Raw genomic sequence first — 576,716 nt, 5'->3', positions numbered from 1 at the left:
TCACCGAACTGCGGCCGTAGAAAATAGACATGTCAATTATTTTCTGCAGTTGCACTGAACAACCACTTTAGTGTATACAGTGTGTATACACTATGGCCGTTGTCCCATTGAAATAAATGGGATTGTATTAATTTAATTAACAACGGTTGTTTAAAGAACCACCATTGTTATTGAAATTAATACATTGTGTGAACGTAGCCTCAAGGGAATCTGTCACTAGGTTTATTCAACCTTAAGAGCCAGTTCACATCGAGCAAATTCCTACCTACCTGTGAACTGACCCTAATTGAGGGCAACATAAACTAGTGATAAAAATGTTGAACAGATCGGTGTATTACTTAAACCATTCTGTTTAGCCATTCTATAAATATGCAGGAAAATAGGATTCTTGCCACAGCCCTCCCCCCGCCCTCCAGCTGCTGATTGAGGGGTGACTGCCTTTACACAGCATGGATAGATAACTGCCAATCAGTAGATGGTGGGCGGAGTTTTCTGCTTCTAATGAATATCCAGGAATACTTGGCTCATGCACATAATTGAGAGGACTGCTACGATAATCACTGGATTGTTGTAATCTCACTAGTGGAGAGTGTTTGCATATAGCTTATGTAATTATCGCAAGTTGTCCGGTTATCCCGGTAGTGGGTGAAAAGTGAGTGAGAGCGGTGGCTTATAGATATATATGAGTTTGCGGTCTCACCGCTAAACTAAAACTTATCACGCTCTCATGTAGCTCAGGATACTTAATTGATATATAATATATAAATACAGCGGCCGCGGATACAGTGTGTCAGCACTGCGGGTGTTGTACGATCATGTACGCCTACTGCGGGTGCTAGTGGGCAGCTGCCCCAATAGCTCCGCTCGATCGATCACCCTTGGCGTGCTTGACCCTGATCTCTGGAGCCGGTGCCGTTGTGCCCAGTTGCAATTACAATGTATTCTTACGGCAAACAAGGTAACACGTGCAACACCTAGTCTAAAAATTCCATGCCTATCTACCTAACTAGTTTCATCAGTTCCCTGACGTTATCAAAGTACAATTGGCAGTGGCGGGCGGCCGGACAGTAGGTCTTTTTAAACCTTCCTATCTCGGCGTCACCCGTAGTCAAATGACGGACGCCCTATCCGCTGGTGTGAACGAGTATGGTAACTTGATTAATGTGATGGTCTGTAGTCTGATTGGTTGATGCGGATTCAGTTTGAAAATGACAGTGGCGGGTATCTTCCTTTGGTACCGCCTATGGTCCGTTTGATTTACTGCGCGTGTGTGAGGACTTAGTTTTCCGTCCATTTGATTTACTGCGCATGCGTCGGGACTTTGTTTTTGGAGACCATATCGGTTCTGCGCATGATCTTACACTTAGATTCTGGTAAGGGTATCTGAGAAGGGAAGGGAATGCATTGCGCATGTCTGGGGACTTAGCGTGTATATGTCTACGGGTGGTTATCGACTGCGCAGTCGATAACCACCCGTAGACATATACACGCTAAGTCCCCAGACATGCGCAATGCATTCCCTTCCCTTCTCAGATACCCTTACCAGAATCTAAGTGTAAGATCATGCGCAGAACCGATATGGTCTCCAAAAACAAAGTCCCGACGCATGCGCAGTAAATCAAATGGACGGAAAACTAAGTCCTCACACACGCGCAGTAAATCAAACGGACCATAGGCGGTACCAAAGGAAGATACCCGCCACTGTCATTTTCAAACTGCATCCGCATCAACCAATTAGACTACAGACCATCACATTAATCAAGTTACCATACTCGTTCACACCAGCGGATAGGGCGTCCGTCATTTGACCACGGGTGACGCCGAGATAGGAAGGTTTAAAAAGACCTACTGTCCGGCCGCCCGCCATTGCCAATTGTACTTTGATAACGTCAGGGAACTGATGAAACTAGTTAGGTAGATAGGCATGGAATTTTTAGACTAGGTGTTGCACGTGTTACCTTGTTTGCCGTAAGAATACATTGTAATTGCAACTGGGCACAACGGCACCGGCTCCAGAGATCAGGGTCAAGCACGCCAAGGGTGATCGATCGAGCGGAGCTATTGGGGCAGCTGCCCACTAGCACCCGCAGTAGGCGTACATGATCGTACAACACCCGCAGTGCTGACACACTGTATCCGCGGCCGCTGTATTTATATATTATATATCAATTAAGTATCCTGAGCTACATGAGAGCGTGATAAGTTTTAGTTTAGCGGTGAGACCGCAAACTCATATATATCTATAAGCCACCGCTCTCACTCACTTTTCACCCACTACCGGGATAACCGGACAACTTGCGATAATTACATAAGCTATATGCAAACACTCTCCACTAGTGAGATTACAACAATCCAGTGATTATCGTAGCAGGACTACCTGCAAATATTGTAACATATCGCATCATATAACGCAAGTGCCACAGGCTGGTCTGAATGAGACTATGTTAAACAATGTAATACGCTCAAGGTAAACAAGTCAGTTGCACACCTATTTTAAGTGAGCACTGTAAATACATGTCACACACTGGGTATTTGTCTTTAATTACTATGAAATAAAAGTTAAGTTTTACTGTTGGGGAAATATAGGTATTCTGCCATCTGGCAAAAAATTATAAACTTTGATCAGTACCTCCCAATAGGTAGGGATCACCACCCATAATTGAGAGGACGACTTATTGCCCATGTTATTAAGGAGGATATCTCTGAATCTCCCTCATTCTGTTCAGCCACTCTGTAACTAGTTTATGCTACACTGAGATATGACAACATAAACGTAATGACAGTGTCTTTTTAAAGACCTTACTGGACTAAAGTGAGGACTTGAATGAGAATGTCAAGCAAGAGGGACTGAAAGACTTTTGGAAGTTGTACACAGAAAACTGAGAAATGGATCATGTGCCCCAATCACATAGTTTATCACAATTATTTTTTGTTACTTTTTAGCATACAGTTTATTTGGGGGATAATGCATTTCATTCTTGTCTTTCTACTACATTTGGTCAAAGATTATTTTATTAAAATAGAATCACAGTTTCTTGCTTTGCTAGTCCTTATTAAACATTTTATGATAAAACTACCATTTAGAGAGGGATGTGCCATAAATCCACTGCTGCTCTAAAATTACTTAATCATGGCAAGTTGTAGATATTCATATGATTCTTGGTAATGTAATGAAATATAAAAGTCTGATACTTGACTTCATAGGAGAAAGGATTCATCAAATATTCTCAGTTTTAAAGCAATATTTTTTGCTTTTTTTATGAAAATAAAGTCAGAATCCTGAGCTACCGTATGCGACCATGTATAGAGATGAGGGAATTTACAGTAATAATAAAGCAAAGCACTTTTTTTTTTCTCTGCAATCGGCTCATCAGCCTGCTGTCTTCTGATTAACTGCAACTACATGCCGCTCCTCCCTGAATGCTGGAAAAAGCTGAATCCAGTCCTGGGAAACTTCTCCCATTTTCCCAGGACTGGATTCAGCTTTTCCCAGCACCTAGGGGGGAGGAGCGTCACGGAGTCCTGTGGTACTGTGTAATATGCAACTTCTATTGGTTCTATTGCCTGATTTGCTGAATTATCATGGAACCTTTCGCTTTCTTTAGATATTTGCAACTATGCCACTATTTGGCAACTCTATATATGGATAATAGTAGATCTTGCAACATTTATGAGCAATGTTTTTATAATAGCTCTTAAATGATCAAGAGTATCTCTAGTAACCCCTGATAACAACCACTTGTCATTAAGAGAGAAATGGCAGCTGGATTTCAAACAGTCTTAGGCTGGGTTCACACACAGTATATTTCATGCAGTTTTTGGTCCTCATGTCAGGTCCTCATAGCAACCAAAACCAGGATAGGATTGAAAGCACAGAAAGGATCTGTTCACACAATGTTGAAATTGAGTGGATGGCCGCCATATAACAGTAAATAACTGCCATTATTTCAATACAACAGCCGTTGTTTTAAAATAGCAGCAAATATTTGCCATTAAATGATGGCCATCTACTCAAATTCGCCTTTCTGCGCTTTCAATACACTCCTGGTTTTGGTTGCAATGAGGACCTGACATGAGGACCAAATACTGCCTGAAATATACTGTGTGTGAACCCAGCCTTACACAAAAAAACTGTGGTCTAATATCTACTAATACAGTTACTATATAAATATTTCCATATGCTAATCATGTTAAAGCCTCCCGTAAGTTGATGTATAGGTGGTATATGACACATTACAACTTATCAAAGATTTTTCCTTCCGCATCATCTTCATTATGCTGGAGGTGTGCCATATCTACTGGCTCCCTCCTGCACATATGGTAGAATTTTGATAAGATTACGCCTTTATGGTCCCATTTACATGGTTTTACATAAGTAAAGATTTGCAGTATCCTATAGTATGGGGGCCTGAGGTGATGTATTACACCTACGCCTGGAAACTGCAACTCCATCAGATGTAGAAAACCGAAAAAAAAAAAAAAATTGCACAATTATTTAGAAGTATAACAAAGTCCTTTATTTACATTTACAAAATTGATAAAAACTAGGGAATTTCATGAGAAAAGACACAGATAACACAAGGCCAGAGGGGGAGAAAGATCTCAGTGTGGTAAATCAATATAAAATTAGAAATTATAAGTGCTGCAATAATATGTATACCAATTGCAACACTACCATCTAGTGGTCACTGAAATTATAGCAATGACAAGTGTTTAACCTGCAATGCAGTGACAGCATAGATGTAGTGTAATATGATATAGTATGATGGAGGAGAGACTGTTTGTAACCCCTCAGCGGCCAGCCAGGTAATGAATTATACTATATCATATTACACTACATCTATGCTGTCACTGCATTGCAGGTTAAACACTTGTCATTGCTATAATTTCAGTGACCACTAGATGGTAGTGTTGCAATTGGTATACATAATATTGCAGCACTTATAATTTCTAATTTTATATTGATTTACCACACTGAGATCTTTCTCCCCCTCTGGCCTTGTGTTATCTGTGTCTTTTCCCATGAAATTCCCTAGTTTTTATAAATTTTTTGTAAATGTAAATAAAGGACTTCATTATACTTCTAAATAATTGTGCAATTTTTTCGGTTTTCTATATGGTTTTGTTGCACTGTATGTTGTTTAGGCAGGACATTCTTTTGGGTTGTCCATCAGATATAGCTATAATTATTCATATACTTACAGCAGCAAAATCTAAAATAACATTACATGGGAAGGCTATGTTCACATAACATTTTTTCAGCTCGCTTTAAAATTACATCCATCATTTTGAGTCTAAAATAACGGACGACATTTATCTGCTTGGCCTCCCCTAGTGCAATGACGGCTGTTGGTATATTACTTAAGTTGAGGTTACTAATTGGCCTTTGGGTGTGGCTGAATTGAAAAGTCCATTGAATTTAATAGTAAGACAAAAAAATTTGTGTAAACAACTAATAAAAAACCTCCACTGTTTGCAAACGACATCCGAAAATAATTGTCATGATCATTATTTTGACGTTCAATGCGATAACGTCCATTATTCAGTACATTGTGTGCATAGGACGTCCATCTTTCTATTGCCTTCAATGCACTGCCCTGCAGTCAGTTAAATCGCCGCAATAACGGATGTTTTTAAATAGCAACAGCAGCCACTTTTTTTTTCCTTTTTTTGACATTGTGTGAACATACCAGAAGAGTGTTGACTAGAGATGAGCAAACTTTGAGCATGCTCGAGATCATCCGAACCTTAGCGTTTTGCATTTGATTAATGGGGGCTGCTGAAGTTGGATAAAGCCCTAAGGCTATGTGAAAAACATGGATATAGTTATTGGCTGTATCCATGTTTTCCAGACAACCTTAGAGCTTTATCCAACTTCAGCAGCCCTTGCTAATCAAATGTCGAACGCTCGGGTTCGAACGATCTGGAGCATGCTCAAGGTTCGCTCATATCTAGTGTCGACCCGCCTTCAATGTCGGAAATCTTACACACACACACACACACACACACACACACACACACATAGATTTATCTTACAGATTATTGAAGCCAAAGCCAGGAATGGAGTTTAAAGTAGGAGGAATCTCAGTCTTTCCTTTATGACATGTTCTCTATTTATAGTCTGTTCCTGGTTTTGGCTTCCAAAATCTCTGAGATAAATCTGTGTGTGCAATAGGGTCTTCTGGAACAGTCCATTGCCAAAAGGATGTCTTGTTCTGTTTGTTCAAGTTTTTGGACTTCTGCAGTATGCCAATAGCCTTAAAGATTCTTGCATGTATATAGAAAAGACTGCCAGTCGAATTTTCATTGAAATGTTTTCTTAAACCCTGATAATATCAGTACCTTTTTTGAATATGTATGATCTCATGCTGTAAGATTGTATACAGTACAAATACTGTAATGTTTGTACATTAATGTTAAAATTTAATAAAAAAGATCTGGGAACAATAGTAGAGTTTATGTCCATAGGGGCTCACTGTAAAGCATATCACTAAATGCAGTTAAACAGCTCCAGCAGGATGGATGCCCCCCTAATATACTTAAAGGGAACCTGTCAGCCCTGACAGTGGTCCAGAACCCATTCTACGCTGGCATATAGTGGGGGACAGTTACTCTCAACTTGCGTCTCTCTCCAAATGCCGGTCCCATTGGGTAGAGTTTGCTGCCATGCTCATTGAGCATGTAAATGAGCAGAGATGAGTACAATGCCCATAGGATGTCACTGAAGCTCCAATTAATTCACCTACACAATAAATCACAGAAAAAATGCCTGTCAACTTAAATCCAGACATAAACTATACCTCACCAAAATAAGAATAAATTCACAGAAGGGGTATATATACACTTTAGGCTGGGTTCACACTACGTATATATTTTAGTCAGTATTGTGGTCCACATATTGCAACCAAAACCAGGAGTGGATTAAAAACACAGAAAGGATATGTTCACACAATGTTGAAATTGAGTGGATGGCCGCCATATAACAGTAAATAACTGCCATTATTTCAATACAACAGCCGTTGTTTTAAAATAACAGCAAATATTTGCCATTAAATGGCGGCCATCCACTCAATTTCAACATTGTGTGAACAGATCCTTTCTGTGTTTTTAATCCACTCCTGGTTTTGGTTGCAATATGAGGACCACAATACTGATTGAAATATACGTAGTGTAAACCCAGCCTAAAACATCACTTTTAATGATTAAGCTAAAAAACAGTCCCCACAAACATCAAATTTAAGCTAAAGGAGCCCACATGATCAAATGTACAAGAGATCCTCCTATGACAAACCAGATAATCCGCATGTAAGGGTAATCATAGTAATTAATAAAGTCTTACCCCCTTTGATGTCTTGCATGCGATTCTGACTTCTGGTATTAGTAGGGAAATTGGCTTCACCACTAAGAACAAAGGGCATAGGACACAATAAATCAACCCTATCAAACCCTTTAATGTGGTGTATAAGCTACCCACTACCTACTCGCTCAGGGTCTATGGGACGACCCCTACCCCGATCTACCCCTTGGTCTGTCCTTGTTATTCCCTTATAATGTATGCCCTAGTGCATCTCTGACGCGTTTCTTCCATGCTTTGGATTCCTCAGGGAGAAATAGCAGGAGGCAATAAAATCGGAATAGATACACTCAAATAAATAACAAATATAAATATACAGTACAAAAAGTAGTAGGTTGATAAGCCTTAACTTATAGCTCACTGTAGCCTGGTTGCTAGACAACGGGCGACGCTTGGACTCTGACCACTGGCAGAGTCCCGGAGGTTTAGCAGTAGCTCCTCTCCGATGCCCAGCTTCTGGGTGACTGATAAAGGTTTCAAACACCACCAGAGACCAGGCAGCCCCTACGTGACGTGATTACATACACACTACTTCCGGTTCTGGGCCAGAGTCAAAGCGTCGCCCGTTGTCTAGCAACCAGGCCGTGTCTGATTAAAGCTACAATGAGTTATTAGTTGAAGATTATCAGCATATCACTTTTTGTACTGTATATTTATATTTGTTATTTATTTGAGTGTATCTCTTCCCATTCTATTGCCTACTGCTAATTCTCCCTGAGGAATCCAAAGCATAGATGAAACGCGCTGGAGATGCACTAGGGCATACGTTATAAGGGATTAACAGGGACAGACCAAGGGGTAGATCGGGGTAGGGGTTGCCCTTTTTAGGGCGAGTGTTCCATAGACTCTGAGCGAGTAGGTGTAGCTTATACACCACATTATGGGGTTTGATATGGTTAATTTATTGTGTCCTGTGCCCTTTGCGTTGTTCTTAGTGGTGAAGCCAATTTCCCTACTAATACCAGAAGTCAAAATAGCATGCAAGACATCAAAGGAGTAAGACTTTATTTATTACTATGATTACCCTTACATGCGGATTATCTGGTTTGTTATAAGAGGATCTGTTGTACATTTGATCATGTGGACTCCTTTAGCTTGACTTTGATGTTTGTGGGGAATGTTTTTTTAGCTTAATCATTAAAAGTGATGTTTTAGGCTATGTTCACACTGCGTATGATTCCGGCCGTAGTGTGAACCGCGAATATACGCATGTAGTTTTGAGGTTGATGCATTCGCTGGAAAGTATATGATATACGCCCGCACAGTGCACACTACGTATGAGCTTAAGGCCGGATCGTATATGGCGCCGTGAAAAATGAACAAGACCATTGTTTGAGGACGGAAATGTTGAAACTCACGGCCGTGGATTTCCATGCGGTCCCATAGGAAGTACTTATTTCAGCCAAATTGAACTTGATTTTTCGATCCAAAAGGTTCTGTGTGGTTTACAGGGCTGGGCGAAGATTTCCAAGTAAATGACCTGCCTCAGATCGCTTCGAAACAAGCTAGGGAAGCATAACTGTTCTACGGGCGTATGTTCTCGGTTCGTACGCATCTGGCCGCATTTCTATTTTTTCCACGCCCTTTGTTTCAGCCGCACATGTACGGAGGCGTACAAAATGCGGCCGGAATCATAAGCAGTGTGAACATAGCCTTAAAGTGTATATATACCCCTTCTGTAAATTGACCTACACAATAAATACAGTTTGGAGCTTTTTAAACAAAAAAAATGTTGCTTAGTACTCTTGATCAAAACAGGAATAAGTTCTTGTCCATACTTCACCATATTGTGTCAGATTTATCTAGAATGCATTTACTTATGAAGCCAGAGAATGAAGGGTATTTGAAGGTATTTTTTGGAATGTCAGATCAACAGCATATGTTTTATGCTGATTATTTGGTTCATGCCTATTGCACTGTGAGGGTTTAATCAAACCTGCAGCAAAACCCATATGAAACACTGGTATGTTCTTATCTTGATATGAAAGTATGGCCGTATTTTGAAAATTAAGGCTGTAGTTGCCAAAATACAGCCATATTTTCCCCTTAAAATGGTGGCCATCCAAAAATACAGCAACATAACCTAACAGATCTATTCATAGTGTATATAATATTTTCTGTTTTGCAGAAACTACTGTGTTGTGTATAATAAACCTAGATTCTGTATGCATAATAAACCTAGATTTTGAACCAAATGCCTTTAATTTTAGGATCCCTATTATGAATAAATAAGCCTATTCAAAATTTTAGAAATGTATAACGTTTAACATTTATTAGTCATTCTGTACACATGCATAAATGTATCATAATGTAACTGCACCTAAGTAAATGGCAGTAATTTTGTATTGTGAATATTTTTATTTTCTGGCTAGCTTCACAGATTTTGTCTTTCACTGATATTTCCATGATTGGTAAAATGTATTTGTGAATTAGCAGCTAAAAATAATAATAGTTGAAAGTGATGTAAAAAAAATCTCTATTTATACTTCAACCATCAATTTAAAATTCTAAGATGCAGAAAACATCTGTACAAAATGACCACAGATGACTATTTACTATATAAAATCATGAAGGCTCTGCTCGTCAGAGCTTAAAATCAAAGGGAGATAAGAAGAGAGACACAAGAGAAGCAGAATGCTGATTTCTGGTGTTCAAATGGTAGAGGGGTAAATAAAGCATTATAAACTAGAAATACGACCAATATCTGTGTCAATAATGGGATGTAAAAAGGGATAGTGATAGAGTTGATAAAGTATATTAGTTAAGTAATAGTTACATTTGAACAGTGATATTCCTTTTAGGGTGCCTTCACACCTACCTGATCCACAGCGGATCTCACTTCTGCGGATTCGAAGCGAGAACCGCTGCAGATCCGGTACCATTCACCCCTATGATAGCACATATTCGCAGCGGGATTAACATCCCGCTGTGAATATGTGCTTTAACCCCTCGCTGTCTGCAGCCCCGCCGCCGCATTAGTCCATCCTCGGCCGCATCCCCCATCTCCGGACGCATCCCCCTCCGCATCCAGCAGCCCGCATCCCCGGCTGCATCCTGCAGCCAGCCGCCGAGAGCATAAAGCACCTGCTTGGCGGCGCAGCTGCAGTGAGTCTCCCGGCTCCGGTCCGGGGTGACAGGCTCCCGACCCCCCGCTACATAGGGGGCTGTAGCGGGGGGTCGGAAGGTTCCCTTTAACAGAGAAAAACTGAAAGTTCTCCAAACTAATGTTTAGTTCTAAGTCAAATATGTTAGCAACCCAGTGGATTCACATAATCTCTAAACCTATATATGTTGTTTATATAAAATAAAAAAGCAAATCACAATATCGATTGTGCATACAATAACAATATAAAAAATATAAAAAAAATGCATATAGAATATTAAAAACATAAAAAAAATAATAAGACTATCTTTATCCTATTTGCAGCAATACAGGGCCCTTGCCTGCTGCGTATACAATCTCTGAGTTCCTGATTTCAAATGATACTTGATATTGCCGCTTTTAGTATCTATTTAGGAGATAGCGTTTCCTATTTCACGGAGTGACAGCAGCAGGTCTTTGCTAGGCTGATCGTTTGTTTCAGCCTGTTGAAAGACAACGATCAGACGACTTTGTGCAAGTAGGCTGATCGTTGTCTTCTATTACAAGAAGCGATTATAGTTGCTTTGTGTAATAGTTCCTTAAGTGATTCTCTCCCAGACAATTCTACACACCGTGAAACACTTAAAAAAAAACTACTGTCTGAACCACACAACAACCATAACTGCACATTGGCTTGAAAAAGACAACTTAATTTTAAGACTACAGGAATAAACCAGTAGAACTTCCTATACATACCTTTCCTTTACCCCCACCTTGGCCAGGTTAAATTTTAAAACCAAGCAAACTTCAAGTAGACCCTAGGTATCTCACCCCCACCACCTAGCATAACCTATTACTCTCATCTCCTGCCCTCCTACCTCCTCCTACCTCCTCCTACCCCCCCCCCCCCCATACCATATTTTCTTTTCCTTTTTGCACTGTCCACTGTACTCCTTTCATTATAATTATCTCTTAAGTATTATACTCCTGGACCTTTCAGGCTTACCAATAAGGGAAGCTATCTAGGTCTATGGGTCCATTTACACAGAAAGGTTATCTGACAGATTATTTGCCAAAGATTTGAAGCCAAAGCCAGGAATGGATTTGAAAAGAGGAGAAATCTCAGTCTTTTCTTTATGACCTGATATCTGTTTATAATCTGTTTCTGGCTTTGGCTTCAAATCTTTGGCAGATAATCTGCCAGATAATCTTTCTGTGTAAATGGACCCTCACTTTCTAGATCTTTGTTTACTGTTTCACTGCATATGGATTAAGGTCCAACAGTTTGGCATATGCTGTATATATGTGATTTATATCATTGTGAAGATGCTGTGTCTTCTTATGGCTTTAGCTCATATGTTTGTTATGAATTGTTGATGCAAAAGCTCTCCTAATATTTTATACATTGTTGTCTGAAAGTATCTCCTTCTTTATCCCTTTCCTTTCTTCAGCTGCCAGAAATGATTGTCTGGTTTTGATTCAGCTTTAACCTGGGATGGATTTAGAAGGTTTTACATTCACTTGTAGGCAATGCAACATTAGATACCTAATCATGCCTAGCACAGGGAAATATATGTGAGCTGTAAAATGTTTTGTGTCCTTTTTAAGTGCCTAAAATGGTGTCCCTGAAATACTTTCATAATGCGGGATTACATCATTCTTTTTCTCCATTTTGTCAGGTAGCCCAAAATTAAACTTTTAGTATGATCCATTGTAAACACCTACAGTCAGTAGATCAAACTTAGACAAAGACTCTTTAAAATTTTAAATTAAAATTCTGTGTTTCAACCATGTGTAGTGAAAATATAGCTTTGACTTGCTCATCTCTAATTAAGATCTAGGCTAAGTTCACCCGAATGTTCCTGCATTCCAGATCAAAAGAAGTGAAGTTCATTCGACCAGTACAGCCATACCGGTCGGCGTAAACTTCACTGACAGTGACCGTTCTGTGACATGGTCGTGTCACAGAACTGCTGCTGTCATGCCTTGTGTGAACTTGGCCTTATTTGACATATATTCGATAAGCGTTCAAATCCCCCAGCTTCCGGTTTTACCATCCAAATGGTCAAATAGATGTTTTTCACTAATCAAATACTTGTTCCCATAGAATTTAATAGGATTGAATATTTGATCGAATATTCAAATTTTTGCGGGATATTCGTACGAATATTGAATATTCGAATATCTTACTATTCGCTCATCACTACTGCCTATGTTCAGTATTTGTAATTATGACAAAGTGACTGTGAATGAGAGATGCTGTGGAGCATCCGTAAATTCGAAATGTACTATATGGCATATATAGAAGCAACACAAGACCATAATAGCCACAAAAATAATGACAAAATATTATATTTTATTAAGCAAGCAAGTTCACCTGACTTTTGACTAAAGTGTATGGGCTCTTTTAGGGTTGGTTCACATGTATAGGATCTGCAGAAGATTTGATGGCACAGATTTGATGGAGCAAATTTGCTTTGAATCTGCAACTTTAAATCCGCTGCAGATCCTGTATGTGTGAACTCACCCATAGGCTATGGTCACACTACATTTAAGTGTCTGTTGCATAGCAATGGGCGCTGTTAAACTGCCGGCCACCGGGCTGCATTCAGCAGATTCCTGCAGCCAATACCTCTGTATCGGCTGCAGGAATGTTCTTTCTTTTACAATAAACTTGCGGGCACACCCAATTAGCAATTCGATGTGCGGCCACCGGCCGACTTTACACGACTTTAGTAGCTGTGGACAGCTATTATTTTTGGACGCTGTCCACCGAACAGTGTCCGAAAATAATAGGCATGTACATTATTTTAACAATGTGTGCATACAGCGGGTGGAATTGCATTGACTTTAATGCAACGCTGCCTCTGCAGTAAAGAACGGACGCTGATTCCATTGCAATCAGCGTCTGTTCTTTACTCAAAAATTATGTTGTGTGAACACAGCATTAAGCTAAGGTGCTTGCTCACTGTGCTTGCTGACAAGTGGTTGAAAATAAGTGGAGTTTAAAAAAGGAGTTGAAAGAAGGAGTTACAAGTTCTGGTAAGTGCTAAATCTCTTTCTTTTTCACTGTTTTTGTTGCACTGAGGATGATGGCTAGCGAGATGGAAGGATTTATTCAGTGCGCAGTCTGCCGCATGTACGCACAACTGGAGCAGGTGTTCCAGGGTGAGTACCGCTGTGACAGATGTGAGCATGTTGCCCATCTAGAAGCTCGAGTTAGAGATCTGGAGAAGCATATTGCAACACTGAGGGAACTTGGCCACCTTGAGAGGGAACTTCGGCTCACTGAGCAGGAAGTTAGTGGGTTAGAGATGGAGGGTGGTGATATAGATCAGGAGGCCCAAGTAAGTAGCTGGGTTAATGTAGTTAGAGGGACCAGTAAGGGATCCAAGAAAAGGAAGGCCACTTCTCCTACTATATGCCCAAGCAAAATTGCCAAGTTAGGTGATGATGCAAGGGCATCCGTGTCAGAAATGGCAGCTCTAGTGGAACCTGTTCTCCCTAACAGCCGGGGGAACAGTCCAACTAGTAGTGGGCGGGATGGTATTGTAGGTAGGCCTAGACAGCTAGTGGTTGTAGGGGATTCTATAAACAGGAAGACGGATAGAATAATTTGTCGCCAAGACCGCCTCAACCGAATGGTTTGCTGTCTCCCTGGTGCCAGGGTTCGGCATGTGGTGGAAAGGGTGGATAAATTACTTGGGGGGGGGCTGGGGATGACCCAGCTGTCGTGGTCCATGTGGGAACCAATGACAGGATACAAGGTAGGTGGAGGTCTACTAAAAATAATTTTAGAGAACTAGGTGCTAAGTTGAAGGGGAGGACCTCCAAGGTGGTATTCTCTGGAATACTGCCTGTGCCATGCGCATCGCAGGAAAGACAGCGGGAGCTTAGGGAGTTAAATGCATGGCTCAAGTCATGGTGTAGAGGAGAAGGGTTTGGGTTTTTAGAGCACTGGGCTGACTTTTCATTGGGGTACAATCTGTTTTCCGCAGATAATTTGCACCTTAATGGAAGGGGGTCCGCTGTGCTGGGGGAGATAATCCTAGAAGGGGTGGAGGGGTTTTTAAACTAGGGATGTGGAGGGAGGACAATGTAGTATGTAATGTAGTGGCAGATAGGTTAGAGAGGGGACAGAACAATGAGGAGGGAGGAGAAGGGTCCTGTGGGGGGAGGATAAGAGCAGTGCATAGGGAGATCCATATGTTGCGGATGAACAGTGAGGATGATTGTAGCCACAGCACAGTAATAAATCCCATTTCTTATAATGAAGCGGTTAAACTCGATGGTAATATAAAGTGTATGGTTACTAATGCCAGAAGTCTAGCCAGCAAGATGGGGGAGCTGGAGGCCTTGGTTCTGGAGGAGTCCATTGATGTGGTTGGTGTGACTGAGACATGGCTGGACTCCTCACATGACTGGGCTGTCAATATTCAGGGATTTACGTTGTTCAGAAGGGACCGGGTGGGCAGAAGGGGAGGAGGAGTATGTCTGTATGTCAGAAATGATATTAAAGTGAGTGTAAAAGATGCAATAGTGGGAGATGACTGTGATGATGTGGAAGCATTATGGGTAGAACTACAGAAGGAGGTAAAGAGTGAAAAAATTATTCTTGGTGTAATCTATAGACCCCCCAACATTACTGAGGAGGTAGATGGCCAGTTGAATAGACAAATAGAGCGGGCTGCCCGGGAGGGAACAGTAGTGATAATGGGGGACCTCAACTACCCAGATATAGATTGGGGTCACGGTTCAGCTAAAACCACAAAGGGGAGGGAATTTCTTAACCTCCTGCAGGATAATTTTCTGGGCCAGTTTGTGGAGGAGCCAACTAGAAGTGATGCCTTGTTGGATCTGGTTATTTCTAACAACGCTGAGCTGGTTGGGGATGTCACTGTCCATGAACACCTGGGTAATAGTGACCACAATATAGTGACTTTTAGCTTAAAGTGTAGAAAAGAAAAACATGTTGGGAGGGCAAAAACTCTTAATTTTAAAAGGGCCAATTTTCCTGGGTTAAGGGCAGAACTTCAGGGCATAGACTGGGAGCGCCTGCTGTCACATACTCATACTGATAATAAATGGGAAATCTTCAAATCCACATTAAATAACTGTACTGCCAAATATATTCCTATGGGTAACAAATATAAACGGTTAAAATCCAATCCCACATGGCTTACAACCGAGGTTAGAAGGGCTATAAATGAGAAAAAAGGGGCATTCAAAAAATATAAATCAGAGGGGTCAGCTGTAGCATTTAAACATTACAAAGAAGTCAACAAAACCTGTAAAAATTTAATAAAAGCAGCAAAAATTCACAATGAAAGGCAGGTAGCTATAGAAAGCAAAAGAAACCCCAAAAAATTCTTCAAATATATTAATGCAAAAAAACCAAGGTCAGAGCATGTAGGACCCCTAAATAATGGCGACGGGGAATTAATAACTGGGGATCAGGAGAAAGCTGAGTTACTTAATGGGTTCTTCAGTTCTGTATATACAAAAGAGGATGGAGCTGTGGTGGGTGGGGCCAGTACTGAGGTGGGTGGGGCCAGTGCTGCTAACACATGTAATGTACTGAACTGGTTTACTATAGATATGGTCCAAGATAAATTAAACAAACTCAATGTAACCAAAGCTCCAGGGCCTGATGGATTGCACCCCAGAGTTCTTAGGGAACTCAGTTCTGTAATTTCACTACCCTTGTATGAAATATTATGTGATTCTTTGCTTACTGGTATTGTGCCGAGGGACTGGCGTAAGGCAAATGTAATGCCGATCTTCAAAAAGGGCTCTCGAACTTCCCCAGGTAACTATAGACCCGTAAGCTTAACGTCCATTGTGGGGAAACTAATTGAGGGGCTTATAAGGGACTACATCCAGGAATATGTAGTGGCTAATAGTATTATAAGTGATAACCAGCATGGTTTTACTAAGGACAGAAGCTGTCAAACCAACCTAATATGTTTCTATGAAGAGGTAAGTAGAAGCCTGGATGGCGGCGCGGCTGTGGATATAGTGTACCTGGATTTTGCAAAAGCGTTTGACACAGTTCCTCATGGACGTCTGATGGGTAAGTTAAAGTCTATCGGTTTGGAAAATTTAATGTGTAACTGGATTGAAAACTGGCTTAATAATCGTACCCAGAGAGTGGTGGTCAATGATTCCTACTCCGAATGGTCCCCGGTAATAAGTGGTGTACCCCAAGGGTCAGTACTGGGCCCTCTTCTGTTTAACTTGTTTATTAATGATATTGAGAATGGAATTAACAGCAATGTTTCTATCTTTGCAGATGACACCAAGCTTTGTAGTACAGTACAGTCTATGGAGGATGTGCAGATGTTACAGGATGACTTAGACACACTGAGTGTTTGGGCGTCCACTTGGCAAATGAGGTTCAATGTGGATAAATGTAAAGTTATGCACCTGGGTACTAATAACCCGCATGCATCATATGTCCTGGGGGGAGTTACTCTGGGAGAGTCACTGATAGAGAAGGATCTGGGTGTACTTGTAGATAATAGACTACAGAACAGTACACAATGTCAGTCAGCTGCTTCTAAGGCCAGTAGGATATTGTCATGCATTAAAACAGGCATGGACTCTCGGGACAGGGATACAATATTACCGCTTTATAAAGCTTTGGTGCGGCCTCATCTGGAGTATGCCGTCCAGTTTTGGAACCCGATTCATAAAAAGGATGTTCAAGAGCTGGAGAGGGTACAAAGACGGGCAACTAAACTAATAAGGGGAATGGAGAATCTTAGTTATGAGGAGAGATTAAAAGAATTACATTTGTTTAGTCTGGAGAAGAGACGTTTAAAGGGAGATATGATTAACTTATTTAAATATATAAATGGCCCCTACAAGAGATATGGGGAAAAGTTGTTCCAGGTAAAACCCCCTCAAAGGACAAGAGGGCACTGCCTCTGCCTGGAGAAAAAAAGGTTCAATCTCCGGAGGCGACAAGCCTTCTTTACCATGAGAACTGTGAATCTGTGGAACAGTCTACCACAGGATCTGGTCACAGCATGTGTCTTTTTTCAACCGTATTAACTATGTAACTATGTAACTATGTAAGTTCATACACAATAAAATAAAAGCTAAATACAATGGTAAATTTGAGCTAAAATAAAACAGTGGGGGAACAGCTGAAAAATATGCCCATATTTTGAAAAAGCAGGCGGTAAATAATGAGCATGTTAATTATTTAGATGGTCGTAATTAATTATGGACTTTATTCTGTGTCGGCCAATTTCCTATTGACTTTAATGGAGCATGTTATTATATTGAAATTATGACCATAGTTTTACCTGAAAATTACAGCCTTATTTTAGTATTTTACTGTGAACATAGCCTTCATATTAAACCTTCAAGTATTTTGTATGCTTTCTATTCAGCTGCACAAAAAAAGGCTTAAGAATTGATTGGACTGATGACCAACTAATTTCCCCTAATTATCTTGCCCACATTCAGATCTTAAATGCATTTGTTTTATTCAGTTCTTCTGTTCCTTACGAAGGCAGTATTTGCACTTTTGGACTATTGTCTGTAAAAAAAATACTCTCAAATGATGATTAGGACTTTGTGTAGGAGAAAGAAATTTAATAGCCATTTAATGGGCACTTGTGGTAAAACAGATTGACAGAGCGGGTCAAATGGTAATTAATAGTTTTCTTTTGTTGTTATTAGAGCAAGTTGCTAATCTACTGTAACTAGTAGCTGAAGTTGTGGATGAAAAAAAAATGAAAATCAATGCGGAAAATCTAATTTAAACTTTTTTTTCCCTAAAATCCACCCACTTGCTAATGTAGGATGAACTGGGAATTTATGAACATGCCTAATTTTCTATTGCATTAATGGATCTACTTTTTTTTTTTTCTTTTCACTACTGTATTTTTACTATATACAAACATACAAAATAACTAACATAAAATACTAAGTCAGGGGCATTTATTTGTGGCAAGATGCATTGAGTACAATTAAAAAGCAAGGGGGAAGCAATTTCCGAGACACTTTAAAGGGTTTGCAATTGTATCAAATGTTTTTTTGTTTTTTTTCAGAGGATCATAAATTTTCAGTGTGATAAATGAGAATAAACCTTTAGCTGATCAGGATATCGTAGGATCTGTGCAGCAGTTCTTCAAACATTATTTGAGTGTAAAATGCAGCAATTTTCCTGTGTTGTTTTTCATGTATATTTTCTTGCTCAAAAATGATGATGTCAGATTTTGTTTATGCTGTTTTAGTTGTGTTTTTTGTAAGATTTAAAATTCAGCATGCTCTGAGGCCAATCACCTGCAAGCCCCACTGTGATGTCAGCACCTCCCCCTCCCCCTGTATATAGAGTGCTCCACTTCCTGGAGTCAGAAAGTCGGCTGTGTGTGCAGAGGAGATTAGGATCACAACAGGCACTAAGGGCAAGGCAGGAAGAGAAATAGAGATAGTAAGAGAGAGGGTAGGAGAGTCCATTGTGGTTGGATGCCTGTGGGTCAAGTAATGCTAGTGTGTGAGAGAAGTGGTCAGTGTGCATTGAATCCAGGCTGTGGGTGCTGTGAAGACAGTGTGCATTCAAACCAGTCTTTGGGAGCTCTAAAGCCAGCAGTATGCATACAAAGCAGTAAGTAGGGCTGTAAAGCCAGCAGTGTGCATACAAAGCAGTCTGTGGGACTGTAAAGCCAGCAGTGTGCATTCAAAGTAGTCTGTGGGGGGCTATACAGCCAGTATTGTGCATACAAACCAGTCCGTGGGGCTGTAAATCCAGCAGTGTGCATGCAAACCAGTATGTGGGGTTTGTAAAGTCAGCAGTGTTCATTTAAACCAGTCTGTGGGGACTGTAAAGCCAGCAGTGTGCATTCAAACCAGTCTGTGGGGGCTGTATAGCCAGCCCTGTGCATACAAAAAAACAGTCTGTTTGGACTGTAAAGCCAGCAGTATGCATGCAAACAAGTCTTGGGGTGCTGTAGGTGAAGTTAACACAGTGTTCCTGCTCAGTGGAGGTCCTGCTTAGTCGGATTAATCTACAGTTGGTTCATGTAAATTTACTGTACTGTAAAACACAAGTGACAAAAATATTACAAAATATTAATATCCTCAATCAAATCCCCATCCAGCTCATTCCAACCTCTGTCCAATAAAGTATTAAACCCCTTCCATTTCCAGTGCTCCCCCCCCCCATTAGGTTACATCCATGGCCTGTCCCATCTATTGAGGCATCAGTAGTGGTACTATCTCCCATATAAATAACATATTTGTCTCCCTCTTAATTTATTTAGCTTCCTCAACCATAAAAGCATGAATGCACACTAAATCACACAAGGTAACCTGCCTTACAGCAACAAAATGCTGCTGGTAGTAGCTTTAGAAGGTTGTTATATCACAGTTATAGTACATTGTTCTCTGTGATATATATGTCATCATGAAACATTTCTATAGCCTTTTACCACTCAAAAAACCATGAGAGCTGTTAGAAGCTCATACAATAAATACCATTTGGTGAACCATTGTGTGAAATCTATCATGGCAATATTGTAAAAACTCCAAGAACTTTTATCAGCCAGTCACCTTGCGTGTCTGTAAAAATGGGACGTGAATGCTACTATTCCTTGTTACAAGTGCCAGTGACTAAAAAACCCATGGTTATGTTAACAAGAGTGCAAATGTCCTCTTTGAGAAACATAGTCATGGGGATTTGTGGTTCTCATATTGCAACCAAAACCAGGAGTGGATTAAAAACACAGAAAGGCTCTGTCCACACAATGTTGAAATTGAGTGGATGGCCGCCATATAACAGTAAATAACTGCCATTATTTCAATACAACAGCCGTTGTTTTAAAATAACAGCAAATATTTGCCATTAAATGGCGACCATCCACTCAATTTCAACATTGTGTGAACAGATCCTTTCTGTGCTTTCAATCCACTCCTGGTTTTGGTTGCAATATGAGGTCCACAATACTGACTGAAATATGTACATAGTGTGAACCCAGCCATAGGGGCATAGGTTGCAAGTGAACTTTGTCAAGGCATTGAACTGCTGTGGATAATATATGCCTGTGTTGGGAATGATTTAATTGGTCTACCCCATGGGCAGTAAATCTGAAGATGGGGTTCTTTGAAAGTATGCAAATTGACTACTGTACGTGTTTTACCTAGCTGATAATTTTGGGGGTGTAAAGGGGGAACACTACTTGATATTAAAAAAAAAATACTGGTGGGCAGATATTTTCATAGGGACTTTTCTTGAAGAGACACAGGCATGTGCCCAATGGCTGACTCTCGGCTGTTTATTTTTTTTTCTCCCTTAACATAAGGCATGAAGGTTGTGAAATCTGCTCCTATCAAGGCTTGGTTCAATTTGATAAAAGTCAGCTTCTTCACACTGGGGCAAGACAGCCTCATCCTCCTTGGTTTCCCATTGGCCCCTGCCACACTGAATACTCTTCTAGATGCCACACTGCTGGCTGGCTAGGACATCAGGGTACGTGAACTCTGCCAGACATGGCCAGGTATCAACCTTTTCTGTTCAAAACTACACTCGTTCAAAAATAATTAGGGGCAAGGGTGACTCCAAGTATGACTCAACTTGGATTTCAGCTGCTGCTGGAGTGAAACTTGACTGTGAAGCTGGCTGATTTGTTCCTTTAACTTTTGGCTCTTCTGACCCCTGTACTCTGACTATCCTTGTCATCTGGCTCTCCGGACCTATGGCTATGGTGACAACTTTTCTGTGGATTGTGATTTGGTACCTCTGCTGGCTGTTTGGTGTGACTTCGGCCAAAGATGCCTGCCTGTTGGGGTTTGGAAGCCTCCTACACAACCATTTCATCCCTCTCCAGGCTTTGGTTCTGGTTACAGTCGTAGACTGTAGCACTGCTGCCCTTGGCAATTATGTTCCTCAATGCAGTCTCTATGATGTGAGGCAGGGGGATGATGTAATTTATACTGTAATCATTGCGGTTGACATACCCAGTATCTACCTCAAATCCGCAGACATCACTCATCATCTGCCAATAGGTGAACTAGAAATTGCAGTTCTGCATTAATCCGTTGAACTCTGTCAGTACAGCCGATCCCACAGCAGGGCAATAAGCTTAGCCAGGTGGGTACTTATATATACAGTGCTGGCCAAAAGTATTGGCACCCATGCAATTCCAGAAAATTATTGCAATCACAAATGCTTTGGTATTAATCTCTTCATTTAATTTGGCTTCAATGGAAAACCACAAAAAGAACTGTCAAAAAGCCAAATTGGATATAATTCCACACCAAACATAAAAAAGGTGGTGGACAAAAGTATTGGCAACCTTAGAAAAATTCTTTTGATGTTTCTCTAATTTGTGTAATTAACAGCACCTGTTACTTACCTGTGCCACATGACAGGTGGTGGCAATAACTAAATCACACTTGCAGCCAATTGAAATGAATTAAAGTTGACTCAACCTCTGTCCTGTGTCCTTGTGTGTACCACATTGAGCATGGAGAAAAGAAAGAAGACCAAAGACCATTGTAAGAAAGCATGAGCAATTTCAATGTTCCTGTGTATACCTTGCGCAGTGTCATCAAGAAGTTTAAAAGCCCATAGCACTGTGGCTACCCTCCCTAGATGTGAACAGAAAAGAAAAATTGACAAGAAATTTCAACAAAAGATTGTGCGGATGGTGGCTTAAAAACCTCGACTAACATCCAAACAAGTTCTAGCTGCCCTGCAGTCCGAGGATACAACGGTGTCAACCCATACTATCCGTTGGCATTTGAATGAAAAAGGACTCTATAGTAGGATACCGAGGAAGACCCCACTTTTGACCCAGAGACATAAAAAGCCAGGCTCAAGTTTGTCAAAACTTATCTGAAAAAGCCAAAGACTTTTTGGAAGAATGTTCTCTGGTCGATGAGACAAAAGTAGAGCTTTTTGGGAAAAGGCATCAACATAGAGTTTATTGGGAAAAAAAGAGGCCTTCAAAGAAAAGAACACGGTCCCTACAGTCAAACATGGTGGAGGTTCCCCAATGTTTTGAGGGTTGCTTTGCTGCCTCTGGCACTTGAGTGCTTGACCGTGTGCATGGCATTATGAAGTCTAAAGACTACCAACAAATTATGCAGCATAATGTAGGGCCCAGGGTCTCCCTCAGAGGTCATGGGTCTTTCAGCAGGACAATGACCCAAAACACACTTCAAGAAGCATTAGAAAATGGTTTGAGAGAAAGCACTGGAGACTTCTTAAGTGGCTAGCAAGGAGTCCAGACCTGAATCCCATAGAACACCTGTGGAGAGATTTCAAAATAGCAGTGTCACAAAGTGCGCCGGACGTAGGTGGGGAACAGAACAAGACAGTGAGCCCTAACCACTAGAACCCACCTTCTGACCCTACCTACTTGCCTCAACGGCCCTAAACGGCCGTGGATAACCACGGTGTCAGTCCCTGTCCTACACAGGTGATACACAAAACAAGACAGCCGAAACAAACACAATAATGCAAAGTCTACGGTCCGGGTCAGCAACGGCGGTCAGCCAGGTACAAAAACGTAAGGCAGAAGAAGAGTCAGAGACAGACAAGGAGGTCAGGGCGGGCAGCAGACAAAGCAGGTTGGAAGATCAAGCAATAGGTCAGGCAACAGAAGTAACAGAACCAGGAGAGCTGAAGCGCTTAGCTGAGTAACACTCAATAGCCAGCAGGGAAATGAAGAGCCTGCTGCTTTTTTATCTGGAATCAGGGACTGGGTCCAGCACTTGATTGGATCAGCCCTGATCCCAGCACCCAGCTCAGCTGGACAGGTCTATAATGAGTAACCCCTGCACTGCCAGAGTGTAACAGGCAATGCGGGTGTGGCTGGGAAACTAAGACAGCATTCAGACAGGACTGCAAACAAAAAACAACCAGAGGCTCAGCGCTTCCTCGGTCGCCCAGCACGGACCGAGGAGCGCAAAGTCACATTCCTGACAGTACCCCTCCTCTTATGAGTGGCCTCAGGACCCTTATTTAAAGGACCCGGTTTAGAGGGGTTATGGTCATGAAACTTCCGGATGAGACGTGGGGCATGTATATCCTTACTGGCAACCCACGTATTTTCTTCAGGACCATATCCCTTCCACTGGACAAGATATTGGATGGAATTTTGAATTTGATGAGAGTCCAATATCCTGTCCACTTCAAACTCCAGCTCCCCCTGGATGACCAGAGGAGCAGGGAGGACTGAAGGAAGCACAGGATTAACATATTTTTTGAGAAGAGACTTATGAAATACATTGTGAATTCTCATAGACCCATGTAATCGTAATCTGAATGAAACAGGATTAATGATCTCTGTGATAACGTACGGACCAATGTACTTGGGTGCTAGTTTACCAGAGGGAACCTTCAATTTCAAGTTTTTAGTTGAGAGCCATACCTTTTCTCCTATACCGTAATCTGGGCCAGATATGCGTCTTTTGTTCGCCTGTTTCTTAGCTGTCTCTTGGGCTTTGACCAAGTTCTGAAGAGCTTGGGCCCAAACTGTGCACAGTTTAGAATAAATACCTTCGGCCGAAGGGTTTACAGACTCTGACGCATGTACAGAAGAATATCTGGGATTAATGCCATAATTACAGTAAAATGGCGACATCTTGAGTGACTGATTTTCACGATTATTTAGAGCAAATTCCGCTAAGGATAGAAACTCTCTCCATTTATCTTGGCTCCCTGCAACAAAACACCTCAAAAATTGTTCCAGAGATTGGTTCACCCTTTCTGTCTGGCCATTAGATTGTGGGTGAAAAGCCGACGAAAAGGATAATGAGATGCCCAGCCGACCACAAAATTCTCTCCAAAATCTGGAGACAAATTGTACCCCCCTGTCAGAAACTACATTTTCTGGAACACCATGCAAACGTAAGATATGGTTTATGAACAATGTAGCCAAGGTACGAGCATTAGGGAGCTTACGCAGGGGAATAAGGTGACACATCTTAGAAAATCTGTCAACAACCACCCAAATGACTGTTTTTCCCTTAGAGGGTGGCAAATCGGTAATAAAATCCATAGAAATATGATTCCAAGGTCTGGTAGGCACCGGAAGGGGATGGAGGAGACCTTCAGGTAGTCTACGCAGAACCTTGGATCTGGCGCAAGTTTCACAGGCGTCGACAAATGATTTGACATCTCTTGCCCATGAAGGCCACCAATAATGTCGTGAGAGTAAGTACTTAGTACCTGCAATTCCCGGGTGACCAGCCAACACAGAATTATGAATCTCCTCCAAAACCTTAAGGCGAAGGTTTGGAGGAATAAACAGTTTAGACTCAGGAGTGTTCCGGGGAGCCAGAGACTGAGATTCCGCAATCCGAGCTGCCAGATCGGGTTGCAAAGTGGCCACCACCACCCCGGATGACAGGATGGTCTCTGGTTGCTCCCTGGGAACCGTGTCGATGTCAAAGCTGCGCGATAAGGCGTCAGCTTTAACATTTTTAGACCCAGGTCGAAAAGAAATTTCAAAATTAAATTGTGTAAAGAACAAAGCCCATCTGGCCTGACGAGGAGTGAGACGTTTGGCTTTATCCAGATATATCAGATTCTTATGATCTGTTAACACCTTAATTCTATGTTTAGCCCCTTCCAGAAAATGTCTCCATTCATCAAAGGCTAATTTAATGGCCAGAAGTTCCCTGTTACCTAGGTCATAGTTGCTTTCGGCTTTGGAGAACTTCCTAGAAAAGTAGGCTATGGGTCTGAGGTTGGTGAGGGTCTCTGAACCTTGTGAGAGAACTGCTCCTACCCCAACCTCAGATGCGTCAACTTCAATGACAAAGGGTTGTTCAAAGTCAGGCTGAGTTAACACAGGAGCTTCAGCAAAACACCTCTTAAGCTTGTCAAATGCCAGGATAGCCTCAGGACTCCAATTAACCAGGTCTGCCCCCTTTTTGGTTAGATCAGTTAATGGTTTAGCAATAACAGAAAAACCCTTGATGAACTTTCTATAGTAATTGGCGAATCCCAGGAACCTTTGTAGGGCCTTAAGGCTACTGGGTCGCTCCCAATTTTCAATGGCTGTCACTTTAAGGGGATCCATACCCTAAGAATGAGACCTCCTGTATCCCAAACTGGCATTTTGACAGCTTGGCGCAGAGGTGATTTTGCCTGAGCAATTCTAACACAGTACGAACATGCTGAACATGAGAGCACCAATCAGGAGAAAATGTCAAAATATCATCTAGATATACCACCAAAAAACGACCCAGATGTTCACGGAACACGTCATTAACAAAATGTTGGAAGACTGCCGGAGCATTACATAATCCAAAGGGCATAACGAGGTATTCGAAATGTCCCTCAGGAGTATTAAAGGCAGTCTTCCACTCGTCTCCCTCCTTTACTCTTATTAGGTTGTATGCTCCCCGCAAATCAATCTTAGAGAACCATTTGGCTCCCACAATTTGGTTAAACAAGTCTGGAATGAGAGGCAGAGGGTGTTGATTTTTCACAGTGATCTTATTCAATTCTCGATAATCAATACAGGGGCGTAGACCACCATCTTTTTTACCCACAAAAAAGAATCCCGCCCCCATGGGAGAAGAGGAGGGACGGACGTGACCTTTACGCAAGCTATCCTTGATATAATCTTGCATAGCCTCTCTTTCTGGACAGGACAGATTAAATATTCTACCCTTAGGGTACTTAGACCCTGGTATCAAGTCAATAGTGCAATCATAGGGCCGATGGGGAGGTAATCCATCCACCGATCTCTCATCAAACACATCAACATAATCAAGCAGAAACTCCGGAATCTCCCCATCATCAGAAGAACATTCAGCAAGCGACAAAGAAATACAATGAGGAGCACACTCTGGTCCCCATCGAACCAGTTCCCTTTTGGGCCAGTCAAACACGGGGTTATGCTGGTTCAACCAGGGTAACCCCAGAATAATATCAGCAGACAAATTTTCCATAAGCAAAAAGTCAAGCTTTTCAAAATGAACTGATCCCACCTTTACCTCAAGATGGGGGGTAATGTAGCGTATATTACCCTGAGCAAAAGGGGCAGAGTCCACTCCAGTCACATTCAACGGACATTTAAGCTAAAGCGGACATGCCCCCAGACCAGACCAGAAAACAGTATTAATAAAGTTAGCAGAAGCCCCAGAGTCAACCTGGGCATATCCCGAGATAAACTTATCTCCCAAAGTCAAAGAAATAGGCAACAACAACTTCTTTTTCTTGTCGAAGGTTACCTGTGCACCTGAATGACCCCCTCGATAATCATTCAGGCGCTGAAGTTTTCCGGCGGTGAACCAGGTCTAGCGGTACATTGTCGTACTTGATGCCCCGCTTTGCCACAGTAGAGACACAGATGGTTCTGGAGGCGATATGCACGTCTGGCTTTGGCGTCAGTTGACCCAATCTGCATAGGTTCATCTTGTGGAGGGGACACAGGAGAGGAAGAAGAAGGTTTAGGAGGTAAGGTCAAAGGACATGAACCAGAAGGGAATTTAGACGTTTCTCTCTCTTTGCGTCTGTCCCGCATACGCCTATCTACCCGTATGGCTAAGGTCATAGTTTCCTCCAGAGTCTCAGGATTAGGATAGGCTACTAACAAGTCCTTCAGTTGGTCAGACAAGCCCGCACGAAACTGGAAACGCAGAGCTGGGTCATTCCAAGTAGAGGGTACACACCACTGCCTAAAGTCAGCACAGTATTCTTCCACTGGTCTCTTACCCTGTCTGAGTGTCGTCAATTGGCGCTCTGCCTCTGCTGCTCGGTCTGGGTCATCATACAGAAGGCCCAAGGCTGAAAAAAATCTGTCACAAAGTGCGCCGGACGTAGGTGGGGAACAGAACAAGACAGTGAGCCCTAACCACTAGAACCCACCTTCTGACCCTACCTACTTGCCTCAACGGCCCTAAACGGCCGTGGACAACCACGGTGTCTGTCCCTGTCCTACACCAGGTGATACACAAAACAAGACAGACGAAACAAACACAATAATGCAAAGTCTACGGTCCGGGTCAGCAACGGCGGTCAGCGAGGTACAAAAACGTAAGGCAGAAGAAGAGTCAGAGACAGACAAGGAGGTCAGGGCGGGCAGCAGACAAAGCAGGTTGGAAGATCAAGCAATAGGTCAGGCAACAGAAGTAACAGAACCAGGAGAGCTGAAGCGCTTAGCTGAGTAACACTCAATAGCCAGCAGGGAAATGAAGAGCCTGCTGCTTTTTTATCTGGAATCAGGGACTGGGTCCAGCACTTGATTGGATCAGCCCTGATCCCAGCACCCAGCTCAGCTGGACAGGTCTATAATGAGTAACCCCTGCACTGCCAGAGTGTAACAGGCAATGCGGGTGTGGCTGGGAAACTAAGACAGCATTCAGACAGGACTGCAAACAAAAAACAACCAGAGGCTCAGCGCTTCCTCGGTCGCCCAGCACGGACCAAGGAGTGCAAAGTCACATTCCTGACAGGCAGTTTAGAAAAGGCTACCTTCAAATCTCAGGGACCTGGAACAATTTGCCAAAGAAGAATAGTCTAAAATTCCAGCAGAGCATTGTAAGAAACTCAGTGATGGTTACCGGAAGCGGTTGTTCACAGTTATTTTGTCTAAAGGTTGTCCTACCAAGTACAGTATTAGGCTAAAGGTGCCAATACTTTTGTCCGGCCCATTTTTTGAGTTTTGTGTAAAATGATCAATGATTTGACTTTTTTTTTTCATTCTCTTTTGTGTTTTTTCATTGCAAGCAAAATAAATGAAGATATTACAAATTTAGCTTTTGTGATTACAATCATTTTCTTGAAGAAATTGAGTATTATCTGACAGAATTGAAGGGTTGCCAATACTTTTACCAAGCACTGTTTGTATATGTAGTTAAAATTTTGGGGTGATATATTGTAAATATAGTGTCAGGAATGTGTAGTGAGCCTGGTGTGAACTGGGCCTGTTTTTACTTTTTGTCTGACACACCCGCTTTTCTTTCAGCCTCCTGGCAATGCAGGAGTTACACTGCTCAATGCTAGCCTTGCTCACTGCGACTAAGCAGTGTTTTTGATTGACAAATGCCTCTACCTGTCCGGAACCTTGAGGATCAGAGTGTCGGTCCAACGGGGATCCGGACCAGGCTCTTGATCCTCATAAATGATAGCAGAGCCAGTTATTCCCTGCTGGCAATAAAGGTTCATACCCTGGTCCCAGCTCCCCCTGTCTACTTCTGCGATTCCCGTTCCTAATTCCTTTGATTGTTTGACTCATTACCTGACCTACTGCTAGACCTTTTTGACCACCTGTTTGATCCATTTTGTACGTTTGACCATCCGTTTGGTTTGACTCTCCTTTGTTGTGTTTTTCTGTCTGTCTTGTTCGGTGTTACACTTATTAAGTGTAGGGCACGTCTCTGTGGTTGTCCACGTCTCTGTGGTTGTCATGGAGATGGAACTTTAAAGGATATTTTCCACTATGCCAGCCTGGCTAATATTCACATGACCACTAGGTCTTACTGGGAGCTGCAACCTTTGTCTAAGCCTCTACCCCGGCCACTACCATGACCCTGTGTTCCAATTTCTTCCTATGTAAGTGGTAAAGCCCTGCAACATCTAATGTTGAGTACACTCTCCAGCCCTGGAAAATTGACTGGCGGGTAAGTCGTTCCTGAAGGCCGTTAACGATCATGGCAGGCAGTTAAACATTACCAGACTGCAGCTCACGGCGTGTCACTTTATGCTTATACCATAATTAAGGAGGGGAGTGAGCCCACGAATGTGCCACCAACTATGCCAGGCTGCCTTCTCTTTCTGCTTCCAATGGCCTCAAGTTGAGCGCTTAGTTATAGAAGTCTGGCCTAATATCACATGTAACCACATCAATTTATTTCCGTATGAGAGGCAAATACCACAAAAAACAACTGGGGACACTAAGGACCCTTCAGATGTTTGCTGGCTACAGGATCAACTACTGACTGCTGTGGAGCTATAATTTTGAATGATCCATTCCACAATACCAGCCTGGATAGTATTCACCTTACCGCTGGGTCTTACTGGGACCTGCAACCTTCGTCCAAGCCTGTTAGGATCACCACTACCATCAACCTGTGTTTCACCACTTCCACCCTCTTGACTGCTACCTCTCACACTGCCACTGGCAAGACTTCTTAAGACGCTTCGACATCCGTGCAGAGGATTATTAAAATTAACTTAATAAAAATCTAAATTAATGAATCAAAATTAAACTAACACTTAAATTGGTGTGACTTAAACTAAGACGGGATACAAAGGGTGCCAAACAAAAGGAGGTAAAAGGGTACTTGAAGGGGAATTGGAATGGGTTAAATGGATAATTACAAAGTTTTTATATTTTATGTCGCTGATCCACCAAAAACCACTGCTGACCACAGTGAAAATTGAATGATTGGCTGATTGACATTTTGTCATTTTTCAATTTTTGACATAACAATAGCTTTTGGAAAAAAAAGAAAAGAAGAAAAAAAAACATTACTCTGTAATAGTCCCACTATTGTAGCTAATATAGTTTAGCTGTTTTCATGAAATTTGTTTCAATGCAATTTGTGTGTATCCCCGAATCTGACCCAGTATTTGCGAACCTTAAAAATTTAATTTTCGACTGAATCGCTCATCTCTATTTGGAAACACTCTCAAAACATTCCATTGAAAACGCAAAAACTGCCATAAATACTGCATGTGTGATTCCAGCTTGAGATATATTATCACAAAATGCCCACAAGTGTGGAAAATTTCAGATTTTAGCTAAAATGTAGTTGATTCAAAAGCAATTCCCTTATTTGGTTCTATATTGAGATGACCTTTTCAATTGACTAATATAACCATATACTGGTTGATGGCATTTATGACTTTTACATGCAGACTATTCAAAATAATTAGTGTACTGCATACTGCATACTATTGGATTTATTTGTTTATTGATAGATCTTAAACTGTAACTGTCATTTCAAACAAATTAGCAGAAATTAATAATACAAGTGATTATAAGAAACTCTGTAATAGGTTTTAATAGTCCAAAGAGTTTCCGTCTGTACTGACAAGGCTGTTTTCCAGTCCCCACCACCCCCTACCACACACACACACACTTCTTATCTGTTGCAGAGAAACAAAGTGAAGATGGCTTTGCTGTGTCCATTATAACCTACAGAAAGGGAGGGGCCAAGGGGGAAAGCTGAACAGCGAAAGGAGAGGACCAGCCCTGCAGTTTACAATATAGCAGCCAGCGCAGCACAAAATTCTTCAATCTTACCTCACCAAGTTCCCAGACCAGCACAGAGCAGTCTGACATGTGAGTCAAGTGTTTTTTGTACCCAAACATTCTTCAAACTGGCTGGTTTTCTCCTCTCCCTGCTCCCTCTACCTCATCTGCCTCAGCCCTCCCCCCTCCATAGGTTCTAATGGACACACCAGACCTATCTTCACTTTGCTTCTCTGTAATGAAGATGACTTTGCCTTGATAATGAACAGATAAGACAAGAGGGGGAGCAGGGGGAAAGAAATGCTTTCACCTAATTAAACCTGTTAGAGTTGTTTTTTTAATTGCTTGTACTGATTGATTTCTGCAAAGTTGTTTGATACATTACAAGTAACACATTAATTTTAATGATAATACTTGCTTTGCATTGAACTATCAAGATATGTGTATATATATATATATATATATATATATATATATATATATATATATATATATGAGCAATATACATTAATCAGCCATAAAATACCATAATTGACAAGAGAATAAAGTGATACTAAACGCTGCTCCAACATGTCACACCAGTGGCTCAGAACCTACAATATCAGTCAAAATATAGGTAAAATGTAATCTTGCTGTCTTAAGCCTCACCCCTATGTGTAAAGTCTTAGATGACTTAAGAAGTTCTTAAATTCTTAACCAATGAAATCATTGAGGAAAAGGATTGTTTTACAGTTGCTGACCTCACTGAATTTCATACAGGGTGGAAAGCATCAGCACAGCATTTAAGAAACTTTTAAAGCATGAAATATATGGATCATTGGATAAAACGCTTTCTCATTCTATCTGTTATATGAGCTGAATTCCACTCGCCAGATAAAGATTGACATTTGTTCCAGCTATTGAGAACATGGGAATTCCTACATGTTGTGCATTTGAAAAAGTCAAATATAATTTAATTCATTCCCCAAAGTTATTAAAGAGAAACCCTGGTCACATGCTTATAAAAACAAATATTAGCTGATATTTATCATATAGGTATACAGAAGCAAACGCAATTACTTTGTTGGGAAAATATGAGTCTTTTACCTTCTAAGGATGAGTGAACTGGAACTGCTAAGTTCGAGTTTGAGCCCAAATCCAGATGTTGGAGTATTTAACAGACACCGGAACAGTAACTCTTCTGTTTCTGTGTCTGTTCGTTATTCTTCAATAAAGCTTGTTGAAAGGCTGCTGAGCAGACGGTTCAGCATCCAATCAGCAGCAGGCTGGTATGTGTTACCATTGCCCTGACAATCTCAGACAGAGGGATTGGTCAGGCTTGAAATATGATCCTGGTGTATAATAACGCTGGTCATCCGTCCCGATCGCATTCTGCTGCTGGTTAGTGTAGGGAAAGGTTAGTGCTGCAGTCAGGGAGAGCTGACTGCCCTAATAACTGCCCTCTACAGGGCTGAACAGTAAGGTAGTCTATGCTGAGGAGATGCTGGTTGTCAGAACGTCAGTGTGACAAGAGGAGGGCGTGAAAAATGACCACAGATTCACATTTCTGTTCACACTAGGGATATATTACTGACTGAGGCTATGCTCTCACTATGTTTAATGGAAATTGCAAACTTGCTTTCTATCACATCTACTGTTGATTTAGATTTTGTTATAACGACAGGGGCACTTTAACTGTACTCCATCTGTATACGTATACAGTAAACTTACATAAGCAGTACAGTAAGTCATTTGTTTGCAGTAGTCTGAAGCAGTCCACTCTTACTGCAAATGATACTGGAAGTTGGTAAGTTTATTACTATAGACTAAACTAAAGCAATTTATGTTTTGCATATATTTGAAGAAGCTAATTTACTACATATGTATACACAGTATATCTCACTGTGTACTACATTGTACTTCATAATGTAGAAACTTTGTGATTTTCAGTCATCAAGGACAGAGAAAAGTGGTGTATTGAAACATTTAAAAGAGAAGTTCAGACAATAGCAAGAGAACAATACAGAAAAGGGAAATGTAAAGAACAACGTAGCTGTACCTGCTTTGTGCATTTGCAAGGAAAACGTAGATTAAAAAATCCTAATATAATTATGGTAAGAAAGCCTAAAACATAACTTGAATTAATATTCAGATAAAGCCAATGTTACAAATAAATTTTTCATTAATTCTGTCATAAATTCAAAGCTAGAATTAGAGGCAGGGGCGTAGCTAGGGGTTCAGCCTAGGGGGGGGGGGGAGAGTGAGTCTGAGTGGGCCCCCAACCATTGTTACCCATAGGAAACCTCAGCAGGTGACACGGATTTCTGAATAATAAAGGGTATATTCTTCTACATTTCTTATAGTGAATAAAGATAAAGAGCAGTGTAAGAGGCTTTCTACATCTGGAATATAGAACCACAAAAAAGTAAAAGGGCTTAACATTAGAAAAATATATCTGCCTTCTTCCACAGAGAGCACCATTCTTGCCCTCAGTTTGTGTGTGGTATTTGACTAAAATGAATGGAGCCAAGTTGTGATACCACACACAACCTAAGAGCAGGGGTAGCACTGTTGACTACAGGATGCTGGGAAAGCTGGGTCACCTCCATCATACTGAATACAAGATGCTAGGAAAGCTGGGTGACCTCCATCATACTGACTACAAGACGGCGGGAAAGCTGGGTGACCCCCATTATACTGACTACTATACAAGATACTGGGAAAGCTGGGTGACCTCCAATACACACTGACTACAGCAAGGATGTCACACTCAGGCCCTCCAGCTGTTGCAAGTCAGAGCTGTGCGTATATATATCTCCTGCCGCTCACTTGGTCACTGCTGTATATATACTATATATATATATATATATATAAATATATATCTCCTGCTGGTCACTTGGTCACTGCTGTATATATATATATATATATATATATATATATATATATATATACACACAAACACACAGCAGTGACCAAGTGACCGGCAGGAGATATATACAGAAGTTACCAAGTGACCGGCAGAAGATATATACCGTATATACAGTAGTGACCAAGTGACTGGCAGGAGATATATATACCGTATATAAACAGCAGTGACCAAGTGACCGGCAGGAGATATATACCGTATATACAGCAGTGACCAAGTGACTGGCAGGAGATATATATATACCGTATATATACAGCAATTACCAAGTGACCAGCAGGAGCCACATATGTATATACAGCAGTGACCAAGTGAACAGCAGGAGCCACACACACACACACACACACACATATATATATGGCTCCTCCTGGTCACTTGGTCACTCCTATATATATAAATGGCTGCTGTGTCTGGTCAGTGGTGTGTGTATATGTGTGTGTGTGTGTGTCCTCTTACACAGTCCTCTCACACAGTCCTCTTTCCCTCACTGTACCTGAGTACCTCAACACATTAGCAGCCTCACTCACTGTCAGAGCTGCTCCCTTACAGTCCCTCCCTGGCAGCCATAGTCGGCAGGATCCCTCCAGGTCCCTCCCTCCTCCCTCATACAATGACAGTAAGGGAGAGGAGGGGGAGGGGCAAGCAGCAGCGTGTAGGAGGAAGAGAGCAGGGAAAAGATCCAGCCCTGGCCGGGTACAGTATCCGAGGACTGAGTGGGACCCTCAGGAGCAGGGGGCATGCTATTGCCATGTGCTGCTGCCATCTTGGGGGCCACTACACACATGTGCTTTAACGTCTGAGACCTCAGTGGGCCCCTGCCTGAGTGGGCCCAGGAGCGACAGCCCCCCCCCCTGTCCCCCCTAATTTCGCTACTGATTAGAGTATAATGGCTTATCACAAGGCAAATACTCTGTATGATAATGCTGGCTGTATGGCTTCAGAACACAGCTCATGGGTAAAAATTTTCATTTTAGAATGTCACTGGTTTCATCCATGAAGAGCTTGGATTAAGATTAAACAAACTAATTTTGTCATGATATTGGCATGATCTAAGCAGATATTGGCTACTCTTCTAGTCTCTGCTCAATGTTATGTTAGCCAGTCCTTCCTTCATCAAGGAAGTGTTTGCTGTGCTGCCAGAAACCAAGGAAATAGGTATATGGTCCCTGATGAAGTAAATGGGTGCAGTCAGGCCCTAGTTGCCAGTAGGGACACCAAAATGGCACTCTTCCTTGGCCTGGCTATTTAACCCCATTTTCGTTTTTGCACTTTTGCTTTTTCCACTTTATGTTTAAAAGGCCATAGCACTTGCATTTTTTCACCGAGAGACCCATATGAGCCCTTATTTTTTGCGAAACCAATTGTACTTTGCAAAGACAGACTTTATTTTCCCATAAAATATGCTGCGAAACCGGAAAGAAATCATTTGCGCTGTCAAATTGAAGAAAAAAAAAAAAAAAACAACAGAATTTGTTTGGATTTCGGGGAGTTTTGCATTTACGCCATTCACCCTAGGGTAAAACTGACTTATTATGCATGTTCCTCAAGTCGTTACAATTACAACGATATGTAACATGTATAACTTTTATTTTATCTGGTGGCTTTTAAAAAATTAGAACCATTGTTAACAAATATGCTTTGGTCTATGGGGCTGTGTGAGGTGTCATTTTTTTGCGCCATGATCTTTACTTTCAATCGGTACCTTGTTTGCGCATATGCAACTTTTTGAACACTTTTTATTATTTTTTTCTGGATTTGATGCGACAAAAATGCGCAATTTTGCACTTTGGATTTTTTTTTACACTGACGCCGTTTACCGTGCAAGATCAAGAATGTGATAATTTAATAGTTCGGGCGATTATGAGCATGGCGATACCAAATATGTTTATTTATTTATTTATTTATATTTATAAAATGGGAAAAGGGGGTTGATTTGAACTTTTATTAGGGGAGGGGATTTTTTATTAATTAAAAAATTAATAAAAATTAAAAAATTTATAAAAACACTATACAACACCCTGGGGGACTTGTATATACACAGCACTGATCTCTCATAGAGATCAATGCTGTGTGTATACACAGCAAAGATCCATTAGATTGCAATGTATTGCCGAGCCGCGATCACTGTTATTGCGACGCTGAGGCCTGGCACGGGCAGAAGAACGGATCTCCCCCTCGTGATCGCATCGCGGGGGAAGGGGAGGTCCGCCCCACTAGACACCAGGGACGTGAGGTCTGAAGCACTTCAATGCAGCTGTCAGGTTTGACAGCTGCATTTAAGTGCTTAATTAGCCGAAGCAGCAATGGGACCTGTGCCTGCTAATAGAGGCGCTCCCCGGCTGCACATATCAGCCGGGAGCGGCGCCGTTCAGAGTGGGGTCCCGGCGACCTCTTCATGATTTGGAGAGGGTCAGAATTTCAAGCGAAAAAATTTGTGGAGAGTTTAAATTGCAATCAGTGGGGTATACAATTCACTCTTAATTTTAGCGAAAATACTATAGATTTTTTAGAATTAGAAATTTTTAAGTCCACGGATATGCAGATTACTACTAAAACACACTTTAAAAGTGTCGATGTCAACAGCTTTTTAGATTTTAATAGCTGTCATCTCCCACTTTGGCTAAAAAACGCCCCTTTTGGCCAATATCAAAGAATAAGAAAAAATTGTACACATGAAAGTGACTATATAGAGCAATCAAAGATTTTAAATGAAAGGTTTATTAAGAAAGGATACCCTACAAATATTATAAAAAAAGCATATAATATTAATAAACAAACTACACAAAAAATCTACTGGATAAAATGAAAGAAAAAGAAGAGGGTAAAAGGAAGGAGGCTACAGGTAATAAGACAAGAAATAATAAGTTTGGACTCTGTTTGATCACTGAGTACAACTGCGGTGCCCAGAATATTAAAAGATGTTTACAAAAAAATTGGTCTATTCTCCAAAACGATCCGATTTTAAAAACCATTGTTCCAAAAAACCCTAATGCTATATTTCGTAAAACTAAGAGCTTACGTAACCATTTAGCCCCCGGCAGACTTCAGATAGGGACAACTTAGATAGTATTGTGCCCTGCCAGGGGGAGCACATAAAGATTAACTATACAGTGGGTACTTATAGATGTTTAAATGGGAGATGTTTATGTTGCAATTAGATCTCCGTTGTTCCCCATTATATAACTTTGTAATGTGTTTCAATAGCTGGGAAAAAAGCTTTTTGCTGGATTACCCCTTTAATCTCTCCTCTGTAATGCACATTCAAAACTGCTGACACTGATAGGTCAGATAGCTGTTAGGTCACAGAGACACATGGTACCTTTCATATATTTGTGTGTGCTTCCATAACACAGAAAAAATGTTTTTATTCTCTAGGGGAATGTGTCAAAGAGGTGTTCCCAAGCCCCTACAGTATTGAGAGGTGTTAAACCTTCTTGCTTCCCCTCCCACCCCAATCCTATCAAATGTTTGTCATACAGTCAGCTGGAGGCCATCAGAGAAGGTGTTACAGCTAGAGATACGGTAAATTTTCAAAAGTTTGGTCCATCAAATTTTACCGCAAAGTTTGAAGTTCGTGTAGGTACAAACTGCAGTATAAGAGCAGTCATGGTGTAGCTATATTAGTGGTAGTATTATAGAGAATATGTTTTTGGGGCATCAGTAACTATTACAGTGAAAACAAGTGAGCATTTAATAGTGTGAAAAATGTCAATCCTCAGGCAAAGTATTTAACTTTCACCATATCTAACACATGTTAATGCATTGAATCTGTCAGTAGAAGATGTGTATTGACTGTTTCGGTGGATAAGTGTTGTATAATGATGCTCTCTTCAAGGACAGTAGAGGGCGTTGTGAATCAGCGGCTTAATATTACGTTTTCTCCCAGTACCATGAGGGGCAATCTATTTTACTCAAAGAGGCCTATAACAGACACCTGGAAGTCAGGGCCGTATTTGCCACTAGGCACCCGTGGTCCGGTGCCTAGGGCGGCGCCCTGCGGGGGGCGGCACCCGCAGGGAACACCTTTTTTTATTACTTAAAAAAAAAAAAACCTCTGTAGGCACCGGCCCACGGGTGCCTAGTCCGCACCGGGAGGGGGGGAGTGGGGGTGACGGAGCGGCCGGGAGAAGGATGGGCAGGCAGGCTGGTTCCCTCCCCCCATGCAGCGCCGGGGTCCGGGGCAGGTGTTGAGCTTCCGGCACACACAGTGTGACAGAGGCCGGAAGCTCCCAGCTGCAGCCCCGCGGTCCCGGATCTTGTCTCCTGCTCGGCGGCGCTCACGTGATGTGACGTAATCGCCGAGCAGGAGAGAAGAACTGGGAACGCGGGGCTGCAGCTGGGAGCTTCCGGCCTCTGTCTGTGTGTGCCGGAAGCTCAACACCTGCCCCGGACCCCGACGCTGCATGGGGGGAGGGAACCAGCCTGCCTGCCCATCCATCTCCCGGCCGCCCGCCCCGTCACCCCCAGCCTCTCCCCTCTGCCCGCCCCCGGCCCCCCTGCATACTCAGCTGCTCCCCTGCTGGGGGGCAGCCTCTCCCCCTGCCCCCCCAGCCTCTCCCCTGCCCCCCCCCCAGCCTCTCCCCCTGCCCCACCCCAGCCTCTCCCCTACCCCCCCTGCCCCCCCAGCGTCTCCCCTGCCCCCCAGCATCTCCCCTCCCCCCCCAGCCTCTCCCCTGCCCCCCCAGCCTCTCCCCTGCCCCCCCCCCCAAGCCTCTCCCCTGCCCCCCCCAGCCTCTCCCCTGCCCCCCCCAGCCTCTCCCCCTGCCCCCAGCCTCTCCCCTCTGCCCGCCCCCGGCCCCCCTGCATACTCAGCTGCTCCCCTGCTGGGGGGCAGCCTCTCCCCCTGCCCCCCAGCCTCTCCCCTGCCCCCCAGCCTCTCCCCTGACCCCCCAGCCTCTCCCCTGACCCCCCAGCCTCTCCCCTGACCCCCCAGCCTCTTCCCCTAACCCTCAGCCTCTCCCCCTGCCCCCCCCAGCCTCTCCCCCCTGCCTCTCCCCCCTGCATTCTCAGCTGCTCCCCTGCCTCCCAGCCCCTCCCCCTGACCCCTAGCTTCTCCCTCTGACCCCCAGCCTCTCCCCCTGCCCCCAGCCTCTCCCCCTGAATCCCAGCTTCTCCACTGCCTCCCTACCGCTCCCCCTGAACCCCAACCTCTCCCCCTGAACCCCAGCTTCTCCCCTGCCACCCTAGCTGCCCCTCCCTGCTGCTCCCCTGCCCCCCAGCTGCTCTCCCTTTCCCCCAGCTGCTCTCCCTGGCTCCCCCAGCTGCTCCCCCTGTCACCCCCAGCTGCCTCCCTTCCCCAGTCACCCCCAGCTGCCTCCCTTCCTCAGCCCCCCCCAGCTGCCTCCCTTCCTCAGTCCCCCCCCCAGCTGCCTCCCTTCCTCAGTCCCCCCCCAGCTGCCTCCCTTCCTCAGTCCCCCCCCCAGCTGCCTCCCTTCCCCAGTCACCCCCAGCTGCCTCCCTTCCTCAGTCTCCCCCCAGCTGCCTCCCTTCCCCAGCTGCCTCCCTTCCCCAGCTGCCTCCCTTCCCCAGTCACCCCCAGCTGCCCTCCTGCCCCAGTCACCCCCAGCTGCCCGCCTGCAGACGAGTTATGGTCAGAGAAGTCTTCATGATGCTGCGCCAGATGGAGAAGAAAGCAAAAAGTTAGCGACAGCAATTCGAGAAGATGTCACCTGTGAGTCATTAGTAACTGCACTGTAATCACTTGTGTACCATTGGGGTCTCAATGGGTCAGTGTATTGTTTGCGGTAGTGTACTGACACAGCCCTGCGGTCACTACAGTACACTAACCCAAACTTTTAAACTAGGACCCAACTACAAGAGCTGCAGGCACTACAACTCCCAGCATATCCTGAGGGCTGTAGACTGTCAGTAAATGCTGGGAGTTGTAGTGCCTGCAGCTCTTGTAGTTGGGTCCTAGGTGCATTATACACTGGAGGCTTTGTGGGAGATCAGAATACAGAGATCTGTGGGGGCTCAGTGTGTGGAAGTGACCCCAGAACATCACTAATAGGGGATAGAACAAAAACATCTCCCCCTATCCCTATTAGTGCTGTTCTGGGGTCACGTCCCTGCACTGAGCCCCCACAGATCTATGTATTCTGATCTCCCACAACGCCTCTAGGACCCAACTACAACAGCTGCAGGCACTACAACTCCCAGAACAGTCTGCAGCCCTCAGGATATGCTTGGAGTTGTAGTTCCTGCAGCTGCTGTAGTTGGGTCCTAGGTGCATCATACACTGGATGCTTTGTGGCATATCAGAATACATAGATCTGTGGGGGCTCAGTGCAGGGAAGTGACCCCAGAACATCACTAATAAGATATTGGGGGAGATGTTTTTGTTCTATCCCCTATTAGTGCTGTTCTGGGGTCACTTCCCTGCAATGAGCCCCCACAGATCTATGTATTCTTATGTGCCACAAAGCATCCAGTGTATGATGCACCTAGGATCCAACTACAACAGCTGCAGGCACTACAACTCCCAGCATGTACTGACAGTCTGCAGCCCTCAGGATATGCTGGGAGTTGTAGTAAAGTAGTACAATCCTATGATAACTGCGGCTGTAGACAGATGTTTTGCTGGACCTTCAGGGCTGATGGTTGTCACCCACAGATTGCAGCCACCAGGAGACTCTGCACACAGTGATTTATTAAAGGGTTGTCCTCTCAGAGACTACAACTCCCAGCATACCCTGAGAGCTGTATAAATGGAGGGTGTTCTGAGATTTGTCACAGATACAGATGAATTCAGGAAAGAAGCGGGTCAGCATGTCGTGTCTCACTGGTTGTATATTGGTGAGCCCCAGGTACCCCAGTCCAACACTGGACAGAACCAGTCCCCAAACTAAGACGTCCCCGGCCTCCTTCCTTCCTCCATCACGTCTGTTTGATGAGAACAGCGGGCATCAAGCAGAGCGGCACCCAAGTGCCAGGGTATATACCATGCATGTACAGCAACGGGGGGGGGGGGGGGGGGGGGGGGGGGGGGCGCCTCTGCATGCAAAGTGCCTAGGGCAGCATGAACTCTAAATACAGGCCTGCTGGAAGTGGCAGCACCAGCATTGGCAGCGACAGAAAGAGTATCCCTCTTGATCCTGAGCACAAAGCCTAGAAGTGGCCCTGTGTATACTGCTCAGGAGGGTGTCACTGTTCTGTTGTTTCCCTGCCCCTTGGCTAGTGGCTCACTGATTGGTGGGATGTTATTGGTGTTGGGTGGAGTTACAGATGAGGTATTACAGCTTGACTAGCATCATAAGAGACAGAGATCATGCAACCTTGGTTTTTTTTTAGAAGGGAGGGGGAGGACAAAGGTGCAGAGACAGAGTGGACTAGGAAGTGAGGATTTTTTGTAATTTCAGGGTGCTACAGACAAGCGGACTCATGTAATATAATTTGTTTTTACAAACAAACTTAGATTATGGTTGGTGATTGAACTTGGTGAAATCTTCCTTAAGTTGAGTACCTCTTTAACTAACATTCTGCATTAAACAGCATGATACCACAATTTTTTTGTTTTGTTTTTGGTAGATTTAGGTATAATTTACATATAAGAAGCCACCAGTATTATAAATGGTACTAAATAGTCTATAGCTTCATTAACTCTCCAGAGCTTCAAGTTACTCCTGTGCAATTCTCTTAATCTTGATTAGATGATTAGATCTCATTTTACTAAAATGCAACTAAAATCATTAATACATTATAATAGGTGCAATATGATAACCAGACAGTGAAGGATCTCATGATACACCTTTTACAGTATTCGAGTAAAGACATATATGTTTTGCTTTGTGGTACAAAACATTGAGGGACATCATAACACAAAGTATCCTGATCCAGACATTGCATTAGTGCTATACGCTCATTCATAGATCAACTCATTGTTTACTTTTCTACCATGATTCTTCTAGTATTTTCACTTTAATACATTAAGTAAAATAAAATTGTTAAAAAAAAAAAAAAAGCTTGAAAATAAGTATGTTATTAAATAGAAAGATGACTTATCAAGCCTCTTTTCAATATTTTCATGTACACTCTACTTTCAATCCACTTTAGATTCTATTTCAGTAATTGTCATGGTGTCACCTATTTCTGTAATACCATCAATCACTTCAGAAAATGATGGGTGCAAGGGCACTGCAATAATGAAAAAAAAAAAAAACCTCTAAAATACATGCCTACTATGTTTGTACCATCTATAAAATATAGTATCTTTTTATCACTAGCTTGAAAGAATATTACTTTTGTTCAGAGATTTAAATAATCTACAATAACAGTACAATCTTATCAAGGTCATTTAGAAAAAAAGGCATTGACAGTGTTATATTCTGTAAAACTTGGCGTGAGAAATAGTAAAGTAGTGTGAATGGAAACCAAACACACAGAAACGTAACTCTATTAGTCATAGTTAGTGTTAATTTATACAAAAGTTAAAATGTCAGTGAAAAAAGTAATTAAAAGTTAATTCATGGGAAAGGCAGCCCAGTAAGATATAGAGAATGGTTTCTACTTCCTTGCACCATCATGGGCTAGAATTTCAATTAGGTGAACAGTATCATTTATGGACCATCAGCCTTGATGTGACGATATTTCATGTATACATCTCTAGCACAACAGCAGGCTCGGGTTGCTTTTTCTCGAATTAAAGTTTTTAATAACTAGGTTGTATTTCTACTATGTGCCTTCGTATAGGGAGAAGCAAATAATTCAGTTAAGAAAAATATTATCACATACTGTAGGAACTTGTCACAATAGTTCTCAACAGAATACATACAGTAGATATCATGACGTAATAAATACGAAGAAATTGATTTAGAATATATCACAGCTACTTCACTGGTCAGTTTCTTCTTGAGCAGTGATTTTTTGATTACCTCATATTTTCTGTTAACTTTTTCATATATAAAGTGAACTATTTAACCAATGTATGGCAAGCTATTTTTTTTGTATTGCATTTCTTTTTGTTATATTTACACACAACGAAACGCTACAAAAATGTGCAATCTGTCCTATTCATCTGAAACAGAAACACACCCAATAATAAAACATGAAACAGATTTTTAAGTCTCAGAAAGTTCCACCATAAGGACCCTTTCACAGTACGGAAAAGAGGCAGAAATTCCGAGCGGAATACCCGACACAGACTCAGCTCGGTATCCCGTCTGCCTCTCTCTCTCAATGTTATGTATAGGGCGTCTCTGTTCTCTGTGGCTCTCCTCTCAAAGAATTGACATGTCAATTCTTTAAGCAGAGAGCCACGAAGGGTCAGGCGTTCTACACATAACATTGCATTATTGGAAAGTGCTGAGCGAACGACATGGCTGTCTTCTGCTAGCGCTCCCCTGTCATTGTTATTTTATAGACCATGTAAATCTTAAATAAATTACCTAAAGCAGACTTCTGAAGAATATTAATGGGTGCTATTCAAAGTTTCTATTAAAAAAAATAAAATAAAATAAAATAAAATTCGATTTTAAATATTTAGTTTAATACTGCACACTGTACACTGAAATACTGAATACTATAAACACAAAAGTTATTCTCTCTCTCTCTCTCTTTCTCTCTCTCTCTATCTATATATATATATATACATTTTCAACATTTGATTCTGTTTCAAAACTAATTACAATTTTCTACCTTCCAATTGAGGGAAAAAGAGACTTAGTTTAAAAACTAAGTAAAAATAGGATTTGCTAACTACTCTAACAAGCTAAAACCACAGGGTTATGGTGTGCTATTGTGATACCACTATTGTAGGGCTCTGGCTCTACAATGAATTATAGTTCTCTATTAACCTATATATTTGCGGCACAATAGCTTTCATTATTTAGCAAAAGCTCACTTTGTATCAATGTAGATGCCATAATCATAAATCTAATAACCATGAGAACAGTTTTGCCGTGCACTTTTGCCAAAATAATTTCTTTAAGACGCTTTTACAGACTTTCCATATTATTTTATTGAAAAAGACAAGTGTGCTAAAATTGGTTTCTACCTCACATTTTCTGCAAACTGCTAAAATAAAGAAAATTAAGTTATCAATGTTAAGATAAGAGCATTTAAGAGCATTTGTAATTTGTAATTTAATAGCTTATTGAAGTTTTTGTACAGTACAGTATTTAATCCTAAGATTCCAAACTACTAACCAAACAAAATATCAAATCAAATAAACATTAAAGAGGTATTGTGGCCTTGTGTAAAATGAACATGCTGCTAGGATGGGGGACAGAATGAGAATAAAATAAAAACATAGTTACATAGTTAATAAGGTTAAAAAAAGACAACAGTCAATTAAGTTCAACCTACAAAAACTCTACTTTGTTGATCCAGAGGGAGGCAAAAACCCTTATGAGGCAGATGACAATTACCCCATCACAGGGAGAAAAATTCCTTCCTTACTCGTTAATTGGCAATGAAATTTAGTGCCCATAAAGTGTAATTTCAATAAAAGCATCCAGGCCTCCCTTTAATTTGTTTTATGAATTGACCATGACAACCTCATGTGACAGAGAGTTCTATATCCTCTCTTACAGTAAAGAATCCCCATCTGTGCTGTTGGTTAAACATTCTTTCCTCTAGACATAGAAGATGTCACCTTGTCATGGTCTCAGGCCATGGTCTCACTAGAAAGATCTCTGCACTGTCCATTCATATATTTTTACATTGTAACCAGATTGCCTCTAAGGCATCTTTTTTCCAAACTAATAAACCCCAAGCTTGATAACCTGTCTTGGTACTGTAACGCCTCCATTCCCTTAATGACCTTGGTCGCCCTCCTCAGCACCCGTTCCAGTTCAGCCATGTCCTTCTTATATACTGTACAGGTGCCCCAAAACTGTACACAGTATTCCATATGTGGTCTGACCAGTGATTTATAAAGAGGAAAAACTTTGTTTTCATCTTTAGCATCTATGTTGCTTTTGATGCATGCCATGATTTTATAAGCCCTGGCAGCCGCTGTCTGGCGCCCATAAGTAATGTTGAGTTTACTGTCGACCAATACCCCAGGTCCTTTTCAAAAGCAGTTTTACCCAGTGGCTTATTGTTTAGCACATAACTATACCTACTGTATTATTACTACGACCCAAGTGCATAAACTTACATTTATCTGCCATTTCTCTGCCCAAGCCTGCAGCTTCCTCAAATCACTCTCTTATATATTAACCTCCCCTGTGGTGATTACTTTGTCTAGTTTAGTGTCATCTGTAAAAATGGAGATTCTACTCTTTAAGAAGTGAGTCCAACACTGACCCCTGGGGTTTGCCACTAGTAATTGTGACCCAATCACAGTTATTTACCCATTTACATATATTTCCCCCCAGTCCCAGAATCCTCATTTTATTAACCAACCTTTCATGTGGCACATTATCAGATGCCTATGAAAAGTCCAGGTGCCCAACATCTACAGCCTTCCCCAGGTCCAGTCTATAACTAACCTCCTCATAGAAGCTGATCAGATTAGTCTGGCAATTCCAATCCCTCATGCACCCATGCTGGTGCTGGGTTGTTTATTCCAGTATAGCATCTCTTACAAAACCCTGAAATACTTTACCCACAATAGTAGTTTCCATAATCACTTATAGTGTGCATTCACACCTACAGGATCCGCAGCAGATCCGCAGCAGATTTGATGGTGCAGATTTGATGGTGCAGATTTGATGCTGTGTTTAGTTATTTAAATGAAATCTGCTGCGGATATGCTGCGGATCCGCAGCAGAAAATCAGCTGTGTATCCGGTAAGTGTGAACGTACCCTTAGACCCTTTCTTGAATATTAATAGCACATTAGCTATGCACCAGTCTTGTAAAACAATCCCTGTCATTATAGAGTCTTTAAATTTTAGGAGTAAGGGTCTACCACAGCACTTAATTCCAACAAACCTCTGGGATGAATGTGTTCTGGGCCCGGGGATTTATGGTTTTTAAAGTTTTTGAGACGCCCCTTACATTCTTGTTGTAATAGACAGGTGAGATTTATGGAAGGATTTACATCAACCCTAGTCATGTCATTAGTTATAGGATTTTCCTCTGTGAATACAGTTAAGAATGTATTTAGTAGATTGCTAAATTTCCATTTTCTCATCCCTCTTCACCATTACACTCAGATTATTTTTGAGGGGACCAACATTTCTGAACAGGTTGTGACCCTGCAGATTAACCACCCAGTCATAGCTATTATCCAGCCATGTCTTGCTTATTCCACAGTTTTATTGGTGAGGCTTCTGACATTTGTAGACATACACTTAATATACTTACCCATTTGTCTTTTCTTTTTATCACTAGTGACCTACTACCGCTCCACCCCCGAGTTCCTTAACATAGCCGTAGCTCTCCATCTACTCTTCACTTTCTATATTCTAGTTGCCCATTCCCTAGTTTAAACACTCCTCCAACTTCTTAGCCATCCTCTTCCGCAAAACAGCTGCACCCTCCCAACCCTCAGATTCAGCCCATCCCTACCATACCTGTAATCGACAGAGCAGTCAGTCCAGTTCCCCATGAACCTAAACCCCTCAATCCTATACCAGCTCTTGAACCACTTATTTACCCCGAAACCTCTCACTGTCTCTCTGGTGCGGCATGTGGTACAGGTAATATTAGTTTTAAGCTTTCTGCCTTAAGCTTTCTGTTTTTAAGGACTCTCCACTTACTAACCTCTAACTTTATTATTGGTGCCAATTTGCAGCACAGCACTTGGGCTTTGCCAGCCCCTCCCAGTAATCTGTCAACCCGATCCGCAATAAGACGAACTTGAGCGCCAGGTAGACAACACTGTTCAACGATCTTGGTCTTTGTTACAAATTGCCCTTTCTGTCCCCCTAAAAATTGAGTCCCCCAATATCAGTACCTCTCTGGCCTGCCCTGCACTCCTATTCCACACATTACTAGAACAGACATCCCCCTGGCTTTCAGAGGCAGTGTCCTGCTGTAGCAATGAGCTCCTGAAACAACAAAAATTGCTGGGGTGTGGAGGATCACGAGCCTCCCTGGCACTCTTCCCTTTATGGATAAAAGAAACATATTCCAGCAGTCCAATAAAATCCGGTATTTATTGTGTTAATTCCATAAAATCGTTATATACAAAAAAGTAGAAAAATACTTGTAGCATTTCGGCCCGCTCTGAGCCTTGTTCACAGCATGTTGTGATCAAGGCTCAGAGCGGGCCGAAACGCGGCTAGAATTTTTCTACTTTTTTGTATGTAATGATTTTATGGAATTAACACAATAAATACCGGATTTTAATGGACTGCTGGAATACATTTCTTTTATCCATGCTGCAATGCCTGATCACCCACAGGTGAGGTCCTTTGCACTCCTATTCAGGGAAAGAGAATAGCCGGCTATATTGCAGCAAGTAAAGCATATACGGAGTAGCAGCGGAAAAAAAAACTTTTGCTGTACTCTTCCCTTTACCCTGTCTTTTAACTGTCACCCAACTAGCTGCCATATCCTCCTGCACCTCCATGCTATTACTTTGTCCACCCTTTGCCCCTGCGAGCACTTGCGTACTTGAGCAGAAGACTCCTTTTCAGTTTGGCAATTTCTCTCAATCTTTCCAGTTGCTCCTTTAGATCCAAAATCTCACACAATAGTATGCACCTTTAAGTGATTTTTCAAGGATTGCATACATTGCACAAGACGTACATTGGTCAGGGGAGGGGCATGATCTGCATAGCGAAGTCTACAGCACTGTACTCTGACCCATGAAGTCTCCCTCACCTTCCAAATCATAGCAGATCCACAACAGGGGACAGGACTGTGGAGGCAATATCTTCACAGCTGTAACCCCTCTGTACCCTGGACAGAGAGTGCTGCTTTACTGTGCCCTTTTACGCCCTGCTCAATTCTCCCTGCAGTCTCTGTAGCCCTTGTGTTTTCCATTCTCTCTATTCCTGCTATAATGTGCCTTCACTTACACTCAGCTGTACACACTGCTGCTATAATGTGCCTGCACTTACACTCAACTATTACACACTGCTGCTTCTATAATGTGCCTGCATTTACACTCAGCCATTCACACTGCTGTTTAGAAAAGTTTCTTTCACTGTCCTCATGCACAGCTCTGTGATTGTCACTTCCTTTTTTGTCCATGCTGAAAACACCCCTTTCCTATTGCTACCATGTGACCACACAGACCTCTATTCTAGCCTGTTGTACTACACTCTGCTGCTGTTCTTTCATTCTTATGCTATTACTATACATAATACACCACATGCCGATTGCTATACTGTACAGTAACTTATAATATGACATATCCAGCTTTCTATATATTTGTTTAATTCTTTTACCTGTTATTCAGGGGGAAAAAATATTATTTTAAGGGTGTGGAACCATTTGTCTGCTTTTTAATGACTCATTATGGGAAAATTTGCTTTGGTTTAAGATTGGACTTGGATTACAAGAGTCGCCCCAGGTGCCCCACTGTGTTTGTGTGTGTGTGTGTGTGTGTGTGTGTGTGTGTATATATATATATATATATATATATATATATATATATATATATCTGGCAGAACTTAACCAGATTTTTCTCTCATTGGTATAATTTTGAGTAGAATGTAAATTGTTCTTTTATAATATAAACTACTGACAACATGTCTCTGAAATTCAAAGAAAAAAAATTGTATTTATTTGCAGCACATGAGAAAACGTCATAATAATAATAATAATAATAATAATAATAATAATAATAATAATAATAATAATAAAAACAGTACTTTCAGACCTCAAATAATACAAAGAAAACAAGTATATATTCACTATTTTGTAGTGGTGCCCACAAAGGTTTTTGTCTATAGTGCCTGTTGCCTGAAGGCATTTCTAAAAAATCATATATAGGGTATATAGCTGTATACTGAGAGTGTATAATAATTTGATACTAGTGTTTTGCGTGCTGTGCGCAACATTAACCATTGGAACGCCTATTACCTGAAGACATTTTTAAAAAATCATATATATTGCGTATACGGCTGTATACTGAGAGTGTTTGGAGTGTATTATAGACAGGTTGTTATAGTGGCGTAATGCTGCAACTTGGGCATGTTGGATGCACCTATGCACCTGCTTCCCCTGCTATCCCAGTTGCATTACAGAGGTGTTTGCATCATTTTCTGAGGTGTCATGGTGGACTTGAAAACCTAAATTCGACCACTTGGAGATCACCAAGTCACAAGCATTTTTTCCCATAGACTTTAATGAGCTTCACATTCTACTCGAATCAAATTTCAAACTTTCGAATATTTCACTATTCGCCTATCTCTAGTAGCTACGTTATTAGATTAGTTGCGTTTGTTCAATGATCCTAGACTATTTAATTTATATTGTATACTGATTAGTGCAAGAAAAAAATCCAAACACAAAGCTATTTTTTAACCTGCATACAATTTCATCAACAACAAAATATTAAATAGTTGTGGCTTTCAGTATGCAGTAATGAAAAAAGGCCCCAAACAGCTGCGTCCTAAAGGGGTTAATAGATTTCATGTTTAATTTGATATCTGTTCTAGAGGAATTTCTTCCTCTTGTGATTCCAAACTTTTTTTAATGTGAAGTTAAAGGGTTACATTTCTTCAAATAAAAAGAGTACAATATTTAGATTCTTCATGCATCCAGCACATTAACAGAATGTGGAAACCTAGAAACTTCATCTGCATTCCAAATATTTCCTGATATTCATACACGTTGCTCATGCGGTAGTAGAGTAAGTGCTTTTCTTTGTCTATTATGTTTCAAGAAAGAGAGAGAGAAAAAAAAAAGCTATATCAATAAAGAAACAAATGAAGTCTGTAATTGAATCCATTGTTACAAATCAAATGACGGCTTATTACATTGTTTTCAATATGTTATATAGATTTAAATATGAAAAGCCTCTCAGACATTGATGTTTTCTTGTTTTCATCTTTGTCGTTGCCTTTTATTACTTGGGTAGTGGCAGTGATATTGTTTGTTGCTGTGCTCCACCCAGTATATTCCTACAAAATGTCATATTTTAAATTAGGCTGTATTAAAGTAAAACCAATGTAGGTATTTATATGATTCTATTTTCTTCTCTAGGTGTGATAGCGGCAGAGGATGAATCTGTACCATTAATTTTGATGTTTCCTATGCTTCCTAGAAAGAAACCAGGCTGCATTAAAGCATCCACTTTTTATTGTGAGTTTTATGTTCATCTTCGGCTTCACCAGCCGAAACTTAATGTACAGTGTATGTTACAAATCTAGTCCTATTTGTGTTATGTCTGGTTTCAAATTAGTGTCCTTGTACTTCATCCCTGTTGTGCAGACAAAACTATCTTTTCTCATTGTTCACATATTACATTTAGTCTAAATGTAAAGTGTAACCATATTGAAAACTTAATGAGGATATACCATAGTTTTAAAACAATTTCATAGGGATGTCAAGTATTTTCATAATGTCCTTGAAAATCTCTCCCTATATTATACATGTGACCCTTATCATTGCCTGTAAGGTTGATCAAAGTTGTAGATATGAGCAATAGAACTGTAAAGATATAAATTGCGCACAGTGCACAATAGTGTAACTCCGCAAGTGAATAAGATAGTAATGATATGCCTGCTAACCTGGGTCAGTCTTGCTGTGAGCTCGACACCGCCAGTCACTTTATCATCGGAGTGATTATAATGACTTGGGTGCGGGGAAGACCCCAATCGAAGACACTGTAGAGAATTAGCCGGCTGGATGTCCAGCAAAGCAGATATCCCGAGTCTCAAGCACTGATCGGCTAGATAGGAGTTATTGCATCACCAATGATGGGAGTAGTAGTTTATTATAAAAAGCAAACTTTAATTTTTAGGCATATATGGGCAATAGATATATTTGATATTACAGTATTGTAAAATGCTTTGTTTTATTATGATAGGGTGCATTAACAACCGTTCTGTACCATGACTACAGAATGACAATGTTGGGGGAAAAAAAACACACCTCAAAATGGGGTTATATCCATGCTTGAAGAGGCATGGGCGCAGATCATTGCAATGACTGAAAGAAGAAAACTAGTGACTACATTTAGGTGAATTTTTCTATGTTCGCACTCCTGGCTTCAGGTTCAGAACATGCCAGACCCCTCATGCTCTAAATCAGCTGCCTTTTAAATGACTGGTAAGGCTTACGCTGAAGTATAGGATTAGCTTTTCCCATCCATGCCATAATCTGCAATGTGTCAGATATAGTTACGCAAAAAAAATAAAAATAAATATATATATATATATATATATATATATATATATATATATATATACAGTGGTACCTTGGTTTAAGAGTAACTTGGATTGAAAGCGTTTTGCAAACCTCAGTGTCACATAGACACAAATACACCATAAGTGGTAAAGTATGAATAGAAAGTGTAGTGGTAAGATAAAAGCCACAGTACTTATAGCAAAATGGAAGCAACCTACTTTTATCAATCTTTGATTTTATATGGATTATAATTGTGAAATATGTTTTTTTTCCATGGATAATAACAACAACAATAATATTATTGTTTAGAAAAAAACATACCAAAAGTCATATTTTCCAATGATTTGGAATAAGTATTGGTTGTATGAGCTAATTTAACATCAAAGAAATATGAGAAAAATTAAATATTAAGTTCATCTCTTACAGCCTCGGGCTGTTTGTGCTTAAGTTAAATGCACCATGCAGTTTTGGTTCATAATTTTTCTAACTCTCATTGAATATCCTGTATAAATTATAATGTGTGTTGCAACAGGAAATATTCACCTGTTCATACAAAACTGGTGTCTACTATTCTTGGTTATAGCGATTACATCCCTATCAACAGATACAGAAAAGAATGAGATACAATTACAGCTTGGTAGTTATTGTAAAGGAGTACTCTGGGGAAAAAGATAGATAGATAGATAGATAGATAGATAGATAGATAGATAGATAGATAGATAGACAGAAGACATTGCTTTAATAAAATTATAATACTTTAATATATAACTTCATTAGGATAAATGTAAAAATTTTATATCTACCATTCCATTTACTATGCCATATATCTATCCTAAGTTAATAAGAAGGGAGATACTAAAATGGGTCTTTTTCTGTCTATGCTAGTGGGCTATGTGCAATATATTTATTGCAGAAGGGTACTGCATCACTATGTGTACATGGGTTGTCTCTTTAATATAATATAGCAGGTCACAATACCAATACAGCTATATGACCGCCATACCATTTGTGTTTTAACCATGTAATCGTGTAATATTGTTGATAATCAGTGTAAGATTATTTTATTCTATTATTCTAAGTTATTATATTTTTCAATTCAAGTTCTAAAAACCTGCTTGGGATCATGAGCTATAACCAGGTAAAGCAAATGGCAGCGTGCTTCACTCTGCTCATTCTGACTGATCCATAGATTATAATAGACCTAGACCTGGTGTGATCAAAATATTTGACATGTTTGAACAACGTGCAAAAAAGGGGCCTGTGGAGCTTCAGTTGCAAGTCCCAAACCACGGAAAAAGCCAGATACCCGTACGGGGAAGGAAACCTTTTTGCCAAGGTTAAGCCCCCCATAACCCCACCCCCACCCCCACCCGGAGGGGGATCACCAAACCACTCTGATATGTAGCCCCTAAAGTCCCACTCAGTTGCGAGTATTGGGACAAAAATAGGGAAATACCAGGGTGGTCTCTTTTGTGTCGAAGTCTAACTCTGTTGCAAGTATTGCAACATGACAAGGGTTTAACAAACAATTTAGTAACTTAAATTTGCACTACTTGTTGCCAATGTCTATATGCATCAGAAAATAAATATATCTCCTACAACGAAAATGATGCTAGACAGTACACCCAAATCAATAAATTAAATCCATACTTTATTATTACATATAGAAAAAAGAATATATATTTAAAAACATATTAAAAACAAGGAGGCATGAAAATAATACAGTACATACATCGGATGGCTTACAAGGCAGATGAGATAATGTATACTCTGTATAACAATTAAATTGATGATATGTCACTCAATCCGAGGAGGTGCTAAAGTATATAAATCTAAGAAAAAAGTATACTCCTAAAGTGCTTGAATCTTTTGTACATAGATACTGTATATGTATGAAAAAAGTGGGCTGCAAGTGCAGCTAAAAAATATACAAAAAAAAATACCAGTGCAAAAGTGTACAAGGGAATATAACCCAAAGAAAAGATATATATATAAGAAAATAGTGCAAAAGAAAATATACTTAGACCTCTGGTAGCAAAAATATATTCTGCCAGGTAAGACCACTAACCCAACGCTGCGTTTCGCTAAACAAGCTTTGTCAAGGGTAGTAGTGGTCAGGTAGCTTGCCTATATGTCCACACACCAATCACACACATACTGCACAGCTGATGATCATCACCACATTCAGTTCCACACCAATCATATTTCCCCTGTTATATTACATGCTCGGGGTGGCGATCGAGCCGGCGCAGGGGGCTGCAGATGAGCGGTGGAGCGGGCGGGGGGCCGGACTGCGGGCGTGCGATTGCAAAACGATCGCAAAAATTTTTTCCGTACGATATATCATACCGTCTAAACGCTGATCGTTATGAAAAAAAAAATCGTTACTTCGACATCGTTAATCGTACGATCGGGCCAATTATCGTTTTGTGTAAACGCACCATTATTGTTGTAGAAAACATGCATGTATGGTAATTTTGAACATTAAATCGAGTCATTCTTTTTACAAAATATTCATTGTATTCTATTGATACAAACATGTTTTTAATTAAAAAACTAAATAAATAAACTAACAGTCCTTGAAATCCCTTGTTTCTGTAGAAAGTACTGCATTAACCAGTTCCCCTCTTTTAACCTCTGTTCTGCATTTGAAAGCATGGCATTGTTTTCTGCCAAAGACTGAAACAGATTTATCGTGTCACACTCATCAAACTCTGCTTGTAAAGCAATGCAACAATTCATTGCTTCAGTTTGATTTTCCCACCCTAATAAGATCAGTCTTCTTTCTTGCCTTCTAATCTTGCCTAATAAAAAAGAAGTGGCTACAATTTGGGGTCTGTAGCACTGGAAAGGTTTTTTTGTTGCTAGGCTTTCAGGATATCAAGTTGATGTTTGTAGCAGTATAATCTCTGCAAGAACTGTATATGCATGCAGATGAGGGCATAGCTCATTTAGCAAAGGACAGCATTCTTTCAGTCTTTTGATCTTGAGCCCACTGGGAAACCAGAGGCAATGCCATAACTAATTCACTGACTTCCTTTGCACCCATAGTTTCACTTAAACAGCAGTTTGTTGTTACAAGTTAAGATGATCATCCTGCGACAAGCACATTTGCTGCAGTTTATCATCCTTCAGAATGCTGTTCAGCACTTGTATCCGTTAGGTTTCTGGATGCTTCATTCTGCATGTTTCTTGCTTATTTAGTGGCGACCTAATGCCAGCAATTCGCCCATCTAACCTCTCTAAATAAAACATCAAAGTAATACATTAGGGTGAACCCTTCAAGCTGAAGCATTTTATTTATAATGTTGTACTACAGGATGTACCTTCCAGAATCTCAAATGAAGCCAATAGATAACTACCAAAACAGCCTGTCCACAGAGACATTTTTGTCCAAAACACAAACATAAATATTCTAACTTAGTACAGCATGTATTTTACTGCACATAAGCAAGGCAGACAAAACAGCCAATCTATATCCGTAGGCAGTTATAATTAACTTACTTGCTATTTGCTTCATTTACTGTGTATTTTGGACATGCCACACAAAGACATATAGTATGGTATATACAGTGAAGACAACAGTTAAACGTGAAATAAACAATGGATTTAATAAAAAAAAATGGATCATTGGTTTCTGTGACTTAGTAAGATATTTCATCAGTAGAACATTTTTTAACAACATAACTAAAGGCAAAGCTGTGAACGCTGTAACATGGGAATTGGAGTTAGCAAGAGACAGTCCCCTGTGACATGTGTAAAACACATATAGTACCATAAAAAAAACAATGGCCATTCTACTTTTTATTTATCATCTAGACGGTGTCTTGTCATAACATATTCATGACTGCCAATACGTATTTAATAAGGGTACTTATTTCAGCCCAATGCCTTTTTATGGCCAGCCTAGAATAAGTGATTACGGAAGCCTGGCTGTCAGTATGACAGCCAGACCCCTGCTCTACCTATCATGAATAGAGAAACTGTGAAATTAGCAGCAGCAGTCCTTTAAGATTGCTGTCACTGTTTCTTCAGGACTGTGGGATCGCTTGGCAGCACCTATGATTGTCTTCTATACACAATGGGGGAGATTTATCAAAGGGTATAACATTTAGACTGGTGCAAACTGCCCACAGCAACCAATCACAGCTCATCTTTTCTTTCACCAGAGCTGGAAGCTGAGCTGTGATTGGTTGCAGTGGGCAGTTTGCACCAGTCTAAAATTTACACCCTTTGATGAATCTCACCCAGTGTGTTTGATTGGGCTGGAAGTCAGTATCTTCTATGTACCTCTATGAGAGCTTCTTGTAGAGGTATGTGATGATCGCTACCCTCAGGTCACGTCACTGGGGTGATTAACACTATTGATCTTACCAATCTACCCAATAAATTCATATACAATTCCCTCTGGATGATAGATTATACTAAATTGCTCACATAGGTCTCCCGCACCCCAATATCTCTTACAACTATTCACTGCCACCACCTATAATTATCAGACAATAGGGACCTACTATGGATATTTCACTATATCCCAACACTCAGACTAATCCCAATATCACACAACGATACATCTAATCTCCATATAACACTATGGTAGCGTTTTACTTCCTTCGAGGGTATAAGATGTATAAGACTACAAGAAAGGACTTATTAATTTTTAAATTTAATACACGATTGTGCAATGCAATACAAAAGATATTGTCAGATGAGAAAACAAAAAGAATACAAAAAATATATACATACAAACAAACAATGCAAACAGTTTTAAAAAGAAAAAGGATAAACAAAATAGAAACTGCTGAACAAAAGTAGTATCCTGGCTGTGGGGTGCAGCAGAGAAAAATAGGCAGCCACTCTAATCGTGATGTGGACATTGATCTTTGTGCAGGGACTTTAAGCACAAATTTTCCCTCTAGAATTCTGTTGGGTGATGTCACTAAGAGGAGGCCGATCACATGGTAATGAGAGGCACTCCTCTTCTTTTAAATTTACTTTGTGGTGTATCAATACCACACCAACCCCTAGTTTAGACGAAAGTGACCTCCTATAAATATGACATTATACCATCTATCATCTGGGCATATACCAAGCAACCATTTGATACCAAACATGAATGCATACAGTTCATGTTACCAGACAATATCTAATATCACCTGGTTGCTCTGGGCATATCGCCATGATTTTGACAAAGGTATGTAGGTGCCTTTCCCTAACCATAAATACTAAATTTGGTAGCTCCAACTATGAATTATAACAAAGATTCCTTTGCTATAATATTTCCACTTTGAACTCTCTTTGTTCCATCGTTGACAAGTCATAGTGGGCTTAGGAATGTGGGTGAGGGTCTGAGGTGTGAATCTTTGTCCCTAGTGTAGGTGTTAATACTATCTTGTGTCACATAATGTTTCCAGGAGAGGAGCCCTATCTAAAAATTTGGAACTTAAGCCTAACACCTTGACAGAGGCCAAAGGTTTCTCCTGCAAAGCGTTAGAAACAGCTCAATTAATAACTCCCCTTTCCACTAGGCTGTCTGTAATATCACAAGGTCCATACAAGATTCTGACCTTTTTCCCATACAACAAATAATAAAGGACAACTTGGCGTCCAAGAAAAAAAAAAAAAAAAAGACTGACATGCTTACCATCCCTCCTGAGTCGATCCTGGTTCTTCTGTAATGAATAGGAGAAAAAAGGCTACAGGTGCACATGCGCACCGGAAGCCTTTTCATTGGCTGGAATTGCATCCATGTCTTCCAGCTTGCTCAGCCAATCAGTGCTGAGCAATCTGGAAGCCATGTGATGTGTTTCAGCCAATGAAAAGGCTGCCAGTGCGCATGTGCACTAGTAACCTTTTCTTTCCCATTTAGTCCCATAAGAAGATGCTGAAGAGGAGGAAGATCAGGCAACCTCCCTAAATGTAAAAAAATCAACACAAAATTTCGCCTGGAGAAAAGGGCATGGTTGACAGTTATTACGTATGGCTTTCTTTCACTTACAGAGGGCGTGGTGGGGGGGAATGTGTGGAATAGGGCAGGAAAGATAATTAACATGCATTACAAAGTTATATAACATTGTAATGTGTGTGAATTGAAGAGTTAAAACTAAAATCGCCAAATTTTAAACCTTTAATTATTGAGGCCATTTTCCATTTTTGCACTGGATTTTCAGGGAATGTATCTTGAATTCCCTGGGAGATCCCGGCTGCAGATTCCCGGGAGCGCAACTATGCACCCGGGATCGCAGGCATCTCACTAGTGTGAACGGCTTTCGGACTGAAAGTCCGAAAGTTCCGCTCATCTCTAGTAGTGGGTACAGAAATTGCAATGGGGGGGGATAAGTCTGGGGTCCCAGCTAACTGCCCGAAAAGGACCTGTTATGATCTGCTACTGCATAGCAGAGAGAAAAATATGTTCTCTGATTAGCCAGGCAAATAAGCAAAAGGAAGAACCTTTGTGTGCACATTACTTTGAAATGTAGATAACAGGAAATAGCTGTGCACAATAGAGGGGGCTCTCAGGGGCTTAATTAATAACATCAGAAAAAGAGAGCACTAAAATCATCTTGTCACCATTCTGAAGAGTTAATCTTTTGAATTCACAGGTACTGTACTGTTTAAGCTTAAGTTTTTTGCGCTTCTAACGAGGCCTTGGGTCATTACTTTTCCAACTGTCATTATTAGACATCAGCCATATGGTGATATTATGTGAGATAGAATATTACTCTGTGCAACCAAACAGAACTAAGTGAGAGATTACTGTCACAAAATGGCAATATGTGACACACAATACTATAGAATGCTATGTCCTTTATTGTGTTTTGTACCATCTGTGTGTATTTTGTATATATGGGACCAGTTGCAGACCATGTAAGTTTTACCAAGCATGCATATTTAGGCTATGTTCACACTGCATATGTTTCCGGCCATAGTGCAAACCGCGAATATATGCACGTAGTTTTGAGGTTGATGCGTTCGCTTGAAAGTATACGATATACACCCGCACAATGCACACTACGTATGAGCTTACGGCCGGATCGTATACGGCGCCGTGAAAAATGAACAAGACCATTGTTTGAGGACGGAAATGTTCCAACTCACGGCCGTGGATTTCCATGCGGTCCCGTACGAAGTACGAAGCCAAATTGAACTTGATTTTTCAATCCAAAAGGTTCTGTGAGTTTTATTGGGCTGGGCGAAGATTTCCAAGTAAATGACCTGTTTCAGATCGCTTCGAACAAGCATAACTGTACTACGGGAGTATGTTCGCGGTTCGTACGCATCTGGCCGCATGTCGATTTTTCCCACGCCCGTAGTTTCAGCCGCACATGTACGGCGGCGTACGAAATGCGGCCGGACTCATACGCAGTGTGAACATAGCCTAATACTGTATCTTTGAATAATGAATCCAGAATAAAATAACTGTTAGCTGTTACTTATGCATGCAGATCAGCTTTAACCCAGTTTGGGATATTTGTTGTTGCTTTTATTTTTTTTTATTATTATAAAGGGATATATAGTGTCAGAAAATTCAATGTTATTAATCCCTTAATGACGGATGACATACATTTATGCCATCTCATCACTGGGGGGGGGGGGCTCCACGACCCTACACTGAACTGCCACAATCCTGACTGCTATCTGCAGCCCGGGACGGCGGCTATTAGCGGGCACGGCTGGTCGCCACTCCCGCTATTTAAGGCTGTTAGATGCAGCTGTCAAACATGACAGCTGCATTTAAAAGTCATCTATGGGCCTTTCCCTGCTGTCTAGTGGGGGGATCCCCCCCAATGCGATCACGGATGGGGGATCCCTTCATCGGAATGACACTGGTCCCGGCTCGGTATTCTATTGATCTGAAACAGACCAATAGAGCACCAATCTAATGGATCAGTGCTGTATTAAGTATATTATACTGATTTCTATGAGAGATCAGTGTAGTTATATTAGAAGTCCCTCGGGGGGACTTTTAATTACTGTATAAAAAAAAGTGTTCTTATTATTAAAAATAAATAAATATAAATAAATAAACATATCTGGTATCATCGCATGCATAATCACCGGAACTATTAAATTTTCCCATTCCTGATCTTGCACGGTAAACGGCATAAGCGCTAAAACCTGCCAAAGTGCAAAATTGTGTATTTTTGGTTGCATCAAATCAAGAAAAATTGTAATAAAAAGTGATTAGAGATGAGCGAACCTCAAGCATGCTCGAGTCAATCCGAACCCGAACTCTCGGCATTTGATTAGCGGTGGCGGCTGAAGTTGGATAAAGCCCTAAGGCTATGTGGAAAACATGGATATAGTCTATATATATTGGCTGTATCCATGTTTTCCAGACAACTTTAGAGCTTTATCCAAGTTCAGCGGCCCCAGCTAATCAAATACCGAACGTTCGGGTTCGGATCGACTCGAACCCGAACCTGGTTCGCTCATCTCTAAAAGTGATCAAAAAGTTGCATATACGCAATCAAGAAACTGATAGAAAGTACAGATCATCGCGCAAAAAAATGACACCTCACATAGCTCCATAGATTAAGGATTAAACTGTTATAAGCATGGTCATAGAGCAATTTTAAGGAACATTTATTTTCTTTAAAAGGTTTTACTTTTTTGAAAAGCCATCAAATACAATAAAAGTTATGCAGGTTGCATATCAATTTAATTGTACCGACTTAAGGAACATATATAACATGTTTTACCATAGGAGTTTTACCATAGGAAGTTTTACTATAAGACGAACAGCATAAAAACAAAGCCCCCTCCAAATATTTGTTTTTTCTTTTTCAATTTCACTGCACATATCTATTTTTTTCTGATTTTGCAGCGTATTTTAAGCAAAAATGAAGTCTTCCATTGCAAAGTAAAATTATTGGTGCAAAAAAATAAGGACTCATGTGGGTCTGTAGCAGAAAAAATACAAGTGCTTTGGCCTTTTAAACACGGGGAGGAAAAAACGAAACCGCTAAAAAACAAATATTGGCTTTCATTAATGGGTTAAAAGCACATTTTAGGAAAAACTATGAGCTTCCCTGCCTCAGGGAAGGTGCTATATGTTCCCTCTGCAGAGAGTAAAAATATCTTAATTGATGGGAAGTTAGATGATAAATATTTGGAGAATATCTTGTGTATTTTCTTACAATTTTTGTTTGAATTGTGAATCTCAGGCCTGTCTAAGGTCTTATTATGGATGGGGAATAGAGGGATGGTTAAAACCTTTCTTGTCACATTTAAGTATTGTGATTACACTTATAAATAATGAATCTGATACCCATTTAGTATTTTGTCCAAGTTGCTTTGATGGGAATCTGCTCAAATGTCACTTCACAAAGTCTATTTAATGGAAACCCAGAAACATGTTTAAATGGCTGTTCAATTGGCTCAGCAATCTACAACTTATTCAGCTTATGACCTTGATGTCACTATTGACATGTGAATCGCAGTAAAAGGGTGGGAGTGACAGAGGCACCTTAGGGAGGAACCACACAAGTCTGTTTTCAATGTAACATTGATTGATTTCATTGGAACAAAAAGAAAAACACAAGGGAGAAGTGAATAAAATATACCTGACATAAGCTATCTGAGCTTCAAGATGTATGTAGAGTCGGGAGAAATAATGAAGCGTAGACGTTGAGCTATTAAGCTTTGAGAAAATGATGTAATTGGACTTTACACTTGAACATAATCATTTTTGCATAACCAGTATTTAAAACATTATTTTCTGTGGAATTTATATTCCTCTAATTACTTTAGACTTTTTCACAATGGCACCATGGTCCCATTCTATCAGGTTTATTTTGCCTACAATGGGTGAAATAACACAACTTGGTCAGTCGTTCTGCTTACAAAAAAAGGTCATTTGATTAAATCTGAATATAAAGTCTATTATAACAGGATGGCAAAAACAGGCCTTTGGTCATCAGATCTCTGTACTTGCGCCAGATTCAAAAGTCAGATACTTCCCTCTATGTAGCTAGATACCTCCCCCCATGTAGTCAGATACCTACCTCCATGTAGCCAGATACCTCTTCCCATGTAGCCAGACACCTCCCCATGTAGCCAGATACCTACCCCCATGTAGTCAGATACCTCCCCCCATGTAGCCAGATACCTCTCCCCATGTAGTCAGATACCTCCCCCATGTAGCCAGATACCTCCCCATGTAGCCAGATACCTCCCCCATGTAGCCAGATACCTCCCCCATGTAGTCTGATACCTCCCCCATGTAGTCTGATACCTCCCCCATGTAGTCTGATACCTCCCCCATGTAGCCGTATACTTTCCCCCATGTAGCCAGATACCTCCCCCATGTAGCCAGATACATCCCCCATGTAGCCAGATACCTCCCTCTATGTAGCCAGATACCTCCCCTTATGTAGCCAGATACCTCCCCTTATGTAGCCAGATACCTCCCCCTATGGAGACAGATACCTCCCCCCTATGTAGTCAGATACCTCCCCCTATGTAGCCAGATACTTCCCTCTAAGTAGTCAGATACCTCCCCCCTATGTAGCCAGATACCTACCCCTATGTAGTCAGATACTTCCCTCTATGTAGCCAGATACCTCCCCCTATGTAGTCAGATACCTCCCCCTATGTAGCCAGATACCTACCCCCTTGCAGCCAGACATCTCCCCATGTAGTTAAGATACCTCCTGCTATGAAGCCAGATACCTCCCCCATGTAGTCAAATACCTCCCCATGTAGTGAGATATCTACCTATGTAGCCAGATGCCTCCCCCTATGTAGCCAGATACCTACCCCCTTGCAGCCAGACATCTCCCCATGTAGTTAAGATACCTCCTTCTATAGCCAGATACCTCCCCATGTAGCCAGACATCACTTTTCCTTTGCTTCTCCATCTGGCCCAGACCACCATGATGATTTCTCGAAGCTACAATTTACCTCTTGCCAGAGAACCTGCCAGACATCTTAGGCGTCACAGTTTTCCTTTAACTTCTCTCCCTTTTTCCTACCTATAGGCTCCTATACAGTAATAATTCTGCTGTTTGGTGTCATGCGCTGTAAAGTGAGTAGGTCTGTGGGTTGTCCTCGTATTTAGGATCCCTCATTTAAAAATAATATCCCCTTCTATGACCCCCCATATAGTAATAATGCCCCCTGCCCTGCCCCCATAGTAATGACCACCATTCTACTCCCCCCCCCCTCCTGCCCCAACAAACAAAAAAAAATTTATACTCACGTTATCCACGCATGGAGCTGGTCTTGTTCTCTTCTCCAGCCTCTGAGCCACGAGGAGATCAAGGGGAGAGTAAGGTCTGAGGGGAAAAGAAGGAAAGTGGGGGATAAAGGAGGTGAAGGGGGAGAAGAACAGAGAGTAGGTGATGGCGGGGGGAGAGGAAGAAAGAAGAGGTGAAGGGGGAGAGGAAGGAAGAAAGAAGAGGTGGTGGGGGGGAGAGGAGGTGAAGGGGGAGAGGAAGAGAGAGGAGGTGATGGGGGAGATAAAGAGAGAGGAGGTGAAGGGGAGAGAGGAAGAGAGAGAAGGTGAAGGAGAGAGAGGAGATAAAGGGGGAGAGGAAGAGAGAGGAGGTGAATGGGGGAGGAAGACAGGGGAGAGAGGAGGTGATGGGAAGAGGAAGTCAGCGGAGAGAGGAGGTGAAGAAGGGAGAGGAAGAGAGAGGAGATGAATGGGGGAGGAAGACAGGGGAGAGAAGAGGTGATGGGGAGAGAGGAGGTGAAGAAGGGAGAGGATGAGAGGAGGTGAAGGGGGGAGAGGAAGACGGGAGAGAGGAGGAGAGGGGTGATAAGGGGTGAGAGGAGGTGATGGTCATGGGGGTAGAGAGGAGGTGGAGAGGGTACAGAGGAGATGATGGGGGTACAGAGGAGATGATGGGGGTACGGAGGAGATGATGAGGGTAGGGAGGAGATGATGGGGGTAGGGAGTAGATGATGGGGGTAGGGAGTAGATGATGGGGTAGGGAGGAGATTATGGGGGTAGAGAGGAGATGATGGGGGTAGTGAGGAGATGATGGGGGTAGGGAGGAGATGATGGGGGTATAGAGGAGATGATGTGGGTATAGAGGAGGTGGAGGTGGTACAGAGGAGATGATGGGGGTAGAGAGGAGGTGGAGGGGTACAAAGGTGATGATGGGGTAGAGAGGAGGTGGAGGGGGGAGAGAGGAGATGATGGGGGTAGAGAGGTGATGATGGGGGTATAGAGGAGGTGGTGGGGGTACAGAGGTGATGCTGAGGGTACAGAGGTGATTATGGGGTTAGAGAGGAGGTGGAGGGGTACAGAGGTGATGATGGGGGTAGAAAAGAGGTGGAGGGGTACAGAGGTGATGATGGGGGTAGAGTGGATGTGGAGGGGGGAGAGAGGAGATGATGGGGTAGAGAGGTGATGATGGGGGTACAGAGGAGGTGGTGGGGGTACAGAGGTGATGCTGAGGGTACAGAGGTGATTATGGGGGTACAGAGGAGGTGGAGGGGGAACAGAGGTGATGATGGGGGTAGAGAGGAGGTGGAGGGGGGAGAGAGGTGATGATGGGGTAGAGAGGAGGTGGAGGGGGGAGAGAGGTGATGATGGGGTAGAGAGGAGGTGGAGGGGGTACAGAGGTGATGATGGGGGTAGAGAGGAGGTAAAGGGGGTACAGAGGTGATGATGGGGGTATAGAGGAGGTGGAGGGGGGAGAGAGGTGATGATGGGGGTAGAGAGGAGGTGGAGGGGTATAGAGGTGATGATGGTGGTAGGGAGGAGATGAGGTAGTGGTGCGCCGGGTTACCCCGCCGGGGGCTTCTGCTGCACTGGATTGTGGACCGGGAGATGGGGCACCCCACTTCCACAGGCAGCAGCGTCAGTCGTAGGACGTGGGGGGCCCCATCTCCTGGTCCACAAACCACTGCTTGACCTGGGAGAAGCGCGGCAGGTGGACATGGGGGGCGCCCCATCTCCTGGTCCACATTCCAATGCAGGAGCTCCGGGTGGGGTAGCCTTGCGCACCACTACCCCCTCGCAACTGACTGACTCTGAGGCCCTGCCGGTCCAGCCGCCTGCGTGGACATCAGCCTGCCGCCGCATCTCCTCTCCTCTCCGCCGGGTCACCTCAGGCAGCCTGTTCGGGATTCGTCCCCAGGCTGCCGCATATCCTCCTGCAGCCCCCGGCTGGACGCTGCAACCCGATCCAGCAGCCTCACGCTCTTCCCCCGCAGCTGAGGTGACCCGGCAGAGAGGAGAGGAGATGCGGCAGCGGCGGCAGGCTGATGTCCCCGCAAGCGGCCGGACCGGCAGGGCCTCAGAGAGAGTCAGTTGCGAGGCTGCTGGTCTGTGACCTCCGACTTTATCCTTCCCCCAGCAGCCTCAGCCTCAGCCTCACCATGTCCTGTACCCCACAGAAAGCTGGTGAGGCTGCTGCTGGGGGAAGGATGTGAGAGCAGCGGCAGGAATAGGTGCCGGGACACTGCTGGGTGATAGCAGTGTCCCGGCACCCAAAACTATTTTTTTCCCCCCACCTCCCGGCGTACCCCCTCAGCCTGCGGCAGGTTGAGAAACACTGGTCTATAGCACCTGTTACACTGGACAATAAGCAGTGAATTTCGATGCAGGTGTACTACAAATCACAGCAATACAATCAACGACGGCAGCACCACCAGCCACAAAATCATAAAATAGTACTGAGCACTTCTTAGGGGTCCATATGCAACACCTAATGTCCCCTTTCTGCCAGCAGCTGATCACCACAGTGTGCTGCTGAAATCATGGTACCTGCACTGCAAGTCCCAGCCAGCAGTCTGTAGTAATACAAATTAAAAAAGACTTAAAGCCCTTACAAGGGCTGTTTGGTTGTTTTGCTAGTATTCCCTGCCTACATGAACGCTAATTCCCTCCCTAAAGCTCTCCCTGATGGCAGGGTCATCTGATCTGGCCAACCAATCGCTACCATAGACATGTATGGGTCCCACGTGATCGCAGGATGTACCAAAGAGTCTCCTGCATGTTTAGTGGCTTAGTTTGGGACCAAACTTACAGGAAACGGATGATGAGATTTTCTTGAGTATCGCGAGTAGCCTAATACTGTACCATGGGCACCGGGCTATCCATAGAACCTGCCCCCACATACCATATCAATAGTTCACTTTAGGCACCGCACTTTCCCACAAATTCCCAGTATAGTTCTCCCATAAAAAGTTAACTCCCACAACAGTGCCCCACAAATAGTTATTTCCCACAATAGTGCCCCACATATAGTTAAGGGCAACAGTGCCCCAACTCAAGTTATTTCCCCAATAGTGCCCCCACATACAGGTAATTCCCCTAATAGTGCCTCCACACACAGTCAATCACTGCTTTTTTGCCAGGAAGGCTGTAGATGTGAAGGGTCACCCATGTCCTTGTCTTCCTCACTGGTGCTGAGGCCTGGGCAGGACAGGCCTGGAACAGCGATGGAGGGACAACAGGCACAATACATGAGGGGCAACAGTACAGGGCTGCATTAGCTACAATACATGGGGGATAACAGTACATAGGGACAGCAGATACATTACATGTGGTGCAGCAGGCACAACACATGGGGGACAGCAGATACAATATGGGGACAGCAGGAACAATACATGGGGACAACAGTATATGGGGCAGCAGGCACAATACATGGTGGGAGCAGGCACAATACATGGGGACAACAGTATGGGGCCTCAAGTCTAAAACTATGCTGCCTAGAAAATCTCTTTCACCAAAGACAGCACAAAACGTACCATCAGGATCAGACTGCTGAACATTCTATTGTTTACCCAAACTTATTATATATACTTGGAGTTTAAACCTAAATAGTTACAAAGAGGAACATTTAAGCTCTAGACAGAGACTTTCTGTAGGCAGCTGCACTCTCACCCAAAACAAGCTCATAGAAAACATATACAAAACCAATAAAATTCTTACACAATATTAACTAGATGGTATACGACCCCTTCAACCTAAAGCAAATTAAGCTAGCAAACTCTGATCTCTGTAGCAATAAATAAAAAACAGGTCAGACTCAATAATATATACTGTATGTTCTGGCTATGCCTGGTCATAGGAGTCTTCTGGAAGGCAATAGACAGAATTATTAGGCTTGGTTCACACACAATAAAATGAAAATACAACCGTAATTTCGAGTGATGATAATAATAAAACATTTATTATGTGTGTGCATAGCTAGCTATTTTCCCATTGAACTTAAAGTGTCACTGTTGTTTAAAGTTTTTTTTGCAGAAATCAATAGTACAGGCGATTTTAAGAAACTTTGTAGTTGGATTTATTAGCCGAAAAATGCTTTTTTTTATCATGAAAAAGCAGTTTGAAGCTCTCCCCCCTGTCTTCGTTGTTCTCTATGGAGAGGGGAAGGGTTGAGGAACAGGACCACAAAGAGTTAATTTACAGCTACATCACCTGGCTATCTCCTCTGAAGTAAGCACTGACCTCTCTGACCTCTGAATACCGGCTTTCACACAGCTCCCACTGTGTAATCCTTTGTTCTCTGCTCTCTGCTGGCAACTAATCTCCCTCCTCCCTCCTCCCCTCTCCATAGATTACACAGGGCTCGACAGATGTAAAAGAGTTGACCATTTGATGATAAGCATGGAATTTACAGCATTATTAGGAAAACACAGCTGAAACCATTGTAAGGATATGTCTTGGAATTACAGTGGATATCAGTAATACTTGGCTCTTAATAGGGTGAAGCATGTTCAGATTTTTCTATGATTTCATAATGAGACAACATGGATTACAGTCCTACCAAAGCTCATGCTAAATTTTATAATGCATAATGTAATATCTATAATGTCTACCTACTCTATATAGTACATTCACTAATTAATAAAAATCCATTAAACATATATAAATACATTTCATTCAAGCAAAACATTAAAAATAAAGCATAAAACATTCTTATAACATAAAAGAGAGAAAAAACAATTATAAATGCCCTTTTGCCGCTAAATTACTTCATGCATTGAATAGTACATCCAATAGAATAGAGATATTGTCTCACTTAAAAGGCAAACATCTGGGAATGATAGTGTTTTTGAAGCTATTGCATTCCAAACTACTTCAAAGTTAGAACTTTCACTGGGAAAGCAATATTCTGCAAGTGCTGTATCATAAAGAAGTGTTTGATAGTTGTAAGACTTTACTGTATGTATCCAGGGTATGTACCAGTTTCTCCATCAGCTGCAAGATTGTGCACAGCCAATTATATGAGGTTACAAAACGAGATTTTAGAAATGTAATACGTTATATCAGAAAACACATCTTTTGTGTCTTCAAATTATTGTTTTTGTCTTGTATAAGTTACTTTATTTCAGGGTAAAAAATATATGCATAATGCATTGAAGACTTAAGGCATCAATTTCTGATAATCCTGCTTGATACGTTACAGTTTTACTTGTGTTTATTAAAATTTAAACTTTTTTCAGTTAAAAGAACAAAAAAAAATCCCAAAATTTACATTAGTGGCAAAATTTGGTCACTACTTTGTGTTTTTTGTGAAAAACATCAAAATATCATGAAAAATTAAAAAAAATTGCATTTTATGAACTTTGAAATTCTCTGCTTCTAAAAAAAAGAAAGTTGTATCACATAAATTAGTTACTAAGTTACATTACCGATATGTCCTCTTTATTCTGGCTTCATTTCATAAACATATTTAACTTTTTTGGGGTGTTCTCATTTTCAAAAGGAACATGAGAGAAAAAGCACCCCAAAATTTGTAACGCGGGTTTCTTGAGTACTACCTTACCCCATATGTGGGCGTAAACCACTGTATGGGTACACAGCGGGGCTCAGAAGGAAGGGAGCGCCAATTAGCTTTTCCATTGCAGATTTTGTTGAAGAAGTTTCTGAGCGCCAGGTGCATTTGCAGAGCCCCTGTAGTGTCAGCAGAGAGAAAAAAACCATAAGTCACCCCATTTTGTAAAGTACACCCCTCAAAGAATTCATCTTGGGGTAGGATGAGCATTTTGACCCCACAGGTGTTAGAGGAAAGTATTCAAAATTAGACAGTAAAAATGAAAAACTCTAATTTTCCCAATAATATGTTCGTTTAGTTTTAAATTTCTCAATTTCACGAGGAACAAGAGAAAAAAAGTACCCCAAAATTTGTAACGCAGGTTCTCCTGAGTAAAAGGTACCTCATATGTGGGCATAAACCACTGCATGGGCACACAGCAGGGCTCATAAGGAAAGGAGCGCCAATTGCAGATTTTGCTGAAGAAGTTTCTGAGCGCCAGATGTGTTTGCAGTGCCCCTGTAGTGCCAGCGGAGTAAAATCTCGCCATAAGTCACCCCATTTTGTAAAGTGCACCCCTCAAAGAATTAATTTTGGGGTGTGTTGAGCATTTTGACCCCACAAGTATTAGAGGAAAGTATTCAAAAGTAGACAGTAAAAATGAAAAACTTGAATTTTTCCAATAATATGTTCCTTTAGTTTGAAATTTCTCAATTTCATGAGAACCAGGAGAGAAAATTCACCCCAAAATCTGTAACGCAGGTTCTCCTGAGTAGAATGATATCCCATATGTGGGCATAAACCATTGTATGGGCACACATCCGGGCTCAGAAGGGAAGGAGCGCCAATTAGCATTTTCCATGCAGATTTTTCTGAAGAAGTTTCTGAGCACCAGGTGCGTTTGCAGAGCCCCTGTAATGTCTACAGAATAGAACCCCCCCAAAAGTCACCCCATTTCGGAAAGTACACCCCTCAAAGAATTCATCTTGGGGTAGGATGAGCATTTTGGCCCCACAGGTATTAGAGGAAAGTATTCAAAATTGGCCAGTAAAAATGAAAAACTTGAATTTTTCCAATAATATGTTGATTTAGTTTGAAATGTCTAAATTTCACAAGGAACAGGAGAAAAAATGTACCTCACAATCTGTAACGCAGGTTCTCCTGAGTACAACGGTACCCCATATGTGGGCATAAACCACTGTATGGGCACACAGCAGGGCTCAGAAGGGAAGGAGCGCCAATTTGCTGGAGCAAAACCACAGCTAGTAATAATAAAAATAAAATAAAAAAATTAGATTACAGGTAATGTGGGGTGGTTACGGACAGTCTGGGGTGGTTTCGGGTAATCTGGGGTGGATACAGTCAACCTGGGGTGGTTACAGGCAACCTGGGGTGGTTAGAGGCAACCTTGGGGGTGGTGGTGGGCAACGTGGGGTGGATACGGACAACCTGCTGTGGTTACAGACAATCTGAGGCGGTTACAGGCAACCTGCTGTGGTTAGAGGCAATGTGGGGTGGTTACAGACAATCTGGGGTGGTTACGGACAATCTGGGGTGGTTACAGACAATCTGGGGTGGTTACAGACATTCTGGGGTGGTTACAGACAATCTGGGGTGGTTACAGACAATCTGGGGTGGTTACAGGCAACCTGCTGTGGTTACGGCAACCTGGGGTGGTTAGAGGCAACCTGGGGTGGTTAGAGGCAACCTGGGGTGGTTACGGGCAACGTGGGGTGAATACGGACAACCTGCTGTGGTTACAGACAATCTAGGGTGGTTACAGGCAACCTGCTGTGGTTACGGGCAATTTGGGGTGGTTACAGACAATCTGGGGTAATTACGGACAATCTGGGGTGGTTACAGACAATCTGGGGTGCTTACAGACAATCTGGGGTGGTTACGGGCAATCTGGAGACTTGGGGGGGTTGGGGCACATCACTTTTTATCCCCTGTCACCAATCATTTATGGTGACAGGGGATAAAAAGTGCTGGGGAGCACATGGCACAAGCGATCAGTGGTATATAGTATATACCGCTGATCGCTTGTACCGGGACCCTACAGGGGGGTCCCCGATCACTGCCCCATGCTCTCCACTACCTCCGGTGGTGGAGAGCATGGGGCTTTCATTTATTTTTACTTTAAATCACTGTGAACAGACATTAGTCTGTTCACAGTGATGGCGGCGGCCATCTTGGATTTGATGGCCGCCGCAGGAAGGGGGGGTTAGTTATCGGGGCACTAGGGGGCTGATCTGGGGTCTGATTTTACTTATTTCATCTCACGGTGGGGGGAGACTAAATACAGCGGCGGCAGCGGCCCATTAGTGACCGCCGTTACGGCGGTCACTCAGGGGTTAATGGGGGTTACCTCCGGCTATGCCTGCAGCGATCCCGCTCTCATCACAAAGCCCCCTGAAGTCAGGAATGTATATATACATTCCTACTGCACGGGGCATGTGCAATAGGAACGTATATATACTGATTGCTGACGTGAAGGGGTTAATATATATATATATATATATATATATATATATATATATATTTTTTTTACTTTATAAAATGTACTTTTGTAAAGGTTAAGATTAGGTTAATTAATCATGTATAACTGCCCCTTTTAGCCAACAAAGTTTAAACAGAAAATTGTTATAAAGTTTACAAATGTCAGTTCTTTATGTAGAACATCATAAAATCCCAGGGCAATATTCTCGTCTGAATAGCAATTTATCTTTACCAAACAGAAAGACAATAATGTCAATAATGGGAAAGAAACGATGAAGTTAATAACCTAAGAGACAAGCATTTTTTTTAGGTCACAGACTGTTTTCTTGTCTTTGCTTACTTTTGCTCTAACTTCATTTTTGTCCAATAATATACTTGTTTGCATTGAGCAGGTTATTCCATTACAGCTTTCGACTGTGATCTTAAGAAATCATTTCCCTTTAGACAAGAGTTCTGTGAATCTGTAATCATGGCTGTGTAACCTCTCTTTTATTTAAAGCTAAATTATCTAGTTTCAAAAACAACAAGTACAAAAGGTGAGAGGTGGCCTATAATAAATAAATTGAGCTAACAAGAGTTAATACAAGCTGGAATTAACTCAAATATCAGCTGGACTTTTAGGCATTAGACATTGTATATTAGCATTACTGCATTGGGTTTAGACACTGAAAGTTCACAATGGAATAATTGTGGTATTCAAAAATTAATGCCAGTTATAAGCTATGTGCACAGGATTATTATTTGAGCTTTTGACATTAACAATTAATCCAGTGCTATCAGAGCTATTGAGATGTCCAGAGGTTTGTCTAGAACATGTCTGCCTCCCCGGACAGAGTACTTGGGGAAAAAAAGCCAATATCTGGTGTGCATTGACTTTTATAATATAACATTAAGGTCAGGCTGTTATTTCTTCATTAAAATATATTTTTTTTTCATTTGTAAATTAAAATTGTAGTGTGTCCTAATGCAAACAACATTCAAGAAGTACTAAAGTAGTCCTACTTACCTGTCTGCGCAGTGCAGTATCAGCAGATCTTTTTTATTGACTGGCCTCCTGAATTCCCTGAGTTTCTGTACATCACAGCCCCAAAGAAACTACCTACTCTGCCAGTCAGTGACTGCAGTGTCCCACTTTAGTCACTGATTGGATGAGAGTGCATTTCTGTGCAAGGACAATAGCGTCACAGAATTGGGAGCTTCAGGAGCCCTGTGGAGTAATGGGATTGGTGATGCTGCAGGGGCACGGGGATGGGTAAGTAGGACATCTTTATTATGTTTCCCTCACCACTTACACCCTCTGGATTTTCACTGTTGTCTTGAGTACCCCTTTAAGAGCTCACACAACCTTTTTCTACCAAAAGTAAGTTTTATGAACTTATCAGAGGTCTTATCTTGCCACATGTTAACAGAGTTAATATAGTTTAAGGGGGTCATCAAGGTTTCAAAACATAACTGATTTATTACAAAAACAGTACAACACCTTTCCTCAGGTGGTGTGGGGTATTGCAAGTACTAAACATTCACTTTAATGAAACTGAGTTTAAAATCAAACACAAACTGGGGACAAGAATGGCAGTGCTTCTTGAAGGAAGCTATGTTTTTCCAAACCTACACAGCCCCTTCAAAGGCTTACATTTTACAGTATTTATTTATTTATTTTTCTTTTTAATGTATAATTTTTTTATTTTTCCGGATTAAAAAGAAAAAAGAACATACAGTAATTACAATCATTTCCATCACTATTAATATACAAGTAATAATACATAGCGTAACATCCCAATCATCAGCCCCCCCCCCCCAAACCCAGAGTACTCCGAACCTGTCTGCGCCCAGGCCGAGGCCGGAGCCCCCCGCCCCCACCCCTGGAAGCGAGAGGTATTTATAAGAGAGAAAGGGAAAAAAAAGGAGTTATAAGGATATTATGAATAAGTAAATAAATATATAAATAGTCAATTAGTTAATGACTCCCACTAGTTGTCATAATTTTCTTTACTCTTCATTCCAACTTCCCCATTTAAGCGAAAACTTTTTGAACCGCTTTTTGCTATTACCACAATGCATCCTTTCAATATTTTGTATCCTTGCTACATTTGTCAGCCAACACCCTTTAGTAGGGGGATCTGCCCTTATCCAATTTTTCAGAATCAACCATCTAGCAACAAAAAGTAAATTAGAAATTAAGTGTTTCTCCCTTTCTAACTGCATAGTACAACAAAGGATTATATAAAGAGCGTTATAGGGGATTACCACCCCAGTTCTGCTTGTTATGCAGTTTGTGATCTCCTGCCAAAACAGCTGAACCTGAGGGCAGCTCCACATCATATGAGTATAGTCTGCCTTCGGCAGATCACATCTTGGGCAACAAGCCCCCGGGTATCTACCCATTCCAGCCATTATCTCTGGTGAATAATGTAATCTATTAACAATTTTAAGCTGACTTACTTGGTGATTTTTATTAATTGACACCAGTTCCCAACTTGCCAATACGTTATCCCATTCTTCTTTGGATAAAATTCCAATCTCCTTTTTCCAAGCTACTCTCTTTTTCTGGCCTGAGCATACCACTAAAGTATCTTTAAGGGATTTAAAAATTTGTCTCAGTTCTCCCTTTTTATTACCCTTAACCCCATTTAACGTATCTAGTACTTCATGGTGTTGTACTATTAACATCCTTTTTTCCTTAGTACTATGTGCAGCGTGTGCAATTTGTACGTGATAGAATCTATATATTTCAGGCAGCAGAAACTCCCTTTGTAATTCAGAGAAATCCCTCAAGTGTCCATCTGTAAGTGAGCTTATCTATACCTCTACCTTTCCATACAGTGCCATTTCCTATTTTGTGAAATTCTGGCAAATCCTGATTATGCCAGATAGGTGAAAGGATAGTGCTGTGTTTAATATTTAATAAGTATCTAGTGTGCTTCCAAACTTTCCCCCATAACTTCACCTTAGATATGAAGCAATATTTCCCTCCAATCCTATGGGATTCCATATATTCTAAGATGTCCACAGATCTACATTCATCTTCCTCAAGTAGGAACTTTCCCAAAGGGGAACCATTACCCTTACAGATCTGGTGCAAAACCATAGAGATAAAGTAAATCTTAAAATCGGGGAGACTAAGACCCCCTTTATTTTTAGGTGCAGAGAAGGTATTATATTGAGCTCTAGGTCTTTTCCCTGCCCATAAAAGTCTATTAAGAATACGTTCTAATTCTCTATAGAAGCTTTGTGGTATCTAGATTGGTGCAGCAAGTAAAAAGAAGGTAATTTGTGGTTGGAGTATCATCTTAATCAAAGCGGCGCGATCCGCCATACTCAGAGGAAACCTGGCCCATGTCTCCGCTTTTTGTTTAAGCTTGTGTAGTAAGGGTTTCAGATTATATTGGTAATATCGGGATACATCCCTAGGGATCTTCACCCCCAAGTATTCCAATCCATCGTCCACCACTTGTAAGCCTAGTGTTTCTATTGGTTCACCTTTAGGATTTTCAATTGTCATTATCATAGACTTATTCCAGTTGATCTGGAAGCCCGAGAGCATCCCAAACTGTTGGAAACACTCCAAGACATATGGCAAAGTGTGATTTGGTTCACGGACAAAAAGAAGAAGGTCATCTGCGTATAGTATGACCTTATCTTTGCAGCCAGCCATCCCAAAACCCTGGACCCGAGGGTTCAGCTTTAGGGAGTTGGCTACTGGTTCAATGTAAAATGCAAATAATAAAGGAGACAGGGGGCAACCCTGACGGGTGCCCCGTGTCAACTTAAATGAAGATGTAATGTTACCATTCAGTACCAAGGATGCAGATGGATTCGTATACAGCATCTTAATACAGTCTATAATACGGTTGCCAAAAATAAACGCATATAGGGTCTCCCATAGGAAACCCCACTCCACCCTGTCGAAAGTCTTAACGGCATCTATCGACAGGATGGAGCGGGGCACCCCAGGATCCAACTGAATATTAACCATTGCCCGTTCTAAGTTGGAAAAAATAGATTTACCAGGTACAAAGCCGTTTTGATCCTGACTTATCAGAAGTGGAGCTACATCTCTTATTCTATAAGCAAAAAGCTTAGCAGAAATTTTAACATCTGCATTAAGCATGGATATTGGGCGATAAGACCCAACATCCAATAAATCTTTGTTTTTTGGGGGGATCACAATTATGTTTGCCTCTGCCATAGAGGGGGGGAGAACACCTTTTTCACAGGATTCATTAATTAATTCATAAAATATTGGAGCCAGGGCCGTTTGATATTTCTTGTATAATTCGAACGGTAATCCGTCCGGGCCTGGTGCTGAACCGTTAGGTAGCTGTCTCATAATGATATTCAATTCTTCCCTACCAAAGGGGGCATCCAAACTAGCCTTTTGATCTCCCGTATGGTCTGAGTTATACACTATTTATAATGCAATGTTTTATAACAATTAAGTAAGTATTGCCAACAATGAAAAGACATACAGTACATTTAAAGGAAAACAATTACCAATTGTGCAGATATTGGTTAACAGCTGCACACTATAGATCTACTGTGCAGCCTTTCAAGGCTATCAGCTGCATCAGCTTATATTGGGGAAAAATAAGTTTTATTCTGGCGTGTGAGGCCGGGGGAGGGGAATTAACTAGTCACCTGGGCAGGAAGCCACTAATGACCAGTCATAGCTCTCTGCATGTCAGGCAGAAAGACCCATTAGTGGCCTCTCTGTCTGTCAATCATTCCTGCAGAGCATGCTGACAGGCAGAGAGCCGGGACCAGTCATAAGTTGCTCCCTGCCCAGATGACTAGTTGCCGCCCATCTCCAGGCCTCGCACGTCGGAATAAAACTTCCCAATGAAAAGCCACTGCTGCAAACTTATCTGGGAGCCTCAGAGAGCTTCACAGTAGATAAATACTGGACAGCCGGGAAACATGTTTGACTTTATCTATTGCTGGGAGTTTAAACTTATATTTCAAGATACAAGCAAAGAATTGTCCTTGCAACATTTGAAAGGTGCCAATGACCTATATTTCAACAACAAAATTGTGCCCCTTAGTTCCTATAACAGGTCACTGAACCAACAACAAGAAGACAAAGGGTCTAATACTTAATAGTTAACTCTTATTTATTAAACACAATTTACAAGGTGAAGAGTAGAAGTTATGGGGTGACCAGGTATAGTGTAAACCTAAATAGGAAACTTCACCTTATACCTGCACTTTAATATTTAGTAATTAAAAGTTATGTTTTAACTTAACTATTGTTCCCTATGAACTATTGGAAACCCATAAACTAGACACATGTTGTTAATGGAAAGGACTTGGGCAAAATAAAAGCACTTTGGATAGATTTATTATGGATCATACGGACAATGCGGGAGATTTATGAAGTCTGGCGTTTTTTTACGCCGGGCTTACAAATTTTCCCGCAGCTCCGGAACTCAGGGGATTTATGCATTGCCTCTACATAAATCCCAATCGCACGGACGAAACCTACGCCAGCTCAGAGGCATAGAGTTCAGTATAATTTTTCCATGAAAAAAATGATAAATGCGGCGCACACAGAGGCCGCACCCCCTCTGCGTGCTGCAGCACCCCCTATAACACCCCCTCCCTCCCCACTGGTGAAGGTGGTGCAGATGGAGCAGATATGGAAAAAATATTCACAAAATTACCTTTTTCGAATATTTTAACACCAAAAAATCTCATCTGCGCCAAAAAAGGCATTTTTGCCTTTCCATACCTGTCCCCCAATGTGTTTCGGGAATATTACTGCTCCCTTTCACATATTTTATCACTTTTGTTATAAAGTTGCAGATTATAAAAAGTGCTTTTTAATAAACTGTGCCAGACCAAATTGATCTCTCTAAAAAAAAAAAAAAAAAAACTAAGATAAAAAAAATTAAATAAAGAAGCAGATAAATATAATACGCAAATCTCTCATTGGTGAGAAAGTTTTATTTTGTCATTTCAATTAACTGTGCCAGGCTAATTTGTTCTATACCTAAGGAGCAGAACAATTAAGGAACACAGCAGTATTGTACAGAAAATACTTTATGAAAAAATAGTTAGTAGAATAGAGTAGAGTGGAAAGATATATCAATTAGAAGAAATGATGTGGATTAGAGCCTATTGTCGTTTTTAACAATACTCTCCCGAACTATTCTCTGTATGGTCTTTTTAAGCTAGTATGAATAAATGTGCATAGTTTGGGCTACAAGAAGCTAAGGATAAAAAGGTGTAGCTGTAACTGCTGCTATGATAACCAAGACTTAAGTGCACTTTACAGATGAATGACTAGAAAACTGAATACAAAAATTCTAATTCGGCTGGAGCCGCACACTGCATATCGTGCACTGATAGGGTTTTCTGCGGCCGCTATTTAATGAATAGTAGCCACAGAAAATAGACATGTCAGTTTCTCGCAACGCCGGATTACGGCCAAAGTGTATACTATGTTTATACACTCAGGCCGGGATCCCTGAGAAGGCAGCACAATGTAAGGTTTGTATAAATCACAGCCATTGTTCAAATCGACAACAACAGCCGTGAATAATATGAACCTTATGTTGTGTGAACATAGCCCTTAACTTTAGCTGCATTTATGTACCACCACATGACTATTACAGCCAAAATCTGTTATTACTGTTCAAGTTAACCTAGCTGCAGTAGGTCTAAAGAAATGTGACTTACCAACAGGCAGACAACAGAAAACAATACTGCCATCCATTCATAAAGTGTGTTACAGTTAAATAGTTAGGATGTGTTAAACCATTATGAAGGTGGCTAATGGCGGATATCGGCCATTACAGTTGATAATCGTTCTGTGTAATAGAAGGCAACGATGAACAATGTTAGCTGATCGTTGTAGTCGTTTGTCCTCCGCTATCATCTATGGGCTGCCCGGACGATCTAACGATCACCTAAGCAGCTCCCAGCAGCTCCCATGCACTTAGCCCCTTGCTGCTGCCGTGATTCCTGCTAGTTCTCTTCTGAAATTGACTCTGTCTATGTTTATGTACCATGTACCTGTTTGTGTTTCTGACCTTGACTTGTTTGGTTTTGCCTTTGGTTCTGTTTTGATCCTGTTATTGCTTGCTTGGTTTTCAATCTTTAACATGTTTACTCTCTAGTTCTGATTTGTGGCATATACATTATCGGACTGTGAACTATTCTCCCCAATTTCTCATGAACGCTTTTCAACAGAATAACACAAAATGCATTGAGAACACTCAAAAAGACTTACTTTACATAGCAATCTCTGTGTGTCATCTTATAGACTGACATAGCTGGCAGAGTTATGGCTTTCATCACTGAAAACATTTAATTTAGAGATAAGCTAATGTAGAATACATTTATAGGTTATCGTACATGGGCTAACTTTTACATTATACCTTCAGGTGGAACCATCTAACCTTAAAGAAATGTACCATCAGTTACATTCAAGTATTACCCCTGCATAGAACAGCACCAGCGCGGGGAAGCCAGTGCCTTGGTCCTTTTTTTGAACCGCGGCCCAGTTCCCGTGTATGACACCATTCTATTCACGGGAACTGGCCCGGGAGTGAAGCACTGAAGGTGGGCCGGCCTGCCCCCAGTGGGAGGAAATCCCCACCCCTCCATAACGTGGCTCCATTAATTTGGATATTGGATATTGTTTGGATCCTAGTCAGTATTTGTGTAATGGAGGATAGGTTGTAGATTTTTGTTGTGAAGGAAAGATTGGTGTTCTGTGGTAGTGAGAGGTAAATAGATTTGCATGTGTCCAGAAGGTCACAGTTTTGACTAACAATATATGCTATGCTGCTTGAAAACAGGCCTAGTGGAGGATGGCTGCTGAAGAAATGTAACAAAATTGCTTTCTGAGAAAGCCCTCTGAGCTTATATTAAAAATGTCCTGAATATTTTATATTTCTTATACTTACTTATTAACTAAACAACTTTTTTGCAAACATTTACCTTGGACTACTTAAAATTTTGCTGTGGGCCATTCACTGCTGACACATCACTGACAAGCCATGCATGCTATATATTTGATATATTAGACCTTCAAATTCATTCTGTGAAAATACTATAGAGATACCATAGAGATCAATGATCCATTTAAAATATGCATTGAACGTTCTGTCTGAAGGTGGTACACCAATGGTGAATACATCACAGCCAGCACTCCAGTGTAAATGAACCCTTACATTTATGTCTGCTTGGTTCACCTGAAGTAAAATTGCCCTGAAAAGTTTTAATTAGTTTATCTATCCAGGGATATCGGATGCGTGACACTGGCCATAACATAAGCTACCTGTGCCAAATAAGCATTTTCTATAGAAAATGCTTCTTAATAAGTCTTTTGAATAATTTATAGGTAAGTTAGGCTTCCATACCAAACCATCATGGTCTCATTGTCAAAGAAAGAGGTAGACAAGGGACAAAATGTGGAACATATTTGCCCTTAGACAGGTAAAGCTGTTAGCTCTCTAAGGTAATAAAATAACATCACAGAGAAACAAAAAAAAACATAATGTAATAAACAATAAAAAAAAAAAGGAAAAGAAAAAAAAAAAAGGTTTCCTGCTGCCTGAAGTGAACAGATGTGGATGGTTAATTTTTTGAACTTGCTATGAGATTATGGGAATTAAACATAGCCAATTCTATTACAATGAGTATTCTCATAACGCTTTTGTTCAGCGATACCTTTCTATACAAGTGTATAAGCTATTTATTGAAATGCAGTGCCAAAATAGCTTTCAGCTGGTGTTCAGATGTGTAATTGATCTTTTTAAACAAAATCACATATTAATAAAGAGGTAAGAGATATAACTGCAGAGTTGAGTCATATCAGACACTGTTATACATTCTGTGTCAGACATAAGGGGGTTTCACCCTTGCATTGTCTAACATGGTAAAGACTATAAAATAAAAAGCTGATTAATCTATTTGTCCTTTGTAAAATTAATTGGATACACTACTTTTTATGGGAATTAGTAGAATCAAACTTATTTACATGCAAGAGCGCTGCTCTTTCTTTTCTTGCAAGTGTTGTGGGTATTGTATATTTTATGGATGTTTTCACTTTTCAAAGTAAAGACTGTGCTTTGTTTTGAGTGTTAAAATTCAAAATGAACATCCTGATAAGACAACAAAAGAATAGATACCTGAACAATTAGATCACAAAAATTTTTCTGCACTTGACACTTCTCGACAAAATCCACACTGTTTATGTTCCAAGTAATGTAGGCATAGGGACTGTAGGGGAAGATCGTTTGGCTTGTAGCATTTCAGCTTAAAAAACAAACTCTTTGACACTTTGTAATGGAAAATAAGAACATTTTCTATGTTCTGGAAGCACAGATACATGTATAAATGGTACCATGTGTCTTCTCGACCTGACAGCTACCTAACAATGTCAGTAGTTCAAAACTTAAATTGCAGCTAACAGATTAACTGGATGAAGCCCCTACCTATAAAGATATATATGACTTTCAACAGTCCTGTAACAATATAGAGACGTAGATGAAGATTTTTTGCACTTGGTCATAGTATGGCTCCATGTAATCTTTTACTACTAGAGAAATATGATACAGCACACATAGAATTATTTGGGGTCCCTTATATATACAGAATTATATGGGGTTCCTTATATCTACAGTACAGTATATACTGTATATAAAAATTCTAATCTTTTAAGACCTTATTTTTGTCATAATCTATGTGTTCTATTAAACTCTTTTTTCCCCTATAGGTGACAGATAAATTGTGCCTACCCTTCTATTAATTTAATTGGGTTCATGCACAGACCTTGTTCATACCTGAGCTATTTCCATGGTAACCCAAATTGCTTTCGGCAGTTGCATTTGCACCTGGGAGTTTTAAAATCTGGAGTGGGGCAGATACGCTTTAAATTCCCCCTATGTAATTTGCTTAAGTATGTGTGATATGGGAAAATTTGTTTTTTTGGGGAGTTTGATTACTAACAATCCAAATACAAAGAAATTAATAAAGAAGATTTTGAATTAAAGGAGAAGTCTATAGAAAATTATAATTTGCCAGCAGGCAGGGGCAGGAGGGAACATATTAAACAAGCTACTTACCTCTCCTTGTGCCTCTGCAGCACCACGTCACAGGCTTCGGGGCCCCTCAAGAACACTTTTTCTGCTGAGTTGCAATGTCATCACCACTCAGAAGAGATTACTTGACCCGGCTGATGGATTGCCGCTTAACCAATCAGTGACTGCAGACATGTTCCACCCAAGTCACAGGCTGGCTAAGCAGACAATCAATCTACCGAGTCATTGTGTCGCTGCACAACTAGATCCTGAAGCCCATCAGGAATCCTGGAGTGGTAAGGCAGCGCTGTGGATGCACAGGGAGAGGTATGTACAGCTGGTATTTATTTCTTCCCTGATTGCTGTAAAATTATCATTTTCACCGGACTTCTCCTTCACTCATTGAAGACAGAGCCTAAAATGGCCTTAAAGGGGTATTCCTCCCCAAATCTTTTTTTACAGTGTTAAATAGCCCAACCATAGCTCTATATTTTGCTCGATGCAAGTAATTAGCTGTTTTGAACCGTTTTGGAGCTGTTACTGCTGGCTCACCCCCTCTCAATGCACAGAATGAGGTAAATGTCATCCACTTCAACATGCTCTCTCCTCCTGGCCCCCACCTTCGGAGTCGGGAACAGGTGTCCTTCCTTCACCGATAGATGACAGGCCAGTTCCCTCCCTGCACTGATAGCACCCTCCCCCCTGCACAAACATCAGGTCGGCTCCATTCTGTGCTGATGCCCCTGCTCCCTGCTAATCTCACCCCCACCCCCCTGCACATGCTGTAAGCTGCTTCCCCCGCTGATCGGACCCCACTTCCCCTTGCACACACTGTAAGCTGCTTCCTCGGCGGATCGAACCCCACTCCACAGCACACACAGGTGCATCTCATCCAATCCGCACTGAGTTTCATTCCTAGCCAAAAAATTGCTTTGTTTTTTTATCTGTCCCTTTAAGAGGTAGGAGTTAAACCTAAGCTTGTCTTAGGTGCCAGGGGGCACCTCATCCAACCCACACTGAGTTTCATTACTAGCACCTTGGGGTAAAAACCTTGGGGTGTATATGTAGTCGGTTTTCTCGACCAGCTTAAGAGATACACGTGAAACTAAAATTGATCCTAGGTACCCAAGGTGCATTTCATCCAATCTGCACTGAGTTTCATTCCTAGCCAAAAAATCGCCCTGTTGACTTACAATGAAGTGCAAAAGGGGTTGTTTTTTATCTGTCCCTTTAAGAGGTAGGAGTTAAACCTAAGCTGGTCTTAGGTGCCAGGGGGTACCTCATCCAACCCACACTACTAAAATTGATCCTAGGTGGCCAAGGTGCATCTCATCCAATCTGAGTTTCCTTCCTAGCACATTCCTAGGAGTTAAACCTAAGCTGGTCTTAGGTGCCAGGGGGCACCTCATCCAACCCGCACTGAGTTTCATTCCTAGTACCTTGGGGCAAAAACGTCTTTTTGCACGGCAGAACCCCCCCCCCGTACACACTGTAAGCTGCTCCCTCCGCTGATCACACACCCCTTCCCCCTGCACACACTCTAAGCTGCTCCCCCCAGCTGACCCCCAACACACAAACACATACACTCACACACTGCACCCTTCCATACTGATGCCCACACACACACACACACACACACTTAGCAACCCATGTCCGTCCCTGCTGCTTGTTGAATGGCTTGTTGGCTCTACTTCATCTTGTGTAGTAGAGCCAATCACAGCAGGGATGGAGCCGGGCTGTTGAGTGATATATGCTCAAAGATAACAGCCCGACTCTGTTCCTACTGCGATCGGTACTGTGTGCATGTGTGTGTGTGTGTGTGGGGGGGCATCAGTATGGAAGGGAGCAGTGGGGGGATCCGATCAGCTGGGGGGGTAGCAAACAGTGTGTGCATGGGGCTGGGGGGTCCAATCAGTGGGGGGAGCAGCTTACAGTGTGTGAGGTGTGAGGTCCAGGGGGGACCTAGACTGCAGACTGCAGACCCGTATCTGAAAAAATGTGTCCTGGACTCCTGGGAGGGCTTATGCTGGAGGGCATTTAGGGCCCTATAACACTGACAGATTATCTGACAGATTATCTGACAGATTTTTTTGAGCCAAAGCTAGGAGTGGAATTCTCTTCTCAAATGTATTCCTGGCTTTGGCTACAAAAATCTGTCAGATAATCTGTTGGTATAATAGGGCCCTTACAGAAGGAACTGGTGAGAGGAGACCTGCTCACCTGCTCCCATTCTCCCATTCTGGACTGACCTGTATCTGTGACCACAGCTCTCTTGTGAATAACAACTACAACTCCCAGAATTCCATACACTTATGAAGCTCTCAGGGTATGCTGGGAGTTGTAGTTTGTGAGTGAACAACACCTTGAGGTGTCTGTTCATTTGTACTTGTAACGCCTGGAGTCGTGGATCCACTGGACCATCACTAGCGATGGTATTAACCGCACCAGGGAGCGGAGTCTAAGGGGACGCTGGTTTTCACCAGAGCCCGCTGCAAGGCGGGATGGGCTTGCTGCGGCAGGCGACCCCCAGGTCGCTACCCCTTGCTTGGTTGCTAGTGACAGCAGGCGAGGCGTGGCAGGAGCAGTAGGCAGAAGATAGTGCAGGCAGAGGTCTGTAGGCTTAACCGCAGGTGGCAGGCAGTGCTCAGGAACAATGGGTAAGCAGCGGAAAGGGACTAGGGACCGGGACAGCGGACAGGGACTAGGAACAGGGACTGAGGTCAGGAAACAACAGGGAGCTGGGCCAAACGCTATGGGAAGCATGTAGAGGCTCCAACACGAGGGACAGGGCATTCTGGGATTTATAGGGAGTGATTGGTGCAACTACCAATAAGGGGCGGACTGGCCCCTTAAATCTGAGACAGCCGGCGCGCCCTAGGAGGCGGGGACGCGCACGCCGGCTGGCACAGCGGGTGACAGGAGCGAGGCAAGGTAAGGCGCCCCCCAGGGCCGAACTAGTAGCAGCGCCGGGTCCCTGCACATGGACCCTGGTGGCTGCATGGAGAGGTCGCGGCGGCGGCCTGGAGCACGGGACGCCACCGCGGCCGTGACAGTACTTCAACTCCTAGCATATTCTGAGGAATGTGGACTGTCAGTAAATGCTGGGAGTTGTAGTGTTTGCAAGTGTTGCAGTTGTAGGGTCCCAGGTGTATTGATTTATGATGCTTTACACCTAGAAACAGGTGTAAATCATGGCGAAAATCTACAGGACCAAGTGCAGGCCTCACAGAATTTACTTACGGTGGGTTTAAACAGAGAGATTTATCTGACAGATTATTGAAGTCAAATCAAGGAATGGATTCATTAAGAGGAAAAATCTCAGTCTTTCCTTTATGACCTGATCTCTGTTTATAGTCTATTCCTGGCTTTGGCTTCAAAAAATTGTCAGATAAATCTCTTTGTGTAAGCACACCATAAGAGATGTGTGATTATCATTGATGCAGCACTATCCGCAGGTTCTGCCCAGAGAAGCTGCTCATATGCCGCAGAAGCTTGGTAACTTAGTAGTAGATTGCTGTCCTTAAGAGTCCATTTACACAAAAAGATTATATGACAGATTATCTGCCAAAGATTTGAAGCCAAAGCCAGAAACATACTTTAAACAAAGATCAGGTCATAAAGTAAAACCTGAGATTTCTCCTCTTTTTAAATCCATTCCTGGCTTTGGCTTCAAATCTTTAGCAGATAATCTGTCAGATAATCTTTCTGTGTAAATGGTCCCTAACATTCCTAATCACTGCGTCCCGCCCAGTCCACCCCCTCCCGTCCACTATGCATGCTGATAAATGCATAATGAGCTCTATGTACCGTGCCGGCGCAGGAAAGATGTACCGTCAGAGACGGGCTTCTTCCCGCGCATGCACGAGTCATCCGGGCCATCGCCGATCCTCCCGGAGGTCACTCAAAAATCATATTGCATATTGTATGAATGAGAGTGCGTAGTAGTGCATGCCTGTTGAGAGCGTGTGGATGATGAGTGTGCATGGTGTGGATGATGGGAGTGTGTATGGTATGGATGATGGGAGTGTGAATGGTTTGGATGATGGGAGTGCACATGGTGTGGATGATGAGAGTCTGCATGGTGTGGATGATGGGAGTGTGCATTGTGTGGATGATGGGAGTGTGCATGGTGTGGATGATAGGAGTGTGCATGGTGTGGATGATGGGAGTGTGGATGATGAACGTGAGCATTGTGTGGACCCATCATGCACACTATGCACACTCCCATCATCCACACCATGCACACTCCCATCATCCACCCCATGCACACTCCCATCATCCACACCATGCACACTCCCTTGGGAAGGCAGTGTAAGTGTTAAATTTTTTGCAATAAAATACAAGCGTTAACAAAGAGAAACTAGAGAAGCTGCCCATCCCCACTCCCACCCACATCCCCTGACACTGCTGTCTTACTAGTGACCTTCCCTGCCCAGATCAGCTGTAAGTAGATGAAGGAGAGAGAGAGACCAGGACTTACACAGGGGCTGTCATGCTGTGGCCGGGTCGAGGGTGGAGACGCTCTCACTTCCAGGCTGCTGGCTGTGTGCAGTGTCATGTGCAGAGCCACCAGGGAACGTGCTTGGTCTGCCTAATTCTCCTCCTCACAGGACGCAGGATAATGCAGCACCCAGGACACAAAAGGGTCCTCCCAGGAGCCGGATGCTGCATGTGGGGGCATAGTGGAGACTGAGCCCCCTGCTCTAGTACAGACAATAAGTCTGCCACTGCTGCTGAGTGAGGTGGGAGAGGGCGCCCCCTAGCGGTCAGCGCCCCATGCAGTTGCCCCTCCCGAACGGTGCTGCGGTCCTTTATTCATGAGCTAATAAGTGAGCTCACTTCATAGTTCAGCATAGATCAGCTCCCCCGGGGGGGGGGGGGGGGGGTTACACATACACCCAAATGCGAGGTCCAGGTGCCGAGGGCATACATGTAGGCCCTCGGTTGTAGTGTAGTAGTGTATTACAATACTGTTCTGCAAAACAACATTTCACACACGTGCACATTTTCATACAGAAACATACATTTTCAGTTTATTTTTATATGCTGTTCTTACATATACTTGTATGTCACAAGCTAAGGAATACTAAGTAATTACTTTCCCAAGATTTCCAAAACATTTTTAAAAGTGATATAACTTGGCTCCTGGGGAAAAAGTTAATGAAGGCAATGCTACAGTGAATAGAAGGTATGTTCTCATTAAGCATTGTTTTACTCATTTGTTCCATCAATATACTTTATGCTGCTTAAAGTTTTATTAGTGAGTTAACAAATTAACTACTTTGCACCGTTTAACTTTACCAGTACATTTGTAACCTAACATAAAATGTAAAACCTTCATTTTTATGATCCAAGATTTTGCTAAAATGTAACTTCATAATGATAATTTTATTGTTTTCCTCTCCTCTAGTAGAGGGTCAGGGGAGGTATTAAATGAAATTCTGATGTTAAATATGTGAAGTCATATTGTAGCTTTTTTTTTCATGTTTGGAATGGTGTATTTTAATAATAATAATAATAATAATAATAATAATAATAAAAAATTACTCACTACTACTACCTTTTAAAGATTGCCCAACTATCCATTACTGTACACTAGCATCATTGGTAGTAGACCAACTGACATTCGCACAATTTTCTCCTAGGTTTCAAGGCCTACAATCACTGCTGATATAGTGTACATGAGTCAAACTGTAAAAGTAGAGTGCTGTTTCAAGAGATCAATATAATGCAGATGCACGTCTAAAAGTAGAATAATAACTCCTGAAGAAAAAGTTGAAAACAATGCTACAGTGAATAGAATGTATGTTTTGATTAAGGTGTTGCATCAATATACTTTGCTGTTTAAAGTTTTACTACTGAGCTAACAGCTTAACTACTTTGCACAGTAATTTACCAGCACATTTGTAAACAACCTAAAAAAAATTGCTAAACTGGTAATCTTAAAAAATATATATAATAAAAAAAAAAACTTTATAAAAGTCCTCTATTCAAAAATCTAATTCCCTCTCATTTCCCATTCATCAAGTTGTGGTGATTTTTTTTTTTAAAGAGGTATCCTGAGAAATATTTTTTCTAAATATCTCAGCTTAGGTTGAGGGGGTAAAAACAAACAAACAAAAAAACACTATACTTGCATTACCAAATCCCCCACTGTAGCACAGCATTTCCTGGTGTAGGCAAGGAATTGGCCAATTAGCCAATCATTGGCCACAGTGATATCCATCCTCTACCACTGGTGGAAATTCTTCATGCACACACTAGAAAGTACCTTGTAGCAGGACTAGGCCCTATGAAAGCATTGAAAGCGAGCATAGTTTTTCTATTTTACATAAGCAGATTTATTTAGAATAAATAATTCCTGGACTATTGAATAAAAAAGCCATTCTCCCTTTGCACAATCCCCTACTGCTGCTATTCTGATGGTGCCGTGTTCCTCCTGCACACCTGGTCTCCTCCTGATGCAAAGAACTGACAACTTAGCCTACTGTACCTTTGCCCAAAGCAGGTCGCCACTGTGGTGAGCTAAGCAAGCATTTTCTCTGTTGGGATGTCATCAAAAAGTTTTGAGCAGCAGGAAAGGCCACAGCAGGTGAGTACTAACCCTATAATATGAAGTCTGAAAAAAAATAATTAATTAATAAATTTTCAATGTTTAAGGTTTAATATAATAAATCTGATAGCATGCCCCCCAGCACGACGCCAAAATTTATATATTAGGCACTTTTGTCTATAATGCTTAAAGTCTGTCCGAGGATATGTTCACACAACGCCCAAAAAAGGAAAAAAGTGTCAGCTTTTTGTGTTTAAAAAAGACTTCCGTTACTGCATTATTTGACTAAAATGCATTTTAGTCTATGGAATAACTGACGTCTTTTTCACACATTTTATTGAATGCGTCCACCTCAAAAGACGTCCGTCATTCAATACATTGTGAGAAAAAGACGTCCGTTATTCCATAGACTTTAATGCATTTTAGTCAAGCCAATTAAAATGATGCAATAACGGACGTCTTTTTAAACACAAAAAGTGGACGCCTTTTTCCTTTTTTGGACGTTGTGTGAACATAGCCCAATACTGTATAATACTGTTTCCTTATAGATTACAAATAACACTAGAAATAGTTTTTATTTATGTAAGTCATTTACTCTGTGCTATTTACTTTGTAAATGATAATCTAAGATAAAAGGTTTTGAGATAACTACAACGATACACACATTGGCTATAAAACAGCAAGGCTAATTATGTTTCCTGTACCTTAAAATGCACAAAGTGAAAAATAAAATGAGTTTAAACTTTGTCCTTTGTCATAATATCCTATGGGATAGAATATAATTAGGGTTGAGGAAATGAAGCAGAAAGATACAAGATAGAATTTGCATAGCTCTACCAGCTTCCAGGAAGTGAGAGCCATGACTGGTGTCCTTTGTTCTCACATTTATACATCTCTTATAGTATGTCATCCTGGGAGACCTTAAAAAAATGATTACAAGGCCTAGCTTCCCATGTGGTTGGTAAAGCATTATGGCATCCTAATTAGTAGAGTACAATATCAAATTCATTAAAAAAAATGTCCAAAGTAGAAATTAAAAACTCAAATCAACCCTAAAGATTAAAAATCCTCATTAAATCAAGAAAATGAGGACAGTGAGGAGACAAATAAGAGATCATGCGGGTTCCAACCTCCATGTCCCCTGGTGATCCCCAGATCCACGGGTTGGCCCATGACCTACAGCTCTATTTATTCTTTGTGGAGAGAGTGTGGTACAACAATCAGCTTTTCCCCGCAGCTTTACAGAGAATGAATAGAGCTGTCACATTATTAGATTTTAAAAAAACAAACAAAAAAAAAAACTGGCATATTTCTTCCTTTATATTAAGCACAGTTCCATTTTTTTTATTCTAGTACACATTTAGAAACACTATACAATAGCATAGTTGCAAAGAGTAAGTCCTATGCTGTACTGTGTTTGGCCAGAAAATAGAAAGGCAAACTGACAAACAGCCAAGCTCTAGATCGGGATGCATCCTCTTATTTTCCTTTTGAAACTTTCTTCCCTTTGAAGTTTGGGGAATAACACTGGGAAAACATCTCACTATTACAAAATGGAAGGCATTTATAGTTACCAAATGAGGGTCTTTTTAGATACTTCTTAAAAAGAGTGATCTCTTCTGCTTTGGACCTTAGGTTAGCATACATTTTACAAAGGCATCTATACAATGTACATGGACTGCTTTTTATACCACACTTTTGTATTCCAAACTATACAATATATCTTTAGCACTCTCCCACGTAACTATCTAGTTAGTTGGGTGATGCAGTTTGGATCCTTGGTGACTGTGCTGGTGGTACCTTGAGGTGTGAAAGTGCTGCCATTACCATGCAATGTGGTCAAAATAATAACATTACTTGTAATGTTCCGCATAGAGTAAATTATCTCAGTGTTTTCCTCAAGTGTTGAGGGGTATGATTCAGCTGGTTTTCCCTGCTTTTGACAGACCAGCTGTTGAAGACACAGTGCAATTCCCTTCCCTTCTTGGATGTACTGTAACCCATTTAATCAAGAGGGAATACAGCACAGTAAGTACAGAGTAATTTAAAGTGAATGTACCATCAGGTACATTGCTTTAAGGTTTTTACATCAATAGAATTGCCAGCACGGGGTGGCAATGCTGTGGTCCTTTTTTTTTAACCGTGCACTGGTTCCCATGCACAGCACCAGTCTATTCCCAGGAATAAGCCTGGCCTGAAGCACTGGATGTAGTTGGATGACTATATAACATGCTTGACAGCTTATTGTTTATATTGTAAAGGGCACTGTGGCCTGCACTTACAAGCATAACCAGTTTGGGATGGGAATTAAGGAAGTAGAAGGCTACGCCACCCATTCCCCAATGCAACAGTGGGCACCCATATGGAAACACTGTACAAGGATGTATGTCATAATTTGGATGGTATGAAAAAAAGAGGCAGAGCTGGTAACTGTTTTATTATCTGGTTAAGAAGGAAAAAGGAGGGGCTTTCATAACTGTAGTCCTGAAAAAATGCCAATGAAGAAGTTACACTGAGCTGTTACACTGAGTCAAGAAAAACCACTGTGTCAATCTTTTTTGGAGGGTGTAGGGGTGGCTTCATGAAGGAGATTTTTTCTGAGAGTGGGACAGGTGCATATAGTGTCATAGACCTGCCAGAATTAAAGCAATGGTTTTTGTAAACATACTGTGTTGCATTAGAACTATAAAGATACTGACGCCATGCTGGAAAAATAGGGAACTAGAAACATAACTGGGGGTGTAGACTCTGTATGTGCGGCAGTTAACATTTTTTCATTGGAAAAATGTTACAGAAACCTACTCCACACTGGTGTACACAGGATTTATGTAGAGGCATTGCACTTCTACACCTCGGCGCTACTGGGACATTTTTAAGTCCCGTAAAAAATAAACAACAGACCCAATAAATCTGACCCAAAGAGTTCATATTTTTCCCTAAAGTTTCTTCCCTTTTCTGTTTTGTGTAAGCGTACATCAGGAAGGATGTATAATAAAGAACATGTACAATATATTCATTGTTAAAATATGGGAAGACACCAAATTTTTATTACCATTTCCAACTATTACTATTTAATAATTATGAGAAATCTGTGGCTTTTTTATGGGCTTCATTTACATAGATATTCCAAAATATGTATTTTTTTTTAGTAATTTGATTTACAACTCAACTTCTATAAATCAGAGAGTAGAGATGAGCACAACTATGAAAATTATATTATATGGTGCTATATTTCCTACATTTCAGGCTACTGAGGCTTCAGTGTTTCTTGCTAAACTTAAAGGAACATGGTTAGGAATAGAGATGAGCGAACCGGGTTCGGGCTCGAGTCGATCCGAACCAGAACGTTCGGTCTTTTGATTAGCTGGGGCTGCTGAACTTGGATAAAGCTCTAAGGTTGTCTGGAAAACATGGATATAGCCAATGACTATATCCATGTTTTTCACATAGCCTTAGGGCTTTATTCAACTTCAGCAGCTACCGCTAATCAAATGCCAAAAGTTAATTAGCAGTTGCTGCTGAAGTTGGATAAAACTCTAAGGTTGTCTGGAAAACATGGATACAGCCAATGACTATATCCATTATTTCCACATAGCCTTAGGGCTTTATCCAAGTTCAGCAGCCACAGCTAATCAAATGGCGAAAGTTCGGGTTCGGATCGACTCGAGCATGCTCCAGGTTCGTTCATCTCTAGTTAGGAAGTATTTTTGGAAAGATGTCATTTTGAGGTGGAAATACAACAGAAAACAAACAAATGAACGTAGCCTAAGGCTATGTTAACATGCTGTACAAACAACGGCTGTTGCATGAACAGTCATTGTTTAAGAACCAGCATTGAGGGTCATCATCATTGAGCTCACAGTTTTTCAAAATTGTGACTTGGTTTAACCCCTTAACGACATCGGGCGTAAATTTACGCCCTGATGCCGGTAAGGACGTTCAGAGCGGGGCCGCGCGGCGACCCAGCTCTGAACCGCGGCGGTCCCGGGTGCCGCTTGTAGCCCGGGACCATAGGTATTAGCGGGCACGGTCCGATCGCCGTGCCCGCTAATACAGTAATCAGATGCAGCTGTCAAACATGACAGCTGCATCCGATTACCGGATTCAGCTGTTCCCTGGTGTCTAGTGGCGGAGATCGCTCCCCCGGGATGTTATCCCGGAGGAGCGATCTCCGTTTCTGAAGCCAGCCGGGGACCGCTCCAAGATGGCGCCGTCCCCGGCTTGGCACTCGTTTACTTCCGGCTGCAGCAGCCGGAAGTAAACGAGTGCCTATCTCATGGATCTCTGCAGCATATCTATGCTGCAGAGATCTCTATGAGAGATCAAAGTGTATATACTAGAAGTCCCCCAGGGGGGCTTCTAGTATAAGTGTTAAAGTTAAAAAAAAGTGTTGTTAATAGTAAAAAGCCCCCTCCCCTAATAAAAGTCTGAATCACCCCCCTTTTCCCAGGTTATAAATAAAAGTAAATAAATAAATAAACAAACAAACATGTTTGCTATCGCCGCGTGCGTAATCGCCCGAACTATTAATTAATCACATTCCTAATCTCGCACGGTAAACGGCGTCAGCGCAAAAAAATCCCAAAGTGCAAAATTGTGCATTTTTGGTCGCATCAAATCCAGAAAAATTGTAATAAAAAGCGATCAAAAAGTCATATATGTGCAATCAAGGTACCGATAGAAAGAACACATCATGGCGCAAAAAATGACACCTCGCACAGCCCCATAGACTAAAGGATAAAAGCGCTATAAGCCTGGGAATGGAGCGATTTTAAGTGACGTATATTTGTTGACAATGGTTTAAATTTTTTACAGGCCATCAGATACAATATAAGTTATACATGTTACATATCGTTTTAATCGTAACGACTTGAGGAACATATATAACAAGTCAGTTTTACCCCAGGGCGAATGGCGTAAAAACACATTTCCCCCAAATAAACAAAATGCTTTTTTTTTTTTCAATTTCACCACACTTTGAATTTTTTTCTGGTTTTGCAGTGTACTTTATGCAAAAATTCAGCCTATCATTGCAAAGTACAATTAGTGACGCAAAAAATAAGGGCTCATGTGGGTTTCTAGGTGGAAAAATGCAAGTGCTATGGCCTTTTAAGCACAAGGAGGAAAAAACTAAAACGCAAAAATCGAAATTGGCTCTGTCCTTAAGGGGTTAAAAGCATTGCTTTGGTTTAAGAGCTCCCTGTACTGGGTGGGAGCACAAGGGAAGAAGGGGTATGGTCTGCATAGCGGGGTCTACAGCACTGTACTAGGAAGTCTCCCTCACCTTCCAAATTATACTAGATCCACTTCAGGCTGGGGCTTACATCAGGGGACAGGACTGTGCAGGTAATCTCTTCATAGCTGTAACCCCTCTCTCCTCTCAGAGAGTGCTGCTATACTGTGCCCACATCTGCCCTGCTCATTCCTTCATGCTCCCTGCAGTCTCTGTCTGTCCTTGTGTTTCCCTTCCTCTCTATTACTGTACAGTAACTTGTAATATCACATATTCTGCTGTTTCTGAATATTTGTTTCATTAGTTTTACATGTTATTCAGATTAATAATCATTATTTGGGGTGTGGAACCAATTGTCTGCATTTCTATGATTTCTTAAGGGAAAATTTACTTTGGTTTAAAAGTGGATTTGGATTACAAGCACGGTCCCGGAACAAATTATCCTCATAATCCAAGGCACTACTATATATATATGTATGTATATATATATATATATATATATATATATATATATATAGATATATATATCATTATTATTATGTCAATTTTTTTTTTAATAAATTTAATTTAATTTTGAAAGCAACCAGTTACCATGACGTTGGAGGCTCTTTATCAAATGAATTGAATGTAATGAATAATCTGCAATGTTTAGAAGGATGAATGTGTAATGCTCTAGGATTTGCAGATTTGCCTCTCTGTGAGTCTCTCATGCAGAGGTTCCCACAATACTAATACGATTGCTAGAACCCTTCTGCTTGTTTTGCCTGAACATTCATATACATATGAAAGATTATATTTACTTTGCAAGCTAACAACAATACGTGTTTTGTGACGTTACCTTTGTTATCTTTGTAAGAAGATTAGTTCAATTTTATCGGCAATTTCCAGTATTGCCTGCAAACGTTAATGTATTTTTCACCTTCAGTTAAAACGATCTTTTAAGTAAAAAACAAACTATTGTATCAGCACAACAGGAAACAGTATTAGAAAAAAATAAAAACAGCCTGTGATTATGTATTTTTTGCTGTCTTCGTGGGTGATAATCTTTTATTCTTTTTATCCCTCTCAGTCATGTGACTTATAGGATGGAAATACAATTTCATCCCTTCTAAATTAGATTTTGGTTTGGCAAGAAATTACAGAATTTGCTTGTTTGATGTATTGACTTATACAGTGCGATTTGTGGTTTACAATTATTATAGAGTGAATGTGTTATTGAATCCGGAAAGTAATAGAAATATTTGATGCATTATGCTTATATATGCTAAATTAATTTTATGTATGATCTATTGAAATTAGGAGGTCAAAAGAACATAATCACTACCACAAATGTAACTCCATAGAACAAATGCCATTCAGAAATAATATTCTAAAGTTGAGCATGCTTACTTGATTTAACATGAATTAAAGGGAATCTGTCAGCTCAAATTCATGTACCAAACTGCTGACACAGATACTTAGCTCTTAGGTCAAGGAGACACATGGTATCTTTACTCGTTCGAGTATTAGGGTACTTGATGGCACTCATTACCTGGATGAGCATCTCGCGATACTCAAGAAAATCTCATCAACTGTTTCCTGTAAGTTTTGGCGCTTTTTCTTAGCCACTAAACATGCAGGAGACTCTTTGGTACATCCTGCGATGAATGGGACCCATACATGTCGATAGCAGCGATTGGTTGGCCAGATCAGATGACCCTGCCATATAAAAATCTCGGCCGCCGAGGCTTGGCTCACATGCATGCTGTGAGAGATTAGGGACAGAGCTGCTGCTGGTCATGGAGAGCTTCAGGGAGGGAATTAGCGTTCCAGTAGGCAGACAATACTAGCAAAACAACCAAACAGCCCTTGTAAGGGTTGAATGTGGTGATCGGCTGCTGGCAGAAAGGGGACATTAGGTGTTGCATACAGACCCCTAAGAAGGGCTCAGTACTATTTTATTGGGCCCTCTACTATATTTTCAGATTTCTGTATTTCTTACGCAAGGCATATCTAAGTTCAATACTCCTTGTTCAGTGTAAAGGGGGTGTCACAGAGTGTGTATACAGTAGCTGCAGCCACCAACAGATTGTATTCCACAGCCCCCTAAAAACTAGTGGGCCCTCTATTATATTTTCTGATTTCTGTATTTCTTACGCAAGGCATATCTAAGTTCACTACTGCTTGCTCAGTGTAAAGGGGGTGTCACAGAGTGTGTATAGGTGCAGCCACCAACAGATTGTATCCCACAGCTGTTGCCCAGAATTTGGCAGAATAGGCAGCCTCAGAGGCATCTATACATGCTGTCCATGCTGTTTCCTGTCCATTTCCGTGGTGTTTCCATCATTTTCAGAGGTTGACAGGTTTTCACACAACCTTCCCTCTACCGAACTTGGGTCCCCTGCAAAAATGCTCGAGTTTCCCTTTGACTTCAATGGGGTTTGTTACTCGAAACGAGCACTCAAATATCGGGAGATATTCGTCTCGAGTAGGGATAAGCAAACTTTTGAAAAGTTTGGTTCGGTTCGATCCGGCGAACTTTCGTTAAGTTCAGATTCGTACGAACCTTGCTATAATGGCTGAATAATTGCAGCTACAATAGTGGGAGTCTGATACGGTATAGTTTTATTTAGTTGCAGTTGCCATTAAAATGAAAAAAGTGGAAAAAAATCAAAGTGCAAAAATAATTTAAAAAAATTGTGAATAAAAAATAATGCTAGAACTGCTGTTGCAAGGAGGTGGAGGTAGCCTGAAATTCCCACACTTACAGAAGTCCAAAATAAAGTTAACTTTAATTACCAGATGGAGGTCTCTATTGCAATCAGGTCTGATAGGGCAGGATACATGAATACACTCTGGCATAAATGGTGTACGTACCGAAAAAACTCTGTGATTTAAACTTACCTGTAAAGTTCATTCAAAGTAGTGAATTATGAGTCCGATGTTCATTTTTTACTTGCATCTATACTTTTATACTTTGACGCTTTCATATTTTTCTGTATTTTTCTACATAGTCATAGAGGAATTGTTGTGTTCTGTTTTCGTTACACTTACCTGTGACCTTATCTGTGCACATTGTTTGGTCAGTGTTCTCTGGCCGTGTTTTTTTCTTTCTTTATATTTAATAACTGAAAAACCTTTAATAAAATATTTAATAATAATAATAATAATAATAATAAAATATAGTGAATAAAAGTGCAAAAATAGTGAGGAAAAAAAAATATATATATATATATATATATATATATATATATATATATATATATATAACTAAAAAAGTTGAGGGGGAGGCAGCAGCACTTGATTGCACCCAGGCCAGTATTGTTGAGAACAGACAAGTTGAGCAGCAGGATGAGGCAGGAGTTGATTGCTCTCAGGCCACTATTGTTGAGAACAGACAAGTTGAGCAGCAGGAGGAAGTGGCAGCAGTTGATTGCTCTCAGGCCAGTTTTGTTGAGAACAGACAAGTTGAGTAGCAGAAGGAAGAGGCAGCACTTGATTGCACCCAGGCCAGTATTGTTGAGAAGAGACATGTTGAGCAGCAGGAGGAGGCAGCAGCAGTTGATTGCTCTCAGGCCAGTATTGTTGAGAACAGACAAGTTGAGCAGTAGGAGGAGGAGGCAGCAGTTGATTGCTCTCAGGCCAGTATTGTTGAGAACAGACAAGTTGAGCAGCAGGAGGAGGAGGCAGCAGTTGATTCCTCTCAGGCCAGTATTGTTGAGAACAGGCAAGTTGAGCAGCAGGAGGAGGAGGCAGCACTTTATTGCACCCAGGGCAGTATTGTTGAAAAGAGACAAGTTAAACAACAGGAGGAGGCAGCAGTTGATTGCTCTCAGGCCAGTATTGTTGAGAAAAGACAAGTTGGGCAGCAGGAGGAGGCAGCAGTTGATTGCTCTCAGGCCAGTATTGTTGAGAACAGACAAGTTGAGCAGCAGGCGGAGGAGGCAGCAAATGATTGCTCTCAGGCAAGTTTGGTTGAGGACAGACAAGTTGAGCAGCAGGAGGAGGCAGCATTTGATTGCACCCAGGCCAATATTGTTGAGAAGAGACAAGTTAAACAACAGTAGGAGGCAGCAGTCGATTGCTCTCAGGCCAGTATTGATAAGAACAGACAAGTTGAGCAGCAAGAGGAGGCAGCAGTTGATTGCTCTCAGGCCAGAATTGTTGAGAACAGACAAGTTTAGCAGCAGGAGGAGGAGGCAGCAAATGATTGCTCTCAGGCCAGAATTGTTGAGAACAGACAAGTTTAGCAGCAGGAGAAGGAGGCAGCAAATGATTGCTCTCAGGCCATTATTGTTGAGAACAGATAAGTTGAGGAGGCAGCTTCAGCAACTTCATGAACCCAGTATGTTTCCAAATAGATAATTGGCGGTGAGGGCATTAGTAGTAGTAGTATTCTTTTGGACCCAGAAGGGCCTAGTACAGAAAATTGAAGTTGGAAGCTAAGAATATGAACGATTGTAAAAATAATTTTTTATACATGACAAAATGTTGATGTAGAGTTCAGCACAGGACAGTCAACGTTAAAAAAACCAAAAAACCTCTAACATTACAGCTAGTCTAGTAGGATACGGATACGGTTAAATAGACAGACAACCTCACCCACAGAATTCATGAGGTGAAGAAATGACATTTAAAAAGGCACAGATTCAAGAAGGCTTTACCCCAGTTCCATTATCCAAAAATATGTGTCCAATTTTCATGAAATGGACACCTCACTGGCACTTGCTTTACAAATTGATGCAACTACTCTGGTGTCAAACCTGTTGAATCTGGGCCTATGGCTGTTGGATATATATATATTTATTTAACACCGGTTTGATGTCCTAACCGAGTGTAGCACCCAATCCAATGGATGTATGCTTTTGTGTTTTTTTAGTGCTGTCACCAGCTGGCTTAAAGAATAAGTCCGGGCAATTTATAAGTTTCTGGGTCAAGTAAGGGGGTAAGGGGAAGTGGGTAAGGGATAAACCCCTGATGGGGTATGCGAATGACCTCCCACCCTCGCTTTTGTCACTTCCAAAAAACCTCACCCTCTGGGTACCTTCACATGTGGCTGCGGGTCTGCTGAGTAAAATCCACAGGGCCTTTTTATACCGTTCACCAAACGGCGTTCAGTATTATGGTGCCATCCGGACATACGCAGTTCTGCGCTGAACTAGGTATTTGCGTCCAGCCCCATAGTACTGAAGGTGGCATAAAATCAGCCAACAATGCGCTGTGGATTTTAGGCAGCAGAGAACCCCAAAAAAGCCTCCCATTGTAAAGGCACCCGTAAACAAGTAAGCTTAACCTGCCTTTCAGCAACTGTTTGTTGCTGTAACTAACTGTGGAGGTTTTTTATATCACAGTTGAAGGACAGCAGCCTCCATAATATATACCCCATAGACAGCCTTATTCCACGCGTGACTGCATGAGAGGCGAGAAATCATTCGCACACAGAAGAACCCTATCGGGATTTGCGGTGAGAGATTTTACTACTCTTATGATATCAACGAAATACCTCAAGAACAGTTAGTACCCGCTCACAAAATGGTGAGTAGTGTTCCTTGGCACGGGTGCCAGGGATAGAACCCCACGGCTATAGTTCACAAAAGGGGAAATCCCCACTTTGTGAAGCATAGTCGGGGGGATTATTTTAGGGATGATACTGTTCTTGGGGTATGGGTCGGATGGTGCACCGGTGTGAGGCATTAAGCTGGTGTGGAGATGTTAAATGGCCAACACACCAGGGGCATTAAATATGGAGATGGGGATCTGTTTATTCAAATGTATCTGAATTCAGTAGGGAATTTTTAAGGTAACTTTTTTAAATTTGGGGTCTAAGGGGGGAACATTACTTAATAATTTAAATTACATTATTTTACGTTGGGCACATATTTAGGATATTAAGGACAGTTTCTTGGACACACGGATTGCCATGCAAGAGGGGTGACTGATGACTTAGTTATTCACATCAGGAAGGGGGGGTGGTATAATCCAATGTAATCAAGGCACGATTCATCTTCACTAAAGTCAGCATCTCAACACTGTGGCAAGAGAGCCTTGTTCTTTGCGGTGTTACGATGTTACCCGCCACACTGAACATGCTGAATTCCCTACCCACCACACTACTGGCTGGGCAGGACAGCAGAGCCAAAGACTCTGCCAGTTGAGGCCAAATGTCCAGTTTCTCTGCCAAGTACTGCACGGGGTCGGTGAAACTTTGGGGCAGGGTGGAATCAAGGTAGGCAGTGACCTGGTGGTTAAGCTCATGCTGGTCCACGCCATGAGTCCAGTGCTGTGTCCTTTCTTCACCAGCTGGCTGCATGAAATTGCTCATCAAGGATTGTAGGCTGTAGCGACTTCTCACGCCTCCACTAGTGGTGGTGGGAGTGGAGCGCGCTTGTCCCCCCGAGAGGATGTTGTCGGGGAACCTGGCTGTTCTCGCTGGTAAGTTAAGACCAACTGACTAGTGAGTAGTTCCCGGTAGTACACCAATTTTGCCTCCCTCTGTGATAGCGGGAAAAGTTTTGCCATTTTGCGGTGGAAGCGAGGGTCCACCAGGGCGGCCAGCCAGTATTGGTCCCTCTGGCGGATGTCCACAATCCGGCTGTCATTCAGGAAACAGTCCCTCAAACACCTTGCCATCTGCACCAAGGACAATGAGTACCTCTCCACTGTCCTTGGTATAGTTCCAGGGTCTGCTGGGGTCTTCCTTCTCTTCCTCTACTACCTCATCCTCCATCTCCAGGTGGCGGTGTGTGGAATGGCTGGGCATAGACATCTTCCTCCTCCTCATTCCTCATCTGCACTTCATCCAGCTCTGGGCTCAAGGCAATGTTCAGCCTTGGAGTGGTGGCCTGGGAATCCTCGCTGATGATGTTGTTCAGCGCACTTTCCAGAAGATGGAGGAGTGTGATGATGTCATTGATCCTATAGTCCTGCCTGCTCACAAAGAGAGTCGCATTCTAAAAAGGGATCAACATTTGGCAAGCTTCCTGCATTAACTGCCAGTGTGTGACTTGGAAGTCACTTGGCGTGAAGCTGCCTGATTGCCCCATGAGGTAGTCTGTAATGGCTGACCTTTGTTCGTACAGGCGGTCCAGCATATGTAGGAGTGGCTGAAATGTTTGCACACTCTGCGTGACATCCTGATTAGATCTTGTAGTGCAGGAAATGATCGGAGAAACCTCTGCACTATGAGGTTGATCACATGTGCCATACAAGGTGTATGAGTCAGCCCTGCCCGCTGCACTGCATAAACAATGTTCCTCCCATTGTCCACTACAACACTTCCCACCGTTAGTCGACGTGGGGTCTGCCATTCAGCCATCTCCTCCCTGATGGTCCGGAGGAGCTCCTGCCCACTGTGGCTCCATTCACCCAGGCTCACCAAATCAAGGACAGCCTGAGAGCGCCAGGCCTGACATCAGTGGTAAGACACCGGGGCAGGTTGGACTGCAGTGGTGGTGGAGGCAGAACTTGTGCTTCCTGATGCTGGCCCCCTAAAGCAACGTGGAGGTGACAGTGGCAAGAATAGGCCAACTTCCTGATGGTCTCCTGGGAGGATGTTGACCCAATGGACAGTAACGGACATGTACTGGCCTTGCCCATAATTAGAGGACCAGATATCAGCACTCAGGTGCACGGTCTTGGACACCGAGAGTCCCAATGAGTCGCCGACCTTTTTTTTCACATAACTGTGTAGTGATGGGACAGCTTTGCCAGAGATGTAGTGGTGGCTGGGGACTCGCCATCTGGGGTGCGCACACGCCTTGAAATCCCTGGTTGAATGTCAGTGACTGAAGCACCAGCAGCTTTACCAGGTGTCCGATCAGTTTCTGGGCCATGGGATGGCTGCTGGAGTACACCTGACGTTTAGCCATGGACTCTGTCAGGGATTGCTGCCTCATTAAGGGTGAACATGGCAGTGACACTCTGCTGCTGCTAGCAACTGAGGCTGACGAGGCCTGAGTTCCAGTGAGAGGATGCTGCATGATGGGATATGCAGTGTATGGTGCATCCTGACAGGAGGTGGTATTGGGGTCATGGTTTTTCCAGGCCTGTTGGTGTTGCCTTTCTATGTGCTTCCTCATGGATGTTGTCCCGAGATTATCACCCCTGCCACGACTGACCCTCTCATTGCACAGCAGGCACAGAGCAATGTGCTTATCTGTCCCCAGGCGAAAAAACTGAAAGATGCCAGAGGACTGTGGTTTGTTGCCAGCCACGGGAGGGTTTGCTGGCTGTTCACTGCCATTGCTGTCTGAGGGTCCAAGGCTTAGAGGTAATGAAGTCTGCCTGGTAGGTTGTCTTCTACCCCCCTTCTACACCTCTTGTGCCTCAGTTCCTTGCAGCAGTGGGATGTTGCTGCGTCGGTAGCCCCTCAATTACCTCCCCTGATGACGCTGAGGATAATGGTGCTTGAGGGCGCCACGTCCGATAAGTGACATCATCATCACCACCACTGCTACTTTCCTCCAGTGGCTGGGACAGGATCTCAGGTGTGGCACTGGAAGCCCCTCCCTGACTCTGTTGAGCAGCCAACACCTCCTCTGGAGTCTCAGCACATTTCACCCGCTGACTTTTGGGGATTTCCTCCTCATCATCATCATCACTAAAAAGTGGTAGAGACTCCAAGGGCAGATCAAGGTTTGCCAATAGTACCCTGGCAGAAGGTGCCCCAAAGGTGAGTGGCATAGTAATAACAGGGGAGGGGGCAGAGGACTCTCGCTGACCGTCACATGTAAGAGTGGTGTCTGATGATCCAGCCGATTGTTGACTCCTCGTTTGGGAGCTTCGGGAGGTGGAACTTGAGTATTTGGTAAGCCAATCTAGAACCGCTGGCTGTGTGGTTCTTACATGACCAGTGGGCGTCTGGGGTAGCTGCTCCCTGCTGCCACACCTATTACCCCGGCTGCCACCGGGCCTGGTGCTGCCACTTCTCCTACCCTCACCGCCTGCTGTGGCAGTCCTTGCCTGGGAAGTGCTGGAAGTAGGACGCTTGGACATATTTATTTGGTTGGGGGAAAATGAAATGAGAATTAACAAAAAAAAGTGAGAAGTGAGTTATTGGCCGGAAGGCCCAACTTTCAAGGAGTGATGCTTTGTGAGTTGACGGCACCCAGCAAAGCTGAAATGGACAGGTTTTATGGGGCGCTATTCAATAACACTCTATTCAATAACTTTTGCTGCGATAGGTTACTTCACTTATAACAGCTTATGAGAAACAATTTTTTTTTTACTCTTGAAATATATATATATTTTTTTTACTTTTTAAAACTTTATTTCTTTTTTTAAACTTTTTTTGTTGCAGCTAAACGGGGTTGATGGCACCCAGCAAAGCAGAAACAGACAGGTTTTGTGGGGCACTGACTTTGCGTCACACTCTATGGAGGGCTTCAATAACTTTTGCTGCTATAGGTTACTTTACCTATAACAGCTTATGAGAAACAAACTTTTGCACCCAGCAAAGCAGAAACGGACAGATTTTGTGGGGCGCTGACTTAGTAAAACACTCTATGGAGGGCTTCAATAACTTTTGCTGCTATGAGAAACCAACTTTTTTTAAAACTTTTTTGCTTGCAGCTAAACGGGGTTGACGGCAGCCAGCAGAGCAGCAACATGTAGCATGTACTCTAAGTCACGGGACAGGGGCTGGTTCAATGCTACCTGCCCTGACTCTTTTCTCACTTTTCTCTCCCTATTTCTTTTTTTATCTCCCTAACTCTCTCTAGATCTAGCTTATCTTCTATATCCAGCTTTCCCTGGATCTTGCTATTTTTTTTTTCTTTTCCTCACTCCTGCTCCTCTCACCAACACTTTCTATTCCTTCTCTATCTCTCCCTGTATCTATCTAGTTGTTTGCCTATCTATCTATCTATCTATCTATCTATCTATCTATCTATCTATCTATCTATCTATCTATCTGTCTATCTGTCTATCTATCTATCTCTTTTCCCTCTCTAATATGGAGCTTCTCTCTCTATGAACTCTGACCACACACTGAGAAGCTGCTGGCGCGCACAGGCACTTCCTGGTGTTGGGGAGTGATGTCACACATCTTGATTTTCACAGAAATCCGGGATACAAGGCATTATAGGAATAATAATACCTTGTGTCCTGGTCTATTCAGTGAAAAAAAGTACAATTTTGTGTTGCCGTTGCTATTTTTTCCCGATTCGTAACGAACTTTCTCAAAGATTGGAACGAATATGGTTCGTAACGGTTCGGTTCGCTCATCCCTAGTCTCGAGTAACGAGCACCCGAGCATTTTAGTACTCGCTCATCACTAGTGCTTTTATAACCTAGAAAAATGCTTTCTTCTCGGTGCCAAGTGTCGAAGACTTTCTCAGCCATCTGAAGTGCTTCCTCCCAGCACTATCCCTGCCAGTCAGGAACAGCTTCCTGGTTTAAAGATGTTTGGCACTCAAGATATTTAACGGCACCATGGCAAAGGCAGTCCACAGATACTCAGATATAAGAAGAGTCTGTCACTAGCTATCTTCGGTAGATATAGTTTTCTTTTATTTAACTCAAAATGTGTATTGCTCCACATGTCTTGTCATCTGTTGTGTATCCTTTCAAGATATACTGTAGAAATATTGTTTCAAGATATAGACATTTTGTGTTGAATAATTAAAAAATATCTATATATTATATCATTATCATTAGATATCATTAGATAATAAAAAATGTGCTAGGCTCTTCTTTTTTCCCAAGGATCATCCTTCAGTTAGCTGTAAATCAGGATGCATTTTGGTCCATCCATATCCTTAGTCAACTGTTACAAGGGTTATAGACAGGCCGCAAAAGTATCCTTTTAAGACATAGACATTTCTGCCCTCATTTACTAAGATGGTCAGGATGTCAAAAACACTACACATCAGGGTTTTAGTTTTCCTCTTCGCCATATTTATCAAAGTGTCTGATTTGTTCTGTTTTGTTGGGTTTTTCACTTGACAAACTAAAACCTGACCTTCCCGTCACTTTAGTGGTGGCTGATTTTAAATATGCAATGCTTGCCAAAACATGATGGTTTGTTTAATAAATATGTTGGTTATGACTGGTTTTAAAAGGATAAGCCCACTTTTCAGTTGGGAAGTGCAAAATGAAGGGCATTTAATTTTTTTTTTTACAGGTTTTTGTGGTGCGCAACAATAGTAAATATGGTGGAACAAGAAACCAACAGGGAGAAACTAGTAAAAAAACACCAATTTGATGACAGAAACACTTAGTAAATAAGTGCCTTTGTGTTGAAATAGTTTTTAAAAAATCTACTGAAGATAGCAAGTGCCAGGTTCTTCACATTCCCCAAAGACTAGCTTCCAGTTAGCTGTCAATCAAGCGGGGAAAGGTATGGGAAGGAAATGAGGAGGCATTACAATTCTTAAAGGAGAAGTCCAGCTAAATTTATTATTAAAGTATTGTATTGCCCCTCAAAAGTTATACAAATTACCAATATACACTTATTAGGAGAACTTCACATGAAGTGCTTTTTTTCCTGTACTTACTGCTGGATCAAGGCTTCACTTCCTGGATAAAATAGTGATGTCACGACCCGACTCCCAGAACTGTGCAAGCTTTGGCTGCTGGAGAGGATGATGGCAGGGGGACACTGAGGGAAACAGGGCACTGGAGGAACACTGAGCATCCCTCTGCCATCATCCTCTCCAGCAGCCAGGTGGTGACATCACCATTTTATCCAAGAAGTGAAGCCTTGATGCAGTAGTGCACTACCGTTCAAAAGATTGGGGTCACCCAAACAATTTTGTGTTTTCCATGAAAAGTCACACTTCTTCAGCACCATACGTTGTGAAATGAATAGAAAGTCAAGACATTGACAGGGTTAGAAATAATGATTTGTATTTGAAATAACATTGTTTTTACATCAAACAAAGAATCCTCCTTTTGCAGCAATTACAGCATTGCACACCTTTGGCATTCTAGCTGTTAATCTGTTGAGGTAAGCTGGAGAAATTGCACCCCACGCTTCTAGAAGCAGCTCCCACAAGTTGTATTGGTTGGATGGGCACTTCTGGCGTACCATACGGTCAAGCTGCTCCCACAACAGCTCAATGGGGTTCAGATCTGGTGACTACGCTGGCCACTCCATTACCGATAGAATACCAGCTGCCTGATTCTGCTGTAAATAGTTCTTGCAAAATTTGGATGAAATTGGCTCCAATCAAGCGCTGTCCACTGGTTATAGCATGGCGTTGCAAAATTGAGTGATAGCCTTCCTTGTTCAGAATCCCTTTTACCCTGAACAAATCTCCCACCTTACCAGCACCAAAGCAACCCCAGACCATCACATTACCTCCGCCATGCTTAACAGATGGCGTCAGGCATTCTTACAGCATCTTTTCATTTGTTCTACGTCTCACAAATGTTCTTCTTTGTGATCCAAACACCTCAAACTTGGATTCATCCATCCACAACACTTTTTTCCAGTCTTCCTCTGTCCAATGTCTGTGTTCTTTTGCCCATCTTAATCTTTTTCTTTTATTGGCCAGTCTCAGATATGGCTTTTTCTTTGCCACTCTGCCCTGAAGCTCAAAATCCCGCAGTCGCCTCTTCACTGTAGATGTTGACACTGGTGTTTCGCGGGTACTATTTAATGAAGATGCCAGTTGGGGATCTGTGAGGCGTCTGTTTCTCAAACTAGAGACTTTAATGTGCTTATCTTCTTGCTTAGTTGTGCAACACAGCCTCCCACTTCTTTTTCTACTCTGGTTAGAGCCTGTTTGTGCTGTCCTCTGAAGGGAGTAGTACACACCGTTGTAGGAAATCTTCAATTTCTTAGCGATTTCTCGCATGGAATAGCCTTCATTTCTAAGAACAAGAATAGACTGTTGAGTTTCAGATGAAAGTTCTTTTTTTCTGGCCATTTTGAGCGTTTAATTGACCCCACAAATGTGATGCTCCAGAAACACAATCTGCTTAAAGGAAGGTCAGTTTTGTAGCTTCTGTAACAAGCGAGACATTGAGCAATCACATTGTATCATTAGAACACTGGAGTGATAGTTGCTGGAAATGAGCCTCTATGCACCTATGTAGATATTGCAAAAATCAGACATTTGCAGCTAGAATTGTCATTTACCACATTAGCAATGTATAGAGTGTATTTGTTTTAAGTTAGGACTAGTTTAAAGTTATTTTCATTGAAAAGTACAGTGCCTTTCCTTCAAAAAGAAGTACATTTTAATATGACCCCAAACTTTTGAACGGTAGTGTAAATGCAGGGAAAAAAATCACTTTATAAGCATTTCACATAATAAGTGTATATTGGGGATTTGTATAACTACTTAGGGGCAATACAATACTTTAATAAAAAAAAAAATCACGGGACTTCTCCTTTAACCCTTTAAGGACATGGCCCATTTTCGTTTTTACGTTTTCGGTTTTTCCTCCTTGTGTTTAAAAGGTCATAGCACTTGCATTTTTCCACCTAGAAACCCACATGACCCCTTATTTTTTGCGTCACTAATTGTCCTTTGCAATTACAGGCTGAATTTTTGCATAAAGTACACTGCGAAACCAGAAAAAAATTCAAAGTGTGGTGAAATTGAAAAAAAAAAACGCATTTTTTTTATTTGGGGGAAATGTGTTTTTACGCCATTCGCCCTGGGGTAAAACTGACTTGTTATGCATGTTCCTCAAGTCGTTACGATTAAAACGATATATAACATGTATAACTTATATTGTATCTGATGGCCTGTAAAAAATTCAAACCGTTGTTAACCAATATACGTTCCTTAAAATCGCTCCATTCCCAGGCTTATAGCGCTTTTATCCTTTGGTCTATGGGGCTGTGCGAGGTGTCATTTTTTGCGCTATGATGTGATCTTTCTATCGGTACCTTGATTGCGCATATACGACTTTTTGATCGCTTTATATTACATTTTTTCTGGATTTGATGCGACCAAAAATGCGCAATTTTGCACTTTGGGATTTTTTTGCGCTGACGCCGTTTACCGTACGAGATCAGGAATGTGATTAATTAATAGTTCGGGCGATTACGCACGCGGCGATAGCAAACATGTTTATTTATTTATTTATTTGTTTACTTTTATTTAAAACCTGGGAAAAGGGGGGTGATTCAGACTTTTATTAGGGGAGGGGGCTTTTTACTATTAACAACACTTTTTTTTTTTTTTTTACACATATACTAGAAGCCCCCCTGGGGGACTTCTAGTATATACACTGTGATCTCTCATTGAGATCTCTGCAGCATAGATATGCTGCAGAGATCCATGAGATCGGCACTTGTTTGCTTTCGGCTGCTGCAGCCGAAAACAAACGAGTGCCGAGCCGAGGACGGCGCCATCTTGGACGCGTCCCCGGCCGGCATCAGTAACGGAGATCGCTCCTCCGGGACAAGGTCCCGGAGGAGCGATCTCCCCCACTAGACACCAGGGAAACGTTGCCTCCGGTAATCGGAGGCAGCTGTCAACTTTGACAGCTGCCTCCGATTAGCTAATTAGCGGGCACGGCGATCCGACCGTGCCCGCTAATAGCAGCGGTCCCGGGCTACTTGCGGCACCCGGGATCGCGGCACTTCAAAGCGGGGCCGCCGCGCGGCCCCGCTTTGAAGTGCAAGTGAGGACATATGACGTAGGGGTACGTCATATGTCCTTAAGAGGTTAACTTTCAGAGGCTTGAGAAAGTCTCTATGATGTTGTACAATAAAGAATAATATCACCTACCCCCAATCTCCCTTTATGCTCAGCCCTCCCTCCCCCTGCTTATAAAAGTTACATGTACAATTGTAGAAAAGAAAGCTTTCTCTGACTACAGCCTGTTGAAATATAAATCACACAGCACATGGTATGTATACACAGTACATATATTGCATTATACATGCTGGTACTTCATTGAGAAGTATTGAAGGACACCTGTATGCATGCTATACTAAATACATGCTTTATTATGCTCATTTATTTGCTTATTACAAGACAAAGATATTTTCATGATTAAAAATTATTCTGATAATAGCATCTTTTCATATGGCAGTTATGCTTTCAGATAGTCAGGGGGTCACATCGTAGGGGTCCTCAAACACTTGTGAGCACTACGAGGCTTCTATGTCTTAGATTAATTTTGACAGATAGCTGCACACATTTAAAATAAGTACCATGACATGCTCATTAACCCCTAATAGTCTGCAATCTGTATATTTAAATTGCGGGTTTGATGTCAGATTGCATTAAATAGCACTCTTCTACCATCCAGATTAGATTGTTCTAGTGACATATTGAACCTGCTAATGTGAAACTAAGCTTAAGCAATTATGTCCTTGCCACTAAATGCAATAAAATGATGCCCAAATTAAGTGCTATTATTCCAAATTCGAAGGTAAACTTTCTCCCTTTTTAATTTTAATCATATATCCAGCATAAAACAAATGTACAAATGTACCATGCACATCATACACATTTAGGCTATGTTCACACTACGTAAAATAATGGCTGTTGTCCGCGCCACAAAACTACAGCCGTTGTTTTGAGGTTCCCTATAATGACTGCAATGCAATGTAACTACGGCCGTTGAATTCACACTATGTATCAGATAACGTACGTTGTTTATACGACCGAGTCACAGAACGTCCAGTGTCAGAGAAAAGCATCCAGGCTGGTAATGCAATACCCGCAAAATGTTCTTCACTTCTGATGAATTGGGATGTGGGAGGGGAGCATTAGTGCGCGCCCGCATCCCGATTCGATGCTGCACACAATGGACCGTGCGGCCAGAGCCGCATCCTCCATTATGTGTACTGACAGGTTCAATGAATAGCGGCCGCAGAAAACTGACATGTTTTTGCAGCGCCGCTAACGATCCCGGCCGGAGTATATACTATGTGTATACACTCTGGCCGGCATTCCCTTAGCCTGCAGCACAATGTAGGTTCAGTAGTAATCACGGCCGTTGTTGAAAATTGGCAACAGATAGCCTTAATAAGCAAGAATGTGTGCCAGATCACCACTAAGTTGGTTTTAGTGCTCCGGTCCGCATTGGGAAAAGAAACTTTGTTCTAGCACTTGCAAAATCCAAAGTTTATTCCATCATCTCATACAACATGCTATACACCAACATGCAGGGATACCACAGGAAATCACTTGTGTTTTGAGTGCCTGCACACTTTTGGCCACTGATACTCCCACAATTATCACTCTCCTTTAAATAATGTAAATCTCAGGTGAGTATGGTGTGTGAATTAAACACTCATGAAGGAAACTGGTCCAATTTTGTCATCAATGGCAGTGCTTTCCAATTCCAGTCCTCCTGGGCCACCAACTGGTCATGTTTTGAGGACATCCCAAAGAACACCTGTGATAATTCCTGATGTACTGACTATAATTATATCAGCTGTGAAATCCCCAAAACATGATCTGTTGGTGGGCCATGAGGACTGAAATTGAGAAGCACTGATCTATGGTGTTAAGTAATGGACATGCATGGCATACATTTATGTCATCCATTGTTAAGGGGTTAATATATATTTTTACAAATAAGGCATCTCCTAGCAGATACAATAAACGTTACCAAAATGGAAATCATCCATTATAACAATGTATAAAAGGCACATATATAGCCTAACACCAATATATCATCTCCTGGTAAGGATATGACATTTTCAGCAAAGACAATATAATGAGAGGATGGGAGATGACTTCTCCAAACTACCTACTCAGCACAGGAGTGGAGCAGAGCCTAAAAATTGTCTTCTAAATCTAAGGTAATTATGTTGTTGATGTAATGTGAACTTTGCATTAATGTTAAAAATAAAAAATAAAAAAAAATCTTCAAACTTTTAATAATAACTTGTAACTTGTTGATTCAAATCCCTGATCATTCTATTTTAAAGTGTCTAGTCGACAGTGTCAGTCAACGGACTGGACTCTTTAGAATGAAAACATCAGATATTTCAATCAATAAATTACAAGTTATACAGAATTTTTTCCCATCAAGATATATATATCAATCTGTTCAGCCCCTTCTGCTCTATCACAGGATGCTAATAGCTTAGATAGCTTGGTGTTGGGTTCCCTTTAAATGAATGAATCCTAAACGGTGTGTCCTATTGTGAAGAAGAAATAAGTTTGGCACTTGGCAGGGACGACACAGAAGTATAATCAAGCCTTATTCGTGTGGTGTGAGATTGACAAATTTTAGCTCACATTGCCAATTGTATTCTGAGAACATCATAGCCTTGTGCAATTTAACATTCCTAATGATCTTCTGCCTCAGTAGAACTTAGTTTGGCAGTGATTTCTGTAAAGACAATGACACCACAATCAATCAGTTAATGATCAGTATTAGAAGACATTTGGGTGACTTACATAAATACTCATTATATGGAGATGAATTTGTTGAGTACACCTTATTTAAATTTGACTTAATGAAGTTTCTATTAACCCTTTCTATCTACTCATATTATTTCTGGCACATATATTCTACTGTTCCTGCAACATTTATTGGGTTTCTGTTACCTTTCAATTATTTTTTCTGTTTAAATACATGATTATTATTGAGGCTTGAAGGGGTTTTCTGGTATATAATATATTTCTAGGATAGACCACAAAAGGGAAAGAGAAGTCTTTTTACTACAGTATCCATTAGTCCATTAGCTCATCAATGTGAGTTTACCTTATACAGTATCTCATTCTCATTTTTTTTAAATGAGAAGTCCAGGGATTTAAAAAAAATTGTCAGCAGGCAGCAGCAGGGGAAAGAATTATGATTATAAATGAGTTAAAGGGGTATTCCCCCCAAAATCTTTTTTACACTATGTAAAAGCCCACCCCCAGTTTCACATATGGGCCAATACAAGTTATGATGTGTTCTGTGTCCTTTTGCTGCTTTTCCTGTCTCCTCACCCAAGGTGCAGGCAGAGAATGAGCTCAGTCCAATCCACCCTAACACGCTCCCTCTCCTGGCCCCCACCCTCGGAGTCGGCTGTCACGTGTCCTCCCTCCCTCCCTTCAATAGGCTGAAGTGAGGACACCTGACAGCCCCTGCTGCGAAGTCTGTTTGCAGCTCCCTCAGCCTCCTCACTGTGTCGCCTGGTCTGGTCTTGTGCTGATCCGGGTCCCTGGCAGCTGTTACTCCCTCCACTGTTTCTTTTGTCTCCTCACTGTGTGTAGCTCCGTCCTCAGCAGCTCTCCCCCCCTCCTCCCCCCATGCTGATAACTTTCTTCCTCACTGTGTATCTCGGTCCGGGCAGCTCTCCCCCCTCCCCCTGGCTTTTATCTCTCATTCTCTGACTGAAGCCCCTGACTCTGTCATCTGCATAAAGCTGTGGCTGTCAGGAACCTGACTGCAGAAGACCAAAGGAGAATGAGAGTGAGAAGCATGGGTCGGGGGAGGGGATGTTTGCTGTCATGGACGGAGCTACACAGCCCAGACAGTGATCCTGCAGCAGGGCCGGGAAGGGTGTCAGCTGTCAGAGAGACCTGCCCAGGAGCTGCTGCACATCAGTCTCCCTCTCTGTGACTGCTCTATGGCAATGACACCTAGCCCCCCTCTCCTCATGCAATGTGGTAATGAGGAGCAGTTGGCAGAAAAGCTAAGAGAGAAGAACTGCATGATGGGTAATGTAGTTTCCTGGCCGGCGCCATCTTGGCCTTTTAGAAAAACTTTTAAACCAGGAATGTCAGCAGCTAGAAAGACTGGGGACGGCTCAAAACACTCAGGGGGACTTGGTAAGTGAGACCAGTTAGGTTTGGGAGCATTTAATTTTTTAGCCCTTGGGGGGAATACCCCTTTAAGCAATAAATGATTATTTCTTAACTCTCCCCATTGTAACGACTGGAGCTGTGGAACTGAAAAGCTGCTACCAATGGCATAAGCCACACCAGGGAGTAAAGTCTAAGGGGCCGCTGCAAGGTTGGTCAGATTTGCTGTGGCAGGTGACCCTCAGGCCACTACCCCTGGCTTGTCCTGCTAATGGAGGCAGGTGAGGTGCAGCTGGAGACTCGTAGGCTGGAAGGCAGGCAGGAAACCAGCAGGACTGGCTACTGGAACCAGGTCAGCAGTCACAGGCTTGGACCACAGACAGCTGGGACCACAGGCAGCAGGAACCACAGGCAGGAACCATGGGAAGGAATCATGGGAAAAAGTGGGACCACACACGTAAGGAAGCATGCAGAGACTCCAATTTCAAGGAAGCCTAGTGAATGGAGGGCATTCATAGGGATTTGCTGCAGCCAGCAGACAATTTTGTCCGCACTGGTCCCTTAAGTGCAGGTTGATGGAATACCTGCTCAGCCTATCAGAGACTGCAGCAGTGTCCCGTTCCAGTCACTGACTGGCAAACTGTCCATCAACTGGATTGTGATGTCGGCTGTAAAGGAGATCCTGGAGCCCAGCAGGGTATTGCTTGTTTATTATGTTCCCTCTTGCCCCAACCATTTTCACCTTGATTTATGCCTGCTTGCTGTCGTAAATCAGACACAAAAGGAGGCCATGCCCCCTCTGGACTAACTGCAGGGATTATACACGGATCAACCCCTTAAGGACGGAGCCCAAAATGGCCTTAAGGACCGGAACAATTTTCAGTTTTGCATTTTCGTTTTTTCTTCCTTGTTTTCTAAGAGCTATAACTCTTTTATTTTTAAAGCTACATGGCCATGTAAGTTTTTTTTTTTTTTTTTTAGGAACAGGTGTACTTTGTAAAGGCACCTTTTAATCTACCATAACATGTATGATGAAAACCCCAAAATATCATTTATGGGGTGAAATTGGAAAAAAAAAAAAAAAAAAACAATTCTGCAAATTGTGTGTGTGTGTGTGTGTGTGTTTCCCTGTTTGCATAATGCACTTTACGGTAAAACTGACATGATACCTTTATTCTATAGGTCAGTCTGAATACAGTGATATGCAGGTTATATAGCTTTTTTAATGTTTTACTATTTTTATTAACAGTAAAACTTTTTTTTTTTGCAAATTGGTGTGATTACAAATAAAATGTAATAAAAATAATCAATTTTGGCAGTTTTTAAATGCTTTTAGTTTACGCCGTTCACCACGCGGGAACAATATTTATTGTTTTTATTTGATTGGACGACGATGCACGCTACGGTATATAATGTGTTCATTTATTTTTTATGTATTTTATTTATAAAATGGGAAAGGGGGGTGATTTAACCTCTTAAGGACATAGGACGTACCGGTACGTCCTATGTCCTCACTTGCACTTGCGATCCCGGGTGCCGCGTGTAGCCCGGGACCGCCGCTATTAGCGGGCACGGTCTGATCGCCGTGCCCGCTAATTAGCTAATCGGATTACCGGAGGCAACGTTTCCCTGGTGTCTAGTGGGGGAGATCGCTCCTCCGGGACCTTGTCCCGGAGGAGCGATCTCCGTTACTGATGCCGGCCGGGGACGCGTCCAAGATGGCGCCGTCCTCGGCTCGGCACTCGTTTACTTCCGGCTGCAGCAGCCGAAAGCAAACGAGTGCCGATCTCATGGATCTCTGCAGCATATCTATGCTGCAGAGATCTCAATGAGAGATCACAGTGTATATACTAGAAGTCCCCCATGGGGGCTTCTAGTATATGTGTAAAAAAAAAAAAAAAAGTGTTGTTAATAGTAAAAAGCCCCCTCCCCTAATAAAAGTCTGAATCACCCCCCTTTTCCCAGGTTTTAAATAAAAGTAAACAAATAAATAAATAAATAAACATGTTTGCTATCGCCGCGTGCGTAATCGCCCGAACTATTAATTAATCACATTCCTGATCTCGTACGGTAAACGGCGTCAGCGCAAAAAAATCCCAAAGTGCAAAATTGCGCATTTTTGGTTGCATCAAATCCAGAAAAAATGTAATAAAAAGCGATCAAAAAGACGTATATGGGCAATCAAGGTACCGATAGAAAGAACACATCGTGGCGCAAAAAATGACACCTCGCACAGCCCCATAGACCAAAGGATAAAAGCGCTATAAGCCTGGGAATGGAGCGATTTTAAGGAACGTATATTGGTTAACAACGGTTTGAATTTTTTACAGGCCATCAGATACAATATAAGTTATACATGTTATATATCGTTTTAATCGTAACGACTTGAGGAACATGCATAACAAGTCAGTTTTACCCCAGGGTGAATGGCGTAAAAACACATTTCCCCCAAATAAAAGAAATGCGTTTTTTTTTTTTCAATTTCACCACACTTCGAATTTTTTTCTGGTTTCGCAGTGTACTTTATGCAAAAATTCAGCCTGTAATTGCAAAGTACAATTAGTGACGCAAAAAATAAGGGGTCATGTGGGTTTCTAGGTGGAAAAATGCAAGTGCTATGACCTTTTAAACACAAGGAGGAAAAACCGAAAACGTAAAAACGAAAATGGGCCATGTCCTTAAAGGGTTAAACTTTTATCAGGGTAGGGGATATGGTGTGTTTTTTTTTTTAACTTTTTTTTTTTAATGTTTTTTTTACATTTTTTATGACCCCTTAGAGGACTTTAACATTTTTAAATTACATTCCATACACTGATCATTGCTATGCCATAGCATAGCATTGATCAGTCTAATCTGCGATCATTGCATATAGCCTGCCTGTGCAGACTCTATACACTGATCGCCAATCTGACTACCAGGAGGAAGGTAAGGGACCTCCGGCAGTCAGATAGAATGATCGGAACCCCCGCAGTGTGTCCCAATCGGACAGTGATAGGAGCTGCAGCTCCTGTCATTGTGTTAAGTGCTGCGGCACTACAGGAGTTAATGGTCACGGCGCAATCGCGGCGGCTTGTCATTAACAGTGAGGACCTGGCTCAGCTCCTGAGCTCACTTCAATGCACCAATGGACTTAATGGCGTACGAGTACAGCATTTGTCCTTAAGTGACAGGATTCCATGACGTACCTGTACGGCATGGGTCCTTAACCCGTAGGCGACCTAGTATGTAACAGTACGCCATGGGTGCATTTCCCCAGACGACCCTGGGTCTGCAGTCTAATGATTGCAGGTAAAAGTCCTCCAGGGGGACTTAAAATGTGTACAAAAAAAAAATAAAAAAAATGTATAAATACCCCAAAGCCCTTCCCTTAATAAAAGTTAAAATCACCCCCCTTTCACATTATATAAATAAAACATATAAAAATAAATAAATAAACATATTATAAACCGTAGCGTGTGTAATTGTCCGATCTATTAAAATAGAACAATCGTCACTGCAGATTACTGGATTACTGATTTTTTGTTACATTATATATATAAAAAAAAGTATTAAAAAGTGATCAAAACGTCTGAGCTACACAAATATGGTATTAATAAAAACTAGACATTATGGCGCAAAAAATGACACCCCATACAGCCCTGTAGGTGAAAAATTAAAACCGTTATAAGCATCACAATAGGCCCATTTTATTACTAATTAATTTAAAAAAAAAAGAAAAAAAGATTTAATAAAAAAATATATATAACATAAGAGAATCTGTTCGGGCTGACCTACAGAATAATGGTATCATGTCACTTTTACCATATTGTGCATTACGTAGACACAGGAACCCCCAAAAAGTTACCATATTGCATTCTTTTTTTACGATTTCACATAATAATAAATAATAATATTTTTGGGATTTCATTATACATGTTATGGTAAAATGAAAGATGCCATTACAAAGTGCTACTACTCCTGTAAAACAAGCCCTCACATGGCCCTGTAGATACAAAAATGAAAGTGCTAGAGCTCTTAGAAGGGGAGGAGGAAAAAACAAAAATTAAACTTTGCACGGTCCATTGGGTCATTTTGGGCTCGGTTCTCAAAGGGTTAATGAGTTAATGGGGCTCTACCATACTAACAAGCACTATGGACTTTTCATTATGCAGATTTATAAAATATAAGTTTAATTTAGTTGTGTAAACTTTAGAGTTGGATGTATATATGTGTAATGGTGAAGTGACTGATTCTAGGAGGTATGAGATTCTACACATTGCTGATAAGGTTAAATATATTTATATATATATATATATATATATATATATATATATATATATATATATATATATATGTCTTTAACCCGTTACCGTACTACTTAACTATAAATCCCCATAACGGAGGCAGCTTTCATTTACCTTATATAAGAGGGAAAAATGTATTCTTGACTCCCGATATAGCAATTATAATAAATTCCTGACATAACACGCTCTCTGTAGAAAGTTAATACCCATACGGTAACTTTTACTATCATGCTGATGCTGTGGTATATGGCTATTTTCATTGAGTTAATCCAATTTAGCATTCAAATGTTTTACCTACAATAGAAGTTTTATGGTTGTGCAAAGCTTTCTTGACTTTGCGGTTAGTGATGAGCGAATACTGTCCGATCGAATAGATATTCGATCGAATAGTGAGATATTCGAATATTCGATATTCGTACGACTATCCCGCGAATATTCGATAAATATTCGATATGCGTTCAAATCCCCCAGCTTCCGGTTTTACCCTCCAAATGGTCAACTAGATGTTTTTCACTAATAGAATAGTTGTTCCCATAGACTTTAATGGGATCGAATATTCAATCGAATATTCGCGGGATATTCGTACGAATATCGAATATTCGAATATCTCACTATTCGCTCATCACTAGTTAACATTAAAAGCAGAATGTATGTTATCTTTAACTATGTCAGCTGGCACTGAAAGGATCAGATTTCATTCAAAAGCCTGTTGAATGTTTTTTTTTCCTGTTAGGTTTATATAAAATGTGTAAAAAAAAAATGGAATGTGTAAAAAAAAAATAAAAAATGGAATGCTGCAATGGAAACCATTATACAAAGCTGAAGCCTCTAGGGGAAAACATACAAAGCAGCAATGCAATACACAGCCATAGGGCTCTGGGTGACTTTTACGGTGCCTTCACATGTACCGTATCGCTGCTTATTTCTCGCATCAAACTCGCATGAAAGTAGCTGCGTTTTTTGTGGTGTTAAACTCGCCTGTGAAAATCATATGAAAATCAAAACTCGCATGTAAAAATCGCACCAAACACGCAGTGAGAATATACATACATTGGCTTGATTGCAATCAGTATTTATTTGTAAGGAACTTACCTTGTCCGGCTCCAGCGGCGTCTCCTTCCAGCTCGGCTCCGGCTGTCGGCTCGGGAGCGCGCCGCTGCTCCGCCCGCCGGAGCCGAGTGACGTCACGGAGACCCGACGGCGTCCCTAGCAACCGGGGACGCCGTGGGGTCACGTGACCGTCAGCTGGCCAGCTGGCACGCAGCTGATGTGTTTTGCACTCAGGCTGAGTGACAGGTTGCCCGGCCGCTCAGCCTGCAGTGCACCAGCTGCAGTGAGGCTGGACTCAGGAGGCCGGACCAATCAGCCTTTGGTCCGGGCTCCTGGTCCAGTATAAAGTTTCAGTGTAGCCAGCAGGTTATCGCTGGCTATTAGTTGTTTCTGATCCCAGCTCCCCAGTCCCTTGTATTCTGTCCTATCCTTTCTCATTTCGACTTGCCCGGATTCTCACCTTTTTGCCTGTCCCCTGACTCTCCGTTTGGTTCCGATTTTGTACTGCGTTGCTCGTTTGGTTACTGACTCGGCTAGTTGACTTCCCGCTTTGTGTTTGTCTGTCTGTCTGCGTTTTATGTTCTGCACGTATACAGCATAGGGATTGTCTTCGTGGTTGTCCGCGACCGCCTAGGGTCGACCGAGGCAAGTAGGCAGGTGACAGTGGGTGGGGTCAGAGTTAGGGCCCACTGTCTAGTGTCTTATCTTCCCCAGCCATTCGTGACAGTATTACTGTGGATTTATGTGCAAGAAACTTGCAGCGATAAATACACAGCGATACAGTACGTGTGAAGGCACCCTTAAGGGTATGTCCACCTGTGAAAATGTGTTGCAGAACTTCTGTCAATGTGGTAGCAGAATTAAATTGGTTTTCTGGGGAGCAAAAGATAGCTCCAAGGCGTTGAAACTTTTCCGCTCTGCCCTCCTTTTTCAAAATATGGAAGGGTGGTGTTATGTCCTAACCATTGCAAATGAACAAACCTAGGCCTGCACATGATGTCCAACAGCTGCAGAGTGTCACCAAAACGTCAAAGACACTGTGCAGCTATTGCACATCAGGACTTAGATCCACCCTCCATGATGCAGAATGGATACCTCCAAAACATGGAATAAGAAGAGGCAAGAATCAAAGAGCAGAAGGCCTTAGCCATTTTCTGCTCCCTGAACAACCCCTTTAAGAAGGTTTAAAAAGGGCTCAGGAGAGAGCAATCTTTATACACAGCAGCTACCACCTACACTCAGTTCTGGCAAAGTCTGTAAACATTTAGGGGGCAAGTTGTTGGCTGTTCAAAGCCCATATTGTCTTGTCAATGAAATCACAGGGAACTGATACCTTCTTTAGGCTTTTTCTAGTGTGAGCAAACAGCCATAAAGTACAGTAATCTGTCACGGCCGCGGCGGCGTCCCGTGCTCCGGGGACCTCTCCATGCAGCTGCCGGGGTCCATGTACAGGGACCCGGCGCTGCTACTAGTTCGGCCCCGGGGGGCGCCTTACCTCGCCCCACTCCCGTCACCCGCTGTGCCGGCGCGCACGTCCCCGCCTCCTAGGGCGCGCGCGTGCCGGCTGTCTCAGATTTAAAGGGCCAGTCCGTCCCTTATTGGAAGGTGCTCTAATCACTTCCTATAAATTCCAGCCCTGCCCCTCTACAGATGTTGGAGCCTCTACATGCTTCCCATAGCGTTTGGCCCAGCTCCCTGTTGTTCCTGACCTTAGTCCTTGTCCCTTGTTCCTGTCTTCAGTCCTTGTCCCTAGTCCTTGCCCGCTGCCTTCCCATTGTTCCTGAGTCCTGTCCGCCACCTGCGAGCACGTCTACAGTCCTCTGCCTGCACTATCTCCTGCCTACTGCTCCTGCCACGCCTCGCCTGCCGTCACTAGCAACCAAGCCAGGGGTAGTGACCTGGGGGTCGCCTGCCGCAGCAAGTCCATCCCGCCTTGCGGCGGGCTCTGGTGAAAACCAGCGGCCCCTTAGACTCCGCTCCCTGGTGAGGTTAGTGCTATCGCTAGTGACGGTCCAGTGGATCCACTACTCCAGGCGTTACATAATCTATGAGGACTAAAAATGTAAATAAAAAAATAATAATAAATTTAATCCCTATTATAAAAATGCACCCCCCCCCTTTGGTACCATCCCAAAGTTGCATATTTGTTTTAATGCAGTTAAACGTAACAAAACTATATATGTTCGGTACTGTTGTAGTCATACTGACTACATAAAACAAAGATAAAATGTGAGTTTTATGGCACAGTAAACTGCGTAAAAAACTGCCCCATAGGGTTTTCTTTGTAAAATTCACCCCGGAAATATATATTTTTTAGGTTTCACAGTATAATTTATGGCAAAGTAAAAGGGGTGTCATTACCAAAAACAAGCCTTTGCATGGCTCTGTTTTGGAAATTAGAAAACAAGGAGGAAAACAAAACAAAAATAATAAGGGATTATATTATGTGAGATTGTCGTTATTTGACTCCTTGTAAAATGTGAATGACTTGGAATTTTATAAAGATGAGATGACTGTGCAGCTCTGGCGTACTTTTTGCAATTGAAACATAACTTGAAATGTAATTGATATGGTTAACCTCTCTATAAGAAATTTGCTTTCAGTGCTTTAGTTATTTTTTTGTGTCCATCGAGGGAGACATATAGAGTCAGGAAGTTGTCAAGCTCTCCATTAGAAGTCATGTCATAAACTTCGATATAGTAAGATGATGAGTACTTTGGCTCAATATTTATAACAGAAATCAATACAATAATCTCTCCTCAAGGTTTTCATTAAAAATGTTTTTTTTTTCCGATCCTCCTATGCAATTAACCATTGTGTCTACAATATCTATAGCAAGCTAGATTGTAGTGGTATATTTTAACCTAGGAAAATAGAAAATGGAAACCACTTTACATATAAAAGATTATATGTAACCCTTTAATGTGAACCAATCTGATTGGTCTGTTTTTAAGTGATGTTGGTTGCTGAAACATACAAAACGCAAAACGTTTTTCACTACACAGTTTAGTTCCTCCCCCCCTCTCTCTTTTATATACTCCAATGTAAAGGAACATCTTATTCTTAACCCTTAGAGGACCGGGACAATTTCAACTTTTGCGTTTTTGTTTTTTTCTTTTTGTGCTTAAAAGGCCATAGCAGTTGTATTTTTTCACCTAGAAACCCGCATGAGCCCTTATTTTTTGTGCCAATAATTGTACTTTGCAATGACATGCTGAACTTTTTTCATAAAGTACACTGCAAAAGCAGAAAAAAAATTAAATGTGTGGTGAAATGATAATATATATATATATATATATATATATATATATATATATATATATATATATATATATATACATACACATTTAAAAAAAAAATTTGGAGGGTTTTTGTTTTTACGCCGTTCTGGCTTTTAAAAAATTCAAACCATTGATAACAAAAATATGTTCCTTAAAGGGGTAGTCGAGGTGGGGGGGGGGTATTTTTGAGGACCGCCAGGAAGGGGGTAGAAATTGAAGCCAGAAGTCACTTACCTTCCCTATTCCAGTGCTGGTGCCTAGATCACTCCACCCTGTACTCCCGTCCCACGGCTGCTTCCTGGTCAGAGCTGCCGCATGAGACGTGATGTCTCAAGGCAGCTCTGCCAATCAGCGGCCTTAGCGGGGTCCCACTTTGGGATTCTTTTGCGCTAACGCGGTTTACCGTGCGAGATCAGGTATGTGATAAATTAATATTTTGGGCGATTACACATGTGGCGAAAGAAAACATGTTTATTTATTTATTTTTATTTATAACATGGGAAAAGGGGGATGATTCAAACTTTTATTAGGGGAGGGGACTGAATAACATTTTTTTTTTTTACACTTATACCAGAAGCCACCCTGGGGGACTTCTAGTATAAGTACACTGATCTCTTATTGAGATCTATGCAGTATAGTAATACTGCATAGATCAATGAGATCGGCAATGTATTGCTTTCAGCTGCTGCAGCCAAAGCAATCGAGTACGGGCTGAGGCCCGTCTTGGGGATTGCTCCTCTGCGACAACTTTGTGGGGGGCTATCCCCCCACTAGACACCAGGGAATAGGCTGCAAGAAGTATTCAGAGCGGCCCCGCTCTGAAGTCCCTTAGGTGACCCAGGATGTACGGGTACGCCTAGAGTCGTCTAGGGGTTAAAGCAAATGTACCACCGCTACATTGCTGTTTTGTTCTTTACATGAATAGACCGGCGCCGAAGTGGGGATGCCGATGCCGCTGTCCTTTTTGCTCACGGCACCAGTCTATTACCGAGCACCTGCCAGGCATAAAGCACTGGAGGTGGGCCCACCGCCTTCCAGTCTGACGATCTGCCCTCCAATCTGTGATGCCACTCCATTGATTAAAATAGAGCCCCATAACAGAGGAGAAGGGGTTTTATCACACTGGGGGCCAGTGGGCCCGCCTCTAGTGCTTTATGCCTGGTAGGTGCTCCGTAATATACGGATGTCATGCGCAGGAACCGGGCTCAGAAGGAAAGGAGCGCCAATTAGCTTTTTTAATGCAGATTTTGCTGAAGAAGTTTCTGAGCGCCAGGTGCATTTGCAGTGCCCCTGTAGTGTCCGCAGAAGAGAAGCCCCCCAAAAGTCACCCCATTTTGGAAAGTACACCCCTCAAAGAATTCATCTTGGGGTGTGGTGACCATTTTGACCCCACAGGTATTAGAGGAAAGTATTTAAAATTAGACAGTAAAAATGAAAAACTTGAATTTTTCCAATAAAATGTTCGTTTAGTTTAAAATTTCTCAATTTCACAAGGAACGTGAGAGAATCTGCACCCCAAAATTTGTAACGTAGGTTCTCCTGAGTACAACGGTACCCCATATGTGGGCATAAACCACTGTATGGCTACACAGGAGGGCTCAGAAGGAATGGAGCGCCAATTAGCATTTTCAGTGCAGATTTTTCCAAAGAAGTTTCTGAGCGCCAGGTGCGTTTGCAGCGCCCCTGTAGTGTCAGTAGAATAGAACCCCCCCCCCCAAAGTCACCCCATTTAGGAAAGTACACCCCTCAAAGAACTCATCTTGGGGTGCAGTGAGCGGTTTGACCCCTGAGAGGAAAGTATTAGAGGAAAGTATTCAAAATAAGAAAGTAAAAGTGAAAAACTCGAATTTTTCCAATAATATGTTCGTTTAGTTTAAAAATTGTGAGGAATGGGAGAAAAAACCTTCCCCAAAATCTGTATCGCAGCTTCTTCTGAGTAAAACGGTACCCCATATGTGGGCATAAACCACTGTATGGGCACACAGCAGGGCTCAGAAGGAAGGGAGCGCCAATTTGCTGGAGCAAAACCGCAGCTAGTAGTAGTTATTAGAATAGCGCAGTTACTAAAATACTATAAAAAATGAGATTACAGGTAATGTGGGGTGGTCACGGGCAACCTGGCGTGGTTATGGGCAACCTGGGGTGGTCACAGGCAACTTGGGGTGGTTACGGGCAACGTGGGGTGGTAACGGGCAACTTGGGGTGGTAACGGGCAACGTGGGGTGGTTACGGATAAACTGAAGTGCTTATAGATAATCTGGGATGGGTACCTGTAATTTGGGGTCATTACAGGCAATCTGGCGTGGTTACGGGCAATCTGGAGAGGGTCACTGGCAATTTGGGGTGGTTAGAGGCAACGAGGGATGGTCGGAGGCAACGTGCGGTGGCCGTAGGAAACGTGCGGTGGTCGGAGGCAATTTGCGGTGGTTGGAGGCAACGTGCGGTGGTCAGAGGCAATCTGGGGGGGAATTACGTGTGATTAGGGGCAACCTGGGGGAGGGTTACAGACAATCTGCGGTGGTTACGGGCAACATGGGGTGGTTACAGACAATCTGCAGTGGTTACAGGCAACATGGGGTGGTTACAGACAATCTGGGGTGGTTACGGATAAACTGAAGTGCTTATACGTAATCAGGGGTGGGTACACGTAATTTTGGGTGGTTACGGCAATCTGGTGTGGTTACGGGCAATCTGGAGGGGGTCACTGGCAACGTGTGTAAGTTAGAGGCAACGTGCGGTGGTTATAGGCAACGTGCGGTGGTTATAGGCAACGTGCGGTGGTCAGAGGCAACGTGCGGTGATCACGTGCAATCTGGGGAGTGACGGGCTATCGGAGCTGATTATGGACCATCTGGAGGGGGTCACTGGCAATTCGGGGTGGTTACGGTCAACATGTGGTGGTTATGGGTAATGTGTGGTGGTTATAGGCAACGTGCGGTGGTTATGGGCAACGTGCGGCGGTTATGGGCAATGTGTGGTGGTTAGAGCCAACGTGCGGTGGTTATGGGCAATGTTTGGTGGTTATAGCCAACGTGCGGTGGTTATGGGCAACGTGCGGTGGTTATGGGCAATGTGTGGAGGCTATAGTCAACCTGCAGTGGTTATGGGCAACGTGCGGTGGTTATGGGCAACATGCGGTGGTTAGAGGCAACGTGCGGTGGTCAGAGGCAACGTGCGGTGGTTATGGGCAACGTGCGGTGGTTATGAGCAATGTGCGGTGGTTATGGGCAACGTGCGGTGGTTACGTGCAATCTGGCATGATTACGGGCAACCTGGGGCGGATACGGGCAACCTGCTGTGGTTACGGGCAACCTGGGGCGGATATGGGCAACCTGCTGTGGTTACGGGTAATCTGGGGGGGTTAGGGGTAATTTGGGAGTAAACTGCAATTATTACTATAATAAAAAGTGTGTGTTTTATTTTTTTTTGTATGTTTTTCACTTTTTGTACTTTTACACATTCATTTTCACTGTATTACTATGATTACTGTGATATTTTCTATCACAGTAATCATAGTTCAGTGACAGAGACCAAATTCGTCTCTGTCACTTTAAATTTTCAGAGCTGGCTGGTTGTGGAGCGCATGCGCACTTCACAACCAGCCAGGACGCCGAGGAGGAAGGAGCTCCAGGATCACGTAACGTATATGGGGAAGGGGGGGTGACTGGGGGACAAGGGTGACTGGGGGGGTGGGGGGCGACTTGGGGGGTGACACACTGACACTTTTTATCCCATGTCACCAATCATTTATGTCAAATGGAAATCCCGGCACTCACCATATTCATCTCATAATTTTATTTGGTTCAAAACCGTAACAGTGTGAAACAGCAGAACGCGTTTCGGCTATATGCCTTTGTCAACTGCCGTTGACAAAGGCATATAGCCGAAACGCGTTCTGCTGTTTCACACTGTTACGGTTTTGAACCAAATAAAATTATGAGATGAATGTGGTGAGTGCCTGGATTTCCATTTGATATACTACTTTGGGACTACGCTCCTTTCCTCGTGCACCCCCAGCTTGCACGGAGTGCCGCTTTGATCCTTCACCAATTATTTATGGTGACAGGGGATAAAAAGTGCTTCTTTGCACTGGGAACAGGCGATCAGTGGTATATAGTATATACCGCCGATCGCCTGCTCCGGTACCACACGGGGGGGGGGGGGTCCCCGATCTCTGCCCTATGCTCTCCGCTACCTCCGGTGGTGGAGAGCATGGGGCTTTGATCATTTATTCATTTCCATCCCTGCGAACAAACATCGTTTGTTCGCAGGGATGGGGGCGGCCATCTTGGATGTGATGGCCGCCCGGGGAGGGAAGCAGGTTAGTGATCGCCCTCTAGGGGGTCTGATTTATACATTTTCATCTCCCCCCCTTGGATTCACGATGAAAGCTGTCAGGGGCGCCGTTAATACCCGTTATTGATGGATCGCCGCTATAACGGTAATAGCGGCGATCCGCCGGTATTGGGGAACGAGAAGAGGGGGCCGGGGGACATAGGAGAAGTGGCGGCGGGAGGAGGCAACGTGCTGCAGCCTCCTCCCTCTGCCCGATCGGCGGGAGGACACCGAATCTCCCCATAGACGCTGCGGTCGCATTGACCGCGGCGTTTATGGGGTTAACTGCCCGGGGGAACGCGACTCCACTCCGAGCAGAGGCAGCGGGAGGATGCTGTGTGACATATCCTCCTCCCGCTGCCCGATCACCGTTAGGGACAGTGGGGGGAGGCAGGGAAGCCATGACGTTTGGGGAACGTCATGTTGCGGGAACTACTTGTTTTACATGACGTTCCCCAAACGTCATTTTGCGGCAAGGGGTTAAGGAGCTTTGCTTTCACTATTTATTCCCTATTTTCTTATTTTACATATGAATTTTACAATTTATCAGGGAAACAAAGAGAAAAATTACAGCATTGCATGTTAAGGCTATGTTCACACAACATATGTTTTCGTAAACGTACGGCCATTGTTTCTTAACGGCAACAACGGCTGTACTTTTTACACAAACATATGTTGTCTCTGCGGCCGCAGAAAACCATGTCAGTTGCTCGCTCCATAGTGTGCAGTGGAGTGCTCTGATGCGGGCGCGCATCAGAACTCTGCGGCCCGAAAGATTGTTCGGTTGGTACTGCAGTTCCCGGCCGGGATGGTCTTTTCAGAGAACGGCTGTTCCATGACCCTGCCGGGTCACGGAACAGTCGGTCTCTCACATTGTGTGAACATAGCCTAAGTGTCAGCAAAGAGGGGCAAACAGGAAAGGATAGCATCTATATTAAATGTATTAAGCAGAAACTGTGTGTCTGTGGGGGTCCTGATCACATGGCCTGAATGTCGGGGGTCTCTTACCTTCCTCTGTGTAGACAGGCTCTATCAGAAGATAGCCGATAACACTGATCCCTGGTATGCCATTGCTTCGGAGTGATCAGTGTATGTAATTCAATGTATGTATGTATAAGTGATCAATATGTCTGATCTACATAAATGTGATAATTATAAAAACTAAAGATTGTGGCACAAAAAATGTTACTCCATACAGCCCCATAGGTAAAAAAAAATAAAAACTTTATAGTAGTTACAATAGGGGCATTGCAATTATACCTATTTGCAAAAAATAAGTTTTACTGTTAATAAAAACTGTATATCATTAGAAAAGCTATGTAAATATGCATATTGCTGTATTCAGACTGACCTATAGAATAAAGATATCATGTCAGTTTTACCGTAAAGTGCATTACGTAAACACTGAAACCCCCCAAGATTTGCAAAATTGCATTTTTTTTCTCCCAATTTCATTCCATAAATAATAGTTTGGGGGTTCTATCATTAATTTTAGGTAGATTGAAAGGCGTCATTAAAAAGTAAAGTTATTTCTGAAAAAAAAACAAGACCTCACATGACACTGTAGATGGGAAAAATAAAAGAGTTATGGCTCTTAGAAGGCAAGGAGGAAAAAACAAAAATGCAAAAATGAAAATTGTCACTGTCCTTAAAGTGTCACTGTCATTATTTATTTATTTATTTATTTTCAGAAATCAATAGTTCAGACAATTTTAAGAACTTTTGTAATTGGATTTATTAGGCATATATGCCATTATCTGCATTTAAAAAGACTTTTCCCAAGTCCCCCCCCCCTCCTCTCCTTTCTGTCATCCACTGCTCATTATCAGGAAATCTCGACTGTTTTACATCAGTCAGATCCTGTCTGTGCTATGGAGAGGGGAAGGGGGAGAAGGGAGGAGGGAGATTATTCGGCAGCAGAGAACAGAGAACAAAGGATTATACAGCAGGGAGCCGCTGAAAGCCCCTATGCAGAGGTCAGAGAGGTCAGTGCTGATGTCAGAGGAGAGAGTCTGGTGATGTAGCTGTAAATTAACTATTAGTTGTCCTGTTTGGGTGCCTCATCTCCCTCCACACCTCCCCTCTTCATAGAGAACAATGAAGACAGGGGGAAAAGTTTCAAACTGCTTTTTCATGATAAAAATGCATTTTTCGGCTAATAAACCCAAATACAAAGTTTCTTAAAATTGCCTGTACTGCAAAAATGTTTTTACGCAAATGACACTTTAAGGCCATTTTGGGCTCCGTCCTTAAGGGGTTAAGTAGAAGCATGTCCACGGACATTTGTCAAAAGTTTGTCAGTTCTAGAGGCCTGAAAAATTAATTTATCAACTACTCATACATGACTTCAGCACTTCCAATTCTATTTGCCAGTTTGAAGAAAATGATACAGTGAACCATCACTGAATTGTGGTTTACTTTCCAAATACTAAAGATTTATTCATCTTTGGTTCCTATTCTTTGATTCTCTAAAGTGCAAATATTCAGATTCCCTGTGAATCTCAAACCTACAAAATCAATTATGCCATCTTTAGTAAATATATATTTGCATTTTTGTGAGATAAATGGCAGTGGTAAAGTTAAGTAAAGGGAAGAGGTTTAAAGGCACAATGATGAACAGACATCTGAAGGACCACGTGTACTCAGCTGTCATTTGGTCCTTAGATATGTAGATATACACCCACGGGACCCATAAACATTTCTCTTGCTTTATCAGCAAAAACAGGACAGTTTGAAATGAGAGCTCTATGGGAACTTGTGAGGAGACTTAAACGCTGCTTAAAAACTTTTGTAATGCTTTATGCTTAACTATATATAATATCCAAGCTGTTTAACACTGGAGGGAGACAAGTAAACATGAGATTGGAAAGCCGGGCAATTTGCCTACATAGGTCTAAATTTGTTTCATACAGCTGGATGGGAGAAAATGACAAACCTAGTTTCAAATTTTGCGCTTGCTACTTCTGTACTACAATGTCATGCCCCCTGCAGGTCAGTGCAGATGGTGCTGTGCACTCATTGCTTAAAAAGATGTACTCTTCCATACCTTTTCTCATGCCTCAATTTAACCCAAAATGTAATTTGAAATGACTAGCCTAGAAAAAAGCATGTTTTGTATTGAGATACTGTATACTGTATTGAGAGATGTATATGCTTTATCATAAGTGTGACCATTAATACCCTTTCAGAGTACAGTGGTACCTTGGTTTGAGAGCGTTTTGGTTTAAGAGCTCACAGTTTTTCAAAATTGTGACTTGGTTTAAGAGCATTGCTTTGGTTTAAGAGCTCCCTATACTGGGTGGGAGCGCGAGTGGGGGAGGGGCATGGTCTGCACAGGGTGGTCTATAGCACTTTTCTCTGACCCAGGAAGTCTCCCTCACCTTCCAAATCATAGCAGATCCACTTCAGGCTGGGGCTTACATCAGGGGACAGGACTGTGGAGGTAACCTCTTCATAGCTGTAACCCCAGAGGTGTAGCTAGGCTCTCCTGCACCCGGGGCAAATATTCAATTTGGCGCCCCCCTCCCTGTACGCGCAGTAAGCACAGGGGGGGGGGCATGTATATATATATATAGATATATATATATATTTATATATATATTTATTTATTTTTTATTTTATTTTTATGAAGTTTAGGTGAGCGATAGTTTAGATGAGCGATTCGGTCATCTCTACCGGCAGCACTAGTGTGGTGTTCACAATATGGGATATATAATGTCATATTTACTGTGTACCTGGAATGTTCCCATTTAAAATTTGGACCCTAAGTACCTCAATGGAGGCGCCGATGTCTCTGCTCCCTGCTGTCTGTACCTGAGGAGGCGCCGTTGTCTCCGCTCCCTGCTTTCGGTACCTGTGAATTAGGAGGCAACATTGTCTCCGCTCCCTGCTCTCTGTACCTGAGGAGGCACCGTTGTCTCCGCTCCCTGCTGTGTGCACCTGAGGAGGCGCCGTTGTCTCCGCTGTCTGCTGTCTGTACCTGTGAATTAGGAGGCAAAACTTCCTGATCTATCTCCAGTGTGACACTCAGTGTAATGTGATTCTATGGTGCCGTCTCCTAATGCATAGATAGGCTCAGCAGTAGAGTTGATCAAACTTCGGGAAATCCTAGGTTCGATTGAACTCGAACATTCACAAACCTGCCGCATTAGATTGCTGATGCCTTCCCAGTCCATGGGTAAGGAGGAGAGTACCCAGCTATTACAAAGGCTGAATCCCGGAATTCCAGGCGGTACCCAGGCTGTCTCCTCCTTCCCCACGGACCGGGAAGGCATTACCAATCTAATGCGGTAGGTTCGTGACTGTTCGAGTTCTATAGAACCTAGGATTTCCCGAGGTTCGATCAACTCCACTCAGCAGCGGAGACAACAGCAGTAACACCTCCAGTAAGGATTTCCATCACCAAATTCAAAATAGAAATAATTTAGAAAAATGACAGGTACAGGTGCTTTATAGATTGGCATAGGGAACCTTGCTTCACCAGCTGTTGCAAAACTACAACTCCAATCATACATAGACAGTCAAAGCTAAAACTTTGGCTGTCCAGACATGATGGGAGTTGTAGTTCTTCAACAGCTGGAGAGCCAAGCTTCCCTACCCCTGCAAATACTAGGTAAGGTTTATATAAATGTGATATATATTTGGATAGGGCAGTTATTAAGGGGTTAAGTATGGAATAATGTACAGTCAGACCCCTAGACATTGGACCCCAACTCTCTTGTGTGCCCCCCATCCCAGACAAGTGTCACCCTGTACCCCCCTGTCCGCCTCCCCTCCCCAAACTGTACACCCCTGATTGTCCTCCTCTTCCCACACACCTGTATCTTCTTTCTTCCTCCACCTTAGTGCAGTGTACATACAGGACCTGCGGTGACATCATAGTCACATGTCAAGGTCCTTCACCATCTCTTTACTGTACTGTCTCCTGGCTGCTGTTTAGCCCTAATTTGCGCAGCCAGGAGACAGTACAGTATGGAAAATACCTCTTTTGATGAAGTAAAAATCATCCCCTTCCTCCTCACAATGACAGAGGGCAGGAGGCTTCCAGGCTGCCTCATCCACTGTGATCCTTCGCTCTCTGCTCCCTGTGATGGTGTCCCCCCTGGTCTCAGCACCCGGGGCAGCTGCCCCCCCTGCCCCCCCCCCCCCCCCAGCTACGGCCCTTTGTAACCCTTCTTTCCCTGGACAGAGAGCGCTGCATGTATGTGCCCACACCTTTCCTGCTCATTCCTTCCTGCTCCATGCAGTCTCTGTCAGTCCTGATTGGTCCATGCTGAACACACCTCCTTCCCAATTGCTGTCATGTGACCACACAGACCTCTGACAGCAGCCCTGCTTCTCTATTCTAGCCTGTTGTACTACGCTACTGCATTATGGGGATCTACAGTTCCATTCTGTACCTACAAACTGCTGCTGTTCTATCAGGTTTATGCACTTACTATACATTATACTCCACAACTTATAATATTACATATTCAGCTGCTTCTACATGTTTGTTTCATTTGTTTTACATGTTATTCAGAATAATAAATCATTATTTTGGGGTGTGGAACCAATTGTCTGCATATCAGTGATTTCTTATGGGAAAATTTGCTTTGGTTTAAGAGTGGCTTTGGATTACCAGCACGGTCCTAGAACGAATTATGCTCGTAATCCAAGGCACCACTGTATGTACCTTTATTTGTCTGCTCAGCTCTTCTCTTGAAAGCTATTATACAGATTTTCAGAAAGTCTTAAAGAAAGTCTCTATAAGGGCCTGTTCACACTACGGAATCAGCGAGGAGATTCCGCCCTCAACCCCCAACCGCGGACTATCTCTTTCAATGGGAGGTCTTGCGCACCGCCGCACTACGCGACTCTCCACTCATAGATTTGTCATGTCATTTCTTTGAGCAGAAAGGCACGGAGAGCAGAGGCACGAAGCCTCCCATTGAAAGAGATAGCAGGTGGAATTCGGCGAGTCTGCACCCGGGGGCTGCGTTCACACTACGTATATTTCAGTCAGTATTGCAACCAAAACCAGGAGTGGATTAAAAACACAGAAAGGATCTGTTCACACAATGGTGAAATTGAGTGGATGGCCGCCATATAACAGTAAATAACTGCCATTATTTCAATATAAAATATTTGACATTATATGGCGGCCATCCACTCAATTTCAACATTGTGTGAACAGAGCCTTTCTGTGTTTTTAATCCACTCCTGGTTTTTGGTTGCAATACTGACTGAAATAGGCTGCGTTCACACTACGTATATTTCAGTCAGTATATGTATATTTCAGTCAGTATATTTCAGTCAGTATTGCAACCAAAACCAGGAGTGGATTAAAAACACAGAAATGATCTGTTCACACAATGGTGAAATTGAGTGGATGGCCGCCATATAACGGTAAATAACTGCCATTATTTCAATATAACAGCCGTTGTTTTAAAATAACAGCAAATATTTGCCATTAAATGGCGGCCATCCACTCAATTACAACATTGTGTTAACAGATCCTTTCTGTGTTTTTAATCAACTCCTGGTTTTGGTTGCAATACTGACTGAAATATACTGACTGAAATATACATATACTGACTGAAATATACATAGTGTGAACGCAGCCTAAGGGTATGTGCACACTGAGGAAAAGGCGAGAAATTAGGTGAGGAATTGAAGAGGAATTTCAGCTTGAAATTCCTCTCGTAAAATATGTGCAGAGCAAAGTCCTCTTGTGTTCAATGGGTTTTCTGCTCTGTTGTTCACACTGCAGAATTTCTGAGCAGAATTTTCTGCTGTAGATCTGCTAGAGGAATCCTATAGAAGTCAATGGGGGGCTTAAATTTTGCTTAAATTCTGCCTGAAAACGTTCTGCTTCAATTCCTCGAGAATTGCTCAGTGTGCATATACCCTAACATGTCAGTAATGTTAGGCACATGTAGGGAACTGGTTTACTCACCAACAGAAAAAGCATTAAAAACCATATGAAAAACCACATATCTTAGATTAATGCCATTTGTCTAGCAGTCCAGTTATAAGTGGGTAGCCTTTATTTTATTGTTCAGTCTCAGTTTAATGTCATTATCAATGCTTGTAACATTATTCACATGTATGCAGCATACTTAGAAATTCAGCACAATAGTCAGTTGCAATTATGAAGTCTGATTTTTGGATGTACTGTATGCAAAAAAATTCAAAGTCATGAAATACATTTCCCCTGAACTTGACTTTCAGTAGCAGAGGGTTTTTATAGTGTCAAGAGTGGGATGACAGGACTTACATTATCATTGACAAAAAGGATGAATTTTAAAGTAAATCTGGAATGTTTGAGTGTTAGAAATCAGCTAAATGCCCATGTACATTATTATAAGCTGTCAGTTTGATTCTTCACAGTATAATCAAAACAGAAATTCAGTTCTATCGTAAGACTCTTTTAAACACCTTAGATTTGTTCTTTAGAACATTGATGACATTTCATGAATATTTTGACACAAGAACTACTTTGTATAATAATTTAACATGTTCTAATGCTACAGAGGAATTGTTCCAATTGTTGCAGATGAAAAGACTCCTGACTTGAATGAAAATACACACTATGCACATTATATATATATATATATATATATATATATATATATATATATATATATTCTACACTATCTACAGTATCTATCTATCTAGCCATTTCCTGGCAGGCCTGTCCATCCTATTTTGACAGGTTGCTGAAAGGGGCATAGCTAGGATTTATGGTGCCCCATAGCATAAAACTGTCTGCAACTCCATGAATCCTGTACAGACCCCACCACCACGTACTCACTTGGCCCGGTGCAGTCCCCAGCGTTCTCTTGTTCTCCCAGCTCCCTGGCACACCATTGACATTACTCGTGCACTGGTAAGCTGGGAGAACAAATGCCGGGAGACTGTGCCAAGCCATGTGTGTATGTCTATGGTGGGGGGGCTTTTATGGTTGGAGATTCAATGCATCCTCTGGCCAATGGCTTCTTGCTCTGTCAGTCAGAGCATTGCAGCTCTTAACTATGAGCGTTTATCACAAATGCTCACAGTTAAAGGGCCAATGACCCTCTATTCATAGGCCCTGTAGCAGTTGCATGGTCTGCCTTTATGGTAAATACGCCCCTAATTGCTGACATAAATTTGCCTTGGAAGGCACAACTGTAATGTGAACCTAGTTTTAGCGTTAAATATTTCTATTCTACACAGGAATGCTAACTACTTTTAGAAATAAAAAAGGATAGTTAGCTGTTCCTCACAAGCCTTGCTGCCTAAGACTCCTTGTCCACATAAAAAGACTCCAGTATTACATATGATACATAATAGATTGGGAGCCCTGTTACAATTTTTTTAAGATGTTCTTCTTTACACAGCGGTTCAAGTCCAAAGATTATAGCCCCCCCTATATTATTATTATTATTATTATTATTATTATTATTATTATTATTATTATTATTATTATTATTATTATTATTTCACCCTTGCTCAAACAAGGGTTGTCTTCCCTTTTTGTAAGACAACAACCTATATATAATGGCTTAAAATTTGATTTTGTTTGTCCATGAATTATTGATGATTGACAACAAAAAATTGTTACAGATCTACCATATGACCTCAGAAGCAGTAACAAGATCACTTGGCACACATATTATTAATGCTGTTCAGACCTTGATACCATTAATGGTGATAAAGTTGTGTTCGACACAAACAAACCAAATCTCCTTCCCCCACTACCACAAGTGTAGCATGGCTAAACATCCCAATAGTAATATGGGATTATTTATTCCTTACTCTTGGTAACTCAGATTTTATTAAAAAAAAAAAAAAACTGCATAAGAGAGCCATAACATTTCCACCACTGACAGGTGAAGTAAATAACATTAATGGCCTCATCACAATAGTCCCTGTCAAAAGGAGAAATACATTAAGGTGCAAATGAACAGTCACTTTTTAGAGTTGATAGGTTGGAAGCAGGGAAAATCAACTTGTAGGGATCTCAGTGCCTCCAACAAAATATGATGGCTAGATGACTGATGTGGTTTTTCCCGGTTAGAACCAATTTATTGCTTATTGAATTTGATGTGGATTCAATGGTTCACAAAGATTAGACAATCTTTAAATGTGTCAGATTTTTCAGTCTGTTTGAAAAATCCGTACAAACTAGTAGGTTTAGCAGCACCAATAGTCCCTTTAATTCCCGTCCTCGGTTCTCTTCTGGATGCACACTGGGAAACCCACGATCCCCAGGTGGGTATAACGTGATACTGCAAGTGAAGTCCCACAGCATCCACGGGTATATTTCCCAAACTTTATATGTGTCCAAGTCACATAGATACGATGTTTTGACTTCCACTGAGGTCTTTGTCAAGTATCAAGTACTTGACAAAGACCTCAGTGGAGGTCAAAACGTTGTTTGAAAAATCTGTCACACTAAAAGACTCTACTTGTAGTTTATGCCACCTATTGTTTGGCTTGAATATTCAGCCAGATTCGGGTGCATTTTTTTATGCAACTTAGACCACACCTCCTTAGCATAAACCACACCCCTTTTGTAAAAGTGCCAGAAAAGTGTCTAAAATGCATAATAAATTTGTAAAAATGTCCAATGTGCCACTTTTTTTTTTACACATTCTGATATATACTGAAGCAGGTACTCCTATCGAAAGATATTGGTCCAGGTGCAGAGTGCTCAGTGAATTTAGAATCATTACTTATCTTGAAAGAGTCACAGCACATATTCAATGAGCTGGGCACAGAGCCCCCGGTCTATCTATCTATCTGTCTATCTATCTATATAAAGGTATATCAGCAGCACAAAAATCTAATGAATGGGTGCCAGTTGTAGTTCCAACCACGAACTCCTAATATAATGAGGTAAATTCAACGGCACTCCGGGATGCAGTGAATCCAAAAGGTGATTTATTTATTCCAGTGTTCAAATCATTAACAGCACGGCCTCTTAGATCTATCTATCTATCTATCTATCTATCTATCTATCTATCTATCTAGTCTTCTAAAGCTTTATACAACCTTTACTCTGTCACCCCTGTTTGTGTGTTTAGTATGCTGAAGATGTGCTTAACCCTAAACTAATCTCAATGCTTTGATAAGTTCTTTTTAATTAGGAGAATACAATTCATTTACTCCAAGAAAAGTCAACCTCTGAGCTGCTAGGTGAGTTAATATGCATAGCTTTATAAATCAAATTGTCACCCAAGAGACCCTCTTAAAACAGTGCAATATTATTAGGAACTTCTGTGACTTCTTTAGATTTTTCTATAATAAATAGATAAATATAATAAAAGTAAAGTACCAAAATAAAATACAAAGTACCAAAACCAAAATCAGCTAATATGGATTATATTAGTTATACCCTTCAACTTGCTGATGGCGTGTGTTGCATAAATAACAGCAAATTTTACAATCCATCTGCAGCATTTAATAAATTTAGATCAAGTATGTCTTTCAGCAAATAACATTACAAATAGTGTTTGGAATTGTCTATTTGCAAAATAATTGGTGACTCTTTTATTAAAGGGATGAAAAGGATTATGCAATGGATAACCAACTTACTCAGCATTAAGTGGTAGCAGTAGCTTACCATGCTATAATTAATATATCCCTATGTTTCAGTTTTCATATCAGCGATAGCATTATCCTTGTGGTAATATATTTTACGTTGGGATATTTTCTGATTAGACGCATACCGGTGATTTTCAATGCATTTTCTCATGTATAGTGTAAGCTTCAATGAAATAGTCATTGGGCAAGAAAAAGATTCCCATGATAGGCTATGTTCACACAACGTCAAAAATATTGAAAAGGTGGCCAATTTTATATTAAAAAAAATGTCAGTTTTTGCTGCAATTTAACTGACTGCAATGGGAAGTCAATGAGAAGACGGACGTCCAATTCACACAGTGTATTGAACAACAAACGTTTTTGAAGGTGATCATTATTTTCGGACGTCTTTTGCAAACAACTGACTTTTTTTATTAGTAGTTCACATACAGTTTTTCTTTTGTCACCGTTCTTTCTCTGTTTTTAATACTAAAATCAATGAATTTTTAATTTAAGCTGCATCCAAAGGCCAATTAGTAACCAAAACTAGAATAATGTACAAACACCAGTCATTGCACTTAGGGAAGGGCAGACAGCTAGGCTCAAAATAGGGTAGATATTTTAGGCTCAAAATAACGGACATAATTTAAAACAGAGCTCAAAAGACGTTGTGTGAACATAGCCATATAATGGCCTTGGAAAATGAACATGAGTATAACTATAATAATTTTGCCATATACTGGCCATATACTGTATAGCTCCATTTTGCAGGTCTCCATAGAGTTCTATTTTATCTTCTTACACCTCCCCTCTCCTTCTCTATTGACTTAGTATGTGCTATGGTATTCTCCCCTAGAAGCATACAGTAGATCCATACACTCCTGTAAGGCTGTGTCAGTGTGCAGGGCCATAAAGGTTCAAGGGAGGATATATGAGGGTGATTTATTCTGAAAATATAGTGAAATTTGCTTTAATTATTTTTGTATTCTAACTTTTGGTATCGGAAGAATGGATTTAATTCTACAAACTACAGTACAATGCCTTAGAAGATTCAGCAGATTTTTCCTTTTGCAAGTAAATTGTATGCTTGTATGCACTTTTTTTCTGAGCTGTAAAAATCCCTTTGAAAAACTCTGGTCTTGAATGAATCTTTGAGAAATTGATGATTTTTTTTTCCTATTGTAAAAGAGCATCACACCTACCATTTCATAAAAGTAAATTGTATCTGTACATTATAACTCTATTAAGAAAATCATCACGCCCTGTTTCTTAAGATCATGCAGTGAATATTCTTACATTATCAAGGTCACCGATTGAGTAACCCTCAGGGTATGTACATGCTAACAAGTCATTCCTATTTTATCAGTCATTTTAAGAGTGTGCCTAGAATATTTTCAGCTATCATATGTAAATCAAATTCACTGTGAGCCTTTAAAACAATGGAGTGTTATAGAGGTGGCAAATAAGTGTTGCTATTATTATTAATGTTTTTCACTGACCCCCCTTTTAACACAGCATTTGGACCTATAGTACTTAGATTAAATATTTATCAAAATCATTTACCCTTATCTAATTAAATGTAAAAAATTCTGGGTTAAGACACAACTTTTCAGGAGCGCTGCCAGTTAACGTATTTGCCGTGAGGCGCTTAGTTATGTGGAAAGGGGCTTTACATTTTTTCAGCGAAATGAAAAAATCAGCTGTGAGTATGTAAACCCATAGAAAATTACAGTATCGAATATAGCAGCGGATTTAGCTGTGGAACTCGCAACGTGAAATCAGCTGCGATCTGGTATGTGTGAACCCACCCTAAGGGGGGATAACAAACTGGCATCTTGATGTATTAAGACTCACCTAGCTTGGACTTCATGATTAGAACCATGTATCTGGTAAGGGTGTCCCCAAAACCAAGGAGTTAACCCTATTCTTATTGACACACAAACTAGTTTTGACTCTACTGTGAAGCATATAAAACTAATGTGTCACACATAGCAAGACCATATAGAATAATGTAAGACAGGTAAAAAATAACAGTGATCTAATGAGGATGGCATAAATAAATAGACACTCAAAATCTATATATTAATTTTTAGAAACTTCCCTGTGAGTAGTCTTAATAAATATTGCCTTCTCCTACTGTCTTTATAGACGGTGCAGCATAATGGTGTGCTTTCTGGGAGCGGAAATGAGTGGGAGTCAAATGACAGGGAGTGATGGTTAACAGCCTCTACTTTGTCCTCTACCTGGTATGGGGTGGGTTTGGGTGGAAAAAATTTGATTTATTTCATTACTAAGAGAAAAAAAAGAATATGTAAATGAATTAATGTATATGTTCAAATCGAATATTTTGTTTGATTCAAAATCAATGGCCAATTTTGATTTGTATGGTTGCTGCGTGTTCTGTTAAAATGTAGGAGTCTCTTCTTCTGTAGATATTGGGCAGTGAGACATACACATATGATCAGTGAACATATTACTGGGCAAGACTGATTCTCCTGTAAAAAAATCAGTTGTTTATTTTGATGCTATTTAGCTGCAAATTGCTTGGTAAAATTTTCTGCAAAAATAACTGAAAAAATTGCACTATTTTACTGCAGTTGCGCAGTTCCTTGCAAAATAGCATCAGAATAGCATCAAAAAAGCATCATTAATGCAAAATAAACTTCCTGTGTGACACAGCCTTGGGAGTATTATTGTAACAAGTGTTATCCACTTCACCCGCCAGTGTTTTTATGTTATAGCTGATTGGTACAAGTGTGCTGTATTGAGTAACAGTAAACACTCACAGCGTGGCTCTGATAGCTTTATGTTTTACATTTGTGTAAAGAAAATGCCATTAGTATGTGGGTCTTGTATGCCAATTAGGGAGGAGCTAAACAAATCCTCCTCTGGTGTCTCCAGCCACCTCCAGACCGCTGAGCCAATTACTGACTGAGACAGGACAGCGCCTCAGCCGGTGATTTGCTGAGCAGCCTGTCACCCTCCAGACAAGAGTGACAGACTGCTCAGCTAATCACCGGCTGATGTGCTGCTCAGATGTAGCCTGTGTTAACTTGATCAGAATAACGCATTTAACTTGACATTCTAATTGACTTAACCTACCCCTTTGACACAATTGTTGCATCAGGGATGTTTTTTAAATAAAAAATTAGGTTCTAAGCAAACCATTTTATCAAATAGAATGTACCAACTCACCCCATTAAGGTTAACCTTAGAGTTGGACCCTATACTGACCAATGGCATGTCTCATACTATAAGTCTACAAAACTGGGCATATAGGATTAACTAAACTCTGTATAAAACACTCACAGGAGATGGGTGGAGTGCAAGGATAAAAGGAGGTTACACACACACACCCACATTGGACACAAAAAGCAAAATAAATTGGAACAGTGTGAACAAGTCTTAGTGGAGTGCTGACCATTAATTTGCTTTTTGTGTCCAATGTGGGGGCGTGACTACCTCTTTTTTGCCTTGCACTCCACTCATCTCTTGTGGGTGTTTAACACAGAGTTTAGTTGATCCTGTATGCCCAGTTATGTAGACTTATAGTTCGAGAGAGGCCATTAGTGAGTATAGGGTCTAACTCTGAAGCTCACCTTAACGGGTAAGTTGCTACATTCTATTAAATGGTTGAAGAACCTAACAAACAAACAAACAAAAACAAAAATGTTAGAACAGGTTTTTATTGTATGTTCACTGTAGGGAATATATGCATTTAGTCCTGACACCTGCATTTTTCTGCAGAATTCTTCTATTTTTGTCTGTATGTTAGCCACGGCAGCATGCAAACAGTGTGAACAAGTGTTAGTGGAATGCTGGCTATTAATTTGCTTTTTGTGTTCTGTCTCATTCAGTCATCTCTGGAGTGACACCCTGGTCAGCCAATCACTGACTGACTGACGGGAGAGAGCAGCGGGCAGTGATTGGCTTAGCAGGCTCTCACACTTGTGTCTTAAGAGCTGTCACTCTGGTGTCTTGTGTGCTATCCCTCAGTCATTGATTGGCTATGCAGAATTTTGGCTGTGGGGGACGCCAAATACTAGAAACTAAGGATACCAGGGGAGCACAGACAGGTAAGTATTAATGAGCAAACAATTGAACTGCACCAAAACTGCTATTACAGTTATTAAAGGGATAGAACAAAAACTTATAACTTAACTATGATCTGTATCATCAGAAATAGGGAGCCATGGTATCAACTGATTGACTATCAAGTTAGTAAAAGGAAAAAAAAAAATTCTATAGGCCAGTCACACCTCTGGGATGAGCTAAAAAGTTGTGAGTTGAAATTTCACTCAGAATTGTCTTCAAAACTGACAGCGGGAAGGACAAGCATCTGCTAAATTGATCTAAAAATTAATATTAAATGCTTATGTTTGACTATTACAACAGTCATGGAAATGAAAAGTAACAAATTTGTGTTTTCCATGAAAAGTCACACTTATTCACCACCATACCTTGTGAAATGAATAGAAAATAGAGTCAAGACATTGACAAGGTTAGAAATAATGATTTGTATTTGAAATAAGATTGTTTTACATCAAACTTTGCTTTTGTCAAAGAATCCACCTTTTGCAGCAATTACAGCATTGCACACTTTTGTCCTTCTAGCTATTATTCTGTTGAGGTAAGCTGGAGAAGTTGCACCCCACGCTTCTAGAAGCAGCTCCCACAAGTTGGATTGGTTGGATGGGCACTTCTGGCGTACCATACAGTCAAGATGCTCCCACAACAGCTCAATGGGGTTCAGATCTGGTGACTGCGCTGGCCACTCCATTACCGATAGAATACCAGCTGCTTGCTTCTGCTGTAAATAGTTCTTGCACAATTTGGAGGTGTGTTTAGGGTCATTGTCCTGTTGTAGGATGAAATTGGCTCCAATCAAGCGCTGTTCACTGGGTATGGCATGGCGTTGCAAAATTGAGTGATAGCCTTCCTTATTCAGAAGCCCTTTTACCCTGTACAAATCTCCCACCTTACCAGCACCAAAGCAACCCCAGACCATCACATTACCTCCACCATGCTTAATAAATGGCATCAGGCATTCTTCCAGCATCTTTTCATTTCTTCTGCGTCTCACAAAAGTTCTTCTTTGTGATCCAAACACCTCAAACTTGGATTCATCCGTCCACAACACTTTTTTCCAGTCTTCCTCTGTCCAATGTTTGTGTTCTTTTGCCCATCTTAATCTTTTTCTTTTATTGGCCAGTCTCAGATATGGCTTTTTCTTTGCCACTCTGCCCTGAAGCCCCAAATCCCGCAGCCGCCTCTTCACTGTAGAGGTTGACACTGGAGTTTTGCGGGTACTATTTAATGAAGATGCCAGTTGGGGATCTGTGAGGCGTCTGTTTCTCAAACTAGAGACTCTAATGTTCTTATCTTCTTGCTTAGTTGTGCAACGCGGCCTCACACTTCTTTTTCTACTCTGGTTAGAGCCTGTTTGTGCTGTCCTCTGAAGGGAGTAGTACACACCGTTGTAGGAAATCTTCAATTTCTTAGCAATTTCTCGCATGGAATAGCCTTAATTAAAAAAAAAAAAGAATAGACTGTCGAGTTTCAGATGAAACTTCTATTTTGCTGGCCATTTTGAGCGTTTAATTAACCCCACAAATGTGATGCTCCAGAAACACAATCTGCTCAAAGGAAGGTCAGTTTTGTAGCTTCTGTAATGAGCTAGACTGTTTTCAGATGTATGAACATGATTGCACAAGGCTTTTCTAATCATCAATTAGCCTTCTGAGCCAATGAGCAAACACATTGTACCATTAGAACACTGGAGTGATAGTTGCTGGAAATGGGCCTCTATACACCTATGTAGATATTGCACCAAAAACCAGACATTTGCAGCTAGAATAGTCTTTTACCACATAAGCAATGTATAGAGTGTATGTGTTTAAAATTAGGACTAGTTTAAAGTTATCTTCATTGAAAAGTACAGTGCTTTTCCTTCAAAAATAAGGACATTTCAATGTGACCCCAAACTTTTGAATGGTAGTGTATGCCCTCCCCAAATAAATAAATATTGACCTCATACTGATTATATAATTGTAGATGCCACATCTACACAGGTTCTGTAGACTGTCTAAGTGATTACAGAGTACTTATATTACGTAACTACTTCGATGCTGCCTCTGATCAGTCTTTCTCTTTCCTTTTTCTTCCATCAAATCTAGACTGTTGCAACTATGTTGACTATGGTTGCTTGATATTTTTTATTTTGTAAGCTCTTTAAGCCAAATGTAAAAATGAATTGACCACTTAGACTAAACCTTAAAGAAAACAAACTTCATAGCGACATGTCAGAGGTTTGTATCAGTCAGGGTCTGGGTGCTGAGACCCCTGCCAATCATTAGAAAGAAGGGGCTGACGCTCACAGCAATGCATACTCTGCCTCTTCATCTCTGTCTCACTGCTACAGTAGCAGTAAACAGAATTATAATGGAACCCTATGGAACTTCTGGTGCAGTGGTATTATCTACACTGCCTTTATATGTAGGCAGTCTGGATAAAGGTATCATCTAGGATGAAAAAAAAAAAAAAAGTTGCTCTCTTCCAAAAACAGCACTACCCCACTCTTAAAGTGAACGTAACACCAGTACATCCACTTTAAGCCTTGAACAGGGATAGAATGGCACAGGCACTGGGAACCTGGTGCTGTGGTCCTTTTTTTAAACTGTGGCCCTGTTCTAACATATGGCATCATTCTATTCCGAGGCACTGGCCAGGAGTGAAGCTTTGGAGGCGGGTCGGCCAGCCCCCAGTGAGAGAAAAACCCCTCCCCTCTGTGATACAGGTCCATTGATTCTAATGGAGCCGCATCATAGAGGGGCAGAGGCTTACTCCTACTGGGAGTGGGCAGGCTTGACTCTTGGCCAGTGCCTGGGAATAGAACGGCTCCGTACGTGGGAATGGGGCTGCAGTTAAAAAAAGGACCACAGCACTGGTTTCCCGACACCGGCACAGTTCTATCGATGTGGAAGACCTAAAGCGAATACACTGATGGTGCACTCACTTTAAGTTTTCTATGGTGTTACAACTTGGCTTCATTTACATCTATACAACTGAGCTGCAATATCACCTAAAACCTGAGCATATGCTTGTGATCCAAGGGACAGGCTCTGAACCATGTTTCTCCAAAAATAAAACATCCCCTAAAATAAGACACCCCAGCTACTCTACCCTCTAGTCTGAAGTAAGGATCCCCCCCTCCCCCGAAAACAAGGCACCCCCTAGTGGTCTAAACTAGGGCACCTCCCGAAAGTAACTAAGACAATTCTACTTTACACCAGTTTTATAAATCTCCCCCATAGGGCCTGTTTTTTTTTTTTTGTTTTTTTTTTTGGGGGGGGCACTGTTTTATTTTAGGAGAAACACAGTAAATGTCTTTTAACACAATTGCTAAACTGACAAACCTTTCCCATTGAATTCCATGCAAATTGATGAGGGAAAAAGTCAGTTTTTTGGACTGAAAGAATGTTTTAGGCTATGTTAACACTACTTAAAAAACACAGCCGTATTTCATAACAACAGCTCTATTTGCACAAATAACGGGCATTATATTGCAAATAACGGCCGTTGTTTGTGCAAATACGACCGTTGGTATGCAAAAAGCGCAGTGTTTTTAACGTAGTGTGAACCCAGCCTTATGCTGCACAATAAGATCTAAAAACCTGACCAAAGATACCTGACAAAGCAGCTAACTTACCTGAAGCAACATAAAAACTAATAAACCACTTTATCAAGCTTCTTTAAGGCAAATTTGTGTAAAGGGATTCCCCAGGAGTAGGAAATAATTCTCGGGGGTTCCCATAAGGTTTGGATCTGCTGTAAAACATTACAAATGTTTGAAATTTGCATCAGTCCTACAGGCAAATACCAGAACTTTCCCAGGGGTAAACTAGGAAAAAAGTTTGGAAATTACTATTCTTGTAAAAGTAAATGTGACAAATCACTCTTAAAGGTTATACAGGATTTCATTACACATTTAGGCAACTGCAGCAAAATCTAACCAGCTTGCTAAGTGAATAAATGCCTTTGTAGTTTCAAGTTGTCAACACAGTGTGTTCATCGAAGAATCTGACTCCTAATAATTTCGCCACATCAAGTAAAGTAAAGTGCACTACCTTAGAATACTTTATTTAATTACATTTACAGTATGGGAAATTATATAGAGATAAGAACACTAATAATCAGGAAATGACGATAGCAAAGATAACATTTTGGCTTCTGTTAGTCATTTATATAAAACTCCCATGATTCATAAGAGCATTTACAGTAAGTAATTATTGCTGGAAAGTTAAGAAAGCTGGACATTGTAATGTCTGCTGTATCACAAATGATGCACATCAGCACTCATTTAAGGAATCTTATCGGCAATATGCTTAGGTATACATGTTTTATACTATTTTTATTTTTATTGTAACAATCAGTATAAAACTGTCTAAAGATACATTATTTTGTTGATACAACATTATTGTGAACAATGTTTCTGAAGAGGAATATCTATTGAAAAAAAAAAAAAATTTAACACTTTTCAAATGGCCATTAGCAAAGACAAAGGCCTCATTTGTTCTATCTCCTTATCATCTATCTGCCTGTGTCTGAAGCTCTGTACCTGACGCAGACCAATTTTCTTTAAGAACAGATGTTCTTTAAGAACAGAATGAGCAGGAATTCAACAAATAAGTTATAAATGACATTGAATATTTTTCCCACAAAATCGCCTTACTCTGTGTGGCTAGATTCACACAGGACAGATCCGCAGCAAATTTCCTACTGAGAGTCCGTAGCTAAATCCGATGCGGTTCCCAAAATGTCATTTTTAATTAAATTACATACTCGTAGTAGGATTGTCATCCCACTGTATGTAAGTAGCAGCCCCCTTAACCCACAGCTGCTCAGAGCATACTTTACCTAGCTGCCCTCTGGATGCATCTTAGGCTCCCAGCTCCTGTAGGCCCGTCCAGCCAATCAGTGACTGCGGCAGGGCCATGCACTGACTGGCTGAACTGGACCTTTGGGGATCGCGAGCCTCAGATGCAGCCAGAGCGCGGACCAGTTAAAGTATGCTCCGGGCGGCGGCAGGTTAGGGGGCTGGCATTTACATACAGTACTTGCAGCGGGATGACAATCTTCACTGCAAACTCGCAGCCTGAAATCCCCTGCTGATCTGTCCTGTGTGAATCTAGCCTAACAAGATGTTGGTAGATTAAAATGACTTTTCATGGTGGCTACAGATGAGCAAACTGTTGAAATATATGGTTCAGACAGTTTGACAAATTTTCTTAAAATGTTTTCTCCAACCCAAACAGCTTGTTTACAAACGCACCACACTAGCACATTTTTTAGCATGATTTTTAAGGTCATGTTCCCAATAGATACTGAAAAATAGTGATGAGAGAACATATTCATAAAAGTTCTTACAAACATGACGCTAATTGTTCATGTTCGCCAATTACAATTCGAACACAATGCGAACATTTATCTTGTGACGTACGCAACTGTGCAAGTTTCCTCCCACCAATTTGAAAGAGCCAATGAATGTATAGAGAAGGAAGGGCATATCAGGTAATATAGTAACCATGTTCACTACTGGCATTACTGTGACTGGCTGTATCGTCATTACGTTAGTTAAGCACATGCTATAAAAACACGATGTTGAGACAAATTTAATAGGGAAAGTAAAACAAGCAGGGACAGCATCCGAATTTAGTTAGGCAGCAATATTCACAGTGATAGTTAGTGTAGGGAAGAAGAGCTGACCGAGTAGGGCTTAGAAGGTTGTGAAATTTTCAGTGTAGGGAGGTTGACAGCGTTGACAGGAGTCCAGTGTTTTAGCACTATAAGAATTTATTTTGTTAACCCTGTAGTGACCAGGCGTCCATCATAGTCAATCCTGTCCATTATCTTGCTTGGGACATCTTGACTTACTGAGTGTACTGTACGCTGCGGCCTAGCATTCCTAGCGCGTATTGCGTGATACATATATGCTAATCATTGCGTATATACGCACAGGCAACTAAAAGATACTCTAATGTTATGCACCTCGTAATTGCTCCACTAGTACATATTTTACCCTTTGCACCTGATAATCTGTAAGCACCAAAATTTATGCTACTGTACATTCGTTATCTGTTCTTGAACAAATCTTTATTTTTTCGACAAACACAAACCGAACCAATCACAATATTTTTTTTTATGTTCGGAATCCGGACCAAATAGCGGGATGTTCGCTCATTACTACTAATAAGCACTAACAACGGTCATTTAAGAAACCCTTTGTATTGCAATAGAGTTTATGGTTATGTTCACGCACACCATTTGTGTTAGCTGTTTAATGGACATCTTTTAGGACAGTGGTAATTTTGAGTTCAAATAACAGCCATTATTTTGGCTGTTTGTACTGTCAGTGCTGTAATTTGGACTCAGAATGGACTTAGAAATGGTGCTAACAGACAACCAAAATACAATGGTGTGTGAACATAGCCTCTGGATATGTCATTTACTATAAATTCTACACCATGACCAACACAATGGGGGAGATTTATCAAACTGGTGTAAAGTAGAATTGTCTTAGTTTCCCCTAGCAACCAATCAGAATCAACCTTTCATGTGTCAAAGAATCTGTGAGGAATTAGAAGTAGAATCTGATTGGTTGCTAGGGGCAACTAAGACAATGCTACTTTATACCAGTTTAAAAAATCTCCCCCACTATGCCTAATATTGATAAATGTACATCTATGGGTTTGTAACTAGTAATGATTTACATATAAATCTACTTCTTAAAGGTCATTCAAAATAATAAACCACTAGATACTCTCAAGGGTTTTTTTTCACTCTGTTGATTCAATTTGGTTTGAAAGTAGAGCTAATTTTATGTCAATTATGTGACTGAAAAACCCTCAGCAGGGGGCACTAAAGCGATAATTGAAAAAAGTATAATATATTTGTTTTAGTCCCGACAAAGGTAATATATGAAACAATAAGCTTAAAATGAGAAATGTATTGTTTTCTTGATCATGAAAATGCCATTGCTCTACCTAATCATTAATAAAAGAAATATAAAATGTTTTCACTGATCTATCATTTATCACCGTTGAATACTGAGGAAGCATTTTTCCATTGTATGTATCTATTGTACAGTATAAACTACTTGCTTTCTAAGATCATTGATCTTAAACGAGTGTGTTATAAGTTCCAACAGTTACATTCTACCAGACTATATGGTTGGCATGCTCTAGTGGGCTGTTTTACAATGTTTTTATTGATAGGAGTTGCAGGCTTACATCTTGTCTGATTGCTAACATCATAGGAGAAGGTTACAATCTTACTGCAAAGGGAATATGGCTTTTCAGGGGGAAAATATTCTTCTGATACTAGGAAATTACTGTTGTGGAGATCTCTAGACCATTTCCTTTTTTTGTTTTGTTCATGTGACAACTCAGATTTATATAGCATACAGGTCAATTTATGTTTCAGACATTAAAAAATAAGATGAAACAGCTAGAGATGAGCGAACCGGTTCGCCCAGTATGGGATCCGGTTCGGATTTTCCCAAAAATTTTTGGAAATCAGCTCCGATTTTTTTTCCCTTGCTTTCTAAAATGGCAGCCGCCATTCTAGAAAGTAGGAAGTGTTCCGGGCGGGAATAGCACTTTCCCATGATGCCTGGAACACATCCAATCAGCAGGGATCTTGTACTAGCCCACCCCCTGTGTGACGTCGGTATTGCTTTAAAAGGAGTGGTCACATGACCACTCCACACAGTGTGTAGAGGGAGAGGGAGAGAGAGGAAGCAAGCTGTTGTTGTGTACTACAGACTACTGAGAAGATATTGTGGGAAAGGAAAGATTAGGAAAGCTGAGAGGAGAAACATCTAGTGATTGAGAGAGAAATATAGAGAGGACGAAAGAAAGATAGATTAGGCATTGGACAGAAAAGGGTGCACAGAACCAAAACGTGCAGTACAGATATACAAGTCCTATACTTCTGATAGTGTGTATATCACATCTTTTTTATCCTGAGAGACAAAAATACCTGGTTCAGGTGTATAGCATTGTATCTAAAAAAAAAAAAAAAGTGCTATATACCCAATTTCTATACTTGGACCCTTCTGATTTAAAGTGTGTATATCCCATCCGTTTTATCCTGAGAGACTAAAATGCCTGGTTCAGGTGTATAGCATTGTATCTTACAAAAAGTGCTATATACCCAATTTCTATACTTGGACCCTTATGATTGAAAGTGTGTATATCACATCTGTCTTATCCTGAGAGACTAAAATACCTGATTCAGGTCTAAAGCATTATGTCTTAAAAAATTGCTATATATATATATATATAGACAATTTCTGTAGTTGTCCTATATATTACAAGTCCTATATACTGTATATATATATATACAAGTCCTATATATTACAGAAAATACTGTTCTCATCTACCAAGTGAAGAAATCATAATTTAAATATAAAGTCATGGCACAGCAGCAGCAGGAAACCTCACAAAGCGTTTCAGGCAGAGAGCAGGGCAGAGAGTCTGGCTCAAGGGGCATAAAAGGAAGTAGCGCAGGAAGAGGGTACAGTGGCAAGCCTGAGCTTTTTTTGTCACACCAGGGTCGTGTCCACACGTCTAATTCCACAGTCCTGGAGAGGCTGGCTAAAACTTTGATGTCCACAAGGATGAGTAGTGAGACAGCCAGCCAGGTATCTGTGGGTACCTCGGACACGACCCTGACTTGGCACGGGCACGCAGCAATTCCCAAACGTCCTCCATCTGACATCCTCAGCAACATCCAGCTAACTTTTGACCCGCTGCCTGCAAGGGAACTGTTGGCGTCTGTGAGCAGCGAACTGCTCTTTGATGACGATGAGCACGTGGGGGAAGACACAGGGGAAAATTAAGTGCAGGGCATAGCTGTGTCGGAGGCGATATCAGAGCAGGCCCATGTTAAACCTGGCAGGAGAGCAGTAGGCAGTAGACGAGGGAGGGCTGGGCAGGAGCCTGATGAGGATGATAGCATCATTCTGGAACAGGATGATGCTACATCGGATGTTACATGGAATCAATGGCAGGATTTGGCTTATTCGTCGGATTTGTCAACTGGGAATCCGTCCGCCAGCAGGCCTGCCACAACTCAAAAGCAGACAGGCAGCAGTAGTCAACTAACAAGACGGAAGCGTAGCCGGGACAAGCAGATGACCACTGGGGAAACCTTCTCCTCTGCAGGTCCTCGCCCATCCTCGCAGCCTGTCGGTACAAGACTCTACACCTCGCCTGTGTGGCAGTTTTTAAAAAAAGTTTCGAGGATACCTATGTGGTCATCTGTCGTCTGTGTGACAGGCGCATTAAAAGAGGCAAGAGTTGCCATCCTGGCACCAGCGCCATGGCTGCCCATATGAAGCGCCACCACATTTCCACCTGGGAGAAACGGGGTGATAGTGGGTCACAGCAGGCCCAGGCAGAGCCGCGGTCAACAGCAGCAGGAAGCAGCAGTAGTCAGGGGGGCCTTTCACAGAGTCAGACCTCCTCTGTGTAAGGGAGTGTGGCTTCACTCCCTTCTTCGGCTGGTGGCCCCTGTGTTGCTAGCAGTAGGCAGCCTGTCATCATGGAATCCCTATACTGGAGGCAGACATATGCACCCAGCAATCCCCCAGCAGTCAAGCTGAACACCCACCTGGCCAAGTTGCTGGTGCTCCAGGCTCTGCCATTCAAAGTTGTCGACTCGGCACCGTGAACTGACACTACTTTTCCAACACAGCTATCCCGGTCATGTATAGGTATGTTCGCAAAAAGGTTGCTGACTCGCTAAGCCATTCAGTGAGCAGACATGTACATTTAACCATAGACATCTGGAGCTGTAATTACGGGCAAGGGCAGTATATGTCCATTACTGCTCAGTGGGTAAATGTAATATGGCCGGCGGACCCCCAGCAACTTGGCCAGGGAAGGGCGATGACACCACCCCGTTGTCACAGCAGGGTTCCTGTGTCGCGGTCCTCCTCCACCTCCTCCAGTAGGTCCAAAACCTCCTCAACCGCCAGTGCTCCTCCCTTGTACCACTTGGGTGTAGCACGGAGGTGTCATGCTGTGCTGCATCTAGCCTGCCTGGGTGAAAGGAGACACACAGGGGAAGAGCTGCACCGCCTGTTTAAGACAGAAATCCTCTTGTGGCTGACTCCATGCCATCCTAAAGTTGGGACGGTGTGACAATGGGAGCAACATTCTCTCTGCGCTGCGTGGACATGACCCTGGTGTGACAAAGAAAGCTCAGGCCTGCCACTGGACTACTGGTGTGCCTGCCCTTGCCTCCTTGTTGGCTACTGCTGGTCCTTAACTGGCATCCAGGTTGACCACTGGTGTGCCTGCCATTGCCTCCCAGTTGGCTACTGCTGTGCCTGCCCTTGCCTCAATGTTGGCTACTGCTGGGCCTTGGCAGGCATCTAGGTTGACTACTGCTGTGCCTGCCCTTGCCTTAATGTTAGCTACTGCTTGGCCTTGACTGACATCTAGGTTGACTACTGCTGTGCCTGCCCTTGCCTCAATGTTGGCTACTGCTGGGCCTTGACTGGCATCTAGGTTGACTACTGCTGTGCTTGCCCTTGCCTCAGTGTTGTTCATTGCTGGGCCTTGACTGGCATCTAGGTTGACTACTGCTGCGCCTGCCTGGCCTCCATGTTGGCTACTGTTGCTCCTGCCTGGCCTCCATGTTGATTACTGCTGCTCCTGTACTGACCTCAAATGACTATTGCTGGACCTCCACTGGCCTCCAATGACTACTGCTGCTCCTTCACTGCATTTGTGACCTTTTTCCTGCATAGACCCTGTAATGGGGAATTTCCTGCATAGACCCTGTAATGGTGAGTTTCCTGCATAGACCCTGTAATGGTGAATATTGAAGTCTAAAAAAAAAAAAAAGACTGAGATATCGAAAAGATAATGATGTTACTGACACGTAGAGCCCTAAATTCAACCAAATACACTACCCCCGTATCATTTAGATGCTTTAAACTATAAAATCCGAAGAAATCCGAAATTCGGTCGGACTGAACCTTCCCGAAAAAATCTGAAAGTCCGGTCGCTCATCTCTAGAAACAGCAGTTAGCCATATGTAAAATGAAATTTTTTTTTTTAATACTGAGTACGTATCCTGGCTTTTTCCAGTGATCACCCAGTCTCTCATCTATCTATCTATCTATCTATCTATCTATCTATCTATCTATCTATCTATCTACCTATCTTGTTTAACCCCTTAAGGACGGGGCCCATTTTCGTTTTTGCGTTTTTGTTTTTTCCTCCTTGTGCTTAAAAGGCTATAGCACTTGCATTTTTCCACCTAGAAACCCATATGAGCCCTTATTTTTTGCGTCACTAATTGTACTTTGCAATAACACGCTGAAATTTTGCATTTGGTACACCACGAAACCAGAAAAAAATTCAAAGTGGGGTGAAATTGAAAAACGCATTTCTTTTATTTGGGGGAACTGTGTTTTTACGCCATTCGCCCTGGGGTAAAACTGACTTGTTATGCATGTTCCACAAGTCGTTACGATTAAAACAATATATAACATGTATAACTTATATTGTATCTGATGGCCTATAAAAAATTCAAACCATTGTTAACAAATATACGTTCCTTAAAATCGCTCCATTCCCAGGCTTATAGCGCTTTTATCCTTTGGTCTATGGGGCTGTGTGAGGTGTCATTTTTTGCGCCATGATGTGTTCTTTCTATCGGTATCTTGTTTGCGCATATATGACTTTTTTATTGCTTTTTATTACATTTTTTCTGGATTTGATGCGACCAAAAATGCGCAATTTTGCACTTTGGGATTTTTTTGCGCTGACGCCGTTTGCCGTGCGAGATCAGAATGTGATTAATTAATAGTCCGGGCGATTACGCACGCGGCGATACCAAACATGTTTATTTATTTATTTATTTGTTTACTTTTATTTAAAACCTGGGAAAAGGGGGGTGATTGAGACTTTTATTAGGGGAGGGAGCTTTTTACTATAAACAACACTTTTTTTTTCTTTTTTTTACACATCTACTAGATGCCCCCCCCTAGGGGACTTCTAGTATATATACTTTGATCTCTCATTGAGATCTCTGCAGCATAGATATGCTGCAGAGATCAATTAGATAGGCACTCGTTTACTTCCGGCTGCTGCAGCCGGAAGTAAACGAGTGCCGAGCCGGGGACGGCGCCATCTTGGACGAGTCCCCGGCCGGCATCAGTAACGGAGATCGCTCATCCGGGACAACGTCTCGGAGGAGCGATCTCCCCCACTAGACACCAGGGAATGGTTGCCTCCGGTAATCGGAGGCAGCTGTCAACTTTGACAGCTGCCTCCGATTAGCTAATTGGTGGGCACGGCAATCAGACCGTGCACGCTAATAGCGGCGGTCCCGGGCTACACGCGGCACCCGGGACCGCGGCGCTTCAAAGCGGGGTCGCCGCGCGGCCCCGCTTTGAAGTGCTAATGAGGACATATGACGTACGGGTACGTTATATGTCCTTAAGATGTTAAAGGAGAAGTCCGCCAACATTTTTTATTAAAGTATTGTATTGACCCCTAAAAGTTATACAAATAACTAATATACACTTACAGGATATGCCCATAAAATTATTTTTTTCCCGACACTTACTACTGCATCAAGGCTTCACTCTGGATAACATGGTGATGTCACAACCCAACTCCCACAGCTGTGCGGGCTGTGGCTGCTGGAGAGGATGATGGCAGAGGGATGCTCAGTGTCCCTCCGATGCCCTGTGTCCCTTAGTGTCCCCCCTAACGTTATAGTTAGTACATTAAATGTTATAGTCTATGGTACTGGGCAAAGTAGGGCATGACTACACTGCATCTGTACCTCCTAGCTTAAAAGCTTAAAGGGGTATTCCCCCAAGAGCTAAAAAAATAAAATTCTCCATAACCTAGCTGGTCTTACTCACCAAGTCCCCCTGAGAATTTTGCACGGAGGCTGAGCATGCTGGAATCTCTAGTTCTGCCCTGGCGATGGAGGGTGGCCGCGGGCCGAGATGCGGGTAAGGGAGACTGCTGTCCGGGAAGCGGGGGCTGCATCCTGAGATGCGGTGGGGGGGCCGTCGGCACCCCTGTCACCGCTGCAGCGCAATCCGGTTGTGCATACCGGCGGCACCCCCCCTGGGCTCTTTTGCGGATCCTCTCGCCGGTGAGCGCCGCCCCGGGTGCCATGGGGTGGGTGGGGGGAGGGGACGGGGTGCCGGTCAGCGCCGCTGCGGGTGACTGGTGGGGGGGATGGGGGTGCCGCTGGTAAGCCCCGCTGCGAGTGGGTGCCGCGATGTGAGCCACGGGTGACGGGGTGCCGCCGGTGAGGTGGCACAGTCAGGGGGTGAGCTCTGGGGGGGGGCACACAGTGCGGGTGACGGGGTCGCTGCTGTTAGAGAGGGACACAGTGACAGCTACACTGATCACTGTCTCCCTCTCTAACAGCAGCCACGGCTGGCAGTGTCCTCCCTCACTTCAGCTTGGCTGAGTTAGAAGCGCTAACCCAGCCCATTGAAGAGATGGAAGACACGTGATGCCGTCTCGGAGGGTGCGGGCCAGGAGCAGGGAGCGTGTCGGAGTGGACTGAGGTTTGATGATTCTATGCAATCCGTGGGGGTGAATGTATCTAGATAACAGCAAAACTGTGCAGAATTTATAATACATTGATATTGGAAAGATAGAAAGCTACGGGTGTGCAACGTATAAGTGCAAAAATAATTTTGGAGGGAATACCCCTTTAAGATTGACCGTAAGATCCTTAACTGTTTGCACCTGGACCGCGGCTGTGCCCTACTATTGTGAACTGTCTATCTATCTATCTATCTATCTATCTATCTATCTATCTATCTATCGTTATGTTCACAAATAGCATTTTATGCTATTTATTAACATTAATTAGGGCTATTTTGCCACAAATTTTTGTCATGATTTTGACAGAATTGCTGCAAAACTATCCATATTTTATCATGAATTGCCAAATTAACAGCAAAATAGGGCTAATTAATGCTAATTAAAGATAAAAAGTCTAGTCAAAAATAGTAGACAGGCAAGGGGGTAAAAAAAAAAATTAATGAACAAATAAATTCACCCCAACCTAGGTCTCCATTGTGCCGTTCCTGGGTCCGTTCTTCACCACCAGCTTTTATCTTCTGCTGAAAACTGGGGATGTCTTTCACCTACTGTAGCTCTTCCATCTGTAACATCACTTCCTGACTGAGCGACTGCCCACTGAGCCAGTTGTCAATCACTCATTAATCACTCATTCATAATGTTGCAGCTAGGAGAGCTTCGGGTCATCAGAGGCTGTGAACAGGAGCGGCGTTAGGGGCATGAGGATGGGTAAATTAACATTGTTTGTTATTCCCACACACGCACACATCTGTCTGTATTTATTCTTTTTCGTCATTGTGCGAATAAGGTAAATTAAAAAAACAGTATTTGCACAATGACGAACGCTATAATGAAAGGCGGCCTTCATTTTTACATATTGTGTACCTAGCCACACTTAAATCACACTATTGTTTTTTGGAAGGGCCATTGCAAAACTGTGCTACATATTTGTTGGTTTGTCTATAAACAGAAACATATAATGGATCCATTTGATCTTTATTCTCTTGGGAAGAACATGTTATCAAGTTAAAAGTAGTTGGACATTTCAGCAAGAGAATAAAAACAAAGAAAAAAACTGCGCCCAAAAGAATAAAAAAATACAAATGACATGATCAAGAAAAATATATATTTTATAGAAGTGGAATGCACCTTTAGTATTTTAAACTAGCTCTGTTGGCAGTGAATAACCTTGTGCATCATCATTATGTTTTCCTGCTTGTCAGCTGCACTTTATCATTACTAGTGCTTTGTTCAGTGGATGAAAGGTTCAGAGCCTTAAATATTTGTCTCACTATTATCCGCAGCTCTGACAGCTTTTGAATCTGAATAGAAAAAATTCTTCCAAGTCTAAAGCAAAATATTTGTGTATATTTCAAGTAGCAGTTATTATTATTATTATTATTATTATTATTATTATTATTATTATTATTATTAGTGGTTGTAGTCATTGTAAGTAGTGATGCAATATTAGCATTAGTAGTAATAAGTATTTTATATGAACCATATTGGACAACCATACAGTCAGCTTCTACCAAGCCTTAATTGGCTTAAATACAGTAGATAACACATAGTAAACTGGTATTCTACTGCACCAAAATCGAAGATAAAACCTCCTACACATGTACAATATGTATATTAAAAAGGGACATGTCTGTTATATTTTTATTAGAATACTCTGGCAAAAAACAACTTATTACCAATTGTAGTGAGAGTTCAGTACCTAGCTATCAGCTGCACTGTGAGAAAACTCATAAACAACCAATCAATTCCACTACAGCATCACTATGGGGAAAATCAACATGAAAATCACTTAAATCAATGAGCTTTCTGTGTAATGCATGGATGTGCCTGCTTGTCTAGGATGCTATACTATGAAGTCATTACATTTCCTTAGATTTAAATGGTATTAGAATAATTCACATCGATGAGGTTAGCAATTTTAAACATGGCACTAAAATGACACCTTTGCCATAAGTCGGTTTGCAAAATTACAAATCTGTTAGATTTGCCCTAGTCAATTTAAAAGATTTATCTAGGATTAGAAAAATATAAATTCTTAATTTGTATGTATTGCAATCCAGTCACTTCAATGGAACAGAGCTGCAATATCACAACAGAGGACTTTATTGTATTCAATGTCAGGGTTTGACTTCACAAATTTGTATGCCCTTAAAGGGAATCTGTCAGCATCCGGGCCCTACCTAAAGTACTAACTAGAGATGAGTGAAGTAGATGGAAATTAGATTCGCAAATCCAATCTTAATCAATTTCATTAAAACAGCCCAAACTATAGTAGCTACAATACTTGGACTATTACAGAAGTGATAATTTGTTAAATCATGTTGTAGACGGGTCAAAAATCGGAAAATCCCAATTTAAAAAAACTCAATCAGCTAATGAATTATCTAATTTCCACCATTCCTCTCCTCTCTGTCCCTATATCTCTTTGTTAATATCTCCCTGCTCTGCTTTAACTGCCTGCTGTGATCCTGTCTCTTCCACACACAGCTGACTGGCCACCTCTGTAATGGACCTCCTTAACAAGCCACCTTATATAGAAGGTAAGGAGAAGGTGCTGACATCACCTACAATCAGCCCTCCTATCCTCTCCTCACCTTTCCTCTCCTCTCTGTCCCTAAATCGCTCTGTTAGTCTCTCCCTGCTCTGCTCTAGCTGCCTGCTGGCCTCCTGCTCTCTTCTACACACACAGCCGACTGGCCACCTCCTTAATGAACTTCTTTAACAAACCACCTTATATAAAGGGTGAGAGGGAGGTGATGACATCACCCTTTATCAGCCCTCCTATCCTCTCCTTTCCTCTCCTCTCTGTCCCTAAATTTCTCTGTTAGTCTCTTCCTGCTCTGCTCTAACTGCCTGCTGCGGTCCTGCTCTCTGTTGAAAGGTCTATAGACAGGTGAGTTACTTCTAGACCACAGCTTCAACACATTTGGACTCTGAGTGTTTCTTTTAGACATAAACTGCCTACAGAGGATCTGCAATCAGAGAGACTGGCTGACAGCATTGATTATTCATGAAGAAGAGGGAGGAGTAAGAATTGGAGAGGTGTGCCAGAGTGCATCACAAACAACTCATTTTTGACATTTCATTACAGTAGGATTGTGCATAATCCACTGCACGGACACATTTTTAAAAGGTGCCATGCTCACGAGGGGACTACCAGCTACAGCACACTTTCAGCACCTTAGGAAGGGTCGGGTGCTGACAGATTCCCCTTAATTGATGATAATGACTTTGATAGCTCTGAAGCTGTTGACAGGATGTGGTTGTCACACTGATATGACATGTGCTCTTGAAGAAGAGCTTCTTCACGTGCTTCTTGAAGAAGCTTTCCTTCCACTTTTGTGTGGTTGTTGGGAAGCCCGTAATATCAGCAATGACATCACAGGTATTCCTTTAGCAGAGTCTGCTTGGAGGCATGCAGAGAAGAAACCACCTGGTAATGATCAAATAGGATGTTAGCATTAGATTAGATTACTATTATCAGTGATCAATATATGGGGACAGCAGGAAACATATAGAAAATATAGTAATTAATTAATCCCTTCATGATTCTTGCATACATAGTCAGCATAGGTTAGGTGGAGGAAGTATGGTGTGGGCCAGGGAGCTGGGCCTATATAAATGACATCGGAGCTTAAAAAAAAAAAAAAAAAAAATTACCACCCTCCCTTCCCATTTTGTAAATAAAAATGTAATAAAAAAAAATAAATAAATAATAATAATGATAATAATAATAATAATATATATACTGTATATATATATATATATATATATATATATATATATATATAATAAAAATCAAAGTCTGTCTGTCTGTCTGTCCTTCTGTCTGTCTGTCTGTCTGTCCTCTAAAGACTTCCAAACGCCTGAACCGTTTGACCCCAAATTTGGCACGCAGATACATTGGGTGCCCGGGAAGGCTATTGCGAAGGTCCCGTCCCCGCCAGATGTACAGGCGGGGAGAGGGAGGGGAAAGAGAGGCGCCTCATAGAGATGAATGGGAAAATCTCCTCACTGCAAACACAGGTGATATAATTAGCTGCAGCAGACACGGCAGTTGGAGCCTTAGCAACCAATAGGATTACTGCTTTCATTTTCACAGGGAGCAATGGTTGCTAGGGAAGCTGCCTCACAACATCCACAGTAATAACTGGTAGACCCCCTACTCCATCTATACAGTACATGTATACAAGACCTCCTACTCCATCTATACAGTACATGTATACAGGACCCCCTACTCCATCTATACAGTACATGTATATACAGGGCCCCCTACTCCATCTATACAGTATATGTATACAGGACCCCCTACTCCATCTATACAGTACATGTATATACAGGACCCCCTACTCCATCTATACAGTACATGTATATACAGGACCCCCAGTACATGTATATACAGGACCCCCTACTCCATCCATACAGTACATGTATATACAGGGCCCCCTACTCCATCTATACAGTACATGTATATACAGGACCCCCTACTCCATCCATACAGTACATGTATATACAGGACCCCCTACTCCATCCATACAGTACATGTATACACAGGGCACAACAGGTATACCAAACTGTGACTGGGTAACACTGCTACACCAGACCTGACCAATACTGCCATACTGTGACTGGATAACACTGCCAGACCTGATCAATACCGCCATACTGTGACTGGATAACACTGCCAGACCTGACCAATACCGCCATACTGTGACTGGATAACACTGCCACACCAGACCTGACCAATACCGTCATACTGTGACTGGATAACACCACCAGACCTGACCAATACTGCCATATACTGTGCTGGATAACACTGTCATACCAGACCTGACCAATACCACCATACTGTGACTGGATAACACTGCCAGACCTGACCAATACCGCTATACTGTGACTGGATAACACTGCCATACCAGACCTGACCAATACCACCAAACTGTCACTGGGTAACACCGCCACACTAGACCTGACCAATACCGCCATACTGTGACTGGATAACACCATCATATCAGACCTGACCAATGCCGCCACACTGTGACTGGATAACACCGTTATACCAGACCTGACCAATACCACCCTACTGTGACGGGATAACACTGTCATAACACAACTGAACAATACCACCATACTATGACTGGAAAAAACTGCTATACCAGACCTGACCAATACCGCCATACTGTAACTGGATAACACTGCCATACCACACCTCACCAATACCACCATGCTGTGACTGGATGACACCACTATACCAGACCTGACCAATACCACCACACTGTGACTGGAGAACACCGCCACACCAGACCTGACCTATACCGCCATACTGTGACTGGATAACACTGCCATACCAGACATGACCAATACCGACACACTGTGACTGAATAACACTGCCATACCAGACCTGACCAATACCGCCATACTGTGACTGGATAACACTGCCATACCAGTCCTGACCAATACCGCCATACTGTGACTGGATAACACCGCTATACAAGACCTGACCAAAGATTTTCTGGTAAGTCTGAATGGGAGGGTACTGCCCCTCTGCAAGGTGCTACCCTACGCACCAGACCATGGGTGCCTAATGGTAAATACAACCCTGCAGGTATACAGGACACTACAGGTATACAGGACCCCAAAACTATACACTACAGGTATACAGGACCTCCACCAACTATATACTTCAGGTATACAGGACCTCCACCAACTATATACTACAGGTATACAGGACCCCAAACTATACACTACAGGTATACAGGACCCCAAAACTATACACTACAGGTATACAGGAACTCCATCAACTATATACTACAGGTATATAGGACCCCAAACTATACACTACAGGTATACAAGACCTCCACCAACTCTATACTATAGTTATACAGGACCCTCAAACTATGCACTACAGGTATACAGGACCCCCGAACTATATACTACAGGTATTCAAGACCTCCACCAATTATACACTACAGGTATCCAGGACCCTTAAACTATAAACTACAGGTATACAAGACCTCCACCAACTATACATTACAGGTATATAGCACCAACTATATACTAAAGGTATACAGGACCCCCGAACTATACAGTACAGGTATACAGGACCTTCACCAACTGTACACTGCAGGTATACAGGACCTCCCTCAACTATACACTACAGGTATACAGCCCCCCCCCCCCCCAACTACACACTACAGGTATACAGGAACCCCCCAATTATACACTATAGGTATACAGCCCCCCAACTATGCACTACAGATATGCGAGACCCCTAAAAACTATACATTGTGGGTATACAGAACCCCTCCAACTATGCACTACAGGTATACACTAATTCCACTGATTAACTTAGATGAAACAATACCTTTAGCTTGGCCTCCTGGGCACCTTAGAACAAATCTAATTAACACACTGTCACTTTATACCCGGGCAGCCCCGGGTACATTTTCTAGTATATATATATATATATATATATATATATATATATATATATATATATATAAATTATAGCATTTCTGCCAATGGCCTAAGCGTAAAAAAAAATACTGTACATGAAAATATCCAGAATTGCAGATTTTTGGTCAAATCACATGAAAATTAAATATTTTTTTGACTTTGATGATTATCCACTAGGTGCAGGGGCTATGTCTAACGCTAAGGCTATGTTCACACATAATATTTCTGAAAGTCTTTTGGTCAGTCTTTTTTTTTTTTAACCAAAATCAAGAGAGGAACTTACATGGCAAAATTATAATGGAAAGATTTGTAAAGTTTTGCACAGGTTCATATGACGTTTTTTACCTTTCCATTTATTAATTTATTTTATTACTTGGTACATTATTCTAGTTCAGGTAGACTGATTGCCCTTTGGGTGTGTCTTTACTTAAAAAGTTCATTGAAGTTAATAGTAAAGAGAGTGATAGGCTATGTTCAAACACTGTTTTTTTCAGCTCCGTTTAAAATGACGTCCATTATTTTGAGTCTAAAATAACGGACGTTTTTCGAAGCCTGGCATCCCCTTAGTGCAATGACGGGTGTTTGCACATTATTTTAGTTTGGGGTCACTAATTGGCCTTTGGGTTTGGCTTAATTGAAAAATCCATTGCATTTTATAGTAAAAACGGAGAAAGAACGGTGACAATAGAAGAACTGTGTGTGAATAACTAATAAAAACGTCCACTATTTTCAAAAAACGTTCCAAAATAATGTTCATGTTCATTATTTTGACGTCCGCGGCAAAAACGTCCGTTTTTCAATGCATTGTGTGCATAGGACGTCTGTCTTCCCATTGACTTCAATGCAATTACATTGAAGTCAGTTAAATTGCTGCAAAAACGTTTTTTTTTAAATAGCGAAATCAGACGTTTTTTCTCCATTTTTGACGTTGTGTGAACATAGCCAAAGAATGTTGAAAAAAGAAAAACTTTGTGAACATAGCCTTTGAATGCAGCATTCTAACAGATAAAATTTTGATACTGTAAAAACAGCATACAGCATTTTAGCTACTATGCAAAATACAGTTTCTATTTAAGAATCCTATCTGTGTGCCACAATTATCTAAATAACTGTGGTAGTTTTATTCCTATAAAAATACATTGCATATAAGTGACTTTTCCCATGTTTCTTATATCGTGCATGAAGCGATGACACATTAGCATTAATTGGAAACAATAATATATTTTTTAACTGTTGATTGTAATGTGATTCATATCATTGAGCTGATTGTAATTACAGTGCCAAAATAGTACATGTGTTATGTAATTTAAAACAAAAGTTTGATTAGATTCATGCTGTATATTAATATCAAACTTGTGCCAAATTGTAAATTAGATCGAGGTTGGCAAACGTGCCTGATACATGGTCAAATATTTTACAACAGTCTATTTAATAGATACAGTAATAAACCATCTGTGAGCAAAGAATGCAAAAACTGATCGCTTAAAGGGTTTGCTACACGTTTTTTTAACTAATTTAGACTGCATACTGAAATAACCTTTTATTATAATGGATTTTAAAAAATTTTTAATGGTATTTTCTGTACATGATTGTGGAGGCAGTTATATTGTCAAAGCTGTTTACAGCAGCCACAGAGACCATAGGCTGTAGCACGGTGTCCTTGGTTCAAATCCCACCAACAACAACATCTGCAAAGAGTTTGTATGTTCTCTCCGTGTTTGTGTGGGTTACCTCCGGGTACTCCAGTTTCCACCTAAAACATACAGATAGGCAAGCTTAGATTGTGAGCTCTAATGGAGACAGGTGTATCTTTAATTGAACATATAAATTTTTGCACCTGTCTTCTATAATTATTTATTGAGCTGTGCACACCATTTCTTCTTCTCTTGATACTGCGGTAGCAATAATTGGCTAAACTATGTAAAGTCCTATACAAATAAAAGCATTATTATTACTGGCATCAGCTGTCGGTTAATTACTAAAAAAAATAGTTTTGGCATGCTCTGTGACTTTTGCAGAGACCACTGAGCAGTCGGGGAGGGGAGTTGTAATCAATACATATTGTCCATGGTGGATCCTGTTATCTGTCTCTAGCTTTAATGTAGACACTTACAGAGCAGAATAAGTCAGCCTATTATAAGGATCATTTTTTAATCTAGGTAGTGCAGCAGTATACAAACAATACTATGTAATGCACCCAGTCAAAGAGAAATCACTGCAAGAAAAATTGTGCACTTCTAAAATATAACTTTTAATGGAGTCAGTTAAAACATACACTCAAAAGTGCTATAAAATTAAGACTAAACCATGCCACACAGCGGCATTTGACAAGCCTGTGTAAGGGGACAGCCAACAAGAAATAAGAAAATAGATGAAAGTGTACTTACAATTTGGTGTCTTCAGGGCTCTCCAGCCCTCTGATTTCAGACACTTAGGGAATAAAAAATCCCACAGTATTAGATAATCAACGGTTCAGGGAAGAAACAGAGTGCTGCACCTCACACCTATGGCTGATATTGGTGCCGCTTGGCTACATAAAAAACACATCAGAATTTTGTGTATGAATTGATCAAGCCATACTGCCCCATGTACCTCGTGCCGGTATCTGATACACATGGGTCCCTACACTAAGTCCACACCGTGCCAGTCAGTGGCCACCAACCCCGCAGGCGTGCACAGCCAGGGAACGGGGGCCATGGGACGGCCCTGCGACCCCCATGCCACAGGACCAGACCCAAAAACACCACACCAGAACCCGGCCAGCACCGCCGGCGGAGAAGGTCGCCCCCAAGCAGCACAAGTCTGGATAAGGTATTGCGCTCACCATAGCTGCAGCAAACAGAATGGGAAAAAACAGGAGGGATTAAAACCATGTGCACTCAGGTGTCTCCTGCTAATTGCGGTCATGTGGGTCTCACCAGGAGGAGTGCAAAACACGGAGAAAAGAGAGAAACAAAATGCGGTTCAGGGAAGAAACAGAGTGCTGCACCTCACACCTATGGCTGATACTAGTGCCGCTTGGCTAAATAAAAAACACATCAGAATTTTGTGTATGAATTGATCAAGCCATACTGCCCCATGTACCTCGTGCCGGTATCTGATACACATGGGTCCCTACACTAAGTCCACACCGTGCCAGTCAGTGGCCACCAACCCCGCAGGCGTGCACAGCCAGGGAACGGGGGCCATGGGACGGCCCTGCGACCCCCATGCCACAGGACCAGACCCAAAAACACCACACCAGAACCCGGCCAGCACCGCCGGCGGAGAAGGTCGCCCCCAAGCAGCACAAGTCTGGATAAGGTATTGCGCTCACCATAGCTGCAGCAAACAGAATGGGAAAAAACAGGAGGGATTAAAACCATGTGCACTCAGGTGTCTCCTGCTAATTGCGGTCATGTGGGTCTCACCAGGAGGAGTGCAAAACACGGAGAAAAGAGAGAAACAAAATGCGGTTCAGGGAAGAAACAGAGTGCTGCACCTCACACCTATGGCTGATACTAGTGCCGCTTGGCTAAATAAAAAACACATCAGAATTTTGTGTATGAATTGATCAAGCCATACTGCCCCATGTACCTCGTGCCGGTATCTGATACACATGGGTCCCTACACTAAGTCCACACCGTGCCAGTCAGTGGCCACCAACCCCGCAGGCGTGCACAGCCAGGGAACGGGGGCCATGGGACGGCCCTGCGACCCCCATGCCACAGGACCAGACCCAAAAACACCACACCAGAACCCGGCCAGCACCGCCGGCGGAGAAGGTCGCCCCCAAGCAGCACAAGTCTGGATAAGGTATTGCGCTCACCATAGCTGCAGCAAACAGAATGGGAAAAAACAGGAGGGATTAAAACCATGTGCACTCAGGTGTCTCCTGCTAATTGCGGTCATGTGGGTCTCACCAGGAGGAGTGCAATACACGGAAAAAGAGAGAAACAAAATGCGGTTCAGGGAAGAAACAGAGTGCTGCACCTCACACCTATGGCTGATATTGGTGCCGCTTGGCTAAATAAAAAACACATCAGAATTTTGTGTATGAATTGATCAAGCCATACTGCCCCATGTACCTCGTGCCGGTATCTGATACACATGGGTCCCTACACTAAGTCCACACCGTGCCAGTCAGTGGCCACCAACCCCGCAGGCGTGCACAGCCAGGGAACGGGGGCCATGGGACGGCCCTGCGACCCCCATGCCACAGGACCTGCGGGGTTGGTGGCCACTGACTGGCACGGTGTGGACTTAGTGTAGGGACCCATGTGTATCAGATACCGGCACGAGGTACATGGGGCAGTATGGCTTGATCAATTCATACACAAAATTCTGATGTGTTTTTTATTTAGCCAAGCGGCACTAGTATCAGCCATAGGTGTGAGGTGCAGCACTCTGTTTCTTCCCTGAACCGCATTTTGTTTCTCTCTTTTCTCCGTGTTTTGCACTCCTCCTGGTGAGACCCACATGACCGCAATTAGCAGGAGACACCTGAGTGCACATGGTTTTAATCCCTCCTGTTTTTTCCCATTCTGTTTGCTGCAGCTATGGTGAGCGCAATACCTTATCCAGACTTGTGCTGCTTGGGGGCGACCTTCTCCGCCGGCGGTGCTGGCCGGGTTCTGGTGTGGTGTTTTTGGGTCTGGTCCTGTGGCATGGGGGTCGCAGGGCCGTCCCATGGCCCCCGTTCCCTGGCTGTGCACGCCTGCGGGGTTGGTGGCCACTGACTGGCACGGTGTGGACTTAGTGTAGGGACCCATGTGTATCAGATACCGGCACGAGGTACATGGGGCAGTATGGCTTGATCAATTCATACACAAAATTCTGATGTGTTTTTTATTTAGCCAAGCGGCACTAGTATCAGCCATAGGTGTGAGGTGCAGCACTCTGTTTCTTCCCTGAACCGCATTTTGTTTCTCTCTTTTCTCCGTGTTTTGCACTCCTCCTGGTGAGACCCACATGACCGCAATTAGCAGGAGACACCTGAGTGCACATGGTTTTAATCCCTCCTGTTTTTTCCCATTCTGTTTGCTGCAGCTATGGTGAGCGCAATACCTTATCCAGACTTGTGCTGCTTGGGGGCGACCTTCTCCGCCGGCGGTGCTGGCCGGGTTCTGGTGTGGTGTTTTTGGGTCTGGTCCTGTGGCATGGGGGTCGCAGGGCCGTCCCATGGCCCCCGTTCCCTGGCTGTGCACGCCTGCGGGGTTGGTGGCCACTGACTGGCACGGTGTGGACTTAGTGTAGGGACCCATGTGTATCAGATACCGGCACGAGGTACATGGGGCAGTATGGCTTGATCAATTCATACACAAAATTCTGATGTGTTTTTTATTTAGCCAAGCGGCACTAGTATCAGCCATAGGTGTGAGGTGCAGCACTCTGTTTCTTCCCTGAACCGCATTTTGTTTCTCTCTTTTCTCCGTGTTTTGCACTCCTCCTGGTGAGACCCACATGACCGCAATTAGCAGGAGACACCTGAGTGCACATGGTTTTAATCCCTCCTGTTTTTTCCCATTCTGTTTGCTGCAGCTATGGTGAGCGCAATACCTTATCCAGACTTGTGCTGCTTGGGGGCGACCTTCTCCGCCGGCGGTGCTGGCCGGGTTCTGGTGTGGTGTTTTTGGGTCTGGTCCTGTGGCATGGGGGTCGCAGGGCCGTCCCATGGCCCCCGTTCCCTGGCTGTGCACGCCTGCGGGGTTGGTGGCCACTGACTGGCACGGTGTGGACTTAGTGTAGGGACCCATGTGTATCAGATACCGGCACGAGGTACATGGGGCAGTATGGCTTGATCAATTCATACACAAAATTCTGATGTGTTTTTTATTTAGCCAAGCGGCACTAGTATCAGCCATAGGTGTGAGGTGCAGCACTCTGTTTCTTCCCTGAACCGCATTAGATAATCAACACTGTACCTCAAAAATTAAAAGGCACTTGATTCATGGGACAATGCCCTAGAAATCCCTTCCTACAGTACGCTAGCCCTATTCTGTCCCTTTCCCAAAACACAAGCCCAACAAAAAAGAGGTGTGAATTAAGGCGGTAAGGTGGATGCCATGACCACAATTTACATCCAGCAGAATGCCTTGTTGGCTGTCCCCTTACAAAGGCTTGTCAAATGCCGCTGTTTGGAATGGTTTAGTATTAATTTCATAACACTAGAGTATATGTTTTAAGTGACTCCATTAAAAATCTAGGTAGCGATATGAATTTTTTTTTTAAATATATCAAAAGATGCCAAGAGGCGACCATAGGCACTGATTTTGGGGGCTCACCCCATAGTTACTGAACATGATCATATTACCTGATTATCTGGATACATTTTCTTAATAGAATGGGCACCCATGTCATCACTATGAAGTCATAGTAAGCCATGGTATACTTACTAAGGCCCTTGTTGTACTGTTATGTCAAGGTGTAGTAAAGAGTTACCCCTAATATTACTCCAACTTTTGCAGCCAAATTTAAATGTTTTTTCTTGTGAAGAGACAATATTCTTTATTTTTCTGTTGTTATATAGCAGGTAGTTTTTTGCAGGACCAGTTGCGCTTTTTATTGGTATCTGTCATTTTACCATGTAATGGATTGTGGAACCAAGTTATTGTGGTAGACTTGGGTGCAGAAGATGCACAAAGGACACACCTGGTGAAATTACTTGATTTCTAATCATCTTTCTAAATACACAGCCTGTCAGCTGTGTAATTGTGTGTCTATTAAAACTAGATTCTAGAGGGGGCCTACTCTAATGGTGGTTTTACACAGAGCGATAATTCGCCCGATCGCACAATTAACGATTTTGAATGAACGATTTTTTTTTAATAACAATCAACGTTTAGACGGAACGATACATTGTACGAAAAAATTGTTTTGCGATCGCTTAAGCCTATCTCATATATAGGTGAAATCGTTGAAAGACTGTTTACATGGAACGATCTGCGAATTTTTTGCGAACGATCAATGACGATTTGAGAAGTTGTTGAAAGATCAAAATGAACGATTTCTCGCTCGTCGCTTGATCGGTTGCTGCGTTTACACGTACGATTATCGTACGAATTTGACCATTATCGTGCAAATTCGAATGATAAATCATTCCGTGTAAAGCCACCATAACTCAGGGGCCCACCAGGGAATTAAGCAAATTTGGCCCACTTACTTTTTTAAAATGTGCAGTGACAAAATTAGAACAAATCAGCTCCAAAATAGAGCTGCAGATCTTCCTCTGTGTGTCTGTGGTGTTTCTTACTAGGGGAAAGCATTCTGCATTCACACATCTATATAAATAGGTGATATACAGTCAGTATATGCCAGATGTATATCATGGACTGGACTTATAATTTATTATGATGCACTAGCCTGGAGAACACAGAAATGGCTGCACATCGCACCCATGGTTGATACTAAAGCTTTTTAAGCTGCAGTAAAAACCAACATCATAAGTTACATAATTTGATCAAACCATATTGCCTCATGTACCACATGCAGGTCTTCTGATATACAAAAGTCCCTTTATTATAATGCAGTGAGCTCCAAAACAGCTCATGCACTCCATTACTGTACCAACACCGACATGGTTTTATGGATAGAAGTACAAAGGGCAATGAGTGGCACAAGGGTAAATACAAAAAACTTAAAACATGTAGAAAACATTTAAAAAAATGGCTGCTTTTTATGTAAATTAAAAAACTAACAAAAAAAAAACAAAACATCTGTCTATACATTGTAGAGTATGTGATGTGCAGCAAATAAACAAAAGCAGGAAAACAGTAAATAGCTTTTTACTCTGCATGAATCCATTTTAGTTCTTGATTTATTAGTCATAAGTTTACAGAAATACACAAGAATATTGTAATATGAGCAACATTTGACATTACAGAAAACACAAATTCCCTTTATGATTTGTTCTTATTTTCATTTCTTCTTAGTCCTTATGCTGTTCTGAGATTGTTTCAAGCCCAACAATACAATGAACCTCCCATCAGTAAAGGCTTTAAATATCCAGACTGCACATAAATGCATTTTGCTTTGTTTCTCATCAACTGTTCATGAGTAGGTCTATGTACAGCATCACAGAAAGTACTGACATTGGTTTTTCAAAAGAGATTAAGAATAATCTTCCTATCACAGCTTCTTTGCACTGACCACCTGCTAGATGCCTTTGAAATGGGCATTCTGTCATAGCAATTTACTCTGTTTATATAGAGTTCCTGAACATTTAATCCCTTCCCTTATCACTAGATACAACTAAAGCAATACAGGATATGTGGTCTAACAAACAATTCTCCCAGCAATTACATACAAATATTATTGTAACAAAAGCCTAATGATATGTCTGAATACAATGAGACATTTACATGTAAATGCACTAGATATGTTAAAGAGCAAATTATTTTCATTTGTCTATATATATATATATATATATATATATATATATATATATATATATATATATATATATCATATACAGAACATATTCAGTTGGTTGTATAGGCATTACATTCAAAATTACACTGCAATTTTCACCTGGGGTGTAGCAGACTTATATGTGCTATGTACACATAGATCAGCCATAAAATTAAAACCACAGGCATGACAGGTGAAGAGAATAACATTGGCTATTTTGTTACAATGGCTCCTGTCAAATAGTAGAATATACAAGGCAGCAATTGAGCAGTCAATTCTTAAAAAAGTGACATGTCCTGTGGGATGTCTAATATTGACCATGGCCATGCAGTAAAGTCAATGGAATGACGGACGTCAAGTGCACACAGTGTATAAAATGATGGACGTTGTCTGCGTGGACATCAAAATTATTATTTAAAATGATTTTCAGACGTCTATTGCAAACATCGGATGTAATCTTTTAGTTGTTCACACTCATTTATTTTTCTTTTTTACTGTCTTTAAATTTCCAATACTATTGTCCCTTCTATCCCACCTTTAGGGCCCCAGTTAATATTGCGAGGGAGGGAGGGGCACCAGTAGTTTATTAGGTTCCTCCCGTTCCTCCCGTCTTTCAGTAATTAGAGAGTTGCCCCAGTAGATAGAGAGGTGTTCCTCTTTAGGTAAAATTGCGCCCAGTAGGTATAGCAGCCCCTAGGTAGTACCCCCTGTAGGTACAGCAGCTCAGCTCAGATAGCAGAGAGGAAGAAGGAGAAAGAGAGCTTACACAGGCAGTAGAGAAGGAAAGACAGATACAATGCAGTCTGGAGGGAAGAATTATAAAGGCTGTGTACAAGTGTAAAGAGAAAATAGTGCTAACACAGCAAGCTACATGTATAGAGGTATAAATACAAAAGTAAGCGGAAACTTAAAAAAGGCCAATAAGGAAAATGTTTTTGCAGCAATAAGTATAAAGCAAGTATATAAAAATGTATTTTGCAAAAGCAGGTCGTAAATAATGATCATGTTCATTCATTAGATGGTCGTAATCAATTACGGCTGTTATTCTATAGGCTGTGTGCACTGCCATAGAAATTTTTTTTCATTCATTTCAAAAATGCACAAAATTATATTGAAAATACAGACATATTTTTACTTCAAATTATGCTATAATATTTTACCTTTATATTACAGTGAGTGAACATAACCCTGGGCTATGTTCACACACAGTATTCCTGTCAGTATTTTGTTAGTACACATTTTTTTAATACAGTGCATGAATGGCAGTAAGGTTTCCATTGATTTCAATGCACTGCATTATTTTAGGACAAGTTGTTTTTATCGCCAACAACGACCCTTCTTGTCATAAAAAATACATAGTGGGAACATAGCCTAAGGCCATGTTCACACATGACAAGAAAGCGACCATTCTGTGAACAGCCGTTGTCTAAGATGTTCAACCATGCCGCTACTGCAGATCATTCCTATATCATTGGAATGCGGGCACATTTGGGTGTGCAAGCACTCCAATTATCCATAGAAGATAATGTAAAGTATGGCTGGAGCCATACTTTACATTTTCTGCACAGTATATTTCATCACGCGCAAAATAGCCAGCTCATAAATGCTATGTTAATTTTAATAAACAATGTCTGCAAATTTAGTTCATTAACAGTATTTGCTTTTGTTATTATTAAAAATGACCATTATTATAAAAACAGCGGTCGCTATTTTGAATAAAAAGATGTTGTGGGAACATAGCCATACTGTGTTATCTGAATTTACACAGATGGCGTTAACAAGTCCTACATAATAAATAGTAAACTTATATAGACACGTCTAGCATTCAGATCATAACCATTGGTTGCAAGCACAATAGATGATATTACTGTATAACGCAATATATTACTGACAATAAAACAAATGTTAAGTCAGCTTCCCACTGGTGTTAGAAAACATACAATTAATAATAACTATCCCTCATAATGTCCTTTATAAAGCGCGTTGCAAGTGGAGCTTGAACAAATGTATTAATGTGCTATAGTCCACCTCTTCCTTTACTTTGCATTACTCAACAGCAGGGAAAAGCACAGCATACCATGCAATCAATGTGTCAAATAGTTTAAAATCCATAGGAAATCCCAATATTCTTTGTTTCATTGACATCATTGCTGGATGCTAATACATTTCTAAAGGCCACAGTTAACCTTCAGATTATTCCAGGGCATGAAGCTTTCTTATATTTTTGCTTTGTTAATGCCCTACAAATCATATGAGTATAAATCCTCTAAGCAGGATTACTAGCTTCCATTCAGTTTAATCTTGAAATCTTAGAAGCAGGTTTCTTTAGTCACTACGGTGTGTGCTTTCAAACAGAGGACCCTGACTCATCACTTCATCAATACTTGTAATATTATCAGATGGGAAGATAATCCTTGTCTCCTTCACAGGCCACCATGCAGGTCATTTTAGGATTTGCATTGCTATCTGTGAAAATTCAATATTTACATTGCATTGCAGGTTAAGGTACCGCAGACAGATATAAAATCAGGATACTCTATTTTTCAGCTGCCAAACAGTGTTGTTCGGGAAGCAAATGTTTGCACAAATTCCAGAAACATCTGTTTTCTTAGTACCATTGAACAATTCACTTTTATTACACTTATTTTTTTTTAGCTTGGTTTTCTTTGCAGCTTGGACATTTATATGAAAGGTTTGTAAATTCTCACGCTGTATCCTTTGCACGGTTACCTTTTAACCTCAAAGCAATATGGAAATAAGGGTTCAAGAATATGGCAATATTATAGCTTCATACAACCTTGAATAACAGCCAATGCCAAGCTGTAGGGTCAGAAAAGATTCCATACCACAAGAAAAAAAACGGAAGCATAAACTATTGGTTGCTGTATTAGACTATGTTCACACTATGTTTAACAGCGTCCGTTGCATAGGGCTGCGTTCAGGACGTTCCCTCAGCCAATAACTCTTTATTGGCTGCAGGAACGTTCTTTTTTTAACATTGACTTGCGGCCACCATTGGGTGTGCCCGCAAATCAATTAGCCACTCACTTCAATGTAATATGGGGCAGCTGCCACACATTACATTGTGTAAATAACTTTTATTTCCAAACGCTGTTAACTAAACAGTGTCCGGAAATAATATGCATTATATGTATAATATACATTATTTTAATGCCCGTTCTAAAGAATGGGTGTTAACATATCACTGTGTGAACACAGCAGGTGCCATTACATTTACTTCAATGCAATGCCACCCCTGCAGTAAAGAACGGATGCTGATTCCATTGCAATTAGCATCCATTCTTTACTGAAACATGAAAATGTGTGAACATAGCCTTACAGTGTTAATAACTAATAATGCTAGTTATACAGTGCTGTATAAATGCACCAAATAAACATCACTTCTTTGGAATTGGAATCCAATACAATAAAAAACATATACAGCATGGTATTCATGTATAAAACAAAACAGGAAATCAGCAGCACAATGCAATAGTTAGATCCGCTTCCAAATAACATCTGGTGCATGCAGTGTCAGGCTTCTGCCTCCAATAGCCTCTAGAATACCAGAATAAATTGAAGAAAAGCACTCCATTGTACACACACAGCACTCCATTGTAGATTTGCTAAGGAAAAAGTTTCCAAGCTTCCACCAGCGCAACACAGTTGGTTTATAAGTGATGTCATAATTGGTCATACAATACAGCTGTCAGACATTCAATTGTGCAAATAATAAATTCATAATCCACAAAAGGCAATACATACAATTAGGGGGATTTTTTATTTGTCTCTTTTGTACAGCTGTTCCCGTGCCTGTAAGTAATGTACTTGTATGCAACTAAATTATAATCATACAATCATACAATGTTTAGTGAATTGGTTGTAAGTAAATACATAACTAGGCTTTTGATGCCTATCAGAGCAAGATCTCTGAGCTAGAGCTTGAATAGGCCTTCTAAATGTAAGAGCTGAAGTCACACTGCAAATATTTGCAACTTTTTTAAGGCACAGAGGTGAATTCATAAAACATGTATATGAATGGCTGTATTTGTCACATTGTTGCACCATTTCTTTATTGTTCAAAAATGTTGAACTTTTTTGTTTCTGTACAAATCCCAACAAATGCTGAAGTGAGTGTTCTACTTTTTTTTTTTTTTTTTACATTAACCCCTTCATAACAAAGGTCATTGATACACGGTCAAATTTAAGAAATGTTGCCTCCTCGTCTTCTAAGAGCCATAGGTCTCTTATTTTTTCACCTACAAGGATAGTTAGGGTGTTATTTTTTAAGCCATCATCTCTAGTTTTTATTGGTATCATATTGGTGTAAGAGAAAAATTTATTGTTTTTTATGATTTGTTTTTCTAATAAATAAAAAAATTCAATCCTGTTTTTTTTCTTTCCACTTTTCATTTACATTGTTATAGTTTAAAAGATCAGACAATTTCACATGCTACAACATGTAATATGTTTATTTTTTATGATTTTTTACATTTTTATTTGTATAATGGAAAGGGGTAATATAAATCTTTATTGGGGCATTATTTTAGTTTTTTTTTTTATATATATATATATATATATATATATATATATATATATGTTTTAAAACTTATTGGCAACCTGTTCATAGAGTCTGCCTGAGAGCAGACTCTATAAACAGATTGAAGATCCGACAGGATGGTGGTAAGTGCCTTACCCCCGCCTGTCGGCACATGTGATCTGCGAGTTCCTTGTCCTGTCACTGACTACCTTAAATGCTGCAATCGCTGTGCATTGCAGCGTTTAAGGGGGTAATGACAGGCAGCTGTGGGTCTGAGGGCTGTAATGTGTGCAGGGCCGATCACTTTGAAACAGCCCTGCACATATTAAAACCCCTTCACAGCCAGGAACATTTATATAACTTCCTGCTGCGTGGGGTATATGCAGCAGGAACTTATATAGCTGTATGTAACTCTACTAGTTGCCAAAAGCATCATACTCAACAGCCACAGTGAGACTAAAATTTACTAAACTAAAAAAGAAAAAACTTAAAAATCACCATGGAAATTTACTGGCTAGATGCAATCACTAGGGGTATGTTCTGACAACTGAATGACAGCCATCTATCAGTAATCAAGACCGCAAATAATGTTAGCTCTTCATTCAGCTCTAAAAAGACAGTAAAATTAGTGAAGAAAAGAAGAAAATTACAAATCTCTGGCACTGGCTGAGACCAATTGATTAGAAAGTTTTTTTGTTTATTTATTTTCTTTTTCTTTAAGGGGGAGGGGTAAATTACTCCTTTAAGAATAGATTAGCTTTTCCACACACCAAATCAAGCTATAAGTAAGTCTACAGAGGAGTAGTGGTGTTTTCTACAATCCATTTTATATAATAATACATTTCCTCCTCCTCTTTTGTTAGTTTTTTTTAACTTTGAGGGTACGTTCCAAAAAAATATATACTGTTTTCTTTTCTTTTTTTTTTATCTTTTTTTAGGATAAAATGCTGCTGTATTTTGATCATTATGGCCATAAATATTTGATGTAGCTGCTGCCACCATGCTGTGGGCTGGAGAAAATAAATTATTTGCCACTGGTTGAATCCACATAGGTCATAATAACTGAAGCAAAATTAACCTGCAGATTTGCAGACCCGATGATGATATTTATGGTAAATCAGCATAAAATAAAAAACAAACCTGATGCTTGTGAAATAAACCTAATCGAATGTATTAAGTTCAAGTGGCTAGGACAGCGTGAGCACTGGTGGAATGACTGCAGTTCATCTGCGTTTTTTTTCCCCCAATTCTAATTTTAACTAGATTTGCATTTCCAGGGAAATACATAGTGCTGAAAAGAGCGCCACTTTACCAGTGACTTCCCTCTAAGAGAAACTTTAACCGTTAATACCCTCCCTTTAAGAGTGACTTTGGTACAGTCCCTTAAGGAGGGACTTTGGTGCCAACTCTTTAAGTGACCTATATACTTTCCCTTTAAGACCAGCTTAAGTACTGTCGCTTTAACCCTTTAAGGACGGGGCCACTTTTTGTTTTTGCGGTTTAGTTTTTTCCTCCTTGTGTTTAAAAGGCCATAGCACTTGCATTTTTCCACCTAGAAACCCATATGAGACCTTATGTTTTGCATCACTAATTGTACTTTGCAATGACAGACTGAATTTTTGCATAAAGTACACTGCGAAACCAGAAAAAATTCAAAGTGTGGTGAAATTGAACAAAAAAAAAACATTTTTTTTTTTATTTGGGGGGATGGTGTATTTACGCCATTCGCCCTGGGGTAAAACTGACTTGTTGTTCATGTTCATCAAGTCGTTACGATTAAAACTATATATAACATGTATAACTTTTCTTGTATCTGATGGGCTGTAAAAAATTCAAACCATTGTTAACAAATATATGTTCCTTAAAATCGCTCCATTCCCAGGCTTATAACGCTTTTATCCTCTGGTCTATGGGGCTGTGTCAGGTTAATTTTTTTGCGCCATTTTTGTTTACTTTCTATCAGTACCTTGATTGCGCATATATGACTTTTTGATCGTTTTTTATTACATTTTTTCTGGATTTGATGCGACCAAAAATGCGCATTTTTGCACTTTGGGATTTTTTGGCACCTACGCCGTTTACCATACGAGATCAGGAATGTGATTAATTAATAGTTCAATGAGATCGGCACTCGTTTGATTTCGGCTGCTGCAGCCGAAAACAAACGAGTGCCAAACCGGGGACGGTGCCATCTTGGAGCAATCCCCGGCCGGCAGCAGTAACGGAGATCGCTACTCCGGGACAATGTCCCGGAGAAGCGATCTCCTCCACTAGACACCAGGGATGTGCTGCGTCCGGTAATTGGATGCAGCTGTCAGGTTTGACAGCTGCATCTGATTACTATATGAGCGGGCACGGCGATCGGACCATGCCCGCTAATACCCGTGGTCCCTGGCAACAAGAGGCACCCGGAACCGCGGCGGTTCATAGCGGGGTCGCGGCGCGGCCCCGTTTTGAACACCTCTTACAGGCGCATGACGTACGGGTACGTCATGCGTCCTTAAGAGGTTAACCCTTTGAGGACCAAGCCCAAAATGACCAAGTGGACCGCGCCAATTTTCATTTTTGCATTTTCGTTTTTTCCTCCTCCCCTTCTAAGAGCTCTAGCACTTTCATTTTTCTATCTACATGGCCATGTGAGGGCTTGTGTTTTTTTCAGGAACAGATGAACTTTGTAATGGTGTCTTTCATATGTTTGTAATGGTATCATTTATATGTTTTATTTATATAATAGGAAAGGGGGTGATTTAACTTTTATTGGGGGAAGGGCTTTGGGGTATTTATACTTTTTTACCTTTTTTTTTTTTTTTTTTTTCTTTTCACATTTTAAGTCCCCCCTGGGGTACTATTACATGCTATCATTAGATTGAAAATACTGTACTGCCTATGGCATAGCATTGATCGGTGTTATAGGTGCTCTGCTCATTGATCCTGCCTGTGGTCTGCGGACCGCACGGAGGAAGGTAAGCGACCTCCGGTGGTTCGGAAAAATGATCAGGACCCCCGCAGTCACACTGCACGGGTCCCAATCTGTAAGTAAAAGGTGGCTGCCCCTGTCACTTACACTTAAACACCACTCTCATATAGTGACGAAGTAACCATTTCAGAGTGACGATGCACGTAGGGTTTTGGTCCACAGTAGCCTACAAGGTCCTGGGTGATATTTTCATCATGTGATATTGCTTTTTGCTACCTAATTTTCCTTAGTTTTTTCTATTTGAGATGTTATTCGCTCTCAAGTGGTAGTATTGGTGATTCAATATTCTTTGTTCATCCCATTGGGGTTGGTTTATATTAGGCACTAGCACTTTAATTATTGGCATATACATATATGAATTCTTTAAAGCGTAACTATAATTTAAGTAGCCAAAAAATGAAATTCCTCAAATAAAAAGCCTGCCTGTTACGCTTTAAAAAGAATCATAAACTGTGTTGATAGCTTGTGGGCTCGCTGAGATATCCCCAGTTGTTTGGCTCAGAAGAATAAATGAATTTTTCTTCTGGCTAACTGAAAGTAGGTGTGGCCTATCCCTCATCTCCCTGGCTGGGTCCCTCCATCCACTGACCAGCACCTTAGCAGATGTATCACACACAGTGGAATCAGATAAAGCCCCAGCATACAGTATCACATAGTAAGATTAGATACAGAGCCACAGCAGATGGTATCACACACAGTGAGATTAGATACAGTCATCTGCTCTCATAACACTGTAGGATAATGTCAGCCATGGAGGTGGGGTCACCTGCTGCAGACATCTGATAGTGAGTGTTATAAGTACTATGGAAGGACTACAGCTGTGTTGTGCTGGGACTTGTAGTCCTCCCCTCAGTGACTCACCTACTCTCCCTTATGTAGTACATTAGAGCCATGGCTGGAATGCCCCCCCCGGGTGAAGCACTGGGTACTTGTCCCTCCATCCAGCTCCTCCCCTGCATTGCTCCTCACACAACACCCTCAGCTCTGCTTAGCGACCTCTGTGAGGGGAGGGGGGAGAGCATGTTGCTAGGAGGTGGAGGAGGAGGTTTTGTTTCTGTCTGTGTCAGGGCTGTTTTCTGATGCTGCTTCTAGAGTCCGTACACTCAGTACGGATTCCTAGGTAGGGGCGTGTCCAGCAGGAATGCACAAGTATCACAGAGGCAGACACAGAGCTGACAGGACATTCAGCTTCATGTATTTAAAAAAAGTGTTCATTTTAGCTTATTAATGTATATTACAAAAATTCTTATCATGGCCTTAGCTAACTAAAACTAAAAAGTCAAGATATTTTATAGTTACGCTTTAACTATTTGTGATGTTCTTATAGTTTATCATATGAATTGTTTTGTTTTTTTTTTGTTTTTTTTGTCTGTGTAATTTATCAAGGAAAAATTCGGATTTGCATTGATTTTCAATAGTATTCTGTTATCTCTGCTCTTTTGGACGCTGGAACAATATAAGAGTAGCTCTCTGGTGTGGAAGTAAGCTTATCATGTCTGCTTCTTTGTACATTTCACCCTTTATGGGGTTTTAAGTGTTTTTAGATGGCTTTTGTCCAGTTTTTTTTTTTTTATATATGATGAATTATTGTTGAATAAAATTTACATGCTTTTTTTATATATTGTGGGTGCACCTATTTTTGTTCAGAGGTAGCACCCCATTGTACAATTATTGAAGAGGTTAGCTCCCTGACAATATGGTTTAAGTAGTTCCTTTGAGAGTGACTTTGACCCCGTCCCTTTAAGAACAACTTTATTACTGTCCCTTTAAGAGTGACTTGGGTACCATCTCTTTAAGAGAGACTTGGGTACCGTCCCTTTAATAGTGACTTGGGTACCGTCCCTTTAATAGTGACTTGGGTACCGTCCTTTTAAGAGCTACATTGGTACCGTGCTTTAAAGAGTGACTTATGTAATGCCCCTTTAAAAGCTACTTTGGTACCTCCCTTTTAAGAGCAAATTTGGTACCTCTGCTACCCCACTGACTCAGCTCTGCTGTATCATGCGGGTATTGGCTCTGCTACTTTACTGACTCAGCTCTGCTACTTTGCTGGCCTAGCTCTGCTACTTAACTTACTTAGCTCTGCTACGTAGTGCGGGTATCGGCTCTGCTACATGGCTGGCTCAGTTCTGCTACGTATTTGGGTATCGGCTCTGCAACACGGTTGGCTGAGCTCTGCTACGTAGTGCGAGTATAGGCTCTGCTACACGGCTAGCTCAGCTCTGCTACGTAGTGCGGGTATAGGCTCTGCTACATGGCTGGCTGAGCTCTGCTATGCAATGCGAGTATTGGCTGTGCTACATGGCTGGCTCAGCTCTGCTACTTTACTGACTGAACTCTGCTACTTATAATGGTAAAGAACATTGCTGTTACTATAAAAAAATTGTTAAAGACCATCTTCTACATCTTCTATTGGCCAATAGTTGACATGTGACTGTGATGATGTTGTGAGGCATTGACTGACAAGACCTTAGAATTTCTATTGGCTGCTATATTTCAGCTATTTGCATGTGTGCTGTGATTGGCTGTTAGTGTTTACACTGTGGCCATTATTTCCAATGGGCCATTATTTCCTATGGTAAATTAGGGGTCTTTAAACCAAAAATAGGTAGCACACCTGTCACCTCCGAGGGCTTTGAAATGCAGTTTGAATGGAGTCTGGACGCAAAGCGGTTCGGGCTGTATTAATTGCATAAAAATGGCTGAAAGAAGAAGAAGAAGAAGAAGAAGAAGAAGAAGAAAAAGAATATGGATAACAATATAGTGCTTTTTCAAGCACTATAATGAAGTGCCATAAAGCATAGCTATATCTGGCAATACATATATCATAGGGTAATGGGGGATGTGTGTTATTGCTGGCAGCTGGAATGCGAACTTTCAAGAAGAAGATGGGGACTGTTATATCCAAAATCTATTTAGGCTCTTCTACTATATTGTTTGCCACGTATGTCAAAACTGCTGCAAAATGTATCTGCATATTTAGAGCCGTAAGATAATAATTATGTTGTGAACTTGTCATTGACTTTTCCACTATGTGTGAGATCCACTGTGCATCTGCAACAAAATCTGCATGTAATGCATGTAAGTTGTGCTGCATATTTATGACAGTTGTGCATGAAAAAATTCAGTCTCGTAGAGTCACCCTAATGTGTCATGTTTTCTTTCTAAATGCTTAGGGAAGGAAGAGCTATAAATACTGCCTTGCTAACATTCCCACATAAATGATCACCAGTTCTCTGCTACAATATAATTTATTATACTTATTTATTACAGGATACAACCACCATAACCATTGCCTTCCACCTCTCCTGTTCTTAAGTGTTCTTGTGACCATTTACAGAAAGGCTGACACATCACATTAAAAAACAATGTACATTTAAATTGAGATTCATGAACTGATAAAAGCACGTATACCAGCAACTAGATGCTTTCATTTTCTCAAAACTTCCTTTTCTCTGACTTGTCGACACATGCTGTTCTAAATGGGTTTATAAGCATGTCTGGAACACAACATTTTACCGTCCACACTGCTTGCACTATAGTTGGTTACTTAACAGCTTCTCATGGGGTGCTGCTATAAATTAAAATAGATTCTCTACAGGTATACTCATAGTAAATGGAATTTTGATAAATATGTTGTAAAGTACAGTGTATTAAGCATTTTAAAAATAGTAAATTTTTCAGGTTTGTAGAGTTTTCGGTTTATAAAACATATCAGTAAAATGACAAATTTAACATTTTGTGATAATCATAGTCATTTTCTAAAATGAGAGATTGTGACATTTGTTTCTTAAAACGAAGGTACCACCAGGTACATTGCCATGGGCTTTTTACATTAACGGTCCATTTTTTTGAACCGATGCACAGTTCCCATGCATGGCGCTGTTCTATTCCCGAGTACCTGATGACCAGTGTTAGGGTCACGGCGGCGTCCCGTGCCCCAGACCGCCGCCGCACCCCCTCTCCTACATCTGCAGCAGCCGGTGTCCGCAGGCAGGGACCCGGCGCTGCTGTTGCTTCGGCCCCAGGGGGCGCCTCACCTCACCACGCTCCTGTCTATCGCTGTGCCGGCCGTCTCAGATTTAAAGGGGCAGTGGGCTCCTAATTGGTCTATTTGTCAATCACTCCCCTATAAGTTCCAGCCCTGCCCCCTTCCAGGTGTTGGAGCCTCTACATGCTTCCCATAGCGTTTGGCCCAGCTCCCTGTTGTTCCTGACCTTAGTCCTTGTCCCTTGTTCCTGTCTTCAGTCCTTGTCCCTAGTCCTTGCCCGCTGCCTTCCCATTGTTCCTGAGTCTTGTCCGCCACCTGCGAGCATGTCTACAGTCCTCTGCCTGCCTACTGCTCCTGCAACCCTCGCCTGCCGTCGCTAGCAACCAAGCCAGGGGTAGCGACCTGGGGGTCGCCTGCCGCAGCAAGTCCATCACGCCTTGCGGCGGGCTCTGGTGAAAACCAGCGGCCCCTTAGACTCCGCTCCCTGGTGAGGTTAGTGCTATCGCTAGTGACGGTCCAGTGGATCCACTACTCCAGGCGTTACAACCAGCCCCCAGTTTAATGATCTCCCCTCTGTGACGTGGCTCCATTGATTCTAATGGAGCCACGTCACAGAGGGGAGGGAGTTATGTCACACTGGAGGCTGGCGGACCCGCCCCCAGTGCTTCATGCCCGGCTGGTGCTCGGTATTAGACCAGGTCCATGTGTGGGAACTGGGCAGAGGTTAAGAAAAAAAGCACCACACCTCCTGCATCCCCGCACTGGTATCGGTCTGTTAATGTAGAAAGCCCATCACGATGTACCTAATGGTACATTCGCTTAAAGAAAACATTCTAAGCATTCATACACTTAGGTACAAAGATTTTTCAATACATTGACTTAATTTGGTTTTTCTGTTCCATGATGATTTTGCCCCTGTTTAGTAGCAATGGGTAAACTTAAATGGGAATGAGAAATGGGAATTTTGTTTATTATACCTAACAAACATTTTTCTAAAGTTTTGCTTCCCTGAAAGTTTGAGATGATTATGATAAACCCATGTGGGCAGAAATATAATTTCTGTATCATGTAGAAATTTAGCGAAACTTTAGATCAAGTTTTAAAGATTATGAAGCATTTAAATGTTAGCCGCAGCATTAGTTTGAATGGGAACAAAGTATTTAGCTGCAGTTTTTTTTCTTGTACTCAATGTCCGGTGAGTACAAAAAAAGCTATAGAAGCTCTAGCTATAGAAAGAATACCTTGAACAGATTATCCTGTGCGCAGAGGGTAATCTGATCATGATATTCTACCTATACCTTTGTTGCACTATTGATTGGTTTATGGTATTGACCATGAAGTTGTGGCTTTCTTAGTATATTGTGAACAGGTTATTGAGATGTTTGTGACTATACACAACTAGGCCAGGTGAGCCTATCGTCAGTTGACTACTGTAACATATATACTTCTCACCCCATGCGGCACTCGACCATCTTTTTGTTTTCTATCCAAGCAATAGTAAGCTAGCTTTAGATTCCAGGGAAGAAAATGAATTTACACTATATGGCCCAGTTCACACTGAGCAAAAACAGCGGAATTGCGCAGTGGAGCTGTCGTGCAGTGAGTGAATAAAAGGGCGCGTGTGCATCCGCTTCCTCTCTTCTCCGCTCAAGAAGTCATTTCTTTGAGCGGAGAGTGGTGGAAGCGGACACACGCTCGCCCTATCATTGACTCACTGCAGAACTCTGAGCACAAAGGGATTCCACCCTTTTGCTCAGTGTGAACTGAGGCCCTCACTTTGTAAGCTTTTAGAAGGTTGTCAACAAAATGTATGTGGTTTGGTGCTCAATATTAGCCAAGGAAATTCTCCTGAACATTGTGGAAATATTTTCAAGCTAATTTCTCCGGCTCTACTTTTTAAACTGTTAAAAAAAAACTGCTTAAAGTCATCTTGATGGCTTTGAAAGTCAGAAACATTTGTACCAGGTAACAGACCAGGCTATCTTTGAAGTAGCCAGTTAGCTCTGCATTTGCTTTTGACAAACATAAGTCCCAGACCAAGTCATTCAATTCAAAAATATATAATTTTGTTTTTTCATGATTCCTTAATAGTATATGGAAACAATTCTTCAAATATTCAAGAAAACAAAGTGTGTACTACACACTTCAATGAGAATATCAAGGACTTTTAAGACATTGATGTCTCTTAGGTGGCCTTTAAGCCTCAGGCAACATACAGGTTAATAGGCTGGATATGATGAGCATACAGGGTAAGACAGGCATGCCAATAGGTCAAGCATCACTACAAACCAGAAATAGATCTTTTGTCATATGAAGTCTGATTATAGCTGCCACCAGCAAGAAACTAAAGAGAAAATATCAGTCAGCGATTTATATAGAATATAATACGTGAGAGCAAAGTGACAGTTGCAATGCTTAGTCTGATCTTATAAATTTACTCCAGACACATGGTAATTAAAACTTATAAAACTGTCTATCTGATCTCTTTATAAGGTGCACAATTATGATGGACTAAGGGGCCCTTATACACTGGAGAAATGTCACCCAAGCGAAACGTACATGAGGTCAGCATGAATAGCTCTCTGTCAACCAAGCATTTAGTCCAGTATGATATAGGCTTACTTATAGTGTCTCTATTTCTCCCACTGAAAACATATATTACCTATCCATAGGGTAAGCAATACATGTATGGTGGTTGTTTGGGATTCAACTTCTGAAACCCCCATCCATTCTGAGAGTTGGAAAATATTTGAGAGAGGAAGGAAACTTCTTTAAGAGGAAACTAACAGTAGGTTAGAAGACTGACGCTGACAATAAAGGTAATTTACTTATCACCCTCAGTGTTGTTTTCCTTGATTGTCAATTTAATGTGAACGTTAGGTGGTTTAGTCAGGGTCATTTCTGCCATGAGGTGAAATGAGTATATTTCTCAGGGTGGCAACTTTGTAGAATTTTTGAAGGGTGGCATGTTTTATTGAGAGGTCATAAATTACACACCACTGCTACACACCACTGACTTCATCCCATAGCTCACACAATGGAGAGTGCGGCTCTGGCCACACCCTCCATTGTGTTCAGTGGTGAATTGAGATGCGGGCACTACACATTCAACAGAAGATCAACAAATTCAACAGAAATGAAGATCATGAGGCTGGTACTGCAATAGCGACCTGGATGATCTTCACTGACACCGGCCGTTCTGTTACCTGGCCGGGTCACAGAATGGCTGGTGTTTCACATAGTGTGAACCAAGCCTTAGAATGCAAGAAAGTCATGACTGCAAACACTTTGCCGGTATTGGTATATGCTTCAAACATCATGAGGGCACCATTTCAGGTTTTGCCTCGGAAATGAGAAAAACTAGAATCATCTCTGGGTTTAGTGCATTGGGGATGGTACTACCACCCTCCATACAGTGTACTGATCTGCCCTGCCGGCCCATGCCTTTTCATATTAAGTCAGTGCTTTGCAGTGACTTCAGCATCCCTATAGCCAAAGACTCCTTTAGAAACAATGTTAGCAGGTGTAATGTTTCAAACTAATTATCCAGTAATAACCACAAAACAACATTTAATTTGTACTCCCCTACTGTAGTTCTTGCAGAATTAGTTCAGTATAAATCATATTGCATAATGTTGATTAAATATCAGTTTTCACTCATCTGTTACATTATACACCAATCAATCAACTTCTGAAATGAGTAGTTATTTGCATTTTTCCTTTGATTAATGGCTGTAGCATATAAAGGGTCTTGCCTCCAGGGACTACAACACTTCCTGGGGTTGATATAATATTACACTAAGAAATATCTACAGTACTACCATATGCGGCATTGTAGAAGACAACATTTGTGTAGTAGTGAGCACATCTGATGATGAAAAAATTGCATCTGGTTACAAAAATGCGACTTTTGTGAAGGATGTGTGTAATTCATTACAGACAGTTGATACTAAAACTGATACTTAAACATATTAAACATACTAAAATGTATTGTTTATACATTTTAGTATGTTTAATATGTTTAAGTATCAGTTTTAGTATGATAGTAAACTTGGTTATGGCTATTATAATACCCTTACTAATTCACAGCCGCTAGTTCCCTTTTGCACTAGTTCTCAGAATCACAATCCACTGTGGCTTTTCTCTCTTATAAATGACCTCACCAATATTTTTCTACTTTGCAGTATATTTTATGGTGATGTGAAGGATGTCATCACAATGTAAAATTGAAAAACGGACGTTTTTGCTGCGGGCATCAAAATAATGAACATGAACATTATTCTCGGACGTTTTTTGCAAATGGCGGACGTTTTTTATTAGTTGTTCACACACAGTTCTTCTTTTGTCACCCTTCTTTCTCCGTTTTTACTATTAAATTCAATGGATTTTTCAATTAAGCCACAACCAAAGGGCAATTAGTAACCCCAAACTAAAATAATGTGCAATCACCCGTCATTGCACTAAGGGGATGTCAGGCTTCTAAAAACATCCGTTATTTTAGACTCAAAATAACGGACGTAATTTTAAACGGAGCTGAAAGAAACATTGTGTGAACATAGCCTAAGCATGGGAATGGAGCGATTTTAAGGAACATATATTTGTTAACAATGGTTTGAATTTTTTACAAGCCATCAAATAAAAAAAAATTATACATACCTTACATATGTTACATATCTTTTTAATCGTAACAACTTGAGGAACATATATAACAAGTCAGTTTTACCCCAGTTTTACCCCCAAATAAAATAAATGCATTTTTTTTTTTCAAATTTTACCACACATTGAATTTTTTTCTGGTTTTGCAGCTTACTTTATGTCATTGCAAAGTACAATTAGTGGCACAAAAAATAAGGGCTCATGTGGGTTTCTAGGTAAAAAAATGCAAGTGATATGGCCTTTTAGGGTACAAACACACATTTACTGCTGCGACACGCAGCAAATACGCGGCGGATACGCAGCAGATACGCAGCAGATTAGATCTAAATAACTGAACACAGCATCAAAACTGCTGTGTATCTGCTGCGTATTTGCTGTGTATCTGCTGCAAATACGGTGTGTGTGTGTTTGTACCCTTAAGCACAAGGAGGAAAAAATGAAAACATAAAAATTAAATTGGCCCGGTCCTCTAAGAGTTAATGGGTTAAAAAAGAAAGCATACAAATTCATATCACCCCAAAGGAGATGCGGGTGGGGTTTAGGGGTTGAGCTCCGCAGCTATACTTTTTATCAGCACATACACCGAGGTATGCACATATATTTTATCTGAAACTATCTTCAGAGGTCATCAGCTCCTTGCTCCTGATGTAACTGTGCAGCATCCCACTTCTCCTACATTGCAGACACTCAGAGAGTGACAAGACCCAGGAACTGTATGCACATGGTCATGGATGGCTTCAGGGTTTTGCAGGCCCTCAGGCAACAAATCTTCAGCTGGCCCCTTATCCATTTACTATGCACCCATCATCCAAACACTATGCACAATCACTAAAGACACCACTAACATACACAAACATAGATTACTGACACACACACACACACACGCACACACACACACATTACTGACACATACACTTACTGACTGGCACACAAACGTACTGACTGACACCTACCCACCTACTGACTGACACACATTACTGACAAACATACTGACTGACTGACACACACACACACACACACATACTATATACACACAGCACTTGTGTAACAAACTTGCCTTCGCCCGTAGCAGCGCCACCCTCACCTGACATATCAGCGCTGCTTCCCCGGGCTGCGAGGGTAGCGGGCATAGGGAAACGCCGGTCCATTTATCCACATGCTGTGCAGAGTGTGAATGCTGTCAGGAGATTGAGGCCCCGGGTCAGTCAAATCCGGTCCCAGTCTTTCAGATCTCCTTGATCTGGTCTCCCTGAGAGGCTCTATATAAGGCTTCAGCTGCTTATGGGAGATGCCTGTGAATTGGTTTCAAAGCCTCACTAGCATTTATCTACCTGCTGATACCTGTTGTTCTACTGACCTCTGCCTGTACCTTGGATTTCCCTTTGTCTCTGTGATTTGGTTTTTGACGTGCTTCTCCTGGACTCTCTGACCTCGGCTTGATATCTGACTTTGTCTCTGTTTTGTGATTTTGTTCCTGGCGTGCTCTCCTGGTTTGACCTGGCTAGTCTGACTTTGTTAGTTCTGTCCTTTTCCCTATCCCTCACAATATCTTAGGAAGGGACTGTCGCCCAGTTGGGGGCCACTGTTTAGGGTGGTCGTCAATTAGGTAGGGACAGCAGGGGGGTTTAGTTCCAGGGCTGCACTCACCCTCTACCCCTCCTGACATTACAACTTGCAGCTCAGTCTTCTCCCTCTTCCTCTCTGTAGGGCCTCCACACTGTAGTATTGAGGACCTGCAGGTCATGTGATCAGGTCCTTCATCCGTCTCTCTGCAGGATGCTCACAGGTCCTGCCCGTCTCCTGTGTCTTCTGATGTTTAGTGTTCACTCTGCACTACAGCGAGTGGGCTGAACATCAGAACATTGGGCCCGTTTCCCTCTCTGGGCCCCTGGAGGTGCTGGGGCCCCGAAACTTGCCCAGGTAAGCCCTGTGCTGACGCCAGCCCTGCACACGGTTGCCTGCAGCACACAGGACCATCCTGCACATGCCAAGGAGGAGAGCGTCTGATGGAATTTGCAGCACCAGGTGGCCGAGTGGGCCCCTTGTGCTGGGGGTCCTCCGGAGGATTCTCCAGTGGACAAGTCCGACACTGCTCTAGGTTCAAGGGCTCACTTACCCCTTTCAGATTCACTGTTCTCACATGGTGGATTCATGAGCTTTGCAATATCAAAGCAGATTACTGATTAGATATTATGTACAGGGCCACAATCTGGGTGACTGTATAACATTTGACAAAATATGTCAATTTGCATTGCGACATTAGCAGAGTAATAAAACCATCATAGTAAAGACAAAAAAAAAAACAACAACAACAACAACAGAATAGATCAGAATCATCCTGTTACTAAATAGCATACTGCCATCTAGTTTTAGAATGGCTCAACAATTCAGTTGCAAAAGTAAATTAAGGATCATCTGCAACAGACTGATGCATTTTATTCTTTTTTTTTTTCTAGATAATATTCGCTAGTGCTGTATCTAAAGGATTTTTATAAGCAGTTTTCTAGTAAACATGGATGGCAGTAATTGCTCTTAATTCCTATAGGAATAAGCAGAAGCACACATATAAAATAGTTTTTTCCTGCCAATGGCTGTTGCTGTGTACAAATGACAAGGACAACTGCTCTTATATTCATCTGATGTTAGTGTACTAGATTTCTTGATAGATTCTTTCCTCATTTTCTGAATTACAACTACTGGCAAACGGATCTCTAAATGTAATAGATACATAACATGGAATTTCATATAATGCAGTTCCTTGCTGTTTATTACAATAGTAGTGGGTCAAAGGGGTAGTGATTCTCCTTAACGAGAGCCTGTCATAAAGACTGTGGAGATATACACACCATTGCTTCTCCCCTAGGAATATTGGGAAGGATATGCAAAATAGTTCTCACACCTCTAGAGCAAAGAGATGTCCCTTCAAGTTAAGTCTCGCTCAGTCAAGGAGCCTTAGAACATTGACTGACAATTTTATAAAAAGCCAAACAATCTCTCCAAAAGGAAAGATTTTCCATCTGCAGACAGCTGTTTCAGGATTTTTGCCCCTCATCGGTGCAGAGCAAGGTGTTGGCTGGCTAGTCAGAGGGAAGCAGCAATGGTCTGTAAGTCTCCACACGTCTTTATGATGGCTTTCCTTAAGGAGAGTCACTACCCCTTTGACCCATGTTGACAGATCTCTCACTAGCCAGCCAACACCATGCTTTTACTAGCCAGACCTCACCTCCCCAGCACTTTTGCTTATTCTTTGTCCAAAGTTGTTGCAGAACATTTAATTTTACTGTAGCCTTTTGCACAGTAAACATAACATAAAGTTGCAGAACCCGCTTCTTTCACTCCTTGTCTGCTTAAAAAGATGGTGATGTATGGTGGAGAGTCTCGAAGCTGTTGACTCACTTAGGGTGTGGCTAGAGTTCAGAAACACGTTTTAGCCAAGCTTTGTGTGACATCAGAGGATGATGCATTTTCACAGTAGGAGGGAGGAATTGGGAACAATACACATTTTGTTGTCCTTCTACTTTCCATTTCCTTGAGGATTAAAATTTGTTGGTACAGAATGCGAATAATCCTACATGTAAAGTAGGGTAGATTAGGTTGGATTATAATAGAGCGAGGAAAGTGTAATTCAGCACCACGTTCGTAAGAGACTTTTCTTTATTGTAAAAGAATCCGATGCATAAAACATACAGGGTAATCGCTCACCATGCTAGACTCGTTTGGGAGGGGAAAAAGTAGGAGAGAAAAAGAAAAGAAGAGGGGGAGGAAAAGATAAAAAATTAGCAAGATAGAAAAAAAGAGTACACAATCAAGAAATTAGGGGTTACAAAATTACAAAAGATTTTTACCATATAGTAGACATTTAACGATTTTCAGAATATGTATAATATACCCATATATAAACCTTCTGAAATAACAAAGGATAGAAATAGGTATAGGGAGCAGTGATCAGAGCAGACCTGGTGAGGACAGGGACGGCAATGGGGGATCAGGTGGATAAACAATGCACAATTCACTGCAAACCCTTCCCCCAACCTCCATAGTTATATCCCTCTTTATGATGTTACACACAATAAGAAACAAAATTTGACTTACAGTAAATTTTTTTGTACATTTCCATATGATGTACAATGTTGTATGAATGGAAAAGTATTTATCACAGCTTAGTTTTGTTGCACAAAGACATATTCTGAAAAAAAATAAACTCAGGTAAACTTCTTGACTAATTCTGATTAGTTTGAAGTACATGTCGGTGAAAACTACAATGATACAAATTATTTATTCCTTTTCACTATATAATGGCATGATTATCTTTGTCCAAGGCTATGTGGAAACGTTTGCATCATGGCTTTCCAAATACAACTACATATTGTGTGACAACTATTCCTCTGCTATTAAATGTTGTAACATAGCCCCAGCCTAACTTTATCAAAGTATATGCAGTAGATGACTCATTTAGGAATGTTTTACACTTTTAGGCTATGTTCACACTACGTAAAAGTACAGCCGTTGTTGCCATCGGCATCAACAGCCGTACTTAATGCAGTGTGGAACTTTACCTTCTGTTCTATGGGATCCCGGCCGGAGCGTATACGCATTGTATACGCTCCAGCGGAGATCCCATGCCGGGCCACAAAGAACTGACATGTCAGTTTTCTCCGCCCGCAATTCAGTGAAACCCTGGCTCCGGCTGCTTCATTGTGTGCTGTGGGAGGTTCTGATTCGGGTGCGGATAATTCGGGCAGAGACTGGGCGGTCTCATACGTAGTGTGAACATAGCCATAAACTGAAATCCTGTATACATGTTGTATTATAAAGATCAGCAGTGCATGATAATTCAAACCGTACTGTACTACTTAAGTTTTAACTGTGAGTTGAATATTAAGGCAATATAGCTATTACATAAAGTTCATTAAAAATGATTTGTTACTTTAATATGCAAGAACTTAATTAGTCGTAAAGATCATACATATCTGAATGGTTTATATCCATTATTATAATAATTGAAGAAGAAGAAAACATTTTTTCATCAGGAATGAAATATTGCAAAGCTGGCAGATGTATTTTTGTTTAATTTGTGCCTGTTTATTAGAAGTGTTTTCTATGGGAAAAGTAAAAAAATGTACCCAGGTAATGCAATCTAGATCAACATTTAAAAGATAGTAGATAGCAACGGACGCTGTTAAACTGTTCAGTGAACAGCATCTGGAAATAATTTGCAGGTACATTATTTTAACGCCCGTTCTAAAGAACGGCTATTAACATAACGCTGTGTGAACACAGCGGACAGCATTGCATTGACTTCAATGCAATGCCGCCCCTGCAGTAAAGAACGGACGCTGATGCCAATCAGCGTCCGATCTTTACTTTAATATTATGTTGCATGAACATAGCCATATGTAACATTGAGACCATTCTAATAAATGGTTGATTATTTAATATGTGGATATGTCAGGTGAAAAGTCTGCCAGGATTGTTTACATTTTTTAAATTTCTCCATTGTTTAAATTGCTCTAATGTTTTGCCTTTACCACATTTATCTATATATATGTATATACCTTAGCCTCAGCTTAGAATTGTGATATATATATATATATATATATATATATATATATATATATATATATATATACAGTACAGATTAAAAGTTTGGACACACCTTGTCATTCAAAGAGTTTTCTGTATTTTCATGACTATGAAAATTGTAGATTCACACTGAAGGCGTCAAAACTATAAATTAACACATGTGGTAATATTGTATATACTTAACAAAAAGTGTGTCTTATATTCTAGCTTCTTCAAAGTAGCCACCCTTTTGCTTTCGTTACTGCTTTTCACACTCTTGGCATTCTCTTGATAAGCTTCAAGTGGTATTCACCTGAAATGGTCTTCCAACAGTCTTGAAGGAGTTCCCAGAGATGCATAGCACTTATTGGCCCTTTTGCCTTCACTCTGCAGTCCAGCTCACCGGAAACCATCTCGATTAGGTTCAGGTCTGGTGACTGTGGAGGCCAGGTCATCTGGCGTAGCACTCCATCATTCTCCTTCTTGGTCAAATAGCCCTTACACAGCCTGGAGGTGTGTTTGCGGTCATTGTCCTGTTGAAAATTAAACGATGGTCCAACTAAATGCAAATCGGATACAATAGCATGCCGCTACAGTCTGCAATTTTCATAATCATAAAAATACAGAAAACTCTTTGTATGAGAAGGTGTGTCAAAACTTTTGGTCTGTACTTACCTTATATAACCTTGGTTTAAGAGTGATTTGGATTACAAGCATGGTGCGGGAACGAATTATGCTCGTAACTCAAGGCACCACTCTCTCTCTCTCTCTCTCTCTCTCTCTCTCTCTCTATATATATATATATATATATATATTAATAACAGTAATAATTATCTATCTATCTAGATAATTATTACTGTTATTACTATTTTAACCCTACCTCCTGTCATGTATACAGCACTTTAGGGTGCTTTAAAAATAAAGACTAGTAAGTATAATAAAAATGTCATAAAAAGGGGGCACACTACTACTGATATAAGTTCTCCCCAACCTTTTCTCCTACTTCCACACAAATGCCAGTGGCTATTATATCTGCCTATTTGGCAAACAAAAATATTCCCCCACCACCTATTTGGTGCACTCTTCTTCCCATGAAACTGCTGGTAGGTGAAGCTGTTACCTCTCTGCAAAGTTTGCCCCTCATCGAAATCCCTAAACATGTACTGTACAAAATTATATGGCCTTGTGAGATCTCTCAAAGACCTGCTTAAAATTCACAACAAAATATGCCCACTTTCATTTATCTTACTGGCCCCTCACCTCTCCCCACTAAATTTCTGTCTAAAATATATGATATCCCCAACACCTTCCTACCAACCCTCATATATCATGGCGTGGAAGAAGGAACTAAATACAAGTTTTCCTCCAAAAGAGCTATTGTGTGAAAACACAAGAAAATTCCTACAATCTATACACCAAGTGGTAAAAAAGCTAGTCTTCCCTTGCAAAGCTAGTCTATGCCCACAAAACTTTATAGGAAAAAGGACTAATTAAAAATTAGTGTTTAACCCAAATCTCATTCTCCTGTGGCTTCCCCACCTTTTGCCCCAATTCAAATAACTTACCTACACACCTGCTAACTGAAGCCAAACTTTTAATAGCTCTGGATCAAAGATAATGTAGAAAGGCGATAATTGTTGGTCTTAGGATAGCACTGTTAAGTCTCAGAAGAAATATTATTGCAACACTTAACTTCTTCCCACATGAGGGCATAACTGTACATCCTCATGCAGGTGGGGGCGTTCAGAGAGGGGCTGCGCGGCAACACCACTCTGAACTGCCGCGATCCCGGGTGCTATCTGCAGCCTGGGACCGTGGCAATTAGCGGGCACAGTCTGATTGCAGTACTCACTAATTAGCCTTTTAAATACAGCTGTCAAAATTGACAGCTGCATTTAAAATGCTGCTTTTACCCTTCCTTGGTGTCTAGTAAGGGGATTGCCCTACCGCAACATGATCACAGAGGAGTTATCCCCGCATCTGGTCCCGGCCAGGGTTTGTGTCATAATGGCGCTGAATCCGGCTCGGCATTCTATTGTTTTCGGCTGCCGAAAGCAGCAGCCGAAAGCAATAGAATGCCTATCTCATTGACCTATGCAGTATATCCATACTGCATAGATCTTAATGAGAGATCAGTGCAGTTATACTAAAAGTCCCCCAGTACGTGTATAAAAAAAATGTTTTTTTTTTAATTAATAAAATTAAGAAGGGGTTAAAGAAGGGGTCAAGAAGGGGTTAAAGAGCTCATTTAAAATTTTTCTAATGCAGTTTCAAATGCTATGGGTAACAAAGAGAATTTTAAATGCCACACACTCAGGTTTGCTAAACTCTAGTGCATGGTAAAAAAATTACCTTTATTCTCAGTCTCCTGTAAGCTATGGAAACATAACAGCAGGCTAGAGACTCCTGCTGTTAGTTTCCCTTTAAATATTGTGTCATTTGTTATTATTAAAATGTTCTCCAGTCTTCAGCTGATCTCAAACAAATTTTTTCATCACGTGTATACACTAAGGTGTAAGAAGTGACATAAACTCTACACCGATGATGACATTGGCAAATTCTATCTGTAATGTTCATTAACTAAAATGTAAGTAAAATCTGAACTTTTTCTATTGTTTTCAGTTACACACAGAAATATTTTTTATGAACATTTTTCTTAGATTTATATATAAGGTAGTTTAAATGGCTGTTATTTCCAAGAAATGTTTTCTTCTTAATAAGAAGTATAGATGTCTAACATATTTAAGAAAGAAAATGTAGACAGTGGATAAAGCTGTCTCAGTGCTGAGCTGGTGTCAATCTAATACAAAGTTAAGGACAGTTAGGAGCACACTGTAAGGTATGATAAGTCATAGATTTTTCAGCTAAATTTTATCTCGCATTCCAAGAGGAAAAATGTGACAGGTTGATGAGACATTATGGTTCACCTGTAAGTTTAGTTCATATATTTACTATATTAGTTCAGGTTTGCATGAACTGTTGAATTTTTTATTTGCAGTGTCAGAATAGCACAGGCATTGTATTGCTGTTGGTCATGGCATTTACTCCTAATGGTCAAAGTGAAGACTGGAGAACTAACTTGAAATGACGGATCATCATAAAGCCAGGATAAAGTAATTTTATAAACCAATATTGTTGGAAAGAAAACATTTTTTTTTTTATAAGCTATGATATCAGTATTTACTCACAGCGTAAATTGTCATGTAAATGCCTTTGATACTGTATATTAGATGTCAATTTGCTTAGAAGCAAGCGGCTAGATTTACACACTATGCTGAAATTGCAACTGAATTATAATACACGTACAAATAAATTGGTTAGACACAATACATTGATCTATTATTATATTTGAAATTTTGTTCTAATTGTAAATTCCTATTGTTCCTAGTTAGGCCATGTTCCATTAAATAAAAATAATCATGTAGAAAATCAATAGGAGAAAGATATTTTGTAGACAAAAAAAAAGAGATATGTTAGTAGATATGTCCACCATGCTTAATAAAAATTAGGATTAACTCCCTATCTGAAAGATCTTACATTAATTTGTTTTTTGTTCTTGAAATATGTGGCATGACTACACCAATACCTGATGAACTCTTCTGAAAAAAAATTATGTAGATGCCTATGTGTCAAAAAAAGGATTTAAAAGTTTCAAATAATTGAACATCAATCATTTGATTTCCAAATCACTGCGACCAAGCCTACCCACCAAGTCCAGGCTGAGAGACGAATGCAATTTTCTGAAATAATTCTCTTGGATCCCTATAATTTCATTTCTCGATGAGTACTGTAGTTCTGTTAATATGTCAATTTATCTTCACACCAAGTAAAAAAATAAATAAATAAAACAAAACAAAAAAAGGCTTCCGCTTTTTGCTTTAGCCCCTTAAAGACAGAGCCCTGTGATGCACAAATGTCCGGGTCAAATTAATGCAATGTTCCTCCCCCCTTCTAAGAGCCATACCGCCTTTATTTTTTCACCTACAGGGCTGGTTGAGGTGTCATTTTTTTGCGACATGATCTCTAGTTTTAATTAATATCAAATTGGTGTAACAGAAAATCAGCAATCCTGTTGTTTTTTTTTTCTTTTGTTTACACCATTCACCGTGCAGAAACAATAATGTTATATTTTAGTACGTTGGACAATTTCAATTTGCCGCGATTTAACTGACATCTATGGTGATGCATTAAAGTCAATGGGAAGACAGAAGTCCAATAGTAAATAGTGGATGTTTTTACCGTGGATGTCAAAATAATGAACATGATCATTATTTTTAGACGTCTTTTGCATACAGCAGACATTTTTTATTAGTTGTTCACACAGTTTTTCTTTTGTCACCATTCTTTCTCTTTTATTACTATTAAATTCAATGAACTTTTCAATTAAAGGAGAAGTCCGGCGAAAATTATTTTTTTATATGTTATTACTGATGGAAAGTTATACAATTTTCTAATGTACATTAATTATGGGAAATGCTCCTATACTGCTATTTCCCTTAATTTAGTGTACCAGGAAGTGTTAGAATTCTCTCAGAAGCAGTGACGTCACGACGAAAGGTGTAATTCCTATGGAGTGTCCAGCAGGGGGCGCACTATATATAGAAGTCAATGAGTACCATTGACTTCTATATATTGTGCGCCCCTGCAGGACACTCCATTGGAATTACAATGGATGTGTATGTAATGTAATATACAGTGTTTTTGATTGAATACATTTATGAAATACTTTGGGGAGCAAGTGTCCTTGCTCCCCGAAGTATTCCATAAATGTAAGCAATCAGTACATCACAGTACCGAACGCCCGCCGCTGTGGACTACTCTCAACTACTACTCTCCCCACCTGCTCATAGCATGTGCAGGTGATGGGAGAGTAGTAGCCGGGTTATATGGCTGAGATCGCCGCCGCTGTTGATGCCGCGCAGGGGGAGCCGCTCATCACTGCAGCTATCATCCCCCTCCGCTCCCCCCTCCTGCTGCTTCCTTACTCTATGTGATAGCTGACTTCCTGCCCGGCCGCCGGCACGTGTGAACGGAGAGCGGCGGGGAGAGTAGTAGTTGAGAGTAGTCCACAGCGGCGGGCGTTCGGCAGCGGCGGGCGGCGGGCTTACTGTGATGTACTGATTGCTTACATTTATGGAATACTTTGGGGAGCAAGGACACATCCATTGTAATTCCAATGGAGTGTCCAGCAGGGGCGCACTATATATAGAAGTCAATGGTACTCATTGACTTCTATATATAGTGCGCCCCCTGCTGGACACTCCATAGGAATTACACCTTTCGTCGTGACGTCACTGCTTCTGAGAGAATTCTAACACTTCCTGGTACACTAAATTAAGGAAAATAGCAGTATAGGAGCATTTCCCATAATTAATGTACATTAGAAAATTGTATAACTTTCCATCAGTAATAACATATAAAAAAATTATTTTCGCCGGACTTCTCCTTTAAGCCACACCCAAAGGGCAATCAGTAATTCCAAACTAAAATAATATGCAATCACATGTTTTATGTTGTGGGAACATAACCTATAAAGAAGCAGCAACAAATTGCTTTACATAATAAACATAGGGGGTGTGAGGAGGCTTGTCTTTACATTGTATTTTACTCGGGGGGGGGGGGGGGGCGGATTATACATACCACTCTGGTTTTATATTTTCTATCTTCACAATCTTCTAGCCAATCTTCTAGCCAATTAGTGGCTGTAGTGGTGTCCTGCTGACATGGTGACGATAGACAGAAGATTGGAGCGGGAAGCATAATCAACTTTGCCCCATTAGCCTCTAACTTAACCCCATGGGGGCCATGCTTTCACTTTATGTCAGCTTGCTGAGCAGGGGGAACCTATTTAAAAGTGTGAGTTTCCAATTGTTTTGTAAATGGCACGTGAGGAGAAGAAGGGAGTACTAATGTGCTGGATTTGAAAAGTACTATATCAGCAAAAAGAAAACAGCAGCAGCCTTACAGTACATCAAGGCAGGGGTTGTATCATATAAGCATTCTTGGTCTAAGCAGTGAACTGCTGCTGTTTCTGCCGCCGCTGCTGCTGAGGATAATGATGAAGTCAATGAGAAGCAACACAAGGAACTGCTTCTCAGAATATTTTGGGTGGTCAGAGATAAAAAAGAAGCATAAAGTACTGGAAGATAACATTGTATTTAAGATGTATGTCTCAGGATCTTGGAGACACATTAAATGGTGCCTAAACTCTTCCCTTTAAAAGACCATACCTAATAGTACATATGGTTTAAGGCCTAGTAATATTCCTTGAGATGTTTATTACCCTGATATTTGGCCTCTGTAAAAGGGGAATAATCTTTTGTGCAAGGGTAAAATCCTTGTTATCTGTTACACACACCTTTCTGTCTAAACCGGTGTTGTGCGGCCAATAACAATGCATTTAATGGATGCATGAACAATACAGCGAACAAATGTGGAATTACAGCAAACGATTAGCGAATGATTAACAATGGTTTTAGGGTTGGATCTAAATGAACGATCAACGACACACAAACAATTTTTCGATTTTTGTTGCCTGCAATTACAAAGAACAATTATCGTTTAAATTTGAACAATGTAATGATATTCTGCATGATAATCGTCCCGTGTAATAGGGCCCTTATTTACATTTTCACAGATGCCTTACTCCCGGCCACCTATAAATGCAAGTCTACTGTGTATACAATCAAATCAAGCTTTTATAAGGCTAAAAAAATAGGGGCCAGTATGGAACATAATGCTTTTGATACTTTTTTACGTTGTTTTCCATCATGTGTTACTTATTGGCTATTATCTAAGAAAGGTTTGAGTTAATGAATCTTGATTCAATATATTTCCTCTTTTTGTTACATTAAGAAATAGCTACTAGAGTCTGATTTTCAAAAGTTTTCAACTTTGGCCATACTTCTTTTCAATTAATCTGCATGGAATCTAACATTTCAAATGTTTAATTCAACCATTCAGTACTGCCTTTCACATTGATCCATAATACAGACAGAGAAGGAGAAAAAGAATATGATTATGACATTTGAAGGCAATAAGAACTTATAAATTACATTCTACCATATGTCTGACTGAAAGCACCTCTAATGCTAAGTGTAGCATTTAGGAAATAATACGAACAAGGATTGGCTATAATAGGTTATAAAACTACCCAGCTGGGTCATTATTTAGTCAATCAGAAGTAGAAATGCAAGGTGTTATTGCTATTTATTGTCATTAAAAACCAAAAGAAAAAAATAAGTAAATACATTTTCCTTTACTTTCTATTTCTCCTTTTGCTCTTTTTTTCACAGCGGGTTACTTTAATGATTTGAGCCTTATATTTTTCTGTTATTAGCAAAACACTTTCCTGTCCAACAGGTGTATGACTTGTTCTGTACATATCTACATTTCCTTTAAGTTATTCTATGAGTTCTCCACTGAAAAAATCTAGTAATAGACTTAAAAATAAAGCAACAGATGTGTACAATAATGTTCTTTCACAATTATCACCGAATGCAATGCCATTATATTTATTTGTTACTATAAGTTTTCCACTTTGATTGGCTTTTATTGCAGAAGCATGTTAAGCAATAAAGAGGTTGTTATAAACATTGCTTGAAAATGCATTCCAGTGCACCTGATTTTATTATTATTATTAGTATTAGTAATAATAATAATAATAATAATTATTATTATTATTATTATTATTGAAGATTAGTTAATTTTACAGTAATAATGAAGAAAAGCAATTTGTTATCTCTTCAATCTGCTCATCAGCCTGCTGCTGCTCCATGCCACTCCTCTCCGGATGTTGGCAAAAGCGGCATCCAGTCCTTGGAAACTAAGGTGTCAAATCACTTTTGACACCTCTTTAAACTCCAGTCCCTTCAAAAATTTTACTTTTTCTTATTTTATTTTTAGTACATTATTATGTATTTAATGTCATTCTTTATGGTAAGCATCTTGAACACAGACAATGAATCTTCATACCATAATCTTTGTATGGGCCACATTTTTGAGCATGGGCTAAAACCTCTGTGACCTATGTACTGTAAAGATCATTGCACAGGGTAGCGGAAGCTGAGGTGCTTTTATCTTTGCTCGCCATTGGTGTCACCTTTTGCTGTAATGTCATACAGATCACTTTCCATCAGCCTATTACTTAATATGACAGACAGAACAGGAATAAAAAATAATTATATACACACACACACAGAATCTGAGCATGCTGATTACGTAAATGTTTACCCTCATCACTATCTGTAATATACTGTACCTACAATTGCTTGTGCTATTGGGATATACTGTATATGCTTTGCCCCAAGTACTTATCAAATCTTAAAGGAGAAGTCCGGCCAAAATTAATTTTTGATATGTTGTTACTTATGAAAAGTTATACAAATTTCTAATGTACATTAATTATGGGAAATGCACATATACTGCTATTTCCCTTAATTTAGTAGATCAGGAAGTGTTAGAAATATCTCTGAAGAAGTGACGTCACGACCCAGGGTGTAATTCCTATGGAGTGTCCAGCAGGGGGCGCTCTCTATATAGAAGTCTATGGGACTTTATTGTTTCTATGGGTTTCTATGTAATGTAATGTAATGTAATGTAGTGTACAGTGCTTTATTGAATGAATACATCTATGGAATACTTTGGGGAGCAAGTGTCCTTGCTCCCCAAAGTATTGCATAAATGTATTCATTCAATACATTCAATACACAGTAAGCCCGCCGATCCGCCGCATTTCCGCCGCATTCCCGCCGATCCGCCACACGCTGATCCGCCGCATTCCCGCCGATCCGGACCATATACATTGAACTACAGCTCCCATCATCTGCTTCTAGTATGAACAGGTGATGGGAGCTGTAGCTGGGTAATGGATATGACATGCCGCCGGGCGCAGGGGGAGCCGCTCAGTACACAGGAGCGCTCCCCCCTCCTCCTCCTCCTTCCGGGATAACTTCCGCCTATACCAATGCTGAGTCCCTGCCTGGCCGCCGCTCTCCGCTCACATATACCGGCTCCCGGCATCAGCGCGGACACCAGGATGCATCGGGAGCCGGTATGTATGGGGGGAGAGCGGAGAGCGGCGGCCAGGCAGGGACTCAGCAGTGCTATAGGCGGAAGTTATCACGGAAGGAGGAGGAGGAGGGGGGAGCGCTCCTGTGTACTGAGCGGCTCCCCCCTGCGCCCGGCGGCATGTCATATCCATTACCCAGCTACAGCTCCCATCACCTGTTCATACTATAAGCAGATGATGGGAGCTGTAGTTCAATGTATATGGTCCGGATCGGCGGGAATGCGGCGGATCAGCGTGTGGCGGATCGGCGGGAATGCGGCGGAAATGCGGCGGATCTGCGGGCTTACTGTGTATTGAATGTATTGAATGAATACATTTATGCAATACTTTGGGGAGCAAGGACACTTGCTCCCCAAAGTATTCCATGGATGTATTCATTCAATAAAGCACTGTACACTACATTACATTACATTACATAGAAACCCATAGAAACAATAAAGTCCCATAGACTTCTATATAGAGAGCGCCCCCTGCTGGACACTCCATAGGAATTACACCCTGGGTCGTGACGTCACTTCTTCAGAGATATTTCTAACACTTCCTGATCTACTAAATTAAGGGAAATAGCAGTATATGTGCATTTCCCATAATTAATGTACATTAGAAATTTGTATAACTTTTCATAAGTAACAACATATCAAAAATTAATTTTGGCCGGACTTCTCCTTTAACTGATCAAAATGCTGCATTTTCCTTTAAAAATGAATTCTTGCTGAGTTTTAATTTTCAGAGACTTTTTTATGTTGAAATCACTTTTGACACCTCTTTAAAATCCAGTACCCTCAAAATAGCCTCAAAATGCATTATGTATTGAAGAGGATGGCCAGTTCAACTTAAACAACTCTTTCATTCTAAGCTTAATTGAATTAGACATATCAATTAAGGGAAGTCACTCTGAATATATCCTTGAGAATAATTTAACACTCTTTCTTCTCAGCATCAACTCCTCAATAATTGGTGCATGGTCTGAGATATTTCTTCAAAGGACACCTATTTACCAAAAAGGACTGATTATTCCCAAAAACAAGATTAATCTGTTTAAAAAAAGAAGTATTGTGGGATCTAACGGCAAGGAAAGTTCCAGCACCCAGTCTTCCAATTCCAATTCTTTTATTGTAGCATGGCAAAAAAAAAACAACAAACAATAAAACCCTGACAATCGCTGACGCGTTTTGGTCTATTCAGACCTTAGTCGTAGCAATGGGATTGTGAGATCTGATCTGAAAATGTAAACAGGTACATTTTTTAATCACATCAAATGGCAAACCATATGGGCTTTAGTACCTTCCATTCTATTTAGCATTGATCATCATAGTTAACAACTAATAATTAAAACAATTAAAAACCAATAAAGAAGGTACATGCTGTTTGCAGGGCTATCTTTGCCATAAGGCATACATGATGAAAAGGAGTGGGGGGGGGGATACCATGAATTTGCAACAAAATCTGTAACTCATTTTTGCTGCATATTTGTGAGAAGTCTACATAAAAAAATTCAAAAACTGGAATTGCCCTAATAGGTGTATATTAGGTCCAATTTGTAAGGGCAGCACCAGCTGTAAAGATGGCCCTCATTGTATACGAATGCAAGAATAAAATACAGTGGTGCCTTGGATTACAAGCATAATTTGTTCCTGGGCCATGCTTGTAATCCAAATCCACTCTTAAACCAAAGCAAAACTTCCCATAAGAAATCACTGATAGGCTATGTTCACACAACGTCAAAAATATTAAATAGGCGTCCGATTTTCATATTTAAAATAACGTCCCTTTTTTGATTTAAATGACTGCAATGCAATGCACTGAAGTCAATGGGAAGACGGACGTCCAATGCACGCAGCGTATTGAATAACGGACGTTTTTGTCGCGGGCGTCAAAATTATGAACATGATCATTATTTTCTGACGTCTTTTGCAAACAGCGGACGTTTTATATTTGTAGTTCACACACCGTGAACTGTCTCCGTTTTTACTGTTAAATTAAATGGACTTTTCAATTAAGCCACATCCAAAGTCCAATTAGTAACCGAAAACTAGTATAATGTATAAACACCCGTCAGTGCACTACAAGGAGGTCAGGCTGCTAAATAACGTCCGTTATTTTAGACTCATTTTAAACGGAGATAAAAAAAAAACATGTAAACATAGCCATAGGCTATGTTCACACATCGTTTAACAGCGTCTGTTGCATAGCAACGTTTAACAGGCGGCCACCAGGCCGTTCTCAGCCCATTCATGCAGCTGATACCTTTGTATCGGCTGCAGGAACATTCTTTTTTCACAATTGATTTGATTAACCTTTTTTCACAATTGATTGATAAACCTGATAATACAGCAGCAGTTTGTAGATACAGGATGGAACTGCAGATCCCCATTATGGAGAAGATGGGAAGCACAGAGGCTGACAGAGACTGCAAGGAGCATGAAGCAGCAGGACAGATGTGGGCACATACATGCAGCCTCGCACCCCATTTTTGCAGAAACCCACCACTTTTCGTACCAGGTGGAAAAGTGTCTGAAAGTGGTGGAAAAGTTTAAAATGCATTAAAAAAAAATTGAAAAAAAAAAAAAAAGTTCTCTGTACCACTTTTTCATCCATTAGTAAATTTGGGCCATTTTTTTTATGCATGCAGGCGGAGTCTCCACTTAAAGTCATATACTGTACCTCATATCAAGGGATGGATGGTTCTGATCTACTGGATTTGCCAATGCAGTTATTAGGAGTGTTCTCTCCTGGGCTACTGTACTGAACTCTCCTGTTGGTGGTCATCCTCTGAAGGAAAGGAATATTCTTACTTGATTCCTTGTTCCTTGTACTCCTTATAGCTGAAGCAAGAGTATGGCTATGTTCACACTTTTTTCAGCTCTGTTTAAAATGACGTTTGTCATTTTGAGTCTAAAATAACAGACGTCATTTAGCTGCCTGGCCTCCCCTTAGTGCAATGACAGCTGTTGGTACATTATTCTAGTTTGGAGTTACTAACTGCCCTTTGGGTGTGGCTTAATTAAAAAGTTCATTGAATTTTATTAGTAATAACGGAGAAAGAATGGTGAAAAAAAGGAAAACTGCGTGTGAACAACTAAAAAAAAAGTTTGCTGTTTGCAAAAGACGTCCAAAATAATAATGTTTATTATTTTGCCGCCCGTGGCAAAAACGTCCGTTATTCAATACACTGTGTGCATTGGACGTCCGTGTTCCCATTGATTTCAATGCATTGCCATTGTAGTTAGTTAAATCTCGGCAAAAACTGATTTTTGTTAATATGAAAATCGGCCGTCTTATTCAATATTTTTGACGACATGTAGACATGTGTGCCTATTCCTGAATTTGTTTAGTAGTAATACCAATGGTGGGGGCTCAAACCTTTTGCCAGGTGTAACTGCTTAAAGGGCTTATCCAGCATTAGAATTATTTTTATATAATACTGTCCTATGGTTATAATGCTATTGTAACCTAATAAACTTCTTATGCTTACCTTTCTATGCCTCCCCGATGTTCTGTTGCGGCGTCTCAATGTCCTTGCTGACTGCAGCCCCCGCCACTTCCGAGATGAACCCATCTCAGGAGTGATAGCCCGCTCAGCCAATCACTGAATGAGATGGGGCAGGGCCACAGCCAGTGATTGGTTGAGCTTGCTTTCATTCCTGAGACGGGTTTGTCTTGGTAATAGCGGCAGCTTCAGTTAGCAGGGACACTGGAGACACCACAACAGGACACCAGGGCAGCGCAGAGAGGTGAGAGGTTAAAGGGTGTAAAAAATACACTGGTGTAAACTGCCCCCAGCAGCCAATCACAGCTCCTCTTTCATTTTACCAGAGCTATGCTGTGATTGGTTGCTATGGGCAGTTTACACCAGTATATATTTTACACTCTTTGATAAATCTCCCCCAAGATCTTTATTATGTTTTTCAACAGGGTAACATTATATTAAAAATATTCTTATGCCAGATAATCCCTTCAAATACTAGCTAACAAAGCCAAATACACATCTATCCCTCAGAGCTTGTAAACTACTTACTTGTTGAAGACATGTGACATAGGATATGATGTAATTTGGTATATGTTTTTCTTTTTACACTTTGCTTTTACACAGATTTCCTCTGTGCACCATCTCTTTTGAATGTGTCTGCCATTCCTAATGTATTTTAGCAATAGTCTAGATAAGATATTAAGTATTCTCACTCAGAGATTTCTGTCATTTCTCAAGATTTATAAAACCCCCATGCACAAAACAGCCAGCTTGCTGATATATCATTATGACTCAGCCATGGGGCCAGCATATGGTAGTTCAACTGGAAAATAAGTGTAATGCCAAAAGATAAACTCTAAATACACCTAAAATAAATGCCTATACTTAAAATTAAATATTTTAAATAAGCTGAAGGCTAGCTATCAGTTTCGGCATTGTTCTGTTTTATTTATCCTCACAAAGATTGCTGAAAAATAGTCTTCCCCACACAGCCCTCAAACCTGTTGTGTCCACATGTTAAAGTCTGTAACTAGGAGGAATAAAAATGAAATTTATTACCATGTACTCTCTATAAGGCACACAACATAAAAAAAAAAAAGTGTCAGCTTTTTCTATTTAAAAAGACGTCTGTTATTGCTGCAATTTTAATGACTTCCAATGCATACAATGTATAAAATGACAACATTATCTGCGTGGACGTCAAAATAATGATCATTTTAATTATTTTCGGACGTCTTTTGCAAACAACAGACATTATTTTTTTGTTGTTCACACACAGTTATTTTATTCCACCATCCTTTCTCCGTTTCTACCATTAAATTCAATTGACTTTTCAATTAAAGGCACACCCAAAGGCCAATTAGTAAACTCAAATTAAAATAATGTACCACCAGCTGTTATTGCACTGAAGGGTGGCCAATCCTCAAAATAACGGATGTAATTTTGGACTCAAAATGACGGACATCATTTTAAAAATTATAAACGCACTTTTAACACATGTTGATACATTTTAAGTCATAAAACTTCATTCATTAAAAGTGTACATAAACTTTCAGCAACTTAATTTAAAGTGTACATAAACTTTCAGCAAACTTTTTTTTAAGTCAAAAGTGTATGCTGCATACACAGTGTACAGACTCAATATTTGAATCCAAACATAATCTGAAAAGAGACAGTAGGGCACATCTGGGAAGTTTTCAGAAAGTATACGCATACTTTAGGAGTAAGGCCTTATTCACACGCTCAGTGATTTTTTTCAGGTCTGCATATAGGTGCACTATTTTTACTCTGTGATCTGTGAAAAATGGCCCGTAATTGCATCCTTAGTGCATCTGCATCTGCTAAAATTGCACAGTGCTAGTTAATAAAGTTGATTGTCAATTCATGCATCATTCAAAGAGGTGGGGTATAAAAACATACAGTAGAACTTGGGAACATAGATTTGTCATAGTAAGTTTACCTGTGAAGGTGTTGTGAATAACGCCTTTGTTTTGGCTTTACTCTTAAAGGCCATGGTCACACAACTTCCAAAAAAAGAAAAAAGCATCTGCTTTTTGTTTTTAAAAAGATGTCCGTTATTGCATCTATTTTAGTAAAATACTGCCTTAAAATACTATGTGAACATAGTCTTTGGCTATGTTCACACAACGTCAAAAAAAAGAAAAAGGCGTAGTGTTTAAAAAGACGTCCAATATTGCATCATTTTAAGAGACATGACTAAATTGCATTGAAGTCTATGGCATAACGGATGTCTTTTTCATGCATTGTATTAAATGTGTTCGCTTCAAAAGACGTCCATTATCCCATACAATGTGTGAAAAAGACATCCGTTATTCCATAGACTTCAATGCAATTTAGTCATGTCTCTTAAAACGATGTAATATTGGACGTCTTTTTAAACACGACGCCTTTTTCTTTTTTTTGACGTTGTGTGAACATAGCCAAAGACTATGTTCACATAGTATTTTAAGGCAGTATTTTGAATAGCATTTTATCAATATGTGAACACAGCCTAAAGCTATGTTCACATGTTATCTTTTATTTTGACAGCTGTTTTTAAGACTGCAAGCATTTTGAAGACAAATAACGGCTGTTATTTTATAATGACATGCATTATATGTGCAATCAAAGACATTATTCTGAAATGTCAGCCATTATTTGGCATTAAAATGGCGGTTGTGGTAAAAGTTTGCTTTTAGAGATGAGTAAAGCAAGATTCACTGAGAATCACACTTTCAATTCGATTCGTTCTGCAAATTCACATGGCTTCATTAAGGAAATACGCAACAAAACATGGCCATGTTAGCTGTCTTGAGCGTCATTGGGTGGGAGAAAGGGATTGACGATAATCCCTAGCACCCATCCAATCAGCTGCAGGCCCTCTTTGATTTCAGCCCCTCCTTCTCCTCCTCTATATAAGGTGGTTCGTTTCCGGAGGGGGTCAGTTGGCAGTGTGAGGAGGAGAGAGCAGGATTGCAGCAGTCAGTTAGGGCAGAGCAGGAAGAGACTACTAGAACGATTTAAGGACAAAGAGGAGAGAAGAGGATAGGATAGAATAGAATAGAATAGAAGGGCTGATTTGGGTAGATTGTGGGGGATTTCTTGTCGGAGCTGTCAATCAAGTGCCCAGTTTAACAAGTATCTGGGTGCCTATAGGAATTCACATTGTTCCATTGTTCGCTCATTGGGCAATGGGCACCGTAAACTCGTGTAAACTCCTATTGAGTTATACCAATTTACTGGGATCAGTGAATTGAGTGGGTGCCTTACATAATCAGTGGTCGCACTGCACTCCTTCTGTGTTCTAAAATTTTCATTAGTGAACTGATTGTGCACCTTACATAATCAGTGGTCGCACTCCACTCTTACTGTGCTCTTAAAATGTATTTTCATTAGTGAACTGAGAGTGCGCCTTACATAATTAGTGGTCGCACTCCTCTCCTACTGTGTTATACAAGTTGGTTTTTATTAGTGAACTGAGTGTGCACCTTATATATTTAGAGGTCCCACTCCACTCCTATTGGGTCATGAAAGTTTGTTTTCATTAGTGAATTGAGCATGTGCCTTACATAATCAGTGGTGACACTCCTACTCTGTTCTAAAAATTCATTTTCATTAGTAATGGGTTACTCTACGTCTATGTTAAAATAAGATTAAAAAAAATATTGAAATCAAAATTAAATGGCACTTATATTGATGCCACTTAAACTAAATTGGGATACAAAGCATGCCACATGAGGGGAGGCAAAATAGTACTTGAAGGAGGATTAAAACGTGGTAAATTGTTTACTAGGAAGTTTATGTATTTTATGCTGTTGTCCACTGTTGTCCATGGTTGTAATTAAATATGTTAACAAATTCATCATTTTGTAATAGTCCCTTTATTGTAGGTACTTTAATTTGACTGTTTTATAAAATTTGTTAGAATTTCTGGCTGCTTCTCTCTTCGCTAAACTTTGTGTGAAGAGAACCTAATTATAAGGAGGATAAACATAAATTAGCCACTAAAAACATTTCACACACATAGTTTATTCTGTGTATTTCTTTTCAATGCAGTGATTTATAACTAAACATACAGTATTAACCCCTTCGGGACCAGGCTAATTTTAGTTTTTGCGTTTGGTGAAATTGAAAAAAAACAACGCATTTCTTTTATTTGGGGGGGATGGTGTTTTTACGCCATTCGCCCTGGGGTAAAACTGACTTGTTCCTAAAGTCGTTACGAATAAAACAATATGTAACATGTATAACTTTTCTTGTATCTGATGACCTGTAAAAAATTCAAACCATTGTTAACAAATATATGTTCCTTAATATCGCTCTATTCCCAGGCTTATAGCGCTTTTATCCTTTGGTCTATGGGGCTGTGTGAGGTGTCATTTTTTGCGCCATGATGTTTACTTTCTATCGGTACCTTGATTGCACATATACGACTTTTTGATTGCTTTTTATTAAATTTTTTACGATTACGCACGCGGCGATAGCAAACATGTTTATTTATTTATTTACTTTTATTTAAAACCTGGGAAAAGGGGGGGGTGATTCAGACTTTTATTAGGGGAGGGGACTTTTTACTTATAACTATACTTTTTTTTTTAATTTACACATATACTAGAAGCCCCCCTGGGGGACTTCTAGTATATACACTTTGATCTCTCATTGAGATCTTTGCTGTATAGTTATACAGCAAAGATCAATGAGATCGGCATTCGTTTGCTTTCGGCTGCTGCAGCCGAAAACAAACGAGTGCCGAGCCGGGGACGGCGCCATCTTGGAGCGGTCCCCGGCCGGCTTCAGTAACGGAGATCGCTCCTCCGGAACAATCTCACCAACTAGACACCAGGGAAATGCTGTGTCCGGTTTGACAGCTGCATCTGATTACTGTATTAACGGTCCCGGCGATCGGACCGCGGTCCCGGGCTACAAGCGGCACCCAGGACCGCAGCGGTTCAGAGCGGGGTCGCCGTGTGGCCAGCCTCGCTCTGAACGCCCGCACCCGCGCGAGGACGTACAGTTACGTCCTCATGCGGGAAAGGGTTAATACTTTCATTAATGTCATGTGCACTGAGTGAGTAATAATTCTCTTTATTCCGTGTGATGAAATGGTAAAAATAATAAGTCAATGTAGTGGATATCAGTACATTAAAATAAGACGAGGGAATACTGAACTCAAGGTCAATTGTTTAGCAAAACTTTTGTGCAGCTGTGTAAATTACAGAATATTTTTCTTTCACTGTAATATCTTTGTCCAATAAAATCTTTATATACTTACAAGAGCAGTGGCTAAACACTAGAAATAGATCTGTAAGAAATAAAAATGACAAATAAGATGCGTATTACTATTTTTAAATATTCATTTTCTCATATACAATTATAAGCAAGGATGGGATTCCAACTGTTAACAATAAGTACCCTACTCAATAAATAATGGTAATAATTGTTTAAAATGGCTATATTCTGACCCCTGTAACAGTTTTTTTTTATTGATTTTGGTATGGATGGAAAATGAAATGCAATTTGAATTTTCTTTTTTTCATATTTTTTTAGTTATTCATTTTTTTTGTACACTTTTTAAGTCCCCCCAGGGAACTTTCATAAGCAATCATTACATTGTTAATACTAATTCAAGCTATGCTATAACATCAGTTAGATCAATGCTTTGATAGCAAGTTAAGCTAGACTCTATTAGCTCAGTTATTTCGCAAAGTAAGTGTGAAACCTGTCATTTGGACATTTAAAGATAAGGCTAGGTTCACACTGCGTTTTCAGCATCTGTTTAACGGATCTGTTTTTTTAACGGTCAAAAAAGTAGTGTCAACAGTACTTTATTGTGCGTAAAAAAAACCTCATCCGTTTGGATCCATTTTTTAAAAAATGGAAGTCAATGGAAAAACGGATCAAAAACGGATGCACACAAATGCATCCATTTTTTGCAAAAAACTGATCTGTTAAACGGATGCTGAAAACGCAGTGTGAACCTAGCCTAAAGGCTATGTTCACACAATGTTTTTTCAGCTCCGTTTAAAATTACGTCTGTTATTTCGAGGCTAAAATAACGGACATTATTTAGCAGCCTTGCCTCCCCTTAGTGCAATGACTGGTGTTTGTACATTATTTTAATTGAGTTTTGTGTGTGTTCTAAATGAAAAGTCCATTGAATTTAATAGCAAATACAGAGAAAGTGAACATAGCCAAAGTTCCCCCCCCCAAAAAAAAAAAAAAATCAAAGGCAGGCTGGAGGATGGGGTAACATAACAAAAAAGTATACTTACCCATTTCCATGCCCCTGCAGTGCTGGTTTACCAATCTTTGGAGGCCTCCAAAAGCTCCTGCAATGTAGCCTACCTGGCTGCTGAATTACCCGTTCAGGCAATCAGCTACTGGGCAGAGACACAGCCATAGTCACTGATGAGCGGGCAATTCATCAGCAGGACCATGATGTTGCAGCAGTAGGAACCAGACTGCAACATACCAGGAATCTGTACGAGTTTGACATCCGGCTGTCCGAGAGCGGTCAGAGTGGTGTTGCAGGGAAAAGTATACTTTTTTCCAGCAGTGTGTTCCCGCACCTCCCGGCCTGGCTGTGATTTTTCTTTTTTTTTCAAGGGACTTCTTTAAATGCTGTGGTTGCTACTGAATCCTTAAAGAGGACCTGTCACTCCCTGTGCCGGGGTGACAGGCTCCCGACCCCCAGCTAGATCCCCTTATACAGACCTCATCTGGCCGAGTCCCGCTCCTGAAGCCTGTCCCGGGACGGAGATATCCCGGTCAGAAGCCGGCGCGGGCCAGGTCCAGCATCCATAGAGAATGAATGGAGCCGTGCGCGCTGCAGAGATGAGTCCGGCTCCATTCATTCTCTATGGAGAACCTATCTCCACAGCGCATGTGCCGGCTTCTGACCGTGATATCTCCATCCTGGGACCGTCTCCAGGAGCAGGACTCGGCCAGATGAGATCTGTATAAGGGGATCTAGCTGGGGGTTGGGAGCCTGTCACCCCGGCCTGGGGGATGACAGGTCCTCTTTAATGTCAGTCATTATCAGGTGTCTGCTGCAAACAGCCATACATCCCTTCTCTTACCTAAGTGTCCATTTACACAGAAAGATTATCTGACAGATTATCTGCTCAAGATTTGAAGCCAAAGCCAGGAATGGATTTGAAAGGAGGATAAATCTCAGTCTTTCCTTTATGACTTGATCTCTGTTTATAGTCTGTTCCTGGCTTTGGCTTCAAATCTTTGGCAGGTAATCTGTCAGATAATCTTTCTGTGTAAATGGACCCTTATCCTTTAATTATTATGAGGCACTTTAGAAGGGCTTTTACCCTTTTATTACAACAAACTATCAAAACACTCAAAATGTTACTTATTAAGACACAGAGTTACAAAGTGCTTACAGTATGTGCTTACACAGAATGTTTAGAAATCATGTTGCTGGAAATTTCATACCATACATCAATTAAAAAAATAAAATGAATAAATTTAGAGAACAGTAAAGAAAGGACACATGAGGACCGTTCTTTAATTTGATGTATTGTGAAAATGGGCTGTTGTAAAAGTCAGAGTGACTGTGACAATGATTTAATTATGTCTAGACAATTAGGTCAGCACATTCTCAAAACTTTGGACCTTACAGGGTTTTCCTGTTATTGACTGGGTATTACCAAAAATGATGATCAGTTCTACTTTTATATGGCTGTGTGATGTGCTGGACAATGTTATGCTGGGAACCAGAGGTTCTGGCATTCATTGCCATTCATACTATGGCACTTACCACATATCTAAACATTGATGCAGAATAAGTAAACCCTTTATTGCAATGGTATTCCCTATTAGCAGTGGAACCTTTCCTCAGGATAATAAACCCTATCATTATATTAAAAATATGGGGGAATGGTTTAAGGGACATAGAGGGACAAGAGTTCTACATGTTGACTTGGTCTACAAGTATAAACATTCCTCAAAGGTAATGGATCATAACCAATCATAACAAATTCCTTAGACTATGTTCTCACAACATCTATTTTAGGCCAAAAAAAAATGCATTTTTTTTTTTAAAAATACTGATGGCCAAGGGCAACAACGGCGTACTTTTACGTAGTGTGAACATAGCCTAAAAGTGAAAGATATAATTCCACTCTAGGAGAGCCTAAAATGCCATTTATAGCTTAAAAACCCTATACAAATATATTGCAAAGAAGCCAATTAACATACTGGCTACTAAAATAGGAATAATGGCTAATGAATTTTTTATTGGGCTGAGGTCTATGTCTAATCTGTAGCTTAACAATAGGAGAAGTAACTTTGTAGACCTAGTCAACAAAGTCAATGATTATTAGAAATGAGCGAATAGTGAAATATTCGATTCGATTGGATTCGATTCGAATATCCTGATATTCGACTATTCAAACAAATATCGAATCCCATTATAGTCTATGGGAGAAAAATCCTTGGTACCTGGAAATCAAGATTCAACCACTAGGAGGTCACCAAGTGCACAATAAAACCTCAGGAAATGATGCCAACACTTCTGGAATGCATATGGGACAGCAGCGGAAGCATGGCTGGGTACATGAATGTAAAGTAGAAGTGTTTCTTTTGGTGTAGCGGTACTTGTGTACGTATTAGGTGGTGCGTAATATTAGCATATGTTTTTTTTTGTTTATTCAGAACACTTGCGAAATACAATTGTTTACAGAGTTATATATGCCCAGCAACTGATGTGAATTGCACACATGTATATATTGCATATATATCCACTTTAAGTATTACGCCACTATCACAGACTATCAACTATAGACTCCAAACACAATATAACTGCTTTGTATAATGGAAAAAATACTCAGACAAGTTATTTCCTCTACATTAGCGTGGACAGAAAGCCAAATATTGAGCATAAGAAAATTTATCATGCAGCCATTTAAATCACAAAAAGCAAAGTTGGTGTGGGGATTACTTTAAACGGCAATAGAGTCTCTCTCCCCATGCTCTTTAGCCAAACAGAAGTCCTGTTATTTTTGAGGCAATGGAAAAGCCTGGAATATGTGGGAGCAGTGGTCCCAACCGTCGCTTTGACTGTTCCAGTAAAGCCGGACCCGGATCAGCTGTCGAAACAGCTGATGCATTTAATAAAAGAGTAAATAGCCTACAGTTACTGTCTAAAGCTACCAGTTTACTTCACCAAGGCCAGGCACCTTGGTGACATGTATCTGTCCTCTAAAATGACAAATATCTTCTCACAAGGCCCATGAGGTGAGCCCTCAAAAAATTTGCTTAAGGCCCATGAGGTTGCCCTCGAAAAATTAGCTTGAAGCCCATGAGTTGCAACCTAAAAAAATTGTATAGAGGCCTATGAACTTAGCCCTCTAAGGACAGTAGCGCTAGCAGAGAGAACAGGTGAAGAGTCAGCAGCGGCAATGCCGGGTGCAGGTTTTTCTGCGTTTGCACTTTCCCACTAAGCCCCGTGCTTTGCTTTCAGGTGAAGCCGCATGGCCGAGGTGGTCAAGTTGCTCTTCTCCAAGCCTCTACTCAATTTGGAGTAACATAGCGTGCACATCGCACTCAGCTTGTCATCCGCACAAACATTAAAAAACCTCCACACCAAAGAACTGTGTGACCTCAAGGGGGGAGCTTGGCGTGACTGGCTGCTTCGTGGAAAGTCTTGGGCCCTGGTGACTCTGGTTTCTGTCCTCTGACTCGTCTTTCCTCTACCTCTGGACATCCCTCTGCCTCTTTGCACCTTTTTTTCGTGCATCGCGGGCCTCCACACCTCCACTCCTTTCGCCACTGGACATAACCTCTTGCCAGGACAGGTCGTTCACTTCATCGTCCAGCCCCTCCTCTTCCATCTCCCTTTTTGTGCAAAATCTGTAGCAAAATCCTCAGGTAGCTCCTGGGATTCATAAAGTATTTGAACACTGTCCAATTGGGGAAAAGGACCCGAAAAGAGCTCCTCGGAGTGGGCAAGGGTGGGATGACTATGATGGACTTATTGTGCAGGTTTGGAGACATGAGTGTTAGACTCCTGGCTAGCCTCGACACTGGAGTGAATGGATAAATGACTGGAAGCACTCTCCACCATCCATTGTAACACTTGGCCAGGCCTCGACAGCTGTGTACCCTGCCCCCTAAACAACTGTTCTATAAAGCCAGGGATGGTGGATGCATGCGATACTGGACGTCCTTCTGAAGCACTCGCTGTATCCCCAATCACTTGACTGCGGCTTGAAACCCTAGCAGCATTTCTGCGTCCCTGCCCTCTTTGCTTTGCGCTACGCATTGTAGTAGCCGTTTAACTTTTTTTTAATACAATTTAGCTGTACCAGATAGTTTTTAATTTATCCCACACTAACAGTATACAGCCATATACCGGATAAACAATTGTTTTTACAACAATTAAAATAAAGGTCTGGTCAACGCCTTCACAAGACGCAGACTGCACAAATCACACTGCCTGTCTCACAACAGCTTATACAGTGTATACACACAGCCTGTCTCACAAAAGCTTTCACAGTGTATACACATTGCCTGTCTCACAACAGCTTATAAAGTGTATACACACTGCCTGTCTCACAACAGCTTATAAAGTGTATACACACTGCCGGTCTCACAACTGCTTATGCAGTCTATACACACTGCCTGTCTCACAATGGCTGGTAAATCTCAGTTTTTCTTATAGTTTTAGCCCTAACAAGGGCTTTTGGGGTCCCTTTCTATCTAACTTCACCTTAAAACTCGCTCTCTCTCCCTGGTACACAGTCTGTACTCTAGCTCCAAACAGCAAGTGACACAAATCTCAAATGACTATTCTTGTATTCAGGAAGTCACATGGCTTAGCCAGCCAATCACAGTTAGATTATTTTTTTTGTTGTTTTTTAAATCCTGCCTATTCCTAGTGCCTGTCCCTCCCCCCTGCATGTTTATTGGCTGGAAAAAAGTGCCTGGGGATGTGGGTGAGTGGATGAAATTTTTACTGCATTGTGGCTCGAATATTCGACCACAGTCGAATACCTCGAATAGTGTACTATTTGATCAAATAGCTGTTCGAATGAATAGTATTCGCTCACCTCTAGTGATTATCAATGCACCTGAAAAAATGACAACAGACCTAGGAAACAAAGTTCACGTTCTTCAAAAAAGCATCTCGCTCATGGAGGCTAAAACTGTTTTGATCTACTTCTTGCCAGAACATAACAGACACTGATTTGCAGTGATCAAGTTTCACTGTGATTGTTGATTACAGTAATTTATACTACACAGTAGACGGATATACTGAGTGCAATATAATTTGCAATGAGCTAACATAGAAGAATTGGCTAAGGAATGTGAAATACTGAATCATAATTTTGCCATTATCTTACTTCTGATACTATCTGTATTCTGCTATCTTATGATTATCCATAATGTATGAGTGACATAATGAACCTTTTATGCCTGATAATGTTCTCAGACATTATTTAATAATAGCGTTGTATCACATTTTTGGGAATAACACCGATAACTACCAGACAATAGATAAAGGTGTCATCTTTTACAGTTATAATTACCAATTTAAAATGTTTATAATCTAAGATATCCTCATTAAATACTTAAAAGTCTAAGAAAAAACATGTTTTGTTTTTGTCTCTCGCCTTTCAATTTTTACTGAAGAGACCAAATGATCAAAGGGTGAATAAATACCAAAGGAATGGGCAATGGAAAACTAAGGATATGTGATATCTATAGAAAAATCTACAATTTTTAAAATGGAATTTACAAACCTCTTTAGCATCTCCGATTGTGTTCAGTGTTTTAATTTGCATTTGTGTAAAAGGGGCTATGCTTCATTGGGAATTTAACTTCACTGTTGCAGGATGCACTGATAAACCTGAGAAGGAAGAAGCTTTAAAAACAGTTTCTGATCTTATGAATGACCTCTGGATATCACCTTCAGGCACTGAAACCAAGTGAACAATAGAAATTCTTGCTGAATTATTCAACAGTACTCTTTTCTTCCAGGATCCTATTTAACATTGTAAAAATACATTTAACTATATACACAGTCATATGCAAAAGAATGTGCGCCTTCTTTAAAATGTGAGCTTTTACTTATCATTACAGTATTAGCTTATCTTCTTATAAAACCTTAAAATTAGATTAATTTTATATCATATGAATAACATAAAAGCTTTTTCTTTGTCATAATTTATTCAGTAAAAATAAACCAAGGTGAAGCTACCATGTGTGTAGAATTAAGTGCACCTTGTCTGGTTCAATATCAGTTAAGAAGGTAATTAGAAGCAGGTGCAACTAATCAACGATACTTGATTATTTGATTGTCAAGAAATGCTATTTCTCTTAAATAAAAGTAAAACCTTTGCCATTTCTATTTACAGTGCTGGAGTATAAGGTAAAAAGGCATAGAATAAAAGTAGTCTTCAGATTTAAAACATCCTTAGGCTATGTTCGCACAGTGTAAAAACTACAGCTGTAGTTTTCCGGTGCTACAGTAATCACAGCTGTTCACACACAGCGTGCACTATGGCCGTTGTTGATGTGGCCGTAGGAAAAAAAGGAACTTGTCAACTTTATACGGCCGCAGTTGGGCAAACAGTGGCAGTAGTTAACCCTCTGTGCACAGAATGTTTGGCTTTGCTGTCAGACGTACATTGCACAGAGGTCTATGGCTAACTGGATTGTAGACACACCCAAAGATGTCTGCAGTTCAAATACAAATAAAAAGTTGTAAAATGTAATAATGTAAAACAGCAGCCGTTGTTTGACACGGCAAACAACGCTGTGTCAAACAACGGCTGCTCTTTAGCAGCGTGTTAATATAGCCTTGAAGTGTACCTGTCAGAGAGACATGTCAAAAGTTTTAATCGGTTCAGGTCTGAGTATTCAGACCCGTACAGATCATGAGAATAAAGGGGAGAGGACTGTGCTGCTCTCTACTAGAAAAGTCAGAGTTAGGCTTCATAGAGCCTGACTCACCACATGACACAGAGCCGAGCGAGGATCACGCTTAGCGTGGTCTTCACCTGGCTTGTTCTCACAACCGCTATGGGTCTGAACACTCATAACATGTCAAAAGTGTTTTTTTATAATGACAGGTATACTTTAAAGGCATATTCTCATAACAACAGCTGTATCTAAAACAGTAGGTCATTAAAAGTTAAGAAAATTCGCAATTGATTTTATTTACCTTTTTAGCTGTGTCTCCCTGATAGGCACTCTGAGCTGTCTGTCATGTTTAGGCTGGATTCACACGCTGTAACTGTGCGGCTGTATTTTTTATGCGGCTGTAAATGTGCGGGTGAAACTCCGGCCGTGGGAAAAAATAGACATGCGGCTCAAAACATACGGTCATTTACTTGGAAATCTGGTTCAACTAAAAATAACAAATAAAATGTTAAGAAAGTGATGGAAACACCTCTGGATGCATCTGGGAAAGCAGGGAACACAGTTTACATGAATTGCTATTACCGGGGTTTGCGATCCTCTGCACTATAGCCGATGTCTCTCATGGTTAATATATTGAATTAATAAAACACATTTTCTTTGTAATAAAGTCCCTTTTATTGTTCAATAATTAAATGTAAACGATTCCATCATTTTGCAATTAAATATACTGTTAAAATAAATATATATATAAATAAATGTATATTTATATATATATTTATTTTTTGACAGTATATTTAATTGCACAATGATGGATTCGTTAGAATTAAATTATTGACCAACGAAACTGAATTTATTTAAACGAAAATGTGTTTTCTTAATTAAATATTAATTAGTACAGGAAACTCCATAAGCCGGTAATTCATATGCCGGCAATAGAGCATTCTGTACTAATCATCACTTAACTTTAATGAAACATCAAATGTTTCTTCTAATTACGTTATCACAATAGCATTATTAGAAGAAACATTTAGAATTATATGTGCGCTCAGCTGATTGGCTGATCGGCTGAGCGCACATATAAAGAGCCGGTCCGCAGCACAGTGACTTCATTGTGCTGCGGACCAGCGAAGAGGACGCATCGGGGTGAGTATAGAGCTCTCCCCACCCCCTCCCCAGCACTGCACCCCTCCCAGCAAGGAAGGGGGGTCACTTAACCCCTTCCTTGCTGGGATGGGTGCAGTCTGACATCAGTCTGGCCCCCAAGGGGTTAAGGGGGATGCAATACATCCTCCCTTAACCCCTTGGGGGTCAGACTGTAAGCAGCGATCTGTAAAGATGCTGCATACTGTAAGGTGCACAACACCGCTCACAATGATGGGTGTTGTGCTCCTGTTTGTGTGTTTTTGTGTGTTTCTCCCTTTTTGTTTTTCAGATATCGGTATCCTGGGGATTACGTCGGATTCCATGGACTACGTCGATGACCAGCGTTTTTTTAATGTTTTTTTTTTATAAAATGGTCAATGAGGGGTGTGGGGGTGTTTTTATTTGAATAAAAAAATTTGTAAACTTGTGTCTTGTCTTTATTTCTTTACTTTATAGACTTAGTAGTGGAAGCCGTCTAATAGACGGAATCCATTACTAAGTCGGGGCCTAGTGTTAGCCGGTATAAAATGGCTAACACTAACCCCCTATTATTACCCCAGTACCCAATGCCACCAGGGGTACTGGGAAGAGCCGGGTGCCAGTGGTCCTGGAGCGTCAAAATTGGCGCTCCTGGACCGGGCGGCAGCAGGCTGGTAAGATTTAGGCTGGGGAGGGCCTAAACCAATGGCTCTTCCCACCCTGGTGTTACCAGGCTGCTGTCGTTTGGTTTTTAACCCGGCTGGTTATAAAAATAGGGGGGACCCTATGCGTTTTTTTTTTTTAAATAAATAAATAATAAAAAAAAAACGCATAGGGTCCCCCCTATTTTTATAACCAGCCGGGTTAAAAACCAAACGACAGCAGCCTGGTAACACCAGGGTGGGAAGAGCCATTGGTTTAGGCCCTCCCCAGCCTAAATCTTACCAGCCTGCTGCCGCCCGGTCCAGGAGCGCCAATTTTGACGCTCCGGGACCACTGGCACCCGGCTCTTCCCAGTACCCCTGGTGGCATTGGGTACTGGGGTAATAATAGGGGGTTAGTGTTAGCCATTTTATACCGGCTAACACTAGGCCCCAACTTAGTAATGGATTCCGTCTATTAGACGGCTTCCACTACTAAGTCTATAAAGTAAAGAAATAAAGACAAGACACAAGTTTACAAATTTTTTTATTCAAATAAAAACACCCCCACACCCCTCATTGACCATTTTATTAAAAAAAACATTAAAAAACGCTGGTCATCGACGTAGTCCATGGAATTCGACGTAATCCCCAGGATACCGATATCTGAAAAACAAAAAGGGAGAAACACACAAAAACACACAAACAGGAGCACAACACCCATCATTGTGAGCGGTGTTGTGCACCTTACAGTATGCAGCATCTTTACAGATCGCTGCTTACAGTCTGGCCCCCAAGGGGTTAAGGGAGGATGTATTGCATCCCCCTTAACCCCCTGGGGGCCAGACTGATGTCAGACTGCACCCATCCCAGCAAGGAAGGGGTTAACTGACCCCCCCTTCCTTGCTGGGAGGGGTGCAGTGCTGGGGAGGGGGTGGGGAGAGCTGTATACTCACCCTGATGTGTCCTCTTCGCTGGTCCGCAGCACAATGAAGTCACTGTGCTGCGGACCGGCTTATTATATGTGCGCTCAGCCGAACAGCCAATCAGCTGAGCGCACATATAATTCTAAATGTTTCTTCTAATAATGCTATTGTCATAACATAATTAGAAGAAACATTTGATGTTTTCATTAAAGTAAAGTGATGATTAGTACAGAATGCTCTATTGCCGGCATATGAATTAACGGCTTATAGAGCTTCCTGTACTAATTAATATTTAATTAAAAAAACACATTTTCGTTGAAATAAATACAGTTTCGTTGGTCAATAATTTATTTCTAACGAATCCATCATTGTGCAATTCAATATACTGTCAAAAAATAAATATATAGATAAATATACATTTATTTATATATCTATTTTTTTTAACAGTATATTTAATTGCAAAATGATGGATTCGTTAGAAATAAATTATTGATCAACGAAAGTGTCTTGATTACAAAGAAAATGTGTTTGATTAATTTAATTTATTAACTATTAGAGGCATCGGCATTCGGCATCATTGCCGGCTATTTTTGAAGTACTCCGTACGGACCGCCTGTCAATCCACGGCCGCATATTCAGCCGCAAACAATGGTCTTGTTCATTTTTTACGGGTCCGTTTACGATAGGGCCGTAGATTCATACATAGTGTGCACTGTGCAGCCGCATATCCTATACTTCCAAGCATACACACGAACCACCAAAAATACCGCCGCACAGTTACAGCCGCAAATACAGCCGCACTCTTACAACGTGTGAATCGAGCCTTAGGCTGGGTTCACACACAGTATATTTCAGGCTGTATATTTGAGGCTGTATAGCAACCAAAACCAGGAGTGGATTGAAAACACAGAAAGGCTCTGTTCACATAATGTTGTAATCAAGTGGATGGCCGCCATTTAATGGCAAATATTTTCTGTTATCTTAATACAATGGCTTCTGTATTGAAATAATGGCCGTTATTTACCGTTATATGACGGCCATCCACTCAATTTCACCATTGTGTGGACAGAGCCTTTCTGTGTTTTCAATCCACTCCTGGTTTTGGTTGCTATGAGGACCTGACATGAGGACCAAATACTGCCTGAAATATACTGTGTGTGAACCCAGCTCTAAGTGTATACCACACCTTAAAGTAGACCTGTCCACAGATAAACAGGAGTAAAAATAAGCCAATAGCTAGATTCTTTTTTTTTTTTAATCCTACAATACTTTCTTTTGTTTTTTTTCAAATATTTTTATTGGATTTTCAGAAATGATGAGCAAAGACAACAATGAGGTGTCGTGCAAGACACCGAGATTACAACATATACAAAGCAAAAATAAAGAAAACATAGCCCGATAATGTGAACATAACAAAAAAAAGGATCCGGGCATAGGAACATATGGAGAGACCCGCAAGAATATAAAGTGGCCGACATACCATACAAACCTACAATACTTTCTAGTGTTAGTATATGACTTTTTGTTAATATAAATTTGTAAGAGCATTGTAAGAGCCAGCCTACCTTTTTCATCCAGCCAGAGGTTGTAGTGAAGATGTGAGAGAGGCCCAGGGGAGTGGGGAAGGTGTCCCGCTTCTGTCTAACTTTCCTGTCTGTTACCCATGATCCCTGTTTCTATACAGTAAGATGGGTGCTTACCATTATACTGCATTGAGCCAGTGACCCAACAAGACTGGAAGCTGCAATTGTTGATAAAGGTGCTTCAATTAAGTAATAAGTAAAGTGTCTGCTAACTCATGTCAATGCAATATTTTAGTATTTTCCTTTTAATAAATTGACAAATCTTTCTAACATTTTGTTTTCATTATTTGTGTCATTATAGTGTATTGAATGCAGAATGATAGGGGGACTTTCTAAATTATTGTAGATAATGACAAGACATTGACAATGACAGGCTATTGACAAGATTTGTACTGAACTCCATGTTGTAGAAATGCTCTTATTTTTTATGGCATTTCATAAACGTATGCAAGATTTCCATCAATTAATGTACAAAGCATCCTTTATAAAAGCAAAAAAAAAAAAAAAAAAAAAAAAAGAAGAAGAAGAAAAAGAAAAAGAAAAAAAAAAAGAAGAAGCTCTTTAAATGACTGATGATTGCATATTATGTAAGATTTTCTGGTGCTCTTATTTAAGGAATATTGTTAAGACCACATGGAGCAAACCATATCAGGAAAAACACAATAGATAACCCCCATGTTTTAAATGCTTTAGACTGTATTTCAAACTAGAAGGAACATCAGGTGGTTTTGCAGTTTTTCAGTAATCAATAGTTCTAATCAAAGGCACAGCTAGTATGAAAACAATACTTCTAATAGCCAGTTTTAAAATACTTGAAGTTAAGTAAAAAAAAGAAAATAATTTTTATACTCCGGCGCATATTTATTTAAATACAAGTCTAAATTTCATGCTTTTTTTTATTTAAGTGATAATACCAATAATAGTAATGACAACAAATAAACAGGTTTGGCAGTACTGAGTTGGTAAAGCATTAGGCTTCAGTTTGTTAGTTGGCGCAACATACTATGGCATCCATTATATTGCAATTGATGGAGAATTTAAGGGAACCAATCAGCAGTTGTGCTGATATCATCCCCTGCGGCACAGTATAGAGCTTCTGTGCAGTTTGCATAGAGCATACCAGCTACGGCTGCAGCCGCGGATGGTATGCTCCATAAGCTGCACAGTAGCTTTATACGGTGCTGCAGGGAACCATATCAGCACAATCGTGCTGATTGGTTTCCTTTAAAAAGAATAGAGCACCAACCTGGCACATATGGATCTTTTGGTATGCGCAGATCACAGTTGCTGCACTTAATCCTGTAGTGTCCTGCTTTAGTAAAAACAAAGTCCTGTTCAACAGAGATTGCCGAACTTCTGAATATGCTAATGACCTGATCTGGGGCACTGGAGTGCACCACTTTCCCTGCCCATTTATGATGCCACTTAATGAATATGCTAGGACTATGTATATTGGCAGTTGTTAAAGGGTGTTTGGAGTAGTTTACAAGGCTTCTCTCACAGGCAGACTCTCCTAACAGTGCACCAATCAAACGTATCTATTCAATGCTATAACAATATATTTATCAGAATAAGCAATCAAGCAATCTGATGATTTTTCTCTTTTTTAAAGTGGTACTCTCGAGTCAGGTAAAAAAAAAAAATGCTACAATAGCACACAGCATTGCTTACCTGTCTTATCCAGCTCTAAAATCAACAGCAGTTGCTTAATCCTACAACTCCTATAATGTATTGCATTGCCTCAGCTAATCAATGTCACCTACCCCATTACCCCAGATCATGCCTACATCTCTCCCACAGCATTTAGGCCAGTTCCCCACCTTCCACATAAACTAAAACAGCTAACATGAACCTCTACAGTATTCTCTTATACACATATGTTGTACTATATAAGCAAACAAAAAACATTTCCATAGTGTTTCCATAGTGAAATTCCTTAAAATAAAACTCTCCATGGAAGTTTTTTGACCTTAAAAAAAAAAAGGATCCGTTTTGATCCGTTTTTATAATAAAGGAAGTCAATGCAAAAACGTAAGCACACAGTTGCATACGTTTTTTATTTGTTTTTGCAGAAAAAGGCTGAAAAAAAAAATGCTTTGCAAAAACGTAGTGTGAACTCAGCCTTAGTGTTTGAAAGGGGACCTTTCTTTCTTCATTTTACATTCATTTCTGGTGTTTTCCCTTAAAACATAAAGAAAAAAGGTAGCCAGCTTACCGCCTCTACCTTGGCCTCCCAGCACGGGCTTCCACTCCAACCAGCGTAGAGGCAAGCAGCAAGGGAAAAGATGAGTCCAGCTCCCGGCCAGGTGAATGCAATTCAAGCTTTATTGACACCTTTGCACTGTGTACACACTGCGGCAACCCCCCAAAAAAGACTCCAACGCGTTTCAGTTGCAAATTGCAGCCTTAGTCATGGCTGGTTTTCCCTTAAAAACATGAACAGTTTTAAGATTAGACTATTAGACAAGATCGCTGCATAGAGAAAACCTGTTTGAAATGGTATTAACTATTTTCCTTTTTAAAGCAGAGTGATTGTACTAAATAAAGTGTTTTTTGTATGTTTAAAATGTTCGGGGTAAAAAATAATAGTGCTGCATTCACTTTCTGAATACATCATTGTGCATGCTAGACTTGTGATTATACCACAGCATCTCTTCATCCTTTTTCAAATATTACTAAACTGCAAAATAAAAAAGGGCAGTTTTCCACTCCATCTGGTTCATTTGACCAGTACATTCTAGCCTTATCAGACCAGGGAATTTGTGTTCATGCAACATTAAATTTTGCACATCTACTAAGAAACAGTATGAGTTCTGCTTCTCCTGAGATAGGATATGTAAACAGAATATTAACTTGAGTTTTATTAAAAAATAAAAAGTTATCATATTTATGGCCACAAGTTCCAAATTTTGGTAAATATGTTTTCTATGTTTTTTTCTCCTGCAGATACCTTGAATCACTTTTAAAAAAGGATTTGCTGCAACTTTTCTCCTTCCTTATGGGTGAATGAAATATTTCCTAACTGGAATTGGCTCTGGTGTATCCCAGTACTGGATATTTAGTAAGACTCAATTTTTTTTATGGTGTGTTTCATTTTTGTGCAACAAATGCTTATGGCATCTTGTATTTGAACATTAAGATTGTGTTGTGCTTGCTGCAGGTGTAGACACTTGAGGTGTTTAAAGACTATCATATCTGTATATACTGTATTAGTTGAGCTGTAAATGCCTTTTTAAGTAAATATCCACCTGTGTGTTCCACACCAGAATTATTGAGAGGTGCTTGCAGTATAAATCATGGTAAATTAGTGTATGGTTATATTCACACATTTTTGCAGCTCCGTTTAATTGGACGTCCGTTATTTTGAGCCTAAAATAATGGACATCATTTAACAGCCTTGCCTCCCCTTAGTGCAATGACTAGTGTTTGTACATTATTCTAGTTTGGGATTATTAATTGTCCTTTGAGTGTGGCCTAATTGAACAGTCCATTGAATTTAATGGTAAAAACGGAGAAAGAACAGCTGTTAGCAAAAGACGTCCAAAAATAATGATTATATTCATTATTTTGATGCCCGTGGCGAAAATGTCCGTTATTCAATACACTGTGTGCATTGGACGTCTGTCTTCCCATTGATTTCAATGCATTGCCATTGCAGTCAGTTAAATCTCGGCAAAAACGTACGCTTTTTTCTAAATATGAAAATCGGCCGCCTTTTCAATATTTTGACATTGTGGGAATATTGCCCTACAGTAATACCAAATTTGTATAGTTTTTTTTTTAACTATTATCACAAGAGAAATAGAAATCTTTCTAACAAAAACTGTAGCCACATTGAATGATCCATAGTGTTCTTACATGCCATAAAGCTGGTTTGGGGATAATTTTTTGCAAGAAGATGTGTCGTTTTTATTGATACCAAGTTTTACGTATGCAAGACTTTTTGATCTCATTTATTACGTATTTTCTGAAGCGGATTAATAAAATACAGCAATTCTGGTGCTGTTTTTTTATTTTTATTTCTTACAGAGTGTGTCGTGCAATATAGTTAATGATAAAGTTTTATAGATTTGGTTGTTATGGACATGGGAATACCATCTGTAGATATTGAAAAATGAGGATCTTAGCAAACTATTTGATCAGAGTGTACCATGTCGCCAAAGTTAAGGTGCCCTCAGAGACATGGTCCCTACTGTAGCCTTTTTACACTAGCAATGGCCTCTCCTGGGCTGTGAATTCAGTGAATTCCGGCCGCAGAAAGACCTGTCATTTCACACAGTGAAGCGAGCAGCTCCAGCCACTTGCTTCACTGTGTGCCATGGGAAGCTCTGATGCGGGTGCGTGCTGATGCGCCCGCATCAGAGCTCTGCGGCTGGACGGATCATCCGGCCGGTACTTAAGTATGGATGATGGATGGATGATCCGGCCGGGGTCACGGAACGGCCGGTCTGATACGTAGTGTGAACACAGCCTTATAATGTATTATAGGGGGGTGTTTTGGTGTAAACTTTTTTTTTTACTTTTACACTAGTGTACATTGTACATTACTGTACACTAATGTAATACTAAACAGTGATCTTTGATCACTGATACAATACAATACATTGCACTACTACTGTAGTGCAATGAATTGTATATATTAGCATCATGCTGTCAGGCAATCTTCACAGTAATGTACATGATAATCCAGGGGGCCTTCAGTAGGCCCCAAGAATTACCATGGAGACCATCGGAAACCTGGACGGTGCTGCGGGACATCAGGATCACTTGAGTATGCCCCGCGGCCACTGGAACCAGTGGCATGCCGCTGTTGCAAGAATTACTGAAAATGTCTAGTTTCCGTCCCAGACCACATAGCACATCACAGCTTGCTGTATATGGGGCTTTATAGTACACAAAGCACTAAGCACTATGGGGAAGGAGGGATTTTATTAAGACCGTCATTTCACATTCTTTAGTAAATTCTCACAGCTGTTGGATATAGCCGATTCATTAAAGGGTTTGTGCCTCCTGATGAATTTGCAATGCAGCTGCTGTCCATTGCGATGGTGGCTCTCTCCCCTTTTGCACTACGCATTATGATGACCTTTGCACAAATATGTACTTTTTTTTTTTTGCATTTTTTTATATTAAAGCTGATCAGTGTATGATAAAAAATAAGTTAATGGAGAACATAAAGAGGTACCTGTGATGTGTTTGCTAAGGTTATACAGGCTTGATGCATCATTATAGCACTCAACTAGTATTTTATTGTGTGATTGTTTAGTTTAATACATTGTAAAGTAAAAGCTGTAAAGAAGAACAATAAATCCCTGATTGCTTTCTGAAAGTTTCACACGGTATGCATTGAACACTGCACAATAACAAAAATCAAGTATGTGCATCGTTTCCATTAAAAAGAAACAAGTAAACTGCTTTCTTTGTTTTGGATTGTTAATTCACTGTATTATAGCACAACAAGGACTTTGTACAATGTCAATGATACCTTAAAGAGTGTGTTTCTGAAACAGAAAATAAGATGTTTGCATTTGAAAATGTCAAATTGATTCAAAGAAATTGTTTGGGTCCAATTCTACTGGAATTAATGAACTTTTATCACTTCACGCTTTCATGACTAAACAGATGCTTTCAAAGCATCAACTTCTGATTATCCAACAGTGGACTGCCAATGACAAGGCTATTAAATTGACATACATTTTACATATACACAAACATGTATACCCACATAACTTACATACTTTTTACATGCTGACTAGAGATGAGCGAACACCTCCTGGTTATACTCCTGAACACCTCCTGGTTTTACTCCTAAACACCTCCTATTTTTACTCCTGAACACCTCCTGGTATTACTTTTACAACCTCTCCTAGAATTACATCTGAACACTTCCTAGTATTACTCCTTCATTACTTTCTGGCATTACTCCTGCAACACCTCCTGGTATTACTTTTACAACCTCTCCTAGAATTACATCTGAACACTTTCTGGTATTACTCCTTCATTACCTTCTGGCATTACTCCTGCAACACCTCCTGGTATTACTTTTACAACCTCTCCTAGAATTACATCTGAACACTTTCTGGTATTACTCCTTCATTACTTTCTGCCATTACTCCTGCAACACCTCCTGGTATTACTTTTACAACCTCTCCTAGAATTACATCTGAACACTTCCTAGTATTACTCCTTCATTACTTTCTGGCATTACTCCTGCAACACCTCCTGGTATTACTTTTACAGCCTCTCCTAGAATTACATCTGAACACTTTCTGGTATTACTCCTTCATTACTTTCTGGCATTGCTCCTGCAACACCTCCTGGTAATACTCCTTGCAACAACCCCTTGTATTGCTCCTCTAAAACCTACTGGTCATACTCCTGAACACCTCCTGGTATTACTCTTGCAACACCTCCTGGTATTACTCTTATAACCCATCCTAGAATTACATCTGAAAACCACCTGGTATTACTCCTGCATTACTTCCTGGTATTACTCCTGCAACACCTCCTGGTATTATTCTTATAACCCATCCTAGAATTACATCTGAAAACCACCTGGTATTACTCCTGCATTACTTCCTGGCATTACTCCTGCAACACCTCCTGGTATTACTCTTACAACCCATCCTAGATTTACATCTGAACACCACCTGGTATTACTCCTGCATTACTTTCTGGCATTACTCCTGCAACACTTCCTGGTATTACTCTTACAACCCATCCTATAATTACATCCCTGCTCCAACAGTTTTTTCTCCCAGCTAATAGACCACAAGTATATAAAATATGTGTTTTTTTTTCTAGTCACACTGATAGACTACTAGTCCTGAAAACGACTTTTGGGTGTTTTTGTAAGCTAAATCGCCTTCCAAACTAACAACCCTAAACCGGCTCTGTCCCTGCTCCAGAAACTCTCCCTGTCAGCTAAGTTATTTGAGCATCAGGAGACCCAGTTCTATATACACCCAGGCCACCTGATGTGACCTGATGTGCAGCCAACATGGCTTGGGCACAGAAAGATATGTCCACCTCTTGCCCACATGTTTATTGGCTAATTAAAACTGTCATTCATGAAGTTCTGAGCTAAATATTTAGCTACAGAACTGCCATGGGAAACAGCATGAAAGCCACACATATCTAGTCACCAGACACCACTCACCCTAAGGTCATTGATCCATTACTCAATGGTGGGACTTCTTCTGTTACTATATTAGGATTTCTGGCTGATTGAGTGCTAGACTGATGAAATTTCGTTTCAAGGGAGTATTGTGCTAGAGTAATGTGAAATATTAAAATTAGGAAAAAAAAATAGATTACCACAATTGCATACAGTATACACGAATGTGTTAAGAAATATATTTGTTTTGGTGTTAAATTCTATATTATATTCTATATTCTAGCCATCATAATGTAAATGGATATGTTGTAGGGAAAAAACTAAATAGGAGAGTAATTGTTATTGAAAATGTGTGAAACATTATGTAGTTGAATATACAGAGATATGGTGATAAGGATTCGCTGCACCTCACTGATGTATATGGAGAACCACCTACTTCGAGTGCACTACTGTCTCACTATGTTATCCAAAATTCTTTGCTGAAGAAAGGAGCAAGTAGCCCTCCTGAAACGCGTCCTAAGAACAAAGGATAACAGAGCCATTTACTTATGCTCAAGTTTGTTTAAAAGATCCCGAATCAGAGCAGTACTCTCCACGCCATCTATTTCAAATAACAGTTTGAAAGAGCGCGCGCTCACTGACAAGCAGACGCCGCAACGGCTCAGAGTATACTCCACATAAGACAGCACATCGTGCTAACTCAGAGCACGGGAACATAGACCCCAGGGAGACCAAATCCATCTATGGTCGGGTCACTACGACAGCACCGCATCGGTCCGCGAGAGCCGTCTTCAGAAAAGTGAGGGGTGGATTATCCCACCACCACTGTTCCAATTTATCCTATATGTTTACAAATAACAGTTATATCACAGCAATCTATCATTACGGAGCCTTTTTGAGATATTTGTATTGCAACAACCTATAAAATACATAGGATTCGCAAGATAGACTATATCTATCATTTCACAGCGGAGATTACGATAACGATATACTGCTGACAGGAACTAGTACTCGGCACAGGGATTCGGGATCACTTGTTTATCCATTCATGTGGATTGACTGCGCTGGGCCCGACGCAGTCAAATACCACTGGGCTCATATTGATAGTCTATATTTTAATATTTTTACTTTTTAATCAATATTTTCATCTATATTAAATCCATTTCATTTATATTTTTTTATTTTTTTTATATTTCATCAAATATTGTTAGATTTTTGATATATCAAGTATATTTTAGCTTCATTCGATTATTGTGGTATTGAACTATCTTGATTTGATTCTTATAAATTTATGTCTCTTATAGAAGTGTATCCATAGACACTGATTAACCAGTTCATGCACTTTTTGTGTTATATTAAATGTTTAATGATTACATAGATCTTTTTTATATACATGGTCTATATCATCACAATTTAGATTTATTCAAGTATACATTCTATACCATCTTGTATAGATTATTTCACCCTCTTCTAGAGAGCCTACTACTTCTTCCTAGTTGAATATACAGTATATATATAATTGGTAGCCTGAAACGATTTACCATTATAAGGCTTAAAAAAATACAAAATTATGCAAGGCACACACAGTATGCAGTCTATATGAAATATTTATATACCTATCAGTTAAAATGTTTCCCTGGCAACAGACAGAATACACTGTCCGAATATTAACCAATCATATGTACATTCAGTGTTTCTTTGCTGGTAGGTAGAATTCTACATAAGTCTATGACACTGAACTATCCCCCAATAGACAACAGGGAACGAGGAGTCAGCATGTTTGATTCTAGAAATGCAGTTTTCACCCTGTTTCACATTCATTGTAGCATGCATGTTTATGGTGGAATTTGGTCATATTGGTTACGCTGGACGCAGTTTTTCTAAGTAGCAAGTCTTCATTCTGATCACAGATGAGTGAAATTTTGAATACTTTAATTCTTATGTATTTCACTGGGCAAATTTCCTATTAAAAAGTCTAATAAAATACAAATATATCTTACCTCAGAATAGGAAATTTGTCAGTAAAAGACAGACAAGACTTTCATTTTTATTAAGCTCAATATATTCAGCTCTAACTCTGATCAATATTCATAATACTACATGTCATGTGCTACAATAGCTGCCATTCTGTACGTTAAAAGCCACATTTTTTTCTTTTTTGAAAGAAAAGACTTTCATTAGTTGTATAGTAAAATCTATCTATCATCTATCTACATTATTATTATGATTATGATTATTATGATTATTATTATTATTATTATTATTATTATTGTTATTATTATTATTATTATTATTATTATTATTATTATTATTATTATTATTATTGTTGTGGTGTTGTTGTTGTTGTTGTTGTTGCATAAATGGCTAATGGAAGACATCTTCCCTGAAAATATGTATAGAATTACAACACAGTATGTAGCATGTCTCAGTAGACATAATTGACAGAAATCGACGCTCATTCTTGTTAACGCCCTACATCTTCTAGGGTGAATTCTAACAGCACCTTAGTAGTTAACTTCCTGCCTTTCCAGTGATTCCCAGTCCTTTCCTCCTTTCTTAGCTCTTTTCTGTCTGCCCCAATCAACTCTGAGATTGGGACCTGGCTTTCTTGTGTGCCTATACTCGCTTCTTATTCTTTGCTAGCTTTCCTAACTTATTGGTTTCCTGACTTTGGATTGTGTCTCTTCTACATGTTTGCCTTCTAATTTTGTCTATATTTTGGTCTTCTGTTTTTTTCACTCTGGTTTGTCTCAATGACTGTGATTATTGCCCAGCAACTATGTACTTGTATGCCACTCTCGTGATTTGACCCTAGCTTGCTGTCCCTCTGCCATTGAATATTTTTGTCCTTGTCTCATAATTGTCTCGTATTTGTCTTGTGTTATGATACACCTATTTTAGAGCATGGAACATCTTCAAGTGTCCCTGTGTCACTTAGGATACGTTGAGTAATGTAGACATGGACAGTGGACATGGGACAGCATTGAGGCTGCACTTGTCCCTGTGCCTTCTCTGTGTACCCTGACCAGTCCTGACCAAACCTATAGAAGGTGCAAACTTAAACTAGACAGTCAGGAAAAGTGACCGTGTTTTTAAACATCCTAAGACACTGTTATAAAAGTGTTAGAATATCTACTCTGTCTATCTACTCGGTCTTACACTGTTTATATATTTGTTCCCCCAACTGTGTTAGATGTACTAGCAGTCAGGCTGATTTATCTGTCTAGTCACTTCCCTCATGCCTATACTCTGTATTAGTTACTGTACATTTTAAAGTCTGTACAATTTCATTACCTCGCTCTCACCCACACAACTCTGCACATCCCTATATCCTTCCTTCAGCTTTGTATCACACTACCAGCACTGTATATTCTAACAACTATCTAAGACTAACCTTCTCCATAATCTAAAGGTCTCTAAGGCTATTTTTGTGCTGGAACAGTTCTTAGCGATGCAATACTCCAGATAATCAGGTTAATGCCCAGCAACTACCATGGGGGCTCGGTTCACACGTTGTAAGAGTGCGGCTGTATTTGCGGCTGTAATTGTGCGGCGGTATTTTTGGTGGTTCGTGTGTATGCTTGGAAGTATAGGATATGCGGCTGCACAGTGCACACTATCTCTGAATCTACGGCCCTATCGTAAACGGACCCGTAAAAAATGAACAAGACCATTGTTTGCGGCTGAACATGCGGCCGAGGATTGACAGGCGGTCCGTACGTAGTACTTCAAAAATAGCCGGCAATGATGCCGAATGCCGATGCCTCTAATAGTTAATATATTAAATTAATCAAACACATTTTCTTTGTAATCAAGACACTTTCGTTGATCAATAATTTATTTCTAACGAATCCATCATTTTGCAATTAAATATACTGTTAAAAAAAATAGATATGTAAATAAATGTATATTTATCTATATATTTATTTTTTGACAGTATATTGAATTGCACAATGATGGATTCGTTAGAATTAAATTATTGACTAACGAAACTGAATTTATTTAAACGAAAATGTGTTTTCTTAATTAAATATTAATTAGTACAGGAAGCTCTATAAGCCGTTAATTCATATGCCGGCAATAGAGCATTCTGTACTAATCATCACTTAACTTTAATGAAAACATCAAATGTTTCTTCTAATTATGTTATGACAATAGCATTATTAGAAGAAACATTTAGAATTATATGTGCGCTCAGCTGATTGGCTGTTCGGCTGAGCGCACATATAATGAGCCGGTCCGCAGTACAGTGACTTCATTGTGCTGCGGACCAGCGAAGAGGACACATCGGGGTGAGTATAGAGCTCTCCCCAATCCCTCCCCAGCACTGCACCCCTCCCAGCAAGGAAGGGGGGTCACTTAACCCCTTCCTTGCTGGGATGGGTGCAGTCTGACATCAGTCTGGCCCCCAGGGGGTTAAGGGGGATGCAATACATCCTCCCTTAACCCCTTGGGGGTCAGACTGTAAGCAGCGATCTGTAAAGATGCTGCATACTGTAAGGAGCACAACACCGCTCACAATGATGGGTGTTGTGCTCCTGTTTGTGTTTTTTGTGTGTTTCTCCCTTTTTGTTTTTCAGATATCGGTATCCTGGGGATTACGTCGGATTCCATGGACTACGTCGATGACCAGCGGTTGTTCTTTGAATTTTTTTTAATAAAATGGTCAATGAGGGGTGTGGGGGTGTTTTTATTTGAATAAAAAAAATTGTAAACTTGTGTCTTGTCTTTATTTCTTTACTTTATAGACTTAGTAGTGGAAGCCGTCTAATAGACGGAATCCATTACTAAGTTGGGGCCTAGTGTTAGCCGGTATAAAATGGCTAACACTAACCCCCTATTATTACCCCAGTACCCAATGCCACCAGGGGTACTGGGAAGAGCCGGGTGCCAGTGGTCCCGGAGCGTCAAAATTGGCGCTCCTGGACCGGGCGGCAGCAGGCTGGTAAGATTTAGGCTGGGGAGGGCCTAAACCAATGGCTCTTCCCACCCTGGTGTTACCAGGCTGCTGTCGTTTGGTTTTTAACCCGGCTGGTTATAAAAATAGGGGGGACCCTATGCGTTTTTTTTTAATTATTTATTTATTTAAAAAAAAAAACCGCATGGGGTCCCCCCTATTTTTATAACCAGCCGGGTTAAAAACCAAACGACAGCAGCCTGGTAACACCAGGGTGGGAAGAGCCATTGTTTTAGGCCCTCCCCAGCCTAAATCTTACCAGCCTGCTGCCGCCCGGTCCAGGAGCGCCAATTTTGACGCTCCGGGACCACTGGCACCCGGCTCTTCCCAGTACCCCTGGTGGCATTGGGTACTGGGGTAATAATAGGGGGTTAGTGTTAGCCATTTTATACCGGCTAACACTAGGCCCCAACTTAGTAATGGATTCCGTCTATTAGACGGCTTCCACTACTAAGTCTATAAAGTAAAGAAATAAAGACAAGACACAAGTTTACAAATTTTTTTATTCAAATAAAAACACCCCCACACCCCTCATTGACCATTTTATTAAAAAAAACATAAAAAAAAACGCTGGTCATCGACGTAGTCCATGGAATCTGACGTAATCCACAGGATACCGATATCTGAAAAACAAAAAGGGAGAAACACACAAAAAACACACAAACAGGAGCACAACACCCATCATTGTGAGCGGTGTTGTGCTCCTTACAGTATGCAGCATCTTTACAGATCGCTGCTTACAGTCTGGCCCCCAAGGGGTTAAGGGAGGATGTATTGCATCCCCCTTAACTCCCTGGGGGCCAGACTGATGTCAGACTGCACCCATCCCAGCAAGGAAGGGGTTAAGTGACCCCCCTTCCTTGCTGGGAGGGGTGCAGTGCCGGGGACGGGGTGGGGAGAGCTCTATACTCACCCCGATGTGTCCTCTTCGCTGGTCCGCAGCACAATGAAGTCACTGTACTGCGGACCGGCTCATTATATGTGCGCTCAGCCGAACAGCCAATCAGCTGAGCGCACATATAATTCTAAATGTTTCTTCTAATAATGCTATTGTCATAACATAATTAGAAGAAACATTTGATGTTTTCATTAAAGTTAAGTGATGATTAGTACAGAATGCTCTATTGCCGGCATATGAATTAACGGCTTATAGAGCTTCCTGTACTAATTAATATTTAATTAAGAAAACACATTTTCGTTTAAATAAATTCAGTTTCGTTGGTCAATAATTTAATTCTAACGAATCCATCATTGTGCAATTAAATATACTGTCAAAAAATAAATATATATATAAATATACATTTATTTATATATATATTTATTTTAACAGTATATTTAATTGCAAAATGATGGAATCGTTTACATTTAATTATTGAACAATAAAAGGGACTTTATTACAAAGAAAATGTGTTTTATTAATTCAATATATTAACCATGAGAGACATCGGCTATAGTGCAGAGGATCGCAAACCCCGGTAATAGCAATTCATGTAAACTGTGTTCCCTGCTTTCCCAGATGCATCCAGAGGTGTTTGCATCACTTTCTTAAGATTTTATTTGTTATTTTTAGTTGAACCAGATTTCCTAGTAAATGACCGTATGTTTTGAGCCGCATGTCTATTTTTTCCCACGACAGTAGTTTCACCCGCACATTTACAGCCGCATAAAAAATACAGCCGCACAGTTACAGCGTGTGAACCCAGCCTTAAAGTGACTCCGTACCCACAATCTGTCCCCCCGAAACCACTTGTACCTTCAGATAGCTGCTTTTAATCCAAGATCTGTCCTGGGGTCCGTTCGGCAGGGGATGCAGTTATTGTCATAAAAAAAACTTTTAATCCGGCAGCGCTGTGTCTAACGGCCGGGGTTTACATTTTTATATGCATTAGGCTGCCACACCCTCTCCGTCCTTCCTCCCTACCCTCCTCATTATTAGGAATGATCCAGGAACATTTTCTGCTGTTTGAGCTTTGCACAGGTGTATTAACGATCCAGCCCATGTGTCTGGCTGCCACAGCTGGGGAATAGGAAGCAATCTGCCTGGAGTATTCCTAATGATGAGGAGGATGGGGAGGAAGGACAGAGAGGGTGTGCCAGCCTAATGCATATACAAATGTAAGCCCCGGCCGTTAGACACAGCGCTGCTGGATTAAAAGTTGTTTTTATGACAATAACTGCATCCCCTGCCGAACGGACCCCAGGACAGATCTTGGATTAAAAGCAGCTATCTGAAGGTACAAGTGGTTTGGGGGGTCAGATTGTGGGTACGGAGTCGCTTTAAAAGGTTTTTCAGGGGGCAAAACATACTGACCGGCAGGGTGCAAACATATAGAACCCACGCCGATCAGCTGTTCAGAAATCAGTTGTCTGCATTCACCGTGCAAAAAAGTGTGACTATTTTTTGCCAATGTTCTGGTTCTGGTGTAGACATTGTTAAATTACACCAATAGGCTATGTTCCAACTGGGTCTTTTTTAGGTGACAGATGTGTTTTTTTTTTTTTTTTTCTTTCTTTTTAGAATTTTCATCATCATGATCATTATTAACAGTCGTCATTATATTAAAAAAAGCCTTTTTTTCCCTATATTTTTAGTTGAAAACAATGCAAAGGGTTTTCTAGTAGCAGTTCATAGGCTTTTAGAACCTTTATATGAATTTGATAAATGAAAAAGCCCTTTTAAGTCCTGTAAGATGTGAGCCGGGGTCTCCGTGGATAGGGCTGGTTTTTCCAGCTTATCCCACAGATGACTAACAAGAAAAAAAATCAAGATTTTAAGTGAATGTCAACTCCTTGGGCTAATTTTTATGTTTCTCAAACCATTCCCAAATAGTTTGGCAGGGGTAATTATCCTGCTTAAATATGCCACAACGATGAGGTAATACCTTTGCCGTTGCTTGAGCACCACACTACCTCTGTCAGCTTGACAGCTTCCATATTGGATCCTGGGGGGTTCTTTTTCCCAGGCAAATGAAGCACACACACCTGATCACCTATCCACCTTCTTTCATTGTGTCCATTGCAGAAAGTTTTGGCGATCGGAAGGGGTCAGCATGGGCAGTGTGACTGGTCTGTTACAGTACAACAAGCTAGTATAGTGTTCTGAAACCTTTCTATGAAAACCAGCATTACCATTTTCAGAAGTTTGTTCTACAGTATTTCTGTTGTGAGCCTGAACCAAATGACACTAATAAGACCCTAACAGAGCCACTGTATTAAATATACTCTGACCAAGTTATCCTGTCATTGCAATTTGGCATTTTTTAAAGACTTTCTCTGGTGCAATGATCTACAATTGCTCAATTGCCAGTGTATCAAGAATGTTATTGGTTTTACACATATAAATGGCCTATGGCATGCAATAGGGTATTGATGCCTGCTCAGCTGAGGCGGTCAGGTTACAAGTCTGACACCGCCAGTTATTTTATCACCACAGTGCTCAAATAGAGCTGTCTGCTGCCAATCCTTTAGTGTAGGGGAGATCCCAGTTGGAGAAACTGAAGGAGATTTCAGCAAAGTAGAAGCCCGGGACGTCCCTGGCTTCTGCTTCACTGCAGTTCCAGCGGGCAATCTCCTTCAATTGGTTTTACACACACACACACACACACACACACACACACACAAAGTATGTTTGCTGATGTGCATTTCTCTCAGCTAAATTAGAAAAGGCAAAGTTTTAAAGTAGGTCTTCAAATAAGACTTTTTTTTCCCAAGGATATTTCTGTAAGTGAATTAGTTTCTAGTTTCAAACATATCAGATGAAATATTCATAGCTGGGCATGGATCACACAGTGCATCTCAAACATGGCCTGGATGCAATTATAACTAAGTTCTCATATTTATCCATAAAGTATGATAGACAAATGTCAAAACAGATATCTACTTCTGGACTTTTGTACATCATCCAGGAGCTCTTTTAGATTTTACTTGCTGTAAATCAGCCTTGATTATATGCTGACCTCTTTATAATGCCAAGAATTATTATAGTGTGGTGCTCACAAAGAGGATAGATGTAGTAATTTATGGCTTATAGAGGGATACTAGTCCCTCTAATAAAGTTAGAGTGGCTGGCTTGACCCTATATATGCCTCTGTGGGGCAGTGCAACTTTTCTGATTGTGAGTTTGCACAATAGTAATGAGTCATTGACTCGGGGGGACAAATAAGTAAGGTTTCCAAATGTGGTGTATCTGTGTTGGTGTGAGCGATAGATTCAGTCCAGCCATGTGGGCTAGTGATGAGCGTACTTACCAAACATTCATGTTCCGCCGAATAACAACACTCAACGTTTGTATCTTGGTGGCTAGAAAAGTTGCAGGCAGCCCCAGGACTGCCAGGAAAACATAAATACAGTCTGTGACTGTACCCATGTTTATGGCTATATCCAGCTGTAATGTGTCTTGTAGAAACATATTGTATTTTGTCATAATTTTTATATATTTTCTTTAAACACCCCTTCAAGGGACAAAATTTACAAAAGAAAAAACAACAGAATAATATGAAGAAATGAAATAGTTAACTGCAGCAAATGGAAGGTATAACTGACGGCCAAACAATCATTGCGCTTGCTCACTTAACACTAAAAAATACACAACTCCACTGCACACTGCCACCACCCAGGTGTCATAAAAGGGTTTCCTTAAATTGTTACTCCTGCTCGTCTTGCTATGCATAAAAAGTGTAAGGGCAGTGGCGTCTGTGCCAATTTGTGTTACCTGAGACACCTAAAAAAAAAATAATAAAAAAAAAATTATAGATTTACTACATTTGTTTCTTTATACTCAATGTTACACAATTGTTATATTACTGAGCCTATATATTATATGACTTCTCTTTCTGGTCATGCATTATATGCCTGTATTTCACAACATATAATGAAAAATTAACAAATAAGAAAACATTTTTAAAAACCGAATGTCAAAAAATGTGTAGTTGCAATGAAAATGCTATGGGTAACTTATCTGTTCATATTTATTTAATTGCAACCGTTCAGTGCAGCAGGAAGTCACTTGGGATGAGAAAGAATATCTAAAGTTAGGCATTTAAGACTATGCTTTATGCAGACTTAATTAATACAAACTGTGGCTAGTGGCCAGTAAATGATCTTAAAATTCAAGTCATGTCTTGTGAATTATGATTGATATTTACACTTGGAAGAAGATCTAATATAAACCAATAATTCTCTGCCAGCAATTGGGAGAGAAGAGATTAAGATAAACGGCTTTTACAATGAAGAACAAAAGCATTCATATTTCATACCACAGATATATTCAAATATGCAGCAGAATAACCACTATGAGTATATCATATGGCAGTTCTTTATATTGGAATGGAAATAAAAGTGAAGGAAGCGCTTTAGCAGTGCTTGTTGCAGGTATTTTTTTATCATTATTATATTTTTTTTTTCTAAAAAAAATACATTGTTTTAGGCATTGCAATACACACAAGCAGCTCTGTGGTGTCAAAGAGAAAAAAAAATGGAGTAGGGAGATGATCTGCCTGTAACACACAAAACACTTTGAGGTATTGTGCTTTATGTCTATGTTGCCAGTGAAATAAGCTTTACTAATTGCAGTCTCATGCTTTTGTCTAGAAATGACTGGGTCTGGACAATCAATACCTTTATTTACAGAAACTACCTTTATATTTGTTTTCTAACTGCTTTGTTACCTTAGAAACAGAAAAAACAACATTGTGTATTGTCCAATAACCTGGATAATAAAGGTTAAAAGCAATGATACGGCTATGTGTGTCAGCATGTAATTTAAGGTCATTCTTGTAAGTATGTCTAATAATCAGTAGCCATAAAAACATTTTGGGCTGTAAAACCCCATATTTTTTTTTTGTTTTTGTTTAAAAGTATTTTAGGTAAAAATCCTAACCAGAGAATTGTTTTTTATCTTTTTCTTACAGATGCATTTCCAAAGTGGCATTGTGTTTCAGAGTTAAAATAAAACATATTGCCCCCAAACTGGTGCAGAACCTTGACTATTTATCCTTTTGTGTTTCCTTTAAAATGTTTGAACTGCAACTGATTATTACTATATTTATTTTGTACAGGCTATAGCATGATGTTGCCGTCGAGACTTCATGTATGACACTAAGGTTTTGTATGGTCATTTTATTTAGTCATTGGAGGCCTTATTTAGTTACTGCGTTTTAATATTATTTAATTGCTGTATGTGGGAATAATTCAGTCAGTCTATATTGCTTTTATTATTATTATTATTATTATTATTATTATTATTATTATTATTATCATCACTCAGTCAGTCTCTTGCTGCTCTGTTAATTTGAAGTAAGTTAGCATTTTGTATTGCTAATCTATTGATCGATTTGATCTATGATGGAGTTAAAGAGGTGTCTCATACTAAAGGCACCCATAAACTAATCTGTTGGATTAAGGCGTCAGTCTAGCATGTATGGGGCCATCCTGAACCACAACCAGACCTAAATATGATGTTGGTACCTACACCTATAGATGATGTCAGTAGTGATAGAGGTAAGTTATGAATGAAAATCATGACTGACCGCTTTGTTTAGAAAGAGATAAGCCGCAGCAAGAGCATTTTTCTGGTCAGATCTGTCTGCTGTGTAATAGGGGCTGAGATAATCCCTATTCTCAGGGCCGTATTTGCCACTAGGCACCCGTGGTTCGGTGCCTAGGGCGGCGCCCTGCGGCACCCGCAGGGAACACCTTTTTTTATTACTTAAAAAAAAAAAAAAACTCCGTAGGCACCGGCCCACGGGTGCCTAGTCCGCGCCGGGGGGGGGTGACGGGGCGGCTGGGAGAAGGATGGGCAGGTAGGCTGGTTCCCTCCCCCCATGCAGCGCCGGGGTCCGGGGCAAGTGTTGAGCTTCCGGCATACACAGTGTGACAGAGGCCGGAAGCTCCCAGCTGCAGCCCCGCGGTCCCAGATCTTCTCTCCTGCTCGGCGATGACGTCACATCACGTGAGCGCCGCCGAGCAGGAGACAAGATCCGGGACAGCGGGGTTGCAGCTGGGAGCTTCCGGCCTCTGTCACACTGTGTGTGCCGGAAGCTCAACACCTGCCCCGGACCCCGGCGCTGCATGGGGGGAGGGAACCAGCCTGCCTGCCCATCCTTCTCCCGGCCGCCCGCCCCGTCACCCCCAGCCTCTCCCCTCTGCCCGCCCCCGGCCCCCCTGCATCCTCAGCTGCTCCCCTGCTGGGGGGCAGCCTCTCCCCCTACCCCCAGCCTCTCCCCCTGCCCCCCCAGCCTCTCCCCCTGCCCCCGCCGCCTCTCCCCTGCCCCCCCGCCTCTCCCCTGCCCCCCCAGCCTCTCCCCTGCCCCCCCAGCCTCTCCCCTGCCCCCCCCAACCTCTCCCCTGCCCCCCCCCCAGCCTCTCCCCTGCCCCCCCCAGCCTCTTCCCTGCCTCTCCCCTGCCCCCCAGCCTCTCCCCTGCCCCCCCAGCCTCTCCCCTGCCCCCAGCCTCTCCTCTGCCCCCCAGCCTCTCCCCTGCCTCTCCCCCTAACCCTCAGCATCTCCCCTGCCCCCCAGCGTCTCCCCTGCCCCCTTCAGCCTCTCCACTGCCCCTCCAGCCTCTACCCTGACCCCCAGCGTCTCCCCTGACCCCTCAGCCTCTCCACCTAACCCTCAGCCTCTCCCCCTGCCCCCCAGCCTCTCCCCCGGTCCCCAGCCTCTCCCCTGACCCCCAGCTTCTCCCCTGACCCCTCAGCCTCTCCACCTAACCCTCAGCCTCTCCCCCTGCCCCCCAGCCTCTCCCCCGGTCCCCAGCCTCTCCCCCCTGCATTCTCAGCCTCTCCCCCTAACCCTCAGCCTCTCCCCTGCCCCCCAGCGTCTCCCCTGACCCCAGCATCTCCCCTGACCCCTCAGCCTCTCCCCCGGTCCCCAGCCTCTCCCCCCTGCATTCTCAGCCTCTCCCCTGCCCCCCAGCATCTCCCCTGACCCCAGACTCTCCCCCTGCCCCCCAGACTCTCCCCCTGCCCCCCAGACTCTCCCCCTGCCCCCCCTGCCTCTCCCCTGCCCCCCCAGCGTCTCCCCTGATCCCCCAGCCTCTCCCCTGCCCCCCCAGCCTCTCCCCTGCCCCCCAGCCTCTCCCCTAACCCTCAGCCTCTCCCCTGCCCCACAGCCTCTCCACCTAACCCTCAGCCTCTCCCCTGCCCCACAGCATCTCCCCTGACCCCCAGACTCTCCCCCTGCCCCCCAGACTCTCCCCCTGCCCCCCCAGCCTCTCCCCTGCCCCCCCAGCCTCTCCCCTGCCCCCCAGCCTCTCCCCTTCCCCCCAGCCTCTCCCCTTCCCCCCAGCCTCTTTCCCTTCCCCCCAGCCTCTTTCCCTTCCCCCCAGCCTCTTCCCCTAACCCTCAGCCTCTTCCCTGCCCCCCAGCCTCTCCCCCTGCCCCCCCAGCCTCTCCCCCTGCCCCCCAGCCTCTCCCCCTGCCTCCCCCTGCATTCTCAGCTGCTCCCCTGCCTCCCATCCCCTCCCCCTGACCCCTAGCTTCTCCCTCTGACCCCCAGCCTCTCCCCCTAACCCCCAGCCTCTCCCCCTAACCCCCGGCCTCTCCCCTGCCCCCCAGCCTCTCCCCTGCCCCCCAGCCTCTCCCCCTAACCCTCAACCTCTCCCCTGCCCCACAGCCTCTCCACCTAACCCTCAGCCTCTCCCCTGCCCCCCAGACTCTCCCCTGACCCCAGACTCTCCCCCTGCCCCCCAGACTCTCCCCCTGCCCCCCCCAGCCTCTCCCCGGCCCCCCATCAACTCCCCTGACCCCAGCGTCTCCCCTGCCCCCCCAACCTCTCCACCTAACCCTCAGCCTCTCCCCTGCCCCCCAGCGTCTCCCCTCACCCCAGCCTCTCCCCCTGCCCCCCAGCCTCTCCCCTTCCCCCCAGCCTCTCCCCTTCCCCCCAGCCTCTTCCCCTTCCCCCCAGCCTCTTCCCCTAACCCTCAGCCTCTCCCCTGCCCCCAGCCTCTCCCCCTTCCCCCCCAGCCTCTCCCCCCTGCATTCTCAGCTGCTCCCCTGCCTCCCAGCCCCTCCCCCTGACCCCTAGCTTCTCCCTCTGACCCCCAGCCTCTCCCCCTGCCCCCAGCCTCTCCCCCTGAATCCCAGCTTCTCCACTGCCTCCCTACCGCTCCCCCTGAACCCCAACCTCTCCCCCTGAACCCCAGCTTCTCCCCTGCCACCCTAGCTGCCCCTCCCTGCTGCTCCCCTGCCCCCAGCTGCTTTCCCTTTCCCCCAGCTGCTCTCCCTGGCTCCCCCAGCTGCTCCCCCTGTCACCCCCAGCTGCCTCCCTTCCCCAGTCACCCCCAGCTGCCTCCCTTCCTCAGCCCCCCCCCCCCAGCTGCCTCACTTCCTCAGTCCCCCCCAGCTGCCTCCCTTCCTCAGTCCCCCCCCAGCTGCCTCCCTTCCTCAGTCACCACCAGCTGCCTCCCTTCCCCAGTCACCCCCAGCTGCCTCCCTTCCTCAGTCTCCCCCCAGCTGCCTTCCTTCCCCAGCTGCCTCCCTTCCCCAGTCACCCCCAGCTGCCTCCCTTCCCCAGTCACCCCCAGCTGCTCTCCTGCCCCAGTCACCCCCAGCTGCCCGCCTGCAGACGAGTTATGGTCAGAGAAGTCTTCATGATGCTGCGCCAGATGGAGAAGAAAGCAAAAAGTTAGCGACAGCAATTCGTCACCTGTGAGTCATTAGTAACTGCACTGTAATCACTTCTATAGTGTGCAGAGCCTGTGTACCATTGGGGTCTCAATGGGTCAGTGTATTGTTTGCGGTAGTGTACTGACACAGCCCTGCGGTCACTACAGTACACTAACCCAAACTTTTAAACTAGGACCCAACTACAAGAGCTGCAGGCACTACAACTCCCAGCATATCCTGAGGGCTGTAGACTGTCAGTAAATGCTGGGAGTTGTAGTGCCTGCAGCTGTTGTAGTTGGGTCCTAGGTGCATTATACACTGGAGGCTTTGTGGGAGATCAGAATACAGAGATCTGTGGGGGCTCAGTGTGTGGAAGTGACCCCAGAACATCACTAATAGGGGATAGAACAAAAACATCTCCCCCTATCCCTATTAGTGCTGTTCTGGGGTCACGTCCCTGCACTGAGCCCCCACAGATCTATGTATTCTGATTTCCCACAACGCCTCCAGGACCCAACTACAACAGCTGCAGGCACTACAACTCCCAGAACAGTCTGCAGCCCTCAGGATATGCTGGGAGTTGTAGTGCCTGCAGCTGCTGTAGTTGGGTCCTAGGTGCATCATACACTGGATGCTTTGTGGCATATCAGAATACATAGATCTGTGGGGGCTCAGTGCAGGGAAGTGACCCCAGAACATCACTAATAAGATATAGGGGGAGATGTTTTTGTTCTATCCCCTATTAGTGATGTTCTGGGGTCACTTCCCTACACTGAGCCCCCACAGATCTATGTATTCTTATGTGCCACAAAGCATCCAGTGTATGATGCACCTAGGATCCAACTACAACAGCTGCAGGCACTACAACTCCCAGCATGTACTGACAGTCTGCAGCCCTCAGGATATGCTGGGAGTTGTAGTAAAGTAGTACAATCCTATGATAACTGCGGCTGTAGACAGATGTTTTGCTGGACCTTCAGGGCTGATGGTTGTCACCCACAGATTGCAGCCACCAGGAGACTCTGCACACAGTGATTTATTAAAGGGTTGTCCTCTCAGAGACTACAACTCCCAGCATACCCTGAGAGCTGTATAAATGGAGGGTGTTCTGAGATTTGTCACAGATACAGATGAATTCAGGAAAGAAGCGGGTCAGCATGTCGTGTCTCACTGGTTGTATATTGGTGAGCCTCCTTCCTTCCTCCATCACGTCTGTTTGACGAGAACAGTGGGGGGGGGGGGGGTGCGCCTCTGCGTGCAAAGTGCTTAGGGCAGCATGAACTCTAAATACAGGCCTGCCTATTCTCCTCATTACACAGAAGTGCCGAGTTGCAGGAGAGGAAGCACAGGGCTTATACAACTGAATAGTAAAGTAGAGCAGCCTGTAGGCTTGCTCACCATAGTTCTCCCAAACTGGCTCTCATTACCACAAATGTACATCATTTTATAAATTTTGTGCATTGGATGGACGTCATTAAATTGACTTCATTGCAATCAGTTAAATGGCTGAAATTCTGTACTTTTTTTTTTTTTATAAAAAAAGCCGACACCTTTTCTCTTTTTTTTATGTTGTGTGAACATAGCTCAGCTATACTCTTATGCCTTTTATGTGGCATACTCCACCCACCTTCTAGCAGGTTCTAGAAAGAGCTGAAACTTTTACACTACCTCAAGCAGTTCCCACTAAACTGTGAGTGTCACTGTTGCCTAACTCTGGTCACTGTAACTGATTCCCTGCCTGACAGTTTCACTGGTGCAGAGAATTTGTAAAACAGTTTTAAATATACCAAACAGTTGGTGAACAGGAATTGCGCTCTGGTACACTACATTAGAAAACATATTTCAGTGGCTTTTTTTTCTGTTACTACTTCACAAGGAGGAGTTTTTTTTGTATTGTCTTATAGTAACAAATACTTCTGTGAGTTTACTATGTATCATGTATTGCTAATATTTTTAAAGAAATATCAGATAAAAAGAAATAAACTTCGACTTTATGCCAATGTTATTTCAAGGTTCTAGATGTCATGTTACAAAAGTAAGAGTTTGTCTCCATAAGTAAGACCTGGAACAGTGATAAATATATTCCATTCCTGCCAAAATTACTCCAAGGATACTTTCACAATTTATCAAGAAAGCAGATTTCCCAGAAGCACATTCAGAGAAGCACAGAAGCCAATTTCCACTTTACATCTAGAAATTAGTTCTAACTTTATTTTTTGTAGCTTTATCTTTACCCCATCTTTTTCTTACTGTGTATAGTACAGTAAAACACTATTTGCCAGATAATAACTGTAAGTACTAAGATGGTCCTAGGTTCATGAGCCAAGCTGCACTGTATATTGTTGTACACTATTAAAAGCAATAAAAATGCTGCAGCAATAAACTTGCTTGTTGGCAGTTTTCACCAACACCCTATTTCTTTTGACACTATGGGGGACAATTATTAAGAACGACATACTCATCCACATCTTAAATTATTCCCCACCAACGATAACCTTGCTGGATTCACTAAGAGGCACGCGTCTCTTAGAAAATCCGGTGAGACCTGCGCTTTGCATAGGAAATGCACAAAAATGTACACCTGCTCCGGAGAATGTGTTCCTTTTTTTCCAGGTTTACACCTGTTACCTTGAAAAATGAGGTGCAGGAGGAGGCCATGACTTTTCCTTACCTTGCTGGGCAACACCTGCCTGCCCATCAGGCGAACAGGGAATTCAGCTGGCCTGTGCCACAGAAAAGGGGCCAGGGCGAAGTTTAATAAATGCCCCCTATATGTCATAAACACAAACAGAAATATAAGCAGAACTGATTGCAGAACAGAATTGTATTACTTTTAAGTGAATCCTAACAAATATTAGGCAGGTTGCAGAATTGGATTGGTGTTAATAAAAGTATCACTACTTTACCTACAAATCCTGCATCAATGCTTTTAATTTGATAAAAACAAGCTTTTATTATTTGCAGTAACAGTGTCCTGGAGGCTGACCTAGGGTTTCTGTGCCCTAGGCCTTCCACACATCCATTTGTAGCCTTCATGGACATAGAATTTTGAGCTTTCTTTATAGACAGTGAATGCTGGCATCTATCAGCAACCAGTACTCACAGTCGATGACAGACACGAGTAATAATAAAGATGTCACTGTTAACACTCTAAATGCAGAAATGTATAGCGTGTCAGTGACACAGTCACAGACCAATCTGCTGCACCCCCTGTAGTCACTCTCTCAGGGCAGCCATAGGCCTTCTTGTTAGATCTGTGTGGTGCGATCGCCAATCTGCTCCAAGAGCCTGGTTTGCTTATTTTCAAAATAAAATATGTAAAAAAAAAGTTAATCAAGGCTTTCATTTTATCTCTAATCACCCATAAAATTCAATGTAATGATGTCTTTTGTACATACTTGTGTTCCTGTTATTATATGTACACATTGCTGCCTCCTGAATGTAATATCCCACTTTACTCTCCCTTTAGTCTGCAGGTATGTCATCATCACTATCAGCAGAAGCATTTTATTGCTTAGTGTAATTCCCTCCTTGTTGGGCTGATTATGTTTAATTCCTTCTCTTTTACACAGCACTTCTGTAACCAGTACATCTGTAAGTGCCCCACCCTATACACACACACACACACACACACACACAAAAAACCCACTTCCACCAGCACTATGACATGGCATTGCACAGAGAAGTAGGTGCTGTGATGTGATTGATCAGACAAAACAAATTAAAAAAAAAGTCCCTGTGTGAATACTGTTGGGACTCTCAAGAGAGCAAAACCATTATTAAGCACTAAAATCACCCTCTCCTAATCTGAAGGGTTAATTTAGCAAAGCCATGCAGGTTTTAAAATATCTTTTGATAGTACAAGTTGGCTTTGGGTATGTCTTTACATGTTTACTTAATTTTTTTCTGTTTGTAATAATTCCAACAAAAATATGCTCATAAAAATGCCTGAAAAATGTTGTATGTCAAACCAGCCTAAAAAAAAACAGAAAGTAAAAAGGTAAATAGTTTTGAATTGCAATTGTCCTATGGATCGTTTTTCCTGTGGGCCCTGACAAATCTTAGTGCATCTGCACATTTTTCTATAATTATAAGTACAAATGACTTTACATTAAACAGTCTGTTTTTATGAAGTGGTTATGCCCTATATTGAATAAAGAGTTCTAAGAGTCATTTCACAAATCCTTGATTAGCTCTCTGTTCACTTTCTTCTCTGGGCTCTGTGTTGGTTTTACAGTACGTTGGTATTTCTACAATAAAAGCCTTGTTTGAAGCTTCGACATCATAAATATTTCAGTGATTACTTTTTGAAGACTTTATTTATTCTTCTTTGCTTTCCTTAGTTTTTAATTACCCATGTCAAATTACCTCTTAATTTAAGATTCTTCTTTGTGATAATAATTTAATAACCTTTACAGTAATCGCTGTAACTAAATTGTGCACAACTTTATAGACCTCTTAAGCTTTGAAGAGGTTAATGAGTGTTTAGTATGTTATTTTAAGTCATTTTAAATGCTAAATTTATTAATCACAGGCAGAAAGTGCCCTTAAACTGTCTTTTGACAAAATCGGAATGTTTGTGGTGGTATTAACATTATGTCATTTTAATGCTTTTATCTTTATATCATTAACTATATTTTAAACCCATAGATTTATCAAAGAATATGTATCAAAGAAAATTAGAGAGACTGTCTCGATATCTAACTTTTAAATATAAAAGGTATATATTGAGACAGTAACACAGATGTCAATGTATACAAACAAATACATATGGTCATTATCATAAGTGTGCCCTATAAGGTTACTTACACCAGGTAGACTGTGGTTTTAAATAGCTTGGGAATTTTCTGAAAACAATGCAATGGCTTTAACCCATTCAGGACCAAGGATGTAACTGTGCATCCATTTTTGTGGCGCATTCGCACTCATGGATGTACAGATACATCCTTGGTAAATAAATAATATTATCACATGATTTAACCTGCACGATGACCACAGAAAATTCAAAGAATAATGAAATTTTGCAAATATTTCACAAAATGGGGGCATTTTTACAAGAAAATCATAAGGATATCAGCCAAAATTTACCACTAACCTAAAGTACAATATGTAAAAAAAAAAAAAAGTATATAGATGAAGAAGTGGTAAGCTTGCAAGACAAAGAGCACCATCTCAACCATCAAGTACAAAGATGGCATTTTCTTTTTGTGTGAGTGCTTAGCTATGTGAGGCACTAGTGAAATGGGTATTTCAAATGAACAAAGATGTGTCAAAATGGCTTAAAGTGAACCTGTTACCCAGGATGCGGGCGCAGAGCCCGCCCGAACCCCCCGATGAAGCCCCGGATACTTAGCCTTTGCTGAAAGTCCCGCTCCTGGAACCGGTCCCGAGATGGAGATATCGGCGCCCGAAGCTGAGCGCATGCTGTATGCTAATCAGCAAAGAAAAGTCTGATGCCCATAGAGAATAAATGGAGCCATCATTCTCTATGGGCATCAGACTCACCTCTGCAGCACACGCACCGCTTCCAACAGGGATATCTTCATCTCGGAACCAGTTACAGGCTGCAGCGGGGGGTCGGGCAGGCTCTGCGCCCACATCCCGGGTGACAGGTTGTCTTTAAAGCATTATTGTCATTTGCAGTAACTTTTAACATGTTAAACTGTTAAATGTTACTAATTGCACCAAGTCTCACTCCTGAGATACATTGCAATCCAGAGATACAGCCCGGGTGAGTACACAACAGTGCCCTCCACTCCCTGGCCACAGGTATAGCAGGCCTGTTTGCCCCATAGACTTTAATGAAACATACAAGTCAGATTTGATTGACAGCCATGGAGACACATATGATGCCTTGCAATTTCACTGGGCTGTTTCTCAGTATGTTAAAAAAAAAAAAACTAACAAAATAAGTTTCAGAATACCACATTTTCCCTCTTGTATCATATGTAATTTACTCACACATTAACAGAGTTGTATTTATGGTTTTAAAGAAGCAGCTAAGAGGCTATTATCTACATTAGGGGATTAGTGGTAAAATATTAATTCTTTCCATTAACATGAGTTGCCAAAAACAGAAATCAATTTAGACTGATATGAGCAGAATTTTGAGACATTTGTCGCATAAGGAGCCCAGTAAAAAAAAAAACATACAAGATCTGTGCTTTAGTTCATGTTAAGAGAGGCATGCAGTGAATAGTGTAATTCCGTTCATAAAATGAAGTTCAAACACATTCATTTTCCCTCTTTGATATATAAAATATCTAAGTAACCTCTGCTTGGATGATCATTTCATCATTCCCTTCAGTGACTGATGTGATTAAACTATCTCCTCTTTTTACAATTTTTTAATGATTGTAGTACAATACTTATATAATGTAATGAGAGAAAGGCTAAAGGTACAGTATATTATAAATCACAAAAGATTAAACTCCATTCATGGAAAAATCCAGATCTTACAACTCAATTTATGCATGGATTGTGTCTCTATAACTTCTCCATCAATTAGTCTAACAACTTTACCTCAAGAATGTCATGGATTTTGAGTGCAGAACAAAAGACTCCGTCCAATTCTAAGAATCCACAGTAATGCTGACTAAGGCTAGGTTCACACTGCGTTTTCAGCATCCGTTTAACGGATCCGTTTTTTTTAACGTCCAGAAAAATAGGGTCAGCAACGTTTTTTGGTGCGTTTTGGTCTGCCAAAAAAAACAGATCCGTTTTTTTAAATAATGGAAGTCAATGGAAAAACGGATGCACACAAATGAATCCGTTTTTTGCAATCCGTTTTTCATGCGTTTTTTTCCCAAAAAACGGATGCGTTAAACGGATGCTGAAAACGCAGTGTGAACCTAGCCTAAGCAATAAAAACACTAGATAGATAATCCTGTTAAGTAGATTTTGATTCATACATATAGCCAAGACTGTTCAAAACTCTGGTTGGTAGGGAGCAGTAAAAGCAAATGCTTCTCTGTTAGGGTCCTTTTACATCAAGGATTATTGGCCAGGAGCTTTGCTCCTAATCAACCCGTGTAAAAGGGGCAGCAACCAGCCAAAGACCGGGCAGACGCCCAATTATCGGCTGATCACAGCTTTTGTGTCTGCTCAAAAATCTATCTTTACCAGATGCACATCATCCTGTGTAAGCAGGGGTTTGTGGTGCCGATAAAGATAAATAGAAACTGACAGCACATATATGTACACTACCATTCAAAAATTTGGGGGCACCCAAACAATTTTGTGTTTTCCATGAAAAGTCACACTTATTCACCACCATACGTTGTGAAATGAATAGAAAATAGAGTCAAGACATTGACAAGGTTAGAAATAATGATGTGTATTTGAAATAACATTGTTTTTACATCAAACTTTGCTTTCGTCAAAGAATCCTCCTTTTGCAGCAATTACAGCATTGCACACCTTTGGCATTCTAGCTATTAATCTGTTGAGGTAAGCTAGAGAAATTGAACCCCACGCTTCTAGAAGCAGCTCCCACAAGTTGGATTGGTTGGATGGGCACTTCTGGCGTACCATACGGTCAAGCTGCTCCCACAACTGCTCAATGGAGTTCAGATCTGGTGACTGCGCTGGCCACTCCATTACCGATAGAATACCAGCTGCCTGCTTCTGCTGTAAATAGTTCTTGCACAATTTGGCGGTGTGTTTAGGGTCATTGTCCTGTTGTAGGATGAAATTTGTCCAATCAAGCTCTGTCCACTGGGTATGGCATGGCGTTGCAAAATTGAGTGATAGCCTTCCTTATTCAGAATCCCTTTTCCCCTGTACAAATCTCCCACCTTACCAGTACCAAAGCAACCCCAGACCATCACATTACCTCCACCATGCTTAACAGATGGCGTCAGGCATTCTTCCAGCATCTTTTCATTTGTTCTGCGTCTCACAAACGTTCTTCTTTGTTATCCAAAAACCTCAAACTTGGATTAATCCGTCCACAACACTTTTTTCCAGTCTTCCTCTGTCCAATGTCTGTGTTCTTTTGCCCATCTTAATCTTTTTCTTTTATTGGCCAGTCTCAGATATGGCTTTTTCTTTGCCACTCTGCCCTGAAGCCCAAAATCCCGCAGCCGCCTCTTCACTGTAGATGTTGACACTGGTGTTTTGCGGGTACTATTTAATGAAAATGCCAGTTGGGGACCTGTGAGGCGTCTGTTTCTCAAACTAGAGACTCTAATGTTCTTATCTTCTTGCTTAGTTGTGCAACGCGGCCTCCCACTTCTTTTTCTACTCTGGTTAGCCTGTTTGTGCTGTCCTCTGAAGGGAGTAGTACACACCGTTGTAGGAAATCTTCAATTTCTTAGCAATTTCTCGCATGGAATAGCGTTCATTTCTATGAACAAGAATAGACTGTCGAGTTTCAGATGAAAGTTCTCTTTTTCTGGCCATTTTGAGCGTTTAATTGACCCCACAAATGTGATGCTCCAGAAACACAATCTGCTCAAAGGAAGGTCAGTTTTGTAGCTTCTGTAACGAGCTAGACTGTTTTCAGATGTATGAACATGATTGCACAAGGCTTTTCTAATCATCAATTAGCCTTCTGAGCCAATGAGCAAACACATTGTACCATTAGAACACCGGAGTGATAGTTGCTGGAAATGGGCCTCTATACACCTATGTATATATTGCACCAAAAATCTGACATTTGCAGCTAGAATAGTCATTTACCACATTAGCAATGTATAGAGTGTATTTGTTTAAAGTTAGGACTAGTTTAAAGTTATCTTCATTGAAAACTACAGTGCTTTTCCTTCAAAAATAAGGACATTTCAATGTGACCCCAAACTTTTGAATGGTAGTGTATATATATATCCGATCTGTCAGTTTCCAGATCACAATCAGCAGTCTATACTTACCAGCTGCACCGCTTGTTATCCAGCATCTGGTTATCAGGTCCTCCAGCCGCCGGCTGTATCTTCAGGCCGTCGCCTCTTACAGCCATAGGAGGTGGGGCCTGAAGATACTGGAGATGGACCGAAGAGCAAGACACCGGATCATGGGCAGTGTGGCTAGTATGTATACAATGGTGCTTGCAATGTGGAAAACTGAGGGAACAGATACATACATTTTTGTGCTGTCAGTTTCCAGAGCTGCCTGAGCAATGCAAGGATTGCTTATGCAGCCCATCTTCTAGATTTCTTGTGCCATGTAAAAGACCGCAAAAGAGCCACTGTTCTTGCTAATCGGTGCTTGTTTGCAGTTCTCAGTTTGCAGTATATATATATATATATATATATACTTTTACAAACAAACTTGGTTGTGAATTGCCATATTTGGACCTCTATAAGCTAGTCATTTCCTTTTTCTGTTTATGGAAAAGTATAAAGGCAAATTTTTTGCTATGATCTGACATACAGCACCAGACTTATTAAATTTTATATGATAGATAGTCATGTGGTATCATTTTTCATTTACCTCGATGACCGTGTGGGATCAATAATCTTTTTTTTTTTTAATTAATTATAAATATGTTTTGTATTTGAAAAAAATAAATAAATAAAATTATGATGATTATTATTATTTTTACACTAGGGGACTATAATATGCAATCATTGCATTACACATACTGATCAATGCTTTCTTCTGTTGGCGCTCTGCTGATTAAGTCTGCCTGGGGCGGGACTGCCACAGAAGGTAAATATTACCCTCCGACAGCTACAGCAACTGATCACAACCCCTGTTTTTCGCTACTGGGGTGCCAATTGGTCCTTAACAGGTCCAGCACCTGTCAGGTTACACTTTACATGCTGTACATCAATACTGATTGCAGGAAACACAGAGCTCAATTCCCAAGATTGGACCAAAGTCCACTACCGGTAATGCAGACAGGTGTCAGCTGTAACATACAGTTCCTGAGCCTCTGCTATATTCAACAACTGCTGGGGCACCAACAAAAAGGCAAATCAGCAGAAGGTAAGAGGTTAATCACCCTCAAAGTATTCTTGGCTCAAGTGCTTACCAGTGTCCATGAACAGAAATATTGTGTTGTGCCCTGTAATACCGCAACCAATCAATGCCTCTTAGTTGTGGTACACTAATTGTGAAAAGGCACAAGGGCAAAGGAATACTTTTTGATCACTTAGAAAAAAATTAATGCTTCTTTCAATACCTTGGCATATAAACAAAGGTGCTGAAAGCATAGAAAAATGCTACTGCAGTGTTTTTTTTTAAAAAGCTGTTAGTTACCACTGGGTGCCATCCATTTGCCTATTGCCATACATGTTGCTATAACATTGATATTAACTTTGCCTTGAAAACAGCTTGAATTACTTGGAAATATTCTTAGCTTACTTATTGCAGTTTTACATGGTTGTTAGGAATTGTAGTCAAAGTCATATGCAAGTTTTAGCGGTATTGGGGGAAACTGGCTGAAGCTGGTTCAACCTAACTTTTGAAAAGTTTGTTAAGCTCTATTAAGTACAGTAAATTTATCATAATAAGTGTTTACTTCCTCAAAGAGCTATGTTAATGCAGCATCATATTTTGTAGGAAAGATTCAACATCATCTGGTCAATCAGTGGCATTGCGAGATGTACTTTGAAGCTCCTAAAATGCAGTGCAAACCCTCAACCCATTGCATCATTTATAAAACTGATGTATTTTTATGGAACATAGATGTTTTATGTCCTCTTAGGCTCTAGGACCTCTGCACTAAATAGTTTTGCTATATGTGGTAAACTATAATATATTTATAGAAAGCTAACTTGTAGATATGTGTCCATAGAGAGTGTAATCGGCACTGTCATAATAAAGCACTTCAGGTGTGATGGACTAAGCAGACAGAATGCCTGTGCTGGAGGTGCTCCTGACAACAGTAGAGGAATCAAACAATAGTGATGTGAGACAAAGACCACCAGGCACTCACTGGATCTGCAGGCTTAAGGCTTTTTTATTCAGCAATGCACATCATAGAGGGAGAACAGGTGGACTCAGAGGTGTGTAGACCCTCGGGACAGCCATTTCACGCTAACTGGCGCTTCTTCCTGCTGAGGAGTCTTAACTTTAAGATACTTTAAAGAAGAAAATACACCTTCAATAATTGATCAATAAATTGTTTATTTATCTCTCCCACCCGACACCCATCCTTTCCATACAAAGGAGCATTCGGCACAGCTGAGTGACCCTATAGTATGTTTTCTATGCCAGAAAGTTCTGACTGCAGCTTATCTCTCCTAGAACAAAGAGGTCAGGCAGTACTTTTCTATCAAGCCGGATCCCTATGTGCACGGGTGACAGAGCCCTATACATCTTATACTGATGGTCGAAATCAGCACGGGAGGTGATATACTACATCTTTGCAATATACTTACATTTTTTTCCTGTTCTCTATATGAAATACAATCCTATAAAATCTGCCACTAGGTGTCTCACTTACTTGAAAACTGCAGTCATGCAGTCACTAAGGTCATTTAGTCTTTAGTAACAGCAAAAAAAAAAAAATCCAAATGCAGGAAAGGATGTCAGTTATTTGTCTGCTCAGCACAGACTGGCCCTGTAAAGATGAATGCTGATTGGTCAACAACCGTGTACATCCTGAGTAAACCAACTTATCTAAGTGCCTAAGAGATGTAACCTAACCCCTTAACTATCTGAGCAGTACATGTACTCCCCTGCAAGTAGGTTGCTAAGGCTCACAGCAGTACATGTACTACTTGGCGTTTCTATGGATTTTTGTCACTATATAAGGTGACAAAGTGGTGCAGGCTTTGGAAACTTTCTAACATCCTAGAGAAATAAAACGATGTTAAAAAAAAGTATGGAAACATACTGAGGGTACAAACCCACACACCGTATACACAGCAGATACGCAGCAAAAACGCAGCAGATTTGAAGCAGATTTGGTGGTGCAGATTTGATGCTGTGTTCAGTTATTTAGATCTAATCTGCTGCGTATTTGCTGCGTGTTTGTTGCGTATTTGCTGCGTATCGCAGCAGTAAATAAGCTGCGTATACGGTGTGTGGGTTCATTCCCTAAGGGTATAAACCCACACGCCGTATATGCAGCAGATACGCAACAAATACGCAGCAGATTTGCTGGTACAGATTTGATGCTGTGTTCAGTTATTTAGATCTAATCTGCTGCGAGTTTGCTGCGAGTTTGCTGCGTATCGCAGCAGTAAATACGCTGCATATACGGTGTGTGGGTTTATACCCTAAAGCAATATAGTAAATGTTAAATAATAACTTTTTTTTAAATGTATCACAAGCAGGATATCTTAAACTGTGAAAAATGCTAACTTAACTAAACTTTTATTATGATTATCATTTTTTTTTTTTTACTTTTTAAAGAAACGCCTAGCATACCACCCAGCATTTATCCTCAATGTGATATACAATATGTCACAAAAAAATCTCAGCATTAAATGGATAGATTAAAGCATCAAAATGGTATTTGAAAAAAGGGACCAAGCCTTAGGGCCAGTTCGCACAGAGTAAAATCGGAAGAATTTCACGGTGGAGCTCTCTGCCGTGGAATCTCACCTGATGTCTGTTTCAACAGGATGGCTCGTGCGCCTTCGCTGCTCAAAAACTGACATATTACTCTGTGTGAACTGGCATTTAAGGCCCAAAGTAGCTGTGTCTTTAAAGGGTTTAGGCCAGACAACTGTATTATTTACTTCATTAGAAATCAAAGGGATACTCCGGATGGGAGGGCTTTTTCACTATGTCAGGGAAGAGGGTGGAGATTGGAGCAGAGCAATACAGAACCCAATGCTGGAACCTTGAAGGTAACTGGATGTTGTTGCTTTCATCCACCCCTTCCCCAGTCATAGTAAAAAAAAAGCCTTTAAAATAACTATTTCAGTTCTGCTTTATACGCAGTCTACGAACTGGAAATCAACTGAATAAGGTTGTCAAACAAACTTACCACATTTCCAAAACATAAAATTTGCATTAGTCTAATAACCATTCAGTCATTCCCAAAAGAATCAAGGGTTCTAAAAAGAATATTAAAATTGGAACCGTATATGTATTTCTATAACTTTTACACTGGCACTTTAGTTTACAAATTTAAATATATTTTTTTTTATCCAAAGGTTAAAGTATGTATTGTCTTTGGAGGAAAATGTATGAATATTCATTCAGTGTACATCTTATAGAGGACTGCACATTGCTCAGCAGAGCTATGGATTTTTGTATCTCAAAACATACCAAAATCGAATGTATGAACTGGACCTTTCAAAGCTCAAATAAATAATAGTATGCAAGTCAACAGTACAGTAGCATAAACATAAATATTGATGCAAAAATTGTATGCAGTAGGAGAAAGCAAATCTGTGTGTACATATTATCTTTATAAAGGAAGATTATACATTCCTTATTCATAGTCTTTCCCTGGTTTGGTTTTAGTATCCATTTTCTGGATGCAGATTCTCAATTTCGTAGTAATTTAGGTTTTATCTGCCTGCTTGGCTTTTTACTTATTTATAATCTTAAAAGCCTGTTTTAAAGCCATAGTCCATTCTCAATTTTATATTTTGTGGTGTAGCCCCTGAATGTGTTTAGAATTAATATGATGTTTTATTTATCAACTGCCAAAGTATTCTATAAAAGCTTTGCAACATATATTACATTCTTGATGCACTAAACAGATTTGATGATAATACTCTTGCTTCTGATAGATAGTGACTGGCACAACAATCTGTTAAGGTAACTTAAAAACAACAACAACAACATTTTGGGGGGTTTATGGTGCTGTCTGATGCGTTAATCATGAATGGTAGCCCACAGAATTGAAACAGGTCATATTATGTACTGTCTTGCATGGGTCAATAAGATATCTTATTCTCACTTAGAAACAGGGCACATTTCTTTTTCTTCAAAATATCTGGTAAAAATATACTTGCCTTTTTTGTTAAATCATAGGCTAGCAAGGTTAGGTACTGGTTGCTAACATTCAATAGGCAACAAAATGTTGCCCTTGCCTATTTGTAAATGTATCAGGTCTGGGACCTATCAACTTGGAAAGTGTTTTTCTACCAATGCTACGATTTATATGTTATACCATATAACTTTTTTCCTTTAAATTACATTGTCAGAATAATAGCATATTTCATTGACCTGTGGACCTACTCCTGCACCCTGTACATTACACTGTTCCATGGTCTACTAGTTCTCTGTATAGAGGCCACAAAGGCTATATCTATAGCTAAAATACTCTTTATTGGATGTATGGATAAATGAATAGATCAGCAAATGCAGGCAAACTAAAAAAAAAAAAATCTTACAAGGAGAGTTGTTCTTAAAACCTCTGTAACTTATCTTAAAGATTCCCCCCCCCCCCCCCCCAGAATGTTTCCTACGAGCAACATGAAATAATACTTGCATTTCTCACAAAGTGGTTATGATGCTTCTAGAATTGTTAATGGCATATGGGTACTCTTTCACCTTAGCTTTTGTTAATCTTTACACAGAATGAGTTAATGGCTGCAATAGTTGACATTTTGAAATAATAATAGAAGATTGATGGAATCACTTGCGTATCACTTAAATTAGCATATCGTGTGCGCTATTTCATGCCAAGGAAGTACAGTAGGATTTGATTGGTACAACACCTCCTGGCGACTTTTCTGAAAAAGAAAACAATATTTCTAATCATGCTATGATGATTATGCTTGAAAATAAAGCTTGCAGTAAGCAGGGTTCCTACTAATTATACAGATAAGATTTTGTGCATCTTTCTCTATCATTAATGAGTTGTGACTTCATCTATCATTTCTACATGACAAGATCCCCCACTGCTTCTGATGATGAAATCTACTGTACAAAACAGGTAAAAGAGAATTTACTGGTTGCAAAAACACATTTCCTGGAAGGTAGAGTCAGTCATCTCCTTGGAAGGAACAATGTATCCATTTAAGTAATATAAAGAATAATATCAAATGGCAAAGAGCAAATTAACTAATTTTATCCAGTTGTAAAATACAGAACAAAAGCTTAGCTTGAAGTAACAGGTAGTAAAGGCAAAAGTTTTAAGTACAGTCAACATATATTTTTGGAGACGATATCTGCACATATTTTAAGCCTGAGGAAGTAGGGTGAATTTTTAGGTTGCACACTAAGTAGGGCTCACAGTAAACCTATACAGATTATACTGTTCGAAACAAGCTGTAAGAAAAACAATCTCATTGTTCCCAAGAGAGTTAAGTCTCATCACTCATCCCTATATCCTGATACACTAAAGTCTGTGATGTTTGTTTCAGTCTGTCTGGTCTGTTTTATCCACATGATGCATCCCGTGCGGTGTCTGCAATAATATTGCTGCATGCTGGGAACACGCCCCAGCCAGTGTGCGTACTCTACTTATTAATAAGGACAGTTCCTATGCAACAAGTTCTCTGTGACGTCACAGGTACTACAGAGTCTGCAGATTTTTTTCTTACTGGACCTCTTACTGACTTTTCTCATCAGCAACTAAAGGATGTGACACCAGCCAGGGCACACTCCCAGTTTTTAGCAACAGTACTGCAGACACCTGATTGGAAAGCATTAACCAGATGAAACATACAGTACCATACAGACTACAACAATCATTATAGACTTCAGTGTATCAGGATATAGAAGTGAGTGACGTAAGTAACCACTCTTGGGAACTCTGCTAGTGGACTGTGATTTTTTTTTTTTATAAACCTTTATGTATATCTTTTCCTTAACATTATATAAACTTATATAATCACATAATAATGATTTAGCAATCAAGCATACATACATATGTTCCTTAACAAAATTTCTCACATGACATATTATCTGTATAAACAACACAAGTAGATAAGTACCCCTACCTACCCCCTCTCATACCCCCTTAATCCACCCCACCACCCTTCCTGCAGAGTGTTGGAGGCTACCCTATGAAGCAGGGAGGGGGGGGACTATTAACTGTATGACTTATTTACTTAACTCTATATTTTACATAGTACCTTTCATACACCTGTACACAATTTTCCCATTCATTTACACTCAGGGTGGGATCGAAATCCACATTTTAACAATGACCAATTTTGCATATAAGAGCAGTCTAAGGATACGGTTAATCACCCTTATAGGAGCTTTTATCCTTATGGTTTCACCCAAAATAGCCAAAATGGGGAACCTCTCCAGCCTAATTCCCACTTTTTAAAAAACTCTTACATACACTTCATCCCACTGTGATTGTTTTTGTTACAGCTAGTTTCGAATGGCATAACATTTATAAATGTACTGTGAGATGCACTAACACTTTACATAAAAGAACACCAGATTAAGGCTAGTAGCCTATGCAGTGGGTATTTAGAGCCCCATTACAAAGAATGATAATCGGCCGAATCGGCCCTATCCGGCCGATTATCGATCCGTGTAATAAACACAACGATTAGCCGATGAACACGATCATTGGCTGATCATTTATATAGGTTTGGACCTGTAATTGTCAGGCACCGACCACGCATCGCTACGTGTAATAGCGATGGGCGGCCGGCAGCTGACGATTTCCAAACTGTATACATTAACTGTCCATGCTGCTGGGCTCCACTTGCGCTCTGTTTCACCCTGGGTCCCACGCGCTCCAGCTTCAGAGCGGCCTGTCTGAGCTTACAGGTCCCTCAGCCAATCACTGGCCGGGACCGCCGAGGCAAGTGATTGGCTGAGCGGACTGTCAGCTGAGACAGGCCGCTCTGGAGCTGCAGCGCGCGGGACCCAGTGAGAAACAGAGCGCAAGAGGAGCCCTGCAGCATGGATAGATAATGTATAGAGTTCAAGCAAGGGCTGCAAGGACATTGGTAACAATGTTCATGTAGCCCTTGTTAAACGATTATTGGGGTGTGTAATAGGCCCAGTAAATAAGCGCCGATCTAGCAGATTAATGCTCGTTTACAGTTATTATTGGGCCCCCATTGGCCCGTGTAATAAGACCCTTAGTCCTGACACATTGTAGAAACACACAGAAACAGAGCGTGAAACAGGACAACCTTTGAATAAAAATATACAATATGTAATTCATTAGTGCAAGACACATTATAACTAATGCATACCATTAGATGTTCTAATGTGTCTTGCAGTAAGGTATTGCATTTTTTGCTCTAATTTTTGTATATTTTGTCTCTTATAGGGATGCGTGAATGAAAAATATAAAAATTTGAATGAAAAAATACAATGTGTTATTGTAAGACACATTAGAACCATAGTGGTATACTTTCGGCATAGTACTGGAGGCCTAATGTGTCTTTCAGTATCAGGCCCTTTTCACACCTAGTAAAACACCGGCCGTTCTGTGGCCCAGATCAGATGATCTTCACTACTAATAAATTTGGTTGCATCCAAATTCTCCACAGCACACAATGGAGCGTATGACCGGAGCCGCAAGCTCCATTGTGTACACTGACAGGTTCTTTTTTTTCCGGGGCCGCTAGCGATTCCCTCTAGCTGCAGCACAATGTAAGTTTAGTATTAATCACGCCCGGTGTTGAAAATCGGCAACAACGGCCGTGATTAATACTGAACTTGCATTGAGTGTTGCATTTTTTTTCTTCTAATTTTTGTATATTTAATTTACACAAGGTAAACTAGGCAACCTCCAATCTGTCGAGCAGCGGGCACCTGGTTAAATGCTCTAGTGTCCTATTGATCTGTTCTTTCTATTTGTACCTTGCTTGCGTGTATGTGACTTTTTGATCACTTAATAATTTTTTTCCGAATTTGATATGACAAAAAAAATCAGCAATTTTGAACTTTGGCTTCTTTTGTGCTTATACACCTTTTTACCTTTGTGATGTCAGGAATGCTGTAATATAATAGTTCGGGTGATTCCACACTCGGCAATATAAAATATGTTTATTTTTTTATTTTATTATTTATAAGATGGGAAAAGGGTGGATTTAAACTTTTATTTTGGGATGGGATTATTATTTGTGAAAAAAAAAAAACTTTTTTCTTTACACTGTAACTTGTGTAAAAAACTTATGTAAATATTATGATCATTACACTGATCTCTCCTAGAGATCAATGCAGTACATTTGCTGTACAGTACTGCATTGATCTCTGACTTCTGACAGTGACATTTAAATGATTAATTAGCCAGAAACAGCGATCTGCCTGCACTGGCTAATGATCCCCAGTTGCTGATACCAGATGGGAGCGACGCAGTTCAGAAAGGAATCACGGCATGACCCCTCTCTCATCCCCCCTTACAGTGCCAATGACATAAACGTATGTCATGGGTCATTAAGAGGTTGAAAACTTAATGACTCATGAACTCATTAATGTTTACTTATGCTCTACTCCTACACTCACTGCACTTTAAGTAGCAAGGGTGCAAAAAGCTGCACCCTTAAGACTATGTTGCAGGGCAAAAAACAAGCACACGTAAAACTAAAGAAGCTGTAGTGCTCATGTAAGCACAGTTGCCCATTAAAAGATATGATCAGTAAGATGGACCCCTGCAGATCTAATATAAAAAAGCTGGCTAACCACTTTAGGCTAGATTTACACGTAACAGATCCGCAGTGGATTTCACGCTGCATGTTAGCAGCGAAATATGCTGTGAATCACTTACTGTAATTCTGAATAGGATTACACAATTGCAGCAGAATTTTCATCCCGCTGCAAGTATGCAAATTCCAGTCCCCTTAACCTGCGGCGGCCCAGTTACCTGTCCACGCTTCAGCTTACTTCAGAGGCCCCCAGCATCCTGACGTCCCGCTTAGCCAATCAGGGCGCTATCCCACCACAGCCACTCATTGTCTCAGTGGGACGTCATGATTTTGCTGTGAGTATGTAATCCTATTCAGAATGACAGTAAGGGATTCATAGCTAAATCCACTACGAACTCATAGTGGGAAATCCACTGCAGATCTGTTACGTGTGAACCCACCCTTAAACTTAAAGGTTCCATCACTGAATTAAACTCTCTAACTACAACAATAATAGGAGTGTTACTTCTCTCGAATCCAACACTGTACAATCCTCCTTCACCCGCTGCAGAATTTTTCAGCATAATAATTGTCCTGAAGTAATATTCACAGCATATTAATTTCTGTTTTGGCTTTTCACTACAGATTTCACCCTTTCAATTAATATGGTAAAATGTGAATTTAAATTTTGCTGCCGATTCTCCACAGTTTAGTCATACAAATCCTTAGTGGAATTGCGTGAAAAAAATTGCTACATTATAGGTAAGACACATATCAAATAGGATTTCTTTTTCTACAGATCCCAGTGGCCTCATCAGTGATGTAGCTTAAGGGTAAAAACTCACTGGGCTTATCCGCAGCGAGTTTCTCACTGCATATTCGCATCAAGACCCGCAGCGGATCTCTGCCCTGTACAGTCTATGGGCAGACAAACTCACAGCAGGATGCACATCCTGCTGGGAGTTTGTCCGCAGCCTGCCCCGTTAACTTCCTGCCGGCTGGAGCCTATACTTCAGCTGGTCCTCGCTTTGGCTTGCTTCGGGGTTCCTGGTGTCTTCATGTCCTGCTCAGCCAATCAGTGCCCTGCCGCGGGGGAGCGCACTAATTGGCTGAGTGGGACGTGCCGCGAACCCTTGAAGCAAGCCGGAGCAGGGATCATTTGGTGTACACATTCCAGCCGGCAGGGGGTGCATCCTGCTGCAAGTTTTTCTGCCCATAGACTGTACAGGGCAAGGATCTGCAGCAGATCTCGCTGTGAATTCCCAGGGAGGAACTTGCTGCGCATCCTCCCAGTGAGTTTGTACCCTTAGGGAGTATAGAGGTAGCAAATAAAGCTGAGGCCCAGGAGTGTCAAGTTGCACTTCTTGGACCCACTATTGCCTTTTCACCACAACCATTGTTTGTATATTTATGATATTTCATATCACACAGTGATAAGGCCATGTACAGTGCACAGGAACAGACAGACAGACTCATTGCACAGGAGCAGACCGACCCACAATACAGAAATATTTTCTTGGGCACACCACCATGCTTATCATTATGATTTCCACCAATTTTGTGCTTAACATCCAGAAAAATGTAAATGTGTGAGCTCTTTACTGTACCTCTATATGCCTTGGACGTCATAAGAAGGTTTGTTCTGTCATTGAATCTGACAGGAAAGTTGTTCTGTTTCAGCCAATGATTACGTTCCAACTACGAGATTTTAGCACAAAAAGACAGCCCGTAACAGGAATTTAAGGTGTCGCTGTCGTTCCTTTTTTTTTTTTTTTTACAAAAATCAATAGTACAGTCGATTTTATGAAACTGGGTTTATTAGGCATATATGTCATTATCTGCATTCAAAAAGCCTTTCCCCAGGTCCCCCCCTCCTCTCTCTCATTCACTGCTCATTATCAGGAAATCTGGATTCTTTTACATCAGTCGTGCCCTGTCTGTTTTATGGAGAGGGGAGGGGGGAGGAGGGAGATTAGTCGGCAGCTGAGAGCAGAGAACAAAGGATTACATAGCGGGACCTATGTGAAAGCTGCTATTCAGAGGTCAGAGAGGTCAGTGCTGACTTAAGAGGAGATAGCCTGGTGATGTAGCTGTAAATTAACTCTTTGTTGTCCTGTTTTGGTGCCTCATCTCCCTCCACCCTTCCCCTCTTCATAGAAAACAATGAAGACAGGGGGAGAACTTCAAACTGCTTTTTCATGATAAAAATTGTAACGCCTGGAGTAGTGGATCCACTGGACCGTCACCAGCGATGGCACTAACCTCACCAGGGAGCGGAGTCTAAGGGGCCGCTGGTTTTCACCAGAGCCCGCCGCAAGGCGGGATGGACTTGTTGCGGCAGGCGACCCCCAGGTCGCTACCCCTGGCTTGGTTGCTAGTGACGGCAGGCGAGGCATGGCAGGAGCAGTAGGCAGGAGATGGTGCTGGCCGAGGTCTGTAGGCATAACCGTAGGAGACAGGCTGAACACAGGAGCAATGGTGAAACAGGGGAACAGGAACCAGGAACAAGGACTAGGGACCAGGTAGTGGATAGGAATCAGGAACAGGGACTAGGGACCAGGTAGCGGATAGGAATCAGGAACAACAGGGAGCTGGGCCAAACGCTATGGGAAGCATGTAGAGGCTCCAACACAAGGGACAGGGCATGCTGGGATTTATAGGGAGTGATTGGTGCAACTAACCAATTAAGGGCGGACTGGCCCTTTAAAACTGAGACAGGCGGTGCGCGCGCGCCCTAGGAGGCGGGGACGCGCGTGCGGGCCGGCACAGACGGAGACAGGAGCGGAGGAGAGGTGAGGCACCCCCAGGGGCCGAACTAGCAGCAGCGCCGGGTCCCTGCACAAGGACCCCGGCGGCTGCATGGGGCAGGAGGAGGTCGCGGCGGCGGCCCGGAACACGGGACGCTGCCGTGGCCATGACAAAAAATGCATTTTTCGGCTAATAAACCCAATTCAAAAGTTTATAAAAATCGCCTGATTTCTGCAACAAAAAGTAAATAAATAAACGGCAATGACACTTTACGCCTTAGAGGACCGGGCCAATTAAAATTTTAGCGGTTTCGTTTTTTCCTCCTTGTGCTTAAAAGGCCATAGCAGTTGCATTTTTTCACCTAGAAACCCACATGAGCCCTTATTTTTGCGCCACTAATTATACTTTGCAATGACAGGCTGAATTTTTTCATAAAGTACACTGCGAAACCAGAAAATAATTCAATGTGTGGTGATATTGAAAAAAAAAAGTATTTCTTTTATTTGGAGGGTATTTTATTTTACGACATTTGCCCTGGGGTAAAACTGACATGTTATATATGTTCCTCAAGTTGTTACAATTACAATGATATGTAACATGTATAACTTTTATATTATGTGATGGCTTGCGGAAGCGATGCAGCCGGAAGCAACCGAATGCCGAGTCGGGATCAGCGTCATTACGGCGCAGACCCCGGCCAGGACAAGACACAGGGATCGCTTCTCCGGGACAACATCCCAGGGGGCGATCTCCGCCACTAGACACCAGAGAACGGCTGGTAATTGGATGCAGCTGTCATCTTTGACAGCTGCATCCGATTATCTAATTAGCGGTCCCGGGCTACATGCGGCACCCGGGAAAACGACGGTTCAGAGCGCGGCCGCCGCGCGGCCCCACTGTGAATGCCTGTGGGCGGCCATGGACGTACGGGTACATCCAGGGTCGCCTAGGGGTTAAGCATAAAGCATTAGAAAACAGCAGAAATCTGGGAAAACTTTATGTGGTACAATATGGACACGTGTATGGGCAGCATAAGGATCTGTACATTACCTGTGTGGTTATTTGTAACACAGGGTGACCCAGAGCATTTACAACCTTAGGCTATGTTCACACTACAAAAAACTACGGCCGTAGTTTTGCGGAGTTGAACAATGCCTTATGTGCAATGGGATCCTGTCCGGAGCGTACACACATCGTATGCGCTCCGGCCGGGATCCTATGCGGCGCCGGAAAAAACTGACATGTCAGAAAAGACCTGTCAGTTCACACAGTGAAGAAAGCGGCTCCGGCCGCTTGCTTCACTGTGGGCTATGGGAAGCTCTGATGCGGGCGCACGCTGATGCACCCGTATCAGAGCTCTGCGGCCGGACGGATCATCTGGCCGGTACTTAAGTACCAGCCGCGATGATCTGGGCACAGACCGGCCGTACCGTGACCTGTCTGGGGTCACGGAACGGCCGGTCTGTTATGACTTGTGAACATAGCCTTAGTGTGCAAACTCCTTCAGCGTTTTGAAGCAAGCCTCATTACAATATACAAACTCTTGCTGACTTATGTCTGAATCACAATCAGTTGCTGAGTGGTATCATCTGTGCCTAATAGCTTGAAATGGAGTAATTTGCAGCAGGATCAATTTACTTTGGAACAAATGAATAAAAAAGTCCTAGAGACAGATGCACGCAGAGTTAACTCCTGAAGAAGTATCAGTAACCAGACACAGTAGATAGGAGAGCACGCATGTTTCGGTGATGCATGATAATGTTATATACTTTATTCTGAGCAATGTTTCACTGTATTTACATTTGATTTTGTAAGCCAGCTTGTGCATAAGAACCTTAGCTCATGACGTAATCCTAGGAAAGCATATCCTGCATAAAGAAAATTTGTTCTAATCATTTGGGAAGGGCTTATCCAAAAACTATTTTCATTCATATGTAGAAGGGTCCTCAGCAGAAATTAATGTTAGTCAGAGATTGCTCTTGACAAACAGTAGCACACACAAATTAAAATATTCTATTTTATTTTCTTACTACATCCAAATTTTACTTTTGAGCTTATGACCTTCTATAGTTTATCATTGGCTCTTGCCTGGTCTGCAATTTCTGTTACAAAAATCTTCCAAAACTGTAAAATCACATTCACACAGATTGACCTGATCAGATAATATGCCACAGCCCTTAAGCTAGGACCACACTGCATTTTTGCAAAAAAAAAAAAAAAATTTTGATCAGTTTTTTTTTACAATATAAGTCAATATAAAAACAGATCAAAACGGATGCACACAAATGCATTCCTTTTTTTTCATCCGTTTTTTGCAAAGAAAAAAAAAAAATCGGATGAAAAAAAATGATTGCAAAAACGCAGTGTGAACCTAGCCTTAGTAACCATACAAACTAAGGGTAGCTTCACACGTACCGACTCGCAGCGTTAATAATGCTGCGAGTTGGCTAGGTCCCGGCAGATCACTTTTACTACATACACGCAGCGGTCTGAACGACCGCTGCATGTATGTAATACTGCCGGCCGCGTAACCCCTTCAGCTCCCGCCCGACTCCCGATCCCACTCCGCTGTATACATTACCTCTCCTCGCTGCACGGGGTCCCGGCGTACTGCTCTCCCGCCTGGCCAATCAATGGCTGCGGCAGGGCAACACACTGATTGGCCGGGCGGGAAAGCAGTACACCGGGACCCCGTGCAGCGATGAGAGGTAATGTATACAGAGCGGGAGCCGGGCGGCAGCTGAAGGGGTCAAGCGGCCGGCAGAATTACATACACGCAGCGGTCGTTCAGACCGCTGTGTGTATGTAGTGAAAGTGATCTTCCAGGACCTAGCAGACTCGGTACGTGTGAAGCTACCCTAATACTGTTTTTGAAAGACACAAGAAGTGTTGTGCCATGTGACACAATAGTAGTAGCAACATTTGTAATGTTTGAAAGCTCACAATTCACTGAATGCAAACACGTTTAAAAATAAGTAAACTTCGGCCATTGACTCCATAAGACCTCTGAAGCTGCAATCCCTTACAGCAGGCTAGTAATCATCCTAATCTCTCAAACAGTTGTAAATGGAGACAAAATAGTGCACTTACCCCTTAGTCCATCCCCCATATGATTTTTCTCTTTTGTTGTCTATAAGACTGGTAAATAGAGATGAGCGAAGCAGCCAGAAATTTGTTTTGCGAGCTTCACAAATTTTAGTTCAAACTCATTAAGATTCGCAAATCGCATCTTAACAAATTTAATTAAAACAGCCCAAACTATAGTAGCTACAATATTAGGACTATTACAGAAGGGCAAATTTTTTAAAGCATGTTGTTTAAAAAAAATGTCAGTCAGCCAGTCAATCATCCAATATCTGCCATTCCTCTCCTCTCTGTCCCTGAATGGCTCTGTTAGTCTCTCCCTGCTCTGCTCTAACTTCCTGCTCCTCCACACACAGCTGATTGGCCACCTCTGTTAATGAACCACCTTATATAGAAGGTGAGGGAGAGGTGCTAACATAACAGAGGAGCCTGCAGCTGATTGGACAGGTGCTAGGAATTATGGTTAATCCCTTTTTCCCGCCCAGTGCCGCTCCAGACAGCATAAGCGGCCACCATTTTTTTTGCAAATTTCCTCAATGAATTGGTGGGAATTCACTTTGCTGTACAAAGAGTATTGACAGCGTCATATGTAGCGAATCTTGATTTGGTGGATTTTCTTCGCTCATCTCTATTGGTAAAATTAGGGTTAGATCATAACAGAAGAAAAATAAAAACACACTATGCTTTCCACTTCTAGTGCCCAAGCTGTGCTGCATCACTGTGCTCCTGGACCCTTCTGGCTGTCATTTTCTCCTTTGTTATGGGTACGTCACGATCCGGGTTCCTCGTCACAGACTTGTGGGTTTTAGCTTGATCAGCTAATCAGTGATTGCAGCAGTGTCCCACCCCAGTCACTGACTGGCTGAGCGGGGCATTTGTCAGCCAGGTCGTGACGTAGCCAGCGGTGAGCTAAGAAGATAGCCAGTGGGGTCAAGGAGTGGGATTCAGCTCTTGTTTTTTAATTTTCCCCATCTCCGGCCCGTTATAATGGTAATATTAATATTAATTTACTTTTAATTTAATTTACTTCCTCGTCGGACTTCTCCTTTAATCCACAATTACCCAAAAGTACTTTTCAGGACTAATAATCTTGAAGAAAGATACTCGACTCGAGTAACAAGAACTCAAGCATTATACTTTCCCATCAATAAATCTATGCTGTGGGGCTGTTTTTCGTAGAAGGAATTGTAGTTGTTAGTTGTAACAATTTTGGGGAGTTAAAAGTGATTTTTAGGGCTTTCCTCATGCAAATTCTGAGCCCATTCCATTTTTTATGATTCAATTTGTAACTTTTATTTATGTTTTTGCTTCTTTTTTTTTTTTTTTAGACAAGAATCAAACAAACATACATCACTGGTGATACAACACAGACAAGAAAAAGGGACCAAGCGTACACTCAGTATTGTTGTACCAACAGTGATGTATGTTTGTATTTTAGACTTACTTTTCATCTATTTTGTATAATAAAGATGATTCTTTCTTTACTTTGGTGTAGTGTTATTGCTTTTTAGGTTCTGATAGATTAACATTTTCAATTAGATGTAATACTTAGGGCCCTTTTACACAGAAAGATTATCTGACAGATTATCTGCCAAAGATTTGAAGCCAAAGCCAGGAATGGATTTGAAAAGAGGAGAAATTTCAGGCCTTCATGTATGACCTGATCACTGTTTATAATCTGTTCCTGGTTTTGGCTTCAAATCTTTGGCAGATAATCTGTCAGATAATCTTCTGTGTAAAAGGGCCCTAAGGAGGGTACAACTATCTTTTCGGGTATGAATCAGTCAAAGTTAGTTACTTTCATAAGTAAAAAGTGCATACTTCTTTAAGTATGCTGTCAAACTAGGCGTTATTTGAGAAAAAATGCCATGCAAAGTTTGTGTCTGGCAGAAGCCTTTCTTTGGTAATTCATGATATTATCACTTGTATTTATCTTCATAAAATCGTTTACGGGTAACAGAAGTTCTTAGAAACATAATACTGGTTGCTACAATAAGCAAACAATCTGAGCTTAAAAATAGATTTCACAAGCAGCTTCATGTCATTTTAAGATCTCTGTGGACAAATGGAATCCTTGAGAATGATTTACTGTGTCTGCCACTTGTCCCCAGGTTTCTCAAACATGAAGATGATCAGAATCTGCCACCATGCTGTTAAAATGATGCATAGGCCCACCAGCCTTCTGAAATGATCAAGTATTATTGCAGACTCTTAAAAGTTGGCCACTGAGATAATTTGGCTGGTGTTGGAGCAAGTAAGTACTATGACCCCTGCGGCTAAACTTTCATTGAATAAATATGGCATGCTGCTGCTTTTGTTCTCCCTGTATATAAAAGAGCAATTAATGTGTCAAAAAGAAAAATCACAAAGAGTGCAAATTTTTTTCAATAAAAATGGTAATTCGACATTCACTTTGCGTCTTAGAGTTATTGTACATTTTATTCCCCTAAAACATACTGTACTGCACATTTTCAGGATCATTCTTTTTTATCACAACACAGCAATCACATGAAGTGCTGCATTTTAAAATGCTGGAAAATACAAGACACTTATTGCTTGTACGGGATCAGATTCTTTCAGGCACAGCTGTTGACTGCATGGGAAGAATGTGGATTACAATGAATGACGGTAATGCCAATATATGTATTAACTGCAGTATTCTTAAAGCTTTAGAAGCAAATGTAGAATCAACTCTAGCAGTATGTATTTTTTTCTCTTCATAAAATTAAATGGTGTTATTTTAAGGTGAGTGCTTTCTGTTTGTTGACTGTTCATCTCTTATTGATTTCATAACAGTTGTTTAGAAATTTGTCTTTGTCTAAGGACATTGGGGAGACATTGAAGCAAACCTGTCATTTCAAAAGATATTTTAAAACCTGGATGGTAATATTGAGCTGTCAAGAATCCACCTTGCCCCCAAAGAGCAGAGCTATTTCTTGTTCTGTTCATTTCAGGGTGCAGAAACAGAGCAGGGATCTTTGCCAGTAGTACTCACACAGTTGTGTGTTACTTAGTTGTCTGACCAATCACTGGAGAGCAAAGCATCACAAGACTGACAGAGCAGACAATGTAAAGTGTGGCTCCGGACACACTTTACATTGTCAGCTATGGTTAATTGGAATGCAGGCACACCCATATGTGCCTGCATTTCAATTCAAAGGAAATGAACTTCACTGACACTGGTTGTTCTGTGACACAGCCATGTCTCATAATGGCTGGTGTCACACATAGTGTGAAACAGCCATGTCTCATAATGGCTGGTGTCACACATAGTGTGAAACTGGTCTTATAAGTTAAGTAAGGATTTATACTTCTGCTTCCTGCTGGCTCTTCCACAGGCTTTGGCTCAAAAATTGCTGAGGTAGTTTAAAAAAGAAACATGTGACAAAAAACCTCATAGTCTATGATTTTAAAGTTTTGCTTAAAATGTATCTAAAAATATTCAAAAATTGGTTTCGCCGATGAATTTTGGCAATTTTAAAGGTGAAATATCTCTTGAAAATATCTTTCACCAAAAGTTGCAAAAGTGGTATTGCACAACTATGGCAATTGTAATGTGCACAGTTTTTCCTCAAAAGCCATAAAAACCATAGTGTAAACCTAGTAAATTGAGTAGCAGTAGTTACTAAATATTATTTTATTAATATTAAATATTATTTGATACTGGAATCAAAAGGGGGCAGATGGCTATATTTCGTAGTTGTGACATCACACTATGGCACAATCAATTTCTCTACAATTATAAAGATGACACTACAAGGACAGATGCCTATACCAGTATAATATGCAAGCTTTATAGGGCAGAAGATAGGGGTTTTATCCTATTACTTAAAATATATTGCTACCATTAAAAGCTGATTAACCCCTTAGCTCCTTTTGTGCCCCAGTACCAACAGACACCAGCTCCCTTTTGTTACCAGTTCAAATGCATTCTAAGTTAAACATAAGGCTTTCATAATTTAGATATACATAAATGTTCCGATGGCAAAACAGTCCCTAGATGTAAAAATAGTCTCAGGCCTTCGTAAACATTAATCAGTTTGATGGTTTTAAATGTAACATCAAATAAAAGTTACTTTTCAGGTAATTGCGAGCTGAAAGACTTACAGTTATCTTTCCAAATTACCTATTCATGGCCGTTCTCCCTGACATAGTATCCTGGTCTTTGAAGAAATAGTAATTACACCAGATGGTTCACATTCATTGAAAACAAAGATACTTCAGCAAATTGAGATTGTGAAAACATGAAAATGTAAAGGTATAAATTTGATAGATCCTTCTGACTGAATTGTTCTCTCTCCCAGCAAAGATTATGCCTGGGATATTTGTTTCATTTTCTGCTTTCCAATCAAGCAGCGCATAATAAAATACACTTTTGTGTTAATCTAAAATATAATACAAATGGATGTAGGGGGTCTCTACTATGTTTTCACTACTTTCTTGAATCAGCACTTCTTGTCAAGGGAAATGCATAGCTGCCAATCCCTGGCAAATTGTACAAAGCTTGAAGGGGTAATGTGTATGAAACAGATGCTTCTAAACACCAGCAGCTTCTGTCATCTATACTGATATTTAGAAGCTGAGAAGAGCAAATCTTTCAAAATTCTGTTCTCCACTGATTCACTAAAATGCATGCGAATCTGATTTCATGGCGTCTCAAACCTGGCAAGTCTATTCTCCCACCTTGGTTTGGAAGTAATTGTTAGTATTTAGGAAAACTCAAAAATTCCTACATAGTTATAAAAAGTCATAAAATAAAACGTATATAAACATGACAAATAATGTTTTCTTACAGAAAATGTTTATGCAGATTACTTGGGCTCTATAATAATAATAATTACAGGTTAGTATGCACCAATCTTTTGCAGATCCATTAATGGTTGTCAAACCAGGACCCCTTTTTGAGGAATTCCTTGGGAGGGGATAAGTGAAATAAACAACATACACTTACCTCCCTGGCTCTAACACTACTGCACATATTTTGCTGCTCCGGTCCCTGGTGTGTGGCCAGATTCTGAGATGTAACATAGAACACCTGCTCAGCCTCTGTAGCTGTTTCCCGCTTCTGCCACCAAGTGGCTGAGCGGGCCTTCTACTTCACATCTCAGAATCTGGAAGCGGCCAAACAACCTGGGACCTGGGTACCATTGATTATTCATTAAGAAGAGAGAGGAGGAAGGAGTGGTGACCAGAGTGTGGCACAAACAACTCCTGTTTGATGCTTCATTTTAGTAGGAGACCTGAGATTGTGCATAATCAACTGCATGGACAAATTACCAAAAGGCAGCATGCTCATTAGGGGACTGCCAGCTACACCACACTGTCAGCACCTTAGCTTAGCCCAGGAACTGATAGATTCCCTTTAAGCAATTCCAATAGAAGGCACCACCAGTACTCTAAGCAAACAGCTGCATGTTAACAAATGATCGCGCATCCACAATGTGAATAAATAAAACATACATATTTTATTGAAAAGCCATATAAAAAAACCCAGAAAAGGGGTGTCTGTTCCAACAACAAGACAATATAGTGACAAAAACACTTCTCTCAGCATTGACAGCCCAATCAGCCAATCACCGCCTGGAGCATAGGGCATCTCAGTCAGTGTCGTTACTAAATTAACATTATATGTGAAATAAAGCAAGTTTGCGATATAATTTCATTATTTATTTATTTTTTCATCATGCTGTAAAACAAAGCTCTACTTACAGTACCAAAAACCCAGGTCCACTCTCCTGAAGGCAGCCTTTGGTTAGGTTCACACAAGGTTTTTTCAGCTCCTTTTAAAATGAGGTCCGTTTCTTTGAGGCTAAAATAACGGATGTTATTTAGCAGCCCGGCCTCCCCTTAGTGCAATGACTGGTATTTGCACATTATTTTAGTTTGGGTTTACTAATATCCCTTTGGGTGTGTCTTAATTGGAAAGTCCATTGAATTTAATAGTAAAGACGGAGAAAGAACTGTAACAAAAGAAAAACTGTGTGTGAACTACTAATAAAACCCGTCAGCTGTTTGCAAAAGACGTCCGAAAATATGGTTATGGAGCTGTGTGACAGGAGAGCTGACCATACAATGCGAACACCTCCAGGATTCTTTTCTACTGAATGTGGATGCACAGGAGCTGTACACCTGCACATTGAAGGGAGACACCTAGTGGTAACATGTATGATGTTGATTTAAATATAGAAAAAAAAAAAGAAACTTAAGAAAAACAATTTGCCACAGTACCTTTTAAAAAGCCGGAGTGGATTTCGTATTAAAATCCATGGAAAAACTACTTTCCATTGTTTCCAATAGTAATTTGTATCATAGTTACATGTTGCAGAAAACAATAACATTGGATGCAAAATTAGACAGCCTGAATGCAGGTTAGGTAATCCATTTAACAGATTAACACATTTAACAGATTATTTTGACTAACACAAAAATTAGGTCGACAACGTTTTGTGTCTGTAAAAAAAAAATTGATCCGTCTTCTTACGTTTTTTTTTTTATAATAGAAGTCAATGGAAGTTTTTCAAAAAACAAATTGCAAAAAGGGATCAAAACAACGTAGTGTGAACCCAGCCTTAGCCCTATTGAATGATGCTAGCCAAAATAAAAAAAACCTGTCAAAATCTGAAGGATACAAGCTACAAATCCATGGTGAAAATCCATGTTGTTCTTGGATTTCTGTTGCAGATTCATCAATTAATTTTTCTCACCAAATTAAATGAGTAAAATTAAAGGGGGACATTTATTAGTACTGGCATACTCATACACCGGTCTTAAATTAGGCCCCACCCTGCTATGGAGCTGGTGTAAATTTTTGCCTTTTTTATAACTGTTTCAGGCTATGTTCACACTGCATATGTTTCCGGCCATAGTGCGAACTGCGAATATACGCACGTAGTTTTGAGGTTGATGCGTTCGCTTGAAAGTATACGATATACGCCCACACAATGCACACTACGTATGAGCTTAAAGCCGGATCATATACGGTGCCGTGAAAAATGAACACGACCATTGTTTGAGGACGGAAATGTTGAAACTCACGGCCGTGGATTTCCATGCGGTCCCGTACGAAGTACTTATTTCAGCCAAATTGAACTTGGATTTTTCGATCCAAAAGGTTCTTTGAGTTTTATTGGGCTGGGCGAAGATTTTCAAGTAAATGACCTGTTTCAGATCGCTTCGAAACAAGCTAGGGAAGCATAACTGTACTACGGGCGTATGTTCGCGGTTCGTATGCATCCGGCCATATGTCTATTTTTCCCACGCCTGTAGTTTCAGCTGCACATGTACGGCGGCGTATGAAATGCGGCCGGACTCATACGCAGTGTGAACATAGCCTTAAGGTGTAAACCTTGATAAATGGGGCACAGGAGGAAACCCTGTCGACTCCTCACCATGACGCACCTCCCCTGCCCGCCCATCAGCCGATCGGGGGATATGGCTGGCGTAAGCCGCAAAAAAGGAGCAAATCTTCCCCTTTTTCAATGGCGTATACTCATATTTTGATGAATATCTTCTAAAGTGTGTTGTGTGAATATACATTTATTTTAAAAGATGAGCTCTAATTTATGTGCTGTGGCAAATGACATTTATTGATACAATACATTGCAATTGTACATTTAACTGCACTTTTTATAAGGCGAAGTGGAAAAAATTCTTCTAAAATCATTAAATATTTGTAAGTGAAGTATAATTTTTGCACTGTTATGACCAGTTGACATTTAAAAAAATATATATATATTTATCAAAAATGATAAATTTACTTCTATCAAGAGAATACTGTATTTTGCTCATGTGAAATATTGTTATTTCATTGATTTGTACCTGTCCCACGGAGATAGATAATTCCAATATTTCTTATTTGTTTACTTATGTTTTTATTGCCAGTAAGTTTACAGGAAAGCATTTGTGAAGGAACCAAATATGATTCCATTTATTCCATTTAGTTGGTATGTTTACTATGTGAGCATATTTGACTAGCATTTGACATTTATTGCACGTGTGGTTCAAAAGTTTCCTGGGATCAGTAATTTGTGCCCCAAACTTCCCCTGTCTAGTGTCTGTGATAGGATGTGCTATGGCTGTGTGACAGCTACTGTTATCAGCCATATTAGCTCTCTCAGTGCTGTGTTTCTGACACTCTCAGTCCCTCATGCTCTTTTAGTAATCTGTTTTGTTTGTTTGTTATCTTGATCTGAATGATAATTGCCGCTATTAAAGTCCTCATGTGGATCATCACCTAGCTATTCTAACCAACAAGTCTGGCACATTATGGCAAATGAGAATGATACATTGCAGAATGTAGATAGAAGAAAAGGGAATAGCAGCATTAGAGTGGTGCTTGATTTACTGTACACACACTGTAATGATGTAACTAGCAGGGAAATGGGCTAGTCAAACTATAGTTGGCAGGATCACAACTATGTTGAGACAGTCAATGACATCTTGAACTTACTGTGTGGCAAGCTGTTTCTTTAAATGGCATGCCATTAAACTTAAATTATTTTTGGTTTGTACAATCTTTTTCAGGAACTGATATATCTTAAAAATATTAACACTACTTATGTTTTTAATAAACCTCAATAATTATTATTATTATTATTATTATTTTATTTTTCCTTTTACTTAGGCTCAGTTCACCCTTTATCTTCTTGGACACTTCAGAGGTATATGCTGGGATTACACGTATAGGCTATGTTCACACAACGTCAAAAATAGAGAAAAGCCGGACGATTTTGGTATTTTAAAAAACGTCAGTTTTTGCTGCGATTTTACTGACAGCAATGGCAATGCATTGAAGTCAATAGGAAGACGGATGTCCGATGCACACAATGCATGAAATAACGGACGTCAAAATAATGAACATGATTGTTATTTATGGACGTTTTTTGCAAAAAGCGGATGTTTTTTAATAGTTGTTCACACAGTTTTTCCACCATTCTTTCTTTGTTTTTACAATTAAATTCAATGGACTTTTCAATTAAGACACACCCAAAGGGCAGTTAGTAATCCCAAACTAGAATAATGTACAAACACCCGTCATTGCACTAAGGGGAGGCCAGACAGCTAAATAACGGCCGTTATTTTAGACTCAAAATGACAGACGTCATTTTAAACAAAGCTGAAAAGACGTTGTGTCAACATAGCCATACTCTGACACGTCCATTGGCCTTTTGTCATATACTGGGCCACTATATGTTGGCACAACTTTAATTTCACTGTTTAGGATAGTATGGTGTGCTTAGTGTAACTTTTTTTTTCTTTTGTGTGGCTGTAAGCCATCTCTATTGAGAGATAAGTTGTAGTTTTTAAAGGAACCATTTAAAGGAAACATATGTTGTATCAATAATTTTTATTTTTGTTTCTTGAGAAAAAAAGGAAAAAAACTCCAGCAATAACACTGGACAACACCAAATGTACACTGATACCAAATATGTTATATAGTTCTTTTTATATTTTAGTGTGTGTGTGTGTGTGTGGGTGGGGGGGGGGGTGTCAGTATTTTTATGATTTAATTTTTGCGTCACTGCATTCCAAGAGTTGTAACCTTTTTATTTTTCCATTAAAATAACTGTATGATTCCTCCTTTTTTGGGTTATGTTCTACAGATGTAGACATGGTTAACATGATCCTTGATGCAAAAATTATTGTGTTTTAGGGAGGTATGTAAAGTTAATTAAAACATTGAGTCAAGCACGTCACTGGGATCAAGTTAACAGAGGCTACATCTGTTTATAGCCACAACAGCAATTGGAGAATTTGTTAGTCTTCCAGCTGCCCTGGCAACCATTGGCACAAAACTTCTATTGCTGTGTGCCGATGGTGACAGGGGGTCCTGTGTGGCTCTGCACTAAACCCACAGGGTCCCGTCTGATCTGCTCGAGTCCTGGTTGGGCAAAACTGTATTGGCCTCAGCCATTCAGTCCGACCAGGACTGAGGCAAAACTGTAGTGGGAGGCAAAGATTGCATAATACCAAAAAAACATTATGTGTGGTATGCAACTGTATGTAGGACATGCAATAATGCACTATTCAGATCATACAAGGTAACAAACTGTGTAAATATAACAATTATATGCAAAGTCTAATCAGAATTTAAAATAATCATTTGGAATTGCTATGCCATAATAGTTTATCCCAATTTACTGACTGTATAACCAGGATAAAGTGTCTTGTTAAAAATTAAGTCCAGAACATAATCTGATATCCAATTCATAATATGTCATAATATTTTCGGCCAATGAGGGGGGGTACAACCCCAACATTATCCACTATTTGGAGATAATAAAAAGTCAATCAACCAAGAAATGGACAACTAAAACTAATATGGCTGAAATATGTTATATTAGACACAAAAGTGCAACAGACAGCTAAGATGAAAAAACTTACCTTCATCCTCAGCCTTCCGTGCACAATAGAGGCATATGAACAGGTTGCACATCTGATGATAATTTCCCTTTAATCTAATAGTTAGGCTATGCTCACACAATATACTATTTTCATAATTATGGGAGGAAGCAAAGATTGCATGTATGGTATGCAACTGTATGTATGACATGCAATAACACTATTTAGATCATTTAAGGTAACAAACTGTGTAAATCTTACACTTATATGGAAAGTCTAATCAGAATTTGAAATAATCTTTGGAATTGCTATGCCATAATAGTTTATCACAATTTACTGACTGTATAAACAGGATAAAGTGTCTTGTTAAAAAGTAAGTCCAGAACATAATCTGAGATCCATTTCTCATCCTATAACTGTTTATTAGTTTTATAATAGGCATACTGAATATTTTAGAGCTTATCATTATTAAATTGCCAAGTCAGAAATGATCAAATAATGGCATCATTCCTGTACTCATCAGGATCACCCATTTAAAGATGTGTTTTTCATGCTTACTAATTGATGCGGACTTCTGCTGTCTAAATGGACAAGTATAGGTATCTCAGCGGGGCAGACTTAAATTGGCTTGTCCAGTAATTGTGTGTCACTCATCCATGTACTGATATTGTCAATTAGTTGGTAAGCCTGCAATGTTTTTGGTGTTCATTATTTATTTATTTTTTAATTGGGTCAAAGTCTGCAAGCTATCGTTCCCTTTCTCTATATGTTACCATATTTTTCTGCTAAGGTAAATCTATTTTATGATAAATCCATATGCAGCTGATAATCTTCTTGAATTAAATTGGAAAATAATACAAAATGATCAAAGCACATCTAAAACATATAATGCATTTGTCTCTTTGAACTTCATTTCTTTGTACACAATTACCTTGAGCGATGAAAGGAAATTGTAATTAATTTGCCTGATGAGAGGTTCATTAATTGTTCAAGTGCTTGATTTAATTGATCTGATTCAGGTTTGTTTGGAAGCTATTTGCATATGAATACATTATACCACCAGTCTGATTCCCTGACTTGCTTCTCATGTAGGGTTTTCAGACAAATATTCATCTGTTTGCTCTTTTTGTAAACAATATTATTATTGTATACATCGAATTACCTCCAAAAATATACACAATTTGATTTCAATATTACTGCGTTTCCCCGAAAATAAGACATCTTCCTAAAATAAGACACCCCAACTAGCCTACCAACTAGCCTAAAACAAGGCATTTCCCCTAAACTAAGGCACCCTTCAAAAGTAAGGAAACCCCCTAACCTGAAAGTAATGTATGTGTCACATGACACTGACTACATGCAAATATTTACCATAACAAAGAACGAGAAACATAAAAAGAGAGTAATAACAGCAGGTATATGGTGAACAGAGCATGCAAATAATTACTAATGTCAGAGTCCATGCTATTTTAGAATAGGTCTGGTCACATGATCCGATTAGATGCTTCAACACATTATAAAATTTGCAAAGTCTTACAAATAGGGCATGCACAATGCGATGTCAAACAGCGCCTGCACATTGGATTATCGCGGCACAGTGTCAAATGAGGATATTATGAGGTCACATATAGAAATACAATATGCATGATCAGATTCACAGACACCCTGTGTATGTAAAGAAAGTCCAGTCACATGACCGGGTTAGTGAGGACATCATCCAGAAAAAAATTACAGCTGGGTCACATGATATGCCTCAGGGGCACAACCTAGAGGTCAAGCAGTGCATATGCAGAGAAATATTGATGTTTTCCCAAATTATACACAGAGTGTATTATGCAAAGAAAAATAGAAAGGAGTAAAGGGTCCCTGATCCTCAATGCAGAAGGTGTATAGCAAAAGGAGACAATAGTTACTGTAACAATCTTAAAGCGACTCTGTACTCACAATCTGACCCCCAAACCGATTGTAACTTCGGATAGCTGCTTTTAATCAAAGATCTTTCAAAAGGACACTGGTTGACCTCAGGGAGATCAGCCAAAACACTGCAGAGACACCATCACGTGTCTCAAAGTCAGTGTATTCTAGAACATTACCCCCTGGGAAATCAAATATGCAAAAGAACACTGCAGAGACACCATCACATCCAGGCCAAGAAATGTCTCCAATCAAGGAAACCACCCGAGCAAGGTATCCATCCACAAACAGCTGTTTCGGGTATTTGTCCCTCATCAGTGTGGAGTAGGTTTATAGCTAATGGGAGCAATGCCTAGTAAGTGCATGCAAGAGGACGCTGGTTGACCTCAGGGAGATCAACCAAAACACCGCAGAGACACCATCACGTGTCTCAACATCAGTGTATTCTAGAGCATTGCCCCCTGGGAACAACCAGACCAAGGAATGTCTTCAATCAAGAAAACCACCCGAGCAAGGTATCCATCCACAGACAGCTGTTTCAGGTGTCTCTGTAGTGTTTTGGTTGATCTCCCTGAGGTCAACCAGCGTCCTTTTGCGTGCACTTTCTAGGCATTGCTCGCACTAGCCAGAAACCTATTCCACACTGATGATAGGCAAATACCCAGAAACAGCTGTCTGTGGATGGATACCTTGCTTGGGTGGTTTCCTTGATTGGAGACATTCCTTAGCCTGGTTGTTCCTTCCTGGAGGAAGCTCTGGCTAGTTCACTGATGTCGAGACACATGATGGTGTCTCTTCAGTTTTCTTTTGCATATTTAATCAAAGATCTGTTCTGTGGTCCGTTCGGCAGGTGATGCAGTTATTGTTCTAAAAAAGAACTTTTAAACTTGAAGCCCTTTGTTAAATTGGCGTGGCCGAGAGTACCCATGGCCTAGGATTGCGACACCCATCGGTCCCTCCTCCCCACCCTCTTCACCATTTTTCCTATTCATTACTTGTCAGAACAATGCACAGGTGCCTTAACGATCCAGCTCATGTGCAGTGTTCACACAGATGATGAATAGGGGAAAATGTTCCAAGGTCATTCCTAATAAGAGGAGGGTGGGGAGGAGGAATGGAGGGGTGTTACAATCCTAGGGTATGGGTACTCTAGGCCACACCAATTTGTGTTTAGCACAATAACGGCATCACCAGCCGAACAGACCCTAGAACAGATCTTGGATTAAAAGCAGCTAACCAAAGGTACATGCGGTTTGGGGGGGGGGGGGTCAGAGTCGCTTAAATTTTCGCAAGCATGGTGTCATTAGAACTGGGGCTGAAGCCTAAAGGTTGGGATGATACGCCCCATATTGTAAATGTGGACATGGGTTTGCAAAGTAATCTCCTAGATACACGGTCCACCGAAACCATAATCCTCCAATTACTGTGAATCATTAGAGGCATAATATCTACATCAAGTGCATAAGTGTACTCGCACCAGCATATAAGGATGTCAACACTAATATATGCATGATGTATGATTTTCTTAAACAATTCAAAAAACGGTAGAGGATATTTGAGGATATTAATATGATGGGAAGTTTTTTTTTTTGTTTTTTTGCATGGTTCAAAAGCATGGTGGTCCACAGCAAAATAAATAACATTATAACATTTTTTGCACACAACTTATACATTGTTACCTATTAGTCCACAAACACATATTAACATTTTTCAAGCTAAAATTATTGTCTTCAGGTGTCTAGTTAAGTGTTTGGCATTCTAGAGTACTTAATGGTTGTATAATGCAAGCTGGTACAGCGCATATGTCATGTACATCTTTATAAGAGGTGTATTCTTGTGGAATATGTGTTTATATCTTAGTCCCATTAACAGAAGGGCATTGAGAGGTAGCAATAAACATGCTTATATTTTACCCTGAAGCAGATCTGCTAACTGTAAATTGAAGGAAGTGAGGATTTATTTGTGTTGCTGATTATCAGAGCACTCAATCTGCGAGTGAATAAACACTACAGTTAAAGGAGTGGTAATAACTATTGTGGCTAAATATGCTTTTCAGTGTAGACAATTTGAGTCATTTATGAATATGTATTGAAAGCCACTTATCAGGATTTGACAAAGATGTCACAATACTAGTGAATGTGCAGAGGTTGATAGCTGCATTAAACATTCCTTTTTATTAGTGTTTCATCTTTATTGCTAAAATTAATTTCTTATTTGGAGTTATTTAATTATTGAAACTGCAATAAAATCAAAAGAATAAATCATGTACAGTGACAATAATGACTCCAGACTCTCTGACGATGATAAGAGCCTCACATTTAAAGCATATTTGTTTCTCACCTTCGATTCCTGGAGCTCTGTGGTTTACAATGTGGTTTATTTCAGGTGACAAATAAATTCTGTTAACAAATAATCTAATGATATGTCTGCATATACTGTACTTTTATAAGTGTGTTAATCTTCTCATACCATCAACTACCCAACAAATTACAGGCTGATTAAAAGGAGAGAAATAAGATACAGAAAAATAAACTGAAGCTTTGGAGGGGGCATAGTTACTGGTTCAGCACATCTGAGGCCTTGGGCTCTAACTTCTTAAAGGGAATCTGTCAGCTCCTGGGCCCTACCTGAGGTGCTAACAGTGTGCTGTAGCTGGCAGCCCCCAGTGAGCTGTGGTCTTAGGGTAACTCACCTGTCTCGTAGACCTGCCAGCAGTCCATTCTCTGGTTCAAATCCACAGATGGAAATTAAATAGATGTCTTTTTTTTCCTTCTCAATATTGTATCATTTTTAAGGCTATGTTCACACACAGTATTTTTGCTCAGTATTTTGCAACCAAAACCAGAAGTGGATTGAAAACACAAAAAGGCTATGTTCTCACACTGTTGAAATTGAGTGGATGGCTGACTTCATAGCAAATAATTGTTAATATTTGTCATTAAATTTCAACAGTGTAAGAACATAGCCTTTCTGTGTTCTCAATCCACTCCTGGATTTGGTTGCAAAATACTGACCAAAATAATGTGCAAAAATACTGTGTGTGAACATAGCCTTAAAAAATGATACAATAATGAGACAAAAAGGCATCTATTTAATTTCCATTTGGGGATTCGAACAAGCAAATGAACTGCTGGCAGGTCTCTAGACTGGTGAGTTACTCCTAGACCACAGCTCCAACATATTAGGGAAAAGAGATTCAATTATACCTAAGTGTTTCTTTCAGACATAACCTGCCTACAGAGCACTGATCTGCAATCTGACAGCTGAGCGAGCAGGAGGCCGGGCAGCATTGATTATTCATGAAGAGGGAGGAGGAGTGTGGCACGAACAACTGCTCTGTGACTTTTGTAGTACAGTAGGAGACATAAGATTGTACATAATCCGCTGGACAGAAAATTACCAAAAAGGCCCCATGCTCACTGGGGGCTGCCAGCTACAGCACACTGTCAGCACCTCAGGTAGGGCCCATGAGCTGACAGATTCCCTTTAAGTATTTATGTTTATAATTGCAGAGACGCATCATAATAAGGTCTAAAAAGGCACTCAGCTGGCAGGGGCGTGGCTAGGATTCATGGGCTCCCATAGCAAAAAGCTTTATGGGGCCCCCCTACACACTATAAGCCACAACAGTGACAGGCAGAGAAGAAAGCCAATGTCTGCTTGTACTGTCCATCCACTCTATATAACTATAACAGTCTATTAGGAGCCTCATGGTTATATACATAGGTGCAGGAGCAGACTACCTTTTGCTTAATCCTTTATTTACTGCAGTGTGTAAGTGACCCAGTGTTCTCTCACATGCTGCAGCACCTGCAGCATTCATTTCTCATGCCAGAACTTATTTACATGGTCTGCTTCCAGTTTGCAAGGTGGGAAATCACAAGGCTTGCCACCACACCCAGTGAGATGTTATACTACAGCCTCCTGGAGTTATCCAGTCACTCTGGCCAAGGGGTGGTACACACGAGCCAATGGGAGAGCCAGGAGGCCGCACCAAGCAGCTGTAGGGGGGGGGGCGTTAAGGCACTCAGTTTAAACATATTTAGAACTGCTAGTTGTGCCTGTGATACACTACAATAGCATACAATGTATCTCTACCTATACTCTGTGTACCCAGACCTTATGCTTGTATTCCTTGACTTGTGTCTACTGATTTTGCACCTTTGCTCCTGACAGTGTGTGACCTTTCTTGGTTTTGACCCCTGGCTGTACCGGAGATTGGTTTTGTTTCTGCAAGTAGCAGCGTAGGGCTGTCACCCAGATGGGGTCTGCCGCCCAGGGCAGCATGTCAAGTAGGCAGGGACAGTGGGCTGGGTTCCAGTTAGGGCTCACTGTACCCCCCTTGACGTGACACATTGTTAGGTGACATGCTGTAAACATTCCTCACTCTCCCTAAATGTCAAAACAACATTATATATATGAATATAACAGGGAGATTTTGAATGTAGGGGCTGACACCTTACAGGGCAGAGGATTTCACAACAAACAGCATGGGGTGGTGCTGAGGATGAAGGTAAGAGACATAACTTCATCCTCAGTGCCCCTTACCCAGCAAGGAGCTATCAGCACATTAGATTTGTCTAAACTGCTGATTATTTTCCTTTAAAGGAAATATATCCACACATACTGCACTGCACTGTACAATATTGTTTACTATCTAAATTCTGTATTTTATTTTGGAATGTTTCTCTCTAAACCATTCTAGGTCTTTGCCATATAATAGTGAATGATCTGGCTCAGTATTCCATAGACACATCTGTTGTCAGTAAGTAATCTTTGTATAATATGTTGTAAATAGGTTGTTTTTATCTCCTACCCCAGTGCGAAAGCAAATAAAAGTATAAATACACACGAAAAACAGCTACATTTGGATAAATAAACCAGCGATGAAGTAAAATGTTCAAAATAAGTTCTCAGACAAATGAGCTCAACATGTAAAATGGCTGGCTGCTAACTTGACACACACCATGATGCCTAGTCTCAACTAATAAACAGACTAATGAGCAAGTTCTTGCTGTGGTAAACTGGCAGTTCCTGTAAAAAGTCATATGTTGTGATTTTCAAATAGAACAAATGAATGTGCAATTGGGCAGAAATACATTAAGGTTTAGTTTCATTTTACAATACGATAAAGATGACTTGATGTTGTACAATTATTGTTCGATGGCAGTATACTGTAAAGTGGCATTTTGCATAATGGGTGAAGGTAATTATTATTAACCCCTTAAGGTCAAAGCCAATTTTCGTTTTTGCGCTTTTGCTTATTCCATTTTAAGTTTAAAAGTCAACAGCGCTTGCATTTTTTCACCTAGAGACGTATATGAGCGCTTATTTTTTGAGAAACCAATTGTACTTTGCAATGACAGGCATTATTTTTCCATAACATATGCTGCGGAACCGGAAAAAAATCATTTGCGCTGTCAAATTGAAAAAAAACCTAATTTGTTTTGATTTCGGGGAGTTTTGCATTTACGCCGTTCATCCTATGGTAAAACTGACTTGTTATGCATATTCCTCAAGTCGTTACGATTACTATGATATATAACATGTATAACTTTTATTGTATCTGATGGCCTGTAAAAAATTCAAACCGTTGTTAACAAATATACATTCCTTAAAATCGCTCCATTCCCAGGCTTATAGCGCTTTTATCCTTTGGTCTATGGGGCTGTGTGAGGTGTCATTTTTTTGCGCCATGATGCGTTCTTTCTATCGGTACCTTGATTGCACATATACGACTTTTTAATCGTTTTTTATTACATTTTTTCATTTACATTTGATGCGACCAAAAATGCGCAATTTTGCACTTTGAAATTTTTTTTGCGCTGACGCCGTTTAGAGTGCGAGATCTGGAGGGTGATTAATTAATAGTTCGTCCGATTACGCGCGCGGCGATACTAAATATGTTTATTTATTTATTTATTAATTTATATTTATAAAATGGGAAAAGGGGGGTGATTTGGACTTTTATAAGGGAAGGGATTTTTTATTAATAAAAACACTTTTTTACTTTTTTTTTTTTACTTTAACTAGAAGCCCCCCTGGGGGACTTGTATATAAACAGCATTGATCTCTCATTGAGATCAATGCTGTGTGTATACACAGCAAAGATCGATCAGATCGGTCATAGATTGCTATGGCCTGCTGCAGGCCATAGCAATCTATTGCCGAGCCGGGATCAGCGTCATTCCGACGCTGAGGCCCGGCACGGGCAGAAGAACGGATCTCCCCCCCGCGATCGCATCGCAGGGGGGAGATCCGTCCCACTAGACACCAGGGACATGGAGAGCACAGCATCTAAGTGCAGCTGTCAGGTTTGACAGCTGCACTTAGAGGCTTAATTAGCCGACGCGGCAACGGGACCCACGCCGGCTCATAGAGGCACTGCCCGGCTGCACGTGTCAGCCGGGATCAGCGCCGTTCAGAGCGGGGTCCCGGCGGGACCCCTCTCTGAACACCCCGAGCGGCACCATGACGTATCAGGTACGTCATGGGTCGCTAAGGGGTTAATATTATTATTATTAACCCCTTAAGGTCAAAGCCAATTTTTGTTTTTGCGCTTTTGCTTTTTCCACTTTATGTTTAAAAAGCCATAGCACTTGCAGTTTTTCACCTAGAGACCCAAATGAGCCCTTATTTTTTGCGGCACCAATTTTACTATGTAATGAATGACTTCATTTTCCCATAAAATATGCTGTGAAACCGGAAAAAAAATCATTTGCACTGTCAAATTACAAAAAAAAAGAATTTGTTTTCATTTCAGGGAGTTTTGTGTTTACGCAATTCACCCTGGGATAAAAGTGACTTGTTATACATGCTCCTTAATTAACGATTACAACAATATGTAACATGTATAACTTTTATTTTATGTGGTGGCTTTTTAAAAAATTCAAACCATTGTTAACAAATGTATGTTCCTTAAAATCGCTCTATTACCATACTTATAGCGCTTTTATCCTTTGGTCTATGGGGCTGATTGAGATGTCATTTTTTGGGCCATGACATGTACTTTCTATCGATACCTTGATTGCATATATGTGACTTTTTGATCGCTTTTTATTAAATTTTTTCTGGATTTGATGTGACCAAAAATGTGCAATTTTGCACTTTGGAATTTTTTTGCGCTAACGCCGTTTACCGTGCAAGATCAGGAATGTGATAATTTAATAGTTCTGGCGATTACACACGCAGCGATACCAAATATGTTAATTTATTTGTTTATTTATATTTATAAAATGAGAAAAGGGGGGGGGGGATTAGGACTTTTATTATGGGAGGGGATTTTTTATTAATAAAAAAACATTTGTACTTTTTTTTTACATTAACTAGAAGTCCCCCTGGGGGACTTGTATATACACAGAACTGATCTTTTCATCATTGCAGGCCAGTGCAATGTATTGCAGAGCCAGGATCAGCGTCATTGTGATGCTGAGGCCCGGCACGGGCAGAAGGACGGATCTTCCCCCCGTGACCGCATCGCGCGCACGGGGGGGGGGGGGGGAGATCCGACCCACTAGACACCAGGGACGTGCAGCACAAAGCATCTAAACACAGCTGTCAGGTTTGACAGCTGCATTTAGAGGTTAATTAGCTGGCGCGGAAACGGGACCCGTACCGGCTAATAGAGGCGCTCCCCGGCTGCAGATAGCTGGGAGCAGTGCCATTCAGAGCGGGGCCCTGGCGGGACCCCTCTCTGAACCCAGTCCCCCCGCCCCACTGAGGCACCATGACGTATCATGGGTTGCTAAGGGGTTAATGATATTTCTACAGATGATGATAATAATAATAATAGTAGTAATAATAATAATAATAATAATAATAATTTGTAGTAGCAGTAATGTTGTAAAACATAACATTTTATCCTATAATTTTCACAGATAAGGACTTATTAGTAGTCTTCATAAGGTTTAGTAATTTATAGAAAGATAAGCTTTAAATATATCTGTATCCTTTAACAGGTTATAGAAATATTTTTGCAGGCTGAAAATAAAATGAAGAATAAATTAGGATAACACTTTGAATTGAGGTGAAATGATGTCCAAACCTATATTTTATTAGGAATGGAAATATTACTCTTATTTGTCACATGATGCTGAGATGTGTGAGTGGTTCATGACCTGACAGCATTCACAGTGCAATGTACCACCTGCTCATATCAATAAGTGAAAAGTCTCCTATGAATACTAGCAGCTAGCACATATTACCATACTTTCTAATATTCTGCCGTTAAAAATTGATAAATGTCTCAACCTCATCTTGAGCCTGAAAGCATGTTATGCAAACCAAAAAAACATAATTGATCCATTTTTTGAAGGTGAGGGGTAGATTTGCAATTGAGTGTCAAACTTACCAGTGAATCTGTCTAGATTACAGTGAGATAATATTTATGTGATACTACAGTATATGATTGGTTTATTTTAATTACACTACCAGAGTATCAGCCCTAAGCACATTATAACGGCTGCAAAACTTTTTTTTCCATAAATGTCTGCCCATGGGCTATGTCTGGACATAGTGTGTGGACACATACTATGACACATTTTTATTCAAATAATTGTGGACAACACATTGAGTTAAAGGGATTGGCCACTTTATAGTAAAATTATCTGGTGTAAAGTATTAGTAAAATCTGTGGCCTGGTACCTCATTACTCACAATAATTTTTTATGCTATGATGTTTACTACCTACAATTAGCTGGCGTTTCCATAGGGGCAAAACATTCACCCTCCATGGCAAATTTAGCCATAGCATATTGGGAAGAATTGTTTATATACACCCACAACAACCCTTTCACAGACCATATACTGTGGTATGGCAGGTACATTGATGACCTACTGGAGGTCTGGACCGGTCTGGTACCTGCCATATTACAGTTCCTGGAATATGCTAATTCCAGTCCTTGGGGGTTGAAGTTCACACATGTCAGCCACAACAAACAAATTATTTTTGCTAGATCTTGTATTAGAGAGTGTCCCAAATGAAATTGTAATCACTAAGACCCACAGAAAGCCCATATCCATGGCACCCTCCATGCCAGTAACTGCCATCCGCCTCATGTGGGAGAGATTGTTCGGATGAGACAGAATTTCAGCACACAGGACACTTACTGCATGGAATGTGACATTAGCCATGATAGGCTCCGCAAACGGGGTTATCCGCAATGTATGATTAGAAGGGCTAGGGCAAAAGTAGATTGTAGAAATAGAGAGGACCTGGTGTGCAAGAAGCAGAAAGGAAATATAGGCAAAGGAAACAACAAACCAGTATTTGTAACCAGATTCAGTTCACAAGTTAAGAGTATAAAACCTATCATCCAAAAGAACCAAAATTCTAAGTGATGGGTGCAATATTGTTTCTAGACGTGCCCAAACTTTTGGGGGATACGTTATCCCCTTTAGTCCCAAGGAATGACTTCCCTCCACGGACTTGGCTCTCGTGCAAGGGCTTTTATAGGTGAGGGAGATACAGCATCTGTTGTTATACTACACAAAGCAAATACTAAGATGACAGTAGACATGTAAAAAGGTTTACAATTAATTTATTTTTTTTTTAAATTGCAATAGCAATTGGTGTATATCATTCATTGCACAATATGCAATGTTAAGTATGTGGGCTGCACCACAAGACATTTGCGAACACGCATTTCTATGATGCCAGTCACAGCAGTACCATGAACTTGTCAGGAGCTTTCCGACACTTTGCTGATACCCATGGGGGACAAGTTGATTCCATAAGATTTAGTGCCATAGAAAAGGTACCACCATTACATAGAGGTGTGCATAGGAGGGATAGATTGCAAGAAAGGGAAGCATTCTGGATTTTCCAGTTGGAAACATACTTCCCCCATGGGTTATTATGTATGTTTTCTGCAAGATGCCATCAAGTATTCCCAGCGTGCAACATAATTATGTTTTTCTGAATGTAGCTGAATATTCTTATGTACTATAGCCACCAAGCGCCATTTTAGCATTGTTTTTAATTAAGCTGAATGTTTATAGTTCAGGAGGGGGTGGATCTTATTGTTTATAAGCTGGCTCTCTTGGGAGCGTATTTGTCATGGTTAAGGGTGTCAGAAATGCATTGACATCTTTGTGAGAAGTATGCTGATGTGTCTGTGATTTTATGGGTCCTCATAACACACTGGTCCTGGATAAATTAAACACTTGTTTCAGTGGTGGACCGTGTGCAGCAGTCTTCTGTCCGGTGAGTAGAGATGAGCGAACCGGTTCGGCCGGTATGGGATCCGGTTCGTATTTTTTCAAAAAAAACAAGTCCGATCAGATTCGGATTTTTGGAATTCCGCTCCGATTTTTTTTTACCCTTGCTTTCTAAAGTGGCAGCCGCCATTCTAGAAAGCAGAAAGTCCAATCAGCAGGGATCTTGAACTAGCCCACCACCTGTGTGACGTCGGTATTGCTTTAAGAGGAGCGGTCACATGAGAGAGAGAGGAAGCATACTGTTAGCGGTGCACAGAGCTCGTCATTGACAAAAAGCTGCTGGTGCTGCTGCTGTTGTGTACTACAGACTACTGAGAAGATATTGTAGAAAAGGAAAGGAAAGATTAGGAAAGCAGAGAGGAGAAAAATCTAGTGATTGAGAGAGAAATATAGAGAGGGCGAAAGATAGATAGATTAGGCATAGGACAGCAAAGGGTGCACGGAACAAAAATGTGCTGTACAGATATACAAGTCCCATACTTCTGTGTATATCACATCTGTCTTATCCTGAGAGACACAAATACCTGGTGCAGGTGTATAGCAGAATATCTTAAAAAAAGGGCTATATATATATATATATATATATATATATATATATATATATATATAGATAGACGATTTCTATACTTGGACCCTTCTGACAGTGTGTATATCACATCCGTCTTATCCTGAGAGACAAATATACCTGGTGCAGGTGTATAGCAGAATATCTTAAAAAAAGGGCTTAGTGTAGCTATCAGAATTTGAGTATAAAGTCATGGCACAGCAGCAGGAAACCTCACAAAGTGTTTCAGGCAGAGGGCAGGGCAGAGAGTCTGGCTCAAGGGGCAGAAGAGGAAGTAGCGCAGGAAGAGTGTCCAGTGGCAGGCCTGAGCTTCCTTTGTCACACCAGGGTCGTGTCAACACGTCTAATTCCACAGTCCTGGAGTGGCTTGCTCACACTTCGACGTCAACAAGGATGAGTAGTGAAACAGCCAGCCAGGTATCTGTGGGTTCCTTGGACACGACCCTGACTTGGCACGGGCACACAACAATTCCCCCACGTCCTCCATCTGACATCCTCAGCAACATCCCGCTAACTTTTGACCCGCCGCCTGCAAGGGAACTGTTGGCGTCTATGCGCAGCCAACTGCTCCTTAATGATGATGAGCACGTGGGGGAAGAGACAGGGGACAATCAAGTGCAGGGCATAGCTGTGTCGGAGGCGATATCAGAGCAGGCCCATGTTAGGCCTGGCAGGAGAGCAGTAGGCAGTAGACGAGAGAGAGCTGGGTAGGAGCCTGATGAGGATGATAGCATCATTCTGGAACAGGATGATGCTACATTGGATGTTACATGGGATTCATGGCAGTATTTGGCTTATTCAACGGATTCGTCAACCGGGAATCCGTCCGCCAGCAGGCCCGCCACAACTAAAAAGTAGACAGGCAGCAGTGGTCAACTAACAAGTCGGAAGCGTAGCCGGGACAAGCAGATGACCACTGGAGAAACTTCCTCCACTGCAGGTCCTAGTATCAGCAGCGCCCGCCCATCCTCGCAGCCTGTCGGTACTAGACTCTACACTTGCCTGTGTGACAGTTTTTTAAAAAGTGTCCGGAGGATACCTATATGGTCATCTGTCTCCTGTGCGACAGGCGCATTAAAAGACGCAAGAGTTGCCATCCATGGCTGCCCATATGAAGCGCCACAGCCTTTCCGCCTGGGAGAAACGGGGTGATAGTGGGTCAAAGCAGGCCCAGGCAGACCAGCGGTCAACAGCAGCAGGAAGCAGCAGTAGTAAGGGGGCCTTTCACAGAGTCAGACCTCCTCTGTAGAAGGGAGTGTGGCTTCACTCCCTTCTTCAGCTGGTGGCCCCTGTGTTGCTGGCAGTAGGCAGCCTGGCATCATGGAGTCCCTATACCGGAGGAAGACATATGTACCCAGCAATCCCGCAGCAGTCAAGCTGAATGCCCACCTGGCCAAGTTTCTGGTGCTCCAGGCTCTGCCGTTTAAAATTGTCGACACTACTTTTCCAACACAGCTATCCCGGCCATGTATAGCTATGTTCGCGAAAAGGTTGCTGACTTGCTGAGCCATTCGGTGAGCAGACATGTACATTTAACCACAGACATCAGGAGCTGTAATTACGGGCAAGGGCAGTATATGTCCATTATTGCTCAGTGGGTAAATGTAATATGGCCGGCGGACCCCCAGCAACTTGGCCAGGAAAGGGCGATGACACCACCCCGTTGTCACAGCAGGGTTCCTGTGTCGCGGTCCTCCTCCACCTCCTCCAGTATGTCCAAAACCTCCTCAATTGCCAGTGGTCCTACCTTGTACCACTTGGGTGTAGCGCAGAGGTGTCACGCTGTGCTGCATCTAGCCTGGCTGGGTGAAAGGAGACACACAGGGGAAGAGCTGCACTGCCTGCTAAGACAGAAATCCTCTTGTGGCTGACTCCACGCCATCTTAAAGTTGGGACGGTGGTGAGTGACAATGGGAGGTATGAGGCACGCCTCGTGTATGGCACATGTTTTAAACCTAATAGCTACACACTTTCTAAAGTCTTCATCCTATTTACAGACTGTGCTGTCAATGGCTCGAAAGCTGTGTAACCATTTCAGCCATTCAAGTTGCTCTCACAGCATCCTCCTCAACCTGCAGCGGAGGAATAGTCTTCCCAACCATCGTCTCATTTGCGATGTAGCCACGCGGTGGAACTCAGCCCTTCACATGCTGGACCGGCTCTATGAGCAGTGGAAGGCCTTGACTGATTTCCTCTTGATGCAGGCGGACACGGTGACTCCCCTTTGTAACCCGGAGCTCGGGCAGTGGCATCTCATGCGTGACACCTGCCGCTTGCTACGACCCTTTGAGGAAGCCACCTCTCTGGTCAGTGGACAAGACACAGGACTGAGCGCCATCATACCCATGCTTCATGTACTGGAGCTGATGCTGATGCGACTCAGTGGCGAGGGGGAAGAGGTCTTGCCACTGTCGTAGCCTGGGTCGCTGGAGGAAGGCTTGGTGGAAAAGGAGGCAGAGGAAGTTGAGGAGGAGGAGGAGGACCTGAACGCACAGGAACTCTTAGGGGAGATAGGTGGAGGAGAAGGAGAGGAGCCTTCCTTCCAGACCAGAGGGGAGCCAGAGGAGGATATGCAGGGCTATGAGGAGGATGAGGAGGATGGAGGCAGTACCCATTGGCAGTATGCTCTGGAGACGGAGGTGGGGACTCCTTCCCACTCCCTGGTGGAAATGGCTAAACGCATGTTGATATGCTTTCGGGCTGACCCACACTTGCAAAGGATTCGTCAACGGTACGAGTTCTGGCTGGTCACACTTCTGGACTCACGGTATCGCAACAAGCTGTGCAAATTCATTCACCCTTCCCAACGGGAGAAAAAAAATTAATTATTATAGAGAGGAGCTGGGTGCACAGTTAGTAGCAGCCTTTGGAAAACGGCGCTCTCATTCACGCACTGCCTCCTCCACATCCTCCTCTAGCAGCTTGGATGGCATGAGCAGCGGCACCAGTCTGAGCCTGATGTCCATGATGCACGCTTTCATGCAGCCACAGGCCGGGTAACAGGAGCACCCGCACAGCAGCAGGACATGGCGGCACACCTCAAACAGCAAGTCCAGGTGTTTTTGGACTCTACATTGCCACCTAACGTGCCGGAACCCCTGGACTACTGGGTGGGAAAATTAGATGTCTGGCCACAACACGCTGAATTTGGTTTAAACATACTCTCCTGTCCGGCCAGCAGTGTGTCATCCGAGAGAGTTTTTAGTGCAGCAGGTCATATTGTCAGTCCCAGTAGAACCAGATTGTCCTGTGATAGTGTGGAACGTATGACTTTCATCAAAATAACCGCCACATGGATAGATAAGGACTTTGTGACACCTGTTCCTGATACCACAGAGTAGGATTTGGTCCTGTTGTCACCAAGATATAGGAACTTTTCTGCATCCATTATGGGCTATATGTGAACTAGACCTTACTAGTTATTCCACCATTCCTGCTGTCCTGCTTGCCTGTCCATGTACTTCATTATTCTGCTTCTGCTGCTCATGTCACCCCTTTACAACTGCTACTCCTGCCATGGCCTCCATCTTGGCTACTGCTGGGCCTTAACTGGCCTCCACATTGGCTACTGATGGGCCTTCACTGGCCTCCATATTGGCTACTGCTGGGCCTTAACTGGTTTTCATGTTGACTACTGCTTTGCCTGCCCTTGGCTCCATGTTGACTTCTGCTGCTCCTGTACTGGCCTCCGTGTTGGCTACTGCTGGGCCTTAACTGGCATCCATGTTGACTACTGCTGTGCCTTCACTGGCCTCAAAATTGGCTACTGCTGGGCCTTAACTGGCATCCATGTTGACTACTGCTGTGCCTGCCCTTGCCTCCATGTTGACTACTGCTGCTCCTGTACTGGCCTTAATGTTGGCTACTGCTGCTCCTGGCTGGCCTCTATGTTAACTACTGCTGTGCCTGCCCTTGCCTCCATGTTGACCACTGTTGCTCCTGCCCTTGGCTCCATGTAGGCTACTGCTGGGCATTCACTGGCATCCATGTTGACTGCTGCTGTGCCTTAACTGGCATCCATTTTGACTATTGCTGTGCCTGTGCTTGCATTCATGTTGGCTACTGCTGGGCCTTAACTGGCATCCATGTTGACTACTGCTGTGCCTGCCCTTGCCTCCATGTTGACTAATGTTGTGCCTTCACTGGCCTTATTATTGGCTACTGCTGGGCCTTAACTGGCATCCATGTTGATTACTGCTGGGCCTGCCCTTGCCTACATGTTGGCTACTGCTGGGCCTTAACTGGCATCCATGTTGACTACTGCTGGGCCTTAACTGGCATCCATGTTGACTACTGCTGTGCCTGCCCTTGCCTCCATGTTGACTACTGCTGGGCCTTAATTGGCATCTCGGTTGACTACTGGTGTGCCTGCCCTTGCCTCCTTGTTGGCTACTGCTGGGCCTTAACTGGAATCTAGATTGACTACTGGTGTTCCTACCCTTGCCTCCTTGTTGGCTACTGCTGGGCCTTAACTGGCATCCATGTTGACTACTGCTGTGCCTTCACTGGCCTCATAATTGGCTACTGTTGGGCCTTAACTGGCATCCATGTTGACTACTGCTGTGCCTGCCCTTGCCTCCATGTTGACTACTGCTGCTCCTGTACTGGCCTTAATGTTGGCTACTGCTGCTCCTGGCTGGCCTCTATGTTAACTACTGCTGTGCCTGCCCTTGCCTCCATGTTGACCACTGTTGCTCCTGCCCTTGGCTCCATGTAGGCTACTGCTGGGCCTTCACTGGCATCCATGTTGACTACTGCTGTGCCTTAACTGGCATCCATTTTGACTATTGCTGTGCCTGCGCTTGCATTCATGTTGACTACTGCTGGGCCTTAACTGGCATCCATGTTGACTACTGCTGTGCCTGCCCTTGCCTCCATGTTGACTACTGCTGTGCCTTCACTGGCCTCATTATTGGCTACTGCTGGGCCTTAACTGGCATCCATGTTGACTACTGCTGGGCCTTAACTGGCATCCATGTTAACCACTGCTGGGCCTTAACTGGCATCCATGTTGACTACTGCTGTGCCTGCCCTTGCCTCCATGTTGACTACTGATGGGCCTTAATTGGCATCTTGGTTGACTACCGGTGTGCCTGCCCTTGCCTCCTTGTTGGCTACTGCTGGGCCTTAACTGGCATCTAGGTTAACTACTGGTGTTCTTACCCTTGCCTCCTTGTTGGCTACTGCTGGGCCTTAATTGGCCTCCATGTTGACTACCTCTGGGACTTAACTGGAATCCATGTTGGCTCCTGCTGCTCCTGCTTGGCCTCCATGTTGGCTACTGCTGCTCCTGCCTGGCCTCCATGTTGGCTACTGCTGATCCTGCCTGCCCTCCATGTTGGCTACTGTTGCTCCTGCCTGTCCTCCATGTTGCCTACTGCTGCTCCTGCCTGGCCTCCATGTTGGCTACTGCTGCTCCTGCCTGGCCTCTATGTTGGATACTGCTGCTCCTGCCTGGTCTCCATGTTGGCTCCTGCTTGGCCTTCATGTTGGCTACTGCTGCCCCTGCCTGGCCTCCATGTTGGCTACTGCAGCTCCTGCCTGGCCTCCATGTTGACTACTGCTGCTCCTGTACTGGCCTCAAATGACTATTGCTGGACCTCCATTGGCCTCCAATGACTAATGCTTCTCCTTCACTGCATTTGTGACTTTTTTCCTGCATAGACCCTGTAATGGTGAATTTCCTGCATAGACCCTGTAACGGTGAATATTGAAGTCTAAAAAAAAAGTGACTTTGAGATATCGAAAATATAACAATGTTACTGACATATAGAGCCCTAAATTCAAATAAATACACTGCCCCCGTATCATATAGATGCTTCAAACTATGAAATACGAAGAAATCCGAAATTCGGTCAAGCCGAACTTTCCGAAAAAATCTGAAAGTCTTGTCGGACCGAACTTTTGAAAAGTTCGCTCATCTCTACCGGTGAGCTGGCTACTACTTTGCTCTGCTGTAAAGTATCAGTATGTATACTCACAGCATTTTCTGACAGCAGCTCCCTGTGTACCTCATAGACCTAAAATTAGACTCCCCTCCTCTAGGCTGTGCTGTCCTGCTCTGTAGTGATTCTGCCCATAAGATGGCCGACATAGAGGAGCATGTGACCATGGCTTGCCCAGTGCCCTCCATAGGAATTTACAGGCTCAGTGGTGGACACTTAGGGGCGGAGCATGGCTCCATGTCAGCCATCTTATGGACAGACTCATCACAAAGCAGGGAAGAGCAGCCTGGAGGAGGTTTTACTGATTTTAGCTCTATGAGGTACGCAGGGAGCTTTTGTCAGTAAGGGATATGAGTACAATTACTTACACTGTACACTGAACTATTTTACTATTAAGGAAGCCACTTCTTTAATCTGAAGACTCTTGACAGCTAATTAGTATACATAAACTTTTCAGTTGATGATTATAAACTAGTAATTCCAGTCCCAAAACTGTCACAATTCTCCAGACAAGTAAGGGCAGAAGTAAAAGGTAAGCAGGATCTGAGATCAGATAACATCCTGTTTTGTTGTGCTTTGAGCATAAGGTGTCAGTACAATGTTCACCATGTCTATCTACCTGGCCAGGTCTCCCACTCAACAGCTAATTATGAATTCATTCAAGTTTTTTTGTTTAGTTTCTGGACTCTGTTCCTGTAAACCGTGCTACAAACCATTTGGTTCTATACCATCTTAATAATTCTTGCCATTTTTCTTGGTTGCTTGTACTATTCGTGGTTCGAAATTTGGATACTCCCAACCACATTTCTGCTTTGTCTCAATGACACCACTTTTTGAACTTGTAGTCCTACTCCTGCTTTTTCTTTAATTTGCTGCAACTCTGACACTAGAATACTATGTCTGTTTCCATAGAGAGGTCAGAATACAGAGGTGGGTGAAGAGGCAGAACATGTGAGGAGGAAGAGACTTAGGAGATTCATTGCTAACAGTGAAAACAAATAAACATTTTAACATTTTAATAAATCACATTTTTAAATGTATAAAGCTTGATGAAAACTCAAAATGCATTTTCACAAGGGCCAAAAGCCTGACAAGTCAAATGGGGCCAAAGCTCAATGGGCCCAACCAAGGCCATTGACCTTCTGCAGCCCTGGTAATCTTGGGTCTGGATTACTGGGGCTGCTATAGCTCAAGGCCCCGGTGACCACAACTCCAGTTTTTGACTGTACAGTACTGTATGCACAGTAAAAGGTTGGGTATAGAGTCATAGGGGGAGATTTATCAAACATGGTGTAAAGGGAAACTGTCTCAGTTGCCACTAGCAACCAATCAGATCCCACCTTCCATTTTCTAAAGAGTCTGTGAGGAATGAAAAGTGGAATTGGATTGGTTGCTAGGGGTAACTGAGCAAATTTTACTTTAAAACATGTTTGATAAATCTCCCCCATACAGTCTACACATGATCTATAGCACACAGACACAGTGGAAAGAACCCCCAGATGGATGCCAGAGCCAATCTGAAGTAGTAAATAGATGTAATGCCACTGAGAACAAGTTGGTAGGGGCTACATCTGTAAATTTATTTGTTTTCTGTGATACTGTATTTGATTAGAGTTCTGCCTGATCTTTATCCTGAACTTGGCTTTGTTCCTGGATATCACCTCGCCCTTAGGCTAAATTTACACAGATGTCGGGGCAGCACACTGATTGGCTGAGTGGGGCGTGCACCTGAGAACCCCTGAAGCAAGCCGTATGACGGAGCAGGTAATGTATAATCCTTGGGGGGTTAACAAGGCGGTCTCCCGACATACTCGCAGCAGGATGTACATCCCGCTGAGAATATTTCTGCCCATAGACTTTACAAGGCTGGGATCCGCAGATCAGCGCAGATCTCGCTGAAAATTTGCAGCGAGAAATCCGCTGCGGATCCATCCGTGTGAATTTAGCCTTACTCCTGTTATAACCTGGTAGTACTCATGAATGATAATAGCTGTGGCTTACAACCATTAAAGTGACACTGTCACCCCCTTTTTGCATTATGACTGCTGTATACAGGTGTAAAGGGTAAATTTAGCATTTTTCATACCTCATTTTCTATCATACCTCATAATGCTTGTTCCAGTAAAAAGTGATCTTTTATCATGTGGTATTGGGATACCTGGGCGGGGCTTCACGGCCAAAGTGCAACTTAGCCACCAATGGTCACAGAGGGGGCGTGGCCTGTGTAGTGATGACGTCGCGAAGGGGGCTTGGCTAAGTGGCGCTTCGGATGTGAAGCCCCGCCCAGGTATTCCAATCCCAGATGATAAAAGATCACTTTTTACTGGAACAAGCATCATGAGGTGTGATAGAAAATGAGGTATGAAAATTGCTAAATTTAACCTTTACACCTGTGTAGAGCAGTCATATTGCAAAAAGGGGGTGACAGTGTCACTTTAAATACTAAGCCCTAAGAAAATAGTGTACTTTACTGGAATGTGGATTCCAGAATCATCCCTGTCTCACTGGTTAGGCAGTAAATTTCTGTATTGATTCTGGTGCCTCCATACCATCTACATTAAATTTCACACCTCTCCTCCTTACATACAATGCATGGATTTAAAATTATTGCCTGAAATGATATTCTGCAATATGCATACCTCAGATATAATCTTCTATTACTAGGATCTTGTCCCAGCTGTAGACTCATTTCACATATCACATATCACATTTTCAATCTCTACTGTACTCTCCATATACAAATGCATATCTATTGCCAAATCCATATATTTGCCAGAACAAAATATTATACTTTTATACCCACAATTACTAATATTGGTATACCAGTGAGTATGAAGTTATTGAAGTTATGAAGTTATTGAAGTCTATACAGGACAGGTACTAAAGCTAATACCTGAAAAACTCAGAATACCTAAGTAACATATTTTTACATGACATTTACATATACATAAGCAATATAACACATGTTTATATGTAAAAAGTCCCTCTAACCTTTTCTCAGGGCTTCATATAGGCCACTAGCTATAAGTAAATATAGCCTATATGTTGTATATTACCTGAAGCTAAAAGCAATATTATACATGCAACCAGCAAACCACAGGGATTCTCATAGTAAACAATACACAGCATGAGTACAGCAAAAAGACTCCATTAAGAAATCTCTATGAAATCATATGTGAAAAGCAATTATTTCAGAAAATAAATAAATTAGAACTTATTGGTTAAGGTTAGGAGGTTGAGAGAAGATTTTTAATATGCATGTTATGATAAGTAAACACTATTGTACGCATGTGTGGTATTTTTATGCAATACTGTGCACACAATGAAAACTTTAACAATTCCAATGAAACACATAAATCTTATGAAATGTGTACAAGAGACATTGCTCTAAGGAAACTACAAAATATATTGCATTTCATGTCATATGTTCAAGAGGGACAACTAGGGGTATGTAAAAACACATGCACATATACAAAGCAACAACACAAAAAAATAAAAAAATAATAATAATGTATTATTTCCAGGCAGCCCGTTTGGCAGAACAAATAGGCATAGACACACAGCTGTCAGTAGCTATTGAGCGCTACATTATACTATTATGTAATAGTATAATAATAGTAGTATAATAGTTTAGGCTGGGTTCACACTACGTATATTTCAGTCAGTATTGTGGTCCTCATATTGCAACCAAAACCAGGAAGAGGCTTGAAAACACAGAAAGGATCTGTTCACACAATGTTGAAATTGAGTGGATGGCCGCCATTTAATGGCAAATATTTGCTGTTATTTTAAAACAACGGCTGTTATATTGAAATAATGGCAATTATTTACTGTTATATGGCGGCCATCCACTCAATTTCAACATTGTATGAACAGATCCTTTCTGTGTTTTTAATCCACTCCTGGTTTTGGTTGCAATATGAGGACCACAATACTGACTGAAATATACGTAGTGTGAACTCAGGCTATAAGTGATATTGTCACCCCCTTACTCTATGTGCGATTCTCCACACCATCCACAAGCTTAGATGCTGCACATTTAATATATAACAATGTATAAAACTTGTCTGTGTCTTCTTTTTGCTCTAAAATTGCTTAATTTATCGATGTACAGTGGCATCTAGGCCAGGCTTCATGGCAGTTGGGCACCCTCTCCTATATGGACAGTGGCAGTTTGGCCCCCTCTCCTATATGGACAGTGGCAGTTGGGCCCCCACTCCTATATGGACAGTGGCAGTCAGGCTTTATCTCCCAGGTGGGTAGAGGGCCTAACTGCTATGAAACCTCCCCCTAGATGACACTGCCCACTGATAAAATGAAGCAATTTTAGAACAGAAAGAAGACACAGACAAGTGTAATACAGGTATATATTGAATGTACAGCATCTAAGCTTGTGGATGGTGCAGAAAACAGTACAAGAAAGGGGGTAACTATATCACTTTAAGGGAAAGAATGGCAAGTCTTGAAGTAGCGTTATGTCATGGGTTAAAAAGGGGTTTCTTCCCTTTAATCCATTTTTAACTCTGCTGACAGACTAATCCACTTCTCTCCTCACTTCTTGTCTCGTCTGTTCTCCACCTATCCCTTCAATGTCTACCCATTTCCTGAACAGCCATCAACAACCTTTTCCCTCCATACATCTCTGACCTGATCTCCCGATACCACCCTAGTCGTTGGTCCTCTCAAGACCTTCTCTTAAGTCCCTACATTAAGCAACACTTATGTACTTTCCCCCAATTATTGGAACCCACTACCCCAACACATTTCGCTCTCAACTACCACCAAGATCTTTAAAAGCAACCTAAAAACTCATATCATCAGCAAAGCCTACAACCTACAGTACAATAACCCTGCTGACATTGTATTGCACCATGCTGGGCTACCGAAATAACTGCAAACATATAACCAGCTGTCTTCCTCACCTATTGTTGCTATCTCTTCCTCGTAACATGTAACCCCTCACATGGCAGGGCCCCCTCTCCCTCTGTATCAATTAATTATTTACTGTTTTATGTTCATTGTAAGTCTGCTTGTGTAATAATATGTTTTTTAATCCCTTATCATAGTGCTGTGGAGCCAAGGGTTTAATAATAATATTATTAATAATAAAAATTATTATTATTATTATTATTATTATTATTATTATTATTATTATTATTATTATTATTATTATTTGTTATTATTATTATTATTATTATTATTGTTAATCCTTTTATTGACAAGATTTAAATAACAATTTACAGGACATGTGTTTTATTGTAGTTTTAAAGTATATTTGCATTGAACAATTAGCAGTTAATGTGTTTTATAGAGGTTATTATAAACATAACATCTAATAAAGACTGGTTAACATCTTCAGAACATACTGCAAACACTGTCCATTGTACTATATTTAAAATAGTATGTTTCATCTATCTATATAGATATATTTGTATGTTCTTAAATCAATTTCCATAATATAAATACAGTGATTCAGTTTGGACAATATATAATATAGTAAAAGTCCCGCTGAGATTTCTCATCAGCAAGCTACTATTTTATTGATTTTCTGTCACATTTGTGTAGTGTCGCATGTAACACTTTTGGAATCATATATATGAATAAGTGAGAGAAGTCCAGTGGAGTGTGTGATGAAAAATATTTTATCTCAAAGGAAAAGGTAGGAAAAAAAAAAAAGAATAGCTTCAACAAAACTGCTATTGTGTGCATATAATGTACTGTAATATACAAATGCATTTTTTTTATACATTGAAAACTACATCCTTGATTGAATTGATTTTATAGTAAATATGTGTGATTAGCAAGAAATTGTTCACGCGAATTCATGAGGTGCATATTGATAATATTTCATGCAAAAAGATTGAAAAACTTAGGCTGGTTTCATACACAGTATTTTGACTTTTGGATGTTTTAGATCCTTTAACCCTTAGGGGACACAGCCAGTTTTCATTTTTGCGTTTTCGTTTTTCCCTCCTCGTGTATATAAGGCCATAGCGCCTGCATTTTTCCACCTAGAGACCCAAATGAGCCCTTATTTTTTGCGCAACTAATTGTACTTTGCTAAGGCAGATGTAATTTTTGCCTAAAATGTGCCGGGAAACCAGAAAAAAATTATATGTGTGGTGAAATTGAAAAAAAAAAACGCATTTCTTTTATTTGGGGGAAATGTGTTTTTACGCCATTCGCCCTGGGGTAAAACTGACTTGTTATGCATGTTCCTCAAGTCGTTACGATTAAAACGATATGTAACATGTATAACTTATATTGTATCTGATGGCCTGTATAAAATTCAAACCGTTGTTAACCAATATACGTTCCTTAAAATCGCTCCATTCCCGGGCTTATAGCGCTTTTATCCTTTGGTCTATGGGTCTGTGTGAGGTGTCATTTTTTGCGCCATGATGTGATCTTTCTATCGGTACCTTGATTGCGCATATATGACTTTTTGATCGCTTTTTATTACAATTATTCTGGATTTGATGCGACCAAAAATGCGCAATTTTGCACTTTGGGATTTTTTTGTGCTGACGCCGTTTACCGTGTGAGATCAGGAATGTGATTAATTAATAGTTCGGGCGATTACGCATGCGGCGATAGCAAACATGTTTGTTTATTAATTTATTTATTTATTTTTATTTATAAAATGGGGAAAGGGGGGTGATTCAGACTTTTATTAGGGGAGGGGGTTTTGTGTTATTAAAAATACTTTTTTCTTTTACTTTAGACATATACTAGAAGCCCCCCTGGGGGGCTTCTAGTATATGCACTCTGATCTCTCATAGAGATCCATGCAGTATAGTTATACTGCATGAATCCATGAGATCGGTGTTCTATTACTTTTGGCTGCTGCAGCCAAAAGCAATAGAATGCCGAGCCGGGATCAGCGCCATTACGGAGCAGACCCCGGCCCGGGATGGATGCAGGGATCGCCCCCCCGCAATCGCGCCGCAGGGGGGCGATCCCCCCACTAGACCACCAGGGATGTATAACCGCAAGTATTTAGAAGCAGCTGTCAACTTTGACAGCTGCTTCTAAGTACTTAATTAGCGGGCACGGCGATCGGACCGTGCCCGCTAATAGCCGCGAGCCCGGGCTACTCGCGGCACCCGGGATCGCGGCAGTTCAGAGGGTGGTCGCCGCGCGACCCCCCTCTGAACTCCCATAGCGGCACGAGGACGTTAAATAACGTCCTGGTGCAGCTATGGGTTAACATTTGTATAAAAGAGTAAAAAAAAGTCTACATATATATAGCATTTTTGTGTTTTTGATCAGTAACATTTTTTTTTAAACTCAGCATGCCTCGGGTAGTGTTCTTTTCAGGTATATCACTATTGAATTTCTCTTTGCAAAAATATAGCATTAAGGGTCCATTCAAATGTACAGGATTTGCAGCAGATTTGATGGTGCAGAGTTGAAGCTGCAGACTGTACACAGCATCAATTATACAGCCTAAAATCTACTGTAGATCCTGTACGTGTGAATGGGCCCTTAAAAAAAAAAAAAAAAAAACAGGCTTGTGGTACAAACAGAATTAATGAAGGTACCATCAACAGGGCAGTTGATTCATCCATCCTGTACTACATACTCAGTATTTTTATGGACTGTGGGGAAGATTTATCAAACTGGTGTAAAGTAGAATTGTCTTAGTTGCCCCTAGCAACCAATCAGATTCCACTTTTCATTTTTCAAAGAATCTGTGAGGAATGAAAGGTGGAATCTGATTGGTTGCTAGGGGCAACTAAGACAATTCTACTTTACACCAGTTTGATAAGTCTCCCCCTATGTTCCTACACAGTAAATAAAGGCAGAATATGGTCTTAAAATAGGGGAATATCCTGCCTTTTTTAAAAAAAATCTAATAATGTGGTTGATTAAACTTATGGAAACATTTCCACCTGTGACAGTGTGTGCACAGTCAGCTGTTTTCCATACATTTTAATTTAACAATTAATTAGATAATAACAACAGCTGTAGTTCTTCCCTTATTTCCCAGCTTTATTTCGTTCTCATTGCACCCTGTGTAAACTTGTAATTTTTTTCAGCCTGGTTATAATGTACTTACCTTTCTGTGCCTCTCTGTCTATCAGCTCTCCTCCTGACTGACGATAGAAGCTGATAGGCTGCTACCGTGGCTGTCCTGTGGCTGTCCTGTCGTCCTGATGTCAGTCATGCTGGAGGTTGGCAGCCAAGCAAAGGGAATGCTGGAGGGAGATTTAAACAGACATCTATTTTCAGCAGATGCCCTTGATTGTGGATTTTTTCCAGTTGCTAGCATTGTCTGTTGTTTGCTGTCTTTGGCTTTTCCCTGAACTTGATTTGAACTGAGATTTTGTACTTTTTTATTTCTTATAGTTGACTTTTGCCTGGATTGGGGGGGGTGTTTGGGGGTGAGCTTTGGGGTCATTGGGGGGGGGGTCACTGGTCTGGGGTCTGCTGTCGCGGGGAAGGGGTGGCTGTTAGCCGCACTATAAGTGCCAGCAGCCCCATCCTATGTGCAGTGGACATGGATCTTTGGGGGGGGGGGTTCACTGGTCTGGGGTCTGCTGTAGCGGGGGGGGGGAGCTGTAGTCAGCCGCACAAGTGCCAGCAGCCCTGTCCTATGTGCTGTAGACGGGACTGCTTGGACTTGTGATAGGGGTAGTTTGGGTAGGACTTGTGATAGGGGGGGGTATTCACTGGTCTGGGGTCTTCTGTTGCGGGGAAGGGGGGGGTTAGCCGCACTATAAGTGCCAGCAGCCCCGTCCTATGTGCAGTGGATAGGGCTGCTGGCAGTTCTGATTGGGGTAATTTGGGGATCTTTGGGGGGGTGAGTAGACGCAGCCACACCACCTGTGCCAGCAGCCCCATCCTATGTGCCGGGGATGGGGCTGCTGGCCCTTTTGATATAGTTATTCAATGTAATTTCTCCATATACTGCGCCCCCCTGCTGGACACTTCATATGAATTACACCTGATTTGTGAACAATTTTTTTTAGAGAAATTGAATCGATCCCACAGCAATTTCCTACTCTTTCCCTATTCACAGTTTGTTTTTTTCCCAGATTACCCCTTTAATTATTGTGGAGTAAGTTTATCATTGTTATCCAGGAAATAAGGTTCCTTTAAGTTCCTTTAGGTAGTGTAAAAGGATTTTACTGAATATTATACACAGTAATTACGTATAACTAGTTCAATGTTGTCACTGAATAGAACAATTTTAAGATATGCTCTTCTATTATTTTTTTTTTTTTTTTTAAATAAAGGACATTGAAAAATTTGTTTCAGCTGTGAAAAAGGCAGCAAACTGAAATAATTGACTGACACTAAAGTATGAATTTACTCAATATTGCTTTGCTTTGCCCCAGTGGGTTTAAATTTACTTTTCTAAGACCTTTCATTAGAGAAAATTTTATAGTACAAGAAACAATATAAAAGCTCTCTAGCTCTCATTGTCTCCTTCTTAATCGTAGTGTAACATTTATGTTTCCATCCAACCCAGTATGTAACAAACACTTTATTTAGGCAATCATTTAGAGAGAATGTGATTCTCTAACATGCCTTCCCTAATATATCTTGTATTTATAGCAGGCTGGCTTTCCTAAATCTTGTCTCTTCCTTTTAAAAGCAATATTGATTATTAAAAAAAAAAAAAAAAAAAAAAAAGATAGATAGATAAATTAAATGCATTATAAAATATCTTTCTTCTATTCACAGGATAGGGGAAAAGTAGGAGGTTGCAGGGGTCCGGACTCTGTACCATCTCCATATAGGGCCCCGCTGGCTCTGTTAAGATTGAGGCTATGTTCACACTGCGTATGTTTCCGTCCGTAGTGCGAACCACGAATATACATACGTAGTTTTGAGGTTGATGTGTTAGCTTGAAAATATACGATATACGCCCGCACAATGCACACTACGTATGAGCTTACGGCCGGATCGTATACGGCGCCGTGAAAAATGAACAAGACCATTGTTTGAGGACGGAAATGTTGAAACTCACGGCCGTGGATTTCCTTGCGGTCCCGTCTGGAGTACTTATTTCAGCCAAATTGAACTTGATTTTTCAATCCAAAAGGTTCTGTGAGTTTTATTGGGCTGGGCGAAGATTTCCAAGTAAATGACCTGTTTCAGATCGCTTCGAATCAAGCTAGGGAAGCATAACTGTACTATGGGCGTATGTTCGCGGTTCGTACGCATCGGTCCGCATGTCGATTTTTCCCACGCCCGTAGTTTCAGCCGCACATGTCTGGCGCCGTACGAACTACGGACAGAATCATATGCAGTGTGAACATAGCCTGAAGCTGCGAGTACTGCACGCAACCCGAGGCTCTAATCTTTCCTATGGAGCCAACAGAAAAAGCAGAGTACAGCACTTTTCCAGAGTACTTGGCTCTTTCCATTGCTCCATGGGAATGAGCATAACAGAGCAGGCGGGCCTGATATGGAGATCGGCAAGGGTACCGAGGTCAGACCCCCCGTGACATCCTACCTTTCCCCTATCCTGTGGACAGGGGGAAGTAAAAAAAAAAATTGCGGACAACCTCTTTTACAACTACTTACAAAGCAAACAAATAATATAGATAGTTTTGTGACAATGGCTTCTGTGCAGGGATATATTAGACAACAAGTGAACAGTCAATTCCTGAAGTTGAGTAAAGATCTCAGCAAATTGCAGCTTCTGAGATGTTACTTTTTTAATCAGTGGCAAGTAAATATAAGGCTATGTTCACACTGTCCAAATGGACAGCCGTCATTTTATGACAAATAATGTCCATTTTTTGCCTTAAAATTATGGCTGTCCAGTAAAAACTACCATCTTTTTGACAGTGTGTAAACATAGCCTAAAGCTTGATTCAAGTAAGGAAACTAATAAATGAGCCACAGGGTCATTCCAAATGTGTAATGCAATCCTGAGGAAGATACTGTATAAGAAAGACATAAGAAAAACATATTGTTATAGACCAATAACAGTACGTTCTTCAGGGAACTGGTATTCAATGATACACCCTGCTATACTACAAAACTGTACACACAATATTAGGGGTAGGGTCACGCTACATTTTCTCCATGGGGGAGATTTATCAAAGGGTGTACATTTTAGACTGGTGCAAACTGCCCACAGCAACCAATCACAGCTCAACTTCCAGCTCTGGTGAACGGAAAGAGGAGCTGTTATTGGTTGCTGTGGGCAGTTTGCACCAGTCTAAAATGTACACCCTTTGATAAATCTCCCCCATGGAGAAAATGTAGCGTGACCCTACCCCTAATATTGTGTGTACAGTTTTGTAGTATAGCAGGGTGTATCATTGAATACCAGTTCCCTGAAGAACGTACTGTTGTTGGTCTATAACAATATGTCCTTCTGTTACAGTATCTTCCTCAGGATTGCATTACACATTTGGAATTTCCCTGTTGCTCATTTACTAGTTTCCTTACTTGAATCAAGCTTTAGGCTATGTTTACACACTGTCAAAAAGATGGTAGTTTTTACTGGACAACCATAATTTTAAGGCAAAAAATTTACATTACTTGTCATAAAATGAGGGCTGTCCATTTGGACAGTGTGAACATAGCCTTATATTTACTTGCCACTGATTGGTGTGCCAATGTGTACGGTGGTGGAGAGCAGCAGACCCTATTTATTTTAATTATCCAAATCAAGTCATCTAGTGACTCAGTTCAGGCTGTATATGCTAATTAATTGGAACTCCGTAGCACAGCAGACCACACTATAGGGACCCAATAAAATAGCATAAATCACCAACGTGAGTCAACTGATTACTTTGCTTAACACAGTCTGAACCTACAATTACTAATACTTTTTGACTGCAACAACTTTAAATAAATAATATAAAATTTTTTGGCAAAACTCAGATTTTGAAGTCTAGTGGAACTCTCAATTAATATGCTCTTTTTATTTATTATAAAGCTTTGTGCGAGAGATCTGCCGCTGATTTCATCTTTCCACACCTTGCTCTTGGTATTCAGGACAAGCAATTCCTGTTGCTCAAATTTACATTATATGCATATAGAAAAGACATACATTAAATCCTTTGCAAGAAATCCTACTCCTAATCCTAAGAAATATTCAGTTTAAAATCAACACCTTCGGTTTCAGTGCTCAAAAAATATCTTTTGCTCAATGTACAAAATCCAAATATAATGTGTCAATGTGTCAACAGTTTTGCAATATACCTAAATGGGTTAAAACTCCAATCCTTGACATGTACATCTTATAAATGATAAATGCTGGAAATTGAACAATCTTTTTACAGTCAGACTGTGCAAATTGTTCCATAGGGACCTTAGGACAGATATATCAATTTGCTGTAAGTGAAAAACTGGCGTAAACTGAGAATTGCTGTGTACTCTTTATTCCTGCAAGAATATTTACATTACGTGATCCATTTTTACTTGAGAAGCAATGCTTCTGCCTTTCTCTGTTTTGAATCCCTTTTCAAAAATATCAAAACTTTTAGATTAGAAATGTTTATTATTAGCCGTGCAACATGAAAAAAAAATAAAATAAATAAATTTGGATGCTAATGGGCTACTATTTGCAACTTGCTGTCCTGTATGGGGTAAAAAGTCAAGTGCCCGATGTGTGATGATTACAGATGAGCGAACCGGGTTCGGGTTCAAGTCCATCCGAACCCGAACGATCGGCATATGATTACTGGCGGCTGCTGAACTTGGATAAAGCTCTGAGGTTGTCTAGAAAACATGGATACAGCCAATGACTATATCCATGTTTTCCACACAGCCTTAGGGCTTTATCCAACTTCAGCAGCCACCGCTAATCCAATGCCAAAACTTTGGGTTCGGATGGACTCGAGCAAGCTCCAGGTTGGCTCATCTCTAGTGATGATCACATTTCTAACTGTTTCAGTATACTAAAATGGTAAAGTAAAATAACAGCTCTCAAGACTCCATATATAGGAAAAATAAATACAGTAGCTGGTATGATTTATATAAGAGTTGGGTTTTTTCAGCATTTAGATACCATGGTCATGTGGCAGTGGATAAAACCTTATCAAATAGTAATGGGGACAATATATATTTTTTTATCACTTTCCAGTAATTTATGTTTATGTGACAAATCTAAGAGAACAGCGCCAATTATATCAGTGTTTTACAGTTGGGGACTTCATTAACTTATTTATTTATTTTGAACTGACTAGTATATGTACTGGTATATGTACTGGTCGTACACTTTTTTTCAAGGTATACAACCCTATTGGTGTAATGTTCTATGCAAAGTGTGTACAGAGACTTCTGTAAAAAGCAGGACTTCCTGCTCTTATAAAGTTAGCAGCAAAGCATACTTTACAAAGCTAAAGCATACTTATTTAGCATAGGCTGGGCGAAGTCCAGAGTGTCCTACCTATCCTTTATACAATAGTGAGCAGTGATGCATGTATACATTGTCAGTTACTTGTCGGCTGCTGTACACATTAAATAAGTTCCTTGCAGTGCAGATGACCCAGTAAATGTATGGCAGTTACTGGATACACTATGCATTGCCACTTATATTGTGTAAATTTGGGTGAAAGATCAGTAGCGACATGCAAAAAATATTACTTTATTGAAAGAGTAGTAGATGCTTGAAACAAACTTCCAGCAGATGTGGTTGGTAAATCTACATAATTTAAACATCCCTGGGATAGGCTATGTTCACACAAAATCAAAAAAAGAGAAAAGGTGCCTAATTTCGCTATTTAACTGACTGCAACGGCAATGCATTAAAGTCAATAGGAAGACGGACGTCCAATGCACAATGTATTGAAAAACGGACGTTTTTGCCACGGACGTCAAAATAATGAACATGATCATTATATTCGGACATCTTTAGCAAACAGCGTTTTTAGCAAACAGGACGTTTTTTTATTAGTTGTTCACACACAGTTTTTTTTTTTTTTTTCACTATTGTTATTAAATTCAATGGACTTTTTAATTAAGCCACACCCAAAGTCCAAGTAGTAACCCAAAACTAGAATAATGTACAAACACCAGTCATTGCAGACCAGACCATTATTTTAGACTCAAAATGATGGATGTCATTTTAAATGGAGCTTAAGAAATGTTGTGTGAACATAGCCACACACATATATCTATCCTAAGATAATACTTCTTTAGGCATTTTTACACATGGCCTTTCCCTCTCCTCTCACTCGAGGGAAAAAAGCTACAAGCTATTGTCTAGGTGGTACAGATGCCCGTCCACCATACACCGCATGTATCCTGAATCTACCGATCGCTGTTGGAGATGCGGGGTAGAGGAGGGAACACTCCTCCACATTTGGTGGAGTTGCCCCAAAATCAAGGTGTTCTGGGAAGGAGTATTGCGAGTGTACAAGGCGTACTCTGGTAAACGCATAGCCAATACTCCGAGAGCCATGCTCCTTTCTCTACTACCCGGCTCAATGTCACGACACAAGAAGGGCGTGCTGAGACACGTTCTCGCAGCTGCGAGGGCTGTGATACCTAGACACTGGAAAACGGTTGTGACCCCTGCATTGCGGGAGTGGTTCACTGAAATGAAGGGAATTCAACGGGCGGAGGAATTTGTGGCCGAGGCGCAGGGCAGAACAGAGGCGCATCGTAAGATCTGGACTAAGTGGATCCTCTTTGTGGAGGCCCCAGATTTTGCTAGTCTCCTATAGCAAGGTTAAGGAGCAGAGGTGAGTCTGTGGTGTTGAAGGTCTGCGCCCTCTTAACCCCCTTTACCCCCCCCCACATTCCTGCCCCTCTTCCCCTTTCCCTTTTTTTATGTGTTCTGTTTTGTCCTGTCCTTGTTGTCGTTGCTGTTTCCTTTTTCTCACCTGCTTCCTTGCTTCTTTTCTTTCCTTTTGATTTCCCTCTGCGCCCTAGCATTCTTACTCACGAGCCTCTATTGTAATGGCCTCACTATGTTGGCCCTTCGCGGGCGCATGTTCTTTCTTGTTATTTCTCCAAAATTGTTGCACCTCAAGGTGCTTTGTTCATTATATTTTCATAGTGTTGATGCGTAGCTATCCTGTGTTTCATTATGTAACATACGTTGCTTCATGCTATATGTAAAACATGATGTGCAATGTATCACGGTTATACTTTATGCCACTGTAACCGACCTCTTGGTCATTGATATGACATGTTGTAATTTTTTCTGATGGCTTCTTAATAAAGTCAGAGTAAACATAATAAAGGGCAGACTAGATGGACCAAGTGGTCTTTTTCTGCCGACAATCTTTTATGTTTCTATGATTTAAAATTTTACCCACCTGGCACTGAGAATCACTGTGTAGGTGTAATGATTGCAGGCTGCTGGTGTGCTGCAGTCTCTGTATGTCACACTGCTATGAGTTTGTTGACTATGACTACATCTGTACATTTATTTTATTGTATATCTGTTGCACAAAAGGGGAGATCCCATTATTTAAATCTACTCTCTATTTTGTTGAGAATTTGCTGCTGTGTATCATATCAGCTAAAGGCGAACTTTTAGCATCTCTGTATTCATTCATGGTTCTTGTATACCTGCTTGCTGTACACACAGTAGTGGCTGTGCAGTGTATTGCAGCCTTGTCCCATTCATAAAGATAGGCCATTAATAATCTTATCTCATCATGCTTCATTAATTCATTAATAAATATTGATATCTAAATACCTACATTGCTTTCTTTTTACATAAATACAGGTGAAATATGGCCATGTAATATAGCCTATTTTTATGTTAATATTTATGGTATAAGTACAGTAAAGATGCAATAGGTTGACAGACTATAATAGTTCATAAAAAAAAAACTTCATAAATATACTATATATAATGCAGATTTCCTAAATTCATTCATTGCAGCTAACGCCCTATACGACTTTACGGTTTCATGGCTCTTACATGCATCACCTATAGTCACTGTAAATGTGAGAATATCTGATTACAAATACTGTAACTTGTTTTCTGATCATGAAGTTATCAGATCTGCTTCTAGGTAAATGCCAACTTTTGTTTCTGGGGAACTGTTCTGCATAGCCAGCAAGGAATTCAGCCACAAGTGATAGCTGAAAAGAAAGTTCTTCAAATGGCTTAGTTTTCTATTCTTGTTCTATTTACTGAAAACTGAGATAATGACAGTTGAAGGGAAAGATGGCAAGTGGTACTAAAATGAGCAAATCCAGCTTTGCAATGGGGCAAACAAGTCTAGCATTTATTAATAAAACATCCCATTATTTTCAGAGGGGAAAATGTCAGTGCCAACATTTTAGCAGTGCAGCTGAACTAAACTAAAACTTTCATACATCTACATCAATTGTGAATGGATTACTTGCCCCGAAGCCATTTTGTGTCGTTTCTTGAATGCTTGGATGTTTAGTGGCAATGCTCCACTTTGAGAAGCCCTGTTGGTAACACAGCTAAGCCAAGATTCCTGTGCCATTTGCTTATAAAAACAGGTCCAGTGATTGAAGCCTTGCCAAGCACTATGAGGGATGAATCACTTCAATGCTGCATCATCCATTAAATATGAGATATGAAAATAAGTGAATGTTTAGTTTTATCTGAAAGTCGTTTTCAAAAGTTAAAAAAAAAAAAAAATCCCACACAGGATTTAGTGAAACTTTACTAACTTGCAAGCAAAAGATCTGATTAAAGCTGTTTCCTTTTTCAGTATAAACCAGTTAATGTTATTTTGTGTCTGTTCTAAATATTGCTATGTTTTATTTTATGATTAAAGATAGATGTAAGTAGGGGGTGAAGCTAGGGTCTCACATTCATACCTAGTAAATATTATTACCAAAAAGAGACTTTTCTTAGTGCCATTATACTACATATGAAGCTATACACATATACATACACAGACACCAGAACTCCCATTAGCCTACAATTTTATTGCTGTCTTACCTAGCCCCCTATCATTTTGTGAAATACTGTTGTTTTTGTTTAGCCAAACCATGATGATACTGACAGACCAAAAAATAGCCAGCACATCCAGTGCTACTATTTACACTATGCAGGTGCATGCTGCCATGGCTGAAATATAGTCACAAAACAGAAAGGACATATGGTTTATATATAACTTTAGAATTGCAAAATTGCTAAAGAAAAAATAGGGAAAAATGTGGTTCTTGGCCCACCATTTGATCAAATAGTTTGCACCATCTCACCAAATTAAGGTAACCTCAGACACAGAATGAACCTACACTGTGCACTGCATGGCCTCTCTTGGACTAATACTGAGTCTGCAAACTGGGCATGCAGGATGATGCTAATCTATATTTAAATTACTCTTGGGGTGGGATAGGTGGAATGCAAGAGCCACATGGAAACAGCCACTCCCGCTACATGTAAAGGCCCTATTACACTAAACCAGTGCTTCTCAAACTATATCTACTGGAGCCTCACCCAACAGACCAAGGCAATGCCGGGGCCTCACCAGACTGACCAAGAGGATGCCAGGGCCTCACCATCTGTGGTGAAAGTCCATTTAAACGCCAAAACTTATGCTAGCGCTACCTTTTACCCATCTCTCAAGCTCTATATACTAATACAGCAAGTACAAAATAAATAAATAAATAATGTTGCTAAAATGGAGATTTTGGGGGACTGTGCAGATCATAGTTACTTTTGTGAAAACTGGCTCCCCAGCTGGGCCTCATCAACAACTAGGGGGGGCCTCACTGGTGAGGCCCGCCTCACAGTTTGAGAAGCACTGCACTAAACGATTATTGACCGTATTTGGCCAATATCGACCGTTATGGCCGATAATCATCTGGTGTAATAGAAGAAAACAGTCAGCCGACATGAACAAATGAGCAGCTGCTGGTGTGTGTAATAGTGCTGGCACTTTTTCATGTTGTTGCCTTTTTAGTCACAATAAAACTTAACAATTGTAGTCAAGCAATTGAGTTGAACGTGTCCCTGTTACTCTGATAAAGTGGGAATAAAACTCTGAGGTCTCATATATATATATATATATATATATATATATACTGTATATATATATATATATATATATATATATATATATATATATATATATTTATTTTACCTATATTTATGCTATACAGAGTATTGATGTACAAGGCAGAAGATGCATGGTTGTGAAAGGCTATTAGTAGATGCAGCAGTATGGTGCATATTTTTAGCTGTGTTGGGCTAGTTACATTGGCAGCAGTAATAGTACAGTATGGAATATGGCGGACAATGTATGTGTTTTGTCACCTTTAAGAGCTAGTTGTTGAGAAAGCAGCAGTATAGTGTGGAATATTATGAACAATACTTGAGATGTATGGCTTTGTATGACAAGTAAATGTGGATGCCATTATAAGAGATCCATCCAAAACTAATTTCAAAAGTTTCAAATTGTCAGAATTGTCTGGGCTGAATCAATTTGCTCTTCTCAGTTCTTGTATAAATTTTCTACCAGTACTGAAACATTATTTTCTAGGTACTGGGATGTTCCCTGCATTCAGAGGGCCAGAGGACCACCTTACATTTTGAGAAGTGCTGGTTAAGGCGTGGGGTGGAATTTTTTCTCACAATTTTTAAACAAAAAATGGACTTGGTTGGAGGAAGATGACATGATTAGTGGATTAGGTGCAGCCTTTGAAGACTTTGAGAACATCTCTTAAGAGTTTTGAAACAAATGTAAGTTATAAAAAACTGTTCCATTAGTGGACAGTTCCAATATTTTTTTTTTTTTGCTTTGACTTCTACTACAGGTTTCCTCCTAGCATGTTCACAAGTAGCTAATATGCTTAGATTTAGCAGAAGGAAAATCTATAGCTTATTACAGTAAAAATACAGTTGATAAAACAGATCCATTTCAAAGGTACATTTGTGTTGGAAATATAAGAGAATTTTGACGTCTTTTGCAAACAGCAGACATTATTTTTTAGTTTACACACATTTTTCCTTTTTTCATTGTCCTTTTACCATTTTAGCATTAAATATAATGGCTTTTCAATTAAAGACACACCCAAAGGCCAATTAGTCCACCTAAACTAAAATAATGTACCAACAGCCATCATTACTTTAACGGATGGCCAAACAGCAAAATGACAGACTTAATTTCAAATGGAAAAAAAAACATTGTGTGAACATAGCCTAACACTGTATTGCTATTTCCTCTGGCTCAGCCTCTTCAATGAAATAAGATATAATTTATAAACTTACTGTCAATTTTTCACCTGGAAACTCTAGAAATCTAGAACATGATAAACATTACATACATTGTCAAATTATGATACATACTTCATTTATCATTTAATAATAAGGAAGTGAAATCCCAAAAATAATATAGCACTTCATTTCATTTGTAAGACTGAAAGATGGACTGATAGCAGATATAAAATGAGTTAACTGATAATAGAAATGAAATGAGAATTAAAATTAACTGATAGCCAAATTCCATTGAAAACCAAAGTTCTAATTTAACTTCTGCCAGAAATAGTGGAGCCACGCAGATGATAAACCTTCGAATTCAATTTTTAATTTGCATAGATTTTTAACAGTTTACTGCTTAATTTACCTGATGTGATTGAACATTTTCAATTAATGAACAGGACGAGAGGATTGTAAGTATACAATGGAGAAAAAGTTTAATCACAAGAAAGAAAGTTATTACCTAGTCGATTTTATATATACAATGTATACATTCCATGTTGAACTTCACATTAAGGCCACATTCACACAATGTATAATTTGAATGAATCCATATTAATCCAATTAATTCAAAATATGCATTGCGCCAAAATTAATGGAATCCTGCGAGCAGGCGTAAATCATGATAAATGAGGCGCAGGAGGAGGCTATGCCTCCTTCCCGCCTTATCACGCCCCCGCAAGCTCCGCCAGCCCACCCATCGGGCGAGCGGGGCGTACAGGAGGCGTACGCCAGGAAGAAGGGAGAAGAATCTGCACTTTCTCCTTGGCGTACACCTCTGGCGTATCCTTGGTAAATCCCCCCCATAGTATATGCACCGGCCAAGATCTTTAGTGGATGCAAGAAAAACTTTGAATTCATTGAATAGCGGCCGCACAGAACTGTCAGTTTCTAGGTAATTTTGACTACAGGGCGAATCTTGATAAAAGCGCCCCCCCCCCCCTTCCGGGTGATGTCCGGGGTGAGGGAGTCTCATCTGGTTGTTGCTAGAAAGAAGCAGCATGAGTATTATGGCATAAAGTAGTTATCCAACCTTTAAAAAGTCATTCAGTGACTCACAGGTGACGTCTTCTTTAACCCTTTGAGGACCAGGCCCAAAATGACCCAGTGGACCGCGCAAATTTTGATCTTAGTGTTTCCGTTTTTCCCTCCTCCCCTTCTAAGAGCTCTAGCACTTTCAGTTTTTTATCTACAAGCCATGTAAGGGCTTGTTACAGGAATAGTTGTACTTTGTAATGGCGTCATTCATTTTACCATAACATGTATGATGGAATTCCAAATATATTATTTATGAAGATATAAATTGGTGAAATCGCAAAAAAGAATGCAATATGGTAACGTTTGGGGGGTTCCTGTGTCTACGTAATGCACTATATGGTAACAGCGACATGATACTATTATTCTATAGGTCAGCCCGAACACAACCATATGCAGGTTACACAGATTCTCTAATGTTATATATTTTTTTTAAATGAAATCCTTTTTTTTGGCAATTAATTATAAATAAAATGGGCCTATTGTGACGCTTCTAACGGTTTTATTTTTTCACCTATGGGGCTGTATGGGGTGTCATTTTTTTCCGCCATGATCTCTAGTTTTTATTAATACCATATTTGTGAAGATCGGACGTTTTGATCACTTTTTATTAATTTTTTTTTATATATAATGTAACATAAAATCGGTAATCCGCGCACTTTTTTCCCTCTTTTCGTGTACGCCGTTTACCGTTCGCAATGACGCTTGTTATATTTTAATAGATCGGACAATTACGCACGCTACGGTATATTATATGTTTATTTGTTTATTTATTTTTATATGTTTTATTTATATAATGGGAAAGGGGGGTGATTTCAACTTTTATTGGGGGAGGGGTTTTGGGGTTGTGTGTTAGTGTTTTTAACTTTTTTTTTTTTACACATTTGAAGTCCCTTTGGGGGACTTCTACATACATTAGTTTGATTTCTACACTGATGAATGCTATGCCATAGGCATAGCATTGATCAGTGTTATCGGCGATCTGCTCATTAAGCCTGCCTGTGCAGGCTTAGTGTAGCAGATCGCCGATCGGACCGCACGGAGGCAGGTGAGAGACCTCCGGCAGTCCGTTTCAACGATCGGGACCCCCGCAGTCACACTGCGGGGGTCCCGATCGGTAAGTGACAGGGGACTCCCCCTGTCACTTACACTTAAACGCCGCGGTCGCGCCGCGATCGCGGCGTTTAAGGAGTTAATGACACGCGGCAGCGCGATCGCTGCAGCGTGTCATTACCGGTGAGGTCCCGGCTGCTGATTGCAGCCGGCCCCCACCTGCTATGAAGCGCGCTCCGCTCCGGAGCACGCTTCATAGCGGGAGAAACACCCAGGGCGTACAGTTACGCCCTAGGTCGTCTGGGGACAGACTTCCATGGCGTAACTATACACCCTGGGTCGTCTAAGGGTTAACCTGAGGCATCACTGTCCTTTTCCTCTCCTTCTGGCCCAGACCTCCGTGATGATTTCTTGCATCAACAAGTCATGTCTTCTGAACCTGTCAGACAAACATCTTAGTCTCTGCACTTTTACAACAACTTCACTCCCCTTTTTTGTGTCATGTGCAGTAAAGTCAGTAGGTATTTGGGTTTCCCCCTGTAGATAGGATCTCCTGCTGTGCCTCCATATAGTAATTTTGCACCCTGCTGTAATAATGACCCCTGTGCCCTCCATATAGTAATAATGCCCCCTGCTGTGTCTCCATATAGTAATAATTCCCCCTGCTGTGTCTCCATAGTAATACTGTCCCCTGTGCTCTGTCCCAATAGAAATACTATCCCCATGCTCTGTCCCTATAGTAATACTGTCCCCTGTGCTCTGTCCCAATAGTAATACTGTCCCCTGTGCCCATAGTTACAATCCCCCCTGTGCTGTCCCCATAGTAGCACTTTTCTACTCTTTCTCCATAGTAATACTGTCCCCTGTGCTGTGACCATAATAATAATACCCCCTGTGCTGTCGCCATAGTAATACTGTCCCTGTGCTCTGTCCCTATAGTAATACTGTGCCTGTGCTCTGTCCCTATAGTATTACTGTCCCCTGTGCTGTCCCCATAGTAATACTGTCCCCTAACTGTCCCTGTGCTCTGTCCCCACAGTAATACTGTCCCTGTGCTCTGTCCACATATTAATACTGTCCTCTGTGCTCTGTCCCTATAGTAATACTGTCCCTTGTGCTGTCCCCAAATTGATATTGTCCCCTGTGCTGTCACCATAGTAATACTGTCCCCATGCTCTGTCCCTATAGTAATACTGTCCCCTGTGCTGTCCCTATAGTAATACTGTCCCCTGTGCTGTCCCCAAAGTAATACTGTCCCCATGCTCTGTCCCTATAGTAATACTGCCCCCGTGCTCTGCCGCCATTGTAATACTGTCCCTGTGCTCTGTCACTATAGTAATACTGTCCACTGTGCTGTCCCTATATTAATACTGCCCCGTGCTCTGTCCCTATAGTAATATTGTCCCCGTGCTCTGTCCCTATAGTAATACTGCCTCCTGTGCTGTCCCTATAGTACTAATGTCCACTGTGCTGTCCCTATAGTACTACTGTCTCCTGCATTGCCCAACACACACTAACAAAAGAAAAAACCTACTCACCTAATCCTGTCATAGAGCAGGTCCTTCTATCTTCTGTCTTCCATCCTGTCACCGTGGGGACGGATCCTCGAGCAGGTGCAATGACATCATATCACTGCGCCTGCTGGAGGGGGAGCTTGCATCCAGACCCTGCTGGGGGAGAAGATGCCTGCTGATGAAGTCCGGCGGTATGGTGGGCGGTAGAGGCGGCCTGGACAAGTTTTGGATGGTCAGCGTGGACGGGGAGCAGCTGCGGGCAGTATCTGAGCTCAGCTGAGTAGGTTCGGGTGAGCGGCTTCAGGCGGTATCTGCTCTAGCTGAGCGCATTCGGGAGAGAGGCTGCGGAAGGGAGGCTTGGGCTGCGGGCCATATTGGTGCTCAGATAAGCCCAGGGGGGTTATCATATACTGCATGTGACACAGCTGATCTCGGGCATGTTTTTCTGTACAAGTGCTGTAATGTTTACAGTGTTTTGTTCAGTGGGCACCCTAGGGAAGGAGGGCATTTTCTTATAAACCTGAAATTGAAAATCTTTTTTGTTCTTCAAAAGTAAAAAATGGCTAAAAGTCTAGGAAATAATACATATCCTAGAAAAAACCTTTAGGCAATATTTATCTCATTCTGATGTTGACAATTTTGATGACATACTTTTTTTTTAATGCTCCTGGTTCACATACGTTCATATTGATTTTCACCTTCTTTATACAGGTACATTTTTGTATGACTCATCGAAAATATCTGTTTTAGCCATCTTGGATGCACATCAGAAAGAATGTTTCAAGTTAGCTAGGACTTGATTCAATAGTTGCTTGTGTGAATTCTAGTGTCTGAAATGTAACACCTTAAGTTAGGATGGCAGAGCCAAAGCATGTTGCCAATAATATTTTAAGAGTAAACTGAAAGGATGCACAAGTACATTTTTTTAAAATAACTTGTAACTATTATTGGTCATTTGGCAACTTTATGGGTATGTGCACACTGAGAAATCCTGACAGATCAGCCACCGCAGATTCTGCAGCTCACCCCCATTTGTGGCCATGCGCATCTCTGCCTGTGCCATAGACTCCATTCTATGCACAGGAAGATTCTGCCATCCGCCCAAAGAATGAACCAGTTTGGAGAGAATGGAGTCTATGGCATAGGCGGAGATGCGCATGGCCACGAGTGGGGGCAAGCTGCTGAATCCGCAGCAGGTGATCCACTCAGGTTTCGTAGGGAATTAGCATTCCTGTAGGCAATGATACTAGTCAAAGAACCCAACAGCCCTTGTAAGGGCTTAATTTTTTTTTCTTTTTGGAGTACTGCTGGCTGGGACTTGCAGTGCAGCTACCATGATTTTAGCTGCACACTGTGGTGATCGACTTCTGGGAGAAAGGGGACAGCAGGTGGTGCATACAGACTCCAAAGAAGTCCTCAGTACTATTTTTTTTTTTTTTTTTTGTGGCTGGTGCTGCTGCTGTTGTACATTGTCTTGTTTTGATTTGTAGTACAGCTGCATAGAACGTCACTGCTCATTGTCCTGAGTAAGAGGTGGGCATACACCATATAGCACCATTTACACACAGACTCTATAAGACACTCACCAAGGCCTTTGAACTTCAAAGTGACCTTCAGGCCTTTGACTTTGTTTGCATGTGCCTTGCCCATCTTGGTTTGGGTCTGCACCATTGTCTTGAGGTTGACCATCAGGCTGTTGCCCATAATTTGGCGTAATAGTGCGATTAGGCAGCCTCAGAGGCATGCATACATGCTCCCCCTGCTGTTTCCTGTCCATTTCCGTGGTGTTTCCATCATTTTCTAAGGTTGACAGGTTTTCACACGACCTTCCCTCTACCGAACTTGGCTCCCCTGCAAAAATGCTCGAAATTCCCGTTGACTTCAATGGGGTTCATTACTCAAAACGAGTACCCGAGCATCGGAAAATATTTGTCTCGAGTACCGAGCACCTGAGCATTTTAGTACTCACTCATCACTAGTCAGAATAGTTATAATGATCATTTTTGAACATATTCCAACTTGCACGCGTACGGAACTGCATAATTTATGCTTTGCGTCTCATAAATCTGTACGCATGTGATTACATTCCAGCAATCCTCTATTTAATATAATGGGCAGAACAGGAAGTCACCGTTTTTGGCCTAGTGGCTAAACAAAAAACTGCAAGATTTCAGTATTGTTTTATAATATGGATAGTAAAATAAAAATGTGAAAAAACATCACCAATAATTCTTAAAATATATGTTGAACATAAAAACGGGATTTGAACAGTAAATGTTTTTCTGATGCCTCATTCCCTTCAAGCCGAATAGCAAACAGAATGAATCATTTTATTAGCAACATATATAATAAATGAAATTAACTCATTAACAGATCTATTACATTATATCTCTCACTAGACACTTTGCAAATTTCAGTTTCCTAATAAACCAGAGAGAACTTTTTGTTTTTAACAGTGAATGAAAAGTTCACAACTTGTACTTTGCTTGAATCACTGTGGTATTGTAAAATGACCTTACTGTGTGTCCCAGCTGTTGGACAATGCCTTTTCATTTTTAACTTGTCAGTTGTTACTCCCTTGTCTATCGCTAATGATACCAGGCAGTTGCTGACCCACTTTGTGTAAATGTGGTGCAGGTGTAATAAATTCCTAAGCGTATTGCCATTAATTCTCTGAGCTCTCACATGAGTGAGAAGATGAAGAATGTTGTTTTACTACAAGCATTCCTGTTGATTACAAGTCAGATTGCACCAGCATTGACTAGTCACATATTTACTCCTGTTTTCAAATAAACTGGAACAGAGCCATGTACGCAAAAGGATGTTCAGGAAATTAATTTAATGAGCATGGAAGCCATTGTTAGCATTTAATTAGTTTAAGCAAACAATATTATTTAGCACAGAATTGTTTAATAAAGTATTTTAATGCTAATCTAGTGGAAATTAAAAACTAGACTTACGCCATACTGTGCGTCCCAATCATAAGTCATTACTCGATTTGATAAAAATGGAATTATTGTTTTAAAAGAAACCTAAGCTCTTCCCAGTACTGAATCAGACAGAAAAGACATGATTTTTGCTGTAATGCCATTAAGCCAGGTTCAAGGTAGTGCAGGGGTGTCAAACTCAAACCTCTACAGCTGGTGCAAAAATACAATTCCTTTTATACCTGGAGAGTCAAAACTAAAGCCATAGCATTCCAAGAATTATGGGAAATGTAGTTGTGCAACAGCTGGAGGGCCGCTGTAAGCAACCACTGTGCTGCACCTCTCCCATCCACACCCAGACTGTGTCCTTTGTTACGAGCAATGCTCCCTACCCTGTGATTTGCTATCTTAATCTAATGGTAACAGGACCTTGGCTTGTGTCCCTGACTACGTTTTTTTTTTCCTCACTTGGTTTGTATTTTTGTCCTTTTGACTGACTTCCCACCATTGTGTATATTTGTCTTTGTCTCGTAATTGTCTCAAGTTTGTCTCATGTCCTGTTCCACCTATTTAAGTGTAAAGGACAGCTCTAAGTTGTCCTGTGTCACCTACTATAGGACATGTTGAGGCAAGTAGGCAGGGACAGGTGGCATGGGACAGTGTCAGGGCTGCATATGTCTCTGTGTTACCTGTGTGTACCCTGACTTGTCCTGACAGCCGCAGTTTAATACCTTTGCCGCAGTGTGTTGCAGTAGTATGCTGCAGCCACTAAACAAGCAGTAATACCACTAATGTTTCACCATGAATTGCCTTAGGTATTTGTAACACTGATTTACAGGAGGGTTTTTCATCTGTGTTGTAAAGTATGCTATATGTGTGCTAATTAAATTTATCATTCCGACATAGCTGTCTGAGATTAATGCATACCTCATGTTTTATATCTGTATTATGTTATTTCTAGTCTTCGATGCAAAGACCAGTAATGGTAATCCTAGGCTTGGGTATATGTGTATATATATATACCTATGTATTCATTGGAGATGAGCGAACCGGGTTCGGGTTCAAGTCCATTCGAACCCGAACGTTTGGTATTTGATTAGCTGGGGCTGCTGAACTTGAATAAAGCTCTAAAGTTGTCTGGAAAACATTGATACAGCCAATGACTATATCCATGATTTCCACATAGCCTTAGGGCCTTATCAAACTTCAGCAGCCACCTCTAATCAAATGCCGAAAGTTCGAGTTCGGATCAACTAGAGGTTCGCTCATCTCTAGTATTCATCTTTTGGATGAGATGTGGGGGTGCTCTTTATACCAAACCTACGCTCGGCTTTATATACTACAGATACTCACAAAAGTCACACTAACACATGCATTGTATAGCTTACCCTTCTAAATGTTTGTTGTTTTCATTGCATACCTGTCTATTTGGTCTTTACACTAGCCCATCAAAGCTAGTATAGCCATCTAATATACAGGGCAATGGCAGGAGGTAGTTTTAGGTTTCAGTGTGGGGCAGCCCTTCTACTCCCCCTAGGGAAGGATAGCCACAGGGCATTATTCAGGGTCTAATAGGACTCATATCATATCCACTAGCTTGTCCATATACCCTGGTGACCATCTACCTCCCATCCCCCCTATATCCTACTACTCCATGATACTATCCACATACAGCACTGTAGGGATCTCAGTGTAGGAATACTCATCGGAAACTGGGTCGGTATATGTACTAAGTGTTGTGTTATACAGGTGTTTGACCACATGTGTATTATCATGACTCTGTGGAATCTACTGGTTTATTTCTTTAGACACAGTGGAGTGACTTTGTCTTTATTATTTGAATGGACTAGTGCATTCTGACAATCAGTCAGCCATTTTATGTGATTATATTTAAAGTTATATTTTAATTTGGTGGAAATTGTTGGTGGAAATTTTAATGCACCACTTGGCACTGAAATTGACCCGTCATTGTTATCTTTCTAACATTGCTCATGTAACAATTGGTAAACCAACTAGACTTTCTGCTCTACAATGTCCACACTACAATCCTCTAACACTTTGTTTCCTGTTTCATTATGTGTACTTTAGGTCCTCAATATTGACATATACCTTACATACAAGGTATATAAGATCCTTTGTACATTTGCCTTGTTATACTTCATTATCACTGAAAAAAAGATGATTTAAAAAATCCTAGAGCACCAATATCACTTCACTTCCTTAAAATACTACAGTTTTTCCTGTGATGGTGCTATAAGGAAAATAAGCAATGGTGGTAATAACTGATTAAAGAGATCCCCATCCAAGGGTCTAGTCACAGAGAGAGAGAGAGAGAGAGAGAGAGAGAGAGAGAAAGAAAGAACGGTGCGTTGTATGACAATGGAAGTCATTTTTGTGCTGTATTCTCTGTGAGAAAACCTCTTTCTACTTGTGTCCTGAAAATTTTTTGAAATTTCGAGTAGATTTTATTTGTGGCATCTACTGTTCATTTCTAGTTATTATTAGTATTCTTTAACTATATATATGCTTCAGATACATAGTAATCTTTGGTCATGAGGACAATACCTCCCCTTTATCTGCTCTCTTTGTTATTGTATCATCAAATTTTTTTAACAATGGTAAAGCTTTCCATTCTTTTTTTGTAAGATTATGGGGGATAAACTGAAGCACTGATATCCTCGATCACTTTCCTCTGAAACAACTCCAAGTTACCACCTGGCACTATGGGAGGGGTAAAAAAATGTAAAATACTCATCATTTCCTTTAAGGGTGCCTTCACACGTACCGTATCGCTGTGTATTTATCGCTGCGAGTTTCTCGCACATAAATTCACAGTAATACTGATTACTATCAAGCCAAGTATTCTCACTGCGTGTTTGGTGCGATTTCTACATGCGAGTTTTGATTTTCATATGATTTTCACAGGCGAGTTCAACACCACAAAAAACGCAGCTACTTTCATGCGAGTTTGATGAGAGTTTTGTGCGAGAAATAAGCAGCCATACGGTACGTGTGAAGGCACCCTAACAGATATATCAGGCCTGCTACTGGCACCAGTAACTTCTGACACAATGGCCAGTCTGAGTCTCCAAATCTTGTTCAATGAAGCTCCATGGACTGATGTGCGAGCACACTTCACCTTCTCGTCTTTCGCTTGATGCTGCTTTATTAGAAAAAAAAAAAACTTTTTTAAGATTCAATTTCCGCACTGCTCTGAACAGATCTGTCTTAAACTCTGTGAGATCGAAGGGCTAAAAAGAATTCACATGTCACAAGCACAGTAGGTACAGAGTGTATGATATGGCAGCTTTCAGCCACCTGGGGGAGCTCACCACAGCACACTCATACAGCACAGAATGGACAGCCTACAGTATGATGGCAGGGGATGAACTAACTTCAGACTGTGTGCAGCTGTACATGTGGTGGTAGAGCAGGCTTCTTGGTGCCTTGCCTGCACATTTACAAGTGATGGCCCTTGGGGGTTAGCAGCAGGTGACGGTCCTCACTACCTGGATGCAGCTGTTCTGCAACAGACAGTAAAGATAGGAGAAGCAGTGGCGGGCTAAAAAGAATCACAGCTGCATACCCTGGTGTTCTCTTCCTTGTGCATGCTTTCAAACAAAAACTTTGCTAGGTCTTACTTTAAGGGAAGGCCTTCTATTTACCGCCTCACAGTTTGAGAAGCACTGGTCTGTATGAATTTCTGTAACTAATTGATAAAGTAACAGCAAAAATTGAATTCTTCCAGTAATTCACGCATTGCAAAGGATAATAAGTGATTAATGGTTCATAATTGTTTATACTGACTGTTGACCTGCTTTTGCCCTTGATGCCTAGTAGTTTGAAGATCATAGTACCTCAGTGTTCCACTGTATACCTATTTATCTCAATGTTATGCTTTAAGGTTGTTCTGTAGTGTAATATTAAATGGGAATTTGTCAGGTTCCTGGTGCCCCAGACATTGCCATAAGTACCTGATAGATGTGAACAAGTTTCAGATCTAGTTTTTATATGCACAAAAGTTTGCAAAATGACTATTAATTGTCTTTGAGTAAAATATATAGCTGAATAGAAATGGTTGTTTTACTCACTATGCTACTACATTACCTAGTTATTTGCTCCAGACAATGTTTTATTTAGCATTAAGTTTATTGTGTATTTTACTGTGCAGATTTGGTGAAGAAATGTCATCCACTACTGTATTCCACAGCAAATGCAATATGTGTTAACTTAGCGTAACTTAAATACTTTTATTAATGTGTCCAAGCATCCACACACGTCAGTAACTTGGGTCATTTTAACCTTGACATGAAATAGGATACAATAATGTGAATTACATATATTGAAATAAATCCAACATAACTACTATTCTCCAACATGTCCTTGCTCACAATATGCAATCAGATTTTTTTTCTATGGCTTTTAAAGATAATAGTTGATGTTTATCAGAATCTAGAAAGTTGGAAGAAGTCAGCATGTTTATGTCCATGAAGAACATGTGTTCCTCTCAAAGATGTGTTCAAGAGTTATCTAAAAAATCAAATGTATAAGAAATGTTTTGTGGAAGGAAGGAGAGTTCAATGACGTGCATTCATTCTACATATCGTATCATCTTCAGATTACAGCATATTGTAGTCACAACATCTTTACTTAAGCAGAAGATAAATCTTAAGATTTGTGCTTAAAGATTTAAGGAATAAAAATTTAAATGCAATAACATTTACCCATTGTAAAGACAAAGTCTAAAAATATGATGTCTGTAAGACATCATGGACATTAATTGTGTGTTGTGCAGTTTATAGTGCTACTCCCTATGGGTTTGTATTACATAGCTCTAGGCACACTGTCGTGTAAGACTTCCATAAAATGCTGTATTAGTAAGGTATTCTCACCATGAAGCAATGCTTGGGTGTGTGTATGAGAAACTTAAATATTAAAGTACAGTAGATTCATTGATTTTGGTTAATGTTGCACTCAGATCCATACAAGAATTTGTAAGTATCCATAATATAAGTTGAGATTATGAAACCTTATTATACATTTCTTACTATTAAGATTTTTCTAATATTAATATCTAGAAACCGGTGGTCGAAATATGCTACTTGTCTGGAATATGCAATAAAGTTCTCTTGAAGGCTACTACTTCCATTGAATGCTCTTGAATCCCTTGCATTTCGATGTCTGAGAGACGTCAAAAACTTTTGTTGGTCAAGGCGATTGCTTTTTTGAGATGACAGTTCTTTAAATATTTTTGTTCTTTCCCTAGAATAGGTTGTAAAAAAGGGTTTACGTCAATAAAAAAAATCTGAAATGTGTCAGATTTTCAAATACGTTTTCCCTTTTTGTATTATGTTTAGCTAAGCCTTTTTAATATGAAGAAATAAATACACATTTACTTACTTTGTATGTGTTTGTGTACTGAGAATTAGCCAACTGACATCCCACATACTTTGGAGCATTTACTTGGTTATCTTGTGTGTTTTTAAATCAGGTTTCTTTAAAAAATGTTACCTTGTTTAGATATTGCTATTTTATATTTATTGTGCTGACCCTGCTTTTCATTTGATTCAACTAAAGTGCATTTGCTTCTAATACACTAATTCTTACTAGCAGTGGCGTCCACCATCCATAGACTGTAATGGAATCTTTTTAAATGGTTATGAATTAAAAATTAGTCTGTAAGTGACAGGTGCCACTATATGACACTGTCATAGTTTCTAATTAATGTACTGTATATGCCAGGCACTTTCTCACTATATATAGCTGGGTTCACACTACGTATATTTCAGTCAGTATTGTGGTCCTCATATTGCAACCAAAACCAGGAGTGGATTAAAAACACAGAAAAGATGTGTTCACACAATGTTGAAATTGAGTGGATGGCCGCCATTTAATGGAAAATATTTGCTGTTATTTTAGAACAACGGCTGTTATATTGAAATAATGGCAGTTATTTACCGTTATATGGCGGCCATCCACTCAATTTCAACATTGTGTGAACATAGTCTTTCTGTGTTTTTAATCCACTCCTGGTTTTGGTTGCAATACTGACTGAAATATACTGACTGAAATATACGTAGTGTGAACGCAGCCTATATACGTAAATGGAGGGCAAAGATGCAGTGAAAGCCAAGCTCAATCTCCATGGTACAGTTCTGTGTTAACTTTTTTTTTTCTGTTTAGTATAACTTCAGGGACAGATGAGGAGTGTGTGGTGGCTACTAGAAGTTTAGCCCCAACAGATTAAAACTTGGGGGAAAGGAAAAATATAGGTCTCTGAAGGAAACTGATAGTTTTTCAATTGAAAACAGGCTCTACTACCCCATTGGGCCAATTTGATTAACTGTTGTGCATGGAAGCATGCAGGTTATCTATATCATCCTGTGGCACATTTGCCCTCAGATGTTACCCCTGGGCTTGTATTTATCCTGCAGAATCATAAATTACTAGAGCTGTAATCCTTGCTGATCCTATAAATGTTTGATTAGCAATAAATCTGGTGACCAGAAAGGCCAAGGAAGTTTGCAATCTAAAAAAAAAACATTCTTCTACTGAAAAATGCCAGTTGAACAACCCACAAGGAAAGGCAACACATTTGGCTACAGGATGTCCTGCATATATTGCTAAACTTTTAGCGTCCCTTGGATCACTACGAGGGATGACCAACTGTAGTATTCAAGAACTTTATAGATCATTACTAGAGATGAGCGAGCATGCTCGTCAGAGCTTGCTACTCGTTCGAGAATTAGGGTACTCAATGGTGCTCATTATTCGGATGATCATCTTGCGATACTCGAGACAATGAGATCTTCCTCCTTCTGCAAGTTTGATGGCTTTTTTTCAGCCATTGATCATGCAGAAGAGTTTTTGGGAGCTCATAGCATCACGTGAGAACCCTACATGTCGATAGCAGTGATTGGCTGGCCAGATCAGATGAACTATGCATATAAGAATCAAGTCCTGCGGTGGTCGCTTCAGACGCAGGCTGGAAGAGATTAGGGAGAGAGCTGCTGTCTGTTGGGGAGAGTGTTAGGCAGGGAATTAGCGTGCGGTTAGGCAGGAATCTGACACAAAGAACCCAACAGTCCTTCTAAGGGCTTAAAATTTTTTAAACTTTTTTTTTGCTATTCTTAACTGCTGGCTTGGACTTGTAGTTCAGCTGTCAGCAGTCAATTTGTCCTGGTGCTGACATTCTCTTGGCTGGCTGGGATCTGTAGTATTAGCCAGCCTCAGAGGCTTCAATGCCTGCTGCCCCTGCTGTTTCCTGTCCATTTCTGTGTTGTTTCCATTATTTTTTGAGGTTTCCAGGTTTTCACGCAACCTTTGGTCCCCTGCAAAAATGTTGTTGACAATCTCTCACCTTATTATACATTTCTTACTATTAAGATTTTTCTAATATTAATACCTAAAAAATCAATATCTCAGTCCTCGAAGAAATTACTTCTACTACTTCTACCTATGTAGTTTCTGAGAGCCAGACAAAGCCAATGCACAGTATGAGTAGTGCAGTTTTTAGTAAAAGTAAATTTTTTGTTTTTGTAAGACCTAAACAACCCTTTCTGGTCACTGGTATTGCTAAAAATGTTGTTCATTTGAAGCAGCACAGCCATACTTATAATCCATAAAAAAGCTATATTTTATTTGGCTATTATATTTATGGACTGCAAACAGTTTTTCTGAGACTTTGTTGAGAATAGAACTAAAAAAAGGAAACCAAAATGCTGACAAAGCCTTCTTTTGCTTTGTGCTTGTTGAAGAGTTAATACATTATAGTAAGGTTAAATAAGTACAGTCATAAACATGTCCCTTGATTATTATTTCCATTGATATTACTGGCATCAGTCATGTTAGGCTGTCCATATGCTTTCAAAATAATGTGAAGCGAGTAAATGCTGCATGCTTACATTCTCTCCTGCATCATTGATCTTGTGTCACCAGTCTTTGTTGCACGCACACACAGTTGAATTGCTTTTCCTCAAGGGAACCAATGTCTCCAGGTGTGCTAATAATAAAATTAATAGCTTAGAGAAACTGCTAGCTGCAGCAATAGAACGTAAAGATGAATTCCAGTGTTTAACTGTCCTAATTCCACAGTGTACATTCTACTCAGCCTCCAATGAGCAATGTGCAGACAGTTCCACACCTAATCAATATCATCGATTACCTATTAGAATCAGCTGTAGGTATCAGAAAGACTTTTAGATGGAAATGTATAGTCTGAAATGTGATAAACAAAAAGGATCCACACAACACCGACAATTATACAGTCAATACTCCTTGAACAAATACTTGTAATAATATTGTTAGAAGGCATAAGTAATTAATGCCCAGATTCTACAGCTAATGAGTCCTAAATAAGCCCTTTTGTGCTATGCTCCTTGGTACATTAAGTCATGCTGGAGATGCTTAGACATTGTCAAAAAGTGATTTTTAATCCTTTTTCTTCTAATGGCTATGAAAATACACTTAGGGTGCCTTAACATGTACCGTATGGCTGCTTATTTATCGCACAAAACTCGCATCAAACTCGCATAAAAGTAGCTGCGTTTTTTGTGGTGTTGAATTCGCCTGTGAAAATCATATGAAAATCAAAACTCGCATGTAAAAATCGCACTAAACACGCAGTGAGAATACACATACTGTACATTGGCTTGATAGCAATGTACAGTGTTTCACTTTACACCAGCTTTTATAAATCTCCCCCACTGTCTCTATGACGTGGCAGGTATTTGTATGGTCATAAACATGTCCATAGACTCTAATTTCCTGACAAATGCAAAAAAGAGTATTATCTTAGCGACAGTACTATTATTAGCGACAGCAAATTTTTAACCTCAAGACGACCTAGGACGTACGGGTACATCCTAGCCGCCTGTCACCAGACGAGCAAGGACGTCCCCGTACGTCCTGAGTCACTGATCTGCTATGAAGCGCCTGTCATTAACCCTGCTGCAGTGCACTGATTGGCTGAGCGCCGGGAGATGCCCGAAGCAAGCCGGAGCGGGGACCCATTAATGTATGTACCTGGGCCGTAAGTTAAGGGGGCTGACTTTTCCAAAATCGCAGCGAGATGACGATCACACTGCGAGAATGCCATCTCATTGAAGTGATTGGGAAGGTAACCACAGCAGATTTTGCTGCAAACTTGCAGTATGAAATCTGCTGCGGATAGGGTATGTGTGAACCTACGCTTAAACATGAAAGCTATTTTGCATATAGAGTTATACTAAAATACCAGTGTCCAAGCACAAGGTTTATTTGATATTCATCTTTTAATTGCCATGAAAATAGAAAGCCCTGAAGGGAAAAAAAAAGATTTTACAAGTGTTTTCTCCTAGTCAAGAAAAGCAAGTAAATGGGGACTGTTAGGATTCAGTTAGAGAGTATTTTCTTAGAAAATACAACACACAGTTTTACCTGAAGCAATGTGCCTAGTCCTGTAGAGACTGACTATACACCACACACATTTTTTTTTTATTTTCCAATTTATCTAAAGTCTAATTTCAGAAGAGTGTTAGAAAAAGAATACAAAAATCTGAAAGGATGTATTAACAGATTGCATTTTCAAATCCGTATTCTTATTTGTGTGTCCATTGATAAGGTGTCTGCAGGGTATAAATAACAGAAGCACTAAACCTGTAATAGTATGGAGAAAAAGAAACAGGGTTTTAGAATACCAATCCATAAAAATGCTTACTGGAATATTCTCACAAACTCTTTGGATTAGTTTAGTTACATCAGGGCTATAGAGGAGACTTATAAAATATTTTTTAAGCAGAAAGATGAAAGAAATACTAATAAATGATTTTGGCTCTACTATTAATCCTAAGGCTATGTGCACACATAATAAATAATACCAAAATACCAATGTATTTTTGAGTGAAAATAAAATAAGGTGTAACAGAACAAAAAAAAAAAAAAAAAAAAAAAAAAAATGGTAATATTTTGCAAAATCAGGTCATAAATAATCAGCATGTTTCTTATTTGGATGGCCATCATCATTTAGGGACATTATTCCATATGGTTTGTGCATATTTTACCTCTCTTATAGGTGTGTGAACATAGCCTTAATGTCAGCAATTGATAAATTTACTCTGAATGGGTACAATGGCCATGTTGATCTGATAACTGTCCATATAAAAATGATCATAGACATAATGATACACCTTGAAAATTAACTTATGAGACTAGGTTTACAAAGATACATTCAAACTTTTACCATATGACAACCAGAACACAGCATGACCCCACTGCAGCTCAGCAGAACCAAACTTCCCAGGGCTTCTACTGAGGATTTGCAGGTGTTTTAGACAAAAAAACAAATGTAAAGGTGTGTGCAGATGTAGCCATATTATGGATATAAGAAAATCAAAGGGGTTGTCTGACCAGGACCCCTTTTTGTGAAAGGTCCAGGAAGGGAGGTAAAAAATTACATATACAGTGGTGCCTTGGATAACGAGCATAATTTGTTCCGGGACCGTGCTTGTAATCCAAATCCACTCTTAAACCAAAGCTTTCCCATAAGAAATCACTGATATGCAGACAATTTGTTCCACACCTCAAAAATAAATATCTATTATTCTGAATAACATGTCAAACTAATGAAACAAACATTCAGAAACAGCAGAATATGTGATATTATAAGTTACTGGACAGTAATGGAGAGGATGAGAAACACAAGGGCGGACAGAGGCTGCAGGGAGCATGAAGGAATGAGCAGGGTGTATGTGGGCACATACATGCAGCATTCTCTGTCCGGGGAGAGAGGGGTTACAGCTATGAACAGATTACCTCCACAATCCTGTCCCCTGATGCAAGCCCCAGCCTGAAGTGGATCTGCTATGATTTGGAAGGTGAGGGAGACTTCCTGGGTCAGAGTACAGGGCTTGGGCCCCCCTATGCAGGCCATACCCCTCCTCCACTCGCGCTCCCACCCAGTACAGGGAGCTCTTAAACCAAAGCAATGCTCTTAAACCAAGTCACAATTTTGAAAAACTGTGAGTTCTTAAACCAAAACGCTCTTAAACCAAGTTACTCTTAAACCAAGGTACCACTGAACTTACCTCCCTAACTACTGCGCTGCCACCTGTGTTCTGCTGCTCCACTCCCTGGTGTTCAGCTGCTTTGGGATTCTTTAACATGATGTAGCAGGCCTGCTCAGCCATTTAGTGGCTGTAGCGATGTCCTGTCATTGAATGGGTGACCAGGCCTGCTATGTCACATGTAAAACCCGGAATTGTCCATGCAAGGAAAGCTGGAGTAGCGGAGAATAGGCATCAGTGCAGGAGCCAGGGAAGTAAGTGTATGTAATTTTTTTCACTCACCCCCTCACAATTGCCACTGGCCAGACAACCCCTTTAATAACAGATATACACAACTTAAAATGGTTATGAGGAGAAAAGGAATTTTTTTCTGAGCCAGAACCTTTTTTTTTTTTTTTTTAAATTAACACACTTTCAAAATTAGTTTGGCAAGTCTAAGTTTGTCAATTTACGAGAGCTGAGTACAATTAGTACAATCCATTGGGATTAAAACAATGTGTTATCTATTTTTTATGGCCTTGGGCTGTGCATATACTATGCAAGCTTAGTTGAAGAAATCAATTTACAAATAACTATAAATTGCAATGTACATTTGCCTTATCTGTTCCTGAGAGCAGAGTAGGTGGAAAAAACCCGCAGTCAGTCATGATCTGTCACTGCCGAATACAGTTACACTGTAACACTGCCCAATAATTAGATTTTTCTGGAAAAAAAATAAAAATAAATAAAAGCGATCCATAGTAATCATCAGAATAAAAATGTTAGGTATCAGCCACAGGTTGGTATATAGGAATAAGTACTATGGGAAAAAAGTAACAGATGTGTAGTCAATACTTACCAAAAGGTCAGTAACCAAGTAGTCTTGGCAGTATAGCTGCAGAGGGTGAACAGCTTGATTGAGGCAGAACAATAATCTCACAAGGAAGGAGAGATTCAGAGGTGAATCTAAAAAAAAAAAAAAACACTTTGTACCCACAATCTGACCCCCCAACCGCTTGTACCTTCGGATAGCTGCTTTTAATCCAAGATCTGTCCTGGGGTCTGTTCGGCAGGTGATGCAGTTTTGGTCCCAAAAAACAACTTTTAAACCCTCTTCATCGTTAAGAATTCTGCAGGCAGATTGTCTCCTATTCATCAGCTGTGTCAGCCCGGCACATGTTCAGCATGGAGAAAATGTTCCAGTGGCATTCCTATTGATAAAGAGAGTGGGGAGGAGGGACGGAGGGGTGGTGCAAAGTTAGATCACAGATATTCTAAGCCATGCCCGTTGGGCATGGGGCTGCAAGTTTAAAAAGTGTTTCTTTGGACAACAACTAAATCACCTGCCAAACGGACCCCAGGATCTTGAATTAGAAGCAGCTATCCGAAGGTACAAGTGGTTTGGGGGGGGGGCAGATTGTGGGTACAGAGTCGCTTTAAGACGAGAACCTAGGTGATGAAATCAGAATCGGAGCTGTCCAGCAATCTTAGTAGCTCAGCGAGAGGAGTTTATTCCTGGACCATAGAGACTTTGGGTTTATGGGTATGTTCACACAATGTCTTTTGATACAGCCATATTTTGATAATTATGTGCACACAATCTTTTTTAAAGGGCAAAAATGTGATAATTACCGCAATAAATAAAGATCATTCATGATCTTCAAGCCTAATCATGATCGTATTTTTGCCTCATTTTTTTTTTTATATAACAAATTCTTTATTTAATTTTCCAAAACGTTTCTAAATGTTGGCATACAACATAAATGATAGACACAGCCTCAAGTCTTGCAAGCATGCCTTACCAATAATGTTACTTATGCAGCCGATGTGATACAAGCATAATTCGGTAGTAATGAGTCCCTTGTAGAGATAGGCAGTTAGAAGTCAGCAACAAATGAGGACTGTAGACTTTCAGTAAAGTCCAAAACAACAACACAAACATGTAAAACTTACAAGCCAAGTCATTATGGGCCGAGGTTAGTTCCACCATCTTATTTTCAAAAGGGTTGGGACTCCAGGCTTCATACAGTAAGTTTCTCCCCCTGTGTGTTGTTCCCTGTCTGCTATAGAGTTTTGTACTCCAGGTGTTTCCTGACCTAGTGTTTTGTTCCTGAACAGCTATACTGGTATCGGTGACTTCCTAGCTTGACCTTAGACTACTCTTTTGGAATACTTTTTTGTGCTGTGCTGACCTGGACCTCTGACCCTGGTTTATTCTGTTTTGTATTGTCTTGTCTGCGTTCAGTGTTTACTTATGCAGCTTAGGGGCTGTTGACCAGTTGTCTGCTGCTGCCTAGGGCAGTCGAGGCAATTAGGCAGGTACAGCAGGGTGGGTACCAGCGTCATGGCAGCACCTGTCTGTTGTAATTTAGTTCTCTAACGCTGACACTCTTGTTATTTCTAAAGAAAGATTCATTACCGGTTCTCTTAACTGGTAGCAGATGTTACCTACCACCTTTATTGATAATTCATTGTCCAACACAAAATCTATGCAGGACATTACTTGGCAGGTCTTATTAATTTCAACGAGAATACGAAAAAAAAGTTGACATGTCACAGGGACATAAGGAATAGAGATTCAACAGTATCCTTGAACATAGAAACTTCAAGCATTTATTTGATCACTACGAACATACATGCAATGTTTGCAGGCATGCTTGACAAAGACCTTTTGTGGTGGAAATGTTGCATGTATGTTCTTAGTGATCAAATAAACTCTTGAAGTTTCTACACTTGAAGATGCTGTCAGATCTCCATTCCTGAAGTCTATTGTTTGCCAACTATTGGGATTGTTGACCTCTGATGTGCATTCTAATGTCTTTGGAAATGTATTACTTTAGCTGGGAAGTCAGGCCCAGTGATATAGGCTTGGAGGGTCATCTGACCAAAAAAAAAATTTAGGATTAAAGCACAAGGCCAGACATTTACCAGAGTGTCAGTGTATAGCTATGTTCTCACAACGTTTTAGTTTGTTTGTTCATTGATTGTCCATTGTAATTTGCCTAGTATCCAGAAATGTTTTTTAACACTACTAACCTACAGTGTCAAATAACTGAGCATGTACCTTTATAAGGGTGCTGGACTTATATATATAAAAAGCTCCCAACCAATTAGTGGATTTCTCTCCTGATAATTTTGTATGAAACCTGACTTAACATAGGTCGAATAATTCATATCCTAACTCCATTGATTTATTCTACTTTATCTTGATACACAAAATTGTTCATTGAGACATGGGTGAAATTGGAAGTGGGTATGTTCTATGACAATGGTGTCAAATAACAGGAGGCCTGTTAGCCTCTTTAACAAAGAGTGATCGGTGCTCACTTAAAAGTGCCCCCATTTCACTACTAATTTCCAAACAGCAAAGCACTATCGTATTTTCCGTCGTATGAGACAAATTTTTAACCCCGAAAAATCTTGTCAGAAGTCGGGGGTCGTCTTATACGCCGGGTATGGTCGCCCTATACGGTTGGGGGGCTCAAAAATGGCCCGTATCCCCACCGTATGGGGCGACCATTTAAAAAAAAAAAAAAGTTAACTCACTCAGGCCCGTTCCCAGCCTCCGCGCTTATTCTCCTCTGCTCCTGTTGCCGGAGCAGTCAGTGTACATCACAGTGATGTACACTGACTGCGCCGGGGATGCCCGAAGCTCTCCCGAGCAGTCGAGTGTCTAATCGGAGCCGCTCGGCTGCTCCGGAGAGCTTCGGAAGAATGACAGAGGCTTCTGGAGGCTCCGGAAGTACCCGAAGCCTCTGTCATTCTTCCGAAGCTCTCCCAAGCAGCCGAGCATCTCCGATTAGACGCTCAGCTGCTGGGGAGAGTTTCAGGCATCCTTGGCGCAGTCAGTGTACGTCACACCGCTGCGCCGCCAACGGGAGGGGAGGAGAAGACGCGCGGAGGCCAGGAACGGGCCGGGTGAGTTGACTGTTTTTTTCATTAGTTTAGCTGCAGTTAGCATTTTCTTGCGTATAAGGCCAATCCCTGATAATCTGATTGAAGTCAGGGGTCATCTTATACGCCCAGTCGCCTTATACACTGGAAAATATGGTAATTATGAAAAAGCAGGTATATATAAATCTGTCTATCTATCTAACTATAGATGTATAAGAATACAAAAGAACCACAGTACTCTAGCAGAAAGTGAATAAGGATGCCAACAGTCACACCTAAAAACAATGCCACCGTATCAAAAAATACCACTGTAGCACTCCAAATTAGTGAAAAAAACTAATTTACAGATACACAAAACCTCACCAGAGAGTAAAAGAACTAGATATAAAAGGATGGAAACATACATTTCTTAATAACTATATTAATTAAGAAACCTTGTGCCACAATTAACTACTCAGGTACCTTACTCCCCTTTATTCTGAATGAATAACTTGTTCTTCAGTGAAGATATGTACAAAACTATTTGGGATGGCTGACAAAAATCTCTCTTTCAGAATGAGAGATGGCTACAAAGCACAGTGATGTGATACATTGACCTACAAAACCGCTAACGATTACCATAAAATCACCATCTTGTTGTTTTGATTCCGTGCTGGTTTCCTAGAAATAAATGACTGTTCACAAATAGATAGGATGTGTTGCTATTAAACTGAGCTGTACTGCCACCTAGCTTCTGCCAATAAAGAGTGCTCTGAAAAGTACAGATCTACACATAGATAAAAAATTTAGTGATTCAATAAGATGGAAAATTAGCTAAATAAAAGCTTTCTATTGTCAGATGAAATGTTCTTACAGGTGGTTTAACACTGTGGCATCACAGAATGCTTCAAAGCTGCTCAAAGGAATAGAGCACATTGTTATTTAGCAATATTCCTTAATTTCAAGATAGATATATATTTGTTGTGGGCCTGTTATCTTGTGGGTGGTAAGAGATACCTAATTTATTTATAATTTCCTAGCTGGCAGCTATCATTTAAAAATGTTAAAAACAAACAAACAAACAAACAAAAAAAAATTCTAATACAAATCACAGAGCCCCTGAATAATGAAAGACTCTCAATGGGTAACTAGATTAATAGAATTAATTGTGAATTTTCAGTTGCTTGACTTAAAATAAGCAGAGCTGTTATTGAATGGGTACTGTCAGTGTCAAAATGTACTCACAGAATAAAAGTTACTAGCAGACTGGTGAAATTTCAACTGCTGGAACATACGCTAATCCCAAGAATAGGTGACAAATGTCCTTTTAGTTTTGCTGGATTAAATTGTGACAATTTTTCCCCATACATCAACATGTTACAACAGACCCCTACAAAATAGAACTATGTATACACAGATAATGATGTTTGAGCTTGTATAACCCCATATTCTGTAAGCAGAGGCATAGCTGCATACACTAAGAGATGCTTGAAGTATTTGTGAAAACAGTGCTGTATTTTTAGAAACTAGGACTATTTTAAGTGCACTACTGTGTTGATCCGTTATAGCTGATATCATCTATAAGCAATTATTATGATTTTTGTCTCTCCTATTGTTGCTATGTCTCCATAAATATTGTAAAATGTTATGTTTGTATTATTATGATAGACAATTTGTCTTCATTTGTGTCCAATAGGATAGCTCCCCCCCCTTCTTTCTTGGGCTGAGGGGGGAGGGTGTTAGAATATTGTCTCATGTGATGATGCACTAGCACTAGCACACTGGATTTATGTAAAGGGGATACGTCTACATATATCCGAGTACATCAGAGCTGTTGTGCACCCTCACTTAAATCACATAACGCTGGGAGCAGATTTTAGGCACACCCTCTCTGTGCATCACCTTCCCATCAATTTCACCCTCTCTTCACCTCCAGTCTTTACATAAAATGTTTTTGTACAATAATTTAGATGTAGATTACTGAGGTATGATAGGTGACAAATAGAGATGAGCAAACCTCGAGCATGCTTAAGTCAATCCGAACCCGAACTTTCGGCATTTGATTAGCGGTGGCTGCTGAAGTTGGATAAAGCCCTAAGGCTATGTGGAAACCATGGATATAGTCATTGGCTGTATCCATGTTTTCCAGACAACCTTAGAGCTTTATCCAAGCTTAGCAGCCCCAGCTAATCAAATGCTGATCGACTCGAACCCGAACCCGGTTCGCTCATCTCTAGTGACAAACTATTCTCTTAATGGATTTATTTTTTTTTTTTAAAGTCTCACCTGTCTTGTAAAATTAGTTTTCGTAGATTCGTAGAAGGGATTTAAAGGGACAATTATATATATATATATATATATATATATATATATATATATATATATATACAGGAAAAAGCCCCACGTCCAGAGCTTGATGAAGCGGGTGCTGTACAAAGTCAGTCCCCGGCCTAGGGATCCCCAATAATACGTAAAGATGTTCCGCAGCACACCAGCATAGGTGAATAAGGTGATTATTTATTGCAAGTAGTACAAAAATACAGAGAGATGCGACGTTTCGACCCTCTCACAGGGTCTTTATCAAGCATGCTTGATAAAGACCCTGTGAGAGGGTCGAAACGTCGCATCTCTCTGTATTTTTGTACTACTTGCAATAAATAATCACCTTATTCACCTATGCTGGTGTGCTGCGGAACATCTTTACGTATATATATATATATATATATATACAGTGGTTCTCGATCTTAATTGGTTCCAGAAGGCAGTTTTAGAACCGAGCAGTTTGAGAACTGAGCAGTGTCTTCCCATAGGAAATAATATAAATGTGTTTAATTGGTTCCAGCACCCAGCAATAATTACCTACAGTACCCATATATTACATTGAAAAGTGCATAGTTTAATCTCTACAGGAAATTACAGAACAGCACTATACAATACAGTACATTATACACAAAAAAAACATTCAAAAGAAACAGCAATTATAGTACAGTAGTCACTAACTCCTCTCTCATCCTTTACTGTATAGAGTCCCCCATCCCAGCACTGTAAAGTATGGGAGATGTTGGTGCACTGACTGTACTACTACTGTACTGTATATGCTCTCCAGCGGTCTTATATAGTACTGTACTGTATGTGAAGCCTCACCAGAGCTAAACTCAACAGGTACAACACACCATCCATGCTCACAAAAACGTTCAGATACTGAGTGCTTCAAGACTGGGGGCCCCGAAAAGTGTTTGAGAACTGAGCAAGAGTTTGAGAACCAAAGCAAACTTTCCTTGAAAATACAGTTTGAGTTCCAAGCAGTTCGAAAACCGAGCAGTACCAGTTGAGAACCAAGGTACCACTGTATACATATTTGTAAAAACAAAAAAAAAAAATTACTAACTTGTTTAGCAATCCCCTGTAGCTCCCAACATGACTTCATCTGAGTTGTCTCAGCAGGAAGTTTACTAAGCAGGACAAAAAAAACACTGACTAGCAGGGGATGTGATGACAACAGACCAAAAGCTACAGGTAAATAGGGTAGGTGCCTATGCCTTTTTTTTTCATTCACAAGAACCCCAGTCATATATAAAAACAATTCTGTTTTCCCAGAAAACCCAATTAGGTTGGAAGTCATCTGACCTCCATAACTTTTAAACATTCACAAACTACCACATACAGAAGAAACGTATTGTATGTTTCCTAATAGAGCTTAGATGTTTGTAACACTGTCTTTGACATTGCTGTAGTGTTATGTCATGCTTTGGTGGTAAGCATGAATGGAAAACAAATTTTATATATACATATATATATATATATATATATATATATATATATACACACACATATATATATATATATATATATATATATATATATATATATATATATATATTAAATAAGTTCGCACTGAGAAAATGTGGTGAATTTCTGTGGCGAAACTCTCCGCCACCGAATCCTGCCTGCCTCAGTGTGACACAGTTCCTCTATGGAAGGGCTCGTGCACCCCTTCTCTTCTGCCACTTTCCACTCAAAGAATTGACATGTCAATTCTTTGAGCGGAGATCAGAGGAGAGCGGATCTCCAAGGAGGAGAGCACAATCCCTCCCATAGAGAAACAGTGTCACACTGAGGCAGGCAGGATGCCCAAACATTGTTAGTGGTGTCTATGCAGCCCTTATGCTAGTGTAAAATAAACTTTATACCTACCTCTCCGTGCTCCCCAATGTCCTTTTCTCTCCTAACTGAAGCTGCCGCTGAGTTTCCAGATCAGTCTTGTTTTGTAAGCAATGACTGTGGACAAGGAGATTTTTTTTTTATGTTTTTTCCACTCCTATTGTGCATGTGATACTCGGCTGTTGTGTTTATTACTGTGGTAAGTTAGATTTGCCTTTAGCATACACCAGTGTCTCCTAAAATTCTTGGTTATTTAGGAAAAGTATCTGTCTGTCAAAGTTACCAATACATATACCAACCCTATAGGATGTTCTCTTTTGGGTATAGGTTCTAATGCTTCTCTGCGTCATTGACTGTTTATGAGAGCATTATCATATCAAAGATGTGGATTCCTAAAGCTTTAACCCATGTGGTGTTGGCTAGACTGGGGGGTGGAGCCTCTAGAATCCCAAAGTTTTTACTCTTAACTCCTGTAAAAAAGAGGTGGACTCAGTGGCGGATTATAATGTGGGCAGTTTGGGCGGCCGCCCAGGGCCCGAGGCTCCGGGGGGCCCATGCCGCGCCGCCCACATTAGGATGTTACAGAGCAGCACATCACTTTCGGGGCCCAGTGGGCCCCTGAGTAATGTTCTGCTGTGGCACGCTGTGCCTGGAGTCCGCCACGGTGCCGCCCCCTATCTCCGATAGTCCGATCCCCTGCCTGGTTTGCTGAACTATGAAAACTCCCCTTCCGTCCCGGGCGGTACTTTGCTCTCTGACCCCTGCGTGCTTACGCTGCTTACGGGCCGCGGGACGCAGTTGAAAGGAAGGAGCTGGCGTCTGGCGATGCTGCATGAAGTCAGCTGAGCCTGAGCTGACGTGCAGTGCACCACCGTCCATGCTGAAGAGGGGCAGCTAAGGGGGTGCCCAGCGGTGCCCGACACCGCCCAGCTCCTGCCCTGGCCATGTAATCGGCGCCCCCTCTACCTCCCCTCCCCTACAGACCTCACTGATTTCCTCTGACAGCGGCAGCCTCCTCTCCCACTGCGCAGATCTGCATCTCTCTCAGAGAGATCCTCTAGCAGGCGAGTGATGACGTCATCGGGCCTGCTGGAGGATCCGTGCGGCAGCTGACAGTCTGGAGAGCAGAGGAGAGGAAGACAGGGGACAGGATTAGGTGAGTATATTGGTTTGTTTTGTTTTCTTTTGTGTTCATGCAATGCAGGGGGACTATGGAGATAATGCAGGGGGACTATGGGGCTAATGCAGGGTGTCCCCTATAGTGTGCCCCTGTCCCCTGTATTATCTGTGCTGTTACATAGGACTGCAGGAGACTTCTACATTATCTGTACTCAGAGATATCACTGTGTTATCTGTGGCGTTACATAGGACTGCAGGTGACATCTACATTATCTGTACTCAGAGATACCACTGTGTTATCTGTGCTGTTACATAGGACTGCAGGTGACATCTACATTATCTGTACTCAGAGATATCACTGTGTTATCTGTGGTGTTACATAGGACTGCAGGTGACATCTACATTATCTGTACTCAGAGATATCACTGTGTAATCTGTGCTGTTACATAGGACTGCAGGTGACTACTACATTATCTGTACTCAGAGATATCACTGTGTTATCTGTGCTGTTACATAGGACTGCAGGTGACTACTACTTTATCTGTACTCAGAGATACCACTGTGTTATCTGTGGTGTTACATAGGACTGCAGTTGACATCTACTACATTATCTGTACTCAGAGATATCACTGTGTTATCTGTGCTGTTACATAGGACTGCAGGTGACATCTACTACATTATCTGTACTCAGAGATATCACTGTGTTATATGTGCTGTTACATAGGACTGCAGGTGACTACTACATTATATGTACTCAGATATATCACTGTTATCTGTGCTGTTACATAGGACTGCAGGTGACTACTACATTATATGTACTCAGATATATCACTGTTATCTGTGCTGTTACATAGGACTGCAGGTGACATCTACTACATTATCTGTACTCAGAGATATCACTGTGTTATCTGTGCTGTTACGTAGGACTGCAGGTGACATCTACATTATCTGTACTCAGAGATACCACTGTGTTATCTGCGGTGTTACATAGGACTGCAGGGACATCTCCTACATTATATGTACTCAAAAATACCACTGTGTTATCTGTGCTGTTACATAGGACTGCAGGTGACTACTACTACATTATCTGTACTCAGAGATATCACTGTGTTATCTGTGGTGTTACATAGGACTGCAGGGACATCTCCTACATTATATGTACTCAGAGATATCACTGTGTTATCTGTGCTGTTACATAGGACTGCAGGTGACAGCTACTACATTATCTTTACTCAGAGATATCACGTTATTATCTGTGCTGTTACATAGGACTGCAGGTGACATCTATTACATTATCTGTATTCAGAGATATCACTGTGTTATGTGGTGTTACATAGGACTGCAGGTGACTACTACATTCAGGGCCGGCCTTAGGGTAAATGACGCCCTGTGCGAAACCTTTCTTTTGGCGCCCCCCCCCCCCCGACACCTTTAAAGTAACATAAAGCTTCCTGCCCTCCAGACAACACCCATCACCCGACCCCCCTGCCATGCACACAACTACCCACGCCAAACACACAACTACCTTACCCCTCAGCCATACACACAACTACTCTGCCCCCCTGCCATAAATGCAACTACCCCTCCGCCATTCACACATCTACCCCCTCCAGCCATATACACAACAACCAGCCCCTCCAGCCATACACACAATCACCACCCCCAGCCCCCAAACAACTACCACCCTCAGCTCCCCAAACTACCACCCCAGCCCCCCACACAGCTACCCACAAATACACACAGACACACACACAGTACATGCAGACACACACATAAGCCTCCACGCCAAGGGTCTATTCATACAAGGGCAGGTACACTAAGGATTTTCTGCAGGTTTGAGTGCAGAAAATCTGCAGTCTATCAGCAAAGTGTAAATGAAACTTAAAGGGAAACAATCAGCCCAATTGGGCTGATATGGTTCCCAAGAGCTCTGTATAAAGCTCCTGCAGCAGCCGCGGCACGTACCAGCCGCGGCTGCTGCAAAAGCTTTATACCAGAGAAAAACACGTTTTATTCTCTTGGTGCGTGACAGGCAGAGGCAGGGGGGTAGTCACCTGGGTGGCTCACCGTCTGTGTCTAGTCACCACTCTCTGCCTGTCAGCACGCAGAGTATGGGAGATGTTGGTGCACTGACTGTACTACTACTGTACTGTATATGCTCTCCAGCGGTCTTATATAGTACTGTACTGTATGTGAAGCCTCACCAGAGCTAAACTCAACAGGTACAACACACCATCCATGCTCACAAAAACGTTCAGATACTGAGTGCTTCAAGACTGGGGGCCCCGAAAAGTGTTTGAGAACTGAGCAAGAGTTTGAGAACCAAAGCAAACTTTCCTTGAAAATACAGTTTGAGTTCCAAGCAGTTCGAAAACCGAGCAGTACCAGTTGAGAACCAAGGTACCACTGTATACATATTTGTAAAAACAAAAAAAAAAATTACTAACTTGTTTAGCAATCCCCTGTAGCTCCCAACATGACTTCATCTGAGTTGTCTCAGCAGGAAGTTTACTAAGCAGGACAAAAAAAACACTGACTAGCAGGGGATGTGATGACAACAGACCAAAAGCTACAGGTAAATAGGGTAGGTGCCTATGCCTTTTTTTTTCATTCACAAGAACCCCAGTCATATATAAAAACAATTCTGTTTTCCCAGAAAACCCAATTAGGTTGGAAGTCATCTGACCTCCATAACTTTTAAACATTCACAAACTACCACATACAGAAGAAACGTATTGTATGTTTCCTAATAGAGCTTAGATGTTTGTAACACTGTCTTTGACATTGCTGTAGTGTTATGTCATGCTTTGGTGGTAAGCATGAATGGAAAACAAATTTTATATATATATATATATATATATATATATATATATACACACACACATATATATATATATATATATATATATATATATATATATTAAATAAGTTCGCACTGAGAAAATGTGGTGAATTTCTGTGGCGAAACTCTCCGCCACCGAATCCTGCCTGCCTCAGTGTGACACAGTTCCTCTATGGAAGGGCTCGTGCACCCCTTCTCTTCTGCCACTTTCCACTCAAAAAATTGACATGTCAATTCTTTGAGCGGAGATCAGAGGAGAGCGGATCTCCAAGGAGGAGAGCACAATCCCTCCCATAGAGAAACAGTGTCACACTGAGGCAGGCAGGATGCCCAAACATTGTTAGTGGTGTCTATGCAGCCCTTATGCTAGTGTAAAATAAACTTTATACCTACCTCTCCGTGCTCCCCAATGTCCTTTTCTCTCCTAACTGCAGCTGCCGCTGAGTTTCCAGATCAGTCTTGTTTTGTTTTTTCCACTCCTATTGTGCATGTGATACTCGGCTGTTGTGTTTATTACTGTGGTAAGTTAGATTTGCCTTTAGCATACACCAGTGTCTCCTAAAATTCTTGGTTATTTAGGAAAAGTATCTGTCTGTCAAAGTTACCAATACATATACCAACCCTATAGGATGTTCTCTTTTGGGTATAGGTTCTAATGCTTCTCTGCGTCATTGACTGTTTATGAGAGCATTATCATATCAAAGATGTGGATTCCTAAAGCTTTAACCCATGTGGTGTTGGCTAGACTGGGGGGTGGAGCCTCTAGAATCCCAAAGTTTTTACTCTTAACTCCTGTAAAAAAGAGGTGGACTCAGTGGCGGATTATAATGTGGGCAGTTTGGGCGGCCGCCCAGGGCCCGAGGCTCCGGGGGGCCCATGCCGCGCCGCCCACATTAGGATGTTACAGAGCAGCACATCACTTTCGGGGCCCAGTGGGCCCCTGAGTAATGTTCTGCTGTGGCACGCTGTGCCTGGAGTCCGCCACGGTGCCGCCCCCTATCTCCGATAGTCCGATCCCCTGCCTGGTTTGCTGAACTATGAAAACTCCCCTTCCGTCCCGGGCGGCACTTTGCTCTCTGACCCCTGCGTGCTTACGCTGCTTACGGGCCACGCGGGACGCAGTTGAAAGGAAGGAGCTGGCGTCTGGCGATGCTGCATGAAGTCAGCTGAGCCTGAGCTGACGTGCAGTGCACCACCGTCCATGCTGAAGAGGGGCAGCTAAGGGGGTGCCCAGCGGTGCCCGACACCGCCCAGCTCCTGCCCTGGCCATGTAATCGGCGCCCCCTCTACCTCCCCTCCCCTACAGACCTCACTGATTTCCTCTGACGGCGGCAGCCTCCTCTCCCACTGCGCAGATCTGCATCTCTCTCAGACAGATCCTCTAGCAGGCGAGTGATGACGTCATCGGGCCTGCTGGAGGATCCGTGCGGCAGCTGACAGTCTGGAGAGCAGAGGAGAGGAAGACAGGGGACAGGATTAGGTGAGTATATTGGTTTGTTTTGTTTTCTTTTGTGTTCATGCAATGCAGGGGGACTATGGAGATAATGCAGGGGGACTATGGGGCTAATGCAGGGTGTCCCCTATAGTGTGCCCCTGTCCTCTGTATTATCTGTGCTGTTACATAGGACTGCAGGAGACATCTACATTATCTGTACTCAGAGATATCACTGTGTTATCTGTGGCGTTACATAGGACTGCAGGTGACATCTACATTATCTGTACTCAGAGATACCACTGTGTTATCTGTGCTGTTACATAGGACTGCAGGTGACATCTACATTATCTGTACTCAGAGATATCACTGTGTAATCTGTGCTGTTACATAGGACTGCAGGTGACTACTACATTATCTGTACTCAGAGATATCACTGTGTTATCTGTGCTGTTACATAGGACTGCAGGTGACTACTACTTTATCTGTACTCAGAGATACCACTGTGTTATCTGTGGTGTTACATAGGACTGCAGTTGACATCTACTACATTATCTGTACTCAGAGATATCACTGTGTTATCTGTGCTGTTACATAGGACTGCAGGTGACATCTACTACATTATCTGTACTCAGAGATATCACTATGTTATCTGTGCTGTTACATAGGACTGCAGGTGACTACTACATTATATGTACTCAGATATATCACTGTTATCTGTGGTGTTACATAGGACTGCAGGTGACTACTACATTATATGTACTCAGATATATCACTGTTATCTGTGCTGTTACATAGGACTGCAGGTGACATCTACTACATTATCTGTACTCAGAGATATCACTGTGTTATCTGTGCTGTTACGTAGGACTGCAGGTGACATCTACATTATCTGTACTCAGAGATACCACTGTGTTATCTGCGGTGTTACATAGGACTGCAGGGACATCTCCTACATTATATGTACTCAAAAATACCACTGTGTTATCTGTGCTGTTACATAGGACTGCAGGTGACTACTACTACATTATCTGTACTCAGAGATATCACTGTGTTATCTGTGGTGTTACATAGGACTGCAGGGACATCTCCTACATTATATGTACTCAGAGATATCACTGTGTTATCTGTGCTGTTACATAGGACTGCAGGTGACAGCTACTACATTATCTTTACTCAGAGATATCACGTTATTATCTGTGCTGTTACATAGGACTGCAGGTGACATCTATTACATTATCTGTATTCAGAGATATCACTGTGTTATGTGGTGTTACATAGGACTGCAGGTGACTACTACATTCAGGGCCGGCCTTAGGGTAAATGACGCCCTGTGCGGAACCTTTCTTTTGGCGCCCCCCCCCGACACCTTTAAAGTAACATAAAGCTTCCTGCCCTCCAGACAACACCCATCACCCGACCCCCTGCCATGCACACAACTACCCACGCCAAACACACAACTACCTTACCCCTCAGCCATACACACAACTACTCTGCCCCCCAGCCATAAATGCAACTACCCCTCCGCCATTCACACATCTACCCCCTCCAGCCATATACACAACAACCAACCCCTCCAGCCATACACACAATCACCACCCCCAGCCCCTAAACAACTACCACCCTCAGCTCCCCAAACTACCACCCCAGCCCCCCACACAGCTACCCACAAATACACACAGACACACACAGTACATGCAGACACACACATAAGCCTCCACGCCAAGGGTCTATTCATACAAGGGCAGGTACACTAAGGATTTTCTGCAGGTTTGAGTGCAGAAAATCTGCAGTCTATCAGCAAAGTGGAAATGAAACTTAAAGGGAAACAATCAGCCCAATTGGGCTGATATGGTTCCCAAGAGCTCTGTATAAAGCTCCTGCAGCAGCCGCGGCACGTACCAGCCGCGGCTGCTGCAAAAGCTTTATACCAGAGAAAAACACGTTTTATTCTCTTGGTGCGTGACAGGCAGAGGCAGGGGGGTAGTCACCTGGGTGGCTCACCGTCTGTGTCTAGTCACCACTCTCTGCCTGTCAGCACGCTCGGAGGGATGATTGACAGGAAGAGAGGTACATTACTGGCCTCTATGGCCTCCGCCCAGATGACTACCTTCCCGCTTCTGCCTGTTGTGCGCCTGGGGAATATAACTCATTTTTCTCCAGTATAAATATATTGCAGCAACTGTGGCCGGTATGTCCTGCGGCTGCTGCAGGAGCTTCATACAGCGCTCCTGGGAACCATATCAGCCCAGTTTGGGCTAATTGGTTCTCTTTAACCCCTTAACGACATCGGGCGTAAACTTACGCCCTCGCGCCCTGGTACTTGGCGCATCAGGGCGTAAATTTACGCCCGATGTTTCCCCGATCGCTGCGTGTTCACACACAGCGGTCGGGGAAGATGGCCTGCTATAAATCATAGCAGGCCATCTTAGCTTCACGGCACGGGGGGTGGTTAACACCCCCCGTGCTTACGATCGCCGCTATAGGCTGATCAATTCAGATCAGCCAATAGCGGCGATCGGAACCTTTCCGGGTCATCGGCGACCCGATGACCCGGAAAAAAATGGCGGTCGGTGCTGTCCGAGGACGGCACCGACCGCCATTACTGTAAAAAGTAATGGTGATCGCCGTGCCACCGGCCCGATCGCCGTGAACGGCCGGCCGGTACCGGCCGGCCATTCACGGCGATCGGGCCGGTGGCACGGCGATCAGAGTCCCACAATATAGTAAATACCTGCCCTGGACCCCTCAGCTAGGCAGCCGAGGGGTCCAGAGCAGGTATTTGTACATTACTCACCTGTCCCGGGCTCCTGATCGGCGTCTTCCGGGTTCGCGGCATCCTCGTCTTCGTTCGGGTCTTCGGCTTCTTCCGTGACGTCACGTTCGGCTTCTCTCGGCTATTTTCGGCTCCAGCGTCGGCTCTTTCCGTATTTTGCGCTCTGCTGCCCTCTAGCGGCTGATATGTGTAATACACTTATCAGCAGCTACAGGGATGTTCAGAATTTTTTATTTTTTTTTTTCTATTTTCCGCACCCTATCGCCGCTGAGTGTTGATCAGCATCGCACGAAAGTGCGCTGCTAATCAGCAACTCCTCCTTTTTGGCGTAGGGTGTTTTTTTTCTATATTCTACTGCCACGGTCTGCTTATAAGTGCCGCACATAAGTGCGGCATTTATCAGCAACTCCTTTGTTGGCGTAGGTTTTTTTTTTATACTTACTGTAAAAAAACACTTAAAAAACACTACATTACACCACACTACATTGAATAAAGTTTGACACTACACCACTACATACCCCATATACTAATCCCCGTATAAAGATGGCCCCCTGGGTGTTTTCGGCGTCAGAGGGATACGTTATTATTACCTCCGACACCGAAACAGCCAGTGAGGATGAATGGGGGGTCCTTTGTTCCTCCATTCATCCTCATCATCCTCATCCTCCAGTGACGTGTCTGGGGGTAGTGTAGCGTACGCTGCCCCCCAGACACATCTTTTCCGCCAGTACCGTCCCAATAAGAGATGACGGTATGGAGTGAAATTCTACAAACTCTGTGAGCGTACCTCAGGGTACACTTACAGATTTCGGGTACATGCACACTGCGGAATGGCGAAGGATAACCCTTTGTGCATTCCACAGCTGGCACCCGCCGGCGGACTGATGCAGGCATGTGTCTCCACCCGTGTCATAGAATCCATTCTATGCACGGGCGGATTCCATCGTCCATCCAAAGAATGAACACGTTGGACGGAGAGCGGAATCCGCCCGTGCATAGAATGGAGTCTATGACACGTGTGGAGACGCGCGCCTGCATCAGTCCGCCGGTGGGTGCCAGCTGTGGAATGCACGAAGGGTTATCTGTCGCGATTCCGCAGTGTGCACGTACCCTTAGAGTGTATGTAGGAAGGGACACCCGAATCCAGCCCCCAGATGCCCCCCCATCCTCGGAGTTAGTGGGAAGATCGTCCGGGAACTGATCTTCCCACTGCTGGATAAAGGTCACCATCTGTACGGGGATAACTTTTATACCAGCACCCCCCTCCTCTGGTCTCTCGCTGCCCTGTAGCTTGCGGCACGATCCGAACATATCAGAAGTAGTAATAGCGCCCTAATATTTAGCAGCCATGGAGCGGACCCAGCGCTTCTGGATATGAAGGACCCCGTATCTCACCAGGACAACATTTTCCAGGTGACGTCCCCCACACTGGAGAAAGGGAGACCCCAGAAGAAGTGCAGAGTGTGGTGTAACAGGGGGATCAGGAAGGACAACATTTTCCAGTGTGACGCCTGTCCTGATCACCCCGGCCTCTGCATACTGGATGGCTTCAAGGTGCACCACACGTCATTGGGGTTCTACATTATCTAAATTCTGTCCCTTATTCCTATTTCAGGGGTCACGTTGATCCAGGGATTATTCTGATCGCCATTATGGAGTCGGGAAGGAATTTTTCCCCTGTGATGAGGCTACTGTCGTCTGCCTTACGAGGGTTTTTTTTTGCCTTCCTCTGGATCAACACAGGTTGAATTTGATGGACACCTGTCATTTTCAACCTTATAAACTAATAATTGGCCTAATACCCCCAAAATAAATTAGAATTGTCCCTTTTCCCCAGCTAAATAGGTATGGCCGCCATTCCCATTAGAGGATGCCATGATGCAATTACAAAGCCTCTGTGCGGCCAGGACAGTAGAAACCCCCCACAAGTGACCCCATTCTGGAAACTACACCCCATAAGGAATCTAAGAAGGGGGGCAGCGGGGATATGGCCCCCTGGTGACGGCCACATTTGGGACGTGAAAATGAAAAAAATTGTATTTTTTATTTTCTCGGCACATGTTCTACGTAAGTGCCCGTCACCAGTGGGGTCCATATGCTCACTGCACCCCTTGTTGGATTCCTTATGGGGTGTAGTTTCCAGAATGGGGTCACTTGTCGGGGGTTTCTACTGTCCTGGCAGCACAGGAGCTTTGTAATTGCGACATGGCCTCCATCCTCCATTCCAGCCTCTAAATGGCGCTCTGTCCCTTTGGTGACTTGCCCTGTGCCCATATGGCACATTATGTCCACATGTGGGGTATTTTCGTACTCAGGGGAAATTACCCTACACGTTTTGTGTTCATTTTCTTTTTTAACCCCTTGTGGAAATGGAAAAAAATCAAGGCTAGACCAACATTTAGTGTAATTTTTGTAAAATTTTTACTCTAAATCATTAATCTTGTCATGTTTTTTCATTTTCACAAGGGGTTAAAAGATAAAAAAAACATTTAATGTGTAGAGCAATTTCCCCTGAGTTTGGAAATACCCCACATGTGGACATAAAGCGCCATGCGGGTGCAGGGTAAGCCTCCGAAGGGAAGAAGCGCCATTTGGTTTTTGAAGGCTGGATTTGGATGGAATGGATTTCGAGGGGCCATGTTGCATTCAAAAGGCCCCTGTGTTGCCAAGACAGTTGAAACCCCCCACAAGTGACCCCATTATGGAAACTGCACCCCTCAAGGAATGTAACAAGGGGTGTAGTGAGCATATGGACCCCACGGGTGACGGACACAAATGTGGAACAATGTGGCGTGAAAATGAAGTATTACATTTTTTACACTATAATGTTGGTTTAGCCTTGAATATATCATTTTCACAAGGGGTTAAAAGAGGAGAAAAAAAACTAAATGTGTAGCGCAATTTCCCCCGAGTCCGTAAATACCCCACATGTGGACATAAAGCGCCATGCGGGTGCAGGGCAAGCCTCCGAAGGGAACGAGCACCATTTCGTTTTTGAAGGCTGGATTTGGATGGAATGGATTTTGAGGGGCCATGTTGCATTCAAAAGGCCTCTGTGTTGCCAAGACAGTTGAAACCCCCCACAAGTGACCCCATTATGGAAACTACACCCCTCAGGGAATGTAACAAGGGGTGTAGTGAGCATATTGACCCCACTGGTGACGGGCACAAATGTGGAACAATGTGGCGTGAAAATGAAATATTACATTTTTTACACTATAATGTTGGTTTAGCCTTGAATTTATCATTTTCACAAGGGGTTAAAAGAGAAAAAAACACACAATATGTGTAGAGCAATTTCCCCCGAGTCCGTAAATACCCCACATGTGGACATAAAGCGCCATGTGGGCGCAGGGCAAGCCTCCGAAGGGAAGGAGCGCCATTTGGATTTTGGAGGTTGGATTTGGCTAGAATGGATGATGAACGCCATGTCACATTTACAGAGCCCTCCTGCTGCCAAAACACTGGAAACCCCCCACAAGTGACCCCATTCTGGAAACTGCACCCCTCAAGGAATCTAACAAGGGGTGCAGTGAGGATATGGACCCCTTGATGACGGGCACATTTGTGCCATGAAAGTGAAAAAATGAAATTTTTCCCTTTCACGTCACATTGTTCCACATTTGTGCCCGTCACCAGTGGGGTCCATATGCTCACTGCACCCCTTGTTAGATTCCTTGAGGGGTGTAGTTTCCAGAATGGAATCACTTGTGGGGGGTTCCCAGTGTTTTGGCAGCACGAGGGCTCTGTAAATGCGACATGGCCCTTGAAATCCTTTTCAGTGAAATTCAGCTTCCAAAAGCCAATTGGCGCTCCTTCCCTTTGGAGGCTCGTCCTGCGCCCCCTTGGCACTTTATCGCCACATGTGGGGTATTTCTGTACTCGGGAGAAACTGCGCTACACATTTTTTGTCTTTTTTTGCCTCTTATCCCTTTAAGAAAATGAAAAATTGAAGGCTAGAACAACGTTTTAGTGTAAAAAATAAATTTTTCTTTTTTCACGCCATATTGTTCGGAAAATCTGTGAAGCACCTGTGGGGTCCAGATGCTCACCGCACCCCTTGTTACATTCCTTGAGGGGTGTAGTTTTCTAAATGGTGTCCCTTTAGGGGTGTTTTTTAGGTTTTGACACCCCAGAGCCTCTGCCAACCTGAAGTGGTACAGTCAAAAATGACCAAATATAACGGAGGCGTTGAAATTCACTAGGCGCTCCCTTATATCTGAGGCTTGTGGTTGCGTCAAATAGCGCAATAGGGCCACATATGGGGTATTTCTATAAACTGCAGAAACGGGGCAATAATTATTGGGGTGCATTTCTCTGGTAATAGGTTTATAATTATGAAAAATATTGGATTACAATAAAATCTCTGCACAGAAAATTAAAATTTTCAAATTCCTTACACACTTGGCTTTTATTTCTGTGACTCCCCTAAAGGGTTTAAACACTTTCTGGATGTGCTTTTGCAGAGTTTGGGGGGTGCAGTTTCTGAAATGGGGTGCTTTGTGGGGCTTTCTAACATACAGGCCCCTCAAATACACTTTAAACCTGAACAGGTCCCTAAAAATATCTGATTTTGAAATTTTACTGAAAATTTGGAAATTTGCTGCTAATGTTTTAAGCTTCCTATCGTCTAAAAAAAATGAAAGATAGTTTAATAAATGCCGCCAACATAAAGTAGACATGTTGCTAATGCTATTTAATATATAATTTATGTGGTATAACCACTTTCTGTATACGCAAAGAAGTTTCAAAGTTGGAAAAATGCATTTTTTCACATTTTTTCACCTTATTTGGGTTTTTTTCATAAAGATTTGTTATGAGTATCGACTCCAATTTACCAGAAATGTAAAGTACAATATGTCACGAGAAAACAATCTCAGAATCAGCCGGATAGGTAAAAGCATCCCGAAGTTATTAATGACTAAAGTGACACTGGTCATATTCATAAAATTTGTCTCTGTCATTAAGGCCATTTCAGGCTCTGTCCTTAAGGGGTTAAATGTATGCTATGTACACACAGACACATGACAGAGAAATGTGTACACACACACATGCCAGAGCTATGTACACACACACACACACATGACAGAGCTATGTACACACACATGACAGAGCTATGTATACACACACACACAGACACGCCGGAGCTATGTACACACACACAGACACGACAGAGCTATGTATACACACACACATGACAGAGCTATGTACACACACACACACATGACAGAGCTATGTACACACACACAGACACGCCGGAGCTATGTACACACACACAGACACGACAGAGCTATGTATACACACACACACACACGACAGAGCTATGTATACACACACACACACATGACAGAGCTATGTACACACACACATGACAGAGCTATATACACACACAGAGACACACACGACAGAGCTATGTACACACACACATGACAGAGCTATGTATACACACACACAGACACGCCAGAGCTATGTACACACACACAGACACGACAGAGCTATGTATACACACACACACACATGACAGAGCTATGTACACACAGAGACACACACGACAGAGCTATGTACACACACACACACACACATACACACACGACAGAGCTATGTACACACACACAGACACATGACAGAGCTATGTACACACAGACACATGACAGAGCTATGTATACACACACACAGACACATGACAGAGCTAGGTATACACACACACAGACACATGACAGAGCTATGTACACACACACACACACGTCAGAGCTATGTACACACAGACACATGACAGAGCTATGTACACACACAGACACATGACAGAGCTATGTACACACACACACAGACACATGACAGAGCTATGTACACACACAGACACATGGCAGAGCTATGTACACACACAGACACACACAGACAGGCCCATCACACAGATATTCACAGACACTTACTTTTCATGCTGGCCTCCAGGCTCCAGGAGGGCACTTATCTCCATCTTCCTCTCCTCATGACTTTGCAGCCTGCAGGCCTTCCCCCTTACCTTCTGCACCGACTGCAGAGCTGTATAAAGGAGGGGGCAGACATCACTGCAGGGGGAAGGGGACCAGGACAGAGAAGAGGGGGCCACAGCTCTTCACTGGATCTTCTGTGGTATGTCCAGCCTGGGAGCTGCTGAGAGGGAGGGGGGGCATCCACGGAGAGTGCAGGAGGGGGAGGGGGGATGGAGCCGGTCTCTTCCCTATGTCTGGAAGTTGCTGGAGCCTCCTCAATCCAGCAGGGGCCCTCAGCAAGCCCACCAGGCATGAAAGAGGGTGGGCGGCCAGCTGGAAGGGCGCTCCAGCAGACAGGCAGCACATCTAACGTCCATAGATGTGCAGTGCAGCTCTCTATCTGCCAGAGCGCCCCCTAGCTGGCCGGGAGTGAGGCGGGTGAAACCCCAGAATCGGCCCTGGGCCCTGACTACATTATCTGTACTCAGAGATATCACTCTGTTATCTGTGCTGTTACATAGGACTGCAGGTGACAGCTACTACATTATCTGTACTCAGAGATATCACTGTGTTATCTGTGGTGCTACATAGGACTGCAGGTGACTACTACATTATCTGTACTCAGAGGGATATCACTGTGTTATCTGTGCTGTTACATAAGACTGCAGGTGACTACTACATTATATGTACTCAGAGATATCACTGTGTTATCTGTGGTGTTACATAGGACTGCAGGGAAATCTCTTACATTATCTGTACTCAGAGATATCACTGTGTTATCTGTGGTGTTACATAGGACTGCAGGTGACTACTACATTATCTGTACTCAGAGATATCACTGTGTTATCTGTGGTGTTACATAGGACTGCAGGGACATTATATGTTCTCAGGGAATTAAGTTGCTGGAAATGTGCGGAGCCTAAGATGTTTGTCTGGCAGGTTCTGATGAGACGAATTGTAGCTGGAAGAAATCATCACAGTGGTCCAGGCCAGAGGAAAAGGAAAGTGACGCCTAAGATCAAAGAAGACGTCACCTGTAAGTTACATTTTTGTATTCAGTAGAACATTATTTGGTAGGGGTGCAACACTGCTCTATGCAGTAATACTCACACTTCTTCCTAGTAACCCAAGTAGCCCCCCTTTCCTTCCCTACTTCATCCACCTCTTAACCTAAGAGAAAAAAGGCTTTTTGACAGGTACACAGGCGTCTGTTGTTGATGGACCGGGGGGACCCAGGTTGGGTGGACAGCCCGGGCCCAGGGTACATTTAATCCGCCACTGGGTGGACTTTAATGCAGGAATCCATGTGCAGACCATTCCATCCAAAGAAAAAAGGTAGAGTAAGGTGAGCAAAACCAAGGTCAGGATAAGTACAGTATGTATGTTAAAAATAAAGCAATGCATTGTAGGGTGAGGTCCCTTTAAATAGACTTCTAGTTACCTTTTCAACTAGACACTGCAGTGATGCATCAGGGGAAAAAACATGTATTTGCCAAGCGAATGGGCAAAACCATTAAGGAAAGCTGCTAGTGCTCACTATTAGTGATGAATGGAAATGTTCGTAAATGTTGGTATGTTCGTGCGAACATGACGCTAATTGTTGTGTTTGCCAAATACGAACGATTTTCGATCAGAATGGTAATAACGGTAATTTTCGAACATATTCAAACATGCAAACGTTTCCCTTGCGGTGTACGTAACTGCACAATTTACGCTTTGTACCTGATAATCTGAACGCATGTGAAAAACTCTAGACCGCAACATACGCAATGGCATAATTTACGCTTTGTACCTGATAATCTGTATGCATGTGCATAGACCAAAACGGACGCTTCTACTGTACGTTCGTTATTTGTGAATGTTCGGCGAACATTAACATGTTTTTTTTGGGATCCGAACCAAACATCGAGATGTTCGCTCATCACTACTCACTAGCAATGATGCAGGATTACAAGGTGGTCCATAGAATAAAATAAAAATATTTTTTTCAGAATCCCCTGTCCTCAGATATGCCAAAGAGGATGTCACCTTCCTATTTTATGCTTGGTAGTGCTTAAAATGCTCCTCCTAGTTTCTTTGTTCCAGTAAGGAAGCACAATGCAGGCAGATTTTTTCCACTTATGTCCTCCCCTTACGTCCAAATCTCTGTTCTTATCCCATGGCATTTATCTGCAGATGATACACAGAGCAAAGTCCAATATGTGGTCAGATAACGGGGTGGTCTGCCTGTAGTGGGGCCACTTAGACCAGACAAAGGCATGAACATAACCTTTTTTATTGTTTATTGTAGAGTACTGCATGTTATTACTATAACAGGGAAATATGCTGGCACTAAATGTTTAAATCAACACATATTTTTCCAGTTTATAATCTATGACATGTGAATACCAATTCTTTGCTATCCTGCCACTAGATAATGTGTCATTAGCAATGCTCCTTCACGCTTTCTTGTTATGTTTTTCACACAGTGTTAAAACAATTAACTAATATTAAACAGCCGTGGAGATGATTTGAATTGGACTGATGCATTGCACGATGAGTTGTTTATGAGGGTTAATAGCAAATGTTAATCAATATACATGGAAGATCTGCTTCCAATACAAGGACTTTTTTTTCCCTTTTTACTAATGAATCTTTATCACTATTGATTTTCTTTGAATGACAGGTTTAAAAGCACTTTAGTCTTTTCTAGATGGATTGGTGGTGTTGGTAAAATTACACACATAGATCTAGTGAACATTTGGTAACATGCACTAGCTGTGGTAGGATGTACTACACTTACAGTCATGGCTTCATTGAAATGTGTAGAAAATGAAGTATAACCAATATTTATCATCAGAAATTCTGCAGAATGAACTGATATATTTTCACATAGGTGTTTGGTCATACTGTCTCTTTAATTAGATATCGAGTAAATGATATACTTTAATCAATGTTAGTTTAGAAGCTGCAAATGTTAACCTTTGTTTTTCTCGGAATACCGCAGCGTATTTATTCCCATGCTCACTATTTTATTCATTCCCATGTGGCATTAGAAGTGTTAATTAGTAAATATAGATTAGGAGCAATATTCACTTTATTGTGTATACCTCAAAGATGATTAAGGTTCACCAGAGTATCAATAGATTTACCTTTCCTTATTACAGGAACGTGAAAGATAAGAAAAAAAAGAACAAATGGCAGAATTTAATTTCCCTATTAACTAAAATAACAGCATATAGATACACTGATAATGACTCTTGGCAGTATTTGCTTATTAGAATTTTAATGACAGTAATGACCTCTATAGAAGGGCTACCTTTGAGATAAGGACTGATCTCTTTTCAGACTGCCAGAAATGTATTCTTTTAGGGATTATAATGTTTAAAATATTTTTTTAAATAAAATAAAAAGACAAAGGAATTATGACCTAATATTATCAAGCGTGAAACCATATTAAAAAAAAAAAAAGATAATTTTGTATGTTTTTAACACGTGTTGCAGGATTTTGGTTGAGGATCTGCACTTATATTCAGTAACAGAATACAGTATAGGGTTAGTATATATTGCATGTTTTAGACCTCTTTCATTTACAGTGGGGGAAAATTGAAGCATGTAAATTTCAAATTTGTAACATGTGGTCACTTTTATTTATTCATTTTTATAGTAGTGCAAATGAGTGCCAGTGGCAGAAATATACATAAAAATTAACCCAGATTTTATTGAAACATATTTTATCCCCATTCCTTGACGTAATTTTTTGCTTCGTGTGATCATAGCCTTATATGATGAATTTCACCATATTTTCTGCAAATTGCGCTGTCAATTCGCTTCATTCTGCGAAGCGAAATCCCGATTTGTTAAGGAAATTCCCCCACAAAAAATAAATGGTAGTCTCACATACAGTCTGGAGTGTCACTGGGTGGAAAAAAGGGATTAACCATAATCCCTAGCGCCTGTCCAATCAGCTGCAGGCCCCTCTGTGATCTCAGCACCTCCCCCTCACCTTCTATATAAGGAGGTTTGGTAACGGAAGTGGCCAGTCAGCTGTGTGTACAGGAGAGAACAAGATCGCAGCAAACAGTTAGAGCAGAGCAGGGAGAGACTAAAAGCGATTTAGGGACAGAGAGGAGAGAATAGGGGGGCTGATAGTGGGTGATGTCAGCACCTCTCCCTCAATCTCTATATATGGGGGTTCATTAACGGAGGTGGCCAGTCAGCTGTATATGTAGAAGAGAGCAGGATCCCTCTGATTAATCTATTCTTGTCGTGGAGCCATGGTTAATCCTGACATCAAACCCATGCATAATTGCACTAAAATTGCACCAAATTAACAGTCTGGATCACCTATATGAATATTTCTTCATCCTTCTTGTGAACCATGTTTTTTTTTCTTGTTAAACTAGACATATGTCTTTTTTGAATCGAATGATAAAACTACCATATTTGAGTATATGTAGAGCGTTTAGTGAAAATAATACCCTTTTGGGTTTAGGATTATTGTCCCAGATGTCCTTGTAACAGATTTCACTATGACAAATTCTCCATCATAAGCACTAGATGTGAACAAGTGTATTGTCAAGCTAGAGATCACTGCTCGTGGCTATCATTATAGTCAAATGCAAAAGGAAATTTGTTATGGTTCCAAGAAATATAATGCAATAAAGTCCTCTTGGAATATCTCTGGTTCATTTATTCCACGAACACATTGTAAGTACAGCATGAAAAATACGTGTAAAGGACAAGTGTAGAGCAGGCTGGATTTCTCCTTGCTATTTCTAGTAATCTCACTTTGCATGATTGTATTCTTACCACTAGAAACAATGGAATGTGTAAACAAGAAGGATTATGATTATGATAATAAACTCTGTAATTGTGTTATAAGGTAGCCCTGAAGTTGTGAAAGCGGCTTCTGTTTTAACCTAGAGGAGTGTAGAGTTAATTGAGCAATCTATTGAATTATGTGCAGTCATTCTGTTTTGTAGTATATTTAAATATGTGGGCATGCTTTTTATGGAGCAGGGAAAAAGAGGTTAGTTTCCATTTTTTCAGCTAGTATCTAATTCTTCCATTCTACATCATATTCCTATGTTTCTAAAAATAAAGCACCATAAGCAGTTTTTCCACATTATAAATATATGTGTATTTTACCATGAACGTGTATACATCTGATATAATCGTGTGTCTTGGCTGAACACATTACACAAAGTGTAGTGACTCAGAGAGGTGTCTCAAGGGCAGTAATAAAACTATGATGAGATAACTAGTGGTTCCATTTACCATTTCCTATCTAGTTGCTGTATGGATTTCTATGTGAGTGCATGTGTTCACTGTCATTGGGTAAGTTTATTTGATCCAGTTTATAGCAAAACAGGGAATAGCAGCACTTTTATAACGGAACTTAATTTTATTCAATTGCAATAAAGGTTATTTATGGATGTCTGAGTACAGCCAAGTGTAAATAACCCAATTTACAGCAGATGTGGGGATATTGCATTGTGTTTATCTCTGTTTAGCTAGGACCCTTAGAAACTAAGGTATTTCCACACTGCTGAATGGTAGCCGGTATTGACAGAATGCTTGAATGAGTATAATACATTATAACACAACATGAAAAGCATGTATAGGAATGGACACAGAGGACTCCGCATGTATCAATAGTATTTGGGCACCTTGAGTAGCTAAGCATGGAACATACCCATATGTTTATCTAATGTTATCCACAAGTAATTGTAATCCACAAGCACACTACCATAGTCCCTAGCCAATCTAAGGTGACAGTGGGCCCCTAACCAACTTTTTTGATTTAAAACTATATAGGTTTCACCTAGAAAATATCTATCTTGGAAATGTATAATAAACTACTTTGACAGATCAAGGTAAAGGAGTGTTCTAATCTTACAAAGTTACTTTCATATCACCCACATAGGAGATAACTAGAGATGAGCACAACTCGAGTATGCTCGGCATTTGAATACTGGTGGCTGAAAAAAATTAATGCAGCCCTAGGTAGCCACAGCCTACGGCCTATGTATATATGCATGTTTTCTCGAACTCCCTAGGGCTGCATCCAACTTCTTTAGCCACCGGTATTCAAATACCAAACAATCAGACTTAACCCCTTAACACAGACTTAACCATTTAACAACACATGTAATGCTGTGATACCGGGTGCTATTTGCAGCCTGGGACTAGGGCAATTAGCGGGCACGGTCCGATCGCCGTGCCCGCTTATTTAGCCATTTAAATGCAGCTGTCCAAGTTGACAGCTGCATTTAAATTGCTGTTTTCCCCATGTCTGGTGGGACCACGATCGTGGAGGAGCAGTCCTCGCATTTGGCTGCAGCAGCAGAGCAATAGATTGCCTATCTCATTGATCTATGCAGTATACTGTATATAAACTACATATATGTCAATGAGAGACCAGAGTTGTGATACTAGAATTCCCCCAGGGGTCTTCTAGTAAGTGTGTAAAAAAAGAAAAAGATATTAATAAAAAATCCCCTCCCATATTTGGTATCGCCGCATGAGTAATCGCCCAAACTATAAAATAATCACATTCAAAAAGTCAAAAATATATATAATCAAGGTAATGATAGAAGATAGAAAGTACAGATCATGGCACAAAAATTACACCTCCCACAGCCCCATAGATAGTTTTAATTTTTTAAAAGCCATCAAATAAAATAAAATTTACACAAGTTACATATCGTTGTAATTATACTAACTTGAGGAAAATGTGTAACAAGTCAGATTTACCCTAGGGTAAAACGTTAACACAATCCCCACTACCCCCCCCCCCATAAAAGTAATTGTGTTTTATTTTCAATTTCTGCTTTCGCAGCGTATTTTATTCAAAAATTAAGCCTGTCAAAATTAAATCTGACTACTGGGCACCCAGCAATTTCGAGAACGAGGACCCAAATGTCAGTGCTGCTAATTAAAGTCTCAGAAACAGCTCAGTTCAGCATGATTTGTGCCCCAGTTGTGAGACTTGCTGTGATCCACAGGATAGATGGATAACTATCAGGTGGGGGGAAAAAACTACGTCCTGGTATCGCTGGGGCAGTTCAGAGCGGGGCCGCGTGGCGGGCCTGCTCTGAACTGCTGCAGTCCCGGGTGCTGCTTGTAGCCCGGGACCGCAGCTATTAGTGGGCATGGTCTGATCACCGTGCCCGCTAAGTAAGTATTCAGATGCAGCTGTCAAAGTTGAAAGCTGCATCTGAACACTAACTGTAGCCTGGTGACTAGTGGGATGGATACCCCCCCCCCCCCCCGTGACGCAATGGTCTGAACTGGGCCGGGGCCTGCACCGTAATGGCGCTGATCCCGGGTCGTCACTCTATTACTTTTGGCTGCAGCTGCCGAAAGCAATAGAATGCCTATCTCATTGACCTATGTAGTATTACTATATTGCATGGATCTCAATGAGAGATCAGTGTACCTATACTAGAAGTCTTCCAGGGGGGCTTCTAGTATAAGTGTAAAAAAAAAGTGTTACTATTAATAAAAAAAAAAAAAAAAAAAAAAACTTTTCCTAAAAAAAGTTTGAATCACCCCCCTTTTCCCATGTTATAAATAAAAATAAATAAATAAACATGTTTTATATCTCCCCATGCCTTTTTGGTCGCATCAAATCCAGAAAAATTGTAATAAAAAGTGATCAAAAAGTTGCATATGTGCAATCAAGGTACCGATAGAAAGTACACATCATGGCGCAAAAAATGACACCTCACACAGCCCCATAGACGAAAGGATAAAAGCCCTATAAGCATGGTTATAGAGTGATTTTAAGGAACATGTATTTGTTAAAGGGGTAGTGCGGCACTCAGAAATTATTCACAGAATAACACACATTACAAAGTTATACAACTTTGTAATGTATGTTATGTCTGGGAATCGCCCCGTTCCCCATGTCCCACCACCCCCACCCATGTACCCAGAAGTTTCGGTGCATTATACATTACCTGATCCGTGTAGAGGGCCGTCCGCCATCTTGTGCCAAACGTCATCTTCGAACGGACGGCCGAGTCGCTGCTGCACGTCCCCCCTCCGCCGCGTCACAACTGTGCTCAGCCAGCGATTGGCTGAGCACAGTTATGCTCAGCCAATAGCGGCTGAGCAGCTGATGACGCGGCCCACAGTTATGCTCAGCCAATTGCGGCTGAGCATCGGATGACGCTTGAAGAAGAGGTCACTCGCTGAAGATCGGAGACTGGTGTCGGCACGTGACAGGTATGTATAGCGCACCACACTTCCGGGTACACGGGTGGGGGTGGTGGAACACGAGGAAGGGGGCCATTCAAAGACATAACATACATTACAAAGTTGAATAACTTTATAATGTGTGTTAGTCTGTGAATAATTCTTTACTGCCGCACTACCCCTTTAACAATGGTTTGAATTTTTTAAAAGCCATCAAATACAATAAAAGTTATACATATGATACATAATGTTACATATCTTTGTAATCGTAAAGACTTGAGGAACATATTTAACAAGGAAGTTTTACCCCAGGGCAAATGGCGTAAAAACAAAAAGAAATAAAAAATAAAAAAAATGCATTTTTTTTTTTACATTTCACCACATATTGAATTTTTTCCTGTGTACTTTATGCACAAATTCAGCCTTTCATTGCAAAGTACAATTAGTGGCGCAAAAAATAAGGGCTCATGTGGGTTTCTAGGTGAAAAAATGCATCTGCTATGGCCAGGGGCGTAACTAGAAATGGCTGGGCCCCATAGCAAACTTTCCAATGGGGCCCCCCTCCTCGCTGCTGGGGAGGAAATGGACGCATGGTTTCGGACATGTTTCGGACATGTGGTTTTTAACTGCTTAAAATATAAACGAGGTTGCACATTAAATATCTGCATACCAGACCTGACCAATACCACCATACTGTGACTGGATAACACCAACATACCACACATTAATAACACCGCCATACAGTGACTGGATAACATCGCCACACCAGACCTGAACAACACCGCCATTCTGTGACTGGATAACACTGCCATACCAGACATGACCAATAACACTATACTGTGACTGAATAACACCGCCATACTAGTACTGCCATACTGTGACTAAATAACACCGCCAAACCAGACCTGAAAAATACCACTATACTGTGACTAGATAACACCGCCACACCAGGCCTGACCAATACCACCATACTGTGACTGGATAACACCAACATACCACACGTTAACAACACTGCCATACAGTGACTGGATAACATCGCCACACCAGACCTGAACAAGACCGCCATACTGTGACTGGATAACACCGCCATACCAGACCTGACCAATACTGCCATACTGTGACTGAATAAAACCGCCATACCAGTACTGCCATACTGTGACTAAATAACACCGCCACACCAGACCTGACCAATACCACCACACTGTGACTGGATAACACCACCACACCAGACCTGACTAATACCGCCACACTGTGACTTGATAACACCGCCACACCAGACATGATCAATACCACCATACTGTGACTGGTTAACACCGCCACACCAGACCTGACCAATACCACCATACGGTGACTGGATAATACCACCACACCAGACCTGACCAATACCGCAATACTGTGACTGGATAACACTGCCATACCAGACCTGACCAATACCACCATACTGTGACTGGATAACACCGCTACACCAGACCTGACCAATACCGCCATACTGTGACTGAATAACACCGCCATACCAGACCTGACCAATACTGCCATACTATGTTTGTATATATATATATATATATATATATATATATATATATATATATATATACACACACATACATACACACATATATATATCCAGCCTGCTACTGCATATATATATAAAAATATATATATATATCCAGCCTGTTACTGCACATACTGTGTATATATATGTATATATATATATATATATATATATATATATATAAATATATATATATATATATATATATATATATATATATATATATATATATATATACAGCCTGCTACTGCACATGTCACATGGCTGCTTTCTTTACAGATAGTGTGTGACTACAATTCCCAGTGTGGTCTGTCTGTTTCCTTGGGTGGAGGGGAGAGGCTCAGACAGCAGAAAGACCACGTTGGGCGTTGTAGTTCTTTGTCACAGCACTTGTACAAAAAAAAACCCCAGACACTTCTGCTTCTCTGTAAGCACACACACACTTTATACTTACAGGAGGGGGAGGAAGGAGCTTTCACTGTCTCTGGGGGAGCTCCCGGCGGGAGAGGGCTAGGGCCAGGTCAGAGGTCATCCAACCTCACAGGATGCTTCTCAGTGCTGGCAGCTGACAGTCTCGAGGAGGAGGAGTCTCTGAGTGAGCAGCCATGCTTTATCTCCCCCTCTCTTCACACTCGTCCTGAACAGCTAACCAGGGCACATCACACACACACAGGGAGGGAGAGAAAGGGAGGGGGAGCGCACTGGCTTTATCTCCCTCTACACTGTCTGTGCCCTCTGACTTTGACTCCTCCCCCACCGTAACTGTACGGCAGAGCAGAGAGGACCTGCGTACGTGCACTTACGTGGGGGAGGAGACAGTTCAGCTGTGGCTGGAAGCAGGAAGCAACATGAAAGGCGGGGGCATGCGTCCGGAGTTCAGATGCAGAGTGCAGACAGTTTCTCCCCGGGTGGTCTAACCGAGGAGAAACCGTCTGCACTCTGAGAGGAGACAAATGACTTGCTGGCCGGGCCCGGGCCCCTTGATGCGGTGGGCCCCATAGCAACCGCTACTGTTGCTACGGCAGTAGTTCCGCCACTGGCTATGGCCTTTTAAGCACAAGGAGGATAAAACGAAAAAGCAAAATTTGAAATTGGCCCGGTCCTCTAAGGGTTAAACAGTGCTGCAGGTTGCACTCTACAGGCAATATGTAGTGTAACTTGGTTCTACTGGTTGTCATGATTATGTAAGAGCTAAATATACCTGATCGGTGAATACTGTACTTCTAGAAAACCTGTGCTCCTTTGTGTACTAAACTGAAGTTGCTTCAACGCCCTGACCTGTAGCTTAAGGCTATGTTCACACTACTGTACGTATAAGACCGACCGTTCTGTGACAACGGCCATGATTCCCACGGAACTTACGTTGTGTGAAAATGGCCTAAGGGTGCATTCACACGTACAGGATCTGCAGCAGATTTGATAACGCAGATTTGAAGTTGCAGATTCAAAGCAAATCAAATCTGCTGCGGATCTGCTGCAGATTTAAATCTGCGGCATCAAACCTGCTGCAGATCCTGTACGTGTGAACGCATCCTAAAGCATTAAGGCTGTACCTCACATTACCCTGAATATCTTCCCTAGATCACTTTTGATTTTCATCTGTTTTCTTTTCAGCTTGACACTGTACTCCCTTTTTTCTGCTTGTAAGAGTTAACAGAAAGAAGCTTACCACAAAGCTATATTTCATAGGAATATACTAATACACTATATGGTGAGAAAGGAAGCAGCCATTCTATGCTACTGATCTGTCATTTGATGACTAGGACAGCAACATAAATAGCTTGTTTTGTTTCCTGTGTTTCTCAAAATATTCAGTGAGAATCTTAGAGACTGGTGACTTATCTTTGTTTTGTTATTTTTTTTATTTTGTTTATTTTTTTGTGATGAGACATGCTGTTAGGAAGTTCTTTGGGGATGTCAAAGTACATAAACTCATGGACTCTAAGGAATGATTCCTAGGGTTTCTAAAGTACTGGAAATTGTATGAGTAAACAACAGGCCAAATAATTGTATCTGAAAACTAGAGAATCAAGATTTATTACAGATGTGTACATAATGGATTTTTTCTTCTTCACTTTTTTAGTATAATGATAGATGTTGTTAATTATTATTATTATTATTATTATTATTATTATTATTATTATTATTATTATTATTATTATTAGTAGTAGTAGTAGTAGTAGTAGTAGTAGTAGTAGTAGCAGCAGCTGTTATTGCTGTTGTAGTAGTACTAGTAGTATGACTACAGGGATACATATTTTTCTAAACAGTAATCTTATCATAGTAGATTGGCTAAATATTATTATTATTATTATTATTATTATTTTATAGTAGTAGTAGTAGTAGTAGTAGTAGTAGTAGTAGTAGCTGTTATTTGCAGTATTTTTTTTTTTTTTTTAGTAATAGTAGTTAGTTCCCAAACATTATGACCATATTACTGTTATGCTTTTTACAGAGACATAATATGGCTACCATACAGTTGCATTAGTACAATATGCCCACAAGTTTTATTGCTATGGTATCTGACAGAAGAAAGATATTGGCCTGGTTAATCTAATTCCCTTTGTGCAGAGCAGTAAATGGGTACTACCATTACCACTAAATAATGTTAAATTCTTTTTTTTTTGCCAGTTTTTTTATATGAAATACAATGCCATACATTCCGCTACTAGGTGCAGTTATGTAGCTACCATAGAGGCAGGTTAGGCAGCTGCTATTGGGCCTGTATGTGAGGGGGTCAAGGGATGCACAGGGAAGATAAGAGCCATTATGTTTACTTCTGCTTAAGCCCTTGTGTACTGCTTTGTGTGAGTGACCCAAAGTTCATTTACATGCTGCAACACAAAAAAGGGTTGAAAGCAGAAGAGAAGGAGATCTCTGATTCACTGCTCTGAAAACCCCTGACCTCTGTTCTTCAGCTCTTGCAGAGGTCACGGTTTGTCAGTGCAATAGCCATTTCCTTCTCTTCGCTTTTAACCCTTTTTTGTGCTGCAGATGTAGATGAGGTTTGTGTCACTCACACACTTCAGTACAAAAGGAGTTAAGTAGAACGTAGTCTGCTCCTGCACCTATGTATTTAATCATAAGGGCTCCTAATGGGCCCTTATAATTAAATACAGTGGGCTAACAAAGCAAGCAACCATTGGTTCTCTGCTCTGCCAGTGATATATGCAGTGCTTTGTGTTGTATATGGGGGGAAGGCATACAGTTTTTCTGCTATGGGGCCCCATGAATCCTAGATACGCCTCTTACTTACTTCATTACTGGGGAAATTTGGTCTTTAGTAACAGAAAATAGGCACTGGATTGTTTCCGGCTGCTGCAGCCGGAAGCAATCGAGTGCCGAGTCGGGATCAGCGCCATTACGGCACAGACCCCGGCCCAAGTTGGATGCGTGGATCGCTCCTCCAGGGGGGGGGGGGGCGGCGACACACCCCACTAGACACCAGGGATGGGCTGCAGTAAGTAATCGGATGCAGCTGTCAACTTTGACAGCTGCATCCGATTACTTAATTAGCAGGCACGGCAATCGTACCGTGCCCGCTAATAGCCACGGCTAAGAGTGGCACCCAGGACCGCGGCAGTTCAGAGCGGGGCCGCTGCACGGCACCGCTCTGAACATCCCTAGTCAGCCCAGGACGTACGTGTATGCCCAGGGTAACCAAGGGGTTAATTAACTGTTTTAAGAAAGTTATATAGATTTGTAATTTACTTCTACTTAAAAAAGTCTTCCCATACTTATCAGCTGCTTTATCTCCTGCAGAAAATGTTTTCTTTTCAGTCTGAAACAGTGTTCTCTGCTGACATCTCTGGCCCAGACAGGAACTGTCCAGAGCAGCAGCAAATCCCCATACAAAACCTTTCCTGCTCTGGACAGTTACTGTCTGGGCCAGAGATGGCAACAGAGACCAATGTGTCAGACTGAAAAGAAAACAACCTTTTTCTGCAGGACATACAGCAGCTGATAAGGCTGGGTTTACACTACATTTTTGCAATCAGTTTTTTTTCATTTTAGAAATAAAAAACAGATGAAAAACTGATGAAAAAAAAAACGCATCCGTTTTCATTCGTTTTTCCATTGACTTCCATTATAAAGAAAAAACGGAGCTAAACAGATCCTTTTTTTAACAGACACAAAAATGAGATTGACTAAGTTTTTGTATACATTAAAAAAAAACTGTTGAGCTTCTGTGGTAATTTGGAAACCACTCATGTCTCTCTACCTATTCTGGTTTGAACCAGTCCATGCTAATTGACCATCTAACAATGATACATTTGAGCTAAAATAACCTTTTTTGAGAATCTAACAAGCATATACTTCTACATTATATATGACACATTTACAAGACTTATTTAGAGCTCAGTCAAAATCTGATGGTAAATGTAATGTAAGACATATACTTCAGATAAAGGGAATGTTGGGTGACATTGTATGGCTACAGGAAAGGATACTTTTTAAAATGTAGTTATTCACCTAATGATAGTGAAACAAATCACAGCCTACTGCAATGAATCATAATATTCAAGTGGATCTGTTATTGTTAAGGTACCAGCGAAAGTCAATTCTGAAAATAATAAAGCTTCCACTTTGGAAGTTAAGTATCAAACAGAAAATGATTAACAAAAGGTTCAGCAAATGCTTGACAGTCGTTGTACAATATGTACCATGCCATTTCAAAAATGCTAAAATTGTTCCTATACTGTGCAGCCAATCAGATGGTTATAATTTTACACTATAGGGGATATATAAAAGCAAACATTCCATTAAAAAATAGATGGCCTGAAATGGCAGAAGTTTCTGAAATAGTATTTATGGATAGATTTATGGATTTATTAATGGATAGAACATGCAATGAAAAGTTCACTATGTCTTATGATATAAAGTACACTGGTTTGCAATAAATTAGAATATCAACAAAAAGGTTTTTTTTCTTTCAGTAATTCAATTCAAAAAGTGACCTCATATATTCTATAAAGTCATTACATACAGAGTGAACTTTTTTAAGTGTTTATTTCTGTTAAAGTTAATGATTATGGATTACAGCCAAGAAAAACCCAAAAGTCAGTATTTCAGAAAATTAGAATATTATATAAAACTGAAACTGAAAAAAAAAAAAAAAAAAATGTTTTTAACACAGAAATGTCGAACAAATGAAAAGTCTGTACAGTAAATGCCCTCAATTCTTGGTCGGGGAACCTTGTGCATGAATGACGGCATCAATGCGGCAATGTGGTATGGAGGCAATCAGCTGATGGCACTGCAGAGGTGTTATTGAAGCCCAGGTTGCTTTGATAGCGGCCTTCAGCTTGTCTGCATTGTTGGGTTTGGTTTCTTTCATCTTCCTGTTGACAATACCCCATAAATTCTCTATGGGGTTAAGGTCTGGCGAGTTTGCTGGCCAATCAAGCACAGTGATGCTGTGGTTAGAAAACCAGGTATTGGTACTTTTGGCAGTGTGGACAGGTGCCAAATCCTGCTGGAAAAAATCTTTTCAGGACAGGGAAGCATAAAGTGCTCTAAAATTTCCTGGTAGACGGCAGCGTTAACTTTGGTGTTGATGAAACTCAGTGAACCTACCCCAGCAGATGACATGGCTCCCCAAACCATCACTGATTGTGGAAACTTCACACTAGACCTCAAGCAGCTTGGATTGTGTACAGCACTCTGAGAACAGCCAGCTTCTTTAGCAATGAACTTTTGTGGCTTACCCTCCTTGTGGGGTGTGTGAATGACTGCCTTCTGAACACCTTTCAAGTCAGTATGTTTAAAGCTTGTGTTTCAGCACTTTATTGTAGTTGTATAAGTATTGGAGTACAGGACGGCCGGTGTTTGTGAAGATCATCACGGCTGGTACTGCAGTACCGGCCAGATGATCTTCCTTTGTGCTGAATTGGGATATGGGCGCATCTTTGTGCCCAAATCCCAATTCACCATAGCCGACATCCGGCCGCACGCTCCATCGTGTGACTTGACAGGCCTCTAAGGCCGATATTCAATGAATAGTGGCCGCACAACACTGACATTTTAGTTTTTTGTGCAGCCGCTAGGGATCCCGGCCGGAGTGTTTACTTTGTGTATACACTCCACACGAGATTCCCTCAACCTGCAGTGCACGTAAATTTTTAATTAATCACGGCCATTGTTGCGAATTGGTAACAACGGCCGTGATTAATTCAAAACTTACGTTGTGTGAACATTATCTTTGGGTGTAAAGACCCTAAATCAATGTAATAAAATTATTTATATAAGATCACATACATCACTGGTTACTATACTGACAAAGAAACAGCAACCAGGGAATTACACAGGTACTGATAAGAAAAAAAAACACATTAGTTACACACCAGAATGTGGTGTGATAACCAGGGCTGTCTCAACAGCTGCTGCTGCCCTAGGCACTAAACCTGAAGACGCCCCCATCTTGCAAATGCATGGGGGAACGTGGTTTCGGCCACATGCATCTCTCTACATGTAGAAAGATTATCTTAATCGCATTTTCATGGTTTTTAACTGCTTAAAACATACATTTCCACATTGAATCAATGATTAGAGCCATGTGCATATTGTCTGAAGGTAATCTCACCACAGGATTGGTAGGTAATAGCTCCAGACGTCAAAGCCAAAACACACCTGAACAACACTGCCACACCAGACCTGATCATACCTCCCCCCTTACCCCCTTAAAAAGACACCAGATTTACTGGCAAGTCTGAACAGGAGGTGTTAAGATTTAAAAAAAAAAAAAAGTCTTTCCTTCCCCCTGCTCCCTTGTGCTGCCCCCCTGCAAGGTGCTGCCCTAGGCACCGGACCACGGGTGCCTAGTGGTAAATACGGCCCTGGTGATAACATGGAAGAGTATTAGATTACATAGTACTCTGCCTCCATCTGCTGGCTACACACAATAATGCATATAGAGTAATTAAAGGGTTATCCAGCGCTACAAAAACATGGCCACTTTCTTCCAGAGACAGACCCATTCTTGCCTTCAGCTTGGGCTGGGTTTTGCTGCTCAGTTCCATTGAAGTGAATGGAGCTTAATTGCAAACCGCACCTGAACTGGAGACAAGAGTCGTGTTGTCTTTGAAAGAAAGTGGCCATGTTTTTGTAGCACTGGATAACCCCTTTAAGGTGCTTCATGCATATCTGTGAATGCCTATAGCCTTTACACCAACATCACAGAAAGGAGAAAAAAAGCAAAAGAAGCCAACATAAAAACCCCAAAAGGTAAAGAGAGACCAGATTTATTTTATTTATTTTTTTATAGCAAAAATAAAAAATAAAAATTAGGGTATGCACATTATCACAGTTTCTTTTGTGTCTTTATAAAATAAAATCAGACACAGGCAGTAAGGGTGTGTTCTGAATGTTTCACTGATATCTAACCAGCGGTGCTGTAAGCTGTGTAGGCAGTCAGGGGGTGACAGATTTGTTTCTAAGCTGAATCTTTTGATTGGTTGCACCAGTGGTGATCCCATGCCTAGGAGGGCACAATGGTTTTTCTTCCTCTACCACAAGGTGGCACCTAAGATTAAAAAATGCTAATTGGAAAAGAGTGTGTGAAAGTGCTGCAATAAGAAGTGATGTGGCTAAGGACTGGGCGTCTAAGTTTAAAGAAATAGAGGAAGAGAAAAAGAGGTGTGAGAGCCACAAACCTGTGCAGACACTAAGTAAAGAAGGCGCTGGGTGATGCTGTAATTGTAATGGCTGGTGCGACCAGGAGGTGCCATTGTTGAGGGACAGAAAAGCCCAAACACATTGGCATCAGCTTTGTAACATGCTGTTTTAATGTATGTAGTAAAGAAGGTTTATTCTTATGTGAAGCACTGGCATTTCTTCTTTAGTATCGAGTTGTTGCATATATAGTACGTGTGCTTCTGCTGCAGTGGTGTCCGCTGGAAGTTGTATGTGCTTTTCCTGCAGCAGGCTGGTATTATTAGGCTGGGAGGGCAAAAATAAATGGTTTGTAGAGATGAGTGAATACGATTCGATCGAGTAGGTATTCGATCGAATATTGCGGTATTCGAAAAATTCAAATTCAATCGAGTAATGAGGCGAATACGCGGGAAACATTCGAAAGCCCTCTCATCACAGTTGGCGCTTTTTTTAATCCAATGACCATCCAGGGAGGCTGTGAGGGACCCTGGGAGTACGCACGTAGAACGCAAACGGCGTCTACCCCTTGGATAGCTGAACCACATGACCTCGAATCTTAAATACTTGAGTCCGCCTCTCAACCGCAGACAAGCTTTCAACCTAGCCAGGGAAAGATCTTGCAGCAGGGAGAGATAGGTTTTAGTAGTGTTTTGGTTAGACAGGATTACTACAAAACCCAAAAGTCCTTTTCAGGGCTAAGATCAAGCGAAACAAGTCATCTCTGAATCAAAAGCACTTCTCAGTGCTAACAAATAGATGATATAACAGCAGCATCAGCATCAGCAGGTGTGTTCATTCCAGTACCCTGTGTGTACAAGTGACTTATAGTGTCCCTTTTTAACACCACTAAGGGCACGTTATACATTTTGTTCCAGTAGCCCACTAAGGGCACTTGATATATACTCTTTTCAGTAGCCCAGTAAAAGGCACGTGATACATATTGTTCCAGTAGCCCAGAAAAGGCACGTCATACAACCTGTTACAGTAACGTTCGTACAGCATTACGCGTGATAACATGACGCTCTGCAGATGCACATTGGAATCATGTATGTACTCTTGCGCAAGAAATACGAACAACATTTGTGAACATTGCCATAAATGTTCGTAAAGCGTTCGCAAATATTTTTCTTTCGTAACTGCAGAGATTTTGGGGTGTTGGGTGCATCCAGGCATGCTCCCCCTAATGTCCCAGTGTCATTCGGAGGTGTTTGCATCGTTTAGGGGTTTTTTATGTGGGACTTGGTGACCTTCAAGTGGTCGAATTTTGATTTTCAAGTGCCGCCAATTTTTTTCCCACAGATTATAATGGGATCAAATACTCATTCGAATAGTCGAATATCGGTTCCAATTCAATTTCGAATTCTCGAAAGTCGAATACTCCACTACTCGCTCATCTCTAATGGTTTGGTTTTTTACCTAGCTGGCCAACTGCCGTTTATCTAACTTCCACTACTAAGCCTGTAAAATAAATAAAAAAAGACAATACACAGTTAACTTTTTTTATTTAAATAAAAACACCCCCACACCTCTCATTAACCTTTTTATAACATTTTTATTGCAGTAAGATAAACCGTCTGGTCATCAATGTAGTCACTGAATCCAAAGTAGTCCTCAGGATACTGATATTTAACCCCTTAAGGTCAAAGCCAATTTTCATTTTTGCACTTTTGCTTTTTCCACTTTATGTTTAAAAGTCCATATCGCTTGCATTTTTTCACCTAGAGACGTATATGAGCGCTTATTTTTTGCGAAACCAATTGTACTTTGCAATGACAGGCATTATTTTTCCAAAACATATGCTGCGAAACCGGAAAAAAATCATTTGCGCTGTCAAATTGAAAAAAAAAAGGAATTTTTTTCATTTCGGGGAGTTTTGAATTTACGCCGTTCGCCCTATGGTAAAACTGACTGGTTATGCATATTCCTCAAGTCGTTACGATTACAACTATATTTAACATGTATAACTTTTATTGTATCTGATGGCCTGTAAAAAATTTAAACAATTGTTAACAGATATATGTTCCATAAAATCGCTCTATTCCCAGGCTCATAACGCTTTTATCCTTTGGTATATGGGTCTGTGTGAGGTGTCATTTTTTGCGCCATGATGATTACTTTCTATCGATACTTTGATTGCGCATATATGACTTCTTGATCACTTTTTATTACATTTTTTCTGGATTTGGAATTTTTTTGCGCTTACGCCGTTTACCGTGCGAGATAGGAATGTGATTAATTAATAGTTCGGGCGATTGCGCGCGCGGCGATACCAAACATGTTTGTTTATTTATTTATATTTATAAAATGGGAAAAGGGGGGTGATTTGGACTTTTAATAGGGGAGGGGATTTTTTATTAATAAAAAAACATTTTTACTTTTATTTTTACTTTAACTAAAAGTCCCCCTGGGGGACTTGTATATAAACAGCAATGATCTCTCATAGAGATCAATGCTGTGTATATACACAGCAAAGATCGATGAGATCGGTCATAGATTGCTATGGCCTCCTTCAGGCCATAGCAATCTATTGCCGAGCCGGGATCAGTGTCATTCCGACGCTGAGGCCCGGGCCGGCCAGAAGAACGGATCTCCCCCCCCCGTGATCGCATCGTGGGGGGGAGATCCGTCCCACTAGACACCAGGGACGTGAGGTCTGAAGCCTCTAAGTGCAGCTGTCAGGTTTGACAGCTGCACTTAGAGGCTTAATTAGCCGGCGTGGCAACGGGACCCGCGCCAGCTAATAGAGGTACTGCACATGTCAGCCGGGATCAGCGCCGTTCAGAGCGCTCTGAACACCCCCCGTGGCACCATGACGTATCAGATACGTCATGGATCGCTTAGGGGTTAAAAAACAAAAAGAAGCGACACAAAAAGGCATAATTTTGACAGATGTTCCCCTACAGTATGCAGACTGTGCTTCATTAGCTGTGCTTAATGCACTTTGCAGGCACCAGCAAGAAGAAGTTAGGTAACTTAACCTGCACTGCGCCTTCCCCTTTCTTGGTGTGATGGACACAGTGCGGCTATCACAGTGTGGTCACCAGGGAGTTAGCCATTAGGGCTTTTTTTTTCTGGTTTAGCTGAACCCGACGAACCTGAACCCTAATGGGTCTGCTCATCAATAATCCTGATTCTTGTCTCATTTTGTGCAATGATAGCTCCTCTTTCTCCACTGTTATCCTGATACTATCATGTCACATTGTTAGTGAATAGACCACTACTTATAACAAGTGGACGGATTTACAAGATCAGCACACTCCTCTCCTGCTGTGATAAGCAAGGATATAGTAGATGAACTGGAAAGTTGCAATGTAAATCCCATTCAAGGAATTTTATCTAGCTGAAAGAAATTGTAACTCATTGGCCCATTATTGGTTCATGGAGTGGAAAACATATCCTAATGCTGCGTTTACACGGAGCAATAATTCGCCCGATCGTACGATTAACAATTTTTTTTAATAATGATCAGCGCTTAGACGGAACAATATATCGTACGGAAAAATCATTTTGCGATCATTTTGCAATCGCTTAAGTCTATCTCGCACATAGGTTAAATCGGTGAATGACCGATCTATGAATTTTTTGCGAACGACCAACGACGATTTGAGAACATGTTCAAAAATCAAAATAAACGATTTCTCGCTTGTCGCTTGATCGTTCACTGTGTTTACATGTACGAATATCGTTCAAATTCGATCGTTATCGTGCAAATTCGCACGATAATCATTCCGTGTAAACGCAGCATAAGACATCACAACAGATCCATAAAGGAACTTGTTTTCATAATGGATTCACCATAATGTTCTTGGATCCTATAAAACAGCCAATGTGAACTGTTATTTCTGTACGGTATCTCGGTGTCTTTAAGCTACAGCTGAAGGTATTTTGCGCTTTGGTTCATCATATCAATCCAAGATTTGAACCTATTAATTAAAAGGCTGCAGAAAGAAGTTTATTTACGGCTTTGAAATAACTGCGGCTTTGGATGAATAATGTTTCCCATATTTCTTTTTAAGAGCTAAATGCATGTTTTTCTGTCTGTGATATACTATATGGTACTAAAACATTATAACTTAATGGAAATAATAACTGTCTTAAGACACAATAAAATAGAAGGATACTAAGTACATTTATATTATAAGCAAATTATATGATAGATGTGGAATGCTATAGTTAGAAAATTTATTACTTAGAATTTGCTACTACAGTTGCTTGGCAATATTTGTATAAATTACTTAAGAATTCATTATGTCTTGTAAAGTAGCCAAACTTAAAATGCTACTTCTGGAAGTATAATGGATATTTGTTATTCTAAAGGTACATTTGTAAAATTATCAGTCAACCTAAAAGCCATGTTTATTAGCAATAAACTGTAGGCATGTACAGTAAACTACAGGGCAGTGTAGTTATATCCTTCCACCAATGCAGTGAGAATCCAAAACAATATTTAGGTATACGCTATTTAAAGTGACTGTACCACCAGGCCCAGGATGAAGCACTGGAGGCGGGCCAACCCACCCATAGTGGGAAGGAACTCCAGCCCCTCCATGACGTGACTCCATTAGAATCAATGGAACCCTATCATAGAGGGGCTAGGGTTTCCTCCAACTAAGGGTGGGTGGGTCGGCCCGCCTCCAGTGCTTCTGCCTGGGCCTGGTGATACAGTCAGTTTAATAAAACACTCTGACACAGAGACTAAATGAAACTTGCCATCCCTCATGAATAGCCACTAGTGATGAGCGAATAGTGAAATATTCAAATATTCGATATTCGTTCGAATATCTCCCTGATATTCGAATATTCGATGCCATTAAAGTCAATGGGAACAAGTATTTGTTTATTGAAAAACATCTATTCGACCACTTGGAGGTTCACCAAGTCCTCAATGACACTTTAGGAAATGATGCCAACACCACTGGAATGCAACTGGGACAGCAGAGGAAGCATCTAACACCCCAAAATCGCCGGTAATAAAGTAAAAAGTCGATGTTATACAGGTGAATTACCTGGTTATTAAAGGGTGTGTGAATATTTTATAGGTAAAGCTAGATGGCTGTATTATGTAGCACATAGCACTTGGTAAACAGAGTGCCTTATAGTAGCACAGCAGCCTGCTTGTACCACCCTGTGTGTTTATGTATGACGTAGCAGCACGTAGCATTGGATGAACACACGTACTACTCTTTTTTTTTTTTTTAGATCTAGCAGTCTAGCACGTATCAGCAGCACAAAGCACTTGGTGAGCAGAGTGCTTGCACTACCCTGTGTATTTATGTATGACGTAGCAGCACGTAGCACTGGATGAGCACACGTATATATGTTATTGGGTCATGTGACTATGCCATCAAATCATTGTTATTCTTGTTTCTTGAGATGCTGCGTACACCAAGGGGCTGTGGCAGCCTCCCTGCATGTTCATTGGCTAAAAAAACAGGGAAGAAGGGGGATTTGAACGCTCATCAAATATTTATTGAATATTCGGCGACCTATTTGATAGTATTCGATACGGTTGAATACCTTACTATTCGATTGAATATCTATTTGATCGAAGTATTCAGTATTCACTCATTACTAATAGCCACTTCTAATAAAATAAATAAATGTAAAATCTTTCAGCCCAAAGTAATGTACCTTAGATGTCTGGATGCAAAATAGATAGTTTTTCAACCTATAGCTTAGAGATGTTAAAATAGCACACTTCCTACATTTTACCTAAACTTGTCACATTAGTTACAAATAAGGGCAGCCCTGCTGTTACCCACTCTACCAAATTGGATAATCCTCCCTAAACAGCAGACACAACTGGACAACGATCCCTAATCTGAGAAAACTGCAAATGAGGTTATGAGAGGTACCATAGGAATGGACAAACAAGCATAGCACATAATAGTAGACCTACTAAGGTAGAAATAAAGCCTTTGATGCTTTCCTCTTTTTGGGATCAACTTTTTTGTTTTGCCTTCCTGAATAACATATTTTATGGATTTTTTTTAATTTGTATATTCTGGGGTGCCAAAAAAAATATATAGACTTATCCTTTTTATCCTCTCTCTAAGCTATGGGGCAGATTTACTAAGAGGCATTGGATTTTTAGTCACCTCTCTCTTACCAAGGCCCTTCTCCCCTGAGTTTGTTAGGGTGGCCAGATCATGACTGCTAGGAGTCCTGTTTGGTCAGAATGTTTTCCATTTAGCAATTATGAAGGCCATTATGGCTATTAAGAACCTTCAGTACAGCAGAATTTTTGTAACCCCCTCTAGATCTGGGCCTCCAAATATTTTCGTCTTTAGGTTTTACAGGCAATTCTTTTCACATCCGTAGGCATGTTGACACAACGACAAAAAAAAAGAGAAAAGCGGCCGATTTTGATATTTAAAATAACGTCCGTTATTGCTGCGGTTTAACTTACTGCAGTGGCAATGCAATGAAGTCAATGGAAAGACGGACGTCGAATGCAATGTATTGAATAATGGATGTTTTTACCGTGGACGTCAAAATAATCAACATGACAATTATTTTCGGACGTCTTTTGCAAACAGCGGACGTTTTTTATAAGTTGTTCACACACAGTTTTTCTTTTCCCACTGTTTTTTCTCTGTTTTAACTATTAAATTCAATGGACTTTTTAATTAAGCCACACACAAAGGCCAATTAGTAACCCAAACTAGAATAATATACAAACACCAGTTATTGCTCTAAGGGAGGCCAGGCTGCTAAATGACGTTTGTTATTTTAGCTTTAAAATAACAGACGTTTTTCACGGAGATGAAAAAAAGTTGTATGAACATAGCCTTACCTGGCTTTTGCTCTGATATGCGTCGTCAACTGTGAGAGCTAATAAAGACAAAGGTGTCTTTCCAAATCATTTCCAATTAACTGAATTCAACTAATCAACTCTAATTAAGGTGCAGTAACATCTGAAAGACAAATGGAAAGCAACTAGAGCTAAGTTTTATAACAAAGGGTCTGAATACGTATGTCCATGCAATATTTTAGTTTTTTCCTTTTAAGTAAATTAGCAAAAATGCCAAAAAATCAGTTCTACAAATTATAATACGGGGGGGGGGGGGGGGGGGGTCACTTTATTTTATTTAGAACAAGGCTTACCATGAGAAAATATGAAAAAGGAGAATCTAAAGACTTCCTGAATGCATTGTATACACACAGTGAAGCAGTTGTTACAATAAATAGAGATGGACAGGTCTTCCAAGATTCGTTTTAGGTCACATTGTGTGAATCTACTTGATTTATTTTTTATTTAAATCCCAATTCAGAATTAGAAGGCCCCTATTGCCATGTACATTCCTATATAACATTTATATAGAAGCTACTTGTACAGTGGTGTTACACAGCATCAGTGGCGTCGCTATGCCACTGTTTTGTTCCCGCCAGCACCGAAATAACAACAGCCAGGACCTGTGATAGATCACTATCAGAGGCCGCAGGCTGCTGTTACTTCAGCGCTGGCGGGCCGCGGGAGCGGGATCAGCCAGCACCACTTGCCTGACATAAGTCCGGCCACTGTAGTGACGTCACGCCGCCCTTCATTGGACGGGGGGCCGCACGGGACGGCTGCACGCCCGCCTCTCTCCTGCGCTCTCCACTAAACCCCCAAGCCTCTTCCCTGCAGCGCTCCTCCACCTCACACTGCATCCTGGGTGAGTATTGTAACCCCCGGGGGGGGTCAATGGTTACTGTGTGTGTTTGGGGCAGGGGATGACGGTCTGCTGGGATAGGGTGTGTGTGATGTCAGGTGGGGAAGTGTGCGTGGGGAGGTCAGAGTGTGTGTGAAGTATGGGTGGTCAGAGTGTGTGTGGAGTAGTATGGGGGGTCAGAGTGTGTGTGGAGTAGTATGGGGGGATGGTCAGAGTGTGTGTGGAGTAGTATGGGGGTCAGAGTGTGTGTAGAGTAGTATGGAGGGTCAGAGTATGTGTGTGGACTAGTATGGGGGGAGGGTCATAGTGTGTGTGTAGTAGTATGGGGGGGAGGGTCAGAGTGTGTGTGTAGTAGTATGGGGGGTCAGAGTGTGTGTGGAGTAGTACGGGGGTCAGAGTGTGTGTGGAGTAGTATGGGGGGTCAGAGTGTGTGTGGAGTAGTATGGGGGGGTCAGAGTGTGTGTGAAGTAGAGTAGTATGGGGGTCAGAGTGTGTGTGGAGTAGTATGGGGGGTCAGAGTGCGTGTGGAGTAGTATATAGGGGGCCAGAGTGCGTGTGGATTAGTATGGGGGGGGGGTCAGAGTGTGTGTGGAGTAGTATGGGGGGTCAGAGTGTGTGTGGAGTAGTATGGGGGGTCAGAGCAGGGCTTTTTCTAGGTAATTAGAACTACAAGCTCCTCCCCCCGCAAGTGATGTTGGGGGGGGGTTGTTACTAGTAAGAAGCAATGTGTGTATTATGGCACAGAGCAGTGTTATTCAACCCTTTTCAACTTGGGGCAAAAAAGTAATTCAGTCACCCAGCCCGCCCGCCTCTAGAAATGGCCATGGGTCAGAGTGTGTGTGGAGTAGTAGGGGGGTCAGAGTGTGTGTGGAGTAGTATGGGGGGTCAGAGTGTGTGAGGAGTAGTATGTGGGTATGGGGGTCAGATGGGGGGTGTGTGGAGTAGTATGTGGGGATAGGATTCAGGTGGGGTGTGTATGATGAGGGGGGACAGATGGGGGACTGTATGTGTGGGGGGAAGGTGGGGGACTGTGAGTGAGTGGGGGGGTCAGGTGGGGGAGTGTGTGGAGTAGTATATGGGGATGGGTGGGCAGATGGGGGACTGTGTGTGAGTGGGGGGTCAGGTGGGGGAGTGTGAGTGGAGTAGTATGTGGGAATGGGGGCAGATGGGGGACTGTGTGTGTGGGGGCAGGTGGGGGGACTGTGTGAGTGGGGGGCAGGTGAGGGTGAGTGTGTGTGGAGTAGTATGGGGATGGGTGCCAGGTGGGGGTGTATGGAGGGGGTCTGTGTGTATGGGGGGTCAGGTGGGGAAGTGTGTGTGTGGAGTAGTATGTGGAAGAGTGTGGGGGTGTGGGGGGGACAGGTGGGAGAGTGTGTGTGCGCAGGGGGGGGTCAGGTGGGGCAGTGTGTGTGTGTGGGGGGTCAGGTGGGGGAGTGTGTGCGTGGGTTGTCAGGTGGGGTAGTTTGTGTGTAGAAGGGTCAGCTTAATTTCAGGCCGAGGGGGGAACATTATAACTGCATATATACAGCATATGCATTATTACTATGTAGTGGGGAACAGCACTGGACATTATTACTATATGGGGGTACAGCAGGTGACATTACTATATGGGGGTACAGCAGGGGGCATTATTACTATATGGGGCACATCAGGAGACATTATTATTATATGTGGTACAGCAGGAGGCATTATTACTATATGGATGCACAGCAGGGGACATTATTACTATATGGGGCAGAGCAGGGGATCCTACATACAGGGGCAAACCTACTCACATTACTGCGTGTGGCACCAAGCAGTGGAATAGCTACTGTATGGGAGTCTATAGGAGGGGAAAAGGGAAGGAAGTTGAATGAAAATTGTGGAGCTTTAAATGTTTGTCTGGCAGGTTCTGAAGAGATGAATTGTAGCTGGAAGAAATCATCATGGAGGCCTGGGCCGGAAGGAGAGGAAAAAAGAACATCTCAGGTCAAAGAAGACGTCACCTGTGAGTCACTGAATGGGTTTTTTGCATTTTGTAGAACGTTATCTGGTAGGAGTTCCCTGAGGTAGAAAAGGTTGGGAAACACTGGCCTAAAGGATAGGAGCTAAGGCAGACCTCCCACAGGCTGTGTGTACAGGGGGAGCTGGGAAGGAGCTGCCTGGGCTACTCTTGCAGTGGTGTGCACTACTGGGGTGTACAGATGACAGTGACCCTGACAGGAGCCCATGGCAAGTGGCTGCCTATGTCTGCTTGGTCACAGTTATTGTGGAAGCAATAGAGCTAGGCTAATAGAGTTAGGGTCTTTTAGCCAGATGATGATCACATGGAGTTCTGAAAAGTTTCCAGTAGTCTTTAGAGCAGTTGAATTGGACTGATTTTATGTAGCTCACTGGAAAGCTTTGCTGCATAGACTAGGACAGAGGGCAGAGTCATCTCATTATTAGAGGCCATATGATTTAATTATAACTCTTTTGTACCCCTGCTGCAATTGATTATCATTTCTATTTGTTCATGCAGTTGGGTACAGACACAATTTCCGCCTCACTATTACCTCCCCATACACAGGTATCCATTAGATGGCTTTAACAATACATTCCCTTTACTAGTGAAACATCTTCTTGTAACACATTCACAAAATGCACATTCCATTAATTTACATTAGGGTATTTAAAAAAGTGCACCTGAAAGAATGGATATATCTAACATTGATAGATGATACCACTGTGACATTCCTCAGAAGCAGCACTCTCATTGTCATTTATCAAGGGGCATCTATTTTACTTAGACAAAGTATCTAATCTCATTTGAGTTGAACAAAGTCAGTATAGCAAAGACTATTTTAATCATTGGATAGATTAAAGAAAATAGACATTCACAAGTAAAGTTTTGCCTTCAAATAATTTAAACAATCAGAATGGCTTGTAATATATCTTACTTTATAATGAAATTAATCAGAGTTGTAGGTTGTTTTCTGACTAAAGACATAAAAAATACAGTATATATTTTTTCTGTTGGGTACTATGTTAGTATTCACTGCTGCTAAGGAGAGGAAACTGCTTGGTTTTTAAGTTATGCTTTATTTGTTTCCCATCAGAGCTAACTCATATACTATATGTATTTGAGGAAGGAACCTCTATGTTCTACTTAGGCTTCAAAGTAAGGTGAAATATTATTTTCATCCTCCCTATTTGGTGGGTTGTACTGTTCTTACGATACTGTAAGAAATTATTCCCCAAAGGTTGGCATTTCACTACCTTCCCCAGATTATTTTATACATGAGGGTCTCAGCTGTTTAGGTTAACAATACTAAATATGATTTTATTCAGAAAAATCAATGCTGGATTCATTCCTGTGGGAGAGCTATAACATACAGCCCTTAGTTTATTTCTTATATGAAAATACCCACAACAAACAGTAATTGTTTAACACACAGGAGAGGCAAAGAGTGAAAAGAGCAAGAAAAATAGATAACATGAATGCACATACTGTAAGTAAACAATTCCTTTAGACTATATGCTGCTTTACTTATAAATTTTATTCCGAAGTATACAGAACCTATCCCAGTAGTAAACTATTCAAAAGTTTTAAAATCTACAAATGAAATAAAAGTTATTGTGGCAAAAAAACAAAAAAAAAAACAAAAAAAAAAACAAAGGAGGACATATTCTTTGCACACATATGGTTTTCTATGCATGCTGTCTCTATGGGAGTTATGGAAGCAGTTATATGACTGTGTAGGTTACAAAGTTTAGAGGCTTGACTGGTATCCCGCTCAAACAGTCCCTCAATGCAGCCATGCTGGTAAATAATCCAAAGGGAGCTGTCAGATCCTTACCTGGCAGTGCTCAAGCAATAGACCTCCAGGAATGGGTGCCCTGCAGGAGCGCACTCTGGACCTTCTGTGTCTCACTCCTGGAAGGTTGATGTCAAGGATACTTGCCGGTATCCCTAGCAAAATTGAAATTCCCAGCAGTTGAGCTGCAATGTATTGTCTTACTGGCAGGTCTCCCTGTCAAATTTATTCTATACATGTCTTTGTGATGAGGAACCAGGGCCCGATACAATCACAATCTGGACAAGACCGCTGATCTCTTATTTATTGTAACCTAGTTCCCATAGTCCTTGCTGACTATTAGACTTGGTTTCAAGTGTGCTTATCATCCCATATCCCTTCCTTGCATTTTTACCTGGCTTATCCTGACTACCCCTTGGATGTAAGTTTGTCTTGTCCTTGTTCAATGTTATGAACTTTTTGCAATGGATTGTCTTTGTGGTTGTCTGCAGCTGCCTAAGACTGTGGAGGCAAGTGTGCAGGGTCAGCTGGTGGGATCTATGTTCTTCCCCACCCTACGCATGCTACCCTACCTAAGGTTGTGTCAGCAGCAGAGTGAAAAACGTTGTGACCAGGCGCTAACACTCCCAATAACAGCTTTTTCTACTCTATTCCTTTGGATTCATCCACAGCTTTAAATGGCTTCAACTGTGCCTCTAATATCTTTTACCAACATAACATGCACAATAGTTGTTGTGTGGCAGAGTTGTGATAGCAGACATTTCACCTAAGGTGTACAAAGTTTTAACAAAATGTTAATTTGTGCTAAATATTTTAGGATATTTGCATCTATGAAAAAGAATTAGCTTAAAAGGTATTTTAAGATGTTTGTATCTAGGGAACGTTTAGATTTTTGTATGTCTTTAGAAATAGAGAAATTAGACAGATGGTTCTTCAAGAGGTAATTGCCTGATGAAATAAACCTAAAGGTAAAGTGCCCAGAGTATACAGTAGAATGTGTATGTTGAATATAACTTTAACCCCTTAAGGACGGTCAATTTTCATTTTTGCGCTTTCGTTTTTTCCTCCTCATATTTAAAAGGCCACTGCGCTTGCATATTTCCCCGTACAGACCCACATGAGCCCTAATTTTTTGCGACACCAATTATACTTTGCAAATAAAGACTTAATTTTTCTATAAAATATGCTGCAAAACCAGAAAAAAATTATATGTGCAGTGAAATTTGAAAAAGAGATGAAATTCCTTTTATTTTGAGGGGTTTTGTATTTACGCAGTTAGCCCTATGGTAAAACCGACTTGTTATCTATGTTCCTCACGTCCGTACGATTACAACAATATGTAACTTGTATAACTTTCATACTATTTGATGGCTTTTAACCCCTTAAGGACAGAGCCTGAAATGGCCTTAATGACAGAGACAAATTTTATGAATATGACCTGTGTCACTTTAGTCATTAATAACTTCGGGATGCTTTTACCTATCCGGCTGATTCTGAGATTGTTTTCTCGTGACATATTGTACTTTACATTTCTGGTAAATTGGAGTCGATACTCATAACAAATCTTTATGAAAAAAACCCAAATAATGTGAAAAAATGTGAAAAAATGCATTTTTCCAACTTTGAAACTTTTTTGCGTATACAGAAAGTGGTTATACCACATAAATTATATATTAAATAGCATTAGCAACATGTCTACTTTATGTTGGCGGCATTTATTAAACTATCTTTCATTTTTCTTAGACAATAGGGAGCTTAAAACATAAGCAGCAAATTTCCAAATTTTCAGTAAAATTTCAAAATCAGATATTTTTAGGGACCTGTTCAGGTTTAAAGTGTATTTGAGGGGCCTGTATGTTAGAAAGCCCCACAAAGCACCCCATTTCAGAAACTGCACCCCCCAAACTCTGCAAAAGCATATCCAGAAAGTGTTTTAACCCTTTAGGGGAGTCACAGAAATAAAAGTGTGTAAGGAATTTGAAAATTTTAATTTTCTGTGCAGAGATTTTATTGTAATCCAATATTTTTCATAATTATAAACCTATTACCAGAGAAATGCACCCCAATGATTATTGTCCCGTTTCTGCAGTTTATAGAAATACCCCATATGTGACCCTATTGCGCTATTTGACGCAACCACAAGCCTCAGATATAAGGGAGCGCCTAGTGATTTTCAACGCCTCCGTTATATTTGGTCATTTTTGACTGTACTACTTCAGGTTGGCAGAGGCTCTGGGGTGCCAAAACCTAAAAAACACCCCTAAAGGGACACCATTTAGAAAACTACACCCCTCAAGGAATGTAACAAGGGGTGCGGTGAGCATCTGGACCCCATAGGTGCTTCACAGATTTTCCGAACAATATGGCAAGAAAAAAAATATATATTTTTTACACTAAAACGTTGTTCTAGCCTTCAATTTTTCATTTTCTTAAAGGGATAAGAGGCAAAAAAAGGCACAAAATGTGTAGCGCAGTTTCTCCCGAGTACGGAAATACCCCACATGTGGCGATAAAGTGCCAAGGGGGCGCAGGACGAGCCTCCAAAGGGAAGGAGCGCCAATTGGCTTTTGGAAGCTGAATTTCACTGAAAAGGATTTCAAGCGCCATGTCGCATTTACAGAGCCCTCGTGCTGCCAAGACACTGGAAACCCCCCACAAGTGACCCCATTCTGGAAACTACACTCCTCAAGGAATCTAGCAAGGGGGGCAGTGAGCATATGGACCCCACTGGTGACGGGCACAAATGTGGAACAATGTGACGTAAAAGTAAAAAATTTCATTTTTTCACTTTCATGGCACAAATGTGCCCGTCATCAAGGGGTCCATATCCTCACTGCACCCCTTGTTAGATTCCTTGAGGGGTGCAGTTTCCAGAATGGGGTCACTTGTGGGGGGTTTCCAGTGTTTTGGCAGCACGAGGGCTCTGTAAATGCGACATGGCGTTCATCATCCATTCTAGCCAAATCCAACCTCCAAAATCCAAATGGCGCTCCTTCCCTTCGGAGGCTTGCCCTGCGCCCACATGGCGCTTTATGTCCACATGTGGGGTATTTACGGACTCGGGGGAAATTGCTCTACACATTTTGTTTTTTTTTCCTCTTTTAACCCCTTGTGAAAATGATAAATTCAAGGGTAAACCAACATTATAGTGTAAAAAATGTAATATTTCATTTTCACGCCACATTTTTCCACATTTGTGCCCGTCACCAGTGGGGTCCATATGCTCACTACACCCCTTGTTACATTTCCTGAGGGGTGCAGTTTCCATAATGGGGTCACTTGTGGGGGGGTTTCAACTGTCTTGGCAACACAGGGGCCTTTTGAATGCAACATGGCCCCTCGAAATCCATTCCATCCAAATCCAGCCTTCAAAAACCAAATGGCGCTCCGTCCCTTCGGAGGCTTACCCTGCACCCGAATGGCGCTTTATGTACACATGTGGGGTATTTCCGTACTCAGGGGAAATTGCGCTACACATTAAATGTTTTTTTTATCTTTTAACCCCTTGTGAAAATGAAAAAATCATGACAAGATTAATGATTTAGAGTAAAAATTTTTCAAAAATTACACTAAATGTTGGTCTAGCCTTGATTTTTTTCCATTTCCACAAGGGGTTAAAAAAGAAAAAGAACACAAAACGTGTAGGGTAATTTCCCCTGAGTACGAAAATACCCCACATGTGGGCATAATGTGCCATATGGGCACAGGGCAAGTCACCAAAGGGACAGAGCGCCATTTAGAGGCTGGAATGGAGGCTGGAGGCCATGTTGCAATTACAAAGCTCCTGTGCTGCCAGGACAGTAGAAACCCCCGACAAGTGACTCCATTCTGGGAACTACACCCCATAAGGAATCTAACAAGGGGTGCAGTGAGGATATGGACCCCACTGGTGACGGGCACTTACGTAGAACATGTGCCGAGAAAATAAAAAATACAATTTTTTTCATTTTCACGTCCCAAATGTGGCCGTCACCAGGGGGCCATATCCCCGCTGCCCCCCTTGTTAGATTCCTTATGGGGTGTAGTTTCCAGAATGGGGTCACTTCTGGGGGGTTTCTACTGTCCTGGCCGCACAGAGGCTTTGTAATTGCATCATGGCATCCTCTAATGGGAATGGTGGCCATACCTACTTAGCTGGGGAAAAGGGACAATTCTAATTTATTTGGGGGTATTAGGCCAATTATTAGTTTATAAGGTTGGAAATGACAGGTGTCCATCAAACTCAATCTGTGTTGATCCAGAGGAAGGCAAAAACCCCTTGTGAGGCAGACGACAGTAGCCTCATCACAGGGGAAAAATTCCTTCCTGACTCCATAATGGCGATCAGAATAATCCCTGGATCAACGTGACCCCTGAAATAGGAATAAGTGACAGAATTTAGATAATGTGGAACCCCAATGATGTGTGGTGCGCCTTGAAGCGATCCAGTATGCAGAGGCCGGGGGGATCAGGACAGGCGTCACACTGGAAAATGGTGTCCTTCCTGATCCCCCTGTTACACCACACTCTGCACTTCTTCTGGGGTCTCCTGTTTTCCAGTGTGGGGGACGTCACCTGGAAAAGGTTGTCCTGGTGCGATACGGGGTCCTTCATATCCAGAAGCGCTGGGTCCGCTCCATGGCTGCTAAACATTAGGGCTTTATTACGGCTTCTGATATGTTCGGATCGTGCCGCAAGCTACAGGGCAGCGAGGGACCAGAGGAGGGGGTGCTGGTATAAAAGTTATCCCCGTACAGGTGGTGACCTTTATCCAGCAGTGGGAAGATCAGTTCCCGAACGATCTTCCCACTTGTTCCGAGGATGGGGGGGAGGGGGCATCTGGGGGCATCTGGGGCTGGATTCGGGTGTCCCTTCCTACATACACTCTAAGGGTACCTGCACACTGCGGAATCGCGACAGATAACCCTTCGTGCATTCCGCAGTTGGCACCCGCCTGCGGACTGATGCAGGCGCACGTCTCCGTCCGTGTCATAGACTCCATTCTATGCACGGGCGGATTCCGCTCTCCGTCCAACGTGTTCATTCTTTGGATGGACGACGGAATCCGCCCGTGCATAGAATGGAGTCTATGACACGGGTAGAGACATGCGCCCGCATCAGTCCGCCGGCGGGTGCCAGCTGCGGAATGCACAAAGGGTTATCCTTTGCCATTCCGCAGTGTGCACGTACCCTAAATCTGTAAGTGTACCCTGAGGTACGCTCACAGAGTTTGTAGAATTTCACTCCATACCGTAATCTCTTATTGGGACGGTACTGGCAGAAAAGACGTGTCTAGGGGGCAGTGTACGCTACACTAGCCCCAGACACGTCACTGGATGATGAGGATGATGAGGATGAATGGAGGAAAGAAGGATCCCCCCATTCATCCTCACTGGCTGTTTCGGTGTCGGAGGCAATAACGTATTCCTCTGACGCCGAAAACACCCTGAGGGCCATCTTTATACGGGAACTAGTATATGGGGTATGTAGTGGTGTAGTGTCAAACTTTATTCAATGTAGTGTGGTGTAATGTAGTGTTTTTTTTTGTGTTTTTTTACAGTAAGTATAAAAAAAAAAATCTACACCAACAAAGGAGTTGCTGATAAATGCCGCACTTATGTGCGGCACTTATAAGCAGACCGTGGCAGTAGAATATAGAAAAAAAACACCCTACGCCAAAAAGGAGGAGTTGCTGATTAGCAGCGCACTTTCGTGCGATGCTGATCAACACTCAGCGGCGATAGGGTGCGGAAAATAGAAAAAAAAAAATTGAAAAAAAATAAAAAAAAATTTTCTACATTCTGAACATCCCTGTAGCTGCTGATAAGTGTATTACACATATTAGCCGCTAGAGGGCAGCAGAGCGCAAAATACGGAAAAAGCCGACGCTGGAGCCGAAAATAGCCGAGAGTGACGTGAACGTGACGTCACGGAGGAAGCCGAAGACCCGAACGAAGACGAGGACGCCGCGAACCCGGAAGACGCCGATCAGGAGCCCGGGACAGTTGAGTAATGTACAAATACCTGCTCTGGACCCCTCGGCTACCTAGCTGAGGGGTCCAGGGCAGGTATTAACTATTTTGTGGGACTCTGATCGCCGTGCCACCGGCCCGATTGCCGTGAACGGCCGGCCGGCCGTTCACGGTGATCGGGCCGGTGGCACGGTGACCACCATTACTTTTTACAGTAATGGCGGTCAGTGCCGTCCTCGGACAGCACCGACCGCCATTTTTTCCCGGGTCATCGGGTCACAGATGACCCGGAAATGTTCCGATCGCCGCTATTGGCTGATCTGAATTGATCAGCCTATAGCGGCGATCGTAAGCACGGGGGGTGTTAACCACCCCCCGTGCCGAGAAGCTAAGATGGCCTGCTATGATTTATAGCAGGCCATCTTCCCCGACCGCTGTGTGTGAACACACAGCGATCGGGGAAACATCGGGCGTACCTATACGCCCGTTTGCGTTAAAGCCCACCCTGCGGGGGCGTATGGGTACGCCCGATGTCGTTAAGGTGTTAAAAAAGAAAACTAAATGTGTTTAAAATCGCTCTATTCCCATCCTTATAACGCTTTTATTGGGCGTACCCATACGTTTGGTCTATGGGGCTGTGTGAGGTGTCATTTTTTGCAATGCGACCTGTTCTTTCTTTTGGTTTCTTGTTTCAAGGAGGGACCAAGACAATAGATCCCTACAGCCAACATTCAGCCTCTAGGTACATAGCCATAGTACACATCATATACAAGTCAAAGTGTAAAAATACATGTCATATAGTGTAAACATGCCCTGTGGAAGAAAGGTAATATATAGATCCACAAGTAGAAGGGAGCAGCCAACAAATTGTGATAAAAAGTTGTTCACAACACAAAAAAACCCTATAAACTAAAAGCAATAAAGTGACTTGTGCACTACAAAAATCATGACTGAATATCACCCTATGGAGTGTTGCCAGCTGAGTGTGGCTCTGAGAAGCTCTACGCGTTACACTCCGATCCAGTAACTTCATCAGGAGTATAATGCCATGGGGCTTGTTTAAATATCGTATGCAATGAAAGATCTTCATGAACATGTGTTATCAAAATAATAATACCTCACCTCCTTTCAGGTATTATTATTATTTTTGTAACATATGTTCATGATGTTCTTTCATTGCATACGATATTTAAACAAGCCCCATAGCATAAGACTTGACCCCTGACGAAGTTCCAGGATCGGACAATTACGTGTAGGGCTTCTCAGAGCCACCCTCAGCTGGCCACACTCCATATAGTGATATTCAGTAATGAGTAATGGGATATATATATATATATATATATATATATATATATTACCTTTCTTTCACAAGGCGTGTTTACACTATATGACATGTATTTGCGTTTTACACTTTGACTTGTATATGATGTGCACTTTGGCTATGTACCCATAGGCTGAGTGTTGGCTGTAGGGACTTAATCTATTGTCTTGAACCCTCCTTGATGTACTGTTTATAGTGTTTTAAATTGGGCTAGGGCTTGTTGTTGTTTGTGTGTTTACCTAATAAAGTATTTTGTATTTTTTTTCTACCTTAAAGAGTGTGCCTAGTGTTATATGACATACATACTTTTCTTCTAGGTACTCTATGTACCACATTGCATGATATGCTATTCCACTTGAAGCTCAGTTTCTTTCCTATTATATAGGATCATAAAGAATGATATCACCTTTACTAATCCTGTGGACAGGTGGTAAATTCTATTGTAGGGAATTCCTCTGCTTCTTATAGGAAACAGAGACAACAAATAGGTAAGGAGTAGAGATGAGTGAACCGGGTTCGGGTTCGAGTCGATCCGAACCCGAACATTCGGTATTTGATTAGCTGGGGCTGCTGAACTTGGATAAAGCTCTAAGGTTGTCTGGAAAACATGGATACAGCCAATGACTATATCCATGTTTTCCACATACTGTAGCCTTAGGGCTTTATCCAAGTTCAGCAGCCACTGCTAATCAAATGCCGAAAGTTCGGGTTCGGATGGACTCGAGCATGCTCGAGGTTCGCTCATCTCTAGTAAGGAGTCATTTGAATAGATATATGCAATAGTCCAATATTTTCACACAGTTTGGTTTCTCAAGGGATGGTGCAGTTCTCAAGCAGCTCCCTGATATTATTGATAGACTCCGCTTAGAGGCTTTTGATGACAAAATTAATCAAATTACAATTTAGTACATAGATGCTAAAAGATTAGAGATGAGCGAACCTCGAGCATGCTCGAGTTTATCCGAACCCTAACTTACGGCATTTGATTAGCGGTGGCTGCTGAACTTGGATAAAGCCCTAAGGCTATGTGGAAAACATGGATATAGTCATTGGCTGTATCCATGTTTTCCAGACAACCTAAGAGCTTTATCCAACTTCAGCAGCCCACACTAATCAAATGCCGAACGATCGGGTTCGGATGGACTCGAACCCGAACCCGGTTTGCTCATCTCTGTAAAAGATCCATAAAACACAAGGAAAACAATAAAGTCTAAAGGTTAATGTAGAAAAATAGTGTATGGTTTAGTGAATTATTGTTCTCCAATTTCATGAGAATAAAAAGATACAGATCAGTATTTAGGTGCAAGCTTATGCAAAATAACATTTTGTTTCCAAGATCTACGGTGAAGAACAAAGGAAACGTGGCACAGAAAAGCAGATCCTTTGGGATGTAGGTTGCCCTATTCAAATTTGCTAAGTTAGGCTGGGTTCACACTACGTATATTTCAGTCAGTATTGTGGTCCTCAAATTGCAACCAAAACCAGGAGTGAATTAAAAACACAGAGAGGCTCTGTTCACACAATGTTGAAATTGAGTGGATGGTCGTCATTTAATGGTAAATATTTGCTGTTATTTTAAAACAACGGCTGTTGTATTGAAATAATGGCAGTTATTTACCGTTATATGGCTGCCATCCACTCAATTTCACCAGTGTGTGAACAGAGCCTTTCTGTGTTTTCAATCCACTCCTGGTTGAGGTTGCAAAATACTGACCAAATACTGACTAAAATATACTGTGTGAGAACCCAGCCTTAATGTATCAATTATGTAAATATCAACATTAGAGATGAGCGAACCGGGTTCGGGTTCGAGTTGATCCGAACCCGAACGTTCGGTATTTGATTAGTGGGGGCTGCAGAACTTGGATAAAGCTCTAAGGTTGTCTGGAAAACATGGATACAGCCAATGACTATATCCATGTTTTCCACATAGCCTTAGGGCTTTATCCAAGTTCAGCAGCCACCGCTAATCAAATGCCGAAAGTTCGGGTTCGGATCAAGTCGAGCATGCTCGAGGTTCGCTCATCTCTAATCAACATGTCTGAAAACATTAGTTTTAGTAACATAGAGTAACATATTAAGGAAAGGTGTAACAATGTAAAAAAGTATCAGACTTACTATTTCTGATCATGAACTGATTAACACTATCTGAGGGAAGCTTAAAGCAATTACTGAGCCTGGGATATTGTGTCAGATTGTCGCCGACGCCCCACAGGTAAGATTACTTTTAGTATTAGTGACTGTTAGCACAAAGGAGAGGAGAGGCTTATGCACCATAGCAGAAAAAAATCAGTACTGGAATCAGCTGTGCTAGTCATGAGTGTAAGTATAGGCAGGAGAACCACTTATTACTTATCGTAACCAGTGTACTAACAAAGATAAAAATATGTTTTCTAAATCAAAAGTTTCCCTAGCTATGACAAAAATTACTTTGATTGTATGGGAACTTCTGTCACTAATGGACGGGCTGGAACAATTGTCAGATCTTAACCTTACTGTCTCTAGGAAGAGTTACAAAAGTATTAGACCCATAGGCTATGTTCGCACATCGTTTAACAGCGGGCCGCCGGGCAGCAATCAGGCCGTTCCTGCAGCCAATACCTCCGTATGGAAGGCTGTAGGAAAATTATTTTTTCACAATTGATTTGCGGGCACCGTCGGGTGTGCCCACAAATCAATCAGTCATTCACTTTAATGCAATGTGCGGCCACCGCTGCACATTGCGTTGTGTGAACAGCTGATGTTTCCGGACGCTGTTCAGTGAAATTGAGTGAAATAATTCAGTAAAATAATTGACAGGCACATTATTCTAACACCCGTTCTAAAGATCGGGCGTTAGAATAACAATGTATGAACACAGCGGGCGGCATTGCATTGACTTCAATGCAATGCTGCCCCTGCAGTAGAAAACGGACACTGAGGCAATTGCAATTAGCGTCCGTTACTAAAAAAAAAGATGCGTGAACATAGCCATAGTCATTTAGCTGTCTAGTAAATGTAAAAATATAATAAATACAAGTAAAAATAATGGTTTCCTTTAATGTGCTAACATCATATTTTTGAACATCAAAGAACAATCTTCCTTGTTAATGTTTTTTTTTACCTTGTTCTTGCTTGTTCTTGTTGTTTACAGAGCTCCCCTTGAACATTTTTTAAGAAAAGATCTCTGCGTGGTGTTGTGTTATTTCTGATATATTTAGTGTTCACTATAGGTAGAGAACTGCCAAATAATGAGGTTAATGCTGTTCTGTTACTTCAAGCTTGTTGCCCTAATGGAAATTATTATGCACAGCTTCCCATGCTGTTCTCAAAGTATACTTGAAGAGGTAGCATTTGGTTGACTTTAAAGAATCTTACAAAAATAATTAATAACTTTACAGAAATTACTGCATAACTATTAGACTTACAATACATCTGTTTTTAAATATTCCATGTTGATTACTGCTGTAACTTTGAACATAACTAAAAGCCATCAAAGAGCTGTATTATCACTAGTAGTAGTACTAATAATAAATTATATAACACACCCTCACTAAGTTCTTTTATCCTATCACCCTTGATTATGGACAAAATAATCGAGTTTTGGGATACTCCGGCCAATCTTAATTTTGTATACAGCACTTTTGTCAGAAGTGTGACATCAGGGCTGCAATCCAGTGGCAAAATTCTGTGCCCTGACATATGCAGCAGTCGGCATTCCTTGTTTCCAGGCTGTGCTGCCCTGCTCTTCATACACAGCACTGTGCTGTACTCGTGACAATAAGCACAGATGCACAGTGCTATGTCTGAAGAAGAGGGCGGCACAGTCTGGAGACAAGAGAAGCTCACTGCATCAGACATCATGGCACAGAATGGTGGCACTGGAACACAGTCATGCCATATTATCACACTTCCGGTGGCCGAGCTGTATACAAAAGTAATCTTGGCTGGATTACCCCTTTAAGGTAAAGACATGCATGGAATGAATTGTTAAGGCCCTTACATAAAACGATTAACAGCCGTATTTGGCCGATTATCGGCCATTACAGACGATAATCACTTTGTGTAATAAAAGACAACAACCCACAATGCATGATGGCAGTTGATTGTTATCTTTTAACCCCTTAAGGTCAAAGCAAATTTTCGTTTTTGCACTTTTGCTTTTTTCACTTTATGTTTAAAAGGCCATAGCACTTGCATTTTTTCACCTAGAGACCCATATGAGCCCTTATTTTTTGCGACACCAATTGTACTTTGCAATGACAGACTTTATTTTACCATGAAATATGCTGCGAAACCGGAAAAAAAATCATTTGCACTGTCAAATTGAAAAAAAAAAAAAAGGAATTTGTTTTCATTTCAGGGAGTTTCGTGTTTATGCCGCTCGCCCTGGGGTAAAACTGACTTGTTATATATGTTCCTCAAGTTGTTACAATTACAACGATATGTAATATGTATAACCTTTCTTTTATGTGATGGCTTGTAAAAAATTCAAACCCTTGTTAACAAATATATGTTCCTTAAAATCACTCTATGCTTATAGCGCTTTTATCCTTTGGTCTATGGGGCTGATTGAGGTGTCATTTTTTGTGTCATGATGTGTTCTTTCTATCGGAACCTTGATTACGCACATTCGACTTTTTGATCGCCTTTTAATATTTTTTTTCTGGATTTGATGTGACCAAAAATGCGCAATTTTGCACTTTTTTGCAATTTTTTTGTGCTTACGCATTTACCTTGCGAGATCAGGAATGTGATAAATTAATAGTTCGGGCAATTACACACACGGCGATACCAAATATGTTTATTTATTTGTTTATTTATTTATATTTATAAAATGGGAAAAGGGGGGTGACTTGGACTTTTATTAGGGGAGGGGATTTTTTATTAATAAAAAACATTTTTTTTTTTTACATTAACTGGGGGACTTGTATATACACAGCACTGATCTCTCATAGAGATCAATGCTGTGTATATACACAGAAAAGATCGATTAGATCGGTGATAGATTGCTATCGCCTGCTGCAGGCCATAGCAATCTATTGCCGAGCCGGGATCAGCATCATTACTACGCTGAGGCCAGGCACGGGCAGAGGGGCGGATATCCCCCCTGCTATCGCATCGCGCGGGGGGGAGATCTGACCCACCTAACACCAGAGACGTGCGGCGCAAAACCTCTAAATGCAGCTGTCAGGTTTGACAGTTGCATTTAGAGGCTTAACTATTGGACCGGTGCCGGCTAATAGAGGCGCACCCCTGCTGCAGATATCAGCCGGGAGCAGCGCCTTTTAGAGCGGGGTCCCGGCGGGAACCCTTTGCTGAACTCCCCCCGTGGCACTATGACGTATCAGATACATCATGGGTTGCTATGGGGTTAAAGTCTTTCAACATGTTGAAAAACAAACTACTAGGATAATAACAATCTGCTGTCGTCGCTCTGTCCAGGAAGCCCTCTTGCAGCTCCCTTGCCCCCTCCCCCCACCCTGTACTTACCTGCTTGCTGTTGGCACATATAATACTGCTAACAGCAAGCAGGGAACGAGGAGCAAGCGAGCAGACCTTTAGTCTCCAGGAGGAGGGATGGTTTAGCATATATTTTAACTAACTGAATATCCCCTTTAACCTGCTGATAAGCGGAAGATACTGAGTATAAATATTCCTGAGGAGGCATCAGGTGGGGGGGATTAGTAAAGTACCACCTTTGGTACACCAAATGTCCTCATTTGCATATCAATAAAAAGTAAGATTACATAAAAATAATTTTTTTAAACAGCCATAATACAGATACATTCTTACTCACTGCTCCCTGCCCTATAAAAACCATAACAGAAAATTAAATTATCCTAACCTGCTGTTCGTTTCCTTTCAAAATGAATACCACTGTATGTGTAATTTAAGTGTAACCCCCCTTTTCATAATATTGTACATTTCTTCATGTAGAGTAGTTTTTATTCTTTAAAGATTCTATTTTTATAACATTTAATTAGAGAGAATACCAGACTGTTTGGTGGATATATCTGTTAGTGATTGATAAAACCATTATCTTTGTCCTTTCTTAAAACCCCCTATTCCATGTGAATGTCTACTATTCTAGAATTATTATTATTTTTTTTTTTTAACTTTTGGCAAGTGTGAACTGCGAATAATTGAGACGTTACTTACAAGCTTTTAATAGAAGATGAAACTGATATTTTACTTATTTTAGTTTATACCACATTAAATATATAGTGATAATGAACTGTATGCCAACTTTCATGGAAAATAAAAATTAATATGCATACCACCTTTTTACTTGTGTTGGATATATTTCCTATTTGATTTGTTTTCAAATCACATTATGTGGGGGGTAGAACATTTATCATTTTTCCATGCTACTTTTACAATAAACACATTTCAGACTCAATTATTTCACAGCACATTGGCTAGATTCGGCATCCTACAGTGAGATCGATTTTAAACAACTTTTCGAAACTTGTGCATATAAATATTAAGAACAAGCAGCTCAAAATAGAATTACCTTGTTCTTTCAGTTTAACATCCCTTAAAATGGCTTTAATTTCAGCCTTCAGTTAAAAAATGCTGAAATACCCAAGCATGTCTTATAACAGTAAATTATGGAACTCAACTGTTTAGAAATCCCTACTGTTCAATTTTACATATATTCTATACAGAATTACTTCAGGCAGGAGCTAAGCAGAAAGCTGCAACAATGCTGTAGACAGATGCTCTTAAAGGAAATCTGTCAGCACCCAGGAACTACCCTGATATGCTAACAATGTGCTGTAGTTGGCCGTCCCATTGTGAGCATATTACCAGCATATTTGCACTTTAAAAAAAAGTATACAATAGTGAGGGACTTTACTTCATTTCCATCAGGGGAATCAAACACCAGGAAAAAAAAAACTGTTGGTCTCTAGACAGGTGATTTACCCCTAGACCACCACTCCAACACAGGCTAGGAGATTTAAATATATCTAATTGTAGATCAGTCCTCTGTTGGTTGATACTGACTGAATATGAGCAAGCAGAACGCCGGGCAGCATTATTGAAGAAGAGGGAGGAGAAAGCAATAATGAGGTGTGCTAGAGTGAGACACAAATGCTGAGCCACATCTCCTCTTTAACTCTTCATTACAGTAGTATAATGCAGCCCATGGACAAAGTACCAAAAGGTAACATGCTCACTAGAGGACTGCCAACTACAGCACACTGTCAGCATCTCAGGTAGGGCCCAGGTGCTGACAGATTCAATTTAAGTAGTCATGTACTGTACAGACCTGAATAGGCTATGGAACTAGAGGGGTTGCAATGCCTTTGATATAGGTATTATAAGGGAGGTGCTCACCGAACACAATGTGATATTAGGTATACTTTAACAAGAAATAGATATGATAGTTGTTCCATGGAGATTGCCATGGTGCCAAGATCTGTGTGTCAAGTATTGTATGTGGTTTACTGCTAATTATTTCAGCTTTACACTTTCCAAAAACCCATAGAAATTACTTATACTAGTTTTTGCTGTGCAGTTTTGAGCCACATGGCAATTACCTTGCCACAACCATGATGTGTATAGGCACTTTTAGGGGCTTTATCAAAGACCCCCCCCCCCACACACACACACACACAATCTCCTATTTAATAAAAATATTGATATTTACTTACAACAAGAATGAAGGATTTGTTACAGAGTAAATTGTCTGTTAGACTTTATTTACACATTGCATTTTGGGATGCTTTTGAAGGTGTAAAAATAGCCCAAAAAGTCTGAAGAAACTGTGTGGGAACATAATCTTATTTAAGAAGTGACTAAAGAAAACAGTGTGAAAACCCAAAAAATTGCTGAAAATAAGGATGAAAACACAGCTACAAATTATGCCTATAGTCTAGCTTAAAATGTGTGAGTGAATGCATATATGTATATATATATATATATATATATATATATATATATATATATATATATATATAAAGAAGGGGTCCGTGGAGCCTCAGTTGCGAGTCTCAAAACACTGGAATAGCCAGATATCCCTCTCTCCAGAGAAGGAAGACCGTTGCCAAGGGGTGCCTCCTAGTGGGGAGAGCACCAAACTGCCCTGATACATAGTCCCTAAGGTCCTCACTCTGTTGCGAGCTTTGGGACCTAAAAAGGGAAACACCAGGGTGGCCCCTGTAAGTCAAAGTCTAAATCTGTGGCAAGTATAACGACATAAGACAAGGGTACCAAGGCAGGCATCCATCCACAAACTGCAGTATCGGGTATTTGCCCCTTGTCAGTGTGGAGCAGGATTCTGGCTACCGGGGGCAATGATAAATAGACCAACAAAACACATCAATCACTGAACTTAGGGAGATGGAGTACTCAATTACGAGTCTCCACTGATTGTCTATTATTATTATTATTATTATTATTATTATTATTATTATTATTGCCTTTGCCTTCCTCTTCCCCCCCCCCATTTACAGCTCAAAATCAGGCAAAAAAAAGCCTACATCTATACACTGTAAGCTCATTTGTATATCTAAATATGTTTTCCATTTTCTTTATGGTAATGTTACCACGTGAAATAGTGTTTAATTTTCACCTATAGTACATCACATGACACACAATTACTTGCAAGGTACATTAATTTAGAAAATAGTTAAAAAGTAGGTCTACATGCACTGATACCTTCTTCATTGCGAGAGTGGTCTGTCTTCATTTACTCTATTTATAATTGCAGGCAGTAGGTCAGATTATTTGAGGCAAAGCTCATCATCTTGCTAAAGCTGTTCTTGTTTCAGTACAAGTGGACTCCAGATACGGCACCTGCTAATGTGAAAGAAATTGAGTCGATCAAGTTACACAGTTTAAGTCGATCCCAGAAGACTTATTTCTCTGCACATTACAATCTAACACACCATATTAAACACAAATGTTCTGCATATAATTGCTTATCATGCTCTGCAAAGTCTACTTATCAGTATACGCTATGCCGAAGGATACAGAATACTTTTTTTTAATGGATAGCTCATGATTTAGGGCACATCTAGTATTTGAATATTTATGAATCTGTAAAAGCAGCCCATTCTACTAGGCTTTTACTCAAGTAGATCTTGTAGTTTTGTGGTTCAACATAGAGAGCCTTGTATGGAATAACTCTCTCTCTCTCTCTCTCTCAGACTAATATTACATAAATATATTATATCTATATACTACTGTTAAAGGAGAAGTCCAGCAAAAAATGTTTAAGTATTGTGTTGCTCCCCAAAAGTTATACAAATCACCAATATAAAATTAATATGGGAAATGCACATAAAGAGCTTTTTTTCCCTACTCTTCCTACTGCATAAAGGCTTCACTTCCTGGATAAAATGGTGATGCCACGACCCGACTCCCAGAGCTGTGCGGGCTGTGGCTGCTGGAGAGGATGATGGCAGAGGGATGCTCAGTGTCTCTCCAGTGCTGTGTCCCTCTGTGTCCCCCTGCCATCATACTCTCCAGCAGCCAAAGCCCACACAGCTCTGAGAGTTTGGTCGTGACATCACTATTTTATCCAGGAAGTGAAGCCTTAAAGTGACACTGTCACCCCCATTATTCATTTTTCAATCTTTAAAGATGTGTGTAACCCGCAAATAGCTCTCTGCATACCTTTTCATATTTTTTTTTTCATGAGGCGGGTTGCTGAGAAATTATAACTTTGCTGAGTGTGTTCTAGCGCCACTGGGCGGGGCTTAGTCCCTGAAGCGCCACATAGCCCCGCCCAGTACATTGCTGTTGACCCCGCCCCCTTTGGCACGTCATATCTCCGACGCTCACAGTATTGAGTACTCCAGGACGTCGGTGACGTGCGCGTCCACATCCCCCTGCATCCGTCAAGTGATGCGCAGGCGCAGAAGGTGACCACCGGGTCACCCACATCCTGCGGATTATACCAGCCGCACAGTCCCTCGCCGTTCTGAACGCTCCTGAGCCCTCACTGCGGCTGTGAATCTCCTCACAGCCAGCAGCGAGGTGCAGAGATAGTTTGCAGACGCACTGCGGCGTCCACCTTGCACTGCGCATGCGCCGAAAAGAACCTCCGCATCTCCGCGCCTCGCTGCTGGCTGTGAGGAGATTCACAGCCACAGCGAGGTCTCAGGAGCGTTCGGAACGGCGAGGGACTGTGCGGCTGGTATAATCCGCAGGATGTGGGTGACCCGTGCGCATCACTTGACGGACGCAGGGGGATGTGGACGCGCACGTCACCGACGTCCTGGAGTACTCAAGACTGTGAGCGTCGGCCGGGAGATATGACGTGCCAAAGGGGGCGGGGTCAACGTCGATGTACTGGGCGGGGCTATGTGGCGCTTCAGGGACTAAGCCCCGCCCAGTGGCGCTAGAAGACACTCAGCAAAGTTATAACTTCTCAGCAACCCGCCTCATGAAAAAAAAAATACAAAAAGGTATGCAGAGAGCTATTTGCGGGTTACACACATCTTTAAAGATTGAAAAATGAATAATGGGGGTGACAGTGTCACTTTAATGCAGTAGGAAGTGCAGGGGAAAAAGCTTGTAATAAGTATACAATAACATAGTAACAAAGTTAAGAGGGTTGAAAGAAGACAAGAGTCCATTAGGTTCAACCTAGGGAAACCCAACTGTATTAATCCGGTAGAAGGCAAAACCCCCTATGAGGCAGATGACAATTGCCCAATCACTTATATTGGTGATTTGTATAACTTTTGGGGGGAAATACAATAATAAAAAAATTTGCGGGACTTCTCCTTTAAATGGTCATAGATAAAACATTGTAAATGTGACCCATATTCCAGTTGTATTTTTTAACACACACACACACACACACACACACACACACACACTGGTTTTTTATGTGTCATTTGTGTAAGCTAACCTAGGCTTTAGAGGATTTAAGCATTTCTACAAAAATTAGTTAGAAAGGGGTGTTGACATAAACATTAACCCATAGGGGACACAGCCAGTTTTGGCGTTTATGACACGGCCAAATTTTTCAAATATGACATGTGTCACTTTAAGCATCAATAACTTTGGAATGATTTAACCAGTCCTTGTAATTTCAATTTTTTCGTGACATATTCTACTTTATGTTAGTGGTAAATTTGGGTTTATAACATTAGAATTTTTTTGTGAAGAAACTCCAAAATGTTGTGAAAAATTGAAAGAAATAGCATTTTTCTACATTTGAAAGTCTCTGCCAATAAGGAAAATAGTAATACTACATAAATTATTTATTAATTCATATCTAGAACATGTCTACTTTATAATAACTGCATTTGGTGAACATGCTTTTACTTGTTTATGATGATAGAGGCCGTTAATGTTTAGTAGCACTTTTCAAATTTTTCATGAAAATTTCAAACTGTGAAATTCTTTAGGCACCAGTTCAGTTTTGGAGTATATTTTGGAGGCCTGTATACTAGAAACCCCCATAATTTACCCCATTTTGAAATCTTCACCCTTTCAAGTATTCAAATCTACAGTCACACAGTTTTTGTTTAACCCTTTGGGCATTTTACAGGAATAGCTGCAAAGTAAGAGTGAAAAGTTAAAATTTGCATTTTCTTTGCAGAGATTCCAATGTAATCCTATGTATTTTTTACCACACCAATTACCGTTACCGATCCACCAATGCTGGCAATTGCCGATGCTGGAACTCTTTTGGGGGTCTGGTGGCAGTTACACTAGACTGTCAGCTATCAGCTGACAGTTTAGTTGCGGCTCCCGGTCACTGTTTGTGTAAACAGCAAGCATCTGAAGCTGTGCAGTTATAATACGTCATTGTGCTGAAACTAACCATCTACCATGACGTTTTATAACTGCATGGTGCGGCTAGGGGTTAAATTTTTGGGTCATACTTACAGAGAAGAAAAAACAAAAACATCCAGGACATAGGGGAAAACCATAATGTTCTGGCTATTAAAAAAAAAGTAACAAGGTAGCACTTTTGTGCATTTGACTTTTGGTCAATATATAGATTCTTTGAGAGCAGTCTTCTGGGAGAGTTTACTATTCTCCTTAGAATACTTTACTACAATACTTTTTTTTACATGCCTGATGACATCAGAACTACTGACTACTTACAATAAAAGAATGTTCAGGAAAATAATTCTATGATTTTCTTGAATTTCTATCTTCTTTCCAAAATGTATCGACATCTATATTTAGCGTAAACCTCATACACTACATAACACAGAACAAATGCATCCGGCGTAAAACACTTAAGCCCTAAACAATCAGTAAACTTGATAACTCAATAAAAACATAATAGTGTGGTAAACGATTTATGAAAAGTAAAATGTCAGTGAACAGTTGACATTTCCCTAGTTTGAATTAGTATATTAGCCAAAAGTAGTACAGGGTTTCATAAAAGTAAGTAATTTCCCAGACATGGTAAACAGCAGCCAGCATTATAGAAACTGCTGGATCTAATATTAAGTAATAGAAAAGCAAATTGGGGTGTGAATAAAAATATCAATGCACTTAGAGCATTTTTGGACCTTTCACTGATTACAACATTATGTTTTGCAGGGCTGGCAGGACGCATGGCAATAAAAAACACAATGACATGCCCTTATGGGCCATTAGAAAATGGCAGAATGCAGGCATATAATTCTTAAATTGATGTGATTTCATTACTCTTAAATTTTTAGAGATTAGGGGTTTAGACTGCAGTAAATCATGTGAATTTAATTTAATCTTTCTCTTCTGTGCCAATGAAAAAGCAGTCATTGGACATAGTTGTTGATTTCTATACAAATTATTATTTGAGTTAAGCTTCCTATACTCCTAGTAAAACAGCTCAGATATAAACTTTATTTCCTGTTTTCCTCTGATAATAAATAGAATAGAACTGAATACCATAAAGCATGTGTATTTTTTTGTTGGTTTGTTTTCTTTGGTACCTGTAATTTCAGTGATTTTGGGACATAGATGTTTACTGTATGTACAGTACAGGTACTGATACTTATCTCGTGATTTTTTTTTTCTAATAGTGTGTATTAGTATAGCCATTTTTTTTAAATGCTTTTTTTCCCCTCCATGTTTTTTCTCTTTTGTCTTTCCTATTGAAGGGGAAAAAGGGTGAAACACCTGAAAAGATACCTGCACACATGTAATTACATATTTGTTTCTGCAAAAAATGTTTTCTTCAAACTATAAAGCTCTATAGGAGGAAAAACATTACAAAACCAAGGGGAAAAATGCATCTGTGTTTCCATTGACTTCCATTATTTAAAAAAAAAACGGATCAAAACGCATCTGTTTTTTTAAACATAACCAAAAGTAAGGTTTTTGTGTACGTTAAAAAAACAAATGTTTTTTGATACTTTTTTTTTTTTGTAATGGAAGTCAATGGAAAAACGGGTCAAAACGGATGCACACAACTGCGTCCATTTTTTCTTTACGTTTTTCATCCATTTTTGCAAAAAAAAAAAAAAAACGGATTGCAAAACGTAGTGTGGACCCAGCCTAACCACCTAACCAGAGCATGCAGCAAATTGTGCATAGTGTAAAGATGTCAAAATGTTTAATAGCATCCGATAAAATAATGGATGTTATTTGTCACAAAATTTTCAGCCATCCAATAAAAACGTCCCCCATTTTGACAGTATGTATACATAGCTTGAAGGCGTTTTTACCGGGTTAGAGACACATGGCCACATGTGATAAGGGGTTGTTTCTAGTATTGGGATTTAACTTCATTAAAGTGAATAGGGCTTAGATGTAATACCATGTGTACAACTCATCAACCTCCAATTAAACAAATCAACCTAATTCCTTAGAAAGTATAATAAAAATGTATTTTTAATGCAAGTTAAATCAAATTAAATGGAGTTGCTTGACAGAAAAGGAATAAAAGCAATAGAAATGAATAAAGTATCACCTACAGTACCATCATTAGTACATGTATTTGTAGACAGTTTAGCAGCTTCCTGTATTAATACTGTAGCCTTAACCACTGTTAGGCTATCCTCACACACTGTTTTTATTATTATCATTATTATTATTATTATTATTATTATTATTATTATTATTATTATTATTATTATTATTATTGTAAGTATTTTATAATTGGTAAAAATAAATAAATAAAAACAGCTTTTAAGGCCTTATCAGTTCGTCACTTTCATCTGATGATGAAACTTAGAGGATAACGAATGGGGAAGGGGGTACGTTCAGTCAGACTCACCTATAGATGTTGAATTAAAAGCACAGCCTCCGAAAGCGCGTGTATGGTACTTAGGCAGCCAAACTCTGGAAGGTGTCCGATGTTCTAACCAAGGGATTCCGGACAGGAGATAAATGGAGAGTTCAGCGCTAGGAATCCTGTGGGGTACCCAGAGCATCCGATGCAAGGTTGTCCTGGGTGCTGCAGTGCTAATTTAAAGCATCACTCAAGGCAGGGAGATGTGCTGATAAAAGGCTTCTTCATTCTGGATCAATAACAAAAAATTTTTCGGAATGCTAGTTCCCCTTTCTCGAGTGTATAGGAAGGCAGATGTAAAGAAAGGGGTTTAACCCCTTAAGGTCCAAGCCAATTTTCGTTTTTGCGCTTTTGCTTTTTCCATTTTATGTTTAAAAGTCCATAGCGCTTGCATTTTTTCACCTAGTGACTTATATGAGTGCTTATTTTTTGCAAAACCAATTGTACTTTGCAATTACAGGCATAATTTTTCCATAAAATATGTTGTGAAACCGGAAAAAATCATTTGCGCTGTCAAATTGAAAAAAAAAACCGAATTTGTTTTGATTTCGGGGAGTTTTGCATTTACGCCGTTCGCCCTATGGTAAAACTGACTTGTTATGCATGTTCCTCAAGTCGTTACGATTACTATGATATATAACATGTATAACTTATATTGTATCGGATGGCCTGTAAAAAATTCAAACCATTGTTAACAAATATATGTCACTTAAAATCGCTCCATTCCCAGGCTTATAGCGCTTTTATCCTTTGGTCTATGGGGCTGTGTGAGGTGTCAGTTTTTGCGCCATGATGCGTTCTTTCTACCGGTACCTTGATGGCGCATATACGACTTTTTGATCGCTTTTTATTACATTTTTTCTGGAATTGATGCGACCAAAAATGCGCAATTTTGCACTTTGGAATTTTTTTGCGCTTACGCCGTTTACCGTGCGAGATCAGGAATGTGATTAATTAATAGTTCGGGCGATTACGCGCGCAGCGATACTATATATGTTTATTTATTTATTTATTTATTATTTTATATTTATAAAATGGGAAAAGGGGGGTGATTTGGACTTTTATTAGGGGAGGGGATTTTTTATTAATAAAAACACTTTTTTACTTTTTTTTTTACATGGACTAGAAGCCCCCCTTGGGGGCTTGTATATACACAGCAATGATCTCTCATAGAGATCAATGCTGTGTATATACACAGCAAAGATCCATGAGATCGGTGATAGATTGCTATGGCCTGCTGCAGGCCATAGCAATCTACTGCTGAGCCGGGATCAGCGTCATTCCGACGCTGAGGCCCGGCATGGCCAGAAGAACGGATCTCCCCCCCGAGATCGCATCGCGGGGGGGGGGAGATCCGTGCCACTAGACACCAGGGATAGTGTGCATAAAGCACTTCAATGCAGCTGTCAGGTTTGACAGCTGCATTGAAGTGCTTAATTAGCCGGCGCGGCAACGGGACCCGCGCCGGCTAACAGAGGCACTGCCCGGCTGCACGTGTCAGCCGGGATCAGCGCCGTTCAGAGCGGGGTCCCGGCGGGACCCCGCTCTGAACACCCCCGCGGCGCCATGACGTATTAGATACGTCATGGGTCGCTAAGGGGTTAAAGAACAGTGGTTTTGGTGGGCTGACTTGCAAGCTCCGTCCACCAGAAGGTCCGGAGTTTGCAGACATAAAATAAACACCAAATACAGACATATGTAGCAAAAGTATAAAATTGTGTGAATAAAAAACAATTCAGGACAGCAATAACTAAAATATAATGCATAATGCGGTTCAGGGAAGAAACAGAGTGCTGCACCTCACACATATGGCTGATACTAGTGCCGCTAGGCTAAATAAAAAACACATCAGAATTTAGTGTATGAATTGATCAAGCCATACTGCCCCATGTACCTCGTGCCGGTATCTGATACACATGGGTCCCTACACTAAGTCCACACCGTGCCAGTCAGTGGCCACCAACCCCACAGGCGTGCACAGTCAGGGAACAGGGGCCATGGGACGGCCCTGCGACCCCCATGCCACAGGACCAGACCCAAAAACACCACACCAGAACCCGGCCAGCACCGCCGGCGGAGAAGGTTGCCCCCAAGCAGCACAAGTCTGGATAAGGAATTACACTCACCATAGCTGCAGCAAACAGAATGGGAAAAAATAGGAGGGATTAAAACCATGTGCCCTCAGGTGTCTCCTGCTAATTGCGGTCATGTGGGTCTCACCAGGAGGCGTGCAAAACACGGAGAAAAGAGAGAAGCAAAATGCGGTTCAGGGAAGGAAAAGAGTGCTGCACCTCACACCTATGGCTGATACTAGTGCCGCTAGGCTAAATAAAAAACACATCAGAATTTAGTGTATGAATTGATCAAGCCATACTGCCCCATGTACCTCGTGCCGGTATCTGATACACATGGGTCCCTACACTAAGTCCACACCGTGCCAGTCAGTGGCCACCAACCCCACAGGTGTGCACAGTCAGGGAACGGGGGCCATGGGACGGCCCTGCGACCCCCATGCCACAGGACCAGACCCAAAAACACCACACCAGAACCCGGCCAGCACCGCCGGCGGAGAAGGTCGCCCCCAAGCAGCACAAGTCTGGATAAGGAATTACACTCACCATAGCTGCAGCAAACAGAATGCAGGAGACACCTGAGTGCACATGGTTTTAATCCCTTCTGTTTTTTCCCATTCTGTTTGCTGCAGCTATGGTGAGTGTAATTCCTTATCCAGACTTGTGCTGCTTGGGGTCGACCTTCTCCGCCGGCGGTGCTGGCCGGGTTCTGGTGTGGTGTTTTTGGGTCTGGTCCTGTGGCATGGGGGTCGCAGGGCCGTCCCATTGTAAAATAAATAAACTCCCCTCTTTGTCCTCCTTGCCTGCGATAGAGCCTCATTCCTGAGTGTTACTAGGCTAGCATTTGTATCCTGGATACGCATTCCCTGGTTTCTCTGACTTTGGCTTGACTTCCTGACAATTCTCCCGCCTTCTGATTTTGTACAACTTTGACCAATAGTTTCTGACCCAGCTAGACGATTCTGTATTTATTGTGTTTGTTCTGTCTTTGTCTCTGTGTTACACTCACATAAGTTAGGAACCGTCGCCCAGTTACCCGATGCTGATTAGGGCAGTTTGCGGTAATCAGGCAGGGACAGCGGGGCGGATGCTAGAGCAAGGGCTTCACCTGTTTTGTGTCCATCAGTCCCACCTAACATTAGCATTTTTCTACACAAAAAGGTTAGCTGGCACCTCTCGTGGTATCAACAGCCTTCATTGTAGTGGGCACCTAAAACGCTAAATGACAGACATTATTTGGTAATCAAAATGACAGAAGTCATTTTGATAAAAAAAAGTGAACAGTGAAAAACAGTGAATCATGTGAACATAGTCATAAAGTTTGCATGACCAGTTAGATTATGCAACGCTGGTAAATGCAGGTTAAGGCACATGTGACTTGACAAGGGCAGGCTCTCATACAGTAGAATGCCTGCACTATGACATATGATGATCAAGATACACCTAAACTACAGCTAGACCATTATTCTCTGTTCTGCTGTATCCATCCAGTCTTACACAGTGCTCTCTGCTGCCATCTCTGTATGTGACAGAAACTGTCTAGAACAGCAGCAAATCCGCATAGAAACCTCTCCTGTTCTCCGGACTGGAAAGAATACCACTTCTTGGCAGACATACAGCAGCTGATAAGTACTGGAAGACTTTGGAAGAGATTTTTTTAATAGATGTAAATTACAAATCTGGCACTTTCTGGCACCAGTTGATTTGAAAGAAATTTGTTTTGGTGGAAACTGGCAAAAGGCTTTGCTGTTAGTATTACATATAGACACAATGAGGGTAATGTAGGTGACACTTTTAATTTCTTTTTGTCAAGTACCTTATTTTGATTTTAATTTAACTCTCATTAAGTATTTCACAGTATTTCTCTAAGTCTTTTGGTCAGTGTTTTTTTAACCAAAACCAGGGGTAAGTCTAAAACACGGAAGCTGTGCAAATCTTTCCAATATATTTTTGCTCTGACAGTCAAACTTCTGGTTTTAGTAAAAAAAAAAAAAAAAAAAAGACTGATAAAAATACTGACAGAAATACTGTGTGTGAACATAGCCTAAAAGTAAAGTTTTATTATTTATTATGTTTTTAGAGGTAAAGGATATTTATTTAACTTGTGCAACCCCCACCTGAGAACATGGGGCTTATTTATTGTTAATACATTGTAACAGCACACAACCCCTTAAGTAAAATAACAGCTGTTGACACTTACTTTGTGCTGCCATCTATGGAATCACAGCCGAAATGTATACACATAGAGGGACATGTATCAAGCAGCGTACCTTGTGCTTCTTAGCATTTTTTGGCGTATGTGTGATATGCACAGACCTTTATTGAATATACTAAACAGTGTAGTGGGGCGTACATGTGAATATGTCAGATTGTGTCTGTTCTTTCCCTTTTGGACTCTTTTGGGCGTGGTTATTCTTAAGAATTTTCTTAGCTGTGATTAATCATGTGCACATTTTGTAATTTTCGTACATTCATTCGCATCTGTACTCCAGTCCCAGGGTAGCAGAGATTTGCTGCGCAGCAAATGTGCTAATACTTTTCGAGTCCAGCTTGCACTGTGCCATGCAAGTTACATCATGTGATTTATGAACCAACATATAAATAATCATAAAAATTTGACTAGGCTGTGAACGTATAACGAAATGCACAGTGACAAAAATATTCGCAAAAAATTGCGCAAATGATAAATGTCCCCCACAGTCTACACTCCGTCGGGCGGGCTTTTCAAAAATTATTTGACAAATAATATTCACCAGGAGCGAGGAGGAAAAATGCCTCATCATACATATTACCCAACGCTGCATGTCATTTAATAGTAAATTGACAGCAGGCAAATAAATGGCTACTTATGCATCTTACTAAACAAAGTTGTATCATATCCATAGTCTGCCTGTTTCCCTCTTACAAGGCAATATGTTTTCCAGCATGCAGTGTGGGTGGGTTCCTAACCACCTGCTGCCAGCAAGTCTATAAAGCTTGCAGGATAGCAGGGGGCAGACAATTGGTGCTACAGTGGAATCAAGATTGTAAATCCCCTTGCTTTCAATGTCAGGACTGTTAACTACATTGTCACTTCTGATTATTTAATCACAATTCATCATACTGTACTCCGCTGCTGGTGTTTAATGAACCAAAAGCTATTAGGACATTAATTATTAATGAGCAAAAAAATGTTTAGCAACATGCTGGCACAGTGAGCAAATTCATTGAAAATAATGATCTTTTTATCCAGGCGTAACAGGAAAAATTTGTGCTACTATATTATATAATAACTATATTATGAGAATACCTATAAAGATGGCTATTTTTTACAGATAATTACATTTTTATCTTTTTATCTTTTTTTGATTAATATATTATTATTATTATTATTATTATTATTATTATTATTATTATTATTATTATTATTAATATCATCATTTTTTTAAATAGATGAGAGGCAGAATTATAGAATACTTTAAGGCAAGTCTCATTAACGTTCTGCAGCTCTCAGTGTTAACAGTTTACACGCACAATTAAGTTTTGCCTCAAGAACTTGCAATTCACTTAATTGTCGCAAATAACTGTCAGTTAAAAGAAGCTTATTAGACTTGTCAGTTTACAAGCAATTATTTCACAGTTCAATATTAGCAAATGTTTCAGTTGTATTGTGTAAAATATATTGTCAGGCATCGAAATGTAGCAAATAAATGACCCTTGTATCTGGAAGCATGTATGTTTAATATCGAAGTTAGAGATTCATGTATTATAAAGAAGCACTATACTTTTTATGTTGGCTTGATAAAAAAGATGCATGAAACTCTCGTAAAACCAGACAAGGTGCAATGTATTGTAGCAAACTGAATTACTGTGTTAAGAGAGCTGAACAAAAGACTATTTGATCATTTTATTTTACTATGCATATTCAGCTTTGAGAATTGTCATGAAAACAATGTGATGAAATAATATGACTATTTGTAGCTATTCATGCTGATCTCTGGAGATTACGTATCCATCCCAAAACAAGAGAAGTGCTGTATCATTCAGACATAAGATTCTAGCTTGAGAATAGATAACAGTTTGCACTGTAGCAAAAATAGATTGAAAACTTCAAGTACTCATTAAAAAGAGATAAATGCTTTGGGAGCCTTTCAATGTACATCAGTAGACCTTGCTGGGCACTCCTCTGATCATCAAATGTGACTTCAGCAGTTGTAATCTACTAATAGTGCAAATTAACAGCTCATCTATGACTCAGTCTTTGGCTCATTTGTTAATCTAACTTGCTATCCCTGCAGCAAAAGCAAACTTAATACAAAGGATTGTATTGATTAAGCTCACAGCAACCATAATGTGCCAGTGATGTGTGTAATTCAGCCATTGCTAGAAATCTATCCCTTTCTGCTACAAACAAGACAATAATGTACAGTTTATTATGAAAGATTTACTGTGGAAAATATCAACACTGTGTTAACTAGATTATCAATCTAGGGGCAGCGAGTTAGGTTAGAGTAGTGGGGGTATAACGAATAACAGAGGGTAGGTTCGTTACTAAAGACACAGGCTATATTCACACTACATATAACTATAACTAAGCAATGGACGGTGTTAAACTGCCAAACACCGGGCGTGTTCGGCACGTTTGGCATGTTCCTGCAGCCCATACCACTGTATCGACTGCAGGAACATTAGTTTTTTTCAATTGAATTGTGGACACCGTTGGGTGTGCCTGCAAATCAATTAAATAATTGACTGCCGGTACGGCTGCCGGCCATATTTTACATTGTGTGAATAGCTATTTTTTCCAGACGCTGTGAGGCAAACATCATCAGGAAATAACAGGCATGTTCATTATTTTAACGCCTGTTCTAAAAAATGAACGTTAAAATAACGATGCCACCATTTCAATGCAATCAGCGTCTGTTCTTTTCTTAAAGACAACTCTGTGTGAACTTAGTCTTTCAGAGATATTTGATGTGGGGGAAAAAAAAATAAAATTAAAATAAAAAAAAAAATAAAATATATATATATATATATATATATATATATATATAATGTTTTGTCACCTGGGATTAAAACATTTATACTTTTATACTTAGTTTGAGCCTGCAATTTCCATTTGCACCCACTGATGATATCATTACACAATTACACTTAAAGGGGGGTGAGCCATAAGGCATACAGTATATGCTTTACTAGTGTTACCACTCAGTATGTATAGGAGCAAGGAATCTTGTCAAGGAAAGGAGTCCTTTCTACTGTACTTACTTTAGCCACCGGGAATGACAGAAAGTGTGTACATGAACAGGGACTCTTTTCAAAGATACAACAGCCTAGAAATAACCATGTTGTCTGCACCAGGCCCAGTAAGTGGATGGGCCACTGTCACGGGCGCGGCGGCGTCCCGTGCTCCGGGCCGCCGCCGCAATCTCCCCCCTGCCCCCATGCAGCCCGGGGTCCATGTGCAGGGACCCGGCACTGCTACTAGTTCGGCCCCTGGGGGCGCCTCACCTTCCTCCGCTCCTGTCTCTTGGTGTGCCGGCCGGCGCGTGTGTCCCCGCCTCCTAGGGCGCGCGCACGCCGGCTGTCTCAGTACATTACACTCTCCTATAAATTCCAGCCCTGCCCCACTACAGGTGTTGGAGCCTCTACATGCTTCCCATAGCGTTTGGCCCAGCTCCCTGTCGTTCCTGACCTCAGTCCTTGTTCCTAGTCCCTGTCCACTGTCCCGGTCCCTAGTCCCTGTCCGCTGCTTACCCTTTGTTCCTGAGCACTGCCTGCCACATGCGGTTACGCCTACAGACCTCTGCCTGCACTATCTTCTGCCTGCTGCTCCTGCCACGCCTCGCCTGCTGTCACTAGCAACCAAGCCAGGGGTAGCGACCTGGGGGTCGCCTGCCGCAGCAAGCCCATCCTGCCTTGCGGCGGGCTCTGGTGAAAACCAGCGGCCCCTTAGACCCCGCTCCCTGGTGCGGTTACTACCATCGCTAGTGACGGTTCAGTGGATCCACGACTCCAGGCGTTACAGCCACATTTGAATCTCCTATGGAAATCCAAGCTGAATTGATCTCTGATTCTGAAATAATCATTTTGTTCATTTCTACTTTCAATCTACAGCTTGTGTCAGATGCCCACCATGTATATTCTTCCAACTCTCTCCACTCTACACTCTCTACACTCTTGTGTTCAGTACAACCTCCTTCCCCTCTCTACCGCTACAGACTAAAACTGCTATAACTCAAGGAGAATTGATGGTTAGACTAGAAAGTCATCATAAACAGACACTGTCCTGAGGACAGGAAACCAGTTAAAGGTGACACAGACATTGTAGATGCAAGATGCTTAGAAGTTTTTAAAGAAAACTGTCTAGAAAGTTTCCTAATTTCAGAAAAATAATAATAATAATAATAATAATAATAATAATAATAATAATAATAAATTGCAAAGGTATCCGAAGCTTTGAAATTTTATCTCCTTTTTAACTTGTACAACTTGCTGCACAAAACTGTGTATCAAAATTGGTATTTCTATCCATACATACTATACTTTTAGTATGCCCCATATTTTTATGCACAGACACAATATGCTAGTTTGCAGAAGTATGCCAACAATTGTTACAATTAAACGTTAGGTTCCTACACCATAAAATAAAAGAAAAATATGGCCGTAATTTTGAGTTTAAATAACAGCTGTATTTTCAATATAATAATACACTCTATTGAAGTCAATGGGAAATTGGCCGGCAGTGCACACACCGTATCGAATAATGGCTGTAATTGATTACGACTGTTCAAATAATGAACATGCTCATTATTTACTTCCTACTTTTTACTTCATTAAGGTCATTGATAAATAAGGGGAAGAAATTAATTAAAACTTTAAGGAACAGTTTTTTTTCTCCTTACACACCCAAAATTAAATGAGTAAAAATGGAATGTTATTGTATGCACTGCGTAAATGTAAAACATAAAAAGTACAATATGAATCACAAAAAAAAAAAACACAACAACTAAATCTCAATCAAGCCAATGTCAGTGCAAATATCAAGGGTAATAAGATCCAGAAAGCCAAGATGAAAAAAGTGTCTGGTCATTTAACCCAGAAATTACCTTGAGGAGTTAAGAGACTGAAAATTGACTAACATTTTAGCTAACTATGTGTAGCACTATGTGTAGAATTTTCTTTCTTTTGCCATAGAGTTATTTTGTGTAGGTGTATACTGTAAATGATACTCTGAATCAATGTACACTGTGTAATTAAAACATATGAGACTTATAGAGCATTTTAAAATCAATTTGAAATCTTTATAACAAAGCTAAAACTCTCTTTTCTTTGTGTCATTCTCCTAATTTCACTCTAGGCTGAAGGGAATTTTTAAGCATCTATTAAAAAAGAACTGCTAAGGACAAAATGGATATAAAAGATCGAAGACACAGATCTTTGACTAGAGGTCGCTGTGGAAAAGAATGTCGATACACCAGCTCATCATTGGATAGTGAGAACTGCAGAGTACCTACTCAAAAGTCGTACAGCTCCAGTGAAACATTAAAGGCTTATGATCATGAAAACAGAATGCATTATGGGAACCGTGTTTCTGACCTAGTTCACAGAGAGTCAGATGAGTTTCCGAGGCAAGGTATGTCTGTCTTACTGTAAAGGTTTCTGACCTTTCTGTCAGCTTATTACAGCTTTCTTAAATGGATGTAACGAATTGCGAGCGCAACCCTTTACTGTTACATTCTGTTTGCACCATCTCACAGACTGTACTGCTTCAGGGATACATTGCTTAAAAACATTGCTTTTTTTTTCTACTGTACAAGTGTTTTTTTTTTGTTTTTTTTTCCCTGAAACAGGTTTGACAATTGTATCTCTAAGACAGAAAATCTCATGGAGATTGTCCTTCGGGTCTTTGTATTGAAGTACTAGAAAGAACACCTTAGTAAACTCGAAATGGCTATAGATTAGAGAAGGTATCAATATTATTGAATACAATTGTATGTATGATGGAGAATAATTGTGCGGTGGAAATCTTTACTTTTAATGTTGTGTGGAAATAACCCTACTTAGAAGATAACAACATCCTTTAATAAATTATTATTAGGATAGGAGAAAGTAATAGACACAGGAAGGAAAATTAAATGAAAGCTAACCATAGCCGTCTCAGAAAAACTAGACCAGCTTCAGAGTTAGAACTGAGCCATCAACTTAATATGCATATGAATAATATTAAATGCAGGATTATATAGTAATTGATTGGCAGCATAAGAAGCGTGAAAATTGTTAATGGAAGGAGAAACTACTCCCTGTAACTCTGTGCTTTACCAATAAAGGTACATGTATACCTTAATAATTAGGGTCAGTGCTGGTGGTCCGATGGATATCTAGTAAATAAGATAATAACTAGCTCTCCATTTACAAAGAGACTTATAAAGTTAAACTGACTCTGTACCCACAATCTGCCCACCCCAAACCGCTTGTACCTTCAGATAGCTGCTTTTAATCCAAGATCTGTCCTGGGGTCTGTTCTGCAGGGGATGCAGTTATTGTTCTAAAAAACAACTTTTAAACATGCAGCCCTGAGTCAAACTGGTGTGGCCTAGAGTGTCTGTGAATTAGGTTGGCACAACCTCTCTGTCCCTCCTCTCCGCCCTCTTCATCATTAGGAATGCAACAGGCAGGTATTTTTCTATTCATCAGCTGTGTGAATACTGCACATGGGCAGTGACTTTAAGGCACCTGTGCAGTTTTCACTGCAGAGGAATAGGAAAAATCCTGCCAATGGCATTCCTAATGATGAAGAGGGTGGGGAGGAGGGATGGTGCAAGGTTAGGGCACAGATATTCTAGGCCACGGCAGTCCCGAAGTAATCTTTGGGAGGCCGGCCGGACCGCTCCAGCCGTCCCTCATGCCGGCCCCCCTCTGCCGCGATTTTCTGAGCACAGTTATGCTCAGGCAATCGCGGCTGAGCAGCTGATGACATGGTAGAGGGGGGTGGCTGGAGCGACGGCTGGAGCGGTCTGGCCGGCCTTCTGAAGATGACGTCGTTCGACCCAAGGTGGCGGCCGTGGTCGACAGTAATCTGGTGAGTATACTGCACCACACTTCTGGGGGTGGGGGAACATGGGGAAGGGGGCCTTCACTTACATAACACACATTACAAAGTTGTATAACTTTGTAATGTGTGTTATTTAGTGAATAATTTTTAAACTCTGCACTACCCCTTTAATTGATCATCTCATTGCTGTACTACATCAGGTCATTGTAGTAATAAATCATATAATTGCTGACCACCCATCCTTCATTGTGCTAACACAATGAACCTTTAACATGTGTGAACATACCCATAGGACGGACAACTAATAAAATTTAGCATTTAGTGTGAACAATTGATATTTAAAAACTGTATTTATCCATTCATTTATTTATGCATTCAAACATGAAATGGTTCAAAAGACAAAAGAAAGACATCCCTCTACCCCCAACAACCCAAAAAGGTATATGGATGGGTTGGACAATAAAAAAAAATTGTAGATGACAGGTGGTATTAAATTCAAGCAGATAATTACTATATCTCATAATAGTAAAAGTTATCTTAGCAAAGTGTAATTTAGTCCAAATAGAGAAAGGAAACTTCAAAATGGGGGGACCAAATCATTAAATAAATAAGGAAGAAATGCTAATTAAAAAGACCCAGTCCAAGGCTCATTGAAATATGTCTCCTAATAACGTATGGACAATACACATTTAGAAATTATAAATCTTACCAAATTTATTTCATGATGTACTATTTTATTTACAACTGCACTTAATGTATCTGTTGAATTTTACATAAAATATAAAACAGTGGTTGTAATTTTTCTGGGGCTATTGGGCACGTTTGGTGGCATGTGGGGGGGGGGGGGAGTATTTAAAATACCTTTAGATTTGATTAAGTATCCCAGCCAGTGAATAGGATAGTGCTGGAATGGATGCAAGTTTATGCATGTTTACAGGAACCTGATCTATAGGGAACTGGCTAGAGGAAAAATGTGCAATATTCTTAAAAAGTCACAAAATGTTAATGACTGGAGATGAGAGAAAGAACAATAAGTGAGAAAATGCTAAACGTTCAGCATTTCACGAGTCAACACTTTCCGTAGTTTTTTTCTCATCTCTATATATGATCCTTACCAGCCAAAAAATACTTACATGTAGAGCGCTCACTTCAGCATTCAATTGGATTTATAAAAGAAAAAAAAAAAGTTGCACATTTTTGAGCTATGGAGTTAAAGGTTTTGAAGACTTTCCACATCGGAATTAAAGAGAAATCAAGCTAAATTAAGGAAAGTCTGGATCAAACATACTGTAGTAACTAGAAGCAGATACATGGCAATGCATACCTTCACAAAAAGGAACCGACAGACCTTGTTCATCAGGGACTGTTGCCTTGCTTGAATAGGGAATGTACAGAGAAGCCTCAGGTGTGTAATCAAGATTCACTGCCTCTCAAAAGAAAAACACAAAGAAAAAGTCAGATGCATTAAACGAGAAACCATCTGTGTGTTACACAAAGCAGCCAGTGAAGCCTGACAGTGGCATTCTATTAGTTACTCAATAGAATACCGAACAACAGGGCTACAAAAATTTTTAGAAAAATAAAAACAAAGTAAAATAAACTTAAAAAGAAGCACTTAGTTGTAAGACCTAGGATCATGTGCTGATAAAAGAAGAAATTAGGAGACTTTGAAAAATATTTAACACCAGTAGTGTAACAAATTGAAAACTTTTTGGAATGAAATAAAATAAAAACCCCAATGCAATTGTAATAAATAATTTAGTAAATTACCATGAAATGGGAGTTTTTACCTGTATAATATATTAAAGATGTTGAAAATACAAGTTACATAACAAGGATTTCAATTCAAAATGCAAAAGTTAAGTAATGTAAGGGCCCTAATACACCAGCAGATAATCTGACAAATTTTTTTGAGCCAAAGCCAGGAATGGACTATAAACAGGGATCAGGGAATAAAGGAAAGACTGAGATTTCTCCTCTTTTCAAATCCATTCCTGGCTTTGGCTTCAAAAATCTGTTGGTGTACTTTGGCCCTTACAGTTAGAAACCAATCACTAATGGCATTAAAAATGTAAACTCTAGATAAGGCCACAGCCAAGAGAAAATAATTAGACTCATAAAAAGAAATGGAATAAAGAATATAGGAACTGTGGGGGAACTTTAAGAAGGTCATGCTGTGAGGTGAATACCAAAGAGAAGGTTCAGATTGGCCCCTTTTTCCTGGTGTAAGGCCGACATAAACCCCACTCAAGCCCTCCCCCCACTTGTAGGCGTAAATCATGATCCAAATCTGCCCCCTTAGAGCTCATTCCTATATGTCTAGAAATATATCTCTTGGCATGGTAAATTAGCCCTCGTATATTTCTGTAGATGGAAAATTAGAAGATGCCTAGCTTCTGGAAGACAAGGAGAAGAAAACTTGAATGTAAAAAGTAAAACGTAAAATGTAAATGTAAAAATGTAAGGTCAGAGCCCAAAATTACCTTTTTGTTTTTTCCTCCTCGCTTTCTAAGACTTATAACTCTTAAAATTTTCCATCTACGGGGCATGTGGGGCCTTGTTTTTTTTTCAGAACTGGTGTACTTTGTAATGCAGCATTTTAATCTACCTGTGCAGACTCTATCAGGAGACTCTATCAGAAGAGTGAAGACCTGACTGCACGGAGGAAGGTAAAAGATCCCTGGCAGTCAGGCCTTGTCATTGGGACCACTGCAGAGATGCTGCGGGGGTCCCGATCGGTAAGTGACAGGAGATGCTCCTGTTACTTACATGTGGCATTTAAGGGGTTAATGGCGGGTGCCTGAGTGATCAAGGTGGCCCGCCATTGAGGGTGCGGGCCTGGCTGCTGATAGTAGCTGTTCCTCACCCTTTATGAAGCGAGCTCAGCGGTCGCTTCACAGCGCGGCCCCCCGGCAGGGTGTACATTTACGCCCTCCTGCGTTAAGGCACGGCCTGCGGGGGCGTAAATGTACGCCCACCGTCGTTAAGGGGTTAAACACTTTTTATTTATTTACAAATTCTACATTATATTTCTTACACTGTTAAATGCTATTACATTGTATAGCATTGACCAGTATTATTGGTGCTGTTCTCACAGAGTCTGCCTGAGGCAGATTAGACCACATGCAGGTAAGTATTATACCTCCATCAGCTAGGGAAAATGCGCAGTATCAGTTAATGACAGGTATCACTCCTGTCACTGACAGCCTTAAAGAGAAACCAGCAGGTTAGACAAATGTAACCTACTGATAGCCCCCTATAGTGCCCAGGACGCTCAGGACGCTGTCTTTCCTTCCTCCTTGGCGCCAATTTCACGCTGATGGTGAGTGTAATCTTTGGCCTGGAGCAATACCCCACCCCCACAGCGACATCTGGCCTGCCAGCTCTATTGATTATCAATGATGCATAAAATGTGTTAGGGCCCCCATAACCTATTCGTATCTCCACCTTTCTGCCTTAAAGGTGCACACCTATGTACACCCAGGTATCCAGTACATGTGTCCTGGTTTGTCAGGAGAGCCCTACAGCACATACTGTATGCCAGGGCCAACTAAAGGACTGTACTGCAGTGTGAGACTTGGGTACCTGTGGCCCACCAATAGAACTGATCATGGGGGGCACCCAAATAAAGAAACTGTGAGAAGCGACATGCTAACCTGGTTCTGAGACTACAACTCTCAGAATGCATTACACTTATGAAGCTCTCAGAGAATGCTGAGAGTTGTAGCTTCTGAGGGGACAACCCCTTGAGTTGTCTGCTTATTTGTACTTCAAATCCCAGCACATCCTGAGGGCTGCAGACTTCAGTAAATGCTGGGAGTTGTAGTGTCTGCAGCTGTTTTACTTGGAGGGTCCTTGGTGCTTTATGTACTGGATATTGTGTGGGAGATCAGAATATAAAGTTTATAGTGTGGACGTGACCCCAGAACAGCACTAATAAGGGATAGAACAAATGGGCTCTTAATCACTGTTGGGGAACAGATAGGAGACATGTACTGTATGTGGCTGCACAGGTTGGATACATGTACCGTATGTGGCTGCACAGGTGGGATACATGTACTTTATGTGCTGCTTAGGGGGGAGATGAAAGAAAAAAACAACCATGCTGCAGAGGGGAGGGGGGCACAGTTATTGGCAAAGAAAGGCATAAACTTGCAGTATGTGTGTGTGTGTGGGGGGGGGGGGGGGGGGGGGGGGCTCTGTGCTTTCTTTTACACACTCCATCCTCTATCTTACAAATTTTAGCAGCCTGACAGACACACTGGCAATAATCACTCACTGTCAGAGCTGCTGCTGCTGCTGCTGCTCCTCCCCACAGTCCCATCCCTGGCAACCATAACCCTGCAGCATCCCTCAAGCCCCTGTCATTACATGTTCTCTCCTCCTCACACAAGGTATGCCGTACAGTGGAGTGCAGTAGGGAAAGGGGCTGTCAGCAGCAACAGTGTGCAGGAGGAAAGAAGAAGAGAGGAGAACCAGCCCCGGCCAGGCACAGCATCCAGTGACTAAGTGGGCCTCACAGGTGCAGGGAGCCCTCACTTCTTGGGTGCTGACGCCACTACAGACATGTGCCATGCTGAGCTGACACTTTAGAGTCTGAGTCTGGCGCCCCTCTATTGGCTTGGGCCCCTGTGCAGCTGAACCTGCTGCACAAGTGATATGTCCGCCCCTGACCTTAAGAATGTAGTTTGGGAAGACAAAGGTTTCCTGTATATCTGTAGTGTATCGTTGGGTTCCTGTATGGCTGTAGTGTATAGGTTGGGGAGGTCCTTCATACATGTGGTGTATAGTTGGGGGGGGGGGCTGTAAGTCTGTAGTGTACAGTTGGGGGTGGCTCCTGTATACCTTTGGTGTATAGATGGAAGGGGAGGGGTCCTGTATACCTATAGCATGTAGCTGTGTTTGTTTGTGTGTGTGTGTGTGTGTGTGTGGTGTCCTGGGGTCCTGGGGTCCTGTATACTTGTAATGCATAGTTGGGGTAGGGGGTCTACCACTTATTTCTATGTGTCTGTTTTGAGACAGCCGCTGCTAGCAACCAATCAGATTCCAGCTCCCTTTGAACATAAAAAAACTAGTCACATTGTTGTTGAGGCTTCAGTATACCTTCCCAACTACCATTATTGTGTGTTCATGTGTGTGTGTGGGGGGGGGGGGGGAGGGGGGTATGGTAAGGCACTGACATCATCTTTGGGATGTAAAATCTGATCTCCAGAATATTCTACCATCTATTTCTATGGGTCTGGTTTTTTTTTTTTTTGGTTTTTTTTTGAAAACCTCTCCTTTTTTTCAACAGACCTGACTGTCATATTTCTGATTGTGATTCTTTGGATCTGCCCATTCTTGTCTCTATAGCTCTGACTGAAGCTAACTCCTTCATCTTTTCATTGCTGGAGAGACATGCAGCTCTAATTATATCACCTGTGTCTGCAGTGTGGAGATTCTCCCAGTCATTTCTATGGGGCGCTCTTCCCTACCCCCCTCCCCTCCTCTACATCTGGCAAGGACAGGACCTTCACTGTAACCTTCCTGGGCACCCAGTGTATCTTCTGCATGCCAAATTTGGGGTCAAACTGTTCAATGCATCCGAAAGGCTATGGAGGACAGACAGACTTGTTCCAGGGTGCCAAGGAGGCCAATCTATGCCTTTTTTTTTCTTTAACAGGGAAATCACCAGGAGCCTTATATACCCCAACAGTTATGCACTGTTTATGTAAATTGTAACTTAAAAGCCAAAGTTAAATATACTTTATGGCTTGATTCACATGTAACTGATCCTCAGCAGATTCCACACTGCTAGTTTGCAGTGAAATCCACTGCTGATCCCTTATTGTCAATCTGAATAGGATTACTGATTAAGTTGAGTGGGACGTCAGGATGCCAGGAGCCCAGGAAGAAAGCCAGAGATTGGACCGGTAATGTTTACACCGAGCCAACGCGGGTTAAGGGGGATGGTGTTTACATACAGTGGAATGAGAATTCTGCTGCGAGTATGTAATCCTATTTAGAGTGACAACAAAGGATTTGCAGTGTAATCTAGCCTATAAATGTAAAATCAAAATCCCACAAGCAGGGTGGCTGTAAGTTACTACTGATCTTGGTTTAACTTAGTGGGTCCAAAAGATGCCACAGATGTCAATAAGATGAGCTGCAGGTTAAAGGTTAACCCTCTCTCTTATTAATGAAAATGGTAGTAAGTGTCCAAAGAGCAGAAGATAGAATTGGAGATGATGCAGTCCCCCCTAGCAACCAATCAGATTCCATCTCCCTTTGAAAATAAAAGTACTAATCATATTAGTTGCTAAGGCTTCAGTATACCTTTCCAACTACCATTATTGTGTGTGTGTGTGTGTGTGTGTGTTGTGTGTGTGTGTGTGTGTGAGAGAGAGAGCGGAGGGGTGTGGTCAGACACAGCTCCAATTATGTCACCTGTGTGCTTGTGTGTAGATTCTTACATTCATTTCTATGAGGTGCTCTTTCCCATCCCCTTCCTCTCCTATACATCTGGCAAGGACAGGACTTTAGCTCTAACCTTCCCGGGAACCCAATGTATCTGTGTGCCAAATTATTATTAGATTTATGTCCGAAAATTTTTTTCATGTTGTTCCATAAAAAGGATCATTAAATGTTCAGTTTAATAAAATTCCCCCTTATAGGTGTTGTATGTTGTACTTTTATTTTTATAGGCTCCTGTCCTGCTAAACATAAGTCATTTATTTCTTGAATAGTATTTAAAACAGAATCTGGCCTTCATACAAGGGATTTTATTTTTTTCATTATGTCTCTGAAAATTGTAAATTAACTATAATTGATCCAGCTGTGTCCTTTTGATTGTGGATTTACTATAAAATTAGGTTTATACCAATAAATTACTGTATTACAGAAATAGTTTTGGTAGATTAAAACACAGAGGTTGTTTTAGTCAATATCCTATTAAAAATAAATCCTTCAATGTTTAAAGAATAGCACAGTTTCTTCTACTGAGTATGAGAATGTATATTTATGTAGGATAATACAAATTATAAACCAGGCGTTTTTTTTTTTTTTTTTCATTAATACAGCCCATGGTGACTTTTTCTTGACACGCAAGCCTTGATTGATAGGTCTCCAACTATACTCAAACAGGTCTTAAGCCCGCTCCTCACACGACCACTGCTAATAGCTAAAGTGATCACATACAAGCTATTTACCATTTAGATGCAGCTATAAAACCTGTTCGTTGCATTTAAATGGCACTGCTGTACATCATTGGCGATGCAGTGGCTTTGATCGGCTCCCCCTAATCCGATCAACTGCACCACACAGCAGTATCATTTAAATACTGCAGTGAGGTTTGCATCTAAATGGCTAAATAGCCAAATAGGCGGAACAAATAGAGCACTGGGATAATAGATCAATGCAGTACATATGTACCTCATTGATCTCTATGAGCTATCAAGCTATTGCATATAGAAGTCCCATAGGGGAACTACAAAAATGCTTATAAAAAATCAAAATAACCAAAATAATTTTTTTCAAATAATAACCAAAACCATTTTTTTTTAAATAAAAAGTAGTAAGAAAACAAAAATAAACTTGCTTGGTATCAGCGTGTGTGAAAATGTCTATTAAAATATATTGCTATTAAAGTGCATGGTGAATGCTTTAAATGTAAAAAAAAAATAACAAATTGTAAAATTAACATTTTTGGTCTCATCACATCCCACATCCCAAAAAAATAAAAGTAAAAGGTAATCAAACGTTCAGTTCTACACACACGGTATCTATAAAAACTACACCTTGCAGCACAACAAATAAACCCCACTATAAATCCATAAACAGCAAATTTTAAAAGTTACAGGGGTAAAAAGTATGTCTTTTTTATTTATCCCCCCCCCCAAAAAAAACTATTTTTTCCAGTTTTGCAGTATAATATATAGTTAAATGAAGCGTATTGAATGTACCTGTCTTCAAAAAACACATTCTCAATCAATGGTCAATGGTCAATATTAGTAATTCTATTCAGAAGCGGATGTAACATTGCTTACCATAAAGGAACTAAAAAAGTACAACTTTCCAGCAATATAGATGACCTTAAATATAAGACTGTTTACTCTATGTCTCTTTTCTATTTAATAGATTTTTTTTGTCCATAGACCCATTTATGTTATGTTTGTTTATAGTGGTGTTTGTATTTAATGCTATATGTATCCTTTATCCCTTTACAGTATTTATCAAACGGTATTCTCTGCTCTTTGCCATTTGTGACCATTTTATGGAAGAAACATAAATGTTATACATAGGTGTTGTCACAAGTCAGCCTTTAAAACCACAAAGATGCCTTCCTCAGTACTGATGATTTTACTTTTTTATAGGTAGTGTATAAAAATTATACATAGATGTTATTTGGAAATAACCTCTGTTGAAGTTACAGAAACATCTACAGCATGTATCAATTTTATTATTGTCCAGTACCAGGGAGATCCGTTTTAGAGAACCCCACAGTTCACTTAGTTTAACTTTTTCTCATTTAAAAAACGTAATTAGTGTGCTTCATATGTTTTAGAAAGATAAACAGAGTAAAGAAAAGTCAACCTGTGCACCTGAGAGCCATATGTTGGGGGTACATGGGGGCCTATGGGGCTTTATACCATCTGCTGGATAATGCTCTATTGGTGTATGTTGGGTTTTTCCCCCCAGTGTCTGTTCATGTGTCTGTTGTTCGGTTAGTATAAGGAGATGTTGCTGCTGAACTTTTCTTTTGCTGTGCTGTGCTGAGGAGCTGCTGGCTGTCATAATGTCAGTGAAAAAGGAGGAAGGGAAAAAGAATGATCACAGATTTACTCATCTGCTCACATTAGGGAAGGTTGCTGACTGAGGCAGAGATAAAAAGTCCTGATAAAGTTTACTAAATAGCTATGTTCACACAACGTTTTTCAAGCTCAGTTTAAAATGATATCCGGGAGATCTGTGACTGCCTTTATTGCAAGTGGGCGGCACGGATTACAGCATAACTTCCTTGGTCTTAGCAAGTGTTAATGCTAAACACTAAGGGACTGAGCGTGCCCAAAACAGTTAATAGGAGCTCTGTGGCTTGGCATCTTTCCATGAAATTGCCAAGAACAAGATGCTGGTGGTTTACACACTGTGCCACCAGGCCCTCAGCTGAGGTGTTAATATAAATAACCTCAGTATCACATGCATGATAAGGCACCTAAATTCAAAGCATATGCTGCGGTGGATCAAACACCAGAAAAGCCAACAAGAATGTGACGCTTTTTCTTTTATTTCTGTATTATTGGCCTCTACATTCGCCTGCCGAGTGAAAGGCCCACTTGTAAGCCCTCAACTTAAAGATGTTAAAGCAGCACAACCACCATCACCACCAGCATCAATGGTCATGTTCACACCTTCACTTTACTGCTTTCCATCACACAAACCCTGGAAAGAAACAAAAAACACTGCCCCTTGCACCCATGATCCCTGCTTCTAAACAGGAACATTTTGAAACTCATCCCTCACCTGCACCAACAACAACAAGTTAGAGACAGGATATATTGTGAGCTGTGCAACAAGATACAGTAAGTGCCAAGGTCTACATTACTTCTAATACGTGGACCAGTAAGCCCACTGCCCACTAACTGCCCACTGGGTGAATGAAGTGGTGGCTGTGCCTGACAAAGGAATGCTACTGCAACATGTCTTGCCACCACTCAAGATTGTTGGAAGTCAAAGCTTGCCCCTGGTTCCCCCCCCCCCCCCCCAGAGCAAAGCAGAGGAGGAGGAAGACCATCCATTCTTCCAGTTGTAAGTCAATCTATCTACTCCTCTGTCCAGCCAGGGGATAGTTTTAAAGGAGGTTTACTTACAGAAGAGTGACACCCAAAGCAGAGGATGCAGAGGAGCCCGAGAAGCCACCTCTCACTGATGACGACATGTCCTTGACTCAGGGCAGTCTGCAGTGCCTGAGAAATTACCCCCGTGTTGCAAGAATCCTAAAAAGTGCTGACTATTGAGTGGCCACCTTGCTGGATCCAGCCTATAAGGATAACATTGTGCCCTTGCAGCTTGGGAACCAGCACCACATTAGAAGGGAGGGTCAGCATGGTTACTATGAGGAACAACTTCCTCATGTAACAACACCATGGGCAGATATGGCACATATGAACAGGAGCATGGTGGATGAATGATGCTGAATGATGTCTCCTCCCCCATTTGATTTCTGGCCAGAGCTTGCTTTCTATGCCTTGGAGATGCTGTCCTGCCCCGCAGCAAGTCACCAGAAGGTTGGTCCGCCTAACAAGGCATGGATCCCAAAAGACTTATTGTTCCCAGTGCCTTTTTAAGGAGCCTATTCCCCAATCTGCAGTGTTAGCTATTGCCTTTTACTCACTTCCTACCTTCTACCTTCACCTCCTCCTTCTTCTCCACCTGGATGTCCGCTTCATCTGTCAATATTGTTTATTTATTTAGTTATTCTTATTTCGTTTCTCTTATTACCTTCCAGACCTGATTATTGCCAGGGTAATTGCCCTGTTCTTATCTACATTTTGGTTGCCTTTGCAGCCTTTTACCCCTTTCTACTGACATCTTACAGCCATTTTTGTGGCCCTAAGTACAAGTCCACTTTGACTTCAATAGCAATGATGACGCTGCGGACACAGAAAAACATGTTGAAGGGGCTATAGGCAGATTTAAAATAGTAAAAGCACAGTGTTCCACCATATTCAGTGACATAGACCTGGTTTGGTTCTACTGCGTATGGTTTATATGGTAGCAGTTTAACTGTTGTGTTTTTAACTCTTTCTACCACTTGATACACAGATTTTATTCGTATGTAAGATTAAAAGTTATATTTTAGTTGGGCGTTTAGCCTGATGGATTGGGAGTATACTCCTCCTTCTTCTACACCTGGATGTCCACGTCATCTGCCAATATTATTTATTGATTTAATCTTATTTTATTTCTTTTATTACTTTCCCGACCCGATTATTGCCAGGGTAATTGCCTTGTTCTTATCTACATTTGGTTGCCTTTGCAGCCTTTTACCCCTTTCTACTCACATTTTACAGCCATTTTTGTGGCCCTAAGTTAAGGTAAACTTAGGAAAAAGTCTGAGTTGGCGACCCTTTTTCTTTCTTTTTTTTTAAATTGAGTTTGATTTAACCCGATTATACATGGGTCCGCTCATTACTATTTAAAAGGGTACCTATCACCATGAAAATGCCATCTACTCCTTCAGCAACACCAGAAAGAACGAGGCAGATTAAAAAATAATAATAATTTTATAAACAGGCACTGCCTGTAAATGAAGAAAAAACTGTACTGGGGGAACCAGCTACTGAACGCCAACTAGGTTAAATTACTCAATCAATACAACAACTCCTGTTCTGTGCTATAACATATATCGGATAAATAATAGCACTGTGCTAATTAAAGTTAGTTTCAATCCATGTGCTTCTAACATTAGTTTCTAATTCGTAACTACAATGTTTTCTACACAATACATGTAGGCATAGGTCAATGATGCCTCAAACAGTAATTACGGTAGGGGAAAAGCATGCTAATAACCTGTGTTAGCTGCAAACACTATAGTAACGCAGGTTAGTAGCGTGGTGTTCTCCTACCACAATAACATCAACATCGACCTATGCCTACAGTATATTTTATAGAGAACATCTTAGTTATGAAACTATTGTTGGAAGCAATTAAATTGGATTTAGCATTAATTAGCAATGTGCTATTATATAATGTATCTTGCAAAGCAGGTATGTACTATAACACGGAACAGGAATATATATATATATATATATATATATATATATATATATATATATATATCCTTATTGAATCATTCTATGCTTAGGAGTTCAGTGTCATTCAATGGCAGGAGCAGCCCCATTGAAAGTTCTAGACATTAAAAGATCACAGATTTCAATCAATAAGTTACAAGTCTTTCCCCCAAAACATGTATATTGATCTACAAGGCTCCTCTCAACTATATTATAATGCTAAGAGAGTAGCATTTTCATAGTGACAGGTCCTCTTTACGTTGCATAATTTTGCATACATACTTCTCCAATCACCCTCGGCTACCATTCCAATGCTCATTAGGTCCCAGTGATAAACACTTCCTTTTCCTATTTTAACATCCAGGAAATTCCCATACAGCTAATCAAGGGCCACAGTGTTTGGAGATACATGGAAGGGGAAATTAGAGGGACCCCCTCTTAAGCCTTTAAGGAAAAAAAAAATCTTCACAGATAATTCCTTATCTAGTGAAGATTATTCATTCTTAATTTTTAAAAAAAATACCCCTGTGTCATTTCATCACTACACAACCACCAACAAAAGAAGGGAAGGGAACAGTATAAAATGGAAGGGAACAGCTTAGTTTTAGCAAACCAGTTTTACTGTGCACATGGAGATTTTTTTTTTTTTTTTTGTATCTCTTTAGGACCATTATCTAATTAAAATGTCCATCTGGTGACAATTCTTTACCAATGTCTGAAATTTCTTTATACTCCTAACAAAATCATCATGCAGATTACAAAACCCTTTGAAATACATTTTATTAAGGCAATTTCGTCTCTAGGCATTCGATAAATGCTACACATATTTGTCATTTACCATATTTTGTTTTCATTTTTTGCAGCATATGCTTGTTTCTAAAGCAATTCTGAAAACTGTAAAAAAAATAAAAAAAATAGACACGCTCTCTTGATGCTCTTCTTAAGGGAGCACATTTTTATCCAGATTGTTTGATCTGTTTAGATCTTTGAGTGTTATATTGCTATTTAAACCCACAAGTCATTGAAAAATAAATTTAAATATTTTAATATTCTGTTTTTCTGTCTAGTATCTAAACTTTTTTCTACTATAAACAACCAGAGCCAAGATTGTTGATGCTACTTGTAAAATTAAGTTCTGCAAAGAGTTTCATGTAATCAGTTGCTCAATGTCTTATTTTGGAAATGCTATTTAAAAAATAAATAAATAAAATAAAAAAATATTCTAAAAACAATATTCTCATAATATTCTCGCGTCTCCAAATTATATGGATTATGATATTGTATTATTTACTCCATGCACTACACAAGAAAATGTCTTTGGAAAACAGCTCTTGTGTGCCAGATTTTATAGCTTTCCCCATCCAATAGAATACAATAAAACTGTTTATAAAAAATAAAAGCAGACTAATAGCAAATTAAAAATCTCCATCACCATTACCTCAGTCACTGATTTGTCCCCCTTATGAAAATAATAATAATAAGAATCCTGCAGTGACGTCACTCCGACGTTCCAAACTAAAAAGTCTATAGCAGCATAGGACCTCACAATAGGTAGTGCACACCTCACTAGGCCCAGTCCTAGGTCTGCCGTCAAAGCAATATGAGAGCACTCATGCCACCCATTCAACATTTTGGTAACAACCTTTTTTAGGCAGTGAACATAGTACATTTCTCAGTTCCTTCTAACACACTCAGTATTTCACAATCCAGTGTAAATATCAATAATAAGTGCATAATCATATATCATAAACAAAACATAAAACATAATGGTGTTAACTTCCCATAGAAACCAATTACAGCTCAGCTTTCACCTCTGGTAAAATGTAAGAGAAGCTGTGATTGTCTGTTGCTGGAAGTTTACACCAGTCTATATTTTAAACCCTTTGATAAATCTACACCTATGTGCAGTGTTGAGCGAGCACTGAAATGCTCAAGTACTCGACTCAAGTAACAAACCTCATTGAATTTAACCTCTTAATGATGCATGACTGGTATACCCATCATGCGGGCGTTAAGAGTAAAAAGAGAGGGCTCCCGGCATGAGTTAAAGAGTTAATGGGAAGCTGAGCATGTAATCAGGTGCCACCCGGCTTGGCAGAGCAGAAGGTGCCGGGTTAACCTATTACATTTTGTCGTTCCAACTTTTGTATATTTCGTTTATACACCTTAACCCAGGGACAAAATATATAAAAATTTGGACAAAAAATGTATTAGTTTTTTTGGGGTGGGTGGAAGATATAACAATTGTTTGGCCATTAGTTATTCAAGGTGTATGACAACTTTACTCGAGCACCATGATGCTCAAGCAAAGCACTATGCTAGACTGAGAATGTTTGCTCAACACTAATAACAATTAGTACAGAATATGCAAATTGTAAGGTGCAGGGCTCTTTCTGACATGAGGTGAAATGAGTTTATTGCCAGGTGGCAGCTTTGTAGGGCTGGCAGATTTTATGGAGTGGCCATAAATTGTACTGTTACACCCCACTGACTTCATTTACCTGCAAATTATAGCTGGACACAGATATAATATGCAAGGAAGTCAGGACTGAAAAAACTTTGAAGGTATATACTTGAGACATAACTACACTATAAGTGATCATTACCCTTTTAGGCTATGTTCCCACTATGGGAAAAAATAGACATGCGGCTGAAAACATATGGTCATTTACTTGGAAATCTGGTTCAACTAAAAATAACAAAAAAAATCTTTAGAAAGTGATGCAAACACCTCTGGAATGCATCTGGGAAAGCAGGGAAACAGTTTACAGGAATTGCTATTACCTGGGTTAGCGATCCTCTGCAGTATGCCGATGCCGATGCCTCTCATGGTTACTATATTTAATTAATAAAACACATTTTCGTTGTAATAAAGTCCATTTCGTTGTTCAGTAATTAAATTTAAACGAATCCATCATTTTGCAATTAAATATACTGTTAAAATAAATATATATATAAATATACATTTATTTATATATATATATATATTTTAACAGTATATTTAATTGCACAATGATGGATTCGTTAGAATTAAATTATTGAACAACGAAAGGGACTTTATTACAAAGAAAATGTGTTTTATTAACTTAATATATTAACTATTAGAGGGGTCGGCATTCGGCATTATTGCCGGCTATTTTTTAAGTACTCCGTACGGACCGCTGTCAATCTACGGCCGTGAATTTGCACAGTTCCGTCCGCAAACAATGGTCTTGTTAATTTTTTACGGGTCCGTTTACAATCGGGCCGTAGGCTCATACATAGTGTGCACTATGCAGCCATATATCGTATACTTTCCAGCGTACGCATGAACCGGAAAAATACGGCCGATTATTTACAGCCCGCAATACAGCCGCACAGATACATAGTGTGAACATACCCTTAAACGGAGCACAAGGTATAGTGGTAGTATGACCATGAATAAGATTATTGACTCTTGTATATGTCAGGTGCTTTTATTTTTGAAGAAGCAATAAAGATAGAAGAATTGTTTACCTACTTGTAGAATTGGAAGCTTTTAAACTTTTTTCTGTCTTTCCCTCACCAAGAATGGGTGATTTAAAGTGGAGCTGGGTATTGTGTATGCGCTTAATATTATAAGCTGCAGGTTTACTGCACACACACCTTACTTGATTTTTAATAGGCTTGGGGAGTGGTGTGGGCACTTGGGGGGGTCTCCATTTCAGGCTTCGCATCAGGCAGCAGAGAACCTAGAATTGGCATTGGTAAGGTGTCATGTGCCACAATTTGTGTACATATCTACACTGATAAAGGTGATAGACTGCCACAGTAAACATGGTGTGCCTATAAGGAACATATTGTTTCTCAACAAATATTTAACCCAGGCCACAGTAATTTTAAGTTTGATGTGCTTGCCCAACAGACAAGCAGGGTGTAAATCAGAAAGGATTTGTGCCTTTTTCACAACATACACCAGGCGCACATTAAATAAATTCACCCTAAAGAGTTTTTCATGTGTTTTTCACTGCATATACTATACCAAAACCATTACCTACCATTGATTTGTATTGGATCTTGTCATTTAAACAAGGTAGAATGTTCTAATTTCCAATTTATATAACTTTTGATTTATTTTAATTTTAAATACTTTAAACACAAAAATATGTATATACTTACATACTTAAATTACCCAGCTCTGATCTCTGTAATTCAGTTTCTGTCTATGGAGGTGTGTACTGTATTTGCAAATTTTTTTTGTATCTTGATCAACAATTTTATCAATACCATTTGGGATAGTTAGGGCTTTTTAATTATGTTGTATTAGATTTTTTTCAAAGATGCGGTGTTTGGTATTAAACAATTCTGGTGTTTGGTATTTACTTTTTTTGTGAAGATGCAGTTCATCATGCCGGATCAATAAGATTATATTTATTATATATATATATATATATATATGGGGCAAAATGTTATGCAGTAAATTATATTCAAATCCTTAGAGTATTTACTCACTGATTCTATTCACCTTCTATTATAAATAGATAGTTTGGGTAGTCTTTCTCTTTGTTTGACCTATTACCGATCTCTTTCCTAAAGCTAAATTCTGCTATCTTCTATACATTTTTTTTGTTTCGACTAACTGTTTAATTTAAAGACAAGCTATCAAGAGAATCTCTGTTTGTCAAGTTAAGCAGTACTAAAACAAATTCTTTAAACATGCCAAGCTGTCTGAAGCTAAGTGATAATCAGCCTTTAAAAGCACGCATTAAAGAGACAGGTAATAAAACCTCCAAGATAGATACAATCACATACAGGCTGGCACATGATTGCCTCCGGTATACGTGAAGGACATTTCTAATTAGTATGCAATGTTAAAGACCCATAGTTGAGGAAAAAGCAATGGGGAATATCACTTTCTGGAAAAAGAAGCAAACTAAGAAAATATGTTTTGGTCTAGAGTTTTCAGCATCACATACTGTATGTGTATCAAGTTCATGTTTAAAAATTTACCTTCAAGAATTCTAAGCAGACTGGGCTACTCTTTTCTTAGAAATCCTATCTGACTCAGAAACATGTTAATCTTGCTTGAGCTCTTACCTAAGTTGTTCTGTAGACTAAACCTGAAGCTAATAACTTCTTAGTGACTGCTTTGTGGGCTTTTTACAGTTTTTGCCCTTGTTTAGCGAACAAGTGATGATTTTTTTTCTAGACAAGAAGATAAATCGCTATGAAAAGTCTTTAATGCAATTAATTTATATACTGCGTATTTGTACTTGTATCCTCTGTATATACTGTGAACGATGAGTGTTTACACTGAAAGACTTGACAACAATTAACAATGATTTTAAGGTTAGCTCAAAAGATGCAATCAACGACATACGAACGTGATTTTATTGTTGCCACATTCACACCAGAAGATTATTGCTTAAATTCGAGCAATTTAAAAAAATTTTGCACAATAATTGGCCCTTAACTTGCCCCAGGCTCAATTACATACATTTGGTTTTCCAGTCCTAAACTTGTAGATTTCTGGAATCAAGTGACATTATTTCCGCATTTGATGTCATACAAACAAATAAAACCTTTCTACATGGTTTATCTTGGTTGTTGGCTCATCGTAGTGATTAAAATAAAGTATAGTATCTATGGTTGGAAAACCTGATCAGGATCCATTCACACGTACAGAAGCTGCTGCTGATTTCAATGTAAATAATTAATGGAACACAACATAAAATCATTCTTGTGTAATCTAGTCTATTATTTACACAGTTGTTAAAAATAATTATTTAAAATCTATAGCTCGGCCACTGATAACATTTTAGAGGGGCATTCTAGAGTATTTTTTAATAGATACTTATGCTTAGGCTAGTGTATAAAAATAAAAAATAAAATCTATATCTGCTCCCCCCCCCCCCCAACACAACCATTGTGATGAGGAACAGTTCCACTACGCAGCACTTTCTGGGGTCAGTAAGTATACATAATAACATAATTTTTGTGTTTGCATTATTTTTTTTTACTCTTTTCCTTCTAAAGCTTTTTTTTCTATTTCCTTATACCAGTATAAAAGTTTATCATAGTGAGGCATTCATGACAGTTTGTAAGAAACAAGTGTTTCTAATACAACATGACATGTTTTGCCCTTAACACTGCTGAATGTCTAGAGTGGAACTAAGAGGAGAGTTATATATGTAATAGGCTATGTTCCTACTATTGAAACAGGCTGTCTATTGATAATGATGGCCACAAGTAATGTTCGTGAATGATCATTATTTGTGGCTGTCATTTACAATAAATGGCCATCATTTCATGCAAAAATCTCATAGTGGGAACGTATCCATAAGTTATCCTTAAATTCTTAACTGATTCTTTAAGTTCAATAAGTGAGTATACAGATGTCATCAAAAAGTCAAGCCCTTCTGGCCAGTTCTGTTTAAGCACATTAACACCTAATTTACATGTCCAAATTTGAATATTTTTTTCAATTCCTCTTTTATTAGTTTTTTTTTTTAATTATTTTGCCCAAGTAACATTTTTTTTTGTGTCCGGAGAACATGTTACTTATAGCAGTTTGCAGCATAAATGCCCTATGACATAAGAGGAACAAAGTCTCAGAAACTGGCTGCTTTGTTATGTTTAAAATACACTCATAATCTGAAATAACAGCTTTGAATTGCCAACAGATGTAACTGTCTATTTCTTCTATTAGTTTATTGTTGGATGAAAACACTGAGCAAATAAAATTCTCCCATTGATGTCACTCCTGCCTTAACCCTGTTTACCCTGTAATAGTTGAGAGCTTTAAAGATCTGTGTTCCAAGTTTCAAAATAATAGGACCTTATTGTATAAAGTGCAGCTCTCCTACTAAAAGAATTATACTTGGTTCAGCTAAAAATAATGTCATCTTTTGCTGACTAGTGGCCTAGGCATGGTCCATTGCTTCTTTTCATTTAGATTAATGTTAGTCTCAAATGTAAAAAAGGAACATCGTTCATCATTTTTGTTGCATTTAGATCAGATTATTTACAAAAATTCTAACCGCTGAAATTTTTGGCAGGATTAGGTGAAAACAAAACTCCCAGACTTTGATAAATGTCCTCAGCTCTTACTATACTATTTTCCAAGGACAATATACCAAAATATTAAACATATTGTAGATTGTGACAATCTGACTTCTATTATATAATTTGTGGCAAAAATAAGCTAAGTTAAACCACCACCAATTCAACCCTTCACCTCAGCCATACAGCTATATACGTTCCTGCTGCACATGCTCCTTGCGTTCCTGACAATTAAGGGGTTTTAATGTATGCAGGGCCATTTCAATGTGATCAGCCCTACACACATTACTGTCCTCAGACCCAGATCCCGCAGCTGCCTGTCATTAACCCCTTAACCTCTTAAGGACATATGACGTATGTCCTCATTAGCACTTCAAAGCGGGGCCGCGCGGCGACCCCGCTTTGAAGCCCCGGTCCTGGGTGCCACGTGTAGCCCGGGACCTCCTCTATTAGCGGGCATGGTCTGATCGCCGTGCCCGCTAATTAGCTAATCAGAGGCAGCTGTCAAAGTTGAGGCAACCTTTCCCTGGGGTCTAGTGGGGGAGATCGCTCCTCCGGGACGTTGTCCAAGAGGAGCGATCTCCCTGTCTAATGCCGGCCGGGGACTCATCCAAGATGGCGCCGTCCCCAGCTCGGCACTCGTTTGTTTCCGGCTGCAGCAGCCGAAAGCAAACGAGTGCCTATCTCATTGATCTTTGCTGTATATCTAGGGGGGGGGGGGGCTTCTAGTATATGTGTAAAAAAAAAAAAAAAGTGTTGTTTATAGTAAAAAGCCCCCTCACCCCCCTTTTCCCAGGTTTTAAATAAAAGTAAATAAATAAATAAATAAATAAACATGTTTGGTATCTCCGTGTGTGTAATCGCCCGAACTATTAATCACATTCCTGATCTTGCACGGTAAACGGCGTCAGCGCAAAAAATCCCAAGGTGCAAAATTGTGCATTTTTGGTCGCATCAAATCCAGAAAAAATGTAATAAAAAGCGATCAAAAAGTTGTATATGCGCAATCAAGGTACCGATAGAAAGAACACATCACGGCGCAAAAAATGACACCTGACACAGCCCCATAGACCCAAGAATAAAAGCGTTATAAGCCTGGGAATGGAGCGATTTTAAGGAACGTATATTTGTTAACAATGGTTTGAATTTTTTATAGGCCATCAGATACAATATAAGTTATACATGTTAAATATCGTTTTAATCATAGCGACTTGAGGAACATGCATAACAAGTCAGTTTTACCCCAGGACGAATGGCGTAAAAACACAGTTCCCCCAAATAAAAGAAATGCGTTTTTTTTTTCAATTTCATGACCATTTTTCTGGTTTCGTAGTGTACCAAATGCAAAAATTCAGCCTGTTATTGCAAAGTACAATTAGTGACGCAAAAAATAAGGGCTCATGTGGGTTTCTAGGTGGAAAAATGCAAGTGCTATGGCCTTTTAAATGCAAGGAGGAAAAACCGAAAACGAAAATGGGCCTCGTCCTTAAAGGGTTAAACCCCTTAAGGATTCACAAGGAATACAGCGTTTAAGGTAGTCAGTTACTGTCGCCCCTCCACTGAGCGGGCTGACAGGGACTAGACAAGGGCAGGGAGCCTCCCAGATGACTAGCTGAAGTCCCTCTCCCTTCATTAAACTTCATTTTCTCTAGTATAAAGCTGCTGCAATACATGCAGGGCCATATTTACCACTAGACACACTTGCTCTGGTGCCTAGGGCAGCACCTTGCAGGGGGCAGCACCAGGGAGCAGGGGGAAAAACTTTGACCTCCCAGTCGAAGGTCTGGTGTGGCGCTATTGTTCAAGTCTGGTATGGCTGTGACACCTGGAACTATTACCTACCAATCTACCAATCCTGTGGTGAGAATTCCTTCGGGAAATATACAGACTGCTCTAATCATTCATTTAATGTGGAGATTTATGTTTTAAGCAGTTAAAAAACATAAAAATATGATTCAGACAATGTTTCTACATGTAAAGAAATGCATGTGGCCAAAACCATGTTCCCCCACGATGGGGCGTCTCCAGGTCTAGTGTCTGTGGCAGGAGCAGCTCTTAATATGGCCATGGATACGTGCCATTAGTTGCAGAGGAGTTTTATACTGCGCTCCAGAGAGCTGATTGGTTCCCTTTAAGCACTTTTCAATAAATCCAGTACAGCAGAAACAGGCGGAACTTCAGATAAAAGGTGTGTAAAATGCCTCTCTTGATAAATCCCCCCCCCCCCAAAGGTTCACTTTTTTGTGATACATTTGGCTACTATTTTATAGGCACATTAATATGTACATTTTTCTAGTCTTTTCCCATGGTATAAACTGACCCCAACATAACTGACCCCTATAAAATAGATACCTCAATAGAGGAAAACAGTAATCCAAAATTGGTATAGTGTGCAAAGCATTGTTATATTACCATCTGTGTGTTTCCAGTTGCAATCAAAATCAGCCAACCCACTTTGCAAATTAATTTGTTTGCAAAATGTGTTTGCAAAAACATTCAGCTGTTTGCAAAAAATAAATAAAAAAATAAAATAAAGGAATACTTAAAATAGCTCAACACAACTAAAATAACAAGTGGTTTCTCCAAATTTAACATAAAATTACACTTTTAGGCTATGTTTCCACTTCATACTATTGAGCCCAAACGACGGTTGTTGTTGTAAAACAATGGCCGGAATTAATGTTCACGATCATTAATTACACCTGTCGTTTTCCAACAACTGTCAATGTTAGCGCTTATCAGTATGTAGTGGGAACATACCCTTAATGCCCTTTACAGTAAATCCTGAAAATAGAATCCCTCATAAGAGTATTAGTTTTCAAATTAGGTGTTGAGGAGTCAAGGGTTTCATTAGTTGTATTATGTGTAATTGAGATAAAGCACATAAAAAACTTGGACTGACTCAGGTTTTAGTGACTATGTTTGATGGAAAGTTATAACTTTGTCAACAGATTGGTCTAAAAGGTTAGGAAATCAATCCCTTACACATACAAATTAATAAAATAAGGATATCAAAAACACTCTAAGAAAAAGGTGGAATAGATAGTTCTCAAGTTTAATGTTAAAGGAACAAGCTATGCTAACTTGGAATTGTAGAAAAAATTCCTGAGCAGGTAAAACCCTCAAGTATTTATAAAAGATTTGATGACAGCCGGCACTGAGGTCTCTGATTCCTTAGTACAACACAAAATACAAAATTTCTTCATGTCTAAATTCCAAGATATATACCTCCACTTTTCCAAAAGCATGCTAGAAATTATCAGGAAAAAAAATCACCAAGAAAAAAAAAATCAACTCCAATATGCTCAAAACCATGTGAGTTTGGGGATTCTGTGGAAATGCATCTGAGCAGCTGATGACACGCCGCAGGGATGGCGGCCTGAGGGAGGGCTGGAGCGGTCGGGCCGGCCTAATGAAGATTACGTCATTGTCCCAAGATGGCGGCCGGGGTCGGCAGTAATTATGTGAGTAAAATCCACCACACTTCCGGGGGTAAGGGGAACACGGGGAAGTTGTATAACTTTGTAATGTGTGTTATTTAGTGAATAAATGTGTATCACCGCACTACCCCTTTAATCAAGTATTACAAAATCATAGAAGCAAATGTCATAAGGATGCTAAACCCTGGCTGTCGTTTGACCTTCAAACAAATCAGTTATCCCAAGCATACCTCAAAGTCCAACAGAGCTTGACAGAAGTCCTGGAAGATTCTGAAGTAGATGTTAAAGTTAAAGTTACATGAATCCCATAGAAAATATTTGATGGGATTTGAAGGTGGCGGTTGCAGTATTTAGATATAATGGTACTGATGCCCATTGTCTATGTAATATAGTCTAAGGCTTAAGAATGCTGCCACATGCTGGGGTCTGGCTATGCATCAGGTCTTCAACAAGTAATAAGAACAAGAGCAACTGATGCTCTACTAAATACCCAAGATGCTTGGGTAAATAAGGTAAATAATTCTGAATGACAGGAAGCCTACTGACCAGGCTTCTTTCATTAAGATGTTCCACATTTCAATACACATAAAATTCAGGGGCAACAATGGAGTAAGTATTACAGTGTTATGCAAATTATTTATAACTAAGGAATCAACATTTATTAACAGTGCAAGCTGTGAAAAGTTAAAGAACTTCAAATCAGGTGTTTTTCAATTAGTACCGGCATCTTAGACAAAATCTGAGGCTTTCTGGCATATCCTTAAAGAAAGAGTATAATAATCTCAGCTTGAATGTTAGTTCTAAACAATTCAGTGTTCAAGGCTTGTGATGCAGAAGATACAGTTTGAAAATGTTCACTTTTTAATTTGACACTTGACACATCTTAATCATGGTGTCAGAACAGTTTGTCATTGCAAATCAGTAATTACCCTTTAATGAATTATTCTTAACTCATAAGCATTGACATAAGCATTTGGAAAATGTCTTCACACTGTCTATATATTTAGATTGAGTCCATTCCCATCATATTCATACAGATGTTCATTTAGCTGTGCCAACTAAATATATCTTCTTTTTAATAAGAGGAACATTTGATCAGTCCATGTAACTGATGAAAGCTAAGAACACCCAACTAGCCGACGTGTAAAATGTGCTAAGTTATCATGGCGAATGATGTTTCACAGTCAATAAAGATTTGTCAGGCTAGATATGTTGTGCATTTAGCACACATTTAAATTTAAGTTTTATCAGCTGAGAAATATTTAACAGAATGCATTAGGATATTATGTGAAAAGAAGTGTTTATTTGCAAAAATGTTTGCCATTGACAGTTTTTTCCAGCACAAAATATTTCCATGTTACGAAGGTGAACAAGTGGCATGAAAATGCCAGAGGATATAAAATCTAAAAATGAAATTATAGTGAATTCCCCAGAGAAACTTCTGATGATGCGAAAATTAATCTCAGCATGTCAGAAAAGTTGGCAATCGAATCTCCAAGAGTAGATAGCAATATCAAGAACCCTCTTTGGACTTCCAGGAAATCCAGGAAAATATGATTTTCTCCAAATGACACCACTTGACTTTTAAGCTTACAGTATATTACTGTACTGTAGGTAGAATATTTGTATACAAATGAAGAACAAAGAAAAATATATATGCATTCATTATTGTTTATTTTTATAATGACAACAAAAATAATAACAAAAATAATAATAATAGTAATAATAATAATAATAATAATAATAATAATAATAATAATAATTGCCCTGTTTTTCAGCTCTGTGTACCCTGACTGTAAGAGACCTACTATTCACAGACAGGGAAAAATATCTATTAAAGAACTTGTGTGTACAAAGTTATAACAGTACAATTAAAAAAAATGTATATATTAATCAAAGAATAGCCAAAAATAAAAATCCTACATTATTATGCCATCAAACTCATATGACAGGCTTAATCATGTACAATATATTGGGGAGTCATGCTTAGGACACTCTTTGGTCAAACTGCATGAGCAATGGATCTAAGAAAGCTTGCTCCGGCCACACTATACATTGTCTGCTATGATTGTTTGGAATGCAGGCACACCCGAATGTGCCCGCATTCCAAATCAAAAGAAGTGAAGTTTATCGGCTACTGCCATACCAACCCGCGTGAACTTCACAGACAGCGGCCGTTCTGTGACACAGCCATGTCACAGAAAAGCTTCTGTCATTCACTGTGTGTACCCGGCCTAAAGATGTATTACATTGAGCAACCCATATAATGGTTATAGTAAGGTCATACTTGTTACCTTCTGTTAATATTCTATCAAATAATATTTTTGAATAACTTATTTTGCTTCAAGGGAAATACGATTATCTCCCACAACACATTTTTCTTCATTTTTAATGTTGCCTTTTTTGCAAGTCGGTCTTTATCCACTTACCCCACTAACCATTTATGTTGTTCACAATATGAAATACTGTGTCAATGCTGACCTGCCCATAGCAAGGTCGTCACTTAGTGCTTTATCTATGCACAGCACTAACATATCTTATCAGCACACAAATATGTTCGCACCATGATGACATTAACAACATCGAGATGACATAACAGATAGCAAAGGATAAATAATGTGGCCATCCAGATTGGGAAATATTAATTACTTGTCTGCTGCATCCTTTCATAGATGACATATACATCAGCCAAAAATGCTGTTTTAATAGCGCAACATAGAGAACAACAAGGTCAGATGCTTTTAACTTTAAAATAAATGCACCTATGTGGCTTTAACTGTAAAATTGACAGCAAATAGACATAATTTAATGTAGGCAAATGCATTAAACTGATGAACTCCTACATTATTTTAGTATTACATTCAATATTATCATTGTCTTGCTGTAAAGATGATGCATATTCAAATATGAAAACTAGAAAATAAGCTTTATTATAATATTACTATTTTTTATCCTACATGTAAAAATTCTGTAGGCTTGAGGGTGTTTTAAATATAAAATAGCATTTGAGATTATTTTTGCTAGACCTAAACTGGTCATGAATATATCAAGATTTTAAAAATTATTTCAAATACTGATTGTGTGGTAAAGCATGAAGAGTTCCAAGTCATCACATACAGAACATGAGGATCTATTTTCAGGAGATTCGTTTTTTATAAGTCGTTCACATGCAGTGTTTCTTTATTTTTTACAATTAAATTCAATGGACTTTTCAATTTAGCCGCACCCAAAGGCCAATTAGTAACCTATACTAGAATAATGTGCAAACACCAGTCATGGGGAGGCCAGACAGTTAAATGACGTCTGTTATTTTAGACTCAAAATGACGGACTTCATTTTAAAAGGAGCTGAAAAAACGTTGTGTGAGCATAGCCTATCTCACTGAACATGTAGATTTTATTTTGTTACATACATTATAGGGTCGTTGAAGAGGTGATTTCATGGAGAGGTAGCGAGAGGTAGGCTGATTAAACAATGCAAAGTAGTAGGATCTTGCACTTCAAACATGCAGTTTTTACTTCTAGGAGTATGGACTTGTTACCCCTACATTGGGAGTCAGTTTCATTGGACAGATTCAGTGTAATGTTTAATATAGTCAGTGCACTACATTAAATGCCATGCCTTTTCCACTTCAGTAAGGTTTTCTGCCTAGAATAGTTTGAGTGTCTCTCACCTACAGCTTACAAAATGTGAACTTTATCCCCTATAATATACAGCATAGTTCAAGCAATGGCTTAATTTTTTTCCCTTTAAAATAAAAAACTGCCAGTTTTGAAGTTGTGAAAGTTCACTCTAATATTTAAATAATAAAAGCTTTTGAGGCGCCTTCCATTTGTATTACTTCCATTGTTTTCAAGACACTTTTTGAGTTGTATGAATTTCATACTTTACGCTGTGTCCATTGGCAAAATGTAATGCCAAATTACACACCAGGATTGTGGGGTACATTGTATAGATCGTGTGACTGGATTGATTTTAAAAGGTAGGTAGGATTGCTAAATAATGTGCTTATCACCCTTCCAATCCTAAAATTTACTCTGTGGGGTACTGAATGCAATTTAAGTGGGTTTCATTTTCCATTCAAGAGACCCATACTTGTCCAGTAATTGCTATTAAGTGTCTACATCCTGTTATTTGAAAGTGCATTTGCACTTGCTTTTCCGTTCCTGAAACTGAGATCTCTGTGTGGGAGTGATATCCCAGTGTTTAGTTGAAGCTTTGAAAGCAATACAAAAGAGAAATAAATGCCAATACAAAAGGATTTTCTGTAGTCTAGCATGCCTTGCTGCCCCTTACTTATGATTAATTAGAAAATCTTTAACATGTGTATGTGGAAAACAAAATAAAAATATAAAATACCATAAAAATAAATGTACAGGTAAATAGTGCATTGCAAATGGTTGTAATCTAATCAAAGTATTTGTAAAAATATACTTTGAAACTAATTTTATGATATTATATATTAGGACATATAATATTGTGCATATCAATTGATAAAGGAAATCCAAGCACAGGGCAAAGAGAGAAGACAGGTAGATGGCAGTGCTGGAAGAATCCTCTTAATATAGCAGTATAAGTTAAGGTCAGTGAAGATGAAGTTTTCTTAAGGTAGACTGTTAGGAGGTTAGGGCAGAAAGCAGGCAAAGGCTATATTCTCACTTTTTTTTTTTTGTACTTTTATAATTTTTTAAAATGACATCCTTTTTTTGAGTCCAAAATGAGGTCTGTTGTTTTGAGCATTGTCCGCCCATCAGTGCAATAACAGCTGTTGGTACATTATTTTTAGTTCAGGTGGACTAATAACCCTTTGGGAGTGTCTTTAATTAAAAAGTCCATTAAATTTAATAGTAAAAATGAAGAAAGGACAGTGGAAAAAGAAAAACTGTGTGTGAAAAATGAAAAAATAACGTCCGCTGTTTGCAAAAGACATCCGGAAATAATTGACGTGTTCATTATTTTGACATCCACACAGATAACGTCTGCTATTTTATACACTGTGTGCATTGGACGTCCGTTATTCCATTAGTTTAAATGTATTGCATTGCAGTCATGTAAATCGTGGCAATAATGAACGTCTTTTTAAATTAAAAAAAATAAGACGCCTTTTGTCTTTTTTTGACATTGTGTGAACATAGCCAAAGTCAAGAACAAAGTAGACCGAGAACAGAAGTTCAGACCCCAGATCATTAGAATGAGTGGGAAAGAAGCATGCCGCATAGCGCTTCTCTTCCTGCTCTCTGTGTGCGACCGAGACGGTCCCATAGACTTTGGAAGCCTGTCTCTGTCACATGGCAAAGAAATGAGAGATTACCAGACTCCAACCCATCAAACCATCAAAACTTTTCATATGTCTCCACACCATTTATTATTATTATTATTATTATTATTATTATTATTATTATTATTAGTAGTAGTAGTAGTAGTAGTAGTAGTAGTTGTATTTATTTATTTATTTATTTTAATTGTTAATGACAGTGCCCATTTAATAAATCTCTGGTTGTCTAAAAAATTTTTTTTACAGTTGGCAGAGTTAGTAGTTTACCAATAACTTTCAACATTTCTTAGCTGACATGAACTGCAAAGCATATGCTGCCTCTATGGATAATAGGTAAACTGAGCCTTGCTTTCTGCTGGGCCAAGAAATTGGACTTTCTACTAATATGAACACATGAACCCTTGAAAAACTTAAATCCCCAGTCCAGTCTGTGTTTACATGTTCACATGTGATGTTTCAGATCTGTTTTTGCAGATACCTTTAGATGTTAAGGGACTCTTAAGTCTACTTAAGAGGCCCTTAACTTATCATTTTTGCCCTTCCCCTCTCATGTTTTGGAAAAACTCAAATAAAGAATTTACAAAAAAAAACTGAAAAAAAAAAAAAAAAAAAAAAACAAGAAGTATAAACAAGGGTGTGTTCAATAACAATGAATTAAAATGGGCTTCAGAAACAATCCTGCCATCATTTTTGTGGTACGAACACATGATCTAATTTAGATCATCTTCTCTATCAAACTTCAAGTATGATTGAACCAGTGCTATTAGAATTGGACACATTTGGGTCTGACATCTCAGTCTGGTTCAGAACTGCGGGGATTTTAGCATTTGGTTAGTACACTCATCTTTCTTTCTTTGGACCTAGATTTTAACATATTTTACATTTCAAAGGTCTTTTGGTTCAGAACCTTTAGCTAACCTTGTAATTTCTATTTCTTCTGGGTGAGCCATGATTACGTCATATACTTAGAGAACAAGGTATTTCCAACTCTCATCTGCTTATTTTGTGTATAAACATGGAACAGCTTGACTTCTTTTAAATCATTCGTCCAACAAAACTTTGTTCTTCTTGGTGTTTTATGTTCTTGCTGACTGCTCGAGGCCATGGAGAGTTTTTTAGCTTGCAAACAAGATGCTCTTCCCCTTTTTATATAACCTTGCGGTTGGAACATGTACAACCCCTTTTCAGTATTACCACTTGAAAAGACTGTTTTCATGTCAAAATATCTTACCATCTTATTTTGTACAGCTAGTACAGCCATTAAAGTTCTTAAGGCGGTTTGTTTTAAAACTGGAGAAAATGTTCTTAACCATATCATATCCTTTTTACAACTGATCTTACCTTAAACCTCAGAACTTTACTACTTAGTTTTGCAAACTCTCTTACAGATTGCTGCATTTTTTTTTTTGCTGCGTTACCTTGTGATACCTTAGTCAGTTTCCATGCCTTTGGTAAAGAGATTATTTCTTTACCTGAAGTTTCTAAATCTACTTCTGTGTCTCATGGTAAAGACCAAGACTTTGAATCTGATTCAGCAAGAGTTTTCATCATATATGATAGGTGTTTAGCAGGGATACTTATGTTTCATCTTTTATTTAACTGCGTACATGTTGGGATTGATAGCAATTAGGGTATTTGAAGGGGTTATCCTGTAATAGAAAAAACACAGTTATTTCCTTACAAAATCCTGCCTTAACTAATCGATTGATACAGTTTGCCTCAGTCTGCCTCTGCACCAGCAGAGCAAATTTTTCTAAAATAATATGTAAACAAATTAAAAATAAAATAAAAACAATTTGGTGTCGCCAAATAGGGACTTGACCACATTATTAAATTACAGTATTCTTCATTCCTCGCAGTCAACAATATTAATGAATAATAAAATTTTAAAGAAACTCCAAACACCTAAACTGATGAAAAAGGGCAAAAAAAAATTAAAAAGACTAATCTAAGAATAAGTAGTACTAATAAAAGTATAATTGTGTGTGTGTATATATATATATATATATATATATATATATATATATATATTTTTTTTTTTTTTCTTACTAAAATATGAAAAAACATTCACTTCAAGGTTATATGGAATGGCTATCCTGATCTAATGACATTGTTCAAGGAAATGTCATTTTCCCTTTAAGGCTGCCTATGCCTTCCATCTTCAGTCTGCATTAGTCAACTGTAACTTCAAGCTGTTCTTGAATTAACCTCCCTATTGCACCCTGGTCTCCATGTCCCAGATGTCTTTACCACATACAGTATGTATACACATCTTATGTTGTACTTGTCAAACAGAATAAACAGTTCCTTTGCATTTCAGCAGGTAGAGTTTTTGTTTGATTTCAGCTTGTGCAAGAGCGTGACCCTCTATTGTGATAAGGCAGTTGTCATATTTGAATTTAACCACATTCCCTTTTTAAGAGTTTCTTTATAGAGAACACATTGCTTTTAAGACAAAGAAGCTTAAAGCCATCCCTCACTTGGATATTTCTGGTTTGTGTTACGAAAATATGACATTGGAGATTCTCTGTAAAATCACATACTGACTAGAGATGAGCGAATACGATTTGATCGAGTAGGTATTCGATCGAATATTGCGATATTCGAAAGATTTGAATACAATCGAGTAGTGTGTCGAATATGCGGCAAACATTCGAAAGCCCTCCCATTGAACTTGGCACTTTTTTAATCCAATCACCATGCAAGGAGGCCATGAGGGACCCTGGGAGTACGCACGCTGGATTTAATGGGTAACCAGTGCAGTGACTGGCACAGAGAGGAGACGTCGGTATAGTGGCTAGAGAGGAAGATGAGCCTGGCTGCTGCGTTAAGGATAGACTGGAGAGGGGAGAGCTTAGAGAAAGAAAGACTATTTAGTAGGGAACTACAGTAGTCAAGACGGGAATGATCAGAGCGACAGTCAGAGTCTGAGCGGTGTCAGTGGTGAGAAATGGACGGATTCTGGAGAGGTTTTTGAGATGAAGATGACAGGAGCTTGTAAGAGCTTGGATATAGGGAGTGAAGGATAGATCAGAGTCCAGCATAAACCCCAGAGCTTGATGCACAGGAGTTATGCTAGTATCACAGACTGAGAGTGAGATCTCGGGTTTAGGTTTGTTAGAGGGAGGAAATACAAGAAGTTCAGTTTTAGAGATATTAATAGTGATGAGCGAATACTGTTCAATCGAATAGATATTTGATCGAATAGTAAAATATTCGAATATTCGCTATTCGTACGAATATCCCGCAAATATTCGATAAATAAAACCGTTCAAATCCCCCAGCTTCCGGTTTTACCCTCCAACTGGTCAAATAGATGTTTTTCACTAATCAAATACTTGTTCCCATAGACTTTAATGGGATTGAATATTCAATCGAATATTCGCGGGATATTCTTACGAATATCGAATATTCGAATATCTCACTATTCGCTCATCACTAGATATTAAGTTTGAGATATAGAGAGGTCATAGTGTTAGAGTGAGCAGATAGACAGTCACTAGTATATAGCAGGAAGGTAGGGGAGATGTCACGTGATATCCAGTGTGCCAATCTCTGCTCTGCTGCCGCCTAGCATTCGTACAGCGTAATGCGTGATACGTGCAAATCACATGACACTCTACGGACGCACATTGGAATTAAGTATGTAACTCTGCAAAAGAAATAAAAAAGGAAACGTGTGAACATTGCCGTAAATTTTCGTAAAGCGTTCGCAAATATTTTTCATTCGCAACTGCATACAGTGGCATTATACTGCGATTTTGGGGTGTTGGGTGCAGCCAGGCATGCTCCCCCTGATGTCACAGTGTCATTCCGGAGGTGTTGGCATCGTTTAGGGAGGTTTCATGGGGGACTTGGTGACCTCCAAGTGGTCGAATTTGGATTTCCAAGTGCTGAGAATTTTTTCATCATACACTATAATGGGATCGAGCATTTGTTCGAATAGTCGAATCTCGGTGCATACTCGATTCGAATTCTCGAAAGTTGAATATTTCACTACTCGCTCATCTCTAATACTGACCATTAGCTAAAAGATAACCTCCACTGTATACATTGCTAATGTATACCCATGTATTAAAGCTGTATATTAGACTTGAAATGTATTGTTTTATCTTTTATACCACTTTGAATTTTATAACACTTTGACTTGATGGTTAGTTAGTATTTTTTAGATCATTTATTCTCCTGTTTCAAAATCTGCAGTCTCCTAGTTTCTTGTCTACAAAAAATCGTACATGCTTTCCTTAGTTGAGAGAAAGAGAGAAAGAGAGAAAGAGAGAAAGCCTCCCCCTGATGGGACCCCCAGCAATGATTGAATAGTCTGTGGGGAAACCTGGCATCACCGCCAAGGGAAATTAAGCATTACACCATGGAGGGAGTTAATAATTTCATGTATATATTCTGTTGATCTTTTAAAAGGTTAGGGCCATTTATTTCTTGCTTACATATGACAAATTTATGAAGGCATGCCAGATGTATAATAAATTTGATTAATGTGTACAATTTTTTTACCTGTAGACCCACATAAGCCCCTAATTATTTGCGACACCAATTGTACTTTGCAAAGACAAACTAAATTTTTACATAAGACGTGCAGTGAAACTGGAAATAAATGATTTGTGCAGTGAAATTGAAATTTTACTGCCCTCATTTTGGGGGTTTGTCTTCATTTTGGGGGTTTAGTGTTTACGCCTATGATAAAACTGAAATACAATCTATGTCAGTACAATTAGAACAATATGTAATTTATATAACTTTTATTTTACCTGACTGCTTTTAAAAAAATAAAAACTTAAAAAGAATTTTTTTTTAAAATTGCTCTTTTACCATCCTTATAACGTTTTTTTTTTCTTGTGCCAAGGTCTGTACTTTGTTTTTATCGGTACCTTGTTTGCATATATATGACTTTTTAATCACTTTTTATTACAATTTTTCTGTATTTGATGAAACAAAAATAAGCAATTTTGATACCAAATATGTTTATTTATTTATTTTTATTTATAAAATGGAAAAGGGAGGTGAGTTAAACTTTTATTAGTGGAGGGGATTTTTTATTAATGAAAAAAACTTATTTTTTTGTATACTTTAACTTCTAGCCCCCTTGGGGGAATTTTATTATTACTGTATTGATCTCTCAAAGAAATCAGTGCAGTATACTAAATACATCACTGATCAATCAGATCAGTGCTGTATTTCTCTGGGCTTCTGCTGCCCAGATCTATAGATCACCGAGGCCTGGCCGGGTAAGAGGAACAAATCACCCCCCCCCACACACACACACACACACACATTTGCATCGCAGGGGGGCAATCAGTGGCCTTCGTGGTGTGGCCTCAGTAGTCTCATGGAGATTGCTGCTCAATACATCATGTAGGCAAGTAGTAACAGCTGTCAGGGAGGACAGGAGCAGCAACACTGGAAGCAGCATGTTTGTTTAGCGTAAAATTATTTAGTGTAAGAATTGTTTAGTGTAAAAAACTTTATTTTGTCACAAAACTGGTCTGTAAAATAATATTCTAATATTTCAGACAGCCCCTTTAATAGTCAATTGATGAGACAACCCCTTTACTTTTCTTTATTGCTTTGCTGTCCTGGCAACAGGTTGTGAGTACTTCATGCTTTTATGTTTTCATGTGTCGCTGATGCATTATTTCAGATGTCTCATTTTTTAATGTTCTTTGTATTAATAGGTGTTGATGAAGTATATATTAGCAGTCAATCATTTTAAATAGGTATTTTATTTCAATTATGTGACTGCCTGACTTTTGCGGAGTTGACTTAATTTTCAACATGCTTTTGTTCAGATGTTCTATCATAATAGTGTGTATTCAGTAAATGTAACTTTAATGTAAGTACTATGCTTTTTTAATATACTAAGGTTTGATAACTATGGAAACTATGGCTGTAATTTTGACATGTAAATAATGAGCACGTTTTTGTGGTTTTGCAGTGATTTCAATGCATTTTTGTGGCATTTTTAGGGAGCAAGATTGTAATTTTTGTTATTGTTTGTTTTGTTTCTGCTTTAAATATTGTGTGAGTAAATGTGTTATGTTGGTATGTACTTAACCAACCCAATGTTGATATCTTATCTAGAAGTTATTATAGTATAGTAACTTTTCCCTTAGGCCAACCTTAAGTGCCCCTTTGTGCTGAATGAGAACTGCAGCATGTTGTGTTTTACAAAAAATATAATTTACCGTCTCATTAGGCAATACTTTCAAACTTCCAGTGTATTAATATGTTATACTTTTAGCACAAGAGGTGAGTCTGTTAAGATTTTTCCATTTGTTGCACTGTTGCAGAAAGTTTATACAAGATACTGACAGGCCATATTACACTTTTTGTGAGAGACACCTTTCATCCAAAGAATCTGCTTGATAGCTTGACGTTCACCCGGTATCTGGATATCATAAGAATGTGTGACAGCTAAGATGATGACACAAATCATTTTCAGTGACAAGCAATCTCTTTCAAAGAGGGCATGTACAGCACACATTACAGGAGAAAATAAAAAGTTAGTGTTGCTGTCAAAAGCTGAGCACGTCTTTTATCCAAAACTACAATATGTTGTACATTTCAGGCAATTAAATATATGGTGTGCTTTAATATTGTTTTGCAATACGCTTACATGGCAATTTTAGAAATAGAATATTTTATTTGCACAATTTCATAATTGCAAGTTGACCTTAAATTGTGGCATTCTATTTAAAACATGTTATATATAAAATGTAAAAAAAAAAGTGTGAATGTTATACTTCATAGCATTCTCCACCCACTGTAACAAATGAATGGTAATTTTATGTGTCATTTATTATCTGTAATCACAATATAATCTGACATGTATAGTGTGAGGTTACCAGCTTTTCACAACAATACAAGTAAGTGACAATCTGTCACTAAATGTGTTCACTAAGTGGAATTTATCTAGTTTTATTGTCAGATTTTCTTACTATGGACAGGAGAAATTATATATATACACATATATATATATATATATATATATATATATATATGAATATATATATATATATATTATTTATATATATTTATATTGTTTGGAAATTGTTCTGTAAGAGAACTAAATCTTTAGCATTTTCTATACACATTTGATGCAATAAAAGCACCTTTTTCCGCAATTAATACTGCCTGAGCCACTTTTCTTTTTTCTTTTTTTTTCACTTTAGAAAATTTATTGTTTCACATACATCAATATAAAAACATCCAGAAAAAATACATCTATACAGTTTACCCTTTTCTCACCTCCCTAAAATAGACGGAAGCAACCTAACACCCAACTTTATCAAATCTTTACCACATTTCAAATCTCATTATTTTTCCATCCCATGGAGTTAAACCCTGCGGAGCACCCCAAATATCCTGACAACAGTATCCTCCTTATCACCATCCTTTTAGTTCTATCTCTATACATTTCTGATGTTATGCACTACTCCTCCCTTCAGCTGACTGTCCCCCCACCCTACCATCCCGGGAGACTAAGACTGAGCATTGGGCAGACAGACCAAGATCGCCTCACTCTTACCATCTATTTAAATGATAATAATAATAATAATAATAATAATAATAATAATAATAACAATAATAAAAATAATAATAAGAACAACAACAACCACTTTTCACACAGACTTCATCCAATCTACATTTCAAAGCCCTCAGTGGTGACAGGTGTGCTAAGTGTCTTTGGTTTCGATCGGATTTGTCTTTTTTAGGAAATTTACATTTAAAGACCAAAAAGTGCCCACAGAAATGAGTGGTGGAATGTTCAGAAATTAAGACAGCTCACAGCACACCAGTAACCAGCCAATAACAGCACACATGCACACATGCTAAAATGTAGCAGCCGATAGGAAACCTGCAGGTCCTTCACTCACTGCCTGATAACATCCATGCAGACAAGCCCCCTATTTGACAATAGAAAATGGCAGGTCCTTACGATTTTGCCTCACTGACATCAATACAGATTTCCACAATTCAAGCAATTTTCTTTTGCCATTAAACGACCAATGTGCATGTCACTGTCAAGGGGTCGGTATTAAAGTCGCTCTAAAGGGACGGTACCAAATTCACTCTTAAAGAGACAGTAACAAAGTCACTCTTAAAGGGGTGGTACCAAAGTCTTCTTAAAGGTACAGCACCAAAGACACTCTTAAAGGGACAGTACCAAATGTGCTCTTTAAGAGACGGTACCAAAATTGCTTTGAAAGGGATGGTGCCAAATTTGCTCTTAAAGGGACAGTACCGAAGTAGCTCTAAATGGGAGAGTAAAAAAAAGTAGCTCTTCACGGGCCGGTACCAAAGTTGCTCTTAAAGGCACGGTACCAAAGTCGCTCTTACAGGGACAGTACTGAAGTCACTCTCAATAGGATGGTACTGCTATCGCTCTTAAAGAGATGGTACCAAAGTCGCTCTTACAGGGACAGTACTGAAGTCACTCTTAATAGGATGGTACTGCTATCGCTCTTAAAGAGATGGTACCAAAGTCGCTCTTAAAGGCATGGTACCGAAGTCGCTCTTTAAGGGACAGTACAGAAGTCACTCTTAATGGGACCATACCCATGTTGCTCTAAAGGGGATGGTCCCTTTAAAAGGACAGTACCAAAGGCATCTCAGCGCCGGTGCCGATGCGTTAATGTGAAAAAAACAGAAACATGATGGTACATTCGCTTTAAAGCAATAATTCAAATTAATTTTAAGTAACATTAGTGATAGCATTTAGGGAAACCACTTCTCAAGTGAGGGATTATTTTTTTCCCTGACATCAGTGTATGTTATATTGTGTTGCTTGACTCTTTAGTTTGCATTGTGTGAAACCATTTTATTGCATATTTCATGAAAGTTATTTTTTTCTTCTTAATTCTTAATGACACAACCCATAATGGCGTGAAAGACCAGGCCAGTTATCGTTTTTACATTTTCGTTTTTTTCCTCTTTGCCATAGTTATTTTATTTTTCCATCAACAGGGCTATGTAAGGGCTTTTTTTCCCCCAAGAAAAGTGTACTTTGTAGTGGTGACTTTCAAGCCACCATAAAATGTATGACGGATTTCTAAAAATTTTATTAATGGGTTGATATTGGTAAAACAAAAAAAAAAATAATGTGTAGCTTTAGGGGAGTTCGGCTATGTTCACACGCTTTTTCATCTCCGTTTAAAATTACATCCGAGTCTAAAATAACGGACATTATTTAGCAGCCTTACCTCTCCTTAGTGCACTGACGGATGTTTGTACATTATTCTAGTTTGGATTACTAATTGGACTTTGGATGTGGCTTAATTGAAAAGTTCATTGAATTTATAAGTAAAAACGGAGACAGAATGGTGACAAAAGGAAAACTATGTATGAACTATAAATAAAAAACGTCCGCTGTTTGCAAAAGCATGCATTGCATTGCAGTCAGTTAAATCTCGGCAAAAATGGAGGTTATTTTAAATATTAAAATCAGACGTCTTTTTAATATTTTTGATGTTGTGTGAACATAGCCTTCCTGTGTCTTTACGGTAAAACTGACATGTTATCTTTATTTTATACATTATTCCAAATACAACAAAAGCCATGTTTACATTTTTTTAAGGAATTATCCAGTGCTACAAAAACATGGCCATTTTCTTCCAGAGACAACATCACTTCTGGATAACCCCTGGATAACCCCTTTAAGCTTTTCTAATGTTTTACTTTTTTATATACTAAAACATCTTTTTTTGCAAATAATTACAGGACCTCAGTCAGTCAAGCAACTCGATCTGGACTGTCACTAATGGTAAGGACCCGGCTGTTACTATCAGCCGATCCTTACCCTGTATAAAGCAAGCTCAGCTTCATAGAGTCCTCTGGCATACCAGTATGTCAAGAATAATTTGGGAACATGCGGCCATGCAATATCAGTACATGGCTATGTTCACACAACGTCAAAAATAGAGAAAAGGCAGACGATTTTGCTATTTAAAAAAAAACTGTTTTCGTTGTGATTTTACTGACTGCAATGGCAATGCATTGAAGTCAATGGAAAGACAGACGTCCAATGCACACAGTGTATTAAATAACGGACGTTTTTACCGCCAATGGCAAAATAATGAACATGATCATTATTTTCACATGTCTTTTGCAAACAGCGTTTTTTATTGATTGTTCACACACAGTTTTTCTTTTGTCACCGTTCTTTCTCTGTTTTTACTATTAAATTCAATGGACTTTTCAATTAAGACACACCCAAAGGCCAATTAGTAACCAAACTAGAATAATGTACCAACAGCCGTCATTGCACTAAGGGGAGGCAAGGCATCTAAATGACGTCTGTTATTTTAGACTCAAAATAACAGATTTAATTTTAAACAGAGCTGAAAAAACATTTTGTGAACATAGCCCATCATGGGTTATCCTATAGGTAAAGCGTACTTGTCAACACATTCAAAAACCTCATCGGCAGTGAATTCCCCACCCCATTCTGATCCAATGGACACCTACATTTCTGGCTGCTGAGAATTCACTATTGATCAGGTCAATGGACATGGTGACAGGTACACTTTAATAATATGATTTGGTGTAATTTTGAAATAAAGTTTTACGTTTTTTTTTTTGTTTAGTTTTTTTCTCATTTAAGTTTCTATGGCATGCTGCACTGGTTTTAAAAGCCCAAGATGGCATGTAGCTTCTGCACTATGAGACCCTACCCTCAATAGCTCTACAAAGACTCCATGTGGCTATCCCCTACATGTCATGTTCTGTAATTAGAAATGTGAAGATTAATATACTGTGAATATAACTGCTACAACTCAAATGTAATTGCAGAATCACATATAAATGACATACCAAAATATTCTTTCATTACACTGCTCTGAGTAACTTATGTAAGAAGTAGATGGTTAAATCATTATTTCCCAGTCAGTATACGACCCACCCCCATTTATAAAGTATCAGTTATAGATATAGATTTAAGTATATAAGTATTTAAGCAAAGCATTATTGTTGACAGCTTGAGCTAATGATTTTTTGGTAGCTAAGGAAACCATTATCTTATCCTCCATAAACAAAGGAGAAAAAAAATGAGAGTGTACAGTCTTAAACTAAGCCAAATCTGGAGTTGGCACGAGAATAGTTTGTAACCAGGATTTGTGCATGTTATTTATACAGCTACAGTACTCAGTAAGATATAGGTGAACTGATGTGTGTGCTATAGCAAAAATTATAATCAAGGTTACATTTGTCTTTAAATTGGTTAAAAGACAAAAAAGCTTTCAGTTTTCCATTTTTATTTTTTTTATTTTTATTTTTTCCTTTTTAAGCCAATAATATTTTCGGTGTAAACAACATGTGCTATTTTTTTTTCTTTCTTTAGGAACTGTTTTCCAGCAGAGCTTTCAGAAATCATGATCACTAAAACTGTTCTTTTCTACATCTATATTTATTTGAAAATCCTGCAAGTAATCCCTGGATGACCTTTCTTTAGTTTCTTGCACAAAAATACTGGTGCAAAAATAGCTTGGACCAAGTTAGTAAACGGCAGTAAGGGTCTAATAAAGCAATAAATTAATTATTCTTTTTTTTCTGTCAGATTTAGTCAGATGCTGATAGAAAAAGAAAAATAATCTTGTCTATGATTATGGCGGTATACAGAGGTACTGCAGACATGTGCAGACCGTGCATGTGTTTAACCCTTTGAGGACCAGGCCCAAAATGACCCAGTGGACCGCGCAAATTTTGATCATTGTGCTTTCGTTTTTCCCTCCTCCCCTTCTAAGAGCTCCAGCACTTTCAGTTTTCTATCTACAAGGCCATGTAATGGTTTATTTGTTACAGGAATAGTTGTACTTTGTAATGGCGTCTTTCATTTTGCCATAACATGTATGACGGAATCCCAAATATATTATTTATGAAGATATAAATAGGTGAAATCGTAAAAAAGAATGCAATATGGTAACGTTTGGGGGTTCCTGTGTCTACGTAATGCACTATATGGTAAAAGCGACATGATACTATTATTCTATAGGTCAGTCTGAACACAACCACATGCAGGTTACACAGATTCTCTAATGTTATATATATTTTTTTTTATTAAATCCTTTTTTTTTAGCAATTAGTTATTAATATAATGGCCCTATTGTGACGCTTATAACAGTTTTATTTTTTCCTCTATGGGGCTGAATGGGGCGTAATTTTTTCCGCCATGATCTCTAGTTTTTATTAATACCATATTTGTGAAGATCGGACTTTTTGATCACTTTTTATGAATTTTTTTATATATATAATGTAACATAAAATCGGTAATCCGCACACTTTTTTCCTTTTTTTCGACTACGCCATTCTCCGTTCGCAAAGACGCTTGTAATACTTTAATAGATCGGACAATTACGCACGCTATGGTATATTATGTTTATTTATTTATTTTTATATGTTTTATTTATATAATGGGAAAGGGGGGTGATTTAAACTTTTATTGGGGGAGGGGTTTTGGGGTAGTGTATTAGTGATTTTAACTTTTTTTTTTTTACACATTTGAAGTCCCTTTGGGGGACTTCTACATACAGTACTTGGAATTCTACACTGACCATTGCTATGCCATAGGCATAGCATTGATCAGTGTTATCGGTGATCTGCTCATTGAGCCTGCCTGTGCAGGCTTAGTGCAGCAGATCGACGATCGGACCGCACAGAGGAAGGTGAGAGACCTCCGGCGGTCCGTTTTATCGATCGGGACCCCCGATTGGTAAGTGACAGGGGACTCCCCCTGTCACTTACACTTAAACGCCGCGGTCGCTGCGGCGTTTAAGGGGTTAATGACACGCGGCAGCGCGAACGCTGCAGCGTGTCATTACCGGTGATGTCCCGGCTGCTGATTGCAGCCGGAGAAACACCCAGGACGTAGAGTTATGTCCAGGGTCGTCTGGTGACAGACTTCCATGACGTAACTCTACGTCCTGGGTCGTCTAGGGGTTAATGCCCACCTGTTTTTGTTTTTTGTTTTTTCATGCCAACAGCTTGTTTAGTCTATGTCTATATTTGTTCCCCAGCAAATGTGATATGTATTTTTTAAAACAAGAGAGCCTCACCTCATACTCAGTAACCATAATTGCAGGCAGGGTTGGACTGGTCTACTAGGGAACAGGGGAATCCTTCAGTGGACCCAGAGTTAGTGTGCAGGACAGTATCAGCCCCATTTGGCCACTATGTGGTGCTATGGTGTTATGCCTGGCTCTTTAACTGACAAGTCATAACCGTTAAATGCAGCACTAAGAGTGACAGAGCAAACCTGTCTGTGAATAACTTCCTCCCTCAACTCTTTTGTGCTGGAGTGACATCATTTATGCATTAGCAGAGCGAGGAGGGAGAGGAGACACTGGAAGACTGCAGCCAGGTAATACCTACATGGGGGTGGGGAGGTAACTACTTAGGACACAGGTAACTACCAGGGGAGATGCATACGATGGGGATGTTATCCACTTTGAAGGCTTACAGGAATTACCTATAGTGGGATGCTTACAGTATGGAGCATTCTACATACTTGAGTGATACGAGGGGGAATTATCTACAGTGGGATTGCTTAATTAGGAGATAGTATCTACTGAGGTGGCAAACTACCATCTGGATTACATACATGGTGAATACAACCTACTGGGGGCTTACTACTAGGGTGGTTTCTACTACCTTCTGAGGTTACTTACAAAGAAGATGAATGCCTACCAGGGAGATTACAAACAGGAGAATTGATTGGTGGATATTACTTACTGCAGGGCCTATTTGCACATAGAAGTCATACTACTATATTGGGGGACATAGAAATGTCTTACTACTACATGGGGGCACGTAGGGTCTAAGTTCCTAATGAATGCACAGAAGGTATCTATAAAATATGGAGGTAAAGTGGAGCTACAGTAACTGCTATATAGAGGGACAGAGGTGTCTAATTACTATATGGATGAACAGATGAGGTGTTACTACTATTTGAGGTCACAGGGGAACCCAACTACTATATGGGGGTGAAGAGGATACATATATTATACGGGGGGCACCACTACTATATGGACACATAGGTGTATAACTAGTAAATGGAGGCACAGGGACATCTAACTAGTAAATGGAGGCACAGGGACATGTAACTACTATATGGATGCATAGAGGCGGCATAATTACTATGTGGGTGCACAGAGGGGCCTATCTTCTATATGGAGGCACAGAAGGATGTTAACTACTATAAGAAGGCACAAATGTGAGCCTTTCTACTATTTGGGAGGGAGTACTTAAATATTATTTGTGGGGCCAAATTGGGCCTAAATACTACATGGAGGCACAAAATGGTCACTGTTACTGCATGAAGCAATACAGATGGGGACTCGTATAGACATGAAGATAGAAGATAGTGCTGGAGTAAAGAGTGTACATGTTTGTCTGGCAAACTCTGCAGAGAATCATGACTGTAATAAGTCTTCATGACTTAGAAGGGTACAGAGTCTGTGTACCAATGAAATCTACTTCTATATATAGGTCAGTCATTTTCTGAGGTTGACAGGTTTTCACACGACCTTCCCTCTACCAAACTTGGGTCCCCTGCAAAAATGCTCGAGTTTCCCATTGACTTCAATGGGGTTGGTTACTCGAAACGAGCACTCGAGTATCGGAGATATTCGTCTCGAGTAACAAGCACCTGAGCATTTTAGTGCTCGCTCATCACTAGTAACTCTGTACCATAATGAACACTAATTACAAATGCTTTTTACTATTGCCTTTTCAAGAAATTTGAGTGTTTCACATTGGGCCGAAGAGGATCACACTAATGTTTCCATTTTGTGATATTTATGCCTATTGCACTTTATTTGTGAAGATTCACTTTTGCTGCTGTTATCTTGCATATAAGGTATATGCATTGTATTTGAGAGAGAAATTTGCACTCATTGACCCATCTGCAAAACAGTGGCTTTTATATATGGTACTCCACAGACTTTTTTCCATTGCACTCGACATTTTAGCACGGTCACTGTTGAATGATAATGCCTTCTCCCTCTGTTGGCTGATTTCTACTGCACCTTCAGCAAGGGCATCCCTGGGGTAACCTAACAAGTGAAAAACTTAGTTAACTTCAACAAGGAGGGCTGTGGACGTTGATGAATCACTGGTGTACAATAACTCATTGTTCGTCAGTAATGCATCATTGTTTGTGGGCCCCAAGATCAGGTCCTTGCTGGACTTTAGATACCCCAGTCTGACACTTATTGCATAGTTTAAAAATAAAAGCAGTTGCAGAGGATGTTTTATGAATTTACTTTATCCATATTCTTGGTTAGGGCACATGTACTGTGTAGAGTAGGTTTCACCACTCATCTATGAACTAGCAAAACTTATTTTTTGTTTTATGCCATAAGGTAGCAGTGTGCATACATTTTTTTTTCCAGACAACCTTTAATGCTAGTAAATGTTTTACCATGTGCTCGCATATTGTCTACCAGACTGTATCTCTAGTCATTTTTGCCTGTTAAATAAATTATATTACATTAATTATTATACATCATAAACACTATAATATCTATATTATATTTATCTATTTTATGGTGGCAAAATATATTTGAACAAGTAGCTACTGATCCAAGTCACGCGCTTTAAATGTGAGTCAGCCTTTAGATTTTTCTGTAGTTTTATTAAATGTCTATGGGAGCAATTCATTATGTTCTAGTACTGCCAAATGGGTAATGTCACATAGAACCTCCAATTTACTACACTGTGTAAATCTAATAAATGTCCCCATATGTCTCATATAGAACACACACTACTACAAAAGCTGATTTACTGCCTTCAGGAGCACCCCTGCCTATACCAGGCAAGAGCATGTGGCATAGAGGCTTGCTGTAAAACAATATTTACAGTGTCATTACCAGAAATAAGACATTGATAATTATTTCAAGTAAATTTCTGTTTCTCTTTCCAACAGCCGCTGTGACATTGACGATAATAGGGGCTTTAAGAAGGACAAAAAGCATCTGATGTAGTATAATATTGTGTTTCCTAGAAAATTAACTTGTGCTGTAGTAAAAAAAATAAATAAAAACATACACATATGACATAGCTGGCTTGTTAGCCAACACACCATTCCTTAACAATAGTTTTAACAATTTTCTAGATGCTGGATAAACAGAAAGTACATTTGTCGAGCGGGCTTGTGGTATACGGCCAAGACTACATTTTTAGCTATGATTTTGTATTTGAATTTTATGTCTGAACACTGTCTTAAAACAGCCCAATTCCTTTTGCTCTGGTACTTGATTCTGCGCCATACCCATCTTCTCCCTGCTAAGTTCCCTCTGGTCATTTAACAGTTAACCTTTGTTTTGCTAGGTGATTGACATGCTGCCTTTCAACTAACCTCTTGCTGTGTCAGTATGTGCTCTGTGTGCCTGGTCCAATCCCATACTGGGCTTGGTCCCTGGCCTAATATAAAGTGTATTATTGTCCTGTGCTCTACGCTGGCTTTTAGTCTTATCCTAAGTGCTAAGCTAACCCTTGTTTCCCTATACCTGGTTTTCCGTGACTTCTCTCTTTTTTTTTCCCTCTCTGCTTTTGTACCTTGTTATCAGTTTTGTTCGACCCTGGCTTGTACTACTAACCCCTTGGTATTTGTTTGTCTTGTCTGTGTTTTATGTTTTACACCTTGGCCACGGGCTTTTTGCCCAGTTATTTGATCTGGAAGGGGCCCACACTTACCGTACAGCCCAGGTCCTATGGTACCCTTAATTCCCCCCTGCTCCTCTTTCCCATACTCACTTGGCCCAGGGTAGCATTCCTTTGTTCTTCTAGCTCCTCATGAGTTCATGAGTGACGTCAGTCATGTGCCAGGAACCTGGGAGAAAAAAGGAGTGCCAGGCCCGGTGAGTATATGCTGAGGAGTCGTAAAGGATTCATTGGGCCCCCTACAGTTTTTTTTTGCTATGGTGCCCCATGAATCCTAGCTATGTCCCTGTGGGGGTCCATGCTTTTGAGTACAAAAAAAAATAAAAACTATACATGCTTACAGAGGTGCTGAATGTAGTCCCCTATAGACTAAAATCAACACATTCAAATTAATGTATTTACCATTACTGTACGTTGTGGTAGATGTCAGCATACTAGGCCAGTTTAATAAAAGGGAAGAACTAGTTTATGATGTGAACTTAACCCAAGAATGTGCCAAATTTATCAAAGTAACTTATGCTGTTAGTCTGGCAAGTCTAAGTTTCCAAGTTTGCAAGTTTCTATTACAATACTTAGTTTTTGCTTTAAAGTCATGCACTTTTAAGTAGGGGTCACCCCCACTTCTCAAAAAGCAATGCATGTTTGTCGAGAGAGAGACCGAAACATCTAAAAGTGTTAAAACACATTTAAAACATTGTGCAAGTCTTGTAACCCCATTTTTGCAGCAGAAGTTTTTTTTTTTTTTAAGGGACAAGTTTGACAAATCTAACCTGATTATAGTTCCCTATTGCAAAGACGCACTTAGTCACTTACTCCATGGTCAGGTAAGACCGTTAGAAGCACTGGGGCACTGTTAGCAGCACTGCCCCGCCCCCATAATGTAAATCTGCCCCTGGTGGATCAGCACTATGGGGCAATGCTCCTAACAATCTCACTGGACCAAGGAGTAAACAATTAAGTGCACTAGAACGGCCCGAAGGATGACGGTAAGAGACATACTTTCATCCCCAGTGTCTCAATGCAGTAGGGGGCTATCAGTAGGTTAGATTCATCTTCCTACTCAGCTTTTTCATTTAACTCTTTTTACAACTGTTCCATCAAAGTGAATGGAGCTGAACTGGAATACCACACACAACCTGGGGACAAGTGTTTTTGCAGGAAAGTAGCTGTGCTTTTTCTAATCTTAGATATCTCCTTCGCAGGTGCAGTTAGTATTGTTTAGTGCTCATGAAATATACAGATATATATACACATTTCTTATTCACACAGTTGATTTATTATGTTACAGCAGTGCTTATTAAATGACAAGCAATCTCAGATCTGTACTTTTACATATTTTGTGCAATAATAGAATAACTACTCTGTGATCTTCATGTCATGTTTCAGTACTAACAAGATTACATCTCTACATTTACAATTCAGAAATGCATTTTCAGTAGTTTTGTTTTTACTGACTACATGTTTAAAAGAATATGTAATTTCCATTTTAAAGACCAACTGGATTTAACCCTTTGACGACCCATGGTGTAACCTTCAGAGACAGTTTGCTCCGTGACCCCACTCCTAACAGCACCGCTCCCAGCTGCTATCAGTCGTCATGGGCCAATCTCCATGCCCAGCTAATTAAGCATTTAAATGCAGCTGTCAAAACTGACAGCTGCATTTAAATGCTGTTTTAGTTACTAGTGGGGTACCACAGGGGTCAGTGTTGGGTCCACTTCTTTTTAATATTTTTATTAATGATCTTGTAGAGGGGCTACAGAGTAGAATCTCCATTTTTGCAGATGATACTAAACTGGGTAAAGTAATCAGTACAGAGGAGGATAATATCATATTACAGAGGGATTTGGAGAAGCTAGAGGCTTGGGCGGAGAAATGGCAAATGAAGTTTAATGTGGATAAATGTAAGGTTATGCATTTGGGCCATAGAAATAATAAGTACAGTTATGTGCTAAATAATAAAACACTGGGTAAAACTACTTTCGAAAAGGACCTGGGGGTATTGGTGGACAGTAAACTCAACTTTAGTGATCAGTGCCAGGCAGCAGCTGCCAAGGCTAATAAAATAATGGGATGCATCAAAAGAGGTATAGATGCTAAAGATGAGAACATAGTTTTGCCTCTTTATAAATCACTGGTCAGACCACACATGGAATACTGTGTACAGTTTTGGGCACCGGTATATAAGAAGGACACAGCTGAACTAGAGCGGGTGCAGAGGAGGGCAACAAAGGTCATTAAGGGAATGGGTGGGTTACAGTACCAGGACAGGTTATCACGCTTGGGGTTATTTACGCTAGAAAAAAGACGTCTTAGGGGCGATCTGATCACAATGTACAAATATATGAATGGACAGTACAGAGATTTTTGTAGTGGTCTTTTTACTCCTAGGTCTGTAACAATGACAAGGGGGCATCCTCTACGTCTAGAGGAAAGAAGATTTCATCATCAGCATCGACGCGGGTTCTTTACTGTACGAGCGGTAAGACTGTGGAACTCTCTGCCACATGATGTTGTCATGGCTGATTCATTAAATAAGTTCAAGGGAGGCCTGGATGCTTTTCTTGAAAAATATAATATTACAAGTTATGGGCATTAGATTTCTGGTGATACGTTGATCCGGGGATTGTTCTGGTTGCCATTGCAGTCGGGGGAGGGGGGGGGAGTTTCTCCCTGTGGTGGGGCGTTTGTCTTCTGCCCCATAGGGGTTTTTCGCCTTCCTGGATCAACACAGTAGGATTTTCCTAGGTTGAACCTGATGGACTCTTGTCTTCTTTCAACCTTATTTACTATGTTACTATGTTACTATGTAAAGTCCTCACCTGGTGGTCTAGTCACCAGATTGCAGCCTGTTGGGAAACTACTTACCTAAGGGCATCCCTATCTTCTTAGGCAGAGAAAAAAAACTATGTAAGGGCATACATGCCTACTGGGTTAGGAGGAAACTACTAACAAAATACCTACCTCACAAAGAAACTCAGTAACTACTGCCCTGCCTAATAATGGTAATGTGTGTTCTGGTGTACTGGTGTTATAAGACCCTTGTATACTGATATTAATGGTAACGTTGGTCTGTGTATAGTGTTTTTTAGTGTTTTGTTTTGATTTGTTAGGTTCACCCAATTCAGCATTTCAATAAAACCTTTGATTTAAAGATGTTACACCATATGAAAACTACAATTTATCAATAGTAAGAGTAAAATGGTAGCAGAAAAGCATGAAGCACATTACAAGACTGGTGTTTATTATTTTCACTTATAAAATATGTATGTGTGGTCTAAAAATAGTGTTATTGAAAATGAATACTGAAATTATCATATTAAAACCAATTATTACCCAGTACAAAAGAAGCCAGCAGGCAATCTTGTTAAAGTGCATTTAAACAAGTGGAAACAAGATGTTGTACCTAGTCTGATTGCTACTATTCTTAGTTAATTAGATTTCAGTCAATATACTGTAAATGTACACTTAAGATATATTAAAGAACAACAAACAAACCAGTAGAGTAAAAAAAAACACAGAAATGCCCAGAGAAAACTTAGTAAAAACATAAAGAAACTTAGTAGTAGTAAATCGAAAATGTGATGTTAAAGAACTACTCATGATATATTTACATTTATTTTGCTAGTTTGACTTCCATAACATAAAACTTTTCAAACTATCAATAAAAACACAGAAAGTCTACTGTATTTCACATGCACCAAAGGTCATTGAAGCATAGATGTCCAGGTCACACTCAAGCAGTAATCCACATTATAAGGGACATCACACTTTTATTTTACCACCTACAGAGCATGTTGGGGGCATGTTTTTTACACCTTTGTCTTTAGTTTTTAATTGAAATCATGTTGGTGTAAATGGAGTTTTTTTATCGCTTCTTTTCTGATATAACATGAAAAAAAAGCCCCCCCCCCCCTTCTCTTTTCATTTACACTGTTCACCGCATGGGATCAATCTTGTTATATTTTATTAGATTGACAATTCCCCACGCTATGATACCAAATTATTTATTTAGTTATTTTATTTTACATATTTTAGTTTTTATAATAGGAAAGGGGATGATTTAAACTTTTATTGGGGGAGTTTTTTTTATAAGTACCCCTTGGGAACCTGTATAAACATATTTCAGATTTCATATAAGGGTCAATGCTTTGCTAAGACTCTGTGAGAAGATTGCTAATCAGACAGGACAGCAATAAGTTTTACTCCTCCTGTCTGGGAAACTTATCTGGACCCCCAAAGTCACGCTGGGGGCTTTCAGTCAGTCAGTAACAGGTACTTCTCAATTCACTGACTTCCTTAAATGTCACAATTGGTTTAGATTGCCACATTAAGGGGTAAATGGCAGGCAGCTACATGTTTCTAATTGCTGGGGCATCAGCAATAGTAATGTAATGTATTTAGCCATATGGCTGACATGAAGGGGTTAAAGTAAATGCAATATATTCAGTTGTGCTCAGAACTTTAACAAATACATCATGCTGACAAACGATGTCATTAAGATATGGTCTGTAAAAATATATTGCATTATTATACAGTGATTTTATAGATACAAGCCATGCTCTGTTGCATTGCAGAATTTTCTTCATGAGATTATGACATCAAAGGCTGTAAAGCTTGTCTAGTTAAAGAGTTGATCAACTGACAAAGCCTGATGCTAGCCGACACACACGCCTGTGCCTCCAGGAATGATGTCACATTGGTACCGGGTACTTATACTGGAGAACAGAGTCTAAGAAGTGGGAGCATGGTGTCCAGGATAAGGTATCTATATAACAGACTCCACACTAGATGATACCAGGGACCACTAACTCAGTCTGTAGCTTTCCACTGAACCAGACTGTGCCTCTGAAGTTTACAATTTCTCCTCCTAGAGTCTTATATAGTGCAATAGCATATAGAATTGTTTACAGACAGCTTTTCTAGTGCAATAGCATACAGCAACGTTGGTTTACAGCACCATGCACTTTAGTTTAGTGAGGAGTTCATAGGCCATATGCATGAGACACTTTATATCACCACCGTGATTAATGTTAGTAGGTATTCCATCTATAAGTGCACCCTAATGTTATGCATTATAGATACCCGATAAGTTTTGTTATCCCCTGATGAGTTTTGGCAACCCAAATGGGCCACATTAGAATACATTTGTAGGTTACATTAGGGATTTTTTTTCCATAGTAGTAGAGATGGGTAGGGCTCACTCTTTTAGGGAGAATGCCAAGACTGACCCTGTGTAAGCAGGGGTAGAGATCCATAAGTAGGAGCTTCAAGAGAAAGGTTTAGAATTTCACCTCGCATCATTTCATTGAACTCTCTTCATATTGGTGAGATAGCACCATACTTTTGCTATCTTTGAGCAGTTTGTGCTGTGTTGGGAGACCTCTAGTGCCATGTACTGGTGTGTGGCATATTGTACATAGTGTTGTTGTGGAGTCTTTATTTTAAGTATACAAAATAACAGAGATGTTTTATTGGCGTTTCCCCAATTTGAGAATTTATAAAGAGTTGTTCAGTATCTGCAGAGTCCGAATATTTGGTAATGCAGTCAACTCACCGTTAGTATACACCGTGTGTTGATATGCTCATTAGCGCTGTATACAAAAATATAAATGCTGCTAGGTGTGTGGGGGGCACCCTATATTCCCCCAATTATACAGATCATAAACTAAACATATAGATACACCCAGCGCAGATAATTAGTGGGTCAGTCAGAATAAGGAGGGTCAAGATTATATAGGTGACAAATACATGTATAGAAATCCAGCTTGAAAGGTGAATATAACACTTGCACAGATACCGAAATCAATGGAGTTCAGCCGAAGTCCACATCCAGCTTTTAGAGAAGTTGATCAACAGGGAGAAATCTTCTGAGCCAGGCAGATCCTCCGGACGGTAGCACTGCACATAAGTTCACACAGTCCAGTTTTCCGTGGCAAAACTGGGATCTTGAGCGATGTCACTCTCCTTTGATATGGATCTTAGTGCAATCCAGAAGTTATCCTATGCATTTCAGTGTACACAGACACCTTCATCAGATATAGCTATCCCCCATGAAGGTGTCCGTGTACACTGAAATGCAAAGGATAACTTCTGGCTTGCACTAACATTCATACCAAAGGAGAGTGACGTCACTCAGGATCCCAGTTTTGCCACAGAAAACTGGACTGTGTGAACTTATGTGCAGTGCTACCGGCCGGAGGATCTGCCTAGTTCAGAAGATTTCTCCCTGTTGATCAACTTCTCTACACTGCATAAAAGCTGGATGTGGACTTCGGCTTAACACCATTGATATCGGCCTCTGTGCAAGTGTTATATTCACCTTTCAAGCTGGATTTCTATACAGGTATTTGTCACCTATATAATCTTGACCCTCATTATTCTGACTGAACCACTTCTGCGCTTGGTGTATCTATATGTTTAGTTTATAATCTGCCGCTGCTGCCTTCATTTTCAAAACATCCACTGATGTGCTGCTTCTAGCAGAAGGGGGCGCTCATTACAGACAGCTCTATACTGTGGTATGCTCAGGGGCGTAGTTAGGATTCACGGGGCCCCCATAGCAAAAAAAAAATTTAAGTATATGCTCTGTGATGTGGGCCAAAATTTTAATCTCTTGTGGTCATAGGCAGAATCCTGGGTGCAGCCACAAGACTGACTGACTGGCAGAGCAGAGAGCCAATGGCTGCTTGCTCTGACAGTCCACTGTTTTTACCTGTAAGGCCTATTAGGAACCCTTATGGTTAAATACATAGGTGCAGGATCAGACTACCTTCTGTTTAACCCCTAATGTACTGCAGTAAGTGACCCAATATTCAGAAGACGGGATATTTGCTTTACTGCTCATGCACTGATAACCCCTGACCTCTGCACAAAGCCCTGCACATTTTCCTACTTAATTGCACAGCTGGAGAACAGAGGTCAGAGTTTATCTGTGCAATGAAGCAGAGATCTCTGTCTTCTGCTTGTTAACCCTTTCTAAGTGTTGCAGCATGTAAGTGAACATTGGATCACTTATTAACTGCAGTACATAAGAGGATAAGCAGAAGGACAAACACTCTTACCTTCTTCCCCGGGCCTCCCACCTGCATGGGCCCCCATAGCAACTGCCTACCCTGCCTTTATGGTAGCTACGCCACTGGTTATGCGCAGTGCTTAGCAGCCATTTCCTGTGGGAGCTGCACATCAGCGAATGTTTTGATGACAGCAGCAGACAGTGGGAGGCCTAGGGAATGGCAGCTGCACCTGCCAGTTCCTGCTGTCCTTGTGCCACTATCACCGGAAATGGGTGCTTATCATAGATAACATTTGACTATGCTGTCAATTCACTGTATCGACTAAAAGCAAGGGAAGTAGTAGATATTAGGTTATCTTAGACTTGAAATTCAGTAAAATAGTAACACTGGTTTCTTGCATATCACTTTCAGAGAACATTAGTGATGCACCCCCCCCCCCCCCCAAATGGGCTAAGATCCAAGCTATTTGCATTATTTATTTATTTTTCACTCTAGTTTTTGATACAAGAGTGCTGGTGTCAAAAACTATTGCAAAGTCTTTGACTATTTGTGATATATTCAGTGAACTTCCATATAAACTACTTTGTATGTTGAGAAAATAGGCATGCAAGTTTGGTAAATGTTGTGCTTCATTTGTCTATAAGTTCAAGGTGTTGTTAACAGTGATTAAGCTTGAAGTATTCACTTTGATTGATGTGAAACATGTTTTGTGTAATTGGATGGATGCTTGGGTCAGAAAGGTTTACGGTAGGTCAGGGAATAAAGTTAGATAAAGTCTTTCCAATCCAAAAACAATGCTATGAACAGTACTTTACAAAGTAAAAATAGTGTATAAAGAGACTTATCTGGCAACAAAACAAGTTCTCACTGCTCCTTGGAGGGGATTTCACATTTACATGTTTAGCTCAACAACAACAAAAAATACGTTCCACGCACGTTGTGGATAATGCCATATAGCTGCTGGATATTTCAAGGCTCAAAGGGTTTTAAGGTGTTTCTTCCAAAAAGCTTCCCCCTTAATTATTTGTAGAAATAGCAGGTTACAGTGAACATGCACAAAGGAACTGATTAACACTTGCACTTTGCTTAGAAGAGTCATATTTTTACAGGTTGTTATTTATAAGCTCTTATTAGACTGAAATATGCAACGATAGGATGATTTAAAGTCATATAATTTTCCTTAAAATGTATTTTACAGAAGAAAAAACTTTGACGAACAATTCAACTTGAATAGCTCCTATTACCTAGGCTATATCCAGGCGGTACTCGGGCTGTCTCCTCCATTCCCACGGATCGGAAAGGCATCGGAAATCAAACGCTGCACATCCGAAAATGTTCGAGTTGGATCGAACCTAAGATTTCCCGATGTTCGATCATCTCTAGTCACTCATGTGGAAGGGCTAACACAAGAAATTGCACACAGGATGAATGTGGCCCATCACAAGCTGTCTCTAAATGGAGTTCAAGGCCACCATTATTTCCTACCTAACCCAAATGACCCTACAAGGTTTGATAATAATTCCCTCCTACTAAATACCATTTGTCGTGCCTACAAAACTTTGACCAGATCTTTAAAATCAGTCTATTATCCGGTGTAGATATGCAAATGTGTACTTCCTTATTTTTCCTTATAGCTCAATCTATAGCAAAAGTAGTCACAAGATAAGTAACTTAGCAAAAAAAGGTTCTCTAGGAAATATAAATGCTATTTGTAAATATGTCACTATAGTGTATTAAAGGGGTTATTCAGTATAGAAAATTCAGAGCTACTGTCCTTCTCTAGCACCCCTGCCCTCAGGTTGTATATGAAATTACATTTTTGCTATTTGATGGAACTGGGCTTTAACCCTTAGACGATCCTGGACGTAAAGTCACGCCCTGGAAGTCTGTCACCAGATGACCCAGGGCGTAACTGTATGTCCTGGATGTTTGTGCTGCTATGAAGCGCACTCCGAAGCGGAGCGCGCTTCATAGGAGGTGGGGGCCAGCTGTAGTTAGCAGCCCGGCCCTCACCATTAATGACAGGCTGCAGTGATCACACTGCAGCCTGCCATAAACCCCTAAACATTGCGATCGCAGTGCAATCACTGCAATTAAGTGTAAGTGAAAGGGGCAGCCCCTGTCACTTACCGATCGAGACTCCCGCAGTGTGTCTGCGGGGGTCCCGATTGTTTTAACGGACCGCCGGAGGTCTCTTACCTCCGTGTGGTCCGATCAGCGCTCTGTTGCTTGAGTTTGCCACAGGCAGGCTCAATCAGCAGAGCACCTATTACACTGATCAATGCTATGCCTATGGCATAGCGTTGTACAGTGTATGCAATCTATTGATTGCATGTTAAAGTCCCCCAGGGGGACTTAAAATGTATATTTAAAAAAAGTAAAAGTGTTTTTAAAAACACCCCAAAAGCCCCTCCCCCAATAAAAGTTAAAATCACCCCCTTTCCCGTTATATAAATAAAACATATAAAAATAAATAAATAAACATTTTTATATACCGTAGCGTGTGTAATTGTCCGATCTATTAAAATATAACAATCGCCATCACGAGCGGCGTAAACGAAAAGTGGGAAAAAAGTGCCAGGATTGACAATTTTTTGTTACATTCTATATGAAAAAAAATAATAATAAAAAGTGATCAAAATGTCTGAGCTACACAAATATGGTATTAATAAAAATTAGAGATCATGGCACAAGAAATGACAACCTATACAGCCCCATAGGTGAAAAACTAAAACCGTTATAAAAGTCACAATAGGGACACTTTATTAACCCCTCGGCGACCCTGGATGTACCTGTCCATCCAATGCCGCCTACGTGTGTTCAGAGCGGGGCCGAGCAGCGGGCGCGCTCTAAACCGCGTTCCCGGGTGCCGCATGTAGCCCGGGGCCACGGCTACTAGCGGGCACGGTCCAATCGCCGTGCCCGCTAAAAAAATAATCAGAGGCAGCTGTCTAAGTTGACCGATTGTCCGATTACTTGTATGCAGGTCCCTGGTGTCTAGTGGGGTGGATCGCTCCTCCTGGACACATCCTGCTCCGGCCGCGCTCAGCGCGGTAATGGCGTTGATCCTGGCTCGGCGCTCGATTGCTTCCGGCTGCAGCAGCTGAAAGTAATCAAAGTGCCTATCTCATCGATCTATGCTGTGTAAGTATACAGTATAGATCTCAATGAGAGATCATAGCGCTTATACTAGAAGTCCGCCAGGGGGGCTTCTAGTATATGTTGAAAAGTAGAAAAAAAAAAGTGTTGTTATTAATAAAAAGCCCCCTCCCCTAATAAAAGTTTGAATCAACCCCCTTTTCCCATGCTGTAAATAATAATAAATAAATAAACATGTTTGGTATTGTCGCGTGCGTAATTGCCCAAACTATTAATTTATTACATTCCTGATCTCGCACGATAAATAGCGTAAGTGTAAAAAAAATCCCAAAGTGCAAAATTGCACATTTTTGGTCTCATCAAATCCAGAAAAACATATATAAGAAGTCAGTTTTACCCCAGGGCGAGGGGCGTAGAAACAAAAAAAAAAACAACAAAAAAAAAAAAAAAAGCCTTTTTTTTTTTTTTTTCAATTTCACCACACATTGAAGTTTTTTTCTGGTTTCGCAGTGTACTTTATGAAAAAATTCAGCCTTCAAAGTACAATTAGTGGCTCAAAAATTAAGGGCACATATGGGTTTCTAGGTGAAAAAATGCAAGTGCTATGGCCTTTTAAGCACACGTTGAAATTGGCCCAGTCCTCTAAGGGTTAATTATTAATTGCAAAATAAAAAAGGATTTCATTAAAAATATATATAAAATATAGAGAATCTGTGTAATAAGGCTATGTTCACACTGCGTATGATTCCGTCCGTAGTGCGAACCGCGAATATACGCACGTAGTTTTGAGGTTGATGCGTTCGCTTGAAAGTATACGATATACGCCCGCACAATGCACAGTACGTATAAACGTACGGCCGGATCGAATATGGCACCGTGAAAAATGAACAAGACCATTGTTTGAGGACGGAAATGTTCCAACTCCCGGCCGTGGATTTCCTTGCCGTCCTGTATGGAGTACTTATTTCAGCCAAATTAAACTTGATTTTTCGATCCAAAAGGTTCTGTGAGTTTTATTGGGCTAGGCGAAGATTTCCAAGTAAATTACCTGTTTCAGATCGCTTTGAATCAAGGTAGGGAAGCATAACTGTACTACAGGCATATGTTCGCGGTACGTACGCATCCGGCCGCATGTCGTTTTTTTCCCACGCCCGTAGTTTCAACCTCACTTGTACGGAGGCGTACGAACTACGGACGGAATCATACGCAGTGTGAACATAGCCTAAACCTGCATATGGTTGTGTTCGGACTGACCTATAGAATAATGGTATCATGTCATGTTTACTGTATAGTACATTAAGTAGACACAGGAACCCCAAAAGTTACCATATTGCATTCTTTTTTTACAATCACATCAATTTATATTTTCATAAATGATATTTTTGGGGTTCCATAATACATTTTATGGTAGAATAAAAGACACCATTACAAAGTACACCAAAGTACCCCGTATGCCCCGCTCGCCCGATGAGCGGGCTGGGGGAGCTTGGGGGGAGTGACAAGGTGGAAAGGAGGCGTGTCTACCTCCCTAACCACCGCACCTTGCCTCTGACCACTGCACGTTGCGTCTGACCACCGCACGTTGCCTCTGACCACCGCACATTGTCTCTGACCACCGCACGTTGCCTCTGACCACCGCACGTTGGCTCTGACCACCGCACGCTGCCTCTGACCACCGCACGCTGCCTCTGACCACTGCACGCTGCCTCTGACCACCGCACGCTGCCTCTGACCACCGCACGCTGCCCATGACCACCGCACGTTGCCCCTGACCATCCCACGTTGCCTCTGACCACCGCACGTTGCCCCTGACCACCCCACGTTGCCCCTGACCACCACAAGTTGCCCGTAATCACCGCACGTTGCCTGTAACCACCGCACGTTGCCTCTAACCACCGCACGTTGCCTCTAACCACCACAAATTGCCAATGACCCCCTCCAGATTGCCTGTAACCACGCCAGATTGCCGTAACCAACCCAAATTACATATAAGCACTTTAGCTTATCCGTGACCAACCCAGATTGTCCGTAACCACCTCACGTTGGCCGTAACCACAGCAGGTTGCCTGTAATCACCTCAAGATTACACGTAACCACAGCAGGTTGCCCATCACCACCCCAGGTTGCCCGTAATCACCCCGCATTACCTGTAATCTCATTTTTTTATTGTATTTTAGTAACTGTGCTGTTCTAATAACCATTACTAGCTGCGGTTTTGCGCCAGCAAATTGGCGCTCCCTTCCTTCTGAGCCCTGCTGTGTGCCCATACAGTGGTTTATGCCCACATATGGGGTACTGTTCTACTCAGGAGAACCTGCGTTACAGATTTTGGGGTGAATTTTTTCTCTTATTCCTCGTGAAATTTAGAAATTTTAAACTAAACCAACATATTATTGGAAAAATTCGAGTTTTTCATTTTTAATGGCCAATTTTGAATACTTTCCTCTAATACATGTGGGGTCAAAATGCTCACCACACCCCAAGATGAATTCTCTGAAGGTTGCACTTTCTAAAATGGGGGGACTTATGTTTTTTTTTTACTCCGCTTGCGCTACAGGGACGCTGCAAACGCACCTGGCGCTCAGAAACTTCTTCAGAAAAATCTGCACTGAAAATGCTAATTGGCGCTCCCTTCCTTCTGAGCCCCGCTGTGTGCCCATAGAGTGGATTATGCCCACATATGGGGTACCGTTCTACTCAGGAGAACCTGCTTTACAGACGTTGTGGTGAATTTTCTCCCCCGTTCCTCGTGAAATTGAGAAATTTCAAACTAAAGGAACATATTATTGGAAAAATTCGAGTTTTTCATTTTTACTGTCTACTTTTGAATACTTTCCTCTAATACCTGTGAGGTCAAAATGCTCAACACACCCCAAAATTAATTCTTTAAAGGGGTGTACTTTCCAAAATGGAGTGACTTATGGGGAGATTTTACTCCGCTGGTACTACAGGGGCTCTGCAAACGCACCTGGCTCTCAGAAACTTCTTCAGCAAAATCTGCACTGAAAATGCTAATTGGCGCTCCTTCCCTTCTGAGCCCGGCTGTGTGCCCATACAGAGGTTTATGCCCACGTATGGGGTACCGTTCTACTCAGGAGAACCTGCGTTACAGATTTTGGGGTACTTTTTTCTCCTGTTCCTTGTGAAATTGAGAAATTTCAAACTAAACTAACATATTATTGGAAAAATTCAGGTTTGAATACTTTCCTATAATACCTGTGGGGTCAAAATGGACACCACACACCAAGATGTATTCTTTGAGGGGTGTACTTTCAAAAATGGGGTGACTCATGGGGGGTTTCTCTCTGCTGACACTACAGGGGCACTGCAAACACTCCTGGCGCTCGGAAACTTCTTCAGCAAAATCTGCATTAAAAAAGCTAATTGGCGCTCCCTTCCTTCTGAGCCCCGCTGTGTGCCCATACGGTGGTTTACGCCCACATATGGGGTACTGTTGTACTCAAGAGAACCTGCGTTACAAATTTTGGGGTGCTTTTTTTCTCATGTTCCTTTTGAAAATTAGAAATTTTTATCTAAACTTATATATTATTGGAAAATTTAAATTTTCTATTTTTTTACGGCCTAATGGTGAACACTTTCCTCCAGCCCCTGTAGGGTTAAAATGCTCATTATACCCCTAGATTAATTCTTTAAGGTGTCTAGTTTCCAAAATGGGGTCACTTATGGGGGTTTCCAGTATACAAGCCTCCTAAATCCATTTAAAAAAAGTTTGGAAATTTTGGAAATTCATGAAAATTTGATATATTGCTAATAAATTTCTAAGCCCCGTAACACCTTAAAAAAGTAATATATGTTTACCAAATTATGCCAGAATAAAGAAGACATATTGATAATGTGATTTAGTAACTAATTTATGTGCTATGACTTCCTTTTTTAAGAAGCAGAGAATTTCAAAGTTCATAAAATGCTAATTTTCATGATATTTTGATGTTTTTCACAAAAAAACACAAAGTAGTGACCACATTTTGCCACTAACATAAAGTGCCATATGTGACGAAAAAACAATCTCAGAATCGCTAGCATACGTTAAAGCATCACTGAGCTATAAGCGCATAAAATGAGACAGGTCAGATTTTAAAAAATTAGCTTGGTCATTAAGGCCAAAACAGGCTTTAGAGGCAAGGGGTTAAAGGAGAAGTCCGGCCAAAATTTATTTTTTATATGTTATTACTTATGGAAAGTTATACAATTTTCTAATGTACATTAATTATGGGAAATGCTCATATACTGCTATTTCCCTTAATTTAGTGTATCAGGAAGTGTTAGAATTCTCTCAGAAGCAGTGACGTCACGACCAACGGTGTAATTCCTATGGAGTGTCCAGCAGGGGGCGCTCTCTATATAGAAGTCAATGAGTTCCATGCTGGGCACGGAACAGGGAGGGAGAGAGGTGCCATCTACCTCCCCCCTCCTTGCTCGGTGCTGGGAGCATATACAAAGTACTACTCCCCCATTATCTGCAGATAATGTGGGAGTAGTACCTGTGCTAACTTATCGCCGCCCGCACCGCTGCTCACATAAGTGCCGCCCTCTCCGCCGGTGCCGCTCACAGTAGTGCCCCCTCCTCCTACGCTCCCCCTCCTCCTTGAAACACTATGGCCCCGCTGACTCCCCGCCGCCCCTCACACTATCTGTCCGGCCACCGCTCTCTGCACCTGCCGCGTCAGCCCTCACCCACCCCGGCCGGCAGCACGGCGCTCCTGGTGCTTCCTGGTGTTCCAGGCCGGTGTGGGTGAGGGCTGACGCGGCCGGCCTGCAGGAGCAAAGAGCGGTGGCCGGCCGGATAGTGTGAGGAGCGGCACGGGCAGGCGGCGGGGAGTCAGCGGGGCCATAGTGTTTCAAGGAGGAGGGGGAGCGGCGGAGGAGGGGGCACTACTGTGAGTGGCGGCGGCGGCAGAGCGGGCAGCACTTATGTGAGCGGCAGCGCAGGCGGCGATAAGATAGCACAGGTACTACTCCCCCATTATCTGCAGATAATGGAGGAGTAGTACTTTGTATATGTTCCCAGCACCGAGCAAGGAGGGGGGAGGTAGATGGCACCTCTCTCCCTCCCTGCTCGGTGCCCAGCAAATGTATTTATTGATTACATTTATGGGATACTTTAGGGAGCAAGGACACTTGCTCCCCAAAGTATTCCATAAATGTATTCAATCGCAAAGTACAGTACAATACATTACATACACACATCCATTGTAATTCCAATGGAGTGTCCAGCAGGGGCGCACTATATATAGAAGTCAATGGTACTCATTGACTTCTATATAGAGAGCGCCCCCTGCTGGACACTCCATAGGAATTACACCGCTGGTCGTGACGTCACTGTTTCTGAGAGAATTCTAACATTTCCTGATACACTAAATTAAGGGAAATAGCAGTATATGAGCATTTCCCATAATTAATGTACATTAGAAAATTGTATAACTTTCCATAAGTAATAACATATAAAAAATAAATTTTGGCCGGACTTCTCCTTTAAGAAAAAGGTCACACAAAAATTCTTTTTTAAAAAGTCATACAATTTTATAGCTGTAGAGTCTGTGAAACTCCCTTACATAGCTGGCTGTGATGTAAGCAGGGCTCCAACACTGAATGGCACAGGACTTTGTGGTGTAGCAGATTTTATTATTTGCAGTGGCATAACAGGCTTGTTGATTCCAAAATGCATGTAGTGGTACAATAAGCTTAGGGATTACATGTAGAAATAAGATATCTAATTATAATCATAAAAAAGCTTTGAATATAAGAGGGATTTTATTGGGCTGTTTATAATTAATCATCCACAAAAACAGCTGTTAAATGAAAGGGTATGGAAGCTAACTTTTAGTCCTTGTATATTATCATTTTTTCCTCAGTTTTTGTATTAAGGTCTCCACCAATTGTGTGAAGACAACATTACAATGATTTTAATTTTCACAGACAAGAATGTGTATCATGTAAAAATAGCATATGTAATCCCTTGATGTTAAATTAAATGCCTTCTTGTCATTTGTGCCAAATAAAATCAGGGGGGTATTAGTGTCATGTGCATATAGGATATGGTGTTATGTTTGCCTTCCCTGTCACAAATCCTATTTGTTCTGGCTGGGTAATTTAGGTATCTTTAGGCATAAAAATCATATAACCTTACCTTTTTCTTTGATAGGCTTCAACATTATATTGCAAACATAGTATTCCAAATAATAAATATCACACATAATAAACATGGTTCATTATTCCATGACTCTTGTTCTTCTGCATGGAAAGATTATTTAAAAAAATTCAGTACAACCAGATTAAGCTATCATGATAAAAAAAGAGCAAAGAAGGCCCTCCTAGCATTTTTCCATACAATATCTATAAAGCTATAACATAAGCTAGTCAAACCAGGTAACTTGAATCAAAACAGTTTAGGTTGATATGAACCCCTACAAAATTGGGATTGACAGTGATATTCCTTAAATGTACCTCTGCGTTCCATTAGGACCCACTGCTATCTTTACATTTATGGCTTCTTGGTCCCCTTCAGCTTGTTTGTGAGCACTGGATGTGGTTGGGAATCCAAAAACAGTTACACAATTTGACTTTCATTGACTTTAATTGTACCCTAGCTGATTTACTTCTGGAGAAACATCTATGGAATGCGTGCAAATGGTAAAGCCCAAGAGCTATATTGTTTAGGTATGTCCATGACTTACACAGACAGCACAGGTCCAGGTAAGGTCAATGAGAGTACCGGAAATAGTGTAAGTCACCAGATTCATCTGTTTTCAGCTTCCTACCCGCTCCAGTGGCTGCAAACAGGCTTAAGTTTAGGTATACTTCAAAACATCACTGTCGTTCTAATTTTCAAAATGTAAAACAAAGGTATACTTACTTGAAACCCAGGTCTAATCTCCAGAAGGCAGCTTTTTAGTCTTGTGCTGGTTGAAAAAAAAAGACACATGAAGTCCTGGCTAGTATATAATGTCACTGCTCAATGCGTCTGTCAATCAAATGACTGCCTTTTCTGTGAGTGTGCAGATGACAGGGACAAGACTAAAAAGCTGCCTTAGGGAGTCTGGGCCTGGATTTCAAGGAAGTATAGCTTTGTTTTATAGCATGATAACAAAAGAAATAAATAAGATAAAAAAATAGTCATGTCCCTAATAGTATGGCTTAGTGAAATACTGTAAAGTTAGAACATTTTCAAAACCTTAAATTACTTATGTCTTTTCAAATCTATGCGTTAAACTTATTTTTTTTCACCGGGCAAACAGTATAATATGGATCAAGAGAGGGAGCATGGAGATTAGGTTTTAACATAATAGTTTTTTTTTTTTTTTTGCCACATGGTTGAGCTTTACAGACAATTTAATGATGGTATATTATTAGTATAAATGGCCTAATTATGTGTTATTATTATTTCTTATCACAAATTATGCACAAACACAATCTATTCACAACAGTGATTGTTTTTATATAGAATTGTATGATGTCACTCTGGTAGGTTTTTCTATAAACAGTATTGTTATGTATCCTGTTGTTTGACTATGACAATGTTTATTCTCATTGTAAAGCATTTTCCTTCCAACAATTCTGCCCACTCACTGGAACACAAGAGTAATCCAGAATTCTATGTGAGAGAATTACCATTGAAATAATTGTCTATATAAAATAAAATAGCCAAGTTATCGTATTTTAAATTGATAAACTGCTTTCACGTTTAGTGTTTTCCTGAAAAATGTTATATACATTTTTGTATTAGCAAAATTATTGCAACCAGATGTTATATTTTGTTTTGGGTTTTTTCTTTTTTTGGCATTTTTCTGTTTTGTATAAGTGTTTTTTTTTTCAGTTTTGGGAATGTAATGAATTAAAGTATTAGTCCATCTTGCAGCACGGTAGGTACATTGACCACCACCTCCTAATATGGACCGGGGGTCCATCTCTTTAGAGAAAAAGTTACTTGTCAGAGGCTACCATAGAAACATTATCAATAGAGCAAAAAGAATAGCCAAGAGCAAGGACAGGTCTTACCATATGAGAGACAGAAGGATAGGACTGTGCTTTCGACCCATGAAGCATCTTTTCCACTTACGTTCTTCACTCTTTATAGGGCTCAGTACAAACAAATTGAGAACGTCATCCTTAAGTACATCCCCATACTGTACCAAGACAGCAAATGCGAAACTATATTGACACTGGGCGTCAGATGTGTTGGCAAGAGAGGGAAAACCCTCTGCAACATTCTGTCTCCCAGCGTCATACAGATAAATAATAATCATAGGGATAACTGGTTGACTGTTTGTGGTTCTCACAAATATGCTATGCCTCAATGTAAATTATGTGTATATATTCATAAATGCTCTGTGTTTTCATCTGTCAGTACGGGACAGGTGTTTAACCCTTTGAGGACCAGGCCCAAAATGACCCAGTGGACCGCGCAAATTTTGATCTTAGTGTTTCCGTTTTTCCCTCCTCCCCTTCTAAGAGCTCTAGCACTTTCAGTTTTTTATCTACAAGGCCATGTGGGGGCTTATTTGTTACAGGAATAGTTGTACTGTGTAATGGCGTCATTCATTTTACCATAACATGTATGATGGAATTCCAAATATATTATTTATGAAGATATAAATTGGTGAAATCGCAAAAAAGAATGCAATATGGTAACGTTTGGGGGGTTCCTGTGTCTACGTAATGCACTATATGGTAACAGCGACAGGATACTATTACTCTATAGGTCAGCCCGAATACAACCATTTGCAGGTTTACGCAGATTCTCTAATGTTATATATTTTTTTTAAATGAAATCCTTTTTTTTGGCAATTAATTATAAATAAAATGGGACTATTGTGACGCTTATAACGGTTTTATTTTTTCACCTACGGGGCTATATGGGGTGTCATTTTTTCCGCCATGATCTCTAGTTTTTATTAATACCATATTTGTGAAGATCGGACGTTTTGATCACTTTTTATTAATTTTTTTTTATATATAATGTAACATAAAATCAGTAATCTGCGCACTTTTTTCCCTCTTTTCGTGTACGCTTGTTATATTTTAATAGATCGGACAATTACGCACGCTACGGTATATTATATGTTTATTTGTTTATTTATTTTTATATGTTTTATTTATATAATGGGAAAGGGGGGTGATTTCAACTTTTATTGGGGGAGGGGCTTTGGGGTAGTGTGTTAGTGTTTTTAACTTTTTTTTTTACACATTTGAAGTCCCTTTGGGGGACTTTTACATAGATTAGTTTGATTTGTACACTGATGATTGCTATGCCATAGGCATAGCATTGATCAGTGTTATCGGCGATCTGATCATTGAACCTGCCTGTGCAGGCTCAGTGTAGCAGATCGCCAATCGGACCGCACGGAGGCAGGTGAGAGACCTCCGGCGGCCCGTTTTACCGATCGGGACCCCCGCAGTCACACTGCGGGGGTCCCGATCGGTAAGTGACAGGGGACTCCCCCTGTCACTTACACTTAAACGCCGCGGTCGCGCCGCGATCGCGGCGTTTAAGGAGTTAATCGCACGCGGCAGCGCGATCGCTGCAGCGTGTCATTGCCGGTGAGGTCCCCCCACCTGCTGTGAAGCGCGCTCCGCTCCGGAGCACGCTTCATAGCGGGAGAAACACCCAGGGCGTACAGTTACGCCCTAGGTCGTCTGGGGACAGACTTCCATGGCGTAACTATACGCCCTGGGTCGTCTAGGGGTTAACCCGTAATCACGCCAGATTACACGTAACCACCGCACATTGCCTGTAACCACCGCACGTTGCCCATAACCACCCCAAATTGCCAGTGACCCCTTCCAGATTGTCGGTAAATACCCCAGATTGCCCGTAACCACTCCAGATTGCTTTAACCACCCCAAATTACATGTACCCACCCCAGATAACCTATGAGCATTTCAGTTTATCTGTAACCACCCCAGATTCTCTCCTGTTCCTCGTATAATTGAGAAATTTTAAACTGAACAAGCATATTATTTTAAAAATTAGTGTTTTTCATTTTTACTGTCTAAAAGGCCAATTGGCGCTCCTTCCCTTCTGAGCCCTGCTGTGTGCCCATACAGTGGCTTATGCCCACATATAGGGTTTTTTTTTTTTACTCAGGAGAACCTGCGTTACAAATTTTTGGGTGTTTTTACTCTCATGTTCCTTTTCAAAATTAGAAACTTTAATCTAAATGGATATATTATTGGAAAATTAAAATTTTCCATTTTTCTACGGACTAAGGGCGGGTTCAGACTACGTAAAAAATGCGGCCGAATTTCATAACAACGGCCGTATTTGCGCAAACAACGGCCGTTATTTTGTGAACATAGCCTGAATACTTTCCTCAAGCCCCTGTAGGGTCCAAATGCTCATTATACCCCTTGATTAATTTTTTAAGGTGTCTAGTTTCCAAAATGGGGTCACTTATGGGGGTTTCCAGGATACAAGCCTCCTAAATGTATTAAAAAAAGAACTGGTCCCTAAAAAAATCAGTTTTGGAAACTTTCACAAAAATCTGATAATTTGCTGATAAATTTCTAAGCCCCGTAACACCCTAAAAAAGTTAAAAATTATGCCAGAATAAAGAAGACATATTGGTAATGTGATTTAGAACTTAATTCATGTGCTATGACTTACTTTTTTTTAGAAGCAGAGAATTTCAAAGTTCATAAAATGCTAATTTTTCAAATTTTTCATAAAATTTTGATTTTTTTTTTTAAACACACAAAATAGTAACCAAATTTTGCCACTAACATAAAGTACCATATGTGACAAAAAAAAATCTTTAGAATCGCTAGCATACATTAGCATCACTGAGCTATAAGCGCATAAAGTGAGACAGGTCAGAATTGAAAAATGAGCCTGGTCATTACGGACCAAACTAGCTGCAGCACTAAGGGATTAATATATGCACATTCATGAATTGCAACACAAATTGCAAATTGCACAACCTGGCATGGTGCTCTAGTTGCAATCTGCAGTACACTGGTAGCAGTGCCTCAAAGTGAGAATCATGGAACATGTGGTAGATGTATCTGCAGCTGTGAGATTTACTCCACATAGATCTATGTCAGGCCTAGAATGTAATTTCTTTGATCACCACCAGGGAGAGTGTTGTAGCTTAACCCTTTAAGGACGGGGCCCATTTTAGTTTTTGTGTTTTCGGTTTTCCTTCCTTGTGTTTAAAAGGCCACAGCACTTGCATTTTTCCACCTGGAAACCCACATGAGCCCTTATTTTTTGAGTCACTAATTGTCCTTTGCAATGACAGGCTGAATTTTTGCATTTGGTACACTACGAAACCAGAAAAAAATTCAATGTGTGGTGAAATTGAAAAAAAAAAAACGCATTTCTTTTATTTGGGGGAACTGTGTTTTTACGCCATTTGCCTTGGGGTAAAACTGACTTGTTATGCATGTTCCTCAAGTTGTTACGATTAAAACGATATATAACATGTATAACTTATATTGTATCTGATGGCCTATAAAAAATTCAAACCATTGTTAACAAATATACGTTTATTAAAATCGCTCCATTTCCAGGCTTATAACGCTTTTATTCTTGGGTCTATGCGACTGTTTCAGGGGTAATTTTTTGCGCCATGATGTGTCCTTTCTATCGGTACCTTGATTGCACATATACAACTTTTTGATCGCTTTTTATTAAATTTTTTCTGGATTTGATGCGACCAAAAATGCGCAATTTTGCACTTTAGGATTTTTTTGCGCTGGCGCCGTTTACTGTGCGAGATTAGGAATGTGATTAATTAATAGTTCGGGCGATTATGCACGCGGCGATACCAAACATGTTTATTTATTTATTTATTTATTTATTTATTTATTTACTTTTATTTAAAACCTGGGAAAAGGGGGGGTGATTCAGACTTTTATTAGGGGAGGGGGCTTTTTACTATAAACAACACTTTTTTTTTTACACATATACTAGAAGCCCCCCTAGGGGACTTCTAGTGTATATACTTTGATCTCTCATTGAGATCTTTGCTGTATAGATATACAGCAAAGATCAATGAGATAGGCACTCGTTTGCTTTCGGCTGCTGCAGCCGGAAACAAACGAGTGCTGAGCCGGGGACGGCGCCATCTTGGATGATACCCCGCCCGGCATCAGACAGGGAGATCGCTCCTCCGGGACAACGTCCCAGAGGAGCGATCTCCCCCACTAGACCCCAGGGAAAGGTTGCCTCCGGTAATCGGAGGCAGCTGTCAACTTTGACAGCTGCCTCCGACTAGCAAATTAGCGGGCACGGCGATCAGACCGTGCCCGCTAATAGCGATGGTCCCGTGCTACACGCGGCTCCCGGGACCGCGGCGCTTCAAAGCGGGGTCGCCGCGCGGCCCCGCTTTGAAGTGCTAATGAGGACATATGACGTACGGGTACGTCATATGTCCTTAAGAGGTTAAAGGTCACCCCCATAGAAATAGTGCACAGAAACCGCACCGAGTCCTCCACAAATGAGAAGCCTTTTGGATTTTATGTATGGACACTAGAGCACCAAAACGAGTTACAGAACCAACTTCTTATTTGTATTGTATTAGAATGTTTGTACTCTGATTACACTGGTCAACGGCCAAAAACGTTCCGTCATGAAAACAGTTAATCTTAACTAATTTTGGGGTGCTGAAATCGAAAATGATGTTCAAATTTTGAAATTGGCTCTAATTTTCAAGATATGGACATACTATTTTTTATATTTCTCACAGCCTTTGATACAATACTGGGAAAAGTTTGCATCATTAGTTTTGCATCATCAACTGGTATATTGTATCATCTTAGAATGACCAATATGGAAAAAATGTATCAGGGTAAGGCTAGATTCACACTGCGTTTTTGAAATCCGTTTTTTTTTTTTTTTTTTGCAAAAAACGGATGAAAAAAACGTATGCATTTGTGTGCATCCGTTCTTCCATTGACTTCCATTATATAAAAAAAAAAACGGATCAAAACGGATCAGTTTTTTTGACGGACACAAAAGTAGTGTCAGGTACGTTTTTGTGTCTGTTAAAAAAAATGGATCTGTTTGGAAGTCAATGGAAGTCAATGGAAGTCAATGGAAAAATGGATCAAAAGAGATGCACACAAATGCATCCATTTTTTTCATCCGTTTTTTTGCAAAAAAAGGATGAAAAAAAACGGATTGCAAAAGCACAGTGTGGACCTAGCCTCAATGGAACCCATCAATGCTTGCAGATTACTGTTGGACAGTTATCAGAGACAATCCCATGTATGAATACAAAAGACGTGTGTAAATGCACTGAGAAGCCATTGATAAGGACCTACATTCCAGAGTTCAATAAACATAATTAATTAGTAAAAATTCTGGATCTGCCTGTAAATTGTAGTTGATTTCAGGTAGAACTAAGTTTCCTATGAATATATTTCAAAAGTTTATGAACAGCAAACTTGCTTCCTTATGATTGCAGAAGTAATAAATCTGTCGGCTATTATACTGTATCCTATACAATTCACAAAACAGTAACATGAGAACTCTTCCATATCATAGAAACTAGAGCCAATTAACATTTTTCCTTGTGATATTTGAATTCAGCACATAAAAATCATTAAGAAATGGCTAATTTTATTTCGGGACCAGACAACTTTTGAAAATTTGTTGGCCAGTGTTATGTGTGTATCTACTGCTGTAATATGTGATACTTAGGTCCATGTGACTTGTAGCCTTACTCTCTTTGGGGCGTTCCCAATCTAGTTATACATGAGGGATTTGGCATCTATTTCTGTTCACTTCATTGTTCAAACATGCGGCAATGAAATAAGATTTAAACTTAAAGCCTGTAGGCCTGTGATTTTATCCATTTTTGTATCTTTTTTTAATATGCTGAAATAAAGACTAAGGAATTTTTACTGAAGCTGTGGATGCTTTTTTCTATTTTTCAAACCCTAATAGTAACCTAAAAAGTGTAAAATTTAAAAAGAAAAAAAAAAAAAAAAACCTTTTAAAAATATGACATAGCCCCTCCCCCCAAAAAGTGCAAATCTCCCCTCTTTCCAATGATAAACATTAAACACATACAGTAAAAACAAATAAACATATTATATATCATAGTGTTCCTATTTGTGTGTAGTGATCCTGTACATTGAACGGCGTAAAGTAGAAAAGCAAAGAATCACCAGAATTGCTGATTTTATATTACATTATATTTCAGAAAAAAAAAATAATTAAACAGTGATTAAAACATCTAATCTACATAATAGGGTACCAATGAAAACTAGAGATTGCTTAATAATACCCCAACCAGCCCTGTAGGTTAAAAGTGATATGGCTCTTAGAAGCAAGGAGGAAAAATGAAAATATAAAAATAAAAATTGGCCTGTTGCCTAGGGCCACAATCCATTGTGTCCTTAAAAGGTTAAAAAAACCATTTTTGTTGCATAGTATACTTTTGATGTTTTTATCCTTTTTATAAAGGATCTTGTACCTATCATTGGTCGGTTAATATAGGAAACTCTGTATTTGGTGCTAGGACCTGCGTGTCCTCATTGTTATTGTCTTCCTAGATGATGCTTTTCTACTTTTAGTCTTTAGACCCTTCCACTTTTTTCAAGTCTAATAATAACACCTTATGCAAGTCAAAATGAAATTATTATTATTATTATTATTATTATTATTATTATTATTTACAGATCTTAGTAAATTCCTCCCAATCTGTTTTTTGGTATATACAATATGTCATCAAACAAAATAGCTAATATAATTGGAACTAATACATAAATAGATCTTTCCTATATTCATCTTTCTGTGCACCTTTCATGGTTTTCAAGATGCAGCATGATCCATTGGATGCCATATGATGGTCATTTTTTTCCTTTATAGTGAACTGAATTATTTTACATTGATGTGGCATTTGTATTACAGATAACATGATTTTATATAGACATTATTCTGATAAAAATGCATAGCATCGTCCATCGGGATGTACTGTATTTATACAGATGTGCTCTTTCCTAGAAACATTGTTACCTCTGTAGATATTTTTTTTAAACTGGGCACAGGTCCTCTTTAACACTTTCATGGCCAAATGGCATTGATGCACTGATGTCCAGGTCACAATGAATCTTCGCCTTCTAAGAGCTTTAATGCTTTTATTTTTCCACTTACAAGGCTGGTTGGGGGTCTTTTTATGTGCCATGATCTATAGTTTTTACTGGTATTATATTGGTGTAAAATAACATTTTTAATATTTTATTTTATAAGGTTTTTTTTATATTTTTTAAAACTTTTTTTTAACTTTATAAATACCCCTATGGGACTTATATATGCAATCTATAATTTAAGGGGATAATGCCTGTCATTACCTTCAGCTCTGAGGGCACTGATGTGTGGGGGTGCTCACATTAAAGCAGTCCCACACATTAAAATCACCTTCATGGCAGGAACACCCAAATACGTTTCTGCTGTATGGGGCATCTGCAGTAGGAACGTATATAGCCGTATTGTGGTCATGATTGGGTTAAAAATGTATGGATTGGGTTCAAGAAGTATGTCATTGCTGTACATTTTTGCAGTAGACTTTATGAGCAAGAACATAAATTGTGACAAAAAATGTAATTAAAATAGTTTGAAAAAAAAAAACCCTTTTAATAAATCCCTCTGTCTTTTAACACTTTTTTAAAAAAAAATCTGAACATTTACAGCGTTTTTTAAAACATTTTGTAAAAATGGTGAACATAACTACATGAATTGACAATCTTCTAAATAATTCAGTCCCTCTGAGACAAATAACTTATACTCTATTTAAAAAATGCCAGTGGCCAAATAATATCCCAGATCCACCTCACCCTATAAAACTTGTATTTATTTCTCAAACTAAAATAAACAGTTTATTCTCTTTCCCAGAACAGTAATTTAAAAATATTGTTGCATTGTGTATTATCATATTCTGGATGATTGTCAGCTTTTGACCCAATGACAGAGGAAGAAGTCTCCAAGCTCCTCTCCTCCTCTCATCCTACTACCTGCTTTTGTAACCCTATTCCCTCACACCTATTCTCGCCTAACCCGCTATCTCGCCAATAACTCTTTTCTTGACTCACTACAGTCTGGTTTTCAAACCTTTACTCAACTGAAACTGCTCTCACCAAGGTGTCAAACGATCTCCTGAACACCAAATCACAAGGAAACTCCTTGCTGATTCTTCTGGATCTCTCAGCAGCATTTGACACCACTGACCACCAGCTCCTCCTCTTCATTCTCTGCTCCCTTGGCCTCAAGGACTCTGTTCTCTCTTGGTTCTCTTCCTATCTTTCTGACTGCTCCTTTAGCGTATCCTTCTCTGGCTCTACTTCTCTCTTACCTCTTACTGTTCCCCAGCGATCAGTCCTTGGTCCCATCCTCTTCTCCCTATACACAGCCCCATTCGGACAGACACCCAGCTATATACTTCTTCCCGTAACATCACCCCTGCCTTCCTGCATAATACTAGTGACTGTCTATCTGCTCTATCTAACACTATGACCTCTCTCTTTCTTAAACTCAACCTTTCTAAAACTGAACTTCTTATATTCCCTCCCTCTAATCAACCCAAACCAAACATCACACTATCAGTCAGCGGTACTAGCATAACTCCTGTGCATCAAGCTCGATGTCTGGGGGTTATGCAAGACTCCGATCTATCCTTTACTCTTGCACGCTTCTGTAACCTACATCTCAAAAACATCTCCAGAATCCGCCCATTTCTCACCACTGACCCAACTAATTTTCTTGACTACTGTAACTCCCTACTAATCGGTCTTCCTTTCTCTAAGCTCTCCCCTCTCCGGTCTATCCTGAATGTAGCAGCCTGGCTCAACTTCCTCTCCACCCGTTACACTGAAGTCTCCCCCCTTTGCCAGTCACTGCATTTGTTACCCATTAAGTCCAGAATTCAGTTTAAACTCCTCATGATCACCTATGAAGCTCTCCACAACTTTGCCCCTCCATACATCTCCTCCCTTATCTCCACCTACTGTACCATCCTTCCCGTGCTCTATGCTCTGCTAACATCTTCCATAATCAGAACATTACACTCCCATCTCCAAGACTTCTCTCGCGGTCCACCAGTTCTCTGGAATGCCCTACCAAAAGACCTCAGACTTATTTCCAACACCCACAGTTTCAAGCGTGCCCTGAAGACTCATCTCTTCAGGCTTGCTTATAACATTCCCTAATCTTGTTCCCCTTTCTGTTGTCTCGTCACTTTCTACTATATATTCGACGGTCCCATACACTTTATACGTTTTACCTTTAACAAGACATTGGCGAGCAGGTCTCATATTTATGATGTATTTTTATTCATTCTAATTTAGTTTTATAATATGTAATTGTAACCTCTTTACTATGTTTTAAAAAAAAGTGCTGCAGAATCTGTTGCCGCTATACAAATACAAATTATTATTATTATTATTATTAAGGCCGGGTTTACACATGACACCGGCTGTTCTGTGACCCGGTCATGTCACAGAACGTCTGGTGTCAGTGAAGATTATCCCAACCGGAACTGCAGTACCTGATGGTCTTCATTTCTGTTAAATTCAGATGTGGGTGCACACAGCATAGTATTGATCATTATTTTCTGTGATCAATGCTTGTGGCAGACTCATGTGCATGGATCACCAATCTAAAGGTAAGAGACCTCCGACAGTTAAAATGATCGGAACCCCCGCAGTCACACAGTGGCAGGAGGGCAGCAGGGGTTAATGGGGGCATTGCAGGGGTTAATGGCGGGCCGGCAGCCCATGATTAACAGTGAGGACCTGGCTGCTGATAGCATCTGGTCCCCACATGCTATGAAGTGAGCTCAGCTCTTGAGCTCACTTCATAGTGCCGCCTGACCAGTGATGTACTGGTACGTCATGGGTCCTTAAGTGATAGGCTCCTTTGATGTAAAACTGCCACCATCAATCCCAATGCAATAACAGCAGCAATCCAAATGCAATCTCCAGCTTAATCAGTGGATATATGGGGCTATTAGTGAAAGAACTCAAATCTTTAGTTTGACAAATATGTTAGTTTAAAAAGGACTGAAGTATTTCAGCAGTAATACCCCTGGATGCTGCTTCTTGGGATCCTGGTTTGGATTTGCTCATCTGTAAGTCAGTAGTTCTTCTTCCATGGAAATATGCTATGGGGTTTAATTGTGAATAATAACTGCTCCTCTACTTTCCCAAAAATAAAGTAACTCATTGAGCAAAAACATGATCAGTTGTAGGTAGAGATGCACAAAGTGAATCCAGTGAAAAAGTGGTTTGCTCACCTGTCTGCTGTCCCTAGTGTCCCTGGTGTCCTCTTTTAGTGTCTTCAGCATGAATTCTGACATCATGTTGTTTCTAAAGAGAACACACCATTTGGTAGTGGATACCAGCTATACACAGGCTCTGTAGAACATATAAGTGATTTTAGTGCTGTTACATCCAGTGACTCATAGACAATGTCCTATTTGATTGTAGACGACCTCATGCAGCCATGACATATATCTACAGCACCTGCAAAACAAATATCTTAGGCTCTATACTTTTCTGGTGTAGTTTAATAGCTCAGACATTGCCCCCATAATAGGTTACAACAATGGCCTTGATTAATAGAAAAGATACATTGCATTGAAATCAAAGGGAATCCCGGCCGGAGTGCATACACATAGTATACACTCTGGATGTGATACCTAGCCACCTCACAAAAAAATTTACATGTCAGTTTTGTGCGGCTGCACAGAACTGTCAGTTCACACACTAACCACACTTTCCATTGTGTGCTTTGGTGAATTGGGATGAAGGCATCCCAATTAAAAATAAACTATCTTAACTGACACCGGCCGTGCTGTTCTGATTGTCTTCCTGTAGAACTGAATGGGAGACAAAAGGCTACATGTGCATTTGTGCACCAGCAGCCTTTTCATTTGCAGGAGTACATCAGCCCTGATGTGATGCAATCCAGCCAATGAAAAGTCTGATGGTGTTGTCTTAGTGAGGTTCACAAAGTTCGCTCATCTATACTTACCTGTCTGCGCTCCCTCTGTGTCCAACTTTGGATCTTCGGCATCTTCAACTGCCAGCCAATCATGAGGGTCAGCACCTTGGCAGAGTGACAGCCTGCTCAGCCAATTACTGGCCGTGTACTGTCCCTTCTCAGTCAGAGTGTGCTGTCACTCTCTGCTCAGGCAATCACTGGCTGCAGCACTGACTGAGCAGGCTGAAGGCGGCTGATGACACTGAAAGAGGAGACCAGGGGAGCTCTCCATTCCTATATCAAACAAATTGCCTTTTATTACGGCCAAATATTTTAGCTTTAGCTTTTGTTTTATAATCTAAAACATGTGCTGCCATTTTTTTGTAATCTCCTATGCTTTTGTGCATAGTCGAGTTTGCTTCCAGACTTCTTCAATCAGTTAATAGGTTTACCTCAGTCCCATTGGTTTTTGCCATTCTGACCTGATGGCACTATTGGACATCTTCTGATTTTGAAGAGATGTAAGCATGATGTGTTCATCTGGTGCAGTTAGTAATTCTGTACAGAGAAAAAAAATCTGTTTTTTTATGAGAATTTGCTATTGCTTTGGACAGTTCCTGACATGGACAGAAGTGAAGTGGCAACATAGAGAACTATGCCATAATAGAAAGAAAACTCAACTTCCTGCAGGACATACAAGCAGATAAGTACTGAGGGGCTATTTTTTTTTTTTTAAATACAAGCAATTTACAAATCTTTCTGTTTTACACCAGTTGATCTGAAAACATTTTTTATTCTCCCAAGTACCTCTTTAATATTATATTATAATATTTTAACACTTTATCCAAGCTCCTGACTCCTCACCATTGCTTGCTCCTTTGTATCGCTTCCCAAGAGCTTGAACAGCACATAGTGAAACTCCAGTCTGCATTGAACGCCTTGTTTAACCCCTTAACCAACGTGGGCGTATATTTACGTCCTGCAATCGTTAAGGGAGTTCAGAGCGGTCCTGGGTGCTGCATGCAGCCCGGGACTGCGGCTATTAGCGGGCACACGGTCTGATCACTGTGCCCGCTAATTAAGTATTCAGATGCAGCTGTCATCTGAATACTTACTGCAGCCGTTCCTTGGTGGTCTAGTGGGACGACGTCATGGAGGAGCAATTCCTGCATCTGGTGTCAGACGGGGTCTGCGCTGTAATGGCGCAGATCCTGGCTCGGCATTCTTTTGCTCTTGGCTGCAGCAGCCAAAAGCAATAGAGTGCCTAGCTCATGGATCTATGAAATATTACTATACTGCATAGATCTCTATGAGAGACCAATGTGCATATACTAGAAGTTCCCCTAAGGAGGGCTTCTAGTATAAGTGTAAAAAAAAATAAAAAAAAAAATGTTGTATTATTAATAAATAATCCCCTCCCCTAATAAAAGTTTGAAACAGCACCCATTCCCCATTTTATGATTATAAATAAATAAATAAACATGTTTCGTATTGCCTCAAGCATAATCGCCTGAACTATTAATTCATCACATTCCTGATATCGCACGGTAAACGGCGTAAGCGCAAAAAAAATCCCAAAGTGCAAAATTGCACATTTTTGGTTGCATCAAATACAGGAAAATTTTAATAAAAAACGATCAAAAAGTCGTATATGCGCAATCAAGGTACCGATAGAAAGTACAGATCATGGCGCCAAAAATTACACCTCAATCATCCCCATATATCAGTATTTTATGAAAAAATACACTTTATGAAAAAATACAGCCTATCATTGCAAAGTACAATTAGTGGCGCAAAAAATAAGGGCTCATGTGGGTTTTTAGATGAAAAAATGGAACTGCTATGGCCTTTAAAGCACAAGGAGGAAAAAATAAAAACGCAAAACTCTAAATTGGTCGGGTCTTTAACCCTTTAAGGACATGGCCCATTTTCGTTTTTACGTTTTCGGTTTTTCCTCCTTGTGTTTAAAAGGTCATAGCACTTGCATTTTTCCACCTAGAAACCCACATGACCCCTTATTTTTTGTGTCACTAATTGTACTTTGCAATTACAGGCTGAATTTTTGCATAAAGTACACTGCGAAACCAGAAAAAAATTCAAAGTGTGGTGAAATTGAAAAGAAAAACGCATTTCTTTTATTTGGGGGAACTGTGTTTTTACGCCATTCGCCCTGGGGTAAAACTGACTTGTTATGCATGTTCCTCAAGTGGTTACGATTAAAACGATATATAACATGTATAACTTATATTGTATCTGATGGCCTGTAAAAAATTCAAACCGTTGTTAACCAATATACGTTCCTTAAAATCGCTCCATTCCCAGGCTTATAGCGCTTTTATCCTTTGGTCTATGGGGCTGTGCGAGGTGTCATTTTTTGCGCCATGATGTGATCTTTCTATCGGTACCTTGATTGCCCATATACGTCTTTTTGATCGCTTTTTATTAAATTTTTTCTGGATTTGATGCGACCAAAAATGCGCAATTTTGCACTTTGGGATTTTTTTGCGCTGACGCCGTTTACCGTACGAGATCAGGAATGTGATTAATTAATAGTTCGGGCGATTACGCACGCGGCGATAGCAAACATGTTTATTTATTTATTTATTTGTTTACTTTTATTTAAAACCTGGGAAAAGGGGGGTGATTCAGACTTTTATTAGGGGAGGGGGCTTTTTACTATTAACAACACTTTTTTTTTTTTTTTTTTACACATATACTAGAAGCCCCCCTAGGGGACTTCTAGTATATACACTTGGATCTCTCATTGAGATCTCTGCAGCATAGATATGCTGCAGAGATCCATGAGATCGGCACTCGTTTGCTTTCGGCTGCTGCAGCCGAAAACGAACGAGTGCCGAGCCGAGGACGGCGCCATCTTGGACGCGTCCCCGGCCGGCATCAGTAACGGAGATCGCTCCTCGGGGACAAGGTCCCGGAGGAGCGATCTCCCCCACTAGACACCAGGGAAACGTTGCCTCCGGTAATCGGAGGCAGCTGTCAACTTTGACAGCTGCCTCCGATTAGCTAATTAGCGGGCACGGCGATCAGACCGTGCCCGCTAATAGCGGCGGTCCCGGGCTACACGCGGCACCCGGGATCGCGGCACTTCAAAGCGGGGCCGCCGCGCGGCCCCGCTTTGAAGTGCAAGTGAGGACATAGGACGTACCGGTACGTCCTATGTCCTTAAGAGGTTAAAGAGTTAACTACTTTATGCCATGTTGCTGTGCTAAGTCTTGCTATGATGTATAACCTGTTGTACTGTTTACATTGACTGTTGTACTGTTTTCATGAATTTCATACCAATTACAAGGATTATTGTCTGACCATAGTCACACCATTTGAATGGCCTGCTGTTGTACCAATGACATGAACTTTATGTACCAATTAACTGGGCTTTTGTTGCACCACCTAAATGGACTGTTGTCACACATGTTATACCAATTACCAAGGCTGTTGATGAACCATTTACATGGAGTGTGCTGGCATAGTGGTTAAACACAAAGGTTAAAACTACTGTTCCTTCTACTCTTATGAAATGTAGATTTGTCACAAGCACCCATTCCCATAAGATTATGAATAATGAGTGCATTCCTTTGTAAGTGTCAAACTGTGATGAACAAAAGCTTTTTGTGGTCTTCTCATGTGTCATAGATATGAATATTAGGAAATCATATTTCATACTTACCTTAACTCAAACCTTTTTAATCTATCCATTGTGGCTGTCTAGTCAAAAATACCATGAGGAATGAATGACTATACTTTCCTCATTTATATATGTGTTTCATCTGTCTACTTTTTAAAGCTAGTGTGGCTATGACCTGATGATCAGTTTCTGGCTTTATTAAAAAGATGTCAGAGCTCAGTAAGCTTCATGAGAATACAAAGGTAAATTTGCTGACACTGATTGCTTAAATCCTTTTTATCCACTTTTGACACTAGGTGAGATGATGCTACTTAATAGCTTTACATCATTGAGGTTTTCATTCGGAATAAGGCATGTCTCCTCATTTTCAGAGCGCAGTCACCCTGTCACTTACAAATAAATTAATTTCTTAGTGTTAGTAATTCTTTCTTTTTGTGATTTATTTAATATGTACATGTCCCTTATATATATTTTTTACATCAATTTGTAGGAATTAGCATGAAAACTCGGTAGCCCTGTATATAGTATGTGGGTTTATTTTTGTACTCTTGACCTTAGCAACAGCTAGAATTTTTTCTGTGTTATTTTCACATACCTAGATCCTCAAGAGGCTCACATCCTTGTCACAGTTAGAGAGCCTGCTGCCTGACACAGTAAACGAACGTAAATAGTAATACTATTTAGCATTGGTTTCTCAGTACTCTGCTGTATATCTCATAAATCGAATTATTATACTTATAAATATAACTTTAATAGCATTAGTTACACCCGCCGCTTCTATTCATAAGTGTTCACTGATATGCTGATTTAATCTCTCACATTAAACAAATACTAAAAAGAGTGTTCGTATGTAGGGAATACTTCATATATGCTATTTATTTAATGAAGCTAACAAAAAAAGTCCTCTCTTTATTATCAATTTTTCAGCACAGTACCAAAATAAGTACTGCTGAGAGATAAATAGGGAAACATGCAAGTAAACAATATTAGGCTATGTTCATATTCAATCACAGTCAGTGGCGGATTAAATGTACCCTGGGCCCCAGGCTGTCCACCCAACCTGCCCCCCCCCCTCCGTCAATCCGCCCAAACCGCCCACATTATAATCCGCTACTGCCCCCCCCCCCCCCCCCCCCCCCCCCCGCTTTCCGCAATAAACACTGCCTGCCTCCCCTCCCTGCTGGCCCCAATAAACACCAATAAACATAATGTTTGCTCCCTTGCTGCTACCCCCAGTAAGCATTGTCCACCCAACCTCCGCTGCCCCCAATAAACATATTGCCACTTGTTCACCTGCTGTTTCCCCCATTAAACATATTGCCACCTAGTTTCCTGCTGTTCCCCCCCCCCAAGGTCACAGCAGCACAGAGAATGTCAAGAGAGGAGGGTGCTAATCCTATAGGAGAGGTCCCAGCAGCGCAGAGGATGTCAGAAAAGGAGGGTGCTGATCTTATAGGGGAGGTCAAGGCAGCACAGAGGATCTCAGGAGAGGAGGGTGCTTATCCTATAGGAGAGGTCCCAGCAGCACAGAGGATGTCAGGAGAGTAGGGTGCTAATCTATAGGAGAGGACACGCAGCACCGAGGATGTCAGGAGAGGAGGGTGCTGACCTATAGGAGAGGTCCGAGCAGCACAGAGGATGTCAGGAGAGGAGGGCGCTAATCTTATAGGGGAGGTCACAGGGTCATAGCAGCACATAGCAGGCCCCCTCTTCCCCCCTTATAGATGGTCGCCTCTTATAGATGGTTCCCCTCTTCTCCCCTTGTAGATGACCCCCTCTTCTCCCCTTATAGATGGCCCGCTCTTATAGATGGTCCCCCTCCCCCCTTATAGATGGTCCCCCTCTCCCCTCCCCCTTATAGATGATCCTCCTCTTCCCCCCTTATAGATGGCCCCCTCTTATAGATGGGCCCCCTCTTCTCCCCTTGTAGATGGCCCCATGTTCTCCACTTACAGATGGCCCCCTCTTATAGATGGTCCCCCTCCCCCCCTCATAGATGGTCCCGCTCTTCCCTCCTTATAGATGGTCCCCCTCTTATCTCCTTATAGATGGTCCCCCTCTTCTCCCTTTGTAGATGGCCCCCTCTTCTCACCTTATAGATGGACCCCTCTTCTCCCCTTGTAGATGCCTCCTCTTCCCTCCTTATAGATGGTCCCCCTCTTCTCCCCTTGTAGATGGCCCCCTCTTCTCCCCTTATAGATGGCCCCCTCTTCTCCCCTTGTAGATGGCCCCCTCTTCTCCCCTTATAGTTGCCCCCCTTATAGATGGTCCCACCTCATAGATTGTCCCCCTCTTCTCCCCTTATAGATGGTCCCCTCTTCTCCCCTTGTAGATCGCCCCCTCATCTCCCCTTATAGATAGCCCCCTCTTATAGATGGTCCCCCTCTTCTCCCCTTATAGATGATCCCCCTCTTCTCCCCTTGTAGATGTCCCCCTCTTCTCCACTTATAGATGGCCCCCTCTTCTCCCCTTGTAGATGGCCCCCTCTTCTCCCCTTATAGATGGTCCCCTCTTCTCCCCTTGTAGATGGCCCCCTCTTCCCCCCTTATAGATGGTCCCCCTCTTCCCTCCTTATAGATGGTCCCACTCTCCCCCACCTCATAGATGTTCCCCCTCTTCCCCACTTATATATGGCCCCCCTCTTCCCTCCTTATAGATGGTCCCCCTCTTCCCCCCTTATAGATGGTCCCCCTCTTTCCCCCTTATAGATGGTCCCCCTCTTCCCCCCTCATAGATGGTCCCCCTCTTCCCCCTTATAGATGGTCCCCCTCTTCCCCCCTTATAGATGGTCTCCCTCTTCCCTCCTTATAGATGGTCCCCCTCTACCTCCCTTATAGATGGTCCCCCTCTTCCCTCCTTTTAGATGGTCCCCCTCTCCCCCCTCATAGATGGTCCCCCTCTTCCCTCCTTATAGATGGTCCCCCTCTTCCCTCCTTATAGATGGTCCCCCTCTCCCCCGTCATAGATGGTCCCCCTCTTCCCCCTTTATAGATGGTCCCCCTCTTCCCTCTCCCCCCTTATAGATGGTCCCCCTCTTCCCTCTTCCCCCCCTTATAGATCGTCCCCCTCTCTGCCCCTTATAGATGGTCCCCCTCTCCCCCCCTTATAGATGGTCCCCCTCTGCCCCCCCTTATAGATAGTCCCCCTCTTCCCTCCTTATAGATGGTCCCCATCTTCCCTTCTTATAGATGGTCCCTCTCTTTCCTCCTTATAGATGGTACCCCCCCCTCATAGATGGTCCCCCTCTGACCCCCCCTTATAGATGGTCCCTTTCTTCCCTGTGCCCCCCTTATAGATGGCCCCCCCTCTGCCCCCCCTCATAGATGGTCCCCCTCTCCCCCCTTATAGATGGTTCCCCTCTGCCCCCCCTTATAGATGGTTCCCCTTCCCCCCCCTTATAGATGGTCCCCCTCTGCCCCCCCCCTTATAGATGGTCCCCCTCTTCCCTCCTGTGCAGATAACACAAAAAAACAAAAACAAAACACAACTCACCTGCCATCCGTTCCCCCGTCAAGCCTCTCGCCTCCTGGTCTGTCCCTGGCTGATGTGCGGCTGCCGGGGGTGTTCCGTCCTATACCCAGCAGCGCGCGCATCAGGGGAGCTCTCTGATGCGGGCGCTGCCGGGGATAGGACGGGACACCCCCCAGCAGCCGCAGTGTCAGCCGGGGACAGCCGGACTCTTGTGACCGCAAGCAAAACAATGCTTGCGGTCACAAGAGAGTGCAGTGGCGGATTATAACGTGGGTGGCGTGGCATGGGCCCCGCCGGAACCTCGGGCCCTGGGCGGCCGCCCAAACTGCCCACATTATAATCCGCCACTGATCACAGTGCTTTTCTTGCTGTCAAGGCAATGGAACCCTGAGAGACCTTTTTATATGTCAATTGGGTCATCTAATGGGGGGTTAGGCAAAGCATTGTTTTTTTTTATTATTGTTTATGGGCACCATAGCCAATGTGTGAAAAGAGCCTCACGAGGTATAATGATACGGTCAATTGGCCACAAAGAAAGCTGTGGTTTGGCATTACCACTCAGTCCATGAAATAAAGAAGGCACTCAAGCCAAAACCCAGAGGCAGAGGGTATACAGCAACAATGATGATGGTGCTCAGCTGTAAAAGTAGCAATCCAACAGAAGTATTTAGAAAAAGTAAATAAAAGCGGCATTAGCCAGCAACTGTTGTCTTCTCGATTTATTGTAGAAATAACATGAAATTCATGACAAACACACCAGCGACCCCCATTTTGCGCGCTTTGATGTGGCTAGGTATCGACACGGCCATTGCTGATGTGCTGTTTTTGTTTTATGTTATTTCTACTATAAAGCAAGAAGACGACAGTTGCTGGTGAGTGCCGCCTCTATTTACTTTTGCTAGATACTTTAGCTTTACGAGGTATGCTTGTCAACTGACAGCAAAGGTTATTGTCTGCTGTAAAGTGGTTATTGTCTGCACTTATGGGGTCTCGGACAATAAAGGGATTAATACCAGCAAAAGCTGATCAATGAAAGTGATCTATAAAATGTAATGTTAGTATCCCTGATTGTTTAGGGCAGGAAATGGGTTAATACTTAGCCATCAGGGATCCAACATTATCGTGGCTATAACTAGAAGCTGACCATTGATTGATCAAATTTTTCCTCAAAGGGATCAGTGCACAGTTCTCTGTGGGATCAGGCAGACTATTTCAGGAACTGTCTGCCCAATAGTTAAAGGGGGTTATCAAGTGCTACAAAAACATGGCCACTTTCTTCCAGAGACAGCCCCACTCTTGTCTCCAGCTTGGATGGAGTTTTGCTGCTCAGTTCTATTGAAGTGAATGGAGCTTAATTGCAAACCACACCTGAACGGAAGAACGGACAAGAGTCGTGTTGTCTCAGAGAGAAAGTGGTCATGTTTTTGTAGCACTGGATAACCTCTTTAACCCCTTAACGACACACGACGGGTATACCCGTCAGGCGGCTTTTAAGGGGGATCAGAGAGGGCTCCCGGCGTGCGCCCTCTCTGCAGCCCACGGTCTTCGATTGCTATGTGCAGCCAGGGACCGCAGGTATTTGCCGCCGTGGCTAATAAACTATTCTAATGCAGCTGTCAAAGCTGACAGCTGCATTTGTATAGTGGTGGTGGCCCCTCTCCCTGGTTCTAATGAGCCGGCCGGGGCTCAGCATCGGAATGACGCTGATCCTGGCTCGGCAATCCATTCAGATGGTCTGCAGCAGACCCTTATAATAGAGCACCGATCTGATGGATCGGTGCTCTGTTATATACATAGCATTAATCTCAATGGGAAATCAGTGCTGTGTATATAGAAGTCCCTCTGAGGGCTTCTAATTACTGTGAGTGAAAAAGAATAAAGTGTTTTTATTAATAAAAAAACCCCTCCCCTAATTAAAGTCTAAATCACCCCCCTTTTCCCATTTTATAAATAAAAATAAATAAATAAACAAAAAAACATGTTTGGCATCGCCGCGTGCGTAATCGCCCAGAATATTAATTTATTTAATTTATGATCCCTCACGGTAAATGGCGTAAGCGCAAAAAAATTCCAAAGTGCAAAATTTTTGGTCTCATCAAATACAGAAAAATTGTAATAAAAAGCGATCAAAAAGTCTTATATGCGCAATCAAGGTACCAATACAAAGTACAGATCAGGGCGTAAAAAAATGACACCATACACAGCCACACACACCTAAGGATAAAAGCGCTATAAGCCTGGGAATAGAGCAATTTTAAGGAATGTTTATTTTCTGTAAAAGGTTTCTTTTTTTTTACGAGCCATCAATTAATATAAAAGTTATACATGTTACATATCGTTTAATCGTACCGACTTGAGAAACATATATAACATGTCAGTTTTTTCATAGGACACACGGTGTAAAAACGAACGTTTTATGCAAAAATTCAGCCTGTCATTGCAAAGTACAATTAGTAACACAAAAAATAAGGGTTCATGTGAGTCTGTAGGTGTAAAAATGCAACTTCTATAGCCTACGAAAACGCAAGAACGAAAATTAGCCTGGTCGTTAAGGGGTTAAGGGGGCTTAGGACAATTTTCATAGGGGAAGATATTCCATTAGTGGGAGTAGGTTTTAAGCTCATAAGGAACATGATGTATGGCTTACTTTTACAATAATAATATGAAGAAAGCTGAGCTCACTTCATAGACAGCCATCACTCACCGTTAATGCACATTCCTCTTTTATTCAATATAAAAAACAGTTCATACAAAAGGTATATGCAACGCATTTTAACGTAGAAACTTCTTCATCACTGCATAACAATATTGGAGGAGATTTATCAAACATGGTGTCAAGTGAAAATGACTCAGTTGCCCCTAGCAACCAGAGTCCACCTTTCATTTTCCAAAGAGCCTGTGAGGAATGAAAGATTGAATATGATTGGTCCCCCATTGTGTGCACACAACATATAAATAGCGTTACTAAACAAGCAAGCTTGTCTGCCCCCTTCTCACATGTGAGCCATATCGTAATTACCAACAGCTTCCATTTAACGTCAATTGATGAGGTCAAAATCCAAAATAAATGTACGGCGTTGCATGTTTTGCTGAGGAAGTTTTTCTTGTTTGTTTTAGTGTGCATAATCTGCACAATGCACTGCATCATCAAAATCTATACAATATGGGGCATAGATTTTTTTTTTTTTCTGCTGTGAGAGTAGTCGCACTCTTACAATGACCATCAGAGATGCACTGGGAGAACAAGTAGTCTCTTGGCTTTGACAGCTAAATGCTAGTGTCTCTGGTGCCAAGTAACTTTGTAGGAGAGTTGTTGTTTTTTCACCATACAAACTTTTTTCTAGTCAACAAGATTTTTCCACTTTTAGGCTACGTTTTCCTCTCTAGTTTTGAAAAGAAATAATGTTGTCCTTTATTTTGAGTTCAAACTGCCATCCATCATTTTGGTACATTATTCTAGTTTGTTAGTACATTATTCTAGTTTGTGGAATGTTTACACAGAGAGATTTATCTGACAGATTTTGGAAGCCAAAGCCAGAAATGGATAGAGAAATCTCAATCTTTCCTTTATGACCTGTTCCCTGTTTATACTCTGTTTATGGCTTTGGCTTTGAAAATCTGTCAGATTAATCTCTCTGTGTAAACACACACCATTAGGTGGACTAATTGGCCTTTGGGTGTGGTCTTTAATTAAAAGGTACTTCAAATTTAATAGTAAAAATGGTCAAAGGATGGTGAAAAAAAGAAAAACTGTGTGAGCAACTTAAAAGTAACATCCGCAGTTTGCAATTGAGGTCTGAAAATAATTGTCATAATTATTATTTTGACTTCTGTACAGACAACATCCGTCATTTTATACACTCTGTGCATTGGACATTCGGCATTGCATTGAAATCAACTAAATTACTGTAATGTCTTTTTAAATTAAAAAAAAAAGTGGTGTGAACATAGCCTAACTTGGCGGGAAAGGCAGCTGGTATTATCATTAACCTAAAATGTAATCTGCTCTTTTTTCTAAATCTGTTTATTACATCTGCAAATGTAGAGAAACAAAATTTGAACACAAATTGTGTATTTTATCTATATACCCTAATACAAGCTACATAAAATTCTCTTTAGTCCAACTAGTAGGTGCAACTCGGCACTACAGCTATTGTGTTAGTAGTCACTATATAGACACATTCAGTACACGTCCGTGTGGTGCTCTGTGATAAACAGACTTAGTCCAATATATAAACAATAAGGAAAAGGATCAGACACTCACCCATCAACGTGTCAATTTTCTTCTTTATTATTCATAGAAAAATCATAAAAACGCAGGGAGAGGGAGCATGGCAAACAGGTCTCAGCGACGCACGTTTCGTGTCAAACAAACACTTCCTCTAGCTGAGGATTGATCATCAGCTAGAGGAAGTGTTTGTTTGACATGAAACATGCGTCGCTGAGACCTGTTTGCCATGTTCACTCTCCCTGCGTTTTTATGATTTTTCTATGAATAATAAAGAAGAAAATTGACACGTTGATGGGTGAGTGCCTGATCCTTTTCCTTATTGTTTATAAAAAAAGTTCTCTTTATTAACCCAGTAAGAACACCATTAGAGTCATATCCCACATTGGACACTTTTATTTATAAAAAAACTGTGAATGAGGTCTATCACTAGCATATTTATTATGTTTTTTCCTCTTGGGGACATTTTCAATACTTTGTTATTTGCCTGGATGTGGTCCTGGTATTTGACATACATTAAGATAATAAAACATTTTATTATGTGGAAAGTAACAAGAAATTGTATCTTGGGTTCAACTTTTTTTCTGTAGCTGTGCCTCACAAAGTTCAGAAACAGTTTTCTTTCATGTGTTACTGTCTCCCGAGGAAAAGGGGATAAGGCGATGTGTCCCTGGACAGGATCTATAACTCATTATGTCAATCAAACTCCACTTCAGAGGGGAATAAAGAGATTTGTATCTCAAAGCTGTGCATAACGACTTCTCGGCTTTTCATTTCATATTTATGAGGAGTTTACTTTGAAGTGTTTATCAGGCAATACGCAGAAACATGAGAGAGCTTTGCCTGCAACCATGTTCAAGTGTCTAATCTGTTAAATGCTTACTGAGCAGGCTACTTCATCTGTGCATGCAATGTAAAACTAAGGCAAATAAATAAACTTTGTGTTTTGGTCGTTTCAAAATACAAGAGTAATAATCGTAACGATGAACAAAACCCTCTAAAATGGCAATTAATTGTAATATGGAAAATGTATCAAAGCTGCTTTATGCCACATAAAAAGAAGAAAAGGCACTTTTTTAAGTTATACTAGGTATCAAAACAGGAGATGTGTAGAATATGCCCTGCAAAACGGAAAGAATGTGCGTGAAATGATCACAGAGTTTCCTTTGCCTGAACTGTGATGATGAGGAGTGTTTCAAAGGAGTCGAGTTCTCTCTAGTCTTACTGAGTTTTAGGGCAACCCCTGGCAGCTGACCAAAGAACAACATCATCATCCGGCTTTGAAGATATAAAGTAGGTTTTTAGAGTTTCATACGTAGAGAAAACTGCATGCACTGGTTTGACATTTATGATTTAATTAGTTAGTTGAACTGTGTGTATTTTCCTGGTGCAGATGATACTGCTTTGGGAGTTCTCTCTTCTTTTCAATGGTCTACTTGGCTGCTGAGAGTAAGGTATGAAGGCACTGCAGGAAAGGGGAAATTGCCTTTTTGTGCAAACTTAATTGACCAAGTTCAAATTGACCTACTGTATGGAATCATTTTACTACACTGATTTGATTACAGCTTAACCTAAATAAAACTTAACAATACATGCCAATTGTAAATGTGGATTCGGTGCAAATTTCACGTTTGAAACCTTTTTATTGCATATTATAGAATCCGTGTCAAATTTGAGAAGGGCTCACTGTGGTAAAACCTGTGGAGAAAAATTATGCCACGTGATTTCATACAGGCTAGGTTCAAACACTGTTTTTCTCTATTAGTTAACTTTTTGATACTTTTTTTCCCGTTCTGGAACTGTTTTAAGACAGTTTTTCCACCATTTGTAGCTTTCGGGGCCATGTATTTTTAACAACTTATAACCCCCAAAATATCTATATTGTCTTGGGATATATTTACAGCCCAAATATGTCTAGTCATGTGGTGATATGACAGACCAAGAAGCTTTCAAATGAAAACACAGGGTTTATGTATAAACCAGCTATGGACAGTTATTGATAAGTGGAAATCATCTATGTGCAGACCTCAGACTTATTTTTAACACCCAGTTTCAAGCGTGCCCTGAAGATTCATCTCTTAAGGTGCGCTTATAACATTCCCTAATCTCATCTCCCTCTCTGCTATCTCTTCTCCATCTACTCTATAACCTCTTTGGTGCCATGTACTTTCTATTTGAACAGAGACAATGGTGTGTGACTGGCTCACTCAATCAACTATAGGCACTTTGCAACTCTATGTACAATGACTGGAACAATGGCAAATAAAGCCTTTGTTGCCTCTTGTGTCACCGCCAGTCATCATAGTCTTTAAGCTCTCGCGAGCAGGTCTCTAATTCTGTTTGTATGCTTATTTATTTTAATTTATTTATTTTATATTGTAATATAAATATAACCTGTATTGTACATACAGTACATATATTTTTAAAATAATGCTGCGGAATCTGTTGACGCTACTGACTCTAGGGCTTACTAGTTTGATTATCTCTAGTTATAACACAAGAGCATCTACTGTATATTGACTCTTTGGCTTTGTTCAAACAATGTCAAAAATAGAGAAAAGGCGGACGATTTTGTCATCAGTTTTTACCGAAATTTAACTGACTTCAATGGCAGTGCATTGAAGTCAATGGAAAGAATGACATGCAGTGCACACAATGTATTGAATAACGGAAGTTTTTAAAGCAGCTGTCAAAATAATGAACTTAATAATTATTCTCGGACATCTTTTGCAAACAGCAGACGTTTTTATTAGTTGTTCACACACAGAATTTCTTTTGTCACCGTTCTTTCTATTAAATTCAATGGACTTTTTAAGTAAACCACACCCAAAGGGCAATTGGTAATCCCAAATTAAAATAATGTGCAAACACCAGTCATTGCGCTAAACAGAGGCCAGACAACTAAATGACGTCCGTTAATTTAGACTCAAAATAACAGACGTCATTTTAAACTGAGCTGAATAAAACGTTGCATTAACATAGCCTTTAGAGAATATTTACGAGGATTAGACAATTGTTTGACTGATTGTTCAGCTTTTTTCAGAAGGTAGTAAAATCATCACTAAATATTTGGACATGCCTTTACCTCTATTTAAGGATTCAGCACTATTGTTTTCAGAGGGCAATGTTCTGTTTAACAAAACACAACAATCACTGAGCTCAGGGAGAACAGTGAAAAATTCCAATGGAGTACTCATTTACGAGTCTCCATTGATTGTCCCATACAAAATTTAAATATGCAAAAAAGGGGTCCGTGGAGCCTCAGTTACGAGTCTCAAAACACGGGAATAGCCAGATATCCCTCTCTCCAGAGAAGGAAGCCCATTGCCAAGGGGTGCCTCCTAGTGGGGAGAGCACCAAACCACCCTGATACGTAGTCCCTCAGGTCCTCACTCTGTTGCGAGCTTTAGGACCTAAATAGGGAAACACCAGGGTGGCCCCTGTGAGTCAAAGTCTAACTCTGTGGCGAGTATAACGACATAAGTCAAGGGTTACCAAGGCTAGGCATCCATCCACAGACTGCAGTTTCGGGGTATTTTACCCTCGTCAGTGTGGAGCAGGATTCTGGCTACTGGGGCAATGATAAATAGACCAACAAAACACAACAATCACTGAGCTCAGGGAGAACAGTGAAAAATTCCAATGGTACTCATTTACGAGTCTCCATTGATTGTCCCATACAAAATTTAAATATGCAAAAAAGGGGTCCGTGGAGCCTCAGTTACGAGTCTCAAAACACGGGAATAGCCAGATATCCCTCTCTCCAGAGAAGGAAGCCCATTGCCAAGGGGTGCCTCCTAGTGGGGAGAGCACCAAACCACCCTGATACGTAGTCCCTCAGGTCCTCACTCTGTTGCGAGCTTTAGGACCTAAATAGGGAAACACCAGGGTGGCCCCTGTGAGTCAAAGTCTAACTCTGTGTATAACGACATAAGACAAGGGTTACCAAGGCTAGGCATCCATCCACAGACTGAAGTTTCGGGGTATTTGCCACTCGTCAGTGTGGAGCAGGATTCTGGCTACTGGGGCAATGATAAATGCTGCAGTCTGTGGATGGATGCCTAGCCTTGGTAACCCTTGTCTTATGTCGTTATACTCGCCACAGAGTTAGACTTTGACTCACAGGGGCCACCCTGGTGTTTCCCTATTTAGGTCCTAAAGCTCGCAACAGAGTGAGGACCTGAGGGACTACGTATCAGGGTGGTTTGGTGCTCTCCCCACTAGGAGGCACCCCTTGGCAATGGGCTTCCTTCTCTGGAGAGAGGGATATCTGGCTATTCCCGTGTTTTGAGACTCGTAACTGAGGCTCCACGGACCCCTTTTTTGCATATTTAAATTTTGTATGGTACAATCAATGAAGACTCGTAAATGAGTACTCCATTGGAATTTTTCACTGTTCTCCCTGAGCTCAGTGATTGTTGTGTTTTGTTGGTCTATTTATCATTGCCCCAGTAGCCAGAATCCTGCTCCACACTGACGAGGGGCAAATACCCCGAAACTGCAGTCTGTGGATGGATGCCTAGCCTTAGTAACCCTTGTCTTATGTCGTTATACTCGCCACAGAGTTAGACTTTGACTCACAGGGGCCACCCTGGTGTTTCCCTATTTAGGTCCTAAAGCTCGCAACAGAGTGAGGACCTGAGGGACTACGTATCAGGGTGGTTTGGTGCTCTCCCCACTAGGAGGCACCCCTTGGCAATGGGCTTCCTTCTCTGGAGAGAGGGATATCTGGCTATTCCCGTGTTTTGAGACTCGTAACTGAGGCTCCACGGACCCCTTTTTTGCATATTTAAATTTTGTATGGGACAATCAATGGAGACTCGTAAATGAGTACCATTGGAATTTTTCACTGTTCTCCCTGAGCTCAGTGATTGTTGTGTTTTGTTGGTCTATTTATCATTGCCCCAGTAGCCAGAATCCTGCTCCACACTGACGAGGGGCAAATACCCCGAAACTGCAGTCTGTGGATGGATGCCTAGCCTTGGTAACCCTTGTCTTATGTCGTTATACTCGCCACAGAGTTAGACTTTGACTCACAGGGGCCACCCTGGTGTTTCCCTATTTAGGTCCTAAAGCTCGCAACAGAGTGAGGACCTGAGGGACTACGTATCAGGGTGGTTTGGTGCTCTCCCCACTAGGAGGCACCCCTTGGCAATGGGCTTCCATCTCTGGAGAGAGGGATATCTGGCTATTCCCGTGTTTTGAGACTCGTAACTGAGGCAATGTTCTGTTTAACCTCGTTAGGACAAAGGCAATTTTCCTTTTCGCACTTTTGGTTTTTCCTCTTCATGTTTAAAAGGCCATAGGGCTTGCATTTTTCCACCTACAGACACACATGAGCCCTTATTTTTTTTTTTTGTGAAACCAATTGTATTTGCAATGATAGACTTAATTTTCCCAAAAGACATACAGCGAAACTGGAAAAAAAAAAATTAAGTGTGCTGTGAAATTGAAAAAAAATGGAATTTGTTTTTATTTCAGGGGGTTTCATGTTTACCCCATTCTCCCTATGGTAAAACTGACTTGTTATCCATGTTTCCTAAGTAAGTATTATTACAACAATATGTAACTTTAAAAAAATAATAATAAAATAATATTCCTTTATTCTGATCCTTATAATGCTTTTATCTTTTGGTCTATGGGGTTTTTGCTCCATGATCTGTTCTTTCTATCTGTACCTTGTTTGTGTAAATGTGACTTTTTGATAACTTTTTATTACAATATTTCTGGATTTGATGTGACCAGAAATTGTCAATTTTGATCTTTGGCTTGTTTTTGTGCTTACGTTGTTTACCATGCAAGATCAGGAATGTGATAATTTAATAGTTCGGGTGATTCCACAAGCGGAAATAGCAAATATGTTTATTTATTTATTTTTATTTATAAAATAGGAAAGTGGGGGTGATTTAAACGTTTATAATGTGATGTTTTTTTTAAATTAATGATTCTTTTTTACAGTAGCTGCTGATGATAGCAGCTGCAAGCAGTGCCGTTCAGAGCGTGTCATAGCACAACCCCTCACTGAACCCCCAGTGGCTCTACAATGTACCAGATACGTCATGGGACGCTAAGGGATTAAAGTTAACTAAGAAAATACCCCTGAATGAATGATAACTACTTCCTCCTAACAGGAGATGGTCATGTGAATGGACTCTAAAAATAATTAACCTTTTCTGAGGGAAGATCATGGCATTCATAGCTACTGTATAAAGTTGCATTATTTAAAGTTATTTCTAAACTCAATGGTGGAAACAAAATAGTGCATGCATCAGAATTTTGGCTTCTTTGTGTAAATAAAAGATGGCTTATGTCTTAGTGGCACAGTGTCATGCCGAATTAGCCAAAAAGAGATGTTCCCTATGCTTGACAAGGGGCATGTCTTTGCATAAAACAGGTGTTGATTTAGATAAAATCGAGTGTGGCTTAGATGTGACACCATGCTCTAAATATGTGCAAAAATTTAGTGCTCATTTCTGGCTTCAGTGTAAACCAATTTAAAAATGGTCTATATTTAAAACACAATTTAAAAAAGAGACAGATTTTCAAACAGCATGGGACAAATCTGTCTCTTTGTAAAACTGCTGGGCAGAACTCATAGGTGTGCCATGCAGAATTTAGCACTGTGCGCCTCTTAGTAAATTAGGCTAGGAAAAGGGGGCAGAGAGTATATCAATCTGGTGTACGAGTACACCAATCTTTATAGATGCCCCCCATGGTTTTTAATAAGACACTACTTCTTTTCAACCTGCATTTTATGTGGTTAAGAACTTTTGAAATAATTTAGCTATTTGTTCTATTTTATTGTTATTATCTCCCCACATCCTTGTTTTACACAGATATCTTCAAAAACATCTCTCCTGTGCCTTATTTACCCTCATAAATTGTTTAAGCATGCATAGCTTTTCTCCAACCTCTCTTCTTTAATGGTATTGACATTTTGATCTTCTTAACAGATATTCTAAGAACTGTACATAATTCTTGATAATGCAGCTGCCTTGATAAGTTATTGTGTTAAGTGAAATGTATAGAATGGCTAAGATAACTGTAAATGTCCTTCAGAATGAGAGTACCTAACTTTCAATGTATACTGTAAATACAATGCATACACAAACTGTTAGATACTGTTCCTGGTAGAAAAGGTTTTGAAGTGTTAAATTCAATTCAAAAGCTGAAAAGCCAAACTTTTAAATATATAACATGAGGTGCCGCATATACTGTAGATGTGTCCTTCTTTCCTTTCTTACCTTTCATTTTGGCTTGACACCTTGATATGTTATTTGAGGCAGTAACAATAGAGAAAAGAGAGTCATTCTAGGAAGCAGGAATGAGATAATGTGCTCTGCAGTGGACTAGAAATCAAAGGGAAACCATACAGGAAAATAGAAACGAGATGCTGAGCCATGCAGGGGACCAGGAATTATATAGGGAGCAAATCCATGGACCATGAATGAGGTAGTAAGCCAAAAGAAAGGGGATCCATGCTGAAGAATAGATGTATGGGCCAGAAACAAGATGGTAAATGATATAATTTCTATGGTAAAACAATAGAAATGATACAGGGAGCCAGGCTGAGGAGCAGGAATGATATAGGGAGTTAATTTGTGGACCAGGAATGAGATGTTGAAACAAAAGATGAGATGTTGATGAAGAATGAGATGTTGAGCTATGCAGAAGAATAGAAATGAGAATGAGAGCTATGCTGAGGACAAGAAACAAGATGGAAAGCCTAGCTGTGTACTAGAGATGGGATCCATGCAGGGCAATGGAAATAAATGGGCACTGTTGCTTTGAAAAGAGATGAAGAACCATGCTGAGGACCAGTAATGAGATGGGAAGACAGGATAGAGATTAGTAATTAGATAAAAATCTATTAAAAAAGTGATCAAAATTGTAGACATCCATGATGTTAACATCTTTCACAATCAGCTTCCAGTTCGGCAACTTTGCTGTTAACAAGACCAGAAACAGTCTCCCTGATTGGTGTTTATTTTCAGAACTTTTAAAATCCTCAACAAGTCGTGCAGCCCATTAAATGCATTACTTTTAGTCACACGTCGCCTGTGTACACAGAATGATGAGCGTTCGAATAACAATTGATATGGTCACTCAAAAGCTACAATCAGCCAGTCAATGACCATTTGGTTCACTTAAAACATTTTTTTTTTACTCTAGCTTTCTTGGTTATAAACTCCCTATTATACCCTGGTCAATTGATCAATTTCCTGTTATTTGATATTCACTACTCTTTAGTCTCCAAAGAACTACTTTTGAAGTGTGAAAATATATAAAGTGAGTATCAGGGACCAAAACTCTTCTGCTCCTTGGACAACCCCTTTAATAACTTCCATCCTAATGGCATTAAGAACCCTTCTTTCCTTATCTTTCTTAATTGGATGTTAGTTTGTGGGTATTGCCAGGAGTTGTACCTAACATGAAGGCGGATTGATGTAAAAGAATTATATTATTAATTTTATTATTAAAATAATTTTCCAATCCACTATGCACAATTTAAAGTGTAAAGAGGGTGGTCAGCACCCAGTTAAATAGATACTGTTTCCTTGTATCACGGATTCCGAGCACGAAGGTAGCGCCCCTGGATGCCGGGGTATATATAAGGAAGAAAAGACTGGATTCCTTCAGCTCACGTAAAATCATTAAAATTTTTGAAGACGGCTCTCACGGACCGATGTGGTGATGTCGTAGTGACCCGACCATAGATGGATCGGTCCGTGAGAGCCGTCTTCAAAAGGGTGAGGGGTGGTTCACTCCACCGCCACTGTCTCAATTTGTGGTATATGTTTACAAATACAGTTATGTATATCTAAAGACATTTCTTGACTGTGAGGATCACGGCCACACCCATCTATCACTACGGAGCCTATGAGATATTTGTATTGCAATAGCCTATAAAATACATAGGACTTGCAAGATAGACTATATCGATCATTCCACAGCTGAGATTACGATAACTACATACTGCCGATATGAACTAATATTTGGTACAGCGATTCGGGATCACTTGTCTATACGATAGTGTGGATTGACTGCGCTGGGCCCGGCGCAGCCAAACACCACTGGGCTCATATTTTCTACTTTTTAATCATTTTTTACTTTTTCATTTATATTTAACATTTTTATATATATATATATATATATATATATTTTTTTATATTTTTCAGTATATGTTGTAAGATTTGAATATATCAAGTACATTTTTGGTTGCATTTGGTCATTGTGGTGTTCAAGTGTTATAATAAATGTTTAATTACAATCCAGATCTATTTTAATATATACATGGTCTATATCATCACAATTTAGATCTATGTAAGCATATATTTTATATATCATCTTTTATATATCATTTCACCCTCTTCTAGAGAAATTATATATCCTTTTGATTAATGATGTTGTGAGGTGCAGCCCTTTCTAGACTTGCTTTACTTCACTTATATAATAGTTAAAAAAACTATTATTAAAAAAAAATTAGAACTGCTTTAAATTAAGTTTTGTTTCTCTCCATGAATATCTTGCAGTCGGGGACTTCGCTTTAACATACTCCACTTCTGCCAATTTCACTTGAGATTTATATATTTTCTCTTTCAGGGACTGTACCCAACTGAGCTGGCTGTTCCTTAAAGGACAACTCCGGCCAAAAGTATTTTTTAATATGTTATTAGAAAAATTTCTAATTTACATTATAATGGTAAATGCACATATACTGCTATTTCCCTTGATTTAGTAGATCATGGAGACTTCATATTCTCTGAAATATGGTGACGTCACGAAACAGGGTGTAATTCCTATGGAGTGCCCAGTAGGGGGTGCACTATATTTAGAAGTCACTATTGACTTCTATATATAGTGCGCCCCCTGCTGGACACTCTATTGAATCAATTGATGTGTATGTAAAAATCTTATGTACAGTACATTTTGATTGAATACATTCATGGAATACTTTGGGGAGCAAGGACCTTGCTCCCCAAAGTATCCCATAAATTTATTCAATGAATACATTTGGAGGGCACCGAGCAGGGAGGGAGAGAGGTGCCTATGCATCTAATTACCTCCCCCCTCTCTCTCTGCTCGGTGCTGGACACATATGCATAGTACATAGTATGAGCAGATGATGGAAGGAGTAGTACTAGGGCCATCACTAAAAAGTCCGAATGCTCCCCGCCGCCGCTGCTGCCGTCGCCATGTCTGCACTGTACTACTCCTCCCATTATCTGCTCAAAGTATGAACAGATGATGGGGGAGTAGTACCGGTGCTATCCCCATCACATCGCATGCAGTGTGAGCAGAGACTGGCAGCCGGCGACGGGGAATCAGCGGCGGGATAGTTTGAAGCTGGGGGTAGGAGGGGGAGCGGAGGGGGAATGAAGCAGCCCTTGTGTGAGGAGCAATTTGAAGTCTCCATGATCTGCTAAATGAGGGGAAATAGCAGTAAATGTGCATTTCCCATAATTAATGTACATTAGAAATTCGTCTAACTTTCCATAAGTAATAACATATTAAATAATACTTTTGGCTGGACTTCTCCTTTAAAGGGGTTATCCAGCGCTACAAAAATATGGCCACTTTCTTCCAGAGACAGCCCCACTCTTGTCTCTAGCTTCGGCCGGGTTTTTCTGCTCAGTTCCATTAAAGTGAATGGTGCTTATTTGCAAACTGCACCTGAACTGGAGACAAGAGTCGTGTTGTCTCTGAAAGAAAGTGGCCATGTTTTTGTAGGACTGAATAACCCCTATAACAGCTAAGCTGGTTGTCATTGTCCTTATTCACATATTTAACCCCTTGCCTCCGCAGTCTGTTTTGGCCTTAATAACAGAGCTGTCTCTCTTTATTTATTTATAACTCTGCAATGCTTTAACAAATGCTCACACTTCTGACATTGTTTTCTCAGGACACATTGTACTTTGTTGTTGTAGTCAATTGGTTAATATATTTGGTGGGTTTTGGGAGAAAAATTTGTATTGGTATGACTGAAAATTTCTGCTTCTAAAAAAGTTAGTCATGCCACATAAAATAGTTACTAAGTCACATTAGCAATATGTCTACTATGTGCTGGCATGATTTGGTAAACATGTTCTACTTTCTTAGGATGTCACAAGGCTTAGAAGTTTATCAGCGATTTTGAAATTTTCATGAAAATTTCCAAAATCATTTTTTTAGGGACTACTTTATTTGTGAAGTGAATTGGAGCAGCTTGTATGGTAGAAACCCTCACAAGTCACCACGTATTAAAAACTGCACCCCTCAAAGATTTTATCGAGAGGTATAGTGAGCATTTTTACCTACCAGGTGTTTGAGGAAAGCATTTCTCATTAGGACATAAAAATAAACAATTAGATTTTTTTCCATTGTTATTTTCTTTTAGTTTAAAATTTCAGATTTCCACAAAGAACTTAGGCAATAATGCACCCAAAAACACCCCATATGTTGGCATAAACCACTGTTTGGTCACATGGCAGGGCTCAGAAGGGAAGGAGCGCCCTTTTGTATTTTCAGTGCAGATTTTGGGTGCTACATGCATGGACTGTCCCCACCAGTGACCCTATTTTGGAAATTACACCCCTCAAAGTAATCATCCAGGGGTTTAGTACGTATAAGGACTCAACAGGAGTTTTAGGAAAGTATTTAGCAGTGGACTTTCTCAACGGTTGAGAAAGTCTTCTGCTAGAAACAGATTGCATGGGGTTAAGCAGACCCCAAGACGGACCCGATTATTTTGGTGATTTTGGTTATATTTATAATAATTTTTCGATATGTTCTCTGCTACTCATTGTTTTGCTTTTGTATAGTTTGGACTATCATAGTGTCCATATAACTACACATTTATTGTGCTAAAGCAGGACTATTGCAAACAACTAGTCACAGTAGGGGTCTGTATATTTCCTTATGTTGGTGTGTCCTGGGTACCGTGGTTATTATACACGGTCCCATGCATGTTTCTGTGGTTTTTAATTGTTTTAATCATGTTTACCTTACACTTGTAGTTTTCTTGTACGATTAAAGATTTACTATTTGCACTTTATGCATTAGATCAGTGCTTCTCAAACTGTGGGGTGGGCCTCACCAGTGAGGCGCCCCCTAGTTGTTGGTGAGGCCCAGCTGGGGAGGCAGTTTGCACAAAAGTAACTATGTATATAGAGCTTGGGAGATGGGTGAATGGTAGCCCTAGCATTATTTTCAGCTTTTGAATAGACTTTCACCACATGTAGTGAGGCCCAGGCACCCTCTTGGTCAGTCTGGTGAGGCCCAGGCATTGTCCTGGTCTGTTGAGTGAGGCTCCAGTAGAAAAAGTTTGAGAAGCACTGCATTAGATGACACTCATCTTTTATAATATTTTTATATTTTTACAATTTATTTAATTTTTATTTATCTTTACACTTTATTTATTTTATTTGTGTATTTATTTATTTTTCATTCCCCTAGGGGACTTAACACTGCGATTGTTAGATCACTAGTATAGCACATAGCAGTACATCAGTACTTCTATGTGCTATACCTGTCAGTTGCTAGGGGCCAGGTACACAGCACAGGCACACATTAGGACCCTGTAATGGCTAGTATAACACATAGGAGTATATTAGTACTGCTATGTGCTATATCTGACACTAACAGGTATAGCACATAGCAGTACTGATGTACTGCCATGTGTTATACTAGCCATCCCAGGGTCCAAATGTATGCAAATTATAGGGTTGACAGGAGGAGGGAGCTCCCCCTGTAACACATCAGGACCACCGCAGTGCAATTGCGGGGTCCTGGTGTGTTCCTGTGCCTGCTGGATATCTCCAATACCAGTGCTTTGTATCTGCCTCTGATCTGATGTGTTACCCTGATGTCTGCATTCTATAGGGCTGACAGGAGGAAGGAGCTCCCCCTGTCACCCATCTGGACCCCTACAGTGCAATTGCGGGGTCCCGATGTGTGCCTGTGCCTATGGATTCATGGCTTCAGTAAATGCAGCTATAGAAGCCTGTGAGATCGTGCTTCAGGCTCTGACAGGCTGTCAGTTTTACACTTACACTTAGTCTGTGAGACAGAGCCTGCAGCCATGACTCCATAGGCTCAAACACACATTTGGGACCCTGCAATTGCACTGTGGGGGTCCCGATGGGTTACAGGGAGAACTCCTTCCTCCTGTCAGCCCTATAGAATGCATTATTTGTAATATTTACAAATAAAAAAAGGATGAATGCAGGGGAGTGTAGCTGTCACACTGGGAACTCCCCTGAACTCTCCTTAGATGGGTATGGTCACCATTGAAGCCAAGTGAATCTCACTGACGTGCTATTAACCCTTTCAAGCAAAAGTCAGTAAATTTACTGACCTGCTTCAGATGCTCACTGTTTAGACAAACAGTGACCGGAAGCTGCAACTAAACTTTCAGCTGATAGCTGACAGTTTAGTGTAACTTCCACTGGACCCCCAAAGGGGGTCCAGCATCGGCAATTGCTGGCTTTGGTGGATCAGTAACGGTAATTGGTTTTGTAAAAAAACAAATAGGATTACATTGGAATCTCTGAAAAGAAAATGCAAATTTTAACTTTTCACTCTTACTTTGCAGTTATTCCTGTGAAATGCAGAAAGGGTTAAATAACTGAATGAATGTAAATTTAAATACTTGAAAGAGTGAAGATTTCAAAATGGGTTGAATTGTGGGGGGTTTTAGTATACAGGCCTCTAAAATATACTCCAAAACTGAACTGGTGCCTAAAGAATTTCTGAGTTTGAAATTTTCACAAACATTTTGAAAATTGCTACTAAACATTTACGGCCTCTAACATCCCAAATAAGTAAAAGCATGTTCACCAAATGCTTTTAAAATAAAGTAGACATGTTATAGATATGAATTATTAAATAATGAATGTAGTATTACTATTTTCCTTATTGGCAGAGACTTTCAAATGTAGAGAATTCGCTTTTTTTTTTTTTTTATTTTAAACAACATTTTGGAGTTATTCACAAAAAAATTCTAAAGCTATCAACTCAAATTTACCACGAACATAAAGTAGAATATGTAACAAAAAACAATCTTAGAATCAGAAGGATTGGTAAAAGCATTCCCAAGTTATTGATGAATAAAGTGACACAGGTCATATTCATAAAATTTGCCTTGGTCCTGAAAGGGTTAACCCTTAGGAGACACAGCCAGTTTTCATTTTAGCATTTTCGTTTTTCCCCCCGTGTATATAAGGCCATAGCGCCTGCATTTTTCCACCTAAAGACCCAAATGAGCCCTTATTTTTTGCGCAACTAATTGTACTTTGCTATGGCAGATGTAATTTTTGACTAAAATGTGCCGGGAAACCAGAAAAAAATTATATGTGTGGTGAAATTGAAAAAAAAATGTTTTTTTTTTTTATTTGGGGGGGGGGTTGTTTTTACTCCGTTCGCCCTGGGGTAAAACTGACTCGTCATATATGTTCCTTAAGTTGTTACGATTACAACGATATGTAACATGTATAACTTTTATTTGATTTGATGGCTTGTAAAAAATTAAAACCTTTTAAAGAAAATATATGTTCCTTAAAATCGCTCCATTCCCAGGCTTATAGCGCTTTTATCCTTTGGTCTATGGGTCTGTGTGATGTGTCATTTTTTGCACCATGATGTGATCTTTCTATCGGTACCTTGATTGCGCATATACGACTTTTTGATCGCTTTTTATTACAATTATTCTGGATTTGATGCAACCAAAAATGCGCAATTTTGCACTTTGGGATTTTTTTGCGCTGACGCCGTTTACCGTGTGAGATCAGGAATGTGATTAATTAATAGTTCGGGCGATTACGCATGCGGCGATAGCAAACATGTTTGTTTATTAATTTATTTATTTATTTTTATTTATAAAATGGGGAAAGGGGGGTGATTCAGACTTTTATTAGGGGAGGGGATTTTGTGTTATTAAAAATACATTTTTATTTTACTTTACACATATACTAGAAGCCCCCCTGGGGGACTTCTAGTATATGCACTCTGATCTCTCATAGAGATCCATGCAGTATAGTTATACTGCATGAATCCATGAGATCGGTGTTCTATTGCTTTTGGCTGCTGCAGCCAAAAGCAATAGAATGCCGAGCCGGGATCAGCGCCATTACGGAGCAGACCCTGGCCCGGGATGGATGCGGGGATCGCCCCCATCCCCCCCCCCCCCGCAATCGCGCCGCAAGGGGGCGATCCCCCCACTAGACCACCAGGGATGGATATGAGCAAGTATTTAGAAGCAGCTGTCAACTTTGACAGCTGCTTCTAAGTACTTAATTAGCGGGCACGGCGATCGGACCGTGCCCACTAATAGCCGCGATCCCGGGCTACATGCGGCACCCGGGATCGCGGCAGTTCAGAGGGGGGGTCGCCGCGCGACCCCCCTCTGAACTCCCATAGCGGCACGAGGACGTTCAGTAACGTCCTGGTGCAGCTATGGGTTAATGAACACAGAGAGGAAGGGAAGACTGTATATATATATATATATATATATATATATTAGGGATGGTCCGAAGCTGCCGAGGTTCAGGTTTGTATGAACCCAAACGCTCGTTGGGTTCCCGCTGTCTGCCCGCTCAGTGCAGCGGGTGGATACAGTGGGAGGACCGCCTGGAAAACTGGGATACAGCCTTTGGCTTTGGCTGTATTCCAGTTTTCCAGGCGGTCCTCCTGCTGTATCCACCCTCTCCACGGAGAGGGCAGACATCAGGAATCATTGCCGAGCGTTCGGGTTCATACTCGGTTCGGACCATCCCTAATATATATATATATATATATATATATATTCGGTTTAAAAAATATATATATATATAGTCATTACTAGGGATCAGTGAAGTGGATCCGGGGAATTCCAATTTGCAGAGAATCTTGTTGTCAATTTGCTTCGTTCTACAAAGCGAATTCACAGCAATTTGTTAAAGATATTTGCTAAACATGGCGGCCACAATGGCAGTCGCACATGTTAGCTTACAGTATTTTCTTTAGGTGGGAGCAAGGGATAATCCATAATCCTTTTTGCCCCTCCAATCACCTGTAAGTCGCACTGTGATGGCAGAAACCTTACCCCTCACCCTCTATATAGGATGATTTGCTCCATGGAGGCAGGCACTAGGCTGTAGATCAAGTGGAGAGCAGTATCTTAGCAGACAGAAAGAGCAGAGCAAGAAGAGAAAACACCAAGATATAGGGACAGAGAGGATAGGATAAGAGGGGGAATTATGGGTTGATTGTGGGTAAATTTTGGGTAGATGTGCGTTTCTGCGAGAGCTATGAAGCCAGCATTCAGTTTACCAAGTAATTTGGTGCCTGTTGTTCATTATACAAAGTCAGTGGGACCAGTGAACACAAAGTTGCCCATAGCAACCGCTTAGATTCCACCTTTCATTTTTCAAGGACTCTTTGAAGAATGAAAAGTAGAATCTGATTGGTTGCTAGGGGCAACTAAGACAATTCTACTTTACACCAGTTTGATAAATCTTCCCCATAGTGTCTTATACCAATTTGCTTACATGATTGAATTGAGCATCCACCTTCCAAACTTAGTGGGCACAGTTAAGGGGGACATTTATTAAGTCCAGCGTTTTTTGAAACGCTGAAGCTCTGATGATTTATGAAAAGGCTCAAGGCCTGTAGTTTGTACTCGACTCATAGGGGGAGATTTATGAAAGGGTGTAAATATACACCTGGTGTAAACGGCCACAGCAACCAATCACAGCTCCTCTTATATTTTACCAGAGCTAAAAGCTGAGCTGTGATTGGCTGCTGTGGGCACCAGGTGTATATTTACACCCTTTTATAAATCTCCCCCATAGTGTGTTATACAAATTCACTGGGACCAGTGAATTGAGCGTTTGCCTTCCAAACTTAGTAGGTTTACTCAACTCATAGTGTAATATGCAACTTCATTGGATGTTCAAAATGAATTAAAAATATTAAACTTGAATTAAAATTATAATTGACTTTAAATTGAAAAAATTCAATTGAAATAAACTTGGCACTTAAATTAACTTGGGAGACAAAGTTTGCCACACAAAGGGAAATGAAAGGGTTCTAGGGGGATTTTATGTGAGAAATATTTTATAAGAAAGTTTTCTGATTTTTTAACACTAATGCACCAACTTCCACTGCTCTCCTGGGAGAAAATTGATATTTTATGGGTGTCCATTATATAATTTGGCATGTCACTTCAATAGACCGGTGTTGGCATGGGGAGGACAGTGTTGTTGCTTTTTTTTTTTAATGCAGCCCGGTTTCTGCATACAGCGTCGGTCTATTCCCGGACAGTATTACATTCACCCTCCCCTCTGTAACTGGAGCCACGTCACACAGGGAAGGGCAGAACGTCACACTGGGGGCCGGGGGGGGGGGCACCTCCAGTGCTTCAGGCTGGGACAGTGCTTGGGAACAGAGTGGCACCTTGCAAAGGAACCTGGCTGAGGATTAAAAAAAAAAAAAAAAAAGAGCAGTGGCACCGGTGTCCTTACAACTGCGCCAATCGCTTTAAGTTAAAGTTCTTTCTCTTTAGTTCTTTTGATATGTGCAGCTTTATGAAGTCATGTATTATGGTATTTCATTTATTAGTGTTTAAAAGTGTTACATTTCATATAGGCACTGGATGATCATGGGATTCCATTGCAGAGAACTATAAGTTGCCAGAGAACCATTTATTTTTATGCTGAATACAGAGAACAGCCTTTTATATTTTTATGGAATTGATTACAATTACTGTGTTCTCTACTATAATGGTATTGATCAGCTAGCTACATTTCTTCAATACAGGTGCTTGTATTGCTTATTGTTTCATTTTAGTTTTCATTGGTTATTTCCAAATTGGACTTTTATTTCTTTACTCTGTATGCTGAAGTATAAAACTTGCAACCTAAAGTTAATTACCTTCTATTTTAAAGTTTCTGGTAATGATTCTGTTAGCTTTCCAAACATGATGTTCATTTCATCATTCAAAGAAATAAATCCTATGTTTTGAAATACATGAAGTACTCTCCAAATATTATGACCACATCCTACCTTTAAGGTCAGTAGCTCATAAAGGAGGTAATGTGTTGTGAGTAGAGATGAGCGGACCGTCGGACTTCTGGTCCGACGGCAACGTCGCTCTCTTATCATGCCTTTGATCCCTGCCGCATACTTGCGCTCCCGCAAATATGCGGCCAGGATATTGGGTAGGGATTCCCTGGAATATCCTGGCCGCATATTCCCATGAGCGCAAGTATGCAGCCGGGATCAAAGGCATGATGAGAGAGCAAACTGCTTTCAGCCCAAAAGTCCGAGCAGTTCGCTCATCTCTTGGTGGGTATAAAAAGTGTTTGATAGGCTGTTTGTATACATATTGTTTGTTGCTGACATAAGTAAAAGGGGCAATTTAGTAGACTTGCAAAAGGGGTTATTATTGGCTTTTGGACTAAGGGTGGAACTGTTTCTGAGACTCTGCAGGTTATAAACTGTTTGTGTGCTGCCATGGTGAAAGTATACCATTAGTGGACAAATAACACCACTGCGAATAAGCATTGTGGAAAGTATGAAGCACCATGTGCCATTGATGAAAGAGGGAAATATTGGTTATGAAGATGCACAAGGTCAGACTGACAAGCTACAGTCAAAAACCAAAATGAAAAAAACAAATTAAAAAAAAGACTCAATAACCTTTTAGAGGCTGGGTTCACACTACGTATATTTCAGTCAGTATTGTGGTCCTCATATTGCAACCAAAACCAGGAGTGGAAAAAAAACACAGAAAGGATCTGTTCACACAATGTTGAAATTGAGTGGATGGCCGCCATTTAATGGCAAATATTTGCTGTTATTTTAAAACAACGGCTGTTGTATTGAAATAATGGCAGTTATTTACTGTTATATGGTGGCCATCCACTCAATTTCAACATTGTGTGAACAGAGCCTTTCTGTGTTTTTAATCCACTCCTGGTTTTGGATTCAATATGAGGACCACAATACTGACTGAAATATACGTAGTGTGAACCCAGCCTAAAAGGGAAAATGTTATTGATGTTAAAGATGTTAAATGTTAAAGATAATAATAAAATAAAATGTTATAATAATAATAATAATAATAATAATTTTATTTATACAGCACCAACAGATTCCACAGCACTTTACAATTCTGGAGGTACAAACATAAACATAAATCAGACATTACAGAGATATACATATAATTATTTATACGTGAGGAATGAGGGCCTTGCTCGCAAGACTATTAACAGGGGGTTTGAGACAAAAAGACACTTCATTGTCACTATGGTCCACAAAAAGTGTGTATACATTGATAAAAGCCAAACTCTAGGTGGAAGATCATACAGTGTCAAAAGCTGCTAAGAGATCCAGAAGAATAAGTAGAGTGTGGTCACCTTTATATTTGGCAGTGAGGATATCATTGGAGACTTTAGTAAGGGCAGTTTCTGTAGAAAGGAGAGGAGAGAAACCAGACTGAAAGGGATCAAGAAGAGAGTTTTCAGAAAGATAGTGGGTAAGGTGGGAAAGACCAGGTGTTTTAAGAGTTTAGAGATAAAGGGAGATTAGAGACAGGTGGATAGTTGGCTGTACAGGATGGGTCTAGAGAGGATTTTTTTAAGGTAATAGAGTGATGACTGAGTATTTGAAAGTTGAGGGAATGATGCAAGAGAAAATGGAGAGGTTGAAGATTTTAGTTAGGTAAGGAATAGGGTCACTAGGGCAGGTGGTGGTTCGAGAGGAGGAAAGGAGTCTGCAGACTTCTTCCTCTGTCACTGGTTCAAAGGCTGAGAGGGATGAGGTAGAAATGTAAGATTGAATAGGATCAACACTACCTGGGGATTGGAAGATGATCTCCTGACAGATGGTATCTATTTTGTCCCTAAAGCAGTAGACTAGGTCGTCAGCACAGAGGTTAGTGATGGGTATCTGAACTCTGGGTTTAAGGAGAGAGTTGAGGGTATCAAAGAGACATTTTGGGTTATGGGAAAGAAAAGATTTGAGACTGGTAAAGTAGGATTTCTTAGCAGAGTGAAGAGCAGAGTAGTAGCTTCATGATCGAGGAGATTGTGGCCTGAGAGCTCAGTGGTAGAGTTAGTAAAGAGGGAAACTGGGAAAAGTCTGGAGAAGACGGGGTCCAGGGTATTCCCACCTTTGTGGGTTGGAGAGCTAGAATGCTGAGAGAGGCCAAGGGAGGAGGTTAGAGAAAGAAACTGAGCGGCTAATGCGGAGATTGGGTTGTTAATGGGGATGTTAAAATGATGATGACTCCAGGAATATCAGAAGATAGGAAGTAAGAAAGCCAGGTAGAGACGTGATCAAGAAACTTACGAGAGGAGCAAGGAGGGCGATAGAGGACTGGGACTCTCAGGGAAAATGGCCAGAAGAGTCGTATAGTGTAAACCTCAAAAGATGAAAATGAGAGGGAGGGTACTGGAGGAATGATCTGGAAAAAGCAGTTTGGGGAGAGAAGTACACCCACTTCTCCACCATGCTTGTTTTCAGGTCTAGGGGTATGGGAAAGGTGTAAGCCACCATAAGTACGAACGGTGGGTGAGGCTGTGCCTGACTCTTTTAATCATGTTTCCATGAGAGACAGCAAGATGAGAGACTTAGTAATGAATATATTGTGAGTTTCGGTAAGTTTGTTACAGACAGACTGGGAGTTCCACAGAGCACAGTTAAAGAGGATAGGATTCGGCAAGAAGGGAATCCTGAAAAGGTTATGAGGGTTTCTATAGGCAGTAGATGAAAAGAAGATGAGAAGAGAGAGATCCAGGGTTAGGAGAAATGTCTCCCGCTGGAAGAAGGAGAATTGTAAGAGATAGTAAATGATTTAGAGACTTATGAAGGTGCTTTCTGTGCTGCATCTTGCAGAGTGAAAGGTGATGGGTTGAAGAAAGGTAAAGAGTGAATGTGAACAGTACATGGGTGAAGGAAGGAGAGAGGGGCTGAAGTGGACAGAGTCAACAGGGCTTTAGGTACAGTATGTAAAAACAAGATTAGCATTTACAAAGATATACACAGCATAATACAGGTATTATAAGATAAGTGGTTAGTAGGTCTATGGAATGCATATGCAGTACTCAAAGGTTTTTCTGCATATGTTTCTTTTGGTTTCTTTCTGGTTTAATTCTGGTCTAATTATAAAATGGTCACTTAAGATGTAACTTTAGATAGAGTTAAAGATAGAATAGCAGTGGCATAGCTACCATAGAGGCAGGGTAGGTGGTTGCTATGGTGCCCGTGCAGGAGGGGGGCCTGGGGGAGAAGACAAGAGCCTCCTGTGTCCTTCTGCTTAACCTCTTTTGTACTGCACTATGTACAGTAAGTGACCCAATGTTTACTTACATGCTGCAACCCAAAAAAGGCAGGAGACCCTACACTGATAACCCCTGAACTGCACCAGCAGTACAGCAAAAGATTTCCTTGTCTTCTGAACATTGGGTCACTTACACACTGGAGTACATAAGGGGTTAAGCAGAAGGTATATATATATATATATATATATATATATGCAGTGCTTTTTTTTGTGCTGTGGAATAGCCCAAAAAACTGTGTTCAAAAGACCTGTGTGCTCACTAATATAGTTCTATAGCTTTTATTCTCTGACTCCAAAAGGCTCCACGTGTCAATTTGGGAGGGAAGATTATGGGGGAGAGTGAGGCTATCAGAGTGCCCAGAGCTAGTGGTATGGTAAAAACAAGGCCAAATGAGAGGTAATAAAAAGTCAGTGAGGGCATACTAGACAAAAAAACTGATACAGATAAAAACAGCAAAACAGATTATGATGAGGGTGATAGTGGAGCAATTTCTAAATGGCTGACCAAGGACATAGAGCAGATAAAAATAGCAAAGTCTGTTATGATGGGAGTAGTAGTGGAGCAAAGGCTGACATACCAAGAACACAGAGCAGATACAAATAACAAAGTCTGTTACGATGGGAGTAGTAGTGGAACAATGGCTGACATACCATACAAAGAACGCAGAGCAGTTACAAATAGCAAAGTATGTTACAATGGGAGTAGTATTTTTCCCCTTTACTGTACAATCTATATCATAAAAACCAAAGTCTGTCTGTCTGTCCTTCTGTCTGTCTGTCTGTCCTCTATAGACTTCCAAACGCCTGAACCGTTTGACCCCAAATTTGGCACACAGATACATTGGGTGCCCGGGAAGGTTATTGCGAAGGTCCCGTCCCCGCCAGATGTACAGGAGGGGAGGGGGAGGGGAAAGAGAGGCGCCCCATAGAGATGAATGGGAAAATCTCCTCACTGCACACACAGGTGACATAAGCTGCAGCAGACACGGCAGTTGGAGCCTTAGCAACCAATAGGATTACTGCTTTCATTTTCACAGGGAGCAATGGTTGCTAGGGAAGCTGCCTCACAACATCCACAGTAATAACTGGTAGACCCCCTACTCCATCTATACAGTACATGTATATACAGGACCCCCTACTCCATCTATACAGTACATGTATATACAGGACCCCCTACTCCATCTATACAGTACATGTATATACAGGACCCCCTACTCCATCTATACAGTACATGTATATACAGGGCACAACAGGTATACCAAACTGTGACTGGGTAACACTGCTACACCAGACCTAACCAATACCGCCATACTGTGCTGGATAACACTGCCATGCAAAAGGACGCTGGTTGACCTCAGGGAGATCAACCAAAACACCGCAGAGACACCATCACGTGTCTCAACGTCAGTGTATTCTAGAACATTGCCCCCTGGGAAATCGAATATGCAAAAGAACACTGCAGAGACACCATCACATGTCTCGACGTCAGTGAACTAGCCAGACCTTCCCTCCGGGAAGGAACAACCAAGCCAAAGCGTTCTCCAGTCAAGGAAACCACCTCAGCAAGGTATCCATCCACAGACAGCTGTTTCGGGGTTTTTGCCCCTCATCAGTGTGGAGTAGGTTTCTGGCTAGTGGGAGCAATGACTAGTATGTGCATGCAAAAGGACGCTGGTTGACCTCAGGGAGATCAACCAAAACACCGCAGAGACACCATCACGTGTCTCAACGTCAGTGTATTCTAGAACATTGCCCCCTGGGAAATCGAATATGCAAAAGAACACTGCAGAGACACCATCACATGTCTCGACGTCAGTGAACTAGCCAGACCTTCCCTCCGGGAAGGAACAACCAAGCCAAAGCGTTCTCCAGTCAAGGAAACCACCTCAGCAAGGTATCCATCCACAGACAGCTGTTTCGGGGTTTTTGCCCCTCATCAGTGTGGAGTAGGTTTCTGGCTAGTGGGAGCAATGACTAGTATGTGCATGCAAAAGGACGCTGGTTGACCTCAGGGAGATCAACCAAAACACCGCAGAGACACCATCACGTGTCTCAACGTCAGTGTATTCTAGAACATTGCCCCCTGGGAAATCGAATATGCAAAAGAACACTGCAGAGACACCATCACATGTCTCGACGTCAGTGAACTAGCCAGACCTTCCCTCCGGGAAGGAACAACCAAGCCAAAGCGTTCTCCAGTCAAGGAAACCACCTCAGCAAGGTATCCATCCACAGACAGCTGTTTCGGGGTTTTTGCCCCTCATCAGTGTGGAGTAGGTTTCTGGCTAGTGGGAGCAATGACTAGTATGTGCATGCAAAAGGACGCTGGTTGACCTCAGGGAGATCAACCAAAACACCGCAGAGACACCATCACGTGTCTCAACGTCAGTGTATTCTAGAACATTGCCCCCTGGGAAATCGAATATGCAAAAGAACACTGCAGAGACACCATCACATGTCTCGACGTCAGTGAACTAGCCAGACCTTCCCTCCGGGAAGGAACAACCAAGCCAAAGCGTTCTCCAGTCAAGGAAACCACCTCAGCAAGGTATCCATCCACAGACAGCTGTTTCGGGGTTTTTGCCCCTCATCAGTGTGGAGTAGGTTTCTGGCTAGTGGGAGCAATGACTAGTATGTGCATGCAAAAGGACGCTGGTTGACCTCAGGGAGATCAACCAAAACACCGCAGAGACACCATCACGTGTCTCAACGTCAGTGTATTCTAGAACATTGCCCCCTGGGAAATCGAATATGCAAAAGAACACTGCAGAGACACCATCACATGTCTCGACGTCAGTGAACTAGCCAGACCTTCCCTCCGGGAAGGAACAACCAAGCCAAAGCGTTCTCCAGTCAAGGAAACCACCTCAGCAAGGTATCCATCCACAGACAGCTGTTTCGGGGTTTTTGCCCCTCATCAGTGTGGAGTAGGTTTCTGGCTAGTGGGAGCAATGACTAGTAAGTGCATGCAAAAGGACGCTGGTTGACCTCAGGGAGATCAACCAAAACACCGCAGAGACACCATCACGTGTCTCAACGTCAGTGTATTCTAGAACATTGCCCCCTGGGAAATCGAATATGCAAAAGAACACTGCAGAGACACCATCACATGTCTCGACGTCAGTGAACTAGCCAGACCTTCCCTCCGGGAAGGAACAACCAAGCCAAAGCGTTCTCCAGTCAAGGAAACCACCTCAGCAAGGTATCCATCCACAGACAGCTGTTTCGGGGCAAAAACCCCGAAACAGCTGTCTGTGGATGGATACCTTGCTGAGGTGGTTTCCTTGACTGGAGAACGCTTTGGCTTGGTTGTTCCTTCCCGGAGGGAAGGTCTGGCTAGTTCACTGACGTCGAGACATGTGATGGTGTCTCTGCAGTGTTCTTTTGCATATTCGATTTCCCAGGGGGCAATGTTCTAGAATACACTGACGTTGAGACACGTGATGGTGTCTCTGCGGTGTTTTGGTTGATCTCCCTGAGGTCAACCAGCGTCCTTTTGCATGCACTTACTAGTCATTGCTCCCACTAGCCAGAAACCTACTCCACACTGATGAGGGGCAAAAACCCCGAAACAGCTGTCTGTGGATGGATACCTTGCTGAGGTGGTTTCCTTGACTGGAGAACGCTTTGGCTTGGTTGTTCCTTCCCGGAGGGAAGGTCTGGCTAGTTCACTGACGTCGAGACATGTGATGGTGTCTCTGCAGTGTTCTTTTGCATATTCGATTTCCCAGGGGGCAATGTTCTAGAATACACTGACGTTGAGACACGTGATGGTGTCTCTGCGGTGTTTTGGTTGATCTCCCTGAGGTCAACCAGCGTCCTTTTGCATGCACATACTAGTCATTGCTCCCACTAGCCAGAAACCTACTCCACACTGATGAGGGGCAAAAACCCCGAAACAGCTGTCTGTGGATGGATACCTTGCTGAGGTGGTTTCCTTGACTGGAGAACGCTTTGGCTTGGTTGTTCCTTCCCGGAGGGAAGGTCTGGCTAGTTCACTGACGTCGAGACATGTGATGGTGTCTCTGCAGTGTTCTTTTGCATATTCGATTTCCCAGGGGGCAATGTTCTAGAATACACTGACGTTGAGACACGTGATGGTGTCTCTGCGGTGTTTTGGTTGATCTCCCTGAGGTCAACCAGCGTCCTTTTGCATGCACATACTAGTCATTGCTCCCACTAGCCAGAAACCTACTCCACACTGATGAGGGGCAAAAACCCCGAAACAGCTGTCTGTGGATGGATACCTTGCTGAGGTGGTTTCCTTGACTGGAGAACGCTTTGGCTTGGTTGTTCCTTCCCGGAGGGAAGGTCTGGCTAGTTCACTGACGTCGAGACATGTGATGGTGTCTCTGCAGTGTTCTTTTGGATAACACTGCCAGACCTGACCAATACCGCCATACTGTGACTGGATAACACCTCCATACCAGACCTGACCAATACCGCCATACTGTGACTGGATAACACCTCCATACCAGACCTGACCAATACCGCCATACTGTGACTGGGTAACACCGCCACACCAGACCTGACCAATACCGCCATATTGTGACTGGATAACACTGCCACACCAGACCTGACCAATACCGCCATACTGTGACTGGATAACACTGCCACACCAGACCTGACCAATACCGCCATACTGTGACTGGATAAGACTGTCATATAAGACCTGACCAATACCGCCATACTGTGAATGGATAACACCGCCACACCAGACCTGACCAATACCCCTATACTGTGCTGGATAACACTGTCATACCAGACCTGACCAATACCGCCATACTGTGACTGGATAACACTGCCATACCAGACCTGACCAATACTGCCATACTGTGCTGGATAACACTGTCATACCAGACCTGACCAATACCGGCAAACTGTGACTGGGTAACACCGCCACACCAGTCCTGACCAATACCACCATACTGTGACTGGATAACACCATCATATCAGACCTGACCAATACTGCCATATTGTGACTGGATAACACTGCCACACCAGACCTGACCAATACCGCCATACTGTGACTGGATAACACTGCCACACCAGACCTGACCAATACCGCCATACTGTGACTGGATAAGACTGTCATACCAGACCTAACCAATACCGCCATACTGTGACTGGATAACACTGTCATATAAGACCTGACCAATACCGCCATACTGTGAATGGATAACACCGCCACACCAGACCTGACCAATACCCCTATACTGTGCTGGATAACACTGTCATACCAGACCTGACCAATACCGCCATACTGTGACTGGATAACACTGCCATACCAGACCTGACCAATACTGCCATACTGTGCTGGATAACACTGTCATACCAGACCTGACCAATACCGGCAAACTGTGACTGGGTAACACCGCCACACCAGTCCTGACCAATACCACCATACTGTGACTGGATAACACCATCATATCAGACCTGACCAATACTGCCATACTGTGACTGGATAACACCGCTATACCAGACCTGACCAATATCACCATACCGTGACTGGATAACACCGCCACACCAGACCTGACCAATACCGCCATACTGTGACTGGATAACACCCCCATACCAGACATGACCAATACCGACACACTGTGACTGAATAACACTGCCATACGGGTAAATACAACCCTGCAGGTATACAGGACACTACAGGTATACAGGACCCCAAAACTATACACTACAAGTGCACGGGACCTCTACAAAACTATATACTACAGGTATACCGGACCCCAAACTTTACACTACAGGTATACAGGACCCCAAAACTATATACTACAGGTATACAGGACCTCCACCAACTATATACTTCATGTACACAGGACCTCCACCAATTATATACTACAGGTATACAGGACCCCAAATTATACACTACAGGTATACAGGACCCCAAAACTATACACTACAGGTATACAGGAACTCTACCAACTATATACTACAGGTATATAGGACCCCAAACTATACACTACAGGTATACAGGACCTCAAAACCATACACTACAGGTATACAGGACCTATACCAACTCTATAATACAGGTATACAGCACCTTCACCAACTCTATACTACAAGTATACAGGACCCCAAATATACTACAGGTATACAGGAACTCCACCAGCTATATACTACAGGTATATAGGACCCCAAACTATACACTACAGGTATACAGGACCTCCACCAACTCTATACTATAGTTATACAGGACCCTCAAACTATTTACTACAGGTATACAAGACCTCCACCAACTATACATTACAGGTATACAGCACCAACTATATACTACAGGTATACAGGACCCCCGAACTATACAGTACAGGTATACAGGACCTTCACCAACTGTACACTGCAGGTATACAGGACCTCCCTCAACTATACACTATAGGTATACAGCCCCCCAACTATGCACTACAGATATGCGAGACCCCTAAAAACTATACATTGTGGGTATACAGAACCCCTCCAACTATGCACTACAGGTATACACTAATACCACTGATTAACTCAGATGAAACAATACCTTTAGCCTGCCTCCTGGGCACCTTAGAACAAATCTAATTAACACGCTGACACTTTATACCCGGGCAGAGCCGGGTACATTTTCTAGTATATTATAACGTAATCCTGAAATCTTGAAGTTTTCATTTTGACTACTAAGCTGAATAATAAGTTGACATTTCCAGTTTTTCCAGGTGTCAAAATTACATAGATGATTGGGTTAGACCATTCACAACAAAACTCGGCCTATCCACCTCAGCACAGGTCAAAGAATATGCCTAGAAAACTCTCCCATAGAAGTAAAAAGGGTGTGCTCCAGATCTGTGTTATGTATTTTAATTAAAAATGAACACTGCTGCATACAGAATTTAATGGTCTTATGGCATAAACTTTTATTTTTTTTAATAAAATATACAATTATCTTATGTCTATGTCTTCTTATATTCTTCTTCTGTAACACACCCTTCTAGGAACAAACTTCACTCTGGCTGAACTAGGAATATGTGAGCCCTCTCCACACCAAGGTGGCTACTGCTCGGATATTGGAATACTCCACCAAACTTATGCTTTGAGCGCCGGGTCTGATATGGACTCTGACAACGAGGGTGGAATGTCTCCTGAACATGCAATTCGATTATGGGGGAGAACTATAAAATCTCGAAGAAGCTCTGGTCTGTCAAGTCGTGAAAACTCAGCGCTGACACTGACTGACTCTGACAATGAAAATAAATCAGATGAAGAGAACGGTAGGATTGCTTTCCAAATACAGATTTTGCTCAAATTAAGATAAAAATGAGTAATGCTCCTTAGAAGAATTAATTATCCCCTCACTTACAGCATCTCAGACAATACACGATTACAAACCTGATTAACTTTCCAATAAAACACTTGAGTATAAGATATTATTTATTAAATGTGTTGGTTTTATATGTAAAAAGTTAATGTACCTGTAAAAAAGCGTTTAGATTTTTTATTGAGCAAATGGGGAACACAGATGAGCCAAAACTAATTGCAATAAAATACAACTAAGGAGTATTTATTGCTGCTTGGCACTTTAAAGCATGGTAGTTTTCCTACTAATAACCTTAAAAAATGCAAAAAAAATATGTTTTGCTTAATAATGTTATGAGCATATGCTTCATTTTTTTCCCCTTAACTATCTAGTCTTGATTCCACAAAGTAGTAACGACAAAAAAAAAATCCCTTGTATATTTCATCATGAAATTTCTTTGCACTTAAATTAGAAGTTTTATTGGAATTTTTTTTTTTTTTAAAGTTGATATTTTTGATTTGGAAAACCTCCTTTTGTTGCATGTTGTTAGCAAGTTTATACTATTTTGAGTAGTATGAAATTTCCCTTTTTAATTCTAATTACTTTGTGTGACCATATGCTATGGTTTTGCACTTTGGAATATGACTTAAAAGACTGAACAAAAGAAAACATACAAAACATGGATGCAGAAGGGAACGAAAACCCTTTTGGCAAGAATTCATAATCTTACAGTTTGTCTTGTTCCTCTTTCATTTCTATTTATTGTGAAGACTGAACAAAGATGTATAGCTCAACAATTATGGGGAGGAAAATTGATCCCCATAATTAGCCTTAGTGAGATTCAGAGCTCTGATGTTCACCATCTGTTGAGATGCAGAAAGTTTTCCCAAATCTAAATTCAATATTCTGTTACTGACTTGGTTGCCAACTACAACTAGAGGATATTATTATTAACTATTAATAATAAAAGGAGAGCTATACATTACTTCTTTTTTATTAAGCCAAAACCAAAAATACCCTTTTATTGTTATTTATTTATTTATTTTAAATAAGAGATGGAATAGCTAAGCATTATACTGTTGTTGTTGTTATTGTTGTTGTTTTAAACAATAGGGCAAGCCTTTATGGATATCTGCTGCCTTATCTTATTGTCTGTGCCACCTGCAGAAATCTGCAGCATTTTCACAGAAAAAAATCTGAGGACTAAATACAACATTCACTGGAAATGTCAACCATAAGGATATGTGTAGTAGCACAGTATAAGTTGCCAGTGCACAGCCCAAAGAAAAGTAGTAAATGGTGATACATACAATGAATGTGTCACTGCTTTATTTACACACATAGGGCTCTGTTTAGGGTAGCAATTCTTTGTGAGCAGCGATGCATACAGTTTATATTAGTTCTATACAGGCCCATACCTCCACCCAGCATGGAATTAAGGTCATTTTTAAGCTTCTAATGGTGAATGCTAGTGCTGAGCGAATAGTGAAATATTCGAATATTCGATATTCGTATGAATATCTCCCCGATATTGGAATATTCGATCGAATATTCGATCCCATTAAAGTCTATGGGATCAAGTATTTGTTTATTGAAAAACATCTATTCGACCACTTGGAGGAAAAAAAAACAGAAGCTGGGGGATTTGAACGCTTATCGAATATTTATCAAATATTCAGCAAACTATTCGATGATATTTGATAGATCGAATACCTTACTATTCGATCGAATATCTATTCGATCGAACAGTATTCGCTCATCACTAGTGAGTGCTATGCTTTCATTCTCCTGATCTGCATTATCACAGACTTGTTGCTTGTTGTGCACCACCTGAAAAGCAAGAATATAACCGCCCCACAGAGGGCTAGCTGAGTTATACGGCTGCTGTCCATAGTGGAGCCACTGTTTATATTCCCAACAGTAGTGCCGGGATTGCATCTACCTTTTGGTATATATGTTTTTGAAAATCACTTTGAAACTGCTATCTATGACATTTCTTCTTCTTGTAATTAATATGGTGGGAAAACGCTGCCTAAATCTTTATTAAAATTTTTTGCTTTCTTTCTCTTCTATAGCCTCAACAGCTTTCTATGTTATTCTCTTTTTCTCTACCATAGTATAAAGATCGCTTAGGAAGTTATTTCAATTTTTATTAGAGAAACAAATGAAAAATAAAAATTTATATGCAAAAATGTCCATAGACATTAAGTTGCATCAAAGAAGAAAGTATTAGGATTTAGTTTTGTGGGGTTTTTTTAAACATATTTTCTATTTTTAGTATTGCTTTAATACAGCTAGATACTTAATACCTTATTCAGTATGATTTTTTTTCTAAAAAAAAAAAAAGCTTCCTGCTAATAGTGGATGAATATGCAGCATTCATGTTCATTCTATTAGGAATCAGGAATTAAACCTGAAAACTTCTGCATAACAATTGGTTTCAGTTCACACTCCTGATTGACAGGCTATTAATGTCAGCAAATAATATCATTACCGTTAGTCTTCTGTATGTATTTTCTTGCCAACCAGTGAGGACAGGACCTAGTTAAAGCTGACTTTAACTGAAGCTCGATATAAAATTACAATAGGCTTTCTGCTCGCTTAATGGCTGTAGTCTGAGTTATACATTTTTAATTTTCTCACTTTCTTCCTACTCGCGCATTTAGCATCTTCTACAGTTAATCACTTCCTAAAACAGCAATCACTTGAAAGCTGAAATTGAAGTACTAACACTTTCTAGTAGTGAATGATGTGATCAACTGTTCCCTCCTGGGTGTTTTTGACGTTCTCTGTGTAGTTATTTCACCTGGCATTGCATGAATGTTATTGTGGGATGCTGTTTAATTGTGACATGATTAAAATCATCAAGTATTCCTGACAGGACTGTTTAATATATTTTTCCTAAGGAAATGTAAGATTTACATACAACTGTACCTTGATAATAGTGATAAATAAGAGATGAGTCTCCATAAATTATAATGGTTCCTAGAAATATTACACAAAAGAATATAATAATAAATATGGAATGATGACTCACAGACAGCTCCAAGATGATACGAAGGTTGAAGAATAGCAAGCTCTTTTCTCAGATGCAGGGCCCTATTACGCAGAAAGATCATTGTGCGAAAATGTGTTCTATCATTCGAATTTAAGTGATAATCTTTTTATGTGTATGTCGGCAACGATCAAACGACTGCAAAATGAATATTTGTTTGTATGTCATTGATCACATCTTTTGAGCTGACTATAAAATCATCAATAATTGTTCGTAAATCTTTCGGTGTAAGTCCAGATCATTCCTTTGCAATTATGATCGTTTGTATCCTAGAGTATATGAATTTTCTTAACTCCCATCGTAATTGGGATCACAACTAGCTACTATCATTCTTTGTTTAATGGTGAATGATTTCAGGTCGTTCCTAAAAGTGCTCATTTGCAATCGTTTATCATTAATCATTGGAAAAGAAAAATTGCTTAGTCTAATAGGACCCTTGGATTGTGTCAAAGTAGACTGAAGGCTCTGAAGGTTATGCTATCTTACCGCTATGGATGTTGAGGGGTTACCTTTTTCCACACAGTATAACTGTGTCCATGATAAATTTGCCATCCAGGCAATGGGTGGTTTCCTGTTTCTTTGAGGCCATAAACCACTATCCTTCAACTTTCTAACCTTCTTAAAAGTTAATGTAGGATCCTTCACACCTCACTATACACAATTTTCAATGGATCAAGGATGACCCTGCAATCACTGATAACTACAATCTAGTAAACAGTTAAAGTCAAAATTACAATAGAAAGATGAAGTAATGAAAAGAAAGATGTATGCCATGTTACTCAATTTGTAGTTTATGGTAGGTATATCACACTTTGCACCTGTGTAAGGGTTAGACATTTATTCCAATTATTAGGTTTGGTGCAATGGATTTTTTCTGATTAAGGTTAGGGCCACATGTAGGGGAGAAGGGAAAAGATGACATTGAAATAAAAAAAGCTCACCCATAAGCTGTGAAGCAAAATTACATAACATTTTATGGAAATTGGCATGCAGTAAAGATTTCAAATCCAAAGCATGTCATTGCTTTTGGGATTGCTCAGAGATCCAGGTCTTTTGGAAACAAGTTAAAGACTTCGTATGCGCTAATTTACTGAATCATGTGCCTTTATCCACCGAATGGGCCATCTTTGGCCACATAGACTATTCCGCCCACCCCTGCTCAAGAGAAGCCAAGATACTTCTCTTTATGGTATCCGCGGCTTTCAGGAAATCAATATTGCAGGAGTGGCTCTCCACGACCCTCCCATCCCTAAGGCTTTTTCTAAAGAAATGAATCTTTCTTTTTAGAATGGATTGGGTGGAAGCCGCCCTACACAAAGAATCTAAAGTCAAGGCCTTTTTCCTACTTTGGGATTCCTTTATCCAAATTATGCCCACCAGAATACAACAGAAGTTACAGAACACGTTCCAACATACCACATGGTACTTGGAGCAGTCACTCTTGTCCAACCCCCCTATCTGATATGAGCTGGTTGGTGTTCGATTGCTGTTGCCCACTACTCCTCTCTTTTGTTCTCAACCCCCTGGAGGGCGGCTCGCGTCCTTACTGTTGCTCCCGCACTGCTTAGCCTGCGTTTTCTTGGTTTTCTGTTTTTATTTGGTTGACAGTTCTTAACACTTATTGTTACCTTCCCTGGGGACGGCAGAGATACAATCAAGACAAACTATCCTGAGCTGCCGTCTTCACTACACCTCTCTATACTTTACATAATGCAAGAAGCCTGGTTTATGTAAGCGGCATTGTACTGTTACTGTCTCATGAATGTACTCTGTATGACTATACCACAGTTTGACGTATCTACTATTTTTGGCAACCTCTGCCACGTCCCCCACCCATCCCCTCTCCTCTCCCCCTGGTCCATCCCTTTCTGTGTCAAAGTCTAACTCAGTTGCGAGTATTATGACATGAAAAGGCAAATACCAAAGCCAGACATCCATCCTCAGACAGCTGTTTCAGGGTATTGCCCCTCGTCAGTGTGGAGTATGATTCTGACTAACGGGGGCAATGAAACATAGACCAACAAAATACAAAAATAACTGAGCCCAGGGAGATCATCAAAAAGAAAAAAGGTACAGGTCAAGGCTGGCCACAGCCCAAGGACTTGAACTGAGGGAACTGGGTGTACATCTGGGATCATGCAGATCAACCAAAATAATTCCAAATAGGCTGCCTACAGTTTATGAGACATGTGACTCACAACTCCATACGGGCTGTCACATATCTTTCCATAGTTGAGGATGATGCATCTCGCAGCTATAGGCTATGTTCACACACTGTTCTTTTTAAGGAAAGAACTGATGCTGATTGCAATGGAATCAGGGTCTGTTCTTTACTGCAGGGGAGGCATTGCAATGCTGCCCACTGTGTTCACACAGCGTTATGCTAACAGGCATTAAAATAGTGTACCTGCCTATTATTTCCAGACGCTGTTAAACAAAGTGTGAACATAGCCATACTCATGCTGTCTCAGGTCTCCCTATAGTTCAGAGATGGTGCAAAACACAGCTGTACCCAAGCTGCCACGGAGCTCACTGTCTCTAGTAATGCCTAACTGCAGGGTAAGAGTCAAATAGATCCGGATAATTCTCATGAAAAGCTAATTCCCGAGTTTCTAAGTTGATAGTGTGAAGGTGGCCATGAAGGGTTAACATTTCTGGAAAAACATTGTAATCTTCGAAATGCCTCCATCTTTGGAACCACTTCTAGCAGGACAAAACTGGTCTACAAGAAACAGGAATGTTGGCAGCCCCCCCCCAAGGATACCACCCTGAACTCACAAGAGAAATGAATAACTGATAACACAGTTCACTGCGCAGTATAGGAAGCCAATAACCATTTATGGACTGACCAATCAGAGTGTGACATGTAGGTGTCTTGTGACTTGAAACCCCACCTGTATTAAAGGCATATATATATATTTCTTGGGAAACCAAATAAAGCGTGAGTGCGCACTCCTAAACTCAGCTGAGTGAGGAGGTTATACCATCTTTTTGCCTGGTGTCATGTCCTCGTCGCTAGCGCTCAGCTTACTTAATTTGGACAGGGATAGTCACTTGGGAACAAGGGAGATGAAAAGCAGATCTCACCTTGACAATAGCAGTATGGATCCAAATATAATAGGTGTTAGAGGATTTAATTTATGCCACATGATTTAGAGACTGCATTATCAAAGTTTAGTTCGTCTTCTTATTGATGCCATCTCTCATGCCAGAAGTTTGAGTGACTGCATGAAATTCAGCCAGGAGAGTGGGCTAAGCAACTGTGTAATGACAGAAATCTCTACTGCAGAAATCTCTCAAACTCCTTTACAAGTTAAGCTTTTGGTGTTATTTTGTCTCCAGTTGCTTTTCTACTTAATTTCTCTACAGTATTGCTTTTAAGAGTAATTAACCTGATTGAAAAATCTTTTAACAAATACTATCATGGTTGTGAACATAGACTCCCTGTATAGTAGGGATGTTTTCTCATAACCACTGTATTTTAGTTTTTTTTCCCCAAAGTATGTAAACTTTAACTGGACTGTCTTGTTTTATTTCAACCAACTTTTTGGGATATTGTCCACAAGCTGTTTACTATTGGTCAGTCATATCTGGAAATAAGCGATGCATGAAATACAGTGAGCTAAACAGCTATATAACGGCAGAAACCTTTATTGCAAAGCTCCTGTACAACAGAAGAGGCTTCTGGTGTTATGTCTCTTGCTGTAGCTTTTATTGCTCTCGTGGAAACACAACACATAACTGGGGCTACACCTAACCTTATTAACCTGATTTAATTTTAAAGGGGTTATTCAGTAACATTCTAACAGCAACTTTCTTTCAAAACAGTGCCACACCTGTCCTCGGGTTGAGGATGGTATTACAGCATTATTCATTTGAATGGAACTGGGTAACAATACTTAACGTAAGGACATGTATGACAGGTGTTTCTGAAAAACACAGCTATGTTGATCAAATCATAGTTTACCCTTTTAAACATTAAGAAAGACACAAAGTTGGGAATTTTAAAGAAAGCATACTCTTTGTAAGGGTACTATTCCACAAAGCAATTTTTCAAGGATTAACAATAAACAATCTCAAACAACCTCTATGGCAAACAATCTAAAATCATTCACCCAATTACATGAAAAGATGATTGTTACTTATAATCATTCTTCCAGTCATCCTGTAGTCACTACTGCATTCTTCGCTACTGCGAACTACCGAACAATATCTGATTACATGCAAACGATTTGCAAACAATCAACAATAAAAATAGGTCCAAATTCTATGAAATGACCAACGATTATTTAATCGTCTGTTTTTTTAACAATAATCGTCCCTTAGTCTCCCCCCTGACTGATTGGCTATGTTAAAGTCATGTTGTCAACACCCCCCTCCCCCCCCCCCCCACACACACACACACACACACACACTATACGTGCAGCTCTCTGCACCATATGCATGATTAGATGCCACAAATTCAATATATACTTGTACAAAATGTGTCTGCATCTTCTTTCTGCTTTAAAATAACCAAATCACCATTTAATTGGTTAACAGTGTAACCTAGGGAGGGTTTCACAGCAGTTGGGTCCTCTCTGCCGAGAGAGAGATGGCCCAACTGCTGTGAAGCCCTACTTTATTTGATGAAGGGAGAAAGTTCTCCAAAACACGTCATGGGGATGCTTTACAATAAATTTTACAGTTTGCTTCAAGTATCTTGTCTGATGGGCTAGTTGGGACAGCACTGACCTTTGCTAGTACCTTTCTTGTAACTTTTTATTGTTTACAGACAAGTTTTGTACGGGTCTATATGGAATGTGCACCATCTAAGCTTGTGGATGGTGCAGAGAACCGCACATAGAAAAAAGGGGTGACAGTATAACTTTAAGCAAATCAGCAATAGTTTCATACTATATTTATCTACTTATGCCTTTAGTAAAAATGTATATCTGAGCAAGTATAATATGCTTGGTAAACAGCATTATTGTAAATTTAGGGCACTGAACACATTATCCACATTGAGAGTGCTTTAATAATCAAGACATACCGGCTTGCAACCAACAATATCCTCTTTTAACAATCACCACATAATGTCACTTACCGTAAATATACAGCCTTTTATAGACATATATACATACTTGGGCTAGTTTATTCCAGAACCTATGCATAATACACAAAGATTCCCAGACATTGAGCATGGGCAACTTAAGCACGATACACAGATTGGTTTTGCACAATATCATATCTGCCCTAAAACTTTTGGCGTAGGAGATGTTTTAGAGAATTGCTTATACGTATGTGCAGCTAGATATACAGATAATTGCATAAAGTGTGTCCCTGTTCTTAATTATTGCAGAAGCTTTGTACATGACCTTGCATACTTCATTGTAATTTAGTACATTACAGCTAGCTATGGAGTGCACCAGCATGCATTCCTAAGCATTACAGTGATCAGAGCAACACAAAGGTTGTCTCCATGGCGATATGTATAGAAAATCACATTTAACCCTTTCAGGACCAAGGCAAATTTTATGAATATGACCTGTGTCACTTTATTCATCAATAACTTGGGAATGCTTTTACTAATCCTTCTGATTCCAAGATTGTTTTTTTTGTTACATAATCTACTTTATGTTAGTGGTAAATTTGAGTTGATAGCTTTAGAATTTTTTTGTGAAAAAACTCCAAAATGTTGTTAAAAATGTAAAAAAAGCGCATTCTCTACATTTGAAAGTCTCTGCCAATAAGGAAAATAGGAATACTACATTCATTATTTATTAATTCATATCTATAACATGTCTACTTTATTTTAAAAGCATTTGGTGAACATGATTTTACTTATTTGGGATGTTAGAGGCCGTAAATGTTTAGTAGCAATTTTCAAAATGTTCGCAAAAATTCCAAACTCAGAAATTCTTTAGGCACCAGTTCAGTTTTAGAGTATATTTTAGAGGCCTGTATACTAAAACCCCCCACAATTCAACCCATTTTGAAATCTTCACTCTTTCAAGTATTTAAATTTACATTCATTCAGTTATTTAACCCTTTCTGCATTTCACAGGAATAACTGCAAAGTAAGAGTGAAAAGTTAAAATTAGCATTTTCTTTCCAGAGATTCCAATGTAATCCTATGTGTTTTTTACAAAACCAATTACCGTTACTGATCCAACAAAGCCAGCAATTGCCGATGCTGGACCCCCTTTGGGGGTCCAGTGGCGGTTACACTAAACTGTCAGCTATCAGCTGAAAGTTTAGTTGCAGCTTCCGGTCACTGTTTGTCTAAACAGTGAGCATCTGAAGCAGGTCAGTACATTTACTGACTTTTGCTTGAAAGGGTTAAATCTAATGCTAAACTAGCTTCCTTTAAAATCTGAAATGTCATGAACATGAACCCATAGAAAAGAAGCCAAGCTTTTAGATGTAAGAAAAATGTCCATGAAATTGCATAGCAATCTCAACCATTTTAAAGAAATGTGCCAGAACACAAGTGGACATGCTAACATCCTTTTCTATCCACTTAACATTTCCAAGTAGGAACAAGAACAGCTTAGTGTAATGAAGTTTTCATGCCATTAAGTCCCAGGACCCTTCTGTGAATTGTCAGCTGCAAATGCCAATTGTGATAGTTTGCTATGTTGGACACCTGTCTACTGGGAACTAGAACGAGTCACAAATTAATTTCACTTTCTCTGTTCAGCTGCCTCCATGTGATAATGAATCACGTTATTGCTTCTGTAACCTTTCCACTACGCGTACCTTCTACACTGAAAGGCTGCCTGGTCCCGCCCACTTTATAGGAACTTATTAGTAGCCATTGATTCGGACTGGTGACATTACTTGTTAGTAAACCGCTTGCCTGTCACTCGCTGCTAAACTTTGGAATTAAAAGCTGAAACGCATCCGCTGAGACGGGCATCAACATAATTATACAACTGTAAGGTGCAACCAAGTGAGCGCTCAGGCCACGGCGGAAAAGACAACAGATAGACAGAAGTATAATAGATAGGCTTGTCAGACATCCTGCAACCCATGTCTCTGTGCCATTTATGAAAATGAAGCCACCTGATGGACGTCTTTTAACAAATATAATATGTCTATTAGACAGGCAAAGGTGTTAACTTCAGTAAAGTTCTTGCTCTTTCTAGCTGACAGATTTCTGTTTAGCTCAAGAAAATCAATGTTTTTTTCACATCGCTGATTTTATGAAGTGTTGGGATGTATTATCATATAGATTGACAGTTGCCCCACTAGTTCAACACCACAGCATGGACGCTTACAAAGCTATCATTAATTTCTTACGCTTGTACCCAGCTACAGCTTCCTACATAATAAACACTGTGTCCTTCAGAGCCCAATCAATAACCTTTTAGGTATGCTTCTCTTGAAGAGGAACTAACAGCAATCCATACTTGAATCAAAATGATCTTTCCTGTGCAATGTAGGTTTACAAATATGAATAAAAATATTACTTTTATGGGTTTTTTATTTTAGTATGTATAGTACACCCTAAAAGGTTTTCGGTTGCGTTCCATTCACTGACCCAGCTGAAATTGCGCAATTTGTTGCAGACATTGCAGACAGACATTAACCATCCGTAATCGATAGTATGTACAATTTCTAAACCTCTTACTGGTAGACTATAAAACATAACATAATGTAAATGGAAGGCAGCGAAAGAGTTAGTTGACACTGCCTTTCTGGTTTTACTGGCTGCACACAAACACTTTAATATGTATGAGGCGAGAATCTTATAATAACAAAGGCTCTCTTTATATTAAGTGAGGCTATTCCATCCTCGGTAGCATTGAATAACCTTCTGATAATCCCTTGATATAAGACATTTAGGTTTAACATACATTTTTTTAGGTTACTGAAAATATTGACACAGTGGAATTGGGTACTTAGATCCATTGGAAAGAATAATGATTTGCTACATTGATATACACACCTATTTCTAAAGATGAAACTGTAACTTGTATGATATAACCTTGATTGATTTAGCAAAATGTCATCAGTGAATATGATTTAACAAGGTGCTTTGCAGACCAATTGATGGATTCACTGACTTTTTCCCACCGCTACTTCCTTTAGTTTCTCTATTCAGTAATTAAGATTTTCAACATTGGATCGTGTACAATCAATATTTTAAGCCAAAGGGGAATTCTTATGTATATGTTTCTAAGGTCAAGCACACATGTTATGTAAGGCAGAATCCCTTTGCTGCTACTGTGTAACCCTTAGCAGGAGTTAACCTTACCTTTACCCTTGTACTAAAGGCAATATAAATTATTTTTATATTGCATGCAGATAAGTAGGTCTGCCTTTCTGCCAGTGAAAACTTAGCATACTAAGATGACTCAAATGTGTTTAAAGGAACACTCCAGGAAAAACTAATAAACACTGATACAGGGTCTGTGGGTTATGTTTATACACTCACCGGCCACTTTATTAGGTACACCTGTCCAACTGCACGTTACCACTTAATTTCTAATCAGCCAATCACATGGCGGCAACTCAGTGCATTTAGGCATGTAGACATGGTCAAGACAATCTCCTGCAGTTCAAACCGAGCATCAGTATGGGGAAGAAAGGTGATTTGAGTGCCTTTGAACGTGGCATGGTTGTTGGTGCCAGAAGGGCTGGTCTGAGTATTTCAGAAAATGCTGATCTACTGGGATTTTCACGCACAACCATCTCTAGGGTTTACAGAGAATGGTCCAAAAAAGAAAAAACATCCAGTGAGCGGCAGTTCTGTGGGCGGAAATGCCTTGTTGATGACAGAGGTCAGAGGAGAATGGGCAGACTGGTTCGAGCTGATAGAAAGGCAACAGTGACTCAAATAGCCAACCGTTACAACCAAGGTAGGCAGAAGAGCATCTCTGAACGCACAGTACGTCCAACTTTGAGGCAGATGGGCTACAGCAGCAGAAGACCACACCGGGTGCCACTCCTTTCAGCTAAGAACAGGAAACTGAGGCTACAATTTGCACAAGCTCATCGAAATTGGACAGTAGAAGATTGGAAAAACGTTGCCTGGTCTGATGAGTCTCGATTTCTGCTTGAACATGACAATGAGTTCACTGTACTCAAATGGCTTCCACAATCACCAGATCTCAATCCAATAGAGCATCTTTGGGATGTGGTGGAACGGGAGATTCACATCATGGATGTGCAGCCGACAAATCTGCGGCAACTGTGTGATGCCACCATGTCAATATGGACCAAAATCTCTGAGGAATGCTTCCAGCACCTTGTTGTATCTATGCCACGAAGAATTGAGGCAGTTCTGAAGGCAAAAGGGGGTCCAACCCATTACTAGCATGGTGTACCTAATAAAGTGGCCGGTGAGTGTATTTATTCATGCTGTTTTACTGTTTATTGATGTTTTAACCTATTTTTATGTGGCTTTGATGATTGCTGTGAGTGGGAGGAAACCCAAATACCCCACATAGGCCCATACATGTGAGAGGGGCTTGATTTAACCCCACCTCTCTTTCCCTAGGTGAGGAAACCAGTTTCGTCTAGAGAAGTCTAGAGGAAAGTGTAGAAGGGTAAGACACATCCAGTCTTTCTTCCTTTTTCTGGAGTTAGACCTGGCCTTACTTATGGCAAATTATATCTAAAGGAAGTTACACTAGTTGAGATCCTAAGTTAAAGGTTGAGGAGTTATAGAGAAGGAAAGGAAGGGAAAGACAGGTGAAAAAATTTCACCACATGCCCCACAGATATTCTAGGACCCACCAGAGCTTCAGGCTGGGATTAGAGACTTTGTGGCTGCCAAGCTACCTTTAGGGTAGCTTCACACGTACCGACTCACAGCGTTAATAATGCTGCGAGTCAGCTAGGTCCTGGCAGATCACTTTCACTACATACAGCGGTCTGAACGACCGCTGCGTGTATGTAATTCTGCCGGCCACTTAACCCCTTCAGTTGCCGCCCGGCTCCCGCTCTGCTCCCGATCTGTATACATTACCTGTCCTCGCTGCACGGGGTCTCGGTGTACTGCTTTCCCACCCGGCCAATCAGTGTGTTGCCCTGCCGCAGCCACTGATTGGCTGGGCGGGAGAGCAGTAAGCTGGGACCCCGTGCAGCGAGGACAGGTAATGTATACAGATCGGGAGCGGAGCGGGAGCCAGGCAGCAGGTGAAGGGGTTAAGCGGCCGGCAGAATTACATACACGCAGCGGTCGTTCAGACCGCTGTGTGTATGTAGTGAAAGTGATCTGCCAGGACCTAGCCGACTCGCAGCGTTATTAATGCTGCGAATTGGTACGTGTGAAGCTACCCTTACCTAGGATAAACTTTGGTTGTAATAGTAAAAGTCTTTTGCATTCATTAGATATGTATGGTTTATTTTCTCCTGTGTAACATCATCTGGCCCCTTATCATCGCTTTGCTTCCAGCTTCAGCAATGTAGTAATCCAAGCAGTATTGGGCCACTTAGCCAAACACTGAATGAAATAGGACCAGCTGTGGCCAGTGAGTGGCTAAGTAACCTGACACTGATGACTCCATGGGACATGCAAGGAATAGGATTTCATCACACCAGGAGATGAGTGGAACCACATTAGGTGTTTCTTTTAATTTTTATAGTGGTCTAAGCAAAATATTAAAAATTATAGAGATAAACAAAGTGAACCCTGCAAAGGTAGTTTTGAGACAAAAAAAATGTTTCACGTTGTCAATGCAAATTGTGCAAACTTTGTTTCCAAATTTTCAAAAGAACAAACATATATATTTACAAAAGGGAAAAATCTGCTGCAGACATCAATGGGCCGATGCCAGTCGGGTGTAACTGTGTGTTTAGCGCTTCTGAGAGCTTCTATAGACCACCCATAACGCTACATCAATGCCATACAAATGCATGTGCTAGTTAGTGATATAGGAAAACACGTGACACACTTAAAAGGCTAAAAACATAGAAGCTACATCTAAATGCATGTTCCATGTTCGGCTGAGTGCAGCTGCTTTTTCTTTTTTGTAAATACATTGGATTTCCACAAGAGATGAGTGAGCCACCCGAACCCAGATTACTTCTGAACTTTGCAAAAAGTTTAATCCTCCACGGAACCAAACTTTTTGCAAAGTTTGGACAGGTTTGATAAGAGTGGCTTCACATCTCAAAAAATAACAAAACAAAGTTATTCTCACCTGTCCGTGTTCCTCCGGTGTCTTCTTGTGGCTTTCCATCCCGTCGGCTTCTCCGATGAGGGTACGCCCAGCCAATCACAAGCTGACTGGGACAGGACAGCTCTGCAGCCTGGGATCGGTTGAGTGGGCTGTCACTCTTATCTCTAGAGCAGTGCTTCTCAAACTGTGAGGCGGGCCTCACCAGTGAGGCGCCCCCTAGTTATTGGTGAGCTCCAGCTGAGGAGCCAGGTTTCACAAAATAACAATAAAATGGTCTGCACAGTCCTTTTGCTGTTTGCAGAAATCTCCATTTTAACAACATTATTAATTTATTTTGTACTTAATTTATTAGTATATACTGTAGGGCTTGGGAGACAGGTGAAAGGTAGCCCTAGCATTATTCTCAGCTTTTAAATGGACTTTCACCACAGATAGTGAGCCCCAGGCGCCCCCTTGGTAAGTCTGGTGAGGCCCAGGCATTGCCTTGGTCTGTTGGGTGAGAAGCACTGCTCTATAGTGACAGCCTGCTCAGCCAATCACAGGCTGCAGACCTGTCCCGTCCCAGTTAGTCTGTGATTGGCTGAGCGGGCTGTCACTCTTGTTTCAGAAGCAAGAGGATGTTAAGGCATGAAAGATTGGACCGTTTTGCCATTAAATTTAGTTTTGATGGATGTATGGTTGTGCATTTGCAGACATCTGAAAATGTTGGAAAGGGCCAATTTGCTGAGGACTCAGAATATAGACAACGTCAGGATATCTAACCTCAGGTGAGAATTATTAAAAAAAAATACAATCATTAAAAAAAGCAACACTTTTACAAAATGACTGTCTGAACATTGTAATGCTGATTAACACCCACTCTCCGCTAGTTTAGTGCTCTGGCATAAAACAGTATAAAACAATTTTTTATTTTCTTACCCATATAACAGAAAATTAGACAGATATTCTCTCTCTCTCATTCTCTCTTCTCTCTCTCTCTCTCTCTCTCTCTATATATATATATATATATATATATATATATATATATATATATATAAGAATAAAATCCAACCCATATATCAATCAATCCTGACTAGGCACCTGCCTCCTGCTACCCAACAGCTGACTGTCTGGGCTGTGAAATGTCATCCATCTGACCTAATGTCTGTGTAGTCACATGGATGCATCATTCCTGACATCTGAATGTCTATACAGCTACCATTAGAAACAAGCCAAGTATATAGTTCGTTCTGCACACAGCTATCTTGATGTATGAGCTACAAATAAAGTGTCCAAAACCTCATAATCTAAAGTCAAGTGCATCACAAAATATATACTGCTCATAGAGCACTGAACCCTCAAAATTATGGAGAAAGTGCATAAAGTATTTTCTAAGATGAGGGCTTCATTTGTGGAAACCAATGAAAGCTAAACTGATTGATCATTATGGATAACCACTGTATAGAATAGTGAGTGACAACTTCTCTTTTTATGTTTAGGGACCTAAATGTTCAGAACATAAATCCTCTTTAACACTTTTATGACCAGGTTATTTGCACTGTGCTTATTCAGGGGCATGCACAGCATTTTCTCAAGAGGGATGTTAAAGCGAAAAATTCATTATGCAGTTTAGGGTATTGTGCACACTACTATTCTCCCGATTCTCATAACTCCTACTACTGCTGGCTAAGCAGAGAAGGTGGCTGCCAGTTATCAGGGAGAAAGATTTATAGTTTCCTTTTCTAGAGAGAAGACTGGGATCTTTTCTCCCCAAACAATATTAGTGAGCAAGTGACTTTTTCCCAGTGTTAGAAAAGGCAGGGGAAGCTGTTTACAGTACAGAAGACTTTGCAGAGCAAAGGGAGTAAAGGATGTGGTTGCTTATCAGAATCTGCTGTAATATGATGATATAGGTAACATATACTGCCATACAAGTGCCAAATAATATCACCATATCAATCACTTTAGGCTATGTTCCCACAATGTCTTTTTTAGCTAAACAATGACTGTAAACAATGTTTATAAACATTATTTGTGGTCATTAACCATTTAAAGGTGATTGTCAAAAAGCTGTGTGTTTTTCCCGAAGTCCCTCATTTTAACGCCAAACATCGACCATTATTCGGCACTAAAATGATGGCCGTCTGGAAAAAATGGCCATAATTTTTATGCAGTGGGGACATAGGCCTGCTGGGGATAAAGACCCCAGCAAGCGTCAAAACTTTGTATCCATGTAGACTTGGTGTCCAATAAATCCTTTGGAAGATTATCTCTGGATGCTGTTGGACTTCTTCTATACAAGTTTTGTATACCCACTTAGGGTTGTGGGTTCACCAGCGTGCATCCTATCACAACCAGTAAATCAATTTAGTTTATTTGTATTTCTCTATTAATTTTTCACTATTTTAAAACTTTTTGATGGTCAGTTACCTAAGCGTCAAAACGTTGTATCCATGTAGACTTGGTGTCCAATAAATCCTTTGGAAGATTATCTCTGGATGCTGTTGGACTTCTTCTATACAAGTTTCGTATGCCCACTTAGGGTTGTGGGTTCACCAGCGTGCATCCTACCACAACCGGTAAATCAATTTAGTTTATTTGTATTTCTCTATAAATTTTTCACTATTTTAAAACTTTTTGATGGTCAGTTACCTAAAAAGTCCAAACTGTTTTAACATTTATAAAAGTTTGAGCGCATCTGAGTCAAAGATCGAACTATTTTGAAAGAGTGAAACATTTCAATGTATCTCTCCAGGTCCCATATGCGAATAAGGCTATCAGGAGCATATCAGGGGAAGGCAGCATATCAGGGGAAGGCTATCAGGAGCATATCAGGGCAAGACAACTGCCTTTCCTTGGTATGTTTCCTACATAGCCTAGCATTATGAACATCCACACTCCACAAATTCTTATTTTACTTAAAATTACAGACTATGGGGAAGATTTATCAAACTGGTGTAACATAAAACTGTCTTAGTTGCCCCTAGAAACCAATCAGATTCCACCTTTCATTTTCCAAAGGACCTGTGATGAATGAAAAGTGGAATCTGATTGGTCGCTAGGGGCAAATAAGACAATTCTATTTTACACCAGTTTGATAAATCTACCCCTATGTGTCAAAAAATTATATATGCTTTTGCCTCCCCCTTCAGTGTCAACAAAATTAAATGTTTGAGCCTTCCCCTTCAGTCCTCCCCTCTACTGTATTGTCTGTATTGATTGGCTCCTCTGGGTGAAACCACACACTTTAAAGAATGAGGTGTGAGGGTCCCTGTGTTTCTGTTTTGGGTTACATGTATAATATTGTACTGTAGTGATCAAAATTGTACATTTTTCAATAAAACATACAGGCACAGTAGTTAGCTATTGGTGGATTCTGGAACTAATTGAACAGATTTATATTATCATTTATCAGTTGAAACTCCTTGTTTCTCAACCAGCCTGCCAGAACAAATTGTGGTTCAGAACAGAGTCACCACTGTTAATTGCTCTTTTTTTTTTTTTTTTTTAAATCTAACATACATTGTATTAATTTAGCTTAAAAAAAAGGGCCATGTTCACATAGCTTATGAGACCGGCCGTTCTGCGACCCCGCGGTGTCACAGAACGGCTGGTGTCAGAGAAGATCATCCCTGACGATACTGTAGCATCGGATGGATCATCTTCACTTCTGTTAAATTGGGATGCGGGCGCATCTGTGTGTGCCCCCATCCCAGTTTACCATTGCACTCAATGGAGAGTGCAGCCAGAGCAGCATGCTCCATTGTGTGAACTGACATGTCTGTCAATGAATAATCTCAGCAGAAAACCGACATGTCATTTTTTGTGCGGTCAGATGGAATCCCAGCCGAAGCAAATACTATGTGAATACACTCCGGCCAGGATTCCACTTATTCAAATACAACATATGTTTTGCATAAATCACGGCAGTTGTTGCAAGTTGCAACAACGGCCGTGATTTATGCAAAACAAACATTGTGTGAACATGTCCTAGTAATGCAGACCTGGTTATCATTTCATCAATCATATGATCAATACCAGCAATGATATGTACTTTATCTTCAGAATCTGCAAACATAATACATAAGCACCAATTATTCGATTATCAATAATATAGAAAGAATCATTAGGGTATAAAAAATATCAATAATTTCATAGTTTATTATAAATCATTCTGTTCAAAATAAATATATTAAAATAACATTTTACTTTAATACTTAGTGCCACTTTCATTTTAAGTAGAAACTAGCATCAATTCAGGAATGCTATATTTTAAGTGCCCAGAATAATATTATAATTGTAGTATAATTACTGTAATTACACATTAGTGCCTGTAATTATGTGTTTCTACAGTTTACAATATATATCTTCTAGCAAACTCCATATTTAATTGCAGTAGAGAAATAATGTGACAAATCTGTAATACTAAGTGTAACATTAACTTGGTAGTAGTTACAATTAAAAGTATAAATAAGTATCTATGACTTGTGGGTAAGAACAGGCAGTATTTAGTTTTATGCTATGAAATTCACCCCTTTCATCATAATAACTCCTCGAACTCCTAGTTGGACCACAAAACTTGCTTTTGTTTTACTTTTCTTTTATAAGCTTTTTTACGGGCTTTTGTGGCCATAATAGTTGTATTTAGATTCTGTAGATTTCAGTGTAATTTTTTTAAAACTAAACTGATGGAATTTCACATATTTCCATTAGCATTAGTTATTGCCAAATAAGTTGAAGACTTTTTTTGTTTCAGGTCGATTTTAGTTTTTTTGTAAAAAATACTGACCAAAATAGTGTGTGTGCACATAGGGGGCTGTATTTACCTGTGAAGTCAGCTTTTTGTAATTGAAAAAATTATCTTATTCTAACTTCTTGCCCATTATAAAACTCAGTTCTCTATGTCCTCCAAATGATGACTTTTTCGCCTTTGAATGGCTTATGCTTTTTAGGTCCAATATTCTGTGCTTATTCAATTCTGAAATTAGCCTTACAGTGTCCCACACTTTATACATTGAACTCAATGACAAAAATCATATACAAAAGATAAACTTTAAAGAGTACTATAGCTCCAGATGTAAAATCATTTATTACTGGAGATGAGCGACTCAGATTCTCTGCATTTGAATACAAGTGGCTAACAAAATCGGATAACACCCTAGGGAGTCCTGAAAAACATGGATACAGCCTATAGTCTATTGCTCTCATCTATGTGGGGTAATTTTTCAAGTCTGGAAAAATTGAAATAAAAATTATCAAAAAGTTGCATATATGCAAGCAAGCTAAAAAGTACAGATCATGGTGTAAGAAATTATGCCTAAAACTGCCTCATAGACCAAAAAATAATAAGTGTTATAAAGGATGGGAACAGAGCAATTTAAAGAACATTTAGGGGGAGATTTGTCAAACTAGTGTAAAGTAGAATTGTCTTAGTTCCCCCAGCAACCATTCAGATTTCAACTTTCATTTCTCAAAGAATATGCGAGGAAAAGTGGAATCTGATTGGTTGCTAGGGGCAACTAAGACAGTTTTACTTTACACCAGTTTGATAAATCTCCCTCAAAGTTTTTTTTTTAATGTTTTAATTTTTTAAAAGCTGTCAAATAAAATAGAAGTTATATAAGTTGCCTATTGGTGTAATCGTATTGACTAGAAGAACATAAATAACATGTCAGTTTTACCATAGGACGAAAACATGAACACGATAAATGCTCATGTGGGTCTGTAGGTTAAAAAAAATTTAAGCGCTATGGCCTTTTAAACATGAAGAGGAAAAAAACGGAAAAAAAAAGTGCAAAAATGAAAATTGGCTCAGTTCTTAAGAGGTTAAAGGAGAACTACAGCAAACAAAAAAAAAATACACAATGCAGGCAAGGGGGTGCAGGAGCATAATAAAGAATGTATACTTACCCATCCCTGTTCCCCCGTACCACTGCATCACTAATCACGTACAACACTACAGTCAATGATTGGCTGTACGGTACTTTTTCCTGTATTGTGATGTACCAGAAATCTGGGAGAAAATTATGTCCAGTGGCTGTCATTGACCTGTTAATGCAATACTGTGGGGGGCCACGGGCATGAGTTATTATGCATTCTTTATTATGTTACCATAGCCCCCTGCCCACACTATAAATGTTGTTTTTGCTGGTGTTCTCCTTTAAATGTTAGTTCTATTGAAGTCAATGACACTTCATTGCAATTCCACAAACAACTTGGAGACAGGTGTGGGGCAGGTTTTGTAAGAAAGTAGCAGTGCTTTCTCTGTTCCTGAATAACTCCTTTAAGGATCACATTTTGAATTTTTCTTATGTGGTATTGTAACAACAAACTGTTAATTTCATTTTTCAGAACAGTGCAGATACAGATAAATGTATATATTTAAAAACTTAGTACACAGAACAAAAGTTTGGTTATATATATGTATGTATGTATGTATATATATATATATATATATATATATATATATATATATATATATATATATATCATATTATTTATATATGTAAAATATATGTCATATTATTTGGAATATAATATGCACTTTTTAGCAAGAAAACAGCTTGCCAAAAAAGTATCTGCATTTTTTAGTCCACCCAACAGTGTCAGACTGTCCTGATTCTTTGTTAACAACCATTAAAGTGCAAAAGTAGCCTTATGCCCATTGATAAAGGATAATAAACCATGTGCAACTGACTATTTGGTGCACTTGGGGTGGAGCTATGCTATGAATGCCCAGACTAATGCCCTCTCATCCTTATGCCATGCCTGGCCAAGCAGAATTAGTTACCTCTCAGCAATAAAACCAAGAAGAGGCCACAGATCAGTAACATGAAAGCTACTGTAAGTAGAAATTTTGCTTCAGCTTCTTTATGACGTCAACAGAGTTGCAGGCCATCCTGCTGGGCCAGCATGGCATACAGAGTGGACTAAGAGCTATAGCCACGTCCCCAGTGGACCAACTACTTCATTTTCATATGGCTTAAAAATGTGATTTCTGGACCAGCACAGGACCAAAATATAACAAAAGTAAGGTCAGGGCCCTACTTTATAGTGTTGTTTGTAAACAGCTTTATTTGTAGGGAACTGGTGACATACTCCTTTTAAATAACAATCATTATTTCACACATAGCATTAACTGTTCAACATTAGGTGTACAGTACACCTATCTATAGTTTTCTAACTAGAAATTAGTAAATCAATTTGGCCCATATTCAGTCTAAATTTAAAAAAAGGATTTGTTACCATCCAAACCTTTTGCGATTAATTTTAAATTTCTCGATCATTTTCTCCTTTTTTCTGTACACTGAGAAACAGCTATGCCATCGGCTTTCTTTCACTACATTTAGAGAGCATCCCAGACCTTCCAGACAGTACTGCACAGGACCAGAAAATCCTTGTTCTTGCACTTTGTATTGGCAATCACAGGGCATTAATGAATCAGCATCCAAATCTGAAACAAATCTGACAGTTAGATTTGCTAAATCACATCCAAAATGAATCCCAGGAGACGAGTCCGTCTCTACTGCTGACCTTAATGCAAAAAAAAAAAATATATATATATATATATATATATATATATATATATATATATATATATATTTTGCTGATTTTTTAAAAATGATCTACAGATTAGTAGAGAAATGACATGGCAGAAACATGCTATAACAGGGTATACAGGATCTTTCTGTAGATATTGTTCATATTAGATATAATTTTAATAAATATATAAAAATCTATATTCTTAATGAGGCTTAAAGAGATTATTGAGATGTCATTTTCTGCGGCAATCCATCAGCTATGGCAATAATTAGTCAGTGAGTGGTCATGGTGCCAGGTGGTGTTATCTGTGACAGTGTCAAAAGATGCCGCTTTCATTAATTAGGCAATCCCAAGTGAGCATTGACAGATTCATTCCAGCAACAACCAAAGTATACATTCTTCTTAGGCTTGCAGATAATCTGGATATCTGGCCATTTCCCAAACACATGGACATGTGTCAACTTTCAAAGTAAAACGCAGAAGATTTGCAGCAAACGTTCTGTAGAAGCTCATCGCCATTACACAGTGTGAGCAGACTGTAGCCATGGTGAAATAGATGCCTGGAAATATTAAAAGCAGCCTACTAGTGGGATGAATAGTTGTCAGAGCATCGATGTTTAAAGGAGGAGCATTGATGGCAATGTTGGAAAATCTCATTTGCATTTAGTATTTTTTTCCACAGAGGTGAAAAATATTGTAATTAGCAGAATAACACAAAAGCTAATTTTATTTCTACAAGATCAAAATAAGTGATGATATTTTTTAGTAACAGAGATGTTTTGTTACTTCCAGGTTTGCTTTTGATTTTTCTTGAAGTGCTTTGGTAGCTACATGAGAATGTAATTTCTAATTAATTGCTATCACCTTGTTCGATTGGCCTTTCTATACCCTCTTCCTTTATCTTTTCTTATCTTTTTTTTCATCTCATGCTTTCATGTATTAGTTGAAGAATGCATAAGAAAGCAGTTTAGTCTTAAGCTAAGAAACTACATGCACCATTCGCGCAAGGATTTTCAATTTTTTACCATGAGACTGAATTATACCCCTAGACCTATTTAGCCTAATAATGTTAAATCAAGCTAGATTTATGTGGTTGAAATGTCAGTCGCCGAGAATGAATATAGTCTTGATTAAAATAATTCTGAATTTTCCATAACTTGGTTTATTCATTACTTTTTATTTTTCAAACTATTTTCTATTATCAAAATGCAACAATCTGCAGCTTGGATGAAACGCCTGACAATGTAGCAAAATCAATATTGGTTGCATCACTATTCTGTTATTCTAAGATATTTGCCTCAGGCAGCAGAAATGGCTCCAAATACAGAAAAATCACTTAAAACCTATAAATGAAATCTCTTAACTCTGTCGCCTTATCCAGTCTGTGTTGTTTTAAATCTCTAGTCACATCCCGCATGTGTCTAATAATGTTTTATTTCCTTTGCATAAATGAATTGTTCTTTTGCAAATATAAAAAAAAAGCCTGGAACAATTTTAAAGAAGTATTTGAAGTTCGTAAAGTCGTACTGCCTCTTCTGTGGGTAGTCTCGGCGGACTTAAACATACATGGCAACTCCTTCAGAAAGAGCCTCTCAAAAGAGATTATATTAAAAATGAAATCTAAGAATTTTTAGATCAAAAGAATAATGGTTTTTTAAAATCTTTACTACAGCATGTGATAAATTATTCTGAAGGTAGTATAAAGACGTACAAAGTTTCATTCGGGAATAGAAGAGAAAGTTGGCAGTGACTTTGAAATTAGTGTAGATACAGAGCAATGATATGCCATTCTTATTAAGTTAAATATCTCAATAAGACAGGACATGAATGTGACTGATGTAAACATAATGGAATTTAAAGGGAATTAAATTATAACTTTGTTTTATTGTAGCTTTAATACAATGACATTGCATGAAAAATTGTTTTCGCTTTAAATGCAGGCAGCAGGTAAGAAATAGGCCATTTTCTTGAGGCAGGGGGTCATTTATCACTTCAGATTTTAATGTATGCAACTTATGTTCTTTAGTTAAAGTGACTGCATAAAGCAAATACCATGTATCATGCATGAATAACTTGGCACAAAGTCCAAAGGCTTGCATACAGTGTATCAAGCAGATAACGAAAATCCACTTACATATTGTACATCAAATCTCGAGAAAGAGCAATTGGCTCTAAGCATCACAAATGACTGCATGACTTCGGGAAAATGGCACTAAATGCATAATTGCCAGTGACATTTATGCAGATTGTCACGTTGTAACCTTGTTATGTGCAATTTCACAGATATCTATGGCATAACTAGCATTTGTAAGGATAACCTATTACTGTAAAATAGAAAATAATACAATCATTTATTTTTCATATACAATACTACCATTTCTAGAAACCAGGCTATATCGATGGCTATTTTAAGAACACACAGTTGCTAGGACACTAGCTTGGTCAAAACTGGCTTGGTAGGTTTCTCCAGTATGACTACTTATTTGTTCATTCTGTCGCTTAGTAAAAAAAAAAAAAAAAATCATGTTCTTCTCCATGTTAATGTTTTGTTGAATTTGAATAATGAGGAATACTCTTAAAGGGGTTAACCCAATTAGACAACCCCTTCTTAAATGACAGCTAGAGATCATCAGGTTAAACTACCAAAACCCCCATCTATCTACATATATCACCAGGGGATACAATGCTGCATCTACTGATTTCCCCTGATACCTATTAAGAGTTACTAGGTGCCCATAGTTTGCAATGACTGTCTACTCTGGTTAATACAGGGATCCTAAGAAGACCCACACATAACACCCACATACTCTAACTAGTCATATGGTCAGGAGTTTGGCTAATAATGTACATCACAACCCAAAGCCTAAGGATTTTTGGAGTTAATTTCAAAACTTTAACACTGCCACACCACATTTTATATAAAACCAAGGTGTTTTTCTTCATGGTCACTGCATTGCAGAACTTTCTTAGATGTGACTCTTGTAGCGTACTGATGTAGTTTTGTACCTTGTTGCATGTTTATGACTGTATCATTACTGTACAACTCACGTCAAGCTAGAACTTAGGGGGATTTATGAAGCCAAAAAAGTTGTATTTTTTGGTGTAGAGCAGCTAGATGCGAATAAATTTATTCGCAAAGGCCCGTTTTGCAAATAAATTTTTGCACCTGGCCCCTCTATGCCCTTTGCACCAGAGAGGTAGGGACGGGGAAGAACAGGGGGCATGGGCTCTGGGTCCGCTAAATTTATCATTTTAAACTAAAAGAAAACCTAAGCCAACTCTGAGCTGGCGTAGGCTTCACTTTGTGCGCACACTGGTGCACACAGGATTTATGTAGAGGCAGTGCACCTCTTCATTAACCTGCAAAGCATCAGTGCTTCAGGGACATTTTTGAAACTGGCACAAAAAACACTGGACTTAATAAATATTAATGACACACTGGAGAATTCATAAAAAAACATCTAAAAGTAAAACTGTCTAATTTTTCCGCAGCAACTGATCACACTGCATATTAAGAGTAGAAAGCTGAGCTCATTGGTTGCAGTTTGCAGTTCAACAGTCTTTATTTATTCCTTCCATTGTTTTTAAAGAGAAACTATCAGCAGGCTAGATGAATCTAACCTGCTGATACCTCCCTGTTGCACTCGGCTCCCAGAGTGCTGATCTGCCCGCAGTCGGCCCTCCCCTTATAATAATTATCAGTGGAGCGGGCTGGCTGGGGGCTAGGACGGATCAGCACTCTGGAGGCCGGGCAGCACTCCAAATGGCCTTACCAGACAGAGCACTATGTTAAAACTGCACAGGAACTGTGCCAAGGATGAAGGTAAGAGAAATACCTTCATTGTCAGCATCCCATGCGCAATAGGGAGCTATCAGCAGGTTACATTTGTCTAACCTGCTGATGGTTTCCCTTTAAACCACATTTAAATAAATACACTGATATAAGTCAATCATACCCTATTTTCAAGCTGGATGGGCCCTGTGCTGACAACAAAGAAAAAGAAACTTAGCAGCTAGCATGTTATGGCATTTACCATCTCATAATAATCAAAGTCTTCAAAAATAGAAATTTAAGTAGGTAGATGTTCTCTTTAAAGTTTTTTTTAATAGAAATCTAAAGTATTAGAGTTTTAGGACAGTCTGAAACAGGGTTGAAAAAAAAAGAAACTTTACTTACCCTTGAATTCAATACTCTTGAGTCTCCCACCAGAAGTAGTACAATAATGTCACATGTGTTTATCATACAATGGTGTGGCCAAGCACTGGCCTCAACTGTAACCTCTTGCAAGTTACCACTGAAGTCAGCAATTGGTTGCAGGTCCACATGAACAATGGGAGTTATTTATCAAAATGTGCCCCGGTGTACACCACAGAAAACGCACATATTCCAGCCTATGCCAGCCATAGTTCCTGCTCACCTAATGGGCGAGCAGGCGGCTACAGCAAGACAGGGGACCATGTCCTCCTCCAGCACCTGATTTATCATGATTAAAGGATGATTTGTGTGGGTGGCCTCCCCAGGCAATATTAACATATGCAGTGCATGGGCGAGGGGGACCCTGTTCTTTATAGCACTGTGCGCTGCTTTATCAGATCCCTGCCAGATCTGCAGGTCTGAGACAATTGCAATTGTCTATGTGATCTGCCAGCAGTGTATCTTGGTGATTTACCTCATGGGTCTCCAAACTGCGGCCCTCCAGCTGTTGCAAAACCACAATTCCCATGATGCCTGGACAGCTAAATCTTTGGATTTGGCTGTCCAGGCATGATGGAAAATGTAGTTTTGCAACAGCTGGAGAGCCGCAGTTTGGAGACCCATGTTTACCTGCTCAAATGCATCAGTGCGGCAGAGTGCTACTTACACAACCACTAGTGACCTTATTGATAGCATGCCAATGCATGCACCTACATATAGGGCTAATAAATCGAGATGTTTTAATTGAATACTTATCATTTACATTGTTATGTTTTAACTTTAAATATTTAAAAAAAGAATTGAAGCTAACTCAGCTGGCGAAAGAAAAAGATTTCACTAGATTGCTGAAAACTGGCATGAAACAAAAGTCAGCTCCATATTTTAAGTGTATGTTAGTGATGACACCCATAAAATGGATGTCAGCTTTATCGCTGATGAACATTACATGTTTTTGTTCGGTACACTGCAGGGTGAGAATGAGACAGGTACAGCATTTTGGCAGGGAATACTATGTACATACCTATTCATTATAGATGACTCACTATTGTCATTTTGTTATTCCACTAAAATGTCAGCCCCATGTACTAAATTGATTCTGTGCACTAAGGCAAACATGATGCAATAATACTCTGTTTTTCAACAGTATAGAGGTGTAGTTGACATTCTGGTCTGAGAAAAGTAGACTTCTTGAAAGCTTTGACAGTTTTTTTTTCCTTTCGAAGACATTAAAGTTTGTGTACTTTATATTTTACCTTTTGTCTGTGAGAAAGAATGTTTAAAGTGTATCTGTCATCTTAAAAAAACTTTTATGTCACATAGACATCACAAAAGTTTTGATCGGTCAAGGTTGGAGTGTTCAGACCCCAACTGATCACAAGACTGAGCAAAGGGAAGTCTGTGCTTAGGAAGTCCTCTCCTGGTTTAGTCATGGGACCTGGACAGTCTCCTAGTGTAAGTTTTTGTGCTGTCCAGGTCTCATACACGCAGACTAGGGAAAGGGTCACATGGCTTACCGGTCTACTGATTGATCAGGTTCTGAACACTCAGACCCAGACTGATAAAAAAAGAAAAACTTTTGGCATGTCCCCAGGAAAGACAGGTACACATTTTTAGGTGACACATAAAAGCATATTTTTTATCTTTAAAATTATGACCAAAATCACATTTTATATTTACTTGTGTTTTAACAGTACAAAATACTACATATACATATACATCTGTTTACAAAGAGACCTGCTGTTTTTTTTTCCTAGAACATGTGTTCATGCAAAGCATGCTCTCTAAAAAGGCTCTCTACTTAATTAATATTAAGCATCACCTCAGATGATTAATCATATAAGCTAATAATAATGATTGTCTAAGGACAGCATATATTAAAAAGCATATCAATATACCTAAAAGAAAGCTAGGGTCACATTCTACATAGAGACCTAACCTACACAGCACATGTCTAGAACATAAGTAATAATAATAATAATAATAATAATAATAATAATAACTTCTCAGAAGAGATGAGAGATTTCCTATTGCTATGCTAAGCTGCATAGGCCTTTGCACTTGGGGGGGATTTGTTAAGACTGGCATACTGATACGGCAGTCTCAAATCAAAGATACGAACACCTTTTAGTAAAGTTATCTGGTTCTTTGCCTGTTCTGGGGCTTGGGCAAAAATCTATACCTTCTCCTGAGCACTTGTACATTTTGGCTTATGCCTGGCACCAAGCCTTGATAAATTAGGCGTGTCATGCCTCCCTTCTCACCCACACTACCCTTTGGCCTCCACCCACCCACCCACTGGCCTCCAGTCCTCCACTCCTAAATCCCCCACTCTTTACCTGATGTCACAGAGACTGTCTGATATTTTAGTTGGGGAAAAAATGTAAAATATTTAAAATAGTTATAGTGTTTTTTCCCACTTAATTACAAGCATAATTCGTTCCGGGGCCATGCTTGTAATCCAAATCCACTCTTAAACCAAAGCAAATTTCCCCATAAGAAATCATAGAAATGCAGACAATTGGTTCCACACCCCAAAAATAATGATTTATTATTCTGAACAACATGTAAAACTAATGAAACAAACATTCAGAAACAGCAGAATATGTGATATTGTAAGCTACTGTACAGTAATGGAGAGGATGGAAAACACAAGGGCTGACAGAGACTGCAAGGAGCATGAAGGAATGAGCAGGGCATATGTGAGTACATAATGCAGCACTCTTTATCCGGGGAGAGCGGGGTTACAGCTATGAAGAGATTACCTGCACAGTCCCGTCCCCGGATGCAAGTCGCACTCTGAAATGGATCTGCTATAATTTAGAAGGTGAGGGAGATTTCCTGGGCCAGAGTATAGTGCTGTAGACCCCGCTATGCAGACCATGCCCCTTCTTAACTCCCTCTCCCACCCAGTACAAGGAGCTCTTAAACCAAAGCAATGCTCTTAAACCAAGTCACAATTTTGAAAAACTGTGAGCTCTTAAGCCAAAATGCTCTTAATCCAAGTTACTTTAAAACCAAGGCACCACTGTATTAATAATTTTTCCTCCTTACAGCATTTCTCTCTTTGGAATGACATCAGTAGGTAGCTGTCAGCTTAGTTAAATTCATTGCTACAAATGTGTAAATGTGTAAAAAATCCCCTCCCCCTAATAAAAGTCCAAATCATCCCCCTTTTCCCATTTTATAAATATAAATAAATAAATAAACAAATAAACATATTTGGTATCGCCGCGAGCGTAATCGCCCGAACAAATAATTTATCACATTCCAGATTTCGCACGGTAAATGGTTCAAGCAAAAAGATATTCCAAAGTGCAAAATTGCGCATTTTTGGTCTCATCAAATCCAGATAAAATGCAATAAAAAGCAATCAAAAAGATGCATTTGCGCAATCAAGGTACCAATAGAAAGAACACATCATGGCGCAAAAAATGACACCTCAATAAGCCCCATAGACCAAAGGATAAAAGCGCAATAAGCATAGTAATAGAGCGATTTTAAGGAACATATATTTGTTAACATATTTGTTGAATTTTTTAAAAGCCACCACATAATATAAAAGTTATACATGTTACATATCGTTGTAATTTTAATGACTTGAGGAACATATATAACAAGTCAGTTTTACCCCAGGGTGAACAGCGTAAACATGAAACTCCTTGAAAAAATGATTTTTTTCCCCGGTCTTTCTGCATACTTTATGGTAAAAAAAAGTCTATCATTGCAAAGTACAATTGGTATAGTAAAAAATAAGGGCTCATGTGGGTCTCAAGGTGAAAAAATGCAAGCGCTATGGCCTTTTAAACATAAAGTGGAAAAAGCAAAAGCGCAAAAACGAAAATTGGCTTTGACCTTAAGGGGTTAATACTGCTGATATACAAACAATTCTATGGGATGCCTTACAGCATTGAGCTGGGTTCACACACAGTATATTTCAGTCAGTATTGTGGTCCTCATATTTCAACCAAAACCATGAGCGCATTGAATACACAGAAAGGATCTGTTCACACAATGTTGAAATTGAGTGGATGGCCGCCATTTAATGGCAAATATTTGCTGTTATTTTAAAACAATGGCTGTTGTATTGAAATAATGGCAGTTATTTGCTGTTATATGGCTTATATGGATTCCACTCAATTTCAACATTGTGTGAACAGATCCTTTCTGTGTTTTCAATCCACACCTGGTTAAGGTTGCATAATACTGACCAAATACTGACTGAAATATACTGTGTGTGAACCCAGCCTAACACTGTTTCCTGTGGTCTGTCACTTTGGCTGAATGAAAAGCAGTTTTAGAGATCACGACAATCTACGATATACTACATGTGCTGATCCTGCAGGAGAAGTCACCAATATTCATGAGCCACCACTGGCTTTGCCTACTTGCTAATGACATGCCACCCATTAGGGACAGTGACATGTGCCAGTGCATGAACATTGGCACGTCTTTCCCTGCAGCACATGCTGCATACATCGGCATTTAAGATCTTTAAAACTACTTTACACTTGGCCATAAGTGACAGATGGCTGGAAACATGTATATGCCGCTATAATATGCACCATAACGGACATGACAAATTCCCTTTAAACTCCAGATAAGAAAAACTTGTTTTCTATTAAAAGTACATTAAAAGTTATATAGATGTGTCTATACAATGTATTACTGTATTTTTACAGTTCTGCCACACTGGTAGCTGATAGAAATCCAGGAAGTGAAAAAAATGGCCCCTGTGCCATTTCACATTGTCTCCTGCTCTCCCTCCCAGGAGACAAATCTTACATGTCTCTGTCTCACATTGTGTGTATTTGCCGATGATGCATATAGGGGGCAGGTAGTGATCTCACAGGAGGCTTGGCTGGATAACCCAATCTCCTTACTGATTCACCATCTCTGACCGAAGAGACCTGTTCAGTACGCTACAGTTGATTGTATATATAAGATACCCTATACTTTTAGTAGCTGCTTATCTTCCGGGAGGACAAAAGATTGAATGTGTTGAAATGCAATAAGCCCCATTCTCTGACATCTGTAATTAAGGGAAAGTTGGATGGCTCCCAAAAAGATCAGATTGTTGGCAGAGTCAGACAGAATTGGCTGAGTCCATAGACATTAATCTAATGTGTATGGGTAGCTTACCTAATCCTGTTGGTAAGGAAAAATAAAATAATTAATAGTGTTCCTTATTGCCTGCTTAATAGCATCATTTTCATGTCAGCCATCACGTTGGTTTAATTAAATTATTCATACTATTTGCCAGTAAAAAAAAAAATGTGTTACCTTATAGAATGTATTTATCTGAGACACTGAGTTTATTTGTGCTCATCAAGACAGTGACACACAATTTTTGTTTATTACGATGTTCCAGAATATATTGCTAGTGAGAAGTGGTTAAAGCAGGTAGCGGCCTGATGCTGTGATCAAATTTTTGCTAATGAATGAAACATTCAACCAACATGTTGTTCTAGGATGTGCAAATAGGATGCTAAAAGAAGTGAAGCAGAAGTAATCTTTCCTATGCACTGGGAATTACAGGAGACTGTGATGATGATTTCCACTGCAATAATTACTAGGAGGAAAGCTGTTGATTTCATGAAAATGTAAAGGAAACGATGCATTTACATAAATGTTAAGAACATGGCAGCATTACACGCAAAATGCAATTGATGGGATGTTTTTAGAAATACGGTCTTAAAGGGGTGGTACATGTTTTCCTGTTTTATTCCTCTAAAATATTTACACCCACATATTCTGGAAATAAGGAATTGATCACACCTTAGTGGAACAGTGGTTTTCTTATAGTGGGAGATGGGAAATATTTAAAGAATTTTTTGATTTGCTGTACTGTTTTTGAAGACCTCAATATATTGTATATTAACAGCAGTGACAATTAAATGTAATGTTTTTCCCCTATTTTGTTAAAAAGTTCTACTATTTTTAAACCTGATGAATTGTGGTGGTATTTATGAAATATATTGTCCCAATAAAAGCTTAATATTACTAGCTATGATATCCAATAATAAGAAAGGAGCAACACTCACCAGATTTGTGCAAAATTCTGTGCTTGATTCATTTCAGTAATCCGTATTGACAAGCATATTAGCAGGTAAGACACCAGTGATTCGTGATGGTGATTAGGTGACAGTGGTTTCGCGCCGTGACGCGCTAGCCAATATATTGTGGTCTTTACGTGAATGTTCTTTAAAAAAAGTTAAAAAAAAATTAAAAATAAAAATAAGTATTCATATCACCTGTTTCAATTGATCACTTTTCATGCTATTTTTCTAAGGTCAAATGTTTAACCCCTTCCCGAACAAGGACGTAAATGTACCTGCTCGGTCGGGTGGGGGTGTTCACAGCGGGGCCGCCCAGCGACTGCGATCCCGGGTTTTATTAATAGCTCAGGACCGCGGCTATTAACAGGTGTGGTCTGATCGCCGCACCCGCTAATGAGTCGTTTAGCTGCAGCTGTCATGGATGACAGCTGCATCTAAACTGCTATTTATGCCCCATCCCTGGTGTCTAGTGGGCAGATCGCCACCCCGCGATATGATTGAGGAGGAGCTATCCGTTTAACTTAACTGGGCAGGCCTCAGCAGCGGAATGACGCTGATCCCGGCTCGGTATTCTGCTGATCTGGTCTGCAGCAGACCAGACCAACAGAGCACAGATTTAATGGATTGGTGCTCTGTAATATACGCAGCATTTATCTCAATGGGAGATCAATGCTGTGTATATAGAGGCCCCTAGGGAACTTCTAATTACTGTGTAAAAAAAAAAGTTTTTTCATTAATGAAAAATCCCCTCCCCTAATAAAATTGTAAATCACCCCCTTTTCCCATTTTATAAATAAAAATAAATAAACATATTTGGTATCGACGCATGCGTAATTGCCCGAACTATTAAATTATGACATTAATAATCTTGTTACGTAAATGGTGAAATGGTGTAAGCGCAAAAATAAGCCAAAGTGCTAAATTGCACATTTTGTGGTCGCATTAAATGCAGTAAAATTGTAATATGCGCAATCAAGGTACCAATAGAAAGTACAGATTATGGCACAAAAAATGACCCCTCAACCAGTCCCATAGACAGAAGTATAAAAGCGTTATAAGCATGGTTATAGAGGAAATTTAGAATTTTAAAAAGGTTTTAAGTTTTTAAAAGCCATCAAATAAAATAAGTTTCACAAGTTATATATTGTTGTAATCATACTGACTTGAGGAAGATAAATAACATTTCAGTTTTACCATAGGACAAACGGTGTAAACCCCCAGATAAAAAAAAAGTGTGTTTTATTTTCAATTTTACTGCGCAAATATTTTTTTTCCGGTTTTGCAGTATATTTTATGGAAAGATTAAGTCTGTCATTGCAAAATACAATTAGTGGCGCAAAAAATAAGGGTTCGTGTTGGCCTATAAGTGAAAATAAAGAAGTGCTACGGCCTTTTAAACATGAGGAGGAAAAAACAAACGCGCAAAAATGAAAATATGCACGGTCTTGAAGGGGTTAAGGAAGCTTTTCATGGAATTTTGACCGACCATTGACAGAAATGGTTAAGTAAAGTTTGTAGACTTCTATTGTTCTTTTCAGTTCTGGGATTTTTCTATGGAATTGAGGTCAGGGCTTTGTGACGTTCTTAAAGTGGTAGGCCTTTTTTTTTTTTTTTTGCTGTCTGATAAAAAGCATTTTAAGGCTATGTTCACACGGCGTAAAACACTGGTCGTTTTGGGACCCGCATGGATACTGCAGTGATGATCTTCCTTTGTGCTAAATTGGGATGCGGGTGCATTTGGGTGTGTCCACATCCCAATTCACCATAGCTGACAATGGAGCGTGTGGTCTGAGCCGCTCCTTTCTGTGACTTGTCAGGCTTGTGCAGCCGCTGTTCAATAAATGGAGGCTGCACAAAACTGACATGTCAGCTTTTCGTGCGTCTGCTAGGGATCCCAGACGGAGTGTATACTATGTGCAGTGCACGTAAGTTTTAAATTAATCATGGCCGTTGTTGCGAAACAGAAAAAACGTTCCTGATTAATTCAAAACTTATGTTGTGTGAACATGGCCTAATGATGATAATATATTGCTTCTTAATGTGCTTTAGTTTAGTTGTTCCCGCATATTGGTGACGCCTCACCTACAGTACTTGATCACCCATCCTTAACCCCTTAAGGACAGAGCCAATTTTGATTTTTGCGTTTTCGGTTTTTCCTCCTTGTGCTTAAAAGGCCATAGCACTTGCATTTTTCCACCTAGAGACCCACATGAGCCCTTATTTTTTGCGTCACTAATTGTACTTTGCAATGACAGGCTGAATTTTTGCATAAAGTACACTGCGAAACCAGAAAAAAATTCAAAGTGTGGTGAAATTAAAAAAAAAACCATTTTGTTTATTTGGGGGAAACGTGTTTTTACGCCATTCGCCCTGGGGTAAAACTGACTTGTTATATATGTTCCTCAAGTCGTTACAATTAAAACGATATGTAAAATGTGTAACTTTTCTTGTATCTGATGGCCTGTAAAAAATTTAAACCATTGTCAACAAATATACGTCACTTAAAATCGCTCCATTCCCAGGCTTATAGCGCTTTTATCCTTTGGTCTATGGGGCTGTGTGAGGTGTCATTTTTTGCGCCATGATGTGTTCTTTCTATCGGTACCTTGATTGCACATATATGACTTTTTGATCGCTTTTTATTACAATTTTTCTGGATTTGATGCGACCAAAAATGCGCAATTTTGCACTTTGGGATTTTTTTGCGCTGACGCCATTTACCGTGCGAGATCAGGAATGTGATTAATTAATATTTTAGGCGATTACGCATGCGGCGATAGCAAACATGTTTGTTTATTTATTTATTTATTTACTTTTATTTATAACCTGGGAAAAGGGTGGTGATTCAGACTTTTATTAGGGGAGGGGGCTTTTTACTGTTAACAACATTTTTTTTTTTACTTTTACACTTATACTAGAAGCCCCCCTAGGGGACTTCTAGTATATACACTTTGATCTCTCATAGAGATCTCTGCAGCATAGATATGCTGCAGAGATCCATGAGATAGGCACTCGTTTACTTCCGGCTGCTGCAGCCGGAAGTAAACGAGTGCCGAGCCGGGGACGGCGCCATCTTGGAGCGGTCCCCGGCCGGCTTCAGAAACGAAGATCGCTCCTCCGGGATAACATCCCGGGGGAGCGATCTCCGCCACTAGACACCAGGGAACAGCTGAATCCGGTAATCGGATGCAGCTGTCATGTTTGACAGCTGCATCTGATTACTGTATTAGCGGGCACGGCGATCGGACCGTGCCCGCTAATACCTACGGTCCCGGGCTACAAGCGGCACCCGGGACCGCCGCAGTTCAGAGTGGGGTCGCCGCGCGGCCCCGCTCTGAACGTCCTTACCGGCATCAGGGCGTAAGTATACGCCCGATGTCGTTAAGGGGTTAATTGCCACCCGAAAAGAAGTCCCATCCATAAGATGGCTGCATATCGAGCATACATGTCACTTACTCTCCTCCACTGCACCTGTGCAATTTTTTTGTGTGCATTGTGTTACTATTAAGGAGACACAATGGCAAGTTTGGTCTGTTGCTCATACAGTCAAATTATTGTAAGGCCATCTGTCTGATTGCAATTGAGGAGTCAGGTATGCATAAAGAGGCGTAAAATAAAGTATGTAAGTGGCACTTTATCATCATTAAAATAATTTTTATTAAAACAACAAGAAAGTGTCCAAGCCCTTCAGGACATATACTCTGGCACATATTCCACTTTGGAGACCCAAAGAGTTAGTTGATATTCCCATTTAAACTAATACAGGTACACTTGTAGGTTAAATATGTCTGCAAATACATTCATTTAGCAAACTTTCCTCCTCCTGTGAAAAAAATGGTCTGGCTGGTATATATACAGTGTATATATATATATATATATATATATATATATATATATATATATATATATATATGTGTGTGTGTGTGTGTGTGTGTGTGTGTGTGTGTGTGTGTAGATGTGTAAAGGTGTAGTTTATATAATGTATATATATATATATTATTTTTTTTTTTATGTATACAATATCTATATATACTCTGCTTTTAGTGCACAGTGGTGTTCAATTTCCTTGACAACAAGCTATCAACAATGAGAGGGAAAGAGCAGGAAAAGCAGGTAAGTTTGTCAAATGTTTGTATTTGCAAAAATGTTTAACTTGACAAGCCCTACAAGTTAGTTGAGTCAAGAATGATGTCTTCAAAATCTTCACAATTTTTTTCCTTCTGCACATTGCCATCTATATTGTGGAGTGCAGCAAAGCAACCCAACAACATGATGCTGCCACCCAGATCATGAATAGAATATCATGAATAGAAAGGTGGACTTCGACAAGCTTTCCCCTTTTTCTTCCATGTACAACAATGGTCAGTATTGCCAAACAGTTCCATTTTTTTTTTCATCATAGCAGACATTTCTACAAATACTAAGGTTTTGTTCCACACTAGGAAACTGTAACCAAATTGTTACAGTGATTTTGAAGCTGCAGCTTGTTCCTTGCTGGATGGCCATTTAGGTCACAACGATTTTAGGACATATTTTTTTTATTATTATAAGTACTTTTGTACCCCAAAGCAATTTTACAAGGTCATTGGATGTCATTCCTGATTGATTTGTTTTTTTGGCACCAAAGTACATTTATCTCTATGAATGTGTATCCTTCCTTAATGGTATGAAAGGTACATGGTCCCATGGGATTTAAACTTGAATGTTATCATTTGAATGCAATACCTTAAGGCAATTAGATATTGCTTCTAATAATTTACCACAGTTTTGGAAGTCTACAATTCTTTTTCTGATGTCTTCCCATGATGTCAAGCAGAGAGACAAGTAGGCCTTGAATATACGCTCTAAAATCCTGGCACTGGTTCACCTCCAATTACTTCACAAGATGTCAATTGTACAAGCTTCTAAAGCAATAGACCTATCAGAATCTTGACAAAATAAATTATAAATAATCTATAATCATGTTTGTGTCATGTACAAAGCAGATCTCCTAAATAAATGGCTTAAATTAGTTTGTTTGCATGCAATCAGTGGCCATAGTTCAAATTACTAAGTGCTACGTATTATTATGTTCACACTACACAGTTTCCTTCGCATAGCAACTGATGCTGTTAAACTGCCGGCCGCTGGGCTGCATTCTGTATTTGCTGCAGGAACATCCTTTTTTACAACTGATTTTCGGGCACTGTTGGGTGCGCCCGCAAATCAATTAGCCATTCACTTCAATGTAATGTGCGGCCGCCGCCACATGTAACATTTTGTGGACAGCTATTATTTCCGGACATAGTTGACTGAACAGCGCTCATAAATAATAGGCAGGAACATTTTAACTTTAGAATGGGTGCTAACATAATGGTGTGTGACCACAGAGGACGGCATTGCATTGACTTCAATCTGTAGACATTACAGGGGCTCTGCAAACGCACCTGGCGCTCAGAAACTTCTTCAGCAAAATCTGCACTGAAAATGCTAATTGGCACTCCTTCCCTTCTGAGCCCGGCTGTGTGCCCATACAGTGGATTATGCCCACATATGAGGTACTGTTCTACTCAGGAGAACCTAAGTTACAGATTTTAGGGTGAATTTTCTTTCCTGTTTCTCGTGAAATTGAGAAATTTCAAACTAAAGGAACATATTATTGGAAAAATTTGAGTTTTTCATTTTTACTGTCTACTTTTGAATACTTTCCTCTAAAACCTGTGGGGTCAAAATGCTCACCACACCCCAAAATGAATTCTTTGAGGGGTGTACTTTCCAAAATGGGGTGACTTATGGGGAGATTTTACCCTGCTGGCACTACAAGGGCTCTGTAAACGCACCTGGCGCTCAGAAACTTCTTCAGCAAAATCTGCATTATAAAAGCTAATTGGGGCTCCTTTCCTTCTAAGCCCCACTGTGTGCCCATGCAGTGGTTTATGCCCACATATGAGGTACCTTTTAACTCAGGCGAACCTGCGTTACAAATTTTGTGGTACTTTTTTTCTCTTGTTCCTCGTGAAATTGAGAAATTTCTAACTAAACGAGCATATTGTTGGAAAAATTTGAGTTTTTCATTTTTACTGTCTACTTTTGAATACTTTCCTCTAATACCTGTGTGGTCAAAATGCTCACCACACCCCAAAATGAATTCTTTGAGGGGTGTACTTTCCAAAATGGGGTGACATATGTTTTTTTTTCCCTCTGCTAACACTACAGGGGAATTGCAAATGCACCTGGTGCTCGGAAAATTCTTCAGCAAAATCTGCAATGGAAAAGCTAATTGGCGCTCCCTTCCTTCTAAACCCGGTGGTGTGCCCATACAGTGGTTTACGCCCACATATGGGGTACCGTAGTACTCAAGAGAACCTGCGTTCTCGTGTTCCTTTTGAAAATGAGAAACTTTCATCTAAACGTATATATTATTGGAAAATTTTACTTTTTCATTTTTTTATGGCCTAATGGTGAATACCTTCCTCCAGCCCCTGTAGGGTTAAAATGCTCATTATACCCTAGATTAATTCTTTAAGGTGTGTAGTTTCCAAAATGAGGTCACTTATGGGGGTTTCCAGTATACAAGCCTCCTAAATCAACTTAAAAAAAGAACTGGTCCCTAAAAAAATCAGTTTTGGAAACTTTCACGAAAATGTGGTAATTTGCTGATAAATTTCTAAGCCCCGTAACACCTTAAAAAAGTAAAATATGTTTATGAAATGAATCCAGAATAAAGAGGACATATCGGTAATGTGACTTAATAACTAATTTATGTGATACGACTTTCTTTTTTTAGAAGCAGAGAATTTCAAAGTTCATAAAATTTTTTTAATTTTTCATGATATTTTGATGTTTTTAACAAAAAACACACAAAGTAGTGACCAAATTTGGCCACCTATTTAAAGTACCATATGTGACGAAAAAACAATCTCAGAATCGCTAGCATACGTTAAAGCATCAATGAGCCATAAGTGCATAAAGTGAGACAGGTCAGATTTTGAAAAATAAGCCTGGTCTTTTAGGTGCAAATAGGCTTGTTCTTGAAGGGGTTAAAGTACTCTACATAACATAGCACTTACAAATTAGATTATCATAAAGTAAATGCTAAACAATAGCACCACTAACAGTCAAGAAAAAAAATAGCATATCTGATCAATGGAACTCAACTGTTTCTAGGTAATGGAATTAAATTAGTCCAAATTAAAAAAAATTGACAACTCAGAGCAATACTTTCTTAGCGTTTGTGTAGCAAAGACAAAAATAATTAGTTTGTCAAGGCAACGGTTGAATAGTCCTGGAAAACAAAATGACCATTAATTATTTCTGTCATTACTAAGTTGCTAGCTTAATTTGTTGTTCTTTTGTTTTAAAGGGTTGTGCAAGTTGTTAAAAAAAAAAACATAATAATAATACTAGAGTCCAGATATAGCCCTTCTCGGTGCCTCATTTTACTTTCATGGACAAACCTTTAAGGCTATGTTCACACCTTTAAGGCTATGTTCACAGAGCTGGAGAGGTCTTTGGGCATCTGCTACTACTGACATGGACAGAGGTGGCAGCAGAGAGCACTATGTCAGATAAGAAAGAATACACCACTTCCTGCAGGTTATGGGCGTGACCATACAATATGGAGAAAAGAACCTGTATGTAGTTGAGACCGCCAACACTGGTTTGTGGAAACAGTTTGTGTACAAAGAGAAGCTTAGGCGCTTTGTACCATCTGGTGAGAAATTTGTAATGGTTCTCTTGTAGCCTGACACATCTAGAGACACCAAGTGCTGATATAAGAGTCCAAGTGACCTGTAAGGGAATATATATATAGTGCTTTCTGCCATGACATTATGAAAGTTGGTCTGCCAATCAGTGTTGGTAGGGTGTTAATCTTTTTGCTAAAGCCAGGCTTATATAAGAGGACCTTCTCAAAATTGGGAGGGGGGGGGGCAGAATGGATGATATTTTGCTAAGACTTTTTCACAGCAATGATAGTGATCATGATTAAGGAGTGATATGTGAAGGACTGGTTGCAATGCTTTCAGTGTGGCCTCCTCTAGAATCTTTTGGTCTTGGAAAAGGCAGGCCGTCCTTGGACCCATTCTATTTTATCAATATCCTTTCTTAGGTGAAGTCTTCAGAACTGGACACAGAATTCCAGATGTATTCTTACTAGAGTTCTATACAGTGAAATCAAAGGGTGAAGGAAATTTTCATTTTTCTAAAGTAGCTTGCATGTAAGCCCAATCAACTCTATCAAAGGCCTTTTGGGCATCAGTGCCGAGAAGGACCAACAATGAACAGTCAGGCTTGGCATACTGAAGAGCCTTAAGGTATAGTAACAACCTTCACACCCAGGTACAAACCCTGATTGGTCTGTCACAGTAAGAAAAGGCAAGTGGTTTTTCATATGGGTGGCTAGCATTTTTGTCCAAATATTTAGATCTAAATTTAGCAAAGATATTGGTCTGTTTAAATTTAGCTCTCTGGAGCGAGTGAAAAAACAACTTCTATGTAAAATTGTATACTTAGATTTAAGACAGATGAAATTCCAGGGAAAGGAAATAATAAAATATTTATTATAATCACGAAACATGTTACTTATGAATGGAGTTAATCCCTGAAATGATGTTCTCAGAATGTCTATTTTTATGCATTTATTTAAATGTTTGGCCTCTCTGGGAAATAGTTTTTGTTTTAGCACCAAGGGGCATGCTGTTATCAGTTTCAGACGTAATTATTCAGTATATTCTTTTAAGTAAGCAACAAAAGAAAAGTAGTCTGATAATCCTGCAATTTTATAATTATTTCGTATTTAGACTTCATTATGTGCCACAATACAGAAGTTAAAAAAAAGCCAGAGCCCATTTCCATTAATTTAACAATTAACCAAATGTTCATTAGTTTTATTAAAATTAGTATCTTACATCAATATTTTTATTAAAGTTTTGTATGGGGATATTATGCACATTATTTTACAATATAATGATTGTTTTTTAAATCTATCAATTTTGCGATTATTCGTTTTATCAAAGAAAAACATCAAATTACATCTTAGAGGGAGAACTATTAAAAACAAGTTACTTCCCACCATATAGACAGATGGCCTGTCTGTTTGACAGAAAATATCCAAAAATCTTTATCCTTCATAATAGGACAGCCTGAATCAACTTGGAAAGAAAACCCATAAAACTCTAACAGGCCATATGTTCATTACTTTACTTACACTATTTAGAAATTCGATGCGCTCATTTGTGTTTTGTATATAAAATGTAATTGAACTGTAGAAAGATGTGATATATATTCAATTTTCTGTAAGCCTCCCTCGAGCCACCGCTCTGACCTGTCAAGCATAGATTCCACAAGACCCCTGAAGCTATCCTCTAGTGTGCACTTTATTACACAGATTTAGATCTATTGAATTAAAAAGCCAAGTCAACACTTTGTATTCTTTGTCATGTTTCATGACAAATTTTTTTTGTGTGCAGCAGGCAGAATATCCTGCTAAAGTTGTCATGCAGACATGTACTTGGTCTACAACAATATTTAGGTACTGTCAGTGGTATGTAGTGGTCAAAGAACAGTCCCCAGACTATGGCACTATCTCTGTCAGCTTGTCTTTTTCTTATAGTGAATCCTGGTACCATCTTTTTCACAATACGCTGTTCCTAGTGTCCAAACTATGTAAAAAAAAACATGATTTATCAGACCAAGCCAACTAATTGCATTGCTGCATGCTCTGGTTCTGTTGATCATGTGCCCATTGTAGGTGCTTTTGCTAGTGTTTGTTGCTTAGCATGGATACTTTGATTAGTGTGCAGCTATACAGCCTCATATGAAGCAAACGTAAAGGCACCCTTAGGTCTGATTCACACATCCGTAGTTCTTTATTAGCCGCAGACAGGACTACTGATGTGCATCCGTTAAGTCTGCATTTTTTCCAGACCCATTCATTTTGATAAGTATCCCTATTAGGTGCCGTAAATATGGGCGGCATAATGAGTTGTCTGTGTTTTGTAATGGGCCCCTTTTCTGTCCACATTTTCTAGACCACAAATGTGGACAGAATAAAAGGATGTAAGGATGTAAGGAGTACAGATTTCTCAACGAAACAAAGAGAGAACAGAGTAACCAGCGTATAGCCGGTAGTTAGCCATCCGTGTCTTGGTCTTCCAATACATGAGGTGATTTATGACATCAAAGTGGGGGTGCGGTGGCACCAGTCTCCGCGCGGATTTATCTAGATAGGTATAGTTTATGTAGAAGAAATACAACAGGGACGCCCTACAGGTGTAGGATGTCCTACTTCCGATATTGGTGTCAGGAATGTGGATGGCATGTTCAAAGATATAACACTTAACTGGGGAACAGTGCACAACAATGACCACGAGACGAACATCAGCAAGAGGTAAGAGGGGGGGGGGGGAAAGGGGGGTAGCTGTCATCATTTCAAAAGAATAGAGACAAGTGGGACACATATTATTTTTCTACATACTGTACTGTACTATAATAAACTCATATAATACTGCTATATACTATACACATATAATATCAGTTCATAATGTAGTTATATGTGATTAATTTGCCAACCTCCCCAGCACCTCACACGGATGCAATTGCTAAAGGTTAATCTCTTTCCACTTTACTCAGGTTGAAAACTGAATGTGAATCACATTTGAACACGGTGTTCTGTAGCCCTAAACAGGACTAAAGTACACATATAAAGTTGCTGTATACTGTACTATACACTGTACTGCCATATAATGTCTCTCTATATTAGACTTACATAATATTGCTATATACTGTATATACATATAACACTTTTATATAATGTACAATATATCACTATATACTGTATTGTATATACAAATATATCATATTGTTATATACTGCACTCATATATAGTGTCACTATCACTATATATGGCACACACGTAAAATACTTCTTTTTCAGTTATTGACAAAACCCACAACATAAATGCAAATATCACTGCAACCATAATGTTTGCTTTCTTCCTGACAGTACATATCTACATACACTCACTTATACACAGAAACATGCATCAACTGCATATATACACAGTGCATCCGAAACTTACCTTATGTGATGAACTTTACATGCAATTTCCTGAAAAAAGACCTTTAAAGCTTTGCCAAATCCCAATATAATTGCTGTAACTAGATGCAGAATTCACTGGTCTGCAGCAACACTATAAACTGAAAATGTATGTTATTGCACATAAATAAGATTAGAATAGCATTAACTGGTGATACTTAGGGTGTGTTCACACAGTCAGGTTTTTAATTGCAATTACTGAAGCCAATGCCAGGAACAGATTATAAATGGAGGACAGGTCATAAAGAAAGAGTGAGATTTCTTCTCTTTTCAAATTCTTTGCTGGCTTTGTTTTCATTAATTGCAATTAAAAATCTGAGTGTGTGAGCATACCGTAAGAGGTACAGAGGCATAATAATACCAATGATAAAAGAGGTAGTTGTCATTATCATTAATTACAATAATATATGGTTTCCAAGCTCTTCTAGAAACACAGAAGCGATTACATTTCTATTTACATTGTCCAATTATTGCCACATTTTTTTCGTTTCAGATCCTGGTTGACTGTGCCGCTATAAGAATTATTATCCACAGCGGTATAATCTGTAAATATAAAGATCTGCAACATTGGGCCTAGAGCTGTCACTAAAATAATAGAAATAGCCCTCCATGGTGTAAAGATGACTAAACGAGGTTTAAGGGTTAAAGAGTCACTGTCATTAGGCTGCTCAGTCACAAGCAGAGGTTTTGCTGTGTCAGAGCTGACATGGCCAGAGGGGGCAGCAGAGAGCATACTGGAGCTATCTGCAAATCAGAGCTGTAAGGAGCAAAAGTATTGAAAAAAGTTATTATCAAAGGGTGTAACAACCATCGTAGCAGCTATAGCAGCAACAATGGGGCGCATCCCTGCTATACGCTGGGTCTTCTAAGCTGTTGTCATGCTACCAATGAAGATGCCTTCCATGGGAGACACTATGTACTGGGGGGGGGTAGGATAATAGGGGAGATGTCTAATTTGGGGGACACTATGCACGGGGGAATACAAGGTGACATGCCTACCGTGCGGGCACTAGGGAAGATGCCTACCATGGGGGACACTAAAAAAGATGGGGGGCACCATGGAGGGCACTATCTACTGGGGGGATACCAGGGGATAATCCTAACATATGCTATCTACTGGGTGAAGGGCTAACATACAGGGATGGGGGAGAGGAGGGGAGCGTAATGAAAAGTTTGCTCTGGGGCGCAGCCCTTTCTAGTTACGCCCCTGGTTATTATATGTAAATTAAAAAGTTATATAAACATCAGTTATGTCAAATATTATTGCTTGCACTGTGTTTCACTGCTGAGATGTGCAGCTCCGATCAAAGAGATCCCCAAGGAGAGAGCAGAGGCAGTGTGATCTACTCCCCGGCGGCTCACTAATTCCAGCACTTTACCCTTATTGACTATAAGGAAGTGAAAGTGTCATAATTGGATGACGGCCTCAAAGGTGAGCCTCTGTGATCTGTTCTCTGCTTTATCTTCATATGGCAGCAGGTTTGACATGTCAAAAGTTTTTTTTCATAAATAGTATTTGCATTGGTCTTTTTTTATCAGCCTTTTTACAAACAAAACCAGGAGTGGGTTGAAAGAACAGAAACAGTGCAAAATCCTTCCATTATAATTTTGCCCTGTCAGTACTGACCAAAAAGACTGACGGAAATACTCTATGTGACCTACAGGGCCGGTTTGGGGTATAATTTTTCCGTCATGATTTCTAGTTTTTATTGGTATCATATTGGTGTACAAGAAAAATTTCGACCACTTTTTATTTATTTTTTAATCTATAATTATATAATTTTAAGAAATCCACAGTCCTAATGTATTTTTTTTCTTTCTCTTTTTCTTGTTTACAAAGGTAACAGTGTGGGAACAATATTGTTATATATTAATAGATCGGACAATTCCGCATGCTACGATATACCGCTATATGTTTAAGGGTTTTTTATTTACATATTTTATATATTTTTTTATTATTTATTTTGTTTATATATTTTATAAACTTTTATTGTTTTTTTTTTTACTTTTTTCTTTTACTCTTTATATTACATTTCATTTAAGTATGCAATCATTAGATACGTAGCAATGATCGGTACTATCGGCAATCTTCTCATAGAGCCTACCTGAGAGCAGACTCTATCTACAGAACGGCAATCAGTCAGGACAGAGGTAAGGAGATCTCCTCTGTCTGTCAGTGCAAGCAAATAGGCAGCTGATCAGTCAGTGACAGGTGCTTTTCCTGTCAGTGACTTCCTTAAATTCTGCGATTGCTATGCATTGTGGTATTTAAGGGTAGTGACAATGTGACCGTGGCTGCCTGTTATTATCTCCAGCTCCGGGGACACTACTGTGTGCGGGGCTGATGGCGATGAAATGTCCTGCACACATAAAATCTCCTTCATGGCAACAGTTTGTTTATATACGTTCCTGCAGGAATGTATATAGCCGTATTGTGGACGTGAAGGGGTTAAAGTGTAAAATATGCATCACAGAATAAGCACCATCATCAATAAGGAAGAAATGAATTAATTATTGTGCATGAATGACACACTTTAATTGTGTGTAATTTAACATATGCGATTTGCAACCTTTGACTCCTGGATTTGGGCACCTGTAGCCTAGCATATAAATAAAACATTTCTAGCTCCCTGAAACTTTAAACCACCAAGCGTTCCAACTCTCCCAGGGCAATAGAAATAAAATTGAAAAGCATGTGTAATACACGGTGCAAAATGGCATGATTTGCAGCCGTTTAAAATCATAAAACTTTCATTACTTGCCTAATATATAACCATCAAAATAAGAGAGTACAATTCTAAATTTATGAGGCTGAACTTAACACTGAATATGAAATAAGAATCACATTGATCTTTGTAGTGGATGGCTTAAAAACACATTAGGTGGCACAACTTCAATACAGTACATTGATTTAGGCATAAAATGCACAGCATTCAATATTTTGCCACCTAACGCCTCTCAATAATGAACAAAGCTGTTGTTTATTGATGATTGTAAAATTATTTGTGTTTTATATCATAGCGTTTCATAAGACTGTTTAGATTTACAACTAGTAAACGGCATCTGGGCTTTTATTAGCATATGGGCTCGGGATGCTACTGCTGTATACATTTTAATAAAATGGTCAGTATTTGAGACAGTGGAAAAGCTAGAAATATCTTTTTACCAGTTCTTTAAAGTTAAGCTTAAACTTTGTCATTGTGGGATGTTTTCTAATATAATACTTTAGGCTGCATTCACACATTCAGTGTTTTTCCCGGACCGGGATTGTGGTCCGGTAGCTACCTCCGTGATCCGTGCAAAACAGTCCGTTTTGCATCTGTGTCCATTTTTTCCACGGATCTGTTTTAAAGCATTTTAAATTACATCCGTCACATCCGTGTACATCCATGAAAAACACGGATCTCATTGATTTCTATGGGGAATCCGTTTCGTGCTTCCGGATTATGACATGTCCTATTTTGACAAGGAACGGATCAGGGATCCGTGAAATCACAGAACGTCTGAATAGTCTGAATTCACCCCCCTTTCCCCATTTTATAAATAAAAACTAGATTTGCATTTTCAGAAAAATACATAGTGCTTGAAAAGAGCGCCTCTTTACCAGTGACTTCCCTTTAACCCCTTGCCTCTAAAGCCTGTTTTGGCCTTAATGACCAGGCTCATTTTTCAAAATCTGACCTGTCTCACTTTATGCTCTTATAGCTCAGTGATGCTTTAACGTATGCTAGCGATTCTGAGATTGTTTTTTCGTCACATATGACACTTTATATTAGTAGCAAAATTTGGTCACTACTTTGTGTATTTTTTGTGAAAAACATCAAAATATCAAGAAAAATTTGAAAATTTTGCATTTTATGAACTTCTGAAATTCTCTGCTTCTAAAAAAGGAAGTCATAGCACATAAATTAGTTACTAAATCACATTACCAATATGTCCTCTTTATTCTTGCATAATTTGGGAAACATATTTTACTTTTTTAGGGTGTTACGGGGCTTAGAAATTTATGAGCAAATTATCACATTTTGTGAAAATTTCCAAAACTGATTTTTTTTAGGGACCAGTTCTTTTTTTAAATGGATTTAGAAGGCTTGTATACTGGAAACCCCCATAAGTGACCCCATTTTGGAAACTAGACACCTTAAAGAATTAATCTAGGGGTATAATGAGCATTTTAACCCTACAGGGGCTGGAGGAAAGTATTCACAATTAGGCAGTAAAAAAATCGAAAATTTAAATTTTCAAATAATATATACGTTTAGATTAAAGTTTCTCATTTTCAAAAGGAACATGAGAAAAAAAGCATGCCAAAATTTGTAACGCAGGTTCTCTTGAGTACAACGGTACCCCATATGTGGGCGTAAACCACTGTATGGGCACACAGCCGGGCTCAGAAGTAAAGGAGCGCCAATTAGCTTTTTTAATGCAGATTTTGCTGAAGAAGTTTCTGAGCGCCAGGTGCATTTGCAGAGCCCCTGTAGTGTCAGCAGAATAGAATCCCCCCAAAAGTCACCCCATTTTCGAAAGTACACCCCTCAAAGAAATCATCTTTGGGTAGGATGAGCATTTTGACCCCACATGCATTAGAGGAAAGTATTCAAAATTACACAGTAAAAATGAAAAACACGAATTTTTCCAATAATATGTTTGTTTAGTTTGAATTTTTTCAATTTCACGAGGAACAAGAGAAAAAAAGTACCCCAAAATTTGTAAAGAAGGTTCTCCTGAATACAACGGTACCCCATATGTGGGCGTAAACCACTGTATGGGCACACAGCAGGGCTCAGAAGTAAAGGAGCGCCAATTAGCTTTTTCAATGCAGATTTTGCTGAAGAAGTTTCTGAGCGCCAGGTGCATTTGCAGCGCCCCTGTAGTGTCCGCAGAAGAGAAACCCCCCAAAAGTCACCCCATTTTGGAAAGTGCACCCCTCAAAGAATTCGTCTTGGTGTGTGGTGACCATTTTGACCCCACAGGTATTAGAGAAAAGTATTTAAAATTAGACAGTAAAAATGAAAAACTTGAATTTTTCCTATAATATGTTTGTTTAGTTTGAAATTTCTCAATTTCACGAGGAACAAGAGAAAAAAAGTACCCCAAAATTTGTAAAGAAGGTTCTCCTGAATACAACGGTACCCCATATGTGGGCGTAAACCACTGTATGGGCACACAGCAGGGCTCAGAAGTAAAGGAGCGCCAATTAGCTTTTTCAATGCAGATTTTGCTGAAGAAGTTTCTGAGCGCCAGGTGCATTTGCAGCGCCCCTGTAGTGTCCGCAGAAGAGAAACCCCCCAAAAGTCACCCCATTTTGGAAAGTGCACCCCTCAAAGAATTCGTCTTGGTGTGTGGTGACCATTTTGACCCCACAGGTATTAGAGGAAAGTATTTAAAATTAGACAGTAAAAATGAAAAACTTGAATTTTTCCTATAATATGTTTGTTTAGTTTGAAATTTATCAATTTCACGAGGAACAAGAGAAAAAAGTACCCCCAAATTTGTAAAGAAGGTTCTCCTGAATACAACGGTACCCCATATGTGGGCATAAACCACTGTATCGCCACACAGGAGGGCTCAGAAAGAAGGGAGCGCAAATTAGCATTTTCAGTTCAGATTTTGTTGAAGAAGTTTCTGAGCGCCAGGTGTGTTTGCAGAGCCCCTGTAGTGTCAGCAGAAGAGAACCCCCCCAAAAGTCCACCCATTTTGGAAAGTACACCCCTCAAATAATTCATCTTGGGGTGTGGTGACCATTTTGACCCCAAAGGTATTAGAGGAAAGTATTCAAAATAAGACAGTAAAATTGAAAAACTAGAATTTTTCCAATAATATGTTCGTTTAGTTTGAAATTTCTCAATTTCACTAGGAACAGGGGAGAAGCTGCATGCCCAAATCTGTAACGCAGGTTCTCCTGAGTAGAACGATACCCCATATGTGGGCATAAACCACTGTATGGGCACCCAGCCGGGCTCAGAGGGGAAGGAGCGCCAATTAGCATTTTCAGTGCAGATTTTTACGAAGAAGTTTCTGAGTGCCAGGTGCGTTTGCAGAGCCCCTGTAGTGTCAGAAGAATAGAACCCCAGCAAAAGTCACCCCATTTAGGAAAGTGCACCCCTGAAAGAATTCATCTTGGGGTGCAGTGAGCGGTTTGACCCCACAGGTATTAGAGGAAAGTATTCAAAATAAGACAGTAAAAATGAAAAACTCGAATTTTTCCAATAATATGTTTGTTTAGTTAAAAATTTCTTAATTTCACGAGGAACAGGAGAGAAAACGTACCCCAAAATCTGTAACGCAGGTTCTCCTGAGTACAACGGTACCCCATATGTGGGCATAAACCACTGTATGGGCACACAGCAGGGCTCAGAAGGAAGGGAGCGCCAATTTGCTGGAGCAAAACCGCAGCTAGTAATAGTTATAAGAATAGCGCAGTTACTAAAATACAATAAAAAATGAGATTACAGGTAATGTGGGGTGGTCACGGGCAACCTGGGGTGGTCACGGGCAACCTGGGGTGGTCACGGGCAACCTGGGGTGGTCACGGGCAACCTGGGGTGGTTATGGGCAACCTGGGGTGGTTACAGAGAATCTGGGGTGGTTACGGGCAACGTGGGGTGGTTACGGGCAACGTGGGGTGGTTACGGGCAACGCGGGGTGGTTACGGGCAATGCGGGGTGGTAACGGGCAACGTGGGGTGGTAACGGATAAACTGAAGTGCTTATAGGTAATCTGGGATGGATACCTGTAATTTGGGGTCGTTACAGGCAATCTGGCGTGGTTACGGGCAATCTGGAGAGGGTCACTGGCAATTTGGGGTGGTTAAAGGCAACGTGCGGTGGTTATAGGCAACGTGCGGTGGTTATAGGCAACGTGCGGTGGTTAGGGGCAACGTGCGGTGGTCAGGGGCAACGTGCGGTGGTCAGGGGCAACGTGCGGTGGTCAGGGGCAACGTGCGGTGGTCAGGGGCAACGTGCGGTGGTTAGAGGCAATGTGTGGTGGTCACGGGCAACGTGCTGTGGTCAGGGGCAACGTGCGGTGGTCAGGGGCAACCTGCGGTGGTAAGGGGCAACGTGCGGTGGTCAGGGGCAACGTGCGGTGGTTAGAGGCAACGTGCGGTGGTTAGGGGCAACGTGCGGTGGTTAGAGGCAGCGTGCGGTGGTCAGAGGCAGCGTGCGGTGGTTAGAGGCAACGTGCGGTGATCAGGGGCAACGTGCTGTGGTCAGGGGCAACGTGCTGTGGTCAGGGGCAACTTGCGGTGGTCAGAGGCAACGTGCGGTGATTAGAGGCAACGTGCGGTGGTCAGGGGCAACGTGCTGTGGTCAGGGGCAACGTGCGGTGGTCAGAGGCAACGTGCGGTGATTAGAGGCAACGTGCGGTGGTCAGGGGCAACGTGCTGTGGTCAGGGGCAACGTGCGGTGGTCAGGGGCAACCTGCGGTGGTCAGGGGCAACGTGCGGTGGTCAGGGGCAACGTGCGGTGGTTAGAGGCAACGTGCGGTGGTTAGGGGCAACGTGCGGTGGTTAGAGGCAGCGTGCGGTGGTCAGAGGCAGCGTGCCGTGGTTAGAGGCAACGTGCGGTGGTCAGAGGCAGCGTGTGGTGGTCAATGGCAACGTGCGGTGGTCAGAGGCAGCGTGCGGTGGTCAGGGGCAACGTGCGGTGGTCAG

The 576,716-nt window shown here is 40.7% G+C and overlaps 1 protein-coding gene across 2 annotated transcripts; it reads left to right on the top strand.

Annotated features, from left to right (window-relative positions):
• Window positions 1–296,893: 296,893 nt before the first annotated feature.
• Window positions 296,894–542,454, top strand: LOC138792797 (teneurin-2-like). Of its 2 annotated transcripts, XM_069970706.1 has the most exons (7): window positions 296,894–297,047; window positions 298,250–298,343; window positions 411,206–411,481; window positions 525,744–526,019; window positions 538,588–538,636; window positions 540,907–540,981; window positions 542,431–542,454. In XM_069970706.1, exons 3-5 carry the CDS (start codon window positions 411,256–411,258, stop codon window positions 538,608–538,610), a joined length of 525 nt encoding a protein of 174 aa, XP_069826807.1. In that variant the 5' UTR covers window positions 296,894–297,047; window positions 298,250–298,343; window positions 411,206–411,255; the 3' UTR covers window positions 538,611–538,636; window positions 540,907–540,981; window positions 542,431–542,454. The 2 variants fall into 2 exon arrangements, with proteins under 2 accessions (XP_069826807.1, XP_069826815.1); XM_069970714.1 differs by lacking the exon at window positions 538,588–538,636.
• The last annotated feature ends 34,262 nt before the right edge of the window (window positions 542,455–576,716 follow it).

The sequence above is a fragment of the Dendropsophus ebraccatus genome, chromosome 1, assembly GCF_027789765.1.
Source record: "Dendropsophus ebraccatus isolate aDenEbr1 chromosome 1, aDenEbr1.pat, whole genome shotgun sequence".
Taxonomy (NCBI): Eukaryota; Metazoa; Chordata; class Amphibia; order Anura; family Hylidae; genus Dendropsophus; species Dendropsophus ebraccatus.
This window is presented reverse-complemented; position numbering and strand designations above follow the sequence as displayed.

Bases quoted from the DNA above. Each gene is read 5' to 3' on its own strand.
- LOC138792797 (XM_069970706.1), top strand. From the start codon at position 411,256: ATGGATATAAAAGATCGAAGACACAGATCTTTGACTAGAGGTCGCTGT. The intron at 411,482-525,743 runs GTATGTCTGTCT...ACACCCTTCTAG, and splicing joins AGATGAGTTTCCGAGGCAAG to GAACAAACTTCACTCTGGCT. The intron at 526,020-538,587 runs GTAGGATTGCTT...CTCTTTCCCTAG, and splicing joins TAAATCAGATGAAGAGAACG to GTGAGGAAACCAGTTTCGTC.